The sequence below is a fragment of the Saccopteryx leptura genome, chromosome 7, assembly GCF_036850995.1.
Source record: "Saccopteryx leptura isolate mSacLep1 chromosome 7, mSacLep1_pri_phased_curated, whole genome shotgun sequence".
NCBI classification, from domain to species: domain Eukaryota; kingdom Metazoa; phylum Chordata; class Mammalia; order Chiroptera; family Emballonuridae; genus Saccopteryx; species Saccopteryx leptura.
The window spans coordinates 108,632,739-109,209,454 of NC_089509.1; the positions used below are offsets into that span (position 1 = coordinate 108,632,739).

General features: G+C 40.5%; 2 protein-coding genes across 6 annotated transcripts; both read right to left on the minus strand.

Moving 5' to 3' along the window:
- Nucleotides 1–16,239: 16,239 nt before the first annotated feature.
- Nucleotides 16,240–27,001, minus strand: CCDC195 (coiled-coil domain containing 195). The gene is made up of 3 exons (XM_066345425.1): nt 26,740–27,001; nt 20,655–20,901; nt 16,240–16,363 (listed from the first exon to the last, which is right to left on the minus strand). The coding sequence occupies exons 1-3, from the start codon at nt 26,999–27,001 to the stop codon at nt 16,240–16,242; spliced, it is 633 nt and encodes a 210-aa protein (XP_066201522.1).
- A 34,664-nt stretch (nt 27,002–61,665) lies between these two features.
- Nucleotides 61,666–325,620, minus strand: DOCK10 (dedicator of cytokinesis 10). 5 transcript variants are annotated; one of them, XM_066344983.1, is made up of 56 exons: nt 325,264–325,620; nt 212,436–212,555; nt 201,412–201,501; nt 169,104–169,186; nt 163,420–163,492; nt 162,486–162,608; nt 162,093–162,227; nt 154,132–154,315; nt 152,789–152,874; nt 152,426–152,509; nt 152,150–152,305; nt 145,910–146,131; nt 145,550–145,672; nt 144,287–144,369; nt 138,444–138,566; nt 135,748–135,827; nt 133,669–133,856; nt 133,115–133,180; nt 131,303–131,395; nt 128,338–128,461; nt 128,024–128,145; nt 127,553–127,639; nt 124,759–124,851; nt 124,236–124,354; nt 121,756–121,825; nt 118,421–118,534; nt 115,258–115,329; nt 113,218–113,364; nt 108,565–108,648; nt 105,087–105,183; nt 103,206–103,250; nt 101,984–102,159; nt 101,742–101,858; nt 100,537–100,648; nt 99,326–99,447; nt 99,122–99,236; nt 98,959–99,025; nt 98,684–98,731; nt 98,053–98,154; nt 95,823–95,947; nt 94,396–94,508; nt 93,442–93,579; nt 92,583–92,765; nt 91,936–92,046; nt 90,138–90,353; nt 88,120–88,177; nt 87,695–87,793; nt 85,130–85,236; nt 82,798–82,920; nt 82,543–82,656; nt 74,307–74,453; nt 72,819–73,029; nt 71,402–71,592; nt 66,459–66,559; nt 66,140–66,278; nt 61,666–62,412 (listed from the first exon to the last, which is right to left on the minus strand). In XM_066344983.1, exons 1-56 carry the CDS (start codon nt 325,396–325,398, stop codon nt 62,296–62,298), a joined length of 6,573 nt encoding a protein of 2,190 aa, XP_066201080.1. In that variant the 5' UTR covers nt 325,399–325,620; the 3' UTR covers nt 61,666–62,295. The 5 variants fall into 5 exon arrangements, with proteins under 5 accessions (XP_066201080.1, XP_066201082.1, XP_066201079.1 ...); XM_066344985.1 differs by lacking the exon at nt 325,264–325,620 and adding an exon at nt 261,587–261,766 and having other exon boundaries at nt 99,326–99,420; XM_066344982.1 differs by lacking the exon at nt 325,264–325,620 and adding an exon at nt 261,587–261,766.
- Between the last annotated feature and the right edge of the window lie 251,096 nt (nt 325,621–576,716).

Here is a 576,716-nt window from a genome sequence, read left to right on the forward strand (position 1 = left end):
ACGTGTGAACAGGGGTATATTTGACATGTTTCAAACATTCGCGGGAATTTTGGAAGAGACTGAGCCCAAGCCTTCATTGTCCCAGCTGGTGCACCATCACCTGTATTTGCTTTTAAAAGAGTTTGAACGCTACTTCCCAACCACAAAAGACCCACAAATTGCCAAGGAATGGATCCGCAATCCATTTGTCAACAAACCAGGTGAATCCAGCGTGTCTATGCAAGAAGAGGATCAACTACTGGAGATTGCAAATGACGGCGGCCTTAAAAATATGTTCGAGACTACAACTCTGCTGGTGTTCTGGATTAAAGTCATGGCAGAATACCCCGAGATCGCCACAAAAGCACTAAAAACCCTGTTGCCATTTCCGACATCCTATTTGTGTGAAGCGGGATTTTCTGCAGTGACAGCAATCAAAACAAAATTACGGAATAGACTGGACATAAGCAACACACTTCAGGTGTCATTGTCTCTCCCATTACCCCTAGATGGGACAGTCTCATTGCAGAGAAACAAGCTCAGGGCTCCCACTGATTTAGCGTTATGGTTGTTGAGAGATAGGCTACTATCTCTCATTCTATATAAACATTATAATAAATAACCCTTAACTTACAATATTCATAATAATGATGAGTTGTATTTTTCATGCACTTTATATTTGTTTTTGTGTTGTATCTTATTTTTAAGGCATGTTTAAACGTTACCATAGCGACTGGAAAGTGTTTGGAGGCAGAGAGGATGTTACTCATGTTATGTTGTTGGTGCGATGTTAAGAGGACGCTTCTAATAAAGTTGCATACAAGTACACAGTGGATTTATGTTTATTTTTATTGTTGTAGGTTCATGATTGGTAGCGAGCCTGAACCTATCATATTACATATTGATGTCAGACATGAAACGTTGTCAGCATAACAAATTTAAATACAGCCTGAATAATGAGGACATGCTCTTTCCTCCTTTAACTTAGCCTAATAAATATCGTAAGTTTGACAATTATATTTAAAAATACCACAGTTTTTACGCCGGTCGCATAATTTTATTTTGTGCATTTATCCGTCCCACCCTAAAGGCCGGTCCATGAAAATATTTTCTGACATTAAACTGGTCTGTGGCCCAAAAAAGGTTGGGGACCACTGATCTAGAGGACACCCTGAGAAGAGGCACAGCTCAAGCCAGACCCTGGATTTTCTGAACATCCAGGTCTTCATGCTGTCCTAAATTGTTTTCCTGATAAGGCCGAGATGTATACACAAGGGTCGTGGTCTGAGAGCATACAAGGGGGAGCTAAACTCATATTCAAGGGTCATTTTGCACACTCTTTATTCTCCCTTAGTTCAGGGACACTGGCACAGGGAAGCTGGCCTCTTGGGGGGAGGGTGGTGACAGCCGGCAGGCAGCAGGAATATAAATTCCTCCCACTTCCTGGATGATCTTGTCCCATTTTGTCACCAGCTGGCTCTCCCATCCTTCAACCTCAGTTCTTAAGAACTGTATCTAATGATTCTCTGTTTAGCACTCGGTGCATTTTCCTCTCCACATTTATTACAGTAACTATTTATTTCATGTATTTTTTTGATGGCTTGGTGGGTACATCTCCTTGTCTGCTTGCTCAGTGACAATATAAGTGCCAGGATGTTACGGAACACAGTCTGTCTAGTTTGTAGTGGTATCCGGCGTTGGTACCCTACTTCACCCACAGTGGGTGCTAAATGAAGGTGTCCTAGACAAATAAATGGACTTTCTGGAAGGCCTAGGTGGCACCCACAGGCCCCTGAATGGCAGGCTCTTGTAGAAGCACATGGTTGTTGATATAAGCCTGTGTCATACCTTTGGGTTTTTGAAAGCCGTGTTTCTACGAGCCGGTTTGAGTACTCTTGCTGCCTCTAACTAACTATATGTGCATGGTCCCTCCGCTTAGAAAACAAGCGCAGCTGTAGGGGATGCCCCACCCCTTCACCGCACTTTTCTTCAAGTGTATCTAGTTCAAAAAGCGTTGGCTGTCCTGGTGCGCTTGAGTAACATCTAGGACGATTTCCCGAGTGGGTTCGCACGGGGGAAGCCACGTGTGTATTTTCCAAGGGGATTTCGATTCTACTTCCTGGACCATCACCATCCTAGTGAATTTGAGACGTCTCTGGCACTGCCCCACTGGCTGCTTTACCAAAGTGTGGCCTGGAAATTCGGGGGACCTATGCAACATTTTGGAATCCTTTGAACTGGTGTCAGCCTCCAATCTGACGCTCAATGGCATTCGCTTCAGGGTACCCTCGAGGCCGGAGAACACGGTGTTCCTTCTCTCCGGCCAGCCCAGTGCGTGGAGACCGGAGACAGACTTATTTTAAAGCGGATGCACCCATGACCTTGATTTCTGAGGTGTGGGAGGCCACAGGATAGTGCAATGAATGGTACAAATAGTGGATTATCGCACGAGAGCCAGGTTGCCTGGGTTTAAGTGCCGTCTTTATCAACTTAGCGGCAGTGTGACTTTGGCAGAGTGACCAGTCCTGTCTGAGCGATTGCTTACCAATGTTGGTGCCTGAGTTTTTACCTTCCGGAGCTGCATTTCATTCCCTTAAAAGTCCCTTTGCCCTTGAACTTCTGAGACCAAAAGGCATTTGTCATCTGGCAAATGGTATATACGGCTATTCTCCTTATCAACAAGACTCCAATGTTCAGGTGCATTGTTGTTTATATAATCAGTGGGAAAGCAATACTGCTTCTAGTGAAAGATATCTGGCACAATACCGAGGCTTCAGGCATGCCAGAGCCAAGATGGCCCCGATCTCTGGCAGGGCAGCAGGTGCACAGGTAAGCAGGATTAGTCTGGCGGAGGGCCAGAGGGATGGCTTTTCATTTTGTGTTATTTTCTTAGCTTAATCCGTTGAGTTCGTTTTCCTAAGGCAAATGTAATATAGACTGGAAAAATAGTGCAAATGTAACTGAGACCATCTGGTGAGGCATTTCTTTTCTTATTAGGCAAATACTGTTAACTAAATAGGAAGGATCTGTTGTGAACATACTTTGATGCGAAAAAAGCACGAGCTAAAATGCCTTTAACAAGTAAGGCTGATGCCAGTTTTTTAAAAAAATCTATTTCAGTCTTTTACTGTCATATAACTTTTATATATATTAAAAATAATCTTTTGTTTCACAGTCTTTTCAATTAATGGCAAATTTAAGTAGTAAGCTCAAAATGAAAGTGTTCAAGATCAGGCTAATGATCTGTCTCTTGACTTGCTTACCTACTTGACAGTCAAAGTTAGCTGGAAATGAAAGGATCCATATCATTGAACAACAGTTAACAGTCTTGTGGGTGAAGTCGTACAAGGGGCACGAGATACACACAGATGAATTTGTTCTTAGGTTGCGTGACATTCTCAGATACTGCATGATGCTTTATGCAGGTTTTGCTTATGTTCCTCAGCTAAATCAAAAATGAGCTTGTGTATTTGATTTACTCCTAAATTGGACTATTTATTTCAGACTGCCTAGCGGGCTATGAATGAGCTTTTCGTAGTTCGAGCTCTGTTGCCTTCTGTCCTAAACCTTGATGAACTGTTCAGAAGCCCAACAGTCGCAGGGTTTTCTGCCATTTTTGAAAAATTTTATTTTTTAAAAATTAAGGTGGAATTTATATACAAGTAAGTGCACAAATCTTAAATGTGTGGTAGTCAGAATACTGCCAAAGATGTCCACAGCCTCATCCTTGAGAATTGTGAATATGTTACCATCCATGAGGGAAAGGACTTCACAGAGGTGCTTCAATGAAAGTCTTTGAGATGGAGAAACTATTCTGGGTTATTTATGTGGGCACAATCAAATCAGAAGAGTTCTTAAAAGCAGCAGAAGAAGGCAGAAACAAAGCCAGAGTGATGCGATATGAAGAAGACCCCCGCAACCCCCACCCCTGGTTTTGAAGATGGAAGAAGAGGACTGCGGATCGAGAAATGTCAATGGCATTTGGAGTCAGGAATAGGCAAGAAAACGTGTTCTCCCCTCACGCTTTCAGAGGGGAACACAACCTTGGCAATGCTTTGATTTTAGCCCTATGAGAGCTTTGCAGGACAATGGCCCACAGAGTCGTAAGATAACCAATTTGTGCTGCTTTAAGCCACCGTTTGTGACAATTTGTTATGGCAGCAGTAGGAAACCAACACATCTGCCAAATAAAGTTTTATGTGTGTGTGCATTTGTGTAGCCTCTGCCCAGAACAAGACGTAGAACATTTCCAGTGCCCTAGAAAGTGTCCCCACTCCTTTTCCTAGTCAAAGTCACGCATTAGGAGGAGCCACTGTTCTGACTTCTATCTACATAAATTAGTTTTGCTTGATCCTGACCTTCTTATAAATGGAATCATACCCTAGGCTTTTGCTGTGTGTCTGACTTCTTTCATTTTAACATCTTATTTTTTGAAATTCATCTATCAATTCCATTTATTTTTATTGCTATGTGAGATTCCATTGCTGAATATAACACAATTTATTCTTTATTTCTTTGCTTCTAGCTTTCTAAAATTAATGATAAAGCTTTTAAAGGACACATAAACTAATTTTCTTAGAGATATACTAGAAGCAGGATTTCTGGATCTTAGATCGGTGTCTACTTAACTCTAATAATAAAAAAAAAAACTGCCCACAGTTCCCCCACTTGATTGTACTATTGCAGAATAATTTTGCAAAGATTTGCATCATCTGTAGAAACTCAGGAGGAACATAAAAAACTTCCGCAGTGGGCTGCCTTTTGTCATAGTCACGCATGAAAAGGATGTGTTCCAGGTTGTTGGGAGGAGAGCCAAGGGCTCAGTGAAACGATGGCTGGAACTCTGAGGCTTTTACCTGCCGGTTCAGATACTCAACTCTGGTCAATGCGCTTGTCAGACTCAAAAGCTGGTCTGCTGAAACTTAACTAGCACTCACATGTGTTCATCGCTGTCTGGAAAAACAGTAATGGCAGATGTCAGAAAGACCAAAGGAAGAGGAGAAAAAGAGACAAAGAGCCTTGGGTGTGAGGTTTCGCCGTTTATTGCACAACACAGGATATAGTGACCAAGTTAGGTGGTGTAGGGGTCCCGGCGAAAGCATTAAGCACCACCTTCTGGAGACATTGAGGAGACATGTACCTGATGATTATTATGCATTTGTTTTTCCCAAAATCTCAAAGTTCACAAATACACTAGTCCCCCAGACTTCGTCATCCTTCCCATTTTATGTTTCCACCGGCGATGAGATGATGAACACAGTCGATCCTCATTATTCACAGACCCTGCCTGTTTGAGTTCACCTTCTCACTAAAATGTATTTATAACTCCCCGATCAATGCTTGCTGCTTCTCAGGGCCATTTGTGGACATGCATAGAATGACAAAAATCTGAGGCCCCGGGCGCGTCTTCCCAGCTGACAGTGACCAAATCGATGCTCTTGGTCAGCTCTCAGGCTGCAAACCAGTGTCCTTTCCACGTTTGAGCAGTGCCAGGATTTTCACATTCATGAGCTTTTTGTTGGTGGTTTTGATGTTTAAAATGTTCCCCTCAAGCTAGTAGTGTTAAAGTACTGTCTAGGGAGCCTCAGGGCAAGACAGTTACGAGGTATTTTATGAAGAGAACATGTTAGATAAGCTGACTTTCGCCATGAGTTACAGAGTTATTGGCTGCGAGTACCTTACTGAATCACGATATATATTAAACAAGGTGTCTTTAAACAGAAATATACATAAAGCAAGTTTATGTATGGATTGATTGGTGAAAATTTTGTGATCACAGGTGCACAGGATCCTAAGCCTGTATTTCCCTTAGGAACAATTGGTAATTCAGATCATGCTGAGGTTATATGTATGTATAGTTCATAACTACCATGAATAATGAGAATTCACTGCATATAGGACATAGACCCTTAAGTCCACTTGAGAAATTCCCAATGATAAAACACATCAATCTAATATAGAAACAAGAGGAAACGGGGTTCTTACTGACTTACTGAAGGGATTTCTTTAGGTTCATAGCCAAATTTCATAGAAGCCCATTCAGATTTCTTTTCTTTTAAGTTTAGGGCATATGGCTTCCTGTTTGCTCACATCTGTTTTTCTCCCTACCTAAAATAGATAAACTGTGGCAGTGCTCATAAGATGATAGAATGCCAGTGGTTACAAGACCCTGAGAGGTATCAGTCCAACTCCCTCTTCTACGGATTAGAAGTTGGAGGACCAGCAAAGTCCAGGGATTGCTGTGGTCTGAAATTCCAATCATTTCACTGCCTCTTATTTAATAAATATGAATAGACCGAAGGAGAAGAGGTGACAATAATAGCAACATTTGAGACTCACGTTAAAAAGTCAATAGAATAAATTCTGTGTTATCAGCATTATGTATACTCGGGCAATAACCATAAATAAAAGCGTCAGTTTCTCAGATCATTCAGAGCTCTGTCACTGCAAGTCCAGGTTCCAGCTGAGAGTGTCAGACTGCAGAGATTTCTTGTGACCGGATGATTGCCCACTCACTCTTGTCTCTGCGCTTTTGGAGGGTTATTAGGTACAGTTCGGCTGAACTAGCACTTGGGGATGCCCAGTCTGCTGACTCCATGAATGTGCAGCTCAGTCTTTTTTCACCTGCTCAGAGGGAAGCAGCCTGACATGAATACAGAAAAGGTTGTTCCTCATCTTCAGAACAGACATTAAGTTGACCCTGAAGACATTTTCAATATCTCATTTAAAAAGCATCTCATCTGGATCAATGTTTATTATTAGCCAATATTCTTTTTCTTTCTTTCTTTTTTATTTTTAGGTGAGAGGAGGGGAGATAATGAGGCAGACTCCCACACGAGGCCTGACTGGGATTTACCCAGCAACCCTGTCTGAGGCTGATGCTCAAATACCAAGCCATTTTTAGCGCCTAAAACTGACATACTTGGACCAACTGAACCATCCTCAAAACCTGGGACCCCACTCAAACCGATGGAGCCACTGACTGAGGGGAGGGGAAGAGGAAGCGAAACGGGAGACAGAGGGGAGAGAAGCATATGGTTGTTTCTTCTGTGTTCCCTGACTGGAAATCGAACCCAGGATGTCAACACGCTGGGCCAATGCTCTACTCACTAAGCCACCAGCTAGGGCCCACTTTTCTAATATATCACTTTTAATTATATGCATATATATGTGTATGATAGTGTTACATGTATTTTTATTTTTTATTTTTATTGTACAGTACTGTGAGAAGAATGTCACCACAGTCTGTAGAGAAGTGACCATGGCAGAAATATGAGGTCCTGGAATATCTGAGTGACACTGTGATTCACGCATGAAGGTGGTGCTGCCAGCTCACCCTGTCAGCATGACAGGTGCTCTGTGCCATTTTTCTGTGTAATCAGTAACACCTCTTCTGATGAAGAGAGTTCATTATGGATATATTAGAAAATAAAAGGGAGGGGAAGAAAACAATTTACTTATAATTCTACCACTCAGAGATGATCACGCTGGTGTTTGGATGTATGTATTTTATCATTTGTGTGTATGCACTCATAGACAATCGTTGTGTTTTTTAAAATATTTATATGTATAGAAAAATGGGATTATATGCTCTATTTTGTACCACTTAAGTTTAATATATTATGTTTCTATTCCCATGCCATAAAATATTCTCCAAAACATATAAATTCCATCATGACCCCAAATTTACCAACACAATTCCCAATTTTTGGACATAAAATCTATTTTTTTCTCTTTAAAATAACATTACAATAAGTATCTTTGGATATTTTTGGCATAATTCCGATTGTTTCCTCAGGATAGAGTCCTAGAAGTGTCATTACTGGGGTTAGAGGTGTGGGGACATTTTCTTGTTTTAGCACAGGGTTCCCCGTTGCAATGGGAGAGCCCTTTGATGCGATGACTAGAGGGGACAAAGAGTGCCTTCTTCATGGTGGTAACTACCCCTTGCAGGGGTCCCCAAACTTTTTACACAGAGGGCCAGTTCACTGTCCCTCAGACCGTTGGAGGGCCGCCACATACAGTGCTCCTCTCACTGACCACCAATGAAAGAGGTGGCCCTTCCGGAAGTGCGGTGGGGGGCCGGATAAATGGCCTCAGGGGGCTGCATGCGGCCCGCGGGCCGTAGTTTGGGGACGCCTGCTAGAGCAAGGGTCGGGAACCTATGGCTCGCGAGCCAGATGTGGCTCTTTTGATGGCTGCACCTGGCTCACAGACAAATCTTTAATAAAAAAATAATAACATTAAAAATATAAAGCATTCTCATGTATTACAATCCATTCATTTCCTACCGCTCATGTTCATGGTTGCGGGTGGCTGGAGCCAATCACAGCTGTCCTCCAGGACAACACCAAATTTTTATTGGATAATGTGTAACTTACATGGGTTGTTATATGGCTCTCACGAAATTACATTTTAAAATACGTGACGTTCATGGCTCTCTCAGCCAAAAAGGTTCCCGACCCCTGTCTTATAGGCTCCAAGTCAACCACTGGGGTAGAGCCTGATACCCTGTTTTGATAAAATAGCTTCTAGCCATTTTCCTGGAGGAGGGTACCTGTGGTTAAAAATATTTTTAAATTGAATCTGCAAATTATAATTTTTTTTTTTATTACTGAAGCTGATATGTTGATAAAAAACTGCTCACAAAAATTAGGGGACATTTTATCACTTCATATTCATTTTGAAATATTCCCTAATTTTTGTGAGCAGTATAGTAACATTGTACACAAAAGCTGTTTAAAGATTTAAAAGGAGAACACGTATTTTTGAAACAGGAGAGCTAGAGTCAGAGAAGGCCCGAGCAAGAGAGAGAGAGAGAGAGAGAGGGAGAGAGAGAGAGAGAGAGAGAGAGAGAGAGAGAGAGAGATATTTGAAGATGCTACTCTGGCGGCCATGAAGAGAGACAGCCATGAGCCAAGGGATGCAGCCGAAGCCGGAAAAGGCAAGATTATGGACCCCCCCCCTCCCCGCGCCTCTAGAAGGAGTGCGACCAGTGTTGTGGGATTCAGCCAGTTCGTGCTGGTTTAGCAGAACCGATACCTAATTTTTTGTTGCGCTCGGCGAACTTGTTGTTAAAATGGCACCTGTCATCAGGGTTCTCTCTAGGGTGGGCACCTGGGCAGCCGCCCAATGTGGAAATCACAAATTTACATTCCTTGCTCTTTCTTAACATTCATCTGCACAACAGCATATTCAAGCGCCCGTGGTAATGTTCATTCTGTCCACAGGTGAAAACAATTTGATGGAACTATGCTTGTAATATTTATTTATTCACTTAGTAAAACTCACTATACCTTTGATGAAAGACTACATTTTAAATCCCTCACGTTTGTTACTTCAGTAAATAAACATATAACATAAAGAGAAAAAGGCTAAACAACCAGGGAGTGACAAGTTGCCTTGAAAATCTCTTAAATAACAGTTTTTTTCCAGATATTATTTAATACTTTTTGTTAATATTTTAAAACTCTTTCTTGTAACATAGTATAGTTTTGTGTTCCTCTTTTATTGACCTTAGTTAAGTATTAAATGCATGAAATAATAAACTACCTTTTGGTATAACGTTTTTTATACTTAAAACAGTCATTAGGGCAGAGAACCAGTTGTTACATTATTTGAATCCCACCGCTGAACACGACCCGGCTGACACTTACCTCCAGGACAGCTGACCTCCAGAACTGTAAGACAATGAATGTGTGTTTCACTTTGTTATGGCAACAATAGAAAACTTAGAAAAATTTCCCAGAGAACATCAGAGTGATGGGAGGAGGCAAGGTGGTTTCAGGGGCTGGTGAATTCAACAGCTGAATGACATACTCACAGTCCTAGCTTCTTTATAAATATAATTTCTCTCTGACATCCTCAGTGCGGTGTTTGCTTTTGTGCTCTGGCTAACCTCCTCATGGTGACAAGAGTGCTGCTTTGATTCCGAACATCGCATCTCACACCTCATTATTCAGTCAGAAAGGGAGAATGATTTTTGTGCTTATGTTTTTAGGAGTAAAGGACACTTTCTCATAATAGCAGAAAACTCTTTGACCTGTATGTCCACCACTCTTTGTGTCGTCGACCGTCAAGTCAGAATAGCTTCAGGAGACAATGCAAAGTGTGGTGTGGATGTTGCGATATGTTGTTGACGAAGTAAGTGACCTTCGAGCCTCTGAATATTCTCGTCATGTTGGATAAGGATGAGAGCTGACATTCAGAGCAGCCAGCCCCAAATGCAATGTGTGCTGAGAAGATGCGCATTTATTGAGTATTTAAGAGGCACAGTTAATAATGCATCTTGCATAGAGCGTTTATAGGATTCTAAGCCAAATTGAATTCAGCCCGAGTGCTCATTAGTGAGCGGCTGTGGCAATGCCCATTCACTTAAAGGCTTAGAATCTTCTTTTGAAAGCTCCAAATGCAGACTGTCTCCTAAAATGATCAAAATGTACTTATTTGCCTGAAACAAGTACTTTCTCAAAGTGAATTTTGCCCCATAAGTACATTTTATTGACCTATTCCATTTCTTAGCTTATTCGGTTAACTGGGCGCTGTTTTGTTCTGTGGTCCTGTGGGAAGGAGAGTGATGTCATGGTCCACTGGCAGAAGGCAGCCTGTGTACAAATTCAGGTGGAGATCCTCACAAGAATGGTTACATCTTCATCAAGGTTTCCGCCGCAGCCCAGCGGCCCTGAAATTGATGGTCCCCGTGGCGAGGCGGTCCTTTGTGGTCCTTAGTATAAAACTGGTGAGAAATGGCTTTGAGCTCATTGAAACCCTATGAAGTTGCTCTAGTCCTCAAATAAGCAATGAACTCTTTCAGTGTGTGTACTCAGAGGTCAATTTTCAAATGTATTTTCTCCATGGGAAAGAACTGTGCGGTCACATTCAATCTTATTTACTATATAAGTTCTCTCTTACCACCAAACAGCGACAGGAGGACTGAGTCCATTAGGGTAGAACTGTGGTGCTCTGAGTCAGGGGACACGGTTTCCATGTGCGGGACACCGCTAACTCCCTGTGCGGGGTCGGCAGTGGGAATGACTCACTAATGAACTTTTCCTTGAAGGCAAAGACCATGTTTTGCACATACCACTGCTACTACTACTCTTATTATGATTGTTTCTTGATTTCTTACTGGGTGCTAGGTGTTGTAGTAGATGCTTTACTAGCTCATAATACCTCCATGGGCCAAAGAACGGCGGTGTATCTAACTTTTCCTGATGAGGGAACGGAGACTGAAAGAGATTCAGTGATTTTCCTAAGGTCATACAGGCTTATAGGCATTAGGGTCAAGGGCTGTCTGAACTCCAGGCTGCGTGCTTTCTTCTTCAAGATTTATGGCAAGCAGGGTTGGTTTTAGCAACCCCTCACCTTTATAACTGGTTCTCAGCCTGGCTTGTTCATTGGAACCACCAGGGTTGCTTTACTTTAAAGAATACGTATGCTGCCTGACCAGGCGGTGGCGCAGTGGATAGAGCATCAGACTGGGATGCAGAGGACCCAGGTTCAAGACCCCGAGGTCTCCAGCTTGAGCTCACGCTCATCTGGTTTGAGCAAAAAGCCCACTAGCTTGAACCCAAGGTCCCTGGCTCCAGCAAGGGGTTACTCAGTCTGCTGAAGGCCCACGGTCAAGGCACATATGAGAAAGCAATCAATGAACAACTAAGGTATTGCAACGTGCAATGAAAAACTAATGATTGATGCTTCTCATCTCTCTCCGTTCCTGTCTGTCTGTCCCTGTCTATCCCTCTCTCTGACTCACTCTCTGTCTCTGTAAAAAATAAATAAATAAAATTAAAAAAACCCCCAAACAAACAAAAAAAAGAATACGTATGCTGAGGTCAGTCCCCAGGGATGGTGGCATAACTTGTCCAGGGTACAGCTGGCTAATGGGACTGTCAATGCTCCTCAGTCTGTTTTATTTTGCAGCGAGGACTGAGAGCCGCTGCTATCTATGAAGTTTCAGGGTTGGGGAGAAAAGGCTGGGAAGACAGAGGCACTTTCCAGTTTGGGAGCTTCAGTTTCCAGAGGGCCGTCTTTGCTTGGAATGGGCTCTGAAGAGATCCTTTAAACGCGAGGTTCTCGAGGCTGGCACCGAGCTTCAATGCAGCTTGAGAATTCTAAAGCACTTGGGGAGAGAAGAAGCAAATATTTGGGAGGAACAGTTGAATGAAGCGGTTTAGGACAGATTTGATGTTGGGGAGCTTCTGTCTGAAGAGAGGAAGGAGTACGCATGTTTAATAACATGATAACGGATCTCCACACAATCAGTCCAGACAGGATTATGACCAAAGACAATGGCAGGGATGAAAACGGCCCCAGTTTGAGTGGACAATATAAAATCATCCACAGAGCAGATAAAATAAATGTGAAGAGAATAACTGTCTCACTTCTTGGATGCCCATTTAACTAGTACATGTGACCATGGGTCCTTTAGCAAATTACTCTTGCTTGGGCACTAAATGGTGTAGCAAATGGTCTAAAGAGATATTTGCTTCTGAGTCATCCATTTACTCTTCTGCTCCTCAGTGCCAGTTTTTCTTGTGTTAAAGAATGGAGTTTGCTGGACAAAATGGTATTTCAAAAATCAAGAATCTTATATTTTAGAGAGTGCAGTTTCTCTTACTGAGAAAGTCTCGCACCCCTATCTTTGCATCAGAAGTGAGTTCCTGGTCTGGTGTAACTGTATGTGAATTAAAAATTCTCCAGGTTAAGGGGGAAAGGAAAAAGAAAGAGTGAGTCTTGGGAATTAATGCTGAATGGAATTAGGGACAATTTTCATGAATGACTAAAATTATGACTGATAATTGTGTTCCCTAAAGAAAAGTGGTGCTGTATTTTTTGGAATACTCTTAATAAAGATAGATATTATATATTTAGTCAGCAGAAAATGATATTGAACAGATGGCAGAATGAATTTCTTTTATCCTTGTTAAGAATAGACTTCTATTATAATTGATCCTCAGATTCAGACATCTCAAGTGTAAGACTTTTGAGGTGAGTGCAAGAGAAATTCTAGTGAAAAAAAGAGAAAAATTAGAGACATTTTTTTAATGTGAACCTGAGAGCCACAGAGAATTAACCTTTCAGTAACCTGGACAAGAACAAGTTTAACCTCTCTCTGAGTTCAGGGTGAATTGTGTTTTAAGTTCAACTGCTCAAGGGACTCTTAATCATGTCAAACTATCAAGTATTGTATACATGAGATGAGATAAATTCAGTCTTTTCTCATCTTTTAGAAAACTGACTGTGAGCAGATTATTGTAGTCATATAGTTTGGTCGTTTTGCAACACTAATGATAAAGGCAGAAATCAAAAAAGAATTAAAGGTATACCAGGTCTTTTAATCATTCCTGTGTAAGAAAAAGTATTCTCTGATTACATGCTTGAATGAACATATATTTCCCTGCATCGATATTTAAAAATGAGATACTGTTGCAAGTGGCAGAACTCAGTCTCTTAAGGAAGAAATATAACTGAACATTAATTGTTGGTTATAATAATCACGTATGTCTTTGCCCAATTTTTTTTATCATTATCTTAAGTCTATGAATGGTGTTTTCCATAATCAGCAGTTATGACTGTATTTTCCTTTGGACTTTGGTGGAAAAAACTATCAAACTCAATAATTGTGCCTGCTAGGATTCATAGAGGATCCTAAGATCTGTTTTCTAGAAGATAAACTGAATTTGGACCAAGAAATCAAATGAACGCCATCATGTTTCACATGGTCCCTGTTCACAGCTATCTTTCTGGTTGAGTTTGTTCTAGATTCACAGCCTGAGTAATGGAAAGCAGCCAAGGCCATGGGAGCTGACAGGATTGGGATGTGAGAGAAACTGCCAGGACTTGCCATCCTGAGCACATCATGTAAGTCTTCTTTTCTTTCCAAACGCTTATTTGTTAAAGCAAATTGCAGAAGACCATTTTTATGAAAGCAAATAGCTCTGGCAGAGATGGGTGAACACTGACAATTGATGTAGCTGTTAGCCTTTGGCTTTCATGACCCGCAGAGTTATTAATTGTACCATTATTGATAGTACTGATGACTATTAAGAATTCATCATGGGGTGGTTTCCTCTTCCTACTTCTTTGTTCTCCTCTTTTCAGGTAAAGCGCGGGACTCTGATCCTAGGAAAGTATCTTGCTGTCTGTCTATTACCTGATAGCTCCTCAATTTAACCAAGAGAACATCAAAAGCCAGAAAAAAATAAAAGCTAACTCTTTTACATACACATTTTTATTAACTTAACACCTTGATTTAAAATTAGGCCTATGTTGGAAGCCTATGTTTTGAATGGAAAATAAAAACAGTGTCTTGTATTTGCTTAGTGCTTTTTGCAACATATCCACATACATGACTTCATTTGATCCTTAGATTCCCTGGACATTGAGAACTCAGAGATCATCTTCACTTAATTGAGAATGCCTTAAATTACAAACATCTTAAATTTAATGACTGGCTTAGTGTGGCAAATTCAGGAGACAGTATGGAACTCTTATAGGACTGTTAGGACTCATGTAACTATGAATTCAGCTCAGTTCAGTTCACAGAACATGTATGGAATGCCAATCACATGCTAGTCATTGAACTGGCTATGTGTGGTAATTCATTATTATAAGTTTGCCACTTATGACATTGAAATTTTGGTGGTTATCTTTTATTGTTGTTTTTTTCGCTGCTTCGAAAACGTTTCTTTAAACTGATGTTAACACAAAATTCTCCATTCTATAAATATACAGAGAATATAATTATGCAAAAACTAAAAATGTCCATAACTTTGTAGGTTGATTATCTACTCAGTGTGTGTCTTTATTTCCATTTAAATGTTTTTTTGTATCTCATTTGTGTCTTTCCCCTTTAGTTGTAATTTGCCCAACTGTACACCTATTATAAGGTTGAGAGTATTGTTAACTTTAAGTGAATATCATAAATAAGTAAAACATTTGACCCATTATGTAGCTTTTGCTTCAGAGTATTCACTGATTCATCTACCTTCCTTTTAGGGGTCTGTGACCATTAAAATCCTTTCTTAGGAATGGATTGGACCAGTGGTCTGCAAACTCGTTAGTCAACAGAGCCAACAGTACAACGACTGAAATTTCTTTTGAGAGCCAAATTTTTAAAATTTAAACTGTATAGGTAGGTACATTCCTTATCGAGATAGTGCCTGCATGTGGTATTTTGTGGTAGAGCCACACTCAAAAGGCCAAAGAGCCACATGTGGCTCACGAGCCACAGTTTGCTGACCAGGGGATTGGACCATTTTCAACCTTTCCTTGTTTCAATTCCTGCCACTTCAACTTGGCACCAGATTTGGGGAGCCCTGGACTATGTGTCTTAGTATTTACAATAGTGGATTGCAAGCATAACTCTATAGCAGAAATCCCCTGGGAATGCTTGTTTGAAATGTGACTTTCTCGTCTTCTCTCTAACTGCCTCTCAACCTCTCCAGCCAATTCAGTTGGTCTGGCGCAGAACTGAGGCATCTACATTTTAACACTCTAGAAATGTTAATATATTTGTTTAAAAAGGATATTGGTATTAGAACATGATTTCTGCAAACCAGGAAGTGGAGATGTTTTCTTGACTAAAAGTTTTTGAGGGTGTTCTGAGATTTCTAACCCCTAAGTAATGCTCCTCAACCTTTTTTCTTTTCTTCTAACCTGGTTTAGCATTTTTGTCATTAGCCAGTCTCAGATGTGCTGAGCCCACAATACATGCTATTGGAGTGGCTGTGTTTGTGCTCAATGCCGGTGACACAGGATATTAGAAGACCACATGTGGGCTGGCTTCAGCTCAGCAGTTCCTTCAAGTCAAGTTCGCTTGTTAAAAGACCAGATGAGATAGAGACAGTGAGATATCATTGCACAATTAACTACAGGAATAACCACTATTGCTTCTATGCTATTAATCGACTATAAAACTATTTTTCTAGATTTGTTGGTTTGATCTGGAAAGCAACACTTATAATGTGAATAACAGCATTTGCTGATGGCATAATATAGATACTGAACACTTAACACACAGCTTAATTTATTCACATTTAATTGTTCACGTGCTGCATAGAGACTATTCAACAACACAAAGTGATCACTTCTATTTCTTGGCCAAGTCCTTTGACAAGTCTACTGACCTCACACTGAGTGCTCTGTGTGTCTTACTGGGCATTTTGCCAGAGCTCTTTGTAGGAGAGCTCACTGACCCAATGGTGTTTCCATCTCTTAGGCATCATCTGTTTGTTTAATGTTACCTCCTCATACATCCTATTCTGTAATGGTGCTTAGCTGATTTGTGATCTGATTTGGTGAGCATTTCAAAGAACTTGAGTTTTGGGGATATGAAGCTATGTCCATGGGTAACAGGAAACTGACGGTCTTCATCTTGTCCCTAAGGAAAGCAGAATAAAGAGAAGAGAAATAAAACTTGTTAGTAGCTTTTACATGAGGCATTTAGTATATTTTGACATAGTCACCAACCACTGCACTGACTCATGTGTTAAAACTTGATTTTAAATATATCATAGTATTTACTTTCTGTTTAGTTGCTCAACAATAATTCCAGACTATGTGTTGAAATTGGCCCTTTAACAAGACAGGTAATAGCAAATGTTGGAGAGGTTGTGGAGAAAAAGGAACCCTCATCCACTGTTGGTGGGAATGTAAAGTAGTACAACCATTATGGAAGAAAGTATGGTGGTTCCTCAAAAAACTGAAAATAGAACTACCTTATGACCCAGCAATCCCTCTACTGGGTATATACCCCAAAAACTCAGAAACATTGACTTGTAAAGACACATGCAGCCCCATGTTCATTGCAGCATTGCTCACAGTGGCCAGGACATGGAAACAACCAAAAAGCCCATCAATAGATGACTGGATAAAGAAGATGTGGCACATATACACCATGGAATACTACTCAGCCATAAGAAATGATGACATCGGATCATTTATAGCAAAATGGTGGGACCTTGACAACATTATACGGAGTGAAATAAGTAAATCAGAAAAAACCAGGAACTGCATTTTTCCATACATAGATGGGACATAAAAGTGAGACCAAGAGACATTGATAAGAGTGTGGTGGTTACGGGGGGAGGGAGGAGAGGGAGAGGGAAGGGGGAGGGGCACAAAGAGAACTAGATAGAGGGTGACAGGACAATCTGACTTTGGGTGATGGGTATGCAACATAATTGAACTTTAAGATAACCTGGACATGTTATCTTTGAATATATGTATCTTGATTTACTGATGTCACCCCATTAAAAATAAATACAATAAAAAAAAAAAAAAGAAATTGGCCCTTTAATTAAGCCCAGTAAAGAATGTTGATAGCCCTGGCCCGTTGGCTCAGTGGTAGAGCATCAGCCTGGCATGCAGGAGTCCCGGGTTTGATTCCTGGCCAGGGTACACAGGAGAAGCACCCATCTGCTTCTCCACCCCTCCCCCTCTCCTTCCTCTCTGTCTTTCTCTTCCCCTCCTGCAGCGAAGGTTCCATTGGAGCAAAGTTGGCCAGGGTGCTGAGGATGGCTCTGTGGCTTCTGCCTCAAGCGCTAGAATGACTCTGGTCGCGGCAGAGCAACGCCCCAGATGGGCAGAACATCGACCCCTGGTGGGCATGCCGGCTGGATCCCCGTCTGGCGCATGCAGGAGTCTGTCTGACTGCCTCCCCGTTTCCAACTTTAGAAAAAATAAATAAAAAAGAATGTTGATAAACCTAAAATTTGAAACTATAGAGATAGGGTCTGTATGCCTGAGAGTTATTAACTCAATGCTTAAAGTTGAAGAATATCAAGCTGTTTCAGGCAGAACATTTTTTTTTTCCATCCAAGCTCTTCAGTTGAAATAAAGCAGAAATTTGAGGCAATTATTTTATAATCCAGATCAGTCTGCAGTTACAGACTTTGAAGTAACTGAATATCCATCACATCTGGGCAATAAAGGCAGAGCGCGGTGACTGTAATGACCCAACGTTCGCTTGTCTTTTCATTTGGCCCGTTTCCCCTCTCCCTCTGACCGTGTTATGCAGAACAGTGACATAAACCAGGATAAACTGCTCCCCGGAAGAAACCTAAAGAAGGGTGTTCGAAATTCATGCCTTTTTCAAATTTCGCTTTCTCTGTCTTTCTCTTTCTTAGCTAAGGCCATAGTGCCAGTAGAATGGTATTTAGTGGCCCGCATCTGGGGGGACACATCTGCTCCCTCCCTTGGGAGGGTGGCCCGTGGTTCCATTTATTGGAATCAATAAAATAATAACTGCTTCTACTTAGTCAGCACTCACTTCACTGTCTCATTTAGTCTTCACAAAAGCAATAAGGCCATCGCTGTTATGATTCCTTTTTTATTGAAGAGTAAATTGGCATAAGACAGACAAATAACTTGCCCAAGGCTGTGTTGTCGGTAAAGGGTGAACTTGGGCTTTTAGCTGTGTGATTCCGTGGGCTGCCTTCTTAACCACATTATAGGGAAAGAAGGGAACGTATTTATTTTAATGTAACTGGTTTCTCCTATCAGTAAAATGAATAAAATAGCATTTGTAATTTTAATACTCTCCATAAACCTTTCCTCTAATCTTTTTGACAGCCTGAGATTATTTTTTTCTTAAACATAAGAAGAAAAAGATGGTATTTCTATGTTAAAATTTAGGAAAAATTAAAATCTCATTTCTGGTCTTGGGAGCACATTGGTTCTTAGAAATATTGACATTGGTATTATTTTAGAAAATACTTCCTTGATATAACAGTGGAAAAGTTTACAAGCAAGTTAGGTATGATGTCTGACTGTTCAAAAACCCAGTTAAAACAAATTGATCTCCATAAATCTTTGTAAAATTCTTTGAAAGCTATTAGAAAATAAATAAATCTACCAAAGAAAAAAATCAGAGAAATAATGTAGTGACATATTAGTTTATTAGTTAATCCTTGAGAAAGTAAAAGACAAAATTAAAAAAAACCTAAAAATACATGTTTAATTTCTTCTAGTCAACAATTCTCTCTGTATCTACTGGATTTTATACCAACCCAGCTGTTGATTTTCATTCATTACTGACTTTCTTGTTTTAACACAGCCCTAAAATTGGATCAATCTTTCAAAGTAAAGTAGATTCCAAATTAGAAATGGATTGTGTTCAAATAGTTTATTCGCTGACAGCTTGGACGTTGGAAAATGTTTTGCTTCAGAAAAATAATACATTATTAACATTGGGTTGGTTCCCAAACTATCACAGAAAATATATGTATTGAAATGGGAAAGTTAATACTACCATATTTCTCAATTAGCAGTGTAGGTCTGTGAGAATATAATGGTTTCAGTGCAAAAAATAAAGCCTTGCCAGACATGCATTCTGTGGTTTCAAACTGTGTAGACACAAGCCTGGAAAGATAGCTTTTAAGATATAACTGATGATTGTTCATGTGTGGGACTGTGGAAGATCTTCCTTTCTATACTTTTTACTTTGAATACTGCATTTGTGTTTTGTAATTTGTAACGGTTTTACAATGAACATTTTGTGGTTTTATATAACTATGACTATATATGTATGTATGCATGTAAGTATGTATGTATATATATTTTTAGGCAAAGAGCCTAAATAAGTAAATACACAATTTTCATCCTGTCTTATAAAATTCAAATAAAACTGTCTCAACCTTGGTACCCCACATCCTGTGGGAAGTCCCGAGCTCTTTCCAACATTTCTGAGAATTCCTGCCAGCCTAGTACTTATGTTTATTCCTTGATTTGATCTCCTGACACTGCTGAATTAGTTGATTCCCTTATTGTCTTCTCAACCATCATTTTCCATTTTCTCTTCCCTGTGATAAACCTATCGTGAAACCCAGGTCTATTTTTTTCCTTATTTTTCTCCCTTATTCTTAGGAGACAAATGCGTAGGGACCCTTGCTAAAGAGTCAGGGCCAGACTGTGGGCTGGAAGGTAGGAATGCAGAGTGTGGGGGAGGGAGGTCACACTCTAGCAGAGCAGAGCAGATCAATTATGCTTGATGGTGACAATCTTGCTCCCAGAGAGCCCTTGGTTCTACCCACTGCTGGGGCCACTGGCCAGTGTTTTTCTTCAACTCTCCGCCTGCCTCTCCAATGTTTTCTCCACCCTTCAGTTCTCAGGCTACTTCTGACTCCTTAAACGCCAATTTCTATGCTTTGCCTTGCAGGTTAGTTATCCCGTTGTCTCTTGGCCATTTTAAGTTATGCCTAAAGGGCCCTTTCTTATGCCACTCAGTGCCTTGCTCCAAAGGAACAACTCTCTCTCGGAGAAGATTCTGAGTTCAGCTCCTCGAGTGACTGCCTTCTCCCCAGACATGCAGGACTGTTGTCTCCGTTTACTCAGCAGTCTGTCACTGCACCAGCGTTGGAAGCACCACTCTTTATTTTTGCTGACTCTTGTATCACTAGCTGAGAGTATGATCATTAACAATATTTTTTTGAGAAAGTGGAGACTATTTTCCACATACTGGAAGCATCTATTAGAGAGTTCCATTTGACCTGAAATAAATGTGTTCCTTTTGATTCCTGAAATGGACATAAGTAAGATGGAAATTATTTTGCCCTTAATAGCCTATTTGGTTTTGCTTTCTCCACCAGATGCAACCTGTTCATCCAGGGGCATGTCTCAGCATCCATCCCAGCATGCCCCTGTGAACCAGCGTAAGGCCGACTGGACCTTACCTGCAACCAAGAACGGGCTCGGCCAAGGCTCCGTGGCTGTAACTCTTGCTAGGAAAGGAATCTTCCACAAACATCTTTTCTTCATTGTCTTGCTTCTTGATTGAAGAACATGCAAGTGACTTCACTACACCCCGAGCTTCTAGAATTCTACCATTGGGGTGTCTTTCCCCAGATTTCCAGGGGATATTTGGAACAAATGGATGGGTTGGTGAGGAAATGGAATAGCGTCTAATAATCATGACGTTGCCTATATAGGAGACACAAATTTTAAGTTTAAAAATTCTGCATTTAATGATGTCCAGAAATGGAAAATTATATTGATAGTATTTTATTTACACTAATTAAACAAAATGTTTGTTTTTTATTTATTTATTTTGGGGGCATAAAACTGATTAGTTTTATAAATAATTGAGTGCCAACCATCTGCCAGACACTTTTTTAAGAGATGGGGATATGGTAGTGAACAACCCAAAATTCTTGCCTGCATAGAGCTTACTTACCCTCTTGTGTGGCAAACAGACAATTAACCAAAAAAAAAAAACCCAACTCAAAACAGGTAGTGATAGATTCTAGGAAGACAAATAAGACAGATAAGAGCAGGAGGACAGAGACAGGAGGGAGGAGGTCATAAGCTCTTTGAATAGTTCAGTCAGGTAAGAACTTTCCGGGAACACAAGCTTTGAACAGAGGCTTTGACATAAAGATGATAAAACAAAACTTTCCCCGTGAAGAACATGGACCTTCTAGAGATGTTAATTCTAGATGGCTTTCTCACTCCTTCTAGAGATGTTAATTCTGGATGGCTTTCTCACTCCTTCTAGAGATGTTAATTCTGGATGGCTTTCTCACTCCTTCTAGAGATGTTAATTCTGGATGGCTTTCTCACTCCTTCTAGAGATGTTAATTCTGGATGGCTTTCTCACTCCTGATTCTGGAAGATCCTGCGCAGCCGTAGTGCCTCATCACCTGAATGGCCACAAATAATTGAACGGGCTGCTGCTAACTCTCCTATAGCTGTGTGTCTTTGTGTTGATCCAAGTATTTTAAGGGAGCCTGTTGAATATGAGATGAAAGCAATGTAGACACATGAAAAGAAGCAAAAATGCCTTCTGTGAAAAATTGCAAGGCTGCCGAGAGCGGTGGAGATGTCTGTGGCCGCAGTTTCTGAGGGTTTCCAGTCCTTTTTCTGTCCGTGAGAGTTGTCCAACAAACTCTCCTTTTCTGGTATAAATCTAGAACCGTTCCTTGTAACTAAAGCACGTTGACTGAAAGAGCTGCATTTCAGAGGGTCTAGGTTTGTCTGACTCTCAGCTCTAATGCTGTGCTAACTGACCCGGACCCTGTCACTCAACCTCTGCTTAGACCAGGGGCCCCCAAACTTTATACACAGGGGGCCAGTTCACTGTCCCTCAGACCGTTGGAGGGCCGGACTATATAAAAAAACTATGAACAAATCCCTATGCACACTGCACATATCTTATTTTAAAGTAAAAAAACTAAAACGGGAACAAATACAATATTTAAAATAAAAAACAAGTATATTTAAATCAATAAACTGACCAGTATTTCAATGGGAACTATGCTCCTCTCACTGACCACCAATGAAAGAGGTGCCCCTTCCGGAAGTGCGGCGGGGCCGGATAAATGGCCTCAGGGGGCCGCATGCAGCCCGCGGGGCCATAGTTTGGGAACCCCTGGCTTAGACATCTAGTTATTACCCCTGAGGCTAATGACACTGACTTCATATGCTGGTTTGCATTTCTTGCAGCTCTTAATAAATGCTCATCAAATCTTTATCACTTCTCATCACAGCCTTGCCATGAACTAGCCTGGAAGTATAAGAAAGCCCTGACCTGTGTTTAGTTTTGGGAGTGGCAAAAGCACAGTTATTTTTTATGTGTGTCTGGTGCCTACATCTCCAGAACACAGACAGAAAATTATTATGGTCCTTGCAAAAAGTGGAGGATGCCCTGGATTTTTATAGTTTGGAAGAACAGAAGATGAAATTTTAGGCAGGAGTCTGAGGGAAGTTTAAGTTCAGATCCATCTGAGATGATTGATTACAAATACTCTTTATAAATTACCTCAAAACACTTTCTTTAGCTATGATACATAGCTTTTAGAATGATCTAAAAACAGGTTTTTGACTCTTAACAAATATAAATGTTTCTGCTAGAAAGGATTATAAAACAATCTCTTTATACCAAGTGGTAAAAAATACAATAGAGGAAATTATGCTGATGATAGTAAAGTTATGTTTATTCTTATCTGCAACTTACACTCCAACTCAACTGATTAGCAAATGGGCTCTTTCTTCCTGTCCCTGGGTCACAATATTCTGTATCCTTTAGTTTGTTATCAATAAATAGGAAAATATATTCAACACAGCCTCATGGGTCATTAGTACAATGTTAAAGATCACTGCCAAGTACAGTTTAGTTACAGCAAAATATATGATTAGATTGAAAAGACTCAGAGGTCCAGCAATGCTGGGGGTTCCCTATAAAGAGAATTTATTTTATTTTCCTTGTAGCAAATTGCCTCTTTCTGAGTAGTTCCAAAATGATGTTGCCCAGGTCCTCTTTAATCGTTCCCTTTTTTGTTTAACTCAGTGAGAGGAGGTGAGGCAGAGACAGACTATGCATGTGTTTTGGGGGTCCAACCAGTAAGCCTCCTATCTGGCAATGTTCTGCCCATCTGGAGCATTGCTCTGTTGTTCAGCAACCAAGATATCCTTAACGCCTGAAGTGGAGACCATGGAGCCATCCTCAGCATCCCGGGCCAACTTGCTCCAATCAAGCCATGTCTGTGGGAGGGGAAGAGAGAGAGAGAGAGAGAGAGAGAGAGAGAAAGGCAAGAGGGGGAGGGGTGGAGAAACAGATGGTCCTTTCTTCTGTGTGCCCAGACCAGGAATTGAACCCAGGACATCCATATGCTGGGCTGACACTCTACCACTGAACCAACTGGCCAAGGTAATTGTTCCCTTTCTTAAAGGAGACTCACACTTAAGATTTCACATCACTCCTTTTCAAAGAATAGGTTTATATTATTCTGTTTTGAAAAGAGAATTGGGCATGGTGTTTGATCTTTCTGAGTCTTCTATCCTCAACTGTAAAATAAGGAGCCGATCTCTAAAGTTTCTTTCAGGATTGAACTCTTATGAGTCAATTGCAAGTATGAATTTTGACTAATATTAGAAATACCTTATTAAAACTGCTAATAAAAAGTTATTCTCAAGTCAAGTAGCATTTTTTATGACATATCTAATGGTATTAAGAAAACTACTGTCAAGTAACTCATGTTGAGTCTTGTGCTATATCATTTAATCATCCCAATAGCCCCGTGGGATAGATTCTATCACTCTTCCTCTTTTGCAGAAGAAGAGAGTGATCATAAAAGCATGTTACAGTCATAGAATCACATAATTTTATAGTTGCCACAGGCCTTAGAGAACATCTATTTCAACCTGTTCATTTTTACACAAGGATGCTGCAATCAGGAATTTTTACTGTGTTGCTTACCTTCATAATAGAGCATCCCATATAAGATATAAGTAAATATCACTTAAGGTAATTCAATGGGCTTCCAAGCACAAATTTAAATCATATTTCTTTCTGTGTTTTATCCATGCAACAGCTAAGTTCTCAAAATTTATCACATGTTTTCCATCCGTCCTTTTCAAACTTAATGCTAATATTCTTATTGGAAGTTGTTGCCTCTATGCTGAAGAAGTAGGATATCAGTTGTCTTATTAATATTCTAACCTCCTCTCAGCTTGATGGCGTGTTCTGTTCTTTGAACAGTACATTACTTTTTTTTTAGAAAAGTACAAGATACACAAAGACCCAATTTACTTTTTTTTATTAGGATAAGCATTGTAGAAAATAGGTTTGAAGGAGTGTTTTTTTCCTTTGGGATAAGATAGTGGTTTCCAACTGGAAGAAACTTGATTTTCTAGGTGACATCTGGGATGTCATGATTGGAGAGGGGAGAAAGGTACTACTGGAGTCTAGTGCTTGGAAACCAGGAAAGCTGCTAAACATCCTACAAGGTCCAGGACAGGCCCTTAGGGTACAGATTTGCTCAGCCCCAAATGTCAAGAATGCAGAGCTTATGAAGTCTGACGTGAAGACACATTACAAGTGTGTATTTTTCTTTTCACTAGGAAATGTTCAAACCTCATTATAGGTAGTGCTTTCAAGTTTGTTAAACGACCAGCTGACGGAACTACTCAGAGTTAGAGTTATACTGGACAAAAAGGGAAGAGACCCTGATTCTGTTTCCATCTTTGAAACATAGGGTCCCATCCGAGAGAGAGGCTTCGTTCGCAGAGAAAAACATCTGGTAAGTGTGACTCGTTTCATCGCCAAGCTGTTCAGAACCTCTGAATGGCATTGCCCGAAGCCTTTGGCAGATGATATGAAGAGAGCTTTGAGTATTTAATGATGCATATCAATTTTATTTGAATATGCTCTGTGTGGGCAAGCTCTGACAACAGATGTGTTTTTTGCTCTGCTTGTTCCTGACTTCACGTATAGACTGCAGATTCAAAATTATTCCCCGTAAAAGCTAAGAGAGTTGATTGTTAAGAACATGTTACACATTGACCCTGCATCTTGAAGCCTTCACCCTGTACAGCAGGTTGAATTGTGTATCCGTTCTTTCATACAGGACAGTGAAGTTCTTGGTGAAACACGGGTAGGCAGTGGTATCTGCCATTCACATTGCTGTGTGTTTACCCGGTGCTGCACTCAGCACTGGATCTATTATTGCAGCTAATCCTCACAACCATGTGAGGTAAGTCCTGTCACATTTTCTTTTTTCTAAATTTTATTTTTAAATTACAGTTGACACTCAATACTATTTTGTATTAGTTTCAGGTATACATCATAGTGATTAGACAATTTTATACTTTACAAAGTGATCCCTCTGATAGATAATTCAAGTGCCTCTTTGCCTCATACATAATTATTAAAGTATTATTAACTATATTCCTTGTGCTGTACTTTGCACCCCTGACTCTTCTGTAACTGCCAAATGATACTTCTCAGTCCCTTCATCTTTTTCACCCAGTCCGGCTACCATCTGTCTATTCTCTGTATCTATAAGTCTCTTTCTGTTTTGTTCATTTATTTTGTTCTTTAAATTCCACAGATAAGTGAAATCAAATGGTATGTATTTGTCTTTCTCTGCCTGACTTATTTCACTTAACATAAAATCTTCTGGGACCATCATGTTGTTGCAATGGGTAAAATTTCAGTCTTTTCTTTATGGTTAAGTAATATTTTATTGCACATATGTTCCACACTCTTTTATCCACTCATCTACTGATGGCACTCGGGTTACTTCCTATCTTAGTTATTATAAATATCACTAAATGACATAGAGGTTTATGTATCTTTTTGAATTAGTGTTTTAGGTTTTTAAAGACATATACCCAGAAATGGAATTGCTAAGACATAAGGTAATTTTTAAAAAAAATTTTGAGGGGCCTCTATACAGTCTTCCACAGTGAGTGCACTAATTTTCAATCGTACCAACAGTGTACAAGGGTTTGCTTTCCTCCAAATTCTTGCCAACACATGTTGTTTGTGGATTTATTGATATAATAACAGCTTCAAATGAAGAAAACGAAACTGAAAGATGAATCAAGTGGTTAATGAATGACTAATCATTGGCAACCATATTTGTCTGACTGTGATATTCATACATTTAATTATTGTGCAACATTGTTCAAGATTCACAAGTGAGCATGCCACCTGACATATACCCATTCAGTGATCTATCATGTAGTATTTAAGTATTTGTAGTAAAAAAACACATTGTTTTGTAATGTGACTGATCTTCACAAACCTGTCATTTTACCTTTCCAGAAATATACGTAAAGAATTTCATTTCAATGTTGCTTAAAGATACTAAAGAAATGTTTGCCTCAGAATTTAAAGTTTACTTTCCATAGAAAAAAGATGAAACTGGCTACTGTCAACACCATAGTATGCAGTTATGGGAGCTGCACAGTAAACCTACTATTTAGAAGCTATCTGTAAAGATGGCACAGCCCAGAAGAACTATGGACTTCCTTTACCTTGGTGTTCTTGCACAGCTGATGCTGAATCAGTGGAAATACCACCGTGAAGTGTTGCTGGAGACTGTCCAGGCATTTTTGCTAGGTTACCAACTTCTGGGACTTCCTCTTCCCTTTCATCTCCTGATGGTCCCCCTGAGCTGAGGCTTCTCTGACTGCTTGAAGTCAGCTGCAGCCGGAGGGCTTGGTTCTCTTTCTCCAGCTTGTTGATCTCTGCCTGCATTTCTTGGATGACTCTGATGAGCTGGGCATTGGCTTCCATCACGTCTTCTCTGGCTGCTCCTGTTTTGCTCCTCAGGGGAGAAAGGTCAACTTTTGCTCATAAGTCAAATGCACAGTCTACTTAGTGGGACTGGTTGATCCCACCCACAAACCTTCCTGAACAATAGATGTCATTCTTCTCTGTGCCATCTTTCAGCACCTGGGGGGTGAGGCTGTCCAGGGAGGTAAAGGATTTCCATGACTTATTCATTCTGGGTTTTGCTTTTCAGAACAGAGCTTTTCTTTGTATTTTATTATACATTTCATATCAATCCACAGTTCGAGAGCATTGCTTTGTGTCGGAAGAGAATGCTCCAAAATGTGCAAGAGGAATGGTTTCTTGTTTTTATCATGAACTCACCATCCTACCAGCCACTCATGTTTCTTCTTTTCTCTGTTGCTACTTCTGGGATGAAACTTTTCATAGAATTATCAACTGTCACAAGTACATCAAAACTGGCAGATAAGAATGAGGTATTGCCTTCTCTGTAAAATATGTCATAATTCTGTGTTTTTTGGGTAAATTATTAATGTTGACACCTGTTGATTAAGGGTAACAGTAACCGTAAAAAACATAGGGGGTCATATGAACTGCAGGGAGGTTATTTAAATAAAATGCTTTTAATTATACCTAAGTCCCTCTAGATAAGGTCAAGGATCATAGAACCACCTTTCAGTAGGTTTCTATCTTACAAATGTTTTTTGCTGTTATTTGATTTTAAGAGTGTTTGCTTGGGCAAAGGCTGCCCAGGGATATTTTGGGAATGTAAGGAGATATAGGTGTAACATTAATCTTGAATGACCAAGACATGAAACAGTTAACAGCTTTTATTACCTACTTCCTGATGAATTTTCTTTGTTGGGAATGAGCAGTACGAATCTTCAATAGTTCTGATAAATATACTCTGATAGCAATATCTGTTTGGAATTTCAATTAATGTTTAAACATATATGCTCTTTTGCAACCGGGTAAAAATGGTCAGAAAAATATTCATGGTGCTAGTTTAACCTGCACGTTCATTTCTTTCTGTTTTCTAAGTGTTCTGATGTTTTTGTCTATCTTAATACATATTTGTGGATTGATCAAGGCTGAAAATGGAAGAAATTATTGAAGAAAATATTTCATTTTTAGTCATACAAATTTATTTTACATATTTAAATTTTAAGATGTGCTTACTTTTTAGTTAGTCTAAAAATAATGAGGCTGTTTTGATATACAGTTGGCCCTTGGACAATACTAGTTTGAACTGTATGGGTCCCATTATATGTGAATTTTTTTCCCCATAAATACTTGCATTGTTTTCCAACCATGGTTTGGAGCCCCTGGATGCAAAAGGCCAAATGTGTACATTGATCTAGCCCGTTTTATATTGGGCACTTGAGCTCCACTTGAGATTTTGATGTTCGTGGGAGTTCCTGGAACCAATCTCCCAAGATACTGAGGGACAACTAAATTTGGGGGGAGTTAAATATTATACACAGATTACTGACTGTGTGTTGGTTGACACTCCCAAACCCCATGTTGTTCAAGGATCAACGACACTATTTCTATTTGTATTTAAGTGAATTTTGGTAAACGAAGTGGTTGTGGAAATGTGAAATACGGAGTAAGATGAATCTTAAAGGCCATCTAGTCTAACTACCTATCAGATGATCAAATCTGTTTCACAACATCTCTGTAATGGATTATTCACCCTGTATTTGAATATTTCCCCTGAGAGATGGTGTCCTTACTTACTTTTTATAATTTTTTCCCATTGATTTGAGAGAGAGCGAGAGAGGAAGTGAGGTGAGGGGGAAGGGAGAGAGAGAGAAAAAAGCATCACTTCATTGTTCCTCTTAGTTGTTCCATTTAGGTATGCTTCTCATATGTGCCTTGACTGGGGATCAAACCCATGACTTTGGCTGGCCAGGATGGCGCTCTATCTACTGCTCCACCTGGCTAAGGCCTCCACTTCCTTCTTAATTAAAATTATTTACATTGCTTAAAAATTGGCCTCCATGTAGTTTGTTCTTAGCACATCTCTTTGGTGAGGAGAAGCATATGTCTAATTCCTGTTTTAATGAAAATTCTTGTTCCATCATGTTGTAATGAGTGTCTACTTTCTGAATAAATATTTCAATTTTTCAACTGTTTGTGACCTAATGTGGGTTCGCGGGCTTTGAGTCCATCGTGGCTGCTCTCCTTCAAACAGGTTTCCATTTGTTGATAGGCTCCCTGAACGATGATATCCAGGTCTAAATGTGTTCTCTTGAAGGCATCCAACTAGCTTAGAGTATACTGACATACCTTCTGTAAGTGTTCTGTGGAAAATATTCCCCCAAAGTGGGTAGTAAAGATCATTCTTGAAATTGTATTCAGTCAACAAAGCAAGAAATAAAAGTAGCTTGTATAACTTTTGAAATATAAAGATGTCAGTATTTGTAGACAATTTGCATGTATAGCTAGAAAGCCCCTAAAATGAATCAAAAATGTTATTTTGTAATCTACCCCTAAGTTAAAAAATAAACACTTAAAAACCAGGAGTTTTTCAAAACACTATTAATAACTATTTAGAAAAAAATTATTGAAAAGTATTGCACTGACAAGAGGCCCTCACAGAGAAAAAGCTCAGTAGTTACTTTTTTAAGTTGGTAAGGTTTATAGTGAAGAAAATTTAGCATTTTACTAAGATAGGAAACTTAACAAGACAAAGTTTATGTTCCTTGTGAAAGGAGTGTATAGTTGAAAAAAATAAAATAATTTTATGAACTAACAATATTGAGTGAAAAAATAGTATATCCAACTATATATAAAATAAAATTAAAACCATGTAAAAACAATTAGAAGAACTCCTAAAGTAATACAAGTTCTATCTCTGTCTCATAAAATTTTGGATAATTTTTATTGACTTCTGTATGTTATCTGAACTTTTAAAAATTCTATAGTTATCCAAAAGTCTCCCATAATGAAAAAAATTAAGTTGTAAAAATAAAATAGATGCGAAAGACATTTATTAAAATGAACTGACATTGCATTTTGGGGGAACTTTTTGACTTTCAAATAAGTCAGACAGTTAGCTAGTGAGAACTGGAAACTTTCTTTACCAAACTAGTTTTAGCCTTTAATAATTGTAATACTGCCTGACCTGTGGTGGCGCAGTGGATAAAGCGTCGACCTGGAAATGCTGAGGTTGCCGGTTCGAAACCCTGGGCTTGCCTGGTCAAGGCACATAGGGGAGTTGATGCTTCCAGCTCCTCCCCTCTTCTCTCTCTCTGTCTCTCTCTCCTCTCTCTCCCTCTCTGTCTCTCTCTCTCCTCTCTAAAAATGAATAAATAAAATAAAAAAATAAAAACTGATTAAAAAAATTGGATGAATGAATGCAAGCTGCTTAGAATTAGTAAATTTTTATTTAAAGCTAAGAGAGAATTGACAATTCGCTAACTATTTGGGATTTGTTTTTTTAAAGGGATGCGAATGTCTTATGCAGTGAGAGAATATGGACTCAGAGAGCCCCGTGTTGGAAACTGACTTGTCCAGTGAAGGAGACAGCTTACTGGGTGACATGAGAGGAGGGGGAAGTGGTGACAGAGGCTCAGGGAGCACGATTCCAGTGCTAGACCCCAGGGAGTCGAGTCTGACAAGTAGACACAGCATCGGAAGTTCATGGCAAGGGCTCACAGGTAATTCACGCAGGAACTGGTTTGGGGATCTAGCCCAAAGGCTAGCAGAGCAGGTAGTTGTTGGTTTGTAGAAGAGCCCTGGTCACAGTCACCATGACTCCCTGATGGAGCTTTGGGACTTTATTTTGAACTAACAAAATCAAGAGTGTGAGCTCTCTTTCTAGATCAGGGGTTTTCAGACTCTTCAGACACCTGGGAGTGCTTGCTTAACATGTGTCTTGAGCACAACCCTAGACCTATTGTGGACTCTTTTGCAGTAAATTAGGAAGCTCCCTGGTGTATTTGTAGGCATATAAAAGCTTTACGATTATTCTAGAGCAGTACTGTCCAACAGAACACATATGCCATTATAAAACCACATGTGCAATTATACATTTTCTAGTAGTCACATTAAAAAGTAAAAGAAACATTAATTTTAATATGTCTTATTTAACACAGTATATCCCAGATATTAGCACTTCAACATGCAAGTAAATATAAAAATTGCAAATAAGATATTTTATATAGTTTTTCTCATGCTAAGTCTTTAAAATGCAGTGTGTATTTTACAGTTAAAGCCCATCACAATTTAGACACTAAATTTTCACTGGAAATACTTTGTCTGTATTTAGATTTCATAAAATTGACAGTTGAAAAAGGAAATTTGCATGCCCAGCGGTTGCAAACATGCTTAAATGCACCTGGGTGTTGGTTCTCTGAACAGAGTCTCCTGTGACCGCCCCCCTCTGCCCCCCCAGGCTCAGCAGAGGTCTTAGTGATCTCGTCTCTGGCTCTTCTCTGATTTCACCTGTAGCCCCTCCCTCCCCTGCTCCAGCACTCTGCTCTGGCCCAGTTACACTGGCTCCTCAATTCTGTCAATGCTCCAGGCACATTTCTGATTTAGGGCCCTGGTCGCTGCTGTCCCTGTTATTGAGGGTGTTTGCCCCTGAAGCCCACACAGCTAATTTCCTCGTCATCTCCACCAGGCAGCCGCCGTAATCAACCTCATGCCTCCAGTCTCCAGCAGGAGTCGGCACTGAGCTGACAGAGCAGGTCTTTGGCTCTTCCCACATCTGAGAGCCAAGTTTTTATTTATTTTTTAAAAATTTTATTTATTCATTTGAGAGAGGAGACACAAAGGGGGAGGAGCAGGAAGTATCAACTCCCATATGTGCCTTGACCTGCTAAGCCCAGGGTTTCAAACCTGTGACCTCAGCTTCCTAGGTCGATGCTTTATCCGCTGCGCCACCACAGGTCAGGCAGGGGCCAAGTTTTTAAACAGGAGATTGCATTAGCACATCTGCTTCCCAGACCAGAGAGAGTCGCACCAAGCTCCTTCCTTCAATCCTCCTCAAACAAATAATCACACAGCATGTCCTCTTTCTGGACATAAAATCATGCTTTCCTGAAATATGGTATGTAAGATTGACATGTGGCTTCCTCCTCTGTCAGAACCTGCAGTTTTGGTCAGTGACCGAAGTTGAGGGAGTTTAGATTAGAAACCGGGGAGTTTGACTGCATCCTCTTCACTCGACAGTGCATCCTTCTGGGTGGAGAAACTCAACCCCTTACCCACGAAGACATACTACAAAAATGTCACTTATATGAAACCTCACGTCTCCTTTTTCAAGTAGGCATACGTCCTGCTGTTTGTTATAACTTATTTAAACAACTGCTGAGAACTTCCATTTTTGCAGCATTTACTGGGAATTCACCTTGACCTTGAACTTAATATGTAGCTATTGTCAGAGTGATTTCCCAGGTGACCGAAAGCATCTGGTGTTGCTGTGAGCCCCGGCTCAGGAGCAGATTTGACAGTCTGCCGTCTCGCCGTTGTCTTGACATGTGAGCGCCACACAGTGGCAGAGCAGTCATGTGGAAAGGGTTTGATGGGACCGACCTCCATGAAGTGCTGAGAAGCCTGTGAGAGGGACATTTCGAGGCACCAGGGTCTGACTCACACGAAAGAAGTGAACTGTTTCCCTGTGCAGCCACAGGTGCACAGGTGAGGTGACCTTGGTTTGGCCAGCTTTGTGTACAAGCAGACTTTCATGGACAGCCATGGGAAGGAATGTCTACCATCTGATGGGCCACCCCTGTCCTGAGGTGAGTTTCCAACGAGAATAAGAAATCCAAGGACTCCCTGAGACTGGCCCTGTGTGTGCAAAAAAATGTGAACTGATATAACGAACGAGAAGATCCTGGGTCCCAAGGTTCTAACTTCTACCCTGACGCTAAGTCACTAAATCGTACTAATAAAATCTGGGAGTTGCAGAAATTATAAAGTAAATGCTTACACAGAGAGGCAGGTGATGATGATGATGATGATGATGATGATGAAAGAAGATGCTGAGTCAGCAACTATTCAGCACCAGACACTTGGCAGAAAGGGCTGCAGCTCCAGTATTTCCAGTTCCTTCGGCTTTGCAAATGATGCTGAGAATCTAGATTTTGTGGGATCTCTACATTTTTATAGATGGGTAACTAATTGACACTTTCAGATATACTGCGCAGATCCAACAAAACAAGTTGGAATAGATGAAGTCCCTGGGCGGCAGAGTCATTCTCTTCCTTGAGAAGCTAAGGACCAGAACAGTTATGCAGCGTTCCAAGATCAGCTTGCTTCAGTGAACGTTTACTGAGGGCCAAGTTTAAGTCTCCAAGCAAGATATCCTGTAAGGGTCTAGCTCCATGGACGTCCAGCTGCCAGACCCAGTCAACTCTTTTTTTCTTCCCTGAGTCTTTTCACTATCTTCATCTGTAAAGGGAACATATGGATGGATAGTTATCTCTATGGCAAACTGAGAAAATGAAATGAATTTATGCTGACAAATGCACCTCAGTGCTGTAAAATTAGTGAGTTTTCAAGAAGTGTTAGTTGAGTAGCATCAAGTTGGAGAACGCAAGGTTGCTGGTTGATCGTTTCACCTGCTGTCTAGCCTTGGTCCCGCAGAGGGAGGCTTTCTGAGGTGAAGAGTGGGGAAGGTTGGAAAGGCACAGACAGTCAGGGAGCAGACCTGTCTGTGCGGCCTGATCTAAGCTTTGGCACCTTAGAGCTGTGTGACTGTAAGCAAGTTATTTCCCTCTGCTGAGCCCCAGTATTTGTAGTTGCATAAAAATCCATCTTGGAATTTATGGGCCAAACGGGAAGAAATGACATCTTTACCTTATTGAGTTCTTGTTATGACATTTATTCAGATCTACTTTAAGTACTTTAATAATATTTTGTAATTTTATCCATAGAAACTTTCCATTTATTTTATTATGTGACACTTTCATTTAGCTCTAAGGATTTCAAAATGTCTATTGTTATCATCTCATTCATTCATTCATTCAATATTTATTTACTTTTTACCATGTGTCAAGCCTTGTTTAAAGCACTCGACATTTACTAGTGATCAAAAGACAGAACTTCCTACCTTTATGAAATATATATTCTAGTTAGAAGACGGCAAAGAAACACAGTGAATAAACACAATGTAAAGCATGTTAGAAGGGAAATAGAAATATAAAGCAAGAGAAAGGGGCACAGAATGCCAAGTGAGGGCAGTGAAAGTTCAATGTTAAATTCATTTTTAAATAGAGCAATTCAGAAAGATGTCATTGTGAAAGTGACCTGCGGGAAGGGAGAAAACAACTGGTGGGAAAACAACATTTCAGACACTGTGACAGAGAGAACAAAGCACTGATGGAACTGTACTCTCTACATCTGAGGACATCACGGAGTCTAGTGTGAACTGAATAGAATGTGGAATGGAGAAAATACTAGAAAATGCCAGCAAGGTCATGGAGAGCCAGATCATGTGCGCTCTGTAGGCTGCTGTGTAAACTGTGGTTTATTTTCCCAAGGGATAAACTTTTAAAATCCACTTACATTTATTGTTATTATCAATCGATTTGGATTTATTTCTATTTGTATTCTCTATTTGCAATTCTTTTGTCTCTGCTCCCTTATCTTCCTCTACCCTTGGTATCTGATGGCTTAATACAATTCCCTTTAGGTGGCACGGATGTTGAAGACCCAGCCTCTGGCCCTGGCCGGTTGGCTCAGCGGTAGAGCGTCGGCCTGGCGTGCGGGGGAGCCGGGTTCGATTCCCGGCCAGGGCACATAGGAGAAGCGCCCATTTGCTTCTCCACCCCCCCCCTCCTTCCTCTCTGTCTCTCTCTTCCCCTCCCGCAGCCAAGGCTCCATTGGAGCAAAGATGGCCCGGGTGCTGGGGATGGCTCCTTGGCCTCTGCCCCAGGTGCTAGAGTGGCTCTGGTCGCAGCAGAGCGACGCCCCGGAGGGGCAGAGCATCGCCCCCTGGTGGGCAGAGCGTCGCCCCTGGTGGGCGTGCCGGGTGGATCCCGGTCGGGCGCATGCAGGAGTCTGTCTGACTGTCTCTCCCTGTTTCCAGCTTCAGAAAAAATACAAAAAAAAAAAAAAAAAAAAAAGAACCAGCCTCGGAAAACGCTCTCTGGGTTGAGTTCTGGCTCTGCCGCCTCCTGGCTACATGACCTTGGGCCAGTTACTTAGCTTCTCTGTGAGGACCTGCTGGAAAGGGCTGCACAGGCGCATTTCTCCCATGGGGAGGGGTGAGGATGCTCGCAAGCACCTCCCACAGTGGCTATCAGTAAGCACCCCAAACTTGTTTGTTGTTATGCTGCTGGTTTGGAATTAGTATATTGGTTTTATTTTATTCTAATATATACCATTAATTGTTTAATGTACATTTTTTTATAATGTGAAAAGTTATTCAATATTTTTTCTCCTTTTGACCACTGCAAAACCTAATATAATTTAAATTTTCTTGAAATATTTCTTATTTGTTATTGTTATTTAGAATTTGGTTTTGAAAAATAAGCTTTGTTTTTTTTGTGGTCATCAGATTGTTTCTATGATTACCCCATTTTGCCCCTGGATTCATCTTTCTTCTTGCTTTTGTGCATTTTCTTTTTTACCAGTTCTTCTTTTTCTTCTCTATTTTTTCTTCCTTTTCCAAGTGAGAGGAGGAGAGATAGAGACAGACTTCTGCATAAACCTAGACCTGGATCTACCCAGCAACCCTCCATTTGGGGCCAATGCTCTGCCCATCTGGGGCCATGTTTTCAATTGGGCTATTTTTAGCACCGGAGGCGGAGGCTCCACAGAGCCATCTTCAGGGCCTGGGACCAATGCAATTGAGCCATGGCTGTAGGAGTGGAAGAGAGAGAGAGACAGAAGAGGGAGGGGTGGAGAAGCAGATGGTCACTTCCCTTGTGTGCTCTGACTGGGAATCAAACCGGGGACATCCACACACTGGGCCGATGCTCTACCACTTAGCCAACCAGCGAGGGCTTACCAGTTCTTTTAATGAGGGTTGGTGGAAGTGTAATCTATGCTTGTGTTAACTAAACAAGCTTTTATTTTGTCCTCATTTGTGAATGAGAGTTTAGTTAAATGTAAAATTCCATAACATCTATAAGGACCTCTGAAAATTCCCAGCTGTCACTGTACGTCATTAACCTTTCTTTTAAACATCATCTGTCAACTATGAAATTGTGAAATGGCTCTGAAAGTGACAGTAGAGAGATGCAAGTGCAGTGATTTAAATGCCCTAGGTCTTTTCTTTCTCCCATTTGCCTCCATTTCATCTCCGTGTTGGTCATTGTTGATGGAATCAGAGAAAACATTGTGGCTTCAGCCACACCCCCACCCTATGAAGAGATATGGGTGGGATCTGCATTGTTCTCTCTGTCCATTCAACTTTTATTTCTCCAGTATCCTTGCCCACGTGAAGGTAATTGTACTGGTGTGGACTCTCTGGATAAAAGGAATTCATTTGTTCAGCAAAATAAATAGATATGTAAATAAACAAATAATTAATCAGAGAAATAAAAATTAACATCTGAATACAATTGTTCTACTGCCTTTTGGTGCCTATTGTTAATAAGCAAGTTGAAAACTTAAATGCTCATTCCTTTATTAATAACTGTGAGATGTCTTTTTTCTTTTTTTTTTTTTTTTTTTGTATTTTTTCTGAAGCTGGAAATGGGGAGAGACAGTCAGACAGACTCCCGCATGCGCCCGACCAGGATCCACCCAGCACGTCCACCAGGGGCGACGCTCTGCCCACCAGGGGGCAATGCTCTGCCCCTCCGGGGCATCGCTCTGCCGCAACCAGAGCCACTCTAGCGCCTGGGGCAGAGGCCAAGGAGCCATCCCCAGCGCCTGGGCCATCTTTGCTCCAATGGAGCCTCGGCTGCGGGAGGGGAAGAGAGAGACAGAGGAAGGAGGGGGGAGGGGTGGAATCCCTGGCCGGGAATCGAACCCAGGACCTCTGCATGCCAGGCCGACGCTCTACCACTGAGCCAGCCAGCCAGGGCCTGAGATGTCTTTATACTCTTTGATTTTCTACAATTTCATTCAGATATGACTTTATCACGGTTATCCTGCTCAGTATTCACGGTGAGCTTCTGATCTGTTCACAGGCCTGTCGTGAAGGCTGAATAATCTGCTTACCTTTCAATTTTCATCGCTGTGCTGCTCTGGCCTCAGTCCCCGTGTCCCTCCGCAGATCCTTCTCTGATGTGGGAGGCTGCTCACCTCAGGGTCTGCACGCATGTCCCTCCGCAGATCCTTCTCTGATGTGGGAGGCTGCTCACCTCAGGGTCTGCACGCATCTTGTCGGTCTTGGCCTGAAAACTCTTCCCACGTCTGCCCTTGGAAATCCCTACCTATCCCTCTGGTCCTAGCTTAAGGTCTTAGCTGAAGTGTCCCTTCCTTGGAGATGCCTCCATGAACCCCTGGCCAGGTTAGGAGACCACAGTGCATTCCCTTATGAAACTCCAGACAGTTCCTTTGTAATGCTTATCAAAATGGTAAAAAAAAACACATCCCTGTGCGTTGGCCGCTATCTCTGTATTTTTGAACTCCTTGAAAGCAGGGACTGAGCTTACCTTGTTCACAGTTGCAGTCCTGGAACTTGACGGTACAAGTCCGGTCCTTCCAAGAAGCAGATGCGAGACAGAATTCGATGTACAGGAAATTTATTAGGGGAATGCCTGTGCAGCGCAGAGGGGAAGGAGCCAGAAATGGGCAGGGAGAGTTAGGGGGCAGAGAAGGAATGGATGGATAAGGAAAAACGTCAGACTGCTGACAACGTGGCCAGGCCAGTGTGGCGTCCCTAAGCAAAAGTGGCTTCTTAGAAAAAATCCTGCGTTGGGCAGGAATCTCTAGCACTGGTAACCCTGCTGGGCTCAGCACCGACCAACTGTTCGGGGGTAGTGTGGTTTGCGCATGCTCATGGCAGATGTGCAGGTGTGACAACCCAGTGAGGCTGTTAGGCAATAGTGTTCCCCATTAAGTGTTCTCTCGATGGAGGTCTGTGTGGGTCCTTCCATGGCCACCAGGTCAGTGTGGTACTTGGAGTGGGCTGCACTGTATCTCCCAAAAAGATCATATTTAGAAGAAGGGTCTTTGCTGATATAGTTGAGACTTTTGAGATGAGATCAATAGTTGAGAGTCACCAGCAGCTGTTGGATTGGGCGGGGCACACATAGAATACACCCGTCATCCTGGGAGGTCTTTTGAACACCGCTCTTCTCCAGTATGTTATTTGTATTAGGCAACATGATGTGTGTATGTGTGTATGTACATAGTCACAGGCACGTTGACTAAAACCGTGTTGAAAGAATGCCTGAACAATGCAGTGATCCACAGGGCTGGGCAAGCTGGTCCTCTTTCCTGACTCTCTGGCTCTCTTTCTCTCTTCCTACCTCCCTGTCATCCTCCAAATCCTACAGGAAATCAGACAATTCAAGGGTCTCCCACTGACCCTTGCATTGCCTGTCTGAATGTTTTGAATGTTTGTTTATTTTTTTAAAGGAGAACTTTACTTGCTGTGTTTGGACCCTTTAAAGTCTGTGGATTCCATCCAGTTATTATTTTGATTATTTAATTCTTATAGCTTGACACTTGTTTACTACACTAATAGGTCACATGGAGATGGAACTCCAGGACATTTAATGATGTTCATCTTGTAAGAAACATTAACCTTCCTGGAGATAATAATAGTAAGAGTTACATTCATATATTTAATATAAATAATTACAAAGCATTTCCCCATTCATTGTCCTACTCTGTCTTAAGAGCAGCCTTATCCTATGGCGTGCTGTTCTGTGCCATGACAGACAGTGAGGTTTGCAGCTAAGGAGCCCTGGCTTATAGTAATTCTCAGCTTAGGCTGTCTGTGTGTGTTGGTGTGCTTGTGCTTGTAAGTTGTTGGAGGACGTTATGGAGAGGATGTGATTGCTGGTCGACCTGTGAGACGCATCTGGCCATCAGAGGTTCCTCTGACCCCTCCCACCCTTGTTCTGACCCCAGTCCCCTCACTAAGAGCTACTTCAAGGACATAGCCACAGTGATCAATGGGGACCATACTATTTGATCTCTTGGGTGTCTTGGGTCAGAGAAAACTTGAGCACAGTCTACAAGCATTGACATTCTTCCGATGATCACATGATGATGATCCTAGGATCATCACATGCAGGTCTGTGAGGAGAACTCACACCACACCAGTGGAATGTTTTGTCTTTCTGAGAGGCCACTACTCACAAATACTACTCCTGAGAGTAAAACTGTTACAGAAACAACCTCCCCCCAAAAGCGACCCATTAGAAACACTTTGGTTTTAGAAAGCCAGTTGGCTGGAAATGTGTCTGGTTTCATAGACAAAGAGAATTCTGTCTATTATAGCTGCGCACAACTTTGGTTATTATTAATCATTAATAAAATGGGATGTGAAAAATTTTCATTTTCACTTAGAGTCTTTCATAGCGTGGTGTTTCTGCTTTGGCCCCATTTATTGTAACAGCTTTAAACAGACCACAGTGCCTCTGGACTTTGAAAAAGGCACTCCCTCTTCCCCAAAGAGAGTCACCTTTCATTGGTTCATGTTCCATAGTATTACTCAGTCTTCCTCTTGGATTAACTTTTGCCATTATAAGCCCTAAAGAGGGTAGTGTCACCTCGGCAGTCAGTATATGTTTGCTCCTAGTCCTAGAGGTAATGGCTTCAATAGCCTTCATGATGTCAACATTTTGCTTTTCAGCACTTCCTTTACTGAATGATGCTCTGTTGACCTGTCTTCCTTTGGCCAGTACCTTGAATAGGAGTATAGAGAATTATGTTTGAAATGAAGGAGGAAAATGGAGTAGAGAAGGAAGAAGTCAACATTGTAATGACTTGATCAACATCCTGAACATTTTTGTAATTCAATAAATTATACCAGACTTGCTATGTTTGGACCCTTTAAAGTCTGTGGATTCCACCCAGTTATTATTTTGATTATTTAATTCTTATTACTTGACACTTGTTTACTACACTAATAGGTCACATGGAGATGGAACTCCAGGACATTTAATGATGTTCATCTTGTAAGAAACATTAACCTTCCTGGAGATAATAATAATAAGAGTTATATTTATATATTTAATATAAATAATTACAAAGCATTTCCCCATTCATTGTCCTACTCTGTCTTAAGAGCAGCCTTATCCTATGGCGTGCTGTTCTGTGCCATGACAGACAGTGAGGTTTGCAGCTAAGGGGCCCTGGCTTACAGTCCCATCTCTGACACTTCTTAGATGTAAGACTGTTAGAGATCGAATGTTTGTGTCCCCTTAAATTCATATGTCAAAGCCCCAATCCCTGGTATGGCTGTATTGGGAAATTGGCCTATAAAGAAGTAATTAATCTTCAATGAGTCACAAGGGTAGGCCCTGATTTGATAGGATTAATGTCCTTAGAAGAAGAGATACTAGAATGCTTGCTCTCTCTCTGTATCTCCATGCACACCCAGTTGAAAGGCTATTTTGAGGTCAAAGAGTAAGAGAATAAGTTCTCACCAAACACCACCAAATTTTATGGTACCTTGACCATGGACTTTGAGTTTCCAGAACTGTGAGACAATACATTTCTGTTGTTCCAGCTACAAACCTGTGGTTAATAGTTATCGCAGCCCAAGCTCACTAAGACAAGGATTCTGGCTGCATTATTGAACAACTGAGCCACATCTACACCATGGCAATAAAACATCCAGGTCACAGAACCCCTCACTCTGTCCAGTACACCGTTCAATTGTCAACTCCTCAGAGAGCCCCTCACTGTCCAAGAAACCTGCCCCATCACACCTTGTTTCCCCATGCCTTTTGTACCTCATTTATCCAGTTGACTACTCAAATATCAACCTACAGCTGGAGATTTATTCTCTGGAGAGGATGAACCAAAAGGACTCTGAACTGGCCAGTGTGAATGCCACATTGAAAACAGAGGATCAAGTGGGCATCTACTCACCAAATGAGGACAATGCTAACACCATTTATAGGCAAAACAGGCTGATAATCCTCAGTTAATTTTCTCTGGTTTCTGAAACACTTACCATTGGTGCCACCCAATGGAGAGGCAATTTCCTTCTCTTCTTCCCTCTCTCTCTTTCTGGCCAAATGGAGGAGTTCAGTCAAGACACGTCACAAGTGCCAGGGTAGAGAATGGATATGAGCGGATATGTTAAGTAACTGGTAATGAATGTAAAAAAAACAGGATAATTTATGAGAAAATATTTTTGTCATCTATTACTATGTAATGTCATATAAGAAATTTTTCCTACCAGTGATATTTCAGTAAAATAGTTTTCAATTTCAAACTTGACAACAATGATCTTGTGACCTGTCTGGAAGGGTCCTATTTTCTGGGCCTACTGCATTGCTTTTGGTAGCAAAAACATGTTCATCTTCAAGAAATATTATTTTCCGTGTCTGTTATTTTAAGTGGCAAGACATCCTTGGATTTTCATCTGAGGATGAAAAATGTCTCACTGAAGTTTGTGATTTGTGTAGTGATGAGAAAGTTTTATTCCAAAGTGGAGAATGAATGAACTATTACTTTTTGTTCTCTTATTACCTCTATAGTAAAGATTATTCAAAATAAACTGTGCTATTTTGACTAGTGCCATTGTATTAGAACAAAGAAACTTCTTTGTTCCTTGTACTGTTAGGGTGAGTTTGGCAAAGGAAGGAATGAATAGTAATTTTCCCTGAATATGTTTGAAAAATAAATAGAAGGTACTCTGCCAGCAGAAGGAGAGCTAAAAATGCCTGCTCAGTTATTTCTTCCAAGAGTGGCTCGTGTCCTTCCAAACGTGCCCTGTGGCTGGTTCCTCTGTAGGCGTGAAAAATGCAAATGATGGGACTAGTGGACTCTGGATGGAATCTCCGTGAAGCCATTGGCAAGTGGTTTTATGCAGTCTGGCTCGGTTGAAGGTCTTGACATAGGGTTCCCAAGACCTCTTCCACTCCCCAACTTCACTGCTATTACAGTGGACTATTCACAGCAACAATTCACATGCCAGCCCATAGACATGGATTCACAGAGACGACTCACTTGACCGAGTCTGTTACCTGCAGTGATACGGAGGGGCTGACCTCGCCAGGATTACAACTCAGTGGGTAGGTGGTTGGATTTTGATTCATTTCTGGTCTACTTTTTATTTGAGATTTATATGAAATTTGGTCCAATGAGTTTTACATTAGATATGGTTTGATGAGTGTAGAAATGCCCAAGTGGAAGTTAATAAGCAAAGTATAGTGCCTGATTGGTGGTGGCACAGTGGATAGAGCATCGACCTGGTATGCTGAAGTCCCAGGTTAGAAACCATGAGGTTGCCAGCTGGAGCGTGGGGGTTGCTGGCTTTAGCCTGGAGTTCTCAATATGATCTCATGGTCTCTGGCTTGAACCCAAAGGTCACTGGCTTGAACCCAAGGTTGCTGGCTTGAGCAAGGGGTCACTGGCTCAGCTGGTGCCCTCCAGTCAAGGCACATATGAGAAAACAATCAGTGAACAGCTAAAGTGCTGCAACTACAAATTGATGCTTCTCATATCTCTCCCTTCCTCTTTCTCTCTTCCTCTCTCTTGTGCGTGCCTGCGCGCTTGCGCGCGCGCACGCACACACACACACACATGATACCATCATTGGCTATATTTGTAATTTTGTTAAAAAATACTTTCTATCAAATATCTAAGCTTATTCTTGTTTTTGTTCAATTCAAGTTATTGGTCTTTGGAGACCCTTATAAATTAAACAAACGGCCATCTGTTTTTGTTTTTGTTTTTTTAGATAGCGGTTCATCTACTGAAGCAGCACTGAGGAGGTCTCCATCCTTAGGCTTCTGTGATTGAAGCAAGAAAATGTATTACTTCGTTCAGAGACCAGGCCCTCATTTGTGCTTTTTGATGTTTTGCTACATAGAAAAATAGCAGTGTATCAGAAGGTGGGCTTAAAAAGTATCAGAAGAACTAAAGGTTATCAATACATTGTTTCCATCAAAGATTTTGTGTCTGTGTTGCCATTACCATTTCTTTCCTGGTTACTTTCAACTAAATAGTCAATCAAATTATTATCATTTTTTTTTTTTTGTAGTTAATCTTTTGGGTCCTTTACTCTTTTTTTTAAGGAAAAAAATTTTGGCAAGAAAGTATTATCCTGAGAGTTTAGTCTTGCTTCTTCTATTGTATAACTCAAGTAAAATGATTACTCTGAAAGGCAATACTTTGGAATATTGGTTGGTGATAAAGTGACCCAGAAATAGAGCCTCTTGCTGGGCTCTTAGCTATTTCTTCAGGTTTTCTTTTAAAAATAAATGCAGAGAGCAATTAAGTACCGAGATACACTTAGCTGTAATTATAAATGCAAATAGTTCACAGATATAAGCATTTAGGAAATGTGTTATTTTCTAACCATTAAGATGTTTTCTGCTGAACCCCATTATTGAAAAGACACTTTCCTCTTTTCCCATCACCCTCTTTCCTATCTGTTCTTCCGTTTATGTGACTATTGACTGTGTATAGGGTTTTTTTTTTTTGTTTGTTTGTTTGTTTGTATTTTTCTGAAGCTGGAAACGGGGAGAGACAGTCAGACAGACTCCCGCATGCGCCCGACCGGGATCCACCCGGCACACCCACCAGGGGAGACACTCGGCCCACCAGGGGGCGATGCTCTGCCCCTCTGGGGCATCGCTCTGCCACGACCAGAGCCACTCTAACGCCTGGGGCAGAGGCCAAGGAGCCATCCCCAGTGCCCGGGCCATCTTTGCTCCAATGGAGCCTTGGCTGCGGGAGGGGAAGAGAGAGACAGAGAGGAAGGAGGGGGGTGGTGGAGAAGCAAATGGGCGCTTCTCCTATGTGCCCTGGCCGGGAATCGAACCTGGGTCCCCCGCACGCCAGGCCGACGCTCTACCGCTGAGCCAACCGGCCAGGGCCTGTGTATAGGTTTTTAATAAAGGCTTAAGGAAGAAAGGGTAGTACTGTCCCCAACAAAGGACCATCAATGACCCTTTTGGCCCTATACCAGATGTGTTCAAAACCTTGCCATTCACATGGGTGTGCAGCCAACATCATCATCGTCATCATCCAATTCCAAAACATTTTTTTCACTCCCCCAAAAGAAAACTCTTTAAGCTCAGCAGTCTCTCCACATGCTCTTCTCCCTCCCTCCCTGTGACAATCATTAATCTACTTATTGTCTCTGAATTTTCATATCCTGCACATCTGGTATAAATAGACATGGTCTTTTATTTCACTTAGCATTGCATTTTTTAGATTCATTCATATTGTAACAAGTATGGTGGATTTTATGTCATGAGATTTCAATCTCAGTTAAAAAAAATGTACATAAAAGTCATGGAATTTAGTTAAGTAAATTCAAAAATGACCTTGTCATTTAAACAAGAAAGCATCAACTGTAAGAAAACATTTTCTTAAAACTAATTTGTAAACTTAATAGTTCTAGATTTCTAGTATCCACTAACTTCATGGTTTCCCCCTTTTCTCCCTAAATGTTAAAACTGGATTTGAAATAACTCTTTTCCCATAACATCAATTTCTACTGTCGTAGGCAATATCTTCTCTTTGATCACAAACTGTTTATCTCTGCTCCTACGGGAAACTAGACCATTAAAACCATCTTGTGGCGAATTAGCTGTGGACAAGCATGTCCACTCAGAGTTGAGTGCTGAAGTGTTTTACCTTTAGTACAGAGCGTGTGATGTTTACCTTTCTTGGCTCAGTTTCACCTGCTGTAAAATGGGCACAAGAATCATTCCTGCCAGAGGGTTGTGAGGAGTAAAGGGGTGCTCAGAACACTGCAGGGTCCACAGGAAGTTTTCTAATGATGGAAGTGATTATTACTCCTAGTGGGCCTGCTGCTATTACTGTCGATAGTGTTGAGTTGTATGTGTTTATGGAACAAGAAGTGTTGGCAGCAATGATTATAAAAATGCAATGACAGGAGAAAGGTCTCTATTAATTCCTGGCCTTATAATTAGAATTCTGCTTACATGGTGAATGAAGTTTGATTTGGGATGTATATTCCCAGTGATCTCTGTGGTTATGCAACTTATCAAGGGTATAATGGAAATTTAGACCTTGAACAGGTTAAAGTCACTGAAGAAAAATAAACACAATTCCACTCAGCTCTTTTTTCTATCAAGTAATATTTGTGTTAAAGGGTCAGTAAAGAAGTTGGGAAAAACAACATTCAGATTAATGTCATTAATAAACAGAATTATTGAAATGCATAAAAACAGAAGCAACTTAATACAGAGGCATAAAATTTCAAATTCTTCTCCAGATTGGAAGATGGATATTACTTTTATTTAATGTTAAAGTTATAAAAACAATCTCATAAAAGTTTTAATTATTTGCCCTTTTTTCCAGCATTTATTAACTGATAATCTAAACTATTAATTTTTTATCTATAAGAAGCTTATTGCATGCAATAGTAGTATGTACATTACATAATTTTATTTATTTAATAAATGTAATACATCTTAGAAAACAAATGAATTACTCTCTATGTAAAAAATAACTTTATATCTGTAAGTGAAGTTACATATTTTCTAATAGTTGCAAATAAAATACCTGAATAAGACATTTTGTCACTTACAAAGTGATTTTATGTGCCCATATATTGATCTTACCTAGACACTGAGTGTTGACAATAGTTTATGAAAAATTTATTAAGGGCTTACTATGGGACAGATATTGTTTGATGTTTTCAAGGTAACTTAAAATAGTTGAACATTCCTAGCTGCTATGGTTGACTGTTTATGTTCCTCCATATTTCATGTGTTAAAACCCTGCCCCCTAAGACAATGATATTAGAAGAAGTGGCCTTAGGAAGGTGATTGAGACAAGCGCCCTTATGAAAGAGATGCGAGAGTACTTTCCGCCATGTAAGGACACAATAAGAAGGCGTCCTTGATGACAGCCCAGACTCTCACCAGACACCACGTCTGCTGACGCCACGATCTTGGACTTCACAATCTCCAGAATTGCGAAAATGAATGTTCGTTGTTTATAAGTTACCCAGTTTATGAAGTTTGTGTTATAGTATTTCTGAATGTGCTAATACACTGACCCTCATGGAGCATAAAACCCAATAAAATAATAAACACGTAAGTAGATAACATGGTATTAAATAACTCATTTAATGTGTCATGCCAGGTGGTGATAAACACCAGGGAGGAACAACACACAGGATGGAAAGTAGGACACCATCAGAAGGAAGGGAAGGAGAGCTGCTTTGGATCCAGTTTCAGCCCTGGAGATCAGAGAAGTCCCCTTCGAGAAGGTCACACACGAACAGGGGCCTGAGCAGAGCGGAGGACCCATCGCCCCTGTCTGGGGGAAGTCGCTCCAGGCAGTTGGAACAGTAGGAGTGCACCCTTGAGTTGGCAATGAGCATGCCCTGTGTGAGGACCAGAGGCTAGTGTGGCTGCAGCAGAGCGAACCCGGGGAAAACGCTGAGAGGAAAGAACGCAGAGGGAGTGGTGGGCTCCATGACCTTGACCTTGCGGATGGCGGTAAGCCTTTCAGCTCTAGTCTAGCATGCACTCAGCTAGCGGAGGGCCTTGGGCGGGGTGTGTGACCAAATCTAGGTACTAATACTTCTTCTTTTTCTTCCTTTTAAAAACAAATCAGAGCACAAAACCCTACCGGGGTACAGTGTTCTGTTCAGTCCAGGGTGGAAAAGCCAGTGGGGGTGTGTGTGTGCACTGGGCTAGTCCAGGCATGAAGCCTGCATTCCTGGGGGAGCCCCTGGTTGTACAAAACTTGCTCAAGAAAAAGAATAAAAACAGAACAGGCTGTTTTTGGGGCTCAGCTCACCCTTAGTTAATCATGGTTGCCACAGAAAACACCTGGGAATGTGCATTTTGGTAACCATGTGAGTCTTTTCTCATCAAAACTAATCTGAGCAGCCTCAAACTATTTAGAATGGGATAATCCAGATCTTTCCAGAATGTGGGTCTCTGTCAAATTAGGGATATCATCTTATTATCTGAGAACATTACTTAAGTTAAAGAGGTGTTCTCAGAAAAATCACCAGTACATATGGATCTATTTCCGCTTCTAGATGATCTCAGCATTATGAGGTGAGACTCTTACTTTCGTTTTACCTGGGATGAAAAAATTAGTTCTTACACAGAACAAATCATGGTCACGGCACCTTCTCATTTTTTTCTTTCCATAGGGAGATAGAATGAAAATGGTCTAAGCTGCATGTTTATTTGTTTTGCTGAATGTTTAAAACTTTGAGAATAATTGTGTAAAATATGGGCAAATAAAAATAAAAAAGGGAATGATTCCTAATGACTGAATCTCATTCTCATTTTTTCCTATTACTCCCCAATGAGATGCAATTTTTGTAACAATCCTTTGCAAAGGTTCTCAGAGAGGCTTTTATTTGAGAGCCTGGAAATATAAATTATGGGACTGAATATTTTTATGACATCCCTCTCCCAAAATTCTCTGAGAATCAAATATAATTGTAATGGGTATCTATGGAGTATTATAGAGCAAGATTTAATTTGAAAATATACCACTAAGATTTGCTACAGCCTATAGTGCAGTTTTATTCGTAGTCAGCTCTCTATTGTAATGACATCTTGGTCTAAACTGTGAACTTATTTTTACCTTCTTATTTTTGACCCCCGGGTCTAATAACATCATTAAACAGAGAAGCAAAAGATTCCGCCATAACACTAAACTTAAAATGACTAGTAACCCCAGTTGGCGAGGCTGTAAAACAGACAGAATTCTCATATTACTACTAGTGGGAGAATGAAATGAAAATAAACTAGGATAAAGGTCCAGCAGATTTTAAAATGAAACACACGGTACATTCACCACCTGACCCAGCCACTCTCCTTCTAGGAGCTGACAGAGAAGTAAAGAACACAAGTTGATATATCTGCTTTACTTATAATAAGCCCCCAAGTGTACTTAGCTCAGGTGATAATCAAGAAAAAAACAGAAAAGCAAACTATGGTATATTTTCACTGTGGAATATTATGAAGCACTAAAAAAGAATGAACTACCAATTCGTGAGAAAACTGTAATGAATCTCTAAAAAGTTATGCTGAAATGAAGTCTTACCTGAAAGACTGTATATATAATTCCATTTCTATGATGTTTTAAAATAGGTAAAACTAATTTGTGGAAGAAAATGTTGAAACAGTATTTGCCTCATGGGAGTTAGACAGGGACGGGGCATGGGGAAACTTTCTGGAGAGATGTTAGTCTTACGTATCTTGAAAGAGGGGTTATGCCTGACCTGTGGTGGTGCAGTGGATAAAGTGTCGATCTGGAATGCTGAGGTTGCTGGTTCAAAATCCTGCACTTGTCTGGTCAAGGCACATATGGGAGTTGATGCTTCCTGCTCCTCCCCCTTCTCTCTCTCTCTCTCTCTCTCTCTCTCCTCTCTAAAATAAATAAATAAAAAAATTAAAAAATGTTAAAAAAAGAAACAGGGGTTATAATACTTAAGAGCAAGCATTTATCAAAAAAATATCAAAGAATACACTTAAGATTTAATCATTTCACTTCATGTAAATTTTATCGCTCCCCAAACAATCAGCAATTACTAAATGCTAGTTAATGATATTTATGCAGAAGTCCTTAAGAGTGAAATATATTGATGTTAACAATGTACCCTAAAATATATATTTTTTAATGAGATGGATTGATGGATGGTTATAGAAATCACCAGATGGATAGATGACTGATAAAACCAACATAGAAAATGTTTATTGTAGAATCAAAGTGAGAGCATATGGGTGGTCTGCTCTCAAACTATTTTTTTTGTGTATCAAATTCCATCTTTCTTTCAAGGTCCAGTTGAGACCCCATCAAGTTAATAAAACCCTTCTCCATATTCTATCTCACCTTGGTCTTTTCTTTCTCAGAATTCTTTTAATAGATGTAGCAGACCACAATCTTTGGACACTGTCATGCATTTTCTGCAAGTATGTAAACAGCATTTATCTTCTTGACTAAGACATAAACTTCTTGAGAGCAAAGACTATTCCCATTGTTTTTTGTTTATTTCTTCCCCACGTCTCCTCTCCAACAGTCACAGAATTTGCAAGAGCACTGCCACATCATGATGATGTTTGTTGAAGTAGCTAAGCTTTAAGACGCATGTAACAACTGTGACTCCTCCGTAATTTCCAGACAAGTCTGTACTTTGTATTTTAAGATGGCCTAGCCCTAGAGAACTAGACTAATCTGTTTCCTGGATAGATTCCAGTTTCCATTTCATAGACCTGAAAATTTACTATTTATAGCTCAATGGTGTCCAGAGAGAAGAGAGGCTACGAGAGAGAAGTCGAATGAAATGTCTCCTGCGAACCACACAGAGCCTGTTGAGTTACATTTGGAGCACGTGGCAGACTGTTCCTTTCTTGGCAGTCTTAAAAGACACTAAGACCGTGTGGAAAGAGGCTGAGATAAAACGATACATACACCAGCAGGCTATAGATGCCCTTACCTAGCAGACAGAAATAGACCAACAGTTAGAAAATTATCAGAGGGTGGTTTGCAACAGCACTGCCCTTTGGGTCACTGAAACTGACCTTGCCTTTCCTCAGTGACTGATGACCCCCTGGAGACAGAACTATTATAATATGATTGGTTAATAAGAGCCCTCGCTGTTAATTCCAAGAACAATGATCTTTAGGATTAGTGAGTGGGATTAATTGATCTATACCAAAAAGAGTATTAAAAACTCCAAGTGGATGATTAATCCCAATGGGTTAAATATCATAAAATATATTTTCCACTCTCTGTCTAGTTGACGTTTGTTAATTGTAACAACTGAATATCTCACTTTTTTTTACCCATTATTTTTAGAGTAAATTCAAAATATTAGCTGCAAAAATTTTTTTCAGAATTTTTAGAATGAGATGATTCTAATCTAAAAATTGATCAGTTTCAGGTCTGGAGAGCATTTGTTTATCCATTATTCATCCTTGTCTTTGAACTTGCTCAGCCAAGCCGATACGAACCCCACAAGATGCCCGAGCTCTCCGTCAGCCTCTGCAGGACGAGACTCATCAGGGTGATATTTCATCTTCGGGTCTCGCAACGCTGACTTTTTGAAATAACTACACCAGATCCCAAAATACTTAGCAGATTTGACTAAGAAATTCCGTTTTTCAAAAATTAATTTCTATAGTCATAAAAAACACATACCATGAAGTTTACCATGTTAACCATTTTAAAGAGGACATTTCGGTCGCGTTAAGTATGTTCACGTTGTTGTGCAATGAAGCTTCAGAAGTCCTTCATTTTGCAAAACCGAAACTCTCTACCCATTAAGCAACAACTCCCCATACCCCCCCCCCCCCCCAGGACCTGGCAGCTACCTTTCTCCACCTGTTCCTATGACTTTGACTACTCAGACCCCTCGTGTAAGTGGAATCAGAGAGTATTGCTTCTTCTGTGATTTGCTTGTTCATTCAGGTTGTGTCCTCCGGATTCACTCACGCTGTAGCAGAATCTCTTAAGGCTGAACAAGACATTTCATTCTTTGAATATAGCACTGTTTAAAAAGTCTATTCACCTGTCCACAGACACTTGGTTTGTTCTACCTCTTGGCTATTTTGGTTAATGCCGTTATGAACACGACGAGTGAGCGTGCAAATATATCTCCGCAATATATCTAGCTTTTATTTCTTTCAGATAAATACCCAGAAGTGAAATTGCCAGATCGTACACTAATTCTGTTTTTAATTTTTTTAAGGAACTGCCATACTATTTCCTATGATGGCTGAACCATTTTACATTCCCATCAACAGTGTACAAGAATTCTATTTTTTTCAACATTTTGCCTAGCACTTGTCATTATTTTTTTAAATAATAGTCATCCTAATGGATGTGACACATAAAATAAACATTTTAATTGAAAAAAATAACTTTCTTGCCAATGGAGTTAAAAATATCGAGGGTACAGGAAACAAATAAGATTCATTTCACATGAAACTTATGGTGGCCTAATATTTCTTACATGGCTCATGGGTTTGGCTCTCTCTAGATTTCTGAAATTAGTCATATACGGAAATGAGCCACCTACCTCAGTACTAAGTGGAACTTGAATGGTGAACTTTTGTAATCGCATTTTTCTGTGGTGAATACGTGTCTGTAAGAGAAACGACTTTCTAAAATTGTAAAGAACTGACAATGCCAACTCAGCCTGTCACTAAAGAGACAATGGGCATTACAGCTGGTCTTCACCACGATCAGCGCTATCCTTGCTAGACAAAGGAGTTCGTCCAGATGAGAGGCAGCAAGCCTGTCCACCTGCAGGCCCAGGGCGCGCCCTGCCAAGGAGTGAGGTCGGCCAACCTTGAGCAAACTGGGGGACAGAAGGACAGTCCCCCGGATGCAGGAAGCCAGCACCCGGCTCTGACTGCTGGGCTGCGAGAGAGCATAGACTTCTCTCCACATCAGGGGTTGCTAGATCTTCAAACTTGTCAAGCGAAGTTGGAAAATTTTAAAGACCGCAATCATTCTAATTAAAAGAGTAACGCTGTTGTGCAGGACAAACAAAACTCATTTCTGGGTGGATTGTGAGCCATTGATGGTGGGGGGGCAATATGTGGATGGGATGATTTCTCAGGTTCTTTGAGGTCTAAAATGCTTTGATTTTTCCAGACTGCAAGAACAGATGAGAAGCAGCTACCATGACCAGGGTCTGTGATTCTACTATGCATCTTGGATCACTCAGAGCTGAAGACTGTTGGCTTGGTTTCACTTGAATGGATCAAAATGACTCAATTGTTTGATGGATAGACACTGTCTCCTTCAGTACTATATTATTTTCAGCAAGTCATACTAAGAAAGATTTGTGTGACAAATCAGATCACATCTGTAATGATACATAGCTCTCTGTCGCAAAAAAACCTGCAGTTTTTGATTGGATTCTTCAGGTCTGTATTGAGTTTCAGTAAAATAAAGGGAGGGGAAGATCAGTTCATGTCTCAATCAATTTCATAAACTACGAGACAGATGAGAAGGCTCTTTTAGCTGTAGATCCTCCCGTTCCTGCAGAGCTGTTGGAGAATCCTGGGGGCCGCCTGATCCCTTCCGAGCAGCTGGGATGGAAGTTTGCTCCCCGCCCTGTCTCCTGCCTCTTTTGTTCCCTTCCTTTGTCAGCGGAATATTGATTTCCCAGTTAACCACAGCGGTTTGGCACTCCTAACCGAGACCAGTGATTCTCGAGTGCTCCCCAGACCGGCAGCCTCACCGTTCTCCGGACACTTGTTAGATACAAGTGGACCCTCTCAGGCCCTACCCCACTGGGTTGGATGACTCTGGTGTGGCAGACCCACCCCGCAGCTCCAGCCCCGATCATTCACGCACGGTGATGGGTCAAGGAGGGATGGATTCTCCGGGTCAGTGGTTTCCGAACTGTATGGTGACTCCGAATCCCTGAAACGGCTTGTGACACCCACAGCTTGCTGGCTCCCTTCCTCGGAGTTCACGATTCTCATGGTCTGAGGTGGGACCTCAGCACTCTGCACAGGGTCCCAGGTGACGCCGGTGCTGCTAGTGGGGGAAGAGGTGTTGGCGATCACACTTTGAGAACCACTGATCTGAGCTAATGAGACTAAAAAAAGATTTTGTTGGAATGGCACACGCATCATTTAGTCAGCGCCTGATAAGCGCTGTGTGGAAAAACGACTTCAAGTCTTAGTTTCATGGAACAGAAAGTATTTATTTCTCTTTGAGACGTGTGATGACCGGTGGGATTCTGACTGAGCCCGGGTCTGCAGACTGGCCTGTCTGTAAGCTGCAGGTTCAGTCTAGCCACGCACCACGTGCTGTTCATTCTCTCTGGTCCAATGGTTGCTCAGCTCACAGCGTAGACCTTCAGTAATGAAAGGCAAATTGCAAGAGAGCAAGCAGGTCCCACTGTGCAAGCTTATTACAGCTCTAACCCATGTCGGTTCCACCAGCTAATATTTCATCCTCCATCGGCCAAAGCGAATCACATGATACCAGTGCAAAGCTCTTATATGAAATACCCAAATCCCAACACCAATATCCAAAGCTCTTCTGAAAGCTGAAGGAGAGATGATGAATATTTATTGAATTGTAATATAATATAGCATATCTGGGAAAAAGTGCTTTCTTTCCACTTTCTTTTTTTTTTTAAAGCTGGTAAACTGTAGACTTGAATCTATTAGTGGCTGGCTTTGCAGCCATATTGGAAAAAGATTGCCTCATAACAAAGACAACAAAATAGAAAGTCAGAGCTGAACGCTGAAGACAGAGAGAATCCTGAAGGTGCAGCCACGTTAGGAACCAGATCTACCATTGATTTTTTTTTGTTGGGTAAATTAATACCTGTTTTTCTTAAGCTATGTCATGCAAACCAATGTCTTTAAGAACTTAGCCACCAACCAAATATTGAATAATTATCTTTTTGTTTATAGATCTTCATCAATCTTTGAGACAACGGGAATTTCAATAAATACTGTATTTAGGTTGTGTACTGAAATGTTCATTTGCCACATTTTTTTAGTACCATGGGGTTCTAGGAGGCAGATTCAGAGTTAAATTTACTTCAGTAGAACTTATTTTTAATCAAAGACTTTCAGTACCCCATAACATTGCCCTTGGTCATACCTCAAAGGGTTAGATGAAAGCTAAGTGCCACAGGTGATCAAAAGAGGATGCCGTCTCTTCAGGAGAATGCATTTGTGAGAAATAGCTTAATGATGCTAATAACAACAATGCCAGCTTAAATGAAATGAATTTTTAAGTATTTTTTTCTCTCCCTATAAACAAGCAATCGAAGACTGACGTGGCACTCCACCATCATCTGGGACCCAGCGTCTCTCTAATTTTCTTCTCTGCCATCTTTAATGTGCGATGACCCATCTCTCCCCAGGGTTCCAGACTGCCAGAACTCGGGCTCATATGCCAGGCAATAGGGAGGGAGAGCCAACGGGTCCAGGCCAGCTGCCAGCTGCTTTGTTCAGGAGCTTTCTGGATGTATCATCCAACAGCTTCCACTTCTGTGTCATCGGCCAGATTTAATCACATAGACACAGCAGAGGTAGCTGAGAAACACACTTTTTTTTTTTTTTTTTTGGCTCAGAACTTTCTTCTTCTGCATAAAACCATGATTGCGTCACCGAGAAAGAAGGACAGTACTTGGGAAGGCAACTCTGGGCCTCTCTGCTACAAATGCAAATTTCAGGAGTAAAGAAGAATAGAGCATCTTTGATGAAAACAAGTAAAATTAAAGGCCAACAGGAGACAAACCAAAACGGCTCTAGAAATGGAATGGGAACCTGTGTCAAAAGAGAACTGGAACGTGAATTGCAAGTAGACATGGGTTGGAAGTGGAAATCGGAGAGGTCACTAGACTCCAGGGAAAAGGGAAGGGTGAGAAGTAGCTTTTCTTAAGGGTTCAGGTACACAATTCTCAGAAGAGAAGTAAATGTGAATGGGTCAGTTCATAGAAGGGTATACCCCTGAGAGAGAAAAGAACATCTTCAATAAAACAAGTCAAAGTGCTTTTACAACAGGGTTTGTCAGACTCAGCTTAAGTGAAATATCTTTAAAAACACCCATTTCTGGTATACCTGAGTCCACGTTCACTATGGTGCCTTCTGGTGATAAATTTGCCCCTCTGAATAGACTCCCTTTCCTCACAAGGATATATAATAAAAGCAATATGGACGTTTGAGTTTAATCAGAAGATACCTTTTATTGTAAAAATCTGTGATCTTTAGGTTGAGAAACATCTTTATAGAAATTTTCTTAGAATGAGAGGGATGGGTAACAACATCTCTTTAACTTCACATGGTATCAAGGACTCTCTTAGTCCAGGATATGGGAAAACCCTCAGAACGGACATCTGATGACACGGTGGACAATGGCTAACTGTGGCCGGCACAACTGCTGACCAGGTTTTTGGTTTAGATTCAGCCAAATTCACACAAGAGCTAAGTTGCTGAGTGGGTAGGTAGACAGAGCTGACCACAGTAGAGTTCTGTTTCTCATCATATTATACTGTGACGTTGAATCAATGTCTTCACTTCCCTGGACTTGCATTTCTTCATCTATGAAATTATGATAAAGATACTTAGCCACAGTGGTGCTGAGTGAAGCAATGAGACCAGATAGGTAACGTTGCTTAGTGAGGTGCAAATAGTGGACACTCAATGGATTCAACCTCCACAGCTCTCCTTGGCTCTGCCTTTCATTCACCCTGTCTTCTTTTCCTTTCTCACTCCAGTCTTCTTCTCCCAAAGACTTCAAAATCTCCTAAAGTGCCACAAAGAGGCATAGCTGCCTTAAACTCTAGCTTTGTGACCAAGTAGATTCTATATAGCTCCTTGAGTCTTTAAGGGTAGTTCCTGAGCCACACTGTGATATGGTAGAAAGCCTGGCTGGAAGTTTTGCCATTATTGTAATGGACTGTGTGTCTGTAGGACAACATGGCATCAACTTATTTACCTTGACTTGTTTAATCTAAAATCCGAAGTAAAGAATAGGAGTCAGGTTTGAGCAGTGTGTCATTTTAATATTAATTTCTTTATTGTATTCTTCACTCATTGTGAGTTGCCTAAATTCTTGCTGCCTGGTCAAACTCCCTTGTGTGTGTGTGCATGCATGTGTATGCATGTGTGTGTGCATACATACACATGCTGGCTTTCAGAATAAACTAGAAAACAAACAGTTTACTTTAGCTCTCCCTTACTTTCACTTCCCCATGTCCTCACCTTCTCCATTTGAGTTGTGGTTTAAATTTCTTTCACAATAATATGTGTCTACTTCTATATGTGGCTACTTAATTATTTCACAATATTGCTCTAATAAAGCTATCAATTTAATATATTGCCATGTTTTGAGTCAGTCTTTTTTGAGGGGTGCTAATTGTAGTAAGTGATTTCTGAGAACACTTAATCAATTCAGTGGGTCGTCAGTCTAACTTCTGAAGCACCCAGCAGGCCAGGGCTGCGCATCTGTCTAGTTTTCCCACAGCGTCTATGCAACCTTCAATGCTATCAACCCTCACGTCTTCCTACGACCTTCCTGTCTCCACAGAAGATGACATTCTCTAACATAGAAGGTAAATTTTATGCTGAATTATTTTCGACAGCACTAATTAAAAAAAGAGAAATGTCTTTGAGCAAATATCTTTCATTGAGCTGGATTTTAGAAAGCATGCCTTTTCCATATTCATTGTTTCTGCCAGTGATTGATTTCATTTTCATCTTTCACGGGCAATTCCAGAGGCAAGCCAATAGGTAGCATCTTTATTTGGAAGTACATGAAAATAAGAAGTGGTATTTTGTGCACTTTCAACAGCACTGTATGAGCACCTGCAGTACTGTGTGCACCATGCCAGCAGTCTTTGAGAAAGGGACATCCCTGGACCTCCAGCTGGCATTAAGTGTCCATCAGTGACCATGGAGTTACCCATTTCTGAGTTTATGCATTCATTAATGGAAGATACTCACTCAACATGACATAGGCAATTAGCGGCAGGGCTGCGGTCCTGTATCTGCTCCAGAGCCCATGTTAAAAATCCCAAGGCCAGGCCCTGGCCGGTTGGCTCAGTGGTAGAACATCAGCCTGGCATGCAGGAGTCCCAGATTCGATTCCCGGCCAGGACACACAGGAGAAGCGCCCATCTGCTTCTCCACCCCTCCCCCTCTCCTTCTTCTCTGTCTCTCTCTTCCCCTCCCGCATCCAAGGCTCCGTTGGAGCAAAGTTGGCCCGGGCGCTGAGGATGGCTCTGTGGCCTCTGCCTCAGGTGCTAGAATGGCTCTGGTTGCAACAGAACTATGCCCCAGATGGGCAGAGCATCGCCCCCTGGTGGGTGTACCGGGTGGATCCTGGTCGGGCATTCTGATTTAATACTTTACACATTTAATTATATGAGTAGGAAAAGCAAAGAGTCATTTGTTAGTATGAAATTGATCATTTGCTAGCCTTCTGGAATACTTCTGTATTGCAGCTTTGCCTTGAAGGAGTTACAGGCTTACGTTCAGCTATTTATTTTTCTCTCTGCTTCTATAAATTTCTTATGTCATATTTTTGACCCATGTAGCATTTTAGCTGTGTGAGACCTGGAGAAGGTGTTTGTTGTTGACCTTGGCAATGGACTGCCATGAAGTCTTTCAGATATGACTTAATTGCATATTCAAATGTCAAGATAACACAGGACAGAAAACACAGGATAATTCTGACAAGAAAAATATTACTTCCTAGTTTTTAAATCGAGACTATACTAACATTCAGCCCCCACAGGGTACATCATCTAATTTGATAAACAGAGAACCCAGAAGTTTGCTAATTCCAGTGAAGTTACTCATTCTCAGTTTCTGTTGAAAGTAGAAAAGCTTCATGTTCAAGGAGTAAAAAAATTGACAGTGACTCAAATATTAAACTTTGTTTTTCAAATTTAAGGCATCTTGTTAACTGATTGACAACTTGATTGGAAAATCCGACCTTTAATGATGCATGTATGAATAGAGACACATGGAAGTGATTTTGAGATGTGTAAAATAGCGTTGCCATGACATCCTCCAGAAACAAACAGATGCCTCATCATATGGGAGCTTTTGCCAATGGGAAACCTCAGACTCCCCAGGGCTGGTGACGTGCTTGGGAGTCAGGGGGGTGTTGGCTTACTGTGTTGGGCTAGTTTCATTTGTGTCCCATGCATTTTTTCAACATCCCATTTTATTGTTGCCAAACGTATGATGTTTGGAAATCCCCAACTTCTGGGGTGTGGCATCTATCCATCTCCTTTTGGGACTCTGATTCATTCCAAGCAAGACCAACAGTCAGATAGGAAAGTTCTCTTTCTTTTATCAGGGTCTCCGGCTGTTACACACCCACCTTACACTATAGAAGGCAGGGAATGTTGGTTTCACATATGCTATTATTGTTCATCCTTCATTTTCCCAGTAGTAACTATAAATAGCCAGAGTATCTGAACCAGGATCTTATAAAAGAAGAATAAAGATTGCGTTGTGTTACTGCCTATAACTTGAGGCTTAAGTTCCTAATGGAAACCACTTCTTTCTGGAAAAGACTCCGATTTTCAGCCCCTCTAAATGTGAAAGGCAAAGTAAGGGGTCACACACTTCCCAAATCCTTTAGTTTAAGAATAACCAGTTCAACAAACTTATGGAAGTCAATGTCTTTTTTGTTCAGCTGCTTGGGGGGAAGACCCTGATAAGTAGAAATCCATTTGATAGAACATGACGGGTCCATTTGACTTCAGGAGCCCAAAGGAGTGTTTCTGAGCTGAGATGGTGCAAGGCCTCTGCCTTGACCTTGAGTTGCTGCTTGTAAATATTTTTGTAGAATACTCCAGAGCCTTTCAGTCTTGACTTCCCTTTTATTTGTTTAACTTTTGTTATAAAATAAAAATTCCATTTTTTGGTTAGATTTCTAGAACTTTACTCTCCTTTATTTTATTTTTTTTTTGTTAAATTGATTTCTAGAACTTTAGTATCCATTTTATTTAGTTAAATTGATTTTCAGAACTTTACTATTTTTTTAAATGTCTTTAAAAAATTGTTCATTCAAAGGGAAAAATAACATTGAAGAAGATAAGTCCCTTCAAAATTCAAAAGACCTCACTAAGCTCCATGCAAGTATCATAAAACAAACTTCCTTAGCTAATAGGCCATCTGTTCAATAAAATATCCTGCAAATACCATGATCTTATTTAGACCTTATAAAGGTCCACCTACTTATCTGGATTTAGTTATAGTTATATTGCTTTTATTAAATCTTATTTATTTATTTATTTTTTACAGAGACAGAGAGAGAGAGAGTCAGAGAGAGGGATAGATAGGGACAGACAGACAGGAATGAAGAGAGATGAGAAGCATCAATCATCAGTTTTTCATTGCAACACCTTAGTTGTTCATTGATTGCTTTCTCATATGTGCCTTGGCCGTGGGGCTACAGCAGACCGAGTAACCCCTTGCTCAAGCCAGCGAGCTTGAGTCCAAGCTGGTGAGCTTTGCTCAAACCAGATAAGCCCACACTCAAGCTGGCAACCTTGGGGTCTCGAACCTGGGGCCTCTGCATCCCAGTCCAACTCTCTATCCACTGCACCACTACTGACTGGTCAGGCGTTATAATGCTTTTGATGAAATACAAAGCAAGTCATCAGCTTTGAAAGTAAATATCTCTTATACATTATGAATATATCCAAGAAACAATGACTTTATAGTCAGGTATTAATATTAATAATGTAAGAAAATTGCAGGTGGATTTCTCCAGAGAATCCTTGACATTAGTGTTATTTAAAGCTATTCTTTGTGAACCTCAATTACTCCAGCTCAACCACCATTACCCTCTTCAAATGAACTCCATGACCCCCAGGTGGGCATGATTTGATCTATCTCTCACTCCACATCCCTCTAAGATCAGCCTTCTGTGCTTACTGTAGTGTCTCTCATGAGGTGTATGATTTATGATCTCTCCATCAAATTCTTCTTCTTCAACCTTCCATTCACAACCACATGCATTTGCTACAGGAATGCCAAGAGGCAAGGGGAAAGCAAAGGAGGTTAAAGCTGTCATGGGGATTTCTTTTTTTTGCTAACACCTTCCCATTGCCATAATTCACCTGGAACTTTTTAATTACCCATGTACTGAATCCAGACATGCTCCTCTTCTTATCTGCCCTCTGTCTTATCTTAGCTGCTCCTCTTGTAAGCCCATGTCAACACGTATCATGTTCCATCTCAAGCAATGAGCTCCTGGTCAGGATGGGACTGTGTTCTCTAAGTAGACCATGAGTCTTCTTTCTAAGTCTCAAGACATAACCATGGTGATGCTACAAAAGATATGCCAAGGGGCTCTCAGATGCTTACTTATATTATTCCTTAAACTCCTTTTCATCCTCTTAAAAAATTCAGGATCCCATGTAGATTTTCTCATGTTTTCAAACTTCTTTTTTTGGCCTTCTACACATGAGGCTCTCTCAGGAGCCATCAGACCTTGCATGTTGTCTGAGAATCAGAGAATTAGGTCCTGATCGCTTTGGAATGATGTGGGAAGACAGGGTGAGTTGCTCATATCGCTAAAGTAACGCATGCTGTACGTCCTCCACTTGGCAAAGCACCCACACATCTGTTTTTCTTTTCAGATTTGAGCAGGCAACCCATTGCCGACAGAGTCCACGGGGTAGGGGTGATGGGTGTATTGGGATGGGCACGGAGACTCGAGCCCAGGAGTGTGAATTGGGTCGGAGGGAGACATAACAAAGGTAGACTCTTCCTGGGTTCCTGGGACTGTAATCCTGTCTAGGTCCTCCTAAAATTCCAAACGGGGAAATGGGAAGAGAGGGGCCAAGATGCTGAGCCGAGCAGCAAGACACCGAGAGGGATGGAGCCAGAAAGAAGCCCTAAGTAATGCTTTGATTCGGAGGTCAGTTCATCATAAAGGTTTTTTTTTTTTTTTTTTAAATAAATATAAATCAGTGGGCTGTATTTGAGAAAAGAACAGTTACATGAGTCTAGAGGGATCAGAATTCTCATCTAAATTATACCCTTTAATCACTTCGGTGTATATAATAGTCAAATGTCTTCTAGGCTCTGATCTCATAATTTATGGAGCAGGAAGATGGAGGCAGCTGAAGTCTCTGAATTTGAAGCCGGACCTTTGTGGAGGCTCCTGGGATGATAAAGACGCTCCAAGCTCACCTTCTGCATGTGCAGGGAGCTTTGCTCAGGTGCACTGCTGCTGGTGTTGGCGGGGGAGGCAGGCAGCTGGCGGAGGGAGGTGAATGTGTTAGTGGCTCCCAACCTGGCTGAACATCTGTCACAATTTTGAGAAAACTAAGGATCAGCCAGGATAAGCTCCTAATTCTGCAGTAACAATCCCCGAATCTCAAGCACCTGAGTGAAAAATGTATTTCTCACTCAGACTTCAGGTGCAACAAGGTTCTTGGGGACCGGTCAGTGTGTGTGTATGTACGCATGTGTGTGTGTGTGTGCTCACTGAGGCTCCAAATCCACGTGCTTCAAAGATGACTGAATCGGGGAAGAAACCAGGCAGAACCACCTCTTAGTGTTTTAAGTATTAACCTGAAAGGGGCGCATGCTATTTCTGCTCACATTTAATTGGCCAGAACAAGTCACATGGTCAAATCTCACCTCAGAAGAGGTAGGAAGGTGCAATCCTACCACAGGTTTATAGAATGTTAGAGATGTGGTATTTGTGAATAGCCTTATTTACCACAAGAGATTCTGACTCATTATATCGTCTGCACACCAGTCTACTAATATAGGTTTGATGCTTTTGGAAGAACTTCCCAGCTAAACTTCGAGTCCTTTCTCTGGCTTCCTGGGAAGGCATCATAGGAGTGAGTGTAGGGTGCATTCAGCACCTGCCTAGCCCAAGGAGCTGCTCTAGTAGTAACTCACCCATTCTTCAAGTGTTACTTGCTTTGAGTTGGAGAATGGTTTGCATTTTCACCTATAAATTTATTCATCCTTTTAATTCATGTAGCATTTATTTTTGTATGCAATTCTTAATTTTTTAAGAGACGGCAGCAAAGTTTGGTTTTCTACTGTCATGTGAGAATATTAGGCCCCAGCAACATGTCGTTGTGAGGTCAAAAAAGAGTTACAGTAAAAAAAAAAAAAAAAAAAAAAAAAAAGGAAAGAATCAAATGCAAAGTAACTGTATTTTTTATTTCTATTAACAACAAAATACTTCCATGATTTCACAGCTCATTGCTTTCAAGAGCAAATATATTACAAATAAAGGAGCTCCACAAACTTTAAAGATTAGTATTTATCAACACTTTTGTACACATACACAAATATCTTATTATAATGGTATCTGAAATGTTATTCATATAATTTTAGCACATCATAAGTATCAACTTAAAAGGTTTTTTAAAATTTGCTAAAAACCATATATTTTACAATCTTTTATTTACATTTGAAAGATACTTAAATGTTACAAAAAACATTCACTTGGACCTTTAAAATATGTGTGCTAGGACTTGGTATTGAACATATTGCAACTGCCAGCAAACTTGGGGTTTGCTTTAGAGATGCATGTTCATTGGAATTTCATGGCAAATATTCAGCTTGGCTTGTTTAACGCTGCTCGAAGGAAAAAAAATTTGTAAAAAATGTGCAAATCCAGAGAATGGCAAAATTCTCAAGCTAGCGAGGTAAAAAAAATATTAACATGAAAGCTTCAAATAAATTAAATCTATCTTCTCTTCCTCGAGTTTAGCTGCACGTTCAGAAAGTTCTCTTAGAGGCGCGTTTGACGCTGCAGACCTTAGTTCAAACCTCCGCACTGGGCGAGACGGAAACGGTGGGCAGAGCCTGCGTCCCCTTGCTAATTATTCGAGAGCAGATGCGCTCCACCCCGCACTTTGACGGCTCGTCCCTGCACACAATCTTAAGACAAGACAGAACACAACATGACCAAAGAACATGATAAATAAATTTGTTAATATCTTCAAACAAAAAAATTAAAACCCAGGAAAGTGATTTTTTTTTTTATTGCCCACAGGGAGTCTGCAAGTTTTGAAAATGAACTTATCAAAATAAATCTGAAGACATTTATCCCCCAAGCCCATGTCATAGCCATTTTGGCACGATTTAAAGTATTGTCACAAGACTCTTCAACTGCCAGATATAAATTTATAAATGTTTGAATAATCGTTATGAATGTATCTGCGTAATTCCAGAATTTTATTTTATTTGAAAAGTGTATGATTTATATTGTTGGCATCTACCAAAATAGGGAGACATCTGAAACCTCACTGAAATGTTTGCGTTAATGGAAATATGAGAAAAAATGTACTTTTGAAAACAATGTTAAATATGCCTAAACAATACTTTCCTGTTAGATCTGTTCATATAATGATATGTAAACACAATAACACAACCACAAAACCCCCAGGCACCTCTAAAATGTATCTCTGTACAGAAGATACAATGACTATTTTACATTTCTAGTTATGGAGATTTCCCCACTAACTCCACACACTATTATGCCTTTGTTCTACTGCTCCTCCAAGAACGAATTGCCACTTTTGTCCTCACAGAGCATACAGTATCCTCTACTATCACTTCCTTCTCTTTATGGTCAATGCAACATGTTCTGCTTAAATAATTTGGCAAATAATGTTTCCGAAGAGTATGTAAGACTCTAAGAGCAACATGCCTTTTCGTCTCGTCTGCTTGGCACCATACCAGCTAGGTCTGTTCTCTGTACTGTGTATTTGATCTCCATTACCATAGTTGACTTCACTCTGCTGTCGTTCTTTTAAACATTAAAACAGACTCCAACTGAGCAGCTTATATTCATGTTTCATCCAGATACTTACATGTATTACTTTGGTTTCCATCAAAGGAGGCTTTTATGCTTTTTGGATATTTGTAAAATAATGTGGCATTCTGGTTGTCTATAAAGGTACTTATTGCGTGCCTGTCACTTTAATAAGTCAAACTAGTTCCCCTCGACATGCTCATTTTGCATCCACTTTTTCCTGTTGCATTATTTTCCTTATATTAGAGGTTTTTTCACTAGTTAGATGACTTCAGACTGCCCTTTTAGCCAAGACTTTGCTGGACACTCTTGGAGTGAACTGCATAATTAATTATTTCTATGCTTGTATTTCTATGTATGTCTATCCATTCTAACTATGTTTTTATTTTTAAAACTTCAATGGTAGAATTTTTCTTTTCACTGTAATGATGTATGTATTTCCAGAACACCTGGATTAATATATATGTACATGAAGGTACTTAAGCATTAAAGATTATGGTTTATTCCTGCATTAAAAGATTATGCTAAGATCTGCCCACTCTTCCTCCTTCTAGAGTTCAGACATAAACATTGTAGTTGATGCATTTTCATTAAAAATATTGAGGAAAATCATCTAATAATTTTTTTGTTATAAACTAAAATAAATATCCATTTTAAAAATACTACTTACTTTACAAGCCCACATTCTTTGCTAGCTATTTCTAATATCAGGAAATTGTTCGTTACAACCAACTCAAGGAACTTAGCAAGCGTTACAGCAAAATGGCTTATTTTGCTGTAAATAACATAGTTTTGCTATGGATAATTTCTAGTTACGATAGGTAATTATCAGTTAAATTGTCCTTCCTCTAGAATCTCCTCTACAGAGCTGGAAGTTAATATTTTAACCTAAGGTAAAAATGTGAACTGGTCATAGACTAAGTCATTTTTTAAGGAGCATATTTTTGATGATATTATGTGTGTTGAAGTCATTGTCCCATATATAAAGACCTTTGGAAAAGTCCCCATAGAAGCTCAGGACCAGGAGAAAGTTTATCTTTCCTGATGACAAATCTATTAAATAACAAGACCTGTTCAGTCCATTGGTGTCTTTACTTTGCACCAGGAAGCACAGAGTCAAATTGTGCATCTCTCAGCAAAGGTTTTCTGGAGAATCAATTACTTTTCTCTTTCCTTATTCACCTGGTCCTTGACTTTCTACTTATGTATTTATTTAGCACTTTGGAGTATAGTGAATCTTTGTTTTGGATACAAATAAACTCAAATATTTTAAAAAGTTGATAAAGTATGAATTTTCTTTCTAAAAGCTAAGTGGTTAACTTTTTAGCCTTACTCAGTAGACTTTTCTTTCCCATCTTGACCTACCTTGAAATAGAGATAAAATTGTTCTAGTTAAATAAAAACTCACAGAACAGTAACCACTATGGAGGTATCGGGGGAAAATGAAATTAGGAAGAGATAGGTAGACCAGAAGGCCACAGAAGACAGAGTAGACATAAGGAAAGAAAAACATACCACTTCTGCTTACAGTACTGAGGGAAATACTAGACACAGAGGAACAGAAGCTGTATAAACATGGACTGCCACAGAGCTGCCAGGAAGAAAAGAGAACAGTGTTTTTGCCCGAAGTTTCAAAGTCAGAGGTAATTTACAGTTGCAAACAGGCATTCATTCACCACGGTTTTCAACTTTCAGTCCCACTGTTCGTTCTTTCTGTTTCAGTTTCAGATTTACAAGTTCCCCACGCTATCAAGGCATCTCTCCCGAGCATTTAATTCCCATCAGCTTCTTAATAATCCCAAACCAAGGCTCCCTCCTCTACAAAGCCTAGCCAGAGAGATGAATTCTAACGTAAGTCAATGAACCATTTCTTTCTCCAGCTGCTACAGAGGGCTTCAAATGTGGGTAGAAGGAGATGAAAAAGAAAAGAAAAAAAAGAAGCATATAGGGAGAAAGCAATTAGAATAAAAGATTCATAGGACCCATCTCATGTTTCCTGAGTAGTGTGGATAGTACTAGGCCATTTAAGGAAAGGAAGGGGACTAATACTGAGTGAGCGGCTAATCATTTAGATCAAGTTCTCCCCCTCGCTGTAAAGAACACATCTAACTCCTGGAGGGCAGCACGGGCAATAAGGTGTCAGGCAGAGTGTGAAGGCTGATTGATGCTGGGAAGCGAAAGGAGCAGCTCTGGGCTTTTGACCACTTGATTCTCAGCCACTCAAAAAGTACTGTGATTGTTGAATGTTCACTTTTGTGCTCAGCCTTACAGAACATGCTGGAGACATGCCAGAAGTCACGAATGACTTGCCTGTAAGGCGGGAGGTTGAATTTTATCTCAATTCTGCAACTCTTTAAGAGGCCCAGCCTCCGTAGAGGCACTCCTGACCTGTAAAAGCCATGGTCTTTCTTAGTCCTGGCCTTCTCCCTGAGTATGGTGCAGAGACCCCTAGAGGCAGAACTGTGGAACTGCATGCATGTCACTGAGCGGGTTGTGAGGTCTTAACTCAGGGTGAGGTAGGGAATGCTATCCAGTGTTTCTCCGTGTCTGATAAGGCCCATCTGTCTTAGAAAACCAGTAGCTCAGATGGTTTGGATAAACATCTCTGAAAACTGTGGAAAACGTCTGGGTTCTCATCGTCTTTTTCCTCCAGCCTTTCTAACCCCATCTCTGCTCTGAGACCCGGGATGTTGTGCACCGGCAAGACGACAGGTCAGCAGCATGGCGTCACGTAAGGGGCAGCGAATGCAGCAGCCAGAGCAGAGGCTCATTCCGGGTCCTCTGGCACTGGGGATAGCATGGGTGTTTTCTGCGAATGGTCAGCTCGGGCCGCCCCCAGGAAAGCCTCACCTGCTCATTCATGATGGCGGAGAGTTCGCTGATCATGTCCTTGTAGTGGGCCCGCAGCTCCTCCTGGTACTCCAGCTGGTCCTCCTTGATGAGGCGCTCATTCACGTCAAGGGCCTGCCCGCACGCGTCTGCAAATTGCCTTTAGCGACAGCGAGCAGCAGATTAATAACCAGCCACAGAAAGTGGCAACTCTAGGTCAGGCTACCCACTTGCTCTGCCACCCCTAAGGGGGTTGGCCGGGGGAGGGGCTTCTTGGGGAATTCACGACTCCTCATCTGAAGAAGCCCAAAGAAGAACATTCCCACAAAGGAAAGCTCACCTGAAGATTTCCTTCAAAAGCTTTACTTGGTTGTCAGGGTATTTCTTGGCATTGGTTTCTTCAAGAAAAGCCCGTGCATAGGCCATTGGTCCCGCATTAACCTATTGGGGAGAAGAGCATTTGCTGAGGATGACCCCACCTCTTCCTCCAAGGAGCCCTCTCCACTGCTTGTACACCATCTTGTGGGACCCAGTTGTCTGACGTCGCCAAGAAGTCCACTGATTTGTCATCAGTCTCATCAGCTGCCCCCCCGCCCCCAGCCAATCAGCTCCTACAGGATGCGTCTGAGTTCAACACATCACTGTCGTCCTTCCCAAGCTTCAGTCACTTGCCTGTCGCTTTATGTTTTGCCACGCCCAAATACAGCTTGAACTATTAATTTCTTATTTTTAAATAAAATTGATTGGGGGTGACACTAATCAAATTATATAGGTTAATAAAATTATATTGGTTTTGGGGGTACAATTCTATCATACAGCATCTGCACATTGTATTGTGATATGGTGTAGTGGCTACGTCAATTCTATAATACAACATCTGCACATTGTACTGTGATTTGGTGTAGTGGCTACGTCAATTCTATCATACAGCATCTGTACATTGTACTGTGATATGGTGTAGTGGCTACATCAATTCTATAATACAACATCTGCACATTGTATTGTGATTTGGTGTAGTGGCTATGCCAATTCTATCATACAGCATCTGCACATTGTATTGTGATATGGTGTAGTGGCTATGCCAATTCTATCATACAGCATCTGTACATTGTACTGTGATATGGTGTAGTGGCTATGTCAATTCTATCATACAGCATCTGCACATTGTACTGTGATATGGTGTAGTGGCTACATCAATTCTATAATACAACATCTGCACATTGTATTGTGATTTGGTGTAGTGGCTATGCCAATTCTATCATACAGCATCTGCACATTGTATTGTGATATGGTGTAGTGGCTATGCCAATTCTATCATACAGCATCTGTACATTGTACTGTGATATGGTGTAGTGGCTACACCAATTCTATCATACAGCATCTGCACATTGTACTGTGATATGGTGTAGTGGCTACATCAATTCTATAATACAACATCTGCACATTGTATTGTGATTTGGTGTAGTGGCTATGCCAATTCTATCATACAGCATCTGCACATTGTATTGTGATATGGTGTAGTGGCTATGCCAATTCTATCATACAGCATCTGTACATTGTACTGTGATATGGTGTAGTGGCTATGTCAATTCTATCATACAGCATCTGCACATTGTACTGTGATATGGTGTAGTGGCTACATCAATTCTATAATACAACATCTGCACATTGTATTGTGATTTGGTGTAGTGGCTATGCCAATTCTATCATACAGCATCTGCACATTGTATTGTGATATGGTGTAGTGGCTATGCCAATTCTATCATACAGCATCTGTACATTGTACTGTGATATGGTGTAGTGGCTATGCCAATTCTATCATACAGCATCTGCACATTGTATTGTGATATGGTGTAGTGGCTATGCCAACTCTATCATACAGCATCTGCACATTGTACTGTGATATGGTGTAGTGGCTACGTCAACTCTATCATACAGCATGTGCACATTGTACTGTGATATGGTATAGTGGCTACGCCAATTCTATCATAGAGCATCTGCACATTGTACTGTGACATGGTGTAGTGGCTACATCAATTCTATCATACAGCATCTGCACATTGTACTGTGACATGGTGTAGTGGCTACGTCAATTCTATCATACAGCATCTGCACATTGTATTGTGATGTGGTGTAGTGGCTACACCAATTCTATCATACAGCATCTGCACATTGTACTGTGATATGGTGTAGTGGCTACATCAATTCTATCATACAGCATCTGCACATTGTATTGTGATATGGTGTAGTGGCTATGCCAATTCTATCATACAGCATCTGCACATTGTATTGTGACATGGTGTAGTGGCTATGTCAATTCTATAATACAGCATCTGCACATTGTATTGTGATGTGGTGTAGTGGCTACGTCAATTCTATCATACAGCATCTGCACATTGTATTGTGATATGGTGTAGTGGCTACGTCAACTCTATCATACAGCATCTGCACATTGTACTGTGACATGGTGTAGTGGCTACGCCAATTCTATCATACAGCATCTGCACATTGTATTGTGATGTGGTGTAGTGGCTACACCAATTCTATCATACAGCATCTGCACATTGTACTGTGATATGGTGTAGTGGCTACGTCAATTCTATCATACAGCATCTGCACATTGTATTGTGATATGGTGTAGTGGCTATGCCAATTCTATCATACAGCATCTGCACATTGTATTGTGACATGGTGTAGTGGCTATGTCAATTCTATAATACAGCATCTGCACATTGTATTGTGATGTGGTGTAGTGGCTACGTCAATTCTATCATACAGCATCTGCACATTGTATTGTGATATGGTGTAGTGGCTACGTCAACTCTATCATACAGCATCTGCACATTGTATTGTGATGTGGTGTAGTGGCTATGCCAATTCTATCATACAGCATCTGTACATTGTACTGTGATATGGTGTAGTGGCTACATCAATTCTATAATATAGCATCTGCACATTGTATTGTGACATGGTGTAGTGGCTACGTCAAGTCAAGTCTCCTTCCGTCACCATTTATCCCCCCTTCACCTTCTCAAATTACCATTTTCTTATTATCTTTGAGCTCAATTCCTTTTATTTCCTTAAAGAAATAAATTTAAGTTAAACATCTGCCAATTCCAATATCTGATGTGCTAGTTTTTCTCTATAAACATTAAAAGTAACACATAACTGTTAATAAAAGCCATTCCATGGTGGTAGTGGTGTACACACCACTCTGGGAATCGCTATTCAACTGTCTCCCACTTGACAGTCTGGCTGTGACTCTGGCCCCAAGTGACATTTATCAGTCTTGCTAAATGCACGCTCAGTGCCAGGTCCTGTTCATGCTCACACCCAAGAGGAGGCTCACACGCGTGAGGGAGTCCGTATTCATTAGTGCTTACAATCTTCTAATGTGACGGCGGGGGTCGGGAGGAGTAAGGGTAAGAAGGAGGAAGCTAGTGCTGTATTTATGCCGTCTTCAGATGCCTATGACTGCCAGGCATTGAGGGTGCTAGAATGAGCGAAAAGATGGGATGCTTTCTGCTTCTCCAGATCCAACCTCCATGCTCCTCCACTCAGCTGTGTGCTGAGCAGAGCTGTCCCCTTGGGAGCACAGCCACACAATGGTTCTCTTGCATTCTGGCTTTTTAAAATGTATTTATATATGCCCTGGCCAGTTGGCTCAGTGGTAGAGGGTTGGCCTGGCGTGCAGGAGTCTCGGGTTCGATTCCCGGCCAGGGCACACAGGAGAAGTGCCCATCTGCTTCTCCACCCTCCCCCTTTCCTTCCTCTCTGTCTCTCTCTTCCCCTCCCGCAGCCGAGGCTCATTGGAGCAAAGATGGCCCAGGTGCTGAGGATGGCTCTGTGGCCTCTGCCTCAGGCGCTAGAATGGCTCTGATTGTGGCAGAGCAATGCCCCAAGATGGGCAGAGCATCGCCCCCTGGTGGGCATGCTGGGTGGATCCCGGTCAGGCGCATGAGGGAGTCTGTCTGCCTCCCCGTTTCCAGCTTCGGAAAAATACAAAAAAAAAAAAAAAAAGTATTTATATAATGATGATGATGATTATTTTTGAGTCAGCCGGGGAGACATAGATAAGAGGTTGACAGGGAAGAGGACAACCAAGTCAGTATCAGGATCAATATCACTGATTTTCCCCTTTGCCTCAGGCTCCACTATAACTCTCTGTGACACTGTTTCTGGCTTGCATTTATTTAAAATGTTAATATTTTGTTCATTATAGATTTTTGATGTCATTATTTTTTTTTAAATATTGCATTTCAATATTATTTTATCATGATGACTGAGTTCTTTTTTATTTTAGATTTTATTTATTGATTTTTGGAGAGAGAGAGAAAGAGGGAGAGTAAGAAAGAGAGGGGGAGAAACAGGAAGCATCAACTCCTAGTTGCTTCCTGTATGTGCCTTGACCGTGCAAACCCAGGGATTCAAACGGGTGACCTCAGCGTTCCAGGTTGACGTTTTATCCTCTGCGCCACCACAGGTCAGGCTGATGACTGAGGTTTTTGATGTCCTCCTTTTGATTTATACTTAGGTTGAGTGGCTCCCTTGCCTCACCCTAGTCACAGCCCCCGTCGGGTACTAAGTAAGCCCCAGGGCTTCCTCCTGGCAGTCTTCTGATGGGGACTATATCTGTCTGTCTGTCTGACTGTCATCGGTGGGCACCCTCAGCTCCTTGTGCTTCCAGTGATTCTTCTTTCTCCTCAGCGTCCAGGTCTAGGGCGGGGAGAGGTCCCTCCGTCTGGCTAGCTCCTTTGCCTGCTCTTGTTGCTTTTCCTAAATACTGCTTTTACTTTTGCGAAGAGTCTATTCATTACATTTTCTCCAATCACCCACTGTGAGCGGGCCATCTGCTTCCTATCAGGACTTCGACAGCCAAACAAATATCGATGCACATTTTATGAACTAATATACATTCTAAAAATATTTGCTTCTGAACAGTTGCATAAAGCTCTTAGTGGCAGATAGTGTTTCTTAATTAATTCATTTTTTTAGAACTTAGAATTATAGAACATACTTTATCCAGAGAAGATGGGAAAGAAGGGTGAGGAAGAAGAAAGTTTATTTCAGCTAAACTGAAGAAAGGTTTATCTCCAGGTGTTTGGCACCATCCATGTGCATTTACAATGAAACACAATTTCAAAGACTCAGATAAGGGTGTTGGGTGGTATTACAACAGAAAACAATCTCTTACACCCTTCGTTAAAAGAAAGAGTGGCAAGGGCGAGTTGTACCAGGTTCCCCGGGCCACGTGCATCTCGGCTCCGGGTAGTGCCTACCTACCTTCACGCTGACACTGCCCTGGAGTTTGAGCTGCAGTCGGATCATGTCCACCTCTTCCATTGTGCAGAGCTGATTAAGCTCCGAGACTTTCTTGGACATCTCGTCGATGGCCACTTCAATAGGATTCAGTTCTGTGCTCGACTGGCTCACCACCTGGATCCTCTTCTTCACGTAGGGAAACAAGTGACTGGCTGCACAAGAGCGACAAGCGAGAAGGGACAGGCTGGGGCGAGTGAAGGTGCAGACGGCCCTGTATGTTTCCTCTGCACACGGCACGCTCGGTCCTGCTTGTGCCCTGTGCATGCGAGTTAGTTTTTGTCCTGTGTGCCCTGTCCTCTCGCTCTTGTTAGCTTTGGCCCCAGCTGCGTTCCCCGCCATTCTCTTCCATTCCTCACTAGCCACGTCCTCAATTCTCGGGGGCGCAGGGAAGGAATAAGACCTTCATTTACAGTCACTCAACACTGGAAAGATCCTAGCTTCCACCACCACCTGAAGTCAACTAAACAGTACACTATGAACCACAATAAAGAATGCTTAAATATACACTGAAAAGCGTAGGTTATAATAGCTTTGTTGTAGATTTTTTTTTTTTTATTATTACTATAAAAGTTCTGGAAAAGTTTACTAGAGGGGAATGTGCTCCCTAGATCGGATGTCACTGTTGTTTATCTATCTATTGCATAATCTGGGACCGCTCTTCTCCCAAACAGTGTAGGTGTCCCTTGTCCAGAACACCTTTGCTCCTCTTCTGCCTAAGTCTGCCCAGAAGCCCCTCTGCTGTGTTCCCACTTCATTTCCCGTGCTGTGCTCGCTGGAAATCCCAGCTTGGGTTGGCGCTCTGTCCAACCGGACTGCAAGCACCCTCAGGGCAGGGACCGTGTTGTACTTGAATTGCCGGAACAGCGCTCAACGCCTCTTGGGCACGTGTTAAACGTTGGCTAAGTGAAAGGCAGCTCGTTCACAGAACAGAATTAGATGGCACCGGAAGGGGTGTGGACCATCCTCTGCGTTCCTTTTACTGCTGAGGAGCCTGAATTCCCAGAGTGATTTGGGATCTTTCCCCAAAGCACACAAGTCTGAGAGCTGCACATCCTGGAATAACTGAGGGTGGATTAAGGGAGAGAGGAGAAGTAAGCTGAGAATGTCCTTTCTAAGACATGGACACCGTGACCTTCGTGACTGTGAGATCTAAAGGGGAGAGGTGTATAAAGTAACTCTATTGACAGTTTCTCTTCGGTTGACTTGTCAAGGGTGTCCTTCCTGATAGATTATGAAGAAGGGGAGCGGGGCTCTTCCTGGCAAGCATTCCCACGGCAGCGCGTGAGGGGTCCTTGTCTGCAGCACTGCGGTGTGCTGACTTTGGCTACCCCAGCCCACCCGGGAGCAGGAGCCCACGCCGCCCGCGGCCGGCACGTACTTGTCAGCACGGTCCGCCGCTTGCACTGCTCCTCCACGCCGCCATGCTTCTTGCCCGACAGCGTGAAGGGCGTCTCAAACACAAAGCGGTTGATGTTGTGATGCATTTCAAAATCCGTCCTCCGATCCTCTATTTCCTTTTCCTCAAAGAATGGTGTGACGTAGGTCACCTGGATGTAGGCATATTTGGGGTCCAGATCCTTGGGGTTTACCTGTGTGGACACACAATGGGGAAAGAGGGCGGTGAACCCTAGGGGACATCTGCATGGAGGGCAGTGAGCTCTGTGGAGAGGGCGCCAGTTGTTCTGACTCCTAATCTGGCCTGTCTCTCATCCCAGCAGGGGCTTTGGTTTTTCTCTTTATCAGTGGCGCCATGAAACGCTGTGGCTCTGCCCACCTCAATAGGCAAGGGGATTGTACCTTCCAAATTCAAGATGAGAATGACGAACACATTTGTAACAACTTTTGACGGGACCAAGCATGCTCAGACTCTTCCAAATACCAGCTTTGTTAAAAGAGGACAGGATGCCACAAAGGCCTATACAATTGAGCAGAAACCAGCCTTCCAGCCGCACCTGCTGACACACTCTTCTTCTGTTGAACCTGTGTCTCAAAGGCCTGCCATTCCCTACACACACTTCCCCCTTATATTCCGGTCATTGCACCTGCTGGGCTGCTCGGAATGCCCTCTGCTTCCAGCAAACACTTTTGCACCATGTAATTTCCAGCGCAAACATCACCTCCTCTGGGAAGCACTGCGCAACCCAGAATGGGCTGGTCAGGGAACCCCTGCCCTGAGCTCTACCTGTGGGACCTGCACGTCTCCCGTGGTATGTCACTGTACTCTATTTAATTAGCTGGTTTCACACTTCTTCCTCTTCTTAGCCCCCCTGTGAACTGGGAGAGCTGGGAGAAAGCTCCTAGCTCTGGGGATGGCATGCAGTAGGTGCTTAATAGAGGCTGGCTAGCGGAATGGCAGAGTACTAGAAGCTTCTGAATAACTGAATCAGAGGATAGAAGCATTTGCTTTACGGAGACTTGAGGAGGCCAATGAGATATTCAGAAGTTAATACAACGTAACCGCCTAGTCTGCGCCTATCTCAGAGGAGAGATGCCAAAATTGGTGTGACCCAGGAAGGCCTCCGTGACAGAAGAAAGACATTTCAGCTTTCCCTTCAAATCTAGCATGGGACCCAATCACTGCAACTCTTTGGCTGCTATACAAGCGCAGACAGCCTGCGGGAAACGTAGGGAATTTAGAAGCTACTCAAATAAACACATACAATGTCTTTGCCCCAAATAATCACCAATCAACCAACCAATAAACAAACAGGCAGATCACCCAAAAATAGTTTAGGTAGTTGATTTTGCATAGCCAGGTAGAAAATAATTAAAATTTTTATGAATCCAGTTAAAAAAATTAAAAAAAAAATTTTTTTTTAAAGTCAGTCAGTTCTTCCCATTTGCACGAATACTGATTTCCCGCTACCTTGTTGGAGTCCTGGATGATCTTCACGTTGTCCGCCCCGAACTTGTCTGCGTACAGCTTGAGCAGCCGCTGGGAGATCTCGGACAGCCCGGTCAGCTTCGGCTCCTTGTAAATATACTCTTTACCTTCCTCTTCTTCAAAGAATCCCTATGGAGGACACATAACGAGGCACCGATTTTATCAGAATACCCCAACTGCACATCACAGGCAAAACAAAGGCCGTTTACTTGAGCAATATATCCAGTCTCTCCGTTGTCTTCCGGGCCACTGACTAGCTCCCTATCACAATGTCATGCTGGAATCAGTCACTGATGGAGACATTCCCTAGTCAGGCAGGCCAAAGAACCTCATGGGATATCTTTCACCTTTATTCTCTGTTTGTAGAAATCAATGGTACTACCTGCTGCATTATTTTGGGGGAAGGATGCCCTCATGTGGCAGACGGAGGGTAGAACACGGAGTTGGGAGTAACTTTGGGCATTTTTCGAATAGCAGTGTCATTTTAAACAAGGTCTTCTCAAGGTCTGAGCTGGCATAAGAAACACTGTAGGGTATGTAAAGGTACCTAAATGGGTGGATGTGCACTGGCATCTTCTTAGATAAAGGGCTGCAGCACTTGTATTGTAATCACAGACATTACAAGCCTTACGCTCCCAAGTATGGTTACAATAACCTGACATTGTTACCATCAGGGGCCTGATGCAACTCAGCTGTAGCTAATTTCATCATTCATCTTACTCTCCTAGGAGGCTGTTTACATTTTGCAAAGCTAGAACTTATAGGATTGCAAATAGTAGAGTAACTGTGACATCATTTTTTAAAATATTATCTTTACTTATTTTTTATTCATTTTTTAGAGAGGAGAAAGAGAGAGATCGAGAGAGAAAGAGATAGAGAGAGAGAGAGAAAGGAGAGAGGAGCAGGAAGCATCAACTCCCATATGGGCCTTGATCAGACAAGTGCAGGGTTTTGAACCAGCGACCTCAGCATTCTAAGTCGACGCTTTATCCACTGCGCCACCACAGGTCAGGCATGACATCATTTTATGCCAGAGGAGCAAGTAGGTCTTACTCAGCCACTATTAATCTGTTGGTCTGGTTTGAAACAGGAGGAAGAGAAGATTCTGTTATCTGCAGATAATTCAGTGAGACAACCTTTATAATTCCTTCTCTTTGAAGAGACACAGAGCAATTTTCCTTTGGGACATGTGGCCTCTAGCATCCAAGTGCCTCTGTTTTTTTCAGATGCAAATTTTACCTCCAGAAAATAGCTTTAGAAAGACAGGTAAAGACACTGGAGGTCACAAAGAATTTTAGCTGTACTTTAAAAAAATTGTTGTTTTTGACTAGTAACAAAAGCCTGTTACAAATAAAAGACAACAGATCAAACATTTCCACGCTGTATTTTTCATGGCTGATGCCACGTGATCTGAGAATAATGATTAAACTCACATCTGTGTGGTACCTTTATACTTAAAGGCATCTCCACTCTGCACATTTGAGCATTATGAACAGTGCACCCTGTGTCATACGTGGCATGTGACCGAACATCTGCGGAAACCAAGGAACAAGGCACATTTGCCAGCACAGTTCTTGTCAAGCACGAAATTAGTTGCCTGGTTCCTTGAGCATCTCTCAAAATGACTTTGGGCTTTTGAAAGTCAGAGAAGTGCCTTGTTCAACACTGTGGGTCTAGTGTTTAGCATAGTGCCTGGTCTCTAGGGGGATGTCACTCTACGTTTCTTAAATCAATAAAATGATGAATGGAATATTTCTAGCGGGCATGCATCTTAAAAAGGTGTATTTGCACCAGGTATGAGTAGAAAAGCTTCCATTGCTTTTATAACAGGTTTTAAGTAAACAATTTCTTTGAAAAATGGTCAAGACCAAACACAGGTAATTATGAATTCTTTAACATTAACTGCTAAAAAATAAATAAATAAATAAAATAAGTGACGCACAATGTTGAAAGCATGAAAAACAGCTCCCTGTTGTTCTTCTAGACTTTTGAGGGGCAGGGAGGTCTGGCCCCCTCCCTGCGTGATGCCCCAGTCTGTTATGTTGTTTCTGTCTTTGTGAAGTTTTGTCCGATTCAAGGTCAGAAGTTAGTGGCTAACATTGCAGGCTGACGCATCCTAGAAATTAGACTTTGGAGGCCTTCACCCAGAACATCCCTCCCCCCTCCCCAGGGCAATAGCTAAAGCAATATTTACAACTTCCATTTCAGCGAGAAAAACATCTCTAAGTCCCAGGAAAAGAGTTTCTGGTCAGAGTGTGAAAACCAGAACAAAGAGGTATTTTCATTGTGAATTCTTGTCCCAAACAAATTTCTGAAGACAGAGCTAGCAGAAAAGGAGTGTGGGAAGCAGGATTTTATTGTCATTACTATGACCTGTATGGCCTTGGTCACAACCTGTGCCTTTCCTTCATCCCTAATCTTTGGTCTGGAGGATGGGAAACAGACTCGGCAGTCTGTTGGGAGGTTCCAAGGACAGTGCCCGCACATACCAGGCCCTTGGTGAGTGCCTCCCTCAGTGTTTTTCTAGATGCTTCAGAATTCTGCAATGTCCCTGAATCATTATTGAGATGTCAATACAAATGTTTCTGCTGTTATGCTTTATTGATTCCAAGGTCATAAATAAAGAAATGCACTGAAAGAGAAATCTAGTGAATAAAATAAGTCAGAGAATATTCACAATAAGCTAAATGCTAAGAGAAGAAAAGCTATAAGGTCACTGACGGTGAGGAGGATGAGGATGAGAATGAGAATGATGACAATAATAAGGACAAAATACCTATGTCACTAAAGCAATTTGAGTTCTGGCTCAGACACACAAAAAAATAGTTTTAACTGAGTTTGGAGCACTTGAAATACATACCTTCAGCTTCTCTGACATAGAAACTATACTTTCCTTATTAGGCGATTATACTGATGCTCATTTCAACATTTTGGTATGTGACTGATCAGGAACAAATGGTGATTAAAATCTATCTATCTCTCTGTTACCTATCAATCTATCTGTCGGTCTGTCTATCTATGAAGCATAGAGATATAAATCTCTTCCGACTATTTTATAAAAACAAGTAGAGTGAAGCTGGAGTAATGGAATAAAGTATTTAATCTGTTGTTTGCCATGGACAGTGTAAGGGCTTTTGGAACCAGAAAAATAGCAGCTCTGGAAATGTTGGCAACGCGTGCTTACCTTTCACCCAAAGAAACCATCAGAGCCAAGCCCACTGGGCCACAGGACACTATCTTAAAGAAGGTGTCGATCTCAGCTCTGTCTGTGAGATAAATAATTTATAAATAGGGACACAAAGTGATGAAAACCCAGGGGCAGTTTCTTTTTGTGTTCGCCACAAGGTCACGAGTCAACCGTGTTCCAAAGCGACAGGAAACGTGACCTCTGCATTTATTTCTCTTGCTAGTTTTTGGTCTTTCAAAATGTCATTTAAAATGCAAGAAACAGCCTGATCTGTCTTAGTTGGGAAGCAGCACATGTTCTAGCTAAACAAGGACTTTGATGCAGTAGAGATAAAATGCATAGACTATGATTTATGCATAGACAATAGAGGACGATAAAAATGTACTTCAATAAAGTGACAACTAAAGTCATTGACTCCTTCAATGTTTTCGTAGGTGCTTCAGAATTCTGCAACGTCCCTGAATCCTTATTGGGATGTCACATACAAATGCTTCCCTTGTTATATTTAATTGATTCCAAGGTCATAAAGAAACGCACTGAAAGAGAAATCTAGTGAATAAAATAAGTCAGAAAATATTCATAATAAGCTAAATGCTAAGAGAAGAAAAGCTACAAGAATGTGGAGAGACAGTTCCATGTAAATATGAACTCAATTACAAATATACATAGTCTATCAATAATATCAGTAACTTTCATATAGGTGGTGAGCCAGAAGATTGCATTACATCCTCAAATGGAGTCGGTGGTTTTACAAACTACACACGCACCATCCCTCCTCGTCCAATCCCTTTTCTATCAAGGTTCTAAGATGTACCTACACCCACCTAGGCATGGCTGAGAATCAAGGAATCTACATCCTTTGGTGAACAGACTAAAATTCCCCAGGCCCCTCATTTAGCTTATTTCAGGGGCATCTGGTGTTTTAAGTCATGCAATGGACACATGCTTGCTTGCTTTCATGCTAAATATAAGCGCCTAAGGATTTGACTGAGTACGGTTGATGCTTGATCACTACTGCTGCTCATTACGCTGGAAATGAATACTTCAGGGACACTTAGGGGATGCTTTATATGGGCGGCTCTATGTAAATTTTCTATAGGCAATGACACCAGGTATTGCATTAGAAAATTCATACTATGCAAGTCTTTCATTTTTAAAGTTCCAACTTGTTGCCTGACCTGTGGTGGCGCAGTGGATAAAGCGTCGACCTGGAAATGCTGAGGTCGCTGGTTCGAAACCCTGGGCTTGCCTGGTCAAGGCACATGTGGGAGTTGATGCTTCCAGCTCCTCCCCCCTTCTCTCTCTCTCTGTCTCTCTCCTCTCTCTCTCTCTCTCTCCCTCTCCTCTCTAAAATGAATTAAAAAAAATTAAAAAAAAATAAAATAAAAAAAAAAATAAAAAAAAGTTCCAACTTGTTTTCTAGTGTCTGGATCATCGCAGACATCATATTAACTACTCCAGCCAATACTGTACAGTGAAAGCACTCGTCTCTTTGGGAATCTAAAGGATTTACCCAATGGCTTTTGTGGAAGCAATGAGCCTACTGCATGTCTTATTTGAATAGCCTTTAAAAACGTGATTGCAAGACATGTCAATCTAGATATTAAAAGGCGAATTTTACCCGGAGATAGAGTACCATCATGGAAAGGAATTATTTTTAACCCTGGGGATTATGTCAATCAAGTCGTCAGACTTTATCTTAGATCTTTGGAACCTTCATTCTGTACATGACTGAGGGAATGTTTGTATCTATTTGGTGTTTCTTTACCATCAAATGTGAGATGAAATGAACTATCAGCTCCTGTTCAATATAACAGTTCCTGTCTCCACTTAGTGTCTTGTGACAGGCATCAGAATATCATCTGGACAATGATGTCCAAAGCTCTAAATTGCTGCTGATTAGAACAACCTCCATTAGTTCTCCTTGATCAAAGGCAGCTGGGGTTTGAGCCTATAGAGGACCATGCAGATTTAACTGACCACTTTGCTTTTTAAGCTCAAATTGGAATTTTTAATCAAAGACACTTGAGAATACTGGCACCATTAAAAACAAAAACAAAAACAAAAAACAGGCGTACAATCTGCACACTTTATTGAGGACTCTGAAAAAAGAACAGAGTTAAGTCAGTTGAAAGGAGCTATCCCCACTCCTGCCCCATTGCCCCTCAGTCCGTTTAGTACCGGGGTTTCCAAGTATCCCTTTAGTAGGTGAGTGAGGGACCCATTACCCCAAATGTATAAGTGGGGGTAAATACTGACGTGAAATGGATGTGTGAAAGGACTTTGAGAATTACAAAAAAGTATGTACTGGACAGGCAAGCAGAGGCAGATGGGAACAATGTTGTGGATGTTGAAAACACTTGTTTTCCTATTTTAATCAACAATAATTATACTGAACCTCATGAGGTTGCCATGTTTGCCAGTAAAACAACAGACAAATATCGGGAATTTCATATGGTGCAAAATAATACAAAGAAAATTCTGTGTCACAGAGTTATTTCTGCCTCCGTCTGTCCTCCCAATTTCTTACATAGCTTCTTTCTGCATCGCGGGAGATTTCACTTGACCCCCTGGGAGAAGACTTAGTCCACTGTTCATCTTGTGTGTTGGGAATTAATACCATCACCTTTGAGAATGCTCAGAGCCACCACAATTAAGAGCCTTGTTTCTCCGCAGTACTCATTTGGAAAAAGGCAGGGTCCTTTTAGGAACCCAGGAAGGTACCCAGCAACGGCCACCGCTTCAACTTTAGAGATTCTGAGTGTCCCTAAGCTCTCTTCCTGACCAGCCGGAACGCGGTGGCCTGGAATGGGCAGGCCACCTCCAACAGTGGGTCTACTATCTGTATGTTTCAAATATGTGGTGCCCACATTTATCTGTGAGTGAGTGAGTATGTGTGTGTGTGTGTCAGTTATCAGACTACACCTACCATGGCGCAGAAAGATATTGTATGTGAAAAATAAAGGATACATTTTTGTAATTCAGATAACTGGAGTAAACACAGTTTAGTTCAAGAAATGCAAGGTGACTCCCAAATGAATGGCAGCGGGATTATCTCTTCTTGGCACAAAAATGTTAAGGTTCAGTGACACCACACAGAGGGAAGGGTGAGAATTTTTAGAGCATGCAAATGGGGACAGAGAGACAGAACTTACCACAGCCTGGAACAACCAAGACCAGAGGGAGAAAAGAGTAAACGTCGGCATTAAAGTCTGCTTGGATCGCAGCCTGATTTGTTCCCACCTGTTCCGCAGCCAGTATCCTAGGTATCGGCTGGAGAAACCACCAGGTAGGCAGCCTGGTTTCCACGACCAGAGGCTTACTGGCAGTTCGCTACTGTGTCACCGGAAAGACCGCGCGGAGGGTTGCGGACTCAGATGAAGGTTGGATGAGTGCACATCCCCGTGTCCCTACTGTGCTGCCCCTCACTCCCCGGACACCCTCTTTCCCCTACAATCCCGCAACCCCCACAACCCCTTCCTGACGGGCTTCCCGCTGTTTTCCTTGCTCGTATTTCAGCAAGGTCAAAAATGTTTATTTTCTGTGTCTTGTTGACTTTCAAGAAATCACTTCCACTTCTCTCTCCTCTTCTCCTGCAGACTCTGACACTTCTCTGTCCCCAACATACTCTGTCACTTCAGAGGGGTCAGCTCCCCTTCCAGGGGCCCCTTAAACACCTACATTTAGTGTCCTTGGGTAGCCTGCCTTCCCACACCCCTGTTCCTCACACCCCTGGCTTTCTCTGACTCCGCTGTGCAGCGGAAAAGTCTGGCCTGGAGCAGTTTGTTTGTGGCTATTCAGGGACATTTTTCTTTCCAACTAGAGAGAGCAGCTATTTCGATTAATTCAGAAGTTACTTTTTAAGCTGCTATTGGCGATTAGAGGAAAATGTTTATTTTTCAAAAGACTTCAATAGGAAATGATCCAGAATGACCATGCTGCATCTGACTCCTTCCAGGGGTCTTCAAACTTTTTATAAAAACCGCCCACTTTTGCAGTGCTGGTCAACCTGGTCCCTACTGCGCAACCAAACAGCGCTGTGATTGGCCCACCATGAAATCTGGACCGCCCACTAGTGGGCGGTAGGGACCAGGTTGACCAGCACTGCAAAAGTGGGAGGTTTTTATAAAAAGTTTGACAACCGCTGCTCGATCCCAAGGAGAACCGGAGCTATGTGCAGTCGTACCTTCCATGGGGGTGGAGGAGAAACGGAAATGCGGGGCCTAAGAGTCATCCCCACGGTGAAGAAACGGGGTTGGAATGTACATCCACCAGACTCACAGTCTAAAATAGGTCTGCTGAAATATCAGTCTCATAAACCTCCCTGTAAAGAATAGGATGGTGCCTGGGTCTATCCCACTTAAAGCGCCAATCAGAGGCATGCATAATTAATACGTAATACATTCGCGGTACTTTCAGGCCAGTGCTGTGGCTAGCTAGCTAATATTTTCCATCTTGTTCATTGTGTATGTAGTAAACTGAGAAAGGTACCTTTAAAATCGCATTGACCTGCAATACAGAAAAGAAAACATCCCTATAGCATTCTGCCTAGAAGCAGGGATAGGTTGAAAGTAGGAGAAAAGAAAATGCATGACTATAAAGTCAAAAATCCATGACTTTGGGATGGGGGAACCACTAGGAATTCTTTACTTCTTAGAATGTTATGAGTTCCATTTCTTAAAACCTGTGGAATTTAATTTCACTTTGATATATAAAACAAATCTATAGTTAGATATTTTGGGGTGAAATGGGAAGAAGATGCTGAAAAAAATAAATGCTTTTCTCCTCTAAGAAGTTAGAAATCAGTTTTAACTCAAACTGTATTAAGAACTATGGCGTTCTCTGCCCGGTGCCATCCTATGGACAAACATAGATACACTCAGAGAAATACTCTAATATACCCGGACACTCTCACACCCACACCTCCTCAATCCTTTCGCACATGGAGTTAGGTGTCTCCTAAAGAAGGAAAGACAGCATTCAACTGCTCAACTAAGAATTTGCAGGTCATGCTGCTTCTGGTGAACTTACCTGCCCGTAAAATGCCACACGATAGTACCGACCGAACAGTCGCTTCTCTGAGTTCACCACCTCTGCAACCTTCAGATACGACCGGTGGATGTCGTAGTAAAGATCCGATAATTTCTGCAACCATAAGTCAAAGGGTTTCACAATCATGCGGCTGACATAAAAACAATAAGGAGTTTCTACTTTGGAAAAAAAATCACACAATCCACCAGTTGAAAGTAAGATCCTGGAACTAACGTCCAGGTCTTGGAAACATACTTTGAAGTCTCTCTGCTTCTCGAAGACAGCAATGATGGGCTTGTTGACGTCAGCGATGAGTTCGTATCTCTCGGACTTCCACAGAAACTCCACACACATGTACAGCTGCTCCACCAGGATATTCTGCAGTTCCCCAAACCAAAGCGAGGACTTATGTGATTAACATTGTAGCTCATCCCTGAAACGGGACTTCAAAACTGCTGTGTTGTCAGTTGGGTTTTTTTTTCCCCACGGTGGGTTTTCCGTGTCTCCTATCTGTGTCTTTAGCATTCACACCTAGCCAACAAGGGATTGTGATTTCATCTTGGATTATGCCCTTTCCCTCACCACCATCCCCTGATTAGTCCCTCAAATGCGCTAACTTAATTTAAATCTATGAAATGCCTTCAGCTTTGTCTCGTTCTTTCCATTCTTACCGTCACTGACTTATATCCAACCCCTGTTGACTCCGGGACCACTGCAGGAGTCTTCTAGCTAATCTGTCTTCTTGCCTGCATTGTTATCCCAGTAATCCTTTCTAAAACATGCATCTGATCCTGAGATCTCCTCTGCCCTCTGTGGTGGGAACTCCACTCTGTGATCTGCTGCCCGAACTCTCCAGGGTGGCATTTATTCCAAGAGCTCAGACTCAGGCACCAGCCTCCTCCGCAGAGCCTTTATCTCAGCACCCTGCCACTGACTCTGCACTTGGGCTGTAAGAGCGCCAGACTCAGGCACCAGCCTCCTCTGCAGAGCCTTTCCTTCAGCACCCTGCCACTGACTCTGCACTTGGGCTGTAAGAGCGCCAGACTCAGGCACCAGCCTCCTCTGCAGAGCCTTCCTCTCAGCACCCTGCCACTGACTCTGCACTTGGGCTGTAAGAGCGCCAGACTCAGGCACCAGCCTCCTCTGCAGAGCCTTCCTCTCAGCACCCTGCCACTGACTCTGCACTTGGGCTGTAAGAGCGCCAGACTCAGGCACCAGCCTCCTCCGCAGAGCCTTTATCTCAGCACCCTGCCACTGACTCTGCACTTGGGCTGTAAGAGCGCCAGACTCAGGCACCAGCCTCCTCTGCAGAGCCTTTCCTTCAGCACCCTGCCACTGACTCTGCACTTGGGCTGTAAGAGCTCAGACTCAGGCACCAGCCTCCTCTGCAGAGCCTTCTCTCAGCACCCTGCCACTGACTCTGCACTCGGGCCGTAGGGTGCCTTCTCACCTTCACACTTCTGCCTGTTTGCTTTGCTGCTGCACCTGTTGAGAACTTCATTTTCTCACTGACACATTCGTGTTTTATTAAATGTCAAGACCTATTGCCAAAGTCTGGAGAACTTTTATTTCCCATCCATCTCCATCCCAACCACTTTCACATAAAAATCTTGTTCCCTTTTAATTGCAATTATATATGATGCCTAGATTTACAGTTAATGGGTTTCAGACCAAGAACTATCCACCCTGAAAAAAGTTTGTCTTTCTCAAGGTTCTAAATTTTTTAAGAGCCAGAATTATGCCTGATTTATCTGTTTCCCACCTTTAACTCAGTGCCTCTCTTATGCTAGTAGTTTAATAAATGTTGAACCGAATCACATTATATGCTATCTAAAGCAAGTGGATAATATTGTTGGAAAGTTTCCAACAATGTCTTTTAAGAAAAATTCTTAATAAACATTATTTGAAATAGTTAATATGTAGCTGCATTTACTGTTTATTGCAATGTACATTAAATGAATGTAAAATAATCTGCAAAATTTCATTAAAAGCCACACCAAAATTTTCTTTCTGTATTCTCATTTTAAAATCTATGCAATGTTATAATTAAAAAAAATAATTTATGTAATATTTTACTTATTTGTTGAGGAGAACTCTAATTTCTTCATCAGAATTGTTGCTAAATTATTCCCAATAGAAAGCTTCTTTTTATTTGTGAAAAATAACCATGATTTGCATACCAAGAAGTTCTCTGCAGAAACTAGTGAGCCTCTTTTTCAAATGTACTTGTAAATAAACTTCCTAATGTATTACAAAAAGTTATAACCAGCTCACAAAAATTTCAGCACCCTTTACCACATTTACAAAAGGACTGGAGATTTTATATCTCATAGAAGAGAGCTGATCATACATATTTGGGTCCGTCTTAGAGAAGTGAAGTTTAGTTTACATTTTCATTGAAAATGACATCTTATCAATGAAATCTGGTATCCGTTGATCTTAGCTTAATTTAGCCTGCCTCTTATTTTGCCACCATCATATTATAAAGTAACTTTATCTGATGTCTGAATAAGATCCCCCCTTATTTAGCTTAATCTTACAATTCAGTGCAATTCCATTATTGCACACCAGATTATTTTGGCCTGACCTCATTGTACGGTGTGTCATGCATTCCCGAGTCTTCTTTCATTGCGCCTTCTTCTTTAATATTTGGGGTGATGCTCAGAAAAGCCGGCCAGCCCATAGAGAACATGCCTTAGAAAGACCAAACGAAATGCAACGTTATTATTTGAGCCAAACATTGCTTGGATTAGACGATGCCTTTCCCCATGATAGTAGAAAGCTCACATAGTCAAGGTGATGGTTAGACAATGACTGTTGGTGCACACTCTCTGCCAGGCAACCCATGTCACCCTTTTGTGATTTTGTATTATTTTCAGGTGACACATTTTCTGTAAGGTGTTGCCATGGGATTATAAACAGAAAACAGGATTTGCAGAATGATGTAGCTTTGATGTTGTGGTTTAGTTAACCTCTTTGAGCCTGTTTCTCCCATTTGTCAAAGTAGGGACATTAGTATCTCTCTCCAAGGATGGTTGAAAAGATTAATATTAAAAAAAACCCACACCTGGTATGGTCAGTACATGATGAAGACAATGATCTCTACTCACTAGCTTTTAGTCTTTGGCATTACCTAGGAAACTTCTTCAATTTCTTTCTAGTATTTTTGCCATCAAAATAAAAAAAAGTCTTGCTCCGCAGATATCTATGAAAATAGTTGATAATGGGTAATGTTCCCAGAGTAGGGAGCAGATCTGAATGGTGGGAACATCACTGGTTAGGGCACAGCTTGAAGTGACAGGGCAGTCTTGAACTTTGGCCACATAAACTCACTGTGAGCTCAGGGGCAGGTGGCTTAACTTATCTCTCTCTCTCTCTCTCTTTTTTTTTTAATTTGTTAGCAGGAGGTGATTGATAGCACCCAGCTCAGAGACTTGCTCTCAGTCACTGAGCTATTCCCAGTATACAGCCGAGCGCAGTGTCTTATAGGGAACATGTGTTTTTCAAGTTATAATGAATGCTTCTGTGGGATGTCTTCATTTTTAATGATCAGCTCACTGGCTTTGTAACTAAATTATCACCCCCAAATTTGCTAAAATTATAAGTATAATGATTATTGCAATCTAATCCTTTCATTAAAAAGCCTATGTTCCCACTTCTCTATAATAACATTCCTTCAGAAAATGAATATATATTAAAATACATGAGAATTGATTGTAGCAAGAAATGTCATGGCATACTTCTCACATGAGGATTCATGATTAAGCTGTATTTTCTGGGGTTGTCTATGCTAATTCCTCACAAATAATCACTGTTTTGGTTTCAATATATTTACTAGGTAAATATATTCTTTACTCAATAGGTATGATATAGTCTAATATTATTTCAGGTCTAAGTGGTATTTAAAATTTTTTGAATATTAAAATTTCAGGCAACATTTGGGATGAATATAAGTTTCCATAATTTCCTAAACTGACACCTGGTTTTTATCAGGTTTCCCAATTTTGTTTTTTAACTAGTCTTTGACATAGTCTTTATGGAACTGTATAGTATATGATCATAATAAAAACAGATGGTGAGAAGATAATGTTAAATGAAACAGTGATGATTTTGGTGACTTGCATATAAAAATAAGGCTCAGTAGGAAGTCTGGCACTGAGGAAGGAGACCTTGACTTCTAGTGTGGGCATGAGCCATGATGCCAAGGCTGGGCTTTTTTCCAGGGTTCCCAGACAAATGATCTCGCTGTCCCATAGTTCACTTTGGTCATTTTATTCAAATGTCTTAATTGGAAAATCTATTGAGACTCTTTCAAAAATATACACACATTGAACAGAATAAGGGACCAATTATGCTTTCAAAATATTGTAACTTAAATCCATTTACTTTTTGTTTAGGTATTTTGATCTTTATATCTAAAGATTTGTTTCTATTGTTTAACACTGAGTTTTTCACAGCTTTTTGAAGGTTAAGTTATGAAATAAATGGCATTTCAAAAACTTTGGGTTTAAATACACTTTTGCAAAAGAAAACAGATTAAATGTATTAACTATATTGCCCAATTTTTTACAAAAAGTGATTATTTAGTTATGGCTATAAAATACGTTTATCAGACATCAAAGATGGAATATTTTTCATTAAAGAAAGTTAATATTGTGAATTATTATATGTTATAAACAGTCGGAATCAGTTTATGCTTTTAAAAAATGAAATAAAAGTGTACCAATTACAAATAAAATCTTGCATATGCACTATATTTATGTTTTCATTTTTGCATCCCCTTTTTTGGAAAGTTTACATTTCAAAATTAAAATAGATTTCTCTTGCAATTTTAACCAACTCATTGATTTTAGAATAAAATCCCTAAGGCAGACTAGCAAATTAGTAGCAAAATATGTCCATAACTCATAATAATGCAAGATAAGACACAATTGTAATTGCTGAAAACATTTCAGTAACTTAAACTTCATAAATTTTGGATAGATGGGATTTCCTAATGCTAGGAACTTTAGGATTTTACAGAATAAGTTATGTAGGTCTGACATAGTTTTTTGCTTCCAGGAATACACTTAAGAGTTTCGCTGAAGTGAAGTTTAGGCTGCAGCTGAATTTCCTGTTCCGTGGGGTAAAGGAGCCCAGTTAGACCACTCACTTCCTCCACCGGGACTTGTTAGTAATGGGTTGCTATCACAGGGGTGGATATCTTCCAAGAGCAGGGATGGTGCGCAAATCTTTTCCATTTTCCAGTAACCTATGGTAGTGCAAGATGAGGTTAGGACATTGCTACATGTTGGTGTTAATTCAAGCTTACAAAACTACAAATCGCTAACCAAGGAAACCTTCTCATTTGAACTAAGAGGTTGACCAGTTAGCCTCATTGTACACAAAACAAACATGATAATGGCATGAACGAGAGAGTTAAAACTTAAAAGTACAATGTAATTAGAAGGATCAGTGAAAAATTAATGTTGCTTAATAAAACATAACCAAGATTAATAAAATCTAAAATTAATAAATTCAAAGTTAGGTTTCCACGTGTTGACTCTGGACTTTTTCTTCCTTACGCGGACATCTTACCCTTTCTTTTCAGGTACTCCGCAATGAGGGCAGCTATATGGATGTAGCACATGGCGGCCTGCAGTGGAGCAGAAACAATTTCAGGGGAGGCACAGCGTCAATGTGACTATACGTCTAAGCAGGACTAATTTCAGGTGAGTGGTCCTCCATGTCGGAATATGTGGAAGAACACTTTTCATAACAGAATTAAAACCAGGAATCCACTAGGTTTCCAAAAAATTCACAATCAACAATAAAATGCATAGTTGCAATGTTTTTGGGGGGTTTTTTTTGGCTTGTTTTCCTTGGCATAGTTTTCCAGTACATGAATGAGCTGGCCTGAAGAATTTTCCCATGGAATTATCTTCCTTCCTTAATATCTAAGTCTCTCTCTCTCTCTCTCTCTCTCTCTCTCTCTTTCTAAGGGAATACAGGGATGGGCAAAAGTAGGTTGTGGCCTGACCAGGTGGTGGTGCAGTGGATAGAGTATCTAACTGGGATATGGAGGACCCAGGTTTGAGACCCCGAGGTCGCCAGCTTGACGTGGGCTCATCTGGTTTGAGCAAGGCTCACCAGCTTGGACCCAAGGTTGCTGTCTCGAGCAAGGGGTTACTCGGTCCACTGAAGGCCCACAGTCAAGGCCCATATGAGAAAGCAATCAATGAACAACTAAGGAACCGCAATGAAGAATTGATGTTTCTCATCTCTCTCCCTTCATGTCTGTCCCAATCTGTCCCTCGCTCTGACTCTCTCTGTCTTTGTCACACACACACACACAACACACACACACACAAAGTTGGTTGTGGTTGCTCATATGGAAAGACATGCAGGTTATGACTGTTGCAATATCTGAACAAACTCCGCTTCGTGTACTCACAACTATAAACTTACTCTTGCTGACTTGTATATAGATATATATAAAACCACAGTTTCTTTTCTTGTGAGAACTATAAACCATAGTATCTGGCTCTAAACTGGAAACAGCAAAAGCTGCTTAACTTTTTCTACCACCAGTAATGGTCCTCTCTTGACTATCTCCTGCCTTTAAAGTGATCATCTCAGAAGGTGGCTCCTGGTTAAATAGTGTGACCTAATGTATCATGTGGGCCGCAGATGATATGAGCAACATTTTATTGTTCTCTAATATCCGTTGTTTAGGCTTAAACATTGCTGAATACGCATTAGAACTTGACCTGTCAGAGAGTCCAAATGACTTCAGCTTTTTCTTTTAAAGTTTTATGGAGGAATCTTTCCATTTTTAGGTCAGTCCAAGGGAAATACACTTCTGCATTCTTATCCTCATCAAATGGCCACCAAGCGAGGCTCTGTTTCCATCCAGGAGTCCCCCCACAAGCATTCAGATGAGTTTTAGGACTAGCCCAGACAAATCAATCTCTTCCCCAAAGGGGCATATTTCGGGGATAAGCCGGAACATCCCATTTGGTGTCTGGCGGCCATCTGGGTGTTGTGAATTGCTCCTTATAAATCCACCCAGTGTTTAAACTGACATAAGAATGTCAGCTACCGATGCATACCCTGCACGCAGTGGACACTCTCCACTCACGTGCCTCTCAGGCGTGTTCATTTCCCCATGGCCGTTCAGACTCGCTGCCAATGAAGGCAGATTACCCTGATCCGAGTCTACTCACACTCCTGGCGAGCTTCCCCCCAACTCCAATCATAAGGGAGAAGTCTTACACGCAGAGACCATTAACTTATTTAACTCTCAATTTCCAGACACCCTCACAGCCATCCTCCTTAGCCTCAGGTTTATAGAATTCAGCTTTGCACTGCATAGCCTACAACCGCAGCTGTCTGTCCCTACAGACTGCGGCCTTCATTGGATTTCATTTCTGCGGAGTCAGGCAGCCTTGATTCCTATGTGCAGGTTTTAACGCCTGTAATATCTAAATATAATTAGGCCGTATCTAGATTAGTGGGAATATGTGATAACTTCGTGTATCCCCGCTGTCGGCGAACATGCAATTGCCCCGAGACAGAGGACGAAGCCGCCGGCAACGACAGCCTTCGCCAGTCACCTCGGACAAGTCTCCGTTTCTCGCGTGAATCTTGGCCATGCTCTCCAGCCAGGTCCTGCGGAGCTCGGGGGTGCTGGCGTAGGAGTTCGCCAGGCTGTACTGGAGATCCACCAGCATCTCGGGGTCCTTCTCATGCTCCTTCATCTGAGCCGTGGCCATCAGAACAGTCCTTATGCGTTTCGTCAGGTCTTTCACCTCGGCTGGGAAATTGCTGTTCTTTGGAAAACAGAGAAGCCGGAGTCATTATCTGCTTAGAATTCAGAAGTTAGGCTATTAATTATGTTTTGGCACCGCAGTTGGCGCGCCCTATACACGGCTCACAAATATGTGCAGCGATCCCTCGTCTGTCGTGGGGGTTAGGTTCCAAACCCCCCCCACCATAGGCGAAAATCCATGAAGTAGCGACCTTATATTTATTTTATTTTATTATATATATATTAAGGCTTTATACTTTTTGTCCCTACACTCTTATAAACCTTTCTCACAGTGTTATTAACCTTTCCCACACTCTTATAAACACTTCCTATGCTCTTAAACACCTTCTACACTCTTAAACCTACGTATTTTAAACAACATATAAAATTCTATATGGGTACTCACCTAGTGAATATTAATATGTTCTAATTAATATTTTTATATTTTTTATATTGTTTTCAACTTTTTAGGCTAGAAAATGTTTATTTTACCACAAAAATAATTAAAATAATAAATATATAAAAATACCCATGGACTACAAAATCCTGCGATATAGCGAAAAATCCACAATACAAAATTAGATATATACAATTTAACAATCCGTGATATAGTGAGACCACAAAAAGTGAGCCACAATATGGCGAGGGATGACTGTACATTCTTTAATAGGCGTCTTATGTATTGTGATTGCGGTTATACACATTTGGAGAGAAGCACTGTATAGGCTCTGTTCTTTGCTCTTCCAGCCCACCTTCTTCTAGTAACAGCATCCTGACTGTCCTTCCAGATGCTCTCCTCTCTGGCTCGTATTCACGTGATGTGAATGGATCTACTTCATTCCCAGGAATGACACGTGATACTGGCCTGGCCAATCATATTCTCTGATTCCCCAGGGCCACAGTGGTGGTTTAGGGATGGGCATATGCCACATGGTTGGATGAAGGAGAGCCAGTTCTGGGACTTGAATTGGTACTATGGAACGAGATGCCTTTGCCACTGGAGGAATACTACCAGTATCTCTAGAATCTTTGAGAGAATAAACTTATGGGGAGAGCCCACTTGTGAAAGGAATAAACAAAGAGGAAAGTTGAACTGAGAGATAGGGAGTCAGGCAAAAACAGAAGACACCTGTTTGATCCCTGGGTTTAGCCATGTCTGAGGCCAGCTTCTAGTCCTTGACTTTTCAGTATACTGTCTAAAGGAGAAGTTCAGAAAGTTTTAAATATACTGCTCACAAAAATTAGGAAATATTTTATTGCTTCATATTCATTTTGAAATATTTCCTAGTTTTTGTGAGCAGTAGATGATGAATTTGGCCAAGAATGGAATTAGGCGAGAGTCACTGGGCTTCCGAATATTTGTGGCCAGCTTTCTTGTGACACAGCACCCATCTTGGAAAACCCACCGAACAGATTATCTTCTGTAGGTGTAAGAGCTGATGATCAGTTTAAACAAACAGACTTAATGGAAGTACTCCAAGTCTCAGTAAACTAAACACAGAAGTTGTATTTTTAAAAGGACTTAGGACTTAGATATCTCATAAAAACAATCCAGTTTAGATCACCCCTACTTATTTGAAAAAGCCCACAAAAGCCCTTCTTACTTTCATTTGTTTGTCTCCATTAGCGAAATTGTTCGTGATGGCAAGGGAGTGCTGGAAGCGGGAGCCTCCGATCCCAGCGTCGGCGATCAGCTGACTCACGGCCTTGATGAGCTGGAAGGGAAAAGGAAGTGAAGCCTCCAGGGAGGTGGCTCAGACATAGGAGTTCCAAAGGAATCCACGGGACTGGCTGAGTGCCTCCCTAACTTCTCTCTGGAGGCCCAGTGCATGACGTCTTTATGTATTAAATCTTTACAAGGTCATGTCATCGTGGGCTTTTCTTATAAACTTAGATCTTAAGGAGAGTTGCAAGGATATCAGGAGCCTTGGAAGAAAGAAGTTTATGCATTTACAATATGGTGGGATTCGGCAGCCTGGCTGGCATCTTAGGGGCAGCCATGGTTTCCTGAGCTGTGTATTCTGCACGGCCCTGCCCCCTGGCAGAAGGGAGGAAGAGTCCAGGGGCTTGGCTGACTTCTGCCCCGCTGCCCTCAGCCCATGAATCGGAGCCGAGTGCGGAGGGCACCTAGTAGGGCAGAATCTGGCCGAGCAGTGGGTCACTGGCTGCCCTGAGGACAGGAGGCACCCCGCGAGGCTGGCACAGAGGAGTGGCTTTCACGGCAGCTGTGATGACGACTGGCAGCACTTACTTGTAAGTGGGATCGGACGATGGACTTCTGCTTATTAAATTCAAAATTCTTCCTCATGAAAAAGTAGAGCAGCGCCGACGCTTCTGTCTGCGTCGACCGTGACCTGTGGTTGCAGCACTTGAGGACCTCGTAGCAGAAGGACCCGCACAGGTCGGCCGGCCCTTGAAAGAAAGCTGAAGGGAACTGTGGAAACGGGAACACTGCTGAAGTCAGCCCCGTTCCTGCATCGTGCCCTGCTCACTCGTGTTTTAAAATTTTTAGGTTGAAATCCTTCCTTCTTTTCTTTTCACCACATCTTTTTCTTCCATTTGAAAGTGGAAGAGGACATACTATTCTTTGTTAAAAATCTATGTTTGTGTATCTTTCTTTTTTCTAGAAACAATCATTCTCTATGTTGTAAGTATCTTCTGCATAAATAACTAATGATAACCCAAAAGAACTGAGCAAGAGCTTTGAAGTGTTCTCTATTGGCCCAACATTGTAAAAACACAGAGACCCTCCAAGGTCATCGCTGTAGCTACTTGAATAGGGGAACCTTTAACTTGGCATGAACCAACATCGCAGTTCACGGTGTGCAGTTCACTGCACTCTGCCACAGACCCCGTGAACTCAAAGCATTGGTGGCTAGATGTTAACTTCATTCCCTTCTGATATCCAAGCAGGTAGGCTGTCGAGGCCGTAAACTTATCTAGAGACCATGAACTAAGGAGTCTAATAAAACCAAATAAATAGTCTGCTAAAACCAAATAAAGCAACATAAAATAAAACGTTCCTTTCCTCCACACCAAAAGATGTGAGGGTTAACGTGCATTTACCGTCCTCCCTCACAGGGCTTTCCCTGGAGGTGTGGCGCCCTTACCTTGCACACAAACAGTCTCAAGGAGGCAAACACATGCTTCAGCGCTGTGGCTGACTGGTTGACTTGGAAAAAGAGCATGTAGGTATCGAAGACTCTTTTCATCAATGAATTTTGGCATTCGGATTGTTGGAGTTGTCTCTGGAAGTTTAACACAGAGGTGATTTAGGAAGAGGGGAAGAGATTAGGATGAGGGAAAGGGAAAGGAAAGCTCTGTGTGGACAAATGTTATTACTTCTCCCTGGTAAATTCCTAATATTGGAATGCTGGGTTACGTGATTATATATGTTTAACTTTCTTATGCTGACATACTGTTTTCCAAAGTATCATTTTGCAGCCCTCCCCCCCCCCTATTAGTGAATTAGAGAGTTCCAGTTTTTCCATATCTTTGTCAAAACTTGATATAATCAGTCTTTTCAACTTTGGCCATTCTAATAGTATGTAGTGGTATCAATTCACCAAAGATATTCAGAGGGCAAATAAAGCCATACAAAGTGATCAACTTTATTAATTTATCGGATCTAGCTGCCATATGTCTCTCCCTTTGAGAATGAGAAAGTAGTGTTGCATTTTGACTCAGCCCAGCCTGCCTGACAATAAAGCAGGGGAATTAAAAAGAAAGAGTGTCCATTATATGACAATAGTAAAATATATACATGTGTACATTAATCGAGCAACAGTCAACTTTGGATAAAAACCTGAATCTCCTCTTTAACATGTTTTTTAAAAGGTTTTTTAATTAAAAATTTAAATTTATTGTGTGAACATGGATTCAAGTGTTCCACTCATTATAACACCCTCAGTCCCCTAACATTTAACATGTTTCTATTAACGCATAGGTTGATTTATGTAAGGTTAAATGATTTCATAAAGTATTTTAATGTATGTCCTTGACTTCACATGACTTTTCTCCTTTCTGTTTTACCATGTTGCAGAAGATGTGGTGATCACGCTCACCTGGTGGGTCTGACTGAAGAGAGATAGCAGGTCTAGAATAGTCAGACAAACCTCTGTAGCTATATTGGCCTCTGTGTCCACATGGTGCACAATGTCTATTTCATTTGAGCTGCCTAAAAATACAAAGTAGAACATGCACATAAACATCTAAAAACTCTTTGTGCCCTATAAAAGACTTTCTTTTATTATAACATATTCAGTGACCACTGGTATTTTGATGAATAGTTTGTTAAACTAAAGTTCTTTTGTTTATTCAACTTCCTTATTGAATAAATCAAAAACACTAGACAGAGTCTTCAGTGGATTCTACAGACTAAATGTCTGTGTCTCCCCACATTTATACATTGGTGTGATTCCAATGTGATGGTATTAGGAGGTAAAGTTTTTCAGAGGTATTAGGTCCTGAGGGTGAAGCCTCTCATGAATGGAATTAGTGCCCTTAGAGACACCAGAGAGATTGTGTTTCTTTTTCTCTCTCTTCATCATATGAGGACACAACAAGAAAGCAGCCATCTGTAAACCAGGAAACAAGTTGTCACCAGACATCAAATCTGCTGGCACCTTGACCTTGGACCTCCCAGTCTCTAGACTGTAAGAAATAAATGTTGTTTAAGTCACCCAGTCTATGGTATCTTGCTTGTAACAGTATGAAATAAGACAGTATGTCTTATTTTAAATAAGACAGTATGTCTGCCTTGTTTATATGTCAGCTCTAGAGTTTCCAAAGACCAGAGTGGTCTATTTACACTCTTACAACTTTTCCATTAATTCAATCTTCGGCAGATGGATGTTTACTTCATCGTCAGTCTGGGTCAAGTCTTAGGCTTCCAGGCTATTTGCCCAAATATACAGTCTCAGAGGACAGTCTGCTTTAATGGGCTCCTCAGAAAGGCATTCAATAGATTTATAGGATAAAGCATATACCTTCAAACAGCTGACTGTGGTCATGTGTCTATAATTGCTAACATTTACATGCTACAAAACACAGGCCCTCATTTCTTTCTCATTCACAAGCTGAATTGTAGGCACCACTGGACTCACGATGTCATGCTTACTGCCTCTAGCACATGAACAAGATTTTCCTCTTCCTAGAGAGCAGACAACAAATAACATGATTGAGAGGGGCCTGAATCAGCCTCTTATTATCAAAAGACACTTTTCCAGAGAAGCTTCACTAAGCATATGACATTGAGAGTCATGCTTTTCCCCTTTGTTCCCCGTAAGAACACGACAAATGTTCAAGCATTCCATGGTGATTCCTTCCTCTAGAAACACTCCCTGGGCTACAGAGAGCCTGCAAAACGGTGGTCTCAGGGACACAACAGTGTCCTTCATGTTTCTGAAACATCAGAATGTCTTTTGATGTCCTATGTACATCTACAGAAAAACCGATAGCCACGTGATCCTATTACTTCCGATTTACTTACTGGTCAGGGTATTGTCTAACATCTGTAAGAGTTTGGGGTTAGAAAGTGCATTTTTGCCTCGAATTATAGGTAACGTTTGTGATCTGTGCTGCTTATGTCCTTCATGACCAGAGTTGGTGTTCATCCTGAAAATTAAGTAAGAAAAATGGTTCAAGTAATAGGGATGTGATATATACATGTTCATTCAAGTATTGTAGATTGAGTCAAATTGAACACAATTTTTTGAACTGAGGCCTTTTATTAAAAATATTAATGACAGGTGACTTGATAAAAGGGACTTTGAAATATACTTTCAAAGAAATTTTATTTAAGCCCCAAAGAGGTTCAGAATGATAAAAGACACTGAAAAATAATAGAAGAATAATAGATACTGAACTTAAATCTGCACAAGCATTTTCATTAGTGTTTAATGACCCATGGGATTCCATGGATGTTAAGTTGGTTGTTGGTCAATCAAGAAGGCAGAGTGGCAGATGTTAAACCGTATAATACCTCTGTGTAGTTCCTCTCCCAAGGCAATGGCCATGAACTGCAATAGCTCTCATTCAATGCCTCTGTGGCACTTCCAAATGGGGAAGTGAGCTAGTCTTACTGTGGTAGTAGAAATACTTCCTACTGTCGACTGTCATTCAGACCAGTGTTTCTCAGCTGCAGTCCGCATACCGGTCTGCCAGAAATTTCTTGCCCATCCACGAAAGAATTAACCACCCTGATGTTGTATGAGGATTATAGATCCAATGATCTTAGTCGAATTTGCTTATGCTGAGGGTGATTTCTACCTTAATGGTCCCTGAAATAAGTCTCCTATTTGCACCGGTTCGGTTCCCAGGTGTAAAAAGGCTGAAAACCACTGATTTGGACTATCATTTGACCAAGGTAATAGGACATTTCTTTGAGATTAACAGACAATAAGAGGTACCCTGAGGAGTCAAGCCTAAGAAAGAGGCCACGCCTTTCTCTTTGTGGTACTGCTCAAATAGTCAGAATGACTCAGAGACCAGGAACTCCGACTTTGGCTTTCAGAGCCCAGGGGAGTCTGGGTCACTCCTTAAACTGCCAGGAATAACGAGAGCTGAGATGTATGGCTTCGGCCTTTGGGACTGGATTATTTCCAGGTTTTGAATCTCCTTCAGTCTTGACCTTCTGGAGTTCAAGTCCTGGTTTCTAGGAAGGGGGTGGTAAAAGTGCTCAGGATCCGTCCAGATGGTTCGGGAAGGAGCCTGAAGTCTGACTCATCAGATACCTACAAAATGGCAGCGACCTCAGGCAGGTTATTATTGTCATTAAATGTGAAAAGTAATTGTTCATAGCCCTCTATTCTATTACCATTCTCAAAAACACTACCATTGTGTTTTTACACTTACTTCCCCACAAAGGGGCAATTTCAAGGGGTCCCCATAGACCGAGAGGCAAAATTTATTCCATGATTTAGTGGCTATATGCCACATTCATATTTCTTTCTAAAATTCTTTCTAAAGTAGACATTTTAAAATATTGTACATTATTATGACACCTTTGGGAAGAATAAATCAAATTGGAGAAAATTTTAGCAAAGACTTCTTATTTAGTAGATCCAGAAGCACTTTAATGTAGGACTTCAGGGCAAATGTTTCCCACAGAATAAATTAATGGAGGATGAGACCAGGTCCCACATGGTAGTCAGATCTGTCTGAGGATGAGACAATCTAAACGGAGCCTAGGGAGCCATCTTGCTTCCTCACTGCCTCTTACTCTTTAAAAAACTATTTCATCTCTAAGACACTCTAAGACCCTACAATTATTGAAAATAATGGAGAGCTATGACTCCGCATTTTACTCTGTTGCTAGGAGATTAGCACACAGTAAAAGAGGCATTTTTCAGAATTATGTTTTTTCAGTTTCAATTAAATTAAGAGAGCCATTACCCCTTGCCCCTTATTCTATGCAAGGCATTGTGTACTACATACGTGTAAATAAGTTACACTCTTTGCTTCTTAAGTCTTTAGCAGCTAACGGGGCAGATAGGGAAGTACCTAAGAAGTTTCTTCAGAGAAACGTAGACTTATTTGACATCTGCATTTGGTTTGAAACACACACACACATATACATACATACATACATACATATATGCATGTATAGATTACATGTATGCACACACACAGGTGCACCCACACCCCACAGATATGTGCATATATACACATTCATGTTTACACACAATATAATTTTAAATATCAAGCAAGTGTGACATTACCATTGTGACAAGTGACCTGATGTCTGGCAGGAAGGATTAGACCCTTTGAGAGTTCCATTGTTCTGGGTGGACTGCACAAATTTAAATGCAGCTGCAATTTTTCTGGAAAAAAAAAACAACAACAACCCAGAAAAAACTAATGTTTTAATCATAGCTCAGTGTTTGTAACTTACATATAAAGAAAGAATGGTAACAGAAAAATTCATGTGGTGTGAAAAGTAAAATCACAGTTTCTTCTGGAAACGGGGAACTGCGGGTTTGGTGAAGGCGCTGGGGGCGCTTTGCTGTCGTTCATCAGGAAAGAATGGCAGCAAAATGTTTTCCCTGATTAATTTTTCTTTTCAGTTAACTTGACATATTTTCTTAAATTGGTATCTTTCAAATTCTATCCCTATGAAGGTGGATAAATTATTTTAAAGATACATGAAGTCTGTTTTCTTTTTAGAAATGCGTGTTTTGTACTTTTCTGCTTACAGGGCAACCACCAAACTTCTAATGTGAGGTCAACCTTTTAATCCTCATTTGTATTTTCATATTTTGAACATATTTGTAACTCTAACCTGATGCATTAATCTATGTCATAACTCTTTCTGAAAGACCAGACTAACCTATTGGAACTTAAAATTATTACCTTATTATATTGCGTTTTCCTAGGTATCTGAAGTTTTGAAGGCAAACGCTAGGAAGGAAAAAAAAAGGTCACATCCTTATTATTTGCCTTTTATTTATACATAGTATTCATATGAATACATTAAAAATGTTAAGCTTTCTTTAAATATTTTATGCATTTAAATATTTTGTGCTTCATTATTGATAAGTAATTCACCATACAGGTAATTAATATGCAAGAGAGTATAATGAGCTATTTAGAAGATTCCAGAAAGAAAAGTGTTCACTATCACTTACTCCAAGATGCTGAAGAAGTCGGACACCTCTGGACTGGGTGCTCTCTGCCAGTAGGCAATCAGAGTCTCTGAAAGGAAATACCAGGTAATATGAGACTCTCTAAAACTCGAAGTGTTAGTCTTTAAAAAAATATATTCTTTTAATTTGACAGAGCTCTCTTTACCCTCTGAAATTTTCTTCATAATGTGAAGAAAGCACATAAGAAGGCTCCTGGTTTCCGCCTGATCTAACTTGTCAAATCGAAGCGTGGAGCCTATCAGAGACAAGGGTCTTGGGATCTAGGAACCAAAGAACCAATAAGGATTGAGTAAGGGTAAGAGATGTCTGAGTCTTAACGTGCTGAGTAGGTCTGGGAGGGAAGTCTGACCTTTTCACAGTTGTCAGTCTTCTCACTGCTCTTCTCATTGGTGCTTGGGTTGGAGTCAAGACTTGCCAAGGATGCTCTGGAATCAGCATGGTTTACTGTAGAAATAGCTATTGATGAAAACGCTGCAAACAAGCCACAGCACACAGATGGTAATGAGATGTATGGGCACAGACACACACGCACACACAAACTAAAATAGTGGAGCCAAATGATGTTGGTCATTGAGCAGTGTTGTGAAAGTTTCACTTAATAGTGTCTGGGATCAGCATTGGGGACATGCAACACTTTAAGTGGCACTACAGTGGCCACGCCAGCATTAAGGATTTAGAACAATTTTGACCAATGGAAATGGAAATAAAGTGAAGCTTATTTAAAAAGCTTTTTAAAGAAAGTTTGTTCTAAAAATGATTTAATAAAAGTTCACAAGGAGACTTTCGAGGAAGAAGCTTTCAACTTTTGACAGTTTATAAGAAACAGGGTAACATTTCCAAAATAGTTCTTAGAAAACTCTTTGAAGTGAAAGGGCTATTATATCTTAAAAGGTTGTATGCAATGAAAATTTAAATATTATTTTCAGAATAAAGTATTTTTTCTTTGTATTTTTCCAAAGTTAGAAACGGGGAGGCAGTCAGATAGACTCCTGCATGTGCCCAACCAGGATCCACCTGGCACGCCCACCAGGGGGCGATGCTCTGCCCATCTTGGGGCGTCGCTCTGCCGCAATCAGAGCCATTCTAGCCCCTGAGGCAGAGGCCATGGAGCCATCCTCAGTGCCCGGGCCAACTTTGCTCGAATGGGGCCTTGGCTGCTGGAGGGGAAGAGAGAGACAGAGAGGAAGGAGAGGGGGAGGGGTGGAGAAGCAGATGGGCGCTTCTCCTGTGTGCCCTGGCCAGGAATCGAACCCGGGACTCCTGCACGCCAGGCCGACACTCTACCAATGAGCCAACCGGCCAGGGCCAGAATAAAGTAATTTGATAACATCTGAGTAGATCGCTCCTTGAGCCATGTAAAAATGAAAGCTAAGTAGAAAAGGAAGTCACTGGATGGCATTCCAAGAACTATGTAAAAAGACTCATTAGCTATATAAATATACTATACCTTGCCATATAGATTATGTGCAACGGATTATGAAGTGGGTGAAACGCACAGTGATATACAATGTAAACATGGAAGAGTGTTAAACACAAGTGTCCTTAGAAGGTCTAAAGTACCTGCTATGGAATTTAAAACATCTTTAGAAAAGGATGTATCCACAGAGTTTGCATGCTTCATAGCCGACTGGCTGTGAAATCCTCCATTGGTGCTGAGGTCATCTCTAGACCCCTGTATTCAAAGCATAGAAGAAATGAAAGGGATTCATCATTTTTCAACATTGTAAACCCACAGATGCCTTCTTCAATACACTTTCAATTAGATGATATTTGATTTGATCTTTTATATTCCATCAAAGGTCTTTTGCCAAAGCAGGCAGTGAAAGTGAATATAGTCAGAACCACACTCTTAGTCAAAGTTTGATTTCATATGGGATTTAAAAAAATTTTTACAATGTGGTGTAAATTATCTTTCTTTCAGGTATAGCATAAATGGCTAGAATAGTTATATTCATGGATTATATTATAGATTATATATCATTGTTTTCATGGGCTACCTCATGTATATTACTATTACTAAAAACTAAATTTTTAATATTTACTATAATAAGTGTTTTCTATGATACAATTTCATCCTTTTAAGAATCTTGTGATAGAGGTATTTTATCACGTTTTATAAATAAGAAATTAGAGGCTTAAAAAAGGTAGATAATATACTAACTTATACTCCTGGGATTTAAACAAGGCCTCTCCACCAAAAAAACCCCCCACAAAACTCCTATGGCACAACTCCTAATTTGTAGACGGTAACATCTTGTATAGGTACTGGTTCTAGCAGTGTGTTAATTCATCTGGGATTTGAACACAGGTGACATGCTCCAAGAAGACTGTTGTACTGGCTCACTGGAGGAAGGGTGACAAACAGGTCCCTTCTAGGCTGTGACTATAACTAAAGCACTTGGCTATATGACCACCAGGTGGTCACAACGTCGATACAGAAAGATGATGGGGAAAGGTATATACACTGAGGACGGGGCCATAAATGCGACAGGGGAAGCTGCCAATAACTGGGGAGGACTAGAAAGCGAAGCAGGAACAGAGGCAAATGAGAACATCATGCTGGTGAGATGGGCCAGGTCGAAGCCTTCTGTGACCAGCCTGGAACCAGGGACACTGATACGTAGGTCTCTAAAATATATCGCAAGAAGCGCCGTTTCATCCTTAGCTGCTTACACAGAGGCGGAAGTGGTATTCAGGGCAAAAACAGAAAACCGGTAAACTCTTCATTCAAACAGACATTGGAAACAGCAGGCAGACAGACGTACCTGGTTTGATGTATTGACAGTGAAAGGGTACAGGTCCTTCAGGTATATCCTTGGCATGTTGTCCAGAAGCATGCCGTAGAGGGGCATGTACAGACTCGCTATCTGGGCCTGCTTTCTCTAGGTGAAAAGGGAGCCGAAGAAACAATTCACAGAAAAATCAATAAGCTCCTAGGTTTGATTATGCGTTTAATGCAGTTGCCATTAAATGGTGTTTAGGGAAGGGAGAAAGAAGGACCACTTACTGGTTCTCTGTATCGATCATCAAATGAGTGCTTAGCCATTAGATTTTTCAGGACAGCTAAGGCTAAGTGCCTGATATCTTGGTCTTCCTGCAGAGCAAAGCCAACTTCTCGCAGCAGAATCCCGATTAAGAAGTGCTTGCGGCAAAACTCATTCGTGACCGAATATTCAGGCATATCTTTGTGAGGCAAGTAGAGAGATCGCATGATTGAAAATCAAATGATCACTTTGCAATCAAGACAGATTTATCAGACAACTGTCAACTTCTCTTACTACCAGGAGGATTCGGTGATACAGTCTTGCCCGAGAGATGAGAAATATGAGAGAGCAACGTTCAGTAAGATTGAGGGATCTTGTGTGTATATAAGTGCAAATAATGCATGAGGTCAAATACCAAGTTTCAGGAAAGTGGCATATCTACGTATTACAGCTAAGAAGAGAAAAACCTAGTTTGTATCTGAAAAAAAAACAACTAGGAAATGTTCAACGGGAAGCAATCTGTGGAAACAGGTCATTGAGGGTGATGAGTTTCGGTGGTGAGAGTTCTGGGAGCAGGCGGAGGCAGTGGCGGGAGAGGATGCTGGAGGAAGAAGGGGTAAGGTTTAAATGGCACAGAACTCTGTAAGCAGGCAGGAGGGGACCGCAGGGACGGAGGACAGTAAGCACAGTGCCCACAAGGAGAGGGATGAGAATTAAGATGTGAGCCACAGGTTGGGGCTGGATGATGAGAAACTTCAGTTAAGAATTTCTGAGCTGGCATTTAGGCTTCTCCACTATTTGAGTTTCTGTAGAAATTCCGTTTGCATTTCTGTAGGAAATGATGTCACTCAGGGCTTTGAGATCAGCGGCCCAATCAGACCTGTGCTTTATTGATTTACTAATACGGTGGCAGGATGTAAATGTGTTAGACTGTCGGGAGCCATGGAGTGATGGACATACTACAAGAGGTTGTAGCAGTAGTGCAGGGAGGGGAGAATTTAGAGGGCCTGGGGTAGCAGGACTGAGTAGCAGAAGCAGTATCAGCAGGACTAGATGCTAGAAGGATGTGAAGAAACAAGGAGAGAGGAAAACCAAGGGAGGCTGCAAACTGTTGAGCCTGAATTACCAGGCTATTTATTAGCATCTAGAAACAGGAAACTTGTAGTATCTATACTCATTAATGTCACTGAATTAGGATGTGGTTACTGATGCTTAGGTGACATCATATTAAATTTTATTATTTACCTGATGCATGTAACTCTTGAGTTGACTCTGAAGGTGTCAAAGGATCTGGAGTTAATGCAAATAAACAAAAAGTTTACATATATCCATACTCAGATACACACTATGTTCATTAACCATGTGTAATATATACTGAAAATTAAAATATACGGTCCTAAAATGTGAGTCACTTCTATAAAGTTTTGTTTTACAAGACAAGTGCCTTAGTCTGTCTGTCTCTTTAAAAAGAATGCCATGAACGGGATTATTTTCATTCTTAGTTTTCCATTTGAGCACCTATTTTTCCATCAGAAATAACGCTTCCTATGATACACACATTTTTATGTTCACTGTTGACAATATCAGATCTACAAAGAGGCCATCAGGACTTTTTCTGAGCTACTGAAAGGAGTAAACAACTGGGATCAAAATGACCCAGCACCGGCTTGAGTCTCCTCAGTATCTTAACCAGCCGGGGTACCCCAGTAACAACTGGGCATTCGTTTATGAAACAAAAACAAAAACAAAACAAAAAGCTAAAAATGTGATTGCCCAAATAACATTTCTATCTCATTTTTTTTTTGGTTCGTTTTCTAGAAAGGCATTTACATTACCTGCGCTTAATAAATTAGAAAAGAATAGCATAATGTGTGCAGCTTGTGAAGTTGACAATGACAAGACTTTGAGAGGCTGGATAATGTTCTTCACTGTCTTTTTCCCTCCAAAACATTAGTGCAAGTTATAAAAGACACAGGAGGCTCTTAATCTTCTCAGTTTGTGCTTTCCGTGAAGAGCAAAACTGCACCCCATGAATAATTTACTCACTGCTTAAAAGTGAAATATTTTAAGGGTAAAGGGAGTCAACTATACAGATGGAGCAAAAGTTGGTTTACAGTTGTTCGTATGGAAAATAATACAATAATTGATCAATAACAATACAAGAATAAATTGTGTTGCACATACTCACAGTGGTAACTCTACTTTTGCCCCGCCTTGTGTGGTGCTGGAAGGAGATGCGACTTGGGATGGTGAATATACAATGCCGTATAAAGATGGTGTATTATATACTATTGTACACCTGAAACCTACATAATTCTATTCGCCAATGTCATCCCAATAAATTTAAGAAAACTAAAATTTTAGAAAGTTTCTAAATCATTTTAGGGTTTTCTTTGCATCTTAATGGCTGATGAGTTTTTGATATCTGGGTAGGTGATAATCATGCTCTACCACGGTCATCTTAGTATATGAGTATGGTAGAGGATTATATAGATGATATATAATTCTAAATGTAACAAATGAAAATATTTTCTGTAGAACATATATACTATAGTAAGCATAACAAGCAAAATGTGGAGGCCAGTTCTGACCTGCATACCATCTCTGTGTTTCTGACCCAGTGATATCAACAATGGACCACCCACCTGCCTGCCTTCCTTTCTTCCAAGGTATCAATCTTGTCTCAAATTCATTTTGAGGAATTGCATTCTCACATAATTGTACATATTAACTGATCGTTTTAAGTGAATTTATACTCACAGAGTATAACATTTCCTTTGTGTAATTTTATCTCTCAAAATCAAAGGAAATCTGTCTTTTGGGGCCAATATGGTGAAAGAGTATGGCTTTAGGTTAAAATTCTTTGATCTACAATCACCAATTTTATAATTAATAAAAATAAAAGCTAATCTTATAATTTTTCTTGTTCTTTAATGAAAAAGGAAACAGACAAAAATGAGAATTATCGAGTGTATTCATTACTACAGGCATTTTACTCTGATTATCTGGGTCTAATGCCCATGTGAGACAACTTCAGACAAAACTAAGACTGAGGAAATAGGGAAGCAAGGAAAAAACTAAAGTGTCCAATTTGTAGGAACTGACGAGAACTCTGGGCATTATTACCTGGGATGTGTGCTGATCTTATGGGAAGACACAAAGGGATAAAGTGCTCATGCTGACATACTTCTTGAAGAAAATCAAATTTATACTGGCACAAGGTCTGAAAGATAGACAAGAAGAATGATGATTATCTACACACCAAGAAAGTTAATAAAAACTAACAATGCGCACTTGAATCTTGTACCTATAAAGATGTAGTTACTTTTGTGTGAACTTTGGCTGGAAAATTATTAAAGTCAAAAGAATTTTGTCCTCTGAAGTGGTAAATGCAGCCAGCCTCTTTGTTTCGGAGGGATTGGTCAACACCTCCTCAGGAAGTAAGCTCATCTGTAACCTACCTTTCTGAGTTCTGTATTTATTTTTGCTTCTTTTGGCTTATATCATAACATGTTTATTCTGAGAAAATGCACAGAGCTCTAAAACTGCAGTCAGGTCATAGAACAGATCACTACAATCAGCTCCTATGATCCAAGAGAATAGTGCAGATAATCAAAAATGAAACAGAATCTCTCTCCTTAGGGTGTTTGTTCCCAGGATGCGTTATTAATTCTACCTCTTCTCTGCTCCTCCAAACAGGTCTGTCTTTTCAGTAATGTTTTGAATAGCACAGTGAGAAATGGAGTCCAGACATGGTCTAAGGCAACTGTGATACACGAGCTGAGAATAACCACATAAGTACGGATAATCAAAATGTTTATGACTATTCTATTTTCAATCATATGAAAGAAATTAATCAAAAAAAATTTTTTTTTGTATTTTTCTGAAGTTGGAAACTGGGAGGCAGTCAGACAGACTCCCGCATGCACCCAACCGGGCATGCCCACCAGGGGGCGATGCTCTGCCCATCTGGGGCGTTGCTCTGTTGCATCCAGAGCCATTTTAGCGCCTGAGGCAGAGGCCATAGAGCCATCCCCAGCGCCCGGGCCATCTTTGCTCCAATGGAGCCTTGGCTGCGGGAAGGGAAGAGAGAGACAGAGAGGAGGGAGAGGGGGAGGAGAAGCAGATGGGCGCCTCTCCTGTGCACCCTGGCCAGGAATTGAATCTGGGACTCCTGCATGCCAGGCCGATGCTCCACCACTGAGCCAACTGGCCAGGGCCAGAAATTAATCAATTTTTAAGACTCAGATTGTGCACATTACATTTGCTAATGTCAGCTCACAAAATAAAATATATTCCTCTTGCTTAGATATTTTAAAATTATATTTTGTGGCAACTTTAGTCACTAATTTAAAATAGAAATTTACAAATGATTGTATTTGACTTAATCTTTTGTATATCAAAGTGAAGAAGAGCATAATTAGATTATACGTTGATTATTCTTTATTGAGAACCTTCTGTTTGGTCATTAAAAAATATATAATTTAGGTCTACTGGAATTATATATAAATATATAGTCTGAAAATTTTATGCATAATTGGAGCACTAATAAAGAATATTCTTTCAATAATTATTTATAGAGAGAATTGGATGCTCCAAACCAAATGATACATAATTATGTTATTCTTCTGATCAACACTGCCAACAAAAAAAGTATAACATTCAGGATCCTAAGCATGACCTGAAAGGCTACAAGATGACCTTATTTATTTATTTATTTACTTATTTATTTTTACAGAGACAGAGTGAGAGTCAGAGAGACAGATAGATAGGGACAGACAGACAGGAACGGAGATGAGAAGCATCAATCATTAGTTTTCGTTGCGACACCTTAGTTGTTCATTGATTGCTTTCTCATATGTGCCTTGACTGTGGGGCTAGAGCAGACTGAGTAACCCCTTGCTCAAGCCAGCAACCTTGGGTCCAAGCTGGTGAGCTCTGTTCAAACCAGATGAGCCTGTGCTCAAGCTGGTGACCTCAGGGTCTCGAACCTGGGTCCTCTGCATCCCAGTCCGATGCTCTATCCACTGTGCCACCACCTGGTCTGGCCCATTATTTACTTTTGATCTTTCTCCATTGGCTATTATTTTCCAAACCTGGATAGATAATTTCCCTTTTGAGACTTACCTTTTACCCAATAAGTAAAAGTTAAAGAGGAACTATTAATTCACATGCCCTGTGTTTCCTCCTTAAGAAGCAGACATGTGACCCAAAGCAGGCTGACCACACATTTCCTTTCTGGAACGCAAATCTTAAGCAGAGTGTTATCATTTAAGCAGTAGCAGACTTTGGCCAAATGGTTCCTCATTTGCAATTATTCTTGTGTCTCTAGTTCTTTTCATTGATGCTGTGTACTCCCAATATCTTTCCAAATAATTTCCTTCTATTCAAATGAGAGTAAGCTTCTGTTGCTTGCAACCCAAAGAACTTACACTGATTCACCTTTCATGACCTGCCCCACTTCCTGGCTTATTTCTCTTCAACATGTGCTCAGGGGTTCTCAAAATTGAGTACACATAAGAACCATTTGAAAGTATTGTTACAACACAGATGTCAGTTCTGACCTGATGCTACCTCACTCATCTAGGAAACACACTTTGAGATTCACTCCTCTCTAGAGAATGCTATTCCCTGACTGTCTCCCAACACGTAACCCCTATTTAGGTAGGGTGACCAGCTGTCCATTTTGCCCAAGACAGAGGGATTTCCAAGGAGTGGGACTTTCAGTGCTAAAATTAAGATGGTGCCAAGTAAAGTGTTCTATAAAAACAGCAGCTGAAAAGAGCAACCCCTTCACCACCCACAGGAAATAGAAGGAAATGGAAACACTTCCATTCCACTGTCCTTTGTCCCCCATTAAGGAAGAACTTGGGAGCCTAACTTGGCAGATGAACTATAAGTGCCCATCAGTAGATGAGTGGATAAAAAAGCTCTGGTACATTCACACAATGAAATACCATTTAGCTGTAAAACAAGAAGGAAATCTTACCTTTGGTATAGCACGTATGGACCTGGAGAGTATTATGCTAAGTGAAATAAACCAGTCAGAGAAAGACCAGTATCAAACGATGTCACTTATATGTGAAATCTAATGAACAAAATTAACTAACAAACAAAATAGAAGAAGACTAATAGTTAGAGAACAGACTGACAGCTGTCAGGGGGAGAAGGGTTGGGGGCTGGGTGAAAAAATGATAAAGGATTAAGCAAAGAAAAAAACTTATAGACACAGCCAACAGTATGGCGCTTACCAAAGGGAAAGGGGATGCGGGAGGTAGAAGAGGAGAAAGGAGGAATTAATGGCGATGGAAGGAGACATGACTTGGGGTGGTGAACACACAGTACAGTATACAGATGATGTATTATATAGCATTGTACACCTGAAACCTGTATAATTTTATAAACCGATGCCATCCCAATAAAATCCATTTAAAAAATAACTATAAAATACAAATACAAAATATTGCCTGTCCTTAGTATAGAAATTATCTTTTGATGAAGAGAATGGGTAAGATAATGTTCTCGGCAGATAAAGACAGAGACCAATTTCTTTATTTATAATGCCACAGCTGAGAAAACAAATACTTCTGCACTCGGTTCTTACCTTGACCTCTCCCGGGGATAACATGCTGATGTAATTGTTCACCATCTTAAATACAAAGCCCCGGTCCATAAATGTAAAGCAGCGCTAAAAAAGATAAAATTTTAAATTCAAACATTTTTACTTTAAGGATCATTAAAAATTTTAGAAAAGGTAATACAACTAGTTGAGATAAAATAACATTTAACTCAGTGTCTTGTATCATAAGTGTTTTAAAAATCTCTGAACTATGTTTAGGGATTTGTGCACATATGACAACTAAGTCAAATGTTTGCTACAGTACACACATCAGAAAGTTACCAACCCATATGAATCGATTTTTTACAACATCACTTAGAGTTTTGCAATGAAATATTAGAGCCTCTTCCTTTTTTTGTTTAGAAAGTTTTAGCTTTTACTTGTCTATTTTTTTGACAGTTAGTTATATTTTATTACTGCTCTCCATTTGATTCCTGCACTGTAAAACTCTGGGAAGGAACAGAAACAGGGGTGGCAGAGATGGGTCCGGAAGACCTTTTAAAATCTCATCGGCCTCCTGTGACAGAAGAGCTTTTCTGCCAAGGCAGCTTGCATTAGAAGGTAAGAGATCCTGAGATTTCCATCAGGAAGCGCTCACTGTCTCTCTTATTCTGTTGTCACACTCCCTGAACTATCATCAGTGAGTTAAACAGCAGGTAGTTTGGAGGGAGCCAGGCAAACATTCCCGGTTGGCACAGTGCTCGCTCTATCTCCAAAACACGGGTGGCCATGCCGCCCGCCCTGTGTCTACCGATGAGTATCCTGTGGCATCCCAGCTGATCGCCACCTGGGGGTCACTGTCGTGTTTGTTTCCTTCTACCCATTCGCATGCATACAAAACGACTTGGAAAAATTTCTCATTGCCGCTCCACTCAGGATGGAGTCTTCTTTCTTGTCCCAAAGAGTCTAGGATGGTCCAGTGTGATGGTTTTGCATTTCTGGGATCTCTCCTCAATTTTACTCACAAGTCTCTTGTCTCAGGAAGGACTGGTTATAAAACCTTTCTACACATAATATACCGAGTAGAAAGTCTCCTGTTGAAATATGCCTGTGTGTAAACAAGAGCTATTGTCTCAATTTCTTCTATTGGTTGTCATTTGTATTTTTTTTTTGTTTTTCCTCTCTTTTCCTCTTTTCCTTGTGGAGTGTTTTTCTGTGGAGTATTTTGCCTCATGTATATCTTCATTGTTAATATGAATTTAAGTTCTTTCAATGCCTCTTCTCATCTTCCAGAAGAACAGCGGGGAGGGGTGGACACCTGAGTATAGATAGCCACAGGCTCTGAAGATACAGAGTCATAGGGCAGGAGGGGAGAAGAAGAGGCCCTTTTGACTCTCCTGCACTAGGCAGGCTCCCAGCAGCTGGGTCAGAGCCTGCCAGGCTCGCCATGTGTAGGAGAAAGTCCCAATGCGGTTACCTTTGAAATATCTCCAGCAGGGAGCTCTCTCCAAAGACCTGTCCATCTCCCTTCTGCTGGGAGAGGCTTGAGTCTCCCCTTCCAGAGAGAGGAAGACCATTCAGTACAACTGTAAGCTCTAGATTCAGAAACTCCTCAAGGAAGAGGAGAAACAGAAACCTGAGGATGTCTTTGGTGAGGACGCCAGGGCCCTTTGACTGGGAAGCGCAGGGCTTGGTGATCTTGTCACTGACCCAGAGCAGTGGCAAGCACGGCCTCCCAGGGGAGACTGGGGCTCCTCTGGAGAGCAGACCTGTGGGGTTTGGAAGGAGGCTAAGCTCCAGCATCCGTGAATGGAGGAGATGGGGATCTAGAGAAACCCACTTTGGGGTTCTCGAGGTTGGAGAAGCACCTTCTATATGGTGAACCTGCCACCCTCTTTGCAAGGGGCAGTGAATGGAAAGGGGGTCATTTGCAAAGGGCAGTGAATGGAAAGGGGGTCATTTGCAAAGGGCAGTGAATGGAAAGGGGGTCATTCCCAAGAGACAAGACCAGCAGTTTGTTTTCTCCCTGCAGAGAGCAATCCTGCAGCTCCAGCTTCATCCAGCGTGTCTCTCCTGCCGTGGGTCCCTGGTGTCTGGTCCTTCCCGGCATCTTCTCAACCACAGGCGCAGCCTCTTCTGCCCATTGGTGAGGCCTCAAGAGGTCTCTCTGCTTTTGTATTCAACTAATTTATATTAACCTTTTACACTAATAGAAAAGAATTTATAGCAGGCTTTGGCACATTCTAAGCTGGGACATTTTTATATGCTCACACCAGATATAATGCTTTCTCCGTTCTTGGAAAAAGATCTTGGCACAACTATGGTATTACATTTCATTTGTTAAACTCCAATGACAACTAATTTGTAGAATTTGATCATTCACATATAATTACATAACTGAAAGAGGTAAAAGTCATTGGAAGCCCCAAATGAGTAAATAACCATTAATAGATTTCTGGGAATATAAGAAACTTATAATGCCAATGTCGGGAATGTGCAACGTTGAGCAGCTAAAAGCTCAAAGTTCACCAATTCACTGGCATTGTGTCAAATGAATAAATTCAACTTTACATTAAAAAAAATCACTTTCTCTCCTTTCCCCATTTTCTCTCCTAATTCAAATGATTCATCTGATAAAATTTACAAAGTTTTTAAAATAAGTTTTTTTTTTTGTCAAATGTTATTAAAACAAAAATTTGAAAACAACGTGTGTACTCTGGGCTTTTATAATGTGCGACACATTAAGCTAATGTTTCACATATACTGTATTTCCCCATGGACAAGATACTCCCATGTATAAGATGCACCTTAATTTTGGGGCCTGAAATTTGAAGAAAAAATGTATTGCATAAAGTTATTGAACTCAAGTTTTATCCACCTACAACAATAAGCACAAAAACAAGCTTGAAAAAGCGGGAAATGCAAGTAACAAAATCGACAACCACTGTATAAGACGCACCCAGTTTTTAGACCCCAAGTTTTCAGAACAACGTATGTCTTCTACATGGGGGAATAGGGTAAGTATCGTTTTCAATGTGCAGCCTGTGTGATCTACGTACTTTATAGACCAGATTTGTTTATCTGTTGCGATTGGCGCTCTTTCTCTGCCAGGTTCACAGAACCACTGGTGCCACCCACCACTCGCCTTTTACTTCATCTTGTCTTTTCTTATCTTGGACATTTCTTATTTACCCCCATGTTAGACAAACACCACCAGCATCAAACTTTGCATAAATAAGCTCCCAGGAAAACATAAATTTATTCCATTAATTCAGAGCATTTAAACCAAAGAGAGTAGATAAAGTGTCTTTTTTTTTTTTAAAGAGTTGCCTATCCATCATATTTCACAATGTAGGGAAGAACATTGCAGATGTTTTTAGATATATAACAGTATGTCACTTTTTCCAAATTTCCTTTTTTGTAAAGCACTTCACGTGAACTAGAGTGTAGCAATAAGCTTGATTCCCACAGGTCTTGAAATGTAGTAGAAAACTAGAGTAATTTTTTTCTCCTTTATCTTCTTCCCACTTTCCCTGACCATCTATTTCTCTTTCTGTAAGTAAGATAAAAGCAAAGGTAAGAGGCACAATGATGAAAACAAAAATAACTTTAAGATAAAAACAAATAGGGTATATAATTTGAAGTAGTGCTTCAGACATTAAAAAAGAACTTAGATCGAATTAAAAGACCAACTAAGGCTCCAGATTGGGGAAAAAAAAAAACACTATAAAAGTATTTCAAGCAGGAAAGATATATGGATAAAAGTATTCACTGAACAGTGTCAGATGTGACTACTTGTCATAAACGAAGTTATAAATGAATTAACATTGAGACTATCTTGCGTCCATTAGCCTAGGGCAGGCATGGCCAACATATGGCCCGTGGGCCCTATCCGGCCCGTGTAATGAGTTTATGTGGCCCACGATTAAATTTTTAACATTCTCCACTACTTTAAAATCTCAGCTACTCAGAAGCAGAAGCGTCTTTGATTATTGGAAATCGAGATATTTAAGAAGATAGTGATACGCGGAAAAGAATTCTGCGTGTGTGACTAATCTAGGGTTAACTTCCAATAATTGATCGGATGGATTCGCGATACTTCTTTATTTTTTTTAAAAAAATCCATTATAAAGATTTATAACTTTTGTACTTGTCTGTACTCGATATGAACTGTTTGACGTTTAGCGGCAATGTGAAACCCACATTCTTCTAGGCAGAGTTTACCAGTGCGCACCCAAGGTCAAACAATTCGTTATTTTTGTGGTCAAGTGTGCTGAATCAAGTGGCATTGTAGCATAGACAATAGCTGCAGTTGATAACTAAAAATGTGTTCAGGCTGTTTGTAAAACGAAATAATTGTTTTATTTGCGATATGACCCGTTCAAGCTCATTCTATTAATTAAATATTGTTTCGATTGATTGCGATACAGTTTGGATATTTATACGGTATATAATTATATTTTTATTAAAATAATATTGTATATTAATTTTTCACTCACTAACATTTATTCATAAACAAATTACATAATAAAATTTTGTTTACTTAAACGAATCGTTTTTGTATTTAACATTTTTTAATTTTAATATTTCGTCTGGCCAGTGAAAAAGTTTTCTTTCTAATCTGGCCCCGGGGGTAAAAACTGTTGGCCATGCCTGGCCTAGTGGCTTGAATGGAACTGTGATCTCACATGACTGTACCTTAAGAAATCTGGCAACGCTGTGATTGGCCCTTTTTGTTTCTTCAAAGGCATCTTTGTGTTTCCAAATCACGTGATCAGCTAGGGCCATTACAAGATTGTCCAATTCATTTTGGTAAGATTCAGAAAATCTCTGAGCCCGAGAAAGCTAAGGAAAGAATGGATGATTTCTTTATAATGGAGCGTGTGAAATACTAAGCCTGCAGAAGAGGAAACTGAAAGAGTTATTTCATTTTATATATCATCAAAGAGTCCTTTGTAAAACTCGAATGCGACAATAAAATAAAAGCCCTTTTAATCTTAAGGACACGATTTCCATCATCTCCACTTAATGTTTCCTTCTATTTTGGCCAATAAAATTTTAAATTTTTCATTAAAACAGTAAATTATAATATATACTAATTGCAAACTATTAAAACAATGTAACTTTTTTGACTCCTTACATCTTTTCTTTTTCCAATTACATTTGACATGTAATATCATATTAGTTTCAGGGATACAGGATGGTGGCGAGACATGTATATAACTTACAAGATGATCCCTCCCCAAACTGGGCACCATTCATAGTTAATATAATATTATTAACTATATTACCTCTCACATTTTAATTCTACTCTTCTTTTTCTGGAAATAAATACTATTAATGGTTTAATAAATATTATTCTAGATTATCTTTGACATATATTTCTGTTTAGTTAAAATCAATTACTTTGAGTTTTTAAACAAGAAATCCCCTAATAAACAACTATAAGAAATCAATGAATAAATAACTGAATGCATATAAATATTGGCTTGAAATGCTCTCTAATAAGAATTCCAGCTAGTCTTTAAAAAAATTTTTTTTCAGCTTTACTGTGCTATAATTGACATATACAATTATAAGATATTTGAAGTGTACATCATGGCGTGGGCCTGTTTGCTCAGCAGGAGAGTGTTGGCCCAGTATGTGAATGTCCTGGGTTTGATTCCTGGTCAGAGCACACAGGAGAAAAGACCATCTGCTCTCCCCCCCTCCCCCTCTTCCCTCTCTCTCTCTCTCTCTTACGCTCTTGCAGCCAGTGGCTTGATTGATTTAAACACATCAGCTTGGGGTGCTGAGGATGACTCCATGGAGCTTCCGCCTCAGGCACTAAAAATAGCTTGGTTGGGAGCATGAACCCAGATGGGCAGAGCATCGGCCCCAGATAGGGTTGCTGGGAAAACCCTGGTTGAGGCGCACATGGGAGTCTGTCTATCTCACCTCCTCTCACTTGGAAAATAAATAAATAAATAAAGTAAATGTGCATCATGATATTTTGATGCTTATGTGCAGTGTGAAATTGTGAAAGAATTCCTCTCATCATGTTAATTAACATGTACATCACCTCATATATTTATCCTTTTTCTTTTTATTGGTGAGAACATTTAGATTATTCACTCTTAGCAGATTTTTTAATCACCATGTTTTATGTCAGATCCTCAGACCCTACTTATAGCTGAAAGTTTGTACAGCATCTGCCATGGCTGGTGGTTCTTGGACCTTGGAGTCAAGAGATTTTTGCCACAAAATGCTCAATGGCTTGGCTGTGAGATGACATAGAATACATTGAATAAAACTCCGTAGGTCCCTGCAGACCGCCCTCGGGTCCAGGGACCCACTCTTCCTGTCTAAACTCCTGCACATGAGGGGGAAGTTCCCGGCTGCTAGGGTTTCTTCTGAGTCCCTAGCTTGCGAATTTACACAGCCCTGTGACATGACATCAGTAAGATTCATTCATCTTCACCAGTTAGCTTTTAAAATTAGGCTTCCATTTTCACTATAGATAGAAACACAAAAATCACTGTTAGGCTGAGCCATGTAGCTGTAAAATTCTGAGACCCCATCCTTGTGGGCTGCAGGAACGAAACCATGGAGCATCAAGCGTGACACCCAATCACTGCTCCCACTTAAGAGGCAGTGCACATGCACCGCTAAGGTTTACAGAGCAAACAATAATGGAACTACTGACCACACGTCCGTTGGCATACGTGTTGGGGAGTACAGCATTACTTAGGATCCTACCTGAATTTTATTTGTGTCAATCAGGTGCTGTGCCATTGATTTTAGGATAATGGCGAAGAAGAACCAGGAGTGCTGTTAGGAAAAGAAGAGCCAGGAAGACATTCGTTATCCTATGGTGAAATAATGGTCATTCTGTTCTTTATCATTTGTAATAGAAATGATACATTCTCCACGGTGTTAGGCTGATCTTTATCGAAGTTTTAACAGTAAAAAGCAAATGGCAACATATCAGTTCCCCCTTCCTCTCAAAGAAGGCTCAAGCTAAAAGAAGTTACCACTTTTCTTGATGTGGCTAATTAAGGAGTAATCCTATGAGATATCTATTTATGATGTTCTATCTGTTACACTTATCTAAACAAAACCGAAAACCTTGTGTTAAAATATATCACACCAGGCCCACCCCTAACATTTCCAGGGCTCGAGGTAAGATTAAAAATGGAAGCCACGTGTCTAAATATCTAAAAGGTTGAAGTCGTGCTGACAAAGTATTACATAAGATCTGTTTGAGGCCCTGGCCGGTTGGTTCAGTGGTAGAGCGTCGGCCTGGCATGCAGGAGTCCCGGGTTCGATTCCCGGCCAGGGCACACAGGAGAAGCACCCATCTGCTTCTCCACCCCTCTCCCTCTCCTTCCTCTCTGTCTCTCTCTTCCCCTCCCGCAGCCTGGGCTCCATTGGAGCAGAGTTGGCCCGGGCGCTGGGGGTGGCTCTATGGCCTCTGCCTCAGGCACTAGAATGGCTCTGGTTGCAAAGGAGCAACGCCCCAGATGGGCAGAGCATCGCCCCCTGGTGGGCATGCCAGGTGGATCCCGGTTGGGCACATGTGGGAGTCTGTCTGACTGCCTCCCCATTTCCAACTTCAGAAAAATACAAAAAACAAACAAACAAATCTGTTTGATCATCGTATCATCGTACTTTGACAAATATAACTCCATGACAACTTGAATGCTGTACCAGAGTGTGGGGCCCTGGGGAAGGAAAAACCCTGGCCTACCCCTCTTGTCACCCAAGGCTCTGTCCTGCACTGCAACGGCCTGGTCCACGTGTGACCGCCCAGCATGCACATCTGAGTGCTATCCACAAATTAGCTCCTCCCTTCCACTGCAAACAGGCTCGAAGGCTGCGCTGAGGTATGAAGATGTTCCCTGTGGAGTATGGACTTAGCAAGGAAGTCTGAGTAGGCCCATGACGCAGGAGCTGGGGGGACCCACAGAGATTCACGAGGGGCGGGAGGAGGCCCCAGTGAGCATTTTTCTTGGCTACTCTCACCCATGTCCTGATGGGGAGGGGTGCAGTTCGAGAAGGCCAACACCTGCGCCAGGAAGGAGGTCTTTTTTTCTTGGGTCGAAAGGTGAAAGGGTGATATTTATCCCAGATCCAAAAAGTGCTGGTGCATATGTAGCATTTAAAGAGGGCACCCCCTCCTCTTCTCTCTTTCCCCTCTCCTCCACCGCAAACAGTTCTGAATTCTGTGCTAGCCGTTTCCTTGCTTAACTTCATAGTTTTGCTGCCAATGTTATACACTGAAGAAATACCTTTAGTATTGTTTGCCACTGCATTTTTTTTTATAGGGACAGAGAGAGAGTCAGAAAGAGGGACAGACAGACAGGAACGGAGAGAGATGAGAAACATCAATTCTTCGTTGTGGCACCTTAGTTGTTCATTGATTGCTTTCTCATATGTGCCTTGACTGCGGACCTTCAGCAGACTGAGTATCCCCTTGCTCGAGCCAGTGACCTTGGGTCCAAGCTGGTGAGCTTTGCTCAAACCAGATGAGCCTGCGCTCAAGCTGGCGACCTTGGGGTCTCGAACCTGGTTCCTCCGCATCCCAATCCGACGCTCCATCCACTGCACCACTGCCTGGTCAGGCGCCATTGCATTTCTTATAAACGCAATCATCTTGTGTGTATTCGCCTGTGATTGCCTTTTTTTCATTTGACTAATTCTGTTTTGAGGTTCGTTTATGTTGAATCACACAGCTGAGGGTCCCATATCATTGTGACATCACCTAACTAGTGACAATGTACTTATTATATGCTTTACTGTTGAAAAGCATTTGGATTATAACCAATTTTAGACTGACAAAACCATGATGCTAAGAACTTTTGAGTCCATAGTCCTCGCTCCAGAAGACTGATTGAGACAGACACAGCCCCTTCCCATTTTTTTGTTCAAGTACTATCTTCTCTGTGAGCTCTATCCTGACCATTCTTTATTATTATTATTACTTTATATTTTTAATTTACTGGGTTGACAAGATTTGTGAAATCCTGACTATTCTGTTTAAATCTGCAAGCCCCACCCTGCACCCTCAGTGTTCCCAATGCCCATTATCTGCTTGACACCTTCTAATGCATGACTTATTTCACTTCGTTATGGAGTCTTCAGTTGACTGTTTTTATTTCCCAGTAGAATGTCAGCTCTACTGATGGTAGAGATCTTCTATTCTCTGTTGCTTGCCAAGTGCCAAAGATGGTGCGTGCTATATGGTAGACACTAAAACCCGTATTTGTTGAATTAACTAAATAAATACGCTCGTAAGGTTAATTTAAACAAGTTGCTTGGCTCAGGATAATTTGATTTTAGTGAACTCATGTTGATGCTTATTGATCCTGCCTTCTCTTTCTCGTTGCTTCCTAATCAATTATCCATCTGTCAAGTCATGATAGATAATTAAGCTGGGGACTAAGTTCACTCTTCTGTCTTGATTTAGAGTTGTCTTTTTAGTAAACTTTCTGCCATCTCTTCTCTATGCGTTTCAACTTTTTGGGGTCAAAGAGTGGCTGTTTCTTGGCTCCCTCTCTGTTGTCCGTATATTCATTAATATATCATTAATCCTTTTGTTGGTATATTTCCTCTTACTGTGCCTAATACCCACAACAAACTTTACATTTGCCACACTTAGAATTTTTTCAGTGTTTTAGGTAACTCTTCATAGGCATTTATTCTGTATTTAGGCCCAATGAGCCCATTCTACTTAAGGGGATCTGTTCTGCTGACTTACATCTCTCTTGACTAATACTTTTATATGCTACAGTTTCAGTGCGAAACATATGCTAGAAACTATAAGAGACATGATTTGTGAAAATCAGTGGAGTCTACGGCCTTCCAGGAATGAGAATGAACCTCACACTAAATATGAAAGAATCATCTTTAAACTCCTTACCTTCAGGACCTGTTTAACTGTTGTTGTGTCATTTGATTTCAAAAGACCAGTCACATTTTTAGCCAGTTCTTCATGTATCGTTCTCTCCTTGCATGCCCTGGTCTTGAACACAAACTGAAGAAAGTCCAAAAAAGTACAATGAGTAAAATGATTTTAAGAAAAACAATTCTTCAAAAATTATGTTGCATGGATAACTCATAACTCAAAGTTATCTGTTCATGCCTGATTTTGTCATGAAATAAATGAAGGCCCAGTGATAAGAGTGGTACACACCTGTTCCTATTTAGGGCTTTGCACAGGCAAGGCCTGGCTCACCTAAGCTCTCCTTGTAACTCTTTGTGTAGAAATCAAAAGAAAGAGTCAGAGAGCAATTTAGCAGGTTCAAGGAAACATGGAGGGCTTTGACCCACCTACTTAGGACACATTTCCCCTTCTCCTTCCTTCCACTGGTAACAGGTGGCATGGTAGCATTTCTTCATCCTGAAAGGGTAGAGCACCCACTCAAATAGCCAAGTGGGGAAGCAGGTGCCTTCCAGAAGCCAGGAGTGAGCGCCCCACACGCCCAGGGTCTGCCATCTCATGCTTAGACACAGCTATCAGAGGGTCATGAATATTGGCTGTCAGTAAGATAACACATGCTGCTCACTTTCTTATTTCTCAGAAGACTGGTTCTGACACACACCTCTGAGTGCCTGTAATGGTTTTAGTTTTTAGTATTTCTTCATTCATTTAAAGGAAATCAGCATCAATTTTTGCACGTCTTTTTCAAACATAAATTGTGTATGGCTGAATTATAATATATATTTTACTTATGAGTTGGGTTTGCTCCTAGGGAGATCATTTCTTCAGAATATTCACAATTCAGACTCCGTTATAATCAAGAGTGAAGGCAGGCAAGAGAGTCAAAGCAGAGGCACATACACCTGTCACTATCTGTTTGAACTTCCTAGTTCATCGACAGTTCAGTTGTCCTGAGGGGGCCTGGCTTCTCCGAGCTCCTCCCAGAAGAGAAAGACAAAGCTAAGCGACACGAGAAACTAGCTAAACTCAGAGTAACGTGATTTCCCCCCTCGTGGATTCTGACTCATGTGAGGATAATGTCAGAACTGCCTAGGACCTTGCACAATTATTTAGCCCCAAGGACATTACAACTAGCTCTAAAATATTCTTACTGTAAAATTTTGGCTAGAACATGTTAGTGCCATGAGTTTCTGTGAAACATGGCATTTCATCAGACTAACTTTAGACATGCAATTTTGAAAAAAAAAACATGGTATATGTTTGTGCGTGTGTGTGTGTGTGTGTGTGTTGGATATTTGTAAATGGGGTGAGTTAGCAGCATTTAGCACCACTGAACTTGAAATGGTGTTTAGTTCGCTTCTGAATAAATATTCATTGCATTGACTATCACATCTCTCAAGGACATCACAGCATGTATAATACCAGCCCAACAGTTTTCATTATACACCTACCTGTAGGGCTTAGTATCTAGTGATAGGTTAAATAATAACTTTTCCCACCAAAAGTAAAAAATCAGACTATTTGGTCAAGGTCAGACTGTCAACTATTGTGCTAGAACCGGTGTCCACACAGACCCGTCGAGCTGATGTCTCTCTGAGCCGCCCCATCCCAACTCATAGGGGAGAAAAGTGAAGTCCAGAGGGGCTGACTGCTCCAGCTCACTATTTAACCTTGACTAGCATCTCGTTTCCCTTGGCTACTGTAGCGCTCTTTTCAGACTAAAATTCCAGTTACGGTTGGTTATATTTGTTAGGCTGCATGTGTTTTAGATTTATCAAAATGTGTTACAAAAAACCTGTTATCAGATTGAAATTCCACCTAGGTGGAATTCTGGATTTGAACCCCCTCAGAGAATGCTAAGTCAGCATTCTGCTGGGTTACAAAATCAGATGATCGCATTGGGATCTTTCAAACATCTTGGTTAAAAATAAAGATCATCTCAGGATACATTTCTATTCTACCTCTCCAAGAGTGTCACACAGGGAAACTGGGACCTCACAGTAAGGTTCTCAGAAGATCTAGGCTTGACCGGCACAAAAATGTCAAAACAACAATGGGTTCTTAACATCATTTTTAATGATTCTGTTGGAGCAAGGTACATAATACTCGTGTTGAAATGGAGAGGACTTTCTGGAGGGATTTTTTTTTGTTCTTTTTTTTTTTTGGTCTAAGCCTCTTTTGAGAGTGGAATGGGAAACAGAGGTAAGCACTGAGGCAGTGAAAGTTCTATAGACAGTTCTGTTGACTGTAAATTCATCAGTACTTTATAAAACTAGGCAAAGACTCCATCTTAAACAGAGAGCAAACTAAAAAGGCATCTCTAGTTGAATCTGCTTTTCTGCAAATGAAGCATAGGTCTCATTGGGCAAGATTAGATCAAAGGGAAATGATCGTGGGACTATTTTTGGCATATGGGCTATTTTTTAAAAAAGGAAGTTTCTAGCACAAAAATAAAACAAAATTCTTTTCTAGTCACCTCTCTGGACATCTAACATCTATGGGTATATGTCTAGCCATAGGTATTAGTGAGTATATTGTTTTAATTAAAAAGATCTGTGTCTCAAAAAGATTTCATCCATGCACAGAAAAAGTAGAACTTTAGGTTCTCTATGCATCAAAAAGTGAACTAAGGTACTCTTGTTTATCTCTGGGTAGGTGCTTTTTTTCTTTTTTTCATCAGGAAGGTGACATTCAGGTAGGAGCTATCATGTACAAACATCATCGCAAGTTCACGGGCATTAATTCACTGGCCAACTGGAAATGAGACTGGAAACGTGACAAAGGACACTGAAAGCAGTGCACAGATGATGAAATGGGCTCGTGGTTCATGCCAGAGGATAAAGGACTTAACATACCAGAAGCAGGTACAAATAGACAGTAACTGGGGGAATGAAATAATGCCTGAGAAAACAATAAGAAAGGCTAAGAAAACATTACAGAGAAAACACAGAGCATTCAACAAACCAACAGGAAAAGTCGTCCTTACATTTGTACAGGAATTTCATTCATTGCAATAGCGACTTCTATAGGACAGGGCATTAACTTTCTCCTTCAGCTCCTCCTTTGCTTTTTCTCCCCATATAAATAGTCACTTGCTCACATACGTGTTTTTACATATTTATACATTCAAACGATACAGCTAGCCCATCAATGCAAAGAGAGGGAATTCTAGTATCTAAGAGGAATGCTTGATGTTACTGTGGTGGGCACCTTCCGGCTAAAGCGCAAAACTTGCCACTTATTGTAGACAGAAAACGAGACAGGCCACACAGCACAAGGGGCACATGACCAATGTCCAAGCAGTGATTTCATACCTTAATGTACGATTGGACGAAGTGGTCCAGCTGTTCTTCATGACACTTGGCCACGACGTTGGTCAGAACCCTGGAAAAATAAAGCTGTTCAGTGGCCTTTCTGGAGAAGGCCGAAAATGCTATCGGGTTGGTCACTGGAGTGCTTGAAAATTGGGTACTTAACAGTTACTGAATAAATGAATGAATCAATTTCAGACTCGGCTTGCTCCCCCTTATCCCCCAATACTGAGCATTTATTATCTATATTACCTGCTAACCATCTCCAACCTTGAAATCTCTAAACACTGGACATAAATAATGTCTCAGTGTTGCCCCAGTTGCACGTGCTAGTATGGTCTGCACGTCTGCTGACACTGTCTTCTTGGAAAAGGAATCATTTTTAGTACCTGATTAAAACTTAAGATCTTTAACCTAGAAGTAATTATCATATTCCTTTTTAAAAGTGCTTCCCTTCCAACCTAGAGGCAATATATGTATATGCTTTTGGAAAAAGTAATTAGGTTAAGACGCAGGGTCTTTTTTCTTCCCTTCCTTAGCTGGCAGTGGGGGTATGAGTTGATATTTCCACATGAATACCCCCCAGTTACTCCATGGCCGCAGTGTTTAGCAATAGCTTGGGATTTCACCAGATCTATCATTTGAAGTATTTAGGAATCTTGTCAGCACAAACCCACATACTCATGCTGAAAAGAGCATCCAATGAAGACATAGTTGCGGACTTTTAATCTGGGTCCAGAAGTGACTAGTTGTGGAATTGTTAGAGAGACCTTAATCTTCCAGAGCTTCAGGGATCCACTTCCAAAACAAGGCTCAAGACTCAAATCCTGAACAGTGGTAATAATATATATACCTATGAGCTCAAAAGGGGCTGGAACCATTTCAAGGCCAAGAGTAATTCTGGAATGCTGTGACTAATTTTTAAAAAAAATGAACATTAGTAATCTATGATTCAATAATTGATTTAAAACACAGCCTCCACAAAGAAACTGTGGTTGCTCATGTCACCAGACAGATTAGTTATATGGGAAGAATGTACAGTATAGACAAACTTCAAGTGACAATAGCTTAAGGAAAATTGAATATTTTTTAAAAAACTAAAAGATTTTTTGGGAATGTGAAATGACACAGCTTCTGTGACACACTTTAACATTTTCTTAAAAAGTACACACACAGCTCTCATACAACCCAGCAATTACACTGGGCGTTTCTCTCAGAGACGTGAGAACTTATGCTTCCCCAGATCTATCCCAAACTGGAAACAGATTCATTCAACAGGTGACTTGTTTAACATACTGTGGTATGAAACAGTACTCAGAAATGAGAAGGAAGGAACTGTGGATAGATGTAATAGCCTGGATGGCTCAGAGAATTATTCTGAGTGCAAAAATAATCCCAAAAGGTTACATACTATCATACTGTGTGATTCTATATATCTGTATCTACATTGTATCTACATAGAGATAGATACAGAGATAAATCGGTAGATGTATAGATGAAGAATTGTGTATTCTTAAAATAACAAAATGTTAGAGATGGAGAACAGATTAGTGGTAACCAGGGATGAAGAGTGGGTGGGATGAGAGGGAAGCAGTTTGGACTATAAAAGAGCAAAAGGAGCCATCCCTGTGGTGACGAACTGTTCTGTATCCTGATCCCACCAATGTCAATATCCTGGTAGTGTTACTGTACTACAGTTTTTCAAGATGTTGCCTTTGGGGCAAATTGGCTAAAAGGAACAAGGTATCTCTCTATGTGATTTCTTTCTTTCTTTCTTTCTTTCTTTCTTTCTTTCTTTCTTTCTTTCTTTCTTTCTTTCTTTCTTTTTTTTTTTTTTTTTTTGTATTTTTCTGAAGCTGGAAACGGGGAGGCAGTCAGACAGACTCCCGCATGCGCCCGACTGGGATCCACCCGGCATGCCCACCAGGGGGCGATGCTCTGCCCATCCGGGGCATCGCTCTGTCATGACCAGAGCCACTCTAGCACCTGGGGCAGAGGCCAAGGAGTCATCCCCAGCGCCCGGGCCATCTTTTGCTCCAATGGAGCCTCGGCTGCGGGAGGGGAAGAGAGAGACAGAGAGGAAGGAGAGGGGGAGGGGTGGAGAAGCAGATGGGCACCTCTCCTGTGTGCCTTGGCTGGGAATCAAACTCAGGACTTCCGCACGCCAGGCTGATGCTCTACCACTGAACCAACCGGCCAGGGCCTCTCTATGTGATTTCTTAAGACTTCATGTGAATCTATAATTACCTCCAAATAAAAGTCACAAAGAAAAAGTTAAAATCGAGGTCTAACATTTTACTCAAATGATAACAATAGATGATTAGAAGGTAAGAAACCAAGAGAGAGAAATACTTAATTTTGAGACACATATTCAAGCAAAATGCAAACATACACAATGGAGGGGGGAGGTGTCCAGTTATAATCAAAGTTCTGTGCAAGCACAGAGGATCAAATCTCCTCTCCTAAGGCAGGGTTAGAGGTACCTGGTCACAGTCGTACTTATTTCATCTTCTTCCCTCTGCACCAAAACCTTGAAGAGCTGATTCAGGATTATAGGCAGAAAGCTCATGATTGCGTGAATCTTTTCCACATTCAGTAAGTTCTGCAGTAAATTGACAGGAAACAATGGGGAAGTGATTGAGTTGAAAGCACATTCTGCTGGTGTGCTTTAGAACTTGATCATGAATACTGTAGCTCCCTTTATGTAGCTTTGTGTTCATTGCATTTAGTGTGGCATGCAGGCACGGGGGTAATGTGACAAGGATGATAATTTAAAATCACTCAGCTTTATTTTTATTTTGAAACTCTGATCTTTGCTTGTTCTTTTAGTCAACACAGACTGTTAAGGAATTGTGAAATAAAATCATTTACTCTCTGAATTGATGAGGCATTTGGACCTCTTCAATGATCATGACCTCTTAGTTGTTTATACAGTGAAAATGACAAAGGTCTCTTCTGTCCATACCTCCCCTGAGGACCACCGAAAGTATCCGCACGTCATGTTACCTTACAAGAGCGGACGAAATGTGAGGTAGGCGACTGAGACATGTCTTTCTCTCTTTTTTGGCACTGCCGGAAAAAGGCATTCACGTGTGGATCCTGAAACAGCAAAAGGAAAAGTGTTTGTTTCTGATGACACGTAAACTGTGTAACAATCACGGCGATGGGAAGCGAGCATTCCTGTAGGACCGAAGCCTCAATATGCAGGGGACAGTGACAGAGCTTCCGTCTTCACCACACGTCCTGGCACATGGAAGGCTTGAGGTGACGTAAGTACAAAGCTCACTCTCTTCTGTATTTTATTTCATAGATTTGCTTTCCTTCTTGTCCACACAACAATGGCCGGAGAATTACTGTCCTTGGCTTTGTACCTTTTCTTCTTTAATTGCCTCCCCCCCATCTTCTTCCTCCTGCTTCTTCCATAGACTTCTACCAATTTTTCTTACATACTCCTTAGCACACATGAGAAATGCATAGGGATGTTCTAATATGCACAGAAATCTTTTCAGACTTAAATATACAAGCCAAAAAACATCAGGAGTCCACACTAACGTCATGAGGTAACACGGACTCTCTCTCTGTTACGGGCTGAATGGTGTGCCTCCAAATCGGAATGTTGATGCCCTAACTCCCAGTTCTGCAGTATGTGACTGTATAAGAAGGTAATTAAGTTACAGTGAGGCAGTGGGGGTGGCCAAATATAACTGATGTCCAAATATAACTGACGTCCTTATAAAAGAGTAATTTTGGGCACCAGACACGTTCCACCTCAGAAGGACACAGCGAGAAAGCCAAGGAGAGAGGTCTCAGAAGAAATCGACTCTGCCAAAGCCTCGATCTTGGACTTCTAGCCTCTAGAGCTGTGAGCAAATAAATTTCTGTTGTTTAAGCCACCCAGTATGTGGTGTTTCGTTATGGCAGCCTGAGCAAATTAACGCCTTTTAATGCAATTTCCCGAAGAGAGTGACATCTTGGAAATTCTCTAAATTTTGTGCTGAGGGGTCACAGTTATGCCATTGGGAAGTGAGATACAACATTTTAGAAAAGTCCACTTTCTGGGTGTGTGTTATTTGTCTATTCTAGAAGGGCCTCTGTGGTTTGGGTTCCCCTCAGATGGGTGTGCTTTGTGTGTGTGTGTGGCTGTGTGTGTATGTAAAATTTTTAGTTTTATTTCATGTGTTCTTCTATTGGACAGTTAATGATTAAAAGCTGACTATGCGCCAGGCCCTTGGCAGTCATGGAGGACAGAATGGAAAGTAAAGAAAACCTCCCTCCCTCTGCGGTCCTTCCGTGATGCCAGGGAGACAGGCGGCCTGACACCAGTTCCACACATGCCTATTTGATCGTAATCAGATATGTGCTTCACAGGAAACAGGGTGCCATGTGGGTTGTAAGACAAGATAACCCAGAACGTCTTCAAGTTCAGTGAACAAAGAAGTCTTCTTTAAGGAAGTGACATTTGAGCCAAGATTTGAAGGAAGAGTAGGAGTTAACCAGGAGAAGGAGAGAGAGAGAGAGACAGAGAGAGAGAGAGAGAGAGAGAGAGAGAGATTGCCCTCCTGGCTACAGAAAGACCGAGTGTCAAAGGAGTGGTGAGTCTTGGAGGTAACCAGGCAGATGAGGGTCAGAGCCCTGAGATCGCTGTGGGTATCTGGAAACTGAGGTCAATAAATGAGAGATGAATGTGGCCCCCAGGACAATGAGAACACGGGCAGAGGAAGTGGACGTAGAGAAAGCTGAGCAGTGGTGAGTCACAGAGAGACCTGGGAAGGCAGCCGGAAATGAGAAAAATATCTCGGGCACTCTGAGATACGGAAAAGCAGAATTTGGTTGAGAATGACCATTCTGTGGGACTTGCCCAGGGCTGATGGCATCAGGGAAAAGATTGTTTTAAAAAGTTATGGGTATAGGATTCGGAAAGAGGATTAAATTTGGCTTAGACACCAGAGGTTACTGAGAGAAATTCTGAGGCAGTCTACGTGTGGGTCGTAAATTATTTCATTTTTCTTAGCAACCACGTATGTGCTAGATTTAAAGAAGCATGAAGTATCAAAACGGAAAGCAGATACTCACAGAATTTAAGGAAGGAGAAATACATGTTCCAGGTATTTGCATTAATTTGCTTTGTAGTTTATAATTGGTGCCATGAACATCCTCACACGGTGGTAAAATAAATCTTGCAGTGGAAGGGCTGAGTTTATGGTAACCCGACAATGAAAATAATCGCATTTGTATCACATTTTTTAGTTCATGAGATATTTTCATATGTAGTGTCTCACTTTGATCATCATTACACTCTTAAGTAGAGAGATTTTATTGTTATCATCATCCTGCTGAGGACATAGGGAGGGCGGGGGCGGGGTGCAGAGACTTGTCCAGGGTCTCTGAACCAGAAATTGACCAAGGCAGTTATCAAATGCAGTTCTGCCGGCCTCGTGGTCTTCCTATCAGGAGAGCCTTGGCTACGTACTGGGAATCAGACTTAGTTTTGAGGTAAAAGTCCAAAGTATTTATTTTTAACATTTATATTTTACTTGGGTGTTGTCAGTGGAAGCAAACCATCTTCCAAATAAGTGTCACCTGGACAAATACATTTTTGGTATTTTGGTGCCTGGATTTTTATGGATTAGGACAGTCTACCTCCTCTGGGGATAATTATGCCGCAAACATTCTTCCTTTTCAACCACCAGCTCCTCTGACCCTCGTGAAAAGGCGAGCTGTCCTCCTGTGAGTGCGGGAGATACCTTATATGAGTCCACGTGCTGGAGAAGATAGATGCTGATGTTTCAGACACACTCACCTGAGAATTCACCGTTGACACAACAAACGTTGATACTTTGAAAAGCGATTTGCCACCATCAACCCATTTCATGTCACTCCCACCGTGCTGCAAAAGAGAGTTTGTCATTGTCACTGTGGCGATTTGAGAGAAAACAGACAAACAAGTTATTCAGTGTATGTCAGTTTGACATCCTGATCTATTAGTTTCAGATGACTACAGAGATAGAAAACAGAAGATGCAAATATATTTAGCAACATTGGTGAATGAGACCAACATGGTATCAGAGGACCATTGTTAGTAGATCATCCCTCCTGGCCATAAAGTAAGTGAACAAGGTATCTGAAATACTCTAGGTGTCCTTGATTCATAACTACAGTGGAGGCGTGACTACATGGTTGGGTTAATTTAAATGAAAGGAAGAAGATAACCTCATGCCATTTAGCCTATGTATGTATTTTTTTTTCTTTTAAATTATACATCATCCAATACCTTTCCACTTGCAGAATCTTGAAAGCTTAGGTAGTTAGGAGGCAGGCTCGTGGCTACTGGGATATTGTAATCTTGAGAAGCCAGTTGGTCATGTTTCATCAGACGAAGCCACGCATATCCAACTGCACAAAGGAACAACAAAGGGAAAACTCTTGAGTACAGACCCCCATGGTGAGGGAGAGAAAGGAAACTATTTGTCATTTCTGAATACAAAACCACCACCAAGAAGAATAAATCAGAGCTTTTAAAAGTCTCTCTAATTCATGTCTCACAGAGGACACGCAAAGCAATCTCAGATTGTGCCCCGTCGGTACCTGGTGTTTCCAGAGCCTCCTTCTTTTTGGCATTGGCTTTTGCATTTATGTCACAAGTGACATGATAAAAAGAAAACAGGATGTGGTGTTTCTCATGGAGTTGTGTGGGGAGCTCAATTTTCACCTGCAAAGAAAAGAAGTAATAGCTGGACTGAGGTTAAAATCATTTGCCCAGGGTCAGGGCAAGACAAAACTCTTTAACTGAAATTTAGGTCTATGTTTGATAATTACTGTTAAAAGTACTGATTTAACTTTTAATCAATACCCATCCTGCTAGCAGGAGTGTGTTAAGATGTTGAAATTTTTACTTCTTTATTGTGGTGGATGATGATAAATTAGGATACGTAGTATGTCTCATTAGATACTCTATGCCAGTGGTCCCCAACCCTTGGGCCACGGACTGGTACTGGTCCATGGGCCATTTGGTACTGGTCCGCAAAGAAAGAATAAATAACTTACATTATTTCTGTTTTATTTATATTTAAGTCTGAGTGATGTTTTATTTTTAAAAAATGACCAGATTCCCTCTGTTACATTTGTCTAAGACAGGGGTCCCCAAACTTTTTACACAGGGGGCCAGTTCACTGTCCCTAAGACCATTGGAGGGCTGGACTATAAAAAAAACTATGAACAAATCCCTATGCACACTGCACATATCTTATTTTAAAGTAAAAAAACAAAACAGGAACAAATACAATATTTAAAATAAAGAACAAGTAAATTTAAATCAACAAACTGACCAGTATTTCAATGGGAACTAAGCTCCTCTCACTGACCACCAATGAAAGAGGTGCCCCTTCCAGAAGTGCAGCAGGGGCCGGATAAATGGCCTCAGGGGGCTGCATGCGGCCCGTGGGCCGTAGTTTGGGGACCCCTGGTCTAAGACTCACTCTTGATGTTTGTCTCAGTCACGTGATACATTTATCTGTCCCACCCTAAAGGCTGGTCTGTGAAAATATTTTCTGACATTAAACCAGCCCGTGGCCCAAAAAGGATTGGGGACCACTGCTCTATGCTATTATATTATAATACAGATTAAACACACACACAGACATAAATATTGAATGTAAACAAGGCACCTATCATCAAGGGACACAAAATAAGAAGACAGTAATTCTTTGCCTCTCAAAGGGTGTGTATAGGCCAGTTGTATGAGCATCACTTGGGAGCTCATTAGAAATGCAGAATCTGAGACACTACCCCAGACAGATGGGATCAGAATCTAGATATTAATAAGATCCCTTGTCAGTAATGAATAATGTAAACTAAGCATAGAGTCTATCTCTTTTAAAAAACAACAAAAATATATGTAGTATATTATATATGATATATATATAAAATGTCTTAACTAAGTAATAAAGCTATGTTATGAAGAGGTCAAGCTATAGTGCTCCTGAATAAACGGAAAACAAAATCGATGTTGGTTAAGAATATACTGAATGAGAAGCATATGCCATGTTCCCATAAAGAAGTGTGTTGAAACCTTCTACATTTGCTAGTGCTGAACAGTTTCCAAACCTCTGTCACATGCATTTCCATTTAAATCCCCCAGTAGGCTTTTGAGTGGGACGATAGAGAGGTAGGAACCAAGGTGAGATATGTTAGTGGGCTTTGAGTCACTGAGATCACAACGTGGTCAGTAATAAGATCTTCCGAGACAAGGACCCACGTCTCCTGATCGCCACTTCACATCAGAATCCCAGGATCCCGTGCAGGTAAGCTGCATTACATTCAATACCAGCAACAACGTAGTTTCCAGAATAGTCCAATCAAGCAACAAGGTGACAGAGAGCCATGCAAATTGCCTACCACCTTGTTTATTAGGTTCTCTGTGCATTTATCTACCTATGTCATTCATTTTCACATTGTTCAGGAAATAATTTAACACACTGATTATCAAAGTGCTGTTCCCGCTCCCAGTAACATCAGCACCATCTGGAAATTTATGTTAGAAACGCAAATTCTCAGGTGCCATTCCAGACATGGAATCCAGAAGTCCGGGGTGGCTTCCCATAATCTGTGTTTTAATAAACCTTCCAGGTAATTCTGAGAAGTCCTGAACTGTAATGCTTTGCAAACTTACATTTTCTTTGGATACCACTATACTAACCAGGTTTAAAAACCAGCCAATGTACAGTTCCAAACATACAATGACTAGCAATGCAATAGAATGAAATTTTCTCTTTTTATCCATGTAATAAGACAGACTTGAGAGTTGGCCAGGGTGGGTCCTGTTCCATGCCACAGTTAGAGATGAGGGGGTCCAAGGTCACTCAAATTCACCCAGGTTATAAACAACAGTGCGGATTCATACTCTATCTCAGGGGTCCCCAAACTTTTTACACAGGGGGCCAGTTCACTGTCCCTCAGACCATTGGAGGGCCAGACTATAAAAAAACTATGAACAAATCCCTATGCACACTGCACATATCTTATTTTAAAGTAAAAAAACAAAATGAGAACAAATACAATATTTAAAATAAAGAACAAGTAAATTTAAATCAACAAACTGACCAGTTTTTCAATGGGAGCTATGCTCCTCTCACCAACCACCAATGAAAGAGGTGCCCCTTTCCGGAAGTGCGGTGGGGGCCGGATAAATGGCCTCAGGGGGCCGCATGCGGCCCGCGGGCCGTAGTTTGGGGACCCCTGCTCTATCTATTCCTTTGTTCTTTTCATTCTAATATGAAATTGGTAAAGGCCAATATAATCTTTAAAAATTAAATTAGTTTCACTTGACAAGAATGATACCAAAAATAAAAATCACATTTTTTTGAGAAACTGAACAAATAGAATTGGTAACATACTTTTGGAGCAGTTTATTAATGAATGTAATTTCTAAGCCTCGGTTAGGTAAAACGTCTAGCAAGGCAGGCCCTCAGTCTGAGTGCTGTCACTGTGTGCTGTGTGGCCCACTCACCCATCTCTTCAGGAGCTGCAGGAGGAGTGGAGGCCCCGCCCTTACCTCGTCTGAGAAATCCGGATTCTGGGAGTGGTGCAGAACTGCTGTGTAGGCGGCCGAGGTGAAGAGGGGCCCTCCAGGTTTTCCGTAAATACGCTGTTTAAAAAATTATGAGTCAAACAATTATGAGTGTCTGAAATTATCCCTGAGCACAAAAAAGGGCCACGGTCCTTCAGTTACCCATCCTGGAACGAAGACGAACTTCGTGATAACTTGCCAGGCTTAGCTGACATCTAAGTGACCCTGAACTCCTTTGACCTGCTTCCCTATTTCATATACAATGGGCGTTGCTGAAGAAAAATTTGAAGGTTTTAATTCATCGTGTAGATATTACATCAATGCTGAGCACCCAAATCAGCTCATTACCTAACTTCTGTTTCCTAGGAGATAAGATCTCCTTTGTTCCCTTCTGTATCCTACAGGATGGCCTCTGGAAGAGACCCGTGATCCCCAGCACTGGCCTAGAGTTTGAGGCAGTTAGCAGAATGACCACAATGCTTGACTGGACCCCAGCCCCTGACATACCAACCCCCAACCAAGAATGCAAAACAGGAAAGACAGAGCTGGTTCCAGGCTCCGCCATCATCCTATCCCGGCCCCTAATCCGGCCAGGGGATGGGACATGGCACTTTCTAGCCACACAGGTTAAAAGCCCCCTTAGCCTAAGGTTCAGGGTTCTTCTTCTGACATCTGCTGTCTCTGTGCGATGCTTTAGAATGCAACAGAACAGGGGACCCACACACCTGCGACTTCCTCTTTCCTAGAATTTTCAGCATGGACACTACCCCAACAGGCCTGGAGGGGTTGCCATCTGCTGCTCACTGCCTTTGTTCACTTGGCAACTCCATCTCGCTATTTTTTCCCTCCTGAGGCTCACGCTATGCTATTGTGAAACTCAGAACCTTGCGGCGGGGAGTGGCTCAAGACTGTTGTGAAGAAGTCTCTCCCCGCTGCCCGATTCCTTCAATCACTCAGACTGATCACTGCTCTTCTGCGTAGTGCTCCGAACCTTCCTGACACAGAGAACACCATCGGTACCTGACGGACGGCTTTGAGAGATGATCTCAGGTAATCGTGGGGCTTAGTTAGCAATGTGTTGCACCCTTTCCTCTCTCATTCCCCCATTCCCTGAAACTGGGAAGATGTGGCCACCAGCCAACTAGAAACAACTTTCCTCTCTATTTTTACAGGCTATCTATCATGTTTGAAGCCCCTAAAATAAAAACAGCGCACATCAAATATGAACTCTGAAAAATGCCATCCAGTTGCAGCTTCATAGATTAACACAGCCCAGTTCACACAAACCTCGTCGTTTCATTGATCTCCTGTAACCATGTGACCAACAAGCAGGACTGACTTCCCAGAGTCATTTCCCGGCTGCTCAGGCCCCACGTACCTGCTGTGAACCTGAGTGAGAATCCCACGGGCCCACTGCCCTGGCCACGAGGCCAGCGTGCAGCGACCCTTCTGCACAGACCCCACCACGGCCAGCTGGGAAGCGGCATTTCAAATCAAGCATGCTGACTCAACAGGCAGGCTAATGTTTGAAAATGGCAAAGTCCTCCGGAGGGGAATCTTTGCATAGATTCTACACTGAAATGGTTTCCTTTTTCCCCTAAATCTCGAAAAGCTAAGCAGAGCCACAAGCCTGGCATTTCTAATAGGTCTAGTTAATGATGGCTATTAAATCAGGGCCATTTTAGGAAATTGCCTCTCTTTCAACACCACTCACATAAAAAGCTCTTTTGTAGCAGGAGGAACCTATGCACCTGCTTGCCCTCCTTAGTGTTGTGGCCCCCGGTGCGCTTGGCCTACCTTCAAGGGCTTGGCACCCTCCTCATCAGAATTCTTGAATTCAATGCACACGGTTATATTTCGTGCCTGAAATTACAGCAAGGGAAAATGGAAATGGTAATGGCCTGTAATGGAACATGAAAAAAACAAAACAAAACAAAACAATCCAAGTACTTAAAATAAATAGCTTCTAATAATTCCAAAAAGTGTAGAATACCCAGTACTTTCTCGTGACTCCCCAATGGTCAGAAATAACAGGTGGATAAGGAGAGGTTATTTAAAAGGAAAGAGAAAACTCATGTCAAAAAGGGAGAGGTATGCTATTTTCAGAGCACCTTAAAAAACTAAAAATAGTCTAGAACAACATGATTTAGAAAGGTGATTAGTATGCTACATAATTATGCATTCTGAAGCACATTTAAGGGCAACTCATTATTGCTCTTTATTAAGCATTTTCTTTACATCATTTTTTTTTTCCAAAGTGATTAACTCTGGTAATTTGTATTCGAACTTTCAGGAAACCATCTTAACATGATCAGAAAGAGAGAGGGTGATAGCTCAGAAACCTATCCCACCTTGTTGAAACATCTCTGGCTATCATACTTGAGGTGCTTGGGATAAACATAAATCTGATTTTTGTAGACTCTGTAGGGACGGCAGTACTTTGTTGAGTCATAAACAAATTCTTCCACCTCCACTGTGGGTTCCGGCTGAGCCGTCACATTGAAAGGCTTGACAGGGATAAAGGACGACGTTACACAGTCTTTAAAAATCAGAGAATAAGAGTTCGTCATTGGGTATGATATTTTTAAGTGAACAATAAATACTTAACATATTTTAAAATTAATCCACTCAAAACAGAAACTTTATTTTTTATACCAATCCATGTTGAATTATGCTATTATAAAAAAATTCATAGGAAGCAGGCATGATAGACAACTAAACTATAGAGTTAATGTCAAAATTGATGTCTCACAAACTGATTAATCTTTGGCTGGATCTATAATTATTTTCTTTTCTTATTAAGCTTGATATAAAAAAAAGTAAATTTTAGCTACTGACCCCTTAAGCACACTCACCAAAGATTATAAGATAAGGATGGGCCCACATACCTTTAGCACAACACTATAGCAACAGTATGGGTACAGATGTATGTCAGAACAGAAGTTTGGTCAATGGGTTTATTACTGATAGTGCCAAATGGATTCATATTTTTTCCCTAGAGAACGACTGAACAGCATAGACCTGAAACTCTTCTGCATTGTTAGATAAAGTGTATTTTATTTTTCTCTTCAATTTTCACAGGCTTTTAAAATCTAATCTTATAAGAAGAGCCTAAGGGGAGAAGAAGACCATGAGGAATTTATAAATGAAAACAGAGAAAGAGGGGTGGAGGTAGATGAAGGAGGTGTGAGTAGGCATGGGGGGGGGGATGGGGAGAGAAGAGATCTTCTTTGGTGTGGAGATGATGTTTTATTGAGTTGCATACCAGCACCTGACCCCAGTAAATTCAATTAAAAAAAAACCCTTCTGTCACTAAACAGTTTGGAGGTGAACTGTGTTGCTGAAAGATAGCACGGCCTTCTACCTTCCATTATCCCATCTGGGATCTTCCTGTGTTCAAAAAATCAAATTGATTAGCTAGATATGCTTGGAAATCAGATTACAGGCTTTTTTGCTTTTTCAAAAATCAATTATAATATTTTTTTATTTGTTCAAATTTTCTTAATGTCCTAAAGTCCTTACAAAGAGAATAATTTAGCTTTCTCCTTTGTGATTTTTCTTTTTCCTAGGTACTAGAAGCCTCTTCCCACATGTCAGGGGGAGGAAATGGCAGCGCCTGTCCCCTGCTCTTGCATAGCAATCAATATAAAAGTGATTTGGAGCACGGCTTAAGTTGGAATTCTACTTTTATTTTATATGAAAATGATTTATGGAAAAATTATGAGACTAGAAAACTTAACAGTGCTAATGGTGATTCAAATATCCTGTGGCAATCATCCTATACCTTTTCGTAGTTAATTTTAGGATGCCTGTATTCATTCTTTGCATCACTGAGAAAGTCACTAAAAGGAATAATCAGAATTAATGAAACAAAATAAACTGATCTCACCTATTAAGAAATAAATTCTGAAACCTATATTTATAATTTATCAAAAGCTCCTTCTGAAATCCAAATTCTCACTGACCTAAATAGGACTTTTGACCACAGTCTGTGCAATAGCAGTCTAAAGACCCTCATGGGGATGGCTATGCAGGGCGGCAGCACGGTGTGGCAGGACCAGCGTGTATTTTGAGTCTGAGGAACTGGATAGAATATAGATTCTCCCATTATGGGTTATTAGTTTACCAATCTTTCTTTACTTATAACCCTTCAGGGTTTTGAGGCTTAAATAATATAATTTAAGAACTTGCTGTGTGCATGGTGTTAGGTTATGTAGGTTACCCTGAATATAGTTCCTGTTTTACTATATCTATAGTCTTAATAAAGAAATAATAAGCCCCAAATTTCTGTAAGGTAATGAGTTCCATTTATCTCAAGCTTTGAGAAAAATAACCCAAACAAATCTACATAACCAACCATCTAAACCATTAAGCAAAATGACACTAAATACTCAAAACTCTACAAGCAAACTATGACATCATCATCATACTTGGATGTTCCAAGGGAACGTTGTCAACTGCAACATCCAGGCTTCCAGGGATGGTCTGCATTTTGCTTACTCTGTCAGCCCTGTGAAAACATGCCAACACACACACACACACACACACACTGCATTATTCCAATCATCAAAAAACAACAACAATCCACTGAATTTTGATAATGGGAAACAGTAAGACCCCAATCAATCTTGTGAATGACTTTATATAGCTCGTTTGATTTTGAAAACTAAAATTGATGTGATATTGCCAAGAAAAATCAGGGAAGGGTCAGGTTACAGATATTCTAAAGAACGTTTTAAACTTATTTGCACCTACTTCTGATAACATTTACATAAGCGGCCAGACAAGAATTAGTAAACATATAGTTATCACTGACAAAAAGTACTAGAATTTGAACTGGTTTTAGGGATTCACTTTCAGAAGGAGTCTTAAGATGTCTGGAGAGCAGCGCTGGTCTTCACTCGAAGTGCTAACTGGACAAGTCTGTTTTCTCCTCTCCCTCTCTTGTAACGACACATAGACGCTGCTTTCCCGCCTGTCCCTGCTCTCCACTTACTCTGAATCTTACACCCTGACTCTTGAGTCCTTGCATTTCTCTCTCCTCCCCTCTACTAAGACCTGCTCGCCCAACTTCCTTCATAGAAAAGCCAAAGTGGCTAGTAACAGATCCAAGTGTTTTCCCTTTCAGGAAATCTACTTTCACAGGTGGCATAATTACAATGGTAGGTCAGAGCCAGCTCTTCCCAGCTTGTGAGAGCTGATTTTTAAACATTCAGTTATTTTGCCTGCATATTGTTAAACACAGCCATTACTAAAAGTGAAGTTATATAAACTTAACATCAAACAAATTATATCAAACCCCAAGGTAATGAGTACCACTCAGAATTCATCACTCACTAATTATTTTAATACATGATAAGATTATCTATAATCTTGAGGTTATTTACATCTATCTGTATGGTGGTAATGTTATATAATGGTATGCAGATTTCTTCCCAACTCCGTATTTGGTCAAACCCCACTGGTAGTTTGAAATTAGCTATAGTAGGAGAATTTATACTGCTGGAATTGGCCATCAGTGCAAATCAGCCTTTTCCCCCTGAAGAGTCAGTTGATAAACATTTATCAGCACAATACTGAGAATAAATGCCATGGGTGTGAGGTGTCTATAAATAATTTGATGTTTCACCAGGATGTTATTGGGTATTCTAGAAGCCATAGTGAAAACTTTTTTAGCTATAAACTGCTGACATGAGTTTTGTGAAAGTAATGCCTTCTCCTGTTTGTATCAGACTACCCCCAAATCTTTTGGCCACTCCTTTCTCAGCATAACAACTTTTCATGCCTTAGTACACTGGCAAGAAAGTAGAGGGAGAAAGCAATCTTAACTTCTCCTTCATAGCTGCAGGAAGGCCACAGTAGGGGTTTTGACCAGAAAGTTTGATTAAGTCAAAGGGGTGTGTCCCATAGAAGGAATATCATAATGAATTAATATTGGTTCATGGCCTCCTCCAGGATTTTACTTATTTATTTGTTTAATTAATTAATTAATTATTTTTTTTTTTTGCTTTTTAAGGTCAAATTACTTTCCAGAACAACAACAACAAAACATTGGGAAGACTTCCTTTATAGTTAACTAGAAACACATCCTTTATTAAAGATACAGAAAATAGTAACTATGCTTGTTTCATAGTAATATACCATTTTTGTTCTAGATCAACAAAATTAATTGATCGAAGACGGCTGAGTCTTAGATGGGAGAGGCAGAGTTAACATTTGGGCAAGGGGCAAAGGGTACAAGAATCCTGTGTGTATTAGCGGGCTAACAATTTCAGATAAGGGTCTTGTTATGAAAGATCTTATCACCATAAGATATTGAACACATGCTGATTCATCTTAACAATGTGGTGTTTGTAGTTTTCCTTTTCTAGCACTAACTTCTATCACTTTCTTCAAAAGCACTGGAACGACAGAACCATTATAAATTACTGTATTCACAGCAATTAACTGTTCTGTGAAGTTTCCAAACTTAGTTCTAAAATCCTTTACCGTTCGTCTCGGTTAGTGGTGTCTAGGTCCCGTGTGTTTGAATTTTGGCTCTGTGACAGAAATGTCACTCACTTTCTCAGCCCCATTCTTAAGAAAATGGCAGTTATTATTTTCTGTCTGTTGAGGCACTTACCCTTAGAAGCCAGCCATGAGAAAACCACAGTAGCTCATGGGGAGGGTGCCTGTATGAGAACCATCGTCTCTAGTCCTCAGCTCCAGTGAGCTCTCGGACAACACCAGGAGCAAATGGGCAGCCATTAAATGCGCCATCTTCAGATCCTCTGGCTCTTGCTGACCTCGCCCAGCTGAGGACCCACCTCTAGCTATGCTCAAATTATGGACTCAAGATTAAAATAAGTGAGGTTGTTATTGTAAGTCACTAAATTTTGGGGTGATCTATTACACAGCAAGAGATAACTGACATCATTTAATGTTTCCTTCCATGTAATTATGGCCAATATGCTCTGGTGGCTGTCAATTGGGTGTATGTGAAGTCATATGCAAAACATCTGTTTTCTGGAGGAATTTGGGACATTTGAAAATAAGGTAATCAAGTAGTGTTTATGCATAAATTACAAATCAATACTAGCAATGGAGCTGATTTATGTTCATTGCAAGAGTATCCCCCAAATCCTACCTTCTATAATCGGACACTAGTTTAAGTAGGTCCTCGGTTGAAATCTTGCTGCTTTCTTGCCTGTATAATGGGGAAAATCTGGAGTCTCTGTCCACATTGCCTTGGTTGTCCTTAAATACTGATCTGAAAGAAAAGAATATTTACTTAGGTTGGCCATTAGATATTATTTATAGAGTTGTGTTTTTAAGGTGATTTAAAATGACTCAATTTCCTATTTATAATGGAAGAAACGTCCATCATAAAAAACTAATAAAATGAAATTACACAAAGACGCCTTAGACAAAAGTTTCACTTACACAATACATGTATGTTTAATGTTTTATTTTCAACTCAGTCTCTAAAGTGACAGCAGCCCATATTACAACTACATGTATTTATTTATTGAATAACATATCTAATCGTGGAGTATTAGGGAAGTTGAAAGGAAAGGGACCCGTTATTCCCTTTTCATTATTTCTTGAGCAAGCCAGGGCCACTTCGGTTTGTGCGGTGCCATTAGATTTTACATATACAGAGAAAGGATAAGACTGTGAACGTGGGTGTAGAGGACCAGACCTGAAACTTCTTTTATGGAGATAAATGTGCCCAAGTCCTAAATTTTAGGACTCAGACAAAAATAGAACAGGGAACACATGAGACAGAATGACAGAATTTTGTATTAAATAGACTGCCGTGAGTCTAAGCCATTTATTGCCTTCCCTGATCCATCTCATTGGAACTGCATAGATTTAGTTAAAATACATACATTGTTTTAGTCCAAATAACATAGGAATGTCAGGAAGCACTTGCTGACAAGCTAGTACACACAGCATAGCTAATGTCCATTTTTCTCCCTCGTAACTCATCATACTCTGCTTACCAAAGAAAATTAGATGCACGCCTAATTAATCGTTCTCTAATGTTAGAGAAACGCTGAATTTTTATTTCTCGTAACTTAAGGACCTGAACTGGATTATTTTATTGCTCTTTAAATTAACCAAGGATTTCAATACTCAGACTGAAATGGCCATTTAAATGAGTATCTGATTATAGAGCTTTAATGTCAAATAATATAGAAAATGTGCCAGGAATTTATCAGAATGATATTTTTAGACTCCTTCAATCTTTCTTCTCATTTTTCTTTGTTAAGTACTAGGTAAGGAAAAAAAGGTCTCCCATCAGATAATACTGAGGAAGCCGAATGAAAATATTTAACTTGAAGATTATTTTTATTTAAATATAACGCAGGCCTTCTATTTGAGTGCGGGACATGTTGAAATGAACGTGATGTATTTCCCAACATGGGAGGAAGTTAACTGAGTGTGAGCAGGTTTTTTTGTTTTGTTTATTTTTAATTAACCAGCCACTGGAAATAAATTGATAGACACAAGTTGCGTAACTTTTTCTGCTCCTACCCACAGCTCCGTCCTGGAAACAGCTCACTTATATTGAACACATCGTAAAGAAGAAGAGAAGCACCACACCAGACGCCCTCTCCTGGCTGAATGAATATGCCAACTGGCAAGAGAGCACGAAAGTGACTCACTGACACAGATGGTCTCAGGATGTTGGGACACTGTGCCTAGTTCCAGGTGCCACAGTGGCGCAATGATCAGTATACGGTGAGGGTCCCAGAATCATGACATTTGGGGTATGACTAAAGACATTTGGGGTATGTTTAGTCTAAAGGAAAAGAAGATTGGGCATCCCTGTGGCTTCATTCATAACAGCACAAACAGCCACGCTATAGAGAAAAAAATGGACATATATTTTTGTGTATGGCCATGGAAGACAAAATATAAAAGTGTTTATCAAGCAGTTTCAAAAACATCTTTAAAAAAGTGACTTATCTAATCATTAGAGCTACAGAAAGGCAGAAGAAGCCACTTCCTTCTGGTGGGTACCTGCCCTTGACTTTCTGTCACTGGAAGAATTCAGAGGGTGAACAACCATTGGTTGGGGATGTTGGTGCATTGTATACCTTCTCTAAGTGTATGAATACAAGGAGATAATTTTAATTTTAGTCTCACTTAATGTTAAAGAAGATCCAGTGTTGTGTGCTGATCCATTTAGAATGTTGTGTGAAACAAGAATAAAAGAAATCGAGCGTCTCGGCGAGGATTTAAGCACATGTGACGCTGGGGGTGATAACACACGGAGAGGGTTTCATTTAACAACACGATATGCTTGTAAGGGTCGATGTTCCTCTTGAGTCAATGAGCCAAAGCTCCCTATGTCGCCACCTGAATGCATTTTCTTCACCTACTCCTCCGGATGAACGTTTTTGCCATAAAATAGCACCACAGCTGGTGTCAAAGAGAAGAAAATGCACCAAATTAGTGTCAGATAAAATGTTCGCAGCCACGAGCATGTGTGTTGCAGTGGGTAGGATGATTGGACCTGGGTACAGATATGGTTATGGGCTCAATTAACACTTTTAAAGTGGCCGTTGATTTGAAGAGCCAAAGTGTTGCAGGATACACTTGGAGCTACATTGTGGAACAAATGGCAATCTAGAAAATATAATAGAAAGGAGAAGTAGCCAGAGAATTAACAGCATCAATTGAAATGTGTCAGGAAGCTAGTCTACGTCAAAATGACAAGAATAACAACTGGCCCTCGTCTGATTTGGTCAACATTTATTTGAAGCGGTTTCCACATAATAAAGGGAAAATTGAAAACTAAAATTTTCTTTGATTATACCTTATACTTATATTTGTGGTTAGATAATGCAAGTGGTCTAACAAAATCTTTAGAGCTACACTGCTAACCATTTTCCCCGGTTGTTAGAGATGTTTATGTAAATCTAAAGCACGTATTTAGATACACCAATTGGTGGCATACACTGTTTCTTAACCTACAACCAAACCACTAATCAAGCATTCATGGAGCACGGGCATGTGGTTTTGTTGGCTTTTCTGTCCTTAGACATAATGACTTTAATAGTCGGTAATATTGCCAACTTCCTTAGAAACTTCATCTGTCTTTCTTCCTACACATTTTACTAGACAACTTCAAAATCAGACTGTAGCGTCTCCTTCCTGTTCTAAGACGGGCAGTCCTTTCACTTATTTCACTCACACTCTTCTTCCCTGCCCAAAATTTACTAGAAAGGGGGACTTGTTGAGGTGACTGTGATCTCCACAGGAGACTTAATAATCATTACACGAGAATAATCGCTTCTAATAATGGTTATCTTTTATTGGGTACACATCTGTGCTCACTACTCCCTGCAACAGTAAATGACGTATTATCATTCCTCTGTTGTATGTTTTAAAAATCTGAGGTAAAGACAGGCCATAGGTACTTGCCTAAGTTCATTTGTCTAGTAAACAAAATTCAAACCCAGCTGTGACTCTAACATGCTTTCTTCTGTCTGGTCTGTGGTGGTGCAGTGGTAGGGTGTTGACCTGGAACACTGAGGTCACCAGTTCGGGACCCTGGGCTTGCCTGGTCAAGGCACATGCAGGAGGCAACTGCTATATAAGTTGATACTTCCTGCTTCTTCCCCCACTTTCTCTCTTTCCCATTCTTTCATTCTCTCTCTCTAAAAAGCAATCAATAAAAATCTAAAAAATAAAGTAAAATAAAATAAAATGCCTGCTTCTAAGACTTGAGAGCAACGCTGGATCCTGACAGAGAAAATACGCTCACCACAGTGATTTTGTTACATTGGAAGATTTCCCGTTTGCCAAAGGATATCTGGCTTTGATTTTGCCCTAATAGGTTTTCTGGTGGGAACAACTGAAAATACTTATCAATACAAAGAGGTTTGCTCAGCAAATTACAACCTGTCCTTTCTTTTGAAGCTTATGGGAAATAAAAAGCATAGACTACATCATCGGGAGCTCAGTGTATCTCTCTGACATCTTTCCCATCCAGCCCGCCCAGGCATCCACTGTCCCTGGAGGGAGAGAGAGAAAGGGAGATGCAGTGAGAGTGAGGAGCCACTTTATGCCACGGGGTTTTGCACCTGAGATTGCTCTTACTGCCCACGAGGCAGGTGTTGTCAGCTTCGCTCCGTTGATGGGACCCTGAAAATTGGAAAAGAAACCTGTCCAAAGTTACAACCAATACGTGGCGGCCTGATCTAGACCCCTCGGTGTCACAGCCCAGGCCTGGTCTCCTTCTCCCTTACTACCAGGATGCCATAGAGCAAACCAGTTCCTGGAGACGGTCTCTGTTGGGGCACTGCTGCCCGGGCATCCACATGTCTCTTCCCTGCCCATACCAGTCCCCACTTCAAGGAGCACCCTCAAAGCTGTAACAAATATGAGCGCATGGACTCTGGTGATGCCCTTCCCTGAGACCTGCGAGAGGTGAACATGGCAAAGGTAACAGGTTCTCTCTTCCTTCTGGGTTTTGAAGTTACTGCCATCAGGATGACGTTACAACATGCCAACGAATACTCAGTCGGCTGCCTCGTTTGGCAGCACTTCAAGTTCATCAGTCTGTGCACCGCTGACCATTGCTTCCCCATGTCTATGCCAGCCTCCTCCTCCTTTCAGAAATTCTCCTACCAGTGAAGACGCAAAAAGGCTCGAGAAAGACAAGAGTGAGGGATGTTTGAGCAGTTCCAAAAAGCACTTTCTGTTCTTTATGCAGAGGTTATATTTGCAGGAGAGTGATTCCTCCATCCGTGTCCATATAACTCAGCATTTCTATCAGAGTCAGATACTGATAAATCTGGATGTCCTAATTAGCACCAAAATCAAAGAGAGTTTAAATGATCAATCTGATAGTTTCATCTAGACATTCATAGATATTAGATTTGTGCTCTACACACAGGTGAAAACACACAGCTGCTTAAGGAAAAATAGTGCAGCCATCTTAATTTCCTGCACATCAAATATATAAGATAAACGCATCTGACTGTGATTTGATCCTACCAAGAACCCACAGTATACTTTGTCATGCCCACACTGGATGCTTGACATGGCTCCAGTCTAGTACGAGGTGTCTTGTAAAACAGTTCAAGGTGTGTATAAAGATGAACACATTGGCATTAGTCTAAGTCAGGGGTCCCCAAACTTTTTACACAGGGGCCAGTTTACTGTCCCTCAGACCACTGGAGGGCTGTACTGTAAAAAAAAAAAACCTATGAACAAATCCCTATGCACACTGCACATATCTTATTTTAAAGTAAAAAACAAAACAGGAACAAATACAATATTTAAAATAAAGAACAAGCAAATTTAATCAACAAACTGACCAGTGTTTCAATGGGAACTAAAAATAAGACAGCCCTTGTCTTTTGGGGGTAAAATTAATATAAAATAGGGTCTTATAATAAGGGAAATGTGGTGTGTAGTAATGTGGGGGGAGACTTTTGGGCAAAGGGAGGTTATAGGGGCCATTATGTTGTTGTACATTTGGGGGAGTATGGGGGCCATTGTACTGTGTAGTAATGGTTATAGTGCTTTGCCTTTCTTCCTACTTCTGCTGTTATTTCACACTGCTTCCGGTGATGTGGGGTGCTTCAGCCGCAGACCAGATGTATGTCATATGATGCACGCTTCTGGAGCAGTGACATGTGCGTCCCGCGTAACCAGAAGTAGTACTGTACGTGAGTGACGCTGGCGTCGCTCACGTACAGTACTCCAGGAGCACAGGATGTGGATGCATCCTGTGCTCCTCTCACTGACCACCAATGAAAGAGGTGCCCCTTCAGGAAGTGTGGCGGGGGGCCAGATAAATGGCCTCAGGGGGCTGCATGCGGCCAGCGGGCTATAGTTTGGGGACCCTTGGGGACCCTTGGTCTAGGTGTTGGTAGATTGAAAATAACAGGTAACAGAGCTGTTCAAAACCGAAGCTTCCAATATAGACGGCAGATGCACTTCTGTTGGTTGAAATTGTCAACCTACCTCACCGCCCAAGCAAACGGCATGCGGTACTTCCCCAACTTGCTGCAGAACTGCTTGTTGGATTTGAGTATCTTTTGTGCATACTAAAGAAAAAATATAAATAATATGTTGTTTAGAACATCACTTTACAAACTGCCCCTGTAAAATACTAATAACTATGTTTCTATGTGATCTTATACTGAAACTCAATGGAATTCTGCCTTACAGACCCACAGCTGCACCTTGTAGAGAGCCACACAATAGTCTCTGTGTTCACACTACTGTATAACGTTTTGCTTTCTTTTTAGTTTGGAAATTTCAAATGTAGAAAATGCCTTTGTCTTGGAATACCAACATTTTCCCTTTCTTCTGACTTTAAAATCATTGAAATATTGAATGGAAAGTGTTATCAAATTTGCATGCATTGTCGGCCTTATGTTTTATTTATTATGGCAGAGGTCGGCAAAATTGTTCTGTAAAGAGTCACACAGAAAATATACTGGGTCATACGGTCTCGATCACAACTTCTTTACTGCCGCTACAGCAGGAAAGCAGCCATGGACAATCCATATGTGAATAACTGTAACTGTGTTTCAATAAAACTTTATTTACAAAAACAGGTGGCAGGCTGGATTTGACCCATACATCACAGTTTGCCAAAACTTGAATCTCATAAACCCTTGAAGCTCTGCTCTAAACTGTCATGGATGCTCAAATTCAATTGTTATACATTATTTTCTCAATATCTTTCCTTTGTGAGGAAAATATAAACTTTTTATATTTATTTTCTGTTAAGTAATAACATTCAATTATTAAAGAAAATATAATAGAAAAAAATGTCCCATAGTCTCACCATTCAAAGAACTTTTAATATTTCCTTTATTCTTTCTTTCTTCCCTTAGGTGCTATATAATTTGATATGCAATTATCTATCTTCCTCTTTCATTTACTTTCCCATCAGCATAGTTGATAATCTTAGAAACTTTATTAACTTGTTTTTACTCAGATTAATCCTAACTTTTCCTTATTGTTAACACTTTGATCCTGGCAGTTTAATGCTTTTTCCACATTTAAACTTATTTCTACAACTAGGTTATCAAAAGTCAGCAACTGCTGGGCCACAAAGCATAGACCAAGAATGCATACTTTAAAGTTGTCCTGATGAATACTCACTTCACTAATAAGTTTGAGACTTATATTTATCATAGTTGACCATTCATCTAGCACTGTGATTTTATTTCTTGAAATCAGCTGAAGTGCTGTGTGAGAAAGATTAAGCATTACCTTGTTGGAGTCTGGATTCTTAATGTAAGGTTCAGCACCACTAGCAATATTTCCCATTAGCACTTTCTCGATTTTGGCCACCAAAACAATGTCAGAATGTGGATTGCTTACAGAGAATATAGCCTATGTCCAAAACAAACAAACAAACAAACAAATAAACAAACAAGTTAGAGTTAATAAGCTAATAATCATCTAGGAAACTACACTGAAGACATTTACACAATTTCACCTTTTTTTTTTTTTTTTTTAAGAATATCTATAAAGAAATTTCTATTTGGGACATTACTCATCTCATGTATCACATTGGTAAGAACAATGGGACAGCATTTTCCGCCCATCACAAGTGAACAGATGTGCCACCTGCTTTGGAAACTTCAGCCATTCCTCTGGAAACCCCTTGACGTGAGGTTCTTCTAGTTGTTGCGGCGTGACCGGGTCAATGTTCCCATTTTCCAATGCCACGGGAGCCCCTGAGAGCATCTGCCTGACAGCCACGTGGTTGAGATCCACGTGGAAATCGGCAGAAATCTTCCTGCTGTCTCTTAGGTTGTAAAGTGCCACACTCACGAAAAAAGGCTCAATCTGCAAAAAGAAGAGAGACTTGGTAGTTTTGACAAACATCCAACAAAAAAAAACAGATAAAATTAAACCCCACAAAACTCCAAACTGCTAAAAAAATGTTAAGTGCTGCCAGGGTATCACAGAAGCTAAAGAAGAGTCCAGAAAGAACGGCTTTTCACTAGAGAAAACATCCAAGGCAACGGACTAAATAAAAGAAGGGCTGAAATAAGCAAATTTATGTATATGTAATCACATACATATTGCACATATGTATGCATATATATATGAATAATTATACATGTGCATATATATAGGAATAATTATACATGTAATTAGCTATAGGCTTCTAAAGCTGGAATATGCCTACAACAAAACCCAGCATTTTTACTTTTGTTTATACTACTTAATTATCTTTATTTTTCTTAAGTGAGAAGCAGAGAGGAAGAGAGATAGACTTCTGCATGTCCCCTGACCGGGATCTACCCGGCAAGCCCTCTATGGGGCGATGCTCTGCGCATCTGGGGCTGTTGCTCCATTGCTCAGCAACTGAGCTATTTTAGCACCTGAGGTGAGGCCATGGAGCCATCCTCTGTGCTGGGGCCAACTTGCTCCAACAGAGCCATGGCTGCAGGAAGGGAAGAGAGAGATAAAGAGAGAGAAAGGAGAAGGGAAAGGGGGCAGGGTGGAGAAGCAGATGGTTGCTTCTTCTGCGTGCCTTGACTGGGAATCAAACCCAGGACATCCACACATCGAGCCAATACTCTGCCACTGAGCTAACTGGCCAGAGTCTATGCTATGTAATTTTAATTAAATTCCTATAATCTGTCAATATTCTGTGGATAAGCAGGTTATATACAAAAACCAAATTATGATATAGTTTATCATTGTATCAACTCACTCATGCGGTCCATTTTGTTAAATGTTTAATAGATACCTCGTGTTCTTTGACATATAGTAGTATGGCTAGCTTATAACAAGGGTTTTAGTTTAATTCCTTAATATTAACAATACTTACCAGCTGCCTGTACTGTTAGAAATAGGATGACACATATAAAATAAAATTTATTCAATAAATTATTTTTTAAAAATAAGACAACTTAAAAATGAAAGTTTTATATTTGACCAATTTAATTTATTTCATGAAAACCCCTGGTTATAGTCATGGTAGTTTGCCAAGAGTTGAAAAAACACAAAAATTACATGAAAATAACTCGAGCAGGAACTCAAAACACATTCAAGTCAAAGGAAAAAAGCCCCTATTATTTTTCCTGAATTGTTGCATTTGGATTTTCATTTCTGCTTAGTGAATGGAAATAAGTGACCTTCACTGATAATCCATCAGAAATTAAATTTCATACAGGGATTCCTTTATTTCTCCCAACCTACTTTTCAACTTAAATGTCAATTTTTACTGTCTGAATCACTAGCTTTTCAATAAGGATTTTTTAAATAAAGCACCTATAAAGCCTAACAAACTAAGCCATCGATTTCTTATGCTTAGAATGTCGTAATTCTGAAAGAAATTAAAGAACATGCTGTTTTAAATGTCACTCTGCTGGGAGGTTGTTTTATTAGTTCAGATTTTTGAAATCAATTTATATTTTCAAAGAATTACTTTATATTATAAAACCAACCACCTGAACTTGGTTTCCAGTGACGCACTAAAAAATCATATGCTGTCAAATTGTTTCCTTATCATAAAAACTTATTTTAGGTGTTTTTTTTTAATAAATTCATTAATTAAATGCAGTAGCTGGCTCTTGAACAACTTAAAGAAATATTTCAATTCACTTGCAAACATGTTCATTGACTTGAAAACAATTAGCTTAAAAATAGCTACATTTATAAAAGACTGTCATTGAAAAAATATACGGGAAACGATTTGACTCTGGGTGATGGGCACACACCGAGATCATCAGTTCAAATGTTATAAAAGTGTTTACCTGAAACCTATGTCCTCTTATTGACCAATGCCACTCCATTAAATTCAGTTTCTAAATAAATAAAAAATACGGTGCAAAAAATTTCTATTCTAGAATGTATAGAATTTGGTCATTTATGAGCTAAGCTGAGGCTGTATTTAAAAAAATAATGTCATTACATAACAAACTGCTATTAAGATGAGGCTGTTGTATTCTTTTTTTATTTTTTTATTTTTTTATTTATTTTTTTACAGAGATAGAGAGTCAGAGAGAGGGATAGATAGGGACAGACAGACAGGAACGGAGAGAGATGAGAAGCATCAATCATCAGTTTTTCGTTGCAACACCTTAGATGTTCATTGGTTGCTTTCTCATATGTGCCTTGACTGTGGGGCTACAGCAGACTGAGTGACCCCTGGCTCGAGCCAGCGACCTTGGGTCCAAGCTGGTGAGCTTCGCTCAAACCAGATGAGCCCGCGCGCAAGCTGGCGACCTTGGGGTCTCGAACCTGGGTCCTCCATATCCTAGTCCGACACTCTATCCACTGCGCCACCGCCTGGTCAGGCTGTTTTATTCATTTTTAATATCGTTGCTTATAAGCCCAATGAAATTATATTTTAGAAAACAATTTCCTTGTTTTTTAACATTTGAATCAACTGTAAAATTAATTAAATCCACACAGACATACAAAGCTCTCCAAACCAACTTCTGCCTCTGGCCTGACGATGTGAGAGAGACAGAGAAGTCGCTCTCTTGCTTGGGAGACTGGCCCAGATGCAAACAGTTAGATCCTGAATGTGGGTTTTTGTACAAAGAAAGGGGTCCACGTGAAAGTAGTCATGTGCTCCTCGCTCTGAAAAGAAAAGCCCATTATCTTTGTGTTTCAGTTTCTAAATTCGACTTTTTAATTGCACTTAAGAACGTGCCTGGTCAAAAAAAGCATTTATTTGCATTTCATATGTGATTTAGTAACCATTACAATTTGGGTTAAATTTCTCTGATAGTTCTAAATAGTAGTTTCAAAAATTATGTTCTCCATTTTTTTTTAATCCTGAATAAAAACGTGTGTTCTGATTGTTCCTGCTAGTGGTTTCACTCCAGATGGGTCTCTCCTGCTACCATCCCCAACACCCTCTACCTTCCCACATCCACTGGCTTCCTGTTTGGCTCTGTGTGATGCAGTTTCTCAGCGCCCACTCCCCATAGCGGACTCTTTCTCTCTTGGTATCATGACCTACTCTTTCCTGGTTTATCTCCACTTCAGTGGTCATTCCTTCTTAGTTTTCTTGGCTCATGTCTCTATTCATCTTTGAAATGATTGGTTCTTGGACCTTTCTCTTTGGGTATAGAAATGCCTAGATGATTCCGTCCAGGTCACTGTCTTGACCAGACGTCAAGTTTATATCTCTGTTCATGGTCAGTCCCTTGAGTTCCAAACTTGTGTTAGAATCTGCCCAATGGACACCTCTGTTGACTATCTAATAGACCTATCAGACTTAACATGCCCCTAGTGGAATTCTAACCTACATCTCCCAAATCTGCTCTTACTACATACAGTCTTGTCCTCTCAGTAAATGGCACCATCATGCCTAGAACTGCTTAAAGAAAAAACCAGGACTCATCCTTGAGATTTCTCTTCCCCTTCTCCTGTATATCCAAGGTATTGAAAAGACCTGTCTGTTCCATTCACAGCACACCAGTCCATCCATCCATTTCTCTCTCCCTTGCCACCCCTCATCCAAACCAGGCAGTGGACTATGGAAGTAGCCTCCTAACTTCACTCCCTGATCAACCCTCGTTTCCTCCAATTGATTTTTCAAATTGATGTTTTCAAAACACCAATTAGATTGCATCATTTTAAAGAACCTCAAACCTTTGAATAGCTTTCTTTCACTTCAGATAAATCCAGAGTCTTCACCACAGTTTATAAGACCCTGCCTAATCTTACCTTTTACTGTTCCCGCCCCCTCATCTCGGTCTGCTGTTCTCAGGTCCTAGAACTTGCCAAGACTTACCCGTCTCAGGGCATTCACCTTCGCTCTTTCTTCTGCCTAGAATGTTTTCCCCTGACTTGACTTTATCCTTCCCAGCCTTCAGGTCTCTGTTCAGATCTCACCTCCTCAGGGAGGCTTCCCATGGCCACCCTGTCTAAAGTAACCCATTCCCCAGTTCCCGTCTTACATCTCTCTCTATTGACTTATTTTAAAGAACTTTGTACAATTATCTTGTTAATTTCTTTTTAATTTAATCTTTAAGAGGCCAGGAAGCTTGCCAATTTGTTCCCTGCTGTTTCCCCAGGATCCAGAATAAATGTGGCTCCCGGTAGTGCACTGAGTATGTGTTGGAAGATGAGTAAACCTGACTTTAACAACTGCAGTGTGTCCGTAAAGTCATGGTGCACTTTGGACTGGTCATAGGAAAGCAACAAAAGATGATAGAAATGTGAAATCTTCCCTAAATTAAAGGAAAACTCTCCCAGTTTCCTTTGGGCTCACGCACAGATTTTTTAGGGCTCCTTAGGTAGCTATCCCGTATATCCTCTACAGACTCATCACTGACTGATGGCCTACCAGAATGGAGTTTCTCCACCACACTGCTGGTTTCCTTCAACTGCTTATCCCACCGAGTAATGTTATTCCTATGTGGTGGCACTTCGTTATAAACACTCCGATATTCATGCTGCACTTTGGTCATAGATTCAAATTTAGCGAGCCACAGAACACACTGAACTTTCCTCTGTTCCGTCCACATCTCGACTGGCATGGCCGTGGGCTGCTCCGCTGTATACACAGTGTTACGTCATCATCCGTGCATACGGACATGTTGCCACATCATCCTATAGAAACTGGGAGCCTTTTCCTTTTATTTGGTGCAGATTTCACATTTTTATCGTCTTTTGTTGCTTTCCTGTGACCGGTCAAAAGTGCACCATGACTTTACGGACACAGTGCATTTTCTCTCTTACTCATATACCTAGTACACAGTTATAGTTACAAAATACGAGGAAACTTCATTTTGGGAAGATTCTTACCAGTGACACATTTCAGTTTTAGCCTCCTTGTCAACAAGAATCTCACATATCACACTGAAATTATCAATATCTGGCATGCTTAATATTTACAAATTTCCAAGCATGCACATAACAGTTACTATTTAATGAACACATATTATGCATCAGGCTCTAAGTACTTGCCATATATTACCTCATTTAAACTTCTCAACTGGCAATTTGAAATAGTTACTGTTACTATTATAGCATATACAGGAGAGGACACTGAGAATGAGTCTACTTTGAGGTGAGAGATGATAAATGAGAAATGATTTATTAGAAATTAAAACAGACTGCATTAAAAAATAATGAAGGGAACATGCCAATATAGTGACTTTCTTATTAATGGTAAGATTACAAGTGATTTTTATTTTCTTCTTTGTAGAAGTACTTGATAATGGTTATGCTCACAAAATGCACCCTTTCCACACATACATTTATAATTAGTGTAGAACTGTCCCCGAGAACTAACAAGTCTCAAGAGGGTCCACCTAGCAGAAAAAGGAATATTGTACTGATTTAATAGGGAGTGTGGTATTTGACAAATATCAGCAAAGCACCTTTCCCCTCTGTAATTTACATGTATCATCTGTACTATTATTAATTAATATTTACTTGATATTATTTTACTTGATTCACTATTTAGCCTTGTCTTAAACAGTAATAACTGTGAAATCACAGGATTGATTTATTCACTTTAATTATTTTCTAATGCACATTAAAATAAACATATAAATATTAAAATAAAAATGTTGATTTAAAAGCCATTTCGAGTATTACCAAGAAGATACAAACAGTGTCTTAGGAGACTCTGAACCACTAATGAAAAGAATCCTAGAACACAGTCCCTTTGACGCTTCTTCAAGGTAACAGACATTTTTATGGCAGTATATTGACAATACCATTTCAGAACTTGTGCACTTTTGTAAGGCGGAAAAATGCTGTCAGCCCTACTCCCTGGTGCACTAAGTGGTGTGAACTGCATGCTTGGAATGGTCAGGAATAGAAAACAGGAGGGCAGTGTGCTGTCGGCTGATTGGTGCAGGAAGTAACAGAAGAGCAGCTTACATTCGTTATTGGATCACTTTCATTCTCCGCAACACATCCCTGCAGACTGAACGTGAGAGCTTTACAAGTGATCATGACTCTCTTGGCAGCTCTTTCTTCAAAAGGCTTGATCACAGACTCGGGCTCTAAGAGATCCTTTTTCTGAAGTTTCAGGGTCTAGAAAAAATTTTGACAGTTTTACTCAACAAATGTCCATCATAAGAAAATAAATTCTAAATTCTAAATCACAATTGTATGGATCAAGTTCATGTTAGCTCAGAAAGGATTTCAACTCACATCTATATCTGGATCCATGGAGAATAGATTTAGCCTCTCCGTGTTTCGAGATCCTTTGACAGTCTCTTCAGTTTCTGTGAGGTACTACAGAGGGCACTGTGTTAGGGTGGGGTGTCTAATTATCCATATACCTACAGCCTAGCTAGCTCCATCCCCGGGCGAGAAAAGCCCCTTAGTATTACCACAGTTCTAATATCATCCATTAATATTTGGCAATTCTTATAAAAAAACATGCTTTTATGTTTTGAGTTTTGTGTTTCTTCATCTAACTTTTTAAATAAAAGCATTTGCACCTTTTCCATGAAAGCACTAACTAATAAGCAATGCAGATTTATATGCATAGCAATGTGTCAGCTTTATTACTTTTGCAAAGTCTGGATGTAGGCTGTTCTCTGAAGAATCTGTTTCTTCTGGTGTGCATTCACATGTGATTGAGTTATCCAGAGAATCTTGAAAAGATACACAAAGATAGGTTATTAAATAATACTCATGAATCTTAGGCGAGCCTGTGACATATGAAAACTGGGTCAGACCCAAGAGCAATGGTGATGGATTTTGCCTTCACTGTATCTTGGCTCCAGTAGTCCATATAGTTAGAAGATATTGGCTGGGAAATCAGACCTCCTGAGGATCTTTTTGGGACACTTTTCATGACATTATCTTGTTTCCATAAAAATGAACCCTTATAATATTACATTTATATTTGGGGATATCTGGACATTATCAGTGCATAATAAAGTTTTCTTATACATGTATGTATTTTTGATAATTCTAACTCTCAGGCCATCAATTTAAATCCACATGCTAGCTTCTATTACTTAAACTTTCTGAGACTCTGTAAAGATTAATACTCTAATTGAATATTATTAAGTAAATCATGAATTTAAACTAACTACAATGATACATAGTAGTTGCATTAAAATCAACAATGGTTTTCTTCCTAATTATCCCATGACTTGTCCACTTTAAGGCATATAATACTTAGACTACTAAAACTTAAGGACATGTTGATTTCTAATGTACCATGCTATTGTGCAAAATGCTTAAAAAATAGTTTTCCTTTGGGAAGAGTGACTGACTCTAAAGAGGAACTCATCTTCCACATAGTTATATGATAGATCTGTTTTTCACCCATATTTTCCTCTCTATTGCTTCTTCTCTTTGTTTAAAGTGAAATAGAATTTTTAGAGGAAATTAAGATGGACAGAAAATTTTTTTTTTGTTATAAAAGTAACGCTATGCAAGATTTATGGTACTTCCACATAGATCTAAGCTGATCTTAGTATGATCAGAAAACAGGCATAATATTCCTCTCAATTTAAAAGAAGTAAAGCATATCTGTCTTTATAGACTATAACATTCATCAATTAAATTTAATTAAAGGCCATAAAACACAAAACAGCCCCTCTAAGGAAACATTCTATCAAACCTGGGTACATTTTTATTACTGCTGACAAAGGGTTCCCAGCACCATTTGCTGGGTATCAACCTCAATTCATTACCAGTCAACTCAAAATTGTAGCTACATATGGTGACACTCACTATTCAGTAAAAGTAAAGGTTGAGGGGTAGTAAGCTCCTGGAGCAATTATCCCAGGGACGGATGAGCTAGACCTGAAAGCTACTATGGCTTCTAGGAGCTTAAGTAAACCAAACACAGAGGTCACACTTGACAAAGGAAGGGAGGTAGGTGTATGCGCTCTCACCTAGACCCAGGTCAGTGAGCTCCGCGCTCCTCCGACCCTGAAGCGGCCCCTCTGGGCTGATTTGCAGGATGCGGTTGAGAGTGTGGATCCATTCATCCATGTCGAACTCTGTTTCAGCCGCCAGCACAAAATAGGTCAGGTCATGCATTTTCAATTCAAAGGCATATTTTCTTAGTCTATTATTCTTTGGTATAAGAAAAAGAAAAAAACCCAGACAATAAGTATTAGAGAGTAAGAGACATATTTTATGGGATCCTGGTGCTTCTAAAGTTTTTCCATACAAGTAGGTAATACAAAAAAAATCTACCAAAAAAGGATACAAATTTAGATGGGTATGAATTATTTTACAATTCTGATACTAGTATTCAACTCTTACACTGTTCTAAAGTCTTCAGAGTTCCCACATTGTAATAAAGCAAAGCTAAATACTTGAGATTACTCAACTTTGTATATGTAAACTATAAATAGGAGAACCAGAAGATGAGTGTTATTATCGTGTGAGATTGTGGCTAAATATCAGTTTATATATATAGTGTGTTTGTAAAGTCATGGTGCACTTTTGACCGGTCACAGGAAAGCAACAAAAGACGACAGAAATATGAAATCTGCACCAAATAAAAGGAAAACTCTCCCAGTTTCATACCTATTCAGTGCAGTTTGATGTGGGCTCATGCACAGATTTTTTAGGGCTCCTTAGGTAGCTATCACGTATAGCCTCTACAGACTCGTCACTGACTGATGGCCTACCAGAACGGGGTTTCTCCACCACACTGCCGGTTTCCTTCAACTGCTTATCCCACCAAGTAATGTTATTCCTATGTGGTGGCGCTTCGTTATAAATGCGCCGATATTCATGTTGCACTTTGGTTACAGATTTGAATTTAGCGAGCCACAGAACACACTGAACTTTCCTCTGTACCGTCCACATCTTGACTGGCATGGCAGTGGGCTGCTCTCCTGTATACACAGTGTTACATCATCACCTGCACATGCTCACATGCTGCCACATCATCCTACAGAAACTGGGAGGCTTTTCCTTTTATTTGGTGCAGATTTCACATTTCTGTTGTCTTTTGTTGCTTTCCTGTGACCGGTCAAAAGTGCACCATGACTTTACGGACACACTATATATATATATATTGATAATAGGGTTGCTATTTTTGGCAAGAAAAAGTAATTTTTAATATCCTCTTGGCAATGTCTTCCTTTTTGGGGATGCCTTTATACACTGTCCTAAAATAAAATTCTCCTTTCAACTCCCACAATAGCACAATTACAACTACAAATACAACACTTACTAAACACTTGCCATCTGTATAGCAGGAACTGTGCTATATATTTTATAGTCATTATTTTATTTAAATCTCCCAATAACCTTATGAGACAAATCATATGATTTCATTTAACATATGATGACATTGAAGCTTCAGGGAATAAATTAAAATGAGCTAGGGATTACATGAGTAGCAAGTGGCAGAGAAGGGAAATAACCTCCTTAGACTTTAACACCCACTGAGAGGACTCGGGTACAAAAAAGATGCTCAGCAAATGCCATTCTCCTTCCAGGCTACTCCTTGGCACAATCTCACACCAAAGGGGTACCCATGGCCTTGGAAGCAATACATCTTCTAAGTTCTGAGAATAGACAGTGGGGAAGCATGTATGTGTCAAGAAAAAGTGAAATTTGGAAATTGGAGGAGAAAAAGAATTAAACTTCGTGTTAAATGTCACAGCTCAAATGCCACTTTCTAGACTCCTCCAAGGACAAGCTCTTCGCTTCTGTCCACACTTTTGTATTATTGCCGAGTATTATTATTTCCTTGCCTTGTGAGGACTTACTCACAGGCTGGCTTTTTTATTATTAGCCCATGAGCCTGATAAGAAGCAGAAGCGGACCAGCTGTTCTCAGTGCTCAGGGCAGTGATAACATCCATTCAGAAAGAGGTGGTTATTGTGCGTCTATTCTGTGCCAGGCGAAAACAGACACAGTCTGCGCTGGCAAAGAGGGGAGGCAGGTGTTAACCAATTAATCACACAGACGTAAAATTGGAAGACAAATGTACCTAAGTTTTGTATGAATATATGGAAGAAGACGCATAAAGCCAAGGTATTAAGAATTCTTTTTGAGAGCAGAATTGTTATTGCAACAGGAGAATACAGCTGTTCTCACGAGAGAGCGCAGAACAGGATGGCTTTGACTCGGTAAGTGCCAGAGCTGCTCTTTGAAAAGTTGTTTTGGCTGCAGCGTAAATAGAGAAAGGCAGAGGCCCCAAATGTTAATGGGCAAAGCAAACACCTAGGCAGCTCTTTTAAGTATGTGAGTTCTTAGAAGTCACATTCTCCTGAAGGGGAATGGTCAAACCCCTTCCACACACCCTCACACACGCTTCCTGGGGTTTCACCAAAGGTGGTCCAGAGAACCACCTGTGACCTCGCTGACATAGAGCGCCGGAGGACAAAGACAAAGTGGCTGATAGCAAGTAATCAAAAGAGAGACAGGTCTGCTTAAAAAAACAAATCCACAGGAAAAGAAATAGACAAGAAAGAAAGAACTAGAATTAGAAATACCCAGAGTTCAGGACCTAGCTTTGGCTAAGATATTGTTAATTATTTGAGACTAGCAAAGGCAAGCCAATCTCAGTGTTGTCTTGAAAACAAACAAATGAAAGAAACTCCTGGATTACTCTTATGTTCTAAACAATGTGAACTGGGAGATGCACAGCTACGTAAAATGCTGACACTGGGTCCAAGTTAAAAGTGGATCTGGCTGCAGCCTGCTTTTTCCAACACTGATGAGAAACAACTAACAAAATTTTAGAAAGAAAAGGTTCTGAAATATTTTAAAAATTTTTGATTTTCTAAATTGCATTCTGCACATCAAATGAAATGAATTTTGTTGCCAATTTTGACAGTATTATTAAAAATATTTTTAAAAAATTGAGCAAAGGCTAATAGGCCCTTGTTTCTCACAAGGAGGTATTTATAAATGAAATAAATATTCTATTTACAACTGCTCAGAAATCAAATGATCTTTTTTCTACTTAGAGTGGAGTGGAGCTGCTGCAGGGTAGAGAAGCTGATGTTGGAGAGGATGAAGATGCCCAACGTGTTTCCTATCTCACTCTCCAAAATAATAATCAGCAGAAAGGAAAGGACAGACATTAGAAAAATCAATGGGACATTTTAATAACCTCGAAATGCAATAGTTAAGTCATAAAAATGGTAAGCAAAAAGTAATCATAGTCTTTTCATTCCTCCAATTTTCCTCTATTTCCCTGAAATCAGTGTTCTTTGTGTCTACCCCAACTACTTTGTTCATTCAAGCTCACCACAGCCCATCTACGTGGCTTCATAAAGAATAAAAAACCTGAATGTGTCCTAATGCCGTCTGATGTGTTTAATGAGTTGTAGAAAGCTGGTCTGTTTCCACAATGTTCATCTGGAAAACTTCTCAAATAGATATATTCCCAGGAAGCCATTAAAGCTGATGGAAGACTGAACGTTGAAGTAGGAAGTTACCCACACAAAATATTCCACCACACCAGTGACGGTGCTAGCATATTCTACAGAATTTTACAGAAACAAAAAGAAGAGTTTTAAAAGGAAACACACAACATCAAATCCTGGTGGCTGGTAGGGTGGCTACCATCCATGCAATTCTTTCCAATCTCTGTCTATTTATTTGTTCATTCATTAAAAAAAAAACTTATTGAGTACTTTCTCTGTGCCAACACAGCATGAATAAAACCCATGTAAAGTGCTTGCCCTCATCGAATTCACAGTCTAGTGTCATGGAGTGTCAATAAACTAATAAGTAGAACTATAACATATATAATGTGTGTAAAGTAATATAATAGACTATCATGAAGGGATAAATATAATTTTATTCTTGCATGTATTAGCAGAACCTAATGCTTGAGATGAGTTGCTCATGTTTTATTTTTATAATTGTGTGTGTGTGTGTGTGTGTGTGTGTGTGTGTGTGTGTCCTTTCACAGGCTGGAAACTCTTCAAAGGCAGGAGCCACATCTAATTCATATTTGACTTTCTCACAATGCTTTGCATACAGAAAAAATTTCAATATACATTTGCCAAAAGTGAATTCTGCATCTAAAATTCGATGTTTAACAATGCGCATGTGCACATATTTGCAGTGCTTCCAGTGCCCACGTGGTTTATGTAGGATAAATGTATGTATACTGCACACAGGGATGCCCACTTGATGTATAATAGCCAGTGCATTTCCTCGGGCATCTTTCTGTAATTGTGGACACTCCTGCGCCTCCGATCTAATTCATTAGCTCTGCGACTTGGGAAAGCTGCTTCACCTCCCTGAGTTTTACTTTAATAACTTACGATAATAGTAACACGCATTCTACCAACTGCTGTCAAATAATATATTAATTGAAGAAAAATACAAGTGCCATTCTGGTTCTTATTGTTATCATGAGAAGTGAGATTTTTTTACAGCCGGGGGTTTGTCAAGGGGAGGTTTATAGGTCATATTTGGCTTTCGATCTGTTTCCTTAGCCGGCCCACCTTTGGTTCCCCATCTGACTGCCTTTCTGTGGGCCCGCACACCCACCCCAGCTCCACACCGGCCACGCCTCTCTCTCGGTCTCGCATCCCGCCCTGTTTCCTTTAGCTGCTGGGCTACCTGAGCTGCACAAGGCACCTGAGTTTCTAGCCTGTGACCAAGCACATGAGGCCATTATTTTGAACCCCATATCTACCACATGGTAGATCCAGCACCCACCGAGAACAAAATAAACCATGTTTGCCACCCCACCAATCCCCATTTAAGTCTGTATAAAGTGGCATCAGTCATTATTGCTGCTGAGGTAGGGACCCTAAGCAGAGGGGACCCCTGGGCTATTCATTCTCTTCACAGTGGCAAGACCTAGAGTCGATGGATGCAGGGACCAATAAATTACTGAATAAATGAGAAGATTCTGACAGAACACGATAGAATAACAGGCCTATCTAGCCCTTGGTCTCAGATCAAAACCAAAGAAGCAAAAAATGAAAGTGCTGGGCCAGGCTGGTGGTGTGGGGCTCTAAACCAGATCTATTACTGTGGGGTGGTATTACAAAACAGTGGGAAACCACCATTATTCTTTATTTTACCAAGATCCAGGAAATTTAGGTTAGCGTTTTTCTCTACTCAAGGTAACCCATGGAATGGATTTTTTAAAATTCCAAAGCTTATTCTTAGAAAAACATAATGATATAGAGTAGGTCTGAATGGCATGTTCACTAAGAGTGGTATGAGCTTGAACTCTTCAAGGATGCTGGATGGTAGGTAGCACTTTCTGAGCCAAAATCTTTGTTCCTCTTCGCTGTTTTATTCAAAAGAAACTGACAATGATTCTTGACAAATAGGTCTGACTCATCCCACCATTCATTTCCTCTGTGCTTTTGTGTGAAGTGTTTCATCTTCAGGCACATTTTGTGCTTGAGAGCTTGTTATAACAATGACCCAACTTGCACTACTTCATTCAGATTATTCCTTCCAGATGCAGAAACTTGTCAGTCAAAAGGAGCTACAAGCAAATACATTAAGAACAGAGACCCAGACACCATGTGATAAGTGACCCAGATGTCTACCTTCCTAAAGTGATCTCAAGAAGTTGAAAGTCCCTCCCTCTAAAACAGGTAACGAGTTCTTGATAAAGAGAAATATAAGCAAAGGGACAGAGAGCTGAACTCTTTACAAGATGGAATAAGTGTTCCCAAATATTTGAATGGCTACCGATGGGAAAATGCAGTGCGATTATTCAATTATGCTTTAGCATGCGATCTGCTTCTGGGTATCCTATCTACAGGCCTGTATTTTCTGTGCAGCCTTCCAGCTGGCTGGAAAGAGTTTTCACTGTTGTTCTGTGCAACTAGAACATTCCACTGCCATTGTAGCTCTTGAGACACTGTAACAGTTAGATGTGAGCCTGCGTCCCTCTCTGGTTTGCCTTCAGTAGGGAATTTCCAATGCCAAAGCACAGTTCCTAGCCTGTCAAAGCCTTATATGAATGAATGAATGAATGAGCACATAAGGGTAGACATTTCAGAAATGTAAATGAGAAATTTTCTATAAAGGCTTTTCCACATTGGAATGTTTATCCTCCAAAGTTGTGACCTTTGTAAGTAATGGAAAGACTGAAGAAGAAAGGCTAAATACACACAATCCCTGATGCTTTTCCCATGGCAGCTCATTTATTCTAGTTTTACAGGTGAGAGATCTGAGATCAGAGAGTTTAAATAATTGACTCAAAGCCCTCCCAGAGTAAATGGTGAAACCATAATTTTAACACGGACCTGTACCCCTAGGAGATGCTCTCTTTCCAAGGCACTGCTCAAGCAGAGAATGAAACACCTTCTAAGAGGTTCCTATAGTGGAAGGTCAGATCGGAGTGCTAAGGTGCAGGTACAACTCAGAGCTAGCTTACAGGATATTTGAAAGAAGAAATTACGTATTATCTGTATCTCTGCAAACCTAATGTAAAACAAGATGCTTCCTCAGAGATGACTCATTTGCTGGGGCAAGCTTGGAAGTCTAAATGGAAAAGGAAATAACTTTTCCAGTCAATGTCTATAAAACATAGTTATTTATCTTTAACCTATTGCTAAAGACATATTTCTAAAGCAGTCTCCTCTTAACAGACAGCAGAAAACGAACTCCACCCTCTATTAAATCCTTATTGCCCTTTCCAAAGAAAAAGTTCTCGTATGTGTTTACACGCAATTATTTTTCACTTCTGTTGGAGTGCTCAGCAATGATTTTTGCCTTTTAAAGTTCAGCATTATTACTTTCTGGAGGAAGCTTAGATTTTGACAGATGAGCCTTCCAGAAATAGGCTAAACTTAAGTGACTGGGAAGAACTCTGTTTTGTGTCCATGTACCCGGCACCCCTGGTGTTAATCCCAGATGTAATCAGCTACAGAGCAAGCTGCATGAATGCCTGTGGGAAGAGACTGAGCTGCTCCTAGTGGCCTGTGGCCAGAAATAGAATCCTTAACCTCTCAATAAGCCAGCATCTTAATGTGAAGTTTCAGGCAAGATTGCTGAAACACATAGTGCTTCAATTTTGACGTTAAGAGGAAATAAGGGCAGCTATTTCATCAAAGTAGAAAGAATAAATATCTTGCAAGTAATATGTCCAAATGAGATCTCTGAAATTATTCTGCTGCTCTTTGCCCCAGTGGTCCCTGCCAAGTTAAATAGGAAGGACAAGAGTTAGAAGGCTGAGCAGTTGCAGAGCAGCACTGTCTGTTAAAAACATGTCTGTTTCTGAAACTAAACTCTTGGGAATCAATGCAATCCTTGTCTTTGAAGGAAACCTCCTCTTAGAAGGAGGATGATGTATATGCACATTGTGAATTTTCTATCTCATACCCAATAAAAAAGATAACATTTATGAAGTGCATTCTTTGAAGTATATGATTTACATGTTATCTTACTGAGTTCTTTAGCTCAGTGGTTCTCTATGCCACAGCCATAAAAGTGGTTCATTTTCCTCTTTTCCCCAAATATATCAGACTTGTATATTATCACCTCAGGACCCTTGCACTTGCTGCCTCTTCTTATTCTTTAGTCTCTAGATCAAATACTTTCTCTCCAAATATGCTTTTATTACTTGTGGAGAATTAATCTTCTTTTGCAACCTCACCATTTATCTCTCTCCTTTCAGTAACATTTTTTTTTCATAATTCCAGATTTCACTAACTGATCCGATTCTATTTCTGTCTTTGCCTATATATATTTTTATCTTCCTTTATTGAAAGTAGGTTTTGTGAGATCAGGGGTCAAGGTTGCCTTGTTCTTTATTGAATCCCTGGGGTCTATAAAAATTCTTGGTTCATTTCAGATACTCCATAAATATTTGTGGAATGAATAACTGATGATTGGATGAACATATTCTTTGATTTAAAAAAAAAAACCCGAGAGGGTAAGGATTTCTACTCACCTGCACCACACCCGTACAAGAATCCAGAAAGATGCAGCCTTTGGGTTCTTTGGATATTTTTTCATCTTTGTAAAAATTCATGATGTAGGAACTATCAGGCAACTGAGTCAGCTGAAAGTAGCGCTTTTTGAATGACTAAATAAAGGAAAAGACACAAGGAGGTAGTTCAGGTTGCAGTGTGCTATTACGGAATCTAGCATTTTTTCTCTCTCATTCTTTCAGGACTGCGACCTCAGAAAGGCACTGTTCAAGAGAAGAGCACGCTCCTTTCTCATCAATAAAATATAACACGACACACAAACTCAGTGCAAATGGGCCTCCTCTGCGCTCTGACTGAAGGAGGGGGTGTCAGAAAAGTGGCAGACAGAAAGATACATCCTGACGTCTCCTTACCCGAACAGTGATGGTGTTGTTCACAGTGCTGTTGAAATTCCCCTTGTAGAGCCAGCCGGACTTGAACACTCCGCTTCCTCCCGCTCCCCCACCGCCCTTGGAAGACGAGTGGGACGTGGTATCCTGCACAAAAAGGCATCATAAGTGTTGGGCAAATAAGTTTGTAAATATGATATATATGTTTGCTCGCTTGTGATTTATATTGGGTGTGGGGGACAGGTTATAAGCAGGCAGGGTCGTTGTAGCCTAAGGTTTAGTTTTAAGACTAAGCTTTTCCCCACACCCTTGACTGATTGTATGATCTGGGTGGTGCACTCTCATGAGGAATCCCATTATGCCTCAGATGAGTGACTTTGTATCAGAGACTTCCTTATTTGTATATTGGATTAAGGGTTTTGGTTTTCTACACTATAAAGTGGGACAGACCAGGAGCTTGCTCACACAGTTCCTGCTATCACGATTGCAGGGGCTTCCCTGATCCCTTGCCCTTCATGGGAAAAGCTGGTTTTCTGCTTTTCCCTTGTCTTCTTTTGTGGTTTGCCTGTCTTGGTGAGACACCAATAAATAGGATGGCCCACCATCCTCCGACTCCACCATTTCTTTACCATCTGCCCGAATCCAATGGGAACCTGCATGTGAATGGCCAAGATGGCGGCTCTTGGCCTTACAATGAGCATGACTGACACCTTTTGTGAATCTCAGCTCTGCGACACTTGCACTTAAAAAACGAGCCCCCTCTTTCTCTCCTTGACTCACTCGTCTCAAACAATCATGGTCAGTTTCAAAACAAACGGGACTCATTTTGACTAAACACCCTCACAGAGACAGCCGGGCGGCCGGATGGAGATCTGCTCACAATGTGAACCACATCAGTGAAAGGTGGGAGCTAATTATCCTCGTGTTTTAAACATTGCACTTGGGACAATTTACTTACTTCATCCTTATCAGCATCTTCATGGTCAATCTCAAAGGAATGTGAAGGAAGTTTCTCTGGCTTGTATTCTGCTCTGATATTAAAACAAACAACAAAAGTAAGGTTTTGATTTGTCATTTGAGACACGGTTTTTGTTTTCAGCTGTTCCCTGGGGTAACAACCATTTTTTAAAAATAAAATAATGTAATCTTGTGAGGGTCCTGTTGGGCAGATAAAATATATTATGCTCACTTTGTTAAAGATGGCACTGCCCACATGGAAGCTGTCACCCAGGTGATATTAATGTGTGTTGGGGGTGGGCTGTGGGCAGGCAGGATCCTTGTAGCCTATGGCTTGGTTTTGGGATTAAGCCTTTCCCACCCTTTTTGATGTGGGGTGGTACAATCCCATCATGTATCTGATAAGTGACTTTGTATTAGAGACTTCCCTATTTTGTATATTAGATTAAAGGTTATGAATCTACAGTATAAAATGGGGGCAGAACAGGAGCTTGCTCTCTTGGTTCCTGAGATTAGCATTAGAGAGGAGAGAGCAGAGAGGAGAGCAGAGAAAGGCCACGTGGAGGAGGCCAGGAGAAGCAGCCAAGATGGTGGAGTGCTGAGTGAGAAGCCAGTTTGTGCAGAGTTTGTGCAGGGAGAAGGAAGGAGATGGGAAACAGAGGTGAATAAGTCTGGTGAGCTAGAAACCTCTGATTCTAGGAAACTCGGATAAGTCAGTAGCTTTGTGAGCACTGAATGAGTAGGTTTTGGAGCCCAGTGTGTATTTTACTTGCCCACCAGATGCAAGCTAAGGTTAAAGATGATGGCCCACCAGTTTTTGGTTCCGTTGTTTCTTTACTGACTGTCCAAATCCAATGTGAACCTGCATGGGCCAGGCTGCTCTGGTGGTGGCCTTGGCTGCTGGCTTTACAGGTCCCCTTTAATTTGGAGGTATTAACCTTCCCCTACATCATGACATTTTGCTCCAGTAAATAAATATCTACTTGGACTCAAGGAGTTACTGCTTATACAGATTTATGCTTGTCTTTGTGAAGGAGATGTAGGTGGGCAGGACCACCTGGGGGTTTCCATTTCCCTTCTTCCACGGGTTAGTAGAAGATAAAGCAGTGATGTTCTTATTACCTTTCTGTTGCATCTTTTTAAAAAAAATTTTTTAAGACTTTATTTTAGAGAGAAGAGGGAGAGAAAGAGAGAGAGAGAGAGAGAGAGAGAGAGAGAGAGAAACAGAGAGAGAAGGGGAAGGAGCAGGAAGCATCAACTCCCATATGTGCCTTGACTGAGCAAACCCAGGGTTTTGAACCGGTGACTTCAGCATTCCAGGTTGATGTTTTATCCACTGTGCCATCACAGGTCAGACCTGTTTTGTCTTTATATGACATGCCCAAGGGTTCAGGATGTCATTTGAAGAATTGTTTCTCAGAAAACAAGCCTGGGCTCTGGCCACTGTGCTGTGCTGCTTCCCTAACTGTGATCTCCCCCAAAGTCTGCATCTTTGTGACTCCTCCACCATTGTGTTCACTTTGTGCATTTCCATAGCAGCGCAGAAATACCTCTATGTCATAGCATCCCTGACAAGCACAGAGGAGCGAGATCATCGACCTGGCTTTATAAATGGTAAAATAAGACAGAAATAAACTTTCCTTGGCTTGATACTATCTCATACTTCACAGCTGAATGGTAAATGGACAATACCATTTAAGGTTCAGTCATTCCTTGATACCTAGGTTAGAAATTTTTACAGGTAAAATTTGGATGGCATATTTGTTTTCTTTAAGGTGATGTAGAGTAGACTGGGTAGATGTAATTTCAGGCTCTGACGCTCGAGAAAGAAAATCCCAGGGGCACGTTCAGTATTCCCATCACAGACTCCTATGTTGAGAGTATTCCAGAGAGCAGCACTCAGTCAACTCCACGAGTCCCTAAATATATTCATGCTGACCTATGTTCATTAAAAAAAAAAAAAGTTCAGACTAGTGAGTGCCAATTTAGAGCCTATCGTGGGGGTAGGGAGTGGGTGAATGTGGCCATGCCTTTTTATTGTTGGCTTTTCTTAATTCTGAGAATGCTTGATCAAATTCAATGAGAGTTGGGAACTCTCTTAATTTGTGAAGGTCATTCCTCTTTGCCACTAAATGATCCAGTGCCCAGATAGAACCTGTTACACAGAAGACCTGTAAAAATACCAACCATATACCAGAAACTGAATCCCCCAACTGAGAAAGTATGCCTTCTACGGAAGGAGAAAATAGATACATAAGCATCAATAAATAAGATAATTTCCCTGGGTAAAAACAATTGTGAACAAAATTAAAGAGGAGATAAGAAAAGAGTGATCTGGGTTGTGGCAGCAAAGGCCAGATTTAGAAAGGGTGGTCACGGATGTCCATTTAAGTTGAGCGTCAGAAGAAGCTGGCCTTGCGGTGAGCGGGGGGAAGATCATCTGGCACAGTGAGGGGTGACGGTGCTGGTCCTGGGGAGGAACCAAGTTGGAGTGTCCCAGAGTGGAAGGCTGGGGGCTAGAGCACAGTCAAGGGGGGACAGCAATAGGAGTGAGGTCAGCCATGTAAGAAAGGTCTCTGGGCGAGATGGCGGACAGTGTTTGGATCATTGCTGAGGTGTGGGGGCTACTGAAGACTCTTCTTTCCCAGGCAGTTCATCCCCACTGATCCACGTGGCACAACCTCCTTGCCTTTAAGTAGCCATCATCCCCACTCTCATGTCTGCAGAGCCATTAAGCAACGATTCCTTAACAGATCATTAAAAGATGAGCACCTTTGCAAATTACTTTAACATTCTTCTCCCAGCAGCATTCTCTGTCTTCTCTGAGTAATGTGTTCTCTGAGAGTGTTCTCTGAATCTTTGGGATTCTGAAATATAGGACTCACCTTACCCTCTGGTGTTTGAACTCACCATGAGTGGTCATTTCTAGGTAGTCTCATTTCTCATTTCCACACCCAAATTACTTCCACTGCCCACAAAAAGAGTGTGGGGATGCCCAAATACCCCATCAGTTATAATTCTGATGTTAGGGGCAAGTTACTAACCCTCACAGTACCTAAGTGTCCTTTATACAACCCAGATTATCACTCCTACTCTGTGGGCTTCTATATGTTAAATGAGATAACATACACAGAGCACCTAGCACAAGTCTGGCTCACTGTCCACACTCGGAAAATGTTCTTTAATTAAAAAAAATTCTGTTCTAATTCAGTCCACTCAAGCTGGTTACATTTTATTTGATAGCCACAAAACATAGTCTATAAAATTTTTTTCTTTATATCAAACCAGATGTAGCAAAAAATTTAAATATGTGGTATATCTGTATTTTACTCTATGGATTAATGAGATCAGTAGCATCATACATATTTTTTTGTTGTTTCATATTTCTTTCCTTTTCTTTTCTTTTCTTTTCAGGTGAGAGTAGGGGAGATAGGCAGACTACTGCATGCACCCTGACTTGGGTCCACTGGGCAACCCCTGTCTTGGGCCAATGCTCAAATACTGAGCTATTTTTAGCACCTGAGGTTGACCCCTTTGGATAAACCAAGCTATCCTCAGTGCCCGTGGCAGATGCTGAGATCAATGAAGCCACTGGCTGTGGGAGGGGAAGTGAAAGAGGAGGGGGAGAGATAAGGGGAAAGAAGCAGGTGCTCGCTTCTCCTGTGTGCTCTGACCAGGAGTCAAACATGGGACGTCCATATGTCGGGCTGATGCTCTATCCACTGAGCCACAGGCCAGGGATTGCTTTTTTTTTTGTTTAATCCCTTCACCCTTTTCATCCAGCCCCCAACCTACTTCCCTTCTGACAGCTGTATTTATGGCACCAGGAAGGTAAGAAAAGAAAAACAGTGTTTGGGGATAAAACCACTGAAATTTCCACTAGACCTAAAGAGAGTGGGAGGCATCAATTCGAAAGGCCAGCTAAATGCTGCTCCTCACACTCTCATTTCATATGCCGTGTTCCAACTGCTTGGATACAACATCCAAGTTGTAACCACTTCTCCGAACTATTTTGAGAAAGAGGAAGTCCTGATGTGAAAAAGAAATGCTTTGCTTTTCAGTCGTCCCTATGCAAAGTGTGTGCTGACACCCAGACATTCTGAATGTAGCGATCACTCACGAAAGCCTAGGGTGTGAGCTGTGAATGACCTGAGTCTAATGAAATGTTCAGAGACTTGCTAAGAGTTCATGTTCACTGGTTTAAAAATGATCCGTTTTGGAGAAGCATGGGTTCTTCCCAGTAAAGCAACTCCTAAAGAAATGGCTGCCTTCTCTCCCTTTCCTTTCTTATTCTCACCACAGAAATCCCTTTTTCCATGGAGCTGACCAAGTAATCTTTCGAAGAGGTGAACCAGATCATGTCACACTCCTGGTTAAAATTTCCACAGGCTTCTGTTGTAATGAGGGTGAAACCCAAGCTCCATTACAGCGCCTGCAAGGTCTCCTGCCTAAGTTCCCATAGTTTCATTTCATTACTCTCTCTTCAACCCTCAGCTCCAACCCCCCAGATTGTTATTCTGCTTGAGCTGACCATGCTGGTTTTCACCCCAGGACCTTTGCCCAAGCTGTGGCCTCTGTGAACCTTTTCCTAAGATTGCAGTGCTGGTAGTGACTGTTACTTCAGATCTGAGCTTAAATGGCACTTGCTCAGAGCCATTCCACAACTCCTCCTTTCTATTCTGCATTCAGAAGTTGAGAACTGCACTTCCAAGTATCTGAGTCTGAAAAAGATGTTTTGGGGGACATGGGGAATCTCAGAAAGTGGTACCCAAATCTGAACCATGTGTCCACTAAAACGTTAGATGCAATGTGTATCATCTTAATATTTCACTTGAGGAAAGTGTTAATTAAAACATGTCTTTTGATTGTCATGTTATTTGCGATTACTTGCATTAGTTTAGTTTGATGAATGAATGTGTTGAGAGATTCCAGTTTATTTATTAAATCCCTTAAATTTGTGCTACTCCAATGCCATTCAGGAATACTACATTTTAAAATTTGCCATTCATTCAGTTTACTTATCTGATAAGTAATTATTGCACACCTACTGTGTGCCTGGCATTCCCCTAGGCCTGCAGGGGATTCTGCAAGGAAAAGTCCCTGTCCTTTGGGGCACACTGTGTTCAGGTGAGCCTCTCTGTGGAAGTGACATTTTGAGTATATATAGAACCATGTCACCTTCTCCTAATGACTTCATTTTCCCAGAGACCAGAAAAAAAATTTAGTTGTTTATTTACCCCTTTTAACTTTTCTTAGGTATATATCACTTCTGTGATTTTTAGTGATTTTTGATATCCCACCATGAAACTACATGAACTGGTGGCAAATCTGGACACAGTATACAGAAATAATGTCAGAAAAAATTTTTGATGGAAACGATACTTTTCTAACCTCTGAGTCTGCCATTGAAAGGACAGCTTACAAAAGAACTATCTAACAATACTTCAAAACTTTGTTCAGAAGTTAAATGAGCATATTTATATATATCTCACTCTCAATTTTGTGACTATATAAACATTACATTGTTGAATAAAACAATTCTATCATGACAATTATTTTAAAATTTTGTAAAATATTCCTTGACGCTAGATTAACATACATGTCTTCATAAGCAATGGCAGAACTTAAATGAAGAAATATGTTATATAAGGTGAAATCCAAGTTACACCCATCATAGGGTATTACCGAGGTAACTGTCGAATGTCTCCAGAATATTGCTCGTATTTGTAGTTTACCACGTACCACTGGGAACTGTAAAATTTGCAAGCCTTAAGGGAAAAAAAAGAAACAACAATTAAACAAATATCATGAAAAAATTCAGCTGTCCTGACAAAGACCACCATAAATACAGTTCTCCTGATCTCCGGGGTCATGCGAAGGTAGTTATGTTAGCGTTGCTCAGGCAGGTAAGGGGCTTGCTCATTGTAATCATTTCCCATTTTCCAGTGAAATGAACATCTAGCCTTTCTCAGACTCCTGGAGGAGGAACCATTTAACATATTTATTCTCATTTGTTCCGTCAAGGCAGCCCTAATGTAATCACTCGCCGAATCACACCAAGGGCCCCTTGCTAACCGCAAGTGCCATCATTCTCAGCCTTCCTTGGCAACTCCTTGCGTTATGTAATAGTTTTTAGCAGTGAAAGGCGTTCTCATTTATCTGTAATCCTCTTATCATGATTTTAGCCCACTGCTTCTTTCTCTTGCCTCGGAAACTTTTTCTTTGTCCCTTTGTATCAGCCCTGCTGTCACCTTGAAATCCACATTTTAGTTTTCTTCTGGTTCAGCCTTCTCCATGGTTGTTCGTGGCTTTTATAAAAAAGATGACCAAAAACTTTTAAAAAAAAAACAAAAATTGGCCCTGGCCGGTTGGCTCAGCGGTAGAGCATTGGCCTGGCGTGCGGGGGACCCGGGTTCGATTCCCGGCCAGGGCACATAGGAGAAGCGCCCATTTGCTTCTCCACCCCCACCCCCTCCTTCCTCTCTGTCTCTCTCTTCCCCTCCCGCAGCGGAGGCTCCATTGGAGCAAAGATGGCCCGGGCGCTGGGGATGGCTCCTTGGCCTCTGCCCCAGGCGCTAGAGTGGCTCTGGTCGCAGCAGAGCGACGCCCCGGAGGGGCAGAGCATCGCCCCCTGGTGGGCAGAGCGTCGCCCCAGGTGGGCGTGCCGGGTGGATCCCGGTCGGGCGCATGTGGGAGTCTGTCTGACTGTCTCTCCATGTTTCCAGCTTCAGAAGAATACAAAAAAAAAAAAAAAAAAATTGACAGCAGAAAATAATTATCTTACAATGGTCCAGAACGGAGGAGTGGACCGTATTACTTCTCAGACACTACCGTGCACTTAGCCCTGTATTGACTGAGGGTTGGTAATGGGGATTTCACAACGTGGCTTTTAAGGTTCCTTTGGATTCTAAAATGACATGATTCTGGGGATTCAACAGCTATTCAGTTGAGAAGGAAACTTTGTCCTCTAGCTTTAGAGGAAGTAAGAGGAGCAATAAACTTAATGCAATATGAGGAATAAAGACCTGGGATTGTCTTTGTAACCAAGCAGGGGACAGGAAGGATCTCTTTGTGACAGCAACCACTCAAGGTGCAGAAGGGCTTTGGAGCAGAGAGCACCGCACTGCCTTTGCAGAATCAGGAAGTGGGAGGGCGTGGCCCGAGGATGGTGCAGAAGGGTTGATGGGGAACGCTGGGCGCAGGCACCGGGCTCAAGAGGCAGCAACGAGGCAGGGACAGAGAGGGCAGAGGGGATTAGGAGTCTTCAGCCTTGCTAGATTCCTCTGGCCTTGAGCTTTCTCAGCACTACAACTTGGTTTGTTCAGGAAAACACCCACGCACAAACCAGGAGCTGAGGGTAAAACAATACATGAGCCTGGGACAGACAGGAGGAGGAGGAAGAGAAGGAGAAGGAGGAGGAGGAGGATGGCAAGGCAGCAGGAGAAGAGTTTAAAAATACCACGGCAGCCAGACAAACAGACACGGGTAACAATAAAAGGGAATTCAGGAGATCTGGGATGGCTGGAATGGAAGGAATGGGAACAAAACCGAATATTCAGCTAATATTAAATTTCTTAACTTGCCAACTCCTGGGCCAATACTGCAGATGACAGGTTTCTGGAAATAAGAGGAAAACCAAGCCCTGAAATGCTCCTTGGCTAAAATGCTCCATCTTCGTTTCACACGAAGATGCCAGGCATTCAGGGAGGGAGCACAGAGGCCCACGGTGTCCCAAGCCTTGGAGACAGGCGCTCATGAGTCTAGTTCTTTCTCAACTTCTCTCACTTACTTCCTTTCTCAAGACCTCGCTGTAGTTCTCAAATGAAACAAAACATAAATATTTTAAAATAGGAAACAAAAGGAATAAAACCCACTTCCTTTTTGCATTCCCTTCCAATATTTTTTCTGGTACATAGTGGTACTTTGTTCCCCTCTAAGTGTATATTTGAATTGAAATCATTTTTATTCACTTAATGGGATAGTCTATAGAGACTTTTACATTTTCTTTCTAAATTCCATGACCTCTTTGAAGAAGTAGGATAAAATTTCATACCCTAATTTACTAATCCAGCCTCTTAGTTTTGGAGATATTCATTCATTCAACAGACATTATTGAGCCCTTACTGTGTGCCTGAGGTTGTCTTAAGCAATGGGAACCAATCAGTGAACAAGAGGCTAAATTTTATTCCCTCTTGAAACTCACCCCTTTGTGATAGGTAATTAATAAATACAACAAATAGTACATTGTGCAGTATGTTAGCAAATGGTGTTATATAAAATAAATTGGGGGTGGGGGGAAGAAAGCTGAGGAAAGAGGATCAATTTGAATAGAATGGTTAGAGTATTGCATTTGCCCATTGAGCAAAGACTTACAGAAGAGGACAGAATGAGTGGTTATTGTGGCTACTGGAAACTTTGTGCCAGGGTTGAAAAAAACACTTCAGAATGTGTCTTCATGCATATGGTCCTCCCATCCTCCCTCAAGTCCTACCCATCTTGGATTATTTGCTTAAGATAGAATACTCGGGGAGATGACGTCAGAGTAATGGCGGGGTAGGAAGCGATTCCGATAAATCTCCCCCAAAACTCAACAAGATCTTCAACCAGAAACAGAAAAACCTATACTTGGAGCCTCCAGATGCTTCGCAATACACCCAAAGGTATGGTCGAGTGAAAAATTGGCTAAATATATAACCAAACCCCGAAGGAAATAGGGAGTAAGAAATGCTCCGCCTTCCTCACTAACCTAAACAGGGCGGCTTTCTCTGGTAACTGTGAATATAGAAACTGAGGCGGGCAAAGGGGGTGAATAGATTCAGCCCACGGCACAAACGGCTGAACCAGGCTGTGGCACGGAGATCCAAGCCGAGGAAAAACTGATCCTGTGGCAACCCGGGCAATACAAGCTAACACTCGCGCCAAACCCAAACAAAGAAAGACAAGCGGGGCGGCCATTTTACCCGGTCTCCTGGTTGGTGCGCAGTTAGTGGGCGAGAGATTTCTTCCTAGGCCCCGAGAGTGGGTGCCTGTGTTGCCCCACGGAGAGGCAGGGTCAGAGGCCTTTCTGTGGGCCGAGGGCAGAGTCTCTGGGCAGCCCCAGCGCCCTGGGAAAGCCACGCATGGGAGGGAGTGAGAACTAATTCCAACGGTGGAAATTTTCCGTGCTGCTGGGGGTTTCACTCAGAGGGAAACGCGGCCGGCCTCATATCCGGGTTTGCGCGCGCAGATAGTGAATGAGAGATTCCTCCGAGTGCCTCGGCAGTGCGCGCCCATGTTATCGCACAGAGGGGCAGAGTCAGGGGCCTTTGTGTGGGCCAAAGCGGAATCTCGGGCCGCCCCAGCGCCTTGCAAAAGCCGCACACGGGGACGGAGCGAGACTCAATTCCAACGCTGCAACTTTTCCCTGCGGTTGGGGGTTTCACTCAGAGCGTGAGACTGCTGGCCGGATATCCTGGTCTGCGTGCGCAGCCAGTGAGTAAGAGTTTCCTCCAAGCGCCCCGGAAGTGGGCGCCCGCCTGTGTTACCGGACAGAGTGGCAGACAGAGCCAGAGGTCTTTGAGTGGGCGGAAAGCCTGCCTGATTATGCTAGCAGCTCTGACTGACTGAGCCTTACCCAGAGCCCTGTGCTGAGTGGAAATAGAGTGGGGAGTTGCCAGCTCTTTGAGCCTCTTACTATCCAGGCAGAGGCAGCAGCAACCCCATAGCTGGATTATCAGGCTACTAATTGAGGAAGGAAAGACTAGGAGAAAGGCTCCAGGAACATGGACTCTCTCACTGTCGGAGCCTATAAATGCTAATAGCCTCGACTGCCAACGAGACTAAAGCACAATACATGACATTGCCATAGAGACTTATCAACTGCAAACCTCTACCTGAGCGTGTCAAAGGGGCAGAACCGGAGGTACAGAGTCACCGACCAGGAAGAGGGAGAGAAAAGAAAAAGCAAGAAAATAACCTCTCAAAATCAAGAATAATCTTCAGACTTTATAACCTATCCCATTTTATTATATTTGTTCGTTTGCTTCTCTTATCTTCGTTCTTGATACTTTTTTCCTCCTCCAATTTGGCCGATTAACTCTCTGCCGGTCTTACTCTCTCCTATCCTTGAACTACACTACCCATAAGTGTTACATCTCCCATTATCTTTTCTCTTCTCTTCCTTTCTCTCTATGAGGGTTGCACTCCAAAACCCTTAACTCTCTCTCTCTCTCTCTCTCTCTCCCCTTTCTTTTTTCTTCTATTAGTGATTCCCTCTTTTTTTCTCTCTCTCTCTTTCTTTTCTCCCTCTATATTAGTTTCTTCCTTTCTCCTTTACATCTCCTCTCATTCAAACCTCAATAACAAACAAATTATCTTATCTGGGACTCAAACTTATGTTTGTGGCATTTTGGTTTTTTTTTACTTCACTTTTTTAACTCACTAGCAGTGCTCCCATCCCTGGCTCTCCATTTTATCTAGTTCTTGTTCCACTAAATACAATAGTAATTTTTAAATTTGCTTCCCATTTTTCCGTTTTCCTCTTATTCCTCTCATCATAACTCTTAGACAACCAACACCTAAAAGCAAATCATTTTATTCTTGACCCAAATTTTTTCCTTATTTGCTTTTTGTGGGTCCATACGCTCTTTTTTTTTTCTTTTCTTTTTTTTTTTGCCCCTTTATTACTTTTCCCCAATTCAGGCCCTCCATCACAGGCATTGTTTGTTATAATTCACAGTTCACCACAAGATTTTCTCAAGAAAGAGGGGAGAGGAGAGGAGAGGAAAAAAGGAGGGGGGGAATAATTTCCTTTTTTAAAAAAATTTTATTTTATTTTATTTTTCTTTATTTCATTATTAATTTTTTTTTAAAAAAAACAACTATTTTTGATTTTTTATTTTTTTTATTATTTTTTTAACTTTTTATTCTTTATTAAATCTCATTAATACTATCAACAAAACCACCCTCAGATGCCATTAAGGAAGAGAAAATCGAATATCATGGATACAAAAGAAAGAGAGGTAACACAGCTAGATGAGGAAAAATCTATGGAGAAAAAATTTAATATATTGGAAACCTTGGAGCTAAATGACAGAGAATTCAAGATAGAAATCCTAAAAATCCTCTGAGATATACAAGAAAACACAGAAAGACAATTTAGGGAGCTCAGAAAACAACTCAATGAACACAAAGAATATATGTCCAAGGAAATTGAAACTATAAAAACAAATCAAACAGAGATGAAAAACTCAATTCACGAGCTGAAAAACGAAGTAACAAGCTTAGCTAATAGAACAGGTCAGATAGAAGAGAGGATTACTGAAATAGAAGACAAGCAACTTGAGGCACAGCAGAGAGAAGAAGAAAGAGACTCAAAAATTTAAAAAAATGAGATAGCCCTACAAGAATTATCTGACTCCATCAAAAAGAATAACATAAGAATAATAGGTATAACAGAGGGAGAAGAGAGAGAAAATGGAATGGAGGACATACTCAAACAAATAATAGATGAGAACTTCCCAAGCCTGTGGAAAGAACTAAAGCCTCAAGTTCAAGAAGCAAACAGAACTCCGAGTTTTCTTAACCCCAACAAACCTACTCCAAGGCATATCATAATGAAATTGACACAAACCAACAGCAAAGAAAAAATTCTCAAGGCAGCCAGGGAAAAGAAGAATACAACATATAAAGGAAGGCCCATTAGATTATCATCAGATTTCTCAGCAGAAACTCTACAAGCTAGAAGAGAGTGGACCCCAATATTTAAAGTCCTGAAAGAGAGGAACTTTCAGCCACGAATACTATACCCATCAAAGCTATCCTTCAAATATGAAGGAGAAATAAAAACATTCACAGATACAGAAAATATGAGGGAATTTATCATCAGAAAACCCCCACTCCAGGAATTACTAAAGGGGGTTCTCCAATCAGATACAAAGAACAAAAAAAAAAAAAACAGAGCCACAAGTAAAAGCTCCAAGAAGAACACAATAAAACCAAATTTAAACTGTGACAACAACAAAAAAAAAGAGAGGGAGAAGATGGAGATTAACAGTAGCAAAGGACGATGGAGTGCAAAAGTACTCACAAAATAGTTCGCTACAATGAACAGGGTAGGGACCCTTTTCATTACTCAAAGGTAACCACCATTGAAAAAACCACCACAGAAGCACATGAGATAAAAAAGATAGCAACAGAGGAAAGATGTATGGAATACAACCAAATAAAAACAAAAGATAGAAAAACGAAAGAGAAGGATCAAACAAGACACAAAACTAACAGAAAGCAAGATATAAAATGGCAATAGGGAACTCACAAGTATCAATAATTACACTAAATGTAAATGGATTAAACTCACCAATAAAAAGGCACAGAGTAGCAGAATGGATTAAAAAAGAAAATCCAACTGTATGCTGCCTACAGGAAACTCATCTAAGTAACAAGGATAAAAACAAATTCAAAGTGAAAGGCTGGAAAACAATACTCCAAGCAAATAACATCCAAAAAAAAGCAGGTGTAGCAATACTCATATTGGATAATGCTGACTACAAGACAGGAAAAGTACTCAGAGACAAAAATGGCCATTTCATAATGGCTAAGGGGACACTGAATCAAGAAGACATAACAATTCTTAATATATATGCACCAAACCAAGGAGCACCAAAATATATAAGACAGCTACTTATTGATCTTAAAACAAAAACTGACAAAAACACAATCATACTTGGAGACCTCAATACACCACTGACGGCTCTAGATCGGTCATCCAAACAGAGAATCAACAAAGACATAGTAGCCTTAAACAAAACACTAGAGCATCTGGATATGATAGACATCTACAGGACATTTCATCCCAAAGTGACTGAGTATACATTTTTCTCCAGTGTACATGGATCATTCTCAAGAATTGACCATATGTTGGGCCACAAAAACAACATAAGCAAATTCAGAAAAATTGAAGTTGTACCAAGCATATTTTCTGATCATAAAGCCTTGAAACTAGAATTCAACTGCAAAAAAGAGGAAAAAAATCCCACAAAAATGTGGAAACTAAACAATATACTTTTAAAAAATGAATAGGTCAAAGAAGAAATAAGTGCAGAGATCAAAAGATATATACAGACTAATGAAAATGACAATACGACATATCAGAATCTATGAGATGCAGCAAAAGCAGTAATAAGAGGGAAGTTCATATCACTTCAGGCATATATGAACAAACAAGAGAGAGTCCAAGTGAACCACTTAACTTCCCACCTTAAGGAACTAGAAAAAGAAGAACAAAGACAACCCAAAACCAGCCGAAGAAAGGAGATAAAAAAATCAGAGCAGAAATAAATGAATTAGAGAACAGAAAAACTATAGAAAAAATTAATAGAACAAGGAGCTGGTTCTTTGAAAAGATCAACAAAATTGACAAACCCTTGGCAAGACTTACCAAGGAAAAAAGAGAAAGAACTCATATAAACAAAATCCAAAATGAAAGAGGAGAAATCACCATGGACACCGTAGATATACAAAGAATTATTGTAGAATACTATGAAAAACTTTATGCCACTAAATTCAACAACCTAGAAAAAATGGATAAATTCCTAGAACAATACAACCTTCCTAGACTGAGTCAAGAAGAAGCAGAAAGCCTAAACAGACCTATCAGTAAAGAAGAAATAGAAAAAACTATTAAATACCTCCCCAAAAATAAAAGTCCAGGCCCTGACGGCTATACAAGCGAATTTTATCAAACATTCAAAGAAGACTTGGTTCCTATTCTACTCAAAGTCTTACAAAAAATTGAAGAAGAAGCAATACTTCCAAACACATTTTATGAGGCCAACATAACCCTCATACCAAAACCAGGCAAGGATGGCACAAAAAAAGAAAACTACAGACCAATATCTCTAATGAATACAGATGCTAAAATACTAAACAAAATACTAGCAAATCGAATACAACAACATATTAAAAAAATAATACATCATGATCAAGTGGGATTCATCCCAGAATCTCAAGGATGGTTCAACATACGTAAAACGGTTAACGTAATACACCATATCAACAAAACAAAGAACAAAAACCACATGATCTTATCAATAGACGCAGAAAAGGCTTTCGATAAAATACAACACAATTTTATGTTTAAGACTCTCAACAAAATAGGTATAGAAGGGAAATATCTCAACACGATAAAGGCCATATATGATAAACCATCAGCTAACATAATATTAAATGGCACTAAACTGAAGGCTTTCCCCCTTAAATCAGGAACAAGACAGGGTTGTCCACTCTCTCCACTCTTATTTAATGTGGTACTAGAAGTTCTAGCCAGAGCAATCAGACAAGACAAAGAAATAAAAGGCATCCATATCGGAAAAGAAGAAGTAAAGGTATCACTTTTTGCAGATGATATGATCCTAAACATCGAAAACCCCAAAGAATCCACAAAAAGACTACTAGAAACAATAAGCCAATACAGTAAGGTCGCAGGATACAAAATTAACATACAGAAGTCAATAGCCTTTCTATATGCCAACAATGAAACAACTGAGAAGGAACTCAAAAGAATAATCCCCTTCACGATTGCAACAAAAAAAATAAAATACTTAGGAATAAACATAACAAAGAATGTAAAGGACTTATATAATGAAAACTATAAACCATTGTTAAGGGAAATCGAAAAAGATTTAATGAGATGGAAGAATATACCTTGTTCTTGGCTAGGAAGAATAAATATAATCAAGATGGCTATATTACCCAAAGCAATATACAAATTTAATGCAATTCCCATCAAACTTCCAATGACGTTTTTTAAAGAAATAGAGCAAAAAATCATCAGATTTATATGGAACTATAAAAAACCCCGAATAGCCAAAGCAATCCTAAAGAAAAAGAATGAAGCTGGGGGCATTACAATACCTGACTTCAAACTATATTATAGGGCCACGACAATCAAAACAGCATGGCATTGGCAGAAAAATAGACAATCAGACCAATGGAACAGAATAGAAAGTCCAGAAATAAAACCACATATATATATAGTCAAATAATTTTTGATAAAGGGGCCAACAACACACAATGGAGAAAAGAAAGCCTCTTCAATAAATGGTGCTGGGAAAACTGGAAAGCCACATGCAAAAGAATGAAACTGGACTACAGTCTCTCCCCCTGTACAAAAATTAACTCAAAATGGATCAAAGATCTAAACATAAGACCTGAAACAATTAAGTACATAGAAGAAGACATAGGTACTCAACTCATGGACCTGGGTTTTAAAGAGCATTTTATGAATTTGACTCCACAGGCAAGAGAAGTGAAGGCAAAAATTAATGAATGGGACTACATCAGACTAAGAAGTTTTTGCTCAGCAAGAGAAACTGATAACAAAATAAACAGAAAGCCAACTAAATGGGAAATGATATTTTCAAACAACAGCTCAGATAAGGGCCTAATATCCAAAATATACAAAGAACTCATAAAACTCAACAACAAACAAACAAACAATCCAATAAAAAAATGGGAAGAGGATATGAATAGACACTTCTCCCAGGAAGAAATACAAATGGCCAACAGATATATGAAAAGATGCTCATCTTCTTTAGCTATTAGAGAAATGCAAATCAAAACGGCAATGAGATACCACCTCACACCTGTTCGATTAGCTGTTATTAGCAAGACAGGTAATAGCAAATGTTGGAGAGGCTGTGGAGAAAAAGGAACCCTCATACACTGTTGGTGGGAATGTAAAGTAGTACAACCATTATGGAAGAAAGTATGGTGGTTCCTCAAAAAACTGAAAATAGAACTACCTTATGACCCAGCAATCCCTCTACTGGGTATATATCCCCAAAACTCAGAAACATTGATACGTAAAGACACATGCATCCCCATGTTTATTGCAGCATTGTTCACAGTGGCCAGGACATTGAAACAACCAAAAAGCCCATCAATAGATGACTGGATAAAGAAGATGTGGCACATATACACTATGGAATACTACTCAGCCATAAGAAATGATGACATCGGAACATTTACAGCAAAATGGTGGGATCTTGATAACATGATACGAAGCGAAATAAGTAAATCAGAAAAAACCAGGAACTGTATTATTCCATACGTAGGTGGGACATAATAGTGAAACTAAGAGACATTGATAAGAGTGTGGTGGTTACGGGGGGGAGGGGGGAATGGGAGAGGGAAAGGGGGTGGGGAGGGGCACAAAGAAAACAAGATAGAAGGTGACAGAGGACAATCTGACTTTGGGTGGTGGGTATGCAACATAATTGAATGACAAGATAACCTGGACTTGTTATCTTTGAATATATGTATCCTGATTTATTGATGTCACCCCATTAAAAAATAAAATTATTATAAAAAAAAAAAAAAGAATACTCAAATTATTTTTTAAATTCTTGACTTAAAAATTGCCAAACTACCCTGGCCAGTTAGCTCAGCGGCAGAGCGGCGGCCCAGAGTGTGAAAGTCCCGGGTTTGATTCCCAGCCAGGGAACATAGGAGAAGCACCCATCTATCTGCTTTTCCACCCTTCCCCTTTTCTTTTCTCTCTGTCTCTCTCTTCCCCTCCTGCAGCCAAGTCTTCATTGGACTAAAGTTGGCCTAGGTGCTGAGGATGGCTCCATGGCCTCCACCTCAGGTGCTACAATGGCTCCAATTGCAGTGGAGCAATGCTTCAGAGGGGCCAAGCATCGCCCCCTGGTGGGCATGCCAGGTGGATCCCGGTCGGGCGCATATGGGAGTCTGTCTGTGTGCCTCCCCCCCTTCTCACTTAAGAAAAAAAAAATTGCCAAACAATGTGAGTTCTTTATAAACAAAATGCAAATAGAAGGCACATCATTGAGCCCAGAGCTACAGGTCTTCTAGAATTAGCACTCACTTCCAACAGGATTTTGGTCAAACCAGTTTATTTATTTGGATCTCAGTTATAGCTATTGAATGTTTATAATACTGTAGTGGATTAGAAATTTCTGCTCCATAATATCTATCTCTATACTTTCTGATCTAGAGGTTTTAATGGAACAAAGCTGCGTTGACTTACTCATTGTCTTTTCTTGCTATTAACAGGACTTACGCTCAAGCCATAAAAAACATGTATACTCATGCGTACGTATTACATACAATATCCACAACATGCCACAGGTTTAACCGAATGAATCTGAGATGTGGTAACCCTGAAGTCCACTGACCCAAAATGACTGTAGTACTTTCTTACATTAGGGTGCTGTATTAAAGAACACCTTTTCGTTTTGGAGTGGTAAGTGCTTGTCAGATACTGTACGACTGCGTGTTTTACACATAATCTTAATAAGCACTCAATGAGATTTTATTATTCCCATTTTATAGATCATAGAGGCAAAGAGTGGCTCAGATCTTTGCCCAAGATCCTACATGTGATAGAAGTAAGATTTCAAACTGTATTTGTCTGACTCTAAATGTCCATTCAGCAATTTTATGAATTGTGTGTGATTGCAGCCCCCCCACTCCCCCTTTTAAGCATATCTGGGCCATAATTCTAGATATTTCTATGAAATTTCTGTTTCTGTCTTGGTATTAGCTATGTGATCTCAATTAAGTAACTTAATACCTCTAAATTTCTTTATCTGTCTAAATAACACCAGCTTTAATAGGATCAAATAACATAATTCTGATAAAGCACTTAGCATAAGGTAAGTACTTAATACTTGGTTTTGAAAAATTAATTTTTCCAGAGTTTGATTCAATCTGTAATTCCCATTCTGAATAGTTGATAGTAACTTGTTTTCTTTAATTTATAAAAGCATAGGTCTGGAGAGATATATTAGCTCTGATTATCAAATAGTCTTGTTTTAATCAAACCCTTCATGAATTTATGTGCTAGATTTCCTGTATCTATTGGTGGGTAGATGAGAATTAGGGTTAGACTAGATGACTCTTAAGAATCCTTCTAAATCTGTGACTTCTCTGATTCTGAGAAAGCCAGTGCATTTGACAAACACATAAATGTTTCTCTTACATAGTTATGGCATTTTGGAAATGTTATGCATAAAAAATTATCCTCTATTCTTTGTTCCAGCCCACACAGTCACTCTAAGAGGATCATTAAGAACTATTATAATTATGACTACAGCTCCTCTTTGTCCAAAAACTAAACTGAAATGACCTGTCGCCAATTCAGTCACAGGCTACAACTCTGCTCACTACCATAAAGCAATAATAGCTCCATTTTACCCTTACTAACCCAATCCCATAACACCAGTTTCAAAATACCAATTCCTTATCTCCTTGAAAATGGAGGCTGCCACAGCCTACGTCAAAGGTGAATTGTGCTGAGCTAGTTAATTCTTCCAAACAGGAATGACCCAATTCACATTTTGTTCAGTTATTACCATATGTTTGTTTGTTCAGCCTTTGCACACACCATCTCTGTCTGTGATAGGTGTAGGCACACAAAAACCGATCCAAGTCACAGGTCAAGGTTTTTATGACACTAAGATAGTGTTTCCGACTGTCTCGTATGCATGCATGTTTTGCGGTTGCTGATTAAAACGCAGGTTCCAGGGTTCCACATGAATCCACTGAATTAGAATCTGCTGGTGGTGGTGGGGAGGGGCTAAATCCATCATTCCATTGGAGTGACAGTGTGGCTTGGTCCTCACCGTACTGTTTGTCTATGAACTGAGAGCATCAAGGTCCTAACTTCATACAGTGAACCTGAGTAACTGAGATCACCCTCTGGCTTTCACTGGAGTAGACACAACCTTTCAAAAGAGCAGGGAACATAACTCCACCATGGGGTTTTATTTATAGTGAATATTCAGTCTATATTAATTGAATGAATGAATCTTTTATATGAAACTTTGAAAGTTCTTAAGATCTAAATGTTCTAGAAAAGATTGGTCAAGTGTAAAGAGCAGCAGAATATTATAAAGAAAATATTTCACTTCCCCTCCCCCCCTCCTTTTTAGCAAATCATCAGAATCGATTCAAATTATGTTATCTACCTCAAATAGCAATTTGGGTTTGGCAATGTAATTTGTCCATCTCTGAAAGGGGTTGATTATTAGATTCTGGATATAGAGGAATAAGCAGGTAATAAATGGTTTTTTAGATGGAAAATTATTTTTCTTTCTAGCTATACAGGTTTATTTAATTACATGGCTACTTTCTTGCCAGAAAGATTGATGCAACCACAAAAGGTGTTCATTTAGGCCGTTATTCACCACTGGGATTAATTCTATTTTTGTAAAATGACTGTGGTAATTTTCATATTCATGCCATTCTTTATAAAATCTAGGAATAATTATGGCTATTGTATAAATGTTGAAAATGGAGCATCATGATATGGGGTAAATCTAGGCAAATTATGTATGGAAAATGTTGTTGAATAATTTATTGTCCACATTGAGACACTTCAGTTTCGAAAGGAGATGCCAATAACCAGGCCAACAGGTAGAACAGGGATGATTCCTGCAAACCTAGGAAATATGGGCATTAAATACGTTGATATTTTAGAGAAAAAGAAAAAAAAACACTGAAAACACTTTTTAAATCGGATCACATTACATACTCCTTTAAAATTAAATAATTTCTGTCTGCCGCATAAAAATAAGTTAATAATTTTTAAGTGTATACTATGCTCAGGAGAGAAATAAAAATAATGGGTTGGACAAAATAAATTATGTAAATATAGCTATGACTCAGTTTCAGAAACCATAGCACAATCTTATTTAGTGGATTTGGGTTTGATTTTTTTAAACTATTACTTGATTTCAGATAGTGAGATCAAGTACACAATACACACCAGAGTGTCATATAAAATATCAACCACAAGAGAGAATTATTTATAACTATTTTGTTATTTTGCACTATAAAGTAGCCTAATTTATTTTCTTTATTGATTCTAAGTTGAAAGTGAATCAAAATATGTGTGTGTGTGTGTGTTGTTTTGTTTTTCTTTTAGACTATATTGTAATAAGGCGGTTGAACAAAATGTGAAATTAGTTTCCTAAATCACACCTGTGTCTGACCTGGAAACATACACTCTAATTTCCCACCTAGATCTAGATGGTACTAAAAACCTTAATAATATATTATGATCTAATCGTTCTTTTCATGTGAGGCATAAAATCTGGGTTGTAATTCAATGAACCTGAAATATTAAGTTAAACTGAAAATGGGTTCTTGATTGTACCTGCACGGCAGGGTCTCTGACCTGCACATCCAGTTCTCACTCATTCACCACCAGACACTACAAGGATAATTTTTATTGTAAAGAAGAGGAAGCCAATTTAGAAATGGAACACTTCTGTATATTTAGAAAGAAGACTATTTTGGAGATGAAAAAATAAATTTCTTCAGGGTCATCGATGTGAAACACAAACCCTGTTTGTTTTCATTAGTGTTTTTCATATAGATTTTATCCTAATGCCACTAAAAATAATGCATTAAATTTACCTTTGTCAACTTTTGTGTGCTTATTATCTTTCATGCTATATATTTAGAATAAAGAAAATTTGGTGATCAATTTTGTTCTTACCATGACAGAAATAAAGTCATTACATATGTATAAAGCTAGTCTAAATATAGAATAATAACTGATTTTGATAACATTTTTTCATTAAATTCTTTAAGTCACAAATATAAGTGGCTTTACTAATAAATTTACTTTTACAAAGTACACACAAAATGAAAACTCCTTTAACCTACAGAAAGACCTTCATCAGTGAATTTAGAAAGAGCCCCATTCTTCAAAACAAAGTAAAAAAAAAATCTCTTTATTCTTACTAATTTTGTTAAAAGAAGACAATGACTTTTAAAAAATTTATTTTTATTTTTTTTAGTTTTGGCAAGATTTTTATAGTTTTATTTTCTCCAGTCTCTTCCAATGGTTTAATTTGTGCATGTAGCCAGAATGTCATATCAAAGATGTTAGTAATGCAGTGAGAAAACCATGCTAACTGCGCTCCGGTCTGAAGTTAATGAATACATTGGAATCATTCATTTGCTGCGCAATGATTCAGAATCAGAAAACAGCACTCATTTTTACTTAATTTATTTATACATGCAAAAATAAAAAAATAAAGAAGAAGAAAGAAAAGAAAAACACACACCAGAATCTCTTATTGAAAGACTTATTCTTACTTCTAGGTAAATTTGAGTGCACATTATTTTACACATTATTTTAAAATTTTTGTATAAAGTATAAAGGTGTTTTGATTAAGAGTGGTTTCTTTACCAATGTGCATAATTTGCTGTCTACAGTGAAATATATATAAAGCACATCAAGTTAATTAGAAAGGTAAGAAATGATATTCCCATGTTTTTTTTGAGCCAAGATGCATCTCATTCTAGTTGGATATATATCTTTCAACAAAAATGGACAGCATGAAATACATTTAATATCAGGGCCAATCCCTCTGTCCACATAATTTTCTTTGCTATGTCCAGAACTCACATTGTTTCATATCTCTTTTACTTCTCAATATGATGCAAATCCTACCTTGAAAATACATAATTTTCTTTTGAATTATTTGCATGTTATTTGTTTGGGTCAAAATGGTGGAAAGAGAAGAGGGCAAAAAATTTCATTTTCAAATTATACTCATCTAATTGTATTGTTTTTCATGTTTATAAAAATTTTGCTTCTTAATAAATTAAGCAACAGCCCTGGCAGGGTAGCTCAGTTGGTTAGAGAGTTGTCCTGATATGTCAAAAGTTGCAGGTTCGATCTGCAGCACATACAAGAATCAACCAATGAATGCATAAATAAATGGGAACAACAAATCAATATATATAAAAATAAATTAAGCAATATTTTTATATATAATTTAACAGCCGACTGAACTATTTTTAACTTTGGTATGCACAGAATATTCTACCTGAAGAGTCTCAATATTAGTTGGGGGTTTACTGTCAAAGTACATGCTAGGTAAAGGGACAACAATAACTGACACTTTGTTTGATAAGATCACGACTCACATCTCTACAGAGTTCAACCTACTGTAATCAGGCTGTGTTCACACCTTCTGAAACTCCTCTGTTCAGGAAACACTCATGACTCTGAATTACAAATCAGTGAGCCTTTATCTGGACACTTCTTGGCATTTTATAGCCATTTATTCACCCCTGCTACTGCCTCTTCTTTGATTCTGAGCAGTCAATTTCTCCTTGTTTCCCCCCTACCTCCTTGTCCACTTCATCTCCACTCCCTATGCTGAGCCCCCTTTACCAGCCCCTTATGTGGGAGTGTAGCTCAGGGACATGCTAATCAGCTCCAGCTTAATCCTCATGGCATTCCAGGGCAAAGCTCTTCTAAACTCCAAGCTACAACTTTAAAATCCAGAGCAACTGCTCCCCTCTTCCCCCTATGCTGAGACCTGTGTATTTATCTCTTTCTTGTATTTTCTGATGTATTTATCTTTGATGTTGGCCAGTGACTTTATCTTAATTGTTTCAGCTATCCCTGCCCAAGTAATCTTCACTTTCTTTGGGCACCATATTTAAATTACTGGCACAGCTCTCTAGCTAATAACTCAAGCAAGAAAGATGGAAGACACTGCCAACATATTCCTCTCCTCCACTTTCATTCCAATCACCAACTCCTGTTAATTCTATCTTCTTAATAGCTTTTTACTGTCACCGCAGTCTTTAACCAAGCGAGGCTATTAAAATAAAGTGTCCTATCTGTTCAACTTCTTTTCAGTCTTACTCATTCCCCAAGCCAACCAACCCAGTCTCTGGTCTGCCTTCAGTTCTTTTTTTCTAACATGTGATACTGATCTTTTTCTCTATTTTATAGCAATACTCCAGGGGTACTTTTTCAGATTGGATTACAAAAAATATCACAGGTCTGTTACTTCCTGTCTGATGGTGAGGTCCTTGAAGGCAAGGGCTATGTTACATCCACATGGCATCACCAACTTAGTAAGTAATACATGTTTTTGAATAATGAATCCAGTCCAATCTTTCATACAGTTATCAAGGCCCTCTATTGTATAGACTTTATATATGATCCATAGTACTAGTTTAAATCAGTGGGAGAAGAGCTTTCTGTGTGAAGAATTTCACCCTTTGTAGAGATAAGGTGATTAACTCCACTTAACTAAATTGAGAATAGTTTCTATGTGTATCTAAAGGAGCCACTTGTTTAAGCCACTGAATTTGCATTTATCTCTAGAACAAGAGATAAAAGCAATCTGATAACTAGGTAGAGGGTTAAGAGGAGAAATTTCAAGGCTGAAAAGGTGTTACTCTGACCTTCCTGATCATTGTTTTTTACAAACTTTGACATAACCTGGTATATAATTTTACTTTGTTGCATGAGATCAAGTCCATGGAACAAACATCACTGGGTGTATCTTGGAGCATATCCTAGTATTGCAAGAGGTTTACTCTCAGGATAAAGGTAAATGTCTTTGATATTAATGATAAGAACTAAATAAGAATAAAGGTTTGGCCATGAAAAGAAAGAAACAGTTTATTTGATCATATCAGGTCTTTAATATCCCCTTTCTCTTCATCAACATTGTCCTTGATGAAAGGCATGTCAAGGTTCACTGAAAAGCTGATCCTGCTTTACTTGGGCTGTATGGGGACCCTGAGATCTCCTTCCATGAGATTTTCCTCAGCATTTCCTCAGGCTGTTTCTCAAGATACTGAGGGGGGGGGGGGTTGGACAGAATTTTTTTTCACGGCCAAATAAATTTGGGAATTATTTCATGCCATATTCCCTTCTCAGATGGTATCAATGGATGTTAGAAAGTTAAGGACTGTGATATTTCTTCAGCTTTGGCAAGCGTCAAGATGGCGATGGAGTAGGCAGACGTACCAACTTCCACCTCCCAGAACCAAACTGGATAATGACTTAATTTTAAGAACCATCATCTGGAAAAACCAACTTTGGACTAAACTAAGAGGACTCTTTAACCAAGGAACACTGAAGAAGCCACAGAGACTGGTGGGAAAAACAAAAATGTGGAGTGGGCTGCCCAGCTCTCAGGCGCAAACAGCCACGTGGTGGGAAGTGAGTTTAGTGGAGAGGGGAGGGTCCTGGGCCCAGAACCAAAGCCCCAGTCTGCAGCCCCAGAGACTAGAAGAAGCATATGGACAGTATTTAGCTGCAAAACAAGTCAGGATACTGTTTGTGAGAAAGAGACAGATTTCTCAGACCCAGGATTCTTCTTAAAAGGACTGCACAGAAAACCTCTTTAACAACCACTCAACCAGGACTCTGGGGGATGAAAATAGAGAAGAGGGCTGGAGTAGCATGAAGAGAGAGTAATCTAGGAGGCACAGAGAGAAACATTTTGAGGGACAGCCACCCTAATCCCTGGGCTGAATCACACTCCAAATCTGAAGTGAATATTTCCCCTGGAACCAGCAATACCCACAAAGGGAAGGAGGAACCAGCCAAACAGAAGCTCTCCTGCTGCACTCAGAGCATAGTCACTTAGAAGGAGGGAGCCATCAGGAATACAGTATTGAGTGCTAGGGTCTGAGCTGCAGTTCCCCCACCCACACTGCAGGACTTGGAAGCGAGGTCCTGTAGGCAGGGGCAGAAGCACGGCAGGCCACGACTGCAGCGCGAGCTCAGTCCCACCAGGTGGGGGCAAAAGGGGCATACAAAAGTGGTCCAACCTGGCTGCAGGCTGGGTGAGCAAGAGCAGTCCTGCCTGCAATTCCACCTGAAGGGGCAAGGTGAAAGCAGTGCAAAAGTGAGAGAACTGGCGAAGAACTGCAGCTGAGCAGGGGCACGCAGCCCCACCTGAGAGCTGGGGTTTGCAGTCCAGTGTACAAGTGCAGCCCTGCCATCGGGGGGCAGAGTAAAAGACAGCAATGGCAGAAACCCGTGGCTGAGCATAGGTGTGCAGACCCGCCTGTAGTGCCAAAGCTTTCAGCCCCAGTGTGAAGCATAGCCCCACCTGAGGGGACAGGGTGTAGGGCAAGGCCTGCCAGGGCATGTAGCTGGGGCACATGAACAGAGCCCCACTGGTGGAGGAGAGGGAGAAACTTCAGTGACTGGACCAGCGTGCTGGCGCTGGCACTGCCCATACCCAAACACCTGAAGCAGCCACAGAAGGTGTGATGGGCCTGCAGACAGACCACACTTAGAAAACACAGAGGACACACCCATTGGACTCCTGTGGCCACACCCTTCTTATAAACAGTCAGAATGGGAAGGCAGAGAAATGTAACCCAAATGAATCAAGAAAAATCCCCAGAAAAGGACTTGAATGTGTCAGATATAATCAAATTACCAGATGCAGAGTTTAAAATAATGATTGTTAGGATGCTCAAAGATCTTAGAACAATAATAGATGGACATAGCAAGCACCTAAATAAAGAGATAGCAAATATAAAAAAGGACATTGAAATAATAAAAAAGAATCAGTCAGAAATGACAAATACAATATCAGAAATGAAGACCATAATGGAAGGAATTAAAAGCAGGACGGATGAAGCTGAGGATTGAATCAGCAAGTTAGAAGACAAGATAAATGAAGGCACAGAAGCAGAGCAGTGAAAAGAAAAGAGACTCGGCCCTGGCCGGTTGGCTCAGCGGTAGAGCGTCGGCCTGGCATGCGGGGGACCTGGGTTTGATTCCCGGCCAGGGCACATAGGAGAAGCGCCCATTTGCTTCTCCACCCCCCTCCCTCCTTCCTCTCTGTCTCTCTCTTCCCCTCCCGCAGCCAAGGCTCCATTGGAGCAAAGATGGCTCGGGTGCTGGGGATGGCTCCTTGGCCTCTGCCGAAGGCACTAGAGTGGCTCTGGTCGCAGCAGAGCGATGCCCCGGAGGGGCAGAGCATCGCCCCCTGGTGGGCAGAGCGTCGCCCCTGGTGGGCGTGCCGGGTGGATCCCGGTCGGGTGCATGTGGGACTCTGTCTGACTGTCTCTCCCCGTTTCCAGCTTCAGAACGAAAAAAAAAAGAGAGAGAGAAAAAGAAAAGAGACTCAAAAAGTCTGAGGAAACTCTAAGAGAGCTCTGTGACAATAGTGAAAAGAAATAACATCTGCATCATAGGGGTTCCTGAAGAAGAGGAGAAAGAACAAAGGATAGAAACTTTATTCAATCAAATCATAGCTGAAAACTTCCCTAAATTGACGCAGGAAAAAGTCACACAAATTCAAGAAGCACAGAGAATTCCATGAAAGAGAAACCCAAAGAAATCCACACCAAGACATATCATAATTAAAATATCAAAGCTAAGATATAAAAAGAAAATATTAAAATCTGCTAGAGAAAAAAAGACTATCAACTACAAAGTAGCCCCCATAAGGATGACATCTGACTTCTCAAGAGAAACACGTGAGGCCAGAAGGGAATGGCAAGAAATATTCAAAGAAATGCAGAACAAGAACCTACAACCAAGACTACTTCATCCAGCAAGGCTATTGTTTAAAATTGAGGGAGAAATAAAAAGTTTCTCAGACGAAAAAATATTCAAGGAATTCATTACAACCAAACAAATGCTGCAAGAAATGTTCTGTTGTAAATAGAACAAAGGGGGAAAAGAATATAGTAAAAGAGGAATATAGCTTTAAAGAATAAAATGGCAGTAAACAACTATGTATCAATAATAACCTTAAATGTAAATGGATTAAATGATACAATCAAAAGACATAGGGTAGCTGCGTGGATAAGAAAACAGGACCCATGATACACATAGACTGAAGGTAAAAGGTTGGAAAAAAATATTTCATTCAAATGGAAATGAAAAAAAAAGCTGGGGTAGCAATACTTATATCAGACAAAATGGACTTTAAAACAAAGGCTATAGTAAGAGATAAAGAAGGTCACTACATAATGATAAAGGGAGCAATCCAACAGGAAGGTATAACCATTATAAATATCTATGCATCTAATATAGGAGCACCTAAATATATAAAGCAGACTTTGATGGATATAAAGGGCAAGATCAACAGCAATCATATAATAGTAGGAGATTTCAATACCCCACTAACATCACTAGATAGATCCTCAAGAAAGAAAACTAACAAAGAAACAGCACTAGATCACTTAAAGGACACACTAGATCAGTGGTTCTCAACCTGTGGGTCGCGACCCCGGCGGGGGTCAAATGACCAAAACACAGGGGTCGCCTAAAGCCATCGGAAATATTTCCCCTGTGTTTTGGTCGTTCGACCCCCGCCGGGGTCGCGACCCACAGGTTGAGAACCGCTGCACTAGATCAACTTGATTTAATAGATATCTTCAGAACATTTCACCCTAAAGCAGCAGAATATACATTCTTTTCAAGTGTTCATGCTACATTCTCTAGGATAGACCACATGTTAGGGCACAAAAGAGGTCTCAACAAATTTAAGAAGATTGAAATCATATCAAGCATTTTCTCTGATCACAATGGCAGGAAACTAAAAATCAACCACGACAGAAAAACTGAAAAATACTCAAACACATGGAAACTAAATAGCATGATATTAAATAACGAATGAGTTAACAATGAGATCAAAGAAGAAATTTTAAAATTCCTTAAAGTGAATGATAATGAGCATACAACAACTAAAAATTTATGGGACACAGCAAAAGTAGTCCTGAGAGGGAAATTCATAGCATTATAGGCATATCTTAAAAAAAGCTCAAATAAACAACCTAACCCTTCATCTAAAAGAACTAGAAAAAGAACAGCAAGTAAATAAAGCCCAGAGGTAGTAGAAGAAAGGAAATAATAAAGATCAGAGTGGAAATAAATGACATAGAGGCTAAAGAAATAATACAGAGGATCAATAAAACCAAGAGCTGATTCTTTAAAAGAGTAAACAAGATTGATGAACCTTTAATCAGATTCACCAAGAAAAAAAGGGAGAGGACTCAAATAAATAAAATTAGAAATGAGAGTGGAGAAATAACAACTGACACAACAGAAATACAAAATATTGTAAGAAAATACTATTAAGAACTGTATGCCAAAAAATTAAACAGGCTAGGTGAAATGGACAAATTCCTTGAAACATGTAATCTTTTAAAAATCAATCTAGAAGAATCAGAAAATTTAAACAGACCGAATACAACAAATGAGATCAAAACAGTTATCAAAAAACTCCCAAGAAACAAAAGTCCCAGGCCAGATGGCTTCACAGGTGAATTCTACCAAGGATTCAAAGAGGAACTAACTCCTATCCTTCTCAAACTATTTCAAAAAATTCAAGAGGAAGAAAGACTTCCAAGCTCCATTTATGAAGCTATTATAATTCTGATTCCAAAACCAGGCAAAGACAACACAAAGAAAGAAGATTATAGGCCAATACCCTGATGAATTTAGATGTTAAATCCTCAACAAAATATTAGCAAACCGGATCCAGCCATACATGAAAAAAATCATACATCACGATCAAGTGGGATTTATTCTGGGGAGGCAAGGATGATACAATATTCATAAATCAATCAATGTGATTTATCACATAAACTAAAGGAAGGAGAAAAACCACATGATAATTTCAATAGATGCAGAAAAAGCATTTGATAAAATCCAGCACCCATTCATGATCAAAACTCTCAGCAAAGTGGGAATACAGGGAACATACCTCAACATGATAAAGGCCATCTATGACAAACCCACAGCCAACATCATAATTAATGGGAAAAAATTAAAAGCAATCCCCCTAAGATCAGGAACAAGGCAGGGGTGCCCCCTTTCACCACTCTTATTCAACATAGTACTGGAAGTCTTAGCTACAGCAATCAGACAAGAAGAAGAAATAAATAAAAGGCATCCAAATTGAAAAAGAAGTAAAACTATCATTATTTGCAGATGATATGATATTGTATATAGAAAACCCTAAAGTCTCAGTCAAAAAACTACTAGACCTGATAAATGAATTCAGCAAGGTGGCAGGGTATAAAATTAATACACAAAAATCAGAGGCATTTTTATACACCAACAATGAACTGTCAGAAAGAGAAATTAAGAAAACAATCCCCTTCACTATTGCAACAAAAAATAAAGTACCTAGGAGTAAATTTAACCAAGGAAGTTAAAGACTTGTACTTGGAAAATTACAAAACATTGATAAAAGAAATCAAGGAAGATACAAACAAGTGGAAGCATATACCATACTCATGTTTAGGAAGCATACTCATGGTTAGGAAGAATAAACATCATCAAAATGTCTATACTACCCAAAGCAATTTATAAATTCAATGCAATACCAATTAAAATACCAATGATATACTTCAAAGATATAGAATACATATTCCAAAATTTTATATGGAACCAAAAAATAACACAAATAGCCTCAGAAATCTTGAAAAATAAGAATAAAGTGGGAGGTATCACACTTCCTGATATCAAGTTATACTACAAGGCCATTTTACTTAAAACAGCTTGGTACTGGCATAAGAACAGGCATATAGATCAATGGAACAGAACAGAGAACCCAGAAATAAACCCACACCTTTATGGACAATTGATAATTGACAAAGGAGGTAAGAGCATAGAATGGAGTAAAGACAGTCTCTTTAACAAATGGTGTTGAAAAAATTGTACAGGTACTTGCAAAAAAATGAAACTAGACCAACAACTTACACCATTCACAAAAATAAACTGAAAATGAATAAAAGACTTAAATATAAATCATAAAGACATAAGCATCTTAGAAGAAAACATAGGCAGTAAGCTGTCCGACATCTCTTGCAGCAATATATTTGCTGATTTATTTCCATGGGCAAGTGAAATAAAAGACAGGATAAACAAATGGGACTATATCAAACTAAAAAGCTTTGGTACAGCTAAAGGCAATATGAACAGAATAAAAAGACAAACCACACAATGGGAGAATATATTCGACAACACAACTGATAAGGGGTTAGTAACCAAAATTTATAAAGAACTTGTAAAACTCAACACCAGGAAGACAAACAATCCAATCAAAAAATGGGCAAAAGAAATGAATAGAAAGTTCTCCAAAGAGGACATACTGATGGCCAATAGACAGAAGAAAAAATATTCAACATCACTAATTATTAGAGAAATGCAAATTAAAACCACAATGAGATACCACCTCACACCAGTCAGAATGGTGCTCATCAACAAAACAATACAGAATAAGTGCTGGCGAGGATGTGGAGAAAAGGGAACCCTCCTGCACTGCTGGTGGGAATGCAGACTGGTGCAACCACTGTGGAAAACAGTATGGAGATTCCTCAAAAAATTAAAAATGGAACTGCCTTTTGACCTAGCTCTCCACTTTTAGGAATATACCCCAAGAACACCATATCACTGATTCAAAAAAGAAATGCACCCCCATCTTTATGGCAGCATTATTCACAATAGCAAAGATCTGGAAACAGCCCAAGTGTTTGTCAGTGGACCAAGTGGATTAAAAAGCAGTGATATATATATACAATGGAATACTATGTGGCCATGAAAAAGAAGGAAATCTTACCTTCTGCAACAACATGATGGACATGGAAACTATTATGTTAAGTGAAATAAGCCAGGCAGAGAGAGAAATTTGAGGAATTACTCATTTGAGGAATCAGAGGAACAATGTAAACTGAGGAACGGAATTAAACCTGAAGAGAAGGGGAGGAGGGAGCTATTGGGAGAGTGGCAAGGGAAATTTTGAGGGGAATACGGGGGAGGGGGATGCAATTGGGGCAACACTAGAATCTATGTAAACACAATAAATTAAATTTAAAAATTTCCCTCAAAAAAAAAGAAAGTTAAGGATCTGAGAATGCGTGTGTGTGGGAGGGGGTGTGTGCGCATGTGCGACCAATGAACATCCTGCAGACTTGGCTTCAGCAGGACCTTTTGTGCCCGTGGGAAATCGGTGTCTGCTCTGATCCCAACCATTTATTCTATTGGTGGTTAGTGTGACTTTTCTGTGGAAGCCCAGAGATTTCAAAATATTTATTGTGTCTGCTTTGAATCTAATTTGTAAATCCTATTCACTCTTGGATTCTGTTTTCATTATTTTTCCCCCTGCAGAGTTCCATTATTTCTGGTCTAGAATCTCTGCTTAGAATGTGAACTTTTCTTACCCTAGTCACCTAGTATTGTCAAGATAACGGGCAGTACATAATCGTGTGTGTGTGCACACACATACAGGTATAGATGTTTATATAAATATTTACTTCTGTCCTTTACTGTTTGCCTGACTTTTAAGTCCCTGCGTATTTTACGCGTTGACTTGGCTTCTTGGGTTCATGACTTACTCCTACTTCATCATTACTTTACTCCTGCAGCGGGCTGATTTCCAGGAACTGCAGAGGGCTTTGTTGGCAGAGTAACTTGTTACCTTAGGACTCTGTCAGTGTTTCTCGCAGCCATTCAGCTGGGGTGGTCCCTGGACCCTTGCTCCCCTTGGACCCTTGCTCCTGGCTGGTCCACTGTATCATTCTCAATTCCCTGCTCTCTCATCTTCTTTGTTAGGAGAGGAAACTGAGAGCTTAGTTTTAATTCGTGCTCTGTGCTCCTGGCTTTATATTATCTTTTTTGTGCATATGAAAATAAAAACTTTGCTCAAGAACTTTGGCTTAGAAAATAACCTATTTATAGACCCTCCCACTGCTCTCCCAACCTCCAGTGGGAGGGAGGGGGTGAGGCTTGCTTTATCACAGAACTGTCTGATACTTTTTATGGTTGTAGATGTTGACTTTAAGTCACTTATGAGGATCAGATAAAAGTGCTACTCCCCAGTTGTTATTTTGCAAATGTTTTCATGTCACTGCCATATTTATTTTTATAAACACAGAATTGGGATTATTAATATCTCTATTTAAAGACGGAGAAAAGGAGGCAGAAAGCTTGCATGTTTGTCAAAGTAAAAGGCATAGTTCCTTGTGAGCAATGGAAATATCCTCATCAAGTCAGACTATTGAGTGCACGGTTTAAATGAATTTCTCAAAGAATCAGAGGTTTCCCAGCGGGCAAAGGCAAGGAGCATGGGGTCAGAGTCAAAGCTTTCATTTTGGCTGTGTGAACTTGGGCAAGTTAGCCAGTCATTCAGAACCAACTTTTTAGGCTAGAAAATGAGGTAGTAATACTTATGTCACAAAGTGCTCAAAAATATATACACATACACACAGTGTTGGCCACTATGGCTCAATGTTAATTTACATAACGGAGAAGTGCTTTGGTGGATGTGAAATAAGCCTATACTCTCATGTGGGAATATTTAACACCACACTTAATAGATAGGAAATAGAATTAATAACATAAAAAAAGAGATAAGAATACTCATTTTATTTAAACTCCCCTTAAAAGTATGAAGTTGTTCAAGATTTAAAGAAGAAAAGAATACCCACTGCCTTTCACAAGAGGCTGAGAGTTCTCAAAGGAGAGCAGAGGGAAAGATCATTCAAGATTAGTATCTCACCGAATGTCTATAAGCTCGAGTTCTGCCCGTTGGCTGCCTAGCAGCCATGGCATTTGTCTTGCCATCCCATGGGGAGCCATAGAGCAAGTTAGCACAGAGTGGACCTAAAAGGTTACTTAGAGCAGGGCAGCAGCTGTTGTAAGAGAACCATGTGTTTCTACAAAACCCTTCAATTGTCAATGAAGTCATTTAGTGCCGGCTTAATCTGGTTTTAGATATCCAGCCTAAGTTTCTCAAAGTGAGGTCTACTAACTATATGCATCAGAGTGGTCTGAACATAAAAACAGCAGGGTTGCTAGGGTGAAGGCTGAGAGAAGTGCTCCTACCGGAGGACAGCTACAGCAAATCACCAATCGGTGGCTAACATCGTGGGTCAGGATGCTGGACCTCTCTGTTCCTGGCTGTATGATGCTCCACGCACTTTCTAATCTTTCCGTGGCAGTGGCCTCATCATTACAAGGTGGTGAGGATGATAAGGATGAAACATATATTTGTAATTACTGCAAGAAAAGAGCTTCAGAGCATGTCTGGTGGAAATGAAATAATCAATAAAGGTTAGCTGCTATTAGCTATTGGGTCAAGTGTTTCTGCCAGCATAATTCTCCAGAGTCATTTCTCAGTCTTAACTCAGTTCTCTGGTGACCGCTTTCATTTTATCTATTCTCTGTAGGCTTGACCATTTATGTTCCATGATCATCATGTGATATTTGTAACTGGGATTTCCCTTCTTTCTAGCCTAGAAGGCACAGGCTTTACTCTATCCTCACACTTAAAACCAAGCACCCCCATGGGAGTTTCCACAGGGTTCTCACTGCTTGTGATATAGACATATTAGCAAGGTATAAAAGACATTCTTCCCCCATTCCTCCTCTTCTTTCTCTTTTTTTTTTTTTCTACTTTAGATCCATACAGGTGGGAAAAAGATGATGGAAAGATCATTCATGTAGCTGAAAGCTCTGTCCTGAGATGGACATCATTCAAGTTTGGCAGATCCCTGAGATCTAAGGTAAAAAGCATAGTGCTTGACTTCTCCTTGGACCAGTTCTTAATAAAAGTGAGGAGCTGAGGTGGGAAGTAAGAAAAGGGAGAATAGCCCCAGGATGCAAATTGGTGAAAAGAAATTAAAGTAGGAAAAAAGGCGAAGGTGGGAAATTTCTCCCCAGGATACACAGCCAATACAAAGGCAAAAAGTGGTCAGCCTGTTCTCAGCTGATGTTAACATTCCCAGAGAATGACAGAGATCACGGGATCAATCTGGCCATCTGAAGTTGTGGCGCAGAAGCTCCTGGAAGCACAAACAAAACCAAAGGCTTCTAAGAACCCTAGGCTGTCCTTCGAAGGCTCCAATGTTGTACTAATCCGCTCCTCGGGCCATCCTATCTCTGGGACCTTAACTGGGGCCAGAGATTGAGGGTGGGGTTTCTGAATTGCTCCTGAGATTTAGGATTTGAGCTGATTTGTTCTACCTTGGAGGCATATGAGGCAACAAAATTAGCAGATATCAAGAGGCAAGAGCTGAAGCAGGCTGGCAACCAAAGCCAGAGCCTCAAAGCTCGACAACTAGAGACCCACAGCAGTGAGCTGAGAACCCCTGGTCCACGTGAGAGCAGTGTTCCACAGCCTACAGGAGACTCCCAGAAACCTGGAAACGTACAAACACCCTATGCACCCAGAGAGGAGTAAAAGAACCATGGAGTGAAAGTCCCTACAATCATGGAGATCTTTATCAATCCGTAGTGATATGGCAAATGATTAAGAATGGATTATTTCAGATGAACTCAATGGTCTCCATGACAGACAGACAAGCCTGCAGGTAGAAAAAAAGTGAACACGTACAGGAGTTTGATTGCTTCATATGATATTTTTATTATCAAACTATAGTAATAATAAAATAATTTGATGTACACAATGTCTTGAAGAATAAAGGTGGAATAACTTTTGGAGATAAGTTTAGGAGATACTTGGTTGCTTCCAATTCTGGCAGTATTTTAAAATACATTTTAACTATTTTTTTCCAAAATATTTTTTAATTACAAAAATTCATTTGTGAAATCGCAACAATAGAGAATACATTTGTTGAAAACCACTCTCTCCCTTTCCCCTGCAATCTCAAACTTGTGAGGTAACCAGTGTTATGAGTTTGAGGTGTATTTATAAAATAGTTTTTCTAGACTTATGTAAATATATTTACATATACAAATGTAGATTTTATATCTTCATGAATATCATACTATGTATTCTGCAACTTACTTTTTTCTCTTGCAACATATCAGGGGCATCCAAGCTAATACATTTAAATATATGTAAGTTTTATTGATTATATAGTATAAAATATAAATGTGCCAAAATTGATTCAACCCCAACCGTATAAATTGATATTACAAATTGTCCAGCACAGCAATACTCATGCTTATAATTTTATTTTTTTTGCCCTAGAGTTTGTTTTATAATATTCATGTTGCATATTTATGTGTACTACTTAAAAGAAACACTTGAATTACATATCATAAGGTTATGGACATGTATTACCAATACTGTGTGATAGTATTTATTTCCTTATATTCCCACCATCACTAAATTACATTCATCTTAAAATTTTTCTTCCTTTGGATATCATACATCACTTTTGTTTTAGTTTATATTTCCATGATATAAGAGAGGGTTAGAAACTTTATATGCCTCTTGGCCAACTATGTTCCTTTCTTTCTTTTTATTTTTTAACACTCTGTGAATTCTTAAGTTCTTTTTATTTTTGACTTTGGAGAGAGAGGAAGAAGGAGAGAGCAAGAGAGAGAGAGAGAGAGAGAGAGAGAGAAACATCAATTTGTTGTTTCACCCACATATACTCATTTCTTGTTTCTTGTATGTGATTGACCAGGGATTGAACCTGTAACCTTGGTGTATCAGGACGATGCTATAACCAACTGAGCAACCCACTCAGGGTTTTGGCTAACTGCATTTGTTCTTCTTGAACTGCTTGTTTATGTTTTTTGCTTACATTTTCTTGGGTTATTTATCTTTTTCTTATAAATTTGTAGGGTTTTGAATATTAAGTGTGTGTGTGTGTGTGTGTATTAAAAGATATAATAGGATGCAGGTAATTTCTGTGGCTAAGTATTTTCTTTTGGCTTTATGGTACCATTTACCATAAAAAAATTAAAATTTTTATTTTAATTAAAATGAAAAATTAAAAAATTTTAAATAATTTTATTTTAAATAAAAATTAAAATTTTTATTTGCTTAATCTGTCCATTTTTTATAACTTTCCACTTAAAAATCTTACCTTACATTTTAAGAATTATATATATATATATATATATCTGGAGTTAATTATTCAGATTTTTAATATTTATCTGCAGTTAATTTCTGTATGCAATGTCAGATAGAGAACCCTAACTTTATATTCATCCAAAATGGATGGCCAAGTTGTATTTGTTGAACTGCTCACCCTTCCCCAAAGGTGCCATATTAACCATTTATTAAGAAACCACGGTCACTTGGATCTGTTTCTACTATGTTTCATTTCATTGGATATTTGTTTATTCCAGAATATTAAAAAACTTGGAAACTGCCTTAATTTATTTTTTAAAGTTAGCATTTCTTGAATACTGAAGGGAAAAAAAAGAAAACTACAGCCAAATTTCACTCATGAATTAATACAAAAATTTGAAATAAAATATTAGCAATTCTAATGTAGTTGAGTGTGAAGGTAATAAGACAACCTGAACAAAGAAGTTTGCTCCAGGAGCACAATCATGGATCACAGAACAGCGGCCTGTTAATTTTATTCTAGCACTTTATACATTAAAGCAGAAAAGCCCAATGTCAATAGACTGCATAAGTATTTTAAAACATAAGGAGCCAGTCTTTATAAGTACTGTAAAGACCAAGAAAGACCCTCATAAGCATTTTTTTATGTCACAAAATGTCATAAAACACCAACTCAAAAATAGGACAGGATGCCTGATACTAGGATTATTACTCAACATTATTTTAGAGACATGAGATAATAAAATAAAACAAAAATTAAAGAAATGATATAATTATTAGAAAAGAAGAAATTTTACTTGTTTGCAGATAATATGACTGTCTACACACCTAAAAATCAAATAAGAACTATTAAGAGAGCTAGGAAGCTAGGGATACATTATTGAAATTTAATAGCTTTTAAAAGATAGCAGCAATGAACACTAAGCAACGGAAATGGGTTTTTAACATTCCACTCACATTTGCAGCAAAACTATAAAATACACTGAAGTGTATTTAACAACAAAGTGAAAGATGTTTATGAAGAACATGCAATATTTTGGTGATGACCATTCAGAAAGACCTGGTTAAATAGCTCCTGTTAGGGATTCAATGTCATGTGCATTTCAAATCCTACCTAAGTTATCACATATGTACTGCAGGACTATTTTAGACCTAGGATCAATGATTCTGATTCTCTTGAATAGAAAATAATTTGCCAACTCAATTTTTTAAAAAAAGAAACAGCGATGCCCTAGAAGATATTAAAACTTCCTCAAAGGTGACTGTAAAACAAACATAATCTGTAAAATGAGAAGAATTCCATCTGACGTCACACTTTTTGTTTATATTAGTAAATATAAAAACAGTAGGCTTAGATATCCTGATGTATCTAACTTAGTACTTTTTTCTTCTTTTCTACCTCCTTAAAACAGGCTGTGATTTAATGTGAAGTTTGGGATATAAATATGAAATCATAGAATTGGGAAAAAAACGAAAAAGGTCAATTTATGGCAAAAGATGACCTGGATTGAATACTACAACACAAAGATATTTATATACATATAATTTTATGTAAAAATGAATAGTGCAACATGAAATACTATTCATTGGGCTGGTACTAATATGGTACACAAATAAGGCTAGTTTATAGTCATAAAAACGTGTTTAAGAGCTGAGAAAGGGTTATGGTATCGTATGTAGCTTTAATTAAATCCTAATTGGGATGCACTTCTTTCTCAGGATTAAAGACTGTATTCAGACTCTACTACTTGCAGTTTGACTTGTGCTCGACTACATTTTATCACTGCATTTTCTGTGAAAGAAGGACTGGATTCATTTATTCATTCAGCAAACACCTGCTGAAGCTGTTGTGTGCCAGCCCAATCCAGCCCCAATGCGGCCTGCGGTCTGGTCGGGAGAACAGCAGTTTTGTAGGCATTTCCCACACCCATCAAATACACGTAGGTGACACACCAGCAGATTTTTATCCATCCCTTAAAGTTGTCCACAGGGTTTCACCATTAACTATTCCCATAGCTAGTACTTGAACGAAATATATCTCTTAAAATAGAAACTCAATTATCCAAAATTGTCCTACGGTATGGCCCTGCCTACAACTCAGTCCAAGTAAGTAAAATAAAATTAAATCTGTCTATTAAAAATACTCAAATATTTCTCAGTGTGGGTGTTTTATGTTAAGTAAAAAACAAACAAACAAAAATTCTGAAACTTGAATAGTCACCTATAATGAAAACTGATTAACAGAACAATGAACACTTCTCCAGATGCGCTGGCTGAAAGACATCAATTAATTGCAGCATTTAAAATCCTCTACTGAAAAGGCGAGGAAGACAGTAATAATAGAATTCTATGAAGAACTCCCTAGGGGAAAGCAAAGCTCTATCAAAATAAAGGATCGGAAGCATCGCATTTACCTCTTTCACCAGTAGACTTTCTGCCTTGTCCTCGGCGTCTTCAGGGACCGTTGAGTACAACGTTCGGATATCCCAAGAAACTGTGGCGATCTGAGAGGAACAACGGAAAGAAATGAACACTCCCACATAAAAGCACTCTGCAGAGCACTGTACCAGAAGCACAGTAGGGAAGAGTCTTCCATCTTAGCATTTAAGGATAAGAAGTAGACAGAGAAACCTCCATGCCTCTTACCAATTAATTCTCCAGGAGAGAAACCCAAACCTTCCTTTGATACCACTTTAACTAGCATTGTTAACAATTACTGTTTTGTCAGCGAAGTTTATAATTTCAAGCTGTTTCCTCCTTTGCTGAAAATGAAAATTTGGACATCTGGGTATTGTGACTGGCTTATTTCTATAGGTATATTCTGTTGCTGTTGTTAATGCTAAAAGAAATTTGCAACAAAGAAGAAAATGGACAAAAATCAGCATTATTTTAATCCTCCCATAAATAATCTCTTGAATATCAACAGGGTATATTTAGCCCCCTTTAGACGCTGTTTCAGTGTGTCTGGATGTAAGCCTCAGTTAGGGAAGGGAGGGAAGGAAAGGTGTTCGGTAAATGTGTACCTTGAAGAGAACAAGTCATGGTTTTGGTGGTGTCTTGTTGTTGTTGTTGTTGAAATGAACAAAATATTTTCATCTTCAATGCAAAACAACCTTCTATTAGATGACTACATATGAACTAAAAGTATACAGTATGTCTTCAGACCAAACATCTGAACTAGAATTCACAGGCTGTCCTTCCTATATCTTGAGCTCAAGCTGGGGAATATGGGGTGTGATAAAACAGTAGCTTTCCATTGCCAGACACCACCAGCATCCTTCAGTCTGGGCTTCTTTTGATTACAGGGATGCTAGAATGACGATCTGTTCACATATGTGCTACCAACAGATGGAATCTTTTATTTTGTACATCCCCAAATCTGCAAGTGAACCATCAGGGTTTCTGAAGCGTAAACTAAAGTTCATTTGAACTGTTCTAGATAAGGGGCAATTTCTTTTAGACTAATTATTAAAATAGATGAAAAGTCTCAACCCCCTCCTTATTTACGGGGAAGGTGGGAAAGGGGAGTCCAGGGAATTGAGTCTTCATTCAGGTTGGGGTCATAAAAACTGATCATGTGTACAATCATACGTACAACAGCTATGAGTGTTTCCTCAAGACTTCTAGTTATGAAATGACAACTGGGGTTGAATCACCCAAATGGAACTGCGAAATAAATCTACAACATTACTTTACACCAAGCACGAATTACTGCACATTAATACCTTGCACAGTACAAAAGATACAAGGAAAACAATACATGTAAAATGCACTTCCATACTGGGATATTGATCTCAGTTACATTTTGTGGCAATACTGGAGAATTTGCTTGAAAGAGCAGAAAGCCTCCAAAGAGTTTCAACTGTAAGAACTGTGATCGTTCTGCTCATTTTTGATTTCTTTACAGTGTCTCTTCAGGAGCAAAAATAAATTGATCAAATAAAAAGTATAGAGAGTCATATTTGTGAAGGTTACAAAGAAATTCTTTTCTGAGAATTGTATACTTTCAAACCACTACAAATTGCCTTGGCCACAACAGACTTCCTGTTCTCTTTTAGAAACCCTCTGGTTGACAATTAATATAGCTCAACAGCATGAAATGGTTCTGAGACTGCCTTGGGACCCAGCCAAGCTCCTCCTATGATGATAGAGTTTTATAAGGGGCCCGTTGTCCAGAAATTAGGCATTTGGAAACAAAAAGCTATCATTTTTATTTTTGAAAGAATGCATGCATGCCTGTTGGTAATTTCAGGTCCATAATAATCAGATCTCTTAGACTACAGCCCTGTCATTCTCTGGTTCCTTCTTCTCTGCAGTGTCGAGTTTCGGTGGCTTTGTCACAGCCACCATTCTGCTGGCTGAAATGATCACAGAAGACTTCATTCCAAGCTCATTGGGGCCACTTCTCAATTGAACAAAGGTCACAGGCAAAGTCTAAAAAAAAATAGGCTTCTTTCCCTACTCCGGTGCTGAGCAAAGCTTCCTGTAACGGCATGGCAGATCCCAGCTGTTCAGGAAAGGGGACGCAAGTGACGGTGTTCGTGGTAATCAGTCAGTCCTAGCTGGAGAAGTCAGCAAGCCTCACGCTGGGGGCTACTCACTCACGCTTCGCGATCCATTCCACCCTAAGCGCACGTGTGAGTGGTCTTCGCCTGGCTTTCTCAGACTAGGATCTGGCGGCGCCTTTCCGTTTTGCAAGGCAGGCAACGGTACCATCTGAGTTGCTTCAAAAACATATATTTTTTAAACCACATTCAGAAGAGTATTGTTGTGATTTTATTTTGTTTTGTTTTTTTTAAATACATGAGAATATCACTTTAATACCTTCACTGGGCTCTAAAAGGAAGGTCCTCCCTGTTCTGTGGAAGTTGACCTGTATGGAGAGTGACAGGCAGTGAGCAGTTGCCCATAGCTGGACAGCTGTCCTCCACCAGTCACGCCGGGCTTGGGGACGTCTCCATCCCAGTATTTAAGTGTGTGAGTAGGAAGGTGTGGAGACCTGGCTCGAGTTTTACTCTTGGACTACTAAACCATGGAACAAGTCGTTTTCTTCCTCTTTGTGATTCATTTTCCAGTCTTCCAAACATGTCTCACCTCCTCTAAGGAGGTGAGAACAAAACACTCTACTTACAAAAAAAATTACAGGCATGTATAGAACCTAGTGCTTCAGTATAAAGACACTTATGCATCAGGATCTCCCCTGGGCAAGGACTCGAGGCAGTGGTCTGAGCTCACTCTTCCAGAGGGGGCACAGTGAGGAAACGGGCTGTCTGTGAGGCCTGAAGACATGGCCCTGTGACGAGTGACGGGCCTCCGACACCAGCCAACCCACCGTGGCATCTTCCCCTATCATCGCTGACACCCCTTCTTCCGGGCAGGGCTTCATCCTGCACAGACCCTGCCCGGGTTCTTCCACCTCTCCGGAAACTCCTCTGTTTCCCAGCCTCAGGTGTAGGATCAGTGCCAGCTCCTTTGGAAAACCTCTAATTCATACAACGTCCATTTCCTCTTCTCTGAACTATATGATTTACTGTCTGTATCCTATATAAAGTCCACAGCTTAACTTAGAACAGGGGTCCCCAAACTTTTTACACAGGGGGCCAGTTCACTGTCCCTCAGACCGTTGGAGGACCGGACTATAAAAAAACTATGAACAAATCCCTATGCACACTGCACATATCTTATTTTAAAGTAAAAAAACAAAACGGGAACAAATACAATATTTAAAATAAAAAACAAGTAAATTTAAATCAAGAAACTGACCAGTATTTCAATGGGAACTATGGGCCTGCTTTTGGCTAATGAGATGGTCAATGTACTCCTTGCATTGACCACCAATGAAAGAGGTGCCCCTTCCCGAAGTGCAGTGGGGGCCGGATAAATGGCCTCAGGGGGCCGCATGTGGCCCGCGGGGCCGTAGTTTGGGGACCCCTGACTTAGAATCTTTTAGAACCAAAAGCTCTGCTTGTGATTAGTTTAGTCAGTCATTGCCCATGTGTGCTTTTTTTTTTTTTTTTCCTTTTATCTGTAAGCAAGCCACGTTAAGTCTGCTTTGGGAATAAAATATAACAATGAATGAAATGTTCTGCCATGCTCTTTATTGTTTCTTTGGTATACTTAATTTAATTCTTTAAAAGAATGAAGTATGTGAATGAAGATATATGTTTTTAGGATTTCTTTGGACCCCACCTCTGGCTACCTGCATCATCTCATCTTAATGTCTAGAGCAAGCTTTAAAAAAAAAAAAGAGTGTTATTGAGATATAATTGACAAGCCATAAAATTCATTCTCTGAAGTGTGGAATTCAGTGGTTTAAGTATATTCATAGGGTTGTGCAATCACCATCACTATTTAATTTTAGAACATTTCGTCACGCCCAAAAGAAACCCATATCCATTCTCCCTTCTCCCCAACCTGTGACAATTACTAATCTGCTTTCTGTTTCTAAGGATTTGCCTACTCTGGACACTTCATGTAAATCAAATTATACCATATGTGGCTTTGGTGACCAGCTTCTTTCCCTGAGCATAATGTTGGCAACGCTCATCCGTGTTGTATAGCGTGTATCAGCACTTCATTTATTTTTGAGTGGAATTGTCTTTCCATTTATCGGTCACTGAACATTTGGGCTGTTTCCACCTTGGGGCTATTTGAATAAGGCATGTGTAGCCATATGGACTCGTAGCCACTTGTAGCCATATACGTTTATGGCTACGACTATACAAGTCTTTGTTGGGACACATAGTCCTAGCCCAGTGGAACCCATACTCTTTCCACATACTCTTATGGAATCAAAATTAGCACTCTTAGTCATTTCACTGCTGCACCAACTATCATGGCACCACTCACTGTGGGATTCTGGGAATCAAGATTTCTCCCAACTTGTGCACCTTATTTTTCTAAGAAGCAGCTGGCCAGAAGCATGCTATTTAGACAGAAACTCTAATAGCAAAAGTCAAGGTGCTTGAGTTTGATTTCCGCCCTCACAGTTACGTTCCATCTTTGAACAAGAGCCTTTTTCAGATCTCAGCTTCATTAGCTTGTAAATGAGAGGAATATTATAACTTAGATATAACTTAGTTTGACAAGAACTATTACTTAGCTTTTAAATCACAATTACAGTGTTCTTGCATGAGCACTGTGAGCCATTTAAAGCCCTCTTTTCAGGTTCAGAACCCAAGGATTAAAAAGAGGTCGAGATTCCTATAAAATGTTAAGTTGTATCTCAATAAGAGAAGCAAGCAAGAAATAAAAAAAAAAACCTCATGACCTTTCTGCCTTTCAACTGAAAAAATTTAAAGAACTTTCTGCTTCCTCTCACCAAATGACCCACGTGGCTGAGTCTTTTGGAAATCCCCTACGCTCAGTCTCTTTTTATAACTAAAAACATACTATGAAAAGTACGAGCCATTGGTGTGCTAAGAAATCACAATTCATTCAGTATTAATAGCGAGCCAATGAAAACTGCAGAATGTAGCGAAGAGCCCAGAGACATGAATTCGGATATGAATTTAGGGAGTTGGTAAGAAGCAGGGTTTTGAGAAGATAGCTCTCTAAATAGATAGAACATAACTCTCTAAACAGGCTGTTTCAGGCGTGGCACTGCCCTGTGTTGAAAGTATAGCCTTTGAAGTGGAAGCACTGCTCCTTGCTCATATTGGTGATGCTCACGTGTTAGCTGACAGAGGGTGCGCCGTAAGGCTGAGCTGAAATAGACCAGTTTACTGGTGTGGGCAGTCCTGAATGAAACCCAGGTGGTTACACTTTCCCACAGTGCGCAGTACTACTAGCCTTCAGTCCTCTGAGCTTTCTTAGTTAAGGTTTGTACCTCCCAGAAATGATGCTACCTCAGGCTCTCTGCATCTTTTGCTCAGGAAGAAACTGATTTCTGGCCTTCTCCCTTTTTGTTCTGCTATTTGGCATCTACCTCCCCTTAAATGGAATCGCTCCACAGTGATTCAGTGTGTCCTTGAAAATGTCCCTCAGCTTTTGTTTCCCTCCTTACTCTCCTTGCCTGTGAGGCTAAGCCACAATTTGGTGACTAAGTTCTTTACTTTTTTGGTCTTAAGCTTCGATTGTTACCAGCTCCAAGATGAAAGAGGAGAAAAACAGGAATAGCAAATGTAGTCATTGAAGTAGTACATGTTTTTTGCACTGAGTCGATAAATGTATCTAAATTGCTCTTTTTCTAGTGAGTCATTGTAAGTCGTATAGAAGATCCTTGTGCCTGCTTCCAGACCCCATGCACCAGGAGAAATCATTTCTTCCGGGTGAGCCAAGATAAACAAAGATGCATCTACTCTGGACCCTTCACCTAAAAGAAGATGAATTTGAATTCAATGTCTAGCAATCTTTATTGAATAGCTGTGAGCCGGACATTGGGTTGAGCTCTTGCAATACAGTTGTAAACTGATGTCTCCCTTGCCTAGTAACAAAATGCAAGTGAATAAGTTCGTCAAGTGTGTACCAGGGAGGAAATTAGAAGAAGGTGGTTATGATGTTAGACCTGTCTTTTTAAGGTGATATGTTGAATGGTGTCAAGGAAGAAAGTCTAGTAATGATCAGGTTCCTCATCATCAGGCAAGGACACTTACTTCATTTTCTTTATTCTCAGATTTCATTTCAGAATGGCCTTTTGGTTCCTTAAGGGCCTCAAAGGATTAACATTATATCCTAAGATAATGACCTACATGTTTCTGAAATAAACATTCAGTTTCTACTTGCATTGTGCCAGAGTCTCACAATGATCAAGACAAAAGATATCCCTGTCCTACTAGAGCAGGGGTCGGGAAACTTTTTGGCTGAGAGAGCCATAAACACCACATATTTTAAAATGTAATTCCATGAGAGCCATACAACAACCCGTTGTACATTATGCATTATCCAATAAAAACCTGTGAGTGGCTCCAGCCACCCGCAACCATGAACATGAGAAGTAGGAAATGAATGGATTGTAATACATGAGAATGTTTTATATATAGTTTTTTGAATGTTTTATATTTTTAACGTTATTTTTTTTTATTAAAGATTTGTCTGCAAGCCAGATGCAGCCATCAAAAGAGCCACACCTGGCTCGAGAGCGGTAGGTTCCCGACCCCTGTACTAAAGGCTACACACAATCTATCGGTGAAAAAGACTAGGTGTGAAAAAGCAAACTGAGATCTTTCTAGGCAGTGGTAAGTGCTACAAAGAAAAGCAAGGGGGCTGATGGGATAGCACCGTACCATGTAGGAGTGCGGTGATGCAGGTTGTAAGTCAGGGACGTGTCCTGGGAGAGGTGGCATCTGAACTGAGCCATGAATGAAAATCAGGAACATGCATATAGGAAGGATAAAGCCTTAGGACCTTGGCAAGGCCAGGGAACAGAGAGAACGCTGGGTATTCATGCAGTAAGCAAGGGACGCTGGGCTCGGAGGTCACCAGGAGCCAGACGACTGGGACAGCGGCAGGAAGGAGCTTGACTAGAGACTCTCAAGGCCATGGGAAACCGCTGGGAAGTTTTAACCAGAGGCCTGGCAGGATCTGATTTTCATTTCTAGAAGCTTTCTTTCAGTGAATCAGAGGGGAGGCAGGGGGGAAGCCGGAAGAGCCTTTAAAGACCACTTTTGAGGATCCAAGCCAACAAGGACAATGACAGTGACGGTGTAAGCCAGCAGCGTGGATGGGGAGAGACAATGCAGGGCTTCTGGACATTTCTCAACTGTACGCATTCTTACTCAGCTTTGTTTTTCATCCATAGTAGGGCCCACGCTTCTTAATCACAGGGTTTTTGTTTCTCTTGTCGGTCTCACTTGTCTAGGAAGTGCGGGGTTCTATATTCATCACCTTGTGGGTGCGGAATAAATATTGATTAAACAAACCAAGTGATGAATCATGTCTGCCTTAAGTGTGGGTGCTTGGAAACGTGGGAGCAGAAGTGCGCCGAGTTCTCTGCTCAGTGGAGCATGAGCAGGCTCGGGGCCGTCGGAAGAAGGGGGGCAGTTGGAGCTGCAGTCCTTCCTCCCATTTTGTGACCCCTTAGGACTGGAGCGGTCACGTCTTACCACGTCCCATTGGGTGAGTGGGGACTGTCCACCCCCCCCCCCCCCAGAATCCTCCCCATCGCTCAAGGATGAACCTGGAGCATGGTCCTCTAGCCTGGTAAATAGAAGGTTTGCTGTTGGTGACCAACACCCCGTCACGACATGTGACGTAGACTGTGGATGGAGCAGACAGGGGCAGAGAGCTCTTAAGAAAGGCTCTTTATTCCACAGAGAGGAAGAGGAAAAAACAAAACAAACCATGAACGTGGTTCATTTTAGCAGGGATCTGCCGGGCAGAGCTCCCCAAGCGTTTTCTGCGAAGGGTCAGGTAAAGTTTTTTCAGGGTCCTCTCTCTCTGCGGCAAGCACTTCACCTCTGCTGAACTGTGCAGTTGTATTATGAAAGCAGCCATTGATGATAGGTGAATAAAAGGGCATCATTGTATTCAAGTACAACCTTATTTATGGATACCAAAATCTGAATTTCATATCATTTTTATGAATTCCAAAATAGGCTTCTTTTCCTTTCTTCAACTATGTAACCAGTTCTATGAAGAAAATACAACAGGGTAGTGTTAAGAAAAGAATAGAAGTCATCCTTAGCTCACAGGACGTAGCAAAATAAGCAGTAGGCCACTGCGGGCGACTGTTTGCCATCCCTCACTCTGTAGAGTGGGGAAAAGGAAGAACTGTCCATTGCAATTTTGTCCAAAAACTGGCAATTTTATGCAGTAATAGTATTTGACACCATCTTTCTGTTTGGGAGATGCTTCATGCAAATGAAAATCGAGCTGTTGGTCTGAGACGACGTTTTCTGCATCAGATGTCTCCTGAGCACCTGCTAACTGGCAGCTATGCTAACTCCAGCTACGGTCTCCCGGGTTCCTCTGGACCCCGTCATACGGTCTCGTCACATACACTGTTCTCCTTGAAACACTCTAGTGACATGCCACTCGCATTTCCAATAAGGTGCGAAGCCTGTCCTGCCCTTGCCTGACTCCTCGCTGACCACTCTCTCGGTTCACCCACCACACTCTTCAGTCTCAGCGCCCTAGGGCCTCTGTAGCAGCCTCCTTCAACCTGGAACACTCCTTCCCTCCCTCCCTCCCTCCCTCCCTCCCTCCCTCCCTCCCTCCCTCCCTCCCTCCCTCCCTTCCTCCCTCCCTCCCTCCTTCTCTCCCTCCCTCCCAGGTTTTAATGCAGTCAGTCCTCCTCAGGAATTCAAAACTCAGCTCAAACGTCACTCTGTGAGAACCGCTGTGCTTGACCATCCAGCCCAAACCAATTCTTCTTCGAGCCGGTCTCCATTGCACAGCCCTGGCTCATTTTTCTTCATAGATCTGCATTTTATCCAAGCTACCATGTTCATTCATTTCTTTACTTGTTTTTTCTTTTGTGCCTGATTCCTCCTACCAAAAGTAAACTCCATTAAAACAGTCATTCCTGTCTAATCACGGCTGTTTCTAAAACAAGGTGATTTCTGTCTAATCGCTGCTGTTTCCCCATTCTGAGGTTCATGTCTTACTTTCAGTATTGCACAGTTGTTGAGTGAATACGGGAAGGACTTGGTCCGAAGGGTGACAGAATGTCATATGCAGAATTGTGCTAGTCTGTGACCCATCAGGAACGAGGGTGATTGTGTTTGATAAGGCTGAGGGTTGGGTGCAGGAGGGAGGAAGAGGCTGGCCCTGAGAAATAGACAAGGACCAGCTGATGGAGAAGCGCAGCCCTCGGGCAACACCAAGGTGTTTGCCCTTCATTTTGATGGCCATGCGGGTGGCCACTGAAGGTTTTTAAGGAAGCACAGAATGAAATAATTCAGTATATATATATATTTACTGGAATGTTCACATTGGGGAAATAAGAATGTTATTATGTGCTCTGTTCACACCACTGAGGATGACAAATGTCATACCATAATCAGACCATCTTTAACTTAAAGCAGTGTGGAAAGATGCCAGAAAATAAAGTCAAATTCAGTGAAAATGTTTCATCCCATCCACACACCCTCTTCTTGAGTTAGGGGAACTTGGGGTAGCTTCTGACTTATTTCTGGACAACAGAGCCAGAAAAAAAGCTCCAACTTTAGAGTTTTTGTTGTTGTTATTGTTTGTATGCTGTTGAATGACAGAAAAAACCTGTTTGCTAAGTTTACCTTCCATCTGAAAGAAAATGAGGAAGTGGAATTAAAAAAATAAAACGTGGTTCAACTCCTGTGTTCGCAGTTCAAGACCCAGCAGCTTGGCTGACCACGGAAATGAGATCCCAGCACAAGATAAGCTTCTCTGAAAGCCTTTCAAATGCTCGAGTGAGAGCCATTTAAGAATCTGTTGAGAAAGATTGGAAGAGTTTCTTTTTTTCCTCCTTACCAATCTGTCTCCTTCCTTCCATCCTTCTTTGTACTTGGAACAGACAGTTAACTTTTATCATTCCTTCTTTTTTATTAGTCCCTGGAGGAAGGTGAAAACAATTAACCTTTAGAAGGCAGAAGCCAGATCTGCCCCAAAGGCAGGAGGGGACGGAAGTTTGAGGCTGTTAGAAGTGTGAGGTCGGAGATCCCAAAATGTCACGGATGTGCCCGTGGACAGTGGGTATTTCACAGGCTGACCCTGGAACTACCTTCTCATCTGCTTTAAAGTGCTCATGTTGGTGATGTCTGAGAGGAACTTTCTTTGAAAAAAAGACAGAAAAACTGACCATCTGCCCATTGAGCTCTGTTTTCATAGTTAGATATTTATCAATAATGTTTAAATGTTTAAAATGAGCACAAACGGAATGGTTGGGACACTTGGGGGCTCAGCATCCATAAATGTACTGGGCTTCTCTCCAAAACAAGTTCCCCTTCTTCTCACTCCCTTTACCACCTGAGAGCGGCCTGGGTGCCCGCGAGCGTCGTCAGAGGGCAGATCTCAGATTAGAGGTCCGTCCGTGAAGATGTACCCACCCACCTTTCTTTGCCCACAAGCCTCATCGTTTCCTTTTCAAAGGGCACCCAAGATCAAGGGTGGTTTTTAAGACTTGCATCTCTTGTGCCAAGAGAGTTCCACCTTTGCCACTGGTTGGTTAAAGTTGATTGGGAGATTTCAGTTAGAAATGGCCTGGGGGAGGAATTGAGTCCAGGTAGAACAATGGTTAGAAACCCAGACACTGGGAGGGACACAGTGCTAGCTGGACCCGGGCAGTGCCCTGTGCTGTTCCCATCCCAAGTGGCCACGGTGCCACTGAGCTCCAATTTTCCAAATTTACAAGGCACCCGGGCACTTGAAATTGCCAGATGTGGACTCCCACTGCAGTGACTAATATATTGGGTGAGCCCAGAGGGCTAGACACCCCTGATCTACAAGGGAAGTAGACACTCTTGGGAGGGCCGCCTTGTGGGGCCCTCCTGAACGTAGCTTGCAAAGAGCGCACACTTACTGAAAAGTCATCACTGGGGAAGAAGAGGAGGTCTCGAAGGGGGTCATTCCGGTACGTCTTTTCAAGTTCTTCAATCACAGTTTCATAATCCAAAGGCTCGAGGAGCCTGGGTTTTTCTTGCTGTAGAAAAAGAAAGAATGGTGTTAACCACTGACTCATATCATCTTCCCAATGTCTGACTGGGTCTCCTTTGTTAGGATCACCAAGGCTTTGACATTGTGCAACTCTTCCACTAGACTCCCAGAGACTCTAGGCATTTAGGGCAAAGCCAAATAACTATTATTTCCAGATCTGAAATAATATGAGAAGACCCTGACATACTTGACCTCTTCCTCAGTAATTCGAGCTGTTCATACTGAGCCCCGAAAGCTCATCCACATCACATAGCTCAGCCCTGTCACATCTACAGACTATAGTTTTAGGTAAACTACACCTTTGTCAATGGGAGGAAAGGTCTACTGTTACTTGTTATGGTACTATGATGAGCATCAATTTTGCTGAATTAGATACTTCCTTGTGAGGTCTACTGAAGTCTATTTTAAAATGTTGGCTCCCTGCTAGCAATCCGAGTATCACAGCTGTCTTAGTTGTCACTGAAGCTTGGAGGCCGTGTCAGGATTAATTGCTTGGCTCCGAGCCTTTTTTGCAGCGATGGAAAGAAGCTGGATGACTCTCTAACAGAACTGAACAACATAACTATTATGGACACAGTGTGGTGAAAATGGAGAGGAGTCTGAAAAATAGCTAGATAATCACACTGCATTCAAGTCCTGCAGCCAAAAAGAAAGACACTTCCCTCACGGGAAATGCCCATAGTACCAAACAAGAGCCATGCTGGAGGGAGAAGGTATGATTGTTTCATTACAGGGTTGGTGCATTCACTCTAAACGAAGGAGCTCAAAAGAAGGGAAGCATTGCAGAACAGAAAACCAAGGGCACGCTCCGAGTTCCCTTGGCCCTTCGACGAAGCATTTATGCCAACCTAAATGAGAAGGCATGGTCATTTGGATTGTTGGAAGGCTCCTGACCACTGGAGTGGTCACCGTGAAATTTGTATGCTAAAGTGATCTCGTAAAAGAAAAAAGAAATTTCTTTCCTTTTTCACATCAATGACATCCACAGTTTGCCACCAACCTCGCCCCTCCCTAGTCTGCAGAGCAGCACACTGATTTAACTTTCATTTCTAAAGCTTCCTTTGGAAGATCTCTGCTGGGAAAGCCCCAGAAATCTTTATTGATGTTTTAATAATTTCTAATGGACCCCTCAAAGTAGCAGTCAATGTTTATTTTGATGATTTTCCAAATATTAAAAAAGAAACAAAACAAAATGCAGCACAATGGGATGATAACAGAGATTTCCATGTACTTCCTGCATGAAAGCAAAACATAAAAAATGGAATCCTTTGATCCTGGCCAGTTGGCTCAGGGGTAGAGTGTCAGCCCAGTCTGTGAATGTCCTGGGTTCAATTCCCAGTCAGGGCACACAGAAGAAGCACTCGTTTGCTTCTCGACCCTTCCCCTTCTCCTTCCTCTCTGTCTCTCTCTTCCCTTCCTGCAGCAAAGGCTCCATTGGAGCAAAGTTGGCCCAGGTGCTGAGGATGGCTCCATGGCCTCTGCCTCAGGTGCTAGAAAGGCTCTGGTTGCAACTGAGCAATGCCCAAGATGGGCAGAGCATCACCCCCTAGTGGATTGATCCTGGTCAGGTGCATGCGGGAGTCTGTCTCTCTGCCTCCCTGCTTCTCACTTCAGAAAAATATAAAGAAAAAAAAAAGTAATCCTTTTACAAATGCTTACATAAACTGAGGATAATGTAAAGTGAATATTTTCTCTGGAAGGGCCCTTCAAGTGAGAGTGCTAGATATAGCAAATAAAAATATAGAACTCTATGCCATATTGGAAGAAAAATAATTTAGCTGCCCAACATTATGTACGGAGTGAAAGAATTCTGAAACCTTCAACATTTTGAACGAGAAGACCCAGAATCTCTATGGCAAGATCCAAGTTATCAAAAACAAAATCTTCTTAAAGCCTGTGTCTTCTGATATGATTATTTCATTTAAACTTATTTTAAGTTCCAAATCCCTATTTCCCCAGGCAAAGGTTAATTCCAAAGATCTCAGAATGATAGCTCAAGAGGCATGTAAGCTCCAGATGTTTGGTTTGGCGCAAACAGTTATTTAATTTTATTTTTAGTTGGCTTTGAATGTCTTAGAGTGGCGGTCTTTCCTTCCTGTTCAGCTATGGGCCTCAGTTGTCCTCTGCTATGACCTCTTACCCTGCAAAATCACACGCATGGCTCACCAACTGCCCCAAAGGTCTTCGAGTCTGAAAACATGGCTTATTCTGAAAACTCTTTTTATCTCCTAATGTAGTTTTTGTAATGTTAAATGGTAGTAAATATAACAGAATGTATCACAAAATCACGAGGAAGTTCTTGTTTCAGCTACAGATTTGACTGGTTACCTCCCTTTTCCTCACAGGTTTTTTCAGTGTGTGATGCCCTTTGGTCTCATACCAGGCGCACGTGGCGTAGCTGCTGGCACTTTCACTCTTCTCTCTTCACACCTCTGCGTGAGGGTGTGGCTCAGTGTGTGTTGCAATCGATAGATTTAAAGGCAAGATGCTTTAAAAGGCCTCCTTCTACCATCTTGTTCGCACTACATTTTTAACTTCATCCCCCGTTAGTTACAAACCACAGCATTAACAAATAAGTTGGAGACAAGAAGACCTTCAAAGAAGGCATTTTACTTCCACTAAAGTTAATGCCACAATAGGAAGAAAACAGACTCACAAGTCACAGATTATCCCTAAAACCACAGAAAAACTAAATCATAAATCCTAAACTCACCTTGATATGTCCAATAAAAGGCATAACTTACAACCGATGAAAGTGTCTGCTGGAACATAGATTTTTATTTATTCATTGCAGGCTATGACATACCAGCCAATCAATGAATGACACTTATTTAAGCCTTTCCTGTTTAAAATGCTGCACTGAAGTTATTTTGATCCAAGACTGAAAAACTTAGCAGATTTGTTTTATATAATTTATTAAGTCATAATCTCTGGGGGGAGATATATTAGTTAAGTTTTATCTTTCCAAGGAATTTGTTAAGCAATGTGTAACCTTCAATATAGTCAGCGCTTTGTAATTTTTGTGGACATGAGGTTTAAAAACAAAAACGACAATGAAAAAAGAAAATGACAATGATATATTTCATAGCATGAGAGCCGGGGATTTGGCAGTGTTGGCCATGAATGTGTTATGATCTATGATGGTAAGGACACAGGCTGTGGAGCCCATAGTTCTCTCCAGAGTAGGAGAGGCATCTGTTCAGAGTTTTGGTCAATGGGACAGATGTACACAAAGATGGTGGGATGCTACCTTCTCACTACTGCTGCTTGCTGAGATGTGGAGTGAAACTGGGAACTGAGCAACATTGATTTACAACTTTACAACGGTTGGGTTTGTCTCTCCTGAATTTAATGTGTCTCTTTCTTTTGGCAATGCACCAACTGGGATGAAGCATGTGCCAAGATTGCCCTGAATTGGGTTGGATTTTTATAGCGCTTTTTCCTATCACTCTCTTGCTCTCAAGTGAGTAATGAATTTCATTAGCTCTTCTAAAATCACTCTAGGCCTGGGAAAGGCACCCACCAGTACCTGCTATTATGCAGCAGCATTGGTGTTGCACCATAGGGGTAATAGGCTCCATTCTTCTATGTAAGGGATTTGTTTGCTCCTTTTCCCTACATCCAGAGCTCTCTTCCAACCCAATTTCACAGCAGAAGAATGGGATCCTGTCACAAAAACAAATACTCCCTTCCCTTCTGCTTAGAGCACAGATTTCATGAAATGCCAACACAATGTCTAAGTCTTAGAGTTGATCAACCTGCCCTCTTGGTAAGAGCCAGGGCTGCCAAGAGCCATTTAATTGTTTTGGAGCAAGCAGACTGTCTATGCCTTACCCAAGGATTCTAATTTCATGAACGTAGTGTTCCAATACAAAGATATAAACTATTTTTATAATTGTAATTAAAAATCAAATGGGTGAACAAATGACACTGAAGAATGAAGCATTCGAAGTATGTAACACTGAAGAATTAAATGACTAAATCATGAACCTAGACCGATACAACTGAGAATGTAATATACACTCTGGAATGCATGGTATGACATAATATTTGTTATGCTTTTAGAACTGGACCACATCCATAGTGCTCATCACATAAGAACTAAGTTTTAAATTTTTACTAGTCCTGTACTTCAAGTACTTGTATTGTAAGTTTAATGTGTACAAAGAGCAAGTAGTAGGCACTCAATAAATATTTGTTGAGTTAATATCATTTCATCCCAGAATTCCTTTTCTGGGACTCTAAGAAAACAAAATAAAACAAAACTACTGCACGTATAATCAAAGATCTATACAAAAATGTCTTTGCAACAAGACGTGGTAAATATATCCATTTTAATCCAACAGAGATAAGAAAGGCAGGCAGGTTGGTAGATGCTACATCTCCAGACATCAGAGCTGCTGCTTCAAAAAGTGTAATGCATGTTTTTCAAACAATTGTGTGATGCGAAAAGAGGATGAGTACCATCAGGGGCTTTGGAAAGGGCATTGGAAATAAGATAGGGGTTGGACTAAATCAGTAACTAATTGTGCTATACATGCGATGATTCTTCCTTGTAACTCTTCCATCCCTCATTGCAGTTAGTTGGCCCACAACATTTTGAATATGAGTGACTTTTATGGGAAGACATGAAGAAGTTGGGGTCTGTGATGGAGATGGCAGGCATCACTACAAAGGAAAAGACAATAAAAGGGCTCTACCTCAGAAGAAAAGAAGGCCAAGTTCATCTTGACACTAGAATCACACATATTGTGACATTAGGCTCTGAATCCAGAGTAGTTAGACCTGTAAGGGGTGGTCAGACCTGAAGGACATGGTCAGCTAAAAATGGGAAACAATAAATTTTCAAGGATAAGGAATGATTAGAAAATTATGGCGCATCCATTCTAAGAAATAATCCATGGCCATTGAAACTGAGTTTTTAAAGTCTGTAATAACAAGCAAAATCGCTTACGTATTATCATTAAGTAAAAGTGGAAATAAACACAACAGACCAGAATAACTGCACAAGGCTTAAAATTTTAAAGAAAAAAGATGAGAGACATAAATCCAAATATCAGTCATTATATTTGGAAGAGACTATGACATGTAGGATTTTGTTATTTAGAGTTTTCCCGTTTTCTAAATAAATGTCCTATAATGAACATGGATTGCTTTCATTGTGGGGAAAAATTGAACTTGGTCTTTTGAATTATTGTACTTCCATAGAAACACTGGGGAGTCATTTGATATTAGATTGTCTACCCTTTGAAAACCCACCAGAGAGGGAACAGGAAAATTATACAGTGGGGACTTCCTATGGAAGTTCAACCACTAATAACTTCAAGTAATTAAAAAAGATACATAAAACCCTTGGGAAAAGAGACTGAGGAAAATAATTACCGATTCTGTATGAGGTACTAGAAGCTAAAAAGGGAAGAACAACTAGCAGTGTATTTACTAAATTGTTTTGAGCTCTGTGGGGTACCATAAAAATCTGGTAAATAACTTGAGCACTTCTGTGCACTGGTCATTGTCTTGAAGGATTACAAATCAGAATCTGTATTTGGAAGTACAAGGTCTTTTACCTAGCAGCTGCATAATTTGGAGCAGTCATTTCAATCAGGACTTAGTGAGGTTGATTCAACTGAGTCAAAGGGCAACTTCCTGCTAATACTAGTGCTGTTATGAGGATCAAGGAGATGGAGTGTGTGAGGGTGTTAAGTGTACCACCAAATGCCAGACAAACAAAGATTTGTCTTTATTTAAAAATGACTGACATTACCTTATATGTTTAATCCAAAAACATATTCAGAAACCAAGTCAAATCAGTCAGCCAATTGAGCTATTACAATAAATTCTTTATGTACCAAGAACTGTGTTCTATGCTTTTAATAGTTATCTAAATTTCCTTTAAAGATACAAACAAATCTTAATAACTAATGATTCTGTGGGGGTGAAGAGAGGTAATAACATAAGGAAAAGCACTAAAAAAAAAAAAAGGCACTGTCCCCTCGTTCCCTCGACGTGTCAGGGCAGGCTGCTCCATCCCCCATCTGAAGAAGAAAGGCAATCTACCTAATTCTGGCCATCAGCAAATGAGAGTGACTTTGAAATTCTATCTTTTTATTTTCCTTGAGAAAGAGCCTAGAAAATATTGTTACATATTTATACTTCCAGATTTTAAAAAAAGGATTAAATTTAAGATTGGTTTAATATTACATATTGGTTTTTCAAATATAAATATATAGTGAGCTATCATATTGTGGATGTTTAGAATTTGTTTCTGTAGCTCTTTTTTTTGGGGGGGGGGGTATTTCTCTGAAGCTGGAAACGGGGAGAGACAGTCAGACAGACTCCCGCATGCGCCGGACCGGGATCCACCCGGCACGCCCACCAGGGGGCGACGCTCTGCCCACCAGGGGGCGACGCTCTGTCAAGACCAGAACCACTCCAGCGCCTGGGGCAGAGGCCAAGGAGCCATCCCCAGCGCCTGGGCCATCCCCAGCGCCTGGGCCATCTTTGCTCCAATGGAGCCTCGGCTGCGGGAGGGGCAGAGAGAGACAGAGAGGAAGGAGAGGGGGAGGGGTGGAGAAGCACATGGGCGCTTCTCCTGTGTGCCCTGGCTGGGAATCGAACCCGGGACTTCCGCATGCCAGGCCGATGCTCTACCACTGAGCCAACCGGCCAGGGCGTGTTTCTGTAACTCTTACCTACTCATATGCAGGCCAAGCTTGTCAGTACTGGGGAGTTAACAGGATCATTAAGGACTAAAGGGGAAATGTGTTGATGTGATGAGGAATGTAGAGCAATCTCCACAACAAAGCCCTCATATTTGGGGTCCACATGCCTGTGTCCTAAATTTTAAGTGTAATTAGGGAGTTAAATCTTGGTTACTCACCAGTAAGGTCATTCTAGTTTGACAATCTAAACTAGTTGTTCCCAGTTCTTTCCAGAGAATCTGATCTTTCCAAAACATACTATGAAGAGATATTTTCTTACTTTTGAGACGTCTCATATTTTTTCTGTAATAAGCAGTATATTCTGTGATCTAATTTGGACTTCTTTAACCACCCTTGGCATTTTGAGATATCTGAAACTTGATTCTAATCTGAATATTCATAACTGGGCCAATTTGTATCTGAATGCTTTCTTCATCTTACAAAACGTTTCATCTGGCTAATGACTCAGCAAAACAAACCAATAGAGACAGATGTTTTACTTTAGGACTAATACAGTAGACACTAACATGTCAATCCTTTAAACATCTTCTGCACATCCTGGCACACAGAGAAGCAAATAGCTAAGAGTCAAGATCCATGGGGTCCTTAGAGAGAACCTAAAAAGAATTTCAATCTTGAGATCTCCAAAACAAAACAGAAACAACACAGCTGTTAACTAATTTCTCTATTATCAAGATAACGAATTAAATTTTTAGAGGAAATAAAAGAGCTAAACGACCCATGGATTCTTTTGACCTTAATTTAATCCAGGAACCTTTGGCTTCCATACTATTGGAACGGAACCAACTTCCACACAATTTGTGTTTCAAACAAATGAGAAAATTGGAGAGAGACCATGCAGCTGGACCCAGGGCCACAGCTGTCAGCCCGTGGCTGTGTGACAGATTCAATTCAGCCTTTCATCAAAGGGAGTTCTACTGGACAAACTTCTCAAATATTGGAGCTTCAGAAAAGAAGACAAGCCTTTCTTACCAAAAAGGAAATGATTAAGTAAGGAATAAGCCATCTTATTCTGACCCTGTAACCTTCTCTCTGTTTTTGCACCGCAGAGTTTCATGAGAATGGAAAAACACAGGCTAAATCAAAGTTAACAACTGTACAGCTGGGCAAACTCAGATTAAGCTGAATTTGGAAATGGTTCCCCTGGTAACAAACAAGGACATAGATCGTGGAAGAAATCACCAGTAGTCACTCTTTTCAGTGTCTCAGTCCATTTCAGTGAAATAAACCTGGTTAGAGGTGGTAAATTTAAAACCCCTTTAAAAATATATATAAAAAAAAGATCAACCATCATACTCAACTTAAACAAGACATATAGAAAAATCGGAACATTCTATCTTGTTAACCCTAATTCCCTTGGAAAACCAAGGACACCACCAAGCTCTCTAGGTTAATACAAGATGTACTTTCAAATTGGATACAGACCTTTGGAATCCTGTTTTCTTTTTAAGGAAATTTGACCATGTATAGCTCTTAAGAGTACGTCAATATTTATGTGTTACTATATAGCAAGTGATCATAAAAGATAAATAAAATGGCTGCTTTTTCATCTAACATTGGTCAATATTCATGTGCTATTGTATAGCAAATGATCATAAAAAAAATAAAGAAAAATGGCTGCTTTTCCATCCAATACTGGTTTTATAAAAAAGTAGAAAATATCCAAGGAGACCTAAATCAAATTAAATTACATGTCTCATTTAGTTTTCTAGAAACACTTGAAAGATAATAAATATCATTAAAAATACATCACAACCCGATCACACGTCTGCCTGACACCAGGGAAATTAATGCCCTAGAGCAAACTGCTGGGAATTTTAGATTAATTTGTGTGAAGTCTGTGATGAAAGCTGCTACTGGCTTAAATTTTGATACTATTTTAGTATCAACAGTCACACAGACAAACTTTCACTACCAGGTCAAGTGTGAGGGGAGTGTCTGTGTGTATTTGTGTATGTAACCAAAATCATACATGTCACACACATAAACATAAAAAGGTCTGTCAAGAATATATACTTATAGCTGGATGTGAGCTGTAAAGTATAGAATTGTGACAATTCCAGTGCCATGTGGGCTTTTCCTGTACTCCTGCTCCTTGTGACAGCTCCTAACAGACTGAACTGGGGTTGGGTTGCATTTTTCAGGGATTTGACATGGTGATGGTGCCAACTTGAACTTGGTGAACATGTTAAGGACACTAATCTTTTATGGATTCTTGCTGTATTGGCCAAGAGTTTGCTTAAAGGCTTTAATCACTAAAAAAAAAAAAAAAAAAGGAAGACTGGATAAAGAAGATGTGGCACATATACACCATGGTATACTATTCAGCCATAAGAAATGATGACATCAGTTCATTTACAACAAAATGGTGGGATCTTGATAACATTATACGGAGTGAAATAAGTAAATCAGAAAAAAACAAGAACTGCAGGATTCCATACATTGGTGGAACGTAAAAACGAGACTAAGAGACATGGACAAGAGTGTGGTGGTTACGGGGGGGGGGGGGGGGGGGTGGGGGGTGGGGGGAGGGAAGGAGGGAGAGGGGGAGGGGGAGAGGGAGGGGCACAAAGAAAACTAGATAGAAGGTGATGGAGGACAATCTGACTTTAGGTGATGGGTATGCAACAGAATTGAATGACAAGAGAACCTGGACATGTTTTCTTTGAATATATGTACCCTGATTTATTAATGTCACCCCATTAAAATTAATAAAAAATTACTTACAAAAAATAGAATAATACTTAAGTTTTCAACAAATCTTCCCTTCATGGAGGTTGGCTCATTCTTATATTTCCTTTCTTACTTCTGGATACTTGAAATGGAGTATGTACAGTGGGCATTTGTTGTGTGTTGACCTACATAACATCTGTCCTGTTATTTACTTACTTATTTTTTAATACTTGCATTTTAGTTTTTTTCTGGTGACTTAATTCTCTCCCCATCCCCACACAAAGCAGTCTTGACAAGGCAAACTGTTAAAGGGGATGTCCATTTCTGTGGTCAAGGGCATGTGGCCCCAGCAAGGCCTGATCAGCACTTCCCCCCAAAACTCTGGATCATGAGTGGAGAAACGCCTGCCCCTTAGTTCCAAACACCAAGACCACCCCTGTTCCCACTGCCCTGACATGCTGTGTCCACCCTGCTCCTGCCCAGCCTGTATCCTCATTCTTCCTTGTATTCCTTTCTCTGCACTCTGCTTGTTTACCTTGCAACTTTCTTCTGCTTGCAACTAAGGAAATCTAAGAAGATCCAATACAAGGCGCAGCAGCTATCATAAAGGACTCTTATCGCCTTGGTTTGTCTTTATTTGGATTTGAATAGCTGTAAAGGAGAATTTTTCATCGCCAATGACTCTTTCAAGTTCAGGAGTTTAGGTCCAGTAAGCTCCTGTATTGTTAATGATTTCCAATGTCATCTCGTTCTATAAAACTGGAGAACATTACACTCAGTGAAATAAGTAAATCAGAGAAAGCTAAGAACTATATGATTTCATACATAGGTGGGAGATCAAACTGAGACTCATGGACATAGATAAAATTGAAGTGGTTACCTGGAGGCGGGGAGAGGGGACTTAAGAGAGAAATATATGGTGACACAAAATGATTTGACTCTGGGTAATGGGCACAAGACAAAATCAACAGTTCAAATGCTATGAAGATGGTCACCTGAAAGCTATGTGCTCTTATTGATCAATGTCACCCTTTTAACTTTAATTTCTAAATAAATTAAAATATAAAAACCATATCCCAGCCCTCATGCATCCTGGGCATAGGGGGCTTAAGTACTTGCTTGATTTTCCAAGAAGGTAAACTCAGTGCAGGACTCACCTCCAACTTGAAGCCTAACTCATCCCTCTGCTATGACACCAGGATAACTGGGGGCCCAAATATAAGATTATTTCTACATCCGCTTTCACTGCTGACATTCCACAGACTACATTTTCTCTCCCAGGAGGTGCCGGTTTGTACAGGAGTGCTGGTAGACCTCTGGAATACCTGCGAAACCAGGTGTCTCTAAGACATTCCCGGCCCCACATCCCTTGCTTTTATTCTGCCATTTTTTATTGTAAGCATCACAATTGCTATTTTTGTTATATTATAACAACTCATCATGTAAGCACTGTTTGCTTGTAGACATAATTACACACAATAATTTAATACTAATAGTAACAATATACACTATCATTTTTATGATTCACCCTCTATATGCTAAGAATAGTTAACTATTTTTCTACTACTAGTATGATAAGCAAATGACTAGGTTCATGCTAAGTATATAACACTTTTTCTCCTTGAATATAGTATCAAGCTTAGAAGAGGTCATCATTGCTTTATTTTATAGATGCAGAGACTTGGATTCTGAGGACTTGCTGAGCAAGCTGATGGAAGAATTGATAATTTAACTCTGCTCAGCAGGAAGCATGTGATCCACTCCCCTCCCCTCCCCTCCCCTCCCCTCCCCTCCCCTCCCCTCCCCTCCCCTCCCCTCCCCTCCCCTCCCCTCCCCTCCCCTCCCCTCTCCTCTCCTCTCCTCTCCTCTCCATTCTAGTCCACTCCATATTCCACTGCACTTCACTCCATTCCACTGTACTAGCAAAGGTCATGGCCTTCCAGGAATAAACAACATAACAGCATTTTCCCCCCTTGCTGGGGAGATTCTGAATCAGAGCTGTAGTTTTGAGGAGCATTCCTGTTCCTTGTGTGAGTTCTGCAAGGAAGGACACAAGAACTCTAAGGGCTGGTATGAGGTTCCTGGTCATTTCAGGGAAGGAAGTGCTAAGGACAGAGGACAACAAAACATTTATAAGAGGGTGAGTAGGATCAAGAAAAGGAAATGAAAAAGTATACTAAGGAACCAGAGTGAATGTTTAGATAATGTCTGTGTCAAAAGCCACAGTGGAAACTGTCACTAGTTGAGGAAATTTGTCAATTCAGAAAGCTGTACCACTGCCACCATCCAGGAAATAAAAAGTAACACCATCATGGTATTATTTTCTTTCCACTGTGGCATTCCCCAGCTCTAATAGTCCACCTCCAGCTCAGATAGTTCTCAAGGGCACTGTCATGAAGTTAGTTCTGCCCAGTGGCAGTCGCCCCCACCGTCCTCTCTCCTGGCTTACCTCTTCTCCCTCTCTTAGCAGTCAGTCTTAAGAAAAGTGCATTAGTTCTTGATTAAGTTGCAGGTACCCGTTCTGAGTCCCTTTGAAAAGCATCTGCTATGCAGCTATCTAGTACCTGCTCTGGCTCCGCCCTCTCGCTGTGGCCACACCCAGAGCCTTCTGATGAGGCTCGCTGCTTCGGCCAGCTCAAGTTTCAATTTAGGCTTCTCTATTTCCATGGTCCAGATTGAATTTGATCTCCTCTGCTGTTACTCCTGCCTCTTTGCTTTCTCCAACTTGTCCATTTATAGCTTTCGTTCTTATTTTTCACTGTGTTTCAAACCTGATTCAGTCTCATTTCATTGTCTCCTGCAAGCATCATCCTGGGACCCCTACCTGGGCTGCCTTTGGCTAACTGAGAAAGTCTGTATAAAACAAACAGGCACAGTAAGTAAGGAAGCCCAGATGACCAGGAGGGAGGCTGTTCGCATTAACACAGAAGAATAAAGGGTAAAAAACAGAGATAATGACACAATACATATTATAAAATGATGTATGTGGGAGACATGTTTGAGACATTCACCTTAGATCCTCTGTCTATAGTTTTCAATATTCTAGTAAAGTGTTAATAGACTATTACTAAAGAGGAGAGCAAGAATTTTTATGCATATTCAAAGTTTTCCAAATATTTTGAAATTCTGCTGATTTAAGACCTACATGCAAGTAAGAACTTAAAAATATCAACTCACATTTATTTCATCAAAATTTTCATTTTTATGATTGTACAAATGAATGGTATAATAATTCAACTTAATCGTGTACACAATCTTTCCAAATTAAGACATGTAACTTAGAAAGAAAACTATCTTTTTATTGACTTCCTAAACACCAGAGATAATTCTGAATGAATTGGCTTAAAAAAAATAATCAGTTACAAAGAAAAACTTTAACTATAGAACACCACACATATTTCAAAAATTAAGGGAAGTTGTTCTACTTGATCTAACACATAAGTTTCATTTTTCTTGACATTTTCTTATAGTGCAGCTGCACTCTGTGATAAGTGAATTTAAAGTATGTAGAGACATTTCTTAGACAATAGACTTAAAAACTGGATTCATAAAGGAAACTTCCAAAACAATTAAAATTTAGTTAAATAAACAGCTTCAAACAGCATTTGAAAAAAACAACAACACCCAGAATAGACAAAATCATCAATCTAGGTCATGAGAGTATAAAGTTTGGGTAATGTACTTCTCAGGAAGTCGCAGACATCTGGTTAAGCATTCTAGATTACTAAGAAGTTCAACCATTTCTAAATCTGCCTCATTGCAAAAAATAATTTGTTGAGTTCAAAATGTCCATCCTTATAAAAACAGATAATCTGTAACAATCATATCCAAAAATCATTATTTCTCCTTTCACTACAATATAAGAGTATATCTAAAAATTCAAAAGAATTCACTATTTTATTCTCTTTTAGGCCCACCTTCATTTTGTCACTTGAATTGCTTTTTCTTTATCACTTCTCAAGTTGTCTCTGAAGCCAGTCTAAGGATATTGGTTTAGCTTTTAGAAAGTTTAGATGGTTGCACTGTGGAATGTCCACATGGGCTTTGGGTGGATTTTAGCTCAGCTGGGTTTAGGTGGGGAAGGGAAAATAAAGGCATTTCTAAGGCAAACCCCATCAACACTGACCAAGCTAGGACCCCTGAGCACTCACTCCACTTGATGCAATTCAGCATTGTCTACTGAGTAGCCCTGTCACCCAAAAAGCCTCCCATGAGGAAGGTGTCACCTTCCACTGGCTTCATTTGTTACAGTTATTGCAAAGACAACCTCCCTACAATTATATCCCTCTTCCTTTGTCTTGGAAACAAATATTTTACTTGGTTTTATTAATACTATATAACACTTGTAACTCAAATTTTTACAGTGTTCAAATCATGTTCAGAATGTACAAGATCAACTTGATTTCAGTAAGAAATCCTAAAGCCGGGAAGGTGCCATTATGAACAGTTTATTGAAGAAGAAATTGACATCCAGACTCATATAAATAATCTGCATACGGTCATATAGATGATGGGCAAGAAAGTGAGATAGAATGACCCCCTATGGCTCTCGTTGCACATTTCCCTTTCTTGGATTAACTTTTTTTCAGAGTGAATCCCACATCTCAAGATAACACTTAAGGATGGACTAAACAATCCTCTATTCTTCAGAAGAGGCAACCTGTGAAAGGAGATACGCTGTCTTATGAAGATCCCAAACAGACAACAGTAGCAGGAAAGGTCCCCGGTGCCTTCCACAGAAGAAAGCTAATCACTGTATGAATGGTCTTAATTAAACATGAATGCATTGCTACTGAATGCTGTGGGAAAACACTCCGTCCCTACTGGCTGGTTTCCCCATAGTTCTCTGTAGCAATACCTTCAAATTCAATTAAGATCATTCTTAGAGTGATTAGCTTCTTTATATGGGGAGTCACCGGGGACTGTTCTATTGCCAACTTGTTTATATGGTCTGTGAGAGATAGACCTGCTTTTCTCTTGTGTGCTGTCTCTTTCAGGGAACACAAGAAGAGGTAAATCTCATGGTGACATCACATACAAAACTTCTTAATTCCACTAAGAGAAAGGCAGCAAGGAAATTACGTTGTTGTTTTTTTGTTTGTTTGTTTTCAGACTGGCCTAAAGATAAAAATAATCTCAAACCAGACAAGTTTTTCAAACACTTATGGTCATAAAGAGGCAGGTGGTAAAAAATTGATGAGGCTTTTTTGGAACCAGAAGAGAAGACACACTTGGTCACTCATTTCATCAGGGCCAGGATGCTGAATATGCCAGCTATGAAATGCTTCATGGAAAGACCCAGGCGTCTCCCATGGAAACAAGGTCACGGGGCTCACTGGCCCGTGCTTCGCAATGGGAGATGTGCACTACTGAGATAATGACCCTGGAACCAACAACCAAACAACAACATGGCACCGATCCCATGAGCCACATGCCTGGTAAATTCTGTCCATGTTACAGTACCACTATTTAGATGGTGAGTATAAAGAGAACCACTGTTATTTGAGATGTAGAATTCTTGTACCTGATTTTGGCCTATCAGAGGCTGGCTATTCATTCAATAATTATTCATATTCATGAAATGACTATTGATAAAGAGTCATAATATTATCATATACACAGTTTTTTTGTTTTTTTTTTTAAAGAGCTATTCTGTTTCTAGATGTTTATATGAACAACAAAACAATATCTACCCATAGTGGTTCTCAACTAGGGATATTACCCTCTTGCCCTGGGAACATTTGGCAATATTGGAGACATTTTTGTCACAACTGGGGAGAGTTGGGCCCTAGCATCTTGTGGGTAGAGCCCAGGGATGTTACTAAACATCATGCAAAGCATAGATAGTCTGGCACAACAAAGAAATCTCAAACCCCAGATAAGAGTGATGCTGAGGTTAAGAATCCTTACCCTGAAGAAAGCATGCAAAACTTGAACACCCTGTAGGATAAACATGTCTATAAAAACAACTCCCCAGTAATATTGTTGCAGCCACCATTTGCCACATAAAGCGAGCCTTCCACATTACATGTGGTTTACTGAAGGGCTCCAGCAATTGGCTCCAAGATTCAGCTGCTGGTCGTTCTAACAGATAGAAACCTAGAATTCTGTAATAAGTACACACTTCTTCCAGAACCCTTATTTTGTTCACAAACAATAAGACAGAAACATTTTAACAGTAAAAAGCTTTATCTTTTTAGCCTATAAAACATCACTTTTTACTCTCTTTCTTGGCTTGCTTAATCCAATACTTACATTTTCTTTCTCTTTTGAATTTTTCTAAGAATTATGAAACAAATAACGAGTGATATGTGATAAAAACACAGTAATAATACTTTTTAAAAACAACTATATAAAAGTTACCAATTGGGCTCTTTTTTGAAGCAATTGTAGGCTTTTTTTTTAAAAGACAATATTTTAGTAATATTTTTAACTATTTAAATCCTCTATCAATATGTTTTAAAATAAGGATGTAAGTAACAGAGGATATTTATGAGCCAAAATGAAAATTCTGTTCCATCCAGGGCTTCACCCATAGCCCGTGTTACAATACCACCCCAGAGCTAATCTTACTTTTTTTAAACATCGAAAGAAAGCCATATAGCACACCCCGACATCTGGATACCTACAGAGCTAAGTTTGTGGATTTCTTCTTGATTTACTCTTCTCACCGTGCGTCTCTTCTTCCAAAATTCACTGGCCTCCCGTTTGAAAACCTTCCCTCGGAAGCTCATTGTATCGCTGTCATTTGATTCACAAAATATTTAAAAACACCGGTTTTGTGAAACTTTACCAGGCTCCACGATTCTCTTTCTTCCCCGGTAAAAAGGGAAATGCTCATGCAACATGAACATAACTCATCAGAAAGGAAAGAAAACTGACAAGTTACCGCTTCCTGTAAGTAACTAACTACCAGCTGTTCAGACAGGCTTTTGTGCATGGACTCTCTCTAATCACCTCCTTTAAAGCAAGACAAAAACACAAAATGAGCTTGGATGTCTACGAGAACTGCTCATAGCAAAACAAATCAGATGATGTAAAATCACCCATGGAACCAAATCAAGATTGAATCGAAGATCTCATTTAAATGTAAGGTTCTCTGTGAGCCACCGAAACAGACATCTAAACTTTATCAGTCTGGTTAGATTTCAAAGGTAAACCATAATAATATATACCTGAGGTCGGAGAAGTCTGTTTAAAGCAGTTGCTTATGAAAATATAGAATGAATCAATGGTCTTTCTAGAGGGGTGCCCAAGACAATTGCTTAGGGCACAAGAAGAAAATATTAGAATTTGATTTATATTGGTTATCCAAATAAGAAAAACGGACATAAACACCTTGATTCTGTATGTCAAATGGTCACAAAGAGTCACAGTTAGTTCTCTAATCTTTAGAGTTTTATGCGCTTTCTCTGGGGCTGTGTAAAGGTGCACCTCTCCCCTCAGACCCACGCAAACGTTCCTTCCTGTTTTATTTTCCTCCATAGCGCTTATTAGCATGCCGAACTACCATACATTTCACTTATTCATTTAAATTACAGTCTGCCTTCTCCTAGACTCCATGCTCCATGAGAGTGAGAGTTTTATCTGCTTCCTTCGCTCTGTCTTCAGTGATTAGAATAGCATCTGGCATCCAGAGGGTTCTCAGTATATGATTAAGTTTAATGAAAAAAAAATAAATGAGGGGTTTACGTTCTTGTCCATGTATTTGTTGTGTTTTGAAATATTAGCTATTGGTAAGAACTATATAATTTATAAATAAACATAGAATATGGGAGTGTAGTCAATTTTTTTTCTACTCCATGCATGAGATAAATAATATTTTGAGCCAACAGTACTAGAAATGACTGATTAAACATTAGAAAGATTGGTTCTAAAACCCATTGTTGTATGAGACAGCTGTTCAGTTTTTATTAAGATTTTGTTCCTCCACTTATAGGATGCATCTACTCAATTAAGGTGGTGCCCACCAGCATTTTTTGTCCGTGAAGCATGATGTAGGTTATAAAGATGGTTGAAGCAATCTCCACCCAGGACTGATCTCCATGACTACCGAGGAAGAAGAAACTCCCACCAGCTCTCCGAAGAGATAGGTCTTGAGGAGAGATTCCTTACATCAAGGAGGGTCAGCTGGAGGCAGCTTTGCCCAGAGTGCCGTATGCTGGGCATTGTGGGTAGAAGCCAGAAGCTTAACCAGGAGAACAGTCTTTCTGTGAAAAGTTCTCAAAGTGTTTTGGGGGTTTTGACCTTTCAGAAAGAAAGACTACGCTGCTACTTAGCTCACAGATTTTGCTCATGTCCTGTCTGGACGTGAGATTCAGGCTACAGATGGAAAGAGGGAGACCGACAAGAGGAGGGGACAATGAGTAAGTACTTTGTGGTTTGGGCGGAGGCTTTTGTTCCAGAGCCTGGTCTCCTCTTTCTAGTGCTCAGCACGTTAATGGGGGAGGCGCAGCTGGGCCACCAGAGATGATGCAAACTTGCAACCGGAAGTAGTAAGTGGTCCCAGATATCCTGTGGCTTGTCCCTAATTTCCTTCCAGTCTTTACTCAAATATCTCTTCCTCAGAAAGCCTCCTCTGACCACCAATTTAAACCTGTGGCCTCCTCCCCTTAAATACTTCTGATGACCCTTCCTTTTGTTTTGTTTTGTTTTGCCTTAAAATGGAATAAGACATTCTGATTTCACCCTTAGGAGTCCTGTGTGCAAAGAGAGTTCTGATTCTGTATGGAAGACAGCAATCTTCAAAGAAGGTTGCATTTAACCAGCTGGGTCCGAAAACCGAGGCCTTAAAAAGATGCCATCAGCTTATTTAGAAGCCTTCCCTCCATCTTGATTACTTCTTACTGACGCAAGTGATTCCCATCCCCCCAACGGCAACTGGATTGAGCTGAAGCACATACATACTCAGTGATGCCTCGGTTTTCACGGACAGTCCATCGGAAAACAATCAGCGAAATCGGAAACCAACGAAAACCGAGGTAGTTAATTCATATGAATCAATGTAAATCCAATTAATTTATAGACACTCCAAAATACATACCAAAAACACTTTATACCAAATACTGCAAGGGTAGTCAACCTTTTTATACCTACTGCCCATTTTGGTATCTCTGTTAGTAGTAAAATTTTCTAACTGCCCACCGGTTCCACAGACATGGTGATTTGTAAAGTAGGGAATTAACTTTACTTTATAAAATTTATAAAGCAGAGTTATAGCAAGTTAAAGCATATAATAATAATTTCTTACCAAGTACTTTATGTCAGATTTTTGCTAAGTTTGGCAGAATAAATCTTTATAAAACAACTTACTATAGTTAAATCTATCTTTTTATTTATACTTTGGTTGCTCCGCTACCACCCACCATGAAAGCTGGAACACCCACTAGTGGGCGGTAGGGACCAGGTTGACTACCACTGGAATACTGTATACGCAGTAATCACTTACATGTAATTGTAGTATTAGTACTCACAATCAATAAAAAAGCACAAAAACACTGGAAAGCAAGGGAATTGTTTGGCTAGATGTGTGGGGTGATGCTCACACAATGAGAAACAATGCCACACAGCAGAAGAATGCGTGGGTGGCCCTGTTTTCGCAAAATTAGCAGTGAGGTTACATGGGCACTCCGATGAAATCTGAGACAACCGACGAAAACCGAGACAAAATTTTCATGGAAAAAATTGACGAAAACTGAAACCGATGATAACTGAAGTCAGCAAAAACCAAGGCATTACTGTACCTCAGGCTTGAGCCACACAGACAACTCCACCTTGTTGTGCAGCAATTTGTGCAAGACAAGTAAAAGGAAACACTGATCATTCCTTGTCGAAGTATGGAGACTGAGAAAGCCCTCTTTCTAAATGAATAAGAAAAATAGCAAGATACTATAAAAATAACAACTGGGGGCATAACGTGAGTCTTAATCTATAATTGGCTCAAGTAGTCAACTGAGGATTCTACAGAGCAGAAGCTCCTTTGAGCCATAGTCATTGAATATTTAGAAATTGTACTGTCTGCCTTTAACTAAACAGATCTCACCCTCTAAATAACTTTGTCATTTGTTACAGAGTACATGCTGAATTTTCAGATTTCTTTCATCAGACGATATTATGAGAGTATTCCTCCAGTCACCTAATTTCCTGGTATATGATTACGTTTCCATTTTAATAGCTGAAAATAGTATTTTGCAATCCTTTTTAGACTGTGGATCTATTTGATAATTTAATAAAACTATGAACTCACCAGAAAAATGTAAGTATCAGAAAATGTGCATGCAGAGTCAAGAGTCACAGATCTCTGAAGTCCATCTGCGGACCCTCTTTCTTGTAGTACCAGAAATCTCTAACTCAGAGTTTTATTTATTTATTTTTTCAGAATTGGTAAATTTTATTTTGAAATTAAATTTAATGGGGTGACATTGATCAATAAGTTTACATAGATTTCAGGTGAACATCTCTATAGCATTTGAACTGTTGAATATGTTGTGTACCCATCACCCAAAGTCAAATCATTTTCCTTCACCATATATTTGTCCCTCTTTACTCCCCTCTCTCACCCCCTCTATTGGGTAACTATTTCACTTTTTTCTATGTCCACAAGTTTTATATCCCATCTATGTGGATATATATATATATTTGTCTCTCTTTACTCTCCTGTCACTTGCTCCTCTCTCCTTGGAAGACACTTAACTTTTATCTATTTCTATGAATCCCAGTTTTATATCCTACCTATATGTGAAATCCTATAGCTCTTAGCTTTTTCTGATTTACTTATTTCAGTTAGTATAATGCTCTCAAGGTCCATCCATGTTGTTGTAAATGGCAATATGTCCTCATTTCTTATGGCTGAGTAGTATTCCATTGTATATACAGAGTTTTAGAAGATTTAGGTGTTTTAGAAGGAATACTATCTTATGAAAAGACATTTAATAATCTTGAGCAACTCTTAAGTGACTTCCTTTATTTCTAATATTTGCATCTGTTCTCTCCTCTATTCCTCTTTAGGCGCCAAACTTCTTTATCCTGGAGTCCCTCCCACTCCTCGACTTCTGCAATGTGAGGATGACTCATCTCTCCCCTTGTTCAGCTGCTAACCTATTCTCACTAAAATATTGGCAAAAGGAGCCATTGACAGGCAATATATGAGGATGTCAGATGGACACAACCTGGGGTGAATGTGAAGGAGGGGAAATCCAGTAGTGTGAGGTGGTGTTCCCCAGAATGGCACTGTTGGGAAACTCAACGGCCCTTTGCCTTCCTTGATTTCAGACTAAGTCTGTTTCTCCAGTATTCTGTGAGTCTAAGTAAGGTGGTGCCTGGCATCCGGGCAGAGATGCTTGTAGGACCCAAGAATGTCCACAGAGATTCATTGTGAGAGATAAGCAAGGTGACGACTACAGACCTTGTAGTCTTGGATCCAGACAGATCCATGTCTGGATCTCTTCAGTCACGTATTACATGACCGCCAGTAGATTACATGACCTCTGTCTTCCTGGTTCTTATTTACACAGTGAAGCAATTAGTCTACAGCTTATAAGGTTGTTGTGAAATAATCCACACAAGTATCTGGCATTGAGTGACAGACAATACATATACATACATATATATAATATATATATATATACACACACACACACATATATATAATAGTTAAGGTTTCTATATGTGCATATATGTAAACTATTATCTATTGAATGTGATTGGTATTTAGCAGGCCTACATTGGTGTGTATTCATGTATAGATATAACAAAACCATGCGCATATACATGCACATACAAAATATACAAACATATATTTTTATATATAAATGTATGCAAAGTTTGGTCCCATGGTTTCTGGAGAAAGTAAGGTTGCAGTTTTCAAAAGATAGTAAGAAAAGATAAGGAAGTTAGTTAAAATGGGAAATCTTAACCATGTTTTAGAAGAAGTAGGCATTTGAGTGTCAAGGTGTCAGAAATTTGATAAAAGTGTCCGGTGGTCTGCATTACCTTTCTATCGCTGATGTAACAGATTACCACACATTTAGCAGCTTGAACCAAAACCCATTTATTATCTCATGATCTTCCTGGGTCAGAAATCTGGGTACAAAGTGGCTCAGAGGCTACTTGGAGTCTGCAGTCCAAGCGTGGTGCTGAGAGAATTCATTCCTCGCAGTTGTTGAACTAAGGTCCCCGTTTCATTGTTGCCTGTCAGCCAGGGGTCATTGCCAAGGTCTAGAGGTTGCCTGCATTCTGTGGCTCAGGGTTCCTTTCTAAGCCAGAAACAACAGGTTAAGTCCATCTCACACTCTGAATCTCTCTGACTTTTCTTTCTGCCTCAGCTCTCTTAAACCTCTCTTCTGCTGAATCCCTCTAGTGTAGCCAGAGATGTCTTGGCTGGTAACGTCTCATGTGATTTGATTGGTTCTACCTAGATAATCCAGGATAATTTTTATATCTGAAGGCCAGATAATAATCAACTTTAATTCACATCCGCAAAGTCCTTTCACGGCAGTGCGAGGGTCAGTGTTTGGTTATACCACCAGAGAGTCTTGGGGAGGGACATCTTTAGAAAACCGTCTCCCAAACTGTTCTTTTCTGGATGACAGTTTGATTTTCTTAAAAACCATTTTAACATCAAGAAAATACTGAGGGCCCTGGCCGGTTGGCTCAGTGGTAGAGTGTCAGCTAGGCATGTGGAAGTCCCGAGTTTGATTCCCGGCCAGGGCACACAGGAGAAGCACCCATCTACTTCTCCACCTTTCCCACTCTTCTTTCTCTCTATCTCTCTCTTCTCCTCCCATAGCCAAGACTCCACTGGAGCGAAGTTGGCCCAGGCATTGAGGATGGCTCCATAGCCTCTGCCTCAGGTGCTAGAATGGCTCTGGTTGCAATGGAGCAATGCCCCAGATGGGCAGAGCATCGCTCCCTGGTGGGCATGCTGGGTGGATTCTGGTCAGGTGCATGTGGGAGTCTGTCTGACTGCCTCCTCGCTTCTAACTTCGGAAAAATACAAAAAAAAAAAAAAAAAAAAAAAAAAAAAAAAAAAAAAAGAACGTACTGAGACCTGATTGGTGGTGGCATAGTGGATAGTATGAACTTGGTATACTGAGGTCCCAGGTTCGAAACTCTGAGGTCGCCAGCTTGAGCATGGAATCATCAAAATGATCCCATGATCCCTGGCTTGAAGCCCTAGATCAGTGGTCCCCAACCTTTTCTGGGCCACGGACCGGTTTAATGTCAGAAAATATTTTCACAGACCGGCCATTAGGGTGGGACAGATAAATGCACAAAATAAAATTATGCTACCGGCGTAAAACCTGTGGTAGTTTTAAATATAATTGTCAAACTTACGAGACAAGCGTCAAGAGTGAGTCTTAGACGAATGTAACAGAGGGAATCTGGTCATTTTTTAAAAAATAAAACATTGATCAGACTTAAATATAAATAAAACAGAAATAATGTAAGTTATTTATTCTTTCTCTGCGGACCGGTACCAAATGGCCCACGGACAGGTACCGGTCCGCAGCCCGGAGGTTGGGGACCACTGCCCTAGAGCACTGGCTTGAGCAAGGAGTCACCTGCTCGGCTTGAGCCTCCCCTCTCAAAGCACATATGAAAAGCAATCAATGAACTAAAGTGATACAACTAGGAGTTGATGCTTCTCATTCATCTCTCTCCCTTCCTGTTTCTCTGTCTCTTTCTCTCTCACTAAAAAAATAAAAGGGAAAAAGAAAAAAAAGGAGTTACTGCGAAGATAATAAATGGTATAGATGATGACAAAACTTGGCCTTTGAGTGTCATTACTCTGAGCACAGAGTGGCAGCAGGACTAAGAAATGAGTAAGAGAAAATAGAAATTGGCTTAGAGATAGCAACCTGGGAAAATTTAGCAGTGAAATAAGGGTGAGAAAGAACGGTAGTTGTGGGGAGGGGTGCTGGCCCAAAGTGTCAAAGATGAAAGTGGTAGGGAAACAATCAAATACTAAAACAGAGAACACAAGGGCCATAAGCTAAGGCAACAAATTATGAAAAGGTCATTTTAAAAATGTTTAAATATATGTGTACAATATTTGAATAGGCTTTAAAATTCGGCAAATGGCATCCTCTCTGAATCTAAGACACCAGAGGACAGAAACTCGAGGTTCATTGACAATGCATCTAAATTTACTTGATAAAAACTACCCAAAAAGTACCCTTAGAGATGCAGAGCAACTGAAAACTTGGTGGCTAAGACTTAGCTACACACGATGTCACACTCGAATCTGCAAAGCCTAGACTGAGCAACTGGTAAGGCAGGTCCTGTCCACTGTCACTGCTTTCTTCACTACCCGTTCATTCTGTCTTCTCTTTATTGCGGTTTTATTTTCCCTGATGAACTTTTCAGCATTCACTGTGGCTACTGCTTCATTATTAGAAGACGTCTAGGTAACTCATCTTATTTTAGCTTAGTTTTTTCTCTCTTCCATTTCCAACAGATTCCCCTTTGCCCGTGGGTGGCCATGCAGCCCAGCCTTTCTGCCGTAGGGAAAACCAGGCCGGGCTGGTCCATGGTGCATCTCCGGGGTCACCGCCCACTGCCCACCTTGTTGACGGAAGTCAAGCGCCAGTGGCTACTTCCTCCTTCGCTGTGGTCCCTCCTGAGCCTCGCCCTGGGCAGAGCGGCTCTCCAGCCAGCAGGACCCAGTCTCACTACTTCCTGCTGTGAGGGGGCAGGCGGAACAGCTCAGCATCGCTGGGGAGAGGACATCGGTGTTCTCTGAGGGAGTCTTAAATCTCCTGTGCGGAAGGGTCAGGCTTTCAGTGGATGACATCTGTCGAGTACAGCAATATGCCCTGTCCACTCACCCCACATACAAATAGCATTACTTTTAGTATAAAATACTTAAAAACGTGTGCCGTGCAATCTGAATCACACTGAGAGAGAGAGAGAGTGCATGTCAAAAATGGAAACAGATTGCAGTTGTATGCATGTGTGTATGTTGTGTACTGTGCGTGTGATGTGTGCGTTGTGTTCTTCTTGTGTATATGATGGGCATAAGTGATCTTTACTGAAATAAAATAATTTATTATATTCCATTCATAGCCCTGCAAACACGTATTAAGGGATAATAATATTTGTTTATATTGTTGAACTTAAATAGGTCTCAGGAAGTAAGAATTCCTACTGAATCAGGGTTTAATGGGGGAAGGGTTAGAAAAACTCATTTTTTACAGAGTTTAGTGAACCCTCCTCAGAGTCTAATAGCATCATGAAGGGGTAGACTTTTTTCTTTTCAACTGTGGACATTATCACTGGTAAGAGAGTTCCACCAGGGACCCCTATGTAGGCTGCAGACACTCATACATCTTGCCAATGAATATCTCAATGCAAAATACTTAGTAAATGAGGAACACTGATTTTAGCATTTCCCTTTTCTCAATTTCCTGATGAGTGTTAAGGAATTCATCACACATTTGAAGTTCTTGCTGCCTCTGTCCGAAGCACCCAACCACCTTCATGAAGTCCGCGTTAGCTTGGGTTGGTGTAAAGTGGGCAGTCCCGAGGGGAGGCAGCACCCAACCACCTTCATGAAGTCCGCGTTAGCTTGGGTTGGTGTAAAGTGGGCAGTCCCGAGGGGAGGCAGCATCCATTCTGATGGAGACCAGCCTTTAACTCCATGCCTTTGTCACCAGGACCAGAGCCGAGCCTGACAACCTCAACAAAAATGCCACAGCTAGGGTATTCTAAACTTACATTTCATACAAACAAATCCAGCCTGGATTGTTCATGCACTTTAAAGAGTCACACAGAGAATTTTTCACCTAGAATATAGTTTTCTTTTCCCATTAAAAAGTAACCCCTAAAGCAACATATATTTTTACTGGACGATTATTCCTCTATCTCAGTGATTTTCAACCGGTGTGCTGTCAGAAGTTTTAAAACATGCAATACCTGACTGGTCAGCCAGGGGCACTGACCTCCTTTCCATTAGATCAAGGGTTGGGAACCTATGGCTCGTGAGCCAGATGTGGCTCTTTTGATGGCTGCATCTGGCTCACAGACAAATCTTTAATAAAAAAAATAATGTTAAAAAATATAAAACATTCTCATGTATTACAATCCATTCATTTCCTACTGCTCATGTTCATAGTTGTGGGTGGCTGGAGCCAATCACAGCTGTCCTCCGGGACAACACCAAATTTTTATTGGATAATGCATAATGTACACGGGTCATTGTATGGCTCTCATGAAATTACATTTTAAAATATGTGGCGTTCATGGCTCTCTCAGCCAAAAAGGTTTCCGACCCCTGCCTTATATTGTCAAATAAAAAATGACCACAGTGCCTGACCAGGCAGTGGCACAGTGGATAGAGCGTCGGACTGGGATGCAGAGGACCCGGGTTCAAGACCCCAACTTCGCCAGCTTGAGTGCGGGCTCATCTGGTTTGAGGAAAAGCCCACCAGCTTGAACCCAAGGTCGCTGGCTCCAGCAAGGGGTTACTCGGTCTGCTGAAGGCCCGCTGTCAAGGCACATATGAGAAAGCAATCAATGAACAACTAAGATGTTGCAACGCGCAATGAAAAACTAATGATTGATGCTTCTCATCTCTCTCCATTCCTGTCTGTCTGTCCTTGTCTATCCCTCTCTCTGACTCACTCTCTGTCTCTGTAAAAAATAAATAAAAATTTAAAAAAAAATGACCACAGCGAACATGAGAATAACTGTCCAGTATGAATGAATGAAAATTATATCTTTTCTTTATAAGCAAAAAATATATTTTTTGTTATGTATTTTAATAATTAGTTGATGTGTGCCGTGAGACAAACAAAGTTAAAAGTCACTGCTCTCTCTTTTAAAGACATTCTGGGTTGAAGCAGGCAAGTTCACAAATGATCAGGTGAAGGTAGAGAAATACAGCCTACCAGAAGATGGGATTGAAGGCCTCTTAATCAATGCTGTTATCTTTGACCATTGAGGGACAATTGCCAATAGCCATTTCCCTCTAGGGACATATGCATTCTCTCTGCTGGCTGGCTAGGATCCCACACCAGCTTCCCACTGTTGGCAAAGTTAACCACAGATGAGACTTACTGCTTTTAAAATAAAACAAGCACTAGGAATTGCCCTCCTGTGTTTATTCCGATTGTTAATTACCTTGCTTTCAATATGAATGTCACCCGATGTTTAATAACTCCCTGAAAATCACAATGTGCATGTCTTTCGGAGAGGCCAAGCTCTTTCATCTCTGTGAAGCCTTAAAGGAGAAATTGGTAATTTATAGAGCATTGGCATTGCATAGGTTTTATTCTCATGGTGGTCATCTTTTTCCACAGAAAGATGTTCTTATGAGGGAAGGGCAATAAAGCAGTCTTACATAAGTCATTTTGATGAGGGAACAAATTGTCATGGAAGTGCTATACCCTGAGTACGGCACAACCCAACTATTCAGACCAAGAACTATCTGCCAGGGCACCTGATGGTTGGACTGGCTGACACCTGTGCAGCTGCCACCTCCGCCTCCAGACCCCTTCTTTAATGGCATCATAATGCATTCGGATCTGATAAGGTGACAGAGAAGACAGAACTAGCATACTTGGATGGAAGCATTTAATGCCTTGCATTGTGGAAATTGAAAACTAATGGATGGGTCTTGACTTTTCAATCAAGAGCTTCTTTGTGTTTTGCAGAGAATTAATTGTTGGGTTTTCTCTATTTAACTGTGCGCACTGAAATAAATCCCTTGACCCTTTGGAGTGTGGAAGCACCTGGTCCCCAATTAAAGGACCAGCTGACCTCTGGCCCTCTGTTCTGCACCTCACTGGTGAAGAAGAAGGACTGAAACAACAGGCAACGAGGATTGAATTGCTTTGAAAAGGGCACCGCTATCTATTGAATCTGGTAACAAACATCGAGGCAAGTGCAGACATGTTTCTTTGCCAAACATGACTTGGTCCTGGTCCCGTACCAAGTGTCAGGGACAGCAAGAGGACAGAGCAGCCACCCAGGGTCTGTGAGCGAGATGGTGGTGCACACAAAACAACCCACAGAGACACCAGGAGGCCAAAACCAAGGGCAAAGAGAATACGAGTCAGGAACACGAGGTCTACGTCAAGGAGGACTTCATACAGGCACGGAGACCTAAGTCAGGGCCTGAACAAACTAGGACTCTAAAAGTCACCTTTGGAAGAAACCCCTAGCAGACATTCACCGATACGTGTTAGACTCCCATGGGAAGGCTGTTGGAAAGATTGACTCCTGAGCCCATGCCAGGACCTCAGCTGGTCTGACAGGGGAACCCAGGAATCTGTCTTTGTAACAAACAAACAACCATGTGACTCACCTGAAGATGCTGCACACACCCACTTTCAGAAACAACCCCAAAGCTGATTCTCCTGGTGGTTTTCTTAAGCTTGGGTCGCCACCTCCCAGTGCAATTATTTTGTATACTAGACCAAAGTCTGATTTATAAAGTCAAATGTTCTCTTTCCGTATGGATATGCCACCAGGCTGAATTAACTAACTAGCCACCTGTCACCCCAAATGTTTTGGAGCCTGAAGAGCAAACTTTGGGATGAAACCAGCCGTCAAACCCGGGCCTCAGATGTGTTCCCCCCATCCTTGCAGCTCCCTTCTTGCCCTCTTCAGCGGCATTTCTCTGCCTGGACTTCCGTGTCCCCAGCCTGCTCATCTCCCAGCTGTTATCTAAAGCTGGCTGTCTCAGACTTGGCACCACTGACATTTTGGGCCTGATCATTCTTTCAGAGGGGCCTGTCCCGTGCACTACAGGGTTTCAGCAACATCCCTGGCCTTTTCTCACTGGACGCCAGCAAGCCTCCCCGCTCTCCCGCCACACGCCCTGCTGAGACAGCCAACGGAGTCTTCAGAGACTGCCAAAGTCCTCCCGACTCAGGGTCAAGGGAGAAGAAAGCAATCAATCCTGTTTGAAAATCTCCGATCCAAATCCTAACGCAAATTATTCTCCCTGTGTATTCCTTTGATGACGGCTGCCAGGCCCGGACAGGGATGCAGGTTCTCCTCAGACCAGGGTGAGCCCCTCTGGAAAGCTGAGTTGACAGCCTCCTTCCTTGCAAGAACTTTGGGCTATTGGCCGACAAGTCAGTCCTCTCTCTTACTTCCCCATTTGCCTCTAAATCCCACTCTTGGCGTCAGTCTGAGAGTCTGGGTTTCTGTTCCTATTCTGGGCTGTCCCTACTTTTTTTTTCCGTCTTTTCCAAGTGAGAGGAGGGGAGATGGAGAGAGACTCACATGCACCCCGATGGGCATCCCCCTGGCAACCGCCATCTGGGACTGTGCTCATTGGAAGTCATGCTTGCAACTGTTTTTAGTGCCTGAGTCAGTCTCCACGGAGCCATCCTCAGTGCCTGGGGCTGATGCAATCGAACCAACCAAGCCATGATTGTGGGAGAGGAAGAGAGAGAAAAGGGGGAGAGGTGGAGAAGCAGACAGTCACTTCCCCTGTGTGCCCTGACCAGAAATCAAACCCAGGGTAGCCACATGCTGGGCTGACATACTACCACTGAGTCAACCTGCCAGGGCTGGGCTAGCCCTATTAAAATGTTGCTATTTCTTGCCTGAAAATGACCCAAAGCCATTACAATCTTAAGTTAGCAGATCCCGGCCCTGGCTGGTTGGCTCAGTGGTAGAGCGTCAGAAATCCCGGGTTCGATTCCTGGCAAAGGCACACAGGAGAGGCGCCCATCTGCTTCTCCACTCCCCTCCTTTCTCTCTGTCTCTCTCTTCCCCTCCCACAGCCGAGGCTCCATTGGAGCAAAAAGATGGCCCGGGCACTGGGGATGGCTCCTTGGCCTCTGCCCCAGGCGCTAGAGTGGCTCTGGTTGCGACAGAGTGACGCCCCAGATGGGCAGAGCATCGCCCCCTGGTGGGCGTGCCGGGTGGATCCCGGTCGGGCACATGCGGGAGTCTGTCTGACTGCCTCCCCGTTTCCAGCTTCAGAAAAAAAAAAAAAAAAAAAAAAAAAAAAAAGAAGAAGAAGAAGTTAGCAGATCCCAAGAGGCAAGCTGGTCACCTAGGCAAGGCCCCAAGGATTTGGAGAGGAGGACAGATGTTGTAATGGTGTGAAGAATACAGTTGGGAGTATGGTGTTTGCTGTTGTGGCTAACCACAGTACCTAGTCCATCGAGCACTGCGAGGTTTAGTAAGAAAATATCCGTGAAGTGCTTAGCACAGCGCCCGGAATACGATAAAATGTCCAATGGCTGTCAGCTCTGTGTCTGGTTGTGTCCAGGCGGTGAGCTTAAGCTAGGCCACTGCAGTGGGTATGGCGGTGCTGTTTGTGCTGCATCAGGGCAGTGGGTACGGCGGTGCTGTTTGTGCTGCATCAGGGCAGCGGGTACGGCGGTGCTGTTTGTGCTGTATCAGGGCAGCAGTGGGTATGGCGGTGCTGTTTGTGCTGTATCAGGGCAGCGGGGGGGGGGGGCACAAGCAGGGCACTGACTGCTTTGCAAGTAGCAGTGGAAGCGAAAGGACATTCCAAAAATGAAAGGAGCATCCAGAAGACCCTCTTGGCTTAGATGTGGATAACGAGGTTAAATAACCCCTCCTCCCATGCACGCCCGATCCCTGCACACTGACCTCTTTGTGCCGTCTGTGTCTTGCAACACTGGCCACTTCATTTTATGTCCCCACTGTGCACAACTACAAAAGCTTCCCATTGCCCTGTCCCTGGCCTCTCCCTTCATCCCACACAAAGGACCCACATGCCAAGGAAGTTAAGAAAGCCAAGATTTAACCAATATCATATGCTTTTAAAAACATCTTTTCATGGTTACTTTTCTGCCTAAACAAGACTACGAATTCCCCGAGCAATAAACAGTATTGTCTTTATGTCTGAGCTGCGCTGGGTCTCCTCCCGGCATGCGGCAAATACCAACATTATAATTATCCACTGGATGTCGCGAACAGGAGGACAGGGCACGGCACTTTCTTTCTCTCTGTCTTCTCCTCCCTTGCCACGGCTTTCCAAGCCCCCTGCGAGGTAGGAAAGCACCCTGACAAGGAGGCATGTAATCTGATTGGTTTCTTTCTGCAAGGGTGTCATCCATGGGGAAGGAGATTTGTTACCTAGATTGTATCAAAGACCGTTGGCAGCGTTTAGAATTGGCATCCCTTTGGCTTTGACTGGCACTCAGGGTTTTATTTTCAGAAATGAGTCAGGACTATGTGTTCACTTCTTATCTCTCCGTGCCCAGAAGTGCTGAGTGGAGACAGCCATTGGTAAGTCCTGTCTTTTCTCTTGTAGGCAGAGGGTGTCTGTATTCAGAGCGACAAGACTATTCACTGAGTGGCCGTCAGGATGTCTGTATTCAGGAATCAGTCTATTTACTGATGGCCCAAGTGACCTTGGGCAAAACGGAAACCTCTCTTGGCCTTCTGTGTCCTAAGGCTTTTTCAATCTTAAATTTCTATGTTGTTGTTGTTGTTGTTGTTTTTAATGTAAAACCACTTTCAGGTAGACTAATGACTTGGCTGAGAAAACAAACTTTTCCCATTTTTGTTTTGTAACTTCAAATGTCTGCTGGAAAAGAAAGGAAATCTTTAATCGGAGCACCTCTTTCTGCACCCCTCGTCCAGACAGTGTACCCCAGAAGGGTGCTCCCTGTTTCTCGCTGCCAGCCCCCGGTTGGATCTCACTTCAGAAGGAAACGGCTGTGCCCTCTCCCCAGATGACTCTGCCCTTGACACGGTTTGCAAACAGAGCCCTGGAAGGAACTTGGCACTATGCCCCACCCACTCCTTTGACTGATACCATCTTGGTTTAATATGAATATTCAGATTTTTAAAAAAAAACAACATATAGTTACTTTTGCTTTGAGTGTGGCTACAAAAACAGAAGTCAACCCTAGGAAACCAATCCTTTCAAAAATGCCTGAAGCTCAGTTTTGTCCCTCTCTGTTCTCTGGACAGATCTCCTGTGCCCATTGCCGGGGCTGAGTCTTTGTACAAAAGCCTGACTTTCTAATCTGTTGGGAGAGAAAAGCAGAATTAACGTGGGCATGGGACTTAATCTCCATTCCCCTTGTTGTTGTAACTGTACCGTCTACCCCTTCCCCTTCCAGAGCACGTCCTACAGGTGCCCTGACCACACCTGCACCGGGGACTCTTCACTCTGAATCTGAACCTTGAGAAGAATGACATAAGGAAAGAAGACACCTTGGGTTATAGCAAAGACTGGCCTAAACCTCGCACACTGTAGCCCAAGGGCCCTGGCCCTTCCGGTGCCCCTGAGACCGCAGTTCAGTCCTTCCTGCAGTGCAGTCTGACGGGCTACCCCCGCCTTTGCTCCTGTTCCCTTTGATTTAGCTAACACCACTTTCTACTTGCCACCGTTTGTGAGTTTATTCTTCCGATGGGCACGGACACCGTGCTAATAAGCATTTAGGGCAGTCATAAAAAGAAAATTTTTTTCCTCTTACAAAATTTAGTGGAAGTGGTTTGGCAAAAACTGTCCTGGGTGGCTTGTATTAGAAAATGCTAAAAATCAAACAAATGAAAAGCTCATCCCACCCCCCCAAATTTCTTTCTAAGCCCTAAAACAAACAAATCAACCAAAGCTCATTACTTCTCCTTCTCAGTTCTAAGCTCTGTGACTTTATTGCAGGGGTCGGTAAACTTTTTGGCTGAGACAGCCAGGAACGCCACATATTTTAAAATGTAATTCCGTGAGAGCCATACAATGACCCGTGTATGTTACACATTATCCAGTAAAAATCTGGTGTTCTCCCAGAGGACAGCTGTGATTTGGCTCCAGCCACCTGCAACCATGAACATGAGCGGTAGGAAATGAATGGATTGTAATACATGAGAATGTTTTATATTTTTAACGTTATTATTATTTTTTATTAAAGATTTGTCTGTGAGCCAGATGCAGCCATCAAAAGAGCCATAGGTTCCTGATCCCTGCTTTATTGTCATGTTAATAACTTATCATCCACCAGGGTGATAAAATCAAGGAACTGATACTCAATGCCCTTATCCCTTCATCTGCATAATAAGCCCACTACTAAATGCTAATGATTATATATTTTCTCTTAATCTTTCTTCTCATTGCAGCAAAATTCTGTCTAAAGCAGGGTCTGACTGTGTCATTCCCCAGCTCAGAAGCGTTAAGTGGTATCCCCCTTGTTAGTATTTGTGTTTCCCAACCTGTGCTCCTGGGAATCACAGTGTGCAAGTCAATGTTCTACACAAGAGAAATCCAATGTCAGGTAACCTTGGGAAGCCGTGGATTGAACAGAGCTGAACAGGCCCCCCTTCTCACTGAAGAACTCCCCAAGGCTATCAGTCACCACTGGGCAGCGTGAGTCCTTTGGGGAGTGTGTACCAGGCATTCTCTCCCAAGCGGAGTTTTGCAGAGAGCATTTCCCTACAGAGGGCTTATTATTCCCTGTCGTACAGGCTGGGGAATGGTCTCTGCACCAGCATATGTGATGAGACAGGATTTAAAACAATTTAGAAAGAGGAGATGATAGTGAAGTCTTCTCCACGGCAAACAGACATTCAGGAGCTCATGAGAGGACCCGGGACAGGCTGAATTAGGACAGGTGCCAGGTTGCATTGGTGCTAAAACAAAGAGGTGACACAGCATGCTGGCTAGGTGACTGGGTGCTGGTGCCCTCAGGGTAAGACCTCTGCCCCTTCCCCAATTTTGTCCCTCTCTGGATCGAGCCCCAGCCATGTCACTAGGTGCCACTGCCCTTGTCATCTCTCCCAGGAGTGACTGCTCAAAGCCATATAACCAAAATGCTTGTGCACACGTTACTTAAATAAATACCTAAAGCATTTCCTTAAACTGGACGAATATGAACATCTTTGTAATATGTAGGTTGGGGCGGACTGGGCCTCTGTGAGCCCTCGGCCAAATAGGACGCGGCAGGAAGAGATTTTCATGGTTGTGTAGTAAGCACCGAGCAAGCAGTGTAGTCAGCATGGAAAATAATTCAGGTGAAAATATGGGACATATGGATCTTCCCTCTGCCCCACCCTCTGCCTCCAGCCTTCAGTAGCCGCTGGTAGCTTTAATCTTGTTTAAAAACCTATTTTTTAAAGGATTTGCTGCTTTTGATGCATTGGTATCTATGTCTTCTATTTGCATTATGTTGCTAGAAATTAAATTGTCAGATATTTAATACCACATTCCCCTTTTATTGTTTTTAGGACAAGAAAAGATAGTCTGACTTGTTATTAATCATTTATCCCTATGCAAATCTCTATGAATAAGGAGCTGGAGGATACGTCTCTCAAAGTCAAGATATAATCTTTAGCTTTACATTGATTTCCATTAACATCAACGTCACTTTCTACTCTGATTGGGCAAACACAGCCTAACTTATTACAGGCAGCGTCCCACCAGCTTCTTGAAGCTGGAACCCTGAATTAAATTGAAACTCTTAATAAAAATTTGTAAGAGAATGACAACCAGGAAGCCTATGATTCAACTTGTTTTCACAGTTGTGTTTTCCTGCCAACAGTGTTTTAAAATATTTGAATTGCCAGTATTTAAAAACTGGAAGACTTTACATAAAAGCTCTGGTTACTAGTTTCTCTTGAAAAATTCAAGATCTGATCAGACTGCTCCTACCTTCTGACATGGAAATAATTGCTCAAGCAAAGAAGTAGCCTTACCCTTTGAATGGTCCATGCCTTCTCTTCTTTGCTGTGTTCCCACCAGTCCCATATGTCTCCTTGTCTTGCATTCTGGGTCTGTAGGCATCTGAATTTGGAACCCCTGGCTTGAAGTCCCATTTAGATCATGTCATTAGTAAGACAATTCTAACTGAGACTCTGCCCTAAGCCTTACCTGATCCCTCTACATTAGACAGCAAGCCTAAAGACTTCTATTGCATACATATTTGCAGTAAATCCAGGTCTATATCGGATCAATAATTTACTCCTGATGATTCCCCAAATGTGAATAATTCCAATGTCTTGACTGTAGTAATAAAATTGTGTTTCTGCTCTAACACTCCTACCAGAAAGCCCTCCTTGAATACATGAGAGAATATTTCTTGCATTCTAAAGCCATGGAAAGCACCACAGTGAACTAAATTTCTTTCCCAATTTTTCAAAATAAAAACTGTTTTGATGCCAAGTCAGCTTGTGTGAGAAATGGGTGTGGCAGTTAATGACTTGGCTCAACACCTCTTCATGTAAATGATGGGAACTTGATGCTAAGCAAAACCTCTAAGAAGGGATATTTGTTTTAAAGAGGAAACAAACTTTTGTCAAGTAGTAATTTTACATTAAGAATGAAAAAAAGATAAGAGATTTAATATGAAAAGTGGCCATGATATTACTAAGAGAGTTACTGATAAATTTAAAATGATTCTTACCATGTAAGCGCCCATCTGCTTCTCCACCCCTCCCCCTCTCCTTCCTCTCTGTCTCTCTCTTCCCCTCCCGCAGCCAAGGCTCCATTGGAGCAAAGATGGCCCGGGCGCTGGGGATGGCTCCTTGGCCTCTGCCCCAGGCGCTCGAGTGGTTCTAGTCGTGACAGAGCGACGCCCCGGAGGGGCAGAGCATCGCCCCCTGGTGGGCGTGCCGGGTGGATCTTGGTAGGGCGCATGCAGGAGTCTGTCTGTCTCTCCCCGTTTCCAGCTTCGGAAAAAAAACAACAACAAAAAAATTTCCAAGGTAAAATGATTCTCACCATGTATTTTTACGATACATCGCATATCAAGATAAGGAACTGAGCCCTTGAGTTGACCCTTTTCTTCACTTAATAAAATAGAAATGATAGATCATAAATGATCTCAAAGACACTTGATATTTCCAAAGTCCTATCACATTATGAGGGTATAGCCATGAAGGCTTACCCAACGTTTTTATTTCTCTACATGCATCCTTGGAAAACTAAGAGAATACTATTCTTCCTTCTTCACATAGATACCCTGTGTTGGTAACCATGTAAATCATGATGAAAAACCATTACAGTCTCTTGAATAATTTAATAATTTCATGGCACTATTTCCACATATGCTATGATTCCTTTTTCTCCTAACCTTTGAAAGATGATCAAGAGAGGATTCTGTCCTACTCCATGTCCCCTAACACCTCTACAGTTGTACTGACATTTCTCCTACTAACGTCAGAGGAGAAGACCTGGTAATGGATTTATACCAGAAGTCTTCCCTCCAAAGCCTCAATGCCATTTTTTGGCTATTCTGCCATTTCCACAGTAATGGTTTCCTGCTCGGGCGGCTGAGGTCAGGCGGTGAATCACCTTTCATAGTATCTGCTGTCTCCCAGACAAGCACCTTTCTGGCCTCTGTTCTCCACACTAAACCGCACAACGTTAAGTGGTCCTAGCAGTGTAGTACAAATATGATGCCAAGGCTTCCTCTGCTGACATCTTTTATATCAAATGACAAATGCTTAGAGCTTAGCCTCACTGTTCCAACAGACAGGTGGACTGTACAAAAAATTATTTCCTCTATTAGAAAAAAGAAAACCATGAAAAATGTAGAGAATCAAAAAAATGATGAAGAAAGACAATAGGAACAGAGCATTGCCCCCAGCTTTTCTTACAGCGTGAAAGACAAGTAACTCAAATTTTTGCTGTAGTATAACTATAAAATGGGAAATGTTTATCTCGGAAACAACAGAAATGATTACAAGAAGAGTTGAGAAGGGGGAAATCAAAGTTAGAATGAATTTCTGAAATTCTCCAATGCAGGTTGAAGCCTCATTTTCTCAAATTATTTTGATATATCATTAAATAATGAATATTTAATAACTTCCCAGGCTTGGACTTAATTCTTTCATTGTAATATTTAATAAGGTTAGCCTTACATACCAGAAGCACAAGTTACTCCTCTATCATTTAACTCAGGAAAGAACTATTTGGCTCTAGAGGGTGTCTAGCCAGCATTCTTTATTCCAAATCTGTCTGTTTCAAGGTGTAATACGTAAATAATTGGGGGAAAGAATATAATACTCACATCCATCGCAGAGCAAAGAAATATAGGGCAGAGAAGTTCAAAGAGAAAAAAAGGCACTTGGAACATATGGGTGGTTGCTGTGGGATCCAATTAAATGACTGTCAGGGACAAAGATTATTTGGACTGGAATCATCATGCTTTTCCATTTTGGTCTAATAGTCCAAAGAACCATTTCCTGTATATTACATTTTCAAATATCTATTTAAAGTTTTACCTTTGCAAGGAGGTTCAGTGCCGGATGCACAAGGTTAGAACGTGTTAACCTTCTTGTCGGTGTTTTCCCTGGTGAAATTTAGAAGAGTATCTGTTTCTCAACAAATGCAGTAAAAATATGCCATAGAATTTAACATTGAAAAGTCTCTTAAATTATAAGCTACTACAAAAATAAAAGATACTTAGTAGACAGTCAAAATTTAATACCATTTATTTTCTAAACACAAATAATTCCTTAACACAGCTTGGTCTTTAAACAAAACCTCTTTGAAACAGATGCCATCTGACTCACAGTAATTCCTTCTGAGGTCATCAAGAAACATAGGAGCCACAGGGTCAGGAATAAAACCACGATTTTTCCATGGGTTTACATCTTGGTTTTTCTAAGAACAGGTGATTACTAGCCTTGAGCATTATCCACAAATGAAAGTTTGACATTTCCCTGTTAGCAACATGCCCTCAAAAGAGTAGCATCCCTTTTCCTTCGTTTTTATAGCTTCCTTTCTACACTGGAAGGGAAAGGTAGCAGGGCTATTAGGATGCAGACTTCACTGATGGAGACTAAGAGAAGAAGTGACGCAGAGCTGTTAAGGGAGAGGCTCGGGGCCGCCCCACCCACACTCTTACTGCCTGGTTATTTCTAGTGGAGATGTCCACAGCGTAAGTGCTTCTCCTCCATGGCGTATGTCATTATCACTACATCACACAAGAGAAACTCTTCTGGCAGAAGACAAAAAACACTGATGAATCAACTTTGTAATTGCTTGAAAAAATATTTTTAATTATTAGGTTGATTTTTAAAAAAATTATCTTCTAGATCTGATGGTGTGCATTTTTCCAAACACATAATCCTCTAACCTTTTAAGTATGCAGAAGAAACGGCCTATTTAACAGGCCCTTTAATGTCACAGTGTGTGCAAAGTTAAGGAGGTCTGGTCAGAATCCTGGACGTGCCCACATCTCATGTTGTGCGAGAGATGGCACACAACTTGGCTTATAGGAAATCTTAGGTCACTGTTGGCTGACTGCCCATTCAACAACAGGCACTCTCCTAGAGCAAGGTCAGTGTTCAGACACAAGTCTGTCTGCCATGTACTTTTCTGCCCTGGTCTCCCACCGTGATTCTGTACATAGTCCATAATCCAGCCTTTCTTGGATGCATTCTTGTCTTCTATATCCTTCTGTTAAAACCTCATGGCACTTTCTCCACACTGCTCTTGTGGAACTTACCTACTTTATTTCTTTTTAGATCATATTCACTTAGTACAGGTCAACTCCCTTCTTGCTGTGGTATCTTCTTAGACATAAAAGTAGTTGCTTAATTACCTTCCTATCCCTTCGAGAACTTAGCCTCAGAGCTCTAACATGGCAGGGGCTCCATAATTATTAGGGTTTAACTACCTTCCCTAGATCTGCCATAAAGTGCATTTAACTCTGAAATTTAAAGTTTTATTTCTTAAGAATTCATTTGCAAATTCTTACAGAAGGAAGTTGAATTGCCTCATGCATGCAGGAAGAGTCAGCAGCGTCATATAAAACTTGATAAAAATCTTCCTTCTCACAGGGCTATTTTCAGAGAAATAAATTTCGATCCTCTTATGTTTCTTGTGTACAAAAATAAATTGTATTTTCTCAAAGAGCCGTGTTTAAGTGCCGAGTGAAAGGCTACCCTGGATATTGAAATGTATTATTAATCACATCACTGTGGCTTTCCAGTGAATGTAATTACTTACTATCTATAGCAGAGTTCAGCTAATTGATTAACATTACCCTAGGAAAACACAGGTGGGTACAACAGACTGCCTGACGCCTTCAGATATTTGGCAAACATCAAGTCCTCAGCACGTATCACCCATTCTCTGCCGTCTCTTTCCCTCCCATTCCTTTTGAAAGACATTTTTGAAGGGCCTGCATATTGCTGATGCCTAGAGCTCACTGGGCCCCAGGAAAGCATGGAAGGACACTGCCCGAGGGAAGACCTGTCTGCCGTCTGCACGCCGTGGAGAATAACCCTGCCCGATAAAGCACGTGGCTTCTTTGCATTAGCATGATATGACACATGCTGCTTTGTACTACAAAATAAGTGTCACGTGGCCCTGTTACAAATTAAGACCGAATTTCTACTTTTTTGCGCCTGTAAGTTCCAGAATGTAATTCCCAGGGCAGCAGAGGGGAAATGTCCGCTTCACTCTGATTTTCTAGAAGGCTCAAGTGTTTCTTTCCTCCATTTGGATGTCAATAAGACAACTGTCTCTGATGTGTGAATCATAAAACCAAACACACAGTCTTCAAATATGAGTAGTGATCACAGCGTTCCTGAGACAGCGCAGTGTAACCCTCGTTCTAAAGACGCAGAAAAACAAAAAAATTAAAACGCTTTGTTTGCATCATGGGCTCTACAACAAGTCTTTCTGGAACTAAACCTTAACACTTGCTGGGTTTATGGGCAATTATGTTTTATTGAGATTATGAACAAACATGGACAAACTCTGTTTAATGCCAGTTAGCTCATGGTGATAAAGTTAAATATCTCATCCTAATTACAGGTATTCAGGTAAAAAAAAAAAAAAGACATTCACAGTAACTACATTTGTGATAAAAGAGGCCTGAAAGAAGTAAGAGCTTATGAAATGACTCCATCACTGAGCACAGGTCATTAAAATCAAATGGAGAAAGCTTCATCTATCTTCCAATTTTGTCCAGGATTAAAAAATTGTCTTTGTTTAGCTTGATAATCTACATAATAAGTAAAAGTTTCAGTGTTTGTCTAGTGCCTTGGCATTGGGTAAGCCATCACCAAAGTATTTTATAATCAGGCATCTGAATGTGCCGTTTTATTTGGTGACTATGACAGGAAGTAGGTTATGTCAGTGACTATAATAGGTCTTCTAACCAAATTACAATAAAAAACAAACCAAAAACTGCCTCTGTGTCCAACCGTCTTGGATCATATTAGTGTTTAACTTTGTAATTAAAAGTACATCTTGATGAGCCACATACTAATTTATATAAATACATTTTGTAAAAAAAATAAAAATAGAGCTATGTATAAGTCAGTGGTAATGATGATCATTTGTAGGGATGTGAGAAGAATGTGCGGATGTATGAAATAGGTTTGAGTGAATTTCCGTAAATGTCGTTATTTTTTACCTTATACCAATACGCAAGATTTGCACAGTTCACCGTATAAACTTACTTTACAATTTAAAAACTATAAAAAAGAAAAGCTACGAGGTTTTATTCATTCTTGGTTTTTTACTCTACTGCAACTCATTTTATCTCTCTTATTCATTAAATTTGGGGAGAAACATCTAAACAGAAAGCACTAGCTGAATTTTGAATGGATTCATCTATATCTCTACCTTTGAATGTGAGGCAGATAACCACGGAAAGGAAAACAATGTTAAATTATGACCTTGATTATGCACATAAAAGGGAGTATTTGCTGGGAAATCAAGCATGCACGAAACAAAAAATGGCAAAAGTGTTAACAGAAAATGATTCGTTAAGTATTTTTACTGACATAAGTAATTCCCATGTAGTATTTAAGGCGGAGTGCCAGAAAATAACCTCTAGAAACTAAGAATAGTTTAAGCTTTGGATTCGTTAAACCACAAGAAATATGAATCTAAACCCAAGATAGTCATTCAAGGCAGAAAAGGTTCTGGGATTAAGTCTGTCTCTGCCAGATCTGCTACTGAAACTGTGAAGCGTGGGCCTCAACTCCATCCGATGGCCCTCATCTCCCACAACCCACTTGGCCACTCTTCTCAATTTTCTGCTTCCCATGTGACCTACAGCACATTACCTCTTTTAATCTGTTTGGTATTGAGAAATCTCTTCGGTACTGTTTGATACTTTTTTTTATAAAATGATGCGAAATGGACATTTATTGTGAGACGGTAAGAGATTAAATGAGATAATATCTACTAAGATGTATAAACTCTATCTCAAAAATTTTGTCCTCACTGGTTTTATTCTCAAAATAACAACAGATTCAGTCCTAATGGCTAAGTTAGATAGTAGGTTGCTTTTTCCATCCACACAAGGCTCCATGGCTCCATTTAAAACTCTGATTACCAAGCTAATGAATGTAATATCATAGTTGTGTCCACATCCAACCACATAGCTACAGGGCAAGCTCACAGGTAAATAGGAACCGCGGTTACAGGGAGAGAATGAGGCTGAATGTCCAAAGGCAACGCGAGGCTGGCAAGCTTCTTTATTCTTCCAATTGTAGATTGTATAAAATCTGAGCAGTATTTGTGATAAATATTTAGATAAAAATATCCAAATACAATAGAAAGGTGTTATCAGTATACAGACACACTGGATTTTGAAGATTTAGTGTGAAAAAACAATGTACAACATCTTATTAATAATTTTATGTTGACCATATGCCAAAATAATAGTAGTTTGAATACCCTGGGTTAAAGAAAATGTATTATTAAATTCAGTTTTTATTTTTTTTTTTTACTTTTTAAAATGTGGCTTCTCGAAAATTAAAAATTTTCTGACTCACGTTGTATTTTGATGACAAAGAGCTACTCTCTATGCTGTACTATCTTCCTCAGTAATGTAGGATTAAAAATAATTTCTTCCAGCGGTTGTTGTGGCAACAAGAAAAGATAACTGTGAAGTTCTTAGCAAAATACCTGACACGTAGTTGAAAGTGTTCACTAACTAGCTACCGTTTTGTGCACACTGTATTCATCTTTAGTTTTTCTGACATACAAAGCAGAATCTGGAGGTGTTCTGTGGGGTCTTCAGTCTGTTCTCATAAAGGGCCCGAGAACAAAGCAGACCACGGAGAACACAGAAGGACCACCAGTGGGAATTCTGAGAACTGACCAAAGGAATCCACATCTTCTTTTTCCTTCACAGATTCCTACTTTGTAACTTTGACGACCCATCAGATATGGTGTTCACTTAGTCATTCATCCATTACTCAAATATTTTACTGAGTATCTACTTCTGAAAGAATCTGGGCTCCACAATTTTGAATTTAAGAATTTCTTAACTGCTATAAATTTCTCATAAAATTACAGTCCTATCAGTAAACACTGAATTAAAAATTTAATAACAAATATGATGCAAACTATGCTTCATCTCTACTGGATTGAAAATATATGGCCCTGGCCGGTTGGCTCAGTGGTAGAGTGTAGGCCTGGCGTGCAGAAGTCCAGGGTTCGATTCCCAGCCAGGGCACACAGGAGAAGTGCCCATCTGCTTCTCCATCCCTCCCCCTCTCCTTCCTCTCTGTCTCTCTCTTCCCCTCCCGCAGCCAAGGCTCCATTGGAGCGAAGATGGCCCGGGCGCTAGGGATGGCTCCTTGGCCTCTGCCCCAGGAGCTAGAGTGGCTCTGGTGGTGACAGAGCGACGCCCCAAGGGGCAGAGCATCGCCGCCCCCTGGTGGGCGTGCCGGATGGATCCCGGTGGGGCACATGCGGGAGTCTGTCTGACTGACTCTCCCTGTTTCCAGCTTCAGAAAAATAAAAAAATAAAAAAGAAAAGAAAAGAAAATATACTCTTTCTCTTTTTCTCTCTCTCTCACCTGATTTTCTACTTTTTTTTATTATAGTAGTGGCTTTAAATGCTAACCACTTTTTTTCAGGTGCTGTATGGATTTTCTCTCTTTGTCACTTCTAAATTTGGCTTAATTGGGAGAACTGGAAAGATGCAATGTCCCTTTACATATGATGAAAGGAAAAAGAGAATAAACTAAAAGTTAAATTTCAGGAGAGGAGCAACTGTGTGGATAGCACAGAAGTGAGTCTTGAATGCAAATGTTCTTTGAAAAATCTATTGTGTGAATAATTTATTCAATACGTATGACAGTGCTCCAGCAGATAAGCTAACCTTGAATTTCCATTTTCCCACATTCTATAAAGCACACAATTAGTTTCCTTTTAGCTGTTCAATTCTTTCTCTTAAAATAACATTTTAAAGTACATTCAATTTTTAACCTTCTCTTAGTTTCAACAAAAGAAAAAAAGAAATCACAACGGCTAAACCTTAGTAAGTTCTTACTGAGTTCCAAACACTATTACAGGTCTTTTACTTCTATTCACTTGTTGACTAACCCTAGGAGACACGATGGTAAACAGAACGATAGCCTGTGAATATGTTGGTGAGGTGAAGTAAGACTGCAGATAAAATGAGGGTTGCGAGTCAGCTAATGCTGAGATAGGAACAGCATCCTAAATTGTCTAGGTATGTCTCATGTAATCACAAGGGTCTTTTGTAAATAAAAGAGGGCGGTCGGGTCAGGGGTAAGAAACTGAGACATGTTTGAAGATACTATGCTGCTGGCTTTGAAGATGGAATAGGGCCAAGAACCCAGGAATGTGGGCAGCCTCCAAAGGCTGGAAGGAGCCAAAAGAAGACAAACAAAAAGAACCAAAAAAAAAACAACAACAAAAAAACCCCAAACAAATTCTCTCCTGTAGTCTCCAGCAAGGAATACAAACCACCCTACCAATTTTGGTCCAGTGAGACCCTTCTGGGATGTCTGACCCCAAGAACTATAAGATAAGAAACATGTGTTCTTTTGAGATATTAAGTATGTAATAATTTGTTATAGCAGAAACAGAAAACTAACAGAGTTCGGTACCCTCATTATTCCCATCTTACCTACAGGAAAGAACAAGGCACATACAGAGAACTGAAATAATTGATCCAGCAATCACACAGAAGAAGCAAATGCTTTTGGAGGGGATTCAGACCAAGCACTCCGGCTCTTAACCCATGGCAACAACATAAAAGTTAGGACTCTGCTGGGTTGCAACTTCCTTGGGAGCTTCCGGGATATGATTTGAAACTGGTCCCACACATGGAGGGCAGGCAGAGACTAAAGAAAAAGGCAGACCACTCCAGATGGATTGGTGACAGATTTAATAAGCAAGGGAACTTATTTAGGAGACTTGACTTGGGTGGCCACAAGTCATTTTGTATTCCCACTGGCCAAATGTTAAAAGTTTATCTAGAACCCTTAACAAGAGTCAGCCATGTACATAGGGGGCCTTTATTGAATTTTGGTTAAGTACCCATTCCAGGTAGTGTCATCATCACATTACTATCCGAAGGCTGTGTCCTTGGACAACTTCTAGTACCAGGAAGGGAAGCAGAGGGCACATTGCACATACCAAGCACAGGGGAGCAATAGGGAGTCTCCAGTGTCTGGGTCCAGCTTTTGGGTCAAACCTGCAGTCACGTCTTCTTGATGACCTTCTCCAATAGACTGTCACATGGCCTGTTCTCTCTTTCATTTTATGGGTCTCAGCCACACTGATACCTCCTTAGAAGAGGCCTTCCTTGGCTGCAGTTGATGAGGTTGGATGCTTACAGGACAGTCTGAAGAATGTAACTCTCATTTGAAGCACTTAACATAATTACAAATTCACATACGCTTGGGTCTTTTCTGTCTCTACCACCAAACTGTCAGCCCCATGAGAGCAGGACAGTGACCGTCGGTCTCTTGCCATCCAGGTCTGTCAAATGCCAGGTGCAGCTGTCCCTCAGATATCTACTGAATTTCTAATGTGTGGACACACTCATTTGAAGTGTATTGAATGTGTTGGAGGTGGTCTTAAAAAATAAAATACATTTCAGCAGACTAGATTACGGGATGTGCATTTGAAAAATCCTAAACTTCAACCCCCAAATAAGCCAGCTCTATGGAAAAAACATCTGGGAGAATAAAACAACTATCCAGAGAAATGTGCTGAAGCCTGACAAAATGTGGTGTACAGGGTTAGTTTGCTTAAAGGTGCATTTTATCTTCAATTGTGTTCCTCAGTTTTCACAAGATTTCATCATATTGATTGAAGCTGGGACCCAAGGGCAAGCCTTGTCATCTACTCTTCTAGGAAGCGTAGAAACAGAAACAAGCATGGCCAGTATTTTCTGGTATTTGATTATTTTTGAAAGTTAAGGGATTTTTGTACCATTGATTTGTTGAGTTCATTTTTTTTCTAGCCATATAAGTATGTATTTATACTAAGTAATACAATCATTTTAATCTCCACACTAGGGGCTCCCTCCCAAACATATTGACCAGGAGTACAATGCTCTATATATTTTTAATATGTATTTATATCTATCTACAGCTATATATAGTTGAAATTGCTCATTGTTTTTAGTATAAGTTTTGGCATATCCCCCTCCAAACCTGGGTTTTCTGCTTTTCTTTATCATTGTGGTGCTTTTAATTGTAAACATTTTTTTTTTAGTTTTTGAATATATATATATATTTGGTATCATTTGTAGAACTAGAAGGATGCAAGGTTATATAAACGAGATAATACTGGATGTAATTTGAATTTAGTAAACTGTTGTGTCAAAGATTTTTTATGCTAATTATTAAGCCTCCAATCACATTTAATTAATTCTTATACCCAAGGGCAATATTCAATTCATTTGCTTTTTTTTCTGTGGCTTTGAAATTCAGTTCAAAATTAGTTCACCAGGAAAAATTACTGCCAAGGATTCTCTGTGCTTTTAAGCCCAACCTCACACCCATCTATGGCAAACCACTTAAAATCACACCAAGAATCTTATATTAGTATGTTCAAGATTCAATCTCACTAAAATGAAATAAGGACATTAACTCAGGATTAGAATGTTTAGAAATTGTTTTTTCCTTATGCAACCATTCAATAAGATGGAATTGGGCGAAACATGTTAAAATCTTTATGGTAATAAGTTTTATTATATTAGAATATTTATTATAGAGTAAGAAGAGAAGCCATTAAATTTCCTTTGAAGTAGCTCCCATAGTCTATCCCTCTCTGGTCTTCATTTTATATACAGGACACATATATATGATATAAACCATGTATGTTCCAAAAATACAAAATAGCTTGGAGTATGATTACTGTAAATGGATTTTCATACTCTAAGTATTACAGAAAATTAGAAAAGAGAGATCATTTATTCATGTCAATCATTTACTTGATATGTACATTGTGCCTGGCACTATATCTCATTGCTCAGAACTTAGACCTGTATATCTATTTCCCTATTTGACAGCTACATGTATAGACCTAACAGGCATTTCAAACATAACATATGAACTTAGATTTTTGTTCTCCAAATCTTCTATGGCAGTCTTCCCCATCTGAATGGCAACCCAGGCTTCTGGCCAAAAACTGAACAAATAAATAAAAAGTAAATAAAAAAAAAAAAACCCTGCACATTCACTCTCAATTCCTGTGTTTTTGTTTGTTTGGTTTTATTTTTCACTCCTATGTTCAATTTGTAAGCAAACACTACAGGTTCTATTGCAGTAAATCCAAATTCTACCAATTCTCACAACCTCAACAGAAGACCATTCATGCCTTCTACTGGAAACATTGAGAGAGTTTTTGGTCAATGGTCTCCTTGCTTCACCCCTTGACCCTCTGCAGCCATACATCCTGCTTCTCCCCTGCACAAGGCCCTCTAAATTAATGCACTTACTAGCCACCAGGCACTGGTCTAAGCTCTTTGCAAGTATGAACTTACTGAATTCTCAGAATAACCTTACACAGTAAGTACCGCTACTCTCTGCCTTATCAGTGAAAAACGAAGGCACTGGGACAGGAAGACTAAGCCATTTGTCAAGATCACACATCTAGTGAGTGACAGAGGTGAGACTCAAACCCTGACATTCCGGCTCCATAGCCCCTGCTCTTAACTTCTGTGTCTGCTCCCTCCAATGGCTTCTCGTCTCATTCTTTGAAAAAATCCAAGTCTTCCTGATGGCCTGCCAAGGCTGACATGATCTCACCCCATCACCTCAATGACCTTACCTTCTACTACCTTCTCCCTGGCTCTCGGTCGCGGTGGCCTCCTCACCCACCCTAGGCTTCTGACTACATTGAGGACTTTCACCCTAGTTGGTTCTTCAGCCTAAAACACTTCCCTACAAAGCATGGCGTGGCTCACTCCCCTAGCTCCTTCAGGTCTTCCCTCAAATGTCGCTTTCTCAGTTAGAATGTTCCTAATCTTCCTAATCCTATTATCTTACATAATATAGCTAACCATTATTCTAAGCCCTTCACATATATGTATTTTACTTCATCAAACCCTCACAATAGCTCTGGGTTGATGGAATTGTTGCTCCCATCTCAAAGATGAGAGAAGAGGCACAGATGTTAAGTACCCTGTGGGATTGTGCAGCTGATAAATGATGAAGTCAGCATTCCGACCTGGAGCCTCTCACTCCAGTGTCTGTGATCTTACACACACACACACACACACACACACACACACACACACACACACACACAATTTGGTGACTAATGGATGATGACAAAGTAAGAAAAGAAATCAGTCTGTTCGGAGACTTAGCCTCAGGGAGAGAAGAAAATTAGCCTGTCAGGTTAAAGGAAGGTAAGAGGTAGAAAGTATGGCTTATCAGTTTCTGGAGCCATGTTTCTCAGACTGCCATCCAAGTTGCTCTCCATCAGAATCACCAGGGGTGTCTGCTGAAAATGCAGGTTCCTGGGCTCCACTCCAGACCTTCGACCTGGTCCTTAGAGGCTGAGTACCCAAGGGTTTGTATAAATAAGAACTCCTAGGTGATCCTGAAACATGCCCAAGTTCTCAAACCACCATCTTGGAAATTAAGAAATAGTTTCACTGACTTAAATTTACGCACTAAGCATTGCAGCCCTAATGTAGCATTTCTATAACAACAATATTTGCAAAATATACTATCTCCATAAAGCTTTGCAACTTAAGGCAGCTATCTTTGATGGGTTTGTTCATTGCTGGATTCTCAGCACCTACAACAATGGTTGGCTCAGAGTAGGCAGGCAATAAATAGTTGCTGAATGTGTGAATTTTGGAGTGGCCCAGAGGAAACTTTCAAGATGCACAATAATTTTGTATGAGTGCCTATGATTCTGAGTGGCCCAAGATTTCCATTAGACTTCTCATAAAAATTCAGTTTTATCATTATTTCCTTATAGGTATTGAAAGTATACTGGCTTTTGGAATCCTTGATTTAAGTGTGGCTCAAGGCTCTGGCACTTAACCTTGAGCGATGTAAACAAGCTATTCAAGCTGGCTGAGCCTCCGTTTTCCTCATCAGTAAATTTATCATCACCTCATTTGAGGTCCATAAAGGCATTGCAAAAATGTAAGAAGCTTTGAAAAAACAAGGCATCGTTATTAAGCGAATTAATTATTTTTTATTTCTCAGTTACTCTGATACACAACTTCTTTTTTGGCAAATTTCTAGCTGCAAAATTTGATAGTATAATTAGTAAAATTAAGAAAAAATGACTTGTAATGATGGAAATGGCATAATTAATATACATAGATATAGAATGTGTTAATGTTATTAACAAGAGTCAAACTTAAAAATGAATGTCTCAAATCCTTTAGGATTTAATTTGTGAAATGTTGTAAGAGTAAAAAGTAAGAAATCATGCCTACTTAATGTTTTCTTTTAGAGCTAAACATAGCCAAATAGTTCAAGAACAATATTGCTTTTCAAAAATAAAATATTGATTTGTTAAAGAAGTTAGCATAAAATGTTATAGCTTAGTATTCTGTCACTCAGAGGCACAGCCCAAGCCAAATGACTTTCATTTAAAAACCTTTAGTGTAACAGGTATTTTTCATCCATTATTTACTACATCCTTGACATCTGAACACTGAAATCTAAGAGAAAAAAGTCGATTGTACTGAAACCGCCTCAGTTTTGGAAACTTTAGCACATCATCTCCGTCCTCACATGGAATTTCAGTGACTAAGCACATCTCTCTCAGAATCTAAAGTCAGGAAAAGCTTTATCCTTGACTTTATTCTTGCTGATCAAACAGTTGCACAAAGTAGAAGTAACACTGTCTATTACAATTAAAGCACAGAGAAAAATGTAATTAGACAAGTGGCAAGAAACAGCTTTCTAACTGGAGCACCATGCATGCATTCTGCAAAATTCTCAAAAAGTTTATTCTGATTTTATGCCTACATTATGCATTTTGGAGAGACATTTCTGTTGCAGGGCCAGAAATCAAAGCTCCAAATACCTTGAAGTTAGAGCTATAACTACTAACATCTATCCAACTTGATATAAAACTATCCAACATGTGAAATAAAAATATCTGTTTGGAGTGCTTCTTTCAAATGAGAATTGTAAAAATAAAATTCACTTAATTAAACCAACTGCAAAATTTTCTCTCTTTCTGCACAAAAGTTAATAAAAGCATACAAAATGTTAGGTAGTAAAATGTTTAATAGACCGATAAACTGCACATTTTTTTGACAAATCTAAGAGACAGAAAATCAGCTCTTTGAATGATAGAAACAGTTTTGAAAGGTTTTCCCCAAACAGAAAAGTGCAGCAGTAAAGTCTAAGTCACACATTTCTTTATCTAAAGCAAAATACCCCTCCCCCCCCAAATTCTAAACTGTAACCTCCTTCTATAATAACAGTTCAATCAACAGAGGCTGCTTTGCCACAGACACCATACCATTATGATGAGGGTTCTGGGTCTGCTTATTTCATCGTCGCTTTCCAGAGGCACAATTTCGTGGGATGGTTCTTCCTGGCGTTGGCTACAAATGTGTGGACAGCTCCTCTGAACCACAGAACGAAAAGCTTGTAGCAGAACAATGCTGGCAGTGCAGCCCATCGCTGCATCCTGGAGCCCACAGAATAACTTCTATGTTGATGCTATGTTTGCAAAACAGTGGCTCCTTGTCCTGAAAACAGCCTACATTGCAGCTGCAGCCAGCTCGGGCTCCAATCACTTCCTTGAGCTCTGATCATCTGATCAGCGCCAAATAGCTTGGATGCAGAGATGGGAAAGATTGGATCCACTCAAACTGAACACACTCAGGGATATTAGAGCCTTCTGACCAGAGAGTATTTCTCGGTTCATTTCGAGAGCGTGTTTCCTGTCTGTGGCAATGCTTCTCTTCCACTCCAGTTTCAGAGGTCTGAACAAATCTCTCTTTTCCACTCGGACATCCAAATAAATCACTTTTTCAAACTAAGTAACTGAATCTGAATGCACCCTGACATGTTTTTCCCCTCAAGGCAAATGAGTGCCATATAAAGAGTGAAAATGATTTCTTTTTTAAATGTAAGCATTTCCAGGAGGGAATGTTGCTACACACCTCACAAAGTGAACGGGCTTTTTCTTTTTATAGCTCACAAGTTCCAGAAATGAAACTGGCTCATCCGAAATGTGGTGCCTGCTGAATCAAAAATGACTTATCAAAAGTATGCACGCAGTAACCAAACCCATGTGAGCGACACCAGTGTTCGTCTGCAGTTCCCTCTCAATAGTTGGCTGTCCTGTTCCCACACGCCCCGGACTGCAGCCTAATACATTTTCATATTTACATAGGCGGCTGGCTGGGGTCGTCTACGTCTCTATTCCCGGGGTGACTCCGCCGACTGAGGTCGCTCCAGCTGACCTCTTAAGAAAAGCAACTGTAAAGCATTTTCACATCCTAGCAATAAGAATTCAAGCCCCCAGAAAGGGATTTGGTAGTCAGCCTAGTATTCCCTGACTCCTGCGAGACTGGTCACTTAAGGAGGCAACCAAGAGAGATGCTTAGAAGTCACGTGACCTGCTTGGCCTGGCTTCAAGACCTAATGGTCATGTAACAGGATAGGACAGCAGGGGATGCTTGCACTAAAAATATCTCACGGAAAATGGGTTTTGCTTACAAATGAAGCAAATATGAAATCCCCAATAGGGTTGTCAATGTCGGGATCTTTCTGTCAAGCCAATATTCCCAGGGTAACTCTGAGAGTCAAAGTAAAAATGTTTTCCTTGGTTTCCGGGCACTTCAGGGCGGAGGGTGCCGCCGGAAGTTGGGAGAAGTTTTGTTTTTGCTGTAATGCTTGGCCACACCGGCCCCAGGAAACTTGGTTTCACGGAAGCGTCTAGTCTAATGCTCAATTAGGCATTAATTGCTCACTAATCTGTCACAATACAGCACCGTTTTAATTAGTATGTTTGCCAGAGAAGTAAAACATTTTTTTTCCTTCTAAGAGGTACTGGCTGCCAACAGTTTCTCATCTCCCTCTGTTTTTGAGCAAACATATTTTAGTACTGTCGGAAAAAGAAGAAAAAAATGCTAATGGTGTTGGCAAGTTCCCTCACTCCCTCTGGACCTTTGTCAGAGAGCCCGGTGCTAATCTAAACCACTTTTACTCCAGATAACTAGGGCATTTACTAAAGAGAGGCTACAATTCAGCCCGTCTGGCCTGTGTACATTGAATATCTATATAAACAGTATATGGAATATCTATATACAGTGGTAACTTGAGATATGAACAGACCAACATACGAATTTTTTAAGATATGAGCTGTGACTGGGTCCGTATTTTTGTTCGAGATCCAAGTGAAATCCCGAGATACGAGTCATGATTTGGGAAGCTGCCTCTAGTTGGTGCGTTGGCGCACAGGTCCAGTATCGGCAGTTTGATATACGAGTTGACTGACTTACGAGCCCGGGTACAGAATGAATTAAATTCGTATCTCAAGGTACCACTGTAAATGGTGTCCACCAGAGAAAAAGCACAACGTGGGCTTCCATGATTATGGATGTGCCTTTTCAATGATGATCGCTCCTCTGGACTCCCTGTATGTCTGTGCCCACCCTCCTCCACCCCGGCCCGTGCCCATAACACAGCCCTCTGCAGTCACTCTCTTAGGTTCCGATCTGCTTCTGTCTGAGGAACCAGACGCAGCAAGGCCCTGGCTGGAGGTGCTTACACAGTCCACCAGCTCCAATCGGCAACAGGACTGAGGGCAGGATGGGGTCCTCCGTCGCGCACCATAGCTTGGCAGAGAAGGGGCATTTCACATCCCCAACTCCTTTCTAGCCTCCTTTCTCTGAATCTGGCTAACCTCCGGGGTGGCTTTTGGAATCCTGTTTTGGCAGACGCCAGTGTCTTTGGGGAAACAAATGAGATGCTTTCTAGCTATTAGAGTCCTGTTTCCATCGATCCCCTCTCCGCCTCTGAGGAATTCAGCCCTACTATTGATGGACTGCTGGGACCTCTCAATGGTCTCTCTTTCTCTTTCAACTTCTGTCCTCCAGGAAAGGGAATCTCCAAGAAGTGGCTTCTTGGGAATTCAATACACACCACATTTACCCAGTGGACTGGAGACCAAAAAAGATGAAAAACAGGGAAAAACAGTTGGACGACTTTTTCTTATGACAAACTTCATTCATGCATCCAGGTTCCAAGAAGGACACTGGGTTCGGAGGTGTAAGTTTTCCATAGTAAATTAAGGTGGGGCGGGTGGGGTATGATGGGAGAAGGCACAGAAACCAACCCAGACACAAGGCCCCTATCCCCTTAATACACAGAAGATACACAGAAAATGCTTTAAAAAGAGGAGTAGAAAATGCTTTAAAAAGAGGAGCAAACTCTTACTGGGTGTCTGCTGTTTTCATCTGCAGCATTCATAACGAATCATTGCTTTGGCCTTCCAGCGTCACATGCGCACGTGCTTATGAATCAACACCTTTTGGAGACTCTTCTGTTCTCATTTGCCTCCTTTCCTTAATTGGGTCTTATTTGACAATTCACTAAGATATTTAGTAAATATTAAATGCTAGAAGTAATATTTTTAACTTATTGTTTATGAGGAAATAATGTAACTATCATTTGTAAGACTAAATTGTCCAAGGAAGTTAGGAGAATCAGTACGTTCTGGGTTACTAAATATATCTCTATATATACATATATACATCTATGCATATTCAGATATATTGTATATACTAGTATATGTGTGTATATAGGATGTTATTTAATATATACATTCATTTATTCAGCACTTCTGAAACCTTAAAATGATGTACAGTGAAAGACTTTCTTGCTTCAAAGCAGAGATGGCCATGTTGTGTAGATATGAAGTAGCCTTTGTGTAGACAGAAATGGAAGGAAGAATGAAGAGGCATATTATTGATAAGATAAGGTATACCTAAGAGAATGATACATATATAAAGAAAATGTAAAGAGTTTTGAAGAGTAAATGGAAGATGGTTAAAAAGAAACAAAAGAAAAAAAAATAATAGCACTAATATAAAGTCATCAAGATTTCCTTGATTCCTGTCTCAAGGGATGGCTCACCCAACACTCACTTCTTCTCAATAAGACCTGGCAAAGAAATGTAGTTATTAGAGCTGTTCTCAAAGGCTTTTTGGACAGGGAATTATTTGTTTTTAGATGTTGACATTTCTGCCATTGGAATAATGCATCCAAAGATCTTTCTGCAATGGGCAAGGGAAATCCATATTTAATTTAAATAAACAATGCCTGTTGAAAGTGTTGGACTTTCCCAGCTTTGTTAAATTATGTAAGATCTCTATGTCTAAATGTATTCTGAGATGTAGACAGCGTTGAGTTGGACTCTGCCTGGACACAGTGGAGGTGGAGCCCATGTTTCTCTCTCCCACAAGAGCTGTCCCTATGCCCTGAAGCCTCAGAGTCCCCTCAATCCTCAAAGACCTACCTGTAAGGGGTCAGGGTTTCTGCCATCTTTATGCGGCAAGTATGCTGGAATCTATTGCTGATAACAATGTTATCTGGTCAAAACAAACGTGAGCTCAGATGAAAATATTTTCATTGAGAAGAGAAGGGTAACCAGATCAGCCTTTCCCTGCTTCTCAGATGTTCCCAATACTGTCTAGCATCATCTCATTGGTCCACATGCTAGAGAGTTGCTGGTCACTATTGCAAGAGGCTAACAGGACTGTGATTAGAGCTTCTTGTGAAGAGAAATGTAGGGTTGAGATTTCGAGTGTAAAAGACCTTACCTAGAACACTATCCCCCAATGATAAAAGTCTCAAGTGAATTGTCACCTCCCCAGAGAAAGGTTCTCAACCCCCTCAGGTTAAATTAACCCCATCTTTCTCCCTGCTTCCAAAATACAAAGGTTCAGGAGCCTCTGGGAACAAGCTCCTCACTGCAGCTGCACGTCCCAGTCCAGAGGAAAGATGTCCACCGTATCTGAAGTCCAGATGGAAGAGGCAGGCAGCAGAGGGCAGCGGAAAAGCTCACTGTGAGCTCCGGACTCCAACAGCCTCATGCTGCTGTCCTATCTCTGCCACGGAGAAGCTGTGTGATCATGAGCGGTTGTTTAACCGCCCTGAGCCTAGATGATATCTGCTGTTAAATAGAGAGCATCTTCGACACTTGTCAAGATGCTGATGGGAAGAGAATACCTTAAAAGACCAATAGAGACTCTGGTCCATAATAATCACTAAGGGAATACTGTACGTGTGATGCTGCCCTTGCTAATGGCCATAATGGAGCCTTGGTCTCTTTCCTCTCAGCCTCCAGGTTTAGTTTAAAGACGACACTGCCTAGGAAAAACCTCCCCTGAGAGGCCTCGGCTCATAGCCTTGAACCTCAGTCCTCATCAACTACATCCTGCGGGTTTCCTTTCTAACACACAAGCCGGAAAGACCTGCTAATGAATTTCATTTTTAAATGATGTCTTCCCTTCTCTATAGAGCTTACTTGGTTTTTACTTGGTTCAGTACCTGTCCAGGCCCACAGTGTAGTATGTGCTCAATGACTGATAATAACAACAACAGTATGTACTAGTAATAGAGCAAGCCCCTCCCTAGCTCTTGCCAGGTACCAGGCACAGTTCTAATCAGCACTTACACATATTGATTCACTTGCACCTCCCTCTTTGAGGCGGGGCTCTGATCCTCCTTTTGTAGTTGAGAAAACTGAGGCACAGAGAAGTGCAGTGACTCTCTCAAAGACACACAGTGAGTCAAGGGCAGAGCCAGAATTCGAATGCAGCCAGTCTGGCTCCAGAGTCTGAACTTAGAACCAATTCTGAATGCCAGGTCTGTGCCGTGTACACCTCGTATATTCCAAAGATGGATGTATACCAGAAAAATGTTGCCACACGGCAGGGCGAAGCGAAGCAACCCTGAAAAAACCCCTTTTCAAGCTGGTGTGTCTCTCGTGGGAAAATCCATGATGTTTCCTTGGGTGACAGTAGCAGAAGGCAGCTGGTACTCTTAGCAGACTGTTTCAGGTGATAATGTAAACTGCATTTTGATGGGAAATCTAAAACATTTTAAAATGTAATAAATCTTATGAGCAAATATTAAAAAAAAATGTGTCATATACTGTGTGGAGCATTTACCTATCCCCATTGGCTGTGAAGTGTAGAGGTGGGTCACGGACGAGAGACTGGCTCCTTCTGTGACTCTTCGATGCCGCAGCTGTTCTTACATGATGGGAGACGTTGGTTAGCACCGAAATGCCCCCAGAAAAGAGGCTACTTTGGGTCCAACAAGAATGAAGCCATTGTCCTAGGATGACCTTTCGGAGAGGAAAGCCAGCTGCCACCTGCTCTTGAATCCACTATAGATGTCGCTGCTGCCCAGGGAACTGACCACAGGCCTTTGCGGGTTGTTGTGAGGACTTGGGAGTGACTAGGAAGCTGGTGGGGTACAACTGTCTTGCAGTCTCTGTGGCACCTCCCTTCACCGCCAGGGTGTTCTGTGCAGTCGTGTGATGGAGAGCACATGGCGGCCAAGGCCAGCGGAGAAACCTCCATCCAGTTATTTAAACCATAGGCCGAGCTTTATGTGGGACCTCAATGATTCATGGAGTGAAGCAATCAACTGAATCTTCCTCTCTTCTTTCTGCTCCTTTTCCTTTCTCCTCTTTCTCCTCTTCCTCGCTCTCATCATCATTATCATCAGCAGCATCATCATCATCACCATCTAAATCCTGTTGATCTTCTTTGTAAATTGTCCAGAGACTCAGCAATCGCTCCCAAATGAAGTGACCTCAAAGGAAGAGACCCCACCTCCTTCCCCCTTAGATTAAAGACACTCAGGATTTAGACCCAAATTGAGTAAAACCAGGTCATGGATTTGGCCATTTTCCAGGGATTAGTGAAAATCTTTTTCCTTGCTATTTAGAGATGGGTAAATCCCCTCAGGTAGAAAACCAATTAAATGGCTAGGAGGGGGTTCCTCACTGCTTTCTTGGCTAAAACATGGAAAACACAACCCAGCGAAAGAATTCTCTCCGAGGCTCAGTTGCCCTTCACCAACGTCCACCTCTGCCTCTCCTGGTGCGATCTCGACTCAAGACCTTGGGACGTCAGTCTATTTTCATTGTAACCTGCGACCTCGTTTTCCCACATCTGCGTGTTGTCGTTGTCGAGCTCTCTTCTTTCAGGTTTTCTCTTCATTTCCACTTAATTCCAGGGGCCTCCTGTTTACAGCCATCCTTCCACTTGCTGACATTTATTGAGCTGTACAATTAATCACTTTGAAAACTAGCGCACTGTCCTTTCGTTTTAAAACTCCAGGTGCTGCCCTGGCCGGATGCTCAGTTGCTAACCGTTAGAGCATCATTCCGAAACACAGAAGTTACCGGTTCAATCCTTGGTCAGGCACATAGAGGAACAGATTGATGTTCCTGTCTCTTCTTCTCTTGCTAAAATCAATCAATAATAATAAAAAAAACCAATAAAATAAAAACCCAGGTGCGGTTGTCAAGCCCTTCTTTTCCTCCACTGTCCTCCCTTTCGCCCCGGTGCAGTTCAAAAGCAGATCGCTCTTGTTGTTGGTACATTTCGGTGCATCAGAAAATTCTCCTTCATTTCTCTCTAAGGCAGCTTCCTCATCTGCACTGCCCAGAGCATGCGTAACTCACACGTTGCATTAACATCGGACCTTCTATGATTGCTCTCTTCTCAGGTCCAAATAAATCTGTCTTAGTCTTAATCGTAGCACTTAGGCAAAGGCTCAGGAAGCAGACTGCCAAGACTAACTCCCTGCTGAGATACTTACTAAAGCCAATATTTGAAGACTCAGTTTCCTTATCTGTTAACTGGACAAGTTCTAATGAGGATCTACCCATGTGGGTGTTTGGCACAGTGCTAGGCACTGGTAGGCATACGTGCTTGTTAGTTATTCCTAGAAAAGAGGAGGGCACGGGGCTTTCAGACATTGTTCGCTTTGCCCACGCCCCCTCCACAAGTGTTCTTGCAGTTTGTTTTGTTGTTATCTCCTGACTCTTTTTTTTTTGTTTAGGAACACCCAGTATGCCCTGGGTGATGGAGGAGTGGGGATGTTGGGCATGTCTCCTTTCTGTTTCAAGGTCAACCCCCATGGTAATATGAGACAAGGTTCATATCATAACCACTTCCCCATCCATTTGCATGAGTAAACAGATTTGAGATAATACAATAGTACTGCATTTGCCCGGAGGTCACTTCTTTTGCAACCTCTATTATCTCTATGACAGCCAAGTCCTGGGGAACAGCAGAAACAAGTTTGCAGAACCAGAAGGAGACCGCATGGACTCACTCCTCTGAAACTGTAGGTACGGCTCAGAGAGGAGACCTGCAGACCCTCACCATTTACGGCCGCTTCGTGCAGGAGTCTAAAAGCTCGAGGAACCAAGTTTGCAGTGGCTTTCGACCACAAGCAATATATTCTTGCCTGTTCTCGTTCAGGCGGGAATAGGGAGCAGGTAATTAGTATAATGTTCCTGTGGAAGATAGGAGTGTTGACAATTGTCTAATTTCCTCGAAAGATTGTGGGGGGCCCCGCTAATTAAGCCAGCCCGTGAAGACTCAGCCACTAGCTGGGGCAAAAAATAAGGCTACATTATTCTAGCTCGGTTCTTTGGAAGTGATTCAGAGCAATTGACATGATCTTTGGAGTTGAAGAGACCTGAATTTGAATTCACTGAGAGTTACTTTCCTCCACTGTACAGTGGAGCTAAAATGACCTCTTTTGCAGAATTATTGTAGTAGAAGATGCTATTGATACTGGACTGAAGGCATCACATTGCCTGGCCCATGCAGGTTCACATTTGATTCGGACAGACGGTAATGAAACAATGGAGCCAAGAACTGGTGGGCCATTACCTTTAATCCTAGCTTGTACCTGGCGGGCAAGAAATACACACACTGGGCTCCAAAACCCACTCAGTCAGTCACAAAGCTACTGACTTATCTGAGTTTCCTAGAATCAAAGGTTTCTACCTCACCAGCCTTATTCACCTCTGTTCCTGTTGGGCAGATAAAATGTATTGTGCTCACTTTGTTAAAAATAGGCGCTGCCCACGTGAGGCCGTTGCCCAGGTGATATTGATGTGTGTTGAGAATTGTTGTAGCCTGAGGCTTGGTTTTGGGATTAAGCCTGTCCCACCCTTTTTGGTGTGAGGTGGTACAATCCTATCATGCCTCAGAGAAGTGACTTTGTATTAGAGACTTCCCTATTATGTATATTGGATTAAAGGTTGTGAAGCTACACTATAAAATAGGGGTAGAACGGGAGCTTGCCCTCTTGGTTCCTGAGATTATCATTAGAAGAGAGAGCAGAGAGAGCAGAGAAAGGCCACGTGGAGGAGGCCAGGAGAAGCAGCCAAGATGGCGGAGTGCTGAGTGAGATGCCAGTTTGTACAGAGTTTGTATCTGGGATAAGGAAGGAGATGGGGAACTGAGGAGAATAAGGCTAGTGAGCTAGAAACCTTTGATTCTAGGAAACTCGGATAAGTCAGTAGCTTTGTGAGCACTGAATGTGACTGGGTTTTGGAGCCCAGTGTGTATTTTTACTTGCCCGCCGGGTGCAAGCTAGATTAAAGACTATGGCCCACCAGTTTTTGGCTCCATGGTTTCTTTACCGACTGTCCGAATCCAATGCGAACCTGCATGGGCCAGGCGGTGGCTGTGATAGTGGCCCTAGCCGTGCCTCCTGGCCTTACAGTTCCCCATCTACTTCTCTCTGCACAAACTGGCTTCTCCTTCAGCACTCTGCCACCTTGACTGCCTCTTCTCTGCAATGCTAATTTCAGGAACTGTGCGAGCAAGCCCCTGGTCTCCCTTATTTTATAGTGTAGAAATTAAAGCCTTTAAGCCAGTATATAAATAAAGAAGTCTCTGATGCAAAGCCACTTATCTGAGGCATAACTGGGATTCCTCATCAGAGTGCACCATCCCACATCATGCAACAGTCAAAGGTGTGGGGAAAAGCTTAGTGTTGAAAAGATCTTAGTATTAAAAGGGTGGGAAAGGCTTAGTCTTAAAACTAAGCCTTAGGCTATAAGGACCCTGCCTGCTTACAGCCTGTCTGCCACACCCAGTGCAAACTATAAGCGAGCAAACATATACATCATATTTGCAAACTTATTTGACCCACACCTGCACACCTCAAAGCCCAATAAGACACAAAAAGAAGTTTGCAGCCAGGAATGTAAGGGTTTATTAAGGAAATGGCACCACGCCCAGAGTCACAGGTAGTTCATGTTCAAAGACTTGACTCCTGATAGCTTCCAGGAGATAGATTATATAAGAAAAAGAATCGTTAATTGTTGTAAGGTACCAAAAAACTGCAAATTAATATTAATATTCTGGGAGAAAAGGTCAGGCTTTCCTGTCCTTTCCTTGGAAAATGGAGGAAAAGGAATATAAAAATCTCCTGACTTACAAGGATGACTAGGGTCATTTGGTTTTAAATTCTCTGAAAGGATTAAGGTTGACTGAGAAACTTCTTCCCTTTCAGTGGGAGACAGAATTTACAAACCACCTTGCATTGACTGTAGTTCCTCCCTTTCCTGGAATCTTTTTTTTTTTTTGTATTTTTCTGAAGCTGGAAACAGGGAGAGACAGTCAGACAGACTCCCGCATGCGCCCGACCCGGATCCACCCGGCACGCCCACCAGGGGGCGACGCTCTGCCCACTAGGGGGCGACGCTCTGCCCACCAGGGGGCGATGCTCTGCCCCTCTGGGGCGTCCCTCTGTCCTGACCAGAGCCACTCCAGCACCTGAGGCAGAGGCCAAGGAGCCATCCCAGCACCCAGGCCATCTTTGCTCCAATGGAGCCTCGCTGCAGGAGGGGGAGAGACAGAAAGGAAGGAGAGGGGGAGGGGTGGAGAAGCAGATGGGCGCTTCTCCTGTGTGCTCTGGCCAGGAATCAAACCCGGGACTTCTGCACGCCAGGCCGATGCTCTACCACTGAGCCAACCAGCCAGGGCCTTTCCTGGAATCTTGAGAGTAAAATACCTCTAGGCTAGTGAGGGAAGAGGAACCCTGAAAGATTTGTAAATGTCTTTGATTGTGTTACCTTGAGAGTCTTAATGTTTCTGTGTATCCCCTAGAAAAACGTTATAATCTTGTTAATAATTGTGCCATTGTGTCATGCTCTCCCCCGCCCGTGAGCAAGGGTATATAAGCAGCCCCGAAACTATTTTTGGGGCTGCACGATTTGGGCCTGATGCCCCGTGTCAGCCATATGTGGCTGGCATATTAAAATTTCCTCCTTTAATAAAACTCTTCAAAATTTATCTGGACTGAGTGTCTCTACATGGACTCGATGAAGTAAGGTACAGTGCCTTTCAGAATCTGAGGTGCAGTACTTTAGAACATCATGAAGCTATAATAGAGTTAGAGTCATGGTCTCTACTGATTGGTTGGTGCTGGGGTAAGGAGTAATTGATCATGACATTTGCTTCTAATGACAGCCACGGAATTGTTCCGTCCAACATCGCAAAGATTGGTTTTGTGAAATTGTTCCACTTTCCTGGATCTGGAGCTAAAACACAACTGAGGCCAAGATATTATGTTTAGTTTGATAGAAAATTCTGTCTCAATAGTCAATAGATGCAGGATCTTGTTTCTACTACTGGATGCTCATTGTCCTGAGAGCTTAACAATCCAGCAAGGGAGGAGGCGAGGGGAGGGGGAGGTCATGACACTCAGTGAGAGGCCAGTTTGAGTCCAAGTGGAAAAACAAATCAAAATAAAAGAGCAGATTAAAGAAAATAAGGTTCCTGTGCGATTACACTATGTATAAAACATTGGCATAAATGATGGACTTCATCATTTTTTTTTTACCACTACATACTATTATATTGTGGACGGAAAAGGAGCCACCATGCAGAAACTGACAAGCTCAGGGAAACCTGTATGCTGGACTCGATGATTCAGAGACCTAACGTGACCACACAGGATGGTCTGAAATTAAAACTTTCTAACTAAAAGCAGTTCATGGTGGGGAGTCATGTCCTGGGGAGGTATTTTTCTCTAACAAAGGTCAATGCTTACTTTAACTGAGCCTGTCTGTTGTCTTTTGCATCTACAAAAATGGACCTGATATCATGCATTTGAAATGTAGGGGCCATCTTTTTATCATGCCCCTCAGGGCTCAGAACAGGAACCAGCAAACCCCTCACTGTTATTATCATGTTCGTTAACTGTGAGTTATCTTAGTCCTGCCTATGTAAAAGAAGTTTCAGAATACACACTTTTACTTTTTATCCAATCCCAGAGATTCCTGCCTCACTTTGCTTTCTCTCGCCTCCCTAATCTATCAGTAGTCAATTTCACGTAACCCCTCTTTGATTCTGATGTATAAAATAAATGGGGGAACCACCATTTTCTGGAGCATTTTCTCAATCCGTTGAGACTTTGTCGACAGTTTGGCTCAAAAAACTCATAAAAAAAAAATCTTACATGTTTGGAAATTTCTTATGTTGATAATATTTGTTATCACTGTTACTCTGACTAATTGCCAAAAGGGGTAAATAACAGGCTGAAAGACAAGGTGTAAAGCTACCACAGTCACATGGAGTGGAGAGCCGTGGCACCAGAATCGAAGGGCAAGGTCAAGAGGGAGGCTGGGCAGGAAGTGTTGGGTCCTCTTCACAAACCAGTGAGTCCAGGGTGCACGGCTGCTGTTGGGCAGATAAAATATATTATGCTCACTTTGTTAAAGATGGTGCTGCCCACGTAGAGACCCGTCACCCAGGTGATATTAATATGTGTTGGGGGTGGGCTGTGGGCAGGCAGAATCCTTGTAGCCTAGGGCTTGGTTTTAGGACTAAGCCTTTCCCACCCTTTTTGATGTGGGGTGGTACAATCCCATTATGACTCAGATATGTGACTTTGTATTAGAGACTTCCCTATTTTGTATATTGGATTAAAGGTTTTGATTTCTACACTATAAAATGGGGGCAGAATGGGAGCTTGCGCTCTTAGTTCCTGAGATTAGCGTTAGAGGAGAGAGCAGAGAGGAGAGCGGAGAAAGGCCTCGTGGAGGAGGCCAGGAGAAGCAGCCAAGATGGCAGAGTGTTGAGTGAGAAGCCAGTTTGTGCAGAGTTTGTGCAGGGAGAAGGAAGGAGATGGGGAACAGAGGTGAATAAGTCTGGTGAGCTAGAGACCTTTGATTCTAGGAAACTCGGATAAGTCAGTAGCTTTGTCAGCACTGAATGTGAGTGGGTTTTGGAGCCCAGTGTGTGTTTTTACTTGCCCGCCGGGTGCAAGCTAGGATTAAAGATGATGGCCCACCAGTTTTTGGTTCCGTTGTTTCTTTACCGACTGTCCAAATCCAATGTGAACCTGCATGGGCCAGGCTGCTGTGATGGTGGCCCTGGCCACTGGCCATACAGCTGCTCAGACTAATTTAAAGGCACACAACCCACCACTCCATCCACAACCTCTCCAAAACGAAGGGACAGATGATAAAGTCTGACAAGGATGAAGAGGTAGAAAGAATTAACATCCACAGTGTACAGCCAGTATCCACGGCCACCATCACAGCAGCCTGGCCCATGCAGGTTCGCATTGGATTCAGACAGTCGGTAAAGAAACAATGGAGCCAAAAACTGATGGGCCATCATCTTTAATCCTAGCTTGCACCTGGCGGGCAAGTAGAAACACACACTGGGCTCCAAAACCCACTCATTCAGTGCTCATAAAGCTATTGACTTATCCGAGTTTCCTAGAATCAAAGGTTTCTAGCTCACCAGACTTATTCACCTCTGTTCTCCATTTCTTTCCTTCTCCCTGCAAAAACTCTGCACAAACTGGCTTCTCACTCAACACTTCGCCATCTTGGCTGCTTCTCCTGGCCTCCTCCACATGGCCTTTCTCTGCACTCTGCTCTTTAATGCTAATCCCAGGAACCAAGAGAGCAAGCTCCCGGTCTGCCCCATTTTATAATGTAGAAATCAAAATCTTTAATCCAATATACAAAATAGTCTCTAACACAAAGTCACTTATCTGGGCCATGATGGGATTGCACCATCCCACATCAAAAAGGGTGAGAAAGGCTTAGTCCTAAAACCAAGCCCCAGGCTACAAGGATCCTGTCTTCCCACAGCCCACCCCCAACACACATTAATATCACCTGAGCGATGGCTACCACGTGGGCAGCACTATCTTTAACAAAGTGAGCATAATATATTTTATCTGCCCAATGCGAACAGTATTTGGGACTAATTTACATTGGGTGCCATAAACACTGCAAGAACATAAACTGTGAGGTGTGCTAGCCCAGTACAACAATGAGAGGTCACAACAATGACATTGATGTCTCAGAAAAAGACCAATTATGTCCAGTGGCCATAGTTTTACAAGAAAAACAAACCTCTGAAATAATCTAAATAAACATCCATTATTGATTGCTTTCAATTTTTTAAAGTTTGGGATTAAACGGGTTACATTATATTATCTTCAAAAGTTAGCTATGTAAAAAATAGTCTCAGCTGAGGCTGGATAAATGAGCTATTAACTGTACGTTCCGTACTTGTTCTATTTGATTTTCTATGTTCAGCTTTATTTTTTTGTCCTTTGAATTGTGGCAGGAATTAGCCACCCACATCCTTAAACATTCCCGGTTAAATCTAGTTTATAATAATCATGAATTGCTCTCCAAACATGAAAGCTGCAGTCTTTTAAGTAATTTACAAATGTGCTTTCCAAATCAATTTGAAAGATGAAAAGATGGTGTCAACTGAAGCAAATCTCAGCTTTCCACTCAGGGGAGTAGCAGGACAGAACATCTTAGTATTGGTGCAAAGCCCTAGGCTCAGGCTCTGGAAAGGGAAGGAAGACAAAACAAAGGTGCAGGGTTCAAACCTAGCAGGAGCAGGAGGGGCCAGGTTATATTCAAAAGATTAACTTGATAAGATAAGGTTCAGCTTCTCTTTAAATCTTCAACTATAGGATGTGGATTCCTAAAGATTGTGCTATCTCTAGTTTCTGCTACCCACCGATGAAGCCGATGAAGCCTCCACAGTCCCATATGATGGCCAGTACAACCTGTATTCCTGCCCGATGTGGTGGAGAAAGCAGTGGGTGGGGGCTCTGATGCTAATTATGAGTCCAGACAGGTTTTGGCAGCTCTCTCTGGATACTAAGTTTGCTTGTCCATCATATGAGAGGGTTCCTTCTAGGAAAAGATTCAGAGAAGACCAATAACTAAAGTCTGGGCTTTGGGCGTGGGGGTGGGGGTGGGGGTGAGGTAGGAGAAGTTGTGGCCGGCATATACCACGTTCCCCCTACAGGTAATTTTTATAGACTATGTTGCGCATCACAAGCAGTACTGAGAAGAGGCAGAAACACTGAAGAGGGAGGGGAAGAGGAAGAAATTGGAAATGAGGCGGTAGAAGGGGGTCCAACCAAACTGTTGGGCGGATGAAATATATTATGCTCACTTCGTTAAAGATGGCGCTGCCCACATGGCAGCCTGTCGCTCAGGTGATATTAATGTGTGTTGGGGGTGGGCTGTGGGCAGGCAGGATCCCAGTGCTTGATGCCATGGGCTAATCTCAGGAACAGTGAGCATAGGAATTGAAGTCCAGAGCTACCAGCAAGCCCAGAAGGACCAGCGTAGAATTTGGAGCACCATCACCAGCCACGCGATGTGTTCCAAAACCACAGAGAGGATTCCAGATCTGAAGACAGATGCTCATAGGGAAGACGGTTGTCCAGAGAGAGAGCGTAGGACCCTAGGGGGCCCCAGAAGCATGAGCGAGATGTGGGTGTACCGGCATGGGGGTGCATACGGACAGCATTCTGTCAGACCCCCACGTGTCGCTCCAGCTGTCTCCCCTCTGTGCTTCCCCTAACGTTGATTTCAAAAGCTGTCAAGTTCTGTCTCTCAGACCTCCTGGTGACTGAGCACATTCCCACATTTCGACGCCTAATGCCTCCCCCTCTGCTTATGGCTCTTGTCACTTTCAATCTCATGGTATTCCAAGAGCCAGCCAAAGATGACTTGAAAACTGGCAGTCTAGTTCCAATTTCCAATTAGAGTTACGTAACAACTATGTAAGTGTTCCTCCCATACGCTTCCTTAACCTTCTGCTTCCTTTGCTGGTGGAGGGTGAGTCAGCACCGGCAGATGAATGAGAATGAATGAATAAGGAGCAAACGGACTTACGAAAATGATTCAGAGGCATCCGGTTTTTCTTGGCTCGGCACCTTGGTGTTATTTGTATCCTTATTCTTTTTCAATATTTACTCACATCGTCCCTACATTCTCCTCAGTGTCCGAAGCCAGGGGCCATCTCTGTGCTGTCACCTCCTCCAGGGTGGCTTCCATCCATCATTCCCTTCCCCTCAGTAGCATAAAAGCTTCTCTCACACGTTAGGCAGACAAACAAAAATAAAACCTCTCCCAGCCCTGAAATGTCTCTGGCTACAGCACTCTCTTTCCTGCCTTTCCTCACAGGCGAACAACTGGAAAGAATCTTCTAAAGATGTTAATCTTTTCCTTCCTCTTCTTTCACTCACCCAAACCAGGTTAGCCACCCCTTCCCGGGACTCTGTCCACTGCAGGGGCACCAGCGCTGATGTTTCTATGGAGAAGGGGTGGCTGGGGTCCTTGCCTGTGCTCTTCTTTCTTAGAAAAGTGTTGTTGTTGCAAATATCTTCTCCAGGGTTGGTTAAATGAGGTGTTAATATGTTAACTTTCCTTCCTTCTTCCCTCCCTCCCTCCCTCCTTGATAAACAAGGAAGGAATAGAAGGAAGAAAGGGAGGAAGGAAGTGAGGAAGGGAGGGAGGGAGAGAAGAAAGAAGGGAGGGAGGGAGGGAGGGAGGGAGGGAGGGAGGAAGGAAGGAAGGAAGAAGGAAGGAAGGAAGGAAGGAAGGAAGGAAGGAAGGAAGGAAGGAAGGAAGGAAGGAAAGGAGAGGAGGGAAGGAGGGAGGTGGGGAGAAGGGAGTAAAAAGGCAAGGAAGAGGGAGGAAGGAGGAAGGAGGGAAGGGAGAGAGGTAGAAGTGGAAGGACAGAAGAGGAAAAGATGAAGCTGTCTCCATTTAATGCATATTTCTCTACTTAGTGAATATTTAGTGAAAGCTAGTCCATATCAGGCATTCGCCCAGCCTGGGGACTGAGCAGTGAACACGGAGATGAGAGCCCTACGGCCCCTGGGGCTTACATTCTGGTGTAAATCTCCAAATAAAATGATTCCCTCATGAGAAAATATTATTCACAAATGCCATGACGGTGTTCTTTTGGTGGATTCTTTAGTCTAAAATAATCATGGTCCGAATTAATGCTTACAATATCAGCTAAGAAAAACTAAGGACAAAAAACCCACATTTCCCAGGTCCCCGACCCGACAGTTGCACCCTGATGGTGCCCAACCATAAATATTAGAACTTTTTTTTTGCTCGCCAAGTGCTGAGAAAAGCTCAGCGATGGAATGAAAGCGTCGTTGTGTGGGATGTCATGCAACAGGCTCCTTCCCATGGCTCTGCTGAATGCACTCTGCTGGCTGTCACAGGGCCCCGAGGCAGCCACTGCTAAACTGGCAGTGTCCCGAAGTTTGAGAATCACGGCATATCAAAGGGCAAGGGGAGGTGACTTTTCATTTCATGTGCCTTTTAGGCAAAAATACACGTGGCTCCAGGGAACATATTCTTGATGAGTTTTCCGAAACCACAAAAGTCACATCCTGTCATTTATACAAAAGCACTGAGACCACTCAAGACACCCACACACACACACACACACACCCACGCACACCCACGTACACCCACACCCACAGACACACAGAATTACTAGCTTTACACCTCATACTTCAGTCTCATTGCTGTCCTTTCTAAGGGGTTGTGTGGCTGGTTTCTAAAACACAAGGGAAGAATCATGACCTCCAGGAAGTCCTGGTGACTGGAAATAGATACTAATGGACTTACGATGTTTCCACTTGGATATTTTGGCTTTATGGTGGTGCAAAAGTGATACATAGTAGCCATAGTTAGAATTTTGAATTTTGACCTTTTCTCGGATTTGGGATATGTGGTACCACACGATGCTCCCTGGTGATGCTGCGTGACTCCCGTCAGCCACGAGATCAGCTGGGTAACCAAGCCGTACCCGGCAGTGTGTTCATCGCATCAGACGAGTCCCTCCAGCTGTAGGCTAATGGAAGCTTCTGAGCGTCTTTAAGGTGGGCTAGACTAAGCTATGACGTTCAGTGGGTTACTTGTATTAAATGTATTTTCGACTCACAATATTTTCAACCTGTCATGGGCTTCTGAGAACATAATCCCATCGTAAACGAGGAGCATCTGTCTTCTAATTATTACAATAATTAAAGGAGATACGCTTCCCGCGTGGAAAACCAAAAAGTGAGTGCTTTAAGAGAAGAAACAACCTGTTTCCCCCCGCCCCTTCTTTCTGCTTTTTCTTTATCGTGGTGAGAACAAACACGTGAGCTCTACCCTTTTAATAGATGTTGAAGTGCACAATACAATATTGTTATCCCTAAACACCATGCTGTACAGTGGTTTCTAGAACATACTCATCAACGCATCCTCAGGGTCCTGAGGGTGTCTCTGCCAACAGGAGGGCAGGACGAGAGGACTGAGAATGGTAAGTCCACGAGCCACGGCGGCTGTGTCTTTCTTTTAGAGAAAGGCTACCCCAAACAATGTACTCGAAAGAAAATCAGGCACGAGAAACCAATGTGTTAATTTGTCATTGAAAGAGTTAACTTGCTAAATATATATTTCAGTGCTGCTCTATGTCAGCTGCGGGAAGCCACGGGCTATTATGGGCCATGGTGTCTTACCAATATTTTAAAGTTGTTAGTTTCAAAGTTGTTGGTTCGCTAGTACTGTAATAGCAGAAGTAACAGCACTAGACTTGGTCGTCTTTCAGGGTGTGTGTATCTGGCAACAAATAGATAGGAGCCAATAGCAGGTGCCGAGTAAGCCATCAGTGAGGCTTACTAGAGCAATGCAACAGTATCAAGGTTTCTACAGTAGAGTGCTTTTTTTTTTTTCAGTTACAACTTATATTCAATGTTATTCGTATTAGTTTCAGATGTATGACAAAATGGTTAGACAATAATATGCATTAAACTAAAAAATTTTGCACAGCAAGAGAAACTATCAACAAAATGAAAAGGCAACCTACTAAGTAGGAGAAGATATTCACCAATGATACATCTGCTAAGGGGTTAATATCCAAAATTTATAAAGAACTCAGGCAACTCAACACCAGAATAACAAACAATCCAATTAAAAAGTGGGCAGAAGGCTTGAACAGACATTTCTCCAAAGAAGACACGCAGATGGCCAATAGACATACGAAAAGTTGCTCAACATCACTAATTACCAGAAAAATGCGAATTAAAACCACTGTGAGATATCACCTGTCAGATTGGATATCACCTGCAATGGAGTTTTATTCCAAGTACTGCGGACGGACAGAGAAGGGCAGTTAATTGGCAGGGAGTTAGATATGGTTTCTTAGGGTTTAAGATGTTTGAGCTGCACCATGAAGGATGAATAAATGACACTTGGGGAATAAACTGAAGAAAGTGTTGCAACCCAGAAAGGCTATGCCGGCATGAAGGCGTCCTGCTACTGGAGGCAGACGCCACTCCTCTGGTGGATGCTGAAATCTCTCAGTGCAAGTGCTGCCCCCTGATGCCCATTGTGAGATGGGGCTTCAAACACAAACATTCATCTTCTTCCCTATATTGTCCTCTAAGAATGAGCAAACTGTCGTGCTTAGTACTATTTAATTGTAGTATCATTTCTCCAGGTTTTGGTTGCTGAGTGGCATGGTGAATAAAAGCAGGCACAGACTAATACAGTAGTACCTTGAGATATGAACAGACCAACATACAAATTTTTTTTTTTTTTTTTTTTTTTAAGATACGAGCTGCGACTGGGTCCATATTTGTGTTCGAGATCTGAACGAAATTCCAAGATAGGAGTTGCAATTCGGGAAGCTGCTGCTAGTTGGCGCGTTGGCGCACGGGTCCAGTATAGGCAGTTTGATATACGAGTTGACTGACTTACGAGATCAGTTATAGAATGAATTAAATTCGTATCTCAAGGTACCACTGTAATTGTAATAGCAACAACAACAACAACACAAGTCTTTTTCAATGAGTTTATGCAGAAGTAAACCCTTTATTAACAGACAAGAAAGAAAACTACTTCCATTTATTTTTTTGGCCTTCGTGGCTGAGATTGGTCAACTATACTGCTCTCTTTAACTGATGAGTATACTGAGATACAGAAAGTGTTTTAGCGATAACTTCTCACAGCACGACAATGGCCACACCTCACCTTTAGGCATTGGTTATAGGGTTGGACAAACCCTACACATCTACAGGAAGGAAACCAGTAGATGGCATCTCATTAATCACAGCTCCCAGAAAAGGTCTGAAAGGTTGGTAGATACTCAGTACACATTTAAGAATTGGCATGAGCCATATCAGTGTGGCCAGCCCTGGGGTGAACAGGTCAGGACCTAGGAATGACCAGGGAAAGTTCTGAGAAAGTGACAAATGCTATCACTACTTGAGAATGGGAAGGAATTTCAGAAGGTTGCAGGTTTGAGTTCAGAGTTCAGGGTCAACCTCCGAAGGAGAGTTTGAGCTCCCGGACAGTGGGACACGAGCTTTTGTTTTGCTATCTATCTGAAGATGGATCTTAGGAGCAGAGTGACCTCTGGCGCGGCACCTTTCTCAACAAGGATCCGAGAGAAGACCCACAGTCCTGAAACTATCCTTCCCTGATTTCACAGAGTTTACGTTTAATCAGATAAACCTTTTGTATTAAAAAAAGAATAAGAAAAAAGCACATCCAAAGCATGGAGATATATTTCATTTATTTTAGCTTAAAATGAAAGGTTTTATCTAATAACAGTCCTTGTTCCAAACTTTATGGAGTGGAATTGTTGGTATTTCATTATCATCCTTGATGCCTAATGGCCTTCCTTGTCTGCTAAAATGACAAGAAATATAGTCTTTTTAATGTTCTATAATGTACATTTATTCTGATAACATAAGGCCAGTGACTCCTGAGGCACTTTGGGGAGAGAAGCCATGTTTTCTTGCATAAAATATTCAAAGGCAATCGGAGTATTATGTCTGCTTCTCAAGTCTAATCATAACAAAATTCACTGTTAAGTTCAAAAGATCTACTGAAATTAAGTACAATACCAAAACCAAAGAGCTATTTAATAATCGTAAAAATGATGAATAACATTTCTTGAGCATGTCCTATGGGGTCAGCATTTTCTCATTCAATTTGTGATGTAAGTGTATGATGGTTCCTTGTAGTGGGTAGAATAGTGGCCCTCAAGAGGATATGTCCACATCCTAATCCCAGAACTGGTGAATGCAGCCTTATTTGGGAAAAGGGTCTTTGCAAATGTGACCAAGCTAAAAAATTTTAAGATAAAATTATTTTGGATTATCTGGGTGGGCCCTAAATCTAATGACCAGTGTCCTTATAAAAGACAAAGGCAGGGAAGCCATAGAGGAGGAGAGGGTGACCTGAACATAGATTAGAGGGCGGAGTGATGCAGCCACTAGCCAAGGAATGCTTAGAGCCAGGAGACACTGGAAGGAGCAGGAAGGAGCCACCCCTGGACTCTTTAAAGGGAATATAAACCTGCTCACTCCTTGATTTAAGATTTCTGGCCTATAAAATAATAACTTTCTGTTACTGTAAGCCATCCCGTTTGTGAGAATCTGTTATGGTAGCAGTAGGAAGCTAACACACCCTTACTTTAAAGCTGAGAAACCTGAAGCTCAGAGAGGTTAAATCACTCCCAAAGGCCACACAGCTAGCATTAATATATGGTAGAGCCATGCTTGAACTCATCCTTCAGACTCAAGCACCTGTGCTGTAAGCACAAAACCACTGACCTGGCTTAACAGTTTAGAGAGCACTTGGTTTCCTAAGGGGGGGGGGGGGAGAATGTCAAAGAGTATGTGGATGCCTTTTTGAGCAGCCCCTTCCGGCAGCTTCCTGCCTCTGGAATCAATTGTCTGCATTTAAAGAGTCATTAGGGTCCGTCCATCAGCATATAGCCCAGCTTCCCAATGCAGGGACGGGGAAATTCTCCGGCTGGCCCCTCAAGGGGCAGTCTTGAGCCAGCGGTACTTCCCTAATTATATGTACGGCTGTCTTCACTCACGAAGGACAATAATAAATACAATGGGGAGGGAACAGTAAATTAAATCCATAGAGTCTGACATCAATCAAGCCCTCCACGAAACTAATTTTAGAAAAGAGGTCATTAGCTATATTAGAGCCAATTTAGAAATGAATCAAGAAACAGGACCTCATGGTCTCTTCAGGAGAAAATCCTTTTCTTTATTTGTCAGGATACATGATTTTTATTACCTATATCAGAAGAGTACAGCTGTCACACACACACACACACACACACACACACACACACACACACACTCTCTCTCTCTCTCTCTCTCTCTCTCTCTCCCTTTCTCTCTCTCTCTCTCTCCCTCTCTCAAAACTAGAAGTCTCTAGAACTCAACGGTGATTTCATGCCCCATGGGAGCAGGCCACCGCTCGCTACTCGCTACCTCCCATGGGGAGGGGGGCAGCAACCAGCATTCGATCTGTCACCCAACAGGCAAGGTCTCAGCAACACAAGGCCATGATTTCAATAACTGGTGAATTCAGTGGAGAGAAAGAAAAGTCTTAAAAAAAAACATGACGTTTTGGCAATTCCATGCAGACCTCTACTCGAGCAGTGCCGACCGACTGCTAGTTATCCCCATACCTGTGTCCTGATTTGTGCCAAGTCACCGTATTACCTGCTAATATACTCTCCCTAATCCTCTGAAATCGACAATTTCAATTTTTTGCCATCAAGTTTTTGTTTTAAATTAAAACTGTATAAGCAGAATAGAGAACCACTTGCCAAAATTAGAAGGGCAAAATTAAATAAATGTTGCCATTCAATATCTCAACACAGTTGCCTAGTAAAGGTTAAAGCCCAAACTCGCTCTCCCTTTGCAAGACAGGGGAGAACCGCGAATGTTAAGCAGGTCATAAAAGAAAAGTAACAGTATACTGAGACGCTACCGAGAATATCAAAAGAGAATTAAAAAAATGTACCTTTTCACAGTGTGACTCACCGTTATTTAAAGTTGGGTGTGAAATCATCTAGAATAGTCTGGAGTCAGACCCCTGGTATGCATTTCACATTTTGGGAAAGACCACTAGTATTAGGGAAAGGGTAGGTAAAATGATTTTCTAAAAGAGACCAAATACAATGTATGTATCCTTTAAATGTTTAATTTAGTTGAGATCTTCATTTTTCTCCCCATCTTTACTTAATGAACTGTTTCTATTCCTTCCACTTCTGGCACAGTCTCAGTGCGCGTGGCATGAGTTACTACAAATTCCCCTGATGGTTTATCTAACTGCAGTCTTTCTCCCTTTTAGGTTGAGCTTACAAATTCACCACCTCATGGCTGTAAGTGAAAGCCTTCAAAACCTTAAGCTCAAAAAATGATTCAAATGAGAAGCAACCAGAAAGGCTCCTGTTGATCCAGCTCGTACCTACTAGGTAAACTAACGTGTAAAGATCCTCCCACTTATGCTTGTACTCCTGCCACTGTTTGCACTTAAAGTCCCTCTCAAAGTGACGCCCCGCTTCTTCGTCCCCTTCTATTTCTCGTCAGGCTCATTAAACACTATCCAACATGAGTCATTTGGGAATATGTCTTATTTGTGTTACTATTTTAACTTGTGTCCGGAGAAGGAGAGGTAAGCAGGAGAGGATAGGCTTGCTGCTTAGGGTTGAAGAAAAATGTTGATGGATATCAAAACTGATCTCTTGTATTGACTCAACCTTCTCAACATCAAGGATCTGTGCTTAAAAAGGGTGAAAAACCTTGAAAAGGGAGAAACGAAGCCCTCAGTTTTAACAGAGTACTACAAGCCCTGAGGACTTGAGCTTCAAAGCGAAGAGATTCTAGTGTAGCGTGTTGAGAGAATTCACTTAGCTGCTATTAGGAGCGCCGAGGACGTACGGACAGGCCAGAAGACGTGAGACGCACAAATGAGTCACAAAATTTACAAAAGGAATTTGCAGTGGATTTTGCAATCCATTGTACTGCTTTCCGTTTATTTTCGACAACTCTCTGAAAGGACATTAACAAGATTGTTTGTTGGCTCTTAGAAGAGGAAAAGGTGGCTAGGAAGAGTCGGTAAATATCTTATATCAAAGGAGTCACAACCACCTTGTGTCCTTTTACCTTGGTCTGAAATAAGATGATTGTACAAATTTTATAAAAGCATCTGACAAGGTCTCCGAGATGTTTTTGTAAACATTCTAGGGGGTAGTTCTAGCAGTGAGCATTGGTGCTTTCTCTTGACTATTAAATTAGAGATAGGCATGAATAAAACGTGGAGTAAGTCCTGTTGTAGATGACATGAAGCTAGAAGCAGAAGTAATGTCTAGGTTGACATAACCAGCATCTAAAATGTTCCCACAGGCAGGCTGAGTCTAAGAAGATGCACTTCAGTGAAGACTAAAACATTTTGACTCAAATTTTTAAAATATCATGATAACATTGAGGTATGACTTAATAGAGCATTCATGAAAGACTTAGAAATTAGTATAAATAAACCAACATGTGATGAAGAATGTAATGTTTAGTTGTATCAGAAGAAAACAGTTTTTAAAGTAAAGACATGGTAATCCTGGTTTTCTTGGAATTGAGAAAATGTTGAAAAGTTTGTTCAGTTCTTAGTAACAGAGCAGGAAGGAAGTAGACAATTAGAACCCATTTAGAAGAGCATAATGAAGACAAAGAAATAAGACTACTGTATATAAGGTGTGAGAATTTGATATCAAAAATTTAAAACGGTCATATAAGAAGATATGCATCCCATGCTTTGAGAAACTCTATACCACCTATTTTAGTAGTAGAGTAGGAAAAATATAAGTAATGTCCCATGTATAGCATATAGAACATGCTCAATATAACCCAAAGGAGTAGATTTAAAATAATTGCTGAAAGATCATGAAGATCAATTCTGACTTAATATAATGAAGGATATTCTAGAAATGAATGCTGTACCCAAAATAGAACTAGCCATCTTGCCATTCATTCAACAATTAGTTCTTGAGAGAAGATTCTGTTGTGCATGGTAGAACTTTAATTTTCACTTTTTCTTCTGAGCCAGTATTAAATAAAAACCTCATGATGATTTTATGAAAATATCCATGTTTTAAGAAAATACACAAAAACATATTTATTAACATTTATGGTTTTCAATAGTAGAATGAAATATTTTTCTCAAAATTTAAGGTATTTTCTACAGGCTTACCAAAATTTCACTGGGTAACTACCTAAATTTCCTTAGAATTAGCAGTTAGGAACACTAGTATCACTTCCTCTACCAAAGTGTACAGAGCTATTGTTATGTAGCAAAGGTCATATCAGAGTTAATGGATCATTAAAAAAAAAAATAACCTGCTCTCTAATCTCACAAATGAGGAAATTAAAGTGCAGATGGAGTAAGTACCTTCTGAAAGCACGGGTCCACTGAGTATCCCACCATTACTTCATTAGCCGTCCGTAATATCTCAGGGGGTTGACACAGAGATGGACTAGAGCCAAAATGAACCACCACAATAGTACCGAATAAACACTATCGCTTCCTTTCATAATCTCTATCTCGTTTGTCATAATGCTTAAAGAAAGTACATCCAAGAAGTTGCACATTTATCATGTTAAAATGAAGGCTCCACGGATGATAGATTTCCTAAACGATTCCAATGTCATCAGAAGCTCTTAAGGGGCCAGCTGCCAACCTTGGAAAGACGAAGTCTGGAAGTGAGGATATGGCGCCCTCTAGGGAGAACTACGTGAGAAACCATGTCTACTCCCGGAGAGGTCAACAGATCACAGAGTTTAAATAGCTCGGTTGTTAAAATTTCATGTCCTCAGAGAAACTTTTCAACTAAGATGTAAGTGTTCGATTTTTAGTTAAGATATAACATTCTGCCTATCAAAAATAAAACACGAATCATTGAATCCAAATATTTTAAATAGCCGATATTAAAATAGCCGAATTTCTATAAACATGATACCCAGGCAGGGAAGCTGTCTGAACAATAAAATACTCTCTACTGAATTCTAAGTTAGAAAAAATATTAGGAAGGTATTTCCCTCTTTGTGATCTCAAAAACAAGAGTGCAGAATATCCACTGTATCCATTTATTTGCTTCAACCAAATGCAATTACTTTACAATCATCCTTCCAGTGAGATGCTTTTATTCTGCCCCAGTAAACACCTGCACATCTCATTTCACCCGGGTGGCTCTTGTCGAGGTGAACCGAATGTCTGCCGGAAAGAAATGCAGACGGAAGGGTGTGAAGGACTAAGGCAACCCCAAAGACTTAAAAAAAAAAAGGACTGAAAAACTATATTCAGACTTTACTTAAAAAGGAAAACTCTCCAACCGCAACTCATTCAAACTGGTCACTTAAAAGTCCTGCCTATGAATTCCCATTCTGACTCGACTGTACGCTCGGGCTCTGCCTGCACTGAACGGTGTGGTCCATTTCCTCAAGCTGCGGTGAATGTGATCCCTGCTAGACTGGGAGGGGCTTGCCCTGCCCTCCTCCCCTGAAGTGAGGCGTTCAATTCCCTTAACAGGTGTAGCAGTTTGCTGTTGCTGAATAACTCCCTCAAAACTCAGGGCTTGGGCAAAAACAAAAAAAAAAAAACAAAAAGAAACAACAAACCATTATTTTTCTAAGCAATCTTTTTTTATTGCAAAGGAGCCTATGCGACAGCTGGGCAGTTCTTCCGGTAGGCATGATTCACGTCCGCGTCTGCAGACAGCCGCAGGTCGGCCGGGCAGCTCTGCCAACTTCTGGGGCCTTCGCAGATGCCCCCTTCTCCGAAGCATCCTCCCCCAGCTGCTAGCCCTTGTGATGAAGGCAGAGGACAAAGGAGGGATCAGAGGCACCCAGGAGCTTGGCACGCCTCTGTATGGGGATGAAGTTTATTACTCTCATTGGGCAAAGTGGATCCTAACACCAAGCGGGGGTCGCTGTGGGCAGGCACCCGCTACAGGCCTGGAGAGGGGGCGAGCACAAGAACTGGAGAGGTGAATGTCATCAATCTACCAGGACAAGGAACAAAATCCTATAGGGTCCAAACAGAAGCAGACACGTAAGGACACATACCGCAGACAAAGGAACCACCCCCTGGTGCACGTGCCTGAGAGCAGTTTCTGGTGAAGGAGTGGAATTTGAGAAAGGGGAAGAGAACCAGGAAAGCAAAAGAAAGAGTCAGAGACGTGGGACAGGCAGGGTATGATCAACCTGACGTCACCTCAGAGTGGCCTGGGGGATTTGCCCAAGCCCGGAGACCAGGCTGTCTGAATTGGGAGTAGTGGGCGGGGCCTCTGCCTTGCATTCTAACACGTGCCCGGCGGTGGGAAGGGGAAGAGAGGGGCACTGGCTTTCAGAACCACGGCTATGGAAAGCCCGGGTGGGCCCAGAAAGCAGCTGCAGGTACTTGTTTGTTCCAAAATCCATTCAGGCACTTCGCCCTTTGGTTCAATTCAGATAATTCATACAGTTTGGGGGGGGGGGGGGTCAACATTTAAAAAAAATGAAATGGAGTTGAGCATGTTAATTCAACTTTAAACAATGGATACAGCCATGGCCAGTTAGCACAGTTGGTTTGAGCACTGTCCTGAAATGCCAAGGTTGCGGGTTCGAGTCCCCCATCAGGGCACATACAGGAAGCAACCGATGAATGTACAACCAAGTGAAAAATGGATACAGAATACAGAAGTGTTTTCTACGAGCGACATCAACTAATCCAGGATTAGAAAGAGAGCTATCACAGCACTAAATCCTGCAAACCCTTTCCTCCGTCGGAAGGAAATATACACCTAGCTTGTATTAAACAGACCAGCTAACAAGTGATTTAGCACCTCAAGGGCATACAGACCCCGTCATCCGCACTGGGCTAAGTCAAATCCAACATAAGAGGCCTGCCGTCTTCTCAGTATTTGACAAGTCAGATACTTTGGAGGAAAACATAGTGAAATACCCCAACTTCCAGAAGCAAGCCTGGCTGTGACACATTCTGCCTGACAGAACGTGCTTCTGATGAACTTAAGTAGTGATGGGAAATATTGATACGGAATCTATGACAGCACATGTGAACCATCCAAGTTCTTTCCCAGCAGGGAAGTCTTTCTGACTGATCAAGTTCAAAGAAGATTTCACGTTAACAAAGATTATCGCAAAAACAACAAAAAAAGATGATGTCACGGTAGTTGCCAGAAAGGACTTATGGCTTTCTATGAAAAGTAGAGAAGTCACAGGTAACATTTTCTTTCTTTGTTTCAAAGAAGAGTAAATAAAAGCACCATGTGTGCCATATAGACAAACCTGCTAGAGGCGTTCTCACCAGAAGTTCCAGCTTCTTAAAATTATTCCCTTTCATTAGCCAGAGAGGAAAAAAAGAGTTGGAATATCAACTTAGCTTAGAGACAAATGAAAATCCAATGAACTCAGCTTGGAAAAGGTGGTGAATACCAAGATCAGCGTCACCAGCCAATGGGAGGAGAAAGGAGTCTGTGGTCAGGACTTCAGCAGATGCATACATTTCCTATATGATAACATTTCTATGATATAGTTTTCAAAATGCAATGCATTAATTTAGTCTTGTTCTTTAAAGAGTAAACACACACACACACACACACACACACACACACACACACAGAACAACAACAAAAAGCCCAGAAGATTCTCTGTCCTTTAGCAAAGGAGCTTAACCAAGTCAGGCCCAGAGCTGGGCGGAGTTGAGTGGCTCGGGAAGACACTGGGGCTTGCTGGGACACCTGGCTATGGGGAGAGAGGCCACATCACCGTGGAAACTCCCACGGGCATTGCAGCGCTAGGTTCAGAAAGAAAGGTCCAGCCAGGCTCAGCCACAGCAGCAGCCGCCCCCAGAGTCAACATGGCCGCAGCGGCTTTTTGTGTTGAGACCCGCTGGAAACAGGCAGGGGAGCAAGCCCGAGGCAGACGGGCCTCTGACTGCAGCCTCGCTCCTCTGCACCACCGGGAAGAAGGGACAAAAGCTGCCTCCCACACTCATGAAGGGGAAACGAGGACTTGAACATGGCTTTACACGGTATTTTTCCTATCAGTAGCAACTGACTATTCTATCGGCCTACGCCACATAAAGATGCTTCCGTCAGTGATGGGCCCCATCTATGATGGTGGTCTCGTCAGATCATAATGGAGCTGCAACTCTCCCACCGTCTTGTGGCAGCCATGGTGAGGTCAAGGGGCAATGCCTTACTGTTCAGTGTTGTTTCTGTCTGTTGATAATGATGCTGCTGGGTAGAAATGCCCGAGGCACTCGCCTGGGCTGGCAAGCTGCCCACAATCTCCCCTTGCTAAACCATTGTCACAGTTTCACCCGCCCTGTGGCTCTTACTAAGACTCCAGGACTTCCCCCAGCGACAATCATTAAGAAAGTTTAAAGAGAAAAAAAAGGGTTTATTATTTATAGGCCTCGGGGCTTACAAGGTGCTCCAAGGACACACAGCGAGGTCTCAGGTAGAGAGAGAAACAGAGGGAGTGGCCTGGGCTTCTGATTTTATTGAAGACAAAGGTGGAACCTAGGGTTTCCAGGCTCAGGTTTTATTGTTTTTATTTACTTTTTGTTTGTTTGTTTGTTTTGGACAGAGAGAGACAGAGAGAGGGACAGATAGGAACAGATAGGCAGGAAAGGAGAGAGATGAGAAGCATCAATTCTTTGTTGCAGCACCTTAGTTGTTCATTGACGGTTTTCTCATATGTGCCTTGACCCAGGGGCTACAGCAGAGCGAGTGACTCTTTGCTTGAGCCAGTGACTTTGGACTCAAGTCAGCGAACTTGGGCTTCAAACCAGCGACCTCTGCGCTCAGGCCAGCGACCATAGGGTCATGTCTATGATTCTACGCTCAAGGCAATGACCCCGCACTCAAGCTGGTGACCTTGGGGTCTTGGACCTGGGTCCTCTGCAGCCCAGGCTGGTGCTCTATCCACTGCATGCCACCTGGTCAGGCCAGGCTCAATCTTTATTGATGAATTTAAAACATAAAAGTGATACTTTAAAGCAGGAGGAAAGCAGTCCAAATGGCCAGTTACCAAAATCAGCGAAGTCCTCTAAAATAAAGGTGGGAGAGGCCTTGTGGTTCTTTATCTAGCAGGGTGGCTGGCAGTGTGTATGCTCATAGCCTTCCATGAAGCGGATGCCTCTTTACAGCGGATGCAATCAAAACTTAAGTCAGCCGCAGGCATTACAAATAAAGGCCAACTGTCAGGGTAGACACAACAATGATGTGTTTGTGGGGATGCTGGCATAAAGAGACCTACTGCACAACCAGTCTTGTTAAGTATAGCACATACAATTACAGTGCTAGGCTACACCATCTAGGTCTGTGTAAGTGCACTCTACAAAGTTCACACGTCGACAAAATCACTTAACGCCATGTTTCTCTGAAGATGTCCTGGTCATGAAGCAGTGCGTGACTGACTACAGCATGTCTCCAAGTTTCTGAAAATGAGGCTGCATTCATTCAGAATCTGAAATTCACAATAGGCAGGGTAAAACCATCCCCTCTGTTAACAGAAGGTTCTTGGCATCAATTCAACGCCGACAGGAATCCCCAAGTTGGGGTGTGGTGAAGGAAACTTTATTTAGTGCAAAAGGCTCAATTGTGACACAGAACAACTGTGAAAAAAACACTGCTGTCAGGCGGCTCTGGAGTGAAGTGGCCCGAGGGCCAGGCCCAGCTCTCACTCTGCTCTGCCCCTCACAGGTCTGCTCTGCCCTGCACTGTCATTGCCAGCCCAGGAAATACAGTCTTCAGTCTTTGGCAGAAAAGAAAAGTGTACTCTCAGAGCAGAGGGAGGCTGACTTATACAGAAGTCCCTGCCCCTGGTCCCTGATTGGTCCATCTGCATGCGAATCACGACTCCAAATTCTCACAGTTTGATTGGTCCAAATAACAATGTCCTGACTAGTCAGAATGAAGCCGCTCTGATTGGTCAGTGAAGAAACTTAAGGGAGGGGATAGAGCTGTGCAATTCCAATCAGATGGGGGAAAGCCTCAGTCCTACTGGTTGAAATAGGATTCCAGGAACTCCTTTAGAAGGACTGCCTCAGTGGCAGGAACAAGGTGCAGGCAGGCAGTTCAGTGCAGTGTCTCCCTGACATGCAGTTTGCATGAGAGGCCCCTGTTCAGAAAGGGCTGCTGGGCTCTGTTTCTAAAATTTAATCCAGTTTACCAACAAGAGTCCTTCTTAGTAGGTATCTCCTTTCTCAGGGTCTACAGCTCTAATTTTATACTCACACACCACAAAACTTGAAGCCCACACACTTCCGTGGCTTGCCACAGGTTGTAGCAAAGGTTGACGCCTCTTCATCGGGTTTCTTGACTCTGCTCTGGACCAGACCATAATTGACAGTAATCAGACATGATCCTTTCACACGAACCAAAGGCTAAAGTACCCTGAATGATCTCTTTGTTAAATAAGGAGCTTTGGAAGGTGTTTGGAGGCATACAACACAACTAGGGAGGCTATATAAATCATTCAAAATCTGCTTCTAAGTTCATTTTATTCAGTAATAATTTCATACAAAATTCCATCTGTTTCCACTTTATTTTATAAGTAAGAAAGGGGGAGAAAAGTCCCACAACCTTTAATCTGTTTGCAAAACAACATCTGTTTCCTCAGTTTCATACTCATCTTTCAAAAAATCACAGTGTTAAAAGAAGCTGGCTTTTCTATCAGATAATCAAAAAGAGATATTAAGAATAAAACTAATACAAATGGCTCCTAAAAGTTGACAAGGCACTTCGGTTTACAAAGCATGTGTCTCATTTGAGGCTCACAACTAATAACAATACTCCTCCTCCTCCTGCTATTGCTACTACTAATGATGGTTAATCATTATGAACATTGACTGTATAACAGATATTATGTTCAGAATTACTTGTTCTTTAAAATACAGTGTATCTGTAAAGTCATGGTGCACCTTTGACAGGTCACAGGAAAGCAACAAAAGACGATAGAAATGTGAATCTGCACCAAATAAAAGGAAAACCCTCCCAGTTTCTGTAGGATGATGTGGCAGCATGTGCGCATGCGCAGATGATGACATAACACCGTGTATACAGCGGAGCAGCGCACGGCCATGCCAGTCAAGATGTGGATGGTACAGAGGAAAGTTCAGTGTGTTCTGTGACTCGCTAAATTCAAATCCTTGATCAAAGTGCAAAGTGAATATCGGCACGTTTATAACGAAGCACCGCCACATAGAAATAACATTACTCGGTGGGATAAGCAGTTGAAGGAAACTGGCAGTTTGGTGGAGAAACCCCGTCTGGTAGGCCATCAGTCAGTGATGAGTCTGTAGAGGCTATACGGGATAGCTACCTAAGGAGCCCTAAAAAATCTGTGTGTGAGCCCACATTGAACTGCACTACATAGGTATGAAACTGGGAGAGTTTTCCTTTTATTTGGTGCAGATTTCACATTTTTATCATCTTTTGTTGCTTTCCTGTGACCAGTCAAAAGTGCACCATGACTTTATGGACACACTGTATAACACGTAAACACAGATAACAGTGTGGTGACAGCCAGAGGGAAAGGGGGCAGGGGTGGGTGGAGGTGGGCCAAGGGGAAAGAAAAGGGGAAGGAAGATACTTTGCTTGGGGTTGTGGGCACAGGCTGCACTGTGCCGATAATGTTTGTTGAGTTGTACACTTGAAACTTGTATAGTTTTGTGAACTACTGTCACCCCCATAAATTCCATTTTAACACAAAACGCTTCACAAATTGCTATAGGGCAGGTGTTATTATTGTCCTCATTTGTACAGAAAAGAAAACTGAAGCTTAGCAAGGTGCTGCTGGTTGCTTTCAGTTCAACCACCAGCCAATGATGTCAGAGTTGAGACGGAAAATCCAGTACAGGCTGCAGGGACCTGTGTGTGTGTGTGTGTGTGTGTGTGTGTGTGTGTGTGTGTGTGTGAAGAGAGAGAAGCTATAATCGGTGAGAAAAAGTAGATAAATAGATCAGAAATATTGAGCTTTCCAAGCACTGAAGAGCCTTACGTACTTCTCCTCTTTTCTCCTCCCTGTGTACTTTAGTAAACTGCCACTTAGACAATAGCTATTATTTAAAAATCTTTAGGAAAGATCCCTGTCTAGTTCCTCTTTATGAAGACATTGTGCTAATCCCATTTTTCCCCTTGCCATCAGACTCATCCCGCCTGCTGGCTGAGTCCTCCTCCCTTGCTCATCTGCGGATTGTGCACGCCCAGGATATGATACGCTCTCCATGGTGAAAGATGGACGGATGCCCAACGAAAGAACCACATCCACCCTTCCGAAGAGTTTGGCTCAGCTCAGCCCGGGTGGGAGACCACGTGGCATGACAGGTTCCTGCCAGAGTTTCATCAACGTGCACAGAAATTAAATAACAGCTTGAATTCCTAATGGAAACAAATGCCTCCTTTCTCTTTCAAGACCTCACAGATCCCAGCATAAAAAATATTTCTGTTAGTGAGCTTATTCGATTGTAATGAAGAGATTTTAAAGACATCTGTCACCAAGAAATGATCATTTCAAAATTTTTGTGTTCTTGGGATTCTCTCTTCCTTAAGTTTATATTATATCAAACTGCAAGATTAAACTGTATTAAATCATCATCTCTTCATCTTATTAGGTTATAGTATTTTTGATAAAGTTCTTTTCTATTTTTTATAAAGGACCTTTTTTTCAGTTAATTGAATTTTCAGCAACAGCTGTTCTCAATACACACCCAAAATATCCTTTCAAAAATTTCTAAATGTCTCCCAAATACATATGACAAAATTATTTCATAACAGCAGGAAGTAGGTGATATCAGTAAAAAAAAAAATTCAGAATTCAGAATATGAAGGTTATTTATAAAAAAGAAGTACAGCTCATAAATTCATTGGAAACAAAAGGAAAAATCAAAATTCTCAAATAAAAATGTGTATTTTAAACTGACATTTTGTCTTGAGAATTTTTAATGATATCATCTACTTCTTAGGGTAACTGGATATCATGATAGTCTAAATGGTTTTCTTATGTATCTTTTGGAGACAATGAAAAATTTTTGAAATGATATTTTGAGTATTTCTATGTTGAGAAAAAGGCTTAGTTGTTGAAATATTCTAATCAAGTAAAAGAAAATTTCCTTAAAAATACATTTTTTATAAAATAAAAAGTTTATTATTGTAGGATATTATATTATAGTACTAGTATATTATATATATTATATTATACATTACTTTATAATACTAGTATAATTACTAAGTATATTTTTTGTTTTGTAATAGATTACATTAATCAGCTTACATTTATTGTGATTAATTACTGATATATTCAGGTTAATGTCTAAAATCTTATTTTTGAGATGGCTACCAATTGTGGCTTTTGTTTGCCTTTGTTTTTTCATCTGTTATGTGTTTAGTTAGAATGATAGGCTTTAAATCTTTTTCTACTCTACTGTTTCTGAAACTCAAAATTTTCTTTTTCTTCTTAATTAAATATAGCTGATTTTATCACTTTTTTCCTCTTTCTTATTTTTAATATCCTAAATTCTCTGAATTTTGTTCTGTGTGGATTTAGAACTTTTTAAAATACATTTGTTCTCTTTGAACTGAGTCTACTGGTAGTTTGAAGTTCATTCCCTAATTTCAGAAGATATAATTTTCATTTCCATGATTTCTATTTGGTTCATTTTTTTAAAAAAATGATATATTTCATATATATATACTATATTATTATTCTTTATACAGATGCAAATTATTTCTTTATCTCTTAAAGATTCTAAATTAAAATAAACTCCAGTATGAGGGGACAAAAATGCTTTAATGTGGCCATTACACAATTGTCAATTGATCTCTATCATGTGCCTCTTCCCGGAAGCTTAAATAAAAGTCTTACCTACTTTTGGGGAGAGGGAGTCGGGATGGGGCCAGGGTAGTTTGAAAATGACCACTTTATGATTATTTGGGATTTTCTAAATTTAGAATATGACGCAAAATTTATTACAGTGGTCTGTTTTTCATTTTTCTTTTAACTTACTAGATATTCCAAATAAATGACAATATAAAAATCAAAAAACATTTTTTTTTTTTCATTTTTCCCACAGAAGCTGGACAAGAGCCGAAATTTATTCCATTCCTCCTACCAGAACGTGGCTCTGCAGTTTATGAGATGGAGCGTTGTTCAAGGCAACGCTCTCCAATGGTGGCAGCCTCTCGCCATCCCTTTAAAGAAGACTCTTCCAGATTGCACTGTAACTTCCTGGTGTAGTCAGGACCAAATTCACACTTTGACTGTTGATGTAAGGGGCTACTTTTCTTAGCATTCGTCTTCCTTATGTGTTCTGGGATTTTGGTCTGCACACTCATTATGAGTCAGAGGATGCAGCCTCCCCGCTTCCCACCCCGATGGTAACTCCATCACGCGGTGATGGGAGAGACCTAAGACCCAGGCCAGTGGGAATCTCAGTCAACGCTCAGACGCTATATTTTAGGAATGTGGCTTTAAGAATGGGACAAGGATGGCAAGGTTTTCCAAGGTTTTCCAAGGGCAGGGAGCCCATTCCAATCTCTGGTGTCCAGTTTTCAGCGGTTTCAGATGTCTGCCTTCAATGAAGTACAGTCAGAACTCACTACTCAGGGCAATACCCCATTCTACTCTGGTTCTGCCAACTAACGATTTCTTGTTTTTAGGGACCCTCACTGTCGTTGTGTTTCTGTTTTTATTTGAAAGATTATTTTTATTTCTATACTTGGTAGGGAGAGGAAAGGTAGAGAGGAAGCCTTGAAAAGTCAGCTGAATAAAATAAAATGTCACTGACTCAAAAGAAAAATAATCAGCTAAAATAAGAATGTTTCGGCCCAAAAGTTTACTCAAACTTTTTAAGCTGCAGATTTCTCATCGTAGAGTTTGGGCGTGGCTTAAATTAGATAGGATCATTTTAAAATGATCCTATCTGAAAATTTCAAACTCTAAGGTCATAAGCATTAGGCACTATTCATGTTTATAAATGTGCTGTCTGTGACAGCTGCTTCTTCACTTAGGGACAGAGAGCTTTCCCAGGTCTGGTTAGCAGGGTTGTCATGAGTATATAATTTGTTTCTAATGTCTTACCATGACATGTTCTATATAAAATATGCAAGCAAAAATTAAAAACAAAATAATTGGTCTACATGTCAAGGTTTTCTCTTTTTACTTAGACTCTTAACACATACATAAAACTTCTTAGAGTTTATGCTCATAACAAGGGTAATTTTATTAGTAGAATTTGTGTTTGTTTAGACTTCTTTAAATGAAAAGTAGAAATTTTGATGTTTTGATCTGAAGAAGAAGGCAAATATCTTACTTAAAGTCTAATAGGTGGGTTATCCAAACGTACGTTCTGTCCCAAAGAGCAGATCCTCTTAATAATAGTTTTCACCCTCCAAGCTCAAGCCTAAATTACAATGACTGGTATTAATCCAAGAAAAGTTTTTGAAAGGACTTCCTAATCAAGTCTATTATTCAGTAATTTCATTTTTAGGAAATGACAAGAGGGAGTGGGTGGTTCAGCCCGGTTTACGCATCTCCAAAGGTTGACCATTACACGTAAGTTCAAGAGGTCAGTTTAGGATGAAATTACCCATCTAACTTTATTTATTTATTTATTTACTTATTGAAAATAGCTTGCCACAGGAATAAGTCTCACTATACATACTAACAATGGGACGTTATATGGAGAAAAACAGAGATAAAATGATACGGCAGTGAGAGAGAGAAGAGATAGAGTGATTGAGTGAGTCAGCAATTTGACTTGGTCTGCCACTTGGGTAACACATCTAAGATAATTATTCAGCATGAACACTCCTCCAGCTTGTCCATTTTCTTTTTGATGGATAAACAGTCTCTTACTGATTTTTTTTCTGCTTTGTCAAAAATTAAAATGTAGATTACGCTGTCTACCCAAAGAAGCCAATAACTGGAGATATGCCAACAGTAAAATATATATATATTCAATATATATAACAAAAGCCAATGCTGGCTTTGCTGAATATGTTGAAGCTGGCTCTCTCCTCTTAGACCTCCACTAACAAAGTTAGGTTAATCACTGATGACATCATCTAGAAAATTGAATCAAGCGAAACCTCGTGTTGACTGAGTTATCCAAGTAATCCCGGTTTGAGCTATAATTCTATTTATAACTGCATCTGTTCTTCCTAATTCTTGCCAACAGAGAGCAGAGGCCACCTTCTGGTCACCAGCCCCCACTCCCCGCCTTTCCAGTCAGTTCCTGGGCAGGAATGACGTGAGTTCACGGTCCTGGTGGGCCAGCCCCACCGGTTAGAGCTGTCCCACAACTTGAATTTGACTGATTTCCCACAACAGAAAGTGAGCTTCAAGGAATACTACACCAACATGACAATTGGTTCTTCAAATACAATATTCATGCACTTTCAAAGAGAAACACGGAAAATGGAGAAAAAAAATTATAACCGTTATTTTTAACCCCATATGTATTCTCTTTCTTTATTTATTCTGCATATCCAATCAGCTATGGGGACTCAATTTCTCATCTCTTTCTAAACAGCTGGAAAGGGCAAAACAGTACCCAAGGGCTGATGTGGAGCGGGCCGCCATTCCTTCCCGGACTGAATTAGGAGGCTGGATGCAATGAGCAAGGTGCGCCCCTTTTAACCCTCACTCTGCCCTTAGACAGAGCGTTCGATTGGTTTCACAGAAGGACAGCAAGCTGCAGCTGAAGTTGGGGGAGTTCTAGGCCTTTCCAATCAATCATGTAAATGTATCTAAAACTCTATTATGAATTAGCACCCATCTATGTTAGAATGGCTATACATTTTCTAAATCCCTCTTTTTGAATTGTATAAGAACACGTTGGTGAATATGAGAGAAAACAGCCATATTATGGTCTGATCTCCACTAGAGCCCAATCATCTAGCAGTTGGTTCTTCTGGTTCGCTGCTGGGCAGCCCTCCCCACCCTCAGGACCCCTGCTATCACGTGTGGGGGTTTCGAATGAGGAGAGTTGTCAACCTGACCACATGATGCGATCCTTTCCTGAGCAGATATGGAGAAATACCACACTCCCCAACAACCACGGACTCTGGGTTTCCCAGATCTGAAACAGACTCTCATGGTTAACTAAAAAGAACACAACTGTGAATTTGGTGGTTGGCAACTTCAAAGCTCAAGAGAACATGGTTTAATTTTTCCTTTTCCTGGCTAAGAGACAAATCCTCAAGCCAACCCCCTTCAGTGCCCCGTGCTCCCGCCTGGTTTTCTTCTTCCTACCCATTTTTGATGCTCCTGGCATCTGCTCCCTCTTGGCTTCTTCTATTTGGTTCCAGCTGTTCTGCAATTTTCTGAATAACACAGTGGCCTGCCCCACATTTCTCTGACACCGAATCTTCTATTCCGAAGCACAGGGTTTATTCTCTGATCACTGGAAGGAAGTTCCTTCGGCAAATACAGCCCTTATCTCTGGCTTAGATGTACACAGTTGGAACGTCAGGGTGAACAAAAAGACGGAAAGTTTTTAATGTTCAGTCCTCATTCTGCAAAGCACGGTCTACTGATTTCATGCTTATTAAGCTCAGGAACAGCAGCCAAAATCTAAATATAAGTTAGGCAAGTTCCCATGCTTTCTGTCAAGCTATGCGACCAATTGACAAGGCTAAACCAACAAGCTGGAGCCCTGAAGACATGGGTGTCAATTACAAGTATATCTGCAGACCATATGTTGTTGTGCTGTAATTCCTTATGAATCTAACTCAGAGTCAGACCCAGAGATTCAGCATATCCATAACTCTGTCTAGGGAGACAGAGCACTTCCCTCCACAGCTTTAGAAACTGCCAAGAGTTTGTTATTTTTTTCTCCCATTCTAGATTACTCACCTAAATGATGATATCTAAGTGAATAAACTTGGAATCAATATTAAAGTATATAATAGTTTTAAAAGGGCAGTTATAACAATTATAACTATATGTACTGGACATTTTCTTGAGAAGGAGACACACATATATGTTCATCTGTTGTCAATAGAACCAATGAGTCATAGTAAAGACCAAGATAAAATATGGCGAACACATTGGCGACGTAAGAGGGAACTAATGAGAATCACGAAGCAAAGGATGCATTTTCTGCAAAACAACATAATTGAGCAACACATAATACTTTAAAAGCAACTTTTCCCTATATTTTGTTTATTATGATCACTCTCCAAAAATCATGCTTTATTCTGTTATTTAGATGAACAAAAGTGACAATGATTGCTGTGTTATATTCTGGGGGTTTTCTGTCCTGTGAGTAGAGGTAACTATTTTAAATGTCTGAGGTAAAGAGTGTTAATTAAATGGCAATCATAAGATGATGTAATTTTATAAAAATGTGTTGTAAGTATCTCAGCGTGAGACAAATGAAGCGACACTTGCTACCATTGAGGATAATCTCCATCTTCAGAAACCTAATTTCTGACACACACTAGAGAATCCCTTCCCAGTAAGGAAAATGGCATTGGTGTAGATTCTCAAGAATCTTGGGTTTCAGACATACACACACACACACGCCTTCTTGCACTTCTATGAAAACAACTCCATAAATATGATGGAATGCACATGTAATAAAGAAATATATTGTTTGCATTCATTGGTTTTAAACACATCTGCAAATATAAAACAATGAGTATTTTGTTTCCGGAACTACACTTTCAGAGGGAGTTGCGTAAAAATCAAAGGAACTTGCTAGTGGCGAAGGGATTTGGAGAGTTTTGCCTCATGCTGAACCATCAAAGAGGCAGAGACCGTGCATCTTGTCCTGCAGTATAACCTGTGTTCACCAGAGAACTGACAGTAGTACTGGGCAGCTGGTTAAATAGTCAGCAAACTATCATTTCATCAGTCTTCCATTTCTACTAAAGCTAAGCAGACATTAATGTCTCCTCACCCCGATCTATGGCCCTATGTACCCACCCAGTATGCCCATTTATGATGGTTTCTTCATTCAAAACTGCCCTGACTATTTATTTTAATCAATAGTGTTTGTATAAAAGATACTGTTAAGGAAGTGGGAGAAATGTGAGAGAAAGATAAGCTCAGGGAAGGATGTGTCCACAAAGATTCTGTGTCCCTTAGGGTGGAACTTCATCCTCTCTTGTGGGAAAGCCACACATCGAATACTTGCATAGGCTCTTGTAACAATCAGGTATATTGGTAGATTTCAATGTTTTTGAGTGTGCAGTTTGATTTCCTAATTCAAATTGGGGAACAAGGTAGACTAAAGGAGTCATAAGGGTTTGTTGTTATTTTATTTGTTTTATTTCTATCCCAGTACTTTACCAAAAAAAAAAAAAAAACAAAGAACAACCTTTAGTGTCTGGGTTCTTCAGCATTCTTAAGACTATTCTTGGAGATAAACAGTCATGTCAGTGTAACAAAACTGATACAGTTCCTTTGGGACACTTGAGTCAGTTGGACATTAAATAATTTAAGCTGTTCTACAGCGTTATAGATAAATTTCAATTGGCTCTTTATGATGAATTTTGTAGAAATTGATTTTCATTTAGTCAGTAACAAAAGAACATAAATCAAGTTGGATTCTCTATCCAATAATACCCAATTGCATTTTCCAAATTATGATTTTGTCCCATCATACCCTAAAGTGCATAATGTTATAATGTACCCATACAGAGAGAATTTTACAACATAGTAGCTAAGATTGTGAGTTCTGGACCTTGAGTATTATCTTTACCGCTTAAAGTTGTATAATCTTGAGCAAGTTACTTAACCACTCAATGCTCCTTTCTCTTGTTGGGTCAAACTGAGCTGCCTGGACACTTCTGCCAGATCTCTTTTCACCTATTCCTTGCAGGTTTCATTTAGGCAGCCAGAATTGGTAAGTTGAGTTCCCACACCCAGCTCCAAGTCATAATCCTGATCACCAGGAATCCCGTGACAGTAAAAACAAGTCATTCTTCTCCATCAGACTCACTTGCACAGCCATATATTTCCATGCAAGTGTAGAATTTAACTGTTTACATAAATGTGAAGTAAAAAAATAAACAAACTTCTAATATAAAAACTATATATTGCCATCAGAATTTGTCCTTGGAACAAGTTGAGACTTTGAAATTACTATGTGCCTTTCAGGCTCAGTATTTACTATAATTCAACTGGAATGAATAAGACATCTTTATAATGTATAATTCAGTTTGATTTAAACAAAATCATTTGCACTAGAAATGCTTGAGGCTAGGAAATTCTGTGGCTCAAATGGCCCTTTTGTCCCTAGATTTGGGAAAAAGTTCAAATACTTGGAATTTTCTTAAATGGAGACACCTGCTTGGATTTCTTGTAGTGAATCTCATTATGAGAATTTGATACAGGGCACGAATGTAGTGAGTAATGAAGTCTATAAACTTGATGATCGTAGGGTACTGTTTCTAATTACCAGGCCAGTTTTGAGAAAATGCTAAGGAAACTTCAAAATGCAACTTAAATAAATTCAATGAATTTCTTCCTACAAACCACTTCTAATGATCATCTGATAACCACTGATTTTTGAAACACTAGCTGACATGAACTCAAGTTTCCCATGTATGTGCTAAATTTTCAGTGGGAAAAATAAACAATAATATTAGGCCAGTAAACAAAAAGATGTTCTACTTCATTGACACAGAATGCAAATGAAAACAGCAATACGATACTATCTTACACACAACAAACAGGAAAAACCAAAGTCTGACAATAAGCTCACTATCAGGAAGTGGTAAAAGGAAAGCCTTTTTCACTGCTTGTGAGAGTGGAAGATGAGTTTTCGGAAAGCAATCTGGCAGAACAATGGTCCCCCTTATCCGTGGGAGATGTGCCCCCAGACCCTCAGGGGGTGTCTGGAACCTCATGTAGTACTGAACCTTAGGGGTACTCTCTTTTCTTATACATACACATCTATGATAAAGTTTAATTTATAGGTTAGGCACAGTAAGAAATAAACAATAGCTAATCATAATAAAATAGAACAATTACAGCAAAGTACTGTAATAAAAGTTATGAGAACATGGTCTCTTTCAAAATATCTTATTGTATTAAACTCATCCTTTTTGTTTTTTATTAAATTTATGGGGGTGACATTGGTTAATAGGATCATACAGGTTTCAAGTGTGCATTTCTATGATACAGGATCTGTGTATTGCATGTGTGCCCAACACCCAAAGTCAAATCATCTTTTGTCACCATATCATTGGCCCCCTTACCCCTTAATACCCACCCCCCACCATTTTCCTTCTGGTAGCCACCATTATGGGTTTCAGTTTTATATCTCACAGGTGAGTGAAATTATATGGTTCTTGGCTTTTTCTGATTGACTTATTTCGCTTAACATAATATTCTGAAGGTCTATCCATTTGATCTCAAATGACAGTATTTCATCTTTTCTTATGACTGAATAGTATCCTATAGTGCAGTGGTCCCCAACCCCTGGGCTGCAGACCAGTACCGGTCCATGGGCCATTTGGTACCAGTCCACAGAGAAAGAATAAATGACTTACATAATTTCCATTTTATTTATATTTAAGTCTGAACGATGTTTTATTTTTTAAAAATGACCAGATTCCCTGTGTTATATCCATCTAAGACTCACTCTTGATGCTTGTCTTGGTCACGTGATACATTTATCCGTCCCACCCTAAAGGCCGGTCCGTGAAAATATTTTCTGACATTAAACCGGTCTGCGGCCCATAAAAGTTTGGGGACCACTGTTATAGTGAATATATACCAAAAGGACACTTTGGCTGTCTTTGTGTCCTGGCCAACGTGAGCTCACCCTTTTTTTTGTGATGATGTGAGATGACAGAATGTCTTATTACATCAAGAACTTTTACCTTTTCACTTAAAGGAAAGATTTTATGGCTTCTCTTTGGCATACCTGAATTGCCAGCATCACTACTCTTGTGCTTTGGGGCCATTATTAAATAAAATAAGGGTCACTTGAACACAAGCACTGTGCTACTGTGACAATCTGATCACTGATGTGTCTACTACATGACAAACATGGGTAGCCTTTCCACATGGAGATGCTGGACAAAGATATTATGCACGTTCTGGACAGGAGAGAATTTATCATGCTCTGCGGAATGGCACAGAATTGAAAACTTATGAACTGTTTATTTCTGGCATTTTCCATTTAATATTTTTGGATTGAGGTTGACCATGAGTAATTGAAACCATGGAAAGCAAAGCCTCAGATAAGGGGGATTACTGTACTGCTGAGGTTGAGGACAGCTAGGTTCTGGAAAAGTCCCTGCACTTGAGCCCCAGAAGATTTACAGAAGCAAAAACAAAATGAAAGCAAATGGAAACAACCTAAATGTCCACTCCCAGTAATAACTGTTTCAGTAAAGTATCAGCTCCAGCTGCTAATTTAGTGGCAAAAGTATGGAGAGGAAGAGAAAGGTCGCAGAGGATCCTCCCACAAGTTACCGGTTAGGTATAGAGGGAACCGCTAAGAACTGAATGCTTGTGTCTCCCAAACTTCATATGTTGAAAACCTAATCCCCCAATGGGATGGTAATGAAGACGGGGCCTTTGGGAGATAATTAGATCGTAGAGGTGGAGTGCTAATGATGGGATTAATGTTCTTAAAGGAGACACCAGAAAGCACCAGCCTCTCTCTCAGCTCTAGGCCTTGTGAGAACACATTGAGAAGACGGCCATCGGCAAACACAGAAGAGAGCTCTCACCAGACACTAGATCTGCCCGAGCCTTGGTCTTGGACTTCTCAGCTTCCAGAATTATAAGAAATAATTGTTTGTTGTTTAATCCACTTGGTTTATGATATTTTGTTAGCCTGAGCTGACAAAGGCAGGAACCTAGTAACTCTACAGAAGACAAACCTGGAAGACATAATCATAATTAAGTGACCTGTAATAAGACACACTGACATATGTCTCCCCAACAGGCCGCACTGAAGATACCCGCAGGGCCTGCCCCAAACAGCGTAGCCTGACTGTGACCATGAGGGAGCATCAGTCCAAACAGTAACTGCAGGACCAGTCAGCAAAACAATGGCTGTGTTTTCTGAAATGTCAAGGTCAAGGAAGACACAGAAAGACTATGAAACTGTCTTAGATTTAAAAAGACTAAAGAGAAGCGACATCTAAATGCAATGTAATCCTTGGATCTTGAGCCAGAAATGAAAAATAAGTGCCAACTAATGAAATCTTAATGAAGTGTGTGGGTTGATGAGATACTATTATTATCCATGTTAATTTCTTGATTTTGGCTATCGTTTTAAAAGTATGCAAGAGAATTCCTTTTGAGATATATATGTGTATACACACACACACACACACACACACACCTAACGGGTATATGAGATTCTTTAGACTATTTTTACAACTTTTTTTTTGTAAATCTGAATGTTCTTCAAAATAAAAAAGTAAAAAAAAAAGCAGCAAATTGGGGAAATAATGAGACATTTTGTTTAATGCTTCTCTCTAGGGAAAGGAGGAGCTTGGGAAAAAGGGAGGCAGAGTGAGGTCTGCAAAAGTATTGCTCATAAATAGTAGTTTCATTTTTATTCTTTAAAAAGTAAACATATAGTCTAGTCTAGACATTCTTTCCATATATGAAATATTTCATAATTTAAAAACAGAAAACGAATATTTGCCACAGGATATGGGTACCCGGTGTGGTTCAAGCTTACTAGGCTTTGGACTAGGAGGTCAGGGAAGGGCTCTTGGAGGAAGCGATGAGTGCGAGATGCCTGAGGAGGAAGCTGAAAGGGGTGTTCTGAGCTGGGGAGAGCAGAGACCGCACGTGGAAGCGAAGACCCACAGGTGCATGTTGCCTGCCAGGTGCCCGGAGGGTCTCTGAGCCAGGCAGCAAGGGGAGGCTGGGGTCTCGAACTATTAGATCAAAGATCTTTAATGTGAGCTATTGGACAATTTAATGTCTTCATATTTCCCCTCACATATGGGGTAATTCATTAAAAAAATGTAATGCATGATATATTATAACTCACTGCAACTATAAAAAAACTTAGAAATGGTAAAAATGTTCAGGAGCTAAAAGCTCCCATGAGCAAAGATAGGTTTGCACTTTGAAAAACAAAGAAATCACAGACCTGAAATGCAATTTTCCCTTAGGGCCACATCATCGCATTGAAAGGCAATAATTAAATGGGTCCTTTAAAAAAAAAATCTCTGAACCTGTTTTATTATTTTTTTTTAATGCATTGAACCTAAATGCCGGGCTATTACTTCCAAAGCTAGGTAATATTTAAAGCATCTAAGTGAGGAGGAGAATGATACTGCCCTATTGCTCCTCTTGTACTATGACTTTGCAGTGTATTTCCTTTTCAAAATGATAGGGAGGGGTTAAAACATTTAAAAGAACCTTAAATATGCCCACGCATCTGTCCATCCATCTAACCAAGAATCATTTACTGTGTTATAATAAAACTCTCTATCAGATAGGGTGAGGCAATAACTAAATAATTACAACAAAAGGCGGCTGGTTAACATATTCAAGAAGTGCTATGGAAATGCAGAAGAGGAAGACTACCCGTGGGCTTCCAGAGGGTAAGAGGTGAAGAAAATAGCGAGTTAGGTCTTGAAAGGCAAGTAGAACTTGAACAAGAAGAGAAAGAAAGAAAGGGTAGTCTGGGCAGCTGGTAATTTCAAAGTGTGTGGTATACTTGGGAAATGCCCAACCTTGAGTGGCTATAGTGTGAAGAAAGTTGAGGCAGAACCTACTAGAAAAGGAAGTTGGAAAGATAGGTTGGATCCAGGTGAGATTTTACCTCTTGGGAGTAGTAATCAGGGTATTTGCAGCACTCAGTAAGAGATGCACCTTGATCCAAACTGTGCTTATAAGGTAATGGAGGCTGAGTGTCGAAGGTGGATGACTGTGTGGGCAGACCAGAGACAGAAGCATGACTCATTAGGGGGCTAGAAAAGAACCTCTAACAGGCGTCCCCAAACTACAGCCCGTGGGCTGCATGCAGCCCCCTGAGGCCATTTATCTGGCCCTCGGCCACACTTCCGGAAGGGGCACCTCTTTCATTGGTGGTCAGTGAGAGGAGCACTGTATGTGGCGGCCCTCCAACGGTTTGAGGGACAGTGAACTGGCCCCCTGTGTAAAAAGTTTGGGGACCCCTGCTAGGACATTGCAAAGACAATCTGGAGAAAAAGGAAGTCATGAGCTAAGGAAGGATTCAACTAGATCTTCAGGTCAGGGAGACGTCTGAAATATTTAGGGGGTAGAGTGGGCAGCACTGGCAGCATGAGCTGATGTGGGCTGGCAGGGAATGGAAAAGAATAAGCCTGGTTTCAGTCTGAGCTTCATTGGAGGAACTCACATATAAAACTCAGGAAAAAAGAACATGAGATTTTAAGAGGCAAGAAAATGTGTCAGATACGTATCCTGTTGAGTTTGAAGACACTGAGGAACTCCAGGATAGAGATGTCCGGAGGCGGGGCTCAGACACAGGGCGTAGAGCGGAGATAGAGTTGGAAGCATCCCTCATAGTGAGAGCTGAACCTGGGTGAGAGCATGGATCACACAGGGAGGTTTTTCAGGATGGCAGACAGAAGAGACTCCGAGGCTGAACCCCAATACTCAGTGATTCCTTTTCCCTTAAGGGGTCCCACGTACTGAAAATATATTGAGGAATACCTGAACCACTCTTCTGGGACCAAAATGTACTGCGTCTCTGCTTACTGATGAATCTAAATGCCATTTGGAATAAAACTGCCTGTGTTAAATGATACACCTAACTATTGGGTTACAGGCTAAAAGATAAAGGTTTCAGCTTATCTTTCTGAGTAGTGGTCATTGAATCTCTGTACATAAATTGCAGATAACTTGTCTGACCCTGACCACAGAGTGCTTGGCCCTGCCCACCGGGCTCCTCAGTACACGCTACTAGAGAGGATATGGAGAAGCAAGCTCAGGGTGGTGGGAGGTGTGAGAGCTCCCATGGATCGAAGCTACTGTCATAGTAACAAAATGATGAGGCCTGGCCGGAGACGAGACCCTAAGCAGGCTTCAGACAGGGTTCAGATTCCCTTGAATGCCCAGAGCAGGTCCCCCTACAGTCCCCTTGGGTGACAGTCTGTCATCTACTGAGTCACAGGGGTTGCTCATTCCCAAGTGCCTGTTCCTAGGCGGAGGGCACAGAAACAAATGGGCGACCGTCTCCTCGGCTGGATGACCTATGACAATGAACATGAATGCAGCTTAGAACACTCAATGGTTTGATTACCATTTGATCCTCATGAGAATTGGGTGTCTCCTTATTTCACCCAAAGGATAGCTAAGGTTTGCTAACCCTGTTGGATCAAAGCTGCACCAAACAGAAGGGTCAAGTTTTGAAACTGAACTCTGGTCTTCCATGAAAGATGGTTCCCTCCACTTTATATTAGGACCAGAAAACCATGCTTAGGGAGGGCTGGCTCCTTTTAATAATTCTACTAAGAGTGTTTTTTTGGCAGGTTCTCCAAATATGTCCAGACCCTGGAACCTGGGAATATGTTAACTTTCATGGACAAAGGGACTTAGCAAATGTGATGAAGGTAAAGAATTTGAGATGGGGGAATATCCTGCATTATCCAGGTGGCTTAATATAATCACATGAGTCCCTAACAGTGGAAGAGAAAGAGTAATAAGTCGGAGAGATGCAACCTATGAAAGATTTGACTCCCCATTGCTGCTTTGAGGACGGACGGAGGGGCCATGACTAAGGAATATGGCGCCCTCTAGGAGCTGGCATGGCCCTCGGTTTACCTTCAGCAAGAAAACGGGAAACTTGGCCCCATTAAGGAAAGTAAATTCTTGCCAACAACCCAAATGAGCAGAAAACAGATTTTCCCCGCAAGCCTGCAGAAAGGGACACAGCCCTGTGACACCTTGACTTTAGCCTGGTGAGACCCCTACTGAACATGTCACCTACACTAAGATAAGAGAACTGTGTTGCTTAAGCAACTAAATTTGTTAATAATTATTTTTTATGGCAGCCATTGAAATCTAGTGACTGTGCTCATTATCTCTACAAAGTCACAGGGACCCAGACTTAGTCAAGTTGGGATCATTTTTTAGGGCACCAATAGATCACATGCCATCATTCAGGTCCCTAGAGGTGGTGACAAAAGGTATCATGTCAGTGTAATAGGACTGACATAAGCCTGGGAGCCTAGGGCACAGCTGCCCCCTTCCCTGCACTCACAGACCAGAGACACATATTTTCAACCTGCTGACAAACACAGGTCACATGGCAACAAATAATGGATACTGCTAACTTCACATGTTCAAGAATTAAACCGCACATGTACAGCTCAGGCTTTGAAATGTATGTGTATCTATTGAGTTTCAGGCTTACTCCCTGTTACCAGAGAGCTTCACAGAAACATAAGTCAATGTCAGACTTTTATTTTCTGATACTAAATTATGCTTATGACTGCAATGGAGCGCTGGACCAAAGGAGAAAATGTCCTGGGTTCGAGATCACCCATGGTCTTGCTGTGTTACTCTGACTACAGTTATGTAAACCTCCCTGTCATTCCGTTTATCTACTTTAGACTAAATTTTCCTTCAGGTCTAAATGTTTATGCTTGTAAGGTACCAGGAAGGGTCACACGATTTCTTTTTTTCTTTACCTCGTATATTTCGGGTGGAGTTGCTACACAGAAATGCCAGAAAGAAGAATTCTTGGACAAAATTTAGCTTGAGTCACTTAACACACATTAGAAAGTTAAATGTTCATTATGAGCTTAAATACGTGTCAAAGAATTTCTTTTTGAACAGACAAATGTTTCTAATAAACACACCAAAAGTGGTTACCAGTGGGTGGCAGGGTTATGGATAATCACTGGTGTTTTTCTTCATTATGTTCCATATTTTGAGTTATTAACTTAATCAAAGCAACAGAAGTTTAAAAAGTACAGATGCACCAGAAGACTCTGAAGTGAAAATCGAAATGCAAACCCCGTTACTGCAACGCTCTCCGATGGTGCCAGGACAGCTCCCTGGCCTGCAGGAAACAGCTGGGTGTTTAAGGACTGAAACAGCCCCGGCATTCACTGATACGGTCAGATGGTTCTGGTGATTTATTACGGGTTTCCTTGAAAAGGTAAATCGTTCTCCATCCTGGAGCCAGAAACAGACTATTGTTGTCGAAACCTTGTCGCTCACACGTTCTGAATTTCAATCAATCATTTTGTGCACCGCGCTCCGAGTTTCATTCTGGTGCAGACTCGTGACTGCTAACAGCGTCAGTGAGAATGACAATGATGTCCCTGGCCCAACAGTGAGGCCTGTGTGCACCACCGAGGAGCCCCCAAGGTAAGGAGCTGGTGTTGGGACAATGATTCCGCCTATTTGGCTGAATCTTACCCATTCAAGAGTAGGAATTCATGCCAATCAATGCTGAATATTTCTTTATCTTTGAGTAACCTTTTGAAATCCATTCCACTCAGTTTAGCTCAAACGATGTGTGACTACTAGAAAAAGAGACGTTCTTGCTGCGTCTTCGATGGCAGGGAGAAGGCCTGGAGCTTGCAGGACAGTTCAACCCCTCCATGCTCTCGCCTCTGTTCTCGTCATGTGTCTGCTGAGAGGCTCCTGGCACGGACATCCTGCCAGAGGGCTGCCATGACCACGGTTGCGCATGGGAACCGGGAAGCTCGCTCTCTAAAGCAGCTGGGTCCTACTGCCCTCGGCAGGGAAGGCGGGCCGTGAGACCGCAGGGCTGCTGGGAGCCTGCACCAGGTCAGAACCTGTCTTGTCCACCTCCGCCCCTCATGGCTGCCTCTTGGCCAGTTCTCATGCTACTAGCCCCACCCATCCTTAGGTGCATCAACAGCTATTCCCTTCACTGCATTCTCAAGTAACCACTTGATGTTACTCTCTCACATCACTGAAATACAAATAGGGCTGTAGATCATTTGGACCATCCTTTCCAGTGGCTAAAACCAGATATCTTAATCCATCATGGTGTTGTTAAAATAAAAATAAAAAATTCAATCCTCAGTGAAAACCTCTTAAAAAGAATAAGAACCACCTAGATTGTTTAGGACTAAAAGCGTCCTTAACGGTCTCAGTGTCCAAACTTCTTGCCTTAAAGACAAGGAAACTATAACCCAAGAAAGACTTGGCCAAGGTTACTCAGCTTTGAAAAGACTGCTTCTGAATGATAAAAAGATACATTTTTCTAATTGATTGGCTAACAGCCACATGATGTCTTTGACTTAAAAAAAAAATTGAAGTTATTTTTCTGGTTAGCACTCAGGAACGTCCTGAAAGAACCTTATTTGTGCATTTTGGCATACCAGTAAATTTTATTACTAGCAGTGACATAGAGAAAAATTACAGCTCTGTAGATAGATACTCTTTAAAACAAACTACAATACATTTCCTTTGAAGATAAAATCCTCTTTTGAGTAAAAGTCTAATTTTTAAATACATGTGAAATGCATAAAAAGTAAAGGACTTTATTATTTAATTTTTTGATTGATTTTTATTGAATTTAGTGGAGTGACACTGATGAACAAAATTACAGAGGTTTCGGTTACCTAATTCTATAACACATCGCTGTACTCCGTACAGTGTGTTCACCTCCCCTAGTCCTCATCCATCACCATTTATCCCCTACACCAGGGGTCCCCAAACTTTTTACACAGAGAGCCAGTTCACTGTCCCTCAGACCGTTGGAGAGCCGGACTATAAAAAAAAACTATGAACAAATCCCTATGCACACTGCACATATCTTATTTTAAAGTAAAAAAACAAAACAGGAACAAATACAATATTTAAAATAAAGAACAAGTAAATTTAAATCAACAAACTGACCAATATTTCAATGGGAACTATGCTCCTCTCACTGACCACCAATGAAAGAGGTGCCCCTTCTGGAAGTGCGGCGGGGGCCAGATAAATGGCCTCAGGGGGCCGCATGTGGCCCGCGGGGCCGTAGTTTGGGGACCCCTGCCCTATACCCTCCTCCGCCTCCCCCACCCACCATCACCACACTGTTGTCCGTGTCCCTGAAAAAAGGTTTTTAAATGTTAGTTCTCCATATTTAAATTTTATTCTTTAAAGATGTTCCTGAGTTCCAACTACACCTTCATGTTTGTGAAGTTTACTCACCTATAGTCACTTTCTGTTTTCTCATTCTAAAGGCCAGTGACAAAGGGACTTTTAAAAACTAAGCAAATACACAATGAGTGTTCAAAAGAAATTTCATCTCCATATTTCATTGAACAATAAACTTTGTGAAGCTGTTTGTTTGCTCGTTTGCCAAGTCAAATGTTCATGCCCATGTTCTATTTATAGGATGTGTGATTTGAAAGGCCGAAAGTCTTTGGTCATTTTGACAGTCTTCATTAGTCACTTAAATTGGTAATTACTAAGATAATGATATGAAGGAAAGCTCATTGTACTGATCATAAAAGGTGTCCTCTTTTTAAATAGACCCCTCCTTCCCTGAGCCTATTCTTAAACTGCCATTTTGGCGTTAAACTTAAATTAAAAAGCTGCCAAGCTTCCCAAATCTTACATGTCAGAAGAGGAGGCAGGCTGAAATTGAATTACAGAAACTGACTATTTGCACATTCAGCAGCACAATTAAAGGAACTCTTAATGATTTGGGTCCATTAATTCTTCTCCAAGTCTCAGAGGCAGACATTTCCACTTTAATCCAATTGCAAAACATTAACGTTTTCAAGAGCAAATGCTTCTCTCCATTGCTACCACCTCACTCACATTCATTACATTTTATTATTTCTACATCATTTAATGTAGGTCACCACGTCGGGCCCAGCAACCACAAGCATTTCCTTCCAGCCCACTGACACTTCTGTAAAAGATAAGAGGTAAACAAATTTCACTTCGTGGGAAAAAGGACTCTCGTTTGTAAACACGGACACTAAAATCAAGACTACCCAAGGCAAGGTAGCAGGTCCATGCTGCAACCCAACTCCTCCGTGCTCATGGTGCCAGCAATGTATTTCTGTGGAAAGAGAAGAATCAAAGGCTGTCCTTTCAGGGTTAAAGGAGCCTTTGTCTGCAAATCTTAACCTACTGTGTGCCAGCCCTGTCCTCGGGAAGCAACTGAGCAGTGACATCATGTCCAAGGTCAGTGCCACTCTCAGTATCCCCTGTTTGCTGAGGTGACGTAAATGAAAAGTCATTAAGCGGAACGAAAGTATCCACAGCCATTCTCTTATTAAGAAACTTCTTTGAAAAACCTCTTCCCCTGGCTGGCTCTTGCAGGTTTCCTTTCTTCCCCTTGCTCTCTCACATGGATGCTAACTGCATATTTAATGAGACCTGCCTGCCTGCCTGGTGGGATGGCTCAGCAGCACAGCATGGTCCTGGAAAACACAGCCTGTTGGCCCTGGCCGGTTGGCTCAGTGGTAGAGCGTCGGCCTGGCATGCAGAAGTCCCGGGTTCGATTCCCGGCCAGGGCACACAGGAGAAGCGCCCATCTGCTTCTCCACTCCTCCCCCTCTCCTTCCTCTCTGTCTCTCTCTTCCCCTCCCACAGCCAAGGCTCCATTGGAGCAAAGATGGCCCGGGCGCTGGGGATGGCTCCTTGGCCTCTGCCCCAGGCGCTAGAGTGGCTCTGGTCGCAACAGAGCGACGCCCTGGAGGGGCAGAGCATCGCCCCCTGGTGGGCAGAGCGTCGCCCCCTGGTGGGCGTGCCGGGTGGATCCCGGTCGGGCGCATGCGGGAGTCTGTCTGACTGTCTCTCCCCGTTTCCAGCTTCAGAAAAAAAAAAAAAAAAAAGAACACAGCCTGCCTGTGCGACGCCTGGATCCAGCACTGACTCGTCATGTGTTCTGGGCCAAGTTCCTAGACTCTAAGTATCTCTTTCCTCATCTGGAAAAGAGGAATAAAAATCCTTTGCCCTAGGGTTGTCATGAGGGTCCAAAGAGATTGTACGAGTAAAGGACCTGCCTGGCACACAGGATGAGCTTAATATCTTTCTCTATCACTGCGTTTCCACCACGTACCTCGTAGACAGTGAGGATGACTCAAGCAGCATCATTAGCAGAGACTGACAGCCTGAAACACCTGAAGTCATAATTCCTCCACGATCTCTCACTGATGCGTGTGCATCCAGCCCACTCGCCTGACTTTCCTCATTTGCAGTGAGAAGGGAGACCTCTTCACCTCATTTTTACTAAGTATAAAAGTAGTGAAAGAGACACGTTTCTTGCTCTCGGTGACACTTAGAGAGCAAAGGCAAAAAGGTCAAAAAAGAGGAACACGAAATGAAATAAGTAACAAGATCATCATAGGTAGTGATCAGAGGTCTAAGGAAATGAAGGATGGGAAAGAGAAGGTAGCAACGAGAGAGGCTGGAAAAACGCTTGCATGTGGGGATTCAGCACGACCTTCCTGAGGGGCTGACGCGGGAGAACCTGAAGGGTGAGTGGGAGGGGCCGTGAGAACTCGGCCAGAGAAACAAACGGTCAGTGCGAGAATCCGAACAGCTAGCCCCTACTTTAACAGATCAGGAAACTTAGAATGAGAAAACAGAATGAATTTGAAAAGCATCACAGGCCAGGGTTGAGATTCTCTTCTCCAGACTCACAGGCTCTCACACTTCCTACACCAGCTCTCATTCATTCAGCCCCAGAGGCCAAATTGTTCAGAGTACATGAGGACGTTTCACCTTGGGTAGGCAAGCAGGGGAAAGAGCGTCCCGTGATAGGGCCGAAGGACAGCCCATCGAAGGGCTGTGGGCCACATTACAGCGGACGGGCAAATCAAGGTCTTTGAGCCCGTGAAATCCCATCTTACGACATTCAAATGTGAATAAGAGAAATCATTTCTTTACTCAAACTTGATGAGTATAAAAGAAAAGCAACATTTTTCTGATTTTCCTGATGCTAGCAATCTGATTTTCTGCTAAAAATCAATCGGTTTCAATATGATAGCAACATAAATCTCATAAAGCAGTAAAGACTCATCATTGCACGTTCTTCACAAGTTACATTCTGCCTTAAGATTCTCTGGTAGGCGAGGTAACACCTGCTTCACACTACACCCGTCTTCAGGGCCGTACCTGGGGGTCAGACCTGCAGGTTCAGATGGCGACCGTTTCATCATGTACCTTATGGAAATTTTTTTTCTTAACTTAGAAGCTTAAGTGCACACTACAATTTAAGGAGCTAGATGGAGAAAACAGAGCACAAAATAAAAGGGGCTTCCCTACAGTTACTGTTCAATGAACCAATCCTGGTTTCATTCTTGGGTGGTTTCAACGTTCTCTTTGCCCAAGGGACTCTCTCAAAGAATTGCAGAATAAACCATATTGAACTGCACCCTCATACAACCGCCTTTCCTGACAACATACGTCAAAAATATGGCTAATATAGCTTATTTTTGTGCTTATGAATCACCAGAGGATCTTATTTAAATAGATATTCTAGTCTGGTAGATCCACAGGGGCTTAGAATTCTGCATTTCTGACAGGCTCCCATGTAATGCCAACACTGCTGGCCCAGAGAACACTCGAGTGGCGAGGGTCTATCACTACATCATGCTGCCCTTTATGAAAAACCCCAGAAAAAAAATTTTTCTTGTCTTTCAAATCTCAGTAAAGTTAAAACCAGACATATCTAAAGCAAATTCTTTTCTTTATTTCACTGACCTCTTAATCTCATGGATGATCATTCTTCCTCTTTGACTTGGCCACTAGGAAGCACCTTCAGCAAGACCATAGACTTAATGTTTGTTTATGCATTTTATTTACTGATCTTACTCTCCATTGACCTACTCTTGACTATATTGAACTTTCCTAATATTGCTTTTTGCTTGTTGCTAATATTGCTTTTTACCCCCTTACTATATTTTTTGTTGTTGTTGTCGTACATCTATCTTTGTTTATGCTTAGAATCACTCCTTCAAATACAATAACATGTGAGTAAGGGATCCTAACACAACCCAGTTCAAAAGGAATATGTGCTCAGGGACATACAATTCACTGACAATTTTCAGGCACTTGTTGAAGTGGGGTGAAGTGATTGAGCATGAAGAGGGAGCCAGTCCTGGCAGAGAAGTGGACTCGAGAAGAATTAACCCCATGCCCTTTCAGAGTTTGCTTAAAGTTTTTGCCAAAGACATGGCATAGGGATGACTGAGTAGAGTTATATTTTAAGAACATAACTGAGCTCCCAGTTGCCTTGAGGATGTTTATTATTCTGAGTAATTGGAATAGACTTTGCTGTGGCTTCTATGCTCAGAGGAATACTGAAGTGAACCCTGGCAGGTTATGGTAAAATACTAGTGGGGAAGGTAGAGTTCTTGTTCCTGGGGTAGAGCTACTGACTGGAAGGCCACATCAACCATAGTCAACTCCTCCTGTCTTCCACATCAGAGATGCTGTTGGAACCCACTACAAAAATGGAAAGTAACCCTCCTCTACTGGTTATTATTCAGATTGTAGAAGAGAACACACATCAGTCACTTCATTAGAGACAGGTATTTGACCCCATGAGTCCCAATGGCTTCCTCGGTAATCTGCAACAATAATTCTTCATAAGATTGCTCTGACAATTAAATAAAACAGATAATACTATGCCAGGCACTTTGTAGGTTCTCAAGAAATGGTTTATCACAACACACTTGTTGTTGCTCTTTTCCTATGCTAGGTCGTAAAAAATGGTGAAGAAAAAGACAACATAAAAAACACACATGTGGCCCTGGCTGATTGGCTTAGTGGTACAGCATCAGCCCAGCATGTGGATGTCCCAGGTTTGATTTCTGGCCAGGGCATACAAAAGAAACAATCATCTGTTTCTCTATTCTTTCTCCTCCCTTCTCTATCTCTTTCTTTCCCTCCCACAGCCATGTCTCGATTGTTTAGAGTGCATTGGCCCTAGGGCACTGAGGACGGGTTAGTGGGGTCTCTGCTTTAGGTGCTAAAAATAGCTCGGTTGAGAGCATGGCCCAATACAGGGATGGGGGCATGTGAGGTGCCAGGTGAATCCTGGTCATGGCACTTATAGGGGTCTGTCTCTCTATATCCCCTCCTCTCATTTGGAAAAGAAGAAAAACACACACACATACACACACATACACTCATTCTTTGTTTTTTGACCCATCTGGAAGTGTTTTGGATCATACTGTTGTTATCATTTATTTTTAAAGTTGATTCTGAAATGCCTTTAAGAAGTCAAAAACATTAGTTACACTGGGGAACAAAATTTTTGTTGCATCCAAAAAAACACTTGTTCTTACCTAATTTGAGTGTGCTGATCTCAAATATGACATTAGTTTTTTTCTGTAAGCTAGAGTTTTTTTTTGAAATTCAAGATTTTAAGTTTTCATCTTATTATAAAATTTTCAACATTTAGTTTAACACAATGAAGTAGAATGTCTTCTTGGGAATCATATTTGTGAAAATATAATAATTTATATAATGCAATAAATACACTAAAAATTATGATTGCATCAGAACTTGTCTACAATTTCAAAATAGAACATATTAAAACACTTATTTTAATCATAAAATTTGTGCAAAATTTATTTAAATTCTATTCAGGCAAAAATTTGTGTTTGTAGCTCTTGTGTTTGTGTACTTGTTGAGGATGATCTCATTGGGTGCTCCAGCAGTAGTCTGCTCATCACTAACAGATCCAAGATTTTCAGGAAACTTATCAAGGTGACTGTTCAGGAAGTGAATCTTAACATGTTACATCCAATGTCGCGGAAAGCCAACAGCATCCTTTGAACCAGAAGTTCAGAGTTTTTTGCTTTTTTGTTGCCAAGGAAGTTCTTTGTAACTGCCACAAAAGACTGCCATGCTGCTTTCTCCTCCTTATTCATCTTCCTGGAAAATACTTTGTCACGTATAAGGGTTCGAATTTGAGGTCCATTGAATACACCTGCTTTTATCTTCTCAAAAGACAAGACAGGAAAAGCAGAGATAATATGTTGAAAGCATTCACTTTTTCTATTCAAAGTCTGAACAAACTGCTTCATTAAGCCAAGTTTGATGTGAAGTGGGGGAAAAATAATCCTGTCTCGATTAACTACAGGTTCACTCACAATATTTTGCATCCCTACTTCCAGAGCTTCACGTTTCAGCCACTCCTTCTGTGTCCAGTGTTTCTCCCGAGCTTGGCTGTCCCACAAACACAGAAAGCAAGGATACTTCGTGAAACCTCTCTGTAGTCCCAGCAAGAAATTTACCATTTTAAGATCCACACAAATGATCCAGTTATGCTCCTCATACTCCAGAAAGCCGAGGACAATTTTTATGTCATTATATTCTTCTCACAGATGAATTGAATAGCCAATTAGAACCACTGAAAATAGGCAATATATGCACGTGTCACAAATGATGAAATATTGTGCCTTTGACGTTGAAGTGTAACAGCCACATATATAACAGAAGGTGTCAGGACTATTCTTACATTTATGCCTACTCGAAGAAGCCATGATTCAATCTCAAAATAAGAGAGTGTTTTTATCAGATAATAATTTTTTACATTTAAAAACAACTATAATTATGTTAAAGTGATGTTTGTAAAACATTAATTGCCTTGTGGTTATGTTCAATCCAAGAGTCGTTGCCCTTTAACTCAATTTAAAAACCAATGCATGCCATTAACTGTAACAAAAAGAAATTAAAACTGCATAAAAACTAGAGCATGCACCAGAAAATGGATTTCAGATTTGGAATCAGTGATGCAGAAATATATAGAAACAGTTCTAAAACCTCATGCAACAGAAAATGAAAAAAAATTGTTCTCCAGTGTAATTGATACCAACAATCAATAACATTCAACCTTGATCTGGTATATCACGTTTGTGTTCATTTCTGCACCAGGCAAGGGACTTCCCTCATTTGAAAACATAAACGTGTGATTTCTGTTAACAGTGTGTGTGATTTGTACTAATGGGAAAATACCTTTAGTATAAAAAACCTGTCCAAAATGAAACTAAACAAAACAACAAGAAAAGACTGCTTTGTCAAACAAATAGAACTTTACTTCGCACACTGCTTTTAACTAGACCCTGACAGTAAAACAAGTGGTTCACTTTCATTCAATTCGCTCTTTGTACCTTTTCTCTAACTCTTACCCCCTGAATATGTCTCTTTGTGGCATCTAGAATTTTCCACTCAGTTTTTTCTTTCTTTCTTTTTTTTTTTATAAAATCCTCTCACTCTCCACTATCACAAAGTTCAAAAGAGGAGAAATTCTTCCTTCTAGGAATTCTTCCTGCTTCTGGAAACATGTGTATATATTCATCACTTCTCAACCAAAGACCTTTGGTCTTAGAAGAGTTCTCCTTCATATACAAAGCTCCCTAAAAATCAAAAGTTGTATTACTGAAGAACAGAGAAAGTTAAGAAACATCAAATCAAAGTAAGGGCATGGGTTTCTTTGTGATTATTGAAGTTAATACTGTCCTCTCTCTCCCACTAACCCTTTCTGGGTGGGTGGGTTGGGACAAAAGAAGCTGACCAAGTATAGTCACTGCTGGCAGGATGTTTCCTTTCCAAAATAAGTTAATTAAGTTGGATACAAGTCACAAATGAGTTGCAAAGGAATTGGTATGTCACAACAGAGGAAATATTACACATATGTTGATGTGTTAAAGAGTGCATGGAAATAAAATGGTATGTTCTGACCTTGGAAATCCATAAAAAGTTTTGGGCAGAAACTCACCAAATGGTCAGTTTTTGGTAAACCTCCACCTGTCTTTCCTGCTTCTTTCCTTCATTGGACCCTCCTTCACTTTCACCCTCTCTGTTACTCAAAATTTCCTGCTACTCTGACTCACCCAGTCATACTCCTTAAATAAAACTCCAGCTCTCCCAAGGCGACAGCTCTGATGTGTTAGCAGAAAGTAACCTATAGTTTTTTAAATTATTTCTTCTTTTAACATTCTATAAACTATAATATATATATATATACATACAAGTGCACCTATCCTAGGTTTATAGCTTAATGAAATATAGAAAGCTATCTAAATGAATTAATTAGTGTACAAGTACAAATATGCTTCATACATTTTCAAAGAAGGTCTTCTAACACTCACCCCCAAAGTCTCTAATTAATGGCATTACAACTTTGAGGACAATATGGTATGTACTTTCAACCAAAGTAATAAAACATTCCAGTCCTAACGCGAGGAAAATGTTTCTAATTATTTTCTAACTGAGAATCTTGCTTTGCAGGGCTGCCTTGAATGGGGTGTCAGTAAATTACTGAAACTTCACTTGATTCTGAGATTGACCTTGGCATGCATTATGATTCATTTATTTTCTATAAAAAAGTTCCAGATGACTAGGGAGTAAATATCTCTCTTTCCAAAATGTGTGGCTTTTTTCCATAATTGTTCTTTATTATTATTGTTGTTGCTTCTTTTTTTCTTCTTGTCCAAGTGCCCATCATAGATGAGTAGATTAAAAAAGCTGTGGTACATTTACGCAACAGAATACTACTTGGCCATTAAAAAAAGAAAAAGGAAATCTTACTTTTTGAAATAACATGGATGGATAGACCTGGAGATGATTACACTAAGTGAAATAAGCTATCAGAGAAAGAAAATTCCATATGATCTCACTTACATATGGAATCTAATGAACAAAATAAACTGACAATCAAAATAGAAACAGAGGTGTGGACACATGGAACAGACTGACAGCTGTCAAGGGGAGGGGGTTGGGGGCTAGGTGAAAGAAGGTGAGGGATTAGAGAGAGCACTTACATATGTAACACACAGACACAGACAACAGTGTGGAGGTAACCAGAAGGAAAGGGGGTGGAAGTAGGTGGAGCTGGGCAAAGGAGGGGAAAAGAGGGAAGGAAAGACACTTTGCTTGGGTTGATGGGTGCACGACGCAGTGTGTGGATGATGTTTGGTTGAGTTGTACACTTGAAACCTGTATGACTTTGCGAACCAACATCACTCCAATAAACTCTAAAATAAATAAAATAAATAAATAAATAAATAAATAAATAATATATATATATTTAAGTGTAGAACTTGATGATTTAATGCATGTATACATTGTGAAAAAACCACCACAATCAAGTTCAATAACTTATCAACCACCTGCAGTTACCATTGAGTGTCTGTGTTAAGAAGATTTAATAAAAGATAGATCCTCTTGGAAAATTTCAACTATACAATACAGTATTGTCAACTGTTGTCACCACACCATACATTGGATGTCCAGAAGTCAATCACCTTGCATAACTGGCAGTTTGTACACTTTATCTAACATTTCTTCATTTTTCCCTCTCCACTCCCCCAGTCCATCCTAGTAATTACTATTTTACTGTTTGTTAACTTGAGTTTTAACATTGTATAGTCCATATATAAATGAGTTCCTGCAGTATTTGCCTCCTGTGTCTTATTTTGTCTACCATATTTTCCATGTTCACCTACACTGTTGTAACTGGCAGGATTTTCTTCATTTTTAAGATAAATCATATTATTTATATATATACACATACACACATATATAAATGTATGTGTTAACATATACATGTATGTTAATATATATACTCATATATCACCTTTATTTATTCACTCATCCCTCAACATACATTTAGCTTGTTTCCATATCTTGATTATTGTGAACTGTGCTATAAAGAAAATGGCAGTGCAGATATCTCTTCATAACTGCTATTAAGAAGGATATAAAAGTAATGTGGGTCTGACCAAGAGTCTGCTTGCACAGAACCTACTGCAGTGAAATCAAGCTTGCTTCGTCATCTCCCTTTATTTCCTCAGCATCTGCTCGAAAGCTGGTTCCCTAGTCAGTGACCTCACTCAGCATCCTTTGCTCTCTGCTCTCCAAAATCCATACACATTTTGAGACTTTTGTGTGTGTGTGTTTGTGTGTGTATGTGTGTGACAGTAACATATCTATATCTATCTATATCTATATCATCTACAGTGTGTCCGTAAAGTCATGATGCACTTTTGACCAGTCACAGGAAAGCAACAAAAGACGATAGAAATGTGAAATCTGCACCAAATAAAAGGAAAACCCTCCCAGTTCCTGTAGGATGATGTGGCAGCATGTGCACATGCGCAGATGATGATGTAACACTGTGTATACAGCAGAGCAGCCCACAGCCATGCCAGTCGAGATGTGGACGGTACAGAGGAAAGTTCAGTGTGTTCTGTGGCTCGCTAAATTCGAGTCCGTGACCAAAGTGCAACATGAATATCGGCGCATTTATAACGAAGTGCCACCACATAGGAATAACATTACTCAGTGGGATAAGCAGTTAAAGGAAACCGGCAGTTTGGTGGAGAAACCCTGTTCTGGTAGGCCATCAGTCAGTGACGAGTCTGTAGAGGCTATATGGGATAGCTACCTAAGGAGCCCTAAAAAATCTGTGTGTGAGCCCCCATCGAACTGCACTGAATAGGTATGAAACTGGGAGAGTTTTCCTTTTATTTGGTGCAGATTTCACATTTCTATCATCTTTTGTTGCTTTCCTGTGACCAGTCAAAAGTGCACCATGACTTTACAGACACACTGTATATCTATATCTAGATATAAACAGAGACAAAGATATATCTTATTCTCAAAGTCCAAAACTATCTTATTAACCTGACAATATCAACTATTCTTATTGGATAAAAACTGAGTCCTAGCTCTACAACAATCTCTCTGCAACACTCTGGAGCATTCTCGCCCTCAAACAGGGATTTCGGAAAGGGCACTGTACAAATCTAGCCGTGAGAGTTTTCCTCAGCAGAACCTTCTAGCATCTCTCAAATAGTTTTCAATAGATGACAGCTTGTTCCAATCAGGCAATTCTATTTCCCTGTACCAAAGTGGGCTACCCATAATCTTCTTCCGCCATCCAATTAACTTTCTCTCTTGACAACAGGATTTGAAAACTTGAGGTAACAAACATGAAGAGTCTTAAGGGATTGGATCAACTTAAGCTAAGATCAGCCTCCACTGCACAGTCCAGTTACAAGGTTTCAGGTTCAAGACAGCCGTTCTGCCATACACGATCCCTCCAAGGCCGGGTGCCAATGCAGAGGACTCAGCACCAGATAGCATGGAATGCAAAGAGTCTATCTTCTTGCGGCCAAAATCACTGCCAAAACTGCCGGACTAGATGTGTAAGAAGAACCCATGAAATGTCTTGGCAGAAGCTTGTTCAGGAGTGTTGGCCAAGGTGCTGAAGTGAAGGGAGGGAGGCAGGAACACCTTTGTGGATGAATCACCACCCACCAACTCATTTTAAGACCTGGAGCTCATTCATTTTGACAAGGTACCCTAGGATTTCAACTTTGACATGAATTTGGAGAAAGCCATGCGTACATGTGTGAGTGTGTATGTGTGTGTACAAAGGTACTCAGGATACATATTCTTTACAGAAATTCCAGCACCGCAAAATCTCTAGGAAAAACCGTTTATAAACAAAACAACATTTAGAGCTGTTTATTCCAATTGAACACTATTTATTTCTCTGCACCTGTGTATCAGACCATTGCTGACATTTGGCAACATGAGTCAATTGCAAAATAAAGCTATTGCAAAGCAAATGGCAGAGAATGAGAAAGCCACAACTCTGAATGATTATTTGAAAGTAAAGGTTATTTTCCATGCATGCCTAGGAGATATTCTTATTATTTCGTCTTTTACAGGAATTGAACCTTTTCTTCCGCCAAATGCTCTTGTTGGCAGTTTTTCCTTCCTGCCCTGAAAGCGTGCATGCTGACATCAGAACCACGGGCAGCCCCTGCCACAGGGCTGGCTAACAGTTGAATCACCTCTGAGTAACTGCAGGCTGCAACCAGTGGTAAATGAAAGAGAAGGCACCCTGGTTTCCAAGTCCTTTCACAGTGCAATCACCCCCGCCCACCGGCATGGGCATCTGATGCCTCCTCCCTCTGCCAGGCAATTAGCTTCCGTTCTGTTCAACTTTCTGACCTCTGGTTTTAGAGAAAAGTCTTGGCTGTGGGAACAGGCTCTGGGCAGCCCCTGGCTCCCTCCTGATGGGTGACTGGCAAGAGGAACACTTTCTTTGACACTCTTAAAAGAAGCCGTTTAATTCCTAATAATATTTCCTGGCAAAAAGGAAAATGAAACCCACAACGTGGGATCCCGTCCAGCAAAGGCCGGCCAAGAGGGCAGGCAGTGTGGCTGTTGAGCCGGGGTCTTGCTGTAAGGCTGTTTCCTACGGCTTCCCTTTCCCACCAGAATTTTTTTTTTTTTCTCTCCTGACACATCCAGCAGGGAGTGTGACACCTACTGGAATTTATGAACATCTGAAAAGGGACGGATATGATTTGGGCATCAGGCGAGAAGGGCTGGCTTCTGCCCCAGGATTTCCCGCGGAAATCACCCAGCACTTAGAAAGCGTTTCAATGAGGAAGTCACCAGCAAAGCGATCTTGGCGGGACAGCCCCGCGAACGTCTCAGAAAAACACCAGAAACCACTGGGTGCTTCAAGACCCACGTCCCCTGCAGCCCGTTCTCCCTGCGCTTGCTGGAGTAGTATAAAGTGGTCTGTGGATTTTTCCCCGGTGGAGGGAGGGTGATGCGGGGTACCTTTATTTCCCCGATCGTGTTAAGGTGGAACTCCCAGATTCAGTCCCGCGGAGGCCCGAGGACCACTACCTCCCTTCACTGCCCATTAGTCACCGGGCTGACCCGTGGACCGAGGGGTTCGGTTCAGTAGATTCCTTGACTCCTCTGGACCCTCAGAACCTATCTCCCCGCCACGCATTCCTGCAACCTCCCCAACGCCTCCGACTCAGACACAGCCTCTCTCACGCTGCGCTTCTGCTGCCTGCGCAGCTGCGCCTCCGAGGGTCCCAGGTCCCCGAACGCGTCTGGTTCTTACGCGTCGGTGGTGCTGCCTAGCGGAGGTGGCGCAGGGGCACCGGGCAGAGGCGGCGCGGGAGGACAGCGACAGGGGCCAGGAGCGCGCTGGGTGATCGGGGACGGGCTCGGGGTCCCTGGGCGCCGGGGGCGCGCGGGGAGGCGCGGAGGGCGCGCCGCACTCACCCGCTGCTGCTGCTGCTGCTGCTGCCGGCTGCTGACGGCCACGGCGGCCGCCGACGCCGCGCTGTGCCGGAGCTCGGCCGCCTGCCCGGGTCTCAGCAGGCTGCGGGTGAACCTGCGGGTCCGCTCGACAGCCATCGCCGGCCGTGCCGATCCCGCCGCGGGCCCGGGGCGCGCGTCCCGCCGGCCTTCCCAGCGCCAACCTTCTCTCCCCGCAGCCGTTCAGGAAGCGGAACTCGGCGCCTTCCCTCCCTCTTCCTCGCTCTACTCGCTAGAGGCGGGTTTTTCTCTCCTGCAGCCCCACTCCTCCACCCCCTGCTTTCCGCAGAAGCTTCTCGACGACTTTCCAAACTCCGCGCTCCTCCGGCGCGTGCGGCCAACTCGGCGAGCGGCCCCGGCCGGGCGGCAGCGCCTCTGCGACGGAGAGCGCGGGGCGCGCGCGGGGCGGCTCCAGCCTGCGCCACCCCCGGGCTCAGCTGGCCGGCCGGGGCTGTCCCTACCACCCGAGGGACGGCGGACGGCGGGGGAGGGCGCGGGGCGGCGGGCGCGGGGCTCTCGACGGGCCCGCCCACGGCCTGGTCCCCACGTGGAGGGTCCTCCCGGAGCAGGAGGTCTGGCCACATCTACTGATTTGGCCCCTACCTTCTGGGGCTGGCGACTGGGCACGTGCCGGGCTCAGCTGGCCCTTCCACTGGTCGCAAGGGGTCAGAGGTTTCTTCGGGGTCAGAGGCTGGGTCCGCGCGGCATCGTGCACGCCAGCCTTTAGAAGGCTTCTTTGCCCACTGTCCTCACTCTGAACCTTGGAACAAGGTTCCGGATTCATACATGCCTTCAGCCGGTATTCATTAAGCACCTACTATGTGCCAGTTCACACTGTTCTGAAAACCGAGGAGGAGGAGGAGGAGGACTGGTCAACTCTACTTTAAGGCTGTGTGGGGCTGATGAGTTTTGGTGATAGTAGGTGGGAGAAAGCAAATAACTAAAGTCAAATAAAAAAACACAAGTACGTGAACAAGGAGTTTAGATAATAGGAGTTAGAAGTCATGACATCAGGGTCATGTGGTGTAAGAGCTGGAGTCGGGGCAGTGATACTAGTCTCACATCCGTGTGTTTTTCTGTTCCCACTTTGGCCACCCACCCGTCTTCCTTGCACCTTGCCTTCAGCTCTCTGATTCAGGTCTCACAGGAAGTCCCACCCTGAGTCCCACCCAGGGTGGCTGCCCCACTGAGAGGGAGGCTGGGCAGGTGGAAGAGCGGAACTGGCCCCGCCCCAGAATACCAGTCTGGAGAGATGGGGACTCTACTCCAGGTAGTCTGGATTTTTCTTCCTAACTTTTTATAGATCCGTGACCCTGACGTTTTCCCAAAGCAATATATATCATAGTTTTAACACAAGGTCACACTTGAGTATAAAGAATTCTTAAGCTGCTGATAAATGCACATGAGTCAGCTGTCTTCTGTCTGGGATTCAGGTAGCCAGAGATACTGCTTAGACAGTATTTCAGCACATTCTAGAAATCATGTTGGGCAGAGGCTCTGAAAGATTTAGGAGGTGCCATTGAAATATCAGTTGTTCCTACGATACCGTCACATTACTGCACAATGTGGGGACAATGTCATCTTCAAGGGTAAGCAAAGTAGGTGGTTGCCTCTGTGGTGACATTTGAAGATCTCTGTAGAAATAGCTCCCTCCAATCACACCCTCTTCTAACAGGTGTGCCCTATGTTGATCCTCTTCAATATACATTCTGAGAGATAGAGAGGCTACTTTAAGCACTTTTGAATGAATCCGAGCTTCCCAAGAGGAGTTGTCTAGTCTTTGTCCCTGTTTTCAGAACAGTGCCTGGCACAGAGTAGGCATTCTATACATATTGGTTTGTGGATGACTTTCCTGAGGGCTGAGATGGATCCTGCAGTTAGAGGGCTCAGAGTGCCCAAGGCAGGGGCAAATGGGAAGTGGAAAAGAGCCTGACCTGTGGTGGTGCAGTGGATAAAGCATCAATCTGGAACTCTGAGGTAGCAGGTTCGAAACCCTGGGCTTGCCTAGTCAAGGCACATGTGGGAGTTGATGCTTCCTGCATCTCTCCTCCTTCTCTCTCTCTCTCTCTCTCTCTCTCTCTCTCTCTCTCTCTCCTCTCTCTCTCATCTCTAAAATAAATAAATAAATTTTAAAAATAAAGTGGGAAAGAAAGGTGTGCTGGAAGGGAAGTCTGTAGTCATCAAAAATACTTCGCAATGTGTCCTAAGTGTGGCAACTGACTGAGTTGATCCAAATTACTGAGTAATCTACAGAACCCATTCTTCAACCATATCAAGTAACAGAAAGTCAATCGTATTTTTTGTTAAATGAATTTCACTTTTTCCAGCTTCAGGAGGTCACCAGAGCACTGGTGTGAGAATCCTTGATGAACAAGTGCCTATTTTCCATGTCCAAACCGTGAATGATGCTTGTTCCAGGGGTCTCACTGAGAAGGAGGGTGCATGGATGTGATCTTTACCCCTAGGACATTTCGATAAGGATGGCCACTGGGACTGTCCTCAGCCCTCGACAGTCAAAGAGGTTTAAGCTAAGACCCCTTCTGGATGTCAAGGAGGTTTCCATCACACACCACCCCTACCTTCCCGCTCAACAGAGACAGACACTCTTAGCTGCAGATGCATGACTTCGGGTCTGCTCCTTTGGCACTCTGACTCTCTGCTGGTCATGTCTCTCAGTTCTCTGGGAAGACTTGGCTGAGATACTCTGTAAAGGACAAACTATGAATATATCATAGAGACCCTAATATGAACTATGGACTTTGGGTGATTATGATGTGTCAACTGTAACAAATGTATCACTCACTCTGTTTGGGGATGTTGAGGCTGGAGGGCTATGTATATTCCTTTTTATTATGTTCTAAGTTTAAAATTCTCTAAAAAATACAATTGTCTTTTAATAGAACCAAAGAAAACAGTGTAACACAAAAATGAAAAGACAAAGCACTCAATAGAAGAATAGGCAAAGGATGTGAACATATCATTTCTCCAAAGAGATATAAGAATGCCCGGTGTTCAACATCATTGATCAGTAGTTGTGGCAATGTTCAACATGAAACCGAAGTCACAGTGAGCTCCTTTAGTGAGATACTACACCCACGAGGATGGCCATAATGAAAAACATGGAAAATAGCAAGTGTTGAAGAGATATGGAAAAACGGGAAGCCTGGTACATCGGTGGTAAGAATGCAAAATGGCAAAATCTTTTTGAAAAAGATTTGGTAGATCCTCAAATATGAATAAGTTACCACATGACTCAGCAATTCTATTCTTACAGAAATGTTATTCACACAAACATATATTCATACAAAATATATATTCACACAAAAAGTTGTACAAGAATGTTCTCAGCAACATTTTTCTTAATAGCTAAAAATTGGGAACAATCTGAATATTCACTACTTGATAAGTGAACAAACAAAATGTGGTATATCCATACAATGGGTTATATTTTAGAAATTAAAAAAATGAAGTATTGATACATGCTACAACATGGATAAACCTTGAAAACATTTTGCTAAGTGAAAGAAGCTAGTCACAAAAGACCACAAGTCCATGCCTTTTCTATGAAAAGTCCAGAACAGGTAAATCTTGAAAGAGAAAGTAGGTTAGTGGTTTCCCAAGGATTGAGGGGTTGGGGAAAATACAGAGAAAGAGCAAATGGGTACAGGGTTTCTTTTTGGAATGATGAAAATTTTCTAAAATTAATTGTGATGGAAGTTGTACAGGAAACAGATTACTGTTGTTACTCCTGGGAAAGGTTACCTGACAGATGAGGGACAGGAAAGTCTATCTATCTATCTATCTATCTATCTATCTATCTATCTATCTATCTATCTATCTATTCATAATACACATGTATTTCACTATACATTATGTGCTTATTGAATTTTGTGTCACATGTATAATGACCTATTCACAAACGAATAGAAAACACACATTTTCATTTTCAGAGATATCTTTACAGAAACATGTTCATCCTGGTTCCCATTTCTCAGGGAACGACTAATTAATAAAACAAATCTTTCATGGTCTTAATATAGTCAATAATGGTTGAAAACACATGCCATGGACTCCAATTGCCTGGGTTCAAATCCCAGTGTTAATTTTTCCTTAGCAAGTGACTTAACATTTTTAAATCTCAGTTTTTTTATCTAAAAAATCAGGATGCCAACAGATGGCTGTGAGACTGACCTTCTGAGAGGGTTATGGTGTTGTTCAGCCCACTTATTCTGTGCCTCACTGCCTGTAAGACTAGATGGCTCATTAAGAAAGCTCCCTAAATCCACACAACAGGCATTTTTGAATCAGTTAGTGATATCAAATCTTGTTCCATGACCCCAAAGTCAAGATTTCACTATTCTGTATTTTCTAGTAGTTAAAGTGCATAGCCTGCAATCAAGTTTTAATCAAGCTCTTATTATTCTCTTTAGTTGAGTTGGCACGGACCAAGCCATTCAGTCAGAAAAAAATAACACTGCTCAACAGACATTTGTGGAATATCAGCTATGGACAGGAGCTCACCCTAAGCCGTGAAGACATAGTCCCTGCCTCCAAGTAGCTTCATTTGAAATAGAGAAACTGACTTATAAAACATTAGTAGGTGGGGGAAGGGGTTGTTCTTTTGGCTTTAATGTAAAAAAAAATTGATTTTAATATGGAATTTCCAGTCCCTCCCTCCCTTCTTCTGTCCCTTCCTACCTTCATTCCTCCCTTTCTCCCTCTTCTTCTTCAAAGCTCAAGTACTCTCCCTCCTCATTCAAAAGCATCAGTGACTTTCCTAAGATGCAGTAAGCAAGGATTACACCGTCTGAGCTCTATATAACTAGAAACAGGAAGGCATCGATAGCCCTGTCTTGTCATCTTTCCCCATGATTTTTCCCAGGGCTGATTATACTGGTCTTTTGAGTAAAGAAAGGCTTCAGGAAAATTTTCTAACAGTAATAAGTATAAAAGTAAAAACTGTAGTGTCTTTTCCAAAACACTTAAAGGTATAATGATGTGAAAATTTAGTCATTAGACAAGCAGTCTGAAGACTGGGGTGTGAGTTCAGGTCTTGATACTCAGAGATCGTAGAAACTAGGGCTGATACCCCTTGCACTAGTTCCATGGCACTAAGCCACCTTTCCTAGCTGATCCCAAGTCCCATGTACTGTGTGGATTTTATCCTGGGCATAAGCATGTCTCAAGTTTTGACTATTTCAAGTTTGTCTAATATTTATATTACACAATTCACAAAGTATACTCATTATAACATTTGATTCTCAGACAGCTCACCCGAAAAGGCAGATGGGGATGTAATATTGTCTCCACTTTACATATGAAAAGGCTAAGAGAGAATTTAATGGAAATTAGAAGAAAGATTATTTTGTTATTGAGAAATAAAGGAAAGCATAGGAAAAGAAGTCCACAGAAGCAGGTGACTTGCCTCGATACTGTGGTGACTAGAATGGGGTTGGGTAAATTAAAATTATTCTATTTGCCAGTTAAAAATATACAATTCATCTTAATCATCAAAAACAAAATAGAATAGAATTATAAATGAAAATATAGGGAAAATACTCTGCTATCAACATATCTTTGTTCTCTAATAGTAAGAAAAATTTAAATAACTTTGCATCTAGTGGCTTTTTGGCTGAATATTATTTCATAAGATAGATTTTTCTCACCGTGAGAAGAGGATACTAAAAAGCAACAAGAGAGCCATGGCCCGGGAGCTCAGTTGGTTGGAGCATTGACCTGACAAGCCAAGACTGTGAGTTCAGTCCCTGGTCAGGGCACGTACAAGAATCAACCAATAAATGCATAAATAAGTGGAACAACACAGTGATCTCTCTCTCTCTCTCTTTCTCTCCCTTCCTCTTCCTCTCTTTCTAAAAGTAAGTAAATAAAGAGCTACAAGAAAAATACCGTTTGGAAGTAGTGTTATTTATGGGCTCTATTAGTCTTGCCAGGGCCGTTTGACAGCTCTGAGTTGCTCTTGTTGTTTATGGGCAAAGGCATTACATTTGACATGAATTTGTTAGTGTGTTTAGAAGACAGATCACTCCTTGCAAGGAAATTACACTTAAGGTAATACGATTTGAATGGGTAATTCTGCCAGGCTGTATATTTTGTCCACGATCCATATTCAGTGGACCTATCCCTATTAGTCCACAGGATTCCCTGAGGGAGGGCATATCTTACAGAGAGGCACATGGTTGAAGGACAGGAACCCTTCCCATTGGAAACCCGTTTCTGCGTTCTCTATCCTGCTGTGGATCGAATTTGGAGTAGTCTGGACTTGGGAAACGAATGTCCCAGGACCTTTATTTCTCCATCTGTAAAAATGGCGTAGAGGCAGGTTTTGGCTTGATATGAAGAAGGAAATGATAAGTAAATATAGAATGGGAACTTTTCAATTTCTTACACACATAATTAAACTCTATTTACTTTACTCTTCTAAGTATTTCCATTTTCTCCTCCTCTTCTGCAGTATGTTGATGATTCCAGATGCCAGCTATCTTTGACATGTAACAAGATCATAACATAATTCTTTCTTTCTTTTTTATAGAGAGGAGAGAGAGAGAGAGAGAAGGGGGAGGAGCAGGGAGCATCAATTCTCATATGTACCTTGACTGGGCAAGCCCAGGGTTTCAAGTTGGCGACCTTAGTGTTCCAGGTTGATGCTTTAGTCACTGCAACATTACAGGTCAGGCCTCTTTCTTTCTTTTTTTAAAAAGAGAAACATAATTTTGTAATACTTGATTGAGAATTTTGCATCTATATGCATGAGTGAGATTGATCAGCCTTTTTTTTTTTTTTTTTAACTAACCTTATTACATTTTGCCCAGAGATTTTTTTCTAGCTTCTTTTTTTTTTTTTTTGTATTTTTTTCTGAAGCTGGAAACGGGGAGAGACAGTCAGATAGACTCCCGCATGCGCCCGACCGGGATCCACCCGGCACGCCCACCAGGGGGCGACGCTCTGCCGAGACCAGAGCCACTCTAGCGCCTGGGGCAGAGGCCAAGGAGCCATCCCCAGCGCCCGGGCCATCTCTGCTCCAATGGAGCCCCGGCTGCGGGAGGGGAAGAGAGAGACAGAGAGGAAGGGGGGGGGATGGAGAAGCAAATGGGCGCCTCTCCTATGTGCCCTGGCCGGGAATCGAACCTGGGTCCCCCGCACGCCAGGCCGATGCTCTACCGCTGAGCCAACCGGCCAGGGCCTTTTTCTAGCTTCTTAAAATGGACTGGAGATACCTCTGTTCGTCCCCATGACCTAGAGTAATTTAAATTACATTGGGATCATTTATTCCACAGAGGTTGAATAGAATCCAAGTTGAATAGAAACATCTGGTCCCGGTACATTTTTAATGAGAGATCTATAATCACTTACAAATATCTTCTATAGGAATTGGTCTATTCAAGATTTATCATCTTTTAATCCTTAATAACTTATATTATATTTTGCTAAGAGTATCATCAATTTTTTCAGATTTTAGAAATATTTGGGTTAGATTTTTGCACAGAATTAACTTACATATTTCTCTTTATAATGTATTCTTTTTAATTTATCATAAAGATTTTAAACATGCCTTAAAAGTGTCAAAAAGAATACAATCAATACCCATCTAACCCCTGTTATGTCTCATAATTTTAAATTAGAGACATCATGACCTTTCATTTCTAAATAATTCTGCATTTATTTCCAAAATGTAAGAGCATTCTATTAATAATGGGAATATCACTTAACACACTTAACTCAATTAACAATGATCTCTTAATAACTTTTATTACCCAGTTTGTATTCAAATTTTTCCAACTGTTTCCAAATGACTTTTCTTTTATAGCTGATTTGATCAATGTGGAATTTAATTACAGAGGACACATTGATTTGCTTGTCATGTGTCCTTAGTCTTTATTTTTAAACCATTTCCCTCCCTCAGTTTTGATGATGATATTGACTTGTTGAGGGGACTATGTCAGTTGTCCCGTGTGCCTTGTCTCTTCTTACTGACATTTAATTTGTTCCTTTTTATCTAAAGACTTTTCTCATTTTTAATCTTGAATTTTTGCTTCCTCTTTTTTTTTCTCTAATTGGATCCTCAAGGGGGATTACCTATTATATTAGTCTCTTCAAAGAACTGGTTTTGAGTTTAATTAGTTTAACTATGACTTATTGCTATTTTTTTCATTAATAGAGGTTGATACTCTCTTGATCAAGGCAAAAATCCCATATATATTAGAGAAGAAAAATAGCATTTAAAGACATAAAAACTTAAATATTCTTTATGACAAAAAAATTAATCAAAAACCAATAAACAAATTATATAGTTGGGTAAATATTTATAATAAAAATAAAGAAGAAAGGGAAATATCTCTAATATACAAAGATCTTGATTTACAAGAAAAATACCCCAAGTTGGCAAACTTCTAAAAGAGAAACTCTGAATGCAAAAGAGAGAGAGAGAGAGAGAGAGAGAGAGAAGAAAATCTAATCAAATATTTTGTCTTTTTAAAATTGGGTTGTCATTTACTTCCTTTATTGATTTCATTTTATTTTGTCTGTTTCTTCTTCTTTATTGATTTTAACTGAATTTATTGGGGGATAGGTTCAGGGATACAACTTAATAAAGCATCATCTGCACACTGCATCGGGCACCCACTGCCCCCAGCAAAGTTTCTTTCATTGCCATACCCCCCTTTGCCTGCCTGAATCCATCCCCCGTCCTTCTTTTCCTCTGGCTAGCACCACACTGTTGTTTGTGTTTACATATGTGTTTTATATATTTTTTTGGCTTTATTCTTTCACCTTCTATCATCCCCAACCTCCTTCCCCTTGATAGCTGTCAGTCTGTTCCATGTATCCATTCCTGTTTCTACAGTGTGTCCGTAAAGTCATGGTGCACCTTTGACCGGTCATAGGAAAGCAACAAAAGACAATAGAAATGTGAAATCAGCACCAAATAAAAGGAAAACCCTCCCAGTTTCTGTAGGATGATGTGGCAGCATGTGCTCATGTGCAGATGATGATGTAACACCGCGTATATAGCAAAGCAGCCCACGGCCATGCCAGTGGAGATGTGGACTGTACAGAGGAAAGTTCAGTGTGTTCTGTGGCTTGCAAATTCGAATCTGTGACCAAAGTGCAACGTGAATATCGGCACGTTTATAACGAAGTGCCACCGCATAGGAATAACATTACTCAGTGGGATAAGCAGTTGAAGGAAACCGGCAGTTTGGTGGAGAAACCTGTTCTGGTAGGCCATCAGTCAGTGACGAGTCTGTAGAGGCTATATGGATGGCTACCTAAGGAGCCCTAAAAAATCTGTGTGTGAGCCCACATCAAACTGCACTGAATAGGTATGAAACTGGGAGAGTTTTCCTTTTATTTGGTGCAGATTTCACATTTCTATTGTCTTTTATTGCTTTCCTATGACTGGTCAAAAGTGCACCATGACTTTACGGACACACTGTATTTTGTCCATCAGTTCAATTTGGTCATTAGAGTCCATATATAAGTGAGATTATATGGTATTTGTCTCCCTCTTACTGGTTTATTTCACTTAGCTTAATAATCTCCAGGTCCAATCTCTATGCTACACAGAATGTAAGATTTCCTTCCTTTTTTATGGCCATGTAGTATTCCTATGTATAAATGTAGCACAACTTTTTTATTAACTCATCTACTGATGGACACTTGGGCTGTTACCAAATCTTGGTTATTGTAAATAATGCTGCAATGAACACAGAGGGTGCATATAGTCTTTTAAATCAGTATTTCAGGGGTTTTTTTTTAATTTTTTTATTGTTAAGTGAGAGGAGCAGAGACACAGAGACAGACTCCTGCATGTGCCCCGACCAGGATCTACCCAGCAAGGTCCCTAAGGGTGATGATGCTCTGCCCTTCTGGACCTTTGCTCTGTTGCTTGGCAACTGAGCTATTTTTAGATCTTGATGCAAAGCCATGGAGCCATCCCCAGCACCCAGAGTCAACTTGCTCAAACCACCAAGACATAGCTGTAGGAGGTGAAGAGAAAGAGATAGAGAGAGAAAGAAAGAGGGGAGGAGATGTGGAGAAGCAGATCGTTGTTTCTCTGACTGGGAATCGAACCTGGGACTTTCACACTCTGTACCGATGATCTACCACTGAGCCAACTGGCCAGGGCACTATTTCAGTATTCTTAAGATATAATCCCTGAACGGGAATCACAGGGTCAAAGGTAGTTTAATTTTTAATTTTTTGAGGAAATCCTCTACTGTTTTCCACAGTGGCTGTACCAGTCTGCATTTTGCCAGTAGTACACAAGGGTTCCCTTTTCTTTACATCCTCATCAGCACTTGTTTGTTAACTTTAATGAAAGCCATTATGGCAGGTGTATATCAAACTAAAAAGTTTTTGCACAGCAAAAGAAACCATCAACAAATTAAGAGACAACCCACTGAATGGGAGAACATATTTGGAAATGATACATCTGATAAGGGGATAATTTCCAAAATATTTATATATAAAGAACTTACACAACTCAACAACAGGAAGACAAACAATCCACTTAAAAAATGGACAAAGAACAGGAGCATACAGATGGCCTATAGACATATTAAAAAATATTTAAGGTCACTAATTATCAGAGAAATACAAATTAAAACCACAATGAGACATCACCTTTTTTTAAATTTTAAAGTCTAATTTATATATTCTGCATATAAGTCCTTTGTTAACTATTATATATATAATTTGTTTTTTACTATTGCACAATGCTAATAGTGATCAGAAGTCATGACATAATTGTCACTTTCTTCATCTAGTTATGAGAATGTTACACTGAATATCTCTCTAACAAATATTAAGTAATTATTTATTTTTCATAAAAGATAGAAGATGTGTTTGTTTCTTTGTTTTTTTTTTCACTAATAAGCCACCTTACAAAAAACATTAATACTTAGTCTATGCTTGTAAAGTTTTTCAAAACATTAATTCCATCCCCTGACTAGGTAGGCACAAAACATGCTTTGGGTGGATCTAATTCATGTAAAGACACTATTTTATTTCCAGGAAACTTTTCTTTCTAAAACTTTATCTACATTGTCACAGTGCGTTCTCAGGCACGTGGCTGTGGTGTGCACTTGAATTTGCACTAACCCACTTCCTGTGCCTACGCTCTGCTTGCCTACGCTCTTGCTGCAATAGAAGGAAGTGAAATAGAAATAGAACAGCATTGCCCAGAGCTCAGTTTTTGACAAGGAGTAAGGCAGAGAGAGGGAGGGAAGCCATGGGCTCTGGGAGCACATTCTCAAAGCCCACCACAATAACAGTGGATTATAATACTTGAGAATGTCTATTGAAAACCAGTGGGCGTTTGTCCTTCCCCACATGATCATTAATACAACTAGATTTGGATTTTTTATAGCTATATCTTCTAGCAGTTTCTTATGTGTAAGCTTTAAAATGTTTCTCTTCTGTGCTAATCATGAATATAGTCCCCTGTCTCTGTTTATCTGCTAGAGGGACAAAAAGATATGAAATAAGCTATTTTGTAGACATATTAAAAGTAAGGGGAGAGTTATTACACAACTATTCTAAAAATTCTTAATAAAGTTAATGTATTTTTTGTATATTTTTAAAGAGTACCATTAACATCATGACATGCACAAAGCTCTGAGCTCACATGAACAAGAGGCCCGTTTATACCTGTCGTGTGATCTGTCTTCTGTTGAAGAAGTCCTTGGAGGAAGCTACGTGAATGTATATGAGCACGATTCTTGGAGCGCAATAAAAACACTCCACAAAGGCACAAGGTTTTTACTGCCCTTTTCTGCTTTCCTTGGCAACACAGTTTGACCAACAAATATTGATCGGTTTGGTGAAATGTACCCCTAAAGGCCAAACCTGGTGGTTAGTAAGTAAATCTACTTAATAGGCTTTAATTCAGTTGTTGGATATGTACTTTCTGGTTAGACTCACATTTTGGGAGGAGATAAGAGCATCAGAGGCATTTCAGAGACTCAAAGCTGGAAGTGGGCCCTGGCCGGTTGGCTCAGCGGTAGAGCGTCGGCCTGGCGTGCGGGGGACCCAGGTTCGATTCCCGGTAAGGGCACATAGGAGAAGCACCCATTTGCTTCTCCACGCCCCCCCCTCCTTCCTCTCTGTCTCTCTCTTCCCCTCCCGCAGCCAAGGCTCCATTGGAGCAGAGATGGCCCGGGTGCTGGGGATGGCTCCTCGGCCTCTGCTCCAGGCACTAGAGTGGCTCTAGCCCCGGCAGAGGGACGCCCCGGAGGGCAGAGCATCGCCTCCTGGTGGGCAGAGCTTTGCCCCTGGTGGGTGTGCCGGGTGGATCCCGGTCGGGCACATGCGGGAGTCTGTCTGTCTCTCCCCATTTCCAGCTTCAGAAAAATACAAAAAAAAAAAAAAAAAAAAAGCTGGAAGTGGTCACGGAAATTATTAATACACCTATGTCATGTTTGCTTGCTTTTGCTTTTCTTTTTTTATTGTTTATATTGTTGTTTATAGAAGGGGAAGTGAAAACCCAGAAACTAAGGGTTATATCTTTGATCAGCTAGTTAGTGGCAAAACTACTTTGTTCAAGAGTAAGATTGCTCCCCAGATATATTTCTGGTCCAGTGTTTATTCCAACATACCCTTCAGCCAGAAACATGAAAGGGCTAAAAAGGCTGCACATTTTTATTAAGACATATGTTCCAATAGGCTTATTTTTACCTATTTTTTATCTTCGACATGAATTTTTATTTTTTTTATTTTTTTCCCCTTCTTCTTATTTTAGCAGCTTGTTTCAGAGTCATTTCCTTGGCTTCAAATTTCTTCTCTGCTTCTCTCACCTCCAACCATTATTCAAATCACAACTCAAGTCATCTTTTTCTTTGATGCCTTCCCTGACCAGACCAACAGACACGCGTACTGAGTAGTCAGGGGAGGCCAGTGGGGCATGTGTGGAGACATGGGAAGGGACTGTGGGTAGATGAACAGAGTGCCCTAGTGGCATTTTTCTGAGCCACCCCCACCTTGAATAATTTTCATCTTTTTGTGACAGGAATGATGTCATTTCTCTTTGTAGTATCTTAATGTATAATTTTCACCCAAGATACATTTATGGAGTAGCCATTGATGAAATATACATAGTTATGATTGAAATTTGACTACAACAATCTGAAAATATTTCACATTGGGAGCTTATTTTAAGTATGTTAAAGGTAGATAAAGTAATTTCTTCTCTTAATATGCATGAGAAAAAAATTATATCATTCTCATGTATCATGACATAATAAGGTTATAAGTTCTTTGAAAGAAAAATCCTATCTAGTATGTACATTGTTAATTTATTGTAATATTAACAGTGGTAGAATACTGGCGCGATACTCTCTGTCATGCAATGTTTGCTGATAATATATTTAATACCTACTCCCAGTCTTTCTAACTTTATTCTTCTATAATATCGCAGGAATAAAAATAAAGTATCAAAATATATTAGTAAGATTAGCATATTAAAGTGGGGCTTGTATCAAATTCAGATTTTCCATCCTTACTTAAGCAGTAATTAACACCAAAAATAATAGGCATATATAACTTAGTGAGCTTAGTAAGTAACAGCAACCTCATACATTTATAGTATCCATTCTCTCAACAGATGGGTATTATGAGCCAGGCAGTGTCAGGCACTGGAAATAGAAAGCACATGGCATAGATATGCATTCCCTTCTCTTGGAACACACCCTAGTTCAAGGAGAAAGACATCAAAGAAGGAATTACACCATTGATTAGTAGTTACAAGTGTGGCTAGTGTCAGGGAGAATTGTTCAGTGTTAGGAGAGTGTGACGTAATGGGTCTTGGATTGGTCTCCTGTAGAGGTGGGGGTGCCCTCTCTCCCTTATTCTGCTTCTTGGGAGTCAGAAATCAGAGCTTGGCACCATCTTTGGAATAAGTAAATGAAGCTGCCATCCAACTGCAAAAGCAGGTATATGGGAGGACATATTGTTGGCTTTCGGAGTTTAATAATTTTAAGGCGATAGCTGTGCAAAGACTTTTGACAATGAAATGAATAGCTGAAGGCATAATCTAGATATGTACCAATGTGCTTTACAAGTAAAAATGAACAATACTCTAAAATTGATAGTTCATGTATCTCCTTGTCAAATACTAAAAGTTAAGAACGAATACATGGAAAGATGGTTTTGGAATCATCTGTTCTGACCCACTGCGGCTTGAAATCCCATTGAGACAGATGTTGCTATTATATGAAGACATATTTTCAAGATTTTAGAACAACATACCCCAAACCTCTTATTACTTTTCCTCTATGGTTGATTTTTCTCACTGACATTCTAATTTTACAACCGAAAATAATACAAAGGGCAACATTTGTTTTTAAGAAATTATTTGCATCTTTGCTCAACCATGGGATTAGTGATTTCTTGAGATAAAGTACAAGTCATTTCATGGAATCCCAAAGAGTAATGTGCTGTCAATCTCAAAGAGTAGTAAAAGTATGCCTTCAGAAAAAAAAAAACTTACTTGGAAACTTTTATTTTTATAAGTTGATTGGTTTCCCGTAGCTGTTTGACCACAGACTTAATGTGGTTTCCAGTTCTAGCTAAAAACAACACACATTTCTCTTTCTTCAGTTTTGGAGGTTAACCATTCAGGGTCCATTTCAATGGGTTGGAGTCAAGGTGTTGGCAGGACCACACGCCCTGGGCTCCCCCATTGCTGGAGCTGCAGTTCTCGCTGGCCTTTGTCCGTGGCCTCCCTCTTCCATTCCCAAGGCCAGCAATGTAGGTCATCAAAGGTCTCTGCTTTATCTACACATCACTTTTTCCTCTCCCTGGCTGTCTGAAGTCGCCTCTGCCTCTCTCTTATAGAACACTGTGAGAGCCTGACCTGTGGTGGCGTAGTGGATAAAGCCTCGACCTGGAACACAGAGGTTGCTGGTCCAGAACCCTGGGCTTGGCTGGTCAAAGCACATATGGAAGTTGATGCTTCCTGCTCCTCCCCCTTTTTCTCTTTCCTCTCTCTCTCCTTTTTTCTTTCTCTCTCCTCTCTAAAATGAATAAATAAAATCTTTTTAAAAAAATAGAACACCATGAGAACACTTAGGGACCACCCAAGTAATCCAGGATAATCTTCCCATCGCAAGACCCTCTTTGTTTTATAAAGTACAACTCACGGGTCCAGGGGATTAGAACATAGCTATCTTTTGCGTGGGGACTTCTATGGATTATGCTTATGGCTTTGTGTGCAGCCCAAATGCTTCAGTTTTATTTTTTAATTAGACAATATATCCTTAAAGTATTTTCAAATTTTTCTTTGGTTTTATTGAGCTTCTGCATAAGAAGATTCTTCCCCTTGTTTCTACTTGGTGGAAGGCTGACAACTTGTTCACTCCTTTACCAGTTAAATACCAGTGAAAGTCACTAACCATGTTGTCATCTATAAAATGGTACTAATAACTATAGTTGTCATAAACTCCTTCTAGTGGAAGGACAAGCTTTGTAGCTTCTCCTCTCACTGGGGGATATTGGATCCTTTGGTCCAGTAGAGATTTTTTTTATCTATTTGCTTGAGAATATTGAAATTGCTGTATCAAAAATAAAGAAGAATGTGTTGAAATACCCCTGCCAAACCAACATTACACTACTTTCCATTTCTAAGGAATTACATCTATTTCTGGGAAACCACTTTGATTCTATCATTTTATATGTATTTTTGATGTTTCCAATTAAGACTGTGAATTAAAATAAAATTATTTTCCTGGAATAGGTAATTAGTAAAGGAAACTGTACAGAGATGACAGTGGTTTAGAACTCATCAAAAAAGCTAAGTCGAGCTTCAGTTTTTCCTTCAAATATGTATCATTTGAGACGCATTCAATTTAAGACACAGAAAATCAAACTCAAATTTGCAAAAATAATAAAAAGGATTTTTATTTTTTGGTTGTAGGTTTGCTTTAATGATATTATATAGGATCCAGGCTCTTTCTGCTTCTATGCTCTGCTTTCTCCACCATTTTCCTTTTATGGACAAATTCCAGCTACTCAAGGACACTACTAAAGTAGAGAAGAGCTGCACAGAATTGCCTCTCACTAGCTGGTACAAAGCCAACACCAGGACACCATCTGGTGAGTCCACAGGTAAGAATTCAAGCATCTATGGGTTCGTTCATCTGTTTATATAGGTCAGTAGCCATCCAGTGATTTTTATCTATACTTTTACTTTAAATTTAAGAAGGAGTAGAAATTCTGGGTCGTGATAAAATGGAAATGAGGGTAATTTCTTTTTCTCTCTTTCTAAAAGAGTGTCTGGGTTAAGTTTATATTTGCATACATCATGGACAGAAGAAAAATTACGTCAGAGATCCACTAATATGACCTCAAATTGATTGGCAGTTGGTGCAAAAATTGGCGCTACATTTCCTAAATGTGTCTCCATGTCCAAATAGTGAATTTACAACAAAGCTTTGAAGCCATTCATTGCTGCTGTTCGAATCTATTTTTAAAACACTGACAGGCTTTAAAACATTTCTGACTTATCCAGGTGTCTCCATTTTTCTACCCATTACTGCACTCTACCAATTTTGTTATTCCTCTCAGGAGTATTGAAAGATAAGCTATGTAATGGTTCAAGGGGGTAGTCGCTATGTCCTTTGTGTTTAAGGTCAGGTGTGTTAGTTATTTATTGCTATGTAAAACACTACCCCCCATCTTTGGATTAAAATAGCACACATTTATAATCCCATAGTTTCCATGAGTCAGTGATTCAGTTATAGCTTATCTGGGTGCCTCAGATTCAGAATCTCTTACATACTGCAGTCAAGATGTCATGAAGATTATGGTCTCATTGCAAAGCTGTGCTATGGTAAGATCTACTTTCAAGTTCACATGATTGTTGGCAGGACTCGGGGTCTTGCAGGAAGTTGGACTGTAGGCCTCAGTTCCTTGCTAGTTATTGGTTCCTTGCTACACAAGCCTCTTCAGAATGACTTCTTGCTTCATCAAAGCCAAAAAGGAAGAAAATCTGGAAGAAAGGTAGAAGTCACTCTTGTTGTGTCATGTAATCACAGACCTGACATCTCATCATTTTTGCTATATTTTATTAGTTAGAAGCAAGTCACTAAGCCAACCCACACAAGAAGAGGAGATTATACAAGGACGTGGCCATGATGGTGTTTTCATTTTTATTAATAAACATGTTTATTGCATTTATGTAGTGCAAAGATGTATATAAAGCGCCCCTAATAACTATAAGAGATATAAAAGTTATGGTTAATTTTAGGGTAGACTTTCCATTAGATTAAGAACTAGGACAATTCATTTATTTCTCTTATGCAAAAAAAAGATAAAGCTATATTTTTAATCTTTAGTGGGAGAAGAAAAAGTAGGAAAAGGCAATGTGAAAGTTTTACTGCAAAAATGCCTGGGAGAGCTTGGCCATGGGTTTGTCAGTCACCTCGGCCGCTGACAGACAGCTGGGGATCTGAAGCACACACCGTGTGGCAAGCCCTTCTGCACCCTGCACACTCACCTTCTCAATACCTCCCTGTTTGCCCTTCTCACAGTTGGATGAGAAAAGCAGGTTTTATACTCGCTGGCACAACATCTGGAATTATATAAACCAAGACATTGGAAACATATCCTGCTCTTGGATTCTAGGCCCCTTGGCACCAGTCAATTTGTCCTAAAGAATTCTTGAAGAAAAATACAGCCAGGAAGCATTAACGTTTTCCCAAATAGCCTTAAAATATGTTCAGAAACCACCGCAGACAAACAAACAAATGTGTAAGTTTGTCATGGCAAATTGTGAAGGAGATAACTTTGATTTCATTCCCTACATATATTTATTTACAGACTCTGGAAAGAGATCTTGAAAGGAGTCATGAGTGTAATAATTCCTCACAAACAAAGGGGTTTTGCAGAGATCCATGTTCTTCCCATGCTTTCTCACCCCCCAGAAGTTCAGTGACTTACTAAAAGTGGGACCCTGAAAAAGTGGCATCATCTCTCTCAACCCTAAGCACACCTCTTCTCTGCAAAATGAAAGTGCACATTTTTATATGGTTGGGTGGTTTAAGGGGTATTAAAGCCACGGAAGTATGTGAGAAAGTGCTTTATCTATAAATTTCTCATCCTTGCTGGATATGCAGAAATTTCTGGAGGCACACAGTCTTGATGGAACTTTTTAACGTCCCATTGTTGGGTGAACTTGGCATCTTCATTCCCATTGGTCTCCTTGGGCAAGGGTCATGATGGACACGAAATACTCACAGAAGATGAAGATATGAGCAGGGGCCGAGGAAGCAGCGGAGCATCGTCCAGCTGGTTGGCCAACTCAGGAAAACTTGAACTAGCAAGGTTGTCAACAAAATATTTATGACAAAGATAGGAAAGGTTTTAGAGAAAGAAAAGAGATTACTCTGGACTTGGGAGGAGGAGAGGAAAGACACAGAAACTTGGTCCTGGCCGGTTTGCTCAGTGGTAGAGCCTTGACCTAGCATATAGATATCCCGGGTTCGATTCCCAGTCATGGCACACAGGAGAAGTGACCATCTGCTTTTCCACTCCTCCCCTCTCCTTTCTCCCTCTCCATCTCTTTCTTCCCCTCCCACAGCCGTGGCTCAATTGGAGCAAGTTGACCCCAGGCACTGAGGATGGCTTCATGGCTTCTCTTCAGGTGCTAACATAGCTTGGTTGCAGAGCAACAGAGCAACAACCCCAGATGGGCAGAGCATTGTCCCCATGGGGGGCTTGCTGGATGGATCTGGGGTGGGGCGCATGTGGTAGTCTGTCTCTCTGCCTCCCTGCTTCTCACATAAGAAAAAAAAAGACACAGAAACTCTCATTTGTCTTTTCTCATCTACAGTCTCTCTTATCCCAAGAAAACAATATCAGCCTGGTGAAGAATCAAAGTCAAAGGACTGAAAGGATTTGAATACTGGTGTGTGTGTGTGTGTGTGTGTGTGTGTGTGTGTGTGTGTGTGTGTGTGTGTAGGGGAGATTGGGTGTGAATACTGTGAACTTTTAGATTAGCAGTGGCTTTAGGGAGCCTTGGATGTTTTAAACTGCTAACAGCTTTAAGGGTTCCGATTTTCACATTAGTGTTTCTTTATTTTATGGGTTGAAAGGTAGATTGGCCTGGATGACAACAGCCTCTCTGGAAAGCTAACATTACAAAGGTTCTTCCTAGTGTTGCTGGTGGAAATAATATTTTTTTGATAGAATGTGTATTCCAAACTGCCCTCTTGATGTTCTGCTTATCTGTCAGACCTCACCCTTACTGGACTATCGCCCCTGAGACAGAGGAATTCCAAAAAGCTGACAAGCTGCCCCAAGGAGGGGCTCCAGACATACCAGGACTTTTGATTCAACACCCACATGCTTAAAACCCCCTAAGGAGGAGCATTGTGGACATACCAGAACTTTTGCCTCAGTATCCCCTCAGGCTCTCCCAAACACTACATAACTCGCCCCTAGTCTGTAACTGGCGCTCTTCTCCTTAAGAGAAGTGCCCGGCAGGGTTCCTTTCTTCCTTTCAATAAAGCCTGTTACTCTGGTCTTTTGGACTCCCATGGATTCCAACACTTTTATTAGAGTCACAGAAAAGCATTTTACAGAGCTCATGAACGGCATAATGTTTTTGCAATAAGATTTATCTGGGGTTGAAATAAAAGACTGCTCATATATAGGGCCAGTAGTCACGGGTGTCGCGGCCACTCACATGCAGGTTCCCACTGGATTCATGCAGATGGTAAAGAAACAGTGGAGCCAGAGAATGGTGGGCCATTCCTTTATTACAGTCTCACACCAGCCAACAAGCAAACACACAGGGCTCCCAAAGTCACTGACACATTCTCTGGTTCCACAAGCAGGAGAATCTTCTCTGACTTCTCCTAGAATCAAAGGCCCCCACCAGTCTCGGCGGAGCTCGCAAAAACCCTCCCCTCTGGTTCCCCATGTCGCACACTTTCTCTCTCGCTGCACAGACTGGCTTCTTCTTTTCAGCACCCTGCATTCTCTCTGTTCTCCTACTCTGCAAACATGACTTTTCTCTCCCTCTCCTTCTTCTCTTCTTTTTCTAAACTTTCTGACTTGAAAACCTCTCTTCCAACAAACATTAGAAAGACAATGGCCCTTCTCAAGCAGGAAGGTACTTTGCAATTTCACAGATCACATACCTGACCCTGCCCAGTGCCATTTTTTAACACTAAAAGTGACAAATTAAAAAAATACAAATTTTATAAACTAATTTGCCCCACACCATAGATTCCCTGTATCTCATCTCTGTCTGCCCTGCCATGGGAAAAGTCCAATCGTGTCTTCATTACACCCAGTATAAAGATCAGAGGTCAGACACTCTGTGCCCTGGTCCAGTTCATATCAAAGCTCAGTCCGGTCCAGGCACTGTGTTGCTGTACCCAGGCCCACAGATAAAGAGTCTGGATGTGGGAGTCTGCTTGGCTACCACCACTCTGCATGGCGGTTGGCAGTACATGTGAGAAAATGGGCAAGCTTGTTTTCCCAAGTGGGGAAACAGAAGGGCAGGCAATCCCAGTGCTTTCTTAGGCCTGTGTTTATTGTGGAGCGGTCAGCAACGGGGGACAGTCACGTGAGGAACTCAGACCAGGGAACTTTGTCTAAAGCCGCCCACAACCAAGCGCGCCAAAAGAAATTTCCAGGAGTCCTTGGGAAAAAAAAACGACTGACCATCAGCCAGTGAGATTTCACCATGTCATATTAGCTCAACCACCCCAGAGAACCTTTAAATATCTCCCACGCGGGTCACCCTATGCGACTTCCCTAGCCTCTGCGTCCCCGGGACCAGGGAACCTCGTTGTGCAGGATGCGCTGTACTCAATAAAGCCTTTTTATTATTCCACACTTCGTGGCTCCAGCCCCTTCCTTCTTCCTCGGCGGGGAAAAATACCTTACATTTATATTTTCTGGCTGGGGAGGAATAGCTTTTCTTAAAGCCATCCAATCAATTTCTTAATCTTTCCCAGGCTTGCTATGGTTCCTCCCACTAACCAATCAGATCCTTCTTCTAGACTAGACTGATAGACCTCTATGGCCAGCATCGTGGCTTTCACTGTGCCTGTTTTAAGTGTGGAAACACTGCAGCTCCTTCTCCCACAGTCTGGGGACGGGCTGGCTGTACCCTGGAGTGACTCTTCCTCATTAGCTATGAGGGCACAGTGGCCCTCTGCAGTGTGTGAATGAGGCAGTAAGCCATATAGCTTCCTCCTGAAGCAGGCTTCCCAGTTTTATTAAGCTTTACTCAATATCTGATTCCTTTTGCTCCCTTTCCTTATTAAGATTTATTTACCTACCTACTTTAACACTGGGAAAACCCTGGAAGCTGGGGATCTGAGGTTGGCTTTAGGCTCAGGAATCAGAGCTCCAGGGTCTTTCTGATTGTTGCCTTTGATGTACTGCTCACCAGCCCGGTAGGCAAGGAGAGGAAGCAGGGGCTTTGGGGAGCACCTGGGTGCAGATGAATGAATGAGCTTCTGTTTGTTTGACTGGAGCTTGCTTCCCTTGTAAGGAAATAGGAAACCCCAATGATCACATATGGATGAGATTATTGACATTCATTTGCTATGTGTATGGCCAGAGGCTGCCGTCTTCGTGGCCGTTAACATGCAGGTTCTCATTGAATTCGGAGAGATGGTAAAGAAATAGTGGAGCCAAAAAATGGTGGGCTGTTCCTTTATTATAATCTCTTACCGGCCAGCAGATGAACAAACACACAGGGAAAACACTTCCCTTTCACTCATTCTGAGCTCCCAAAGCCCTGACGCCTTCTCTGGTTCCACAACCAGGAGAATCTTCTCTGGTTTCTCCTAGAATCAAAGCCCCCCCACATGCCTCAGCAGGGCTCCCAAAGCCCATCAGCTCTGCATCTGCACTCCTTCTGCTTCTCTGTAAAAACTGACTTCTTCTTCAGCACTCTGCATTCTCTCCACTCTCCCTGCAAAACTGGCTGGGCCCACAAAGATCCCTCCTCCAGCAAACATTAGCAAAACAATGGCCCCTCCCAAGCAGAAATGCAATCCACAATTTGCAATCAACTGCCCTGTTCTGAGGGCAAGAACACACTGTGGCTGCCCAGTGCCATTTTCTTAGAATAAAAGTGAGTGTTAAGCCAGTAGCCAGGGCCACCATCACAGCAGCTTGGCCCATGCAGGTTCGCATTGGATTCGGACAGTCAGTAAAGAAACAACGGAGCCAAAAACTGATGAGCCATCATCTTTAATCCTAGCTTGCACCCAACAGGCAAGTAAAAACACACACTGGGCTCCAAAACCCACTCATTCAGTGCTCACAAAGCTACTGACTTATCCGACTTTCCTAGAATCAAAGGTTTCTAGCTCACTAGCCTTATTCACCTCTGTTTCCCATCTCCTTCCTTCTCCCTGCACAAACTGGCTTCTCACTCAACACTCTGCCATCTTGGCTGCTTCTCCTGGCCTCCTCCACGTGGCCTTTCTCTGCTCTCCTCTCTGCTCTCTCCTCTAATGCTAATCTCAGGAACTAAGAGAGCAAGCTTCTGTTCTGCCCCCATTTTATAGTGTAGAAATTAAAACCTTGAATCCAATATACAAAATAGGGAAGTCTCTAATACAAAGTCACTTATCTGGGGCATAATGGGATTGTACCACCCCACATCAAAAAGGGTGGGAAAGGCTTAATCCCAAAACCAAGCCCCAGGCTACAAGGATCCTGCCTGCCCACAGCCCGCCCCCAACACACATTAATATCACCTGGGCGACGGCCTCCATGTGGGCAGCGCCATCTTTAACAAAGTGAGCATAATATATTTTATCTGCCCAACAGTGAGCAAACTCAAAACATACAGATTTTACAAACTCATTTGCCCAGCACTATGGCTTGTTTTTCTTCACTCCATTCATTCAAGTTTCAATGGTGTATTAACTTTTGCAGAATAGCGAGGTTCTTTTTTCTTGAAGTATCAAGTTTTAGAAACAGAGAACAAGGAAAATTCAATTCTAAAAGTAAATGGAAGCCTGCTGAGACGTTCCGACCGAAAGTAAACAACAGCGGCTGATTTGCAGCACGTTCTTCTTCCCAAATGGCGGTCTCTAGTGCCCTATTTCTGTACTATTAAATAAGGTGCAATTATTAAGGAACAGATTGCTTGGAGAATTTAGGACTAATTTTAATGAATGATTTGTAGTTCAGTTCTGTATTGCTTTCCAAGCTTTAATAAAGCTCGTTCAAAGTCTAAAATTCTATTGGCAAAAACCGTAAGAGCTCATTTTATTTCACACAGGTAAGCTAATAGTGCTTCCTCATCAAACAAAAAAGTAAAGAATGCTGGGCTAGGAATCGGATTCTTCTCAGGGCTCTGGGCAAGTTTTTTTTTTTTTTTTTTTTTTTCTGTCTGTGTCATAAGATTAGAGCAGCTCTCTCCAAATAACATACCTTGGGGCAGAAATGAAAGGTGAGTGACGTTGGGCTTGACGGACACTGTGTGCCACGGGTGATGGATATCTCTTCCGTGGTTACAGGCTTTAGTTCTTTAACCTTATCCCTGCGTGATCCCTGTGGTGATTCTGGACTTCCCCCCATTAAAGGGGGCAGTGTACATGTCCTCATTCCCTGACTTTATAGTTCAGCCACGTGACTTGTTTTGTCCACTTGAAAGAGACAGACATGCAGACCCCCTAGTGATGAGTCTAGACATTAAGAGAGCTTGTGTGTCCCCTTGCCCTTTCCATTTCTGTCATTGCCATGAGTAGAAGAAGCTGTTTAACTCACCTGCTGAGGGTAGAGAAGGATGAGGGACCCGTGGAGCAGAGCTGAGCCGCCCCAGAAGAACCCAGCACAGATTAGTTGCACCCAGCTGACTCCCAAACACGTGAGCAGAACAAATGCCTGGTGTTGTATGCCACTGAGCTGTGGGACTTCTTCTTTACTGTGCAGCACAGTCAGGGCCATAGAACCAACTGGCTTTGTTTACTGAGGATACATTCCTGCCTCTGCAACATGCGGGGGTGAGGTGAAGGCTGGTGTCCCAAATTCAGACTGCCTTCAGGGCAAGAAGGACAAGCCAATGAGGGAAGGAAGAAGGTGTTTGATGCCATCTCACGTACTCCCTCTACAGAGGGTAGCTGCCACGCAGCTCCAGCCAAAGCTGATTATTCAAGAATGTAGACGTTGTGTTGCCAAATCTACTGATTTTCCAATACTAGCTACAAATCTTGATCTTTTTTTTTTAAATGTGAAGTCTTGAAAATTGAAGTTTTGAAACTAATTAAAATTTCTGTAGTACTCTGTATTGGCAGGATATATAGCACAGGGTCACCCTCAGCAATCTCCTGATTAGAGTCAGTATGTAGGTCACTATGAGCTCCAATGCTCAGTAATCATTAGTACTCAATGCATTGTGAGTCTACAGTGTGTGCCAGCATATCCTAGGTGTATTTGCTTTATAATGAACTTAGCAAAGTTTTGATTTAAATATTATCACAAAACATGCCACTTTTGTCCGCAATGGAATAGCTTGCAAATATAGTCAAAGCATAAAAATCCAGGAAAAAAAATGCCCAACTACCTACTTAAAATATCTTCAGCTACTTCAAAGGCTTGAAAATAACCAACCTAATTATATATAGATAGTCACTTTTTTTTTATTTTACAAAAGGGATTTCTTTCGTAACTTTAAAATCTATTCTTGTCTCTCAGGATGCTAATTTTTAAGATGATCTATTGCAATCTAAGGTCTATTGCTGAAATGTAATATGTATCTATCAGAGAGCAATAGGAATTGTTAAATCCTGTAAATTATTCTTCTTGATAAATTAGCCATCAACGGGAAGAATGGCCTGGTGTCTCTGTTAAAAGAAAGGAAACCAGGAAGCAAAGCCAACATTTCTCCATTTAAATCTTCATTAGCTACTGATTAGGCCAACACGAGGGCTTCCAGCTCCGGATTTCCTCAACTGAGGATTATAAACCCGGGATAAATAAATGGGAGGAACATAACCTCTTCACAGGGTTCTTGACCAGAGTAATGATTATACATACATGACTTGCAAAATAGAGATCGTGTGCGTGTGTGTGTGTGTGTGTGTGTGTGTGTGTGTGAACTTAATTTAAACATTTTATTTAGTTCCATCCAAATGCATATTGGATACAGGGCAAAGCACAGCAGAGAACACAGAGGAGGATCTGAAATAATGCACTATTAAATGAAGACCTAATGGAGAAGCCAGTACCCGGGGAGATTTCGTTTTATATTTAGAATGAAAGGTTAAGGTACATTAGTTATTATTTCTTTATACCTCATTATACTTGGAAAAGCTTCTCTCTATAAATGTTCCCTGAATTTCTCTTCCTTGATAGTTTTCAGAATTCCTTTATCAAAATAAGGGAGGAGGTCGTTTAACACTTGTTGAGTGCCGATGAAGTGGTAGGTTGACTTGTGAACTGCACAATAACCCTGTGCAGTATGTCTTTCCATCTTATTTTACAGAATTAGGAAAATGAGTTTCAGGAGATTTAGTAAATCAGTTGAGATAGTGCTTCTTCCTAGATGCCTTCCTTGAGTTGCATCTTGAGGGGCATCCCCACCTCATTGCATGCTTCTGTTCCAGCATTTAGAACACTTCACAGTGATAGCTGTTTACTTTCTGTCTCCCCTGAGGCATCATGAGCTCCTGGAGGCTAGCGTTTGGCACAGAGTGTTACCCAGTAAATGAGTGAGAATTATTTACATTTGGCCAAGGTCATCTGACAACAAGGTTTTCCTATAGATAAATTCCCTGTACTTACTACTGCACTGCTACTTCAGAAGACTGGGGTAACATTCTATAAAAGTTCTCCTCAATAGACAAATGGAATTGCATCAATGTTTCTGCACAGCAAAGGAAACAATCAGCAGAATGATGAGACACTCGATAGAATTAAAAAAAAATGTTTGGAACACATACAGTTGATAAAGGGATAATATCCACAATGCAGAAGAAACTCAACTGAAAACCAAAAAACAAACAACCTGACTTAAAAACGGGCAAAGAACTTGAATAGGCATTTTTCAAAAAAATACTTACAGACAGCCAATAAATATATGGAAAAATGTTCAACATCACACATCGTCGGGGAGACAGAAATCAAATCCACCATGGGATGTACCTCACTTCTGTAAGAACGGAATGACTGTTATCAAAAAGACAAAGATAAATATGGGTGCGAATGGGGAGAAAAGGGAATTTTTGTACACTGTTGGTTGGAATGTATGTTGTACAGCTATTACGAAAAACAGTGTCAAGTTTCCTCAAAAATTTAAAAATAGAACTACCATATGATCCAGCAATGCCACTTCTAGGCCTTTACCTAAAGGAAATGAAATCAGTGTCTTGAAAGAGATACTCTTAAATGTTCTAAGCTCACATACATTTTACATAAACATTCTTCATTGGGTAAATTGATCCTTAAAACATGACAGGTTAAGGCCGTGTTTCCCAAAACTGAGATGTTGATAATAATCACTTGGGGTTCTCTGGTACCCTGCAGACTTAGTAAGCCATGTAATATATAGGAAGGGGCCTGGGAATCTGGTTTAAAGTGTTCCAGGTGACCATACTGCTCAAAAAATTAGGGGATATTTCAAAATGAATATAAAACAATAAAAAAAGAAAAATTTGATTTTTTAAAATTAAACAAGGACATTAGAAAAGCAAACAACAAGTCAAAGAAAGTTGTTCAATTATATAAATGAGATGCAAAACCAACTTTTATTTCATTGGTGGAAACGCACCATACAAAAGGCTGAAAGTACTGGAGTGTCTGCACGTTCCCTGATCCCCTCATTTTTATGAGCAGTGTATTATCATAAAATGTGCTTAGAAAATACCGACTATAAATAGTAGTAGTATGTACGATGAGGTGAATTTTAAAGAAGAAAACCACTATTTTATCCACTTCTATGCCTGAAGGCCCAATGAGCAATTCAAGTGGGTCAAGACGGATTTGGAATAGCAGTGTTTCAGATTCCTTGTCCAGCTCTGTGAGGAGAGGGAAGCGGTAACCATTGCTTCAGGTCCCAGCAATGGCTGCCCTTCGTCCTACAGGTGGGGCTCGGAGGAGGGGGCAGGTGAAATTGCTTAAGGACGCAGGAGCCTAGAGTGAGGGGAGGAGCTCCCAAACTCTCAAACAGAAGACTCTAAAGCTTAAATGCGCTGCCCAAGATAAATCCATGGAGTCTACACAAGGCCTACTGGCAGAGGGTGGCCATGAAACCTATACAACGAGTCATCACACGGGTAACAAGAGAGATCAGTGGGCTGGCCCTGAATCCACTGAGGACTAGAATGGGAAAGAATGGGAAGGCCCTAAATTAATGGACACTAAGACTGCTTTTGTTCTAGGCCTTCCAGGGGTGACTTACTCCGGGGCAGAAGGATGCTCAAGAGGATCCAGAGGACTTTGACTGATTGGCATGCAGTTGTTTTGTTGTTGTTGTTGTTGTTTTTACAGAGACAGAGAGTGAGTCAGAGAGAGGGATAGACAGGAACAGACAGACAGAAACAGAGAGAGATGAGAAGCATCAATCATTAGTTTTTCATTGCGCGTTGCAACACCTTAGTTGTTCATTGATTGCTTTCTCATATGTGCCTTGACCGTGGGCCTTCAGCAGACCGAGTAACCCCTTGCTGGAGCCAGCGACCTTGGTTTCAAGTGGGTGGGATTTTCCTCAAATCAGTTGAGCCAGCGCTCAAGCTGGCAACCTCGGGGTCTCAAACCTGGGTCCTCTGCATCCCAGTCCGACGCTCTATCCACTGCGCCACCGCCTGGTCAGGCTGGCATGCAGTATTCAAGACCTATGCTGGGGGCATAGGCTCACTGCTCCTTAGGGGAGAGGGCAGTTTACAGCAGAGCAGAAATGTGTGCTGCTGTCTTCCGCGCCACCCCCGCCCACGGCAGCGCCAGACCCAGCATCCTCTACACCTGCCTTGGAGGTAGTGACCCCGTCTCCACCCAGGAAGAGCAGAAAGGGCCTGGCACGGCCCCAGGGTGCACTAGGGGCTATTCCCTCATGAGGGTGCTTATCAACTTTTAAAATTGTCTTCTAGACTGAACAGAATACTGGTATATAGGCTTAAACTTCCTCCAACGGGATGTCGCTCTGTGCTCTCTTCCCGGGAATAAAGATACCTTTTGAGGCTTTCCGCTGCCTGCGCTGTGCTTCTCATAACGTGGATCCGGAGAGGACAGGAGTGCTGACCACGTGGTCACCGAGCTACCCTCTGACCCCCTGAACTGAGCCCAGCGCTGGGCACATGGTAAACTCTGGATACACATTTATTAAATGAGTAAGTGGATGAGTAATTGAACAGAGACCTGGAGCTGATACGTACAAACTCTCTTCAACAGCTCAGCCTACCGTGGACGGCAGACATACCGAGACAAGAGTCAACACAGCGCTGTCTGATATTATACGTAATACTAACATTTAATTTATTAATCAAATAACTTAATTATTATATCATCACAGTCACCATTATTATCAATAATTAAATGATTTTAATCATTGCTAGTATAATTATTATTATCATGATTGATATTATATTTGTATTAATTAGTAACCGCATGTAAAATGCTTTGGGAGGGAGTATACAGACAGGAGCACTGGATCCTGGAGGGTGGAGGGTCCGGAGCTGCGCGAGGTGGGGGAGGGGCGTGGAGGCGCGAGGGGTGCCCTCGCGGCTCTGGGGGTGCGCAGATTCAAGGGCAGCACGGAGTCCTGAGGGACTTTGCCTTGAATGAATTTGACCCGTAAATTCTTTCCACCCTTTCAATCTTTTTTTTTTATTTAAACTGACAATCCAACAATATTTTATTTTTTTAAAAAATAAACAACACTAAAGATATACTTTTAAAAACCCAGCCCCTTCCTTGGGGACCAGTCCCACTGCGGTTAACTGCGGGGCTCCAGCTCAGCCGCCTCGATGGAGGTTCGGGACTTCGGGTCTGCAGGTGCGTACAAGGCCTCTCCGCCAAGATGCACCTGCGACGCCCGCTGCCTGCGCTGCACCGCGCACGAGCTCCCCTCGCCTGGCCAGCTCTGCTCATCTCCCATGACAGTCTGCAGGGAGACTTCACCTGCCTGACTCCTCCCCGTGCCTCCCTCCACGCCCTGGGAGCCCTGCACTTCTGTTCCCGCCCCCCTGACCACTGCACCGAACCCTGTCTGACCTGCCGCAGGCCGGTTTCCGCCTGTCCTGGTCACCAGTGTGAACCACCCGCATTGATCACAGGGCCTGAGCATCGTGAGCCTTCAGTCACTTCTTGTGGAAAAAATGACTGAACCTGTGTTTTCTGCTTTCCCGTCTAGTGGATGCATGATTTGAGACTTCTAGCAGCTCTCTCTAAGTTTGCAAGGGTCACAGCATGGGCTCCTAAACGTGAGCGTGTTTATGTTCAGACAAAGCACAAAAAGCAAGACTGGAGAGAGATAGTCTTTGCTTTGTTACGAGTCAGCGGAAAGTGTGCGCACTTCAAAACATGCATTTTTCTTCCTGCCTTGGCCTGTGGACTGTGTTTCCACTTGGACACAGGTGAAGTTTTCTGTGTCTCAGCGATACAGCAAACAGGACTGAGCCAACAGGAAAGGAAATTCACGGGTGGTTCAACAGCTCAGTCACCTCCCAGTGACTTGCCCCTCCGCTCACAAACATGATTATTGGAGATGCTGTAACATAAAACAAAGAAGGCCTTACGGCCAGGTTCCGGACTGGACTGCTTCCTAGCCCGTGAAGCACGAGTTACAGCTGTGTCGCTGTTTCCAGCCACTTGAGTGGGCGAGCTGGAACCTAGCACCCTTCGTGTGAGCAAAAGACAAGATCGGATCCTTCCGTTCGCAGCTGCTCATTTCCAGGCAGCAGTTCAGCAAGTGTTCACACAGCGACTTCAAACTCAGAAAACCGGGTTGCCCGACTCAGTTCAACCAAGGTTTAGATATTGCATCGGGAAGAACTTGAGCCCGGCAATGGCTTTGCCTTTTGGAACCCAAAGAAGCCAGAGGCAGGCAACAGTGAGGTCTTTGGGATGCGCGAGACATTGAAAGCTTAATCTTTAAAAAGTCATTCCCCAGTTGCACTCCTCCTTGTGATCAGGAGAAATAAAAATGTATTTCCTTACAAAAATGTGCATGAAGGATGTATACAGAATATGTAGAACAGTTGATAGCAGCTTTATCCATAATGGCCCCAACCGAAAGCGACCCACGTGTCCTTCACTGGGTGAATGACTTAATAGACTGAGGTGCCTCTGTCCCATGGAATACTGCTCAGTAGGGAGGAACCAATGGCGCATGTGACAGCTTGGATGAACTTTGGGGACTCATGCTGAAGGAAAACAGTCTCAAAGGGTTATATGATTCCATTTGTATGAATTCTTGAAACAACAAAATTGTGGAGATGGAGAAGAGATTGGTGGTTGCCAGGGACTCGAGATGGGAGGAGGCACAGCTATGGCTATAGAAGACCGTCACCAGGGAAACAGTCATGATGGGATGGTTCTGTGCCTTTTTGTATACAAATCATAGAATTAGAGCCACACACACACACATATGTGCACACATGAACACACACACACGGAGTATGTACATGCAATGCTGATGAAATCTGAATGGACTCTGTAGGTTATGCTGATGTCCATGTCCTGGTTTTGATATTGTGCTCTAGCTGTACAGGTTATTGTCATTGTCGGAGGCTGGGACACACGGGATCTCTTTGTACATACTTTTGTGTGTGTGCGCAACTTCCTCTGCAGATATGATGACTTCAGGATAAAAAGTTATAAGAAATCATTTTCCTACTTGCAATAATCAGAATTTCAGTGGAATTTAGGGAAGTGGAACACAAGACCTTATTATATATCATTTTTCTTCTTTCTTTTTGCTCTAGGGTATTTCTAGAAGTTTTAGATGGGTTGAGAGGCTTTAAATGATAACTTGCGATATTGTAGGGTTTTCATGCATGGACAGTATGTGAGTTAATAGTTCATCTATTGATAGCCTAAATTGAACAAACACAAAGTCCCATGGATTGAACAAATAAACCTGACAGTCAGGCTTCTAACCTTAGCAGCTCTGATGGGGAAGGGTGATGTGCATCACAGGCCCCATGTTGTACGTTCCTGCACCTGCCCTGCCCACACTGCTGCCATGTCTCCTCTGGCATCTGCTTCACATTGGTTTGTGCTGCTTATTCCATGTGGTGGGTACACTTTCTGTAAGTGGGCTTTGAGACTCCATGATCAAGGACTTTAGAATTTATAATCTATGCAACAGTGTTGAAGAGCTAATTGATTTTGGTTTACATTCAACATAGACTTCATTATTGTCATCCCCCTCAAGAGAAATCCTTAATTCAACATACTTCATTATTGTCATCCCCCTCAAGAGAAATCCTTAATTCAACATAGACTTCATTATTGTCATCCCCCTCAAGAGAAATCCTTAATTCAGCCTCATAAGTTCCTTGTTGTAATGCATTGATGGTTTGAAGCATCGAAAATATGTGATTATGAATGATAATGGTGTCCCTCTGCAGCGTCCTATTTTTACCTCTTTCTGTTAGTGACCCTGGAAGCTTAAGTGATGTCACACATGCTGTCAGGACCTCTCGGGTATGGCAGGATGTTGCTCTGGGCTTCCTGGGTGAGCCACATCCTGGACATGGTCCCTTTCCAGCAGACTGTGTGTCTGAGGCTCCATCTGAGGAAGGCTCTATTGCCCAACATTATGGCCTCCATACTTTAGACGTGTTCTGATTTCCTAAAGACATTCCTGCTGTTGACCTTGTATTTTGGATTTTCCACCAGCTTGGATGCACTAGTAAGTTCTGTTTCTGGAGGAAAACTTTATGTCCTGAGCTTTAAATCACCCACTTTCTGGTTTGAGTTCATATTGATAGCCAATTCTTTCATGTTCTGCCATAATCTTGACTCCTCACCATGACTTATTGTCTAGTCTACTTAATTATTTGCTCAGAGGATTCAGTTGATGACTATTTCCATCATCTCCCTCTATGATACTCTTTGATTGAACTCTTTTGCAAAGCCTCACTACTTTAAGTCCTGTTATCTGCCTTTCAGCGCTCACTTTCTCTCTTGTATGTCCCCACACATTAATTTTTCTCTACACTCTAGCTGCAATGAAAATTTGGAAAAATATAGTGTTTGACAGTAGTGTCAAAAACCTGTCCTCTTCCCTCCATCTCACCATAAAACCATCAGTTACTTGGGTTTAAGGGTGGTCCTGGTTGCTTAGCAAGGGAACTTGAGTTTTATTAGTGTCCTCAGAGCAGAGGAGAAGAGCTAGTGAGTTTGCAAAGTAAAAATTTGGAAGAGGCATGCCAAAAATATGTAAGTTCACTCTAAGTCCAGTGGACGCTGTACAGATGGCGCTTATAATGGTACCGCACACGACAGGTCACGTGCTGGGTAAGGCAGTGGGTATATTCCTTCTCGTGGGGGTAAGATGTGTTAATGGAAGAGGGCTATCTAGAACCAGAACAACCTCTTTTATTGTAAAGGTCACTGCAGGTGTCCATCATGTAATAATGGCAACATTAGGGAACCAGTGACTTGAAGGACCTGGGCAAAGTAGAATGTCAATTGAGCAAGAAAAAGCTCCCTACTCACCCAGGTGAGAGCAGCTTGCCTTTTTACCATTTATTTCACATCATACCAGCACAATAGACTAACTCTCGCTCGTGTCTAGAAGAGGGCAGAGAGAGAGGTAAGTCAAAGGCATTCCCTTCTTCTCCCTGTGGCTTTTTGACCAGCCTACACACGAGCTATTAGAGTCCTGACTCTGTAGTGTCGAAAATGAGACTTTTCAAATAAATGAAATTGAGGAGGAAATTACTGAATCTTGCCAAGGTATCATTAAAGTGCACAGTGGGAAATGCAGAATGAGTATAGCATGATTAGAGAACAGTTACTGTAATATCTTTTCATGTGTCAATCCCAAGCTGAAACCCCTTGGTATACCAATTAGAGGTACATAGAAAAATATTTTAATACAAAAAGACTAACTTTCCTAGAATAATCATTTAATCATATTGTTTCTACACTAAAATAAAGAAAAACCAAAGCTTCCTTTTGCCAAAAGAATACAAATTATATATTTGATCTGAAATGTAACACTTTCCAAAACCTATTTTCTTTTAAATAACATTATTTGATACATGTCTTTTACTGTAAGTCAACTCAGATACTTAAAAAAATATGATAAGGATATATATTATAAATGAAAAGTTTGACATACTATAATATAATTTATATTTTGGTGCCTTGACTTGTATTTGCATATTGGTTTATTTGATCTTTTGTACAATAATATGCATTATATATATACACCACATTATATATACCATCATTATATATACCACGATTTTTAAAATATTGGATTACTGAGAAAATTTAGACAAAATAAACTAATTCAAAAGAAAGCAATTACACAAAAAATGGGGGTTATCCCATTTGCCTGGCGCATCGGGCAAGACGTGTAATCCTGATCAACAGTATGGATGTCAGGTTTGTGGAGAACTCCACATTAAAGTATAAAGCAAAAACTCCTGGCCCTGGCTGATTGGCTCAGAGGTAGAGCATCAGCCTGGCTTCTGGAAGTCCCTGGTTCGATTCATGGCCAGAGAACACAGGAGAAGCGCCCATCTGCTTCTCCGCCCTTCTCCCTCTCCTTCCTCTCTATCTCTCTTTTCCCCTACCACAGTCAAGGCTCCAATGGAACAAAGTTGGCCCGGGTGCTGAGGACAGCTCCATGGCCTCCACCTCAGGGGCTAAAATGGCTCTGGTTGTAACAGAACAACACCCCAGATGGGCAGAGCATCGCCCCCTGGTGGGCATGCTGGGTGGATCCCAGTCGGGTGCATGCGGGAGTTGGACTGCCTCCCTGCTTCTCACTTCAGAAAAATACAACAAACAAACAAACAAACAGAACCCCCCCCCCCAAACTTCTATCTTAGGAGCCATTATTTACCCCAGTGCTGTGCTAGTCACAATGTGGGCTGGAAGCAAAGTTGAATATTTGAGGAAAGTTAAGGTCTGGAAAGATCTGGAACTGTTGCTTGTGAGTTGGTGTGGCAGTGATCTAGACATGGAGGAGAGAGGTGAATCACTGGGGACGTGCCGGTGAGTCATTCTGGTCAAAGAGTTGAATCAGCCTGGATTCCTTCAGAGAAGAGTGAAGCAGTGCTGCTGGCCAGTTGCAGCCCAGTAGTGGCCGGTGGCTGACCAGCGGAGCAGTGTAAGGAACCAGGCAGAGGATAGCTCACCAGAAGCCCCGCGGACTGGAATACACTCAGTGGGGAGGGAGTCTGGAGAAGAAATGGTGGCAAGAAGGGAGAGATCAGAGTTTTCAGAAAGCTATTCTTGTTTGTATCTGTTCCCATATTAACCATTCATTTACATTTAAGATGCAGCGGAAAGTACAATAGAAATAACATAAAATCGCTAATCGAGAGCAAGATTTTGGAATTAATCAGTGTCATCTATAAGTAACTTTTAAAAATTCATTTGATATAATTTTCAAGTTTGGATATTCTTTGCACATATAGAACCTAAATTAGTACTCCAATTTCCCCCCGCTAATTTAGTCACTTTATTCCAGTGTCTCAACCCCTGAATGATTTATTCTTTCCTCCACAGAATTGCTTATTAGTTTAATGATAACAGAAGAAAAAGTAGAGATTGGCAATTTAAAGATGTATTTTCAAGATTAGGAAGAAAATATTTACAGTAGAAAAAAAAAGACCCACATTTGCCATCAATTTATAGTAAAGAGTCACATTTTCTTTTAAAACATTTTATATCAAATAATTGACACATGGAAAAACAATGAGAGTATAGAGGAGCTAATAATAAGAAGCGGTTTCCTACCCTGTTTAGATTTCACTAACCAGAGGCAACTCATTTTCACCATTCTTAATTTAGTTCTTCTGGGAGGTTATACCATTTACACTTACTGTGTTTATACTTTACACTTACTGTGTTTACAGCCTAACTTCTTGGTCTTTCAAAACGTGTAGATAGAAGAACTCTAATCCTTGCAACAACTGTATGAGGTGAGTACTCAAATCACTATATTGTTTATAAATACCTAGTAAGTGGTACAGCTTATATTTAAAACTCAAGTCGTCTTGTTACAGCGTTCATGTTCTTAAACTTTCATGAGAGGATAGTGCATCTCTAAATATACTTTCTATATATTGCATTAAATGTAGCCAAGTACTTTAAATATATGTTAAGTATACTAAAGAACACATATAATGTATATTTAATTTCACATTCTAGTAGCTGGGGTTTTTTTTTTTTTTTATAATTTTCTAATTGATTTCTTCTATTTCTTGATATGCCTATATTCCTTAGGTTCAGTGATTTCTTTATTAATCTTGGGTTTTCCTTTCATGTGTCTGATTTTCTTCTGAAGTCTGTTGTTAATCCTTGTTTGTCCTTCTGTATTTAGGAACGCAGGCTGAAGGCTCAGTGGCCAGTCTGGGCTGCGTTTGTTGTAGGGCACCCAGACCTGCGTTCTGTCGGCTGACTTGGAACCGGAAAAACGGGTGGAGCTTCCTGACAACCCCAGAGTGTGCACGGAGGGCGCTGGACGTGACGCTGAGCACCGCACTCTGGGCCTGAACCCACAGCGACAGCCTTGGCCTCCTGCCCGTGGGGGACGTGGAGGTGCGTCAGCAGGCGGGGCTGTGCAGTAGGCAGACCGCAGTGAGAAGCCAGCCAGGTGTTTAGGCCCCACGTTTGGCCCGTCTTGTCTACCCTCTGCGAAGTGCTATCTCCCAGTCCAGGGCAGAACAGCACCGCCTCGGCTGCCAGCCCCTCCTGGGCGGAGTTCCCTTTTTCAACCATCAACCGCTTCAGTATTCTACCTTCAGACGTCCAACTTTGATAGCCCTGTTGATGGATACGCCTACCCCCTCCTTCGTAGTCATTTCTTTTTTTTTTTTTTTGTATTTTTCTGAAGCTGGAAACGGGGAGAGACAGTCAGACAGACTCCCGCATGTGCCCGACCGGGATCCACCCGGCACGCCCACCAGGGGCGACGCTCTGCCCACCAGGGGGCGATGCTCTGCCCCTCCGGGGCGTCGCTCTGCCGCGACCAGAGCCACTCTAGCGCCTGGGGCAGAGGCCAAGGAGCCATCCCCAGCGCCCGGGCCATCTTTGCTCCAATGGAGCCTCGGCTGCGGGAGGGGAAGAAAGAGACAGAGAGGAAGGAGGGGGGGGGGTGGAGAAGCAAATGGGCGCTTCTCCTATGTGCCCTGGCCAGGAATCGAACCCGGGTCCCCCGCACGCCAGGCCAACGCTCTACCGCTGAGCCAACCGGCCAGGGCCTCGTAGTCATTTTTTATCTATTCTGAAAGTGAGGGTTTGAGCACTCGGCTTCCTCTCCTCGGCATGGTTGCTCAGGGCGCCACCCTGGAGGATCTCCGCTCAAGGGTAGTAGGTAACAAACACCACGCGCAGTTTTGCTGTCAGCTTTGCCTGAGATCTGCAGCGCAGTTGTCTGGTCTTTTATGACATCTTCCCACTAGTTTTCCTTCACTGAATTGGTCTGTGATTCTGCACTGATTGGGGTCCGGAGTTGGAGAGCAGGTGTTAGTCACTGAGACGGAGCGCGCATTTCTGGTTTTCGTTCTCCCGTTTGTCTCTGCAAGGGAGGACGCATCCGTGATCGGTTTCTCGGTTTCCCGGCTGGCTTCCACTCTGGAACGGGAATGTTACTGGGATTTTACAGGTGGCGTGGAGGAGAGGGAACACTCCCACTTCCTTTTCCAATCTGCCACCTAGAAATGGTACTTTCCTTTTAAATAAAATAAAATTCCACGTTTAAGTGTTTCTCATTCATAAGGGGCTTCGAATCAAGTTAACAAGCAGTTATGTATCTGAACACTTCCTTGATAATCTCTTTTCTCTGAAAAAAAATCCCTGATGATTATTAACAACTTTCAAATGCTGGTCAATTTTGCTGAAGTTGTACGTGTTCACTGTCTTTTTTCTTTCAGGTCTGGGAGGAAAAAAAATATCAGATTGATATTTTAGTGCCTTTGCACACCTGAGCTTCTTGGGAAGTTTTCCAATGGTATGGATTCCTGTGCCCAATCCCCACATGACAGCTGTTATCAGTGAAAACTGGAGATCCTTAAGATGGCTTCAAGCTGGATTTTTTGTGCCTCTGGATGTAAATTGAGAGTGTGTTATCTAAAATAGCTACCCATTACCTACTCTGCAATTTAATTTGTTCAGTCCTCCATTCACTCACCTAATAGCATGCAAGAATAGTCAAGGAACAGCGAAGTAGCAAAAAATTACCTCATCCCCTTAGTAGTCACTGATCCTTTATGTTAACTAGGTATCTCACATGCGTTTATCATTTAATTTCCACTGTAACTCTGAGATATATGTACAAATATTGTCTTCTTCATCTTCCAAGATGAAGGTTAAACAGTTCACCCTGTATCACAGAGATAGCATCAGAGCCAGGATTTGAATGAATCCAAGCTATTTGACAACTTTGTTATTCTAATTTTTATTCTAAGTTTCTATTTTATACTTGGGTTATCATTAATATTAATCACTGGGCCAATACTATGGCATGTAGTTCTTAAAAAGGTTTATTTGTCTGAGTTTCTATTGTTATATTTACAAGAAAGATGCCATTTAATTATTTTAGATAGACCTACATGTAGACTATTTATATTAATCTCTACTTGTAGAAACAATGTTAACAATGGTAACATATATATAAATATATATGTAGAAAGAGATGCACTTATATTTCTCCAGTCAGACAACTGTTATTATTTTGAGGACCTATCTTACACCAAATGCTGCACTGGAAACAGTGTATATAATAGTGAAAGAGACAATGTATCTTTCTGTCTTAACGGAGCTTATATTTTTGGAGGAGATGGTATTAAGTAAATGCATAATTATTTATATGAGTACATATTCAGATAAATGTTATGAAAGACATGAATAGGGTCTGTTACACTTAAGAGATACTCTGGGGGTGTGTGTGGAGGAACATTTGGGAGAAACAAAGGCTACCTATTTAGATACTGTCATTGGGATCATCATTCTCAGGCCAACAGAAGGGCCAGCATGACATAGTGGAAGGAGCATTGATCACTATCATTTGCTTTATCCATTTACCCATTAATGGACACTTAGGTTGTTTCTGTATCTTGGCTGTGGTGAATAATGCTGCAATGAACACGAAGGTCCAGATATCTTCAAGAGAGTGATTTCATTTCTCTTGGATATCTACCCATAGATATTGGAACTGCTGGGTCATATAGTAGTTCTACACTGCTCACAAAAATGAGGGGATCAGGGAACGTGCAGATACTCCAGTACTTTCAGCCTTTTGTATGGTGCATTTTCACCAATGAAATAAAAGTTGGTTTTGGATCTCATTTGCATAATCAAACAACATTCTTTGACTTGTCGTTTGCTTTTCTGATGTTCTTGTTTAATAAAAAAAATGAAATGCTTCTTTTTTTATCATTTCATATTCATCTTGAAATATCTCCTAATTTTTGTGAGCAATATATTTTTAATTTCTTGAGGAACCTTCATAATGTTTCCCTTGGTGGCTATACCCATTCCTATTCCTATCAACAGTGTACAAGAGCTCACTTTTATTCAGTCTTCACCAGCATTTGTCATCTTTTGTCTTTTTGATAATAGCTATTCTAACAGGTGGGAGGTGATATTTTCCTGTGGTTTTGGGTTTCCTTTCTCTCATGATTAGTGACCTTGAGCACATTTTCGTGTACCTCTTGGCCATTTTTATGTCTTTAGGACAATGTCTATTTAAGTACTTTGCTTATTTTTAAATCAGATTGGCTTTTTGTTACTGAGTTGTATGAGTTTCTTACATATTTCAAATATGATCAGATTCATGGTTTGCAAATATTTTCTCCCATTCTATAGGTTGCCTTTTTATTTTGTTGATTGTTTCTTTTGCTGTGCAGAAGATTTAATTTGAGGTAGTCCCACCTGTCTATTGTTGGTTTGTTTATTCTGGCTTCATAATTCACTCTTAAAGATAATCTGAAAAAATTCTTCTCCACATGGTCGTGCTCCAATTTGTATTCAGTTAGATTCACTGTTAGTTTTACATTTTTAATTTTTTACAATTTATGAGGCATCTTTTTATTGTTACTAAGTCAAGCTATAAAACAAGAGGTATTTGTAGAGGTCAAGTTGCCACCCCTGTTCTCTTTTCCTCCCTCCACTCAGAAGTGACATTTTGTTTGTTTTGGTTTGGCTTATTCTTTCATATTTTCCAGCCTTTTGCCATTGGAAATAGTATTTCAATGAACACAGGTTAAGATTTTTAAACACATCAGTGAGTTGGCAAAATTTAATGGTGATCAGTAAATACAGTGGCTGCTTGATTTTTTTTACCTCTTTATTCAGTCACACGCTATAGTTTACTGGTGACAAATATGCAGACAAATGAACATATTGAAAGTACGCATTGTTGAGTGAGAAAAGCAGGTTTCAGAAGCATATAAAGGAGGAGGAAGTATTATAATCCTCAAGGCAGTACTGTGCAATAGAGACATTGTATATAGATACAAAGTCTACCTATGTATCTATGTATCTATCTATATCTATTTGAGAGACTCTAAAGGATACACATTTAAATAGACATAAAATCATAGCAGGGTGCTGTCTGAAGATAGGAAAAGGGGATTGGAATTGCGACTAATGATCAAAGGGGCCTTAGAGAATATATTCTTTTTTTTTTTGCATTATAAAAGTAATTATAATACCTAGCTTGGATCTGTATGCAGAAACTCCATCCCCTCATCATCATCAGAGTGAGGTGAGTAGAAGGATATTCATTATTCATGTCTGAGCAGTGCAAATCAGGACCTTGTTGATTTGTGGAGTGGCTCTTCAAAATCAGTGGTGCATTTATGATGCAATAGTAAGTTACAAAAAACTCACTTCAATAAAACTGTACCTAGATCATTATTGTTATGTTTTACTGTCTTAAGCACTCATGGTAGAAATGGTAGATTGTGAAGGGTTCTTAATGACCCCTTCCTCCTTTTCTGGTAATGCAATTGTTAAACAAAACATTTTTAAATTCAAAGAAGGTGTCTACGCCCTTGTTTTCATAAAGTTACTCGAACTACAAGTACAATAAGAAATATAGGTACACACTTTATTTTTCAGTGACCTTAAGAGATATTTGTAGATATGTCCACTTATGGAGGAAAAAGATAAAATAAAAGCTTAATAAAAATCTAATGACATATCAATTAAAAAACTAATAAGAAGCAAGTGTATTTGTCCCCCAGAGCCCTGAAGAGTTTTCGAGTCATGGTCACACTGTGTTAGAGAAAGTAAGAATAAAGGAAGAAAAAAATTGTACAGAATGGATAAAGAGTATGCAGAGTTTAACTGGATATTTAAAGAAATTAAATAAAAATAAAGGAGACAATTTTTAAATCCAATAAAAATGATAATATTAACTTATTCCATGTCATCCACCATTCTAAGGACTTATGTGTTTTAAGCCAATTAATATTAGTTTGAGCTTTTCTTCTCCCTAGGATTCTTGAGGTATAATTGTTATTCAAAATCTGCATATAATTTATGCATATGTCCTGGTGAGTCTACACAAATGTGTACACTCATATTACTACCATCCAGGTAATAAACATCTTTCACCTCCAAAAGATTTCCTGTGTCTCTCTCTTTTTTTAATAGTAAAACATGTTACATGAGATGTGTCCTCTTCACAATTTTTCAGTACACAATACCTTGTTGTTAATAACAGGCATTACACTGAGTAGCAGATCACTGGAAATTACTCATCTTGAACAACCATAACTTTATACACATTCTTGTGATGTCTTAATCTAGATTTGGATTCAGGGAAATCCTGGATTATTAAAATGTTAGAAAATGGTTCTTCTTCCTCTCTTACAGGGAATATTCTTGCAAAATAGGTATTATTTCTTACCTTAGGTGCTGTTAGGGGTTAAGGTGTCTTTAGTTTTGTATTAATCTTGCTTAGGTTTTTACAAGATTCTTAGAATTGTTATTCTTCAATGATTTTGGAAACACTTTGATTATTATATCTTTAAATATTTCTTCTGTTTAATGCTCTATTATTTCCCCTTTTGGAACTTCAGGTAAATATAGGTTAGAGACTGTGCACTATTGACTCATAGCTTTATGATACTCTTTTTCTTTTTAAACTCTTTCTTCCTGTGTTTCAGGTTGGATAATTCTCTATTAGCATCTTCAATTTCACTGGTTCCTTCCTTGGTTGTATTTTTTAAAAGTATTAAATTGTTTCTGTGGCCCTGGCCAGTTGGCTCAGTGGTAGAACGTCGCCCCAGTGTGTGCAGGTTCTGGGTTTGATTCCCAGTCAGACACACAGGAGAAGCACCTATCTGCTTCCCCACTCCTCCCCCTCCTCTTACTTCTCTCCCTTTCTCTCTTTCTCTTTTCTTCCCTCCTTCAGCCATGGCTCAATTGGAGAGAGTTGGCCCTGGGTGCTGAGGATGGCTCTGTTGCCTCTGCCTCAGGTGCTAAAAAATGGCTCCAGTTGCAATGGAGCAAGGGCCCCAGATGGGTAGAGCATTACCCCCTAGTGGGCTTGCTGGGTGAATTCCAATTGGGACATACATGGGAGTCAGTCTGACTCCTCTCTTCTCACTAAAAAAAAAAAAATGTTTTTGTAAAGTTGATGGAACTTTTATTTTTTTTAAATAAAATAATTTTTTTTTTGTATTTTTCTGAAGCTGGAAATGGGGAGAGACAGTCAGACAGACTCCCGCATGCGCCCGACCCGGATCCACCCGGCAAGCCCACCAGGGGCGATGCTCTGCCCACCAGGGGGCGATGCTCTGCCCCTCCGGGGCGTTGCTCTGCCGCGGGGACCAGAGCCACTCTAGCGCCTGGGGCAGAGGCCAAGGAGCCATCCCCAGCGCCCAGGCCATCTTTGCTCCAATGGAGCCTTGGCTGCGGGAGGGGAAGAGAGAGACAGAGAGGAAGGAGGGGGGGTGGAGAAGCAAATGGGCGTTTCTCCTATGTGCCCTGGCCGGGAATTGAACCCTGGTCCCCCGCACGCCAGGCCGACGCTCAACAGCTGAGCCAACCGGCCAGGGCAAAATAATTTTTGTTTTGGTGAAGAAAACATATAGTCAATGCAAAACATTCAAGTGTACAGAAATAAAAAGAGATTTTCTGACCCTCAGTTCTGTGTTCTAATTTACTAAGTTGTTTATTGTCTGAATTTTAGACTTTATTAACTTTTGGCAAGCTATTATAATGGATTTTTGCTAGAGTGTTATAAGATAAATTGTCTTGAATCATATCTGACTTTGTCACCTAATCAACTTTTAACAAATATTTGAACATTTCAAGTAAGAGAAAAATATTGTTCATGCAGACAAAGAGAAAGAATGATCAGTCTTTGAGGATCAGGTTATTGCTGTGAGTCCAGACTCTGTGAATAACTAGATTTTTAAAGTTCAGGGGTCCTTGGGTTATGACAGTCTCAACATACAACGTTTCAAGTTTATGATGCTCACTCCCATAAAAACTTAAAAAAATTGAGATGTGTGTGTTTCGGCTTACTCCATTAACAGCATGTTTACAGACTGCGTGAGTAAACTAGTTTAGTTTTACACGGAAGAATATGCAGTAACGCAGCATATGAGTGAGGGAGTTGGTATCCCCAGTTTGCTTACCTACTCTGTTTTGGACAGTTAAAAGCACAAGTGTTTCGTTTGTGTCAGGCTAGGGTATGTTTCAACTTACACCAAAATTCAGGTTACATCAGTGTCATAGAAACAGAACTGTGTCATAACCCAATGACCCCCTGTAATTGCACTAATAATGATCTCAAGTTAAATTTAAATTTACACTTACTAAAATTTTTAACAGTGACTTTAAATATGAGAGTCTGTGCAAACTTTTCCAATTAGCAACTATTTATTAGATTGGAAGACACATTTTAAAGATACATGAAAGTTTTTTAAATACTTGAAGAAATCTATAGAATAAACAAAGCATTGTGTCTATGAAAGATTCTAATCATTGAAGTCACAATTAACCTAATCTCATGGGCATTTTCCCAAAGAATAGAATTGGAAATGATTTTCTTCTTTTTAGTTTTTCTTATTTTAAATTTTTTATCATAATAAACTTACAGTCAATGATAGAACTTCCACTTCACTTTCAATCTAAAAGACTTAGCTTGATGAGTTCAGATTGGGAGGGTGACTATGCTCTCTGCTCTGTGACCAACTTCTTTCATCTTGTTGCTTTGCCATCCCCTACAGCCCCCTTTTCTCCACCAGCACAGTTGATGCTGAGTCACAGTTGTGTCTACTTTACTGAGCAAAGAGAAAAGAGAGGAACTCTATGGCAAGTGGCTTGCGTTTAAAGAGCGCTCCAAAATTGCAAACATCACCACTATTCAATCCCATTGACCTTCACTAAATCATCTAACCACCTCTAGCCATAAGGAGAGTTGAGAAAATTCTCTTTAAGTTAGCAGCCAAGTGTAACCTTAAGCTTATTATGCTGGATAAAGAAGGTATTTTAGAGGACAATTAGCAGTTACCATTATATTTACATTAGAGGGCACCTGGTATTCTTTTTGCCCACCTTGCTTTCTCTCCAAAGAAGCACAAAATATCTCACTGAACTGAGATTACCGGTACTTCCATCCTCTCACTTCCTGGATGTTGAACTCACCCTGGGGATTGCATTGTAGTATGCTAAGAAATGGACGAAGTAAAAAGCGACATTAAGGGCCTGGCCTGTGGTGGCACAGTGGATAAAGCGTCGACCTGGAAATGCTGAGGTCGCCGGTTCAAAACCCTGGGCTTGCCTGGTCAGGGCACATATGGGAGTTGATGCTTCCAGCTCCTCCCCCCTGTCTCTCTCTCCTCTCTCTCTCTCTCTCTCTCTCTCTCTCTCTCCTCTCTAAAATGAATAAAAAAAAAAAAAAAAAGCGACATTAAGGGTTGCTAAGTTCGGACGGTTAGTTAATTATCATGGCATCCAGTTGTTAATACTCATACTCATCGTCATGCTACTGGCAGGACTGTGTGGTACCTGCAGAAGGGCTGGACGTGGGGTCAACCTGAATAACTCTTGGATGAGCCCTTAGTGAAAAGAGTCGGGCTCTGTGACCTCCAGATCTTCTGATGCTGCACTCCAGGACCCAAGTTTTATTTTTTTAAGACTTTATTTATTTACAAGAGAGATAGAAAGAAGGAGGGAGGAGTAGGAAGCTTCAACTCCCAATTGTGCCCTGACCAGGTAAGCCCAGGATTTTGAACCGGCGACCTCAGCCCTCCAGGTCAATGCTGTATCTACTGCACCACCACAGGTCAGGCAGACTCAACTTTTAACTATGCAATGAACATTCAGTGCCAAATTGTTAGGTATTATAGGGAGAAGATTTTCAATCAAATCTTGTATCAAAGGGTTATCTCAGTTAGAAATAAATATGTTCAGTCTGTAGGAAGTTTCCTTTTTCTTGACACAATGATACCATTTAGAGCCTTGACAGGGTTGATAATGGAGTCTGGAATTATAAAAACACAGCTCAAGGGGAGAAAAAAAAGAAATGAATCATTCTATTCTTTTTTCATGAGCAAATCAAGACCTAAATTTAAAATTATTATCATATTCAAGTATGTAGGGAAATCATGACCCCATCAATCAACCATTTCATTGGCAAATCTTCCTAAAAAGAAGGTTGCTGGAACTTTCTCTAAATCAGAGTTACTTCAATACAAGACAATTCTGAAAACCTAACCTACCATTCAGGTTTTTGTAGGGCTAGAGCTTAACTAATATCAGTGCTTGAGGTAGCTGGTGAGTTCCTCTGGCCTGAGAGCCGAGAGACTTGGCTCTGGGTAGGTGATCCAGGGCAAGTCGCTTAATCATCCCTAGTCCTCTCGCAAAAACATGGTGGCTGGGAAGCTGGGGTCATGGATGAGATGGAGAATTCAGTTACTACCCAGGTCTCTACATTCTCTTTTGTTCTTCTGCACCCTGTGTTTTGTGACTGTCTATAAACTATCATTTTTCTTTTATTTTGTGTAAATTTTGCTTCAGAGAAGGAAGACTTGAGTCTAGGCTTTGCGCCCAGCATCCAACAAAGTTTTATGTGAGAAGCTCTATCGTATATTGAATAAAAGTGGGAGCTCTCCACTTGTATTGCTTGAACCTAATTGTGATCTTTATTAGTTGGGAAAACTGTAACAAATTAACAAACCCCTCTAGTCTCAATGTCCTCAAACATAAAGTGGGGAAAATAATAACACTGGCCTTCTGAGCTTTGTGAGCACTTAATGATGTAAACTGCAGAAAGCATTTAGTACAGCGTCTGGCACTTGGTAAGTATTCTATACATGTCATTACTATGTGCCATTCAGATATTAATATATGTTCTCTAATGCACCTGCTAATGATGAAGCATTGTTTCTAAACTGAAGAATGTATTCCATTTTGTATAACAATGATATTAGTAACTCCTGGAAAATTAAGGCTGTGTAAAGGAAGTTAGACTTTGATTATTCTCTGGGAACAATGATAACAGATTACAAGTATCTGTGTGCACCTGGGAGAATGAGGCACCCTCCTCACTTTCCTGACGTGGGGAGTTGCTGGTTGGCGGGGGAGACCTGGAACATGTAGGAAGGAGAGAGTCAAAGGACCCACGTGCTGCCCCCGATAAGCTACCACCGAATGACTCACTGACACCAGTTGCTTAACCTCTCACAGCATCCATTGTCTTATTTCTAAAATGGAAACAATATTCCCTGGGGTAGAAATAATTTAAGAACAAAATGCGATAACCTATGGTGCCTAGCACACAGGAGGGGTTCCACATAATTCGGTTTCTTTCTTCTTTCCCCTTTTATATACTTTCCTCATCGATGGCTCATTAATCCTTGAAAAAAAATTAAGTAACACCAAATGAGGCCCATTAAACCAAGTTAATTACAGAATTTTTCTTTTAGTTTTTTTTCCTTCTTCTTTTTTTTTTTTACCATGCCATTTTTATAAACTTAAACTTACTAATACTTTATATGGCTGAAATGTCCTCAAGTTCTCCTGAAATTGGGGTTATCTTTCTTTCTAATGTACAGAATTGATGAGTCTCACCCTGATGGAAATGTAAGAGAGTCAATCTTCTTTCAGCGCTTGCTAGAATATTTCCGAGGTTGCCTTCACATCCTGTTTGTGGTCTGTGACACTGAACTTTCAGTCCCAGGTGCTCTGGGACCCTTTGATCGCCCCTGGCCGTCTCATCACTGTATCTTCGGGTGATCCAGTTCTCTGGACCCCTCTCCTTGCCCCAACATGGTCATAACCCCTTCTCATTAATCCTTAAGGTTGCTTTAATGTAAGACCGGCATGACATCCGTGGTTGATAAGGCTTTAATGAGTACCAGAGGGTGGTAAGTGGTAGAGTATCACATTACACAATGAGAAAATCATTTAAATTGAACATTAGACATCATTGTGTCTAAAGTTCAAAAGCTGAACTTCATCACAGGCAGAAGAGAATCATTCATTTCAGCCCTCTCCATCCTGTAGGTCACATCCTTACTTGGGTGGCTGTAGCCAGTGTTCACTTAGATCCCCATTTTCTTCTGTCTCAGTTGTTCCCCACATTCAGTGTCCACGAATCCCAATTTTCCTAGCTCTCTCCCAGGAGTCCCAAAATCATTTTGCAGGTAATTAATATCTTGAGCTCAAAAAGAAACCCTTCCCCCTCTCTTTGTACTTAATTCTACAGAATAGTTGAGCTCCCTCTGTTCCCACTTCTGCAATCCAGATTTTGTCATAGGCCCCGCTTTTCCTAACTCTAACACCTGCTCCTGTGACAGTCCTCTCCTCCAAATGCAGAGCTGATGGCTCTCAGGCTGTGCATTCTCCCCCGCACACACGCCATTGAGATTCCTGTCACTCATTACAGTGCATGAACTTGATGCTTTCAGGACACAACAACATACTGTTACTAAATCATCCCCTTAAAACTGTTCTACATAAAAAAATATATATAGATTAAAAAACTAAACAATTTAAAAGTTCTGAAAGTTTGAAGTACTTGCCCAAGAATAAAAAAACTCTTAAGTGTGAGAGCCCAGAATTAAACATTGTTCTGTCTGATGCCAAACCCTTTCCCCTGCAGCTATGCTAAGATGTATATCATGAAATTTCCTTTTAGACTGTCATAGAGGCAGAGTAATTCCCAACAAAATAGAGTGTCGTAGGTAGTGAATATCATTAAATCAAGTGATTGCTTTCAAATAATTTCTGCTTCTCTTTTTAAATGTTCATAAAAATTACAGCAACACATGGTAAGAGCTTTTACCCATAAAGGAACATTTTGGTGTCAGAGCTGTTGAAATCTGATTTCTGTCACATCTGTGATCCAGAAGTCCCTAAGGCGCAAGATTATCCAACAGTGGTAAAAATGAAATAGAGGTTTCATTGTTTATGAAATGCTCAGTATAAATGTTGGCAGTCAGCGCTAGATTATGGAAGACTATTTCCTGATGCCTCTTCCAAACTGCCAAAAATATGACAACTGTTAATTCTCAGTGCCCCCTGAGAGGCAACCAATTGATAGCACAGGAATCAAACCCAAAAAGGCAGTGTTCAGAATCTAGACGTGGACAAGACTGTATCTTCAGTTTGATAGGTAAGCCAAATGTCATTTTTTCGTGCTGATAAGACAGGGAGGGTTCTGCTTGTGGATTTCTTCTGGAACTTTGAACTTTACCCTATGTCAAAACCACAGCAACCTTGGAGAGCACCATGGCACCATCCACAGAAATAGAGGAATGCCAGATTCTTAATTACCACTAACGTAGTCAACACATTCACTGTAACTGGTTCATGTCCAGCGTACTTCAATGTAAATTCCAGTATTTGGAGTATTACATTTTGTGCTCAAATGTGTCAGTGCTCTGTCCAAAATATTTAATGCATCATTAGATGAGTAAACAACTTTTCAATCCAATTTTTTTTTCTGAAATAAGAAGTTGGGAGGCAGAGAGACAGGGCATGCGCCTGACTGGAATCCACCCGGCAAGCCCACTAGGGGGCGATGCTCTGCTCACCTTTGCCATTGCTTCATTGCAACCCAAGACATTTTCCTAGCACCTGAGGTGGAGGCCATGGAGCCGTCCTCAGGGTTTGGGGTCAACTTTGCTCCAATGGGGCCTCGGTTGTGGGAGGGGAAGTGAGAGACAGAGAGAAAGGAGAGGGGAAAGAGTGGAGAAGCAGATGGGTGCTTCTCCTGTGTGCCCTGGCTGGGAATCGAACCCAGGACTTCCACACGCCAGGTCGACGCTCTACCGCTGAGCCAACCAGCCAGGGCTCAACCCAACTTTTTAATAATCTTTTCCCAGATAATTTTTTTTTTATTTGGTTGGCCACAAAGAGAGAAACTAGGGAAAAATAATCCTATAGAATGGTGGGAAATTCACTAAAATTCTCTGAATAATATTCTCTTAGAAGGAACTTCTCTTAGCATAATGGTGAAACCAGTAATTACTGGTGGGGGTCCCCTGGTGACTTGATAACATTTCAGTCCAGAATTTTCTTAATCAATGTTTGCTAGGAAAAGTAAAACAGAAAAACATAATTAATCACTGCTTAGAGTTCTAAAGTATGCACTTTGTTGGATACACATTTCTCCCACATTTGGTAGGAATTATAATAGATTGATGTATTGGATCACAAAGCAATAACAAGCATTGCTTTCTCATCTGGTCTGGCATCTGAAAAAACCCACAAAACACATAACACAATGGCGGCACTGACCCCGCAGGTGTGCAGCCTACCCCATAACAAAGACACATTGTTCCCTGGGGCTCTTTCTAGTGGTATCATCATTTGTGCTGAGACACAAAGAAGTAAACAAATTCCGATTGCTGGCTTTGCTTTGTGCTTCCCGGGCTGGGGAACTTGAATTGGGTCATAGAAGAGTCAACTGAAAGGGGGGTGGTAGGCCAGTTTTAGCTGTCAGCTGATATATTGAAAACAGAGGAAAGCAGAAAATAACTAGAGATAGTGTTTTAAGGCTGTGATGAAAATATTGCTAGAAAATTCTGTTGGGTTTTCTTCTTTATTTATTTTCCATGTAAATTGGATTGTTCTATGACTGAGAAGCCCAAGCAAGAATTCTCTTTTTTATTAGGGAGAAGAATCATTGTTTTCATTTCTCCTGCTCGTGAGTGGTTTATATTTCAGATCTGGTCGACAACCCCACAGCTTCATTGCTTCATTTAAAAAGCTGTAAAACAAGAACCCCATCATGTCCCTCAAGATTACAACTCTTTCACTAGTGGTGAACCCAACAGACTGTCAACTAAAATGGTTCAATTTAATGATTTAATTCAATTTTATACCATGATCATTTGGTAGGCTGAATTTAATATTTGATCGCTGATAAGCCAAGTAAAGCTGAGGGCCACCATCATACAGTTTGATTACATGTTAGAAATCACAGTGAATGTTGCTGTGTATTTCAAAGATGTTCACGTTTAGCTTCTATCTTCCTTTCTCTACATGGTTCATAGAATTCTGGAGTTTATAAACAGAAAGCAATCTTATTGTTATGCAAATCACATTTCTAGGTACAACTTTTCAGTGGCTACAAAGAAGATCATAATTTTCTTTCTTTTTTTTTTTAATAATTTTATTTTTTTAATGGGGCGACATCAATAAATCAGGATACATATATTCAAAGATAACAAGTCCAGGTTATCTTGTCATTCAATTATGTTGCATACCCATCACCCAAAGTCAGATTGTCCTCTGTCACCTTCTATCTAGCTTTCTTTGTGCCCCTCACCCTTTCCCTCTCCCTCTCCCCCCTTCCCCCCGTAACCACCACACTCTTATCAATGTCTCTTAGTTTCACTTTTATGTCCCACCTACATATGGAATAATGCAGTTCTTGGTTTTTTCTGATTTACTTATTTCGCTTCGTATCATGTTATCAAGATCCCACCATTTTGCTGTAAATGATCCGATGTCATCATTTCTTATGGCTGAGTAGTATTCCATAGTGTATATGTGCCACATCTTCTTTATCCAGTCATCTATTGACGGGCTTTTTGGTTGTTTCCATGTCCTGGCCACTGTGAACAATGCTGCAATAAACATGGGGCTGCATGTGTCTTTACGTATCAATGTTTCTGAGTTTTTGGGGTATATACCCAGTAGAGGGATTGCTGGGTCATAAGGTAGTTCTATTTTCAGTTTTTTGAGGAACCACCATACTTTCTTCCATAATGGTTGTACTACTTTACATTCCCACCAACAGTGGATGAGGGTTCCTTTTTCTCCACAGCCTCTCCAACATTTGCTATTACCTGTCTTGCTAATAATAGCTAATCGAACAGGTGTGAGGTGGTATCTCATTGCAGTTTTGATTTGCATTTCTCTAATAGCTAAAGAAGATGAGCATCTTTTCATATATCTGTTGGCCATTTGTATTTCTTCCTGGGAGAAGTGTCTGTTCATATCCTCTTCCCATTTTTTTATTGGATTGTTTGTTTGTTTGTTGTTGAGTTTTATGAGTTCTTTGTATATTTTGGATATTAGGCCCTTATCTGAGCTGTTGTTTGAAAATATCATTCCCATTTAGTTGGCTTTCTGTTTATTTTGTTATCAGTTTCTCTTGCTGAGCAAAAACTTCTTAGTCTGATGTAGTCCCATTCATTAATTTTTGCCTTCACTTCTCTTGCCATTGGAGTCAAATTCATAAAATGCTCTTTAAAACCCAGGTCCATGATTTGAGTACCTATGTCTTCTTCTATGTACTTAATTGTTTCAGGTCTTATGTTTAGATCTTTGATCCATTTTGAGTTAATTTTAGTACAGGGGGACAAACTGTAGTCCAGTTTCATTCTTTTGCATGTGGCTTTCCAGTTTTCCCAGCACCATTTATTGAAGAGGCTTTCTTTTCTCCATTGTGTGTTGTTGGCCCCTTTATCAAAAATTATTTGACTATATATATGTGGTTTTATTTCTGGACTTTCTATTCTGTTCTATTGGTTTGAGTATCTATTTTTCTGCCAATACCATGCTGTTTTGATTGTCGTGGCCCTATAATAGAGTTTGAAGTCAGGTATTGTAATGCCCCCAGCTTCATTCTTTTTCTTTAGGATTGCTTTGGTTATTCGGGGTTTTTTATAGTTCCATATAAATCTGATGATTTTTTGCTCTATTTCTTTAAAAAATGTCATTGGAAGTTTGATGGGAATTGCATTAAATTTGTATATTGCTTTGGGTAATATAGCCATCTTGATTATATTTATTCTTACTAACCAAGAACAAGGTATATTCTTCCATCTCATTATATCTTTTTCAATTTCCCTTAACAATGGTTTATAGTTTTCATTATATAAGTCCTTTACATTCTTTGTTATGTTTATTCCTAAGTATTTTATTTTATTTTTTGTTGCAATCGTGAAGGGGATTATTCTTTTGAGTTCATTCTCAATTGTTTCATTGTTGGCATATAGAAATGCTATTGACTTCTGTATGTTAATTTTGTATCCTGCGACCTTACTGTATTGGCTTATTGTTTCTAGTAGTCTTTTTGTGGATTCTTTGGGGTTTTCGATGTATAGGATCATATCATCTGCAAAAAGTGATACCTTTACTTCTTCTTTTCTGATATGGATGCCTTTTATTTCTTTGTCTTGTCTGATTGCTCTGGCGAGAACCTCTAGTACCACATTAAATAAGAGTGGAGAGAGTGGACAACCCTGTCTTGTTCCTGATTTAAGGGGGAAAGCCTTCAGTTTAGTGCCATTTAATATGATGTTAGCTGATGGTTTATCATATATGGCCTTTATCATGTTGAGATATTTTCCTTCTATACCCATTTTGTTGAGAGTCTTAAACATAAAATTGTGTTGTATTTTATCGAAAGCCTTTTCTGCGTCTATTGATAAGATCATGTGGTTTTTGTTCTTTGTTTTGTTGATATGGTGTATTACGTTAACCGTTTTACGTATGTTGAACCATCCTTGAGATTCTGGGATGAATCCCACTTGATCATGATGTATTATTTTTTTAATATGTTGTTGTATTCGATTTGCTAGTATTTTGTTTAGTATTTTAGCATCTGTATTCATTAGAGATATTGGTCTGTAGTTTTCTTTTTTTGTGCCATCCTTGCCTGGTTTTGGTATGAGGGTTATGTTGGCCTCATAAAATGTGTTTGGAAGTATTGCTTCTTCTTCAATTTTTTGTAAGACTTTGAGTAGAATAGGAACCAAGTCTTCTTTGAATGTTTGATAAAATTCACTGGTATAGCCGTCAGGGCCTGGACTTTTATTTTTGGGGAGGTTTTTAATGGTTTTTTCTATTTCTTCTCTACTGATAGGTCTGTTTAGGCTTTCTGCTTCTTCTTGACTCAGTCTAGGAAGGTTGTATTGTTCTAGGAATTTATCCATTTCTTCTAGGTTGTTGAATTTAGTGGCATAAAGTTTTTCATAGTATTCTACAATAATTCTTTGTATATCTACGGTGTCCGTGGTGATTTCTCCTCTTTCATTTTGGATTTTGTTTATATGAGTTCTTTCTCTTTTTTCCTTGGTAAGTCTTGCCAAGGGTTTGTCAATTTTGTTGATCTTTTCAAAGAACCAGCTCCTTGTTCTATTAATTTTTTCTATAGTTTTTCTGTTCTCTAATTCATTTATTTCTGCTCTGATTTTTTTATCTCCTTTCTTCGGCTGGTTTTGGGTTGTCTTTGTTCTTCTTTTTCTAGTTCCTTAATGTGTGAAGTTAAGTGGTTCACTTGGGCTCTCTCTTGTTTGTTCATATACGCCTGAAGTGATATGAACTTCCCTCTTATCACTGCTTTTGCTGCATCCCATAGATTCTGATATGTCGTATTGTCATTTTCATTAGTCTGTATATATCTTTTGATCTCTGCACTTATTTCTTCTTTGACCCATTCATTTTTTAAAAGTATGTTGTTTAGTTTTCACATTTTTGTGGGATTTTTTTCCTCCTTTTTGCAGTTGAATTCTAGTTTCAAGGCTTTATGATCAGAAAATATGCTTGGTACAACTTCGATTTTTCTGAATTTGCTAATGTTGTTTTTGTGGCCCAACATATGGTCAATTCTTGAGAATGATCCATGTACACTGGAGAAAAATGTATACTCAGTCACTTTGGGATAAAATGTCCTGTAGATGTCTATCATATCCAGGTGCTCTAGTGTTTTGTTTAAGGCCACTATGTCTTTGTTGATTCTCTGTTTGGATGACCGATCTAGAGCCGTCAGCGGTGTATTGAGGTCTCCAAGTTTAATTGTATTTTTGTCAGTTTTTGTTTTAAGGTCAATAAGTAGCTGTCTTATATATTTTGGTGCTCCTTGGTTTGGTGCATATATATTAAGAATTGTTCTGTCTTCTTGATTCAGTGTCCCCTTAGCCATTATGAAATGGCCATTTTTGTCTCTGAGTACTTTTGCTGTCTTGTAGTCAGCATTATCAGATATGAGTATTGCTACGTCTGCTTTTTTTTGGATGTTATTTGCTTGGAGTATTGTTTTCCAGCCTTTCACTTTGAATTTGTTTTTATCCTTGTTACTTAGATGAGTTTCCTGTAGGCAGGATACAGTTGGATTTTCTTTTTTAATCCATTCTGCTACTCTGTGCCTTTTTATTGGTGAGTTTAATCTGTTTACATTTAGTGTAATTATTGACACTTGTGAGTTCCCTATTGCCATTTTATATCTTGCTTTCTGTTATTTTTGTGTCTTGTTTGATCCTTCTCTTTCATTTTTCTATCTTTTGTTTTTATTTCGTCATATTCCATACATCTTTCCTCTGTTGCTATCTTTTTTATCTCATGTGCTTCTGTGGTGGTTTTTTCAATGATGGTTACCTTTAAGTAATGAAAAGGGTTCCTACCCTGTTCATTGTAGCGAACTATTTTGTGAGTACTTTTGCACTCCATCGTCCTTTGCTACTGTTAATCTCCATCCTCTCCCCCCCTTTCTTTTTGTTGTTGTCACAGTTTAAATTTGGTTTTATTGTGTTCTTCTTGGAGCTTTTACTTGTGGCTCTGTTTTTTTTTGTTCTTTGTATCTGATTGGAGAACCCCCTTTAGTAATTCCTGGAGTGGGGGTTTTCTGATGATAAATTCCCTCATCTTTTCTGTATCTGTGAATGTTTTTATTTCTCCTTCATATTTGAAGGATAGCTTTGATGGGTATAGTATTCGTGGCTGAAAGTTCCTCTCTTTCAGGACTTTAAATATTGGGGTCCACTCTCTTCTAGCTTGTAGAGTTTCTGCTGAGAAATCTGATGATAATCTAATGGGCCTTCCTTTATATGTTGTATTCTTCTTTTCCCTGGCTGCCTTGAGAATTTTTTCTTTGCCGTTGGTTTGTGCCAATTTCATTATGATGTGCCTTGGAGTAGGTTTGTTTGGGTTAAGAAAACTCGGAGTTCTGTTTTCTTCTTGAATTTGAGGCTTTAGTTTTTTCCACAGGCTTGGGAAGTTCTCATCTATTATTTGTTTGAGTATGTTCTCCATTCCATTTTCTCTCTCTTCTCCCTCTGATATACCTATTATTCTTATGTTATTCTTTTTGATGGAGTCAGATAATTCTTGTAGGGCTATCTCATTTTTTTTTTTAATTTTTGAGTCTCTTTCTTCTTCTCTCTGTTGTGCCTCAAGTTGCTTGTCTTCTATTTCACTAATCCTCTCTTCTATCTGACCTGTTCTATTAGCTAAGCTTGTTTCTTTGTTTTTCAGCTCGTGAATTGAGTTTTTCATCTCTGTTTGATTTGTTTTTATAGTTTCAATTTCCTTGGACATATATTCTTTGTGTTCATTGAGTTGTTTTCTGAGCTCCCTAAATTGCCTTTCTGTTTTCTTGTATATCTTGGAGGATTTTTAGGATTTCTATCTTGAATTTCTGTCATTTAGCTCCAAGGTTTCCAATATATTAAATTTTTTCTCCATAGATTTTTTCCCCATCTAGCTGTGTTACCTCTCTTTCTTTTATATTCATGATATTCGATTTTCTCTTCCTTAATGGCATCTGAGGGTGGTTTTGTTGATAGTATTAATGAGATTTAATAAAGAATAAAAAGTTAAAAAAATAAAAAATCAAAAAGAGTTTTTTTTTAAAAAAAATTAATAATGAAATAAAGAAAAATAAAATAAAATAAAAATTAAAAAAAAGGAAATTATTCCCCCCCTCCTTTTTTCCTCTCCTCTCCTCTCCCCTCTTTCTTGAGAAAATCTTGTGGTGAACTGTGAATTATAACAAACAATGCCTGTAATGGAGGGCCTGAATTGGGGAAAAGTAATAAAGGGGCAAAAAAAAAAAGAAAAAGAAAAAGAAAAAGAAAAAAGAAGGGGGTTTGGACCCACAAAAAGCAAATAAGGAAAAAATTTGGGTCAAGAATAAAATGATTTGCTTTAGGTGTTGGTTGACTAAGAGTTATGATGAGAGGAATAAGAGGGAAACAGAAAAATGGGGGGACAAATTAAAAAATTACTATTGTATTTAGTGGAACAAGAACTAGATAAAATGGAGAGCCAGGGATGGGAGCACTGCTAGTGAGTTAAAGAGGTGAAGTAAAAACCCCCCAAAATGCCACAAACATAAGTTTGAGTCCCAGATAAGATAATTTGTTTGTTATTGAGGTTTGAATGAGAGGAGATGTAAAGGAGAAAGAAAGAAACTAATATAGAGGGAGAAAAGAAAGAGAGAGAGAGAGAAAAAAAAGAAGGAACCACTAAAAGAAGAAAAAAGAAAGAAGAGGAGAGAGAGAGAGAGAGTTAAGGGTTTTGGAGTGCAACCCTCATAGAGAGAAAGGAAGCGGAAAGAAAAGATAATGGGAGATGTAACACTTATGGGTAGTGTAGTTCAAGGAGAGGAGAGAGTAAGACCGGCAGAGAGTTAACCGGCCAAATTGGAGGAGGAAAAAAAATATCAAGAATGAAGATAAGAGAAATAAACGAACAAATATAATAAGATGGGATAGGTTATAAAGTCTGCAGATTATTCTTGATTTTGAGAGGTTGTCTTCTTGCTTTTTCTTTTCTCTCCCTCTTCCTGTTCGGTGACTCTGTACTCCGGGTTCTGCCCCTTTGGCACGCTCAGATAGAGGTTTGCAGTTGATAAGTCTCTATGGCAATGTCATGTATTGTGCTTTAGTCTCGTTGGCAGTCGAGGCTCATTAGCATTTATAGGCTCCGCCAGTGAGAGAGTCCGTGTTCCTGGAGTCTTTCTCCTAGTCTTTCCTTTCTCAATTAGTAGCCTGATAATCCAGCTATGGGGTTGCTGCTGCCTCTGCCTGGATAGTAAGAGGCTCAAAGAGCTGGCAACTCCCTACTCTATTTCCACTCAGCACAGGGCTCTGGGTAAGGCTCAGTCAGTCAGAGCTGCTAGCATAATCAGGCGGGGTTTCCGCCCACTCAAAGACCACTGGCTCTGCCACTCTGTCTGGCGCTTGGAGGAAACTCTCGCTCACTATCTGCGCGCGCAGACCAGGATATCCGGCTGGCAGTCTCACGCTCTGAGTGAAACCCCCAACCACATGGAAAAGTTGCAGCATTGGAATTGGCTCTTGCTCTGTCCCCGTGCACGGCTTTTGCAAGGTGCTGGGGTGGCCCGAGATTCCACTTTGGCCCACACAAAGGCCCCTAACTCTGCCCCTCTGTGCAATAACACAGGCACGCACTGCTGAGGCATTCAGTGGAATTTCTCGCTATCTGCGCGCGCAGACCCGGATATCAGCCCAGCCGCCGCATTTCCCTCTGAGTAAAACCCCACCAGCACGGAAAAGTTCCACCGTTGGAATTAGTTCTCGCTCCCTCCCATGCGCGGCTTTCCCAGGGCGCTGGGGTTGCCCAGAGATTCCGCTTTCGGCCCACACAAAGGCCTCTGACTCTGCCTCTCTGTGGGGTAACACGGGCACCCACTCCCGGGGCTTTGGAAGAAATCTCTCGCCCCCTATCTGCGCGCACCGACCAGGAGAACGGGTAAAATGGCTGCCCCGCTTGTCTTTCTTTGTCTGGGTTTGGCATGAGTGTTAGCTGTATTGCCCGGGTTGCCACAGGAACAGTTTTTCCTCAGCTTGGATCTCAGTGCCACAGCCTGGTTCGGCCATTTGTGCCGCGGCCAGGATCTATTCACCCCCTTTGCCCACCTCAGTTTCTATATTCACAGTTTCCAGAGAAAGCTGCCCTGTTTAGGTTAGTGAGGAAGGCGGAGTATTTCTTACTCCCTATTTCCTTTGGGGTTTGGTTATATATTTAGCCAATTTTCACTCGACCATACCTTCGGGTGTATTGCAAAACATCTGGAGGCTCCAAGGATAGGTTTTTCTGTTTCTGGTTGAAGATCTTGTTGAGTTTTGGGGGAGATTTATCGGTATCGCTTCCTACCCCGCCATTACTCTGACGTCATCCTAGATCATAATTTTCAATACTACTCAAATCATGATAACGGAGGCTACACATGACCACAGTAAATCTTAGGCCTCCCTTCCCATTGAGCCAGTGAGGATTTCTGTGTCGTTAGCCCCATATGACAGTCCTCTATCAGATTTCCTTGTCACGTTGTTAATTGTCTACCAGTTCTTGCTCATATCAGCATGATCAGCCCAATCACCATTGGCAGATAAGGAGTAAAGCCATAAGTTGTCTCTGACCCTCCTCACTGCCCTGTCCTGTCTTGCACTAAACCTTATTGACTTCAGCACCCCTCTCAGATCGCTAACATCTCAGCCATTTAGCATGTGTCAGGAAAATCCCAGCAGCTACTATTATCTGCTTCTTTAAGCCTGAGGGCTTTTCCTAAAACAAAGAAAGCCCACACTTGCAGTAGTAGGAGGTCCTGGGGATAGAAGCTACCATCCCACCCTCACCCCCAGCAGCCCTCAACCAATGATCCTCAGGAATGGGTGTAAGAAATCTCTAGATCCCTGACTTCTCCAATAGAAAAACTGAATGTTTACCAAGATTTTCCCATGACAGTAAGCTCTGGCTGCTCATTGTAGTAGTTGACCTGATAACGCCCCATTACTGACTGCCTTTCTCTTCTTGTTGTACTCCCCCACGCTCACTTGTATGCTCTGTACCTTCAAATAAACTACTTACACTCGAATCTTGTCTTAAGTGTACTCTTGTAGCAAATTATGAAAACCTACATTTAAGATATATCCCAAATTTATTAAGCCCTTTGTTATCACTCTAACTTTAGGCAAGGCATGGCCAACATATGGTCCGCAGGCCACATTTGGCCTGTGTAATGAGTTTATGCAGCCTGCGATTAAATTTTTAATATTCTCCGCACGACGCACTGTGGAGATGAAATAAGTGGTACTTTTAAATCGTTATACATAAATTACGATATCTTCAGTAATCTTCAGCTCAACTTATATTTGTGAACAAACTTTTTCTTTAATGAATCTAAAGAAAAGTACAACAAGGTGAAGACTGAATGATTTACATTTGGAGGCTGTGTTAAGAATAGCTACTACAAGTATAGAGCCAGATATTAAAAAAAATAATAGGTGATGCAAAGCGCCTCAACACGTCACATTAGTTTTTCTGTTAATTTGTTGTACTAAATTACTTACATTTATTCATAAACAAATTACATAATAAAATTTTGTTTACTTAAAACGAATCATTTTTGTATTTAACATTTCTTAATTTTAATATTTCGTTCGGCCCATGAAAAAAGTTTTCTTTCTAATCTGACCCTGGGGCAAAAACTATTGGCCATGCCTGCTTTAGACACTGCCTTGACAGTAGCAAGAACTTCCAAAATTATATGAGCTCAAATGTCATTGCTTATCTGCTAGAGACATTGTATTAACAGCTGGTTGAGTAGGTTTGATCATAATAATATCTACACATTCGATTCATTTATAATTTTTTTAAAAGTGCCTATCTATGAGTGCCTAACAAGATGATGAAAAGAAAGTTCAAAGAGTAAGAAAGGGGATTTATCTATATGGGTCATCCATGGTTAAGCTCAAATTTATTCTTAGAGCATTCATCTGACTATTCTGTTTAGTCAATGAAATCATTTACAGATAATGAAAGTTCTTCCTCTCCAATAAAGACTTATACTATTTTTAATTGCAGAGACCAGTCTTTAAGATTAATTAATTCTAAATACTCTTCTCTTGTTTCTTTTTTTTATTTTAAATTTTTTTTATTATTATTAATTTTAATGGGGTGACATTGATAAATTAGATGTTCAGAGAAAACATCTCCAGGTTATTTTGACATTTGATTATGTTGCATACCCATCACCCAAAGTCAAAATTGTCTTCTGTCACCTTCTATCTGGTTTCCATTATGCCTCTCCCCTCCCCCCTCTACTCCCCCCAACCACCACCCTCTTGTCTATGTCTCTGAGTCTCATTTTTATGTCCCACCTATGTATGGAATCATATAGCTCTTAGTTTTTTCTGATTTACTTATTTCACTCAGTATAATGTTATCAAGTTTTATCCATGTTGTTGTAAATGATCCGATGTCATCATTTCTTATGACTGAGTAGTATTCCATAGTATATATGTACCAAAGCTTTTTAATCCACTCATCCACTGATGGACATTTGGGCGGTTTCCAGATCTTCACTATTGTGAACAATGCTGCCATAAACATGGGGGTGCATTTCTCCTTTTGAAACAGTGCTATGGTGTTCTTGGAGCATATTCCTAAAAGTGGGATAGCTGGGTCAAAAGGCAGTTCAATTTTTAATTTTTTGAGGAATCTCCATACTGTTTTCCACAGTGGCTGCACCAGTCTGCATTCCCACCAGCAGTGCAGGAGGGTTCCCTTTTCTTTTCTTTTTTACATTTTTTTTTTTTGTATTTTTCTGAAGTTGGAAATGGGAGGCAGTCAGACAGTCTCCCGCATGGGCCTGACTGGGATCCACCTGGCATGCCTACCAGAGGGCGATGCTCTGCCCATCTGGGGTGTTGCTCTATTGCGACCAGAGCCATTCTAGCGCCTGAGGCAGAGGACATGGAGTATTCCTCAGCGCTGGGGCCAACTTTGCTCCAATGGAGCCCTGGAGCCCTGGCTGCGGAGAGAGAGACAAAGAGGAAGGAGAGGGGGAGGGGTGGAGAAGCAGATGGGCGCTTCTCCTGTGTGCCCTGGCTGGGAATCAAACCCGGGACTCCTGCACGCCAGGCCGACATTCTACCACTGAGCCAACTGGCCAGGGCGAGGGTTCCCTTTTCTCCACATCCTCGCCAGCACTTATTCTGTGATGTTTTGTTGATGAGCGCCATTCTGACTGGTATGAGGTGATATCTCATTGTGGTTTTAATTTGCATTTCTCTAATGATTAGTGATGTTGAGCATTTTTTCATATACCTATTGGCCATCTGTATGTCCTCTTTGAGAAGTGTCTATTCATTTCTTTTGTCCATTTTTGATTGGATTGTTTATCTTCCTGGTGTTGAGTTTTACAAGTTCTTTATAAATTTTGGTTATTAACCCCTTATCAGATGTATTGTGGAATATGTTCTTCCATTGTGTAGTTTGTCTTTTTATTCTGTTCTTATTGTCCTTAGCTGTGCAAAAGCTTTTTAGTTTGATATAGTCCCATTTGTTTATTCTGTCTTTTATTTCACTTGCCCGTGGAGATAAATTGGCAAATATATTGCTGCGCGAGTTGTCAGAGAGCTTACTGCCTATGTTTTCTTCTAAGATGCTTATGGTTTTATGGCTTATATTTAAGTCTTTTATCCATTTTGGTTTATTTTTGTGAATGGTGTAAGTTGGTGGTCTAATTTCATTTTTTTTTTTCAGGTAGATGTCCAATTTTCCCAACACCATTTGTTAAAGAGACTGTTTTCACTCCATTGTATGCTCTGACCTCCTTTGTCAAATATCAGTTGTCCATAAAGGTGTGAGTTTATTTCTGGTTTCTCTGTTCTGTTTCATTAATCTATATGCCTGTTCTTATGCCAGTACCAGGCTCTTTTGAGTACAATGGCCTTGTAGTATAACTTGATATCAGGAAGTGTGATATCTCACATTTTATTCTTCCTTTTTAAGATTGCTGAGGCTATTCATGTTCTTTTTGGTTCAATATAAATTTTTGGAATATGTGATCTATATCATTAAAGTATGTCATTGGTATTTTCATTGGTATTGCATTGATATAAATTGCTTTGGGTAATATAGATATTTTAATGATGTTTATTCTTCCTAACCATAGCATGGTATATGCTTTCACTTGTTTGTATCTTCCTCAATTTCTTTTATCAATGTTTTATAATTTTTGAGTACAAGTCTTTAATGTCCTTGGTTAAATTTACTCCTAGGTACTTTATTATTTTTTTTGGTTGCAATAGTAAAGGGGGTTGTTTCCTTAATTTCTCTTTCTACCAGTTCTTTGTTGGTGTATAAAAATGCCTCTGATTTCTGAGTATTAATGTTATATCCTTCCACCTTGCTGAATTCATTTATCAGGTCCAGTAGTTTTTGACTGAGATTTTAAGGTTTTCTATATATAATATTATATCATCTGCAAATAATGATAGTTTTACTTCTTCTTTTCCAATTTGGATGCCTTTTATTTCTTCTTCTTGTCTGATTGCTATGGCTAGGACTTCCAGAACTATGTTGAATAAGAGTGGTGAAAGGGGGCACCCCTGCCTTGTTCCTGATCTTAGGGGGATTGCTTTTAATTTTTGCCCATTGAGTATGATGTTGGCTGTGGGTTTTTCATAGATGGCCTTTATCATGCTGAAGTATGTTCCCTGTAGTCCCACTTTGCTGAGAGTTTTGATCATGAATGGGTGTTGGATTTTATCAAATGTTTTTTCTGCATCTATTGAAATTATCATGTGGTTTTTCTCCTTCCTTTCATTTATGTGATGAATCACATTGATTGATTTGCAAATATTGTACTAGGTTTGCCTTCCCAGAATAAATCCCACTTGATCATGATGTATGATTTTTTCCATATATTGCTGGATCCGATTTGCTAATATTTTGTTGAGGATTTTAGCATCTAAATTCATCAGGGATATTGGCCTATAATTTTCTTTCTTTGTGTTGTCTTTGCCTGGTTTTGGAATCAGTATTATGCTCGCTTCATAAAAGGAGCTTGGAAGTCTTACTCCCTCTTGAATTTTTTGAAATAGCTTGAGAAGGATAGAAGTTAGTTCTTTTTTGAATATTTGGTAGAATTCACTTGTGAGGCTATCAGGCCCAAGACTTTTGTTTGTTGGGAGTTATTTGATACGTGTTTTGATCTCATTTGTTATAATCAGTCTGTTTGGGTTTTCTGATTCTTCCAGATTAATTTTTGGAAGATTTTATAAATATGTTTCAAGAAATTTGTCTATTTCATCTAGATGGTCTAATTTTTTTAGCATACAGTTATTCATAGTATTTTCTTACAATATTTTGTATTTCTATTGTGTCAGTTGTTATTTCTCCACTCTCATTTCTAATTTTATTTATTTGAGTCCTCTCTTTTTTTCTTGGTGAGTTTAGTTAAAGGTTCATTGATCTTGTTTACCTTTTCAAAGAACCAGTTCCTAGTTTCATTGATCCTCTGTATTGTTTCTTTAACCTCTATGTCATTTATTTCTGCTCTGATCTTTATTATTTCCTTTGTTCTACTACCTCTGGGTTTTACTTGCTTTTCTTTTTCTAGTTCTTTTAGATGCAAGGTTAAGTTGTTCATTTGAGCTTTTTCTAGCTTCTTAAAGTATACCTGTAATGCTATAAACTTCCCTCTCAAGACTGCTTTTGTTGTGTCCCATAAATTTTGAGTTGATGTATGTTCATTATCATTCATTTCTAAGAATTTTTTTATTTCTTCTTTGATCTCATTGTTAACCCATTCATTATTTAATAACATGCTATTTAGTGTCCAAGTCTTTGAGTGTTTTTCAGTTTTTCTGTTGTGGTTGATTTCTAGTTTCATGCCATTGTGATCAGAAAAAATGCTTGATATGATTTCAATCTTCTTAAATTTGTTGAGACTGCTTTTGTGCCCTAACATGTGGTCTATCCTAGAGAATGTAGCATGAGCACTTGAAAAAAATGTATATTCTGCTGCTTTAGGGTGAAAGGTTCTGAAGATATCTATTAAATCGAGTTACTCTAGTGTGTCCTTTAAGTCTGCTGTTTCTTTGTTAATTTTCTTTCTTGAGGATCTATCTAGTGATGTTTGTGGGGTATTGAAATCCCCCACTATTATCGTATTGCTGTTAATCTCGCCCTTTATATCCATCAAAGTCTGCTTTATATATTTAGATGCTCCTATATTAGGTGTGTAGATATTTATAATAGTTATATCTTCCTCTTGGATTTCTTTCTCCCTTTATCATTATGTAGTGACCTTTATTATCTCTTATTATAGTCTTTGTTTTAAAGTCCATTTTGTTTGATATAAGTATTGCTACCCCAGTTTCCTTTTTCTTTTCCATATGCATAAAATATTTTTTTCCATCCTTTTACCTTCAGTCTATGTGCATCTTTTGTTTTAAGGTGTGTCTCTTGTAGACAGCATATGCATGGGTCCTATTTTCTTATCCATGCAGCTATTCTATGTCTTTTGATCAGATCATTTAATCAATTTACATTTAAGGTTATTATTGATATGTAGTTGTTTATTGCCATTTTATTCTTTAAAGCTGTATTCCTCTTTTGCTATATTCTTTTTCCCCTTTGATCTGTTTACAACAGGCCTCTTAGCATTTCTTGCAGCCTTGGTTTTGTTGTAGTGAATTCCTTGAGATTTTTTTTGTCAGGGAAGCTTTTTATTTCTCCTTCAATTTTAAATGATAACCTTGTTGTATAAAGTAGTCTTGGTTGTAGGCTCTTGTTCTGCATTACTTTGAATATTTCTTGCCATTCTTTTCTGGCCTCAAGTGTTTCTGTTAAGAAGTCGGATGTCATCCTTATGGGGTCTCCTTTGTAGGTGATAGCCTTCTTTTCTCTAGCAGCTTTTAATATTTTCTCTTTATCACTTAGCTTTGGTATTTTAATTATGATGTGTCTTGGTGTAGATTTCTTTGGGTTTCTCTTTCATGGAATTGTTTGGCTTCTTGAACTTGTGAACTTTTTCTTGCATTAATTTAGCAAAATTTTCAGCTATGATATGATTGAACAAAGTCTCTATCCCTTGTTCTTTTTCTTCTTCTTCAGGATCCCTTATGATGCAGATGTTATTTCTCTTCATGTTGTCACAGAGCTCTCTTAGAGTTTCTGCAGACTTTTTGAGTCTTTTCTTTTTTCTGCTCTGCTTTCATGCCTTAATTTATATTGTCCTCTAACTTGCTGACTTGATCCTCGGCTTCATCCATCCTGCTTTTAATTTCTTCCATTGTGGTCTTCATTTCTGATATTATATTTGTCATTTCTGACTGATTCTTTTTTATTATTTTAATGTCCTTTTTTATATTTGCTGTCTTTATTTAGGTGTTTGTAATGACCATCTATTGTTGTTCTAAGATCTTTGAGCATCCTAATAATTGATATTTTAAACTCTGCATCCAGTAATTTGGTTATATCTCACTCATTTAGGTCCTTTTCTGGGGATTTCTCTTGATTCATTTGTGTTGCATTTCTCTGCCTTCCCATTTTGTCTGTGTATAAATGGTTTTGGCCACTGGAGTTCAATGGGTGTGGCCTCTGTGTTTCCTAGGTGTGGTCTGTCTGCAGGCCTGCTACCCCCTCTGTCACTGCTGCCTAGGGCATTTGGGTATGGGCATTGCCGGTGCCAGCCCACTAGGGCTGTCCCTGTGGTTTCTGCCTCTCCTCCATAGGAGGGGCTGTGATCACGTGCCTGAGTCTACAAGTCTTGGTGGCCTCAGCCTTCGCCCCTCCCCTGCAGGTGAGGTTGTGCACCACACTAGGGCTGCAAGCCTAGGCACTGCTGACAGAAGTGAGTGCCTTTGCTCAGCTGTGGGACTCCACCTGTTTCAGGGCTTTCATTCTGCCCCAGTGGGAGGAGCTCTCTTGTGAGTCAGATGCAAGCTTTGGTTCTGTGGGCTGGGCAGGGCTGCGTGCCCACGCTCAGTTGCAGGTCTCCGCCTGTTTTCGGGCTTTCGCCCCACCCCTGTGGGAGAAGCCGGCTGGAGTAGGCTGCAAGCCTCGGTTCTGTGGCCCCAGTGAGGCTGCACAGCCATGTGCCTTTGCTCAGAGGCGGGTCTCTGCCCCTTCTGGGGCTCTTGCCCCTCTCCTGCAGGCAGGATTGCAGGTGGGCCCACAGCTGGGCTTGACCACTTTCGAGGGTCCCCTACGCCCCCACTGGGCAAGACTGTGCTCACACCTGAGCCTCAGTTGTGGCCAGCAGGCTTCTGCCCTTGCCGATGGAATGGCGCTTCCACGTCCTGCCGCTGCCTGCCTTCGGGCAAGCACTCAGCAGTGTGGGTAGGGGTGCTGCAGGTTAGACCCTAACACTTTATACTGTAGTCCTGAAAGTTCCCTCCTTCTAAGCAACTCTGCTCTGGGTGCCTTGGGAGAGCTTTTTTGACTGGTGTCCTGCTTCCCTTTGCTGGTATTGCTGTTTCCAGGGGAAATATTCACTTCAGATTTGGGGAGTGGTTCAACCCAGGGGTTAGGGTGGCTGTCTCTCAAAGTGTTTCTTTCTGTGTTTCCTAGATAACACTTTCTTCCTGCTGCTCCGGTCCTCTCCTCTCTTCCCGTCCTCCAGAGCCCCAGGTGGGTGGTTGTGAGAGAGGTTTTCTGCATGGTCCCTTTAAGAAGAATCCTGGGTCTGAGAAATCTGTCTCTTTCTCACAAACAGTATCCTGACTTGTTTCGCAGCTAAATACTGTCCTATGCCTCTTCTAGGCTCTGGGCTGCAGGCTGGGGCTTTGTTCCTGGCGCTCAGGACCCTCCTCTCTTCGCTAAACTCACTTCCTGCCACACGAGTCTCTCCAGGCTGCTGTTTGGTCTGGGGAGCTGGGCAGCCCTCTCCGCATTTCTGCTTTTCCTACCAGTCTCAGTGTGGCTTCTTCAGTGTTCCTTGGTTGAAGAGTCCTCTTAGTTTAGTCCAAAGTTGGTTTTTCCAGATGATGGTTCTTAAAATTAAGTTGTAATCCACTTTGGTTCTGGGGGGTGGAAGTTGGTATGTCCGCCTACTCCATCACCATCTTACTGCTCCGCTCGTTTTTCTGACCTTAACAGAAATGCTTGTACCCTTTTAACATTTTGGTCTGTATCTGCCTTTTGTCACTGTTGTTATATATAAAAAAAGAGGGACAAAAATCATCTCAAAAATTAATTTATATATGTATATAACTAACTAAGGAATGTTACAAACAAATTTGTTTTTTATCCTATTATTTATATATACTTATAACAAGATAGAGTCCTCTTTCTGATTTGGCCATCTTTGCATTCTGGGGATGAAGTTCCTTTGTTCATGATGGAATTTCTATCTCATTTCTTGAGCAGTATTTCAGTTCCTAAGGCAGGTTTCTAAACTGTTCCTAAAGGTTGAGCATGGGTGCCGAGGAGCCCTGGCAGGGGAAGGAAGTACGTCAAGACGCCGGGACTCTGCCCACGTGCCTCATCTCTCGGTGCTACTTGACTCTCTTATGTTTTGCATGTTGCATTTTTATATTTGGGTCAGCTACAAAACATTTAACTACTTGCTGTCTGCCATGGAGGCAGGGGACACAGCTGGGAGGAGGGGACAAAGATCTCTTCTTACAAATCTGTCAGCTGGCATAGCTATCTAATGAACATGAGCTGAAAAGACAAGAGAAACAACTCAGAGCTACATCACTAATTTTTGGATGGACCCTGTTACAAGCTATTTCTGATATCTATATGTGAAAAATGATTATTCTGTTCTTGTTGTTTAATTCATTTTAATCAGGCAGCTATATGTAGTCTAACTAGTTTATCTGTTAAAAATAACTTTGAAATCTTTGTTCTGGACACTTTTCTGTATTTTTTAAATCAATATGTTAAGTGTCCAATATTAACAATTGCTCTACAGCAATATCATTTAAAGAGGATATCTGGCCAGTAGGGGCTTTCATTTTTTTCTATCAAGAGCTACATAAGGCTTTTTTTCTCTAATAAAGAAAGCACAACAAAATTTTTTTCTCATACATCTAATAACATTGACTTGTAAGATTAATTGTGATGTTCACAGACATTCGCTTACATTTTTAATAATTCTATTCTTAAAGACTGAGCATGTCCTGCCAGGACTGCGTCACTTAGTAACTCTCACTTTACATTACAGGTCCAGATAATAGGGGCAAGTTTAACTCAACCGACACATTTTCCAGGTCGTCCTCATTTTATTGTTTACATTTGAAAATTTTGCATTTTTGGTAGGTGCTATTTCTATGCATTGTGCCACAATTTTCAAAGATGAATCAATACATACACTTAATTAAGTGAACTGTAAAAACAGTGATAAAAATAGTGTCTACAAGCAAAAATTATATTTTATACACAAAAAGTGCCCAGGACTTTAGTGAACGTGAAAATCTGTACATGTGAGAACTTGACAAGGACAAGTGAACGTGCAGGTGTAAAGACCTTGAAGAAGCAGAAAAATGAAACTGAAATGTGAGCAATTTGCATACTCTTTCCATTTCTCCTAGTCCCTATTGTTCTCTCTACTGTGAACTTAGTTGAGCAGTGACACAAATTCTTCTGTTATGAATTGTTTCCACAAAACTGCATAATGACCTTGCTGGCAAATCAGCTAACATTTTCTAAATCAAGCAAAAAAAATTTTTTTTTGATTAATTAACTTCTATTGCTAAAAGAAAGAAAAACTGCAGGTGGTATCATCTTGGCTGCATTTCCCATGGCAAAACAGGGACAGGTCACACTATTGTCCAGAAGCACGTAAAACTACCTTCAAAGGTAATGACCAATGTCATACTTAGAGGAAAAGTAGAATGAGCCACAGGCAGCTTCCTTTATCAAAGGACACTGTTGGACTTTATGGAAGGGCAGCTACTGTCACCTGTGCATGCCAGAAGATACCACCTGTTGGTGGTGGACCAAACCAATTGTCACAGAGTGGCTTTTCTGTTAGCATACACTTATAAACACTTAGGAGAGCACAGACCATTCAGGTGTGTCACTAATTTGGCCCATATCTTTTTACCTGGTTTCAGAAACTGGTTAATTGCCCTGGACTGTTTTTTTTCCCCCCCTAATGTCTGGAACTGTCTCAGAATACAATCCGACTAAGAAGGAAGACTCCTAATCTGACTACTCATTAAGATGATATTAAGTAGGAAATATTTCTCTTAAGTAAATAATAATTGAAAGGTGGAGAAAATGATTACTTTTTCTTCCCCTGCTTAGTATTTTAAGATACATGGAGTTATTTAAGATGAATTTTATATTAAATATCTTGCAAGGTCCCCCTCTTCAGCAAGGATGATTTCCGCCTGTTCAGACAGGAGAAGGATAATGTATCCATATAGCTGAGCCTCCTTATCATATTTAAGGAAACAGTAGTTTATTATATGTAATATATTTTCTAGGTCACTTTCTAGAAATCAGTGTTACTGGCAGGGGATTATGATACAATCCAAGGAGCATAGAAGTTCTCCTTTACCTGTAAATAGTAAAAGAAAGAATTTCTGTAAATTGGAAATAACAGAGATAGAATATAATAGGAGACTAATGTCTTCTTACTTACATTGTGGGGTTCCTAAGACCTTAAAATGATTTATAACCATGTGGTTTCTTGATTTTTATATCTACTTTTCTTTTTCTATTCAGGTTTACTCTGAGTTTCTTTTCCCAAACCCCTTATAGGAAGTTTTAGCAAGTTGAAATTGACATATCGTTTCAGTTAATATACCCGGGCACAGGATAAAGGCAGAAAGAAGAGAAGAGAAAATCCCTGGCACACAATAATTATATGAATTGTCAATTTGGTCATACCGAGTAAATAAACCGTGGGAGAAAGAAAAGGTAATCTCAGAAGAATTAGAGCAGAGCATAATCAAGGTGGAGGTAGAACTAAGATGCAAAGCGAAAAAATGACCCTAGAAGAAGCAGCGCACATTTTCTAACACAGACGTACACGGTGGCAGCCCTGACCGCGCAGCCCAGGCCTGCTGGGGAACAAGGTGAATGAGGGAGAGCCCCACCGTCCTTTGGCATCAACAACCACTTTCCTGCTGAAGCTGCAGCTCCCCGGGGTTGTTTTCCTGCCAGTGACTGCCAGTGAATGTGCAGGCTACTGCCGGCCAAACATAGGACTCTCCTACTTGGTGATTTTAGACCGATTAGCGTGGTCCAAACTTTCTCAGAATGACAGAGCAGCCCGAGATTCTTCCCCCAATCCTTTCTCCTTCCCCTCTCCGCTTCCAGGTGTTAGAACTGCGTCACGGTCTGAAGACGACCTGCCCACCCTCGGTCTTCACCTCCAGCCTTACAGCCTCCTCCAAACAAATCCCGCGTGTACGGAATCCTGTCTTGACCTCTGCTTCTTGGAGGATCTGAACTGATGCTTCTGTGTGCATTCATTACACAAACATTATGACATAAAGCACCCTTTCAGAAAGAGGAGAAACTACAAAACTGTCAGTCTGTTCCTTTCCACTTCTTTTCTACATTTATAATGATATTTTACTAATTATTCATAATTGTCTAAAAATAGTTTTGAATTGTTTATTACTATTTTATTCTAATTTATTTTACTACTTGTTAATTTTTCTTAAGCTTAATTATAGGCAATGTAATGCTTCAATTGATATATTTATATATTTATAGTCATTTATATATCATGTCCTTATTCCAAATAGCCCTGGAGTAAAATTTATATTTATATTTATAAGTATATAAATATATACTTATATATAACTATATATGTATATACATATTTCTCTCCCTCCTTTTCTTTTCTTTTTCTTTTTTTTTTTTTGTATTTTTCTGGAGCTGGAAACGGGGAGGCAGTCAGACAGACTCCCACATGCGCCCAACTGGGATCCACTCGGCAAGCCCACCAGGGGGCGACGCTCTGCCCATCTGGGGTGTCGCTATGCTGCAACCAGAGCCATTCTAGCACCTGAGGCAGAGGCCATAGAGCCATCCTCAGTGCCCGGGGCCAACTTTGCTCCAATGAGCCCTGGCTATGGGAGGGGAAGAGAGAGACAGAGAGGAAGGAGAGGGGGAGCGGTGGAGAAGCAGATGGGCGCCTCTCCTGTGTGCCCTGGCCGGGAATCAAACCCAGGACTTCCGCACGCCAGGCCAACGTTCTACCACTGAGCCAACCGGCCAGGGCCTCCCTCCTTTTCTTAAGTGCCTGAGATGATAATGTCTTATGGAAAATGCAGAATGGTTCCATGGTCTTTTGGAGAAAACTGACTAGTATGGCCCATGTTGCAAGAAACATTGTATAGCAGATACTGCAGTTAAGCTAAGAGTGTTGTCCATCCAAGGTTGTGTTTTCTTATCTATAAAAAGGGTATAATAAAGCCTGACCAGACGGTGGCACAGTGGATAAAGCGTCGGACTGGGATGTGGAAGGACCTATGTTTGAGACCCCGAGGTCGCCAGCTTGAGCGCAAACTCATCTGGTTTGAGCAAAGCTTACCAGCTTGGACCCAAGGTCGCTGGCTTGAGCAAGGGGTTACTCGGTCTGCTGAAGGCCCGTGGTTAAGGCACATATGAGAAAGCAATCAATGAACAACTGAGGTGTCGCAACGAAAAACTGATGATTGATGCTTCTCACTTCTCTCCATTCCTGTCTGTCTGACTCTCTCTCTGTCTCTGTAAAAAAAAAAAAAAAAAAAAAAAAAGGTATAATAAAAGCACCTCATAAGAATTTTATGAAGATTGCTAAGACTGGACATACTGCTTAGTTATTAAATGATGTTTATTGTTTGTATTATTTTATTATAGTTCTTCTGAACAAGATTTTAAAATCTCATTTAAATTCTCATTCTCCCAAACCACCAAGAACTCCTCTTTTGTCACTAAGATCTTTCTTTAATCATACATCAAAGATTATCCTCTTCCTTTCTTTTTTTCCTAACATGAGCTAATTCTGTACCCAACTTCTAATCCACGACTCCCTCATTCATGGTTAAGGTTCCCACATAACCTTATATTTTAAGAAAATTTAAGAAAAATTCAGAAAGTATCCTCAATTTATTCTATTAAAAATTTTCTTCTAAATTTTTATGTGAAGGGATTTCCTTTTTAATTCTGGAAATTAAGACTTTAACTGAATGTATTGATTAAACTTGAACCAACAATAGGAAGACACAGTAAGAGACTTGTAACAGAGAAAAGAAAATGTAACTCTGTGTCCAGTCCCTGCTCGCAGCGGCAGGCTGGACCTCTCAGGTGGTCTTCCTCTCTGCGTTTCAAGCAACCTCTTCTCTGTGGGCAACTTCCCAACCGAGATTAGCCTCTCTCCTTCCTTCAGTGCTTACTTTTGTCCGTTCCAGAAGCTCTGAAGCTCTGGACTGGAAAAAACATCAAGTCTCATAAGATAATTGTGTGTGAGCGTGTGTGTGTGTGTGTGTGTGTGTGTGTGTGTATCTGTGTGTTTGTGTGATTTTATACCCCTGACAGCAAGCGCTCTCTCTCAACTAAAAAGACTTTGAGATTATTGAAGACATATTTCACACCCCATGATTTCCTCACCAGTGCGTGAGTGAGTTCTTGGGATTTGACTGTAAGAATTCTCCCAGTGAGCTTTGCCGGAACAGAGAAGAAGTTTACCCCAAAGCCTCATGTCTGTTTCCATCTAGAGTTCCACCAAACAAATTTCTGGCTATTTTACATTAGATGTTTTGTCTTTTTTTTTTTTTACCAAACTGTCCAGTATTTTCAACACTCAGATGTAGCCTCAGAGCTTCTGTCTGTCAGAAACAGATCCTCAAAGTGACAGTCTCCCCTATCCATTGCTTCCCATCTATGTTCTGTGCTCACCGCAGTGTTATTGGGTTGAGAGTTGAGCTTCTTTAAAGGGAGTCTTTAATCAGGGAGGCTAGCAGCCAGGTTATTCCTTTCTAATTTAGAATCTCCATCTGTAATAGGTAATTAATTAATTTTCTAATTGAAAAACAATATGGATGCTTTGTTTTCGGTTTACCCTGTTGCATTCCTATAATAAAATTATGAAGACTGGGGCACTTAAAATGAAATATTTATACGTTTGTTGCAGCCAGGTCGGTTTTTCCACTTGTAGTTCTCCATTCTGGCGGCAGGTTGCAGCAGAGGGCTAGCTTTCGTTTCAATCGCATGATAAAAAGAGTTAAAATCTTTCTCTTTCCCTTTGGGCTCTCCTACTCTTTCCTCTCCTCCCTCTCGTTCTACTTTCTCTCCCCCACCCCCACTCTCTCCTTTCCTTCTTGCTCCCTTCCTTTCTTCCCTCCTGCCCTTCCTTCTCACAGCATCAGCACGATACCCAGGACTACTTAGAAAGTGGAAGACCTGATTCAGTAAAAAAAATTATATGTCAACATTTAATTTTAAATAATGTTGATGACACTCACTTTCAAATAATTCTTTCAAATAGTAGGACGGAGACTGGAGTCATAATAACAGGAAAATTACGAACTTACAGTTTGATTAACGTAGATAATAATAGCGAAGCCCAGATTTGGGGTTTGAAATACACAAATCATTAAGATTTTATTCCACTCCCATAGCGTATGCAAATGACCTCCTTTCTGCTCCTCCATTTGGAATTTGGAGGCAGGAGAAGGCATTTCAATCATCGCTCTCATCAGTTATTCACTGTACCCAGGCCTCGGCTGTGCTCCTTTCTTTAACGTACAAGTTAGCAGTAATCTCACAGCTGTGCTTCCTAGAGTAAACTAGGGAAGCATCTATATTGAGATTTCATACACACAGAACATAAAAGGAAGGGAAAAGTGTCAAAAAGAGTGCTTTAGCCTGTTGCAAAACCATACAAAAGAACGAATGAATCTCTCCTGAACGGTTCTGTCGCATGGCCAGCTGTAAGACCTGATTTGTTTTCCAAAGCGGGATCACCAATCAGAAAAAGAAAGAAAACGGTTCTTTTCAGGTCTAACACTAGTTTACCTGTGGGGTAGTCACATCCTTCATCGTACTGTGTTGGTCACGGTGATGAACTGAAATAGACCCCGTGGCCAAATTCTGTTGTCTTGTTCACTTGCTCATTGCCCTCATCTACTTGAAAACATTTACAGAAAGTTTCCAAATGTTGCTCATATGGTTGGCAGGGGTCACTCTCCGCTCCCCCCCCCCCCAGCCCCCGCCCCAGTATCTGAAGTGGAGTGTTTACTGTTAACTAAGGAAGAATTTTAAGCTTATAATTTAATTCACAAAAGTGTCATTCTCGAGCTACTCAAACGTGTTCTGTAATAGAAGTTTAGCAGCAACAGTTTTGGGCAGATCACACCAGAGTTCATTCCACACTCAGGCAACAACGTTTAGCGAGCTATTGTCACTGGCAGGCATTAACCAGTATGGGTCTGGCTCTGTGCTCACCTGGGGCTAAGAATGGGGCAGGAGGGGAGGCTGACATCAGTTGATAACTGCATTTACCTTAAAATAATGACTTGTCAGAACCGCTGTGAAAGAAAAGGACGCTGTGTTATGAGGACTTCTAAGAAAGGCACTAACCCTGGTCTGGAGGTGGGGGCATAGGAAAGCTGCCCTCTGTGGTAGGGAGGAAATTCACTGGTCTCAGGCAATGATTTAAGGTAAGGTTTGATTAGTGTCTTTTAATTGTAATTAAGTGGAGGAAACTACAATTAAGCATGAAACAAAACCTTAAGTAATATAGCCCATTAATTTATGGTAAGAAACAATCATTGCGGTAAGTGGTAATACTAGATAGAACAATTTCATTTCAATGGTAATATTTTTAATTTTATGGAAAACGATTTATCTTCTGCAAGACAAGCCCGCAAAAATGTGGCCATTAATGCTCACAACAAGAGAGACTGCATATCACTTTTTCCTTTTTTATGCAGTGAGATGAGGGAAGGCAGAGACAGACTCCCGCATTCGCCCTGACCAGAATTCTCCCGGCAAGTGCACTAGGGGGTAATGCTCTGCCATCTGGGGCATTGGTCTATTACTCAGCAATGGAGCTCTTCTTAGTGCCTGAGGTGAGGCCATGGAGCCATCCTCAGCACCTGGAGCCAACTTGCTCCAATGGAGCCATAGCTGCAGAAGGGGAAGAGAGAGAGAGAGAGAGAGAAGTGAGAGCAGGAGGGATGGAGAAGCAGATGCACACTTCTGCTGTGTGCTCCGTCTAGGAAGCGAACCCAGGACATTCATATGCCAGGCCAATGCTCTACCACTGATCCAGTTGGCCAGGGTGAGAATGCATATCTTGAACATAGGTTAGGGCTATATCTTTTGAAGTCTTGTTGAAACATACAGATTTTAAAAACATACAACAAAATCACATTTTACTATAAAAGCATATTTTAACAAAATCCATCAATTATGTATTTTTTTATTTTGTATAGTTTTCTCATGTCTCAGTATTTTAAAATCAATTTGTGAGATCAGTTTTAGATTTTGTAGTGTCATTTTTTTTATTAGAAAGTGTATTTATATAGTCTTCATTTGCAGGTAGAATGAATTAATATACTAAGCTGAATTGAGGCTGACTGAATAGTAATGAAGAAATGATAATTAGGAGGTTGCATAATAATTGGTGGTTTAAATATCTTTGTTAATAGAAAAAAAAGGGAAGAAATAACATAACATTGCCAGGACTTAATGAACTAGGGTAATGTATACATATAATTAATATAAAAACATGTGGGTTAGTCCAACAGAACATGAGGGCAGAGGGCATTCTGGGGAAGGAATCTTCAGGAAAAGCTAAGTTGTAAAAATCAACCAGACTCATCGTCTGGGAAAGAAATGCTGGAAGCAGAAAAACAAGTGAAAATGAAATTAAAACAGCAATTCTGTTGCACTTTGGTGCAAGAGAAACTTCACAATATTCTCATAAAAATACTTTGGGAAGTCTAGATGAGAATAATAGGTTAATAGAGAAAATGAGTAAATAAATGATTAACACTAAAAAAAAAAACAAGAATGCACTTTAAACACAAAATAATAATCCAAGGTGCATAAGGAATACAAATGTGAAGATAAAAGGTATTGTGCTTTTTTTTCCAAAATAAATAAATAAATAAATAAATCCACATGGCAAAAATACAAAAGGCAAATGTAATCTAAATACTAGGGGGGGGAATGAACTAATTAATATGAGCTATGAACTGACATAGATTTATTCCAAGATACACAAATACTTTTAGAATTTTAAGAATGAGATTATTATTTGAGTAAATTTTTAAAAATGGTGTAAATATCATTGAAGGGTCAGGAAGAGGGTGCTCTTAGGTAGCTGTGCTTGCTAACGCTGGGGTCCCTGCGTTTGACTCCCTTGAATGTTAGAACAAAGGTTGTGCCAATGAAGCCTGCCCACCTCCTACCTCAGCCCTCGCACCCGCATCCACTGTGAGGTACGGGAGCTCTCTGAGCTTTATTAGCACATTCCACTTGACAACTGTCACTTTTGTCCCTTGTCCAATGATTTCTCAATTAGGCTTCAATAGTTTTATATTTTTTTAATTTCCTATGCCATGATTCAAAACTTTGAATTCTAGAACTTATGTTCCAGTTAAAGAAAAGGACACATTCCTACACTCCGTTACATGTAGTCTCATTCTACCAAGTTTTATCAGTAGGTCAAAGAGTTTTCCTGAATGTTGTTTGTGCAACAGAGATATTCTAACTCAATTATCTAGAAACAAAAGGAACCAAAGAAAGCCAGTATGCAAATGCCAGCAAGAAAGGAGACAAAGTTCCTTGAATTATAAACCAGTTTATAATTAATATCAAGCCTCTTCTTGCCTGCGTTAATATTATAGCCTCTAAACAATGGGAACAATAAAACTATGAGATATAATAGGGCATGAATGTTAGATCATACCATGATATTTAGGCCATATTTCCTATGATGATACTGTTACAACTAATCAAATTGACTGTGGAAACTATGAGCTTAGAAAAGAACCTGCTTTATTGAGTAGATAAAACTCAATATCATTTTATCTATGAATTTTCCTCTTCCCTTAAAGTTTCAGTGATAGAACTTCTTCAAAGAACTTGTTAAAATTTTTACATCATTTCATGATGTAAAGATGAATGGAATAATTTCTGTGATGTTAGAAATTTTTGAACCATAGATAGGAAGTTAGAGACAAAAGTAAGTTCAATTTGGAATATTGAGCCCAGTATTACCCCTTTAAAACCTTTGTTGAAAATAGTTGATCATTAATCAATAACCCCCCAAAACATATTGCAGGATTAGGTGCATTATATTTCTCTCTCTCTTTTTTTCCATTATATACCTGTACATATATGCACATGTAACTATGTATAAAATATTGTATTATGTACATAATATAAAATATGTCATATATTCTGTATAACCACACATTAGTAATTTTTAAATGCTGTATGTTTCCCAAACTTGTGAAGTCAGTAAGATGAGATATTCAATATATAACATTGTATCATGTTATTATGCTTAACAATATATAACATATGTAGTATATTATGTAAATATAAATTCTCGTAGAGTACACTTGATGCTCATGAAATTCTTCATGAGGTGAAAGTACTGTTTTAACATAAGCCAATCCTTTAGACAAAGTTACTATAATTCACACAATGATAGAAAAGGAGAAATGAAAATGTTTGTGTTGGTTTAGCTTGTGGTTTTGCATCTAGTAATCATAGAGTATAGAAGGCTGGACCAAATGGTTATTTCCCTTGTATGATGGAACAAGCCACCGAATGGAGTTGGAAGCTCTCTTGGCATTTTCTGAATATCCGGTCCCTTTCTGTCTACTTGTAGTTAAACAGAATTGGCAAAATCAGCAGTCGTCTTGTGGGTGAAAGTCTTAGGGTGTTTGCTTACACTGGTGGTTTCATACCTGCTTCAAGGTCAGGAAAACAACAGCATTAATCACTCCCCTTCTCTGTTACGGGCAAAGTCTACAACTCCACGGGGTTTGCACCAGTAAGGGAGAGGAGCTGCTCCCTCCGCCTGGATAACCTAGCCAAGTTAAATGCAAAAAAGGACAAAAAAGGGTCACTGAGCAGTTTACTGCAGCCTCAGCAATTGTAGTATCACCTTTAGTAACATATCATGCTTTAATTGTCCTCCTACTCAAAGATTGATCATTGGAGATACATCAGAAAGCCTGAACCCAGAGAAGACACATGGCAACTGTCAGTTGACCCAGTTTAGCTAAGCAGAAGAATTTCCAGATACATCTATCATACAGTTATTAGCATTGGAAAAAGGTTGGGATGGAACTCACTATCATAAATTAGAAAAGTATTTGCTAAGTGTTTTTTGGCTCTTGCTGTGTTTCTTAAAAGGGAAGAAAGATATCTCAGATCAATATTCATTGATGAGCTTATAGACTTGTTTGGGACCCAGCACTATAATTTAGTGACTTAGCTGATAGTGGTGTTGGGCATATTTGATAGTTCTCATTAAGTTGGAGTGCATAACAGGAAATTGGAATATCAAGTCAAGGATAAAATGTTAGCTTATAGGGAATGACCTCCTGCTTCTGCCCTTGGCCTTGGCAAAGTCAATGTAAGTAATGAATGCCCTACTAGTTTACTCACATGGTCTCTTCTGTTCTACTAACTGGCATCATTGTCTAGATTCCTATTGGAATCCTATGAATCAGGAATCCCAGACTGGGAAAAGCAGAGACTAACTCTTCTGGCATCCCAAATAAGAGTGCAGAGTAATCCAGGAGCCCTGCTGGGTCATGTAGCAATGGGAATAGTAGTGATACAGTGTAAGATTATAGTGCCCTGGTTCTGAAGACTCTCTGATGGAGTCAAATTTCTTTTCAACAACTGGCTAGTTTTGTGACCCTGTAAAGTGTCTTCAGCACACTGTGCCTAGTCATCTGATGGGAATAATAGAGGGTTGTCAGACTTAGCAAATAAAAAATACAGAATATTTTGTTTAATTTTAATTCAGACACAATAAACTTTTTAGTATGAATATGTCCCAGCTAGTGCATGGCATGCTAAATTCAAGTTTAACGTGGCATCCTGGAACTTATCTGACAACCCTAAGATAGTAAGTATATCTACCTTATAAGGCTCTTCTTTTGCTAAATGTGACGATGGGTGATGTGTGTTTAACGTGGGGCTAACCACTTAGTGCATACCAGTTATTACTATTTTTGATCATAACTACCATTTAATATTAAGCGTTTTGTTGGATGTTTTTACAATATATCATTCAACTTCACAACTCTTCTGGATTAGGGTTAACAGCCCCAATTTACAATGAGGTCATCGTGGATGAGAAAGTTTGAAATTTGCACATCTGTCTGGGTTCAGGAGCTGGATAGTTCAAGTATCCCACATTACCTTGTTTTAGACTTTAGCCTAAAAGACTCTGAATGTCACACTGGTATAGGAAGTATTGTAGCCCTAATGGAATATAATTTGGTGTCAATTATTAGCACCTTAAAGATTGAAAGCCTCACTTCTCTCTCCCCTTTTTTGAATGACTATGTATAGGAGCAGAATTAAAGAGAGAGAAAGAGAGTTCTACCCAGAAATACAACCACCCTTTATGAAAATATCAGTCATGGTCTCTGTTCTTCCCATGAATTCAAAATTCATGGAGACCAAATGATCTTTTGTGCAACTGTAGCATTTTAGGTTTGCATTATTCATTATTCTCCTTATTAGGAGAGAAGGAGTCACTGGATATAGTTGTGAACCAAAATAGATGGCCTTACAATATCAGATTTGGATGCATATCTTAGAATGGAGCCAGTGGATTCCAGACAAAAGGGAAAAGGGGCGTGCACATAAGTGTCTTCTGCTCATGTTCCTGGCAGGGTGGTGGGGGCCATTGATGGAGAAGCTGCTGGAAACAGGGCTTGGAACCGACTGGCCTCTGGAGCTATTTGGTTCCCTTCATAAAAGGGACTTTAAATCTTAATTCACTTACTGTGAGATAACTAAGTGCTCATATTTGGAAAAAGTACTACTGTCATCAGCAGAAACATGCCATTACTGCGACCTTTCCTGGAAAGGGCTTGAGTCATCTGTGGAGAGAAATCCTCTTCATTCCTGCAGTGATTAATATGGAGACAGACGTCAGGGTAACTGAGGGAGGTTTCACTCACGCTGTCTGAAGCTCACTCTTCTTAAGTTTAAAGGGTAGGGTCGCAAGCCTGATTTGGAAAAGGCAAGGGCACTGTTTGGTGGGTGACCACATTTTGTCCTGGTGACTGGGTGGCCACCATGTTCCTCAAGGAGGTAGAGTGTATGCACAGCATCACATCTGTGCATGATGCTGATTTATGCATGGGGATGACTTAGATTCAGAAGGTGAATTTCGACACTCAGGGCTGGTGTCCCATCTCTTTCCTGTATCATTCAGGATTTGGTTGACTTCTTCAGAATTTCTTTTTCCAGCCAGATTGTAATTTTTTTTCCTTTGGTCTAAATGCTATGATTCATACATCTTTCTAGATGATCAAGGACCTGTCACTGTGTGAGGCACACATTAATTTCCCAGAAAATGCAGATTCATTAAAAGGGTGCGCCATATCCAAATCAGTTTCCTATGGCTCTTTCTTTGTCTGTAACAGGCTCACAGAAAGTTAGGTCTGATGTGATTGACAGTCCAGGTAGTTTCCATGGATGAAGCATGGGTATTAAAATGTAAATCATCTAGAAAATATGATCCTAGGCATTGGGGAATGCTCGAGTTCCTTTGTAATGTAATATTTGTTAGTATCACCCACCCAAACTCTCCTGTAATATTCGTGGGGTTAGGAGTAAGAGCACAAATAGAGATATGTATATGATATTTGCCTAAATATTTAAAATAAATGATTCAAGCTAAAATATAGTTAAATATATGTTATGTTCTATCCTTACAACTTGACAGGTAAACTTTATAGTAAAAAATTATTTTTACTGTAAAGGTATGCACTTTTTTAATAACTGAAAGTTATCAAAATATTACAATGACTCATTTAAATTATTATGACATATGTCTAGGGGTCGTGTTGAAGGACCAGTGTATCAGTTCGCTGGTTCTGGAAGCAGAGATAGGTCTAGGGATGCAGGCAGTTGGTTGTGGAGTGATACCGATGAAATACAATGGAGCAGGGAGCAGAAGTGCACAGGTAAGGCCTTCGAAAAGCAGTGCAAATGTATTACCTGTGAAAGGAAAGTGGGGAGGAAGCAAAACTGGGTAACAATTCTCAGACCGTGAAGTAGACCCGACAGTCTCAGCCCACCTAACAGAACAGCTTGGAGCAAACCTTCCCTACTGGGAGAGCCCCGCACTGCACCGAAATGGCTAGGACCTAGAATGTCCCCTGTCCTTTGTCATTGGCAGGAGGCTGTCTGGGAAGAACTCAGAAGCACCTGGGTCTTGAAGGTTCTAAAGTTGGAGGCTCTCAGCTAATTTCATTCCCCGTAGCCGACGGCTATGTTTTCATGGGACGTACCTGCTGAGTGCCCCCGTGGCTGCCCCTGTTGAAATCTTGCTCTGCGCAGCCGTAGGTTTCGGTGTAGGTTTGAAAAGCAGCTCATCCAGGATCCTAGTGGGCTTCTCATCCTGAAAAGACTCTTCGAAGAGGGAGAGCAGTGGGATGAAGTAGACCCCGTCCTCCAACCGCAACTGGTCTTGGGTCTCCAATGATGCATCTACTACCAGCCTTCCCTTTGGCTAAATCCCTTACCTTCATCACGTACCTGCTGGTCTTTTAACGATTTGATTAAGAATTGCTGCTTTGGGGCTTCAATAGACTTTACATCCCTGGAAGTGATGTACTATGTGTGCTTTACTTATTCCTGGTATTATCGAACTCTTCATACCAGAATGTACGAAAGGTGCATACTTCTAAGGATTTTGGCCTGTTATGCTCATTGCTGATTTTCTAGCACACACAACAATTTCTGACACAGATCAGGTCTAAAATGACTATTGATTAAATGAATAAGTTATAGAAAGCATGAGAAGTGAGACAGCAAGCATTCTATTTTTCAAGCAGCCTTGATTTGAAGAGGAGAGTAATCTTGCTATCATTTTGTGTTTGGAGAATTAAAATGTTTTATTCCTTGTTAGTGTGTGTGTGTGTGTGTGCGCACGTGCATGCTTGTATGCGTGTGTGAATGTGTGTGTATTAATGTGCAGACATGTAGTACAAAGCCTAATTGGAAGGGATAGGAAGTTCTCTTTTCTCTTTTAGTTATTGTAAATATTCCAAGTTGAGTGAAAGAAAATTATACACCAGCACTTTATAAAAAATGTTTTTATTTATTTATTTTTTTGAGAGAGAGGGAAAGAGAGGTATCAGTTTGTTGGTTCACATATTGATGCACTCATTGGTTGATTCTTGTGTGTGCCCTGACCAGGCATTGAACCCCAAACCGTGGCATATCAAGACAAAGCTCCAACCAGCTGAGCTACCTGCCCAGGCCTACAGCAGCACTTTCAAACTGTAAAATAATGAATAGGTGTTTCAAAGGGTCAGACTTGCTGATTAACTTTTAAATATTCCCTTTCCTCTAAAATATGCCATATTTATATGGTATTATCTTTTGTATTGTGTGACCTCTACGCTGGTTAAAGACAGGTACAGTATTCCGTAATTCAATGTTCCATAAGGCAGAATGAAATGGTCTCTTGACAAACAAAGTTTGAAAGTAAAATTATGCTTTGCCACTAATCTTAATTCTTAGTAAACACACCTTTTATCTTTTTGATAACTTGGGTATATTATCTTTCATGGACATCGCAAAGGTCAAAGATGACAATTTCCTCTTCAAACAGATCCCTTGCAAACATCTCCTATTTGATTTGTTTGGAGATGAGCCTTTTAATGCTTTTCTCTCCCTTTCCCTTCATGGCTAATGAAAAAAAAAAGTGTATACTTTTCTCTGATGCTAGACATGCTTAAAGTTCTTTTTTTCTTTCTAATGATATTTACATTCTGAATCACTTAAAAATGGTTACTTCTACTCATTAGCATATTGGTTTCTGGGCATATTGCCATGTTACAAAAATTCTTGAGCCACACTAGGTGAGAAAATATGGACAAAATTTAGTTTAAACTAAGAGTCAGGTACATGAGAGTGACATTTCATTCCTTCACTCATTCAGCTATTCATTCATTCAGTCAGTCATCCGTCATCAAAATAGCAAATTAGAAAGTTAGACACTTGGGCAATAGAATGTCATAGTTAGACCTTCTCTTGAGAAGATGAGTTTAGGGCGAGAGCAGACATATAAACATAGTATGTCCTGTAAGAGAGGCCCCTATGTAAATAAATGCTCTTCTGTAGTTTCCTATACCAAATGACCAATTTGAGCAAGTTTTTTATTTTATCAATTAACTGTTTTAACAATACTGTGTAGACTAATCTCAGTGTGTCTAACATCAGAAACTTTATTCGTTTGCTGCTGTGTGACTTAAAGGTAGCCTGAGGTATCTTCAATTGGAAGGTCCAGAGACATAAGTCACCTGTCTTCCAAGTTTTGCTTCCAGTCCCTGCAGGAAGAATCAGCAGGAGCTGTAGCGGGAAGGGAACCAGATTCAATTGCTTGCAAGTGTAGGTAAAACATATATTCATAGACAAAAGACCCCATGGACTTTCTCCCAGGTCTTCAGAGTATTCTGAACATCTGCCAGAGAGCCTGAGATTTAAGATCATTATGTTGTCCTGACTTAAAATAACAACAACAACAACAAAAACTCCTTCATTCGTTTCATCTGACTTTGCTTTTACGTGTGGTGTTGCGGGCTTTTATTCTTAGTCTCTTAGCATCAGGTGTCGTAGACACAACATTTAAGGTGATAGGCTTGATTTTCAGTTTCTTTGAACTTCAGAATCCAGCTGAGTGTTGGTCATTGACGAGCCAGGGCTCAGGTGGCATTGTTGTCAGTGTTCCAGGCTGAACAGAAGGGCCCCCAATAAGACAGGCATACGTTCGAAATATATTACAGCTGTATAAGGGTCGTAGAAAAAAGACATTGAGTTTCTTAAAGATGGTATTTGTCATTAGGAACAAAGAATTAGGGAACCATATCATATCTCTGTCATTTAAAAAGGAGAAAATATTAGAAATAATATGGTAACTTAATGAGAAGGCTTTAAAGCATTTTTATCTTGTACAAATCATTAAACTCTAGGTTTATATATCAATTTGTATGAGGGTTGAATTGCAGATGTCATATCAGAAATTAAGAATATGTAAAAGTAGGGTCAAAGTGCCATGTCAAGACTTCCGACATCAAGACTCAGGAACATTTTCATACATAAAGTATGTAAAGACAGAGGCGAATTTAACGGTGGGCGCACGGGTGGAGGGGGCGCGCCCTGGGCCCCGAGTTCTGAAGGGCCCCACAAAACCCCAACTTGACACTTTTTTCTAATGATACCAAGTTTGGTTTCATATGGGAAATTTTAACATTAATAGTACACAATATTTTTTATTTATTTAAAAAAATGGTTAACATGTGTTTTTATTTTCCCTGTCTCTCTCTCTCTCTTTTTAAGGGGCTCAATATTTTCTTCTGTACCTGGGGCCTCAACCAACCTTAATCCACCTCTGCATAAAGATAAGGCACAAATGCATACAGGTGAATATAAAAGTTTCGGTTTAAAGTAAGTATTTACTTCTATCACCACTTATCCCCCCTTTACTCTCTCCTGCCTCCCCCACCCCTTCCCCCTTCTAACCCCACACTGCTGTCTGTGTCTATGAGGTTTTCCTTTGCTTAATCCCTCTACCTGTCCACCCCGCCCCCTGGCAGCTGTTTGTCTGTTCTCTATCTAGGAGTCTGTTTCTATTTTGTTTGTTAGTTTGTTTATTGGAACTGACATCTGAGTGAAATCATATGGTACTCATCTTTCTCTGTCTGGCTTATTTCACTTAGCATAATTCTCTACAGGTCTATTCATGCTGCTGCAAAAGGTATGATTTTCTTCTTTTTTTTTTACTGCTGAGTAAGTATTTCATTGTTTAAATATACCACAGCTTTTTTGTATCCACTAATTTACTGATGAGCAGTTGGGCTGCTTCCAAATTTTGGCTATTGTAAATAATGCTTCAATGAATACGGTGGTGCATCTATTCTTTCAAATTAGTGTTTTGGGTTTCCTTGTATATATTCTCAGAAGTGAAATTGCTGGATCATGCTTCATTTTTAATTTCTTGTAGTAACTCCATACTTCTTTCCACAGTGGCTGCACCAGTCTGCATTCCCACCAGCAGTGCAGGACGGTTCTCTTTTGTTCACATCTTTGCCAACACTTGTTGTTTATTGATTTATTGATGATAGCCATCCTGGCAGGTGTGAGGTGATAGCTCACTGTGGTTTTAATTTCCATTTCTTTGATGATTAGTGATGCTGAGCATCTTCTCATATGTCTAGTGGCTATCTGCATGTTCTCTTTGGAGAAGTGTTTATTTAGGGGCTGGTGAACATACTATATAATATACAGATGATGTATTATAGTATTGCACACCTGAAAACTATATAATTTTATTAACCAATGTCATCCTAATAAATTTAAGAAAAAATTAGAAAAAAATGATTATTTATCTGGGATGACAAGGTGAAGGGGTTAGTGAAATTATACAGACATAACACAGAGATACAGGTAACAGGACAGCAAATCCCAGAGGGAAGGGACAGGGAGTTAGGGGGAGGGGGACTAAAGGGGTATAAGTAGGGACACAGGGATGGGGGGTGAGGGTGTGATATTCAGTGGGGCACTTGAATCCATGTAAACACAATCAATTAAAATTAACTTAAAAAATCAGAAAAAAAGATAGTATACACTGTGTCCGTAAAGTCATGGTACACTTTTGACCGGTCACAGGAAAGCAACAAAAGACGGTAGAAATGTGAAATCTGCACCAAATAAAAGGAAAACCCTCCCAGTTTCTGTAGGATGATGTGGCAGCATGTGCGCATGCACAGATGATGACCTAACACCGTGTATACAGGGGAGCAGCCCACGACCATGCCAGTCAAGATGTGGATGGTACAAAGGAAAGTTCAGTGTGTTCTGTGGCTTGCGAAATTCAAATCCGTGACCAAAGTGCAACGTGAATATCGGTGCGTTTATAACAAAGTTCCACCACATAAGAATAACATTACTCGGTGGGATAAGCAGTTGAAAGAAACCCCGTTCTGGTAGGCCATCAGTCAGTGACGAGTCTGTAGAGGCTATCTATATGGGATAGCTACCTAAGGAGCCCTAAAAAATCTGTGCGTGAGCCCACATCAAACTGCACTGAATAGGTATGAAACTGTATTAACTAGATTGGGGAGAAAGTAGAGTTGGTTTTACCTGAGAGTTTTAGAATCTAAAGGTCACACATTTATACATGGATATATATAGAAGTTACATATAGAGGTAGAGAAGAAATTACTAGAGAAATCTGGTAATATTAAAAAGATCGCATACTTAATCTATAAGGAGAAAATAAGTCTGACTTCATGAACAGTTTATTAAAAGTTGTGGGGTTAATATCTGACTTCACTGATCGTGGTGAGTTACTGGGGTATGTTTTAAAGAATGGAACATAGAAGAATTCATTAGACTGCCTGGGCCACAAGCTAGCAATATCCCTCCATTGGATCGATGTGCCTCTCTGCTTGTCCTCACTGACTTGCACCGACATTGGGGGAACTTCCTTTCCTAGTTGATGTACTGGAACAAGTAGAACTTAGTAAGAGAAATGTGGTCCCTCTTGGAGGTGCCAGTCCTTATCAAACTTTCAATGAATGAACAGTTGCAAGGTCCTATGTATTATGTGAAGGAAATTTTCAATAATATTTTATGGCATTTTATATTTTACAATGCATTTTCTTATACCTGGCTTCTCTGGCCTGTATTTTTTCAAGTTTATATTCAGAGGTGATATCCAAAGTATTTAAATAATTGATTAGACATCATTATTGATCCATCAGAATAGATGTTGGTCTTAATCATATAACTATACAGAATCAGTCCTGAGGTTTGTTTTTTTTAAATAATTGCCTTTTTAAGTAGCTCTGTTATTATCTTTTCATATAAATGTTCATTTAAAAGTCTTACTTTCAAGGAAAAAACATGTCATGATCAAGTCAATTTTTGTGGATGTGACAGACACTCAACTCAAACTGGTTAAGCAAAAACAACAGACAAGAAGCAAACATCAACGTTGTCTCACATAGCCAGAAATCTAAGCATGTGCGACCCAGCGGCTCAACACTACCAAGGGCCTTGTTCTTGCCACCTTGAGGTTTGCTTTTTCCAGGTTAACCTTATCTCCCGCTGGAGGAAAGAGAGTTGTGAAGAGCCCCGAGGTTACATCTTTACAAGGTGACATCTGAAAGAAAGAGAACTTTTTTTTTCTCAAGACCAATAAATAGCAATTCTCTGGAAGGTGCTGGTTGTGTTATACAGCTACCTCTTGAGCCAGTTACTGTTGACAAGGGGAGAGAGGGCCATGATTGGCAGGACCTGGGTAATACGCTCCCCTCCTCCTTTAGGAGACTAGTGGGCACTCTATTTCCTGGTATTACTAGAATCGCATGGAATGGAGAAGGGAACAATTTCCCAAAGAAAACCAGAGGGAAAAGCAAACAATTGCTAGTAGAAATTAACTATCTTTCCCACAACTTACTATAGAATTACAAAGCAATTCATATTGTAGAAAGGGTAACCTGGTGGTTAGAGTCATTCTTTTCTCATGAATTACTGCTCTCTTTTTAAAAAAGATATTATTTTTAGTAAGGTCACTATTATTGGTTTGCCAAGTCATTTCTACGATCACTAGCTAAGAGGAAAATGCTTCAATAGTATAGTACTCAATATAGTTTTCCATGTGTACCTACCTATTCAGCACCAAACCCTCAGCACCTATAACACTGCCTGCACAAAGGTCATCCCCGATAAATATCTGTAAGACAAATAGAAATGAATAAATAAATAAAAATACATTTGTTAAATGGCTAGGATTGCATTAATGCCCAGAGTTCACTCCTTGAGGTCATAATCTATTAGTCTTTTCTTAAAGCCTCCTCAGCTGACTCCAATGTACAGCCAGGGCGAGAAGCACTATTCTAAATTCGTAGCATCTTTCACAGACCTGGAGATGTGGTTAGCTCACTTTACATCCAGGCAATTATTTTTTCTCTCTCATGTCTCTCCATTTGTGACTTAAGATACTGCTCAGTTCTACAACAGTTGCAGGGTAAGCGAATGTCCAGCCCCACTCTGTATGAGAGGGATTGGCAACCTCCCTGGCTCTCTTGCCTTAAATCATTTCTCCATGATGCCTAAAATAGATCATTTCTTATTTATTAGCATATAAAAAGCAAAGCTTCTGCTAAAAACCTCAAACACATCATGCAGGAAGATGTCAAATGAATTCATCATCAGTCATTAACAACTGAGCAGGAATCAGGTAACACGGGAGGACCACGAGAGGGTGAGAAAGATGGCGGCTAATCTGATAATGGTAGAGAGTGGAGGGAGGTGTGGGCAGAAAAGCAAAGGCAGAGACAGAACCCCGGAAGGAGAACTTCCATAGAATTAGAGGAAATAGGGCCAGCGGAACAGCACATCCAGGTCGGGGTTAGTAAGGTTGTGTCTGAATGTTATAAATTTTACATAAAAATTTAGTTTAGTTGTCTTCCAGATATTTTTTTTTCTTTGATTTTATAAAAATGTTGGACCATGGATTTATCCTACCAGCCTCTCCTGTGAGTCTCTACTGGTCAGTTCTCTGCCATTTAGAAAAGTAGGGCTGCCACATGTTTTGATTGGGACAGTTTGGTGGGGTAGACTATGGAGATACCACTTTGAGTACAGAACTCTATAAGGACATTTAATGTCTGTAATGATATTGAAATAGTTAAGCTGTTTAGGAGACAATATCTAAAAGATTATGTTTCACTCAAATACACCTTTGCATAGAAAATTATTTGAGGATCCAGCTTATTGAACCATAATTCTGGTGCCTTAAGCATATTATATAATTTTAAATTGATAGGAAATGAAAACTACATTAGTTAACAGCACTAGAGTTTCACCACCAAATAAGTAAAATGAGGCAAAAACCTCATTTGAATAAAAGAAATGCACTGTAATGGCCACTATTACCCATATCTTCAAACATTTTGTATTCTCTAAAATATGATTGCCCAATAACCCAATTTCCCTTTAGGATATTTTGTTTCTTTTTGAGAATTTAAGAAACAGAGACTTTAATAATTTTTCAAAATACACTTATATCAGATCTTATTCAATTCTGTAAGTTTGGTCAGATGCAGAAGTTTAAAAGTACTATATTGACACATGTCTAGATGTTTTATTACACTTTCTGCTTATGATGAGAGACAATGCTAAAAATATAGATGCAGACAACTTGGAGTGAATTTTTTTTTCAGCATGGGTTGAGAACCCAACATTCTATATGAATTGATCACTTGAGCCTATTTATGCTGTGTTTTCCAAAATGAGTCTATTAAATGAGCCCTTAATTTTGTTTAGAAGCTAACATTCATTGTTCGGGAGAAAAATGTTGATTAAACACTTGAAAATGTATTTGCTAAATTTAACACAAAAAGGTTGCATCATTGTGCCTGGGTAATGTGTACATGTTCAAAATAATTGACAGAAATTCGGAGAATTTCTGCAACTAATTTTGAAGCATATGATTTTACTAATTTAACCAAAGATTTGTGGCATGCATATGCTTGAATTCTGCTGAAATAGCTACTTAGTCAAACCAGCCTGCCCAACCAGATGAGTCATTTGTTTGCTTCATTTCTTCTTAAGGCCTGTGGGGGGTTTCCAAGCTGTCCCTCCTGTAGCAGATGGAATACTCAGAGGAGTCCATCCCTATAGCAACCACAGCTGCACCGGGCAACCAATGCTCTACTAATTTCCAAATAGCATGTGAGGCCACCGGAGTCTGCAAAACCTCCCTTCCACTGGCTGGCTTACCTGCTGGGTTCCTTGGGTAATGTCTAGTTTGACCTGTAGCTCAGAGAAGATGGCGATCTTGTGCATAACTTAAGAGAATATTCAATCTAAAAATAGAATTCTCTTATTTTTTTCTAGGTTTTAAGTCATATATTCTAAGTGCTTGATTTATCTCATATAAGATTATCTGCCATCAATAAATCTGCACCATCGTTATGTGGTTCATTTGGTTAGTTAGACCTTTGAAAAAACCATGGGCCATGATTGTATTTTTGTGAAGGTTTTGCATTGATCGTACTGAAGTCTGGTTGTATCTGCTCCCCACATGCACACCCGTTATGCCCCCAGTGGTTCTGTTATTGTTACTTGTCGCCTGCAGGCTGGGTGCACTCAGGAGCCACTCTCTCCAGGGTGGGAGGGAAACAGAGATAGCCACCCCGGAATCCAGGTCCTGTCTTTGTTGCCACTGCTCTACAGAATCTCCATTTCTGCTCGCCTTGCCCCTGGGCTAGCAACTATTTGGCTGAAATATTGCTTGTAAATACCTGACCTTTCAACACCTCGCCCTTCCCTTCCCAGGTGCCCTCACGCTCTGACAGTCTGGAGCTTGCTGGGTGAATCTGGATGCCTCAGGTCTTCTTCTTTGCCAATACCTGTGGCTTCTGCATTCCTCTGATTGGGCTTCTTACACTACAGCTACCAGAACCGGCCTCAGCTCCTGTGCTTGCCCCAGAAGACCTACCCTCAGCAACGCTCTCTCTTCCCCTCTTCCTTTTTGCACTCAGGGTCTAGAACATACCGTCCATGACCGGCTAGATCAAGAATGGAAACTAAACCTTGGAGCAGCTTTGAATTGCCTTGAGTTAGAACTGAATTACCACACACTTCTTGTATTATGAAAGCTTGTTTTTCCTACAGAAACTTTATAAGATAGTGATTACATTTATTATTTAGAATGACCTTCACTATCATCAAAACAATAATCACCAGAAATTTGGGTGAATCAAAAAAGAAAAACTAGTAGCTTAGGAGTTCCAAATAAGTTTTTTAGTGAGTCATCTAGAATAAGCAAATAGGGCTTTTTTTTTTCATAACTAAGCTTACAAAATTATAATTGTAAACTAATATATTAGTTCCCAGTTTGAAAGAGCATATACTTTTTAATGTTTAGATTTTTTAGAAACACAAATTATATATAAAACACTGGGGAACAAAATTTTTGTTGCATCCACAGAAACACTTGTTCTTACCTAATTCAAGTGTGCTGATCTCAAATCCGACATGAGTTTTTCTCTGTAAGCTATAGTTTTTTGCAATTCAAGATTTTAGGTGTTCATCTTATTTTACAATTTTTAACATTTAGTTTAACATAATGAAGTAGAATGTCTTCTTGGGCATCATCTTTGTGAAAATATAATAATTTATATAATAAACTAAATACACTAATACACTAAAAGATAAGATTGCATCAGAATTTGTCTACAATTTCAAAATAGAACTTATTAAAACACTTATTTTAATCATAAAATTTTTGCAAAACTTATTTAAATTCTATTCAGGCAAAAATTTGCGTTTGTAGCTCTTGTGTTTGTGTACTTGTTGAGGACGATCTCGATGGATGCTCCAGCAGTAGTCTACCATCACTAACAGATCCAAGATTTTTGGGATACTTATCAAGGTGACTGTTCAGGAAGTGAATCTTAATGCTCATGTTACATCCAATGTTTCAGAAAGCCAATAGCATCCTTTGAACCAGAAGTTCATAGTTTTCTGCTTTTTTGTTGCCAAGGAAGTTCTTTGTAACTTCCACAAAAGATTGCCATGCTGCTTTCTCCTCCTTATTCATCTTCCTGGCAAATCCTTTGTCACGTATGAGGGTTCGAATTTGAGGTCCATTGAATACACCTGCTTTTATCCTCTCAAAAGACAAAGCAGGAAAAGCAGAAATAATATGTTGAAAGCATTCACTTTCTCTATTCAAAGTCTGAACAAACTGCTTCATTAAGCCAAATTTGATGTGAAGTGGGGGAAAAATGATCCTGTCTCGATTAACTACAGGTTCATTCACAATATTTTGCATCCTTACTTCCAGAGCTTCACGTTTTGGCCACTCCTTCTGTGTCCAGTGTTTATCCAGAGCTCGGCTGCCCCACAAACAGCCTCGTGAAAACTCTCTGTTGTCCTAGCAGGAAATTTACCATTTAAAGACCCACACAAATGATCCAGTTATGCTCCTCATACTTCAGAAAGTCAAGGACAATTTTTATGTCATTATAATCTTCTCGTAGATGAGTTGAATAACCAATTGGAACTGCTGCATAAACATTACCGTTGTGTAGGAGAACACATTTCAGACTCCGTTTAGAGCTGTCAAGAAATACCCGCCATTCTGTTGGACTGTAAGTGGAACACCTAGCTGGCTGAGAAGACTACTGATGTCATGACAGTAAATGAAGTGTTTGTCTTCGGAAAAGAAGTCTACAAAAATTTGTTCACGCTTCCTGAAATGGTATACTTTAGGTGACCAGTGAAGTACATTCTTTTCTTGAATTCTGGAGGCTAATAACTCAGCTTCTTTCTTTGATAGGCCCAAATCTCTTACTAAGTCATTCAATTCAGGTTGGCTAAACTGCTGAGGGGTTAATGACTGCTTGGCATCAGAAGAAGACCCTTCAAATTCTGTAACCATTTCCTCATGCATCTTATTAGAATACATTTGATCACCATGTTTACTTTCTTCATCCTTAGAAGAAATAAAACCATTGAAAACTGGAACCAGGAGTGTCTCAGAGTGTGGGATAGGTCATATTGCTGAAGGAATATTAAGATATGCCATCATATGCCATTTTTTCAGATATATATATTTTTATCAGATAATAATTTTTTACATTTAAAAAGAACTACAATTATGTAAAAGTGATGTTTGTAAAACACTACTTGCCTTGTGGTTATGTTCAATGCAAGAGTCATTGCCCTTTAACTCCAATTTAAAAACCAATGCATGCCATTAACTGTAACAAAAAGAAATTAAAATTGCATAAAAACTGAAGCATGCCCCAAAAAACAGATTTCAGATTTGGAATCAGCGATGCAGAAATATATAGAAATAGTTCTAAAACCTCATGCAACAGAAAATGAAAAAAAAAAATTGTTCCCCAGTGATAAATTAGAAAGATATTGTCATATTTTCTTTATCCTCTTTTGAATTGGATAGAATTTTCAATTTGAAACTCTCTTTGTCAGTTTTGGAGAATGACCTCTAAAATCATCTGTAGTCTACATAAGAAAACTAGAAGCAACCGATCTACTTTTTTTTTTTTAAATACTTAAAGCAAACAACTTGTCTCCTCATCACATACTTGTGTTTTTCCTATCATTCAATTCTTTTTTTTTTTTTTTTTTTTTTTTTTTGACAGAGACAGAGAGTCAGAGAGAGGGGTAGATAGGGACAGACAGACAGGAACAAAGAAAGATAAGAAAATTCAATTCTTCATTGTGGCACTTTAGTTGTTCATTGATTGTTTTCTCATATGTGCCTTGACCATGGGGCTACAGCAGACCGAGTAACCCCTTGCTCAAGCCAGCGACCTTGAGTCCAAGCTGGTGAATTTTTGCTCAAACCAGGTGAACCCGCGCTCAAGCTGACGACCTCAGGGTCTTGAACCTGGGTCCTCCGCATCCCAGTTCGCTCTATCCACTGCGCCACCCACTGGTCAGGCTCCTATCATTCCATTCTTGTGTTTTCTTTCTGAATTCTTGAAACTTCAATTTGAGGGCTAGAAGCTTACACTACGTGAAAGAAAAATAGATTCACTTCCCTCTTCCTCTCAGGCACTGCCTTCCCGTTATAAAAGGTTGAGTTCCAGTTTGAAGTCTTTCCTGTTGCCTTGGATACTGCGGAGTGTAAGACTCTCTAAAGTCCCTCAATTTTATAATGAGAAGTTGGTACTCTCTTTTCCTCTGTGAGACCTACAATGCAAGTCCCAAACCTTCATTATGCTGAACAAAGATACAATGACATCTCCTGCCTTAGCCAGGATCATCTCCCATTTCTGTTGACAATACCAGTAAGTGTGCCTTCATTTCTGACACCTACCCTCAGCTGCTGACTCAGACAGCAGCCTGAACTCCTTGACTTGACTCCCCTGTTTGCCTCAGTGCCCCCCTCCTGGGAATACTAAGCATCTATTGGACTTCACAGTTTTTGAACAGACATCCAAAATGACTTGAAATCATAGTAATTGCTGCTCATGGTAGCAATTTGATATCAGGGATACAAAGTGAGCAGAGGATCTCTGATTATCTAAACCTTAACTTCTGGATGGTAATAGAAATGTTAATTATATAAGGATACAAATAAATGTAAAATTAGAAACCAAGGTTAAGTGTTCTAAGAGAAGACATGGTACTCAGAGATACCTGAGAGAGAAAATGCTCCCCCTGGAAGTGACATTGAGTGAGAGTTGCACGATGAGACATTAATTGGGGGTGAGGCTGGGATGGGTATAATGATCGATTGTAACCTAAGCTCCCCAAGAAACAGGTTCTAAGGTTCTGGGGTAAGAGGGAATATAGTAGGTGAAGGGACTTAAAGAAAACTGCAGCACGGAGAATGAGTAGGAAAGAGCACAACACACGAAAGGTCAATGTGTCAGCCAGGAAAACAGAATCCGTGTGTTCAAGGTACAAAGGGGCGTATGTAGCATGGAGGGTCTGGGGGAATAACTGTCAAAGTTGTGAACACCTAGTGACAAGGAAGCGTCCATCAAAGACTGAAATTTTTTTTTTTTTTGTATTTTTTTGAAGCTGGAAATGGGGAGAGACAGTCAGACAGACTCCCGCATGTGCCCGACCGGGATCCACCCGGCACGCCCACCAGGGGTGACGCTCTGCCCACCAGGGGGCGATGCTCTGCCCTTCTGGGGCGTCGCTCTGTCACGACCAGAGCCACTCCAGCGCCTGGGGCAGAGGCCAAGGAGCCATCCCCAGCGCCCGGGCCATCTTTGCTCCAATGGAGCCTTGGCTGCGGGAGGGGAAGAGAGAGACAGAGAAGAAGGAGGGGGCGGGGGTGGAGAAGCAAATGGGTGCTTCTCCTATGTGCCCTGGCTGGGAATCGAACCCGGGTCCCCCGCATGCCAAGCCGACGCTCTACCGCTGAGCCAACCAGCCAGGGCCAAAGACTGAAATTTAAAGCACTAAATAAGCAGTTCTCAAAAGCTCGCTGGTGTGCACAGGAATCGGAAGCAGGGACTTGAAAAGCTATGTCTCAACAATGTTCGGAGCAGTATTGGTTACTATGATAAAAAAAAAAAATGTCCGCGGATCGGTGGATGGGATAAACCTCATGTGGAATATACAGACACAGACTAGTATTTAGAGGTAGGGCATTCGGATGCATGCTACAACACGATGAAACGTGAAGACATGGCTGGATAGCTCAGTTGGTTAGAGCATTGTCCCAAAGCACAGAGGTTGCGGTTCGATCCTCAGTCAGGGCACATATAGGAACGGATTGATGTTTATTTCTCTCAAATCAATTAAAATAATCTGGAAAACACGATGTGAAGTGCAATAAGCTAAGGATAAGTATTGTATAATTTCACATACGTGAGGCACCTAGATCATCATACTCATAGAGCCAGAAAGTGAAGTGCTTGCCAGAGGCTGGTGTGGGGAAAAAAAAGGGAGTTTGTTTGATATTTAAGTCAGTTTCAAAATTAATATATTTATTAATATATATTAATAAAACTATATTATATTAATATCATAATATAGTTTGATATTAAAACTAGTTTCAAAAGCTAGTTTTCATCTAGCTGTTCAGTTAGATCAAAAGCTCTGGAAGTGGATGGGGGTAAAGGTTGCACAATCTGAATATACTTAATGCTACAGAACTCTCCACTAAAAATGATTAAATGTGGTAAGTTTTATGTTATGCATATTTTACCACACCCTTTCCATGCCCCCAGAAGCAGCCTTTAACCAAATATGAATGAATAGTTCATGAATAGAAACTTCTACATCTTCAATTGAAAGAATATTTATGAGTCTTGAAACAATAAGAGGTGGTAAGAATGAGGATAACCCTCCAAGATGATCAATCAGACATGCTAATTATATGGTCTTCAGGCAAATGAAAGTTAATAATTTCACATAGAGGATGAAGGAGAGATGACTTTTGTTGGTAAGGCAAACTCACAAGAACCTGGGGGTAGGTCAAGGTTATTAGATTTGTTGAAATATTTCCATTCCAATTATTGATGTGCCTGCCATTCCTTTTCCATCAACGCCCTAACTTTAATGTAAGAGCCGTATAAAGGCTGTCATTCAATTTGCATTGTCATTCAGCTGCCTACATGGTCAGACTTGAGTTTTCAGGAAGCTCACTTTGTAGGTTCAAAATATAAGGAATTACTTCATGGAAGTCATACAGTCTCTGTAGTGTTCTGTTCTGTGATGTGAACTAAGATCCCAAAACCTTGAGCCTGTCAGTTTCTTTGTTCAAGCCCTGCAGTGCACCTTATATAGACATATGTATCTTCGTAACAACAGCCCCTTTGCCTTCTAAATCTGTGCCTTGTGCAGGCACTAGACTCCGTGCAACCATCGGTTACAATATAAATAGCGTTTTCCCCACTTAACGTGAGGGACTGCCCATGTCTCATTGGAGCGGGCACTATATCTCTGCGCTCCAGCCTTGCTTCCTTGGCTCTTGACATACTCGCTTCTGTGTACTGTAGGTGGCTAGCTCTGAATTCTTGGAGCTCTCTGCCTGTGGAGTTCTCTGTTTCCGTCCTGATTCAGAAGCATTTTCAGCCTGCAATGAGGATAATAAACCCAGTAGCCTGGAGAATCCCTGCCCCTGGAAGCAGCCTTTAACCAGAAATGAATGGGCGGTAAATGAATGGAAACTCCAGCCTCCCACTCTGTTGGCAATATCCCTTGTCTCTCGTACCACTGTTATCTATATCCAGTTATTCACAGCAACTGAGTCTCGATAAAGGACTCTAAATTGTCTTTTCCTTGCTCTCTCACTTCCCACTTTTTAAACAGCGTTCCCGAGGATCACCTCTGAGATTAATCCCTTGCATTGAAATTTTTGTCACAGGGTCTGCTTCTGAGGGAAAGCAAATACCCATGTCCACTGGCAATGAGCCATTACTGCCTTAAATCTAATCAAACCTGCAAGCCACAGAGTCTCATCTTTAAAGTCTGTGTCGTGTACCCAGTTCTGGAATAAGAACTTCCATCTGTCAGGATTTGGTCAAGGAAACATATCACTCTATTTATGTGGGTCTGAAATACGTATAGGGGTGTATCCAACTATTGAAACGGCTGCAGAAGCAAGGATTATAGAATTTCCAGCCAAAGTCAGGGAAGCTGCCACAGAAGAACAGGGGAAACACCACCAGAGAGCAGGAAAAGAAGAGATGACTGCTTTAAAGGATTTCAGCCGCATGTGCTTTGGAAGAGCTTGCTGGTGGCTGTTGTGCCTCTTATAGCTGCTGTGCTTTCTGATGTCACAACAGGAGCATGACGGTTTTTCTCTCTTCTGCCTTTCACCCACAACCTCTAAACATGGAAAAGCATCCTGGGAAATGTAGTTCCTGGACTGTGGTAGCTTTCCTTTACAATAGTTTTTAAAAGCAATCCTTCTGAAGAGCCTCCTCGATGATCAGAAAGTCTTGACAGTGGTTTTATGTATTCCCAATTATTCCTCCTTCACAGGAGAGATTTTACATGGTCACTGATTGTGAGCCTGTGCTGTTCCCTCAGGCACCTTTGCATGGTGACCACAGTGGAGCCTTGCTGAGCGGTCTCCAGAACGTACACAATTCCTGCAAAAGAAGGACACCTCACCTGACCTGTGGTGGCGCAGTGGATAAAGCGTCGACCTGGAAAGCTGAGGTCGCCGGTTCAAAACCCTTGGCTTGCTGGGTCAAGGCACATGTGGGAGTTGATGCTTCCTGCTCCTCCCTCCCCCTACTCTCTCTCTCTCTCCCCCTATCTCTCTCTCAAAAATGAATTAAATTAAAAAAAAAAAAAAAAGGACACCTCAAACCACTGAAGTTTAAGGGAGGGAAGTAAGCCTGTCGAGTATAATGTAGTAGAGAGCATTGCTATTCTCTCTGCTCCTTTATTTACCTCCTAAGGCAGGAGTCGGGAACCTTTTTGGCTGAGAGAGCCATGAACACCACATATTTTAAAATGTAATTTCATGAGAGCCATACAACGACCCATGTATATTACGCATTCTCCAATAAAAATTTGGTGTTGTCCGGAGAACAGCTGTGATTGGCTCCAGCCACCCGCAACCATGAACATAAGCAGTAGGAAATGAATAAATTGTAATACATGAGAATGTTTTATATTTTTAATGTTATTATTATTTTTTTTATTAAAGATTTGTCTGCAAGCCAGATGCAGCCATCAAAAGAGCCACATCTGGCTTGTGAGCCATAGGTTCCCGACCCCTGCCCTAGGGCGAGCTGGCTCACCTGAGCTGGGTTCCTCCTCAGTGGTGCCTGTCAGGGACTACACTGACTGTTTTTCTTTTCCTCCTGGTTTTATTGAGCCTATGGGACAGAGGAGCCTAACAGATCCATATATCACTCCACCTCCCATGGACATGGTGCATGATGTACTCTAACTACAGGGTACTGAGTGATCTAAACTGTCTCACATAATATGAGTAAGCTCCTAGGACAATCCTCAAATTATATAAAGTTTTCTATTATTGTAATTCTTCTCTCAAAGAGGAAGAGTTACGTCTTTCCCCAGTTTACTTACTCAATTATTTATATCAGTGTGGACTTAGGTATAGTTACTTTGTACTTTGGCTTGTAACCCAGTACTATGGTATTTTGTGATATAAATTATTCCAGCATTGACCACTGGAAGTTCTTGGCTCCTTTGTCTTTCTGAAGAGCCTTCATCCCTTTGTTTTTTTGAGAACTCCCCACTTTCTAGTGCTAGAAGATGCTCAAGACTCTTTGGGGGCATTCTGTGTCTCAATCCTAGAATTAGTCATCTCTCTACAGAGCCTTGCTTCTTTTCATTGGAGAATGGTATTTAGAAACCAAGATTTGAGCTCAGGTATTACTTTTTTTTGTTATTGTTTTTCCTGCCCGAAGTCCTTGCTTTATCTTATCTTGCAGTGGGAGCCTGCTGGTCACAAATTCTACTAGCTTTTGCTGTCCTGGTGGTTCTGCCCCTGGCTCCTGCGGATGACCGGAGGGAACATGCCGGTCTCCAGCGCTCTCTGTGCAGCCCCCTTCTCCCCAGGCAGCTGGCTCTCTCCTGGCAAGTGACCTCGGGCATTCCGGCTGCCCTGGTCTCACCCAAGTATCAAGCTGGTGAGCTTAAATCAGAGAGAGCGCAGACTGTTTTAATTTCCCTTTCCTGCCCTGTGTGTATCGACCCTCTGGGCAGTTACGTGGGGCGGTCAGAGGGCTCCCCAGGTTTGCTGCCTGTCTCCCAGGATTGACCACTACCTGAATCTGTTCACTGCTCACCAAACACTTGTCTGAAAGTAGTTCTGAGAACTACTGCTTCTTCATCTGGTTTGATTTGTTTAAGACAAAAAGGCAAGTTGAGTCTCTGTTGCCTCATCTTTTCATCCTCTGAGACATTGTTATAATATATAGATTTTTGTGAGCACAGGACCTTTTACTCTTATCTCCTGGAAACTTTCTGTCATAATATAAAAATCTATGATGTTTTTAATATAAATATTATGCTCTATGTTTTTTCACTATTTACTTCACATCTGTCTTCGGGGTCCCAGAAAAATCTTTGGAAGTGAGGAGGTAAAGCAAAGGGAACTTAAAACATGCAAAGCCCTTCGCATTTTTTTTTACTGAAGGGAGTCAGTAAATCTGGATTCATTTTTCCTGTTCCTCATAAAATCTAATTTTTAAAAACTAAATATATTTATTATTACAAAATAGTATGGTATTACTTGAAATTCTCTGTAAAAAATGAAAGATCAAATAAGCTATGCCTTTGGCTATATATGTGATATTAAAATTACTTAATAAAGGGAAATACTAGGAAATACAGAGGTTTAATAAAACACGAAAAAAATAAGTTGGCAGTAGTAAAAATAAACATCTTAGTTATCATAATAAATATGAGTTAAGCCGTCAGTTTAAAAATGTTAATTTGTGTTAAACACAAAGCAAAGAAATAAATCTCTTGTTATTTATAGTAAACAATACTTAAAAATGATAATAAACTGGTTGTTAAAAGAATGGAGGATGAATTTCTACCAATCATCTATACAAAGCATGTAAACAGTGGATGAGAAGGTTAAAGACAACTGTTCAAGTAGGACAAAGGGATTGCATTCTATAAAGGCAAAAAATACAAACCTCAATAGAAAATCAATAGTCATGATTTTATGGTGTGTGTGACAAATAGGCACCATAAAGTAGAAAATAGGAATAGTTAAAACCCAACGGTTTGATGGATTAGATAGAGAAAATAGATATAGAAAATTTTGATAACAAAATTTATTTTATTTAATGGTTGTGTACTTTAAAATAGATCATATTCAATTATATAAGAAATCTCAACATATTTCAAAATTTAGAAATTTTATAAGTCCTCTAACAAAATGTGCTAAAACTCAAATTAATGGAAAAGTTCAAAAACACATTAAAAGTCCAGGGCTGTATAGAAATTGAACATTTTAACAAAATGGTTTTTTTTTCCTGGAGGGGGTAAATAATAAAAATGGCAATAACTATATATATATATTAAATTATATATATATATTAAAATAAGTAATTAAGCTAAATTTTGAGAAAAATTAGTGGTTTTTATTATTAACCAAGAAGAAAATCAGTGTAAGAAAATTAAAATTTTAATTTACAAGATAGGAGAGACAATTAAGGGAATCATAAGAAATAAAAGATCAGCAATTATAGAATTTCAAAATGAAAAAACAACAATTTATAAAGGCATGAAAGAGCTTATTTTTGAAATAGATCTGTCTAAAAATCATTTAAACCCTTAAATAGTCCAAGAAGAAAAAAATGTCAAATAAAGTATAATTAGTGGCCCTGCTGGTTGGTTCAGTGGTAGAGCATCAGTGTATGGATGTCCTGGGTTCGATTCTTGGCTAGGAAACAAGAGAAGCGCCCATCTGCTTTTCCACCCTTCCCCCTCTCCTTTCTTTCTGTCTCTCTCTTCCCCTCCTGTAGCCAAGGCTCCATTGGAGCAAAGATGGCCTGGGTGCTGAGGATGTCTCCATGGCCTCCTCCTCAGGCGCTAGAATCTCTCCAGTTGCAAAGGAGCAATGGCAAAGATGGGCAGAGCATTGCCCCCTAGTGGGCATGCCGGGTGGATTCTGGTCAGGCACATGTGGGAGTCTGTCTCTCTGCCTCCCTGCTTCTCACTTCAGAAAAATACAAAAAAAAAAAAAAAGTATAATTAGAATTTAGAAGAATTGAAATATAAGGGTAGGTATGGTTTTTACATGTAAGGCAATATCTTGAAATCAGTGATGATAAATTTGAAAAGGTGAGATATCCTTATAAATGAAATTTTCTTTCTAATAAATGTAAACAAATTCCTCATCTCATCTCCAAATAGAAGCTTACTGAGTTGACAAATTGAAAATTAAAATGTAAAAGAGGATACATATCTTTAGAGTAGTTAAAGGAAATCTTTAGAAATCCCTATTTACAGTACCAAACTAAAACTGAGGGATACATGCAATGAACTGAGTGTTTGTGTCCCACCCCAAAGTCATATGTTGAAACCCTAACCTCCAGTGGGAAGGGATCAGGAGGTGGGGCCTCTCAGAGATAATTGGGTCAGGAGGGTGCAGCCCCCGTAGTGAGATTTGTGCCCTTATAATAGAAGGGATCCCAGAGAGCTGTGTTGGCCTCTTTGTACCACATGAGGACGCTGGGGAAGGGAGCAGTCTGCATAGAGTTCCCATCAACCCCATCATGCTGGCACCCTGAGCTCGGACGTCTAGCCTTCAAAAAGGTGAAATATAAGTTTCCGTTGCTCACAAGCCACTCCCTCTATGGTACTTTGTTACAGACACCTGGGCTGACTAGGGCACTATCTGAAAGAGGGGGAGAGAAAGAGAGTGACCGCTCACCAGGAAGACAGAGAGAGAAGAAGGGAAAGAGAAATTCAGTAATCCAGAAAAGAAAAGATGGACTTACCTTCAAAACTAATGCATATATTTATTTCAAAGATTAATGGAACTTCAATCCAAATGGGGCTTTATCGAGGTAAATCGACAATACATGTGAAAGACTAGTTATGTGACAAGACCCAAGCTAGTGTTCAAAGAGAAGACAGATTATTTTCCACAAGAGAGACCACCGAGAGAGAGAGAGAGGTAAAACCTCTTGCCCAGTCTTGTTACTGGTAGGGCCAAGATGTATATAGAACAAGATGCTTTCTTCAAACTGTACATCTGCAGCTGTCCCCTCGTGTGAGCTGTACAATATAGTGAGTCACCAGCAGCGTGGAGTGTTGACCTGAGTACTCGCTTCACAGAGGCCCCACCTCCTCTCCGGGGCAGCCCGCATCCATGACCAGTTAACGGGGTGTGCGGAGACCCGGCCTCTCGCCTCTGTATTGGCCGACTCAGCAGGGTCATCCTAACTGGAATATGCCCCCTCCACTGGGTTAAGCTGAGGCCTCTTTGCAAATGCCTTGCATTCTACATAATCCTCTGCCCAGCTCTTCTGCTTGGTAGGTGCTGTTTCTGCCCACACTCCCATATACACTTCCTGCATGCAAATCTTTGTCTCAGGGGGTGTGTCCTGGGGAACCCAGCCTAATATATTTGATGCCAAGAGTGGTCCTAGGAAGTAGATTCAGGAACAGAAATTTAGGCCTGGATTACCCTGGCCAGCTGACAATGTGATCGCTTCCTTGGCAGGGGGAGACCGATGACCTCTGGCATGCTGCATCAGAGCAGTTATTAAAACTGGTCCTTGGTCCTCAGTGATGCGCTGGCCCGGGATGCTGGGGAAGGTGATGCGCTGGACCGGGATGCTGGGGAAGGTGATGCTCTGGACCGGGATGCTGGGGAAGGTGATGCTCTGGACCGGGATGCCGGGGAAGGTGATGCTCTGGACTGGGATTCTGGGGAAGGTGATGCTCTGGACCGGGATGCCGGGGAAGGTGTTGCGCTGGCCCGGGATGCCGGGGAAGGTGATGCTCTGGACCGGGATGCCGGGGAAGGTGATGCGCTGGACCGGGATGCCGGGGAAGGTGATGCTCTGGACCGGGATGCCGGGGAAGGTGATGCGCTGGACCGGGATGCCGGGGAAGGTGATGCGCTGGACCGGGATGCCGGGGAAGGTGATGCTCTGGACCGGGATGCCGGGGAAGGTGATGCGCTGGACCGGGATGCCGGGGAAGGTGATGCGCTGGACCGGGATGCCGGGGAAGGTGATGCGCTGGACCGGGATGCCGGGGAAGGTGATGCGCTGGACCGGGATGCCGGGGAAGGTGATGCGCTGGACCGGGATGCCGGGGAAGGTGATGCTCTGGACCGGGATGCCGGGGAAGGTGATGCGCTGGACCGGGATGCTGGGGAAGGTGATGCGCTGGCTGCTGCAATAGTTCATAACCTTGGGAGCTTGGGGGAGATAGCAATTATAAAGAGAATTCAGTCACGGTACTATTGATGCGTGAGACAAAGACAATGGAAGGTGGATGGTGATCAATCAATCATTTAAGGTAAAATGGAGCACTCAAGAAGCATATTTGGCAGCATATATAATGTCCCTCCCACGCTTTGCAGGTGAAGGCTAGAAAAAGCCGAGCCTCAGACCTGGATATTATTATAAGAGTAACAGAGCTTCAGGGGAGGTTGCGTTCTCATCATGAGCAAGTCTGCTATTGCTAAGGTTAGGTTGTGGTTGGGAAGGTCTGGGTTCTGAGAATTGGGATGGGGACACATGAAATGATGATACCAGAACCTTAAAACCCGGAGATATCCCTAAATTCACGGGGTCCACAGACATGGTTTATGTTGGCTAATTGAAGTCTCGCAACCTGTTTGAGGATTTGAAGGCTGCCGCCCTGTCAGTCAGGAGGTCTGCCTTCCCCTCTCTGCCTGGATGCGAGACTAACAATCGGAGCCATCGCCAGGTAGCATGGCCAGGGTAATCTTGTGGATTCGGCTAATGGAGGAGAAGGGCTGTTTCCTGCAAGTGCTGCACAAGCTACTCTACATACAGCTGCAGGAGCCAGGAACTGGGTCTGGGTGGTGCTGGACTGTGCTGGCGGGGGAGAGACCGAACAGAAGGTTGGACAAGATTGTGTTTATTAATACGGGAGCACCACCTTTGATACAGAATTTTACATCTGGCATAGACCCTGGAAAATAAAGCAAATATACAGTTATACTGCCTCTTAAAAACTTGAAAAAAAAAATAAAGGATTGCACTAAGTGAAGAACAAATACCAAGACTGCTGTTCAAATGTCAGAGGACGAAATAGAAGAGAGAGGTGGTGCTAGAATGGGTATACTGTATGCAGTTTTCTGAAGACACGACTGGCATAACCCTCACTTTACTTTAGAATTTTATAATGCCTTATTTGTATATCTTATTGCAAGCAGGAGAAATGAATGCTCTCAAGCACAATGTGAATGTATAGGTAGGGATATAATAACTCACAGGAATGAAGCCAAAATTACATCACGGTTTATGCCAAACTTTATTTTTATGTTCTTCCTCATGGAACTTTTTCCTTTTGCTTCTTTATCTTTTTTCCCTTAGAACTGGTGGGAAACTTTGTACCTGGACACTGAAGAGAGGCTGTTTGTGAATCAGAGAACATAAGAGACTTTGTTGGGTTCTGTTTGCAGTTCTCTTAAAATGAATATACAAGGTCCCAGGGTTTAGAAGGAGCTGGGATGGGAGAGGGGGTAAAGGGATGAGCACTTACAGCAAACTTTTCTAACTCTGCCTCTGTAGCTCCGCTGGACATACTCCTCTTCTCTTGTTGGCATTCTCATTCTGTGTACGTCTTTTTTTTTTTTTTTTTTTTTTTTTTTGTATTTTTCCGAAGTTAGAAGTGGGGAGGCAGTCAGATAGACTTCTGCATGCACCTGACTGGATCCACCCGGCATGCCCACCGGGGGCAATGCTTTGCCCATCTGGGGCATTGCTCCATTGCAGCCAGAGCCATCCTCAGTGCCTGAGGTGGAGGCCATAGAGACATCCTAAGCGCCTGGGCCAACTTTGCTCCAGTGGAGCCTTGGCTTTGGAAGAGGAAGAGAGAGAGAGAGAGAGAGAAAGGAAAGAGGGAAGGGTGGAAGCAGATGGGTGCTTCTCTTGTGTGCCCTAACTGGGAATTGAACCTGGGACTTCCACACGCTGGGCTGACACTCTACTGCTGAGCCAACTGGCCAGGGCCTCTTTGTAGTTCTTAATCTGTTCTGCCCATGGCATAAGTCACTCTTTTCTTCCTCCAGTCCAAAGTAAATAAACCAATGCCTTTTATTTGAATTACAGAAGTTTTTTTTTTTTTTTCTAGGGCAAGAAAGTTAAACAGGCTTCCCTTAAAAATTGTTTGTTCCTGATTGTGGATTAATTTATAAACGTAATATGTGCATTCCATATTTTAGGTAAAGCCACGTCTATTTTTATGGAATAACCTGAAAAGCAATAGGAAGAAAATAGCATAGAGCTGGCAGGAAATTATTCAAGCAGTTTATGTCTCCCTCCCCGAGTCAGTTTCCAGAGAATAGGGAAATCGAGTTCCCTGATTAGAAATGTGTTTTGCTGAAGGACAATGAAATCATGTTAAACTTAATGAGAATGTTTTAAAATTGTTCCTATTTCCTCTTTCAGGTGGTGCTTGAAACACATTTATTTTATTCTCCTGATACTATGACAGGAAAGAAATTTTATTATTACTTCGACTACCTAGGGAAAAATAGTTGATTAGCTAGTTTTGACTTTTAGACTATTCTCGAAGCATTTTCCTGGAGCACATTTCTCTGTGAGGCCATTGCATGATGTCCATTAGCCCTAAAGACTTTACCAATGATCTGAGGCCTGAAGCTTTTAATTTTTGTTTTACAGAACGCAACTACTGCTGAGACGTGTCTTTATTGTTCACTGTAAATTTCCCCTGTGGCATTTGTTTTTTTTTAAAAGAGGCATAAATAAATAAATAAATAAATACTCATACAACTGAAATCTACTTTACATCCATTAGCTGCTATGTTTTGCAAATCATTATATGTCTAATTTTTTTTTAGCCTCATCTTTGCTTTTCAGTGTCAACATGAAAAACTGATGGGAATTATATCATCTTTTAAAATTAACCATTGTTTAATACAGCTAAATAGCACATATAAAATGGATTGTTCGTTTATTATTAAACAGTGATTACTACTGAAAGATATGCCTAAAACTATTCCGGGACATTTTTCCATTTCTGAATATATATATATATATATGTACACACACATATATATATTATGCTTTATAATTTTTTTGTATTTATCTGTACTTTCTGATTTATTTTATAGTCTTTGATTTAAAAACACATAGATTTTTGTTTTAGCTAAAAAACATAATAAAAACTGAAGCCAAATTGACATTTATGCCTTCAATAGAAGAGTAAGTGAATAATTAATTAAGAGATTATTTTATAGAAAAATTTACAGGCTCTTTTCTTTGGTTCCCAAGATATGCTAACAAGGATATTCTTCTGGCCTTTGATAAATAAACAGGATAGCTTTATTGGCACCATGAGAATGATCTTTTCCTCTCAATTCACAAAGCTTAATGGGCAGCCTCCCCTCCCACTGTACAGGTTTGCAGAAGAATGGAAGCTCTGTGTGGTTCTTTATGCTCATTGGCTGTTTCTAATGAAATGCATCTTTTTCTTCTCTTTGGACAAAAGGCTTGTTAATTACCTCATTTTTAGATTGTTATTTGGATCAGGCTATTAATAAGCTGATCAACAAAGAAAATTTCAAAACAGAATTCATAAAGCAAGGTATGTGCCCTTCTTCCAGAAGGAAGGAATACAGCTTTTCTGGATCAAATGTCCTTGTCATTCAAATTTAAGAACATTTTTTTCTGTCCACTTGAGTAAATTGAATGGAATCAAATCCACCCCCTTTTGATCTTGGCATTTTCAAAGTCAAAGAATTTTGCTGGGGCAGAATGATTTTTCTGCCTTCTAGGCTTGACCTGTAATAGCTCAGAAGACAGCATGCCTGAATTAACATCATATTTAAAAATCTACTTATTACCGTTCGCATTTCCTGTTATCGTGACTTTAGCAATGGGGGGGGGGTGTGTTAAAGAATATGAAAATAAACTTACAGAATTAATGAAAACTTTTTTGATAGTTTAGGAAACTCAAAACTTCTTAAAAAGATCTATTTCACTGACTGAATATTATAGTTTAAACAGAAACATAAAAAATATACTTATATTAAAATATAAACTTCATGTAGAATCAGGTATAACCATTAATGTTACTACTTGAATTTATCAAATTATGTTACAATTAAACTATAAATATATGGACTTTAGCAAATTCTATTTTATTCTCATCACAACCCCAAGGAGAATTCAGGGCAGATGTTATTGTATTGAGGTATAATATGCTAAGGAGGTTGTTTGAATTATAAATATAGCACAAGGTTATTCTGAAAGTAATAGGCATATAGGACCAAAAAAAATGTTATCTTGCCCCTAGTCTTCAAATGATTTTCATTTGTATTTTGAAAGACAGCTTGTTTTTCCCTGATGGTTCTAAATGTTATTTGCACAGTGAAATACTATTCATTTTTTTAAATAAATTTTTTTCCTAAGATTTTATTTATCAATTTTAGAGAGAGAAGGAGAGAGAAAGAGGAGGTAACTAATAGAAAGTATCAACTTGCTTCTTGTATGTGCCTTCAAGCCCAGTCAAGGATTCAAACCCGCGACCTTAGCATTCTGAGTCAACACTTTATTTACCACACCACCACAGGTCAGGCAGTATTGTCTTTTCTTGTAAAATTGAAAAGCAGTAAGCATTACGGAGCTTATCCATAAAAACAAGAATACCAAAGCTCATCAAATTTAAATAAATCCAGTGCCAAAAAAACATTGTCAAAATAAAGATGACATGAATGAAGAAACGTTTGAGTGAGGTCAGTGACCCCAAACCACAGAGAGATTGTGGAGTTAGCACAGGCTTCTCTCATTTACTTCAATTCCAAGTCCCTAGATCAGGACATCGGGTGTCCACAGCTGCCTGGAGCAGCCCTCATCCGCCTCCCTTTCTCCAAGGGCGTCATTGTTGCTGTTCGAGTTCCCCACGTGGTGAAGAAGGCTTAACTGGCAGCAGGCTTGCATAATTCATGATTAGAGATTGATAAACCAAACCTTTGTTTTGGGGATGGTTTTATAATTCAATGAAAAATCCACAGTATCTCATTAGTGTCTCATCATAAACAGTATTTTCTTCCCCTCGTTCCCTGTATGACCCTCTCCCTACACTCTTTTATGAGCAGTTAGCAAGTACGAGCGGCTGAGAGTGATTGATCCATACGGTCTGTTGCGCAGTCCGAGCGGTCCAAGGTTAGGGATCATTTGTGAACACTCATACCAGAGTGCAGGAAGTTAATCTATTTTTCAGAAGTACTGCAAGCAGTTATTGGTCATTTGGGAAATACTGAATTTTATGCTCATTAAACATTAGTTTTCCAGAAGGCTTTAGTTCTACTTCTACTTACATAATGGTATATCAGAAACTTGGCACGAGGGCACAAATCTGCATTAAAGCTTCCTTGTTCTGTTGTAGGTGGAGAAATGGATGGGTGGGACTTCCCACTTCGCTTCGCAGCCTGCCTCTGCCGTGCTGATGGATAAGGACTCGCTTCTGGTATGGCTGCGAGGGCATAATTAAATTGCTTCTTGGAATGTAACAATGGCAGAAAGGAAAAGTCAGTCATTGAGTCCTTGCCATAAAACAAAAACAATTCAATGTATTTAATAAATTTGCCTAAATAAAGTGGCATTTGGATATTTTAGAATAAAAATATTGTTATATTCTTTACATGAAAATAAATATTTTGTGTATACCAGGATCTCAGGCTATCTTAATCTTAAAAGTAAATATTTTAAGTTGACAGATAATAATTCTATTAAAAGAGATCATCAAGTAAAAATTACTTTTAATAATAATAATAAGATATTATTTGCTTTTTTTTTTTTTTTTTTACTGTGCTGGCATTTGTAGATGATAGAAAATTAATGGTCTGAAAATCTTCTGGAAAGTTAGTACAAAGCAAGGTAGTACTAGTGTGTTAGAAAGAAAAAGAAGATGGCCCTGGCCGGTTGGCTCAGCGGTAGAGCGTCGGCCTGGCGTGCAGAGGTCCCGGGTTCGAGACCCGGCCAGGGCACATAGGAGAAGTGCCCATTTGCTTCTCCACCCCATCGCCCCCTGGTGGGCAGAGCATCGCCCCTGGTGGGCGTGCCGGGTGGATCCCCGTCGGGCGCATGCGGGAGTCTGTCTGACTGTCTCTCCCCGTTTCCAGCTTCAGAAAAATACAAAAAAAAAAAGAAGAGTTTTATTTTAAATTGTCCTTAATAATGCAATAAAAATTATAAATTTTATTAAATTTCTATTCTTAATTTTATAAATTTTAATGTTCTGTGTGAAAAAATAAGAAGTGGACATAAAGTACCTTGACAGCACACCAGAGTATATTTGTTTCAAGAAAAGACGCTTGTGTGATTGAGTTGTCAGCCCAATTAGATATTTATTTTCTTGCACAGAACACCATTTTTACTTGAAAGAATGACTAACAGACAAACTATGCATATTTAGACCTGACTATTTGGCAAATACGTTCTCTGAAGTAAACAAAATAAGCTATCTCTGTAAGCAAAATAACTGACTACATAGCACTGGTGTTAACATTCAGGCTTTTATGTAAAAATAGAATTTTGAAAACTTGTATCTGTTACAAGTTTGTAAAAATATTACAATTAACATTTTTGATGAGGCTAGTGACATTATTGAATGGACTTCTAAAATTAATAATGCATAGAAATGTGGCAAAATTTGGGAGATCTGCTTAGCTTATGTGTATCTCATGAGAAGCTATCACATGAAATAATGTGAAATGTTTAGAGAGAAAATCTATGAAAAGTGTAATTTTATTGTACCCTTACAAATGATAATAAGGTAATAAGGAAAATGGTAGCTGTTTTGAATGAGTAAGGAAAGCATGTTAATTCTACTTTTAGTCAATATCTCTGTAGTGATGCAGTTTGAGTATACGTACAAAATTAAGTTCCACTTCAAAGGAAGTGAATTAAGGCTCAGAGACAATCTGCACAGAAGTGAGTCCCAGTGGGCTCTTTGTCCTTCCTTTGAACCACAGCTTTTGACTATGTTTATTAAAAGTAAGCTGAGGAAGGCTGTGAGATTCGGGGGGAAACGAACTTGTGAGCTTTTTTCTCTATAAAATAATGTAAAAAGTTGCATTTTTTTCATTTTTAACAGTGACAATCAATCACAGATCAATACATACATTTTATTTTAAATATGAATGCAACTAAGTGTTATCATTGGTCATTATTAAAATCTTTAAATCTCTCGCCTGACCAGGCGGTGGCGCAGTGGATAGAGCGTCGGACTGGGATGCGGAGGACCCAGGTTCGAGACCTCGAGATCACCAGTTTGAGCGCGGGCTAATCTGGTTTGAGCAAAGCTCACCAGCTTAGACCCAAGGTTGCTGGCTTGAGCAAGGGGTTACTCGGTCTGCTGTAGCCCCACGGTCAAGGCACATATGAGAAAGCAATCAATGAACAACTAAGGTGTCACAACAAAAAACTAATGATTGATGCTTCTCATCTCTTTCCATTCCTGTCTGTCTGTTTCTATCTATTCCTCTCTCTGTCTCTGTAAAAGAAAAAAAAAATTTCCATCTGACACTTCAATATAACTATCAATACAGGTCTAAATTTTTAAAAACAAAGAATAATTTATTTTTTTATTTTATTAAATTTACTGGTGTGATACTGGTTAATAATATTATGTATGTTTTAAGTGTATAATTTTATAATCTATCTTCTGTATATTACATTGTGTGTTTTTACCACTCAAACTCAAATATCCTTCCATCAAATATTAAAAGACTTAAAAAAAGTAACTTTTTAAAAAAAACAGTAAGTTAAAGCTAAGTATTTGTAAGGATATAGAATACTTTAGGAAGAGTAAAATATCAGTAAAAGTATACACTTTAAATTTGTTTCTTTTTTAAAATGCTATGAACATGCAAATGGTTTCTTAAGAAACATACCACAGATCTGTACCTAGGAAGATACTGGTTACAGGCCACAGTTCCGTAATATCAAAGGAAAAAAAATGAACATTGACTGGATGCAGTTGTAGTTTTTCTTTAGGTGAACTTACATGTCCAAATGACAAGAAGTTCCTTTGTTTTCTTTGTTTTACTATGTAGTACATTACTCTGCATTGCTGTCAGCGAGGTGTTTTAAAAATTGTAGCCACCTGTCTACCTATGGCCTTTACACATGTAATTGGCCTACTGCATTTTTTAATTGAAGTTGTTCATAACATTTATTAATAACATTCATTAAAAAATTACAAATTTCTAACTTCTTTTGGAAAATTAAGAGATCCAGGATGGAAGGATGACATTTCCATTCAGAAACTTTCAGAAGGAGCTGACATATGTGAGCTACCCATTATGATGGCCATTCATTCCTTCGTTCCCTTGGGTCAAGTCAAGTGACTGATTCCTCTCAGTCTCTTGCCTGGACCCTGACTCTGAAGGCCTTTGGTTATGCTACAACTGTCACGGTATGGGTGCCCATTGGCAGGGGCTCCCATTGTGGATTACAGAAACACATATAATGAGTGCCAAAATGTAGAAGATCATAGCATGGCATGGGGACCATGGGGATGCTCTGGTACCCCCGACCAGAGAATCTGTTCTCTGGAACATCATTGATTGACAGCCTCCAATGGCTGCATGTGCTGATTCACCATCTATGCCAGACCACACTTCCCATAGGCTGCTTCCAGCCCCTAACTGAGCACAGCAACGTACTGGAATCTAGTCCTTCTTTCCAGTGGGGGATTCCTCCAAGAGGCAACTCTGTCTTGTATGCTCGGTACTGTGCTGCACTTTGAGACTCTCCTATTTCATTATTCCTTTTCTCCTTCCATGAGGGTTAGATCTACAGCATGATCTAAAGACCTTCCTTACCTGGTCCTGATTCCTGTCCCCTTTCCTTTACATATGGTGACAGCCAAGCTCTGAGATAATGGCCCTCAGTGCTTTCCCACCTCTTGGTATCCATGTCCTTGTGTAGACACCTCCAAGATGGGGTTCTACAAGCCTGTGACTTGTTTGAGGTGCACTCTCCCGCCTGCTTTGGTAACATCTCCCTCTTCTCTCGCTGACGGCTGTTCTCTCTGAGGGAAGTGAATGCCATGGTATGAGCAGCCTCTGGAGAGGCCTACATAACGAAGCAGTAAAGCTCTCTGGCAATATCCGTGAGATGCAGGGCCCATAAGCAACCATGTGAGTGAGCCCAGAAGCAAATTTCCAGACCCAGTCAAGCCTGAGAAGATTGTCTCCCCAGCCAACAGCTGGACTGCGACATCTGGAAAAACCCGCAGCCAGAAACATCCAGCTAAGCCACTTCTGAATTCTTGACCTTCAGAAAATGTTTGGTATAACAAATACTTGTTTAGAGTATTAATGTTTGGGGGTAATTTGTTACATACCAGTGTATAACTAATACACACACACACACACACACACATACACACACACATATCCAGCAACAAATCTCAACTTCTGCCTCAATATCAGCTTCTTGGAAACCCAAACTGATATGTGTGGGTTTCCCAGATTTTGAGAAAACTCTCACCAAGCATTACAATCATTCTGAGTCACCACACAATGAGTGAGATGTCCATGAAGACTTCTTATTGGACCGCGTCATAAAGGAGATAGCCCAAGAACAGCTGCAATTTCCACTAGGTCAATTTGAACACAGTTTCCTTCCTCTCCCACTGTAGAACGTTATATTGGAATGCAAAGGAGAGACAGGGTGAATATTAGCCCTCCTTTCAGGAATAAGGAAACTAACCCACAAATGTTTGGTCCTCTTATTAATTAGAACACATTTCTTGCGAAGCCTCTCACCACTGGTGAGTTGGCGTGTAGTCACATTGTGGTTGAGAAAGAAAATGTCACGTTGGGGTCAGCCACTTATTTGACCAGTTAGGGAATACTGAAAACAAACCTGTTTCGATTACAAAGAAGAGTCTTTGTGAAAATATTTTTTAAAAGGATTGGTCTGTCAAAACATGCACACGTTTGACTTTGAGAGGAGCCTCAAACTTGGAAGTGAGCTTCTTCAAAGAGGGCTTCTAGAAAGGTGGGCTTCAGGGAGATGGTTAAGCTTGGAGCAGGGCTGGGTTAAGTAACTGGCATGAAAAATAGTCCCTGAGGAGCTTGAATTTTTTGCAGTGAACTCAGGTTTAAGGCTGGGAATATGAACTCAGATTCAAGTCTAGCTCTCAGTGATGTCCAAAAGTGTATCTGTTATGGCTCTTTCAGTTGAGTGCAACAACAGGAAAAATTCACATTGGCTTAAGGAAAAAAACAGCAACTTTTAAGTTCTGTCCTTGGGTGTGATGCAATCCATTCTCAAATAATGTCACCTGCATCTGTCTCTGGGTTTTGTCTCTTGCAGGCTGGCTCCATTCTCTGAGGCTACATGAGGGCCCACAGTTTCATGCTGACTACATCACAGTGTTGACTTGAACCACGGATTTCTACCCTCTTTTTCAACCACTGTGACTAAGAGGATTGAATTGGTCTCTTCTCTTGGCTCTCTAGAGCTCCTATTGCTCTCTTTCCATCTTCTCTCTCAGCTGCAAGAGGTTGATATGTAAAGATTGCATCATAGGCTCCCATCCCCGGCTTTAGTTTTAGCTCAGCCAACAGGGAATCCCTGCAGGAACTCACAAGCACAAATGAAGGTGGGTCAGGGTAATTATCCCCTCTGTTTCTCCTGTGAGGTCATTCTGGGTGTCACTTTGCTCTATATAATGCTCTTGCTTCCAGGTGTCTGTAGCTTTTTCCTCTCCAAATGCTTGGAGTCTATGGGAGGTAGCAGCTTCAAGAAACTTGGATTTCCACATTATCCCTAATGGTGCCTCTGTACCCTATGCGCCCTTTGTAATAGTCTGTTTGTAAATAAGCTCTCCTCAATCTGTCCCGACTGGAGTGTGCCATCTGTCTCTATTGGGTGTCTAGCTGTTTCAGAGATAGAAACCACTGATTGCCTCTGATCCTGCTTGTATCCTGCCCTGGGGCTAAGGGAGCCCTAGGAGACAACATGAAAAAAGAACTAGGAACCAGAGGCAGTTCGGGGAGAAGTAGAAATGACTGCAAGAGAGGCAGGCAAAGCGGGATAACTACACAGAGGTTTGACCCAATGGCTGGGGACTTGTTTGGTGCATGGAACTTGTTTGGTGCATGTTTGTTCGTGAGTCTTTCCAGTTGAGTTATCTTGTTGGAATATGAGACCTGGGTCCTGCCTCTGGAAATGGGACTGGTAAAGGGTAGAAAAAGCTAGGCAAGTGTGTTGAGACTGTGGTTTGCTCATGTAACATAGTGCTTAGTTTGTGATAACGTACCTACATTGCATAATTGTTCATCCATGTTGCTGAATTTGGAGAGAGCCTAGTCCACCTTCTATTTCATGTAATTCTGTCACATCTATAAAGTTGGGGAGCAAGAAGATAATTATATTTTTTAAATAAATATTATTTTATTTTAAAAAATTTACTGCTTGATTTTAGAAAGAAGAGTGCTGTGCATGCACATGCACATGAGAGGAACAGAGAGAGAGAGAGAGAGAGAGAGAGAAGCATCAGTCTGTTCCTGTGTGTGCCCTGACTGGGGGTCAAATCCATAACCTTTGTGTATAGGGACGATGCAACCAACTGGGCTATTCAGTCAGGGCAATAATTATATTTCAATTTAGATATTTAGGAATTCTACAGAAATATATATATATATATTTGGAGAAATTAAGCAGAGAAAATTTCACTAGAGCTGATCTGTGTTTCCTCTTCTCTGAAGGTAGGAAATGAAGACCAAGGTTGTCTTCCATTCATCTGGGCATCTTGAAAGAACATATTTTTTTCCATTTTGTTTTTGTTCCTGTTTTAGTCATTTTCCCCAGTTATTCTCAATGAGTGAAGAGGCTCTGGATGAAAATCACTTGAATACTGGTTAACTAACTCTGTTTATATATCTTACTGGTAATTGTTTTATAAGTGACTATGGCTAACAGAGAAAATGGATAAAATGACTCAGGCTGTTAATAATAAATAATTACATTTCCTTAAGGATATTTTCATTATTAATTTATTAAATATTTTATATATGTTTTTATGTATTTTTATTTTGGTGGTGTTCTTTACAAATTGAACATAAACTCCCAGTAGGTCTAAGATTTGTTTTAAAGTTGCCAAAGGGGTGAGTAGCTAAAAATTATGCTCCAGGCAGGTTTGATGAAAGGTCTAATCTTAGGCAGATTTTCAGATATTATCATAGGGAAAAACACTCTATTTGATTGGCTTTCAATGTAGACACAATTATTCACTCAAATGCCATGGACAATCTTGAGAGCTGTCTGATAAGGTTGCTGGTAAATCTACTTCAGTAAAAATACAAGAAAGATCAGACATTACTAGAAACTAATCTATAGCTCAGAGTTCCTGGGGTTCTGTATTAGTAGTTCATAATATCATTAGGGGAAGGTGTTCCATGTTGGTAATCTAATAGCTGAACCCAAACCGATCTATCAGGAAGCATGGTGGAATAATTATTATAGGTAATGTCACAAATGAGCTTTCAGTGTTCCTGCTGACAATTATTAGACTCCTTTCCAAATGATTTTCTCCTGCCTGCTCATTTTTAATAAATTAGAAACAGCTAACAATCATGTTTACAAAATTCCATTAATTTGGTGTGAGCTTTAAAAATCAACACTTTGAGCTTATAATAGCTTCAATGATGAAATTGCATCCACTTCCTGCCACCCGCCTCCAATTATCATAATTGAATAAGCCATTGGCTTTCTACTGGTTAAGAGTTTTTTCTCTATGATGTGATCTACTATTTGTAAACATTAAATAATTCCACAGATCTGGCATTTGGGTCAGGTAATATATTCCTTGACAATGAACACAGGAAAAGATTTTCCTACATACCAACCCCAGATCAGTGTGCACACCCCCCCCCAATATTGAGGCCAAGAATAAAGTAGGTTTAGATTAATTGATGGCTATAGGGACAGATCTCAACCAGCCCACAGATGAAGCCAGAACAAAGGAGTAAATCACCTTTAAAAACTGTCTTCAAGGAAAGAGCTTGCTTAGATTTAAAAAAAAAAAAAAAAGTTCCAACTCTGTGGGAATACCGTGGATCTAAGGCAACTCTCATCCTCTCATCCTTGAATCCTTCATAAGCGAAATCTTGTTACTACAAAAGGAGAAGTATATCTCTTTGCATGTATGTGAGGAAGGAAGGATGGCAGAAAAGAAGAGAAAAAAAACCTTGGAGAGCCATGGAATATGGCATCATATACTTGGTTACTCTATTTCTTATTTCTTGCCCCATCAGTGAAGAATGCATACTTAGGTATGTGTTAATGATACATCACACTTTGTGCACCTGTAAGGTTGAGGTGTGTCTGCTTCCTTGTAATCTGACACACTTAAGAAAATATGACAATTATGCCAAATATGTGAAACTTACACTAAAACTAATATCTAGCCTGACCAGGCGGTGGCACAGTTGATAGAGCGTCAGACTGAAACGCAGAGGACCCAGGTTCAAAACCCCGAGGTTGCTGGCTTGAGTGCAGCCTCATCCGGCTTGAGCATGAGCTCACCAACTTGAGCGCGGGGTCACTGGCTTGAGCGTGGGATCATAGACATGACCCATGGTCTCTGGCTTGAGCCCATAGGTCACTGGCTTGAAGCCCAAAGTTGCTGGCTTGAGCCCAAGGTCACTGGCTTGAGCAAGGGGTCACTCAGTCTGCTGTAGCCCCCTGGTCAAGGCACATATGAGAAAGCAATCAATGAACAACTAAGGTGCTACAATGAGGAATTGATGCTTCTCATCTCTCTCCCTTCCTGTCTGTCTGTCCCTGTCTGTCCCTCTCTCTGTCTCTGTCTCTGTCACACACACACAAAAAGGCTAATATCTGGTGATAAAACACTCTTCAAGCTATATTAACCTGGCATTTGGTATTTATATTTAATGTGTTTATAAACCCCAAGTCAACTTATTAATGCTGAAATTATTTTCTCGTATAATAAGGGCTATGGAGAAAGAAAACTTGGAGGGTTGATTAATTCAGCAGTTTGGCAATATCAACTGAAATCTAGTTATTTTGGTATTTCTACTTTGCTCTCTTTAATGTACTCATGCAATCCTCATCCTATGAGAAAAGCTGCCCAATTTCACATTCACATGGTCACATTTGGAGACGAGAAAGGAACTCTTATTCCTTTTGATCCATTGTTGTTGTTCATACATAATTTGGGGGGAAAACTGTTTTAGATGATCCCAGATTTTCTCTCAAGTTTTAGCTAGAATATGCTTATGTAGTTTGTCAAGAGGTGTTGAAATTTGTAAATTCTTTTATTCTATATATTTTGAAATAGTCATATTTTCTCTTTTATTTTGTTAACATAATAAATTGTATTGATTGATTGTTCAAAAGTTAAGTCAATTTTGTGTTTCTAGGATAAAACCCACTAAAAGTCAATACTTAAAATAGTTTTTGGATTTAATTTACAAAATATTTGTTAACCATTTTTGCATTGCTATACAGATTGCCGTGTGCAGTTTTCTTCACATGACTTTTTGTCCTGTTTTGCTTATGTACCATCATTCTGACCTCATTAAAAAAATTAAAAAGCATTTTCTTCTTCTTAATTGTGTGTAAGAGTTTGTATTATTTCTTTTTAACTATTTAGTATAGTTCAATAAAAACATGTAGGCCAAAAAGTTAGAAAGCGTTTTAATCAAAATAATTTCTTTAGTTGATATAGGACTATTCAGGTAATCTAATTCTTCTTAGATGAGAGATACTAGCTTGTGTCTTTTAAGATTTTGGTCCATTTCATTCAAGTTGTTGAATTTAGTGCCATAAGTTTGTCTATAATGTTCCTTTATTTCTGTATTACATACAGAAACAACAATGGCATTATCGTTCATCTGTGATAGTATTAATTTGTGTGTTATTCCTTTATTTTCTTTATAATCAGGCAAAAAATTATCAACTTTATTGATCTCAATGAAACACTTAATTTCAGTGATAATTCTGTTTTTATTGTTATTCTTTCTGCATCTTATTATTTTAGTTATTCCACTTTAAGTCTAATTTGCTCTTCTTTATCTTGTTGTATTTTTTGATGTGGGAACTGAGTTTATTATTTCAGACTGTCCCTTTTTATATATGCATTTGAAGCTATAAACTGCCTGCTAAGTATTGCAGCTGTGGCATCCCAGACATTTGGATCTATTGTATTTGTATTTTCTGTTTTAAATAATTCAATTAATTTAATTCAACATAATTTCTATTTTGACATCCTTTTTGACCATTGAGTTCCTTAAGAAATACATAATTTAGTTTGCACACATTTTGGGATTGTTATATATTTTTATAAAATTGATTTGTAACTTTAAATCTTTTGTGGTCATACAAAATGATTAGAGAACCCTATTAAATATTTAAATTTCATTTTATTGCTCAGAATGTGGCCTATTTTGGCAGATATACCATGTAGTCTTAAAAAGAATGTATTTTTTTAAATTGTGGAGTATTTCATAAATGTCAATTAAGTCAATTTATTAATAGTGTTATTTATTTCTACTATATCATTGTTATTTTCTCTCCATGTGTCCTATTACTTAGTGATGGAGGGATATTGACATCACTGAACAAAATTTTAGATTTGTGTGTTTCTCTCTGCATTTCTTAGTTTTTTTCACATATTTTTACAACATGAAAAAGTTTTATTAAGCCTGACCTGTGGTGGCGCAGCAGATAAAGCGTTGACCTGGAATGCTGAGGTCGCCGGTTCAAAACCCTGGGCTTGCCTGGTTAAGGCACATATGGAAGTTGATGCTTCCTGCTCCTCCCTTCTCTCTCTCTCTCTCTCTCTCTCTCCCCCTCTAAAATGAATAAATTAAGTCTTTAAAAAAAGTTTTATTAAGATATTATTCATATACATAAAATTCAATTGTAAAATAGATAATCCAGTAGCTTTTAATTAGTTAAAGAGCTAGGTGACCATCACCACTAACTAATTTTAATTTTAAAGCATTTTTATCACTCCCTAAAGAAAAACTTTTACCAATTGATATCGCTCCTAATTCCCCCATACCTCCAGCTCCTGGCAATAATTAATACAAATCTCTATGGGTTTGCTTATTCTAGACATTACATATAGTATAATCAAACTGTATGTGGTTGTTTCAAAGACAGAAGGGGAAATACAGCCCTTGTTCTCTCACCTTAGGTAAGAATAAAACTATAAAAGTCAAATTTGTGATTAAATGTAATTAATAAAATGGAAACCTTCTGGACTTATAAAATCTATGTCATGCTCTATCAATCAGACCACACATACCATACTTGCACTGCATTTTTGGTGCAAAGATTGCAACTTGGAAAATATTTTAAAATCTCCTATAAATTTGAATGCAAAACTTTATATATATCATAAGCAATATCAAGAAATTTTATATGTATATCATCCAAAGTATTGAATTAAAAAGTATAAAATTGATTCACTTTCAATACATTTAAACAGTACATTGTTCTCAATTCAACTGTCTGTTTCAAATGTACTTAAACAAAATATTAAGTTTGCTTTTAGTTTTTGTTTTCCAGCCAGGTATAATATTTTGGTATCATGCAGCCAAAGCTCTAGACTGATTAGACTTATGAAGAGGATTTATTGTTCTAGAATGGTGAACATAAGGACTCTCTTGCTTTAAAATAATCTGCCAAAGGAAATTGTGGCAAAGAAAAAGTCAAGAAAATATTTTTTAAATTACAATAAGAAAAAGACTGACACTTTGTAGAATAAAGTATATAAATAAATGCATAATGAAAAATATATGCAATTTCATTATTGATATATGCACACTAAAACTGCCACTCAATCATTTCTTTGTTAATTAATACTTAACTTATTAGTGATAATTTTCACTTTTTTTCTCTTACATAATGTTCTTTTACAACATAAATTTTATTTATTTTAAATAATAATAACCAGTACTTTCTTGTATAAAAATTAAGCACAGAATTTGATACTGAACCAAACATTTATCATTTTTAAGTATAAATACTAAGTCTACTTTAAAACCAAAGGGAAAAAAATTAAATAAAAACTTACAAAGAAAAAAAGAATAAATTAGAAATATTTTTTAAAATCTACATTAAACTGTTTTAAAAGTGATCTAGTTATGTCTATAAGCATGTCATATATTAATGACAAAATTGTTTTCTTAAATTATTTTCTAATATGTTTGATTGATAACATTTTAAAAGTTATATTGTAATCTAAATTCTTCCTCAAGTATTTTACTTCATTCTGAAGAAAAAAATTCTAAAAATATTTTAATATTATCTTTTTGTGGTTTCATCCTGCATTTCTCTAATTATATGTTGCTTAGCATCTTTTCATGAGCTTTTTTGAAATACATTTATTTTCTTTGCTAAATTGTTTGCACATATATGTATTTTGCCAATATTCTATTAATTAATCTGTCTTATTGAGTTGTAAGAGTTCTTTGTATATTCTGGATACAAGTTCTTATTATACATGTGTTTTGGAAACATTTCCTTCCAAATCTGTTACTGTGTCCACATTTTCTTTATAGTGTCTTTAAAAGGGCAGAACATTTTAATTGTTGATGAAATTCGACCTATCTTTTTTTTTTCTTCGACCTATCTTTTTTTTTATGTTTCACACAATTCTGTGTACCCAATATAAGAAATCTTTGTTTAACTCATGGGTACAAAGTTTTTATAATATATATATATAGTCTATTTAGAAGTATTTAGGCCCTGGCCACTGGCTCAGTGGATAGAGTGTCAGCCCAGTGTATGGACAACCCAGGTTTGATTTCTGATCAGGACACAAAGGAGAAATGAACATCTTCTTCTCCCCCTCTCCCTCTCCCATTTCTCTTCCTCTTCTCCTGTAGCCAGTGGCTCAGTTGGCTCCAGCATTGCCCCAGGTGCTGACGATAGCTTCATTGGAGCACATCAGCCTCAGGTGCTACAAATAGCTCAGTACTCAAGCATTGGCCCCAGATGGGATTGGTGGGTGGATCCCAGTTGGGGTGCATGTGGTAGTCTGCCTCACTATTTCCCCTTCTCTCACCAAAAAAAAGTTTTTTATAAATTCAGTTTTTACATTTAGACCTATAACCCATATTAATTTAATTAATATATGGTTTGAAATAAAGCATGTGTTTTTAAAAGTATTTTTTCAATATCATTGAATTCTCCTGGCATCGTTGTCAAAAATTAATTGAATAGCCTGACCAAGCAGTGACACAGTAGATAAAGCATTGACCTGGGATACAGAAGATCCAGGTTCAAAACCATGAGGTCACCGGCTTAAGCGTAAGCTCATGCAGCTTGATCATGGGTTCACCGACTTGAGTGTGGGGTCACTTGCTTGAGGGTAAGATAATAGACATGACCCCATGGTTGCTGGCCTAAAGACCAAGGTTACATGCTTGAACCTAAGGTCATTGGTTTGAGCAAGGGGTCACTGGTGCGGCTGAAGACCCCTCTGGCAAGGCACGTATAAGAAGCAATCATTGAACAACTAAGGTGCTGCAACGAAGAACTGATGCTTCTCATCTCTCTCCCTCCCTCTCAGTCTGTCCCTATCTGTCCCTTTCTGTTTGTCTGTCTGTCTCTCTCTTGTTAAAAAATAATAATCAATTGAACATCCTTTTGTAGGTCTTTCTTCACTCCCTATTACATAATAGGAGTGATTCCACTAGTCTATGTGATTGTTCTTTTGCCAAAACCACAACGTATTGATTTCTATAATCTTGAAATCAGGAAATGTGAGTCCTCCAACTTTGTTCTTTTTTTTCTTCAAAATTATTTTGTCAATTTTAATGTTTTGCAATTCTTTAGCATTCACAATAAATTGTGAATTATTTAAAATAAAAGCCTGGGTTTTTGATTGATATTATCCATCTTGTAGAATGGCTAAAATAAAAAAATAGGGAGATTACCAAGTGCTAATGAGGGTGTAGAAGAGTCTCAAACTTTCACCACTTACTGGTGAAAATACAGAACAGTACAGCAGCATTGGGAAATAATTTGGCATTTTCTTATAGTGTTAAATAAATGCTCACCATATTATGCAGCTATCCTACTTCCTGGTAATTATTACCAAAGACTTGTATGTAAATGTTGTGGCGAGTAATCACCCATATTAGAAATTATCTGAATGTCCATCAACTGGTGAATGGGTCACAATTAGAGGTGCATCTAATTTGAGGAATAGTATTCAGTAATAACAAGGAACAAACTACTAATACATACCATAGCATGAATGAATCCCAAACACTTTATGATAATTAAAAGAAGCTAGATACAAAGGATTACATATTGAATGTTTTCATTTATGTGACATTCTAGAAAAAGCAAAACTATAGAAAACATGAGTATAAAGTCAAATGGCTGTCGTAATAGGAGAGAATTGATGGCAAAGGGGCAGAAGGGAATTTCACAGGTTGATGAAAATGACATATATTTATAGATGGGATTATTACGTGACTGGATATATTTGTGAAAACTTTCCAAATTATATACTTCAGAAAGAAAAATTTTATTGTATGAATATTATACCTCCATATACCTGAGAAAATATAACAAAACTAGTTTGTAGAAAGACCAGTCAGCATTACTTACACAAGTTATTCTAGACTTTATTATTCTAATGGGAAAAGTTCAAATTGTAGGGGCTTTTATGTTAATGTAAGAGTTAGATGGGGCCTGGTATTGAAGACATAGTGAGAAGACACCTCTTTTTCTTTCTTATTTTCTGCCAGAAGTAGATGACTATTTTTATATTCAAATACTTCCACTTTTTATGTTATATATGATGTAAGATTTAACCAGTATCTTGTTTCTACATAGGTAATTTTAATAAGTCCTTTAATATAATCCCTTTTATTTTCATATCAACTTGAGTCAACTTGTTCTAAAAGAATATTCCTTACAAATTATGAGATGGATTTTCAAAGTTCTCTTAAACCATTCCCTATAGATTTCTTGGCTTACATTTAATTTGAAAGCTGTTAAATAATTTATTTTCAATGAAAATCTTGTATATTTAGTTGGTAAGCCTTTTGAACACATTCACAAGTATATAAAGAACATGACCTTTGCAAAACAAACTATTGTCCTCAAGAGCTTTTGATCAAATGGTATACTGTATCCATAACAGCTGCCATTTGAACATCTTACAGAAAAAGGTCAGGCACTTATTGAAATACATGTGACCGATGGGGAAAAAATAACAAACAGGAAAATGCATTTCTCTTCCCTTCTTGGCAATGTCTTACTTTTATAGAAGACCATCCAAAAATGAGTTTAGTTCCACTTGTGTTTATGTTACAATTTACTATTTTCTTTTTTCCCTTTTTTAAGGTCATAGTCTGTAATCATTCACCAAGCAGTTCTCTGTGGACGTTAAACTCCAGATGGCCGGGAAAAGCGAGTCTGGACGGTTGTTTGAAATGTCCCAGACACATTCATCACTTAAACACTCCGTAGGAAATTTGAATAAAACTGAAGATCTGAAATTGTATGGGCTGTAGAGGGTAGCCAAATGTAAAGTTCATGGGCAAATGCATAGTTGAATATATTTCTTAAAGGAAATTTCTTACATTGTGCTATCTACCGCATTATTTAATTAACTAACATTAAAAAATCAAACAAATCTTGATGACAAGAAAACAACTCAGGTTTACCACTTTGGGCAAATGATTTTGTAAAATTTGTATTTTTTGAGTTTGCTCACTTTTATTGTTTAAAAATGATACTGGGCAGCGACGTGTGTGTGTGTGTGTGTGTGTGTGTGTGTGTGTGTGTGTGTGTGCATGCTTGCCCTTAGAGCAGGGCAGTTGATTGCAAATTGTGGATTGCATTCCTGCTTGGGAGAGAGGAGCCATTGTTGTTTTGCTAATGTTTTCTAGAGAAATGGTCTTTGTGGGCTGAGGCAGTTTTTCAGGGAGAGCAGAGAGAATGCAGGGTGCTGAGAAAGAAGCCATGCTGCTGGCACAGAGAGAAGGAGTGCAAATGCAGGGAGCTGAGGGGCTCCGGCAGCTCTGCTGAGGCTGGGGGGGCCTTTGACTCCAGGAGGAACCGGAGAAGATGCTCTGGGTTGTGGAACTGGAGAATGCGTCAGGGCTTTGGGAGCTCTGAATGAGGGGGGAGTATTTTCCCTGTGTGTTTACTCATTGTCTGGTGCAAGACTTTAATAAAGGAATGGCCCACCATTTTTTGGCTCCACTGTTTCTTCACCATCTGCCCGAGTCCAATGGGAACCTGCATGGCCACGATGGTGGTGCCCACTGGTCTTACAACCACTTCTTCCACATTTCTCTGTCTCACTTGTAGAAATTGGACTTGAAAATGAGGGAAATTCTTAGAAATCAGTTCAAGGAGTTGGAGGTGTTCTTTTCTGGGACAGAAATGCAGGCATATTTTTATGTGGCAAAGGTTAATCAGTCATATCAGTTTATGAATATTTTGTTTTGTTTTGTTTTTTTTTGAAGATAGCAGTTTTTTCTCAAGAATTGGTAAAAATGGTGATCTAATTGGTTCCATCATTTACTGAATATACTCACATCAAAAGATAAACTGTTGATATATATTTTAATATACTAGGTGCTTATAGATATTCACTTATTCTCTGTAGTTATTATTTTTACATGTGTTAAAATACAGGCTGAGACTAGGGAATATCTAAAGATTTTAGTGGCTTTATGAGATATACCAACATGAATTAAATTTAAATTGGAAACAAATAAGTTTTTCTTAAAAATTAACCACAAATGACATAGTAGTGATTTTCAAAAAACACCCAGCACTCACATCTTTAGAGTTTCAAATCAGGTGAAAAAGTATAAAGAGTAAAATGGTTTAAAAAATGTGCAATAAATATTATATAAAGTGGAGGTTAACAGGATATTTACAAACAAACACCTGACAGTTTTCTCATTAATAAGAAATTAAAAGATTGTGGACAATTTGGCTGTATGTCATTTTGAGGTTCAGTTTTGGAGACTTTTAGTTTTGATTCATTCACATGACCTCTTCCTTGGATTTGAGTAATTTTCTAGAGCAGTTCACTGAACTCAGAGAAACATTTTACCCACTAAATGACTGATTTGTTATGAAAGAATATGACTCAGAACAGCCAGAGAGAAGTGACACAGGCTAAGGAACGGGGAAAGGGTGCAGAGTTCATGCCTTCTCACAGTGTGCCACTTCCCCGCCACCTCTGAGCATTCACTAACCCAGCAGGAGCATTCACTCACCCAGCAGTTCTCTGAGACCCACCAGTTCTTTGGGTTTTAAGGAAGCTGCATTGTTGGTCATTGGCAATGAATTTAACCTACAGTCCTTTTCCCCTTCCCCAATGGTGGTGGGCTGAAAATTCCAACTCTTTTTTTTTTTTTTTTGTATTTTTCTGAAGCTGGAAACGGGGAGAGACAGTCAGACAGACTCCCGTATGCGCCCGACCGGGATCCACCCGGCATGCCCACCAGGGGCAACGCTCTGCCCACCAGGGGGCGATGCTCTGCCCCTCCGGGGGCGTCGCTCTGCCGCGACCAGAGTCACTCTAGCACCTGGGGCAGAGGCCAAGGAGCCATCCCCAGTACCCGGGCTATCTTTGCTCCAATGGAGCCTTGGCTGTGGGAGGGAAAGAGAGAGACAGAGAGGAAGGGGTGGGGAGGTGGAGAAGCAAATGGGCGCTTCTCCTATGTGCCCTGGCCGGGAATCAAACCCGGGTCCCCCGCACACCAGGCCGACGCTCTACCGCTGAGCCAACCAGCCAGGGCCCCAACTCTTTATCACGTGGTTGGGTCCCCTGTCACCAACACCCACTCCTCTCTCTTTCATTACCTAAGTGCTTTCTAAAAGTCTTCTCATTAACATAACAAAAGACAGGTTTAGCTTTCCAAATCAATACTTTAGTATTTACAGTGGTTACAAAAAGAGCTTTGTACTAGAAAGAAGAAAGAAATCCAAATATTAATATTTGTTACTATATATAAATCAAAATATTACAACTGTCTCATTTGTGTTTAAAAGAAAAGTGAGCAATAAGTGTGCGGTCAGTTGGCAATGGGGGAAGGTAACGTGAGGAACCAGGCCCGGGAACTTTGGCTGGAACCGCCCCCACCCATGCACACCAAAAGAAACTTCCCAGAAGCCCTTTGAAAAAGAACGACTGTCTGTCAGTCAATGAAATTTTGCCATGTCATATCAACTTGCCTTACCCTACCAACCCTATAAATTACCCCCAAATGGGAAAATCTGTGCAACTTTTCTGGCCCCTTTTGTGGACCAGAGAACCTCGTCTGGTATGCGCTCTACTAAATATATCTTTTGCTACTCCACACTTGGTAAATACGCCCGTCTTCCTTCCTCGGTGGGGAAAATACCTTACATTTGGTGCTGAAACCCAGGAGGATCTTGAAGCCAGCTGGGGCTGCTCCTCTCCCCTTCCTTCCAAGGAAGAATCAGGACCTCCGATCTCTCACCCATTTCGGCACGTGGTGCGGTAAGTCCCCTGACTCCAGCCTCCCCTCAGTTCTTTCCACCGAGACTCGCTGTCCATAATCGCAGCTGTGTCAGGGACCTCTTATCCGTTCCGAGTGCGTGCGTGCTGTGGAGATGTCCCAGACACACCCACTCTACCTAATTGTCCAGTGGCCAGAGCTTGAGTTGAGGGATGCCGATTCTCATCTGTGATCACTCCGAGAGCCGAGGGCAGCCATGAAGGCACAGAAATCTAAACCTGATTCAAAAACACTCCTGGAGTGCCTTATCCAAAATCTCTCCCTCCCTAAAGAAAAAGAAACTGATCTTCTTCTCCACTGTGGCCAGGCCACAGAACCCACTGGATAATCAAACCAGGTGGCCTACTGAAGGGACTTTCGATTTTAACACCCTCACCAATTTAACTATTGCCAAATAACTGGGAAATGGTTGGAGATCCCTTACATTCAGGGCTTCTAGTATTTGCGCTTCCATCTTACTCTCTGTGCCACCTGTTCTACAACACAGGCCCTTTTTTCCAGAGAAACCTCACCTAAACCCTCCACTATGATCTTTTCTCCTTTGCCAACATCAAACTCTCTCCCCCTCCTGCCTGACCCCCCGAGGGCGCCCCTCTCTAAAGACCCCTCTCTGGTCCCTCTGTGAACCTCTTTCACTTGGGTCTCTTTCCTCCAAGAGCCCCTCCCCTGCCAGCCAGGAACCCCTTCCTTCTCCTCTGTGTTCTTAAGCCCCTCTCCCGTCAGGCCCTCCTCCACTGGCCATTGGCCCTCACATGGGTTTGCAGGGCTCCTGACCTCATGGCCCACTCTTGGTCTTCTTGCAGGAAGACCTGGCCCTGTCCTGCCTCTGGCTCTGCCATTTCCGGCTGGATCTGGGTTTCAGGCTCCCCATGAGTCCCCCCTCCACTTATTTTCAACCCCCAAACTCCTATCTGAAACCTGTGAACATGGCACTTAAAGTTTTTAATGGTAGCGGCTAGTAGGACAAAGCCGAGGCTGCTCGTCAGGCCCACATGCAGCAAAAGGTAATGCTCCAAACCCAGACTCTTGTGGCAGCCCTGAGGCCAGCAGAGCAACAGGGGTAAGGCATAGAAGGTGCCTGACCCAAGTCCGGGCTGCAAAGAGGAAGCCCACCAGCAGCTTGCTTTAAATGTGGCAAAGAGGGTCACTGGTCCCGGCAGGGCCCCTGCCCAAGGCTTCCCACTGAGCCCTGCCCTAACTGCAAGCAGCCTGGTCACTGGCAGAGTGATCGCCTCTTTTGGGCAACAGGCTCTTCCTCGGCACCTCTACGTGGAGGACAAGCCACCCAAAAGTGGGCCAAACCAGCCAGGCGGGCCCATTGCTCAAACTCCTAGGCCTCATGGACGACTGATGCCACCTGGACTCGAAGACTCCCATCACCCTTGCCAAGCCCAGGGTAATGCTACAGGTAGTGGGTAAGCCCATCTCATTTCTTGTGGACACGGGGGCTACCTTCTCTGTTTTGCCATCACACTCTGGACCTCTGCTTCCCTCACAGATCTCGGTTATGGGGGTGGATGGAACGCCCTACGGTAATATTGACTACTCCCACTGCAGCCAAGCTCCTAGGACAAACACCTTGGTACCATGTCTCTCACCTCAAGCTTGTCCCCATGCAGGACTGCTGGCAGTCGGAACCACTGGGCCCTACCCATCTCTGGCTCAACAAAAGTTTGGACCCTATTTTATGAATTTGACTCCAAAGGCAAGAGAAGTGAAGGCAAAAATTAATGAATGGGACTACATCAGACTAAGAAGCTTTTGCTCAGCAAGAGAAACTGATAACAAAATAAACAGACAGCCAACTAAATGGGAAATGATATTTTCAAACAACAGCTCAGATAAGGGTCTAATATCCAAAATATACAAAGAACTCATAAAACTCAACAACAAACAAACAACCAATCCAATAAAAAAATGGGAAGAGGACATGAACAGACACTTCTCCCAGGAAGAAATACAAATGGCCAACAGATATATGAAAAGATGCTCATCTTCTTTAGTTATTAGAGAAATGCAAATCAAAACTGCAATGAGATACCGCCTCACACCTTTAGATTAGCTATTATTAACAAGACAGGTAATAGCAAATGTTGGAGGGGCTGTGGAGAAAAAGGAACCCTCATCCACTGTTGGTGGGAATGTAAAGTAGTACAACCATTATGGAAGAAAGTATGGTGGTTCCTCAAAAAACTGAAAATAGAACTACCTTATGACCCAGCAATCCCTCTACTGGGTATATACCCCCAAAACTCAGAAACATTGATACGTAAAGACACATGAAGCCCCATGTTTATTGCAGCATTGTTCACAGTGGCCAGGACATGGAAACAACCAAAAAGCCCATCAATAATAGATGACTGGGTAAAGAAGATGTGGCACATATATACTATGGAATACTACTCAGCCATAAGAAATGATGACATCGGATCATTTACAGCAAAATGGTGGGATCTTGATAATGGTGGGATTATACGAAGTGAAATAAGTAAATCAGAAAAAACCAGGAACTGCATTATTCCATACATATGTGGGATGTACAAGTGAGACTAAGAGACATTGATAAGAGTGTGGTGGTTACGGGGGGAGGGGGAGAGGGAGAGGAAAAGGGGGAGGGGGAGGGGCACAAAGAAAGCTAGCTAGAAGGTGACAGAGGACAATCTGACTTTGGGTGATGGGTATGCAACATAATTGAATGACAAGATAACCTGGACATGTTATCTTTGAATATATGTATCATGATTTATTGATGTCGCCCCATTAAAAAAATAAAATTATTAAAAAAAAGAAAAAGTTTGGGCCCTGCAGACCCTCCTGTTGCTCCTGTCCCTCCCACCAGAAACCTGCCACCAGAGTGAGTTAAAGCGAGAAGCAATGCTATTCAATGAGATTGGCCTGATGGAAGAAAACATCAATGTCCTTAACTGTCTGCAAGAGAAACTGCACAAGGACCTCGCCTCCTACAACCCGCTTAACTCCTGATGGCAGCCACCCATCCTCACCTGGGCTGCCCCTATCCTAGGTTCTCTTCTAATTATCAACATATTACTCATGTTTGCTCCTCTTTTTCTTAGATTCTTACAGGGCCGCATCCACGAGGTTTCTTGAGTCACGATCAAACAGATGTTCCTACACCCATATACGCAACTTCCTCAAAGCCACCACCTTTTGATCTCCCCTCCCCATGGCGCCCCTAACCAGCAGGAAGTAGCCAGACGAATAACGGCGCCCCTATCTAACATAAAACGTTGGTATGTGAGGTTGGTTGGCAACGGGGGAAGGTCACGTGAGGAATCAGGCCTGGGAACTTTGGCTGGAACCGCCCACACCCGTGAACACCAAAAGAAACTTTCCAGAAGCCCTTTGAAAAAGAATGACCATCTGTCAGCCAATGAAATTTTGCCATATCATATCAACTTGCCTTCACCCTACCGACACTAGAAATTACCCGCAAATGGGAAATTCTGTGCGACTTCTCTGGCCCCTTTTGTGGACCAGAGAACCTCGTCTGGTATGCATGCGCTCTACCAAATAAAGCTTTTACTATTCCACATTTGGTAAATACACCCTTTTTTCTTTCTCAGTGGGGAAAATACCTTACCATAAGAATTTAAAAAATACCAGTCCTTTACCCATTCTTAGTATCTTGGTAAGGCTATGCCAATTTTTGTACACCTTTACCTATATGAGTCAGACCTGTGTGACATCCAGTTAGAAATCTGTTTTGTGTGTCCTATGAGATTGTGACTTCTCGGGTCAGTAAGTTAGACTCGCTCATTGTTGTCTGCTCAGTGCCACAATGGTTCTGAATACATGACAACCTCACAATGTAATATTGTCCTGATTTTGTGATTGGAGGAAGACTGGTCTGGAAATAGGTGCTTCCACGGTGTTTCTGGAAAGGAATTTCAGGGACACATCTATAGGAAGATTTTTAGAGGAGAATGGCAAGATTTATTGGAGTGTTCTAGAAAAGGCTGCCACTATCCACAAGACCTTTTCCTGGCACTCAGCGGGTATATCACGTTCACTGCCTCCAGAGACACCATGCACAAGGCTTCATCCACAACCACGCGGTTCAGCTCTGCAGAAGTCAAGCTTCCCACTTGAAGGACTGCCATTGAGTCCACCAGGCCTAGAAGGGTCTGCAGGGCCCAGAGCTGCATCACCCTGAACCCAGGGTTGATGCTGGGCAATTTACCTACTACCTTGTGTCTCATTGCCTATCTTCACGTCCCCTTCAAGGCTCTCCTGGACACTAAGGAGTGAGAGAGAGAGAGAGAGAGAGAGAGAGATGGAGGCCTTTGTTAAGCTTCCCTATGTTTTCTAGGGTTTAAGAGAGAGCAGGATTTCTTTGGAGCCATCTAACTTCTTTCCTGGATCTTCCCGGGGCTATGCTAGTGCTTCCCCCTACCCAGTCCACTTCCCAGGTTCTCCCCCTGTTTGTCTCCTCCCCTTTATGGTCGCCATTTTGACTTCTGCACCTGCACTTAGTGAACGGACTCCCTCCTTAATCAGTAATCCTTCCTCACCACCCCTTAATCTGGGGGAGCTGGCCAGTTGTTCCCTGGGGTGATTGGACAGCTAGTCTTTCCTGCCCACTCAGAGGTAAATCCATGTGGTAGAACCGTTTGGACTATTCCCGAGAGTGTCTGCGACAGTGCCCCTTTCTAGTTAATCCAGCTTAATCCGGTATCTGGCTCCATTCGTTTTGTTAATAACTAACTAGGTGCCTACACTAATCATTTGGATAGTAATGTAAGAGACAGACAACCTTCATTTAAGCTGTATTAATTCCTTTTCTCTCTGGGATGTGTCCTTTCAAGCCTGTTCCTTTAAAAAGAAAACTATCAACATGCACTTTCGGTCTCTGATGTCTGGATCGGATTGAAGGCTGAGATATTATTAGCCTGAGTGGTAAAAAAGAACTTGAATTTTATGCCACATGTGTTGTCCCCTAGGAATTGAAATAATGCTTGATTGTACTGAGGCTTCATTGTTGAGCTCTGCTAGAAAAATCACTCAACTGCCAGTCTATGATGGTAAGGAAAAAAAAAAAAATCACAGACACGTTAGAAAGAAAGACTGATAAATAACAAATAATGTGATTCCACAGGAGAAGATAAAAAGACCAGTAGCATTCACTTTAAGTTTAGCAGTAGCCCAAGAAAATGGAAAATCTTCTGAATTATTGATCATGCACATCATTCTATATTTGCAATTGAAGTACTTTGTGATAAAATGAAAATAAGATAGACTTCACAGCAGTCCAAAGTAATTCTTAATCTCGTGGTGGTAATCATGTAACTAATGCTATAGGCAGTCATGAATAGCAATAAGCCTTGATTTCCTCATTGTAAAGGAAAGAACAGAATTTCAGTGCTCTCACAATAAATGTAAAACCTCTAACATAGAGGGGTGGTACACTAAAGGACAAATGAATGGCTAAGAATTTTATTTATGGATAAGGCTGTGAATTGTTTATCGGTCACACTGATCGACTGTAGTCTGGATGTTTTGCTGTATGCCATAACTCCAGTTTTCTGTGTCAGAGCATTATTGTGATCAAGAATCAGCTATGATATAAAAATATTTGATTGAAGCTTCAATAGTTAGTAACACATTCCTTAGGTGAAAATGAATGCAATGCCTGTATTCTCTAAATGTTTCCTTATCTTTAAATTGAGATAATGATTATTCCTTGGGCCTGTTTAAACTGGTAGTTCTTAAAGGGCCACCTCAAGAGCAACTGGGAACTCCTTGAAAGTGCAAATTCTCCAGTCTTCTCTCTTTCAGATCAACGGAATCAGAAGCTCTTGTGGTGTCAGCCATCTGTGTGTAAATAAAGCAAACTCCTTCAGGTACTTTTGCTGCACATTGAAGTTTGAGAACCACTTGTTCTAACTGGTTTGACTGGGAGGAGATACACAGGAGCACAGTATTAGGTAGTATATTTTAACCTTCTAGATACGATAAGTATAAATAACCTCAAGAGTGTAGGTATTAGTAAAATGTAGTGACATAATTAGTTAAGGATGGTTTCGAAGTATTTATTACCTTTGCTTTTGCTATAACTTATTTAATTTTTAATGTAAAAATTAATTTTTAATTTTTACTATAACTTATTTAATTATTAATAATGGCTGTTTTAACATCTACTTTGCAAAGTTCCTGAAAACTTGACAATTATTAGTTCCCCAAGCATGTAGGGGCCAGCATGTCCAGAGTAACAATATTTTCCTCTCTTTATCTTTTTAGTTTTTTTTTTCTCCATGCCTAGTACGTATCAAGCACAAGATATACTGGGAGGAGTCTAGGGCAATCAGAAAGAGTCCTCAAGCCACCAACTCTTCCAAGTCAAATTGTAGAAGACACTTTAAGGAGGAAACTTAGGCAGAAAGATGTGGGATTCGAGTAAGCTGAGCCAAGCCAGCAGAATTCTATTATTTTTATTTTTGGTGGAATTTAATCTTTGTTTACAGGACACTGTAAGATATGAAATTTCACACAGAAACAAGAAACCCACTAGAGGAGAAGCTTCATACAGTATGTATAGTTAGGAACCGTTTGACCATTTCCTGCCTTACTGATGGTCCAAATGAACAGATTGAAATGGTTGTAAAAACAGGAATTGTGCCACAACTTGTGAAGCTTCCAGGAGCTACTGGATTGCCAATGGTGACTCCTGCGCTAAGGCTATAAGGAATATTGTCCCTGGGACAGATGAACAGACTCAGCTTGTAATAGATGCGGGAGCACTTGCTGTCTTTCTTAACCTTCTTCTGATGAACTCCAAAACTAACATTCAGCTTTCTATTATTAATATTTCTTTTCTATCCTAACTGGTGAATTACAATTGGTTACTATAGCACATACAGAAAGAGCTGTCTCCATCATTGTGTTTGGGGATTTGTTCTAATTCCAGTCCTTTTTATAAATGGAGACATTTTAATTCCAGACAGAGAACTTGCTACTATCATATATTCAGAAAGACCCAACACAAGCCCATGGAAGCTCAGCACATTCAAAGAGCTGCGGTTAAAACAGCTATCGGATGCAAAGTTGGAAAGCCATCCCAGGCTCCTCTGGTAAACATCCTCATTGCGTGAAGAGTCAAGAATCAGCAGAGCGGAAAGGGCACTGCTGGCGGGCATGAGCTTCTAGCTCTGTCTCGACACCCAGATTCCAGTATGCCCCTTCTAGCATGGGTAAGCCACTGGCTAGACACAGTGAACTACAAGACCAATGAGGGGCTGCCCTCAAAAAGGTAACTGGGCAGGCTGTCTTGACCCACTCAGCTGGAGGTCCTGAACATTTCTTTCTCCTTGTGAAATTCTTGGATCTCATCCTGTCGTAGGCTTCAATACCCCAGTTCTTAGGTTTCTATCTGACTCCGGAACGGTGGTGGCCACCTGTGGGGTTTTCACTCTTACTCGATCTTAAGGATATGGATGTTCTTTTATCTTTTTGGGACATGGATACTTTGCTTCCTTGCTTTGAGCTCAGCTTTGCATTTTAATTGTAAAGATACGCATTTGTCCATGTGTGCGGTTGGTGGGGTGGCTCTCACATTTCTCAGTCTATCATTTTGCAAAACTTCGCTATTTTTGAGGATCATTTTAATGCTGGATGATCATATAATTTATTACTTAAATTTTTTTTTTCAGAGACAGAGTGAGAGTCAGAGAGAGGGATAGATAGGGCCAGACAGACAGGAACGGAGAGAGATGAGAAACATCAATCATCAGTTTTTTGTTGTGACACCTTAGTTGTTCATTGATTGCTTTCTCATATGTGCCTTGACTGTGGGCCTTCAGCTGACCAAGTAACTCCTTGCTCAAGCCAGCAACCTTGGGTCCAAGCTGGTGAGCTTTGCTCAAACCAGATGAGCCCATGCTCAAGCTGGCAACCTCGGGGTCTTGAACCTGGGTCTTCTGCATCCCAGTCCGACTCTCTATCCACTGAGCCACCACCTGGTCAGGCTATTACCTAATTTTTTTAGTGAAACTGGACACCGTTAATAATTACTCTGGGATGATTGAGCTGGTGGTGGTCAGGATAAATGGTCAGTCCATTATTTCTATGGAAATGAGTGCATCAGGCCATTCGAATAGAATATGTTTCGGAGTTAGGCATAGTTGGTCTATTTAACTAGAATTGCAGAAAATCTTGGAAATGAAGAAACTTGAATAACAGGGTTCCTTTGAGGGCACTTAAGGATTGAGGCTCCCTGGTAATTCAGTGTCTATGTGCAGTCTGTCCTTTCAGACAAGTATGTGCTAAATATAGCAACTTCTAACCGTTAAACTCCTTAATACAAAGCAGCGCTCAGGTAATTGAGAAGAATGGTCTAGGGCAGTGGTTCTCAAACTTTTTGAAGTTGGGGCACATTTAAAATCCTACAAATAATTGTAGGCTCACTATATACAAATTTCTGCTAAATATGTTATAATAATTAAGTCAAATATTAAAGAAAAAAATTATAAAGTCCAAACATGCTTTTATGGTAATTAAATAAAATAAATACAACAAAATTAAATTTATTCTGACATTAAAAAACATTTTTATGTTATAATTTTTGAGCTATGCTTTCTAGAATTTGTAAAAAAGAGGGGTTAAAAATAAAAAAATGACAAAACAGTTATCTTTTTATATAGAGAGATACATTCTTAGTAAGATTTAGTAAATTCGGCCCATCCCAGTGCAAATGTGTTAAGTTTTTTTCTTTCTTGTGTTTATGAGAAACATGAGTCTGATGTGTCCTAGCAATTTCTTCAATGTTTGGGCATATATTTGAAAGGCAAACTCTCATTTCCTTATTAATACATTGAAGAATTTCTCTCTTAATTGTGTTGAGTGCAGAAAACTCCCACCATACATATCATCTTAACTTTACACCAAACAAAGGATAGAAGAAACTTGCCACCAGTTTTTCTGGGGAACATGGGGGGTAGTGTAAATCAGGGGTCTCAAACTTGCGGCCCACGGCCGCATGCGGCCTGCCGAACAATTTTGTGCAGCCTGCAGACTAATCCACGAAGTTCAAAATATTTTGGATAAAATTAAGTAAGCCTAGGGGCCTACTTGTATTTTTCATTTCTCTAGCATCCTAGCTAGATATTAGCTTAGTTAATAGCAGTTGTGATGCGAACTACAGTTTCTGGTCGTTTTGTGACACTGAGTAAACTGCATGTACGATTGTGCTTGTTGTACTGATTTTTTTTTGTTTTCAACTGCAGTGAGAAAAGTGTTGCATAACAGTTGCCTTTTGTAGACCTAGTGCGGACCCCCGAATGGCTGTGATCTTGCTCTGCGGCCCACATGCTGAGTTGAGTTTGAGACCCATGGTGTAAACAATCTACCACCACAGCTTAACAGCCTTTTGCAACCTAATCAGGCAAGTGAGGTGGGGGGTTGGGCAGACTGTCAGCTTACAGCCAATTCCCCACACTTCTGTCTCCCAAAACTCTAAACTCCAAAAACCCTGTTGGTTTTTTGGTCCCCAACAAGCACATATTTTTCTGGAATACCATAGGGCGCACCTGAAAACCTTCTAGGGCGCACCAGTGCACCCTGGCACACACTTTGAGAACCACTGGTCTAGGGCAAGACAAGAACTATTTGCTTTAATGTAGTCAATATTCCCTAGTTTCCTGATTAGGAAATAAAGTGTGAACTTGGTAAAAAAAAAAATGCAATGGATTCTTTATCATAGCTGCAGGCTTCCTGGAACACACAAATTCACATAAAAGTCAAAGGGAATAAAACAGCATCATTTTAGAACTTTTATAGTGGTGGTCTGATTTGCTTTACCTAACAAATAATTTCCCTTTTCTTTACAAGAAATAAATCTTATGTGGGATATTTTTAACCCCCCATCTGTTAATAGTCCTATCTATCTATCTATTTATCTATCCATCCACAACCTCATTTCACAACAGAATTTGAGGTGAAAACAATGATACTGGCCAGGTGTTTAGCAGAATTATAGTGTGGGGGAGAGGCGTTAGATGAGATTGTTACCACATAGATTTTAGTTAGTGAGACCTTAGAGATGCTCTTATTTTCTGTGACCTTAGTTAGTCATTTTCCCTATTCATCATTATTGCAGGTGGTGGAGAAATGCTTGCCTCCTCCAATCAGCACAAATCTTTCCTGTGTCCCTGTTACTGCAGCTGGTCTTCTAGGTCATTTTCAGCAGCTTGGACGACTCCTAACTGTCAGCAATCACGGAACCATTGTCTCTACCATGTGCAGCCATTCCCAGCACTTGGAATATGATTTTGTTCACCTACACAGAATGAAACATCTTTTTTTTTTTTTTTTAAATATATGGTTTTTTTTGTTTGTTTGTTTTGTATTTTTCTAAAGCTGGAAACGGGGAGAGACAGTCAGACAGACTCCCGCATGCGCCCGACCGGGATCCACCCGGCACGCCCACCAGGGGCGACGCTCTGCCCACCAGGGGGCGAGGCTCTGCCCCTCCGGGGCGTCGCTCTGCCGCGACCAGAGCCACTCTAGCGCCTGGGGCAGAGGCCAAGGAGCCATCCCCAGCGCCCGGGCCATCTTTGCTCCAATGAAGCCTTGGCTGCGGGAGGGGAAGAGAGAGACAGAGAGGAAGGAGGGGGGGGTGGAGAAGCAAATGGGCACTTCTCCTGTGTGCCCTGGCCGGGAATCAAACCCAGGTCCCTTGCACGCCAGGCGGACGATCTACCACTGAGCCAGCCGGCCAGGGCTGAAACATCTTTTGATGCTGAAGGAAGGCTCATTCTCAGGACCTTCATTCAAAGATTGAGCAGTTCATGAGCCCAACCAAGTGCATTGGCAGCTACAGAACTATGCCTATGTAAGGTGAGCATGGTCTTTGCTCTCCCTGGAGTGCATTCATTTCTTTTCACATCCTTGTACCACTCAAGTTTCATTTATTCTGTGTGGGCTAGTTGCCCTGTGTCCCATTTATTTTACGTTTTAGAATACATTCCCAAGAAATAATCCCAAATGTGAAAAATATTTCTGAATAAATATGCTCTCCTCTGAATTACTTAAAATAACAATATTTGGAAATCAACAACTTATGAGGGGTTTTATATAAATTATGGTACAACCTTCCGTATTAAATGTGGCAAACAAAAAGAAGGAAGAACAGATCATTGTAACATGAAAGATTTATTTTTTCTAGAATGCTCTTTGCTATTTCATAGGATATATATGAATTGCTTTTCAATATACAAAAGATGTTTCTAGAAAATATGATGCTAATTAGGCTATATAATAAGGTGAAAAATTATTACCTCATTTTATTTTAAACCATTTTATATGCATCATAAATTTTGTTATCACCTTAGCAGGTGGTGGTGCAGTAGATAGAGCATCGGCCTGGTATGCTGAGGTCCCAGGTTCACAACCCTGAAGTGGCTGGCTTGAGTGCAGGCTCACCATCTGAAGCATGGGGTCACCAGCTTGAGTGTGAAGTCGCCATATCGAGTGTGAGACCATGGTTGCTTGCTTGAGCCCAAAATCACTGGCCTGAAGTCCAAGGTCTCTGGCTGGAGCCCAAGGTTGCTGGCTTGAGAAAGGAGTCACTGGCTCAGTTGGAACTCCCAGTCACAGCATATATGAGAAATCAATCGATGATCAACTAAAGTGATGCACATAAAGTTGATGTTTCTCATCTCTCTCCCTTTCTGTCTGTCTGTCCCTTTCTCTTTCTCTCTCTCTCTTTTACTAAATAAATAAATAAATAAATAGATTTTGATATATAAAATATAAATAAAGCCTTTTTGTATTGATAACATAGGATGAAATACATTAAAGTTAATCAAGATTTTATTTTATGTCTTTACATTTCTAGATTTTCCAATCTTGTAATGAGCCTTGATTAGTTTTTATGAATTGAAAACACCACACAATTTACTGAAAGTTTCAGCTGGAGGTCTTCCTTATCTTTGAAGTCTCTCCTTAAAAGTAAGTATGGCTATATCTGCTCTGTCTTCATATCATTTTAAGAATAAATTGCATTGTATTTTTGTTTTAAAGCATAATTTTATGTCCCAACGCTCAATCTGTTATTCACCCTTAAATCTTTAGCATCTAGCACAGGGGTCGGGAACCTTTTTGGCTGAGAGAGCCATGAACACCACATATTTTAAAATGTAATTCCGTGAGAGCCATACAATATGTTTAACATTAAATACAAGTAATTGTTTCCATTTTTTGTAAGACCAACACTTTTAAAGTACAATAAGTCTCTGAATTCTTTTTAATAATGTTGTTATGCTGTTGTTAACCAATGATGAATAAAGTACTTCTTACCATTAATGTGACTTCTGGTGCTGCATGGTTTCGCTGATGGCTTTGTAGTCTGGTTGAGACTCATGCAGGTGTTGAGACTTCCATCCGTTAAATGTGATCATAGGTTGGTCTTAACATTCTTTAGATGTGAGAAAGACTGCTCACTTGCATATATAGAGCCAAACATTGTCAGTACAGCAATACTCACATGCTGCAGTGTGAGGTATGAGAAGGGAAGCATGTTCCACGTTTTGATAATTAGCTGGTCCATGGGTTGAAGTTTTTTCATTTCTCTCCACTTGTGTTTGCTCGCCAACTCTGCTTGCTGTCGTGCAAGTCTTCCCAAATCTTCATTCAGTTACTTGAACTTATTCACCCACATGTCTGAGGCCTTCAGGTCAAAATCTCTAATGAAGACACTGGGGATGTAACTCAGGTCGGCGCTGTCCACTGCACCCTCATGTGGATGGGTGATGAACTTAAAAAGATGAGTGCGCTCACAAAGTTTTCCAAAGCTCACTTTGAATGACTGCAGGAGATTAGATGTGAAGCCCGCTAGCTGCTGGAGATCAAGATGTTGAGCAGGGTCACTTGCTTTGCATGCATCTTTAAACTCCCAGTTTTTCAAAGTGTAGTAAACAATGAAGACTTTCATCGTCGGCAATGAAGAATTCCAGCTTGTTTTCAAATGCAAACACTGCTTGTTGAAGGGATAAGACTGTATTTCCAACACCTTGCATTTTCACATTGATCTGGTTCAGATGTTCAGTCATGTCCACAAGATAGTAGAACTTCAGGAGCCACTCAATGTTAGCTAACTCAGGATGCTCGATGTTTTTCATTTTAAGAAAAGTCCAGATTTCACTCAGACAAGCCACGAAACGGCTGAGCACCTTCCCTCTTGACAATCAATGCACATTGCTGTGCAGAAGCAGACCAGGATAATTATTCCCAACTTTAGCCAGCCGTGTTTTAAACTGGCAATCATTTAAAGCTTGGGCAACAATAAAGTTGACCACCCGAATGACCAGCAACATCACCTCACCAAGCTGCTTGCCACACATCTGAGCACAAAGTGCCTCCTGATGTAGGATGCAGTGAAAACTTAGGATGGGTTTCTTTCATGTTCATGAAGAAGCGCTACAAATTCTCTGTTTTCCCCACCATGCACAGAGCACAGTTTATCCATCGGTAGATTTTTTTTCTTTAGCGAACTCAGTGAAAGACTTGAATAAATCCTTCCCTCTTGTTGTCTCTTTCATAGGCAAAACAGCAAGACTTTCCTCAAGTAGTGTGTCACCGACAGCGATCACTCTGAACTGGGATAAATGGCTTACATCTGTTGACTCATCCAAAGCGAGAGAAAAGAATGGTGCTGCATTTATGTCCTTCACTTGTGTTGCCTCAATTTGATTTGCCATCATGATGGTACGATCATGAACAGTTCTTACCGACAGAGGAATGTCTTTTATTTGATTATCTTGCCTTTATCCAAAAAGTCATCAAAAAGTTTATTGGCAACATCAAGCATGAATGTTTTGGCATACTCCCCATCTGTGAATAGCTTTCCGTTTCTCACAATTGCTAAAACATCAGCAAAGCTAGCCAAATTCCAGTCACCTTGTTGGTTCCAAACACAGAGTTGCTGCTGACTAGCTTGCACACTGCACTGTAGCTCTTGACATGCTTTCTTCCTGCTGTCCCCCACTAGATATTTCGATGCCAATGTAGTATGGCGTGTCGAAATGCCACTTTATATGTGACTGTTTCATCAATGCAATTTTATCATTGCATATTAGACACACTGTAGAACCTGCTCTCTCCACAAAGGCGAATTCCTCTGTCCATTCCTGCTGAAAAGTATGATACTCCTCATCTTTTTTTCTTTTAGCCATCTTCTTCATCAAAAGGGTTTCTGCAATTAGCTAGCTGACTACTTGATTAAAAGGAAGAAACTTCCTGACCTCACAACAACCTATGTACATTACACATGATACAATAAAAATTTGCTGTTGTCCCAGAGGACAGCTGTGATTGGCTCCAGCCACCCACAACCATGAACATGAGCGGTAGAAAATGAATGGGTTGTAATACATGAGAATGTTTTATATTTTTAACGTTATTATTTTTTTATTAAAGATTTTTCTGCGAGCCAGATGCAGCCATCAAAAGAGCCACATCTGGCTCATGAGCCATAGGTTCCTGACCCCCTTATCTAGCATACTGTCTGATGTGGAAGGTATTTTAATATAAAATGAATGAATGAATAAATAAATGCTGAATAAAATCTAAGCAAATTGTCTTCTTTTCCTGCCTTTCCATTCTCCTGCCATTGGCCTAATGGATAAGTCTTAGACAAATAAATTTCTTTGTTTTATAGTTATTCTTTTTTACTCATGAGTTAGGGATAAGGAACAACAATGAAACATGAAGAATTTTAGCTCAAAAGGCACAGTAATCTTGGCTCTTAATTTTAGTTCTCAGTCCAGGGCTATAATATTTAAAATATCTTCAAACATTTTAAAAGTAAATAAGTGCTGCAAATATTTATTTCTGTGTAAATATCACCCAAATTATCTTATAAAATATAATTTGGAATGGCTTAGATAAAAGTAATCAATAAAAATCATTTTTTAGATAATTTTCTTTAAAAGTAATTAAAAATTAAACATTAATTTTTGAAACTGCCCAAGGTAGTTATTCCTTTAAAATAGCTCAAATTTACCTTTATGAAAAGTAACTTTCCTACTTTGAGCAAAAAATAATACTTTTATAGGTGTATAAAACTTCTAAGGTTTATAATAGTCATCATTTAAATTTAAAAATAATTTATTATTTCTGTTAGTATAATTTACATGACAACGCTCCTTCATTGATATCTATTATATTTTTACTGCTTTTTTTTACATTTGAAAACATGTAGCTTAAAGTTAGTGACATGTAGTCCTTAATCTCATTTGCTTATCTATTTGTCATGGTTGTGGGTATGAGACACCAGATGAACAACAGGGAAGCAAACAGTACTTCTGCCTACTATGCAGAAAGCGATCAAGTTTCAGTATCTCCTTCCAAGACACGTATATAAACTACTTAGATATTAGGGAGTCTATTCTATAAGAAAGGCTCTTGGCAGAAGAGGTCATAAGACAAAAGAAAAAGAGGAAGAGAAAGCTAGACGGTCATAATACAATGTCTTGATAATATATATTTTTAGGTAACTAAGACTGTTCCAGGGTCAATATCTAGGTAGGGACCTTGGCCTTCAAAATATCTTTATTACAAGATACAGGATTATAGAAAGAAGTTATCCAGGACTTTTAGTAAAAGAAGTTTGTGTTTCTTAGCTCACACCAGGAACTACATATTAAAAAAGTACTCAATTACCAGGTTACTGCTGTCCTTTGTTAATTATTGACACCAGAATTATGCTAACTATCTTGGATCAATCACTAATACCATTTGATGTTAAATAGAACTAACAGTGTACTTCTTAGACAGCTTAAAAAAGACTAAAATTCTTTCATGACACTGGAATTTTTTGAAGGATTACAGAAAAAAAAAGAAATCAATATAATACACATTTTAAAAAATGTTTGACTTTATTTGAATAATGAATAATATCCATATTGAGGAGGAATACTAAAGCCACCAGTCATTAATAGTAAACACACTGATGTTCTCCAAACATAATAACTTGGTTTCTCTGTATAACTCTTCTTTACAACTTCAAACTTAGTGATGCAATTAGGATGATAAACTATGTAGATGTATCTGAACATTAATGACAGAAGAATGAGATCAATTGCAGATACTACTGTGGGACAGTATGAAGACCTGAGATCCAAAGTCACCTAATGTCAATCTGAGTCTGGTAGCTAAGAATACTGACATTTCCTTGCTGTCATATATTTATTACAATCCTCCTTTTCTGGAATATTGATGAAATTTACTGTGATTGTGGGGATGTGATTAACCTATATGAAGAGATCATGATCTCATAAGAAACTTGATATAATAATATTAGTCTTTTGAAAAAAACCCAGCTTCTTTAAACTAGTTTTGAGATGGAAATATTAAAATGCTCCATCTTTTATAAATGTTAATTTGCAAATCACATTTCTTATGAGATAAGGTTATTTGGACTTCTTTAATGAAAATATGTCAATGATATATCTTGTCTTTCTAGATAATTTAAAATGAAAAAATATGCTATTTCAAAGTAAATATAATTTTTCATTTGATGAAGAAAGAAGAATCCAATTTATTTTTTTAAAGTCAAATAGAACTGACAGGTTTTTTAATCTTATTATATTGTGTAGAGATTTTTAATATAGCTGACAATTTCTCTTCCTTTTTAATTAGTCGTTATTTGAAAAAATGTATATTTAATCTTTTTTTAACTTTTGACCAGAATTTGGATGTCATTGTTTAGGTTATATTTTTGAAGTTTTACTTATATTCATCTATGACCCAATATTTTGTGGAAAAAGGACATTTTAGAAATATATCACTTACTTTGATGTCTTCATTGTACTTCTTAGAAAATGACACACATAAGAGTTATATGGTGAAATTTTCAGGTAGGCGTGATTTTATTTATTTTTCTCTTACATACTGTTTATCTTTATTACTCAAGTCTTTTTGTTGTTGTTGGTCCCTCTTGACTATTGACTATCCTTGAGAATAGCCATGTGACAAAGATTACTAAAGGAACTTTAATAATCAGAAAAGATGTCTTATGCTTTGAAGCATCTTTGTCTCCTAGAAGCAAAGAAAAAAACCCCTAGAGGTATTGAATATGTACCAAATGTTAGCTATAATGCCCAGCATTTTGTATACATGATAAATTTTCCTTGACTTTAAGATGTGTTATTAGGTCCCAAAAAACCCATCATAGGTTGAAAATATCAATAAGCTAAATGTGCGTGTAATACTGTACACCTAACCTACTGACCCTCACAGCTCGGAACACTTTCATTAACTTTCGGTTGGGCAGAATAACACATGAATACACGATGGAAGATCTGTTGTTGACCCTTGTGGCCTTGTGTCCAACTGAGAGCTGTGGCTTATTGTCACCACCCAGTGTCATAAGAGAGTCTAGTACTGCTTATTGTTAGCCTAAGAAAAGATTAGAACTCAACATTTGATGTCCAGCTTTTGTACTATCGTAATTAAAAAAAAAATCTTAAGCACAAAACTGAAGTGTTTCTATGGGTTACATAACAGATCCGGGCATTATCCGAACATTAGGTAAGAAAATTTATAGAACTGTTGGATAAGGCCAGGAGGTCCTTGGAACTAGAGGTTTAGGGGTACTAATGGACCAGGAATTGAATGAATTTGCTTTTAATTGTTCATCTTCAATCATATACCCCAAAGCTTACAAGGCAGAGGAACATGCAGGCTACATATGTATATGCGTGTATACGTATGGTTATTTTTCTTCATTTTGTTGCAGAATGGTGAATGACCAATTATAGAGTTTATTTTTTTAAGTAATTAAAATGAGAAAAGTAACCAAGTTGAGGCAGGAGGTGGAACATAAAAGGGTAAAGTGTGTTATGAAAAAGTAAAGACACAAAATAAAAGCAGAGCTAAGATTTAAACTTATGACGAATAACTTCAAAGACTAAGCCAATGGTTCTCAAAGTGTGTGCCAGGGCGCACTGGTGCACCCTAGAAGATTTCCAGGTGTGCCCTATGGTATTCCAGAGAAATATGTGTCTGTTAGGGACCAAAAAACCAACAGGGTTTTTAGAGTTTAGATTTTTGGGAGACAGAGGTGTGGGGAATTGGCTGTAAGTTGACAGTCTGCCCAACCCCCCACCTCACTTGCCTGATTAGATTGCAAAAGGCTGTTAAGCTGTGGTGCTGGATTGTTTACACTACCCCTTATGTTCCCTGGAAAGACTGGAGGCAAGTTTCTTCTATCCTTTGTTTGGTGTAAAGTTAAGATGATATGTATGGTAGGGGATTTGGATTGATGATTAAATATAAGAAATTGTCTCTTGAAGCCTTTTGGATTTCTATAAAAGAAGGAGACGTGGCAATATCTAAAAATGCTTTGAACATTTTACTACAATTTTCAACATCCTATTTATGTGAATTAGGATTTTCTACCCTCAACACAATTAAGAGTAAAAAAAGAGGAATTCTTCAATGTATTGACAAGGAAATGAGAGTTTGCCTTTCAAATATATGCCCAAACATTGAAGAAATTGCTAGGACATATCAGGCTTATGTTTCTCATAAAAACAAGAATGAAAAAACTTAACACATTTGTGCTGGGACCTGCTGAATTTACTAAATCTTACTAAGAATGTATCTATAGTCATAAAAAGATAACTTTTTGTTGTTTTTTAAAATTTTTGACCCTTCTTTTTTATGAATTCTAAAAAGCATAACTCAAAAAATATAACATAAAAATGTTTCTTAATGTCAGAATAAATTTAATTTTGTCATATTTATTTTGTTTAATTACTATAAAAGCATGCTTGGAATTTATATATTTTTCTATAGTATGATATTTGACTTAATTATTATAACATATTTCTCAGAAATTTGTATATAGTGAGCCTACAATTATTTTTAGGATTTTAAATGCACCTCAACTTCAAAAAGTTTGAGAACCACTGGTCTAAGCTATTGTATTAGTTAGAATTGCAGGTACGGTTTGTTTAAAACCATTTCTGTAACAGAGATTATGCAGCAAGATGGAGAAAAAAAGGAGAATCTGTGAGAATTCCTAAGGTCCTTTGCTGAAAAGATGCACACATTTTCTGCTTTCTTATTTTTTCTGCATTTAAGTATATTTATGCCAAAATCACGTTGAATTTTATGATCAATATTTATTTTCACAAACTGTTTATAAAATAACCACTAGATGGGATATATACCCATGAGTTCTCTTTATGAAACTTAAACACGGTGCTTCACAATCCAAACCAATATATTGTGTTATTGAAATGGTGGGCCTTAGACCCTATTGATTATATGCATGCAATTTATTAATATGTTATTCTCTTGCAAATATAATAGAAGAGGTACAAAACAAATTAAAAAGCTCTGGTCAATTTTTGATTTGTATTGTAAACAGACTGTAAATCTATTAATAATGATGAAAATATTTTTAGACTAAAACATAAAATAATTAAGCCATTAATGTAGAGAAAAAATGGCATAAACATAATTAAATATTTTGTCACCTGCTTGTTTTTACAATAGTTGTAAAAATAAAATTAATTTCTATATGAATGTCACAGATTGGAGAAATGTTATTTGGCTTTAAACAGAAGAGTCAGCATATATAGTAATATTAAATTATGTTGGATCATATTCTAAACTGAAGTGAGATTAAACTAATAATGTAATTAAAATACATAGATTTTGAATTTGGACACCCCTGGATCTGAACTGTACATCGCTTACTTACAGACTGTGATACCAGACACATGGTTTACATCCTCTTAGCTTCAGTTTTATCATCTGTAAATTGGACATTTTATATTGTTGGACTGTAGTAAGGATGAAATGAGATGAAATATGTAAAGCAGCAAGCTTTTAATCACTTATAAGGATTATATAGTAAATGAAATAAATTTATCAAAATTAATCTTTAGGTGATACATTTCACTTCTTCTTTTCCCAATTATCCTTAGCTATCCACATAGTTGGATCTTATTATACTAATTGAGGGAGTCCAGACACAAAAGTTATATAGCATGACTCCATTTGTTTAATATTCTGGAAAAGCCAAAATGACAAAGACAGAGAAAGTGAAATAAGTAGTTACCAGGAGCTGCTGGCAGGGGAGGAGCTAACAATTTTTAAGGATGATGCAACTGTTTTATATCCCCACTGTGATGGTGTTTACATGATTCTATTTGTGTGCCAAATCTCACAGAGCTGTACCACAAAAAGACTGATTTATTGTACGCTAATTTTTAAAATAAAAGTAATTTTTAAAATGAAAATACCTCATCACTGTTTATAAGGCAGTTGATGAAGTCTCACTCCGGAATAGAATCAGAGGTATGTTTGGAAAAAGAACATAACTGGTTGAGTTTTCATTGGCAAATTTGTTGCTTGAACTTACTGTTTGTAGCTGAAAAGCTCAGAGGGAGTGAACACAAGATGTATTCATAAAACTTTCTTTTTTTTTTTTTTCTTTTTTTTTTTTTTTTTTTTTCATTTTTCTGAAGCTGGAAACAGGGAGAGACAGTCAGACAGACTCCCGCATGCACCCGACCGGGATCCACCCGGCACGCCCACCAGGGGCGGTGCTCTGCCCCCCAGGGGGTGATGCTCTGCCCATCCTGGGCGTCGCCATATTGCGACCAGAGCCACTCTAGCGCCTGAGGCAGAGGCCACAGAGCCATGCCCAGCGCCCGGGCCATCTCTGCTCCAATGGAGCCTTGGCTGCGGGAGGGGAAGAGAGAGACAGAGAGGAAAGCGCGGCGGAGGGGTGGAGAAGCAAATGGGCGCTTCTCCCATGTGCCCTGGCCGGGAATCGAACCCGGGTCCTCCGCACGCTAGGCCGACGCTCTACCGCTGAGCCAACCGGCCAGGGCCTCATAAAACTTTCAAATGCAGTCAAGATGACCTGCAAGTGTTGAAAGCAACAGCAATCCCTGAGAAGATAGAATGAGAAATTGAAATAATATTGGGAAAAAATGTGAAAGTCCAATGCTCTTAAAAACAGCAGGAGGAAAGTATCTACTCAGGAGGTGAATGCTGGTTGTGTCCAAGACTTTCAAAAATAAGATCAATCTAACTGGTGGGAGGTGACATCTCATTGTGGTTTTCATTTGCATTTCTCTGATGATTAGTGATGTTGAGCATTTTTTCATATGCCTATTGGCCATCAGTATGTCCTCTTTGGAGAAGTGTCTATTCAGTTCTTTTGCCCATTTTTGATTGGATTGTTTGTCTTTCTGGAATGGCACTCATCAACAAAACAACACAGAATAAGTGCTGGCGAGGATGTGGAGAAAAGGGAACCCTCCTGCACTGCTGGTGGGAATGCAGACTGGTGCAGCCACTGTGGAAAACAGTATGGAGATTCTTAAAAAAATTAAAAATCGAACTGCCTTTTGACCCAGCTATCCCACTTTTAGGAATATACCCCAAGAACAGCATAGCACTGTTTCATAAGAAGAAAGGCACCCCCATGTTTATGGCAGCATTATTTACAATAGTGAAGATCTGGAAACAGCCCAAGTATCCATCAGTGCACAAGTGGATTAAAAAGCTTTGGCACATATATACTATGGAATACTACTCAGCCATAAGAAGTGATGACATCGGATCATTGACAATAACATGGATGGACCTTGATAACATTATACGGAGTGAAATAAATAAATCAGAAAAAACTAAGAACTATATGAATCCATACATAGATGGGATGTAAAAATGAGACTCAGAGACATGGACAAGAATGTGATGGTAAGGGGGGGGGGAGGAAAGAGAGAGGGGGTTGGGAGGAGGGGAGAGGCACAAAGAAAACCAAATAGAAGGTGACAGAAGACAATTTGACTTTGGGTGAGGGGTATGCAACATAATCAAATGTCAAAATAATCTGGAGATATTTTCTCTGACCATAATTACCCTGATTGATCAATGTCACTGCATTTAAATTAATAAATTAAAATAAAAAAAATAAGATCAATTTAAAACAGTAACGAGTCAGTGCTGTGAGTGTGCTGAGACTGGGAGGTGCTCTTGAGTACATAGCTGCAGGTAAATGGTAATAACGAAAGCGCGGGGCCCAAATTCTGTGCCAGTCTCTTAAGGGAATTTGTGCTGTTCAGCAGAGAACTGATGGCCAAAATACACGTTTGAAGCATTTGAAGGGCCAGATCAAACTGTTCTTTCTCTCTTCATCACAATGAAAAGCAAGCAAAAATGGCTCTAAATTACAGCCTAGATTCTTCACCTTGGGTATTTTAAAAGTGTAATCAGGGAAGTACGGCACGCAGAGAGGTGGAATAGTCCAGTGGGAGGTAGGCAGTGGGCGTTCAGAGCAAGGGCTGCTGAGTCAGATGCGGGTTGCTGGCATCCTTTGCCATTTAGTCACTATCGACACTGGGCCAGTTCTGTGAAGTGCCAAGGAGATTGTGGAGCACTTAACACAGTGACTGGCAAAGAGTTAGGACACAAGAATGTACCTATCAGCTCTTAGACTTCAGGGAATAAAGCTGACTTAGGGCCTTCGCTTGTGGCTCTGAAATCTATTGCCCGGTTAGTGCCAACGACTGAGTATGGCAAGTATATACTAAGGCAGGTCCACTCCCAGGAGATGGGAAAAGGTGTGACAGGTGACTTTGACTCAAGAACTCCTCAACAGCTGTGCTGAATTTTCCTCAAAACTGCATTGCAATGAACATAGGGATGCATATACCATATTCTTTTGAATTAGTACTGTAGCACTATTTACAATAGCCAAGCTATGAAAACAACCCAAGTGCCCACCAACAGACAAGTGGATAAAAAATATCTGTGGTACATGTATACAATGGAATATTATTTGGCCATTATAAAGAATGAAATCTTACCATTTGTGACATCAATGAATCTAGAGGGTATTATGCTAAGGTAAATAAGTCTGTCAGAGAAAGACAAATGTCATATGATTTCATGTATATGTGAAATCTACATAACATTATAAACACACAAACTAAACAGAAACAGACTTATAGATACAGAGAAAAGACTGACGGTTGCCAGAATGGAAAGGGCTCAGGAGTCTGTGTGAGGAAGGTGAGGAGATTAAGCAGTACAGATTAGTAGTTGCAGAAGAGTTGTGGGGATGTCAAGTACAGCATATCAAATACAGTCAGTAATATAGTATTGAATAATAACCATATATGGGACCAGGTGGATACTGGAAGTGTTGGGGAAAACACTTTGTCAAGTATGTGATTTTTACCCTGGCCAGTTGGCTCAGCAGTTGAGCGTCAGCCTGGTGTGTAGATGTCCTGGGTTTGATTCCTCATCGGGGCACACAGGAGAAGTGATCATCTGCTTCTCCACCCCTTTCTCCTCTCTCTTTTTTCACCTCCTGCAGCCATGGCTCGAATGGTTTCAGCAAGTTGGCCCCGGGCACTGAGGATGGCTCCATGACCTCGTCTCAGTTGCTAAAATAGCTCAGTTGCTGAGCAATGGAGCAGTGGCCCCAGATGGGCAGAGTATCTACAGGTAAAGGGCTTGCCAGGTGGATCTCAGTCAGGTCACATGTGAGAGTCTATCTTTCTGCCTCTCACTTTTTTTTTTTTTTTTTTTTACAGAGACAGAGAGAGAGTCAGAGAGAGGGATAGACAGGGACAGACAGACAGGAACAGAGAGATGAGAAGCATCAATCATCAGTTTTTCATTGCAACACCTTAGTTGTTCATTGATTGCTTTCTCAGATGTGCTTAGACCACGGGCCTTCAGCAGACCGAGTAACCCCTTGCTCGAGCCAGCGACCTTGGGTCCAAGCTGGTGAGCTTTTGCTCAAACCAGATGAGCCCGCGCTCAAGCTGGCAACCTTAGGGTCTCGAACCTGGGTCCTTGGCATCCCAGTCTGATGCTCTATCCACTGCGCCACCGCCTGGTCAGGCCTGCCTCTGACTTTTTTTTTTTTTTAAAGTATGTGATTATCGGCCCTGGCCGGTTGGCTCAGTGGTAGAGCGTCGGCCTGGTGTGCAGAAGTCCAGGGTTCGATTCCCGGCCAGGGCACACAGGAGAAGCACCCATTTGCTTCTCCACCCCTCCCCCGCCCTTTCCTTTCTGTCTCTCTCTTCCCCTCCCGCAGCCAAGGCTCCATTGGAGCAAAGATGGCCTGGGCACTGGGGATGGCTCCTTGGCCTCTGCCCCAGGCGCTAGAGTGGCTCTGGTCGCGGCAGAGCGACACCCCGGAGGGGCAGAGCATCGCCCCTGGTGGGCGTGCTGGGTGGATCCCGGTCGGGCGCATGCGGGAGTCTGTCTGACTGTCTCTCCCCGTTTCCAGCTTCAGAAAAATACAAAAAAAAAAAAAAAAAAAAGTGATTATCTGGTCACTATGCTGTACACTTGAAAGTAATAAAAAAATAATATTAAATGTCAACTGTAATTAAAATAATTTTAAAATACCCTATTGCAGTCTAAGAAGCTTCCACTCTACTTCCTTCCTTCCTTCCCTCCTCACCCGGGGTCAGAAGTGCACGCTGACCTGATGCCCACCAATTTCGTCCAATTTTGTTCCCATTTTCTTCACAAGTGTCTTCCTAAGATTTCCTTGCACAGTGAATTAATTCAATCTTGACCTTCGCTTTTCAGAGGATCTCCATTGACAGAGAAGCTACATGTTAGTATTGTTGATACCAATATGCTAGTTCTACTGGCAGTGATGGTTGAATTTAGGAATATATTACTTGGGAATTCTGTCGAGATCATTAGTGACGAATTTTTTAGAGACATCAAGTGTATTAAACTATAGTATTCTTTAAACTAATTTTTTTATTTACTGAATTTATTGGGGTACATGGTTTCAAGTATACAACTCAATAAATTGTCATCTGCACAATGCATTGTGCACCCGTTGTCCCCAAAAGTCTCTTTTGTCCCCATTTCCCTGCCTTTTCCTCCCCTTACCTGTCGCCTAACTCCTTTCCCTGTGGCTGTCACCACACTGTTGTCTGTCTCTATGTAACATACACATACATTTTGCTTAACCCCTTCCTCTTATGTCAGCCAGTCCTCCCACACCTTTCCCCTCGGACCTTTGCCTCTGTTTCTTCATTCGATTCCACATGTAAGTGAGATCACATGGTATCTGTCTGTCTCTGACTGGCTTATTTCACTTAGAATAATAATCTCCAGATACATCCATGCTATTACTGTTGCAAATGGTAAGATTTCCCTTTTTTTTTTTAAAGTTTATTTTTTTATTTATTCATTTTTAGAGAGGAGAGAGAGGGGGAGAGAGAGAGACAAAGAGGGAGAGAGAGGAGAGAGGAGGAGCTGGAAGCATCAACTCCCATATGTGCCTTGACCAGGCAAGCCCAGGGTTTCGAACCGGCGACCTCAGCCTTTCCAGGTCGACGCTTTATCCACTGCGCCACCACAGGTCAGGCTCCTTTTTTTTTTTTTTTTTTTTTAAACAGGTGAGCAGTATGCCATTGTGTAAACGAAAACGAACCACAGCTTTTTTATACACTCAGCTACTGATGGGCACTTGAGCTCAGTAATCTCACTACTGGGAATATATCTGAAGTAACCCACAACACTGACTTTGAAGAATATATATACCCCAATGTTCATTGCAACATTATTTCCAATAGTCAAGGTCTGGAAACTATGATATTAAGTTAGGTGGTGCCAAAGCAGGTAGACCTGAGCCAAAAACTGGTTATAGGAAAATGAGTTCCATTTAAAATGTGCCTTCTTTTTTTCTTCTTGGTTATATTTCTTCTCCTTCTCAGACTAAGCTTAAAACTTTCTATTACATGTTTCTGCTGCTTTCTGCTTTCTACTTATTTTAGTTCTACTTAGTTTTAATAAAAAAAATACAATATAAATCTGTTTTTTTTTTTCTTTTAAAGAGAGACTAAGAGAGAAAATCCAAAATCATTTGAGAATCACCAAAATGGAAAGACTTGTAAACTTCCTGGGTGAATGTTCCTTTAAGATTCTTTCCAGCCTTGTGATTGTAAGTCAGGTTTAGTTGTTGTACCAGGATTTAGAGAACAGAGAAGGGGGTCTTAATGAGAGTTGCATCTGTCCAATACACTCTAATTTCAAAAGCCCATATCATTTATAACAAATAATTTTCTACTCTTTTCTTAATTGCTCATGAATGTCCACCACTTACATGGCTATCTATGTCACTATTGTGTCATTTTGATAATTAAAAAATACACCTAAGTCAAATGACAAGGTTTCTTTATTAGAACCTCTTACAGCCCTGGCTGGCTGGCTCAGTGGTAGAGCATCAGCCTGGCGTGCAGGAGTCTCGGGTTCGATTCCCGGCCAGGGCACACAGGAAAAGCACCGGAAAAGCACCCATCTGCTTCTCCACCCCTCCCTCTCTCCTTCCTCTCTGTCTTTCTCTTCCCCTCCCGCAGCCAAGGCTCCATTGGAGCAAAGTTGGCCCTGGCGCTGAGGATGGCTCTATGGCCTATGCCTCAGGCACTAGAATGGCTCTGGTTGCAAGAGAGCAATGCCCCAGATGGGCAGAGCATCACCCCCTGGTGGGCATGCCGGCTGGATCCCGGTCGGGCGCATGTGGCAGTCTGTCTGACTGCCTCCCCGATTCCAACTTCAGAAAAATACAAAATAAATAAATAAAAGAAGAGCCTCTTACAAGCCCCACAGATGCACAGAACAAGTCCATTTGATCCATAAAGACTGTAATCAGGTCAGCCTATGGTATTTCTGTTCCAGTGTAAAGAGCCAATTTCATTCATTAATTTGTATATTCATTTCCAAAGTAATTTTAGTGCCTTATTAATACCAGATTTTTTTTTTGCCAATTTCATTACTTTTGTTCATATTTTTGGATAGTCTCCAGTTGTTCTAGAATCTTTGAAAGGCTGATGACCAAGAATAGACACACTAGTATAATAAAGGCCTGATTTACCGAAGGATTAGATGCTAGGTCTTTTGTTTTTATGTTTTGTTACCATCTGAAATATTATCTCATCTCCATTTCTTCTATCTTATCCACCAACATCAACTTTGCCCAAAACACTAGAAAAGTTTGTGTTCATTTCCCCTGTGATCAAACACAATTTTCAGATCTTTTATTTTCTATATTACATTTAGTAATCTTTCTTAGTTGTTTGCAATTGAATTCTCTTATTTTGTACTTTTAGTACCAGCAGCTGCTTAATATATTCACAATATTTTTCTTTAATTTTTTTTATTTTATTAAAATCAGCTCAATATAAAATGAAGGTTAAAATCTACGTTCTAGCATTTATTAGCTGTGTATTTTTGGAAATATGGTTTAACGTTACTATTTCTTAATCTGAAAAGTGGTGGCAATTATATCTACTTGATAACTATGATAGGAGGGAGGAAATGACATAGCAACATGTAGCTAATAAAATGTAAATGCTCAAAATGTTAGTGTCCGTCCTATAGATGTGACAACTTATTTACTTTATCTTCACTAAATTGCAATAAGGTACCACTTAGTTTGAGAAGAAATTTAAGTGAAGAATATCTTCAAATAACTCAGAAAAGAAATATAGTCTTAAGTCTTTGAAGGAAAACATAATTGTTGGACTTAGAAAAAAAAAGAAATAAATATTATTTTTATATTTGCTTTAATTTAGAGAAGAGCCACAGAGAAAATGTGGGGGTTTTTTGCCACCATTTAGACATCTGAGAAAATATTTCAATGTAAAAGAAACATGCATTCAATCATCTTAAAAAAGAGAGATAGAGAGAGAGAGGTTTTTCAATAGACTAAAGGAGAAAAGACTGAAGGAGAAAATCTCAGAGAAAAGAAAATAGCACAAACGTGGAAGAGTTACCTCCAAATATTGAAAACGTCACATGGAAGAGGGACCCATTTGTTCTAAGTGGGTCAAGAACTGTGGTTGGCAAAAGTGAATGGAAGGGAAACAAGAGAAAAGACCTTGCCAACCCTGAAAGCCATTAAAAGATAGAACGGGCCATTGCAGGAAGGGTTAGTTTCAAATCCCAGAGGCTGCAAAGTCACTTTGTGGTTTAGAAGATTCAAGCATTAAAGGTGACCTCATTAGATCCATATTTCTCAAGCTCTAATCCAGAATGTAGAGCTGGAAACTTTCTGAATGACTTTCTAGAGACGTGTAGAGTACGAGTCCAGGTGAAATGTAAGAAGGGAGGAAGCCCCTAGCAGCTAGTGAGCCCTTAAAGAGATAGAATAGGAAAGAATGGGTGGGAGACTGCATATTTACTTGCCTAGCCCATTCTTGCATCAGTAGTTGGCAAGCAGGTATTTAAGTGCATCTACTCTTTTAAGTGGTCCTCCTCTGTTGAAGACACTGGGGCGGGAATAGAGAATAGAACAAGGTGATCATGATTTTTGACCTTCTGAAGCATGAGGGTGCATTCCCATGGACATGATTGACAAACCAGTAAAGAGGTGATTAAATAGAATGGTTGTCATTTTTGAAAGTGTTATAAAGGAAAGAGGTAAGGACTCTGGTAAACAAAACTGGGCATGGGGGTTGAGTAGTCAGAGAAAAAGTCTGTAAAGAGCTTCTATTCACTAACCTGGGAGTTTTATAAAATAAATAAAAGCAAAGAGAGAAAAATAAGACAGAGATGATAGGTAGGTAGGTAGGTAGGTAGATAGATAGATAGATGATAGATAGGCAGACAGGTGGGAAGCCAGCTTGCCAATGAGAAAAAAATAGCATCTGGGAGATGTATTCTTTTTTTGTTTGTTTGGCTTTTTTTTTTTTTTTTCTGAAGCTGGAAATGGGGAGGCAGTCAGACAGACTCCCACATGCACCCGACCGGGATCCAGCCCGCACGCCCACCCGGGGGCAATGCTCTGCCCATCTGGGGCGCCGCTCTGTTGCAACCAGAGCCATTCTAGCGCCTGAGGCAGAGGCCATAGAGCCATCCTCAGCGCCCGGGCCAACTTTGCTCCAATGGAGCCTCGGCTGCAGGAGGGGAAGAGAGAGACAGAGAGGAAGGAGAGGGGGAGGGGTGGAGAAGCAGATGGGCGCTTCTCCTGTGTGCCCTGGCCGGGAATCAAACCCGAGACTCTTGCACGCCAGGCCGACGCTCTACCACTGAGCCAATTGGCCAGGGCATGGGAGGTGTATTCTTGACATTGAAAGGAGACCACTATGATCATAAGATCTGCTCTGGGAGAGTCTGCAGTGATAGGGCCTTTTAAGAAATTAATTTCATTCTAAGAGAAATGAAAACTATTGCTGGGGTTTAAAAAACAGAAATTTATATTTTAATAAGATTGGTTTTCAAATTTTCACTTCTTATTTGGATAATAAAAGTGAAACAAAAAAATTCCAAGAATGGTACAATGAATTTTTTTTACACCCTTTAGCTAGATTTGTGACTTATCATATTTGTTTTCTCTCTTTGTATAGATTATTATTAGCAGTAGTAATATTGAATTATCTGAATGTTAGTTGTAAACTCTGTGGCACTTTACTCCTAAGTATCTTGGAAGAAAAAATAAAAGAAAGAAAAACAAAAACAGTTTCTTTTAGATCACTCTATTGCAATTATCAAATTTGATCAAGGTAAATTGACACACTACTATTATCTAATACATAGAGTGTGTTTAAATCTCCCCACTATATCTCTAGTGTTCTTTACAACCATTAATCATATTTTTGGATTCAGGATCTATCCCAGGACCTACATTTAGATGTCATGTATCCTTCAATTTCTTTGTTCTAGAATATATTGCTCAGCCTTTGTCCTCATGGGATTGATGTTTTGAACAGTATGGGCTAGTTGAGGTGTCTGGATGAAAAGTTTATTCTTGATGCTATGTGAGGAGTGTAGAATATTGCAGGGTGGAAGGTAATTGACCTGCTACAGTCATCTGAGTGAAAGACCACAATGGCCTAATCTAGGAACACGGAATAAAGAGATGAAAGTAAGAGGACATATAGTCAGTATATAACAGGATATGTAATTAGATATGAAAACTGCTGGCATTTAGACATTTGGACATTGAGATAATTGGATATTGAGGTGAGAACAAAAAGGATTATAGATAATCCTGGGCTACTGGATCCCACAGTTGGTGAGGTGTGTATGTTGCTCACCTTTGATGTCCCTTGTGGGCTCCCATGTTGATGATTATATACTTTGGCAGCTGGGTGTTGTGTGCTTTCTGTTGACTGTGCGGATGTGACCAAACTTGCATCTGCATCTGTGGGGTCATGCTCATGAGTTGCTATGGCAACCTCTCAGGGTACAGCTGCATGATGGCTTCCGTGGCTTTCATAAGAAGAAACCTCTTGGAAACAGCTGCCTGAAGGTGCTCGGAGGTGACCCAGCAGTGCCAAATGGGATTGGGAACCTTAGTCTTGCCTCTAGAAATGGGGAATTAACAAAGAGAATATTCTCAGGGCTCCTTGCATAATGCTATGGTGATAAGAGTTTCAAATCTGGTGAAAAAAAAAAAAAAGCCAGTTTGTGAATAAATAGAAGCCGATTGTCTTCTTATATAATTCAGGATGAAAACATAGAGATTAGGGAAAGCAGAAAAAGAGCTTTATACCATTTGTATTTTTGATGTAGGTGATCCTAAGCTTATCTCCCTTCGTTTCATAACTAGGAAATAAGATTTGATTGGTATTTATTGAAAAAAAATTTAAAACTCGGGATATTTATTTTTGTCTCCCACCTTTTTTAGTTTACAGATGAAGCAATAATAATCTTTTGTATCTGTAATCAAAATACTAATATACATGAAAACTTCTCTAGTTGATGTTATATGTGAAGACACACTGTGTTATTTCAATTTTTATAGAAATAAGAACTTCTACATGTATAAGCTCAGGGAGAATTTCCTTGAGAGGAGAGATCATCTGATGTGGTTGGGAAAATGAAATATGATTTGCATAAAGAACCACGCAGTTTTTTAGAGTATTGTTCCTTTGGACCTAATCTTCTGTGCTTTGAGGGCACTACATCCTTGTCTTTTTCTCCCTGGATGTCTTGTTCATTGGCTTTTCAGCCCAAAGCAGTTTTCTGCCTCAGTCTCACCCTCTGCAAATCCCTGAAGTACCCGATGCCAGTTCTACCTTTCCCTTCGGAAGTCCTGACGAAGGCAAGAGGCGGACAGGCTATGTGCAGCATGGAATCTTATCTTAGGGAATTAAGCTGATAGAGAACCTTTGTACTTGTCATGATAGCAGAGATTTAGAGTCATAGAATACAAAACATTATTCTACTCACTTAGCCTTCAGGTACACGAGGCTCAATCACTTCTCAGCTGCCAGGGGGAGGGTAGATGAGTATATGTGATTCAAAAAGAAAAGCTCTGCTTGCATTGGGGATGCCCAGAAAGGCTGGAGACAGAAACGGTGCAGCTGTTCCAGGTCAGGCAAGATGAATCCCAAAATATGAAATAAATAAATAAATAAATAAATAAATAAATAAATAAATAAATAAATAAATGAGGGCGAAGAAGTGTAGAAGGGGTAAGTCCAAAAGATTTCATAGTAAAATTTAAAAAGAATTATGCCTGATTACTTTTAGGGGATACTGAGAGAAAACAAATTAAAAAGATAATTATAATTCTGCAATTTCTTTTTCTTGTTCTTGTTCTTGTTCTTCTCCTTCTCCTTCTCCTTCTCCTTCTCCTTCTCCTTCTCCTTCTCCTTCTCTTTCTCCTTCTCCTTCTCCTTCTCCTTCTCCTTCTTCTTCTCCTTCTTCTTCTTTAGACAGAGGAGAGAGAGAGAAAGGCAGGAAGGAACAGGAAGCTTCAACTTGTAGTATTTGCTTCTCAGGTTTGCACTGACCAGGCAAGCCCGGGGTTTTGAGCCAGGACCTCAATGTTCCAGGTTGATGTTTTATCCATTACGCCTCCACAGGTCAGGTATGCAGTTTCTACTTTGTTTAATGTTTTGTATTTAGTGTAAGTCAGAGTGTTACTTTTCTGGAGATGCTGTAATTGATTAGCAAAAACTGGGTGCCTTAAAAGAATATAAATAAATTCTCTCCTAGACCAGGGGCCAGAAATCTGACTAAGGTTCAGCTGGGTCACATTCCTTTTGAAGGTCCAAGGGGAAATCCTTCCTTGCCTCTTCCATCTTCTAGTGTCCCTTGGCTTGTGGCTGCATCACTCTAACTGCCTCTGTCTTTGCATGGCCTTCCCTCTCAGTCTTCCTGTGTCTTCTCTTTTACTTATAAGGACACTAGTCATTGAGGGTAGGGTTAAAAGCCTCTATTTGCATCAGATTCTATGGGAGCCACATCCTGGTGTTTTTACTCTTCTTGAAACTTTCTCTAAGGACTTGTCTTCTGCTCGTCAACCTTATTAAGTCTTGCTCTTGATCAACTAGTCTTTGGTAACTACTTGTCAAGGACACCACTGACATTCATTAGTTGAATGCAATAGAATGGTCTCTGATTTGTTATTTTTATTTGTACATCTCTTGGTTTTTCCAACACTTACTCTAAGCTCACTTGTAATTCCTCAGTTTCTTGTTATTGCATAATCTTCTACCTAAACTCTAATTGTGGGAGCTCACAAGACTTGGCTGTGGAACATCTATCTCTTTAGCCATGTTCTATGCTTCAATGATCTCATCTACTCCCTTGGATTTAAGTATCTCATATATGCTCATAGCCAACTGAATGTATTTTTGCTAAGACTTTGACTTCAAGTCCAGATTTAAATCCAGGACTCTTTCTAAGAGTTGTCTCCAAATTTTAATATCTCAATAAAACTCTTACCCCTCTCTCCCATTAAAACTGTTCCTTCACCATTCCTAGTAACCTCAGTTAAATTTTATCCAGTTGCTCACACCAAAATTTTAAGTCAATAAAAGTGTAGCACCCTAAGTGTCCATTGATAGACTAGTGGATAAAGAAGGTGTGGTACATATATACAATAGAATATTACTTACTCAGCCGTAAAAAATAATTAAATCTTGTCATTTGAGACAACATGGATGGACCTAAATGGTATTATGATCAGTGACATAAGTCAGACAGAAGACAAATACCCTATGATTTCACTTTTATATGAATCTAAAAAGAAAATAAGAAACAAAACAGAAACAAACTTACAAGTATAGAGAAATTTATTTATTGTCACCATATGGGAGATGGGGTATGGGAATAGGTAAAAAAAAAAATGACAGGGATTAAGAAAAAAATTTTAAAGAAAAAATAAAATAGAGGAAATTGATTCTTCTGAGGAAACAGTTGGGGAATTATAAGTTTTAAAATAACTGTGCTATTACAATCTGTGCTTCAAAATATATTTTAGGTAATTGATGACTTGTATTTTCTTAATTTAAAAATGTTAATATATCAATAAATGTAAACCTTTAGATTTTTACCCAGTGATCATGACAAGATTCCTATGAATCGGCTTTGTGTCTCAGTTTCTGAGCATGAGCAAGTCTGGTGACTACCTACAGCCACTTTTCTATCTGCAAACTGAAGGGAGAGGTAGGGAGTACACCTATTCCAAATAGCTAGTGTATAAATCAAATGAGTTAATGTGGGTAGAAGTGCATCATGCATTCTAACAAAGCATGCTATATTATTAAAAATTTGGAGAGTATTGCCAAATGAAAATGCTCTAAACTGTCTGCCCAGATTATGTACTGCCAACTCCAGTACAAGTTTTCATGAGAAAAATTTATCTTGCCCAACTTTTGGGGCTGAGCGATTGAACCTGCACACCTAAAATTAATCTACTAAAGTGGGTGTCAAAAAAGTGCCATAAAAGAGAAATCGAACAAGTAAGCTGTCATTCACTGGCTTTCCACATAATTACGATAGCCATATTTTTATTTCACAGAAAAATTGTGTCCTAATTCTTGAAGGAGGCAGGACAATATAAATGCCATATATATGCAACACGTACAAAAAAATAGTGACAACAACTTATATCTGGTTCCGTGGAATTGACCTGGTATTGGACAGATTACCAGGCTACTTTGTATAAATTCTCAAAAAATTCAAAAAAAGTTTCTCATGAAAAGTGACCATGTACTGCCTGGTCAGTTGGCTCAGTGGTAGAGCATTGGCTCATTGTGTGGAAGTCCTGGGTTTGATTCCCAGCTAGGGCACTTAAGAGAGGCGCCCATCTGCTTCTCCACCCCTCCTTCTCTCCTTTCTCTCTGTCTCTCTCTTCCCCTCCCACAGTCCAGGCTCCATGGGAGCAAAGTTGGCCCTGGCGCTGAGGATGGCTCCATGGCCTCTGCCTCAGGCGCTAGAATGGCTCCCACCACAATGGAACGACGCCCCAGATGGGCAAATCATCACCCCCTGATGGGCATGCAGGGTGGATCCCGACGGGTGCATGCAGGAGTCTGTCTGACTGCCTTCCTGCTTCTAACTTTGGAAAAATATATATAAAAAAAATGTGACCATGTACTTGCAGCTCCTCATTGGTAGATCTGTTTTTAACTACTTAATCCAAATTTCCCAAACTGATTGAAGGACTTATGGAAGGAGATCTTGTTGATCTCTTTGAATTCCCCAGAGTCTGGAACAATGCCTTGTAGTGTGGAATGGATTGAGAAAATCAAACCTTACCTTTGGTCAAACAGTTAAGGTAGGTTTACTGAATTTGGGCTCATTTTGTCTCTTGGGTGTTTCAATGTGTTTGGTAGAGGAGAGACCTTGGATATGAACTCATCTTGGCTTGGCATGTACTGCAGAGGAGAAGGAGAGATGCTATCTTTTTCATTTTGGTTTATTACAGCTATTCTTGGAATAGCCGTAGTTGCTGAGATATTCATCTAGCAGGCATGAAATAATAGAGCTTTTGTCATCTTGCATTACCTGAGGGGAAATGAGTTGTAATGAAGAGCATATACTTATTTTCAAAATTAATTTCAGAAGAAAAACTTTCTTTTGGAAATGCATGTTATTTCATTGCACAATGTATGTGATAATGTAAAAAATGCTATTTCATATATCACGTTAGACAAATAAACTTGGGCAAATGGGGGAGCAAGTGATTTGAAGAAACTTGCTATTAAACTGCTTCACGTTTAGGAATATTGTGTTCAATTACCTATTTTCAGATTCAAGGAAGAAAGCAGGTTATTGTTAATTCCAGTTTATTTTGTTAAAATTTTTCTTTTTTTCTTATTAGAAGTGTTCACATTAATTTTATAAAATATGCAAAATGCTAAAAACATTAAGAAACTGTCTATAATTGTGTGTGTCACCTCCTCCCCATCTGCAGACTATTAACACTTTAGGGCATGAATGTGAATATAAATTTTTAAAAAATGTATGTTTATATAGTCTGAGCATGGTTTGGTCACCTCTTCAGTTTATACAATTCATTGTAACACTTAAACACTGACATGCCTACTGCATGCTGAGCACTATTCTAAGCATTTTCTTTCTTTCTTTGTTTATTTCATCACTGTGACAACCTTATGACTTTGACACTATAAATGCTCCCCTTTCACAAATGAGCAAACGGAGTGACTGATAAAATCACACAGCTAGAATTCAGTTCTCTCTTTGAAGATCTTGTATCCTTCTCAGATGTTTGAGAGGTTTTGGAAGGATGTAATAACGTACTTTACAGTTGTGACGCAGCTAATAATCGATATCAAGTTGTTATTGTAATTTATTATTTAATGGTGTTGGTGGTTATTCCGAGTTTTATTTCTGGTGTTTCATACAAGTCCTAGATATAGTAGTTGCTAGAAAATATCTATCACATAAATGACCTACAATGCTCTAGTTTCAATCTTTGAAAAATATAAACAGAAAATTAGTAGCTGATTACTAAGTCAGTACAAGGTTAATTTCACTTCATTTTTTTTTTACTCCCAAAGATTTCCTCTTACTAACCTCCAACCTTATAAAAAGTAACATGTGAGATGTTTCTAGAATCACTCTTACCCATGCTGTGATTGACAGATGAGTAGGCAAGCCACAGTTGATAAGTATGTCTTATTGTGCTTTTTGTTCTTATCTTGTCTTCTTTTTTATCTTCATTTCTCCAGTCACATTTAAGTAACAGGTAGAAGTTCATTTTAAGCAATTCATTGTTATTGAAACATTACACTTTGAGAGTGAGTCATTTTTTATATCAGATAATTGTTTCTTAATATTTCAGATGATTTCTTTACAAGTAAAAGGTATGTCATCCTGAGAGATGACAAAGGAATAATGAGTGAAAGTGCACGAGAATAAAATGCTTAGGTTTGTGGGCGGAAACAAGGCGGCAGTCCTCATTAATAAGCGCATGTGTTAAGAGACTGGAAAATGTGTTTGCATTTGCTTACCGACGTCATCACGCCTAATAGAAAGAATCCACAGCAAAATAGGCAGAATAGAGCCATCAAAGGGAGTTTTTCTGAGGGACTAAATCTAATCATCACTGGAAAAAATATGCTACTCAGCTTATTGCCTGTATAAATGCCAATTTTAGCCCTTCATAGTGGAGTATTAGTGGCTGACTTTAAAATGGAGAGACTGAAGGCCAGATAAAAAGAACATGAATGATAATGATGTCTTGACATAAATACGACCGAAACACCATGTTGTAATCAAGAACTACATGATTCTTCTAATCTGATAGTTATTACTCACGCTGCTTATTAGATCGAACAGTTGTACAAGTGCACAGGAAAACAAGCTTTTCCATAACCACCAGGATGTTTTTTCACAATGTAAAAATCCTCAGTTTTAGTTCAGATATTCTGACTGAATGGATATGAATAACACGGATTGTTCCCCAACTGTACTTGGAAGGTACCAATAACTGCACAATACTCTTCAGTCACAACATTATGTATTTTTAATGAGGCTGTGTTCTTCAATGATAGCTGTTCTGGCTACAGCTACTGTTCTTAGTAACTCAAGCTTTAATATAACCTTCTGTATAGCCATTTTGTGAATAAAAGTTGAGTTCATCATGAGTGAGACAAGCAAAGTGGTATGAACACCAGAAATCATTTTAAAAACATGAACCAAGTTAATTACCAAGTTTGGCAAATGTGTTATTATAGTTTGATGACTTAGCTTTGGAAGGCACATAAGGATTTAAAAATAAGAAATAGGCAAATTGTAATCCATAGAGGAAATTATTTTAATTAAAGGAAAATGAAAAATACAAAGTGAGAAAAATTACTTTTAATATATTACCTATTTCTAATTAGGAAAAATGGAAGATAATTAATACTTACTGAGGATCTATTAAGTGTCAAGCACTGTTTTATATACTTACATATATTATTTCATTTATAGAGTCCATATATAAGTACCTTATCTCATATATAGAAAACATGATTTTTTATTACTTACTTAAAGGAAAAAATACATACTGATATTGATCTTACCTTCAAAATATAAAATCAAGTAAATCATTAAAAATATAAATTTTTCTATGTATAAATTAATTCAACCAATTTACTAAGTGCTTTCACAATGCCAGTAACCCAACTAGGAATTAAAATCAGTAGTGAGTAATATAGTTGTAACAAATGAGTGTTCAACTGTGTACCATATTTTAAATGCAAAGTAATGATTTAAAATGTTGTGGCACTTTACGTCTTAATAAATAATCTAAGTGAAGTAAGTGAAATAAAAAATAGTTCGGCTATTCCTGGCTAAGTGGTTGGTGTACAGAATAGCTCTGCTTTTCAATTACCAACAGCATTTAAACGTCATTGTCAAAGTTTAATTTTCCTTTCATTAAAAGGGCACACTAGTGTTAGTGAGATGGTTATTATTTTAATTCAATTGCAAAAATAAAGGACAGCACAGCTAATGTTATCTGGGTACAATCAAACCAGAGTTATGATCTTGGAAAACTGTGAGCAATGCAAGTCTCTAATGTATTAAACATTTCATATGTTATAAGTACCTAGGGACACCAAATAAGCGAGTAAATTTCAGACCGTATATTGTATATCTCAGACATCAGGCTGCTCAGAGTATGTGTTACAAGAAGGCTGAACCTAAAAGCTAAGATAATTGTCATGGCCCAGGAAGAAGGGATAGCAAAGGAGACTGGTGGCAGATATGCCTGAGGAACGCAAGCTGCCCTTTATGCAACCATCATTCTATGAGTGTCCACTCACTACACCTGAGGTGGTCAGCAGCCAGTGAGAGCTCGGGGCACTGACCTAGAATGTGTGAGACAGAAACTGCATGTTCAGCAACACAGAAATGCCGAGTACACCCAGCAGCTGCTACCCCTGTCTCTCTCCCCCAGAGTTACCTGACATCCTAAATTTGGTCCACTTATCTCTCATGCATGTTTTAAATATGTGTATATATCCATTTACAACATTTACAAGAATGACTGTAGTATCTTTATTCTCTTCAACTTGTTTTTCCCCTTAAATGTGTTTTTTCATGATTTATCCATGTTGATGCATCCAAGCCCTCTCTGTTTATTTCACATGTGATATAGCACGTTGTTGTATGTTTGTAGTATACAAATTATGAGATGTTGGAGGAGGTCATCAAGAGGATGTGATCGCCTCTGTTGATGCCTTGCGGGTTGACAGGTGCCCCTCCCCTGTCCTGTCCTTGAAATGTGTGCTCTGCCCACAGTTCCCACAGTGGGAGATATTTTCAAGGACGGAGCATTCAGAGAGTGAGGTCTTGCTGATACCATCTGGATAGTTTTCACGACTGGACGCAGGTAAGGCCGCTATATAAACTTAAGATTCTGGTCACAGGTGTGACTGATGATCCACTGCTCTTGCAGGCATCCAAGACAAGCCCTATCTGTAAGCTTCCTTGCTTATTACACCTGCCTTGCTTTATCTCTTTCTCCCGTCTCTCCTTGCCCTCCATGGGTGGGAGCCAGTTTCAGATTTCCCCCCAGAATCTCCCAAGGTTGCTTCACACCCAGATCTTTCTGAAATAATGTGGTAGGCAGAATTGCAAGATAATCTCCAAGATCCCTGGCCCCTATACATGTTTTAAATAATCCTCAAGGCTCTGAATCTGACAGATATTCTGCCCATGATGAGATTAGTTTAAATGGCTCAGACTGACCTTTAAAAAGAGAGATAATCTGGGGCCCGGATTCTGGGTAGACCTGTGTGATTTAATCACAAGTGCCTTTTAAGTCTGGGTCTAGAGGTCAGAGGTGGAGAAAGCCAGAGACTCAAAGCACAAGAAGAAGGGTGCTGTGTGCCACTGTGGAGAAGGAGCACATGGCAAGGAACGCAGACAACTAGAAGTTGACAGCAACCCCTGCTTGAAGTCTAGCAAGGAAACGGGGACCTCAGTCCGATAACCACAAGGAACTGCAGTCTGCCAAGAAGAAGAATGAGCTTGGTGAGAAGATTTTATTTTCCTCAGACTCTCCAGATGAGGACTCAGTCCAGCCCACACCTTGATTTCAGCCTTGGGCCCCCCTGAGCAGAGAACCCAGTCACACTGCACCAGACTGCCAACCTAGAGATACTGTGAAATAATGCATTTATATTGTTTTAAACATTTCTATTGTATTAATGCATTTCTATTGTTTGTGGTAATTTGTTACACAGCAATAGAACATGAATATAACCAGTAATAACAAATATCAAAATTTGATAATTTTGGGAATAGGACTCATTTTTTTTTTTTTTTTAGAATTTTCTATGTGCTGGAAAATTTTTTATAATTTTGAAGAAGTAGAGGTTGTAAGATTGAGGGGAAATGCCTGCTAACTACATTAGTAGGAAACCCAAGTGGACCAAAGGATTTGGGGTAAAGAGAAGGTGTTATGGACAGTGATAACAGACCCTCTCCTTCCTTCCCAGCCTGCCACCGTCTTATATTAGCATCTTGTCTCTCTCTTATATTAGCATCAGGATGGCTTTACTTGATAATTCCCTCATGTTAGCATCCGGGTTTCAATTTAGAATTTCTTCCATAGAACTTCATACAGCATGTATTTTATGTGAATAAAAAATACAAGTCTCTCTTTGGCATAGCTAGGATGAGGCTTTGCCTAATGAGCCTCAGATGTTAATACGTGATAAGTGTTCCATTTGGGAACAAGTCGGGAAGCGTGGCCACCCGGAGTGGCACCCTAGGAGAAGGAGAAGGCACTGGGAGGAACAGCTCCATGGTGCTGATGACAAAGCCTGGCTGATGAAGGACTAGGGCGACCGGGAAATAATTAGCTATTTGAAAACAATTTTAGAAGTCTACAGATGAGGAGCCCCGAAAGGGTAAGCATGCTGGGAGTAAAACAAATAAATATATAAAAAAATGATAAAAGCCAATGACGTGGGAAGAAGGGTCATCAACAAATTGTGGGAATGATTTCCGAAGGAAAACCAGGTCAAGGAGAGGCTGTCAGTCTTGGATTCAGCCTAAATTTAATTTCAAAGGGCAGTACTTACTATGCATTCCCTTCTATAAACTCAATTAAAGTTAATGGGAGTGATGGGGAGCATTTCTAAATCACAGCCCTTTGGAGGCTAATTATTTTGAACTGAATTGTTAAACAACAACCTTTTCCTGGTTGGTAATAAGGATCATAACACCCCTGTTCACATGACATTAGATTTTAAGAAAACAGATGTTTCTTTTATAGCAGAGCCCCCCCAACTGTCTAAATGCAAGAAACGTGAATTACCCTCTATGCCTGGAAAGTACTTTCATTCTGACAGAGTTGGTGACTTAATTTTTAAAGTTATTAAATACTCATTTCTGTACAGCTAGTGCTTGACTTACGACCACAATTTGTTCCGACAGACCGGTCGTAACATGATTTGGTCGTAAGCTGAGTAGACTATATGTACAGTACTGTGAAATGATGTTATAAAAATCTTTAAGTCATATTTTATCAAAATTTTATTTCATTATTTTATATATCATAATTTTCTTTGTTCATTTTATGCCACTTGTATCATCTCTACACCATTTTGTTTCTTATTTTTACATTCGTTAGGTTTAAGTAAAACACTGCATTACCAGTACAACTGGTTTAATATTTGCAAAGACAATTTCCTCTTGGTAGACATCTTGGGAGGAGTTTGATGAAAAATATCCAAGACACAAAACACAAATTGCTGTACCAAGTCTGAGATAACAGTTGAAATGGTGCATGCAGAGATGGTAGTGCTGCTGGAAGCTGGTCCGCACTGTCGTATGCCCAGCTGGGCAACGCTTGCGCTGCCATACGTGGAGCAGTTGTGGCTAGCGATTGTGGTTGTAAAGTCGAATGGTCGTAAGTTGCATAGGCAGTAAGTTGATCAATATTTGTATATTTTGTCTTAAAGGATAATTACCATCTGTAAATTCAGGAAGTTGGGATGACTAATCTCTATATATACAACAATCTTATCTCCCCATGTATAAGACGCGCCCTTTTCCGAAAGATTTGGAGTCTAAAAACTGGGTGTGTCTTACACAGTGATTGTTTTTTACTTGTATTTCCCACTTTTTTGTGTTTGTTTTTGTTCTCATTGTTGAACACAGTAATTCACCATCAGACACAGATGAGGACAAGCTAATGGATGGAGGTTTGACAGTGATGAGAAGTTGTATGAATTTTATGATGAATTAAACTTGAGTTCAATTGCTTTATGTAATAGTTTTTTTTTCTCAAATTTCAGGCCCCAAAATTAAGGTGTGCCTCATGCATGGGAACATCTTGTACATGGGGAAATATGGTAATTCTCTCATAAAAGTATGTGACTCCTTACTTCTAGTTATTTACCCCTGGCATTTTTGAGATCTCTACAAAGTCAAGTATATAAAGTCCAGGGTAAACAGCTACCCAGGACCTAAGATGTGCTGATGGAAAGTCATTTATGCATTTATTTCATTTTCATGGAGGGCACTGGTGTCCCCAGTACCTCAGCCAGGGTCATGCCAGAACAGACCTTCCAGAAACATTTGCTGAGTTCAGGGCCACCTACAACTTGCCAGGCACTAGGCTGGCTCCAGCTATACTGTGGTGCACATTTAATCGAATAGTAAACTGGTGCACATAGATGGACACGTGAACTTGTTCAAGTGTCAAAGAGACGCACGTGCAGATTATCTTTGCTGATGGAGCTTTAGTGCATGGACATATGAAGAAATTAGGGAGCAGGGACATTTGTCTCAATGGTCATTACTGGTCCCAATTTTTCTAAGAGTGGGATGTGCCAGAAGCTTCTTAGAAGAGCATGAGCCCAGAAGTCTTAAGCTTCACTGGAGCTCTGGAGAGTCACTTTTTGTTGAGCCACATGTTCGTATATTCCAAGGGAGAAGTTCTAATTGGATTGGATTGTCACCATCTAAGTCAGAACACAAGTACTGAACATATCTTTGGGCTAAGGAAACTCCTAGGGACCTGGGAACTTTATGTCCTGCTTTTAGGGGGTCACTATTTAGCAAGCCACAGAAATACCCACCCAGAATATTCTAGGAACCATGTGTTTGACCACAGGCATACTCCTTCCACTTTGAAGGTTGGTGCCCGCCTAACGCAGCACCTGCTGCAGCTGGTGAAGACAAGGTAGCAGATGCTGAGCTGGCCTCGGTGCTCACAGACTGTGGGTTCTGCAGTGCTCAACACAAACAGTACAACTGTATCTACCAATAATGGACCGACAGCAACGAAAGGTGATTTTAAGCTGACGACAACCAGACCAACTGATATTGCAAAATGGGGAGAAAGGATAATTTTAAAATGCAAGGAAGGATCTTTCAAAGAGGCGGTAGTAAATTCAATTTTGTACCAAGGTTCCAGAGGTAATATAGATGTGTAAATCTGGACAGGTGTGAGACAAATGTGAGAGATGTACCCTGTCTCTTTCCCTAGGTGGGGGCACCTAGGGAAAGACATTTAAATTTAAAATTTAAAATGAAACCAGACAATGTGTGGAGCATCTTCTGCTGGATTCAGCCCGCTGGTCCTCATTCCGAAACACTGCCCGCACGTGCAGAGGAAATCTGGGAAAGAAAGCGAAAATATAGGGGAAGTATATGACATCACTTCTGAACGTTATTATAAAGCCAGGGAAGACACTTGCGATTTCCTTCTTCTTTTACCATTCCCTGTTCTTTCTGCCCTGGCCAGGGTTCAAAGCTCTGGGCTTACCTACACTTATTTCTAAGGAGTCTGTTCACCGACGGGCTGTCTTGTCTATTTAGGGTCGTTGTAGTTTTCATGTTTCTCCATTGGATATAAGACATGCTGTAGAGTCTACAGGAATCCCTCTGTAATAGCAACCATATCCCAATGAGGGAGGCTTGGTCTTGGTCAATCAACATCACTTCACTTTTCCACTTGATCCCAGCAGTATTCAATGTTAGTCTCAGCTTTCAGTTTAACGGAAATAGTATCACGGCTCCTAGTGAAGTATCTTCCTCTTAACTTCTCCAAGTAAGGGCATTCCAAGTTAGAGGCAGTTAAAAAATTGAAGTGGGTCATTATTAAGTGTAAGAGGTGCTGCCCTACTCCTGTCTTATCATGTTTGGCTTTGTTTCAGGATATATCACATCCTGCAGGTCAGAACTTAGATAAGTCTTCACAAATGGTCGTATAGCTGAATATGGTTTACATTTGTTAATCAAAATTTTATTGTGAAAAATTTCAACTATATAAACAGTTAAACTGGAAAAAAAATTACAGTGGGCATTGATATAGCCAACTCCTAGATTCCACATTTTACCACACTTGCTTTATCACGTTTCTATCCATCTATCTAACTATCCATCAACTTATTTTTGATACATTTCGTAAATCTTAGATATCAATATACTTTTTTACCTAAATGCTTTTGTTTGCCTATGTTAATGACAGCTCAATCTTTGTTTAGAGATTTTACTCGGCTGTAAAATAGAGACACAATGGAATGCACAGGCGGGAAGTGTGCATTTGCTGAGTTCTGACAGATTCATCCATCTGCACACCCCGTCCTTCCTCATCACCTCAGAAGGCTCAGCTGTGCCTCTTTCCTGTCCATCTCCACCAGACACCTGCCAAGCACTACTGTTCTGATCACTTCCTACCTTAGGTCAGTTTCAGGTCATCATGTCAGTGGAATCATACAGTACCTATGTCTTTGTTTTGTTTTGTTTTTTTGCTAAGGTTTTTTTTATCACTCAGCATGCTAAGTTTGAGATTCATCTCTTTTGTGGCATTTTCAGTAGTTTTTACTTACTTTTTTAATTACATGATTATTGTGCACTTTACCCAATCTTCTGTTGATAGAACCGGGCTGTATACAAGTTTTAGAAGTGCTTTGTAATGATCCTAAACTTGGTGTCCATTCTAGCAATGTATATACAAGAGTGCTGGCTGCTTCACATTCTTTACAGAGTTCAGTGTTTTAAGAAAATCTGAAAGTTTAGTCATTCAGATGAGTCCTTAGTGTTATTTCACATTTTTATTTTTGTGTCTCTGATGACTAGTGATCGAAGTAATTTTTTTCCCTGTTTATTTTCTACTTATATACCTTATTTGGTGACAAGTCTGTTCAAAGCTCTTTTCCATTTTATAATTGGATGTGTGTCTTCTTGTTGAGTTCTAGGAGTTCTTTATTTTGCGAGATACCAGTCCTTTGTCAGACGCTTGTGTTTGTGGCTGGATTATTTTAATGGGTCACAACTCCTGAACTCTAGGACTCTTATTAGGTTGAGCAAACCCCTTGTCATTAGCTTTCTGTCTCACTTCTTTTTTTTTTTTTTTTTTTTTTTTAATTATTTTTATTTATTTATTCATTTTAGAGAAGAGAGAGAGAGAGAGAGGAGGTGGGGGAGGAGCAGAAAGCATCAACTCCCATACGTGCCTTGACCAGGCAAGCCCAGGGTTTTGAACCGGCGACCTCAGCATTTCTAGGTCGACGCTTTATCCACTGCGCCACCACAGGTCAGGCCTTCTGTCTCACTTCTTTTGAAATGAGTTCTTTGATTTGCAAAACTATACATGTTTCAAGTGTTCAACTCAATAAAATACCACCTGCCTATCACATCGTGTGCCCTCCACCTCAAGCAAAGTCTTTTTCTGTCCCCACTTCCCCACCCCTTTACCTACTTCCATGTACCCAACCCTTTTTCCCTCCAGTTATTGCCACTCTGAACAAAATAGAAACAGAAGCATGGACTCATGCAATAGATGGACAGCTATCGGAGAGAAGGTGGGTGAAGGGTTTGCCAAGGAACGTATATACATGGCATGAGGACATAGACGGTAGAATGGAAACATACTATCTAGACAGCTTTATTGAATCCTCTGTAAGACAAATGCTACTTGAACGATGTCAGTTCTTTCTAAGCAACTAGATTTTGTATTTTGTGAAACAGCCATTTTAAAAGTTATAAAAAATGAGAGTTCAAATAACTTGGTAAATTCCAATCAATATTTTATAGTTTGCAATTTATAAGTTCTTTCAAAGATATTATTTTATTTTATTTTTTTTCCATATTTCAACTTTATTTAATGCTAACTCTGAATGCAGCTTTTTAATATAAATAATTTAACATGTACAAAATATTTCCACAATTCTAGGATTCTACTAATTTAATGCATGGCTGAAACCAATGAGACTCGTTTCATTTAATATAGTTTAAAAGTTATTTTTTACATTCTGGAACCCAATTCCTGATAGACATTTGAGGTAAATCTGGTAATAACAAAAGACAAATTAATACATGAAACAAAACAAAAACTCGTCTAGAAAGGAGAATTTTGAAACGCTGATTGAGGCGTGGCCTCACTGTCCCCTGCTATCCCACTTAAACACTGGGGTCAGCTTCCACTTGGGAAAAGCTGTGACCCTGCAACCAGCAGGAAATGGACAGACGTGAACACATCAAACATACATGTTAAATGGGCAACTTTTATTCAAATGATATTGATTCAATAGTAAATGCTCTAAATATTTTAAACATTTGAAGAACACGTATACTTAAAATGTATACCTCATTATTATTAATAATAATGCATCTTTAAACAGTATGTTACTTTAAAAAAAGAAATTAAAGAAATGTATGATACGGCATAAAAGCTGGCCTCTGAAAACTGTTCCAATGTACATTCTAACCTAATATAAACTTACTACTAAATGAATGGAAGCAATACGGTAACCATTTAAATTTGGGTAATAACAGCTACACTGAGTTAAAATACTATTGCTTTATCCAAGGGGTCCTATACTGCCCCTTCATTTAGAGTTAACCCTCAAGGACCCCTACCAGGACAACTTTGGCAGATGGAGGTTACTCATATACCTTCATTTGGCAAACAGTCGTATGTCCACATTACAATGGATACATATTCCAGATCTATAGTAACCTCTGTCAGAACAGGAGAGGCTGCTAAGTATGTTACAGCTCATTGTCTGTATGCATTTTTCTATTATTGTATTTCCTAAACTGGCTAAACTGAAAATGCTCCTGCATATGGAGCAAAAGCATTTACTGTATTTTGTCATGCTTACAATCTTTAAAGTTAAGCTATTATTAAAATGTACTCAGCAAACATTTTAAGGTCAATTTAAAAAAAAAAATTTTTAAGGGGGTAGTCATATCCTGGAACTCCTACGGGTCTACCATATCATACTTTTTACTCAAAAAAAAAATTACATTTCTTTTGAATGCTGATGAACAGGAGACACCAAATATTTTTCTCCTGCAAACTACTACCTTCTTTATTAGATCCAGTTATAACATTGTTTTGTCTTTTTCCAAATAGCTCCAGATATATGGAAAAGATTTATATAGGCGGATGGGGATCCTCAAACCCCTCAGTGAGATCTTCTGAGCATGGCTTTTAAGATACCTAGAGGCAGAAAAAGCCCAATAGAGATCAGGGGAACTACCAGCTTTTAGGATACACCCTTAAAGGCTCCAACACCCCAAAGGGGTCTCATAGGATGCCATCTGGGTCCTGCTTCAATAGTGGAAAGGAAGGTCATTGAGCTAAAGCCTGCCAGGCTTACATGCCTCTGCTGTGAGGAAACAGGGACACTGGAAGGTAGGCTTCCCCCTCGCTCCTCTAAGGAAGGGTTCAGTCTCTTCCAGCCCTGCTCCAGCCACCTATGACCTAACCTTGCCCAGAAAGCTGAGGTTTGCCACTGAAGGCTGAAGCTGCCCAGGGCCATTGGCCCCATCTACAACACTGTGGACGAGCCTAGGGTATTTCCTCCAAGAAGCAGGTAAACTGATCTCACTTGCACAAGGGCCACTTAACTATGTTTTGCCTGAATAGTCAGGTTTTTTATTCTTCCCTCAAAGATCTCTGTTGTGGGTATTGATAGTCCTATTTTCTGCGGCTTTGCTTAATATATAGTGTTTCCTTTATTCCTCCTACCTCAATGCCCCACTCATATTTCAGGCTGGGACCTACTCCTAATTTAGAGCTCTCTTTCCCCCTTTTGCCAACTTCTATTATGAATCTACCTTTGCCACCCAGCTTAGTGTATCCCAAGGTTCTCTTTACCATGCCACAGTCACAGAGCTCCAGGGAAAAGCAACCTGGTCTCATCTCTCTAGGCAGAGGAGAACAGAAGCTCCATATCCACGCATGCTGCAAATGGCTTATCCAGTTTACCTGAATCATTACCAGCTAGAAGCAGTGGTCATTGGGACTTGGACATGAGCTGCAAAGTATAGAATGGTGACAACTCCAGTGCCATGCGAACTTTTCCTGGATGTGGACTTTTCCTGGACTCCTGCTCCCTGTGACAGCTCCTAACAGACTGAACTGTGGTTGGGTTGCATTTTTCAGGGATTTGGCATGGTGATGGCGCCAACTTGGACTTGGTGAACATGTTAAGGACACTACTCTTTTATGGATTCTTGCTGTATTGCCCAAGAGTTTGCTTAAAGGCTTTTAATCACTGTAAAAAAAAATAGAAGACTGGATAAAGAAGATGGGGCACATATACACCATGGTATACTGTTCAGCTAGAAGAAATGATGACATCGGATCACTTACAGCAGAATGGTGGAATCTTGATGGCATTATGCAGAGTGAAATAAGTGAATTAGAAAAAGACAAGAACTGCAGGATTCCATACATTGGTGGGACATAAAAATGAGACTAAGAGACATGGACAGGAGTGTGGTGGTTGCGGGGGGTGGGGGGAGGGAAGGAGGGAGAGGGGGAGGGGGAGGGGTACAGAGAAGACTGAATAGAGGGTGACGGAGGACGATCTCTCTTTGGGTGATGGGTATGCAACAGAACTAAATGACAAGATAACCTGAAAATGTTTTCTTTTAATATATGTACCCTGATTTATTGATGTCACCCCATTAAAATAAAAATTTATTTATAAAAAAGATATTATTTTATTTGATATTCATTGATAGCTTTTTTTAATTTTTAAAGAATGTCCCATGTTTTTTTTTTTTTATTATTTTTTTATTTAGACAATTAAATTTAACAGGGTAACATTGGTCAATCAGAGTACATAGATTTAGAGAAAACATCTCCACATCATTTGGACAGTTGATTATGCTGTATACCCATCACCCAAAGTCAAAGAATCTTCGGTCACCCTATATCTTGTTTCTCTTTAAGACCCTCTCCTTCCCCCATCACCTCCATCACTGTCCTTCCCCTCACCCTGGTAACCACTGCACACCTCCCTGTCTTTGTCCATGAGTCTCAAATTTGTGTCCCACCTATGTATGTAATCATACAGTTCTTAGCTTTTTCTGATTTACTTATTTCACTCGTATAATGTTATCAAGTTCCATCCATGTTGTTGTAAATGATACCATGTCATCATTTCTTGTGGCTGAGTAGTATTCCATAGTATATATGTACCACATCTTCTTTATCCAATCCTCTTTTGAAGGGCATTTTGGCTGTTTCCATGTCTTGGCCACCATGAACAATGCTACGATAAACATGGGACTGCATGTGTCTTTACGCACCCATGTTTTCAAGTTTTGAGAAATGCAAATCAAAACTACAATGAGATACTACCTCACACCTGTTATATTAGCTATTATCAACAAAACAGGTAATAACAAGTACTGGAGAGGCTGTGGAGAAAAAGAAACCCTCATTCAATATTGGTAGGAATGTAAATTAGTGCAACCATTATGAAAGAAAGCATGGTGGATCTTCAAAAAATTAAGAATAGAACTACCATATGACCCAGCAACCCCTCTGCTGGGTATATACCCACATTGATAGCTCTTGAAGTCAGCCCCACTTTGCAGATGCATAAACTGAGACTTAGTGAGGATAAGACGCTTGCCCAGGGCCACCCAGCTGGTAAAAGGAAGAGTGGAATTCAGTTCTGATTCGGCCCATCACCACCGCCCGGTGTCACAGTCTACATGCACCCTGACCCTCAGTGTCAGAAGTAAGGCTGGGGCATCAGCATCTTACTATCTTCTGGGTGATAAAGACACCAAAAATAAGCTCCATTAGTAAGTTATTAACCTTGACCAAGATTAATGCATCCACCCTGGGTCATATTTCTATGAATATACAGCTTGCTTTGAGAAAAATATTGTCATATTAATGGCAACTCAAATTGGGCAAAAAAACATAATGACCAATACTCTGGACAAATTCCTTTTTTAGCTCTAGTATTTGAGGATTTCTACATTTTTTTATAGCAGTTTGGGACAGTTCTTCAACAGTTTATTTTTAACAAAAGCTTTGCAGATGATATGCGGAAAGCATTTGTTAAGATACAATTATTCTCCTGGCATGAATCAGCTCATTGCTGCCCATCTCCTTTAAAATAATGGGTTCCTTACACTGGATTTATTTAACACATTAAAGCATTTTCAAAAGTGAATGTCAATTTGAAAAATTACTCTCTCCATGTGTGCAGTAATGGAGGGGATGCCCACAAGTGCGCCATCAGCAAATATGCACGGGTCTCTCTCAGTAAGCCTTCCCGTGGCATCAGAGCCAGTGAGAGGCTTAGAGCTCTTCATTCCTGCTTCTAATTTGGTTTGCACCAGAGCTTTAAATATTTACTACCGTTTAGGAATCTAGCATTTTGATAACCTTTGATGAATCAGTTATGTGTTTTGAATGATCACAAAAGCGCCCCATAGAACCATTTTTATCCTTTGCATTTCTCGCCTCCTTCCGACCCCAAGTCCACTGAAAGTAGGTTAGTTAAACCAGATCAAACGTAAGTCTAAATAATTGAAACGGGGCTCCCCCTGGGAGCGGTTGAAAGCCTGTTGTAACGCCGGCAATGAGACAGGGTAGAAAATTATTCTGTGGTTTGATTTTTTTTTTAAGAGAAGTGTCTTCTTTTCTTTGACTATGTTTCTTGAAAAATGTCCGGCACCTACTAGGTACTCAGAAGCCATCCACAAATAGAATTTAGATCTATTCCATCTTGGGGAGGCAGAATGATGATTTTTTTCTTCTTTTCTTTTTTCCCCTCCAACTCTTCTGAACATTCAAAATATTGGATTAGAGAAGGGACAGGGGTTCTGAACTGGGGTCAATGGATAGATACTGAAGGATCTGTAAACCCAAGAGGAAAATATTATATATTTCTCATGATTCATCTTTAATTGTAAGTCAGCATTTCCTTGTATTGTGAACATAAGCAGACCCTTTAAAGAATAGCAAAGTTAGCAATATTCCTGAACAACTACCACCAATAAAAATCACAGAAGTTTTCAAATTTATAGGTTTTTGCAAATATTTTGAAATACCATTCATGCTCATCAGTGTTTCAAAATTAATGGGCTCCTTAGAAGATCATTTTATTTATGGCATTCAAGCACAAATCATATAATATCACATGTTTTCTGTTGATCATCATATTTCAATATATTCAGTTTCCTTCATAACCTCATGTGTCTTCTTTGATGGAATTGAACGGCACTGGGAACAGGGCCCTCCATTTGTATTAGCTAGAGAGTGACTGTTTCCCGGACAGTGAGGTGCCAAGGATGAAACATTCAGGAAGGCTCTCCCAGGTCTGTGCCAGCTGACTCGGCACTTACATGGAGCCAAGGGTAAGCCCCTTCAGTTCTGCCCCCTTGGCACTTCCTCTGTCTCAATCAAGTCCAGGTCTGCATTTGAAAATCCTGATCTGAGAAGCATTCCCTCCTTTGCTGTCATTCTCCCGCGCTCTGGTCCTTCAGTGACATCTGACATACCCACGGAACTCGTTAGCTGTTTGGGAAGAATGAAGCGACATGGGGTCCGAGAAATGTAGTCTCGCTCACACTCAATGTTCCCTCGCTGCTGTGGGAGACGGAGCAACAGCCATGGAGGACACGACCGTGGCGGAGAGTTCTCCGGGGCAAAGTAAGAGGACCCACTGCAGCGCTGAGGTCACGGGGTCAGGGCAGGCACGCCTCGGGCGTGCTGATGATGACGAACATTGAAAAAGGATCTCTTAAAAGGGATGCCAGCTAAACCCAACCCTTCCTGCTTATCCACGAGAGGTAACTGGGTCTTGCCCTGAACCCCACAGCCTGTACCTGTGGCTTTGGGAGATTATCCCGGCGGGTTTATTAGGGGTCTTATCTAGGTGGGCTTCTTCCTAGCTATGAGAGCCCTTAGAAAGAGATGGGGTTCTCTGGCTGGTAGCAGAATGGAAAGCCAGAGAACTTAAACCATAAGAGGGTGTGATGCACTGTTCCTGGCTTAAAGGGGTGAGTGGTCCCCAGTGGAGGGAGGCCCCGGGGGGCAGCCAGTAGAAAACGTGAGACTCGGTTCTCCAAGGGCAGGGCTGGGTTCCGCCAGCCACCTGAAGGGGCTGGGAAGCACCTATCTCCCCGGAGCTCCCACGTGAGCACCCAGCCCCAGCTGCCGCCCTGATTTCAGCCTGTGACACCCTGAGCAGGGACCCTCGTCTCACTGGGGCAGGTTTCTGACCCACAGGAGGTGAGGGTGCTGTTTTAAGCTGCTAAATTCGTAGAAATTTGTTATATACAACAACAGAAAATGAACACGGGAGCTGCCTGCTGAAAAATGGGGTGGGACAGAACACATCTGGTCACACAATGGTATAATTAACCCTTTGAGCAGTTCGAATGTTCATGTATGTCCTTGTGCCTCCTGACCATCCAGAGTATGATTGTACAAAATTTTTTACTTTAAAAATGTGTAAGGTAACATTAAAAAAAAAGGCAAATGTATGTTCTCCTTGTTTCCTAAATTGGTTATCAAACAAACATGACTTTAAGTTAATAAACTGGAACTGGAACTAATTTCATTTTTTGAAAAAAAAAAACTCATTCCTGGGGGGTCAGTGAGCATGAAAAAAACTCACTGCTCAAAGGGTTAATTTAAACCTTTTGCCAGACCAAAGTGTTGTGTACAGACTTCTCAAAGCCTGTGTTTCCATCTCTGCCCTTTTTTCAAGTGTCTATTTCCGTAATTCCTACTGAATGTCTCTGAGTCAACCTGCACGCCATTGGACAAACCTAACAGTCACATCCCATTGAAGACTCCAGGTCTGTTCATCTGCGATTCTTCCGGCTTAGCCCCTTCCGCTGCCTCCGCGTATCTGCAAAGTGGGTACAAAGCAACAGGAACAGCGCGAGGCTTCCTCGTTCCCATCCTGGCGGAGACAGCATCGCTCTACGGAAGTAACTAACAAACTAAAACCTCGCCACGCTGTTAAGAAGGGAAAAGAGCAGCGTTTATGGATCAGTCAACTGGAAAATGTCTAACACTTCAGTATATAATCAAATCTGTCAGTGTTTACAGTCTGAATACTACACACGCCAGTTAGTTTGTGTTTTCTTATGGTATTTTAAATACTAAGTACATTTAAAAAAAAACTAATTTAAAATTTTGGTAAATATTTATTGGATCTCAATAAAAAAAGAAAAGTATAAGAGAAATGAACAAAATGAAAGAGGAAAGGATTGGCGTGTGGATGTCCTGGGTTCGATTGTTGGTCAGGACACACAGGAGAGGTGACTGTCTGCTTCTCCAGCCCTTGCCCTCCCTTTTCTCTCTCTCTCTCTCTCTTCTCCTCCCACAGCCATGGCTTGATTGGTTCAAGCATATTGGCCCTGAACGCCCCCGCCTCAAGCACTAAAAATAGCTTGGTTGTGAGCATGGCCCCCAGATGGGCAGAGCATCGGCCCCAGACAGGGGTTGCTGGGTGGACCCTGGTCAGGGCACACGCAAGAGTCTGTTTCTCTATCTCCCCTCCTCTCACTTGGAAAAATAAAAGGAAGGAAAATAAAATGAAGAAGGGATCACATTATTATTTTAAATTTGTAAATGAAATATCTATAAAAATAATATATTAATTTATTTACTTATATATATATAAATTAGGAAAATAGTTGCTAAGAAAATGAAGAAAATTAATATTCTTCAAAATTAAAAGGTGTATGTACAACCTTAAAACCAACAGTACAACAAATCGCCTTGCAGTAGACACTGTTGATGCCTCAGCCCCCTGCGCGGCCAGGACCCTGGAAGTGAAGTTGTACGTGCTTCTCCCCACACAAGCACTGCACCCCGGACAGGCCAGATGCGCCAGGGAGTCCATCCTCCGTCCGCTTCAGCCCCTAGCCACTGAACGGCAGGCGTCGCTGGGAAGTATCCCAGACTCCTTGTCCATGGGTGGGATGAGCTAAAGTGGGAACCTCTCAAAAGCAGACCCTTTTTCTCCCCTTCACCTCTCTGTCTCCCTTCCCTTCTTCCAGACCACGGTTTCCCAGGTTACCAACCAAGCCCACTGCCTCCACTCAAATGCCACTTTCAGGAAAAGTTCGGATGAGAACTGAAAAGCAGACACACCTCAGTAATAGTTTTAAAAAGTGAGTAAACAAATCATAAACCCAACCTTCCCTTTCCTGTGCTCCAGAAGTTGGTTTTGCTCTTCTGTGATACAACTTTTTTCTTTGAACACCCCTCTGGCTTAATTTTACAGCAGTGTAGTGTTTAACATGTTACCGGCTGGCTTTACTATCCCTACCAGCATCAAGTTCATCCTCTACTCAGCTGTCCGTGATTCACGTAAGTAGCAAATATTGGTGGCGATGCTTCCCTGGTCAAAGCCTTGGGAGGCTGGCTGTTCTCTGCGCAGCAGTGCTCCTCCTTGGCTGTGCCTTTCCTTGTGCTAGACAAGGAGAAACAGAAAAAAGAGAAGGAGAAAGAGGTGGAAGGGGAAGGAAGTACAATTCAATACAATCATCAAAGAAGGAGATTTGGCACAAAAACTAAACCCATATAATTTCAAAAAATGATGATGCATTTTGATTAGTTTGATATATCCACTTCTATTCATTCTTATTGATCTATGCAAAAATCACATCTAGTAAATTAGACAATACCTTAATGAATTGCTTCCTTTGTACTTAGCATAAGATGAGAGAGGAGGCAAACCTATGTGCAGGCTCTCAGAGCATGAGCTATCCTATGGAAACCGGTAAGAGTGGATGAGGTGGATGTAACAAAGAATGAGACAAAGGGTTCCAAGATTTGCCAGCCTTTCTTTTGTATCCATTCTTCTTGACTCTGATGCCACTCTGGCCTCACGGACCTGGCTCTTAAGCTTACCATTGCTTAAGGCCTGGCATCCCCTTCTCTAGGCCTCTTTCTGGATCTTGACTCTTCCTGAACGTTGATATTGCAGTCCTGGCATTGGTCTCCACACTCTCCCAAAAGTCTGACTTGGATTCCACCCAGTGCTCAAGGTCACTCCTCCCACAATTCAGTGGTAACCCATTCTGTATAATGATTCACTGTCACCCAGACTATTGCTCCACTGGCTCGAATGTACTATCATGTCTGAATATCATGTACCACTTGAATATTTTACAATTAATGCTGTAAATGATATTGGCGGTGGGATGCAGATTGATGACTTCTATTGCAGAGACTTTATGCATGTATTTTCTAGAATGTAAGAAGTAGATTTGGAAAAAAAGAAAGCAATACTGAGTATTGGCTTTACTTTTCTGCAGATGTTTATTCTAAACCATGACAATCAACAATGAATGTTAGGGGCCTTTATCGCCTGTACCAGGGCAGACTGCCCCTCAGCCTTGGTTGGCTACACTGTCACTTTGTGAGGATTCAGTGACATTGGGCATGCAAAAGTGTTCTGCAAATCATGTATCCTCACAAGAATGGGTGTTTTAAAGTCCATTATGGTGTTTTTATTTTCTGGAAAGTGGCTGAGCGACTTTTCATAATGCTGGACATAAGGCAGAGCGTCCACTCACTTTTATTCAGCTGATCACGAACGCTTTGCTCCCCTTTGGTTCTCATGTTCAAAATCGACTAATGTCCTTTAGTAAAGCTTTCATTGTATATGGTACATTAACATGCACAAAGAACCACTGTATTTGATTTTTAAAAGTGGGGGATTGTTAAAAATCACCAACAATACATATAGTTAATTGAATTGCTTGGCTAGAATAATAATGCTAATAGACAACTCAGGGCATGTGGCGAAAACGAACTCTTGCTATGCAGAACATAATTATAAGGCATGATAAATCGCATTCAGAGGTTATCGCCACCACAGACTAAATAACTGTCTCACTCAGAGCTGATTTGTTAAAATCCAATCTGGAAAACCACTAAATAGTCATTGTTCATATTAAACACAAAATTCTGTCAGTAGACCACGTCTTTCAAGGTCACCTGTATTGGAAAGCACAAAGGGGAGGCAGCGTGGATCTCCTTCTGTAGTCCCTGTCAAACCACAAAGTTTTACCTTTAGCAGTTCCTGACTCCCTTCGGTCTCATTGGAAAGTGGAGTTTTGGATTTTCTGACTCCTTTTGCTGTATGAGTATATTAAAAACATAATATACAAATAACTTCACGAATATACCTGGAAAGTACAAAATCTATGCGAATAGAAGACACTCAAAACTCATTAGTTTAAGTAGTTAGAAAATTCTTTCTTTCATGCAACACTAAATATCTCCCATAGTATTTTCAATCTGTAAGAGCCACTTACATCATATACTTCTATCATAAGTATAAAGAGAGATGTTTAAATGCACATACACTGAGCATCTCATATCGAGACATGAAGTCAAATGCAGTCTTTAGACATATTGAGATTTTTGATCATTTGATTGAAGTCAATGTGACAGACACACTTGTAGAATGGAAACTGCCTAAAGTTTAGCCCCACAAATCCATTGCTAATCCAAAGAGATCACTTAAATTTATTTGTATTAGGAAGATCAATACACATCACTGCACAGTTTATGGACTGTTACATGTGACAGGTTTTTTACATAGCATGGAAAGTAAATTTTTAAATAGCTGGCGATAATTAAAAAAAAATGTTTTATTTTCACAGAGGATTTACTTCCTCTTCTACCTTCTTGAAATTAATGCCATGAGGCTGATGGGTAAATTTCTGTTCACCAAGATGAGAGTCCAAGCTTGGAGCCCAACTACCTGGTGTTTCTTTAAACAGGACTTCAGGGAAGCTCTGATCAGCCACTGTGATGACATCTGTAAGTCTGCTTCGGTGACATTTCTGCACCTCCCTGTAGACACCCGGCCGCCGTGGCAGGTGGCCAGATGATCAAGAAGCAGTGACTCTCCGGGGCTTGTGTCTGTCATGTGTGCTCCCACCATCCAACCTGGGACTCAGCAAAATTTCATTTTCTTGTGTAACAAGCTAGGAAGGTTTCAAACATCTGTTAAAAGTCTTCATAACTGATGTCCTGAGGATGACAAAAAGCATTAGACTCCTATTTGTTGGTATCATCTAAGTGTGTATAAAACTCAAACCAAAAAAAAAAAAGGTGCCAGGACAAAAATAAAAGGTTTCTGAGTAAGACCAAAGACAGTGTGGGCCCCTTCTATATATTAATGATCTTCATGGTTTAGATTAGAATACATTGCTGCAGAAAAGCGAAGCTGATACATGGTCCTTAAGAAAAACTAATTATGAAACATACACATCTGTGTCAAGTCCTTTAGTTTTAATTTTCTTCAATCACCATTGAGGATACAGATTATAAAATAGTGGCACGTGATTTTTAGATTTAGTACCTGACAGTGCATTCCAGCAAGTGGAGCCGACAGGCTGGGGGCTCAGGGTCACAAAATAGAACGGGTTACCATCGAATTGTGGGAAGACGGGAATGAAATCCAACTGGGAAAGAGTAAGTAGTATAATACCAGAAATAGGTAGGTTTGTGCCAGAAATGCCATATCATAACTCAGGAAGAGTCAAGCTCCGGAAATAGGCCAAAGGAAGAAGAAGCCAAGCCTTCAGCAACAATGAGTACCAGGCCAGGGCCTGGTGGCCCGCGCAGTGTCACCGCCAAGAGAAGCGGACGGAGGAGCAAGGTGAGCGAGCCCAGGAAACCACTGTCTACTCCTTCCTTGACCTCTCCTCCTCCACTCTAACCTGCGTCCTGCCCCATCACCAACTCGGAGAACCTGCGCTTGGCTTCCCCTTCCCTCTGATTTTAATTTTGCAGGAAGTATGCCCTAAATCAAGTGACATTTTAATGACTTTAATTTAATGTGGTGAATAAATGAATAAAGGAGGGATAATAGTGCACCCAGTGAGCAGAAGGGCAGAACCATTTGAAAATTACTATACGCTTTGCCAAATGTCCTTATTCCATGGTTTTATCGAGCTGTGTTCTCATAAGCAGAGCATGGGCGGCTCCCCTGAATGTAGCTTATATTACACTGAGGGTTACTTAACCATGAGCCAAATAATTTCATGATGGCTTTTCTTCCTTTACAATTTGTGTCTTTATACCCTTTTTTTGGGGGGGGCTCTGTGTCTGAACCTGGTTTCCCCAGAAGCTGCAGTGACGGTGACGAGAGGATGTGAGAAGGAGAAAGTGATCTGGTTGGAGGTCTGGGAAATACTGGGAGGGGGAGAAGAAAGCCTCTTGGGGCGTTTCTGAGCAGGTTACCAGCACAGGTAAGTGCTGCGGAATCCCACCATGGCACTGAGAAGTGGGGAGTTAGCTCCCCCACGGGGCTGAAGCTGGGATCATTGCACTCTTGTTACCCCAAGGCTGGGAGTTCCTGGTGGAGGTCACATTTATTCCCTGGGAGTTCCAGCCACCACCAGGTGGAGCCGACAAGGCCCTTGATGCAGGTGGTGGTGTTTGGAAATTGTTCAGATTTCACTCGAGTTGTGTTGGTTGAGGGGATGGTGTAAGGCACCGACAGTGCCTATTATAAGACAGTTGATTATTTCCTCCTCAGTGATTCAACTAGAATTTATATCTGCTGGAGGTAAGATCGTCTCTGGCTTATTTTTGTAATCCTCAGACCACCGAGCCAAACCATTTCATAATCATATATTAGTTTCACATAGCTTTGAGATCAGTTTTAGCTTTTGCACTTTCCAATGATTCTACATATAGGAGTAAGTCCTCTCTCATCACGCTCCCACCCACCCAATTGTGGTTTTCCATCGGCGCCTGAAGTTCCAGGTGGAAATCAAATATCACTGAGATTTTGCTTGACCTTGTTCACTTTAAAGTTGGCGTCACAAAATATTTGAGGAGGTACTCCAACCTTTTCAGTATTTATGCTTTTCATCTCCATAGAAACATAGCATTTTTTAAGATGTCAGTAAAACTTCCTTCTACATATTTACGAGGTTATCCTAGGACCTTTCCATGTCATATTTTTATATAAAATTTTTGTCTTCAATTGCATAATTGTTGGGGTCTTTTGGGTCATAAAGCGTGAGGTAGAACTGTCGTGGGGTGCCTGGGTAAAGGACGGGGTGGAGGTTTCGGTTGTTGCTTCTGTGCAGATGTGAAGGCAGACATTGAGGAACTGTTTCCTGGGGTAACTGTGGGACAAAGGCCCGCAGCCAGCTGTGTGTTGGTTCTTAGTGCTAGCATGCGACTGAGAGGGAGGGAGGGCATCGGTGAAATCCCACACCTGGATGACATCGTGGTAGTGGGGACCCCTGTGGATTAGCACCTGGAAGATCTGCTGCTTCCAGAGACAGGGCTTGTGCTGGGGAAATCAGCATGTTCGTGCAAGACTCCAGAAGGCAGTCGCCGTGTAGCCCTTCAGGAGTGGGGTGGACATGCTGTATGAGCTAAAGGGAAGTTCTAAAGCAGCAGGAGCAGAATGGATGACATTAAGAGTAAAGAGTAACTGCCCTGGCCGGTTGGCTCAGTGGTAGAGCGTCAGCCTGGCGTGCAGAAGTCCCAGGTTCGATTCCCGGCCAGGGCACACAGGAGAAGCGCCCATCTGCTTCTCCACCCCTCCCCCTCTCCTTCCTCTCTGTCTCTCTCTTCCCCTCCCGCAGCCAAGGCTCCACTGGAGTAAAGATGGCCCGGGCGCTGGGGATGGCTCCTTGGCCTCTGCCCCAGGCGCTAGAGTGGCTCTGGTCGCAACAGAGCGACGCCCCAGAGGGGCAGAGCATCGCCCCCTGGTGGGCAGAGCGTCGCCCCCTGGTGGGCGTGCCAGGTGGATCCCGGTGGGGCGCACGCGAGAGTCTGTCTGACTGTCTCTCCCTGTTTCCAGCTTCAGAAAAGTACAAAAAAAAAAAAAAAAATAGAGTAAAAAGTAACTAATAAAAGGGAAGGGCTTTTTTTTTTTTTTTTTTTTTTCTGTGACAGAGACAGAGAGAGTCAGAGAGAGGAACAGATAGGAACAGACAGACAGAAGCATCAGTTTCTTGTTGCAGCACCTTAGTTGTTCATTGATTGCTTTCTCATATGTGCCTTGACCAGGGAGCTACAACAGACTGAGTAACCCCTTGCTCAAGTCAGCAATCTTGGGCTCAAGCAGGTGAGCTTTGCTCAAACCAGATGAGCCCTCACTCAAGCTGGCGACCTCAGGGCCCTGAACCTGGGTCCTTTGCATCCCAGTCCCACACTCTATCCTCTGCACCACCACCTGGTCAAATGTGAAGGACTTTATTTATTTTATTTTTTTACTGTGCCTTAACATCTGTCATTATTTTTTTCTGGGAGTTGAATAAACATTAGGTCACTAAAGAGAACTACATTGCAGAGCAGATTAAGAACCTCTGGTCTGAGGGCAGCTCCCTACCTAAATATAGTAAGATAACGGCCTGCATTTGAGGAAGTATTTAAAATATTCTGCCCGGCCAAGATAAGCTATTTTTTTTTCAATTTTCCCTGTTTAGGGTTGTCCTGCCTGTCTACAAACAGCAAAGAAATGAGAGAAGAATGTTATAAGCCAAAGTAACTGCATCACAATGAAATAAAAATTCAATCTAATTAATAAAAATTAATAAAGGCTAATTAATAAAAATCTTCCAATGAAAAATCAAATCAGTGACATGCAATTCAATAAGGAAATGTTACTAGACATCTTGTAGGTACCAAGCACTGAGCAGCTGGGAATGGTCTGTGATTTTTTTAAAAAAACACTGTTTGAATAAATAAATAAGCCTTTTCCCTTTCATCATTGATCATTACAGGTAATGTGAAATTTAAATTTCTCTATACCGAATCCCTTAGCAACTTCCTAGCAACCTTCAAATGAGCAAGCTTTCCCCAGCAGAGTCCACAAGACCAAATTTTAGAAAAAGCTCCTTTCTTTTGCACAAAACCTTTCATTTAAAATATTTTCTAAAAGAAATAAAATAATATTTCCAATAAAGGTGATTTCTTTCCATCATAAACTAATATACTATGAACAATAAATATATATGAAATTTAATTTTATTAAATATAAGTCTGGGAAAATCTAGGCCAAACAGTGCTCATTTTTTTTCTTTCTGTTTGGTAGGCCTTCTCATTCCCCCAAAACACAACCATGTCATCATCCCTGGGGCCTGTCAGTTATGTTATCTCCCAAGGGAATGGGGAATTCTGGTTGCAGATAGAATTAAGGTTGCTAATCAGCTGACCTTGAGATGCTGACTGTATCCTATAATATTCAGATGAGCACTTAAGTGGAGCATGGAGAGGCAGAAGAGTCAGGACCAGAGAGCTGGCATCATGAGAAAGACTCATCCAGACATTGCTGGCTTGAGACATGGAAGGGCGCATGAACCAAAGAATGCAGGCGGCCTCTAGAATTGGGACAGAAGAGGCAACAGATTCTCCCCCAAAACCTCCAGAAAGGAACACAGCCCTGGTTTTAGCCCACTGAGGTCTACTTTGGATTTCTGGCCACCAGAACTGTAAGATAATAAATCTGTGTTCTCTTAAATTTGTGGTGATTTGTTAGAGCAGCGCTCAGAAATGTTTTGCATAAAAGTAAGCCCTTGTGGTTTGTAATATTACTTTCTGTCCTGTTTCTCATAGGTGGTCTTTACTTAACCCATGGTTGTCCCATCAAATTCACTGAAGATGTGGGTACCGGAATAAACTCCTGCCCTCCACCTGGGAAATTTTAGCAATCGTGTTCACGAGCCATTGAACTACACTGCTGTGGTTTTTCTTCTTTACCTCTTCTTCAGCCAGGAGGAAAAACAAACAAACAAACAAACTGAAACAACCTGGCCCTTTCATTACCTTCTGTGTCACCCATATTGACTGTCAGTATTTTACACTAACCATCGCCCCCTGAATCCTTCTGGATTGCTGATGCCCCTGTTGTTAACCTTCAATCCAGGATTGATTTGGTAATCTGGCTTCCAACTTGAAATGCTTGCTGATTAATGTGGTATAAATACTCCCACCAAAGCTTTTTCCAAGCTACTGACATGAAGTCATCGAAACAGTCTTTCTAGCCTCCTAGGTTCTAGCCCACAACTGTACTGATCTCCCCATTTTCTCTCTATCTTCTTGTCTGCATCCCCTGTGTGACGACATAAATCTATTCTCTTACAAAGTCCATCAGCACCCTTAACTCTCCTTTTCACCCAATGATACCTCAAGTCTTGTAGAAAGACAATCAACTACACTTTGTCTCAAATCTGGCTTTCTGAGATCTGTTTGATAAAATGGTTGGATTGGTTTCTGTAGAAATTGATAGATTCTCCTTGCTGTTGGGTCCTCAATGCTGTTGACCAACACTCTGACTGCAGCTCTGCTGACCCTTCATTCAATGGCCATTGAAAACCACAATTGATCTCCCCACACCCACTGTCCTGTCCCACCACCGTCACATGTGTTGCAAACCTCGGCATTGGCATTGGGAAGAAGACCTTTGGAGAAACCAATCAATCCTATGTTCTGACTTCTCCTAAATTTCCTCTTCACTCACCTTCATTTTAATACCCAACCTCCAATTGCAGGAGGTATTTTTCATCCTGTTTGAAGCCAACATCTTCACTTTTGCTCATTTCCACAGGACTGCCATCTCTCTAGTAAGCTTCTTTATCAGTGAAATTCTCTCCACAGACAAAACTGCTCCTTCCAGATTAAATCTTTTCTTTCAGTGCCAAATGTTTTCTAGTCATCTTCAATTCTGAAAAAGTAAACTCTCTTCTAAGTGGCTATCTTCTTCTGCTATTTGAGTATCTTTGTCTCATGTGGCATTCTAGAGAGAGTCATCTATACATGGGAGTCTCTTCCCTTCTGGTCCATCTGGCTTTCTCCCTTTCTTTAGTTTTCATTCACAAGTCAGGTTGCCTTATACCCCTTCCCCACCTCACACACTCACATTGATTGTTATCACCCAAATCACCAGTGATAACTGTAATTCTTTATTTATGTCAGTAGAGATATCTCGATATTAATAAAGGAAAGGAGCAAAGGGAATCAGACATTTAAAAGCCTGTTTGCTTCACTAGGAAATTACAATTTCAGACATCCCAGGAGATCACAACCTTTCCCCACTAAGGGGATTAATACTCTTCTTCCTCTTTGTAGGGAGGAAGGACAAACTTTTCATTCTCCCCAGGTATAAACCGGGCCATCCCCAGTCCATGGAGGTGGAGAGAGAAATAAAAGCAGCAGCGATTCTTCTGCTGGGTACATGCATAATAAAAGCCAAGAGGGTGGCCGCAAAGGCCTGTCAGTCTAGCTTGGAAGAAGGATCTGATTGGTTAGGGAGATAATCCAACACAAGCCCACTGAAAGATTAAAAAGCTGATTGGTTAATTTAAAGAAATGACTAGCTCGGCCCTGGCCGGTTGGCTCAGCGGTAGAGCGTTGGCCTGGCGTGCGGGGGACCCGGGTTCGATTCCCGGCCAGGGCACATAGGAGAAGCGCCCATTTGCTTCTCCACCCCCACCCCCTCCTTCCTCTCTGTCTCTCTCTTCCCCTCCCGCAGCCAAGGCTCCATTGGAGCAAAGATGGCCCGGGCGCTGGGGATGGCTCCTTGGCCTCTGCCCCAGGCGCTAGAGTGGCTCTGGTCGCAGCACAGCGACGCCCCGGAGGGGCAGAGCATCGCCCCCTGGTGGGCAGAGCGTCGCCCCTGGTGGGCGTGCCGGGTGGATCCCGGTCGGGCGCATGCGGGAGTCTGTCTGACTGTCTCTCCCCATTTCCAGCTTCAGAAAAGTACAAAAAAATAAAAAATAAATAAAAAAAAAAAGAAATGACTAGCTCAAGATGATATAATTCAGGCCTAATAAGGAAGCTCTTCCTCTTTTCTTATTTTCACTTAGACATACACATTTGTCCCATTCATTAGTGCGATCTCCAAGCAGCCATGCAGCCTTAGGAAGCATGCAGGTCAATCAGTTACCAGGACCATGTGGACTCTGAGCGTGGGCCTGGGCACAGTGTCTACTGGTGCACATCTGAGAACACACTGTGCTGAAGGACGAGGACAAAGATGACTGGACTCAGCTTTGATATCAACTGGGACATGGCACAGTTTCTAGTCACTGACCTTTCTCCTGGGTCTAATGGAGACTGGGCTGGACTTTTTTTCACAGCAGGATGGACCAAAATGAGACATTGGGAACCTGGGGGCAGCCTTCTGTTTCAACCCCGAATAAATATTATCACGAAAGAGAGCTATATGGTATCCATCTGGCGCATATAATCATTCCTTTATTCAAATTTTAAATTCTGTGATTTTTATGAAGTGTTTGCTATTTTACTTTCTTTTTTCCTTCTGTGGTTCTTTGCCTTTATCAACTTATCTAGTCTTTAAAGATGGTTACATCTTCAAATACCTCTGTCTTCATTATAATACCATTTGGGGCAATATTATCTACTTGTATGACTTGAACCATGTTTTAATGAGAATGATGCCCATTTACATATGTCTACCCTCTCTTTTCCACCTTTTATGTGAATGCTACATGAAAATATTTACTCTGAAGGACTGAAAATGAATCTATCTTCTTTCTCTCCAAACCTATCTTCCTTCCTCTATTACCTGGTACACCTGCTGGAACCAATATCCACTCAGGTAAGAGGCTTGGAAGTTGCCTTTGAGTTCTTCTCCGATGACTCTCGTGCCCAGTCATCCAGAAAGCCCTAAATATTTCCGTGTGGCCTGGGGATGTAGAAGTTTTGATTAGATCAAAAAGACTCACCCACCCTAGTCTGTTTCTTTTCCCCTTCGACAGTTTATCTCAAACACAATGTGCTAGAAACCCCAAACTTTATGCAAACCCCCATTCCCACTGTGCTTATTTGACATCTACATTTGTACAAACTTTCCCCTCTACCTGGAGTCTCTTATCCCGTATTTATTTAGTTAACTGCTTCCTGCTAAAATTCAAACAGAAAACGTCCCCAGAAAGCCTTTCCCTGTGGGTTCACTGGGCTTCCTCTGAACTGTGAGCATGCCGCTATCACGCAACCTTTGCCACTGTTCTAAAACCGGTTGTTTACCTATCTTGTAGAAGTACCGTCTTGCATAACAAGGTGGATGCCACGCTGATAATGAAACGTGTAACACAGATCTGGGCACACGGTTTGTACTCAGTACACGTTGGTTGTACTTGACATTAGACTATTGAAACGTGATAAACATCACTAAACTCTTTCTAGCACAGGACAGCTACTAAGTGGGATGACTGTTGCACAGCTAATAAGTATGATGAGTGAAATTATTATTTCTGTAGCTTTTCATACATCAAAAAGAAATAAGAGAAGGAAAGAAGGAGCAGCAGTGAGATTTCTAGTTGGTTTTCTCTTTAGACTAGAAATTCTAGCGGATGACAGAAGGACACTGAGGGCTCACTGTACACCGTTCTCCCCAAGGCTGCTCTTAGACCTGCCCCTGTGGGCGGCCAAATGCTAAACAGTGCGAATCTCAGGGAGGCCAGGACCAACATCCAACGCTGTTTCTTCCGTCAACCGGCAGAGGGAGGCATAGAGCACAGGCGGTGGTTGGCAGCTTCACACTAAGGAAACACTTGTTTCCTTTCCCAAGCCCCTCGGTCTCTGTACGCAGGTCTATCTCTGGGGGCATTTCTGTTATGACTTGCACTGTTTACTATCTTGCTATCATGTATCTACTGGGGCTCATGGCAATTTTGCTGCTGTCAAAAGAGAAAAAAAAATAGTGATGGGTGGCCAATGATGGATAAAGACCCATGGCTTAACTGTGTATTAAACTCATTATAAAGTCAAGGAGGCGTGGAGGCACCAAAGTTTATTTTAAACCCTTTTCTGCCTAATCTTCATAGGACAATGGGAACACGCGGCTGTGCCGAGCTCTCCTGCGTCCACCTCCCCCCGCCCTCGCATCAATTCTGCATTCTTGCCGTGGTGAGTACATGAGTCACCAGCCCCGTGCATCCCAGCGGGCTCTCACTGTCCTTCCCAGCCTGCAGCCCTGCGAGCCGCTCTGCTGTCAGAGGAGGCCGCTCTGGGCGTACTATCGCTTACACATGATTGATTCCACAAAGCACATAAAAATGCATTTCGAGCTCCTAAGCTTATGATTCTCCTAGTAAACAATGGTGTAAAGAGAACTCTTTTAATTTGCTCACAGTATGAGGAGTGTCAAGGGGAAGTCATATTGCATTTAACATCTTTTGCATTATCGGTTAACTAATAGGGTCGACGAGGGAAAAAGCCACTTGAATTAAATGATTGGAAGTAATCTTACTGTGAAGATGTGGTGCGGAAGACCGGAAGCAAACAGCCAGACGAAACTCATCTCTGTCCATTTCCTCGGCTTCTCCTAAATGCTTTTCTGTTTCGTTTCGCTTGATTGGAGGCGCTTTTCTGCGCAGCCTGGAGGAAGTCCGCCGCTGTCTTCAGGTACTTCCCTCCAGAAAGGGAGAGAGCGTCGTTTAAGAGAAAGGGACAAAGGGCCCCCCGCAAGTGTTTTTCAATGGGGTCTCGTTGGCATTTTGAGTAAGACTGTCTTTACTGAGAGAGCCTGTGTCTCACATCCCTGGGCATTTAGCATTCCCGTTTGCCACCCACTAAATAAATACCAAGCGCGTGCTGCTGTTATCACGACGATCAACTGCACACGCTCTAAAAACGGTTCTGGGAGGGAACAGAATGGCCTCTGTCCGAGAAAGGCCACTTGGAAACCCCAGTGAGACCTCTTGAAAATGTCTCATATTATGTGAAGTCATCACGAGCATCTGTTTTATCAGGGTGTCTTATTCGATGTCACTGACATACAGGGGGATAAAACACTTGAAGAGAGGCACAGGCTTGAGACAGCACGTGCGAAAAGACGACGCACCACGTAGTAGGTATTTGATACAGGGCAGTGAACAGTATTGGGAGGAAATTTGCAAGCCGTAACGGTGAATGAATGATGTCCTCTTTGCCCTCAAAGAACAATTTAGTGGAGAAAACATACACGCTGACATGCACCCCGTAATAAAACAAGTGATCCCCATAGATGAGATGGCAGGGCCGGGAAAGAGCTTAGTGCAAACTGCCTTTGGGTTGCCTACCTTGTTCAGGTGGAATGGCCCGGTGGTCCCAATCTCCTGATAGAAGTATAGAGTTTCCACCGCAATAGGGAAGCAGTAGCAGAGGATGGATAGACGAGCCTGTCGTAAATTCCAAACTGGAATGTGGCTGATGCTTAAGTGAAGCCAGATGGGAAAACTTCAAAACTGTGTTAAGAAATTGATGTTGCACTTCAAATTCTTATGATCTTCGATTTCTGCTGAATCTCAAATGTTTCATGTGCTCGTACTTTTAACGCACTTTGATTGTTGGACTCGTGGGCTTCTGGGATTATCTAATAGCATTTCACATCCTTTCTGAGTATTTTTTTCTTTACATATTTCTTTACAATTATCATTTCTACTCATTGCTGTTTGTAAGGTATTCGAGTTTTAAATTTTATTCCTATATGTAAATCTCCCCAATTTGGTGCTTACACCTGTTTACATTTAGTTTGATATATACCACCAGAAACTACAATACTTATTTATAACTTTGAGAAACAAGAATGTCTAGTAATAAGGTCATGTAGGTACAAGTTATAAATCTAACAAACAAACAAAGAAGAAATAAGGGAGTACATGGTGGTAGAATTCTTAAATGAGTGTAAATATATCTTTTTCTCGAGTCAATTGCATCTCTGGGTATTTTTAAGCTGAGGTTTACCATTTCAATTACTTTCAATTAGGGAACATTCAATACCATAGCGCATTTTGGTAAAGTAAATTAAGACCATTCCTTGAGATACATAGTCTGGATTTCCTTCTCTTCTTGTTACTGGAAGAAAAAGACAGCAGGAAAGATAGCAAATAAGCCAACTTTAAATTTATGTCACTTTTTAAATTTAAGCCCACTTTAAATCTGTAGAACTCTTCTGCCTTCCCTCAGCTACATCAGCATATTTTACATTTTTCCAAACCGTACAACGGAAAAAAGAAGGCTGGAGACTTCAGACACATCTGACTTAATGATGCAGCAGTCAACCAGCTGTTGCTATAGTTTCCTTCCAGAACTAAGCCCTGATTTTACAGTGGCTGGTTACGCAATGAGACTATCTTGGCATCCGAATCCTGCAGAAACTGATCACAGTGCAATCTGATCTCTAGGGCTCATTTCTGTTTGCAAATCACGTGGCCACTGCACTCTGGGGCCGGAGAGTCTGACAGCACTGGGTGCAGATCGTCCCTGTGCTACTGAGTCATTGTGTCTGAAGGTCACGGTTTTCATCGTCTCCTCCAGTGTGTTTTGGCCTCCAAGAATGGTGCTCTTTTCAACTGAGTTTAGTGCGTCTCGAATTCTTCTTCGTATAGCACTCCAGCCTGCATTAAAGGCCCAAATGTTAAAGATGAAAAGTAATCACAGTAATTAGGTGTATTTTTTGTGACTTGCAGGAATTTTCCCACTACCCTGCCTCCCATTCCTATGGTAACAACCACCAGGATATCAACACAACACACACCCATCTAATTCTCACCACGTGCCAGACACGGTCTAAAGTGCTCCAGATGTGACATGCCGACTCATTCATTTTTTTTACTACCTCCTGAGGAAGTAGACCACTTTACATTATACTAAAGTCTGCAAAACCAAGGCTTAGTTGAAAAATATGAATCAATAACTCCAAAATGAACAATTAAAGCACAACATAAAGGTCTCTTATTATAGTGGGGTAAAGAGGAGCATGAACATGGACTTGGCAGGTATCTCTCATAATGCGGCATGCTCAGTTGGTGTATCAAACCCCATCTGCTCTGCCCCACAGATCTTTTAGTTGAAATGCAACAACAATCTTATACCTGATGTCTTCCATTGTATATCTCATATCTCATACCATCTTAGATCTTCTGTCACCTTATCCGTATCATCAATATCTATGAATCTGTCTACATCTTTATCTCACATACATATCTGAATTTAGATCTACAAGTTGTAGTGGAAAGCCATCTTGTATGCTAAACATATTCTCCTGACCAGAAACGACTTGCTTAGGCAGAATCAATAGTACTTCACACAATAGCATTGCCTCGTCACTTCCGGACACTGGAGCTAAGCAATCTTCAGGGATGACATTGTATGTTCCAGAGGCTATGGAAAGCCTCCACTGTAGTGACCATACGGAACAATCAAGTGGAAAAAAGGTTTTTTTGAAAGTCTAAGGGGTTGTGTTGATTTTGCAATTACTTGAACACTATAAGTAATTAAACTAGTTGTTCTCATTAATACCCAAAGGCTACAATGGAAAAAAAGAAAAACAATTATACCATTGTATGTCCTAAAAGCTAATACAGAATCTCTTTTGGCAGTGTTTTCACATCCACTATAAGAAACACATAATTCCAAGTAGATTAGCCAAATGAAATTCTGCTCATTTTCAGGATTGAGAATAGTCACATCCATGACATGGCCAACTAACAGAGTCTGTGTGTAACCCTCACCCGTCAGACCAAGGCTGTTATTATACCAGAACAGTATAATTGAACCTTTCTTCAATCTTACCTTCTACCTTTTGTGTGTGTTTTCAGAGTCCAAGAACCAACGGCATTTCCGACAGCTCTTTGGAAGCAGAGGTATCACAAAACCAGCAGAATCGGCCTCATGAGTACTCGTGGTCCAGACTGATAGTACAGACGACAGGGACAGAGCTTCTGGGCCAGGCACCACAATGATGTGAAGGCACAGAAGGAGCCTCCTATAACATGGAAAATCTCTTAAGTGATGTGCCTGAGGCCCGTCTAACCTATACTGAAAGTTAAGAAGTGTGACTGGTTACTAAGATTCACCACCGAGAAAAACGCTGTTCATTTTCTATTTTTCCCACTGACAAGAAGGTGAAAACTGTGGCTGTAATCTGTCTGTGTTCACATAGGCTGAACTCTCCTCTAACGACACTTGGTAAAACATAGGAGTCCCAATTTTACAGTCTTTGTCAGCAAAGATTTTTTTAAAGCATTTAACATAAAAATTATTTTTAATATTACTCCTGAGATCTGTGTTGACAATCTTTTTGAACACTGGGAAAGAATTATGTATTAGCATTTGACATTGAACTTCTTTCGGCAAAACAGTCACCAGCAGTTGGTTCTGAAAGCCTCTGAAGGCATCACTGGTGTTGGTTCCCACTAGTGCACAGGATAAAGTAACCACTCCGCTTCCTACATGTCAGCACTTTCAAAATCTGGACCCAACATCTTGGCTCCTACCATTCTCTGCCTTTCAGTCTGTTATATTCTTAATTAGACTCACCTATTTTCTTGTAGTTTCATGACTTTGAAACCTCCCTACTTTTTGGCACAGGCTGATCCCTCTCCATGGGGACACCTGCTGATCAGGGTCCATTAGGAAAACACATTTCCCTCAAAGGCGAGCGGAAGCATCACCTCATCTGAAGAGGCTGACATCGCCCATCCTTCAGCATCGCTCTTTTTCTGGACTCCCTAAAAACTTTTATGACCGCTTTCTAGCATGTTCTTTTAAGCAACCTGTCAATCTGATGACCTCTGGTACTCAATTATAATTTCCTTGAAAAATGGGGTCATAGCAGATCCCTTAAATTTCTCCAGCAACAGGCAAAGTATCTGGCACACAGGGCAATCCAAACATTTGTGTAGAGAATGTAAGGAACCGTGAAATGTGCAAAAAGCGTATTCAGATTCGCATCAGGCTGCAACAGACCAAAGTGGAGCAGGGCCAGGTGTTTATGAAATTTTCATTACGTGACTGACACTGCATTAGGTGCTTCATCTGTGAAACACAACCATGCCCTGAAATATTAATCTCCCTAGCTTGCTGTTCAGCTTCTTTGGACTTAGCTCTTCCCTTACTTGGGTCCATGGCATTCACTTAGCCTTGAGGAGACTTAGAATCATTACAAAAGGGGAAAGTAAGGGAAGGAACTGCATTTGGTGGTTAAAATATCCCAAATGGGCTCTGAGGTGGCATAACAGGAATGACATTCTGAAGCCAAAGTTTTATATTTGAAATAAAATGACTTTTGCAAGGAGGAAAAAAAAATTTTTTGGAAGAGTCCCAAAGGAAGAAGGACATTGGGTTTACGTCACAATAGGTCAGAAAGAGAATATAAGAAAGCCGAGCCTCATGCACCGTTAGGAGGACAAGATGAGAAGTAAGCGAGCTGGGGCAGGAGACAGTGTGGGGAGCAGGAAAGCTATGACCTAGGGACAGGTCAATGAACTAGAATCTGAGGGGACCCCAAGCCATGGTTCAGGTCAGTGTTGACATCCTGTCAGGCTCTGTCCCTCCCTTTCATGGCCCCACTGCTGCGTCTCAGAGGTGGAGCATCTCAGTAGGCTTTGGGGTGGGCTCTTCACTTTGCCTGTGCCCATATTTGCCTCACTCTTTGCTTTCTGAAGAAGACCTCTGACAGCTCCGCTAGCAGAAGTGATTCCCAGCTGTGACCTGGGCTTTTCCGAACATCTCATCTAAGCTCTTCAGCAAGGACATGCCCATTCTTTTTTCTTTTTCCTTTGTTTATGAAATTTATTGGGGTGACATTTGTTAATAAAATTATATAGGTTTCAAGTATATAATTCTATAATACATCATCTGTATATCACATTGTGTGTTTACCACCTAAGGATGTGCCCACTAAAAATATCTCAGCCATGGTCCTAAAATGGGCCTGAAACCTCGACGGCAGTGTGGACAGAGCCAGGAGGTCTTGGTGTGGATGCTGGGATAGGACTGGCCAGTCAGAAAACTCGTATCCTTTACATATGAATGATTTCAGTTAATCTGTGTAACAATTATGTGATACAAGAATTATCATCTTGGATTTACTGATAAGTGAACCAAAGTCCAAAGTGTTTGAATAATTTGTCCAAGACCTTACCACTTAAGGTGTCAAAATAAGACAACAAACATAAAAAAGATATGACTCCAGCCTGACCAGGAGGTGGCGCAGTGGATAGAGAGTCAGGCGTGGCATACAGAAGACCTAGGTCTGAAATCCTGAGGTTGCCAGCTTGAGGACAGGATTATACGGCTTGAGCTGGGCTCACCAGCTTGAGCACGGGGTCACTGGCTTGAGTGTGGGATCATAGACATAACCCCATGGTTGTTGGCTTCAGCCTAAAGGTTGCTGGCTTGAAGCCCAAGGTAATTGGCTTGAGCATGGGGTCACTGGCTCTGCTGTAGCCCCTGGTCAAGGTACATATGAGAAAGCAATCAATGAACAACTAAGGTGCCGCAACAATGAATTGATGCTTCTCATCTCTCTCCCTTTCTGTCTGTCTGTCCCTATCTCTGTCTCTGTCTCTCTTCCTTTAAAAAGAAGAAAAAGAAAACACGACTCCACTATACTGTGGTGTTTTTTTTATTAGTGTGTGTGTAGGTTTATGTGTGTGTGTGTTCATGAATGTGTTTATGTATGTGTGCATGTGTGATACTGATAGTTCACGCTATCCCTGGATATCACCAGAAAGGTTCGTGTTCGTCATTTCTGCACTGAACACCTTCACAAAAATGAAGTGGGTTTATAACAATCTCCCATCTCTCTTTCCCTTCTCCTCCCTTCTCTTCATTCCTTCCTGTCTCTTCTCTCTCCATATTTTCCAGGGTCACAGTTTAGTGATATGTCAAGGAGAAGAGTGTATTTAGAGCAACACTAATGATTCTGGCCACTAACTGGGAATCTGATCTTCTGGGCTCATTCCCAGCTCTCCCACCGTGTAATTTTACACTTGATTGAGCTCTTGTTTATCCAACTGTAAAATACAGGTAATACATTTCTACTTCATGAGGAATGATAAAGAATACTGTTATGCACAGTGCTTTATGGTCCACAGTATAATCGGCGACAACTTCATTATTTTGACAGTGTTTTCAAACTCACCTTGTCTTTTTGCTTCTCTTGGTATCAGCGCTATCCTACAGGTGAAGGTGTAAGATTGCTCCTTCCCTGGACATGCACAGAATTGTCACTTAGCTTATAATTTTTACATAAAATAATTTTTCTTCAATGCATGGGAAGCACAAATTTTAGTAAAATGCATCGTCTGACTTTAATAATAGAAATTTTAAGCTTTACAAAGTACCTTTGAGTGTCCACCAATTACTTTTTTAATCAGCTATAACCACAGAAAACACAAATGCCACATTCTAACACCAACCAAATGATTGATCCTTAGGATATCCTAGATCATGTCACTTCAAATGACAAAATTAAAATCACACACTGATCAAGAAGATGTGCTTATTGCTTTTAGATGTACTTGAACTGTTTTTCTTCATCTGAATAATAAACCAGGAAAAAAATGAATCAAGAGAAAAATACTGTGTACAGAAGCCAAATAGAGTACTTTTCTAGAAGGAAAATGAATGGATGATGGCTCTGCCAATGTGCTGACTTCTGTCATTCTTCTGTTCAGTGACAAGCGCCATATGAATGATTCCACTCCGTTGATCCTGGAGAGCACCGCAATGAACAGATTGTCAGAGCCGCGGTTCCACTGGCCTGCCACTGCCACTCACCGAGGTGTCGCCGAGGAGGATGGAGAACAGCACACTTGTTTATTCCTGAAAATTCGCTGTCTTGCCAAAAATTTCTATTTTAGCAACTTTTATAGCCAGCAAATTTGAACATTAATGAGCATAATTGCTTTCATTCTATCTTGGTCAAAGAAGGCTGTGGGTTATGAATATATATTTTTGAAATGTGATGTGAGGCAGAGATAGAAAAAAATTATAGGAGAGTTTCTCATTCATGAGAAAAATAGAAAATCAATGTGACTACTAAACTACACTTCAAGTTATTTCTGTCCCCAGATTAACTCATTATCATCACACCAGAATCAAAACCCTTGGTGACAGAGGCTCAAAGCATGGTAGTTATTATCAGATTATATTCTTGTTACACATACATGTCAGTTTGTGTGTCACGTATTCCACACATATAACATGTATCAAATCTACACCCACTACCCTATAGTGAACTTTATTAGCTCAGTCTCTTAATTGGTCTACAGATTCAATTCTTTCTCCTTACTAAAGTATCCTCTGCATGCTACTAGACTAATCTTTATGAAAATTGCGCTCATTCATAACAGTCAAGAGTTTCCAATTTTCTATCAGTTAAAGACCAATATTCTTAGTGAGAAACTGAAGTCCCTTCTCAATCAATAACAACTCATTTCTGGCTCCATCTTCAGTGCATGCACATTGTACTGGCATAAAACTCACTTAAGTCCTCCAGGTCACGTTGTGAGTTACTCATCTTCTTCTACCACGTTCTTACCCACTCTTGGAATGTTCGCTCTCTAGTTCTTCATATCTACATCCTCTACTTGTCTTTCAAAACCCAAGACTTATGATGTTGTCATTCAATGATGGCTTAATGAGCATCTTCTGGACTTTAGGTTCTCTTCCAAGAGCTCCAACATGGTACTTTACCATAGAGAAATAATATATGTTGTTGAAATTCCATGTCATACTCTGCACTTTTCTCTGCCCTGTGATGTAGTTATGAGTGTTGGTGCTATATTATCCTGGATGGTCTGACACCTCTCAGAGAATTTGTCATGGTCTGTAGTTTCCATAAAGCCTACAGAGTATCCAGCAGGTAGTAAGTGCTTCATCAAGATTTTTGAATTAAAAAAAGAAAGATAAAGAAGTACAACATTATCTGTGAAACATGGCTAAGCCTAGAGTGAATAGCTGAAGGCATGAGTTGGAAAATTCTTAATCTGGCTAGTTTTCTGTATTTTAGTTATCGACCTCATTGTAGACCAGAATTGCTGTATTATTATTATTTTTTTAACATTTTATGGCCAGTGGAGCAAGTGCATTCAAGTTTCCTAACACCAGAGTTAATTTACATGATTATGTGTGAGTACCTACATCTTAATGTTCAGACAAAATGTAAATCAAGCTGGTAGTTCAGAAAACTTCTATGCAAATTTGTGCTTGACTAGGTAAGGCATGAATGTTTCTCATTCAGATTTTTTTCTATTTAATTTGCTATTCAAAACATTAAAATGCTTGCATTCATGTATTTTTTTCAGTGAAATGGTAATAACTGACTGTTATTATACTGACATTATATACTGGATATACTATGACTCAAGGTCTACGGAAAACTGCAAGTTTTCTTTAGAGGATGTGAAGCCTTTTTAAAAATTAATTATTTTTTAAAGATTTTTTAAATTTTATTTTAGAGAGAAGGGATAGAGAGAGAGAAGAGGAAAGAAATAGGAAGCATCAACTCCCATATGTGCCTTGACCAGGCACGCCCAGCCAGAGTTTTGAACCAGTGACTTCAGCATTACAGGTTGATGCTTTATCCACTGTGCCACCACAGGTCAGGTGAGATGTAAAGTCTTGATAATCAGAGCACAGGCCTGGATGTGAAGCTTTGGCCTCAGCCAGCATCTAACATTAACTGTTAGAAATGCAAATTTATAGCACCACCTTCAACATGGAATTTAACCCTCTGTGGATGGAGCTCAGAGATCTGTGTTTAGATAACTCTCCCAGTGACTGATTAAAATGCTGCAATTTGAAAAGCTGGTCCTAGAGAATTAAACTTTAGAAGCTAGTGCATAAGTAAAATACAAGTCAATTGAAGCAGGTGACTCAATGTCCATAAATCAGAGATTATTAGAGCTTTAGGAAGAGGGAACAATGTGTTATTTTATACAAACAGGATTCAGTTGCAATTCATGCACTGCTGAGGACTTAGTTTCACAAAGCCACATGATGCCATTTTTCTGCACAAAGCGATGGACGCTCTCTAGAGCAGGAATTTTAAAGACCAGTGCATTTGTTATTTCTTATAAAAGAGATTAAAACACTCTACATTTCTCCTTATTACCCTGTTGCTCACCCTGTACATATGTTCACAAAACCAAGCCAAGTTAAAAGCATGGCATCCTAAACCACTCCATAAGTTGCAAAGAGATGATTTAAAAATAACCTGACAATGCTCCTGCATATGTAGCAAAAGCATTTACTGTATTTTGTCAAACCTTTTGAATTATGGGTATTTCTTACAATCTTTAAAGTCAAGGTATTATTAAAGTGCACCCAGCAAATATTTTAAGGTCAATTTAAAAAAATTTAAAAGGGGGGAGTCATATCCTGGAACTCCTACGGGTCTACCATATCATGCTTTTTTCTTTAAAAATTTTAAATTTCTTTTGAATACTGATGAACAGGAGATGCCAAATCTTTTTCTCCTGCAAACTTCTACCTTCTTTTATTTGATCCAGCTAATAACACTGTTTTGTCTTTCTCCAAATAGCTCCATATATACGGAAAAGGCTTATATAGGTGGATGGGGATCCTCAAACCCCTCAGTGAGATCTTCTGAGCATGGCTTTTAAGGCACCAAGAGGCAGAAAAAGCCCAATAGAGATCAGGGGAACTACCAGCTTTTAGGATACGCCCTTAAAGGCTTCAATGCCCCAAAGAAGTTTCATAGGATTCCATCTGGGTCCTGCTTCAATAGTGGAAAGGAAGGTCATTGAGCTAAAGCCTGCCAGGCTTACATGCCTCTGCTGTGAGGAAACAGGGACACTGGAAGGTAGGCTTCCCCCTCGCTCCTCTAAGGGAGGGTTCAGTCTCTTCCAGCCCTGCTCCAGCCACCTATGACCTAACCTTGCCCAGAAAGCTGGGGTTTGCCACTGAAGGCTGAAGGTGCCCAGGGCCATCGGCCCCATCTACGACACTGTGGACGAGCCTAGGGTATTTCCTCCAAGAAGCAGGTAAACTGATCTCATTTGCACAAGGGCCACTTAACTATGTTTTGCCTGAATAGTCAGGTTTTTTATTCTTCCCTCAAACATCTCTGTTGTGGGTGTTGATAGTCCTATTTTCTGCTGCTTTGTTTAATATATAGTGTTTCCTTTATCACTCCTACCTCAATGCCCCACTCATATTTCAAGCTGGGACCTACTCCTAGTGTAGAGCTCTCTTTCCCCCTTTTGCCAACTTCTATTATGAATCTACCTTTGCCACCCAGCTTAGTGTATCCCAAGGTTCTCTTTACCATGCCACAGTCGCAGAGCTCCAGGGAAAAGCAACCTGGTCTCATCTCTCTAGGCAGAGGAGAACAGAAGCTCCATATCCACGCATGCTGCAAATGGCTTATCCAGTCTACCTGAATCATTACCAGGTAGAAGCAGTGGTCATTGGGACTTGAACATGAGCTGCAAAGTATAGAATGGTGACAACTCCAGTGCCATGAGGACTTTTCCTGGACTTCTTCTCCTGTGACAGCTCCTAATGGAGCTGAACTGGGGTTGGGTGGCATTTGCAGGGATTTGGAATGGTGTTGGTGCCAACTTGGACTTGGTGAACATGTTAAGGACACTACTCTTTTATGGATTGTTGTTGTATTGGCCAAGAGTTTGCTTAAAGGCTTTTAAGCACTGTAAAAAAAAATAGAAGACTGGATAAAGAAGATGTGGCACATATACACTATGGTATACTACTCAGCCATGTGAAATGATGACATCGAATCATTTACAACAAAATGGTGGGATCTTGATAACATTATACGGAGTGAAATAAGTGGATCAGAAAAAACCAAGAACTGCATTATTCCATACATTGGTGGGACATAAGGGCGAGACTGAGGGGCATGGACGGGAGTGTGGTGTATACGGGTTGGGGGCGGAAGGGAAGGAGGGAGAGGGGAGGGGGGGAGGGGCACAAGGAAAACTAAATGGAAGGTGACAGAGGACAGTCTGACTTTGGGTGATGGGTATGCAACATGGTTGAATGACAAGATAACCTGGACATGTTTTCTTTGAATATATGTACCTTGATTTGTTGATGTCACCCCATTAAAATAAATAAAAATTTATTTATATAAAAAAATAACCTGATTCATGGGACTATCTTGTTTCCCTAATCCTTTGAGTAATACAGTTGTGAATACACTTTTTTCTTGGTCTGCCATCTCATATTAGTTTTCTATTGTAAGTCTTCTTTTTAAGACACTTGGGAAAAAAATCTTACTGTTGATACATTTTAGATAACTTTTCTACATTTGGGGAATTTGTTCTGTGTTCTGAGGTATAAATGATTTTTAAAAATTGATTGATTTTAGAGAGACAAAGAGAGAGGAAGGGAGAAAAAAGAAACATTCATTTGTTATTTCAACTAATTGATGCATTCATTCATTGGTTGCTTCCTGTATGTCCCTGAACGGAGATCAAACCTGCAACTTTTTTTTCCGGACAAGGTTCCAACCAATTGAATTAACTGGCCAGGACCAAGGTATAGTGATTTTTATGTAGAAACTTCTTTACACGTGAAAACTGACCCTGTTGGGCTTGGGAAATGTTTGGGGAGGTGGTCTAACACCCTCCTATTGGCCTTTCCCTCAGCATTTTGTCAGGCTCATGCTGATATACTGCTCAGAGACTTACATAACTAAAGAAAAAGATTCACTAACATTAAAGAATCCAGTACGCAATTCCAGCACCAAACAGAGAAAGGGGACACTGAAAAGAGACCCACAAAATGAAAAAAATAGGAAAACCAAAGCAATAAAAACAACAACTATTCACTGATCTCCATGAGTTTGTAAAATATGTGTTCCTATTGTTACATAAATGTCTTAAAATGAAATAATGTTCAGACTTCATTTTTTCTTTCCTTCCTCCCTCTCTCCCTCCCTTCTTGCCCTTCTCACAAAGCGGGGGTGAAAATCAAGTGACATAATGTGCATGAAGTCCCATGGAAATTCCATCCACTGTCATATTCACAAGCTGGGAACTCGTGAAAGCAACGGCCATGTCTCACTCACCGCCGGACCCGCCATACCCAGAGCCGTGCCTTCCATTAAGCAGTTAGTCCACAAATACTTTAAAAAGTTTTGTCACATTTTTATTGTTAATAATCATTTAAACTAATTACGAATTCTGTTTTAGAAATTTTAGAAAGTACCAACAGATATTTAAAAATTAATTTATAGGTTTACTACAAAATTGCACACATTAACACTTAACTATACTATATTTCTGTCTTGTTTGAATAAATTCTTTTTATTTTGTGCTGGGCTGGATTCTCATGAAAAAGATTGAGGAGACAGGACAGGACACCACAGTGCAGTACAGGCGTGCCGGTGGTGACTGACAGTCACGTGGAATGGCATAATTTCTCTGGACCTTTGTCACAGATGAAGCGAAATGCTTAGGTGCTCTGGGAAGGACAGAGCTGATTCCCTGTGGAAGGAAATAAGCAAAAATCAACTGTTTCCAAGGACAAGGTTGGGAAACACATTGGACTAAAGACCTAACAGACCCACAACTGCTAGCATCCAGAGGGGGCAGGCATGCTTCTGCCCAAGACCCCCACATCAGCAAGGCAGAGGTTTACTGCCGCGGGAGGACAAGCAGTGGGAGGTCTGAGAAAGACTCAGCCTTCAGACTCAGGCCAACGCGGCCGCCGGCCAAGGAGAGCCGAGATGCTCTGCCCACCCCACCCCCATCCCTGCTAGGACCTCGGATGGAGTAAGAAGCAAGAGAGACCTGCTGGGCGAGGAGCAGTAAGGTGGAGAGACACACCCCCTATCTTTCACACGAGCGCAGGAACTGTGGGGTTGAAGGGAGACCACCGAGAAAACTGGAGCCCAGGCTACACAGAGAACACAGGTCACAGCAGCCCGCAGCTGCAGGAATTCGAAGTTTCTCATGCACTGATGCAACAAAAGCAACCAACAAAGCTCAATTACTGAATAATAATAAAGAGACTCAATTCTCACAGTTAAGGGCCTTATCCAAAGCAGAAGTACTTCCATATTTGGGCAGAAGTGCTACTGCCCTCACCCTCTAAAGATCTGCTTACTTTCCCCCATAAATAATGGGCTAATGATTGAACAGATACAGCTAACAAAGACATATGGATAGCCAATGAGCACCTGGAGAAGTGCTCAACCTGAAGTAGATTAAAACCATATTTGAGGCCCTGGCTGGGTTGCTCAGTGGATTGAGCATCATACTCATATGCCAAGGTCATGGGTTAGATCCCCAGTCAGGGCACAGACAAGGTGCAAACAATGAGTGCACATCTAATGGAAAAACTAAGCGGAACAGCGAGCTGATGCTTCTCTCCCTCTTCTTTCCCCTCTGTCTCTCTCTCTCCCTTTCTCTCGCTTGCTCTTAAATCAATGGGAAAAAAAACCCAAGCAAAACACTGTATCTAGTACTAATACACATCGAGTATAATAACTAAAATAAAAAGAACACTATGTACTGGTGAGAGAGCAGAGCCTCTAGAAGAACTACCTGGAATGCTCATACCCTGCTGATAGGAATGCAGAATAGTACATCCACTTTGGAAAACGGTTTGGCACTTCCTTGTGAAGTAGAAAATAGCCCAACATTCCTACCTCTGGATTTTTACCGAAGAGAAATAGAAACATACGTCTATATAATAAATAACAGAATTGTTTATAAACGTTATTTATAATAGCCCCAAGCTGGAAACAACCCTAATGTCCATCAGCTGGGGGACGGATAAACAGTAGAATACTACTGGTGGATAAAAGCAATGAACTACTGCTGTATGGACCAATGGGAACGAATCCCCAAAGCATAATGCCAGGTGAAAGAAGCCAGACAACAAAGGCTCACACGGTGTGATTCCACTTAGATGAAGTTCTAAAGGATACAAACTATGAGGGCAAAAATAAAATAGCAGATTGACTCCCCTGGAGTTGGGGAGTGGGGACTGAGAGTCAAGGAGCATGAGAATATTCACGAAGGGCAGGGGGATACTCAGTGTTTAGTGTGGGGATGACGTGGTGGTATCTATTCATCAAAGTATTGGGTTGGGGAATAAGTTCGTAGCGTTTTTACCGAAGACTTTTATTTAAACAAAAAACAATAATTATATCAATAAGTTAATCAATTATATATTTGCCATTGCTGTTTACGACCTCTTCCCACCTCTCGACCAATTTGTTGATGCCGTTCCGCCAAAAATCGCCTGATCTGGTGTCAAAGAAGTTGTTGAGCCAGTTTTTAATGACCTCTTTGTTATCGAAGGTAACGCCCTTCAAATGGTTTGACAGGGAGCGGAAAAGATGGTAATCGGTCGGTGCAAGGTCCGGAGAATACAGCGGATGCTGAAGGACCTCCCATTCGAGCTCTTGGAGTGTGACTTTGACGACTTGTGCAACATGGGGCCTGGCGTTGTCGTGAAGGAGTATGGTTTGACCATGTCGATCAGGTCTTTTCAGTCGAATAGCCTCATTCACGCGGTGTAGCTGGGCAATGTAGAGCTCCTTGTTGACCGTGGCATTCTTTTCGAGCATTTTCCAGTTCTTCATCGAATTCAGAAGGCCTTCCAATGTGGCACGTGTCATCGACGTCAAAGTCGCCATTTTTGAACTTTGCAAACCATTTCCGTGCTGTAGACTCGCCTATGACACCTTCTCCATTCACGTCGCAAATGTCCCGGGCTGCTTCGGCAGCTTTTTGACCTTGATGAAAAGCAAAGAAGAGCAGGTGTTGAAAATGTTGATTTTTGCCTCCTGGGTATTCCATTTCTAAGCCTCAAAACTAATAAAAAATTAAATAACTCAAAAATACAATTAACATAGTTTTGTAGAGCAGAAAGAGTTTTATCGAATGAATACTTACCCTTTGCCAAACAGCAAACAAATCGTTGTAAAATAAAAGAAAATATAAAATTTTATTCCCCAACCCAATATATGTCACCTTAAAAATGATGAATTTTATTCTCTACAGATTTTAACACACTACATCTGAGTTTTTTTAAAAATTAGATTTTTAGTATATTAAACCTGAGTTTAGTATATTAAACCTGATGTTTTAGAGTCTTGTGTATAGTAAGGAAGAGTAACACCATAAATCTTCTTGTTTGAGATTTCTTTACTGTTGAGGTTTTCAAGATGCATTATTTAACAGCTTTTTCCCTTGGGGTATGTGGTTTTGATTTTTCCACAAAAGCTAAATTATTGAATTTGATTGTAGTACATTATCGGTTGATTTTCTGGAAGATTTTCTGCTTTTAGAGAGCCTAATTAATGTCACTGTATTCCATTTAAGAATCTATGTTGACTAGAAATGTTTTCGCTTCTCTCCTTTCCCAGCAGAAACCTACTCATGTGAGTGATTTTCTTCCTAAGCTGACGTTTGTGAATCGCCTCCTCGCTCACAGGTGTTGAGGAAGTACCGAGGGTAATGTTGAAGGAACAGTATATTGAATATCTGCATATGTTGATATCAGTTTTGTAATGTACAGAGTCACCCCCTGGCTTACCTATTCTGTATTTTTTGCATAGTATTATTTCCATAAAGCAGAGTACACCTGACTATTCATCAATGTATCTAGCAGTCAAGTAGTAGGGGCCCATAGCACCGAGTGGTCACTGGCCTTTTAAACACAGTCCACTCTCTTGTTGGCTTGTTATGGAGACCTCAGGACAAATACTTTAGAGTATTATTTTTTCCAAAATTCACCCAGGCCTCTCTCTCACTGACATCCTAACCAATATGTTCCTCCTTATCTAGGTAGACCTCCCATTCCTACACTTGGTACTAGGGTTGGCGATCTCTTAATTTAATCTCTATCTTCAGTTTGATATTGTATTCAAGCCACCTTCAGAGGAGGACTCGCTTTGTTCCTTGGTCCTTACTTACTTTTGAGTCTGGTGGCCCCCAAGGCTGGTGTCCAGGTGTCCCCTTTCTCCTGCCAAGACCCCAGACTCCCGGAGCACTTCCCTGGACCCTCTGTCCTCCCGCTACCGTGGAACAGAGATTCGCAAAGTGCAGCCTCTGGACTCCTCGTAGTTGATGACACACGTTAGGGCAGGTGGTTCTCAAAGTTTTTGAAGTCGGGGTGCATTTAAAATCCTACAAATAATTATAGGCGCACCCTATACAAATTTCTGAGAAATATGTTATAATAATTAAGTTGAATATTAAAGAAAAAAAATAAAGTACAAGGGTGCTTTTATGGAAATTAAACAAAATAAATATGACAAAATTAAATTTATTCTGACATTAAAAATATTTTATGTTACATTTTTTGAGATATGCTTTTTAGAATTCATAAAAAAGAGGGGTTAAAAAATTTAAAAATGTTATCTTTTTATATAAATATAGAGATACATTCTTAGTAAGATTTAGTAAATTCAGCAGGTCCCAGCACAAATGTGTTAACTTTTTTTCATTCATACATATCATCTTAACTTGATACCAAACAAAGGATAGAAGAAACTTGCCTCCAGTCTTTCTGGGGAACATGGGGGGTAGTGTAAACAATCCAGCACCACAGCTTAACAGCCTTTTGCAACCTAATCAGGCAAGTGAGGTGTGGGGTTGGGCAGACTGTCAGTTTACAGCCAATTCCTCACACTTCTGTCTGCCCAAATATCTAAACTCCAAAAACCCTGTTGGTTTTTTGGTCCCCAACAGGCACATATCTCTCTGGAATACCAGAGAGCACACCTGGAAATCTTCTAGAGCTTACCAGTGCGCCCTGGTGCACACTTTGAGAACCACTGCTTTAGGGTGTTAGAAGAGGTTAAAACTATTTTCATAACAAAAAGATATCATTTGCTTTGTCCAGTGTGGTAACATACTGCTCACAAAAATTAGGGGATATTTCAAAATGAATATGAAGCGATAAAAAAAATCCCCTAATTTTTGTGAGCGGTAAATTTACACAGATGGGCAAAATTGCCTGTACCTTTGTAGAACTCAAGTCAATCAATCATTCCAAACTCAAGTGATACTTGAATCCTTCACCACCACACAGTAGTAAAAAATAATAATAATAATAAATTAATAAAAGCCAATGGCATTCAGAATGTCCTTGATAAAGCAGTATAATGTATTGATTTTATAATTTCATTAAATAATGACATTAATATATTATTTCAATATTCTTAACTGTTATAAACTGGGAAGTGGATGAAGTTCTATTGCTGCATATGAAGGTTGTTGCTCTCCCGGGGAGAAGGATAACTGGGATTATTTTAGTTGTGAGTGGACTAATAGGAGCCTCCTTTCTTCCCCCCAAGATTGCTTGAAAAACTGACAGACAGAAGGTGGTTATCAGATTTGGGTATTTGGCAGACATTTTCTCAAAAATGAATGAATTGAACTTGTCAATTTACAGCAAGTAACTGACAGTATGTGTTGTCAGTGATAAAATTTCAACTTTCTAGCAATAATTTTGGAAGATTTGTTCCTGCCACTGTGAACTTGATCATTTCTCCCTAATTTCTGAAATCAGTTTGGTGGTGATATTAACACTTGTGACATTTCTGATATTGTATATTAAACTATGTCAACATTTGAAAGATTTTCAGTACTTAGTAAACCAATATTTTCTAACTGACCTACGCATGTTGTTATAAAATTATGTATGAGTAAAAGACACACTCAAATTACAAAATAGACCAAATAGATTTCAATGTAGCAGAATACAAAAAAGAAATCATCAATGTTATTTTAAATTCCACATTACAAAACAAAAACTTTGAGAAATACTCTTGTCAAGTCTGAGTGTTGTACCAAAGATAAATCGGCATAGTTATCTGGAAAACTTTAAAAATATTTCTCCTTTCCTCAACTGCAGATTTAATGGAGGAAAGATTTAAGAATCCAGCTGTCTTCTACTAAGCAAAATATTAAATAGATCTGCAAAAATGTGAAACAAATGTCACTTTTTTGCCAGTATTCTTTTGTGAGAAATGTTTTTTCCTAGAAGCATATTACTTCAGCATAAAATATGTTTATTATTATTTTATATGAATTAGCCCATATTTTATCATTTCTCCATCTTAATTTCTAATCTAGTAAATGTCAATATATATATATACTCTATATAAACAAAAACTCTTTGGGATTCTCAGTAATTTTTATGAGAGTGCAAAATTTCCTGAGATCGATACGTTTAAGTACTGTCGTCACGGAGTCTTGTGTTCTCAGAGCCTTCATAATTGATGCACTTGGTCTTAGCAGATTCATTGCCACTAAATTATAAGTTCTTGGAATGATGGAACCCAAACTTAGAATCCACCATCCTGATGATGGAAGTGCTGGCCAAGTGTCAAAAGCACGGAGTGTTGTAATGCCTCACATATACTAATTCCTCCTATCTCTTGAGTTTTCACCAGATTGTACATGTCCTCAACAGTCAGTCAAATTGCCTTAGGGCTCCTGAGTCAAAATGGAGCCTATTTATAAGACAATTCCTTTTTTTTTCTTTTTCTTTTTTTTTTTTTAATAAGACTGAGCAGTAGGTGTTTCTCCTATTCAGCTAGGGAGACAGTGACTCAGTTTTTATCTTGAAAATCATCTTTATTAGCCTCACTCAATGTGACAGAGCCCAAACTGTGCTTTTATCATTTGGTTAAATAAATTATCATTGGGGTACAATTTATCAGCACATTCCTTGACATAATATTGTATCCAGTTCCAAAAAGACTGGGAGAACTTTAGGGTAAACTGTATAAAATGTCCAAATACCTCAATAAGAGACGAACTAGGATTTCTAGAAGATCTTTGGATTCATTGCAACCTCTCTCAGAGAATGGGCTGAGAGAAGAACCTACCTGTGCACAGGTTTGCCCAGAGCCACTTACCTTAGACTAGTGGTCGGCAAACCGCAGCTCGACAGCCACATGTGGCTCAATCAGATTGAGGACGTTTTTAGCAAAGGCCAGTTTAGGAAGTACCCTAATTAAGTTAATAACAATGTACCTACCTATATAGTTTAGGTTTAAAAAATCTGGCTCTCAAAAGAAATTTCAATCGTTGTACTGTTGATATGTGAGTTTGCCCAATCTGTTGACTAATGAGTTTGCCGACCACTGTTTTAGACCAACTTCCCTAGAAGACAAAACATGAGGCAAAGGTCGATGTGATCATATTTACTCGATTAGAACAGCCCCAGGGAATCAGGAGTGATGGACAAGGAAAATGAGTCCAGACAGGTGGAAGAACAAATGCAGGGTAGTGCTTTAGGCCTCCAGCTTGGTACCAAACACAACTGGTCACTTGATATCGTAGGACTGTCTTTAGAGAACTCAGATGAATACCTGTATTTCAGGATAGCATGTCCAGGGAGGGGAAAAAAAGATGTGTCTACTCTATCCTTTATCTCATTGGTCAATTCAACCTGCAGTATGTTACATACAATCCGACAGGTCCCACCAGTCTCATGCCTCATCTGATGAAGCCTCAGAGCAACAGACAAGGGCTTCAGGGCATGACTGAAGGAAGAGCTGGTCTCTGATGGTACCCATGCCAATCTGGCTGCTGCAGGGACAGAGGAGAAGTAAACAGCCAAGCATCCTGATGACAGCTGCAGCTGAGAAGATTCTATACATTCCAGAGGATGGGTGGGGCACCGCTGTGAGTGACGCCACGTGTCTCACACCACGCTCAGTGTTGGTACAATTCCATACAGGACCATTGTACCCACACTGAGTGTTGTGAGGCGTGTCCCTTTGTTTGTACATTCTCCACCCATACATTAGTTCTGGACCCCATTGAGAATCAAGCATGCCAAAGAAAGGGGCTGCATCCTCCAGAATAGGATTTTCTGCAGGAGGGACCCAGCTCGCTGATGCCTGGCATGGTGGGTGTGATAACCATCCATAGCGGCTTCTGCAAATACTCAGGTAGCTCTAGAGATGAGTCGGTCTCTCAACTTCTCCCATTTTGCTGTTATTCTTATTAAATTTATTTCATTTTGACAAGGACCTTATGTTAAACTCCAATTCTTCCTAAGTAAAATTTACACATTCATTTCTTTTCAACATAAAAAAAGTGATCTTCTACTAATGAAATTAGTATATAGAAAGAATCCCGGTGCCTGCAGCTTCGAGCCGTGTTGGTCTGGGGTCCCCTTGAAGCGTACCACGGACTGGTAACAGATCTGCTGTCCTCATCTGGCCTTTGCGTCAATGACGGCTTCTCCTGCCCTCCAAGCTCTTCATCCCGAATGCACATCCTTCCAGGAAAATCTAAACAATGTTGTCAAATGTGATCCCAAAAAGTGAGATACCTGTGACTAATGTAATAATAGAAGGCCAAAACATGACAACTTTTTAGGTTAAGGCTTATACTGTGTGGAAAATTGGATACACTATTTTGAACTATCATAATAAGGAAAATTGTGTCACATTCTCAAGATTTAATCGTCTTTGCTTACCTTCTTGATTCTGGTCTATCCATCCTGGGAACATTATATTTAACTTAAGATAACTAAGTTAAATGAGTGATACAGTCAAAAGGAAAAAAAAATGACCCAAAGAAATGCCCAGTGAGTTGAGCACCAGAAGAAATGTTTTGTAAGGAAAGAGAAAAGCATATATTTATTGCAATATGTCTGAACTGGTAAAGAGACATGGCAGGGATGCAACAAATTCAAACATGAGTTTTTGTCTCAAATTTTCTAACACTAAACATGTTAGTTCATGATTTAACTATTAACTCTATTGATGATTTCACATTTTTGCCTTGCTCAAAGAATTTAAGAAAGCATTTGGGACGTAGGATACAATTTTCTACAATTTCCGCACCGTCCACTACCCTGTTCCCAGTACCTGCTTCTCCCTATTTCCAGACCACCTGAATCGGAAGGAGCTCGTAAAGTGATACTATCTTCACTAGTCTAAGACAGGGCCGGAGCTCCTCCCTTCCCTTTTCACCTCCAACTGCTGCTCTTCATTTGACGGGATGATCATGGTCCACGGGAAATAAGCCCACATCACCGGAGCTTGTGGGGAGTGAAAGAATTTCATGTGTAAAGACGAGATAACGGCTCAATAGTGCGACGTTACGTTTGACACTTTAGATCAATAACATTATTTTAGAGTACATTTATTAAGTTGCCTTTGTTGTTAATAATCATAAAGACTCCGGATAATAAACTTCGAGGATTTTAATTTTAATACTTATATCATAAGTGATAGAAGTGCCTGAATGCTGTGGATGCATAAAAGAGTCGTGATGTTGAAAGTCACTTAATTCGTGCATAATAATGACAGGGGTTAGCAGAGCAAAGTAACTTTCTTTGTCTCTAATTTGAGGTACACAAACACTCCTGATGCTGTTCAAAGCCTGCATTTACAAAGGGCTATAAATAACCCCTTGGTTTAATCAACCAAGCCAGCCTGAGTCAGTGAGGGGTGTAAGACAAGGTAGGCATCCAGAGTCAGTAAAGGTGGGAGAAGGGCCCAGAAAGCAGTGTGAAGGGGAAGTCTAGGCTCGGCACTGGAGTCAGCCCTGCCTGCCGGTGCACAAGGACAGCGTCGCCTGCAGCGGGGCCCGAGCGTGCAGGTAAGATTCAGAGGTAAAGCAGTTTGCAGCGTTCAGGTAATGTTGCAACGTAAATGTGACTCTGTGCAGAATTAATAGAAAACTCAGAAAAATCCAAAGAAATTCTAAAGAATATTCCCATGTGTTATTGTCCCCCTCCCCCACACACACAATGAAAGGTCATTGAATTATTGTTTGTGTAGGTCATTCAGAGGATGTGACCACTGTGCTAGCAGCCGTTTCACGGAGATAACCTTGAGTGGGTAAGGTGCTGTTAAAATCGGCTGGATGGGACTAAACCCAGATAAAGCACTGATATAAACTTTTATGATTCTATTGGGTGGGTACAGAGATCTGCTGGACTTGCACCTGCCCCAGACGATGCTCGTCTGTAAATTCCCTAGCTTATCACCCCTGCCACCTACCCGCCTGAAGTAGTCTGCCTCTGTCTCTGCTTTCTCTTGCCCTCCATGGACATAGGTCAGTTTTTATTTTCACTGGGGGAATTCCTGAGGTTCTCAATCAACAATATTAAATTTTCCTTCCACTGTCAAGCCCTTTTACTTGGAATTTATTTATAATATGTACTCAATAATTCTTAAATCAATGGGACACAATAACATAACATAAAGTGGGAGTGGCTGGCTGAGTAATGGTTCCGAAAGATGTCCTAATCCCTAGAACTGTGAAGACTACTATGGAAAAATGGATTTGGTATATGTGGCAAACTCAAGGATCTTGAGATGGGGAATTGGATTATCCTGGTGGGTCTGAAATGTGTTCACAAATGTTCTAATAAGAGAGAGAGGGAAGGGAGCTTTGCTACAGAAGATGAGGTAAGAGATGTGACGATAGAAGCAAGAGGTTGGAGTAACGATGCCAAGAAAGAATGCTGATGGCCACTAGGAGCTAAAAACAGACAGGGATTCTCTCCTGCAGCCTCTGGGAGGGACCAACCCAGCCTTGAACTCCAGGAAACCGATTTTTGACTTCTGGCTTCTAGAACTGGACGAGAATAAAGTCATGTTGTTTTGAGCCCCTGGGGACTGTCATAAGTTGTTACAGCAGCAATAGGAAACTAACACAACTGGGGAAACATGATATTTATCAATATGGAACTCAGGTGGTCTTTCCAAATCCAGTCAGTGGCAAAACAAAAATCTGTGCCCACGTAAAGAAATTTCACTGGAGCAGAATGAAACATAGATGGACATTTCTTAATTCTGTTTTAGGTTTCTGAGAACACCGACATTCATTGCTTGGACATGTTATCCTCTCATCTCATCATTTCTCTTGAACAAGGAGAGGGAAATGAATCTTTTCTGTAAAGGATGTAATTAACAAAACTCTGTATCAAGTTAGTCAGTTAGCTATACATCATGTATATGTAAGTGCAGGTCCGCAAGCATGTTTATACAAATCAAAGCCCACACTACCTGTTCTACTCTTTGTACCTTCTATCTCAGGGTAGCTTGGCAATCTTTCTTTATTAACTGTAGGTGAATGTGCTTTTTTAAAAAATCTCTGCATTAAAGAACTTTGTGTTAACTTATTTAACCTTCTCTTACTAATGAACCTTTAGCTCTTCACAGTTTTCTTGGACTTATAAGCAATAATTATTGATGTAGACTTAAAAAAAAAGAATACTCGAAGATGTAGCAATATCTCTGAATTAGGATGGATTTAATAAAATTCAAAACACTTCATCATGAACCAGGTCAAATCTTAAAGGAGCATATTGATATTAAAAAAGCAATTCAGGCAGATGGAAAATGATGTGAGGAACATGTTGAAAGAGCATGTCAGAATTAATTTTGTGCATCCAGACAGGAGCTGGAGATCCTCCCAGAGCCAGAGGCTAAAAGGTAGTGCAAAGAGTCCGGGACTCCTAGTTTTCCAGGTATAACTTTTTCCACATGGCTTTTTTTTTTTTTTAAACACTTCACATATTTTCTTAAGAAAAGTCATTCTAACGTGCCTGGGGGCAGGGGAAAGAAAAATAATGGAAACTTTGCTCTCCCTTTTTATTCAGCCACAGTAAGACTTCATCCCTCTGCCTTGGATTGCAAACCTTATGGGCGCCTTCGTTTTATCTCTGCTCACTCGCACAGCCTCTGCATCTCCAGTCCGGTCTATAGTCAGTTACTCAGTCATGAGTCTCTTTCAGCTAGATGATGTGCTGGGTGTGGACGTGACAGTTCCTCACGGACACTGTGAAGTCTCGGCCACGCACACGTGGAACTGCAGTACAAACAGGGGAAGGTGATGAGAGCCCCACGGGAGGGGGTGTGGAACAGAAACCCAGGGGGTTTCCGCTAGGGCGAGGAGAGTAGTTTGTTCCTACCTAAATATCAGAGCAGGCTTCACGGAAAAAGCATACCTATAATGAACTTTAAATCCACTAGGTGTTGGAGAGGGGATGTTTCATAAGAGAAAAAAGAAATAAAGACCAGAGTTCAGGCCACTTCTCCGGCGTGGGAGGGGCAGCAGAGGAAGGTCATTCAGAACGATGCGTTTGCGACTCTGGGGACTTCACTGCCGAGGTCTGGCCTCGCAGGCAGGCGGAAGGATGCGAAGCAGGACTTTATAAAAGAAGATCTGAACAAAATCGCTGGGTGGAGGCAAAGGGGAGAGTGTGGCAGAGGACCTTGCTCAGAAGTTATTACAGCAAGCCAGCGAGAAGTCTGAACTCTCGGGTTTGGGTAATGTCTGAGCAATCAGGAAGGAGATGAGGAACATCAACGTGCTGTGCTCATATGACAATGATATAAAGTTATTAAAATGAGGTTGATGCTGTATAGCATGAGAGAGAAAAACAAATTTAAGCTGTACCATACATACTTTTAATATATAATATTACTTTATATTAGTATTTACTAATAATAACCATAGCTAATCGTTAGCATTTACTTACTATTGGTCTGGTACTTAATATGAATTGTCTAATACAGCCATTAAGGTAAACCGGAAATGAGAACTTATATTGTTCCTATTTTACAGATGAGAAAACAGAGGAACAGAAAGTGGAAGTAACTCGCCTAGCGGTTTCGCTGCTAATGACAGGCACAGCCAATGTTTGAGCAAGGCTGGTTGCCCCCAGAGCGCTAGCTCTTAGCTACCTTTCCCTGTGACTCTTATTTTATTTCTAATTTGTCCAAACATAGCTACTTATAAAATGATGAAATATGCCATTACATACAACGTTTTGAAGGGTGACATGGGCACGATGGTGGGCTAGGAGTTCCCAGTGCTCGTCTCCCTGACGACGACGACGACGACGACAACAACAACTAAACAGCTACAAACCGAGGACAAGAGCTTGGGAAAACTCGAGACTACGACACATACTTGCAGCAGAAACTCTGCGGAGCTCAACACCCCAGGACAGCGCCACAGAAGAGCACAGGAAGCCCTTTACCCGCGTCACCTCATCCGGAACCCAGAGCTGTTTGGCTCCCAGAGGGATGGCAGGGAGGCTTTCGCGGCGTGGGGGAAGGCAGAGCAGGAGAAGCCCGGCCACCCTCCTCAGGGCGGCGCACCGCTGCAGCCTTTGCTGCCGACCGCCCCAGGCTTCGCCCCACCTGGACCCCGCGGAAGGAGCTGCCCGGAGTCCCAGCCTCTGCATCTCCTTCTGGGGCAGCAGCGACAGCGAGGCCTCTTCCCTCCTTGTCTCCGCCGGCCGGACCACCTACCTCCACAAGTGCCAGGCATTTCCAGGATTTCAATCTTTTATTTATTTATTTATTTATTTTTTACAGAGACAGAGAATGAGTCAGAGAGAGGGATAGCCAGGGACAGACAGACAGGAATGGAGAGAGATGAGAAGCATCAATCATTAGTTTTTCCATTGCGCGTTGCAACACCTTAGTTGTTCATTGATTGCTTTCTCATATGTGCCTTGACCACGGGCCTTCAGCAGACCGAGTAACCCCTTGCTTGAGCCAGCGACCTTGGGTCCAAGCTGGTGAGCTTTGCTCAAACCAGATGAGTCTGCACTCAAGCTGGCGACCTCGGGGTCTCAAACCTGGGTCCTTCCACATCCCAGTCCGAGGCTCTATCCACTGCGCCACCTCCTGGTCAGGCCAGGATTTCAATCTTATTAATAGCTGTCCTTGACTTTGGGTAGGGAGGAGTAAAGAGAAGAAGATTTCAAGGGAGGAGTAAACGGAAATATAGATGCCCTATAAACTTTCAGGCAAGTATTATTGCATAAGATCATTAGTAATTTCCCTTATATTTATCTTGGTCCCTTGATGTCATTATTTTTTTGAATTATTTAAAATGCCTCTAAAGGAAAACAAAGTAACAAATATTTAAGGAAAAAAAACTCAAAAAGAATGAAGGAAAAAACTAAAATATAGTAGGACTTTAGAATTAGAAATAAGAACACAATATTAGATAAAAATTGAAAGTACATAAAGAGGTAGCAAAAAGAAACAAGCCATGAAAACATTTTTTAAAAATGAAAATGATGAATAATTAAAATTAATTAAAAAATAATTCAGCTCCGTGCGGGTGACTGAGCGGTCAAGCATAGGAGTGGGGGTGATGGATACAGTCAAGGGTGCAGATTTGGGGGTGGGGTGTAAGGAAGAGAAGCTTCTGGAAGGATCTGTGAGGGAAGCAGGGAGACCACCGCAAGCAGGAGAGCTCAGAGGGTGAGTTGGAGATGCTTCCAGTGCACTGAGCTTTTTTTACTTAGAGGAAGGTCGGGGATACAAAGGATGCTGTTAACATGCTCATCGGCTTCCCATCGTGCACTCAAGGCTGACTTACTCATCACCGAGAGACTGCATCCTGAGAGTTTGGCAGCAGAGGAAGCAAAGTCCACGCAGGAAAGGGCATGCGTGTTCAAAGTCAAGTGCAGCAAGGTGAAAGAACTGCTAACACTAAGCATGAGCAGCCCGTGGCCAGCCCTGTGGAAGACGCAAGATAGAAGGGCGTCTCGAAACAGCAGAAATGCCCTTACTTGGCTATAAGAAGAGTGGGTTAGTAGTAACCTACGTCATGTAACTGATCCCTTATTTGAGAGTCAGTTCTGTGCCCTTATTTTTCCATTTACCTTTAAAGGGTTTGTAAATACCCAAAATAAATGTTTACTAAGCAACGAAGCACTCTTGCTTTTATTAACCTAGTTTTTCAAATTCAAATTCAAGTTTAATTGTTAATGACTTGCCTGAAGCACACACTCCAGAGTTTTATTTTTCAATTGTCCCTTTATGTAAAACGTACAGCAATTTACTTTGTTAGAACGTTAAGCAGGATTATATGGTGACTCTGTCACAGAGGATTTGTAGTGAAAAGGTGAGTTATTACCTGTAGAGACCATCTGTTCTGTTTTCTTTCGGTCTATCCTTTTCACTTTGTTTTTTAACAGCACAGTGTTTCTTTTCTTTTTGAGGCCCCTTTGCAGGTGGTTTAGATGAGATGAAATTGCCCTTTATTCACAGGTAACACAACCTGACTTCAGGCCTCCTTGGCTCCGTGCTACCCTCTGGAAGTACAAGAGTTATAAGATAGGAACACTGTTTTTGAGCGATTTGCAACTTCTTTAAAAGCTGACCCATTTGCACAGAAAGGTAAATGAAAATACGATGGTGCAGATAGATACTGAGTAACTGAAAAATGAGGGAGTTTGAAATTGAAGGATGCTGACCAAGAGGATTAAAATGCTTTAGGACAGCACCATAAAGTTGTTAGGGTTTTTATTACGGCAAGGTCTTGAAGGAAGGGTAAGACAGAAAAAAATCAAAAAGAAAAAGAAGCCCATTGTATCAGGCGGGCGTTTAAGGGAGGCTGGGGGTGGTGGGGGGGGTGGCATCAATGCCAACAAAGCTGTCGAGTGAAACTGAGGGCCTTGTAAGGAAAGCAGAAATTTCATACTAGAAGGGGATGGTGAAGGAAGACAGGAAGACATTCTGCTCGTATTTATGTCAGACAGTGTTTTGGGTAACTTTTCCATATTTTAGTTCCTGGAGAAAAACAGAAAATAAGAACCATAAGGTGGTGAGGGTCCTACTGAGAGGTCTGCACACCAGCTTACAGAGTTTCATTTGGCCCAGACACTTCCTAGAGAGAAACATAGTGCTGAAGTAGCTTTGGGGCTCAATAGATAACTTGTTTTCTGTGGCAATGTTTCTCATTCTCAGAGCAATTGAAGACAAGTTCAAAGGACTTTTGAGAAGACTAATAGAACAGTGGTGCTTAGGGTAATTACCAATTTAGCTCTTAAAAAAATCTCGTAAATTCACTCTTTTTTTTTTTTTTTTCAATCTCCAACACACTCTCATAGTCCCAGCAACTACTGTAGGACCCTTACCACTTTGTCTCCTGAGTTATTTACCTGGATCTGCTCGAACCTCCTCCTGCCACCCACATGAATCCGGAGGGAATGTTTAAAATCACCCCCATCCATACCTGTGCTCCCAGGGCTCTTAGGTTGAAGGCAGAGCCCCCCCACCCCTCCCCCCCGCTCCTAAGGCTCTGCACACACAGTTCTCTGCTCACCCCTCACCTCCCCAGGGCTCTGCTCCCTCAGGCTCTGTAATTGGACACACTGTCCTCTCCTGTCCTGCTGTCTCCTCTAAAGGACCATCCTAGGTCTGTGCCCTTTGTCTGGGACGCTCTCCGGCACCTTGACCACATAAGTGCTAGTCATCCTGTAGCTCTCGATCCATACAACACCCCTCAGTGGGCTTCCCTGACCTGCAGTGCCAGGTCCAATCCCCCATTCAAGCACCTCTCCTGCCCTCCCCACCTTCACTCAACTGCACTGCTTCTCCTGCCTGGTATTAACCAATAGATGATTTTAACATTCTTGGTGTGTGTCTGTTGATTGATTCTCTTTCATCAACTTGCTTGTAAGATTATGGAGGACAGAAATTATATATATATATATATTTTTTTTTTCAGCTGTCCACTGCAGTAATAAGACCTACAAGAAGTTGTAGAGACTAGAGGGTACTAGAATGTAGTATTAACCCTTTCAGCAGTGAGTTTTTTGTTAACCCTTTGAGTGAGGACGTACGTGAACGTTCGTACTACTCAAAGGTTAATGGCTAAACCTAATGAATAAAAGAATTGAATGAAAAAGGGAAATGAAGCAGGAGGAGCAGACAAAATTGCTGCAGAATTTCAGGTATAAGGGAGCTTGTGGCTGAGACCAGGTTCTGAAACACACAGGGTGTTTGAAAGTACCTTCTATAGGTTGTTGTGGATGTGGAACTGGAAAACAGACTTCCCATGATCTATATTCAAATCACTAAAAGTCATGGACATTAATTAAAATGTTTTGATTGCATATAATTTGATTCCATATTGTAGTAGCAGTTTTAAGGTCAGTGATCTTTCAAATATCTTTAAGAATAGCTTAAATTAAAAGTCTTTACAGAAGGAAGACTATAATGTAGTAAAGGAGTGAAAGAATTGTTTCCAGATAATTACGTGACATAACCATTATGAGAGGGAGAAACCGATGCCTATTAACCTCAAAAATCCAAAAGAGGAGATTTATCCAGCCCCTGAGTGTGGAGGGGTAATAGAAGTCATTCTGACTTGCTCACAGTTGCTATAGTGGACTTATCTCTCTGGTTGAGTTGCAAGAAAAAAGACTCCTATCTGAAGCAATTTAATCAGGTCATAGGATGGTTATCAAATATAATATTTCAAGGATCTCTAGAGTGACAAAAAAATCTGCTCTGACAAGCAATTCCTTAGGAATCCACAGTGTGAACTGATAATAAATGGTAGAAGAGGTTACTGTAATGACTAAAAATTAAGTCCTAAGCTCTATTGATGAACAATTCGTTGAGAAATCAGTCAGTAGATCCTTGTCACAACCCAGGCTGTTTTAAAACTTAAAGGAAAGGCCAAATTACTTTTAAACCACCAAAATCAATCTGTCTTATATGACTTGAGATTTCCTTCAACATAGAACCTAGGATTAGATGTCCCAAACTAGGAATTAACCTTAGTGGCTCAATTGTATGTAGGATACTTGAAGATCAACATTCGGTCATGAAAAATACAGACTGAAATCTGACAAGTACAGCCACCAATTTATAACTTGCTTATTATTTTCAGAAAAGCAATTACATGAAGAAGATATAATGATCTATTTAAGGAGAAGAATGTACCATGGGAAAATTATACTATTATTCCATTATCCAATCTATGCCAAGGCCATCTGATAATCACGTGGGTTTAGGACCACTCATGTTTCATATAGAACACTGACTGAAACAAATTTAAAGAGCACGTTATATAATATCATGGTCAAATAAGATCTAACCATGGCTAGTGGACAGAATCCACAATGTATTCTGGTATCAGGTTTGTTTATTCTGCATTACTAGACACTGTATTTGAAAGTGATAGAAAATATTTTGTATATAGTTGAGAAATCATAAATATAGATATATCATATATATGTATATATCTATATATGCACACACATATGTATATATAATTTTTGCAGCTAAACTTAGATGTGTTATAATTGCCCTTCAAGTTTTCTCTCTGTAAGTCTGTTGTACTCTCTCATTAGCAAGATGCAAGTTTTGGACCCATGCCAACTATTTTTATTATTTTTCATTTAAAATGCTTTTCTAATATTATTATCTGAGTCTAGTTCGGGCTGTCTTGGTTATTAGAGTAGTTGGAATTACCGTGCCGCACTAAGTGTTTTTAAATACATCATAGCAATGAGTCCTCTGAGAACTTGTCCAAGGTCTTGTAGCTTGCAGCTGGGACAGACAAGGCCAGAACGGAGGTGCCTCTGACTACAGATGCCATCTTTCCCATCTGCATTTTGTTTCCATGTTGAGTGGTATTATAGCAGTGCTCTCTTAATTTTCGTGGGATTAGGAATCACTGGGGATCTGGTGGAAATGCAGAGTCTGATTCTGAGTCCGGGGGAGGGGCTGAGAGTGTGCATTTCTCACGGGCTCCCGCGTGATGCGGCTGCAGCTGCTCTGTGGAGGAAGCACGCCTTGAGTAGCCAGCCATTCTCACCCTGAACTGGGGAAGACCGCTTCCCTTTGTTCGCTTTTGACCTCCCTGCCAGAATGCACGTAATGATGTTTTTATAATATATCATCATGTGATTTCTGGGCAAGCAGTGCCCTACAAAGAAGTGAGAATCAGGCTCTGCCAGCATTTCTTCGAGGGTCCTTGACATTTGATTCCTCTGAGCCAGTAAATGAATAGGTTAGAATAAATCATTATTGCCATTATCATCATCATCACCACCATCATCACCATCATCATCATCGTCATTTAAGGTTTACTAAGTGCTTATCATCCTTGAACCAGACTGAGTGCTTGCCATTGATTCTATCAGTTAATCCTTAAAATAATTTTACAAAGTGAAGTGGGGCATTACAAGGCTAAGTCAACTTCTCTACATGCTATGATTCTAAATTACACTGTTAAATGAAAGAATCACATATGCCTGAGATAACTAAGCAGACTTTATAGGTCATAAAAGCAAGGTGATATTAGATAAGTTGTGAAAGACGCATGTCAAATCATGGCCTCAGCTCTTAATTCCTTTGCTTACTTTGGGCACTTATGTAACCTCTTTGAAACTCCATGTCCTCTATAGAGAGGGAAGAGCATTCTCTACAATAGCGAACATTTATGAGAATTCCATGAGACAATTCATGACAAGAATCTGGTAGTTTCCGTGATTAAGACTCAAATAGCAGTCACTGTAATAATCATAACATTAGTGAGAGAATTAAAATATTATGATTGAGCCCTGTCTTACTCCATGGAGCTGCATGTGGTCTTTGTCAAATTTCCTCTGAAAATCTGACACACAGTCTCGGCTGTTAGTTTTTTTTTTTCCCTTTAAGGTTATAGTCCTTGTTTTGATGAATTTTCATTTTGAGTTGATTAAAAATAAAGAATGTGTTTTCTTAGAACTTTCCCAATTAGAAATCGCTATTTTCTTCCAAACCATCCAAGTTCCGGGTTTAAATAAATAAATAAAAAACAAATAAAAGCATAATTGCAATAGAATTATAATAATATACTGCTCACAAAAATTACAGGATATTTCAAAGTGAATATGCAGCTATAAAATATCCTCTAATTTTTGTGAGCAGTATAGAAATATAGCCATCACCATGATCAAAGTGGATTAATTGAGAAGCTATCTTGTCAGAAGCAAATTATGGCACTTACCTGAATAAACAGATCAGTGACTTTGGGTATTAAAGTGACCCATTCTTTGTTTAAACATATTAAAACCTAATCACTAACATAGCCATGTAAGGTATTAATAGACGGGGCCTTTGCTCTTGATAGTTGAAAACACCAACCTTCCAAGCTGGTTTCTGATGAAGTTCAATGAAAATACTCTAAACGGTTTTTGTGGCAGGAAAAAGCCATTCCGTTCATTCGTTCTACGCTGACTGAGCACTTACGTAAAGCCAGGTCTTGGACAAGGGCATGAAATACAGAGATATATAAGGTGTTCAAAACTTGAAGGAACTCACTTTCTTTTTAGTCTGGCTGGTAAATATATTAGTGAAAAATTAGAACACAACTTGTGTCATGAGACACTATCTAGTGCAATACTAACACAGAAGTTGGCTGGGGACATTACCCTCCCTGTCATCTTAATCAGCATAACACATAAAGTAGAACTCATTATATTAAAAAAGCTCCCAGATAAACCTTCTTGCCTGTCCCCGCTGTTGTTTCCTTTCAAATGAGTTACTCCCTTGGCTTCCCATACAGAAAATTTGGGATCACCCTGAGAGGTATTGTGTAGAAGGCTAGTCTATTCTCTTTGGATAAGAGCTCATCTTAAAATGAGATTTAAAGGTCACATGAAGATTTTTTTAAGGCAAGGACTGTACGCCAGGTAACATCATCAATCATGGTCATATGCCTTGATAATGTCCTTCTCTTCTGTTTCTTTGCCTTCCTTATAAAATAGAAACAAACGTTTCTTACATCTCTGCAATGCTGTGCAGGGTACACGCTTGGAAAATTGAATGGGCTCAATAAATTGTAATTCTGATATCCTCTCTGCTGAAAAAATGTCATATGCAAACTTCCGTGGGCAAGGAAAGAAATGGTACGCTGAGAGCGTGGTGGGAGGTCCGGATTGGCGACAAGGTGGGTGTGGCAGGAGGGGATGAGGAACGAGGGAGGACGGGGGCGATGGCATCTCTACTGCGGACTGGAAACAAGTCGTATAGGGGCTTTTATGCCACAGGCAGGAGTTCGCATTTACCCCACTGGCACAAGGAAACAGTGGAGATTTTTGTCTTTCTGTAGCAGAGCAACTAAATAGTCAGCTTTAAAACCTTAGAAAGATCATAGTGACAGCAGCTTAGAGAATATATAGAATGGGGAAAATGAAAGCAGGGAGACCCTGAAGGCTGCTGTACCAAGGTAGGGAGAGAGATCAGGGACTGGTCTAAGGGATAGCAGAGGGGAGGGAGGACCTGGGGGAGGGTGTGGACACCCTGCCTGGTGGGGAAACTGATAGCGCAGTGACCAGATGGAGGGAGAGGCAGCGAAGGAAGAGAAACTCAGGCATTTGGGAGCAGTGGCAGAGCGCTGGGTTCATGGTAAAGCCCAAGCCTTCCTTTTTGTTGTTGTTACTATCAAAAGTTCTGTTGCACTGAGCCTGTTTCATCCTACAGTACTTTTCATGATCACTCACAAACAACTAGGGCTCTTCCCGGCCTTTTTCTTGGCCTGCAGTTGTCATGGGGGGAAGGGGAAGAAGAGAGCAGGGCTGAGAAGGATTTAAGGAGGTCCTATTTCTGGCCCCCCACCTGACTGTTCCGGGTTTTCCTGCTGCCTGTGGTCAGGACTGGGAGAGGTTGAGCGTCAGCAGTCAGGGGGCACTGGCTTTGTTGGCTTCTGACAACCCCATAGGAATTCTCTGTTTGCAGCCGAGATGAAACAATTCTCTAGTTGTCTCGGGAACGTGCCAGAGATTGTGAAGAGTTGGTGCCCTCCAAATGGAGAACTGTGCCCATGGTGTTTCCACTTAATATTTCTGTCTTGAAATTTTGGGAAAGACGATTTTGTCAAAGGGTTTGTAAGTGGATGAGTTGCTTACGTGTCAGCTGAACCTGGATCTTAGAGTTCAAGATAACTTATAAACACATTTTGAATGTTTCATTTTTGAGAACACCTAAATAATTTACTCCTTTTACAATCTTTATTACCTAATTTCTACAGTGAAACCTGCATGGGATTGTAATTATTTCTGACACTTTTTGCCCAGACTGAGCTATGAAGTGAATTTTGTTGACAGCAATTTACAAATGTTTCCTGATTCTCAAATATAAACCCTCAGAAAGGTAATTCTGACAAGTGTCTGACTGTCCAGCTAGTTAACTAACTACAGAATTAATGGAAGATTAAAAATTTGGATAACTTATTCATACTTTTCAAAAATTATGAGAAATACTATACCCTCTGTACATATACACATTTACTTGAACACATAAAAAACATTTCATTCTTCTAAAAACCAACAAAAAAGTATATAGAAATTAAACAGAAGAAAATTTTAAAAAACAGCAAAATATTAAACAGTAACTTAAATTCAAATGACAGGATATGGGTGAACATTTTCTGCCTGTTTTCTGATTTTGGTTCTCCTAATAATTCTCATTACTTCTCCTAATAATTCTCTCACTATTTCAATAATAGAAATAGAATATAAAAATAGGCGAATCAAAGCAATAAACTTAAAGGAAAAGAGGTAAGTATATTAGTGATTATGATCACATAGAATTTGAACTCAGTCACCAGCAACTGATTCCGGAACCCATAACTGCCCATGGGGATGGCAAAGACACACCACTGCCATCTTTCACGGCTCTAGAATCATCAAGTATTTATTTGTAGACTATCTTATGAAAACTGAATAAAGCGTGATTCTTATTCTTGTGAATATTTTTGTTTTAAGTAATAGAGAAGCCAAATTAAAAAAAGAAATCTCTAAAAAGTGACATTACATCCTTCCTTTGTCTTAAAGAGGTTGTTTTACAATCTACACTTCATTAAGCAAGGCATGCTAATATTGACTAATTCTGTATTGATTCCTGCTTTTCCTCAAACATCCTGTAGCCTGAATCATTGCAAAGGATCATTTTCTGCCCTAAGGCTAATAACAGACCCACCGTGGCTAAGGTGTACTTAGGGACTGCCCTAAATTTGTCATTCACTCATCCATGATAGAGGCTCCCTTTTCTTGCAGTGGTTCAGTCACACAACAGTGAATCTTTGTCTGTTTTTTCTTTAGAAGCCCTTTATTGATATTTCTGTTTAGGTAGGAACAACATGAATTTTGGTGGGAAATACCTGCCTCTCATTTCGGATAGTACGTTTTAGATAGAGCTTCATCCCTGACTCTGGAGATGAGCGTGAAACACAGGCACAGGGGCAGGATCAGGAGTTCAGAATCCAAGTTGGTCAACTAGAGTGGCTGCCAGAGATGAAACTTGACCTGTCTAAAGAGACTTAAACTGTTATGTAACCTGTACTCAGGATAATGCTCTCCTGGAATGAAAAGGGACCTAAAATATAGGACTTGAGACTGAAGCTGACACAACAGAAGACAGACCCAAGCCAAGGAGAAAACAAGTTCTGACCGCATCAAGCCACCCCGTAACCTAGCCTCACCTCCAGAACACTTCAATCGCAGGACTCAGCGGTCTGCTATTTTCCTTTTTTAGTTTGTGTCAGGGTTTTTATCATTTTCAACAGAAAGTACAGTGACATCCCATTCACAAGTAAACTCCTCCTCTCTTGTACTCTCTGGGTCTAAAATAGAGAAGTGAGTTAAAATAATTCAGGGAAATACGGGCTGGAACACAATGTCATAAACTATGCTGCAAATTAGAAGCATGTGACATTGATCCAGTTCAACTTCCGGGAGGAGAACCAAAGGTTTGAAGTTGAATCACTGCTCAAAAGCTGATAAGATAAAGCACCCTTTTACCACAATAGTTCTCAGTCTAAGCTGCTCGTTGGACTCTCCTGGTAAGCTTTAAAAACACGCCGATGGTCAGGGTTCCATGGCCAGTGATACGGGTTTACTTGTTCTGAAGTAGGGACTTGCTGGTTCCAATGCGAAGCCATGGGTGAGAACCACTGCTCCACAGGGTGGATATAGAATTAGGAAAATATGCAGGTAAGGGGAACGTGACTCCTCAGATACCAAAACACCTCACCAGGCACCCAAGACATTCATAAATCTGTCATAAAGTCTTTACATATGTTTAACAGCATGGTCACCATGTTCCTTCTGGTTTTTTGTTTTTGTTGTTTTTTTACAGAGACAGAGAGAGAGTCAGAGAGAGGGATAGATAGGGACAGACAGACAGGAACGGAGAGAGATGAGAAGCATCAATCATTAGTTTTTCATTGTGACACTTTAGTTGTTCATTGATTGCTTTCTCATAGGTGCCTTGACCATGGGCTACAGCAGACCAAGTAACTCCTTGCTGGAGCCAGCGACCTCGGGTCCAAGCTGGTGAGCTTTGCTCAAACCAGATGAGCCTGCACTCAAGCTGGTGACCTCGGGGTCTCGAACCTGAGTCCTCCACATCCCAGTCCAATGCTCTATCCACTGCGCCACCGCCTGGTCAGGCACCATGTTCCTTCTAAATGAATGCAACTGTGTATCTAAGACACAAGATTAGCAGGATGGGAAGGACAATTCAAAGGTGAAATCCAGTATCTGACGGGACAGATTGTGCAGCCTGACCTTCCAGAAGAAAATGTAACCAAACAGATTTGAGAGCTTAGCTCTGTATTGATAGAGCAATAATTTAAGAATTGGTTTAAATCTTCTGTCTGTAACCTCCACCCCAAACAGTGCTTTTGAGTCAGAAAGCTAATCAATGAACTCTTCCAATTTATGAGTTAAGAAACATAGACCTTGGTAACTACTGGAGAAGTGCTTAGATGTGAACTCACTCGGAAGTCCTATTATTTAAAAGAAAAAACTTTTAATTTAATTTTTAAAAGCTGAATTACTGTGCTGAATCTAAGAACTTCTTGTGGGCTAGATGTTGAAATAATCACATATCTTGTATACTTCATCTTCAAGATACACTAAATGTATAAAAACCCAGAAAAATAAGACAGATGAAACTAATACATGTGAAAAAATATTTTTAAACTGGTCTTTGCAATAGTGACAGGAGGAAACTCTCTTACCTGTAATTATTTTGAAAAATTTGTCCTTCTAAAATGCTGGGCATCATACATTTCTGTACCGTATTTTCTCTATAGGGTCAGCTAATTTATTTGTTATTCAGGACATGTTTGATCATTGTCTTGGAAATACATTATCAGTTATAGAAAAAGCATAGATATAAATTAGAGTCAGAATTCTATATTTTTATCTTCTGTTAATAACTTGCTAAGACTCGCAATGATGACTGTCAGAAAATGAAACCATTGTACTGTAAGTGCATTACCTGTATTTCTGTGGGGCTAAGATTATTTCATGATGGATTTAAGGAGTTGGAAGGTGGCTGTTGTCTATCAAAACGTTTTTTAATTAAATAATACATATAATTTATACAACAAAATCTTACAAACTCTTTCCATATATAAAGCAGACCAACATGGAGCATTCCTAGAGAACTCATCTTCCTTGTTCAACCGGATACCTTCAGGACCTTGGAGGCACTGATCTAAATATTATCCCAAACCTGCTGAGAATACCTTCCTACTGCATCAAGTCTAAGTGCTTTGAAATCAAGTATAACAAATCCTGCCAGTGCAAATACCTAACACTATCCCCTGTTCTCCCTCAGTCTGGCCATGGCGGTGTCCATAACCGCCCAGCAGATTCCTCCTCACCTGTATGTTTTTTCCACGCCATTACTCTAACCTGGAATACATTCAGGTATCCAAGTCCTTCTATGTGAAATCTACGTATTCCTCAAAGTTGCATTAAGTCCCACTGCCTTTATGAAACCTCCCATGATTTATTTATATCTCTGGGCTTTTAATACTATAGCACTTACATTTACTAATTATGTTCTGCCTAGAAGATTAACTCTTTTTTCATACATAATTGCTCTTAGACATAAAAATGCTCCCTTTTTTTCAGGGTGGGGGTTTTGTGTTCTTTTTTGTCTGTGTTCCCCATAAGGTCTTGTGCAATGCCTAAACTTAATAGGGTTTTGATAATCACTTGATCAAATAATTATGATTGTAATCATGTAAACAAAGAAGAAACTAAAATTTTTCAAATTGATTGACTATAATGTTAAATATATTGATCATGCTGTGATATATATATAATTATTTAATAGCTTTTATAGACTATTTATTCATTTATTATTCAGTACAAATGATTATTTTTGGACCAAATGTTTTTTACCTATATAAAAAGTGCTCTACTATCATAGGCAATGATGACTGAATAAACAGTTTGGGTGCAAAACAATAAATAAATAAAAATAAACACTTTGGGTACCAAACTTGGAAAAGTACACTGGTCTTTTTCAAAGTACATTGAATTTTATGTTAATAATACAGTGTCAACTTATTAATTATAAACGCAAAGCCATTTGTTGGTGAAAAGAAAACAGGATATTAGAGCAAATAAAGAATTGATTGGTGAAGCAGTCTTGGACAGGAGGACCTATTTGTGAATGATCTATGTAACTTTAATAGTACCTAGCAGCTGGTGGTCTATAGTGGTTCAAGCCATGAATGGATTGCCTTTTCTCTGTTTACTTTGCAACTGAAGGATGTTTGCAATATTAAAAAGCACACCCATGTACATACACACCCGCCTTAACAAAACGCCTGCCCCAAGAGTACCATATGGCAGGGGCCCTGCACCTGAAATCCAAACGAAGCCGACAGCAACGGATTCAGTGTTTGTCGCTGGCTGAGAAACTGGGCTGACATCAATTATACTTTTGAGCCTGGACTGAATTCAACAGAAGCTTGTCAGCTGGCACTTTAGAAGAATGAATTCAACTAAGCCTGTGTTTCCTTATCACTGACTGGACCAGACAAACTGTTTGTGCTTGCCTTTGACATTTTAATTGGAGGACCTAGGAGAGCTTTTTTCAAAGCTCTTCTTGGATAGGTAAGCAAATGATAGTATTTCCTGAGTGTATGATTGAGAGAATTCAAACATTTTTCCAAGAGATCAATGTTACATAATGGAAGATAATAACAAAAGCGTATATCTATAAAAATTTCAGTTAATTGTTTTTAATTATATTTTTTGTTGCTGTCTTGTTTTATTTTGTTTTGTATTAAATCTGTTCCAAAAGCATTTTAGGAAACAGTTGGAGAAGTTATTTTTGCCAAATTTAGGATAGCCTTGGGCTTACAGACATTTTTCAATGAAATTAAATTTTAGAATATTATAGTAAATTGGTTCTCAAATAAATGTTAGCTTTATAAGATGATTTTTTTAGATACATTTCTAAATGTTGAGTAACTCCTCACATATTTACATTGCCAGCAACCTATATTTTCAGGTTAATTATAAAAAAGTAAGCAGCTATATTGGGTATTTTTATGAATCTTGAAGAGGTAAGATTTCTTCCAAATATTTATTTACTATAATTGTAAATGTTTCTGCTGTCTTCCTCTAGTTAAGTATTCACCGACGTTTGAAGCTGAAAAATATATGCTTCCTTCATTAAAAGGTAGAGTGAACATATATTTCAAAATATTGAATTTTAACAAATACCATAAAATCACATAGGTCATTAAAGCACAGTTTGTGAGTTTCAAACAATTTTATTGGATACCACATTATATTCTCTTCTTAAAACTTAACTGAAGTTTCTAGAATAGATTTTTCTAGCAATATTTTTTATGAAAACTAATATATTGGAGTAGGGGAGCTGTAGTACTGAACATGTTTTAAATGAGATAGAAGGTTATATTAGAAATTGCGAACAGATCAGGTTCTTGTGAGAGCATGTATAATTTCTTTCCTTTTGCCACTATTAGTGAAAAAGAATGTTTTAAAATTCATGAGCAATTTTCTTTCAGAATGCCATGTTTGTCACTGCATGGGACAGAATTGTTGCCCAACTGTAAATTTTATTTTTAAAAAAGAAATAAGTATTGGTGGTCTGTCTCCTGAAGCTACACTTCCAATGTGGGGACCACCAGCCCCATATGGCCATTAAGTTTAGATTGGAGGTAATTTAATTAAGTGGCAATGGAGCACTTGAAAGTTGGTTAGTTCAATGGAGAAACTGGATTTTCAATCAGACAGTGTAGAAAGTTCTGTTTGACAGTGTTGTTTATAGTTTTGGGTGGTCCTGCTATCTACTCACAACTCAAAGTATCTGTACTGTTCATGTTACTTAATCATCATCTTCAAAGAAAAGTGCAAAACAATATCCCTGCTTGAGAAGTAAACTCAAAGGCAATGAACGCTTGCCTGAGTTCCCACAAAGTCTCATAGAAGATAAATGTTCAGATACACGATTATAAGACTATACTGCCTCGAACATCAGTGTTGTGTTTCAAGTATATGGTAACAACACATTATACTGAATAGTTTCGGATTTATCCCAAATAGCTGGCATTGATATGCACATGGTAACTGATTTCAAATGCTGGTCAGGGACCACCATACCCTGCCCTCTCAAAAAACAAACAAACAACAAACATTTGGTTGCATATGATGAGTCATGACTTATCCCACCACTAAGCCCTAGACCTGCTAGGAACAATAGATTAATATATTTTCTCAAACATGCTGGAGAAAAAGAGTGATTAGAACTCGCAAAAACAGTCTTAAGAAACTGTACCTAGACCCTGCCAGTTGGCTCAGTGGTAGAGCATTGACCCAGCGTGTGGAAGTCCTAGGTTTGATTTCTGATCAGAGCACATAGGAGAAGTGGCCATCTTCTTCTCTACCCCTTCCCCTTCTCTCTCTGTCTTCCCCTCCTTCAGTCATGGCTCAATTGATTCGAGGACATCGATCCTAGGTGCTGAGGATGGCTCTATGGAGTTTCCACCTCTGGTGCTAAAAATAGCTTAGTTGCGAGCATTGGCCTCAGTTAGGGGTTACCAGGTGGATCCTGGTCAGGGCACATGAAGGTGTCTGTATCTCTATCTTACTTCCTCTCACTTAAAAAAAACAACAAAACTGTACCTAAAATTTAATTTCCTTTCTGATTCTGTTTAGCCATTTCTCTTACAACTGTGAATCACTAATACAGCTCCTCTCTTAACCTCTGCAGTCTACTGTCCGTCCCCCAGTCAATTCCACTTGGTTAGACATAACAAGATGATGGAGGGTAAAACATTTATAACTGATGTGCAGAAGTCTGTACTGACTCACAAGAGCCAATGTTAGCACATCTTCCCAAGTTGGAAACCATCCACACTGGGCACATTTACATCATGGAATTAAGATAATACTACTAACCAGAGTGGCTTCACTCCTGAACTCTGTTTATTAAGCACTATCAGCATATACACTGACTTTGAAGAGGAGCCCTTCTTACCAGCAACAGCCTTCTCTACTCTGTCTACCAAGGGTTAGGCATCAGTGGTTTTAGAAGAAATCCTGAATGTAAAAATCATGAAAACAGCAATCGGAAATATTGAGTCATCAAAGTTATGGTTTGGTCTCTCTTAGTAAGTAAGTAGTTCAATAAATGGAAATACATAATTTCATTCTTGTTAATTCAGGGATTGAGCTGAAGGTTTATGTTGACTTTCATGATTAAGACTTTAGCATAACATAGCAGGCAAGGACACTGTAACAACTATATACTTACTTTTTTTCTGTCAATATGGCCACATTTTGTATATATAGTATATGACTGACATAAACCTAAAGTAGCTAATTTGTGTCTGCCAAGCATAAATGAAAACCTTAAGACAGACTTCACTGTTGCACTTACCTAAAATGAGTTTGTGAGGGCAGGAGGCAAAACTAAAATCAAGACATGCATACTTTTGGCCTGACCTGTGGTGACGCAGTGGGATAAAGCGTCAACTTAGAACACTGAGGTCTCTGGTTCAAAACTCTGGGCTTGCCTGGTCAAGGCACATATGGGAGTTGATGCTTCCTGCTCCTCCCTCCATTTCTCTCTCTCTCTCTCTCTCTCTCTCTATCTCTATCTCCTCTCTAAAATTGAATAAATAAAGTCTTAAAAAATCCTATCTTAAAAAAAAGAGATATGCATACTTTCTCTGAATGGTTAATGCAGAGACAAACTTCATTAAATAGAATCTTATAATTTCCTTCAAAATATGTCTTTCCAAATTTAGAAGAATGCAACAGAAAAGAAATATTTCTTTTTGCAATAAATAAGAGAATGCAAATATGTTTTCATAACCTGAGGCTCCCATTGTTTTCAGCACCTCTGGCTTGTATCCGTATATATACTAGGAGGTCTAAAACGAGAAAAAAACTTAGAACAAAGCCCAGGTCCATATTCCTGGTTATTGTAAACTTCCCCAGCTAGATACTGATAATCAAGAGAACAACCATCATCTAACACACCAGCTCTCTTTTACCCCAAAGCACAGAGAAGTGCGTCTGGAAGAATCAGCAATCAGTTGGCACTGGATGTTCACCTGTGGCAGCTGATTTAGAAGATGCGCATGTGATGAGTCATTAAAGGGAAGAATCAGGTAACTCGGTGACCCCTGATACTTTCCTGGGATATTTATGAGTCTTGAATCTGCTAAACACTAAAACAGCTTATGCATATGAGCCCTGAATCTGCTAAGATAGCTTGCAAATGCTGGTCATTATTTAAGGAGGACGCATTACATGCTAGGATGTTATAGCCCACTGCATAACTATAGTTATATAATAATATATCTGTAAAACTCTAAATAATTCACACTATCATGGAAAACTAAAAAGAGGCCTAACTTTTATGTTATAACATTGCCCTGATCTGAAAGCCACTGAAACCATTCATTATTTTATATGAACATGTTATGTTTCAAACTTCATATTTCCCCATACCTTCTCAGTTTTGTTTTTCTGTTTTGCTTTTCTGTTTTTGGATTTCATGACAAATTTTGAAGTAAAAAATAAAGTCACAGGAATAAATAAGAGCTGTTCTAGAAGTAGTACTCTCCATATTTAAGAAGTACAGGATCCAGGGAAATTTACTTACAAAACTATTCAACCCAACAGATGTTTGATAGTTTTCTGAATCCCATTGGATTCAAAATTATTGGCAGTTCCTCCACACATTGGTTAAAATTTTTAAACTGGTCAAAACTTACTGAGTATAAACACAAATTGCAATGATCCATTTTGAGCCCCTAACTTTGTTTTCAAATATTATATAAATATACTTGAATCATAAAGACATTAAAACTAGAAATTAGTCAAGAGAAACAAACTTTAAAGAATTCATACTATAGAATGTATTTATAAAGATTTCCAATAAAATGTATTTGAAATGGCCAAATCTGGAAATAATCTGATTTCTTATCAATTAAGGATGGTTGACTGGATTTTTTTTTTTTTTTTGTATTTTTCTGAAGTTGGAAATGGGGAGGCATCAGACAGACTCTCGCATGCGCCTGACCAGGATCCACCAGGCATGCCCACCAGGGGGCAATGCTCTGCCCATCTGGGGCATTGCTCTGTTGCAACCAGAGCTATTCTAGCGCCTGAGGCAGAGGCCATGGAGCCATCCTCAGCGCCCAGGCCAACTTTGCTCCAATGGAGCCTCGGCTGCGGGAGGGGAAGAGAGAGATAGAGAGGAAGGAGAGGGGGAGGGGTGGAGAAGCAGATGGGCGCCTCTCCTGTGTGCCCTGGCCGGGAATCAAACCTGGGACTCCTGCACGCCAGGCCGACGCTGACTGGATTTTTAACACATTCATTTTATAAAATACCATTCAGTGATTGAAAAGAATGAGTTAGATCTAAGATTGCTCTGCAAGGTTGACAATTATATGTCATTAGTGAGAAAAACAAATTATTTATAAGTATTTTCCTAATAATTTTATTTACACAAAACATGAATAAAATAGTTCTTTCAGTTATTTCCCACTAAACTGATACACCTGTCCTAACCTGTCTATGTTACCTATCCTCTCTAGAAAACATGCAAGAAGTACATGCATTGCTCCCTGAAAACTGTTTCCTATACGGCTTTTGTTCAGTTTCTACTACTAAACATTCACATATAGAAGGTTAATTGTGTTTGTTATCCAACCTCTTTGAACCAAGTGTAATATTGTTAGAGCAATTTTCACATTTTATACAATGTTGCACAAAGTGTTTATAAATAAATGTGATTTAAAAAAAGAGTTATTGCTTCATGAAAACTAAGTTAAAAACTTTGGAAATGCTCTATAGATGAAAGTCATTGAAAATATATATTGAGAATTCAGACATGGGCAAGACCACTGTAAAAGAACAGGGAAGAAAATTGTTAAAATATAGAAAAAGTCTACACTGAATTGCTTAGTAAATGTCTTTAAATGCTTGATGACTTGAAAAAAACCAAAATCCCTTATGATTTTATTTATTTATTTTTTGGCAGACACTTGTCAGAGCAGTGAGGATCTAATGGTGAACCAGCCTAAGGTCCCTGCTATTACAGAAGTGACAAAAGACTTGAGCACTGCCCAGGAACATCTTTGAGCTTTCCTACTCTGTCATCTCTGCTACTCTCTGTGTTCCTGTATCCTAGTCTCCATTCTCCCATCACTTGGTCCATTTCAACTACTTCAGGTAGATTTGGTCTCGGGACCCAATTCAGACTCATCTTGGAAATATGTCCAGTTCTCCAGTTTCTACTAAGACCACCTCCCCTGAAGTCATCCCAGCCTGCTCAGCCCTCTGTGATTTTCGATAGTGAATGGACATGAGAGAAACAATCTCTGAACAGATTACGGATTTCTTTCACTGGGCAGTATGTTCGGCCTTCGTGCTGATGCTAAAGAAAGCGGTTTAGTACAGAGAGAACTGAACTGCTCCCTCTCTACCTCCCCTTCCTCTTACCCTCCCACTCTGGTCCCGACTTGATCCACAGAAGAGTCTTAAGATTGAACGCCTGCCCAGGTGGCTGCCCTGTACTGGCCCAGGAAGGAGAAGAAGGAAAATAAATACCACATTTCTGACATGTACAAAATTATTCTAGATTAGCTCTCTTAATTGAAAAACATGGGACAAGAGGTTAATCCCTGCAATCAGAACTTTTCACTTTATGCTTTGACCAACAGGAAAGAGAAGGAAAGAACCTAGCAACATTCTATAGAGAAAACCTGCCTTCCTAGAAAATTCCTTCTGCATAGGAAGAGTTTAGTCCACTGGGCTGCAACGCCACCCTTTTTTACCTTCAGGCTGCCATAGTTTTTCTGATTAACTCCCACATCTGGTCCCTTGATCCCACTCTCAGGTCAACTAAGCCCAAATTCCGAACTCCAGTTTCAGTTTCATACTGATAGGTTGTGAATCTTCATCTTCCCTGTATAATCACTACTATTTTTCTTTCTCTCTTTCCCTCTTCCTTTCATTCTTTCTTTCTTTCTTTCTTTCTTTTTCTTCTTTTTCAAATGATAGAAGGGGTGATAGAAAGACAGATGTGCCCCGTGGATCCTGGCAACCTCTGTCTGGAGCTGATGTTCTGCCCTTTTGGGGCCATGCTCTCAACAGAGCTATTTTTAGCACCTGAGGTGGAGGTTCCATGGAGCCATCCTCAGTGACTGGGCATCGCACTTGAACCAATCGAACCATTGCTGTGGGAGAAAAGGGAGAGAGAGAGAGAGAGAGAGAGAGAGAGAGAGAGAGAAAGGGGAGGGGGAGAAGTGGAGAAGCAGATGGTCACTTCTCCTGTGTGCCCTGACCGAGAATCAAACCTGGGACATAGACACGCCAGACCAATGCTCTACCATTGAGCCAACCGTCCAGGGCCTACTATTTCCTTTCTCTAGCCTTTATTCTGCATGTTCTTATTGATCAAACTGACTGAAGGAACCTCCTTGACCTTTGGTTTAGACAGAATATACTTCCTAGGAGCCCCTTTTCTGCTTTTCACCCCTTCTCTTAGCCTCACCCTTGTTGTATACCTTATCTTTACAAATTTGGCTCTTGTCATCTCCTTGGAAGACATTTTTTTCCTGACCTTTCCCACCAGCCTTTCTTTTCTTCCAGGAGTCACCAGCTTATGTGCCAACATAGCTGTGCCACGTTACTGTGAGTGACTTGTGAAAATCAGTGTCATCATTACTAAACCACCATTCTCATTCTCATTAAACCACAAAAGGCTTAATTTCTGCACCCAGGAACCTCAACTGACACACAAGAAAGATATTCATGAAATAATTTAGGTGATGGAAACTCAATGTCCTGTAGTAATTCGGAGAAAAGGGAGTTTGTGGCAGTTCTAATTAGTCAAAGAAGAGTACATGGAGAAGTCAAGGTTTTTAAGTGACCCCTGAATAAAATTTTTGATTTGCAAATATAAACAGACGTCAGACAGCTGATCACAACACAGCAGGTTTATGAACCCAGGATGAACATACCAAGCGATGATTTAGGAAGATTATCTGAGAGCTACGCTTGACATTAATTTAGAAGTTTAACTCTGAAGCTGGGAAGGAGGGGGGAGGTTGGCCATGAGTCTGCTACAGTAACCCCAGGAAAAGTCTATTAAGATGTGATGCTTTGAAAATGACAGTGTAAATATAATTGTGTGGTTATGCAATGATTTAAAGGAAAAAAAAATCAATCAGCTTTTGTGACAGGATGAGCGTAGGAAATGAAGGAAAATAATGATTCAAAATAACAGCTAGCTCTTATCGCTCAGGAAATGGTGAAAATGAAAACAGCCTCTGACAAACACAGTGGTTAGGATGGGCAGTTCTTTTGGGGCTGAGCCTGTGTGGAGACTTCAGATGTGGACACGACGCTTCTGAGAAATCCAAGTTGCATGTGGCTGGCACTTGAGTAAGAAGACTAGGTTGGAGAAGTGGAGTTGGTGTTCCAAGCGGGCTAGGTGAATCCATGAGGAAGGGATCCCTCTCAGTGAAGGCAGTTCAGAACTTAGCAAAGGCTGAGTAGTAAGTGGTAAAGAATACTCATGTGTGTGGCCCTGGCCGGTTAGCTCAGTGGGTTAACATCCCAAAATGACAAGAATACAGGTTTGATCCCTGGCTAGGGCACACACACATGGGAAGCAACCAATGAGTCAATGAATGAGTGGAACAAAAAATGAATGCTTCCTTTCCCCTTCACCATTCTCTTTCTCGTTCTCTCTGTCTCTTTAAAAATAAATCAATAAATAAAAAAAGTTAAGCCTTGGCTGGACAGCTCAGTTGGTTGGAGCATTGTCCTGGAGCATGGAGGTTGCTGGTTCAATTCCCCAGTCAGGGCACATACAGGAGCAGCTTGATGTTCCGGTCTTTCCCTGCCTCCCTCAAGAAAAAAGTAAACAAAAAAAAAAAAAACAAAAAATATCCATATGTAGAGGGTGAAGGAGAAAGAGGAGCTAGAAAAGAAATGAGAGACTTGGTGATTCTAGTAGCTACCATTAATATACTAATACATTATAAATTGTCAGGCATAAAGAATGAATGAATTTTTTAAAAATTCTTAATGATCTTTGCTGATTATAGTTAATAATACTGTTTTGCATAATTCAAAGTGGCTAAGAAAGTAGATCTTAAAGGTTCTTAGCAAAAGAAAAAAATTTATAACTGTGCAGTGACGGATATTAATTAGACTTATTGTGGTAACCATTTTACAATATATACAAATATGAGATCATGTTGTATACTTGCAACTTATGTTCTATGTCATCTGTCCCTCAGTTAAAAAAAAAAAAAAGAAGAAGAAGAAATCCCTGCTGGTGTCAGAGATTAGTTCTAACCTTGGAAGAGAGGGTGGGCATGACCCAGGAACACGAGTTTCAAGCATGAAGGTCTAGATTGGGGTACCCCTTGGATGACCTGGTTTCTTTTATTGAACCCTTTAGGTATAATCTAGATTAATTTTAGAACCTCAAGTTGGTCTTGAAGTTGACCTTAACTTCAAAATTTCAAGCTAGGGGTAACTAGAACTTTGAAATGAATTTAAAGAACCAGTTTCACATTTTCTTTTACATCTTGGCATTAGAACCAAACCAATTTCAGAAGAAACTCCGGGACAGAGAGCTGGTCTGGGGAAAAGAGGGCCATGATGCAGCTTTCAGGAAGTTTTGTCTTCGAGTTATGGTAGCCAAGTAGCCAGGTGTGCCTGGTATTTCTTATTTTTTTATTTTTGGGGGTTTGGGACAGAGACAGAGAGAGGGACAGAGAGAGAAACATGATAGAAAGACAGGAAAGGAGAGAGATAAAAAGCATCTTAGTTGTTCATTGATTGCTTTCTCATATGTGCCTTGACTGGGAGCTCCAGCCAAGCCAGTGACCCCTTGCTCAAGCCAGTGACCTTGGGCTTCCAGCCAGTGACCTTTGGGCTCAAGCCAGCCATCTTGCGCTGTGCCTGGCATCTTTTATTTCTCCTTGCTCTTGTTTGTAACTTCCTTTTCTAGAATTAGTATATATTTGAAGGTTATTTGGGGTTTATTTTGTTTGTTTGTTTTAGTTTTACATATACTATTTCGACAATAACTTTTTTTTCAGCATTTCGAAAAGGATGAAAGCAAGCAAATGATAAAACACATGCATTTTCTATGACTTAGGAATAATATATCATACATTTTAAAATACCTTTTATGTTCTTACAAAGGACTGAAAGAAAAAGGAACTGTGTGGAAAAGCAGCTTATTGAAAATTCAGTTGTTCCTTCCAAACTAATGCTTGAGGAGCAGTACAGTCTGTTTAATATCTATTCTGGAGAAAGATGAAAGAATAGTGAAAACCTCACTGACCCACATGCACAACTAGACTAGAGCGGAACTCCTCCAGGGCGGAGAATGAAGGGAACGACTCTGTGTTTTGTCTGCACTTTGGATAATTGAATGCAGCGGGGTAATTACAGGTTGTGTTGCATTAAAACATGTGTGTTAGGTAATATCTGATTCAGATTCTTAAAAGCCCAGCTTTAAAGCTAATTTTTTTTTTGTTTTGTTTTATGTTCACTAGGGGAAATAGTTCACTGAATTTTGTAAACAGTCAACAACAATCAATCAAGAAAGGAGCTAGAATGTTGGTCACAGCTATTATTTGACAGGAAGCCCACAGATACAGCTAGGAAATTATTTTTATCAGCTTCATTCATATCTAATTCATAGATCGTATAGCTTTTAGGATAGTCATAGAGTTGTATCACCACAATCAGTTTTAGAATCTTTTCATCACCCCAAAAGGAAATCCCACACTCTTAGTCATGATCCCTCCAAATCCACGACTCTCTCTTCCCAAGTGGAGAATGCCATACATCTGGGTAACAAATGTTTCTCCTATGAAGCTGTTCAAACTATGCAAGGGAGTTAACTGCTAAAAGACAAAAAAAAAAAGAAATAAAGGAAAAGAAAAGGAAAGAAAAAGTCTCACGTATACAATATTGTTAACTAAAATGCAGTTGCCCATATCAAAAAAATAGTATAATTTCTCTGGAGTATATGATGATATTTTATTCATTCCAGAGGAATTGCTTTTATCATTCTGCACCCTGAATAAACGTCACTGGGCAGTACTGAACCTGGGCAACTGAATGATGAGGTCATGTCGTAGGCAAGCCCACCAGTGTCTCAGTGCAAACTCAGAGGTTGAAGTGTAAAGCTCACTGGAAAATTTTAGCAGGAATAGATCCCCTTTACGTTGTCATGGATTCATCCGGGAATTGATCGCTGTCTTTTCCTCTAAGCGCCCCGGATGGCCAGGCTTCTGCGGAAACTTCAGCACCTTGGTGATATCCCAGGGATTCCAGAGCAGTACCTTGCACATACGTGAGGCTCAATACAGGTTCCTGCCTGCCTGACAGACAGCCCAACCCCGGCCGCCCAGCCTGGGAGATCAGCGAGGTGTTTCAGTGCATTGCTGCTACAGCGATCCAAGGAGAGCAGACGGGAGGCTTTTATTTGAGGTCAGCTTTTAGCCGCTATGAATTAGTCATGGATCACAACAGAAGAGGGAAAGAAGAGAGTTGGATGCGATGAGAAAGAGGGAACCTATATATTAATTAACTCGTGACTGTATTTTGGTCATATGTTTTATCTACCAAATTAAATCAAGGCAAAATGCCAACACATTGGACCACACTACCATCTGTTAAAGTATGGATCTGAGACTAGACTTCCAGTCATAATTAATAGAGGCATTTACACGAAACTTTTGTGGCCCACACTGGGAAATTAAATATCCTTTATAGTGTGTAATCATTCTGTCCTCCGTATTATTCTGGGTATCTATAATTAAACCATTGTTAAGTATCAGAAACACCCGACGAAAGAGGAACTGATAATGTGGTTGGGATATGACATCAAGGCAGATGAATAATGAAGCTTGGCAGATAAGAAACAGTGAGGTCACCTTCATTTTTTTTAATTACCATTTTTGCAGGGACAGAAAATTCACTTCCCTCTCTATCATATCCTCTCTGCATTACAATGATGATCAAATTCTGATTGATAAAAGAGCCACATGAAGTTTCTTTTCTTTAGATTTCTATAAAAATAGTGGAACATTATGCCTTTCATTTCTAAACTGGTTTGATTGCCAAAATTCTGTATATCAATCTGGGTGTGGAGAAGTTAACATGAATAAGACTTGGAAAATGTAATAAAGAAATAATCATTCAGCGTTCCAATTTTCTTGACTCCTTTCTTTTAGAAACAAGTCTATTCTACTAATTCTTGATTACAGTTTTAGTTTAAAATGCTACATCGCCCATCATTTCTGTGATTATGCTAACAGTGATGCCAATTTTACAAATAATTTAGAATATTTTGCTTAAGAATCTGAAGCCGCCTTGCAATGTTCCTTTCATTTCCCAGGTATTTTATTCTTCATTTCATCAGCTCTAATGTTCCTTAACTAGCCTCCTAACTCCCATTATTGGAATCTTCGCTGCATTGAAAGCTTGAAATTTATAATTCAGAATTCTAAAGTATTACCAGAGGGCAGCAGTATAAAAGCTCCCTTACTTAAATCTGTCCCATTCAATGGCCCTATCATAAATGAAATATGTCCAAATTATTTGAAGGAGCATTTGAAGTCTCACACTAATAGGTTTGACTATAAAACCAATTAACTTTGATGAAAGGAACAAATAAATGCACCTATCAACACTAAAAATAAAAAGAAGACAAAAAATTAACCTAGTTCCCAAACTATGGAATTCCACCATACTTTCTTATTTTTTTAATTTTTTTTATTGGCTGCATATGTATGTATGTCTGTCAATAGATAGATAGATAGATAGATAGATAGATAGATAGATAGATATCATCTAGCATAGTGCTGGGTATACACAAAGAACATCCAAGATCTTGGGTTGAATGAATATGCAAGTGGAACTGACCTTATATCTTGCTATGACATGTCTAATGTATGTAAAGGCCAGGTGGTGTCCAACCAGAGGGTGAACCTATTTGAGGCAGGGGGGCACAATGCGCTGGGTGTGTTCAGTGCCTAAATCTCTGAACGCTCCATAAATATTGGCAGAGCAGGTTCTCAGCCTCAGGGGAAAAATGAACAGCTGTCAATAAAATGGAGAATGGCCATATATTTAATCAATTTGTGTTACAAGTGGTTTAACTAAATTTACATTCATTCATTGAGCAAACGTTACTCTGAATTGACTGTATAGATGGTGTCATGCCCAGCATTATTAGTTTAAAGCCTTATTAACTAACTTTTTGACATGCTATTTCACCAAAAAGCAGCCAAACATGTTGTTCTCACATATTTTAAGCTAAAAAGATTTTTATAGTCACTTATAATTTCTATTTTCTAACTCAGTTTTTATGCCATTTTTATTCAGGTGCTTGCTAATATATAAAAAAAGGTAATTGTTACTCAGGTTTTAACTCTAATTCACTGCCAAGTTGTATGTCATCTATGTGAATATCATGTTCTTTACATTTACTAAGGCAATCAAGTATATTGAAATGATTTAGAAACATTTCTTTTTAAAAAAAATAATTTTTCATTAATTTTAATGGGGTGACATCAATAAATTAGGGTACATATATTCAAAGAAAACATTTCTTAATAGCAAACCTTAACATTCTAACAAAGATTTCTCAAATAACTAGAAAATGAGTCAATATGTTCAACAAATATAAATATATACCGCATTTTTTGCTCCATAAGATGCACCTAACCATAAGACACACCTAGGGGTTTTTTGTTGTTAGTTTTTTTCTTTGTTTGTTTTTTACAGTGACAGAGAGAGAGAGGGATAGATAGGGACAGACAGACAGGAACAGAGAGAGATGAGAAAGAAGCATCAATAATCAGTTTTTCGTTGTGACACCTTAGTTGTTCATTGATTGCTTTCTCGTATGTGCCTTGACTGTGGGCCTTCAGCAGACCGAGTAACCCCTAGCTCGAGCCAGCGACCTTGGGTCCAAGCTGGTGAGCTTTGCTCAAACCAGATGAGCCCGTGCTTAAGCTGGCAACCTCGGGGTCTTGAACCTGGGTTCTCCGTATCCCAGTCTGACGCTCTATCCACTGCGTCACCACCTGGTCAAGTGACACACCTAGGGTTTTAAGGAAGAAAATAAGAAAAAATATTCTGAACCAAATGGTGTGTTAAAATATTTTATAAAATACTGTATTTTTTACTCCATAAGATGCACAGGCATTTTTCCTTCCACTTTTGGGGGGGAAAAGTGCGTCTTATGGTGGAGCGAAAAATCTGGTAATTCAATATGTTTTCAATAGCAAGACTTTAAAAAGCCTTGTTAATTAATATGACACAACTAGAAAATTAGGAAGAACAGGTAATATCCTCAGCATTGTAGTACTATTTTCACTACATCGTGCATTCTTTGCGATCTTATTTTCAAGAAGAGTGAACTACATTTTAATGACAATCAATTCCTTCACCTGGGTACAGGAACAGTTAATAGCAAAGCTCAGCACCCTGTCCACACTTTGTGGAACTTCTGCATGCATACCCATTTATTACAACCGAAGGAAACAGCTTCTAGCGGAATGGTTTGAAAACCATAAATATGGGATCTGGATTGAAGTTTTCAATGATCAATATTGATATAAATTCACCTTGTTAATGCTCAACTTGAAATTCTCTGGGGTTCCCAATTCTACCCAGCTGCCGACAAAGGTCAAATGTCAAACCCTCTACAAGACATCCAAGATCCAGGCTTCTGTTTCAAAGCTTTACCTTCCGTGTTGCCACCTGTCCCGACACCCGTGAACTTGATTCCAGCCACAGTAGCCTCTCTGCCATTCTGCGGTGTAGTTAAGTGCCCCTCTCTGAAATACTTTGCACGCACCAGTGTGACCCTTTGACAACTTCCCCTTCACCAGTGACCAAATTCTCCCTTAAAAACTCAATTAAAATGTTCTTCCTTCTCTGAGTTTCTGCCATGTCACTCAGTTTATTCTCTCCTCTGTGCTGCATGGCTCCTGTTAGCCTTTCCATGGAGGTTTACACTTCTCTGTCTCTAACAGAATGTGGACTTCCTAAAATCAGGGGTCATGTCTTAGCGGCTTTTTAAAGTATTCTAGTGCCAAACACTATGCTCCTTAGTTCTTCAGTCCATGCTAGATATTATAATTGTTATTTTAATACTATCTAGTTATTCCAAAATGGAAGAGACCCGGAGAGTTTTCCTCAGCTGATAAAGTCGCATTCCCAAAAGGGACCTCAGGAATCTAACAAATAAACAAAACTATTTTGCTACCGCATGGCTTCTGAGAGTCTGACTAAACTTCTTGGTCTTCACTTGAACACAAGATGGCCTATCCCCTCCCCCCCACCCCAATTTGCTACATTCTACTCTGTTGCACCTTTTGTGGAGGAGACGGCCACATCTGTACCTTTGTATCACCAGTTGTTTCAAACGGAGGTCTGATTCTAATGTCATTACAGTAACATGTAGGGTTTTTGTTTAACATCATTACTGTCTGAAAGAAATATGTTAATTAAACTTACTAATGATGCTACACTGGGTGATTTGAATTCACAGGTGAGGGTGAAAACATAATATGAAAATGATCTGAAGGGGTTAGAAATACAGTCAGAAAAGAAAAAAAAAACAGCCTCCTATTAGAAACATGCAAACTAATGTGTATGTACCGGTACCTACTGGGGAAATTAAGCTGATACTCAGCTGCTCTGTGTGGGTTCAAATTGCGTATGAGTTTCTAACTCTTTAAGGTGCTATGTAAATGCAAGACATTATTAATTTTTAGCAAAGTAATGATGTTTTCTATGAATGCAGAAGGTTTTGTTTTTACAGGCAGATCTCAGAATACATAACATACATTATTATTTTGAGGTCAGTAAATGGAAAATGGTATTAACCCTGGTTTATAGACTGGAAAAATATTTAACTTAAAGACGAGCTCTACAGCCTGACCTGTGGAGGTGCAGAGGATAAAGCATCTACATGGAACGCTGAGGTTGCCGGTTCAAACAAAACCAGGCTCGCCTGGTCAAGGCACACACAGGAAGCAACTACTACAAATTGATGCTTCCCACTTCTCTCCCCTCCTTCTCTGTTTCTCCCTCTCTCTATCTAAAAGTCAATAAAAATGTAAAAAAAAAAGAAGAAAGAAAAGAACTATACAAATAATTCAAGGTCACTGAAAGAGCTACTGCCTCTCATTTGTAACACATAATTACTAAGATTGTGTTTAAATATATTCACTAGATGCAATTACACATTTGCCTACTTTACTTCTTCCATTCCCCTAAAACTAGGGATATCTTTTTTTAAGAGCTAATCATTGCAGTTCAACCTACCTCTTCCAACTAGCTGCTTGACATTTCTAAACTGGCAATTCATTCCGTATAGTCTGGGAGCCAAAGGAACTGAAAGCAATGCTGAGTTTGAGGGACGATGCTTGAGGATCTAGCACAGCCTTGATCAGAAAGCCTGCTGTTTATTCCTTATGAGGGGGCAGCACCCTATCAGTTCATGTTATTTAGGCCCTTGGACTATCTGGAAATGCTTAAATTCAATGTAAAATAGTAACGAGGGATGTAGGCCTGAGTTACCACACACACACACACACACACACACACACACACACACACACACACACACACACATCTCTGTCTTATACAGAACTGCCATTACTGAGTGAAGACTGCCTCTAAGAAGAGCCTATAGGACTAGGAGACATGCCTCGCAGGGGTTGGGTCAGGCCAAGTGACATCAGGGAAAAACCTATGACAACCCAACCAGAACGGAAAGAGCTCTGCCCAAGCATACCCTAAATTTGCAAAGTAGGGAGGCCAGGATGGACGGGGCAAACATCGAATGGACTACAGAATGGACTCTCATCATCCTGGCAGTGATGAGAACAGGTGAGGACTGAACGGGGCAGGGGCGCAGGGCCGTGCAGACAGCGCCGCCTGCAGGCGTCCGCGATGTGCTAGAGCAGGAGAGGCATCCTGGGAAGAGAAGAACATAGTTCTCCTGGGACATCTCCCAGACTTAGTACAGTTTCCGAAAGGAAAACATGCCATGGGTTAAATATGGTAGGGAAGAAAGTGATTTAATTAAATCACAAACAGTAATTTTCTGTTTCCAGAATTGTCTAGCCTCCGTGGGGGTGCTACTTTGCTCTTTCCTGATCTCACAAGGTATATAGCACACCACCACCTGCTCAAGAGTTTTAATTATGCCTTTCACAGTACTTCGTTTTCTTCACAGTACTTAGCACAGTCTGTAATGTCTTGTTTATTTATTCATTTAATTTTACCTCTCCGATTACACTAGAATGTAATTCTTACAGTGGCGGAGGACTCGGCCATTTGGTTCACCTCTGTGTGTAGCACAGAGCTAGTTTGTGCTAAATTCTCAATATATATTGAAAGAATAAGTGAATGAATGTCATGCATACATCATTATACTGTACACTTAGAAATATAGAAAATATAGTGATTTCTGTTGTTCTTCTTCTTCTGAATGTGCCAGAGATGAGGAGGGAGGATAACTTTTTTTCCTCCCCAAATCAACTCACTAAATGGTTCAGTCCTATTTTCTCTCTACACGCAAGAATATTTAAGTAGTTAAGGGAAGTATTTATATTCCAATAATTTTTAGTTCTGTTACTTCAAGAAAACATCAGGGCAGCTTGATGAATGATGCAAAGGCTGGGTTCGGAGGTGGAATAAAATGAGATTCCAGACGCTAATGTGAGCGGCCAATTGTGCTAAAAAATATTATAAAAGCGTCCCGCCGCCTTTATATGGTGGGGCAGCAGGCAGAGCCTGGGCAAGCCGCCCTAAGCTGCTCGGATCCTTTCTCACACACACCCCAACCCCCCCCCCAGACTGCCTGGTCTTCCTTCCTTCTCACCACCAGTGAAGGCGGAGCCAATGCACACCTGCCCTGGCACACTGGAGCAGGAGAAATCACCGCATTGGATTTGATTATTTTTTGCTCCTTTTTCCCAGGAGTATGTTTTGTTTTTTTTTAAAGATCGAGACATAAAATTCCAAAAAAACTATCTTAAAATACAGGGTTGGGCCAAAATAGGTTTACGGTTGTACGTACGCGAAGCACAGAGTTTATTCTTGTACTATTATTTATTTAAAATTGCATTACTTTTTATTGTATATAAACAGCCATGAACCTACTCTTGCCCCACCCGTGTTGGTTGTGAGCACCTTTGTCTTGCCTTTGTTTTAAATCCGCGCACAACAGGAGGCTCAGTTAAGACCGTTCGACCATTCATTCGTTCACTAACAAGGGCTGCATTCTAAGTTCCAGGTGCTGTCCCAGACATTGGGGATACGATAAGCTTATGTTGCCAGCATTACACAGACCATCAGGATGAAGGAAGAACCACTGCAATGCCGGAGGCCTCCCTGAAGAGGTGATATGTAAAGTTAGATGGTCAGTTCAAGATCTGCGGGCGGGGCATTCTAGATGGTGCGTCATGCAAAGGCCCAAGTGGAGTGAAGTGCAAAGCATAAAAGGAACCAGTGTGGTTGGCACTCGCTTGCTCATGAAGAAGCACTGAGATGCTCCGTATTGAGATTTCTTAGATGCCCACGATTTATAGCATAGCTAGTAAATGACTAGTGGGTTCCACTTTGTCCTGCTTCTGACACACAGGTAGTGATAATAATATGCTTGGCTAATATATCATGCGGAACATTTAGCCTAATGGAGGTACACGTGATATCACAATGAATTACTTACAGGGTCTACTTAGTCTCTGTGCTTTATGCTTTTAATATTACCAACATCTTTTCAGATGCCTTTTTTCAATTAAGTCTTTTTCCTTTACTTCCCGCTAACAGTGTGATGATATACATATTTATAACAGTTATTTACCAGAGTACTATTAACAAGTAATACAGCGTGGATTCAAAGGAAATAAAAACTTCATCAATAAAATAAGGGATTTGGCAATATTATCAAACTGAACTCCCTTTTTATATGTCTTGCTAACCCTGATGACAATACCCTTGAGTACGTTAATTCTTTGAATCTCTCTGGGGACTGGCACGCGGACACCTCCTTCTGTGGGGTAGAGATTCACAAGCAACTTTATTCCATTAGAAGAAAAGAAGGTTTGCATAACCTAAAGATAATAACTTATCGGTGCCTATGCTGCTTTCTTCCAAATACAGCAGGAGAAAGAGTTCTTTCATCAGAATGTGGTATAAGCCGACATCCCCCAGGGAGCTGTGTTAAAGAGCCAGTGCTTCTGAGGCAATGCACCTCCCTGTGCCCACATCAAACTAGGAGTTCCCATTGTTTCCTTGAATGTGTTTAGCGCTTATTCACTTTGCTTTGTGGAGTTAATAACAAACCATTATGCTCAGGTGATTCTCCTGAGTAAGAGGGGTATAGTGGGTGTGGTGGGTAGAGTCATTAAATAATGACTCCGCTCTGTGATGCCATGGCCATTCTGGTTTTATAAAGGAGGAATCAGGGTTCCAAGCAATGACTCATTCAGGGTGACTCAGCTATGAAGTCCTAGAGTCAAAACAGCAATCAGCCAGAGTGTTGCTCTGGTGTGTGGAAGTCCCGGGTTCAATTTCTGGCCAGGGCACACAGGAGAAGTGCCCATCTGCTTCTCCACCCTTCCCCCTCTCCTCCTTCTCTGTCTCTCTCTTCCCCTCCTACAGCCAAGGCTCTATTGGAGCAAAGTTGACCCCGGGCGCTGAGGACAGCTCCATGGCCTCCGCAACAAGCACTAGAATGGCTCTGGTTGCAACAGAGCAACACCCCAGATGGGCAGAGCATCACCCCCTAGTGGGCTTGCTGGGTGGATCCCAGTTGGGCGCAGGTGTGAGTCTATCTCTCTGCCTCTCACTTCTTACTTCAGGAAAAAAACACACCAAAAAAACACAGCAATCAGCCAGAAATTGTTATTATATATTCTTTACCCCCACAGTATAATCTCTTTGCTAAGTTTGTTACCATTTTTAGTTGACAGTGAGGAAGAACTTGCAAATTATTATATTTAAATACCTAAAACATTAAAAAGGTACCCTTAAAAACTCTGCTGAGCAAAGAATTCAGGGCATGGTCAGTGAGGGCTAGTTTGGGGAAACCTGAATCTTACCCCTCCTTACAGGGCTTCTTGTCCCCATTATACATCTCACTCCACTCATGCTGTCCCCTGTCCAACTCTGAACAAATCTGATGTGAGCACTTTGTACACATCCATGTCACTCCAGTCGTCCCCATGATGATATTTGTGTTTCAAGCTTGTCTTTAAGGAAGAGTGAAAGACTTGGTCTGTTTCAAAGAAAATTCCAGGTGACATTGGAACTGGTAGAGTGACTACTTTGCTCAGTTTGAGGCCTTCTTTCACTCTTAATGTTGCTATATGGCAGTTAAAAAATACTCAGGGGATGTAACATATACAATAAAGAATATCATCAATAATGTAAGAATTCTGTATGGTCAGGAGGGTACTAGAAGTATTGAGGGATCACTTTGTATGGTATACACATGTCTAACCGCTATGCTTATGCCTGAAACCAATATAAAGTGGAATGTCAGGTGTAATGAAAAATTTTTAACTTTAAATATTTTTCCACATGGTAATTATAACAATAACCTATTTGAATTGATCTGTATATAATAAAAGAATTTCACAAATACTATTTTGTGATCAAAATATTCTATGATATTATACTTACTTGGTTTATCAAAATACTAGAGAATGAGAAAAGGTAATTATTTAAATAAAGAAATGAATCAATACGCTTTAAATCTAGGATGTATTCTTGGATGTGCATTCATTCAACATTAAGTGTGCAGACATGCACTGAGCACCCACCATATCCAGATGCTTGGGGATTTACACAGAGACAGGCTATGTGTACCAACAGAACTCACACTCCATAGAATGTCACTACCCTTTGAAACATCATGCAATGTGTTAAGAACAGTATTTATAAGTACTAAACACTAATGTATGTACACCCGTAGGTTGGTTTGTTTTTGTTTGTTTGTTTGGGTTGTTTTACATTTAAGCTCTCCCAACATTGTATATTGTCTTGGGAACTGTCAGTAACACT

Excerpts from the sequence above, each read along its gene's own strand:
- CCDC195 (XM_066345425.1), bottom strand. The coding sequence starts at position 27,001 with ATGGAAGCCAATGCCCAGCTCATCAGAGTCATCCAAGAAATGCAGGCA. Across the intron at positions 20,902-26,739 it reads AGCTGTGCAAGAACACCAAG|GCAACGTCATGATTATTAGA; the intron begins GTAAAGGAAGTC and ends TCTCCTATATAG. Across the intron at positions 16,364-20,654 it reads GAGCCCGTTCTTGGTTGCAG|GGACAAGATGAAGACCGTCA; the intron begins GTAAGGTCCAGT and ends TGCTTTCCTTAG.
- DOCK10 (XM_066344982.1), bottom strand. The coding sequence starts at position 261,748 with ATGGGCTGCACTGCCAGCATTGTTCTGCTACAAGCTTTTCGTTCTGTG. Across the intron at positions 103,251-105,086 it reads AAGATCAGCACACATCCCAG|ATCCTTTGACACCTTCAGAG; the intron begins GTAATAATGCCC and ends CATTAACTCCAG. Across the intron at positions 82,921-85,129 it reads ATGACACACCGTACAATGAG|AATATCCTGGTGGAGCAGCT; the intron begins GTCAGGCCAAAA and ends GGGGAACTGCAG.